Source organism: Pituophis catenifer, unplaced genomic scaffold (assembly GCF_029215685.1).
Source record: "Pituophis catenifer annectens isolate HBS135680 unplaced genomic scaffold, rPitCat1.0.hap2 SCAF_6, whole genome shotgun sequence".
NCBI classification, from domain to species: Eukaryota; Metazoa; Chordata; class Lepidosauria; order Squamata; family Colubridae; genus Pituophis; species Pituophis catenifer.
In genome coordinates, this window is record NW_027256886.1 from 63374839 (window position 1) to 63951554 (window position 576716).

The window sequence follows — 576716 nt, forward strand, 5'->3', positions numbered from 1 at the left end:
CAAGCCATGCCCACAAAATAAGCCACGCCCACAGAACCGGTAGTAAAAAAAATTTAGGACCCACCCCTGATTTAAATGCCAGGTTACACCCAAAAGAAACAACTGCTGTAGTGAATATTAGTGTTTGATGTTATCCAGCAATGTTCTCTGAAAACCTGCTTGAAGACAGAATAATGGTTGCAAGGCTGATAAATATAACACTCCTACTGCCGGTTCTGAATAAATGATGGGACTGTTATTAACAAGGAAATGTCCAGATTCACATTAGGTTCATAACCTGAACAGCACGGGACAAAGTATCTTGGATTTGAAGCTCTTTTTACCCAAGTCAATTATTGAAAGTTTTCATCAAAGGCAGCACTGCATAGAATACACTGTACTAATTAAGACTGGTAGTTATGAAAGCTGGAATCAATTTCATAAGAGGAGGAAAGAGCTTTTTCATTCATTAAACTTGAGAAATACTTCACCTATTCTTCCTTTTCTAGGGCTCAGCTTCAAGCAGCATCTCAATTCATCTGAACTGAACAAGTCACGATATCTTGAAATATTTCTGAAAATGCACCTAACATCGCTCCTTTTGTTTCTATGGCACAGTGCCCTATTTCTCCTCAAAGTTTTGTCTTCCAAAGTAACCATAAAGAACAGTGTACACATATAAAAAAACAAATATATTCAAAACAATCTACTCCACAAGAGCCACACAACTGAAGCCAGAGAAGGTGCTCCCCAGCAGAATCTATAATTAGCAAGTTTGAAGGCAGCCTAATCATTTGCAGCATCTGTCATTTGCACTTTTCAGTCCCTTCACCTCCAGAATTCTGTCTTTTCTTCCAGCAGTCAGTGCTGATTAAACTCAAAAGTAACATTCAGTTGTTGAGACAAAAGTTAATATTCAAGGACAGACAGTCTAGAAATGCAGGGAAAAATGACAGAGGACGAGCATGGACGAGCTGAGCTGATTACAAATGCTAGAAGAGAGATGGAAAACATGACTCTCCAAAGCTATGAGTATTTATTTATTTATTTATTTATTTATTTATTTATTTATTTATTTATTTATTTATTTATTTATTTATTTATTTGATTTATATGCCGCCCTTCTCCGGAGACTCAGGGCGGCTTACAATGCTTTTTTTGTATATACCTGCTTAGTAGGGCTTTCGCCCCCCACCCCAGTGGTGTTCTTTTTTATACAAAGTCTTGCTTACAATATTGCTTAGCACATTGTAAACCGCCCTGAGTCTCCGGAGAAAGGCGGCATATAAATCAAATTAAAAAGAAAAAAGTCAGTTTATTGCCCCCAAAATCTGGGTCCTCATTTTACCTACCACGGAAGGATGGAAGGCTGAGTCAACCTTGAGCCTGCTGAGATTTGAACTCGCAGTAATTGCAGGCAGCTGGCAGCTAAGTGCTACTTAACAGCACTTTAGTCCGCTGCACCACCAAGGCTCCTTGAATATAAGGAGACGTTCTAACCAAATCCAGAGGAGGAACTGAACTGCGGCTTGAGCACTGCAGTTGATTTTTTAACCTCCTTCCTCCATGTTCCGTACCATGTCAGTTATGTTCTGTATCCAATAGGCAAGAACAAACAGTGGAGCTCTCCAGAGTTTTGCTGAACTCTTCATCCCGGGCCTTGAAGAAACAAATAATTCACTAGGGACACTAATGGGGGAATAATCTCAATAAGGATGATCCCTATTCATGCTAAGGAATATCTTCCTTTCCAACTTTTTTTTTGAGGGGGAGGGGAGGTGGATTGTGTGTTTTTTATTTTGCACATTTAGTTATTTGTAGCCCCATGGATGTTTTATGACCAAAGTAGGAATGAAGAAGCAATTTCCATATTTCCCTGTTGTAGAAAAACCTTCAGAATGTCAACATAATTTCTCATTCCGATGTGTGGCGGTGCAGTGGTTAGAATGCAGTACTGCAGGCTAACTCACTACTCACTGCCAGGAGTTTGATCCTGACTGGCTCAAGGTTGACTCTCTCAGACTTCCATCCTTCCGAGGTTGGTAAAATGAGGACCCAGATTGTTGGGGGCAGTGTAAACCACTTAGAGAGGGCTGTAAGGCAATATGAAGCAGTATGTAAGTCTAAGTGCTGTTGCTATTGCTATCATTCACAGTTGGCATCTAATGGGGTTTCTCCATAGGGAAAGAGAGCTGTGTCCAGGTAGGATGAAATTCAGCAACAGTACAGTAGGAAGGAAAGACTTCCCTCCTCAACTTTTCCAAAGGGACAGTTTTGTTTTGTTTTGCAGTTATGTAAACATGCAGTGAAGATCATTTTCATAGAGTTAAATTCTCCAAAATAGCCGTTAGCACAGAATGCTTTTTATGTCTCTCTTGGTGAGGCATCTGCATATATCAGAAAGTGCACGGGCTGTTTGTTCATTGTTATGGCAAGGAGTGATTGGAGAACCTGCACTTATTTTGCTTCTCCCATGTCCTAGTATTCATGTGCACGCCAAACGCACACTGCATGCACATGCACAGTGCACACCAAAAGGAGGCTTGGGAAAGTAAGTAGAATAGCGAGGGGGGAGAATCAGCCGTGCTGCACGATTTAACTTTGCTAGATTTCCTGCTTTCTAGCAAAGCTAAACCCCGCGGCACAGCTGATTATCGGAAATAGTGGTTCGGAGGAATCGGTAGCTTTTTTAAACTACCGGTTTGAATGAACCAGTAGTTTTTATCACTACTGGTTTGCCCGAACTGGAGCTAACCAGTAGCATTTCACCCCTGATTTAGGGGTATCCACCAGTGAAGGGGATCGAGGTGGCAGCTGCTGTAGTGCAATCAAATCTGCCATCTCAATTTTCTGAATTCCCCACTGCTTCTCTTATAGATGTGGGCTGTGAATAAAGTTCCCTTTTACGACTCTGTAGTCCATTTATTTTGGGGAGAATGGATGGAGCTGTGCATTTACTGGTTGGATGCCCTTCCTGACACCACATGGAGCTGACAGCAAATATTTTTTTCTTTGCGCCCTGAGAGAGAAACATCTCCCACTACCTAGGACTGAACTCTCAACCTTCTGAGTGGGAAGTGAGCATCTTCACCACTAGGCCACCTTACCACCCAACATGGGCTATAGTGATTAACACTCACAAATGTTGAAAAAAATAACACTGAGTACTTATTACACAAGTACACTAGACTACTGTGATAACTTTCTTTTTCTAAGTGGAGATGAGAAAAGGATAAAACGCAGAACGATCTCAAGGGAGATGAACAGATTCATAGAAAACTTGGCTCAAGACTAATTACAGCTACCTTTTCAGAATGAACATGTACTATTTCAAGAGGGCATTCAGGCTACAGCAAAATTGGATTCTGGACAAAGGTGGATGGTAGACATCTATTGTGCAAAAAATGAAACTCTTGTTTGTGGCAATGATGCATCATACTGAACTATTGAAAACATGATGTTTTGAAAAATAATTAGACACAGTAGCTATTCTGTTTTGGCCAAAATGTTGTTGATTACCATAATTCGGCTCTACACTCTGAAAAGACCATGTGCAGAATGGATATGCAGAATTGACAGATGATAAAAGTTTTAAATGAGAATTAGAATCAGGTCAGGTACAGTGAATCTTGAGTTTTAGACTGATATCTGTGCAGCAAAGGTGTAAATCCATGGCAACCAAACCAGACCACAGAACATTGCATGCATGTTTTCTTTGACAAAACCCAACAGGTAGAATAGCTACAAGTTGCATTTGAGAAAGAAAAAGACAGTTTGGATGTGAAACTCTCTTTCAAATAAAGAATTGATCCAATAGGATGTATATTCCCAGTGTATGTAAATTAAAAAATAATGGCACCAAGTAGACTGTAGGAAATACAAACTTAATCCATCTGGTTCTTTGCTTTGGGACTCGAATAGGATTATACTAGCTTTCTTAAGTAGATTTGATATCCTTTCAGCTAGGAAAAAGAGTAAGGTAGAAAGAATTAGGACAGGGGTCTGCAACCTTAAACACTCAAAGACCCATTTCCCACAGAAAAGAAAACACCGGGAGCCACAAAACCCTTCCCGTGCGTGACTATTTCTTGAGCAGCCACAAAACTAGCATATGTAGTTCTGTTTTCTTCTGAAACTTTTCTTTTCTTGGATTTATCCATGGTTGCCTACCGGGGGTTGAAAAGCTCAATAAATGGCGTACTGGCGGGTGTCACACATTGGCGGTTGTGATGTATATTTTGAGTGACAAGGATCCGCAGCAGAGGGGTGAAAGAGCCACATGCGGCTCCAGAGCCGCAGGTTGCTGACTCCTGAATTAGGACATGTGTGTTTGATACCTATTTTTCAACTTATATATGTTGATAGAAAATCTAAAAGTGAAGATTTATATTTTCAAAGGATCATTATTAGGGTTTTTACAGACTTAGTTTTCATCTGAAGGACAGAGACTATGCTGCATTCTTATTTCCTGCCATGGCAAAATTTAGAGGGGGGAGGGGAAATCTGAGCATCCTTGTCTGCCCCTTTTGTATTAACATTTTTCAAAAGCTTGAGAAGCTGTTTGTCTTAAGAAAGCTGAAGAAAGCAGCTTTCTGAATTGCAAGGCCTTCTATCCTGGGAAATAAAAACAACACCCCCCCCACACCCCCGATCATTCCAATATTCTTAATTCATAGCAGTCCTGGGCCGAACTAATCTCAGCAGCCACCGAGAAGAGCAAGCCTAGATAAAACAGAATGCCGAAGCTCAGCACGGCACCGATGGGCATCGGTGAAAAGGCCAACTAAGATCAGAATCATTTGTCAGATCATTTATGAAGCCCAGAACACAAAATCTTTGTCATCCAAACTGGGCACAATGGAGAAAAGCATGAATGCCCCCCCTCCACCTCCCAAGCTCTAAAACGAAAAGGATTACCCAATCAAATAGGCTTGATTTTTCATAGTTGAAATGTATGACAGATAAAGATGAAAACAGTCTTTGCAGACATAATTAAAACTGCACCATTGGATTAAACTTCCAAATTGTTCTTCTGCAACATTAATTCTCCCACCTCTGCAGGTTTGGTTTATTTTCCATTCCTTGTCTTGCTGAAATGACTTTTACTTATTTGTTTATTTGTTTACCTAATGATGTAAAAATGAAAGCCAGAAGGGCTGTCCTTGATCTGGATACGTCCTCTGTACACAGAGGCTGCTTTGAAGCCAGCAGATTATCTATGAGTGCTAGTATTCTAGCCATATGGATCTATTCACATGCTATATGTATGTATCTTCTCTCCCTATAGGTCCTCTTCCTCCCTTCCAATAATGAATTTAAAGGGACGATATCAGCTGAGGGTCTCCTGTGAGAATGGGTTTCGGAATGATTCAGGTAATGAGTCATGTAATAATCCCTCCATGGCAACTAGAAGAAAGTTTAGACCAAAGTTCACATACCATACAGATAGGAGGTAGTTTAAATCCTTTGAAGGTATGACTAAACTGAGAATTCTGTCCAGGAATTTCAGCAGAAGGAGGTGGCTAAGTGGACATTCAATCTATCTCAACAGGCAGGGACAGGTGGTCATGTTCACATGCTATCCTCCAATCCTTGACAAGGCAGAAAAATATGTCAGCATAAGTTGCCTTGCCGCAATGGTTGAGTGGTATTCTGGTTTCATGAATGAGGGTGATCAGTTGAGCTATCTTGATAATTTTAAGACAGAACAAATTAAGGAAAGCAATTATAGGTTGTGAACTAATGACATTTAGTGCCCATTTAAAGTTACAACGGCACTGAAAGAAGGGATTTATGACCATTTTTTGCACATTTACAACCGTTGCATCATCGTCATGGCCACTTAATCAAAAGTCAGACATTTGGTAACTGACTCATATTTATGACAGTGGTAGTGTCCCGCTTTTTGCAACCTTCTGACAAGCAAAGTCAATGGGGAAGCCAGATTCAACAGAGTTGTTTAGTCTAGTGAAGGACAGTACATCTGTATTGAAAAAACAGATCCAGCACCTTTCTAAAACAGCTTTACATACACACACACACATACACACATACATACACACACACACACACAAGCTGGCCAGTATTTTGGCCAGCTTGACACAAAACACTTCTTTAAAACTGAAACAAGCTAAAGGCAAGTTTAAAATGGCTCAACTGTGTTGAGAGAATAAGACAAAGGCAACATCATGATGATAGTTCATGTAAAAGTGGACGTTGATCTATATATTTTTGTGACTGCCTGAATCAGGAAAGATTGGACCCAGGTCACCAATTTTGTTTGATTATTATTTATGTTTACTATTGTAATCAAATAAGCTCCAGGTGTTTTCACATATTATTTGATCCTTCTCATATTATTATTCTATCCTTCCATCCTTCACTTCTCCTTCTTTAAATAACATATATACAGTACTGGGAAATTTATTTATTTATTTATTTATTGGTTCGATTCATATGCTGCCCTTTCTCCGGAGACTCGGGGTGGCTTACAATGCGTTAAGCAATAGCCTTCATACTTTTGTATATACCTGCTTAGTAGGGCTTTTGGCCCCCCCTAAGTGGTGTTCTTTTTTATATAAAAGTCATCTTATTTATATAAAATCAGCTTATTGCCCCCCACAATCCGGGTCCTCATTTTACCTACCTCGAAAGGATGGAAGGCTGAGTCAACCTTGAGCCTAGTGAGATTTGAACTTGCAGTAATTGCAGGCAGCTGGTGCTACTTAATAGCACTTTAGAATCTGGATGATTCTAACAGCCTGTTAGAATCAGCCTGTTTTTTGCAGGCTGTCATTTTATTCTTATTAAAATTCCTGTTTTATTCTTAATTTTAAAAATACCTTAAAATATTTTATTCTTATTAAAAAGAGCCAAGGTGATGCAGTGGTTAGAATGCAGTACTGCAGACTACCTGCAATTTAGCAGTTTGAAACTCAGCAGGCTCAAGGTTGATTCAACCTTCCATCCTTCCGAGGTTGGTAAAATGAGGAGCCAGATTGTTGGGGGCAATAGGCTGACTCTGTAAACCGCTTAGAGAAGGCTGTAAAGCACTGTGAAGCAATATATAAGTCTAAGTGCTATTGCTATTGCTATCTACAGCTATCTTGGGTCAGTGTTTAAGCAGCTACCATTATGTTTTTGGTCTATGGAGGCATTCTTTGTCTATTGCAGTGTTTCTCAACCTGAACAACTTTAAGATGTGTGACTGGGAAATTCTGGGAGTTAATGTCCACACATCATAAAGCTGTCCAGGTTGAGAAATTCTGATGCCATCATTTTGAAAGAAGAAAATTGTGCAACAGAGCAGTACTTTAGAAGCTAGCAGTGTTAGCTTAAAAATGAGGAAAAAATAAAAAATGAAAATGCCCCAATCCTTTATATTTCCCCTTGACTTTATTTATTGATTAAAGAAACTACCCAACTCACCCGTAGGTGACTCAAAGCAGCTTACAATATTAAAAAAATTTAAAAGATCCACTATGTAATAAAACTATTTAAAAAAAAAAAAAAACACCCATCCCACTCTCCCACAGCAGGAACTTTCTTCAAATATTTGCTTTCAAACTTTTATCTGAAAGTAACAAGTGAAGTCCAGCCCACCAAGAGAGAACAGAAGCAAATCCATGCAGGTTTATTTAATCTGTTGCTTCTGTCTGCATTGAATATGTTGCCAGGGAATGTTTAAATCTGTAAAGGAGCCAGTAGGGAGGGATGGGCCAGTCTAATGCATAGCTGAATTTGCCTGACCCTTGATCAACAGAAATAAGATATGGGGTTTGATTGCTAACCCGAGATCTACCCATTTTGATCCTACCAGAGATCTACCTATTTTGTTTTAGGAAGGCCTCTCATTTCAACCCTTGCTTTGCTTGAGAAATTAGATACACCAATAAATCATGCCCAAACTTTTGCATAGTTTCTGCTGCTATAACATTGTTTTGGTTATGATTTATAGCCCCTGCTCATTTAATATTTAAATTTGAGATATTGTTTTTATCTAATATTTCAAAAGGAGTATTTAGTATTAGATTATTTGATTTCCACTGAAAATTCATAGAAGAATCATGAGGTTGTCTGAGAAGGTTTTTAAATTTAGCCAAGCTCCATCCTAGAAACAGCCTCTAAGTTAGGCACTGATTTGCTGTGGCTTCAGCATCCTATATAAATAAATATTTTTTTCACTACTATGAATTGGTGCTATACCGATTATTGATTTTCATATAGGAAATGGGACATTCCTGAATGTTTGAAGTTGCATTTAGTCACTGAAAATTCATGCTAGGTTAAATTGGATTTGAACATGAAAACATTTGGCATCACAAAGATTCAGTGGCTATATTACTGTGTCTGCAGCATGTATAGCTAGTTTTGTTTGCTCCTAAGGAATATCAGTGGATCAGGATGATTATTTTGAGTAAGATCCCTTTCAGAGTTTTAATAATCCTGCTACTGAAATACATTCAGTATATATGCTGTTCAGAACTTTTCAACTCAAGGAAATTTTCTTGGTCTTGGTTTAGCAAATGTCATGGGAGCCGCCTAGTGGTCATTTTGTAAAACTACATAGAACAAATTAAATAAGTATTCAAATGCTCCTTGGAACATTTGACCAACAGTCCCATCTGTTTGGGTGGGTGGTTTTATGTTTTATCTGTTTTTTATATGTTTGGCTTGTTGTTTTTTGTTTTAAACACTACACAGAGTCCATTGCAGTTTGGTGACTATAATAAATTAGCTTGGGGTGAAAATAAAAGCAACAGACGGGTCTATCGTTCTTTCCTTTTATCAAGAATCTCTTTTGATTTTGTTTTTTTTCCCCCTGAATAAAAAGCAAGGAAATTGAAAATGTGAATACAAAAATCTGAAATCATGAAAATCAAGACAGAAAACTGATTGCATTCTCTAACCGTTGCTGTTTTGTTTGCCCTTAGCCTTAGTTTTTATAGAGCCCTAAATTTCAACAAAACAGGGTGTGAAAAACCCTAGTCAGAATCCACTATATCTCCTTGCCCTTTTCTTAATTTTGCCTCCATTTCGGCATCCAAACCAGCATTTCACAACTGGATGCCCCCCCCCCCGGCCCCAATTGACATGAGCAATTCCTCCTTTCATAAATTTCATAATGTTCTTGCAATTACCTCATTTATTTGACATTTTATTCCACCACCAAACAAAATCGTTTGGTGTGCATTTCAGTAGAAGTCCACAGTAGTTCTCGACCTGGTATCCTCTAATTCAGGGGTGTCAAACTCGCCGCATTACGTTGCCGTCACATGATGTATCGTGACATTTTTCCCCTTCACAGAGCTGGAGTGGGCATGGCCCAGGGGTCGGTTCTATTTACCTTTACTACTGGTTCGCAATGGGGTCGCACGCGCGCATGCGCAGAAGCATTTTAATGACATCGGGGTCGGTGGGCGGAGCCTCCCGCTGGTTTTACTACCAGTTCTATAGAACCAGTGCGAACTGGGGGCAATCCACCACTGGTGTGGCCTGTGCGTGTCGCATCCGGCCTGTGGACTGCCAGTTTCACACCCCTGCTTTAGATATTTTGGGAATTATAGTCCAACCCAGTTAAAGGACCCTTCAAGAAGACTTATACGTTTGTTTTTGAATTCACATCCAGCTCATCTTATGAAATTCAGCTGTTTTGAAAGTCAACTCAATATTTTCCATTGTAAATGAATGATTTACTTATATTTAGGGACATGATTTGTCTTGAAAAGTTATATTAAGTAATGCTACATTTGAATTGTTACGGGTTATTGACCAAACCTTCACTTTTGTCCTGAAGTATATTAACACTAAAGTTATATCTTAAGGAATGCTTTGCTGAAAAATTTATATAAGCTTATAAAGAATGTTTTGTTGAAGAATAAATATAAACTTGTGGGTTATAAGGAAAATATAAGTGGTGCAAGGGTTGAGGGAAGGTTTTCACAATATTTTTTATAGATATCAAATAGTGAAGATGTTATTTGATTATAAGTAGTGGATTTGTAGAGAATAAAATGAATATGTTTATGCAAAGCTATTAAGTAAGGAATGTTTCTAGGAAGAGTCAATATGAGTTTATGGGGTAAAAAGTAAAAATAAGGTTTTTACAATATAATTTATTTGAGATTGGTTAAAATATTTTGTTAATGTGTTAATGTGTTAATATATGTAAGGGTTGGAGATGTGATGGTTAATTGTAATTGGGTTCTGATTGTGCAATGCTGGAAGAAAGAAGACTTGCTTATTATTGAAGAATTGGTTTAAATAGTTATATTCAGATAGGAACAAGGGGAGTTAAAGTGTAAAAGGGAGATAAATCTATAGATAGTTAGTTTATGTTTTTTTTAATATGTTTGTTAAATGCTATATCCTGTATTTGCTCTGGGAAGTCCGGGTGGGGAGAGGGTTGGGGCAGGAGGGGGGAGGAGGGAAGGGAAAATATGTTTAAAATTTTTAAAAACTTTTTAATAAAAAAAATATTTTCCATTTGAGAATATGGAATAATATTTTCCATTATTTGCTCAAGCTTAATTATCTGAAACAAAACTTGTCCGAATCTGAAATGTTGCAAGATATTTCCATTTTCCTTTTTTTAACCTGACAGGTGACTTCTGTGCTATCAAGTCATTTGCAACTCCTATCAACCGCATCGATAGATTTCTCGATGACAACCTCTTGTGAAGTTTCCGAAAGATGCCCTAATTAATTCATGAACTTGAAAGCTTTGCAAGTTGACACCTCTCCCTAACCTGGCCTTGCTGGATTTCCATTGGTACATTCATTGCCACTGTAAATGAGTCCATCCACCTTGCTTATGTTCATCCTCTTCTTCTCTATCCTTCCACCTTCATCAGTGCCTTTTCCAGAGGGCTCAATCTTCACGTAATGTGTCCAATATGGGATAATTAGGGCCTGGCTATTTGTGGCTCTAGTGAGAACTCTGGATTAATTTGTTTGTTGATCCACTGGCTTGTTTTCTTGGCTGTCCACAGTATTCTCAAGAGCGCCTCAAACACCAACATTCAAAATCATCAACATTCTTCCTGTGCCACTTCTTCAAAGTCCTTGATATGCATCTCACATTAATCTGTAACTCATATCAAAGGCTTGTATCTTGATCTGCGTCTCATGTCTCCCTGCATCTTTCTACTGATTAGTCACATATTTTGGAATTCCTGAGAAGATTGTTTTAATCCATCTAATCTTTCTGGCATTCCAAAATGTCTTCCTTATTGATGCCAAGAAACTGTGGGTGTTCCTGTTACCTTATATAAGACACAGGAACTTTGGATGTGTCAAACAGCTGCTATAGTAGTAGCATAAGTAAAATAAGCAAAGGTAAACAAAACAAAAAAGCCCAGAATATATTGTATGCTGTGTTTTTGCACACTAATTAAGTGGACAGTGTTTGTCTGGGATGAGGGGAGGGGAGAGGAGAGGAGAGGAGAAATTACATGCATTAAAATATGAGCTTGATAGACACTATTTTAATGAATATGTTTTCCCTCTTAATAAATAGGTATATAGAATGTAGGGAAAGGTATAAAAACGGGGACCTGGTTCAATAACAGTAACTATGAGAAGGATCTAGGAGTCCTAGTGGACAATCGTTTAAGTATGAACCAGCAGTGTGTTGTAGCTGCCAAAAAAGCCATTGCAGTTCTAGGTTGTATCCTTGACATCAACAGAGGAAATACTATCAAGATAATGTGAGGTGTTAGTACCACTTTATACTGCACAGGTAAGACCACACTCGGAGTATGGCATCCATGTTTGGTCACCACTATACAAAATAGATGTTGAGAGTCTAGAAAGAGTACAGAGAAGAGCAAAAAAGAGGCTGGAGGCTAAAGTATATGATGAACGGTTGCAGGAACTGGAAATGTTTAATCTAACAAAGAGAAGGACTGGGGATGACATGATAGCAGTCTTCCAACATTTGAGAGGCTGTCACAGAGAGGAGGGGGGTCAACCTATTCTCCATAGATGCTGAGGGCAAGATAAGAAGCTTCAGACGGAGGCTTAACCAAGAGAGATCCAACTAGAATTAAGGAGCAATTTCCTGTCCATGAGAACAATTAATCAATGGAATGGTTGTGGGTCCTGAGTTTTTGAAGAAGAGATTGGGCAGCCTTTTGTCCAGAATAGTATAGAACAGGGATCCACAAAAGTTTTTACCACTTTAAGAGGTATTTACATAAGGCAGCCAGGAGAGGGCAAACTCTCTCTCCTTGTGTCCAGTATCCATTGCTAAATTCTCCGTGTAGAGTTAAGAAGAAAATTGAGTGCTTGTCAGATATTTGCTTACCACGTATATTTCTGTAACCACTGTTACACGTCTAAGTCTCTGAGTGCTGTGTTTTGCTCCTGCGTTGTCGTCTACTAGAAGTTACGCTGCAAACGCTCTGACAGTTGACAAATCTTTTCGGCACCGAGTGCTGAAACGGGAGTGCGCACGGGCGGAGGGGAGCGCCAGAAACCAGAAGAGCAGCTCCCTGGTGCACACGCACAGGAGTGCAAGAAACTGGAAGAGCAGTATTCAGGGGTGCATGTGCGCACCCCTGAAACACACATGCATGCGTGAAGATCAGCTGGCTGGCACGCATGCACATGCCGGAAACCGGAAGAGCAATGGGTGTCTGCTGGCCTGCCTGGAGAGATGGCTTTGTGTGCCAGTTCCAGTACATGTGCCATAGGTTTGCGGGTATAGAATCGGGTATAGAATCTCCTGCTTGAGCAGAGGATTGGATTTGAAGAACTCCAAGGTCCCTTCTAACTCTGTTATTCTATAATTCTGTAAATATGAGCTGTATTAGAGACTAAATATGTAGGAAGTCCTAACATTTCCACTTCTGAATAGTGATGTTGCTGAAGTTCATAATTTCTTATTCAGAATGCTCACTGCAGTATTGTCTCCAGTGCTTTCAACGTGAATTTTAATGTGAACCAGACAAGACAGCCATCCACTCCTAAGCAGTGCTACTGACAGTAAATCCAGGAGGAAAATCTTTAGTCTCCCAAGTGCCTGATATGTAGCCACAACAGATGAAGGGCCAGGAGCCTCAGGAAAATGATATTTCTCAAGGTTCTATAATTATCTTTCCAATCACATCCAACAGGAGATGACAGGAAAGGCACTTAACCTTCTTTCCATTTGTAGACAGCACTTTCAATCTGCCTGTAAGAACTTCCAGCAACCGACAGCGTACATGATTAGGCATATTTGCAAAGTTGCAAAGCTACTGTACCTTCAACTGGTACCTGCAGAAATTTGCTAAGGCACCTCCAAAGCTCTTGGCACCAGCAAGCAGCCTGACTCAGACAGCAACAGAAATGGGGTTCATGTCCCCTTTTAAAGGGCAACAGAATTTATTTCCTTTTCTGTGTCTCCCCCCTACCGCCGGGCAGGCATCAGCTAATTTGCTCAGCTCATTGCTGGGCTTAAGAAGTAAAGAGAAATTTGAAACACTGCAGATTTAGCTAGTTTCTCAACCAACTGCCTGGCAGAGTTATATTCTATCTCAGTGTTGGTGGACCGAGTGCCAAAATGGGAATAGGAGTGCATGCATGCACATGCCGGAAGCCAGAAGAGCAGCCACCCGATGTGCATGTGTAGACCAGGAAGATGGTCTTCCAGTTTCCGGTGTATGCATGCGCACTGGCCAGCTGGTCTTCGCACACACATATGTACCAGAAATCGGAAGACTAGGTGGCCGGTGCGCATGCACAAAGTGGAAACCGGAAGAGCAGTTGCCCGGCACGCACATGCGCACCGGGTGGCTGCTTTTCCGGTTTCTGGTGCTCTCATGCACATGAAGACCAGCTGGCCGGCGCACCAGAAGCAACAGGAGCACCAGAGCAATGAGCGATGGCTCACGTGCCTGTAGAGATAGCTCTGTGTGCCACTTCTGGCACATGTGCCATAGGTTTGCCATCACAGCTCTAGCTTATCTGAAATAGGCAGGTAGCAGTAAGAATGAAATGGTGGGAGTGAAGGAAAGCTGCATCAGGGAAGGCAAGGTAATAGAGGAGGAAATGGAGGAGGAAACAGAGAGGAGAGCAGCTTTGATGAGATATTGATTTGATGAGATATTGATTCCTACTGCAGCAAAATCCTGAGCTGCCTTGACTCTTTTACTGGAAAAGCACTACAAAACTGTCTTGCCAGAGGAAAGAAAACAAACATCCTTGTGTTGGAAGAAATGTCCATCTGGGTTCAGTTCCAAGTGGGAAGAAAGACACTGGAAACATGGAGATTGCTTGGAAAGATAGATTAATGGTGGACAGGACCACATGGTTTAAGGTCCTGGGCAAAAAAAAACACATGGGTGAGAAAGGGAGAGAGATTTATACCCTCTCTTGGGCCCCACCTTGGAGCTTCCTGTTCCTGTGTAAGAAATGTATTCTGATTGGTTGTCACACTCCAATGGGGCCATGCAGGGGTAACTTTGTAGGTTGTCTTGAGACCCAGGCTTAGTTGAATCTTGCTGGGTGATGATGTAATGAAGGAGCTTTGGACAATTCTCATTATGGCTTAATGGCTTTGTCCTGGTTTGGATCTTGAGTGAGGGCTAATCCTATCATGTCCTGAGGGCCATGTCTTTTGTTTTGTAGATAAGCTGGCCCAGCCTTTGTCTTGTAGATAGATTGGCACCAAAATATCTGCTGGGGGGGGGGGCAGGGAGCTGAGGCTCTGAGTTTGTCTTTAGAAACATGTTTCTCCTTTAGGAAAAATATAATATTCTGCCTTTTTAATATTTCCTAGAATATTTTCCTAGGAAAGGGGTGGGTGCTAACTCCCTACATTGCATGAAAGAAAAAGGTTTCAAGTCTTCTCTCCGTTGTTTCTTTTCATGGTGATGGAATTGAAGTAATTGGTGGTGGCAGGAAAAGGAGGTAGGCAGGAGGAAAGAGGCTTTTATGGATGCAGTTGCTTCTTTGCATCTGAAGGTGTGTGTCCACCTGAATCTGTTTAAGGGAGGTTGTGTGAGGAAAGATGTTATGTATGAGGTGCAAAGTTTGTGACTCTGAATGTGTACAGTACTTCTCTATGGGCTGGTCTTATCTGCTGCTTGATAAATTCTGACTTCCTAGATATGAGTCCTTAAGCCTCCAAAGTTATCTACCCTGCCTTTGTTTATATCTAAAACTCAGGAGCAATCTTTCTGACTCACAAATTGCATTCAAAGAGTTTGTAAAACATCAAGTCCACTAATAATATTGGATGAATTTCAGTTAACTGTAGCCTGTCTGAGCTACATTGAAAGAGAACAGAAGCAGTATTGTAAGCCGATGCCATCTTGTGGTTTTGTTAACATATTACATTGCCACCATTGTCAGTATGGGATTTTCCCATGTATTTTACCAGGAAATGTAGATAAGCCAGACTCAAAAAGTCGATGCCCTCCTAAACATACCCATTCACTCCGAATTTTGATGCTTAGTTCTTATTCATAATTCCCATATTTCACTCTTTATATCTATTTGTATTAAAATGTTATCCTAGTACGTATCACAGTATGTATACTGTATGTATCACAGTACATACAAAATAATCATCCAGTCAATATAATTCGAATGTTAATATACATGTTTTTGTTAAAATATGTTCCTGAACAATCTTTTTTCTTTTTTTTATCCATCATCTCTTACCCACATCAGTACTTTAAGTCTTATTCTTTCTTTTTTTTACTTGCCTCCCATATTCTTCTCTGAAGTCTTTGTCTCTATCTGCTTCTACGTTTGCATCCTGACTGTTCAATCTTAAATTTTTCTCCCCTCCCTACCCTTTCCCACTATCTAATTTTAAAACTATCTGTTCTAACCCCTATCTCCTTTCCCAAAATATCATCCTGTTTCTCCCATTCTCTTTTTAAATCTTTTAAAATGTTTTCCTCCTGTTTGAATTCCCTTAAAGGAAAAGGTTCCCCTCGCATATGTGCTAGTCATTCCCAACTCTAGAGGGTGGTGCTTATCTCCGTTTCAAAGCCGAAGAGCCAGCGCTGTCTGAAGATGTTTCCGTGGTCATGTGGCCAGCATGACTAAACACCAAAGGCGCACGGAATGCTGTTACCTTCCCACCAAAAGTGGTCCCTATTTTTCTACTTGCATTTTTTACCTGCTTTCAAACTGCTAGGTTGGCAGAACCTGGGACAAGTAACGGGAGCTCACCCCGTTACACGGCATAGGGTGAGCTCCTGTTACTTGTCCCAGCTTCTGCCAACCTAGCTTTTCTCTCCATTCCTTCTGTTGGTTCCTTCTTTTCCTGGTATAATATTTTCCAGTTTTTGGTCTGTGCCATTAAATAATTCCATAGTTACCTTATGTTGTTTCTGTATAAAATCCTTAATGCTTTGGAACATCAGCTCCATCTCATTTAAAATTCCACTCATTTCCGCCTTGTGTTGCGTCTTATTTTATTTTAGTAGATCCCATTTTTAGCCAATAGTCCAGGAACCATTTATTCAAAGCTGAGTTTACACAAATCACAATTCTTTATGTCCCATAGATAATCAGTCAAATCCATTTAAATAGACCAGAGGGTTATCCAAGCCTCCTCAAATCACTTTTATGAATTCGATCATATAACATAACATTCAAGGGTCTTTTTAATTAAAAATCTTCCTTGTACTCATATTTAAATATTCAAGTCTCCTGTGGTCTTAGGATAGATGGATGTAATCCATTACATATTTTCACAGTCCTTCAAATGGTTATTCCCAGGCTTCACAATGTTGTTACTGGCAAGTCTGATTTTAATTGTTTTAAATTATAATTCAAGTAAAAAAGCAGTATTAATTTTTTTAATCCATAGTTCCAGCATTTTAAAATGCTTTCTCAATACCACGTCTTCTCAGTTTGAGACTCCAATTTTCTGTATTTTTAAGAATATTTTTTTCCCTTTAATTCTTCTCCTTCCGGTTTAGTAATTTTTCAAAGTGCTTGTTCACCGCTTTGATAAATAGTTCTGAATAAGTAGTTCTCCTAGATTTTCTTGGGGTCAAATTTTAATAGATAATATCCTCTCACCCAGTTCACACACTTTTCACCAAAGTCCGCTCCTGCACAGTGCTTAGATGGTCATCGGCTGCCCCAGCTTTGTGGCAGCCATCTTTGGGCTACTTCTCCTCACCGTGGCTGAGAGGGAAAAAAAGCCCCGGGTCAGGCAGGAGACATGTGGCTCTCCTTGACCTCTCAGAGCTCTCCACTTTGTTTTGCCACCCCTACAGAATGGCTTTGGCTTTCAGAGCCCACCAATGGGGAGAATTTGGCACAGGCGAAATAGAGATACGCTTCCCGAGATCCCAGAGATCTCACTGCGATGTCAGCAGGAAGTCCAAATTTGCTTAAATTGAGAGTGTGTCAGTGGTGGGTTCCTCCTGGTTCGGTCCGGTTCAGCCGAGCCGGTAGCGGTGACAATATGATGGCTCCGAACCGGTTCTCTTTGGGCCCTCTCACCCGCTCCCGTGTTATTCCTACCTTTTATTTCTTCTTTTTCAGCCCAGCTGATAGGTGCGACAGAGTGGATTGCCACACCTCAGCTGGGCAGATTCATAACGCGCTTGCACGTGCACGATTGCACGTGAAGCGCGTGCACGAAGAGGCCATCACGCGCGAAGTGTGTGCACAAAGAGAACCAGTAGTAAAGCCGGTTAGAACTCACCACTGGTGTGTGTGTGTGTGTGTGTGTGTGTGTGTGTGTGTGTGTGTGAGAGAGTGAGTGAGTGAGTGAATGAGTGAGTGAATGAGAGAGAGAGAGAGAGAGAGAGAGAGAGAGAGAGAGAGAGAGAGAGAGAGAGAGAGAGATGTGTCTTCTTGGGGTGCATCTTGGAAAAGTGTCAAGAGAAATGCTAAAAGGGCAATCAGTTTGGGATTAAATTCCAGATGAAATTGGATTTTAAGGGCATGGAGACATGAAGAACTTTCAACTGCAGGTTTCTAAAAATCTTATTAAAATGAATGTCTAGAGGCAGCTCTTTAACTCATTAGTCCAGAGAGAGCAAAAGAGATAGCCTCCTAATGAGGGTCTTAGCATATTTAGCTCAGGAATAACAGAATAACAGAGTTGAAAGGGACTTTTGAGGTCTTCTATTCCAACCCCCTGCTCAGGCAGGAAAACTGAAGATGCCAAAATCTGAGTGAAGAGCCTGGTAAAGGTGTCAGAATAACAGAATAACACTTAGAAGGGACCTTGGGGGGTGGGTGGGTGGGACGGACTGTATACCATTTCAGAGAAATGGCTGTCCAGTCTTTTCTTTAAAATTTTCAGTGATCGAGCACCCAGAACCTCTGGAGACAAGCAGTTCCACTGGTTAATTGTTCTCACTGTCAGGAAGTTTCTTCTTAGTTTTAGGTTGCTTCTCTCTTTGTTCAGTTTCCAACCATTGCTTCTTGTTTTGCCTTCTGCTGCTTTGGAAAATACATTGCCCCCCTTCTTTGTGGCAGCTTCTCAAAAGCCTGTTTTGTGACCTGCCTATCACACTCTTGGACAAAACATGTGAGCCATTTCCTCCGTTCAGTGGTCCATGAAAGTACATCTATAGTATGTAGATGCAGATAATAAAGTCGAAAAAGGTGAACAACATTTTTACAGAACTATAGATACATTGAGGCCGGGCGGGCATGACATGGAGTAGCTGGGAGGGGAGGGGCCGGGCGAGGCACCCCTTGACATGAATGTCAAGTTGGCCATGCCCACCCAGTCACATGCCCACTCAGCCACGCCTACCCAGCCAGTCATTAGGGCAGAGAACCGATTGTTAAATTATTTGAATCCTACCTCTGTTATACATGTAAGCCCAGAAGAGAGATAATGTTATAGAATGATACAAATAAAATAAAGTTATAGCATTTGAATATTAAATTAGAACATTTTTAGTATATTTTTGTTCTCCCTTCTGACTACAATTGCTCTTGAAATCCAAGATTACTCAAGCTATGAATTTTTGAGTTTCTTTAAACTGGCTGTTAACTCCAGGAACTCAAAAGTTTCACTGCTCTGATTTTGGTTATTCCCAGCAACATCATGAGATTTCTATTTCTACTTTAGCTTTGAAATATTTAGGGACACACCCCAGCAGGGGGAGGGGGGGAATTTCAGCCTTTGACCAAAAAGGAAAAGAAGCAATTCCTTGACTTACAAACCTGCCATTTATATTCTATGAAAAACACAGATGTTGGAACAGGCATGTTCTTTTTTAATATGATAATTATGGGCTGCAATTTACTGAGCTGATGCAAGCCTACGTGCTCATTAAAACCTTTTCCCACATTAGAAGAATGACTGCCTGGGTTAGTTCGCTGTGGCTATTGCTAACTATTGCATATTATGGTACCAGAAAAAGAGCTTGTGAGTAATTTATTACTACATATCAGAGCACTGACTTATTAAGGCTTCTGTTCAATTTATTCTTTTACTATTTTCAAACACAAGGAAGTTTTTGCCTTAAAATTTCTCATTGTCAAAATAGAGGGGTGGGGGTGGCAGCAAATCAGATTAAGGAACAACTTTGAGTGGTAGGCAGAATCAAGGTCCAGTATGTTGATATGGTTTTAAAAAATCATACACAAACACACTTGAATATACAGTACATCATGCACACTTTATTAGACACAAGTTGTTAAAATAGGCGATACATTTGCCAATAAAATTGGCAATGCTTATGTGGGATAATGCCACTGAGTACTTTGTAGAAGAAGTAGAAGTTATTTTGAATAGCTGATCCTAATGGATCTCACAGTTAATCAGATATCTCCTCTGTAATCCACAAATTTTAAATCATAATTAAAAATTGACACACACTTAAATTTTGCAAAATAATACTGATCTATCAGGATCAGTGGAAGGAAAGACAAAAAGAACAAGTGGCCAGCATCAAGTATAGCAGTCAAGTATAACAGTTAAATTAGGTATGGAAAAGAATAGTTAAAATGTAAAAAATAAGAAACTCTTTAAGTATTCTGTACTACACAAATAAACTTAGAAATAAAACTGCTTAGGGACTTTAGCAGAAGTATGTACAACTCAATTCTGTGCTTTTTATTCTGATATAAATCATAACATACAGTAGATGGCACTGTTACAGAGTAAAGAAATAGCTGTGAACAGATGTTCCTGTTTTCCTTTACAATTTTGGCCATAGACCAGTTCTCCTAAATGTGTCCAAGATTTCCTTGACCAAAGGGCAGGAAGAGAAATATGCACTATTTTTAATTCTGTTTAATAGGCAGTTTCTATACCATAACAGGAATTATTTCCTCTAGAAATGACCATCAGTGTTTCTGGATTCTATTTATAACGAAGATTGTTTATCGTTCATCAACTAACTGGAATATACATTTCCATGCAGTAATTTATTTTCTAATAATGTTTATCATTCATGAAATGGTTTCTTCTTAGGGGGTATTAAAATTCTCTGGATGTAAATATTTAAAACAGGGCTGTTATTCAAAATACATAGTATGATATGTATCTGGAAACATAATTTAACTAAAGCGTGTGTGGACAGAACAGGTCTAATTTAGGTATTCACATCATGACAGGTTCTATATAAGACATTGACTGAAGATGTAGGACCTGCGTTGTATTTGGCTCAAAGTATGCACTAATTCTTAATACTAAACATTATACAGCAAGCCATATTCTTGAATTTGAAGCTTACTACAAACTGAATACAGAAAGAAGTACTGTAGGTTCCCAATCCATTTCTCTTCTTGCTTGCTTCCTTGTGTTGTATGGATATCTACCAAGGCTTAATTAAAATCTGAAATCTATAGGGAATGATTTGGGGGTATCTCACTAATGGGGAAAGAGAGTGCGTCATTTCCCCCCAGCTGCAGCCCTTCAGTGTATTGCCATCAAGCTTCAAAATAGTCTTCATTGTTGTTAGTGGAGATCAGAGGTGGGTTTCAGCAGGTTCTGACCAGTTCTGGAGAACCGGTAGCGGAAATTTTGAGTAGTTTAGAGAGCTGGTAGTAAAAATTCTAACTGGCCCCGCCCCCATCTATTCTCTGCCTCCCGAGTCCCAGCTGATCAGGAGGAAATGGGGATTTAGCAGTAACCTTCCCCTGGAGTGCGGTGGGAATGGAGATTTTACAGTATCCTTCTCATGCCATGCCCACCAAGTCATGCCACACCCACCAAGCCACACCCACAGAACCGGTAGTAAAAAATTTTGAAACCCACCACTGGTGGTGGAGATGTCTAGCCAGGATTGTCGGAAAAGTCAAATGGCAGTCACAACTGTGCTATCAAAGCCCTGTCCCTTTTTAATATATTGCAAATGCAACACAGATAAAAAAAGAGGTGGCACTTTGATCATTCAGTCGTGGCCACCATTTGATTCACTGCAAATAGTTGTGGTTGAAGAATGTGAAAATTAAAAAGAACGATATGCATGTATCTGGAAAGAGACAGAACTGTGTATGAATGTGTGTATTTCAGTGTGCCCTATAATAATAACAGCAATAACAATCATTGGGGGCAGCTTTTAATAAATTTTGGTCCAAAGACCCTGAGAGCCTTGGTAGTACAGTGGTCTAAGGCACCCTGTTATTAAGCTGGTTATTAAGACCAGCTGCCTGCAATTACTGCAGGTTCAAATCTCGCCAAGGCTCAAGGTTGACTCAGCCTTCCATCCTTTCTAAGGTAGGTAAATTGAGGACCCAGTTGTGGGGGCAATAAGCTGACTTTGTATAAATATACAAAAGGATGAAGGCTATTGCTTAGCGCATTGTAAGCCGCCCTGAGTCTCCGGAGAAGGGCGGCATATAAATCAAATTAAAATAAATAAATAAATAAAAAGATGGTGCTGCTGATGAATTATCTAAGATATTTTTCTCTTTGTATCCAATATGATCACCTGCATAGCAATATCTCAATTTCTCTCTTAACTTTTTAAAAGAAGGCTTCCAAAATCTCAATACAACGATTGAGTGAAACATTTTAAAGCAAAATATTTTTATTTCTTCTATCTTTTGAGGTGCGACTGCTCGGACTGCTATCTGGACAGAATGAGAAATTCACTCCACTCCTATCCTAATTGATAAAATGAAACCCACAATAGCAGGCTTAGAAGCAGCTATTGTTTATACCCAATCTTGCTGCTTATTCTAAATCAGGGGTATCCAATCTTGGCAGCATGGCTGGCTGGGGAATTCTGGGAGCTGAAGTCCTTAAGTCTTAAAGTTGCCAAAGTTGGACATCCCTGATGTACAGCCTAGCAAAGCCTTCCCGATTCCCACCCAACAATCCAGATGATAAAGGGCACCAGGATTTAGAAGGATAGTACAACATACATACAAACCATACTGCAGTGGTGGGTTTCAAATTTTTTTACTACCGGTTCTGTGGGTGTGGCTTGGTGGGCGTGGCAGGGGAAGGATACTGTAAAATCTCCATTCCCACCCGACTCTGGGGAAAGATACTGTAAAATCTCCATTCCCTCCCCAATCCAAGGGAAGGTTACTGCAAAATCCCCATTTTCTCCCAATCAGCTGGGACTTGGGAGGCAGAGAATAGATGGGGGCGAGCGGTGCCAGTCAGAATTTTTACTACCGGTTCTCCGAACTACTCAAAATTTCCGCTACCAGTTCTCCAGAACTGGTCAGAACCTGCTGAAACCCACCTCTGCCATACTGGTATCTTTAACAGTTATACTGTCACTCATCATTGGATTATGTTTTAGATTTTGGATGGACTGCTTCCAAACCAAAAAGACTTGTCCATAATGCTAAGGTTCAAATTTTATTTTCTATGCTATAGTAAGAATAATGTTCCCATGTAACTATTGGGTACGACCTGTGATAAAGTAATTGTGAACTCAGTTCCAAATCCAGATTCCATGGACCACTTCATTCTATTTGTGTTGTAGGGACAGGGGCAAACTTTATAAAATCCACTGTATTTTTCTATCTTATTTCCTTGTACTTTGAATTCAGTTCTGTGACATTTGTTTAAATCCAAACTGGGGATTCGAAATTCTAGACATTTAATCTTATTCCACAATGTGCTATTAATTTGTTTTTCTGTATAATTCCACCCAGTTATTAAGATCTGGGAGGAAATTAGAGTTACCATTTCAAAAAACTGATGTATCAGAGGTGAAAAAATGCAGTCCCCACAGATTCAGAACTAAATTGTGATATATGGAAATAATCTTGTTCTATAATTTCTTTTTAGCTAGATATTGGGGGCATTTGAAGGTGGACTCAAAATGGTAGCTGACCTAATTAGTGGATGAAAATCCACACAGGTTTTTAGTCCTAAATGACTAGATTACATAGATGAAAAATCTCCAATTTAATCTAGAGGGAAAACCTACTTTAATCTATTTTATAATATACATGTTTTTTTTTAATCAGCTTTTGAAAACATTGGCACATAAGTACATCATTCTATCTCTGTGTTTTATTTTCCAAAATATTGTGTAGGTTCAGTGGTACTTACCTGGATGTGGATATGTGTGTTTTAAGAATGGGGCATATCTGATTATGTGGTTGTGGCCATCAACTTAATTTCTGCAATCTGTTGCCATCTAGATATATGAAATAATATCTCCCATCAGTGGTGGGTTGCTATCGGTTCGCCCCGGATCGGGCAAACCAGTAGTGGCAGCGCTGGGAGGCTCCACCCACCTGCCCAGACGTCTCTGCGCATGCGCAGAAGTGTCACGCGCGTGCGCGCCCATGAGCAAACCAGTAGTGGCCAAAACTGAAACCCACTACTGTCTCCCATCTACCCTAAACAATCTGACCCAATTCAAGTGAATAAAGAATAGTCAGAAACATAGAGCACAGAAAAATAGGATTGGAAGAGACCTTGAAGATTTTCTAGTCCAACTCGCTGCTCAAGCAGGAGACCCCATATCATTCCAAAAAAATGACTGTCCAATATCTTCTTGAAAATCTCCAGTGATGGAACACTCACAACTTCTGGAGGTAAGCCATTCCACTGATTGATTGTTCTCACCATCAGGAAATTTCTCCTTAGTTCTTAAAGAGAGATTATAGGTTGGATCTCTCTTTAATGATCTTCCATCCATTATTTCTTGTCCCATCCTAAAGTGCTTTGGAGAATAGGTTGACCCCCTGCTCTTTGGGACAGCCCCTAAAGTACTGGAAAAGTGCTATCATATCAACCCTAGTTTTTATCTTTGTTAGACTAGACCCGTGATGGCAAACCTATGGCACGGGTGCCACAGGTGGCACACGGAGCCATATCTGTGGGCACGTGAGCGTTGCCATAGCTCAGCTCCAGTGCGCCAGCTGATCTTGGGGGCTTCTGGTCCCACTGGAAGTTGGGAAATGGGCTGTTTCCATTCTCCAGAGGGCCTCCGGGAGGGTGGGGAAGGCTATTTTCGCCCTCCCCAGGCTCCTAGAAAGCATCTGGAGCCTGGAGAGGGTGAAAAACAGGCCTACCAGGCCCATTGTGCCATCACGTGCTAAAAGCATGGGGAGGTGTGGGGGTGCACACGCACATGCGCAGAGGCAGGGTGCATTGAATTATGGGTGTGGGCACGCACGTGGGCGACCTCCCCGCACTCCCCCCGCTTTTGGCACGTGACAACAAAAAGGTTAGCCATCACCGGACTAGACATACCTAGTTCCCTTAATCATCAAGTGATTTAGCCTCCAGACTTGATCTCTATCTATCAGAATCTCAAGGTGTTAGATATATAACTGATCTTTCACAATGAAAAGGCAGCAATGGGGCATTTGAGTTCCAATAGATTTCTTTGCTGAAAACTACAAAGAAAACTCAAGGAGGGAGTATTAGGTTGCCGACCTTTTGTTCCTTGAAGAAAAGTGGGTTACAAATCTGGTAGATAAAATTCTGAAATTAAAAATCTCACTTTCCGCATTTTTGTTCTTAAGACAATTACTGGTGTCTGCTACATGCTTTCAATCCTCCAGCCTACATGGTGATAATTCCATTAAGAAAGCAGCGACTTGACATCTTAGATTAATAGCACCACTGAAGAATTCTATTTCTCTTGACAGAGCATTACCTCTGGGAATCAGCTTTGCCTCCTGCCAAAACCAGCCAGAAAGGTTTAAACGTCTGATATTATGATCTGTTGTGATTCAAACAGCAAAAAGCACATGCATGAACAAATGTGAAGAAGATGTGTCAGCAAGGACAAAATGGCAGCCTTTGTAGACTTGTCCTTGTATGCTCCTTCAATTCAAATAATTAAACCCACCTTGTGCAATCAGGACTACTAAATCCATAATACAAAGGAAGAACTCTGTATCTGTTCTCTCTCTCTCTCTCTCTCTCACACACACACACACACACACACACACACACACTTTGTGCAAGTGTTCATCTGAATGTCTCCATCCCCATAGCTACCATGAGCCTGCTGTTGTTGTGGGAAGGGGAATTTTTAAGACAGAAGTTATTTTCAGATATTGGCTGTATTATGTGTTGAATGGACATGGAAAAAAGGGCATATTCATTCCAGTAATGGGTTTCAAATCCCGTCGCTACAGGTTTGCTTGTGGGTGTATTTGCATGCAAACACGCAACACTTTTGCACATGCGCAAAAGCTTCTGTGCATGTGCAGAGACGTCCGGGCGGGTGGGCGGAGCCTCCCACCGCTACCTGTTCGCCCGATCTGGGGCAAACTGGTAGCAAACCACCACTGTTTCATTCCTTTTATATACAGTATATACGTCACTGACAGCATGAAAATGATCACCCTGTGTACAACTCTACCCACAACGGAGAAGTAAACCTCTGGAATTCATGGCTATTCTACATCAATATTCAATTCTTTAGACCACGGATATCCAAGCTTGGCAACTTTAAGATCTGTGGACTTCAACTCCCAGAATGGCCATGCCCACCATGCCATGGAAGCCCACTATACTTCCACTGTTTTTTTGAAAGTGTAGAAAAATAGGAACCTAATAAGGATACATATCCAACTAATTTGCAAAATATACTTGATAACAGTAGTATGGGAAGGTGTATCTGCGTGGAAGGAAGAAATAATCCCTGGCCTGAAGCAAGAATCTATAAAAATGATGTCACCTATGCTAAGATTAGGAAGAACCAACATGAGAAATGGAGAACTATTGCCTTTTATAATGTGCTCCAAACATCTTTATTAAAAAATAACTTTGAATCCCATTCCCTTGAGTGATTATATGCAAATTCCCATTTCCTTGAGTGATTATATGCAAATTAGTCAAATCAGAGCAAGCAGTTTGGTTTATTTGTGTTCAAGCTACAAAAATGCCTTAATAACTAAACTTTAACTACATCCAAAAGCCTGCTTGAATCTGTTCAGCGTTAACAAAATGCTGTCCAACAGGCAGCCGTATAAAAAACCAAGATAATGAAAATGACAGTGATATCTTCTGGCATGCACTTGTCATTCTCCTGTGTTTCTGCTTTACTACACTGATGTGAAAGATGGGATAAAGCCACAGTGAAACAACAACTATATGCCAATGCTATTCAGAATTAGTCTCTGACTTTTGCTCTGGAAACCTGAAAAACCTGTGGGCCAAAGGAATGACGCTTGGAATTAGACTCAATACTATAGGCAATCTTGTTAAGCAAAAGTGACAGTGATATGGCTCAGGAAAAGCTTTATAATGGAGAGAAACACATTCAAGTAACCAAAGTCTGTGCCAAATTATAACATAAGTGCAGAATTTCAGACTCACATCGGTAATTTTTTTTAAATGTATAAATGGTTTGGTATGGCATTTCTCTAGGATGATATGTGATGACGGAAGAAAACATCTTAAGCAATCTTCAAGAATTACTGCATCTTAGGTCCCATTTCCCAGGTTAGCATTTCCCCTTTAATTAGAGGTTCTGATTTATATTGACTGAGAGCAAATCAGGGGTGAAATGCTCCCGGTACGGACCAGATCGCCCGATCTGGTAGCAGCGGGTGGTTTGGAGAACCAGTAGCAAAAATCCCTACCCCCCCCATGCCCAGCTGAGCCACGCGATCATCAGAGGCTTTTAAAAAAAAAAATTAAAAGCATTTTTTCTACAACCTCTTCACCCAAAAAAAATGCCTTTAAAAGTAAAAAAAAGGCCTCTGATGATCGCACAGCTCAGCTGGGATTGTCAGAGGCTTTTAAAAGCATTTTTTCTACAACCTCAAAATGCTTTTAAAAGGCTCTGACGATCCCATCTGAGTTGCCTGATTGTTAGAGGCTTTTAAAAGCATTTTTTTTACAACCTTTTCGGCCGAAGAGGTTGTAGAAAAAATGGTTTTAAAAGTTAAAAAAAAAAGTTGGCCACACTCACTCAGTCACATTATCCCACCACCACCAAGCCACGCCCACAGAACTGGTAGTAACAAATTTTACATTTCACCACTGGAGCAAATTAATCCATGGGTTTCTTTTCTCAAACTCTGTGGTAGAGAGGCAGTTAGGAGAATAAAAGGATGAAAGAGAAAATGATGATGGAAGTATTTTTCCCTTGAGCCATCATTCTTCAGTAATAAGTTGTAATAAGATAGCCTACCAGAAATATAAAATTACCAGCAACACTTTGCTGTACTGCAGGCTATCAAGCAGTATACATCTAGTGAACTTAAATTAATATCACTGAGTCATATATCCATACCTAATTATTCCTTTAACTCTGGTATCACTTTGACATTAGGTTTTATTACATCCTTCTAATGTTCAATTAGAATCCTGTGAGGCAGCAATATTGCTTAACGATCTCAGCCTCTGGTGCTTCAGTTAAGGCTGTTCCCATTTCTCTCCCGTGGTGAATCTTCATATTTACTACTTTCTGTGCTACAAGATGTGCTTTTATCTCATCAGATCATAGAGTCAGGCCACTTAGACTACAGAGTCCAATGCCTTTCTAGGCACATTAAGCATCCCCAACAGACTGTCCAGTTCAACTAGTAAAAGAGAGCGAACAACCTCTCTGAATAATTGGCTCCCACAGCTCAACTTCTCTTATTATTAGGAAATTTTACTAACCCTCAACTGGAATCTGCTTTCACATAAATTAAACCAATTGTTCTGTCGAATGTTGTATGGGATGACAGACAAAAGGCCAAGGCTAATGTTGCAATTACTTTAAGAGCGCTGTAATATTCCCACCCAAGAGTCATTCTTTACTTGCCAGTAACAACAATATCTCTGCACCCAATAAATAAGGATAGCCCCTTATTTGGCAGTATTGTGTTTTGGGGCAGGATAGGGTAAATAATGGGAGCAGCAAATATCATGGCAATGTAGGTTTTTGCTGGCTCAAGGATGAGGGCATAGCACTTTAAATGTTCCACAAATGATTAATAAAGGACTCAGCCTATTTATTTTATTCAGCAAATGATTTGTCTTTCCTAATTCAAATTGGAACTCTCATCTTGGCTTGCAATATATTTATTTTATATACATTTGTATATATATTAAGAGGGGTGCGGTAGCTCAGTGGCTAAGACGCTGAGCTTGTCAATGGAAAGGTCGGCAGTTCAGCAGTTCGAATCCCTACTGCCGCGTAACGGGGTGAGCTCCCGTTACTTGTCCCAGCTTCTGCCAACCTAGCAGTTCGAAAGCACATAAAAAATGCAAGTAGAAAAATAGGGATCACCTTTGGTGGGAAGGTAACAGTGTTCCATGTGCCTTTGGTGTTTAGTCATGCTGGCCACATGACCACGGAGACGTCTTCAGACAGCACTGGCTCTTTGGCTTTGAAACGGAGAGGAGCACTGCCCCCTAGAGTCGGGAACGACTAGCACATATATGCGAGGAGAACCTTTACCTTTACTATATATTATATTTTTATTCCCGAATATATTGGTTTTCCATCAACAATTTGAAATACACAACTAAGTCACAGAATAACCTACTGGATAATAGATGGCATTGATATCATGGCCTACAAATATATGGTGGAACATTATGAAAAGTGCCTCCCAAAATACATGCTTGGACTCAAAATAAATCACAGGTCTGAAGAATATATTTAGGCAATAATGAAGGCAGGCAGTGATATATTCCCAGCACAGACTAGAATGAAAAAACAAACAAAAACAATTGATTCCCATCTGCAGGTCCATCACTTCATTTCCCAATGCTTGATTTGCTATGTAAGAATTGATTATTCTCAGTTGAACTCTCCTGTTGGACAATACTGTGCTAAACACTATAACCTGGGATTGCTCATTCACATATCAACTTTGAGGTTCTAATTTATCTATAAACTAAGAATTAATTTTTATTTGTTTGAAGAAGGTTTTCCAGAGATCCACGGCAATATTAAAATGAAGAACTGTGTCTACGGTTCTAAAGCTAATTCAACTCTAAGCCCTTAAAATGGCTCCCTTTCACAGTATCTTTGATGATGGAAAGCAGTAGATTAAGAAATAGAAATAGATTCGCTATTTCCAAATAACAGCTCTAAGTTTCTGTCTTTCTAGGCGATGAAATATTATTACTTTTCCAAGCTATGAAATAGTGGCTTCTGTGTCTTAGCATAAAATGTATATCGAGGGTAGATAAAAAAAAATGAACTCTGTTCCAGAATTAATAGCCATCATTGTTGTTGGTATTCTTATGTAGAGATAGGGAATTTCTTTTGAATGCCAGATTTTAGAAAAATAGAGTACAGGAACTCTATTCCACATGTCTAGTTAATGAGCCTCCTGAGATATTTCATTGTTCTTCTAGACATAAGGGATTAGATTCTTCTTTGCCTTACTCAAAAAGGAATATTATATTCTGAATATCTGGGAAGAATACCACTTTATAATGGCTTGGTAAGGCCACACTTGGAATACTGCATTCAGTTTTGGTTGCCACGATATAAAAAAGATGTGGAGACTGTAGAAAGAGTGCAGAGAATAGCAACAAAGATGACTAGGGGGCTAAAACATATGAAGAATGCTTGCAGGAACTGGGTATGTCTAGTTTAATGAAAAGAAGGACTAGGGGAGACATGATAGCAGTGTTCCAATATCTCAGGGTCTGCCACAAAGAAGATGGAGTCAAGCTATTCTCCAAAGCATCTGAGAGTAGGACAAGAAGCAATGGGTGGAAATTAATAAAGGAGAGAAGCAATTTAGAACTAAGGAGAAATTTCCTGACAGTTAGAACAATTAATCAGTGGAACAACTTGCCTCCAGAAGTTGTGAATGCTCCAACACTGGAAGTTTTTAAGAAGATATTGGATAACCATTTGTCTGAAGTGGTGTAGGGTTTCCTGCCTAGGCAGGGGGTTGGCTAGAAGACCTCCAAGGTCCCTTCCAACTCTGTTATTCTAGTCTATTCTAGTCTATTCTAGTCTATTCTAGTCTAGTCTAGTCTAGTCTAATACAGACATGTCTGTAGAGGAAGAGGGATTGACCATGAAGGATAGAAAGAAGAGTGCTTATTAAGGCAATGGTCACATAAAAAGGCCCTGAGCCCAAGCCAAGAATTTAACTTGAGAAAGCCTCTCAGACAAGCCCTTCCTTAGTTTACATGACAATGAAGGATAGGAAAGGAAAGCACATTCCAACTTGCAAGGTTTAGATACTATAGTTTTTCTGATCTACCTTCTAGGGCTGACAGTGCAGGGGTGAAATGCTCCCGGTTCGGACCGGCTCAGGCGAGTAGGTAGTGATGGTGGTGGGCAGTTTGGAGAACCGGTAGCAAAAATCCCTGCCCCCATCCCCCATGCCCAGCTGAGCCGCGCGATCATCAGAGGCTATTTTTTCTTTTAAATTGCTCTGACGATCCAAGCTCTGACGATCCCAGCTGAGTTGCCTGCTAATCGGTAACAAAAATCCCTCCCCCTCCCCCCCTCAGCTTGCTTACCTTAGCTGCTGGTCGCAACACCTTGCTGTAATCCCTGCAATCCATTGCATCAGCAAGCAACTGAATCTCCCTGCCTGCAATGAAGCAGGCAGGGAGTTGTGGACTTCAACTCCCAGAATTCCTCAGCCAGCAAAGCAAAGCTGGCTGAGGAATTCTGGGAGTTGAAGTCTACAAGTCTTAAAGTTGCCAAGGTTGGAGACCCCTGTTCTATTGGGTAAGTTTTTTTCCCCTTGGGGAGCTTTAAAAAAATAGTTAATTGTGGGGTTTTTTAGTTGTTCTTTTTTTAGACCTAGCCATTTAAAGTTTAGGAAGTTTTAAATTTAGCTGCTTTTATATAAAAATAAAAATAAATTAAAATAAAATAAAATAATATTTGTTCAGCTTTCTGAGATTTAGTGTGTTTTTGTAGTGTTTCACTCTAACTACACAAACACACAAAATCTCACAAAGCTGTATGTTGAATTTTGTGTGTGTAAAGTGTGAAAGTTGGTTTTTTGGGCTTTTTGTGGCTGTGTGAAGTCCTGCTTGTTGCAGGGGCCATTTTGGGTCTAGCACAGCTGCTTTTATATTGTGGGTGAGTCAGTTGTGTTGTGTTGTGTTTTGTAGGTTAAAAAAGGGCAAAGAAGTGACATTGACTTGGCCACGCCCACCTGACCAACAAGCCACGCCCTCCCAGTCACCTTACCACCAAGCCCCTCCCAGTAATTAAGCCACGCCCACAGAAGCAAAAAATTTTAGATTTCACCCCTGTGACAGTGGCCCTTTCAGTTAGAGAATAGTCTATTGATATTTGGGCAAGAGGACCATTGATAAGAAACTTTTTTATCATCAGTGAAAAGTCACTCCAACATTGATAATTTTATGTACTGCATGGCTGAATCACTGAATTCCAAAGGAGGATAGCAACAGCACTTGGCAATAGCACTTAGACTTATATACCACATTTTTTCTACAAATGCTTTTAAAAGTTTAAAAAAAAGCCTTTGTTGATCGCGCGGCTCAGCTGGGATCGTCAGAGCCTTTTAAAAGCATTTTTTTTACAACCTCTTAAGGTTGTAGAAAAAATGCTTTTAAAAGTAAAAAAAAATAAAGTTGGCCCTGCCCACCCAGTCACATTACCCACCCTCCCCACCAAGCAATGCCCACAGAACTGGTAGTAACAAATTTTACATTTCACCACTGCTTCATACATAGGGTCACCTCCAAATCTCCAAAAATGCAGGGAAAATAAAATCTGGCAACTTATTGTATCTTTTAATTAGGATTGCGAAACTGACAAGAAAAGATCCTGTTCCTTGATATGATTGCCTGTATTTCATTGCCTTGCATATTTTCGTTGCAGTGAAGCTGAACAAGGGCTCAGTTAATCCTGGAGCTGGGAGGTGTGTTGAAACTAGAATAGCCCTAGACAAACAGAAGGAGAGAAAAGTAACCTTCTCAACTACTTATAAAATACGATGGAACAAAATTTATGGTTACGGAAAAACTTGTTTTACTCTTTGTTATTTGGTTGGGAATGAGGAAGTGCAGTATATTTAGGAATACATTTTAAAAAATACTTTGATACAACCCAAAGTCACAAGGTTGACACGATGCACTTTTATAAAGCATGTGGGCCTGTTCTGAGATCTCTGCAGGGTCCAAACCTTTGGTCAAAGTGATTAAAATAGTGTATTTCCAGTGCAATGAAAGCTCTACCCTTTTCATATATGTGCATAATGATTTCCTTACATTTTTTTTGCCACTGCAAATGTCTCTTGCACAGCAATAGAAACAATAACTAATCATTCCATTCATTATAATGTACTTGCTTTAAGATACCACTATACCTTTATTTTTGTTTAAAACACTCTGTTAATGCTGTACTTTGACCAAGGAAGAATCAAATTCATCCAAGATCATTTCATATTAATCAGTTTGCTGAATCCAGAAGCTGTTTGAGATGGGGGCACTCAGTGGTGGGATCCTTCCGGTTTAACAACCGGTTTGGTGATTGTGCGCTGCACGCACGTGCGCAATTCAACAAAAAATCACCTTCCGCGTTAGTGCTAGGGAATTAAAACAGCTGAGGCACGGCAATCTGCTTTGCTGCGCTAATCAGCTGTGAAGATAAAGGTAAGTAAAGCGCAGGGGTGGGCAGGCAGGCCCAGCTGATTGTCGGAGTGAACTGGTTCACTCCCAGCTGATAATCGGAGCTAACCAGTTCGGCCAAAACTGTCCAAACCGGAAGAATCTCACTCCTGATCATAGGGCAAAACATTTTAACCAAGGTATCTCACTCCCAGCTGATCGTCGGAGCTACCGGTTCACCTGAACTGGTCCAAACCGGTAGAATCCCACCCCTGGTGGCACTAGTATCTACTTCCAGTTTAGAAATGAGGAGGAGTATTCCGTATTGGATGTATAATACTTTCCTCCAGATTCTGGAAAATTCATTGAATTCAAATGGAACAGGTTCTGACCTAATAGCACTTAGAAATAGCAATAGCACTTAGACTTATATACCATTTTACAGCCTTTTCTAAGTAGTTTGCAGAGTCAGCATATCGCCCCCAACAATCTTGGTTCTCATTTTACCGACCTCAGAAGGATGGAAGGATGAGTCAACTTTGAGCTGGTCAGGATTGAACTCCTGGTAGTGAGCAGAGTGAGCCTGCAATACTGCATTCTTCTAACCACTGCGGCATCACGGCTAATGCAGTTCTATGCATGAAGAAGAAAAATTGACAGAAACAAAAGCTAGAATTCCCACTTGATTCTGTAAGGAAAAAGGATCATCCCCAAAAATCTTTGTGTCTTTGTATCTGCAAAGCATACTTAGCACAAGGACCTGTTCTGGTCAGGAATAGTGCACTGATTGGATCAGATGAAATTATTTCAGTAACTGGAATCCATTCTTGGAACAAAGAAGATGAGTTGTGATGGAGGAATGTAAAATCACGCTTAGCATTAGCCCACAGCATATCTGTAAACTCAACTGGCCAAATTAAGCTTGGGATTCAGCAGCATCCTTATGTGAGGGGGGAAGGGCTCTGATCATCTCAAGGGGCATATTGACCAAATCCCTCAAAAGGCCCCATGACACTCACAAACGATGGATTGCCTACATTCGGTCTTAACACAAAAGCATGGCAAAGCATTTGAAGGAGAAGCATGAGGCAGCCACAAGCAGAAGGCTTGGCTAGTTTGCTTCAAGAATGTTTTGGGGGTTTTTTCTGCACATTAGCATTCAGTTCCAGCAGAAATATATAGTCTGCCTCAGGGAAAGCCCTCAAAATGGCCCCTTAAAGAAGACAGGACTACCTCAATTCTTTGCAGTGGAACGCTATTTAGTGAAGTATCCACTCAAATATTTGATACAGCCCCTCCAAAATTCAAACATAAAGCAATTTGTGACCCTCTGCAGAAATCCGTCCTGGTTTTTCTCTCTTCTTATCAAGTTTTGGCAAACAAAAGAGCCATTTCTGTGGAAATATTTTGTCTCAGGCTAAGTGCTTCACTGTTGATTGTTAGTGGAAAAAAAAAACTTTTAAAAACCTTACATTTTATATGAGCTTGTATAGTTTTTAATGAGTGTCCAGCAATCACAATAAGAAGCAAATTATTGTTATCCTCTATGGGATAAAATAGGATACAACATAGAGTTAGAATCAATAGCAAGAAAAGAGGGGGGGAGGGAGGGACAGACAGACAGACAGACAGACAGACACAGAGAGAGACAGAGACAGAGAGACAAAAAAAGAGAGAGACAGAGACAGAGAGACAGAAAAAGAGAGAGACAGAGAGATCCTGTAATCAATAGAAAAAATGTACAAGTATGTCGCAAATACACCAGTGTGTATTTGTGCTTCATGGGGTTGAAAAGGCAGAAAATCTTGCTTTATCTCCCTTTGTTTGCAAAACAAATGGGAGACTATGATTTTTGTTTGAATATTCAAACTGTCATCCTGGATAGCAAAACATCTATTCTAAGCACATGGTTTTATGTTGCACGCTAGAGTTAGCAGTGGATGGTCCTAAATAGGTGTTGTTAAACTTCCCTCAGAACCTTAATTCCTTCTCAAGCCACAAAACTGTCACTGTGAACAGCTGTGCCCATCAGTTCAACCAGGGATTGTTGAGCACAAAACTTGTGCCACACCATTAACTCAAAAGAAAAATTGCAGGCACATAAACAGCCCAATTTGTCACCACTCCACTCTGGATTGGCCCTTGCAGAGGTATCTGTGACAGCTTAATTATTATCAATCAATTGGAAGCTTATGGAGGAGACAAAGTAAAACACAGTAAACAGGAGGAAAAAAAGGAATAAAGTGTCCGAGTATTTTTCATGGTAAAAGATGTTCAAATCATGAATAGGTGCTTGCATTTGGAAAAGTAAATTTAAATGGATGGAGTAAATGTGTTTGGACAGCAAATGAAAAAATCTATATGTAATAAATAAGACTACAGCTGTATTTGCACATGTACATATATACCCATACATGTGTTTACAAAAGAGAAAAGCAATTAGAAAGGAGAGGAGGAGGAGCAGGAAGCAAAAAACAATTGGCCAATAGGAAATATAACCATTTGTATACATCATAGGAGAATCAGTTTGATATGAGGGTTAAATATGATGGGGAGGAACAGACTCAGGCTCAACCCATCCAAGACCGAGTGGCTGTGGTTTCCGACGTCCCGATATAGTCAATTGGTGCCATCACTGACTATTGGGGATGAGTCATTGCCCCCCACGGAGAGGGTTCGCAACTTAGGCGTCCTCTTGGACTCACGGCTGTCTTTAGAAGAACACTTGACGGCTGTGGCCAGGAGGTCTTTTTATCAGGTTCGCCTGATTCGCCAGTTGCGTCCCTTTCTGGATCGGGACTCGTTAAAAACGGTCACTCATGCCCTCGTCACTTCACGCCTGGACTACTGTAATGCTCTCTACATGGGGCTCCCCTTGAGGAGCACCCGGAGGCTCCAGCTGGTCCAGAATGCGGCCGCGCGGGTAGTTATGGGAGCAGCATGGCGCTCCCATGTGGCTCCCCTCCTGCGCGAGCTGCACTGGCTCCCTGTGGTCTTCCGGGTGCGCTTCAAGGTCTTAGTTACCACCTTTAGAGCGCTCCATGGCTTAGGACCGGGGTACTTACGAGACCGCCTTCTGCCACCAATAGCCTCTCACCGCCCAGTACGCTCCCATAGAGAGGGGCTTCTCAGGGTGCCGTCAGCCAAACAATGTCGACTGGCGGCCCCCAGGGGGAGAGCCTTTTCTGTGAGGGCACCCACCATCTGGAACGAGCTCCCCCCAGAGATACAGAAGATTCCGGATCTGCGCACTTTCCGCCGTGCCCTCAAAACATTCCTGTTTCAGCAGGCCGGCCTGGCCTAACTTTCCCTTTATATTGCTTTTTGATTTTATTTTAAACTGGGATGTCTTGAATTATCTAGGACCAGAATGTTTAGTATATTTTAATTGGTTTTTTTTATTATTATTATTAACGTTTGTATTACATGTATTTTTATCGTTCACTGTTCACCGCCCTGAGTCCCTTAGGAATAGGGCGGTATATAAATTTAATAAATAAATAAATAAATAAAATAAATAAAGCACCAGGGTACAAAGCAGGAGACTGTGAATTCAAGTCCCACCTAAAACATGAAAGCTTGGACAAGTCACAATATTAAAAAAAATAAAATATTTGTGTGGCATGTTGCGGCCTGGACCATGCTGAAACAGGTTTTGAGTTGTAGCTACAAGCCAACTTTGAGTTGAAATAATTTTTCTCAAAAAGATCTAATTGGGGCAATTAATTTGTTATTTATAGAGTATGGTGCTCCCCAGCTTGCTTTCTCTATCATTAAATTTCATGCAATATTTTTTTTCCTCCAAAAGGAGATCAAATTCAGGTAGCTATTACCCTTGAAATATCTCACTGAGGTTTGGGAATGTCATGAAATACTTGATCAAAATGTTGTGCTGAAATCAAGCTATAATGTACTCACAACATTCCTGGTATCTATTAAGCAAATTGTTTGATGAAAAGAGAGAAGGTTTGTTGAAAAATCTATGTTGACCGTTGGTAATTACTGAATTTTTACTAGTTGTTTATAGAGCAATCTCTATTTATTCTAGAAGCGTTGATGGGCCAACAGTTGTTCTTCAGGTCCTGTTTTCCCATGTTTGAAAATAGAGACATTTCCCTTAGTGATCTCTTCCTGTTCTCCCCTGAATTCACTAACATCTTCTCTTCTAACAACAAAGATGTGGATTCTGCTACACTCAGCTTTTAATTTTGTGTAAAATCCTGAACTCTAGCATAACACAGCATTACACAGTCCCTTTCCCCCATAATTCCCCTATCTTAACTTTCCTTCACCCTCGAAATGAAATCCAGAATTTTCAGTAGCTATCGGTAAAAGTGTCATGCTTGATAGAATTTGTTTCCCTACAAATACCAGGTCAATTATAATTATTACTTCTTTATGATGATTATGTTTAATCATCTGCAATTTGCTTTTGGAAATCATCATCCATATATTCTTTTTTATTGGACTGACAATAGAAGACACTCCAAACAACATGGCCTTTATTTCTCTACTTATATTAATCCAGTTACTCTAGAGTCTAGACAGCTTCACCAAATTCATTTACTTGGATTTCTGAACAGGATGGATGACTTTACATACAGTGCAACTCATCTTTTTAACTATGCTACATTTGCTAAATTCCACACATAGGACTCATTTTCTAAGATCATCATTATTAAATCATATTTGCCTTTTCTGTAATTTCACCTCATCTTGCTCATACCCTTGAGTATTAATATTTAGACAGTTAAAGCCACGACCTTTATGAACCAACAAGTGTTACTGAGTTGTCTAATACGCCTCTTACAGCAACACTTCCATTTCTTTCTAAATAACACATCTGAGAGTTTATCGGGAGTTCTACTTCAGGGTTTTCAACTCCAAATCTCACAGGATTTAGTTTGAAGTTCTTGCCCCACTTTGTCCAAATACATTTTAATAGGTTTTCGTGAGGTGCAACTCTTCTCATGCCAGCTAGCCATTATCCAGACAATTGAGATGACAGTCTCAGAAAGCAACCTCCTGCATAATCAAGCATACTCTTCTGTGGACTAGAATAGGGGTCTCTCCCGGTCCATGGACCGGCACCGGGCCATGGCATGCCAGAAACTGGACCACTCAAACAACCAAAGCCTCATCTGCAGGATGCAGGCAGCATGCGAAACCACATCTGAGCCATGGGAAAACCTCTCTCCTCGTGTTGGGGCCACTGGACTAGAAGAGTTCTAAACCAGTGGTGGGATTCAAATTTTTTTACTACCGGTTCTGTGGGTGTGGCTTAGTGGGTGTGGCCTGATTTGGTGATCATGGCTTGGTGGGCGTCGCAGGGGAAGGATACTGTAAAATCTCCATTCCCACCCCACTCCAGGGGAAGATTACTGCAAAATCCCCATTTTCTCCTGATCAGCTGGGATTTGGGAGGCAGAGAATAGATGGGGGCGGGGCCAGTCAGAGGTAGTTCTCTGAACTACTCAAAATTTCCGCTACCGGTTCTCCAGAACTGGTCAGAACCTGCTGAATACCACCTCTGAACTAAACTCCCGAGAGTCTACAATAGAATTATAGCAGTTCTTTGCATAATCCCCTGTCCCCATTAACAGGAAAGGATAATTGTCCATGGATTTGGTAAGGTTTGGAAGTTGTTCTGTCACATCTCTGAATTTTGCTCCTAGCACATAGCACATTTCACAAACAGATCGGTCTGATTGGCACATGCCTCTTTCAGTTCTTCGTAGTAGTGACTCATAAGTATCAGGAATTGCGTCGTTCAATTAATACTGAGTTCTGCCACACCACTATCTCCTTGAAGGTGCCTTCAGGCTACTATATGCTTCCCATATCTTGTCCTTGCTATCCTGGTATCCACATTATCCAGTGATTCCAGACATGTTTGGCAATCAATAGAGTTCATAGCAAGAAACTTCACTTTACCCACCCATTCTGACCCCAGTAACAGCACTGCCATCACAAGCCAGTCAATAAAGACAGTCACAGAGTTCACTCTTCACAAGTAATCCCAGCCCTCTGTGAATCAACAAATGCCCTTTCCTCTTTCTTAAGAAAAACATAAGCAAAGCAAAAATAGAAATTAAAAAAAAAAAGAAAGAAAAACTTTTGTTTCATCACTATGCCTTTCCAGAAAGTTTTGTAATATGTGCTCTCTCAGCAAACAAGCCTGCTTTTTTCCTTTAACTCCAACGGATGATTAGGAGACTAGAGGTTAAAATATACAAAGAACATTTGCAGGAATTGGGTGTGTATGTCTAATTTAATGAAAAGAAGGCCTAGAAGTGACATGATAGCAGTGTTCCAATATCTAAGAGTCTGCCACAAAGAAGAGTTATTCTCCAAAGCATCTGAAGGCAGGACAAGAAGCAATGGGTGGAAACCAATCAAGGAGCGAACCAGAGAATTCTCCTGATAGTTAGAACAATTAATCACTGGAATTGTTTGCCTTCAGAAGTTGTAAATGCTCCATCACTGGAGGTTTTTAAGAAGAGATTGGACAATCATTTGTCTGAAATGGTATAGGGCAGGGGTGTCAAACTCCTGATGCCGTGTCGTCACCTGACGTATCACAACTTTTTCCCCCTTCGCTAACTGGGGATGGGTGTGGCCAGCGCATTATGCATCCGACCTGCAGGCTGCAAGTTTGACACCCCTGGTATAGGGTCTCCTGCTTGAGCAGGAAGTTGGACTAAAAGACCTCCAAGGTATCTTCCAATTCTGGAAGATGAGTATACAGGAGGGTGTTAGGTTAGAATCAGGCCTGCTCCTTTAAGTATCACCACTAATTCAGAGACATATATTTTGTTCCTTTTCTTCAATTGAGAGGGAGATGGTAGATGACAGTAGATAAGTTTCTTTCTGCCAAATGTCCTTAGGAATCTCCACTTATTTCCTAGCCATTCTAAGTCATTTCCTATAATTTTTCTAACACCAGACGTAATGGGTATGTTTGCCAATGGCTATTAAGGAACTCTATACACTCATCTTAATCTCCTAGCCTTCACTTGTCTCAGAGTACATTGCCAGCGAATATCAATGTGAAGAGTCAAACTTGGCTGTTGATCATTAGGATAGCATAGGAAAAACAACAACGATAAGTATCCTTTATTTTTTTAAAAAAGCCCTGAGAGTAAAACTCTTGACAGTAAATGTATGAAAATACTCACTTCATATTTCTGTGCAATAAGTTGCTAATATAACAAAGACCCATAAATGAAACTTGAGTGTATTTATGATAAATGCAATAGTTTTATTCAGACCTGCAGTAAATATTTATCTGAGTTATATATAGTCTTATCACTTCTATAATAACAACTGAGTAGTTGATTTACTAACAGCCTTGAAGATGAGGCTGTATTTATGACATTCATAAATTTGAAGTTCCAGCTTTGACAGTGGCACCATTATTTAGTTAGAAGGGTTGCTCTGTGGTATCATTTATATTTATCTTCTGGGCTGCTTTCATATGTATAGCTCGATGGGTTCATGTATATGTGATAATCTCAGATTCCAAATGTAGGTATTGCAAGGTCTCCTGGCTATTTGTGCCTGCCCAGCCATCAGTCCTCAGAATACATGTATTTAACTTGATTTCTTCCAAAAGTATTATTGAAGACTGTGGACTGGCAGACAGACCAAAGTATCTGTGATCCTATCGGTTGCATTAAAGCAGGGGAAGGAATTGATTGGTCTAGATTTCCCTTCTTGCATGGAGGAGATTTATGTTCATACGTTACAGGGCCCGGCCTGTTGAGTGAGTTCCTCCATTGTATATGGAATCTAGCTACATTATCTTGTTTTATGAACTGGTAAAGACAATCATTGTCTTGTTCATGCATTTATTTATAAAGTTTGGCAAGTGAAATCTATCCTTGTGTGTCTAGAGTAGACCTGGGCATTTTAGGGTCCATGGGTCACATCCAACCCTTCAGCTGTCCCTATCCAGCCTGTGGCATCAGTTGCAAAACTTTGGTGTTGAGTAAGGGGCATTCATGGAGGGGTAGCATTTCTGAGGGGCGGTATTGGGTGAAAGGATGGCTGCCCACCACAAAAGTCCCAAGCTTCTCATGTGGCTCCTTGGGAAAATTAATTGCCCACCCCTGGTCTAGAGTGTCTATTGGTAAACATTCAAGTATTGCATTCATTCAAGTTTCAAACAAGAAATGACAACTATAATATGGACAAGATTGAACTTCATGTTAATTGTACCAAATACCTGCTGCCTTAAATTAATCTTATCTACCCCAAATGAGTGAATTGCCCTTCAAGGAAATATGGCATCTAAACCATCCACAGCTCTCTGGTTGTATTATATTACATTTTTATAGTATCAGAACAAATGAGTAAGGATTATGGGAAGTGTAAATGAGGTATTTGAATGAGGATTATGGGACAAAGTCACGCTGGGAAAATTATACTAGATGATTTGCTATAATATTTCCTTCTGTTTTAATATAAACACAACAAAATATCTCATTATTTTTCTCCAATATTACACTTTAAATTAGAAGAATACCAGCATATCCTAAAAGTGGGCATTAAAAATAACTTCTTTACTCCTTTTAGCTGGCATGTCCAATGAAGTAGGTGAAGCACTGACTGTAGGAAGAATTGTAATGTAAATATTTTGATTTACAAGTAATATTCAATTCTGAGAAAATTAAAAACAAAGAAATAGCAAATGAGGTATAAATATTTGACCAGTCAGTTTTCTGTAGCAAAATTTGTTTTTCCAGGCTTTCCCCTGAAACAAAGAGAGTTTATCACAGGGTCATTATGTTTCTTGGTATGTTACCACCAAGGTATGTTCCTTGGCAGGCTAATTGTGATTAGAAAGAACAGCAACTTAAGTAGAAAATGGAAAGAAACCACAGTTTAAGGAATTTTTAATCTGTAACAGATCACACAATTTATTTTTATTTAGCAGGAAAGAGTCTCTATTTTTGGATCAAAAATTTTGCATAGAAAACTGATGTGGACATCTGGTACATGCATATCTGGATCTTATGCATCTGGTGTAATTGGCAACTGCACAATTAGTTGGCATGGTGGCTAAGGTGCAGGGCTAGAAATTAGGTTCCTATAAATTCTTCAGGGGTGAAATCCAGCAGGTTCTGACAGGTTCTGGAGAACCGGTAACGGAAATTTTGAGCAGTTCGGAGAACCGGCAAATACCACTTCTGGCTAACCCCGAAGTGGGGTGGGAATGGAGGTTTTGCAGTATCCTTCCCCTGGAGTGGGGTGGGAATGGAGATTTTGCAAGATCCTTCCCCTGAAGTGGGGTGGGAATGGAGATTTTGCAGGATCCTTCCCCTGCCACGCCCACCAAGCCACACCCACAGAACCGGTAGTAAAAAAATTTGGATTTCACCACTGGTTCTAGTCCTCTTTTAGGCACAAAGCCTGATTGGGTAACTTTGGGCTAGTCATTCTCTCTGAGCCCAACCTCCTCTCTGGAATATTGTTTTGGAAAAAATAGGAGGCAGGAGCATTAGATATATATTCCAGTCTGAAATGGTCGAAACAGAAAGAAAGAAAGAAAATAATATAGTTGGCACTTTGCATTAACATCTTCCTGGCTAACCAAAATCCTAATTTTGATGTGGTTATGAAGACAAGAAGATGACCTTGACCAAGATACGCCAGAACCATTACCAGAAATGAAGAGAAAACACTGTTTAAGTCCCAAACAGTCAGAAAGGGCTGAGAAAGATACCTCCTTAATTCACATGAGTGTAAAATGGGCAGGAAACGCAGTCCATCAACTTGATGGGGCTGACAGATTATTTATATCCAAGTTATTTCTGGGCTCAATCTTCAGAATAAAGGATGCGGATGAATTATAAATGAGGTTTTAGACTCTGCACTGCAATTCAATGGATGTTTACTGAGAAGTATATCTCCCTATGCTGATTGTATCAGTGATTCTCAACATTCATAGTTTAAATCTCACAGGTCCCCATTAACATTTAAAAAAAAAGATTTTAAAAAGAGGCATAATTTATTCAGGAAATAAATATATACCCTTAGAAACATTCTGTTACTACATTTTCCACTATACTGTATATCTTTTAAGTACATAAAAATGTAACAAATAACATTGGCAATATTACTGTAACTGAAAAAGGGGAAAGAGAATTGTGACTGAAGCCATGTTTGTCATTACGGCAGTTTTCTCTTAAGCTTAAGAATGATATCAATATACTACTAAAGTTCTTTAGCTGGGTAAAAGAATGCATCATAGGCAGTGGTGGGATCCTTCCAGTTTAACAATCGGTTCTGTGATCGCTGCATGCGTGTGCGCAGTTCAACAAAAAATCACTTTCCGCGTTAGTGCTAGGGAATTAAAACAGCTGAGGCGCGGCAATCTGCTCTGCTGCGCTAATCAACTGCGAAGATAAGTAAAGCGCAGGGGCGGTCGGGCAGGCCCAGCTGATTGTCGGAGTTAACTGGTTTGCTCCCAGCTGATAATTGGAGTTAACCGGTTCGGCCAAACCTGTCCAAACCGGAAGAATCCCACTCCTGATCATAGGGCAAAACGTTTTTAACCAAGGTATCTCAATGGCCTAATTTACAAAATGCATCCAAAATCTGGGACCCATAACCCTTGTGGAATTGAAATTTGGCAAATTTTGTAAAACATTTTATGAAACAAAAATTATAAGACATTTTATGACATAATAAAAAAAGGTCATAAAACATTTCTTGTGGTGAACTCCTGATGTTTAACTGTGCCGTACAGTTCAACGTGGGCTATTTTCAAGGCTGGATATCTCCCTGAAGTTTTAGGAACATTTCCAGTACATTGGAAGCTCTGCCACTGTTGAAAGCATTTCTTACCAGGAATCTGGTAAGGAAGGATCTCTGAAACAATGATCCAGTGTGTCACAGATTATTTAGTACAGGATACTTCTGAACAAGAGAAGTTAATGCTACATTTTTAGTTCTGTATCAACCTTGAATTTAGTTCTGTGGTGTATAAATATAATGAATACATTCATTTTTTAAAAAATTAACAAGTTGTGTGATTTTGCACCAGGAATTTAGTTTGGGTAGTGCACGCATAAAATCTTAGTTCGTATTTTGGGATTGTGAGAGCTACAGTGTTTGTTATTATATTTTGTCTCTTAAACTCAAAACTTTCACAAGTGGTTTTGTCGGCTCCAAGATGTGAAACAGACCAAGAAATCAACTTCACATTAAAAGCAAGGCTACATTTATTGAGATTGGCTATAATAATGGCATGTTGCAAGTCTGATTATGTGTTACTTCTCCCACCCTTACTCCATACTAATGTGGTGAGGTGTCGGTCTCTCATAAGATGTTTCTGTAATCCACCTTCATTGTTTGGGTTTCAAGCAATGTTTCCCTCCACATTGCTTTGGTAACAGTTCTCCCCTATTCCCATCCTCTTTACTTTCTACACCAGCGGTGTCAAACTCGATTTCATTGAGGGCAGCATCAGGGTTGTGTTTGACCAGGATGGAGGGGCCAGGGTGTGGCCAGCTCAACATCACTCCTGTCGGGGATGCCTATGGTGGCTTGAGTGTTCTGCCGGCAAAAACAGAGCTTGTGAGGGCAGCATGCATTTTCACTGGCAGAGAGTTGCAGGAGGCTGTGGCAGCCGAAAATGGAGCTTGGGAGTCCATTTTCGCTGGCAGAAGCACTGCGGGCCAGTCCTTTGCTGTTTCCAGGGCCACCTCGCAGGCCAGATCTAAGTACCCCATGGGCCAGATTCGGCCTCCGGGCCTTGAGTTTGACACCCTTGCTCTACAGGTTTTCACTCTGATCCAGGAAAAGCTTCACTAAGATATTTAGTTCCTTTGATTCAGTTGAAGACTAGTGCTCGGTTATTCTTCTTTCCCTCTCTCCCTGGCACTATCCCAAATTTAGGAAAGGAATTTCATTCCACCTAGAGAACTTATTGGAGGTTGCACCACCTGTTTGCAACTACTGTATAAGGTTTTTGAACATTGAGGCAAATAGTGAGTAAGTGACAAAATAAAAGTTCTCTACTTGTGATTTTATGTCTGCTCCTTAGGTGGCCTAGCATTACTAAAATGAATTTCTAGGAAATTCCTTTTTCTCCCAGATATAATTTAAATAGAAGTGAAGTATTCCTATCCTATGCATTTCTTAACAAATCTACTTTTTACTTCAAATATAATGAAACTCTTGTTGGCTGAGCTGACCCTATGTTCTTCATCTAAGACAATTAAATCATGAGCATATTTCCCAGGTGTCTCCAAACTTGGCAACATTAAGACTTGTGGACTTCAACTCCCAGAATTGGTTCAACTCCCAGCAAAGCTGGCTGAGGAATTCTGGGAGTTGAAGTCCACAAGTCTTAAAGTTGCCAAGTTTGGAGACCCCTGATTTTTCCTTTTGAATTAGACCTGCTGCTACTTAATTACTGGATAATTGTTCATTTACTCAACACAACTTCTAATGAGGGCTCCCAGTGAATTAAAATCTCCAACATTTCCTCTGTGTGCCCCCATTTGAGAAACACTGAATACAGGAACATAGCATCCATGCCAAAATAGGAAATCTTATAAAAACCTTGTTCAAGTATTTAGACAAGGCAGGACTGGAATGTGGGGAGAGAATGTATCTTGAGCTTGTACAGAAGTGAAAGTTATTATCAGTCAGCCAAGTGTCCCATTTCCCCTCCATCAAAGCTGACATATTTCCCCCTGATACTCAATATTTTATGCTTTTGAGTATACTCAGTCTTTATTCTACTCTTTTGGGGTCGTCATAGGAGCACACAATGCACTCTTGAAGCAGCAATCTTCTTCTAAGAAAAAGAAATAGATGGATTTTCATCTCTAGATGGTTCACATAAATTATGTTTAAAACAATGGCTTTGATGAAAAAAGAATTAATGAAAATAAAAGCTCTGTCTAAGCAGCACAATGAACATGTGCTAGCACAGGGGTCAGCAACTGCGGCTCTGGAGCCACATGTGGCTCTTTCACCCCTCTGCTGCAGCTTCCTATCACTCGAATTATGTGTCACAACTGCCAATTGCAACATCCGCCAGCACGCGATTTATTGAGCTTTTCAACCCCCGGTAGGCCAACCATGGATAAATCCAAGAAAAGTAAAGTTTCAGAAGAAAACAGAACATTTAATTCAAGTACATATGCTAGTTTTGTGGCTGCTCAAGAAATAGTCTGGCACAGGACGGGTTTTGTGACTCCCGGTGTTTTCTTTTCTGTGGGAAACTGGTCCAAATGGGTCTTTGAGTATTTAAGGTTGCAGACCCCTATGCTAGCAGAAAACCTCTCGCTGTTTGGCATCCCAAGATAATAGAATAGTTAATAGAATAGGATGGTTAATAGAAATACAGTAAATAAAAATAGTGAAGACTTTAGCATCTAAATTGTCCTGAGTATAAACATGACATTCCCAATCACAGAAATATCAATGGATTTAATGACTTCTTATTTATCAACAATTTTGCTCAGGAAAGAAGTCCCAGGGCTATACATGACCCCTGTATATATTCCTAGAGCCTCTTCTGCCCACAATTTCCGGAAATCAGTGGTACAGTTTCCCACCCAAGAGCTTTAATGTAATGTATAACAAAATTTGGAAAGATAAAAATAGATAGGCTAGGTCTCACCATGTTTATATTGTACTTTTTCGGATAGGGAAAAATTTGAAAAATATGCTGCCCCAAAATAGCAGCTATGCACATTATTGGGGATGCTCTGAGGCTGTGAATGAGGGCTGGGGGGGCCTCTAAATTAGCAGGATTTACCATAAACCGGGTGGCAGGAAAGTTACTGGCTTCTTCCCATTGTTCATCTAAAATTGCAAAATTTCCCATATTCTCACTAAAGAAGGCTGATAAACAAGAGGCTTTAATCTCTTCCTCCCTCTTGGCCATACTTGGTACACATCTTTTCCCGACTGCAGCTATAGAAGAGAACAGAAAGTTGTGTCAGAGAACTACCAGTCCCACTAGCAATAATAAAATTATATGTGTTCTGATTCTGAAATAGGATTAATCAAGGAATCCTTGCTTAATGATTTCTGCAAACAGCCTTTTATGTTGCCAGTAACATTGGCAGTTTCCCCTTCGATCTCTTCCTAGGGAATTGGCCTACTTTATATCTCAATTCCCTGAACAGCACTTTTCAAATTAGTTTTCTTCTTTACAAATATATGAATCACCAGAAGCTTAATAACTTTTCAAAGTCAAGATGATAGCTTATCATGACACCTTGTTCCAAGGCAGCCATTTCCAACCTGGTGCCCTCAAGAGATGTTGGAGTACAATATTCATTTCCTCATCCACCATAGGTATATCAGCTGAATGATGATGGAAGCTGTAGTCCACCATTTCTGCTATGCACGTGTGTAATTTATGCCTTTCTTCACAGGCATATCTTCATCATTTTCTCCATCTTATTTCATTTCTCAAAGAGCTACTGAGATTCAAATTTAAATGGACAAGTGGGGGAAGACCTCTTAATGAGAGTTTTAAAAATGCAAGTTATATTTTAACATATAGATGTCAAATAGTTGAAGAAGCTTCTTGGATGAGAAGCAAAATGTCTTCAAAGAAAAAAAACAGAAAGTCCAGTTGCCTCTTGAATGTATGAAAAAGAATGCTTGTAACAGTGTTGGAAGGGACCTTGGAGGTCATCTAGTCCAACCCCCTGCTCACCCAGGAGACCTGTACGAGGGATTCGAGCCACCAAACTGCTGACCTTTCTGATCAACAAGCTCAGTGTCTTAGCCACTGAGCCACTTAGTCAGTTCTTGGGAGAATGATGAATTGAAAGAGGCTGTGGAAATAAGTGTTGAGAAACACAGATGATCCTCCTCCTCCCACTGCTGCAGTGGCATACCTGGCCTGGCTGCTGGCCTGGACTGGCCTGGACTGGGACTGGCCTTTGTGCTATGAAGAAAAGAAAAAAAAAGCCAAGAGCCCTAGAGTTACAGCAAGTGAAAAAGCTCCTTTATAATGATCTCCTGGGCAGGCTAAGGCTTTGCCTTCCAAAAAAAAAACCCAGAAGGAGCCAAAAGCAGCCTCTTTGCAAAGAATACCTGGAGGCTGGGCTCGGTGTTCCCAAAAAACCCTAGGAGAAGAAGAGGCCAAAAGCAGCCCTTTTGCAAAAAGCTTATGGGCAGGGTGGGGCTTCACCTTAAATAAAGGGGGGCAGCTTTTAGCACTGGTTCTGGAATTCCTTCCTTCCTTCCTTCCTTCCTTCCTTCCTTCCTTCCTTCCTTTCTTTCTCTCTCTCTCTCTCTCTCTCTCTCTCTCTTTCTTTCTTTTGTTCTTTCTTTCTTCTCGTCTCTTGCAGTACAAAGCCCAGCACCATCCAGCTCAGCATCCGGGCGCATCTTATCAGCAGCAGGAGCAAGAAGACATCAGAGATAAACTGGGTGGCAGAGCGGAAGGCAATAGGGGTCTTGGAGGGCAGGGTGGCAAAGGTGACTGTGGCTGGGCCTGGGCTGGTGAACCTGCAGCTTCCTGGGATGAGATCAGCAGTCCCAGAGCTGGATAGTTATAGGGCTCCTTGCTTCTCAGCAAGGCCGGGTACAAAATGACCAATAGGGCAGAGATGGGGGGGTGGAGGTAGGTGAGTGAGGGAGTTGGAGGCAGTCCCTTGCCTTACTGTGGCTCTGTGCTCAGAGGGACCAAGCATGGAATGGCCTGAATTGAGTTGGGTATTCACCTAATTATGTACAGTTCTCAGTTAACAATGGCAATGGGGAATGCCAGGATTGCAGTCGTTGAATGATGCAGTCATGTGATATCTCACTTTATGACCGCATCACTTAGCAAAGTCACAAATCAAGGACTATCTGTAGAATTCTTAAAGCAACGAATCTTTACATCCCTACTGGAATGGTTAGGTACTTTAATGAATAGCACAGAGGTTGTGTAGGGTCCAAACCATTTTAAAATCATTTTGAAGCATGCAAAGTCTACACATTTAATTCCAGGGTCAGTGATTCAACAATCAGCCCCCAAAGACCCTCCTAAAGAGACAAGGCTTTTCAAATTTCACAGAAGGCATTCATAACTCCCCGGACAAACTGTTCTTTTGGAGGCACATAAAGTTTATTGTGGAAGGAGGCAAGCCCTCACAGAGGAATCATAAAGCTTAAAGCATAAATAAAATGGAAAATAGATCTTTTTACATAATACAGAAGATATTAGGTATGCTCTTTTTGCACAATGAAAGGGAAGCTTATATACTGTATGAATTATATAAAGCTCCTATACAACAACGTGATAGGCACACCAAATTAGATTGTACCATATGTCTCTAGTATAAATAGATACCACTTATTAAAATTCATTTTCATGCCTGCTCCTTAGCTAATCCCCTATTATTCCACTAAATTAGCTTGCAGATGAAATCTAGAGAGATGGTGTTTTTCATGCCCTTTTAAAAGTAGGTACTTGATGGAGCTGGGCAAGGAGATATAGAAAAGGAATTGCATAGCATAAACACCCACCCACCCACCCCCGCCCCGAAAGGCCCTTTCTCCAGAGCAAGGTTTCCCAAATTATAAGGGTACCTCCCTTGGGGAGGTGCAGAGAGAGTCCTAGGTCATGGGAAAAACTGGTTAGTTAATAAATCCACTTTTCACGCAGTTTCATTGTATTATTTTCATTGTTCATTTTGATTTTTGTATTTTTAGGTGAGATGTGTACATTAAGATGACTCTAAAGGGAGCTGTGAAAGACAAAAACTTAGGAACTCCTGTTCTAGAGTCCGCAAACTTTATTAAATTTAGTATTGGCAAGCAAACAGGTCCTCTGAGGGTTATGTTGAAGTCTGTACAAATCCATATAAGGAAAGGCTATCTTTTATATGTACTATAAACAGTATTAGTTTTATTTGCTTCCTGAAACTTTCCTAGCACCAATTTAAGGTGTTATGTGTTTGTGGGTAGATGTTTATACATGTGTGAGAGAGAGTGTGAGAAAGAGAGGTGTAGTGGTTAATGTGTTGGCCTTAAAACCAAGAGTCTGTGAGTTTGAGTCCCGCCTTAAGCATGAAACCAGCTACAATCAGGAGTAGGTTTTTCTGCTGCTTGCTGCTTTACTAAAACTCCCAGGAGAACTAATTCCAGTGAGTTTGTAAGAATTACAACATATACAACAAGCCAGTGTAATCAAATAATGGTACAAGATCACTGGCACGCTGAATCAAACAACAACAATAATAATCCCAGATAAAACAACAGCAACACATAAAAACAACTTTCCAAATGAATTCACAACCAGCTCTTTAGGTTCACTGTTGGAAATAATAAATTGGTATACATTGGTATACATTGGTAACTTATATCTATAAGAGCCAGTTTGGTGCAGTGGTTAAGTACTAGGCTAGAAACCAGGGTACTGTGATTTTCAGTCCTATCTTAGGCACAGAGCCAGCTGGGTGACTTTGAGCCAGTCACTCTCTCTCAGCCCTAGGAAGGAAGTAATGGCAAGCCACTTCTGAAATTTGCCAAGAAAATTGCAGGAACTAGTCCAGGCAGATATCAGGAATCAAAAAACCGATTTGAAGACACACATATACACAATCCTCCATTTCTTTCAATTTACCTTTATAAAACAGGTAGTCCTTGACTTAACAACAGTTCATTTAGTGACCTTTAGTTACAAAGGCACTGAAAAAAAAAAGACTTATGACAGTTTTTCACACTTCAAACCATGGTGTCGAACCCCACTCCAGGGTTCGCCATACCTGGGGGTGTGTGGATGGATGGACGGCAGAGTGGCAAGCGCAGAGTCGAGAGCGGAGTGAGCAGGAAGCGAGGCTACGGCGGTAGCAGCTACATCTGACCTGTTTGTTGGGTGTCCAGGCTGCTTCTGGCTGCGCCAACCACCTGTTTGTCGGGGAGCCAGGAGGCCACATCCCACCTGCTCACCAGATGAGCTTACCAACAATCGGTGTGGAGTACAACCACAGCCAATGGAGGATCTGGATGCTGCTCCTCGGGCACCATGTGCCGCCCAGTGTTTCCCATGACCTAGGACGTTTGCCAGATGGTGGCTTCAAGGAGGGGTGTCCGGCGAGCCAGAGGGCATGGACCCTTGCTGATAAAGCAACAGACTTTGTTCACATGTATCGCATTCATTGCGTACATTGCGCATTCATTGAGGCTCTGCCTGATTGAAGGTTTTGTTGGTTTGACTGTTCATGAGCGTGTTCTGCCCCAGCTACGGATCCCAAAGAACGCAGTACACACGAAGTCCATTCAAACCTTAGTTTACTGAATAAACCAATCTTTTACAACAATGTCTGTTAATTAATTGCATTAACAGCCATCGAGAATTCAAAGAATAATAACTGAAAATTTACTATGGTTGGCAGAATGCCCAGAAGCAATTTGCAGAAAGCTGATAAGATAAGCAAGACAAGACATGAAGGTATGTGAACTAAGTTGTTCCCTGCAAATTGCTTCAGTTGGTGTTCCTCCTTAAATAGGCTAGGGGAGTGGCCAATTAGCCTCAAGCCTTACTCTTGAGGAGTCCTCCTCCTGAGGAGTCACTCCTGCCTTTTGGCAGCTCTGCGCGCCCGTGCATCGAGAAGAGGCTCCTCTTCTTTGTCCTCTTCACTTAAGGGAGCTTCTGGAGGTTCTGAAGGCCCTGGCTGATCCCCGCCTCTGGCACCACATCTTCTCTAGCCTCCTCATTGTCCAACTCGAGTGCCAGCTGCACAGGCTGCTGGTGCAGCACCACACCAGCCTTCTCGCTGTCTGAATCAGCTACTAGCTGCACAGGCCGCGTATGGGCCACAACAGAGCATGCTTGCTTCAGTTCTACCCAATCCAGCTTTGGACCTTTGAGACATGGCAACATTCCCATTATCTTGTGATCAAAATTCAGACACTTGGCAACTATCTCATATTTATCATGGTTGCAGTGTTCCGAGGTAATGAGATCACCTTTTGCAACTCTCTGACAAGCAAAGTCAATGGGGAAGCCAGATTCACTTAACAACCATATCACTAACTTAACAACCGCAATGATTCACTTAACAACTGTGGCAAGAAAGATCGTAAAACGGGGCAAAACTCACTTAACAAATCTCTTGCTTAGCAATAGAAATTTTGGGCTCAATTGTGGTTGTGAGTCGAGGACAACCAATAGCTCCTATTTTAGAGGTAGCTGCCTTAAAGGAAAGTTCAGCCCAATAACTGAGAATACTGAGATCAGTTCAGCTAAGACCATTATACAACCTTTGATATTCTTGCATTTTAAAGTCATAGCTTTCCATCCAGAAGTACCTCTATTACAAGATTATTCAAATGAATCTTCAATTTTTCCCACTTTTAGGGCATGCTCTTAAGCAACATGCATTTTCTGTATAATGTAGTGTTTCAATGTGTGCGAAATGCCTTGTGTCTGGAAAAACAGTTTATTTCTACATTGGAAAGTACCATCTTAAGTGTTCCTGTCACACCTCAGCAAATAAAATGAGTTGAAAATAAATAAAACAAAGCTTGCTTGCCATCATCATAAGTTATCACTGCAGCTGCTCCTGCCTGAAGGGTTCCCATAGTTACCGATGCTGGTTTGATCCTGTAATGTAACTACAACTGACATTTACCTCATGCTGAAAACCTCTCATTAATTATCTGAATAGCAAAAGAAAACAACAATTGGTAAGCCATATGTGTTAGAAGAAATATCTGTTAGAAGAAATTTTGTGGGACAATACCATATGAGTATATACTCAATTGTAGGTGTAGTTATTGAACTGCAACAAATATTAACTTAGTCTTGATGAATATACGGCCAAATCATAATATAAATTTAATAACTGGAAGTTGTGTTTTCAAAACATAGTTTTTAAATTACAAAGCTGAAGTTAAGTGACACTCAGCACAACTGAGGCTGCCAATGAATTTTAGTTAATTATTACTTAATAGAAAACCTCTCAAAAAGAAGCTGAAAGGGCCAATATGATGTATATCTGAATTTAAGTCAATCCGATCCCTTACACAAAGGAGAGAGAAAATACATACAAAACAATTTGCCCAATGCCTACCTTTTCAACCATTAGTTGTCAATTCTAGTTTAAACCCATCCTGGGGATTCTTTCCCTTTAATTAATACATACACAGGACATATATACCTGCTGGAATATATACAGAATTAAAAAGTATACATACTGAATTAGTACCGGTAGTCCTCAACTTACAACAGTTCATTTAGTGACCTTTCAAAGCAGGGGGTGAAATCCATTTACCTTTGCTACCGGTTCACAAATGTGAGCGTGTGCATGCTCCACAATGCACAGAGCTTTCTGCGGATGCGCAGAGGGTCAAAAATGGGATGTGATGATGTCTGGGCGGGTGAGTGGAGCCTCCCGGTTCGCCCAAGCCAGATAGAACCGGCTGCATTTCACCACTGGTTCAAAGTTACAATGGCACTGAAAAAAAGTGACTTATGACCATTTTTCACACTTATGACCTTTGTAGCATTCCCATGATCCTGTGATCAAAACTCAGATGCTTGGCAACTGACTCATACTTATGACTGTTGCTATGTCCCAAGGTCATGTGATCCCCTTTTGTGACCTTCTGACAAGCAAAGTCAATGGGGAAGCCAGATTCATTTAACAACCGTGTTACTAACTTATCAACTGCAGTAATTCACTTAACAACTGTGGCAAGAAAGGTCATAAAATGGGGCAAAATTCACTTAACAACTGTCTCATTTAACAAGAGAAATTCTGAGCTCAATTGTGATTGTAAATTGAGGATTACCTATAGTAACTAAGTATATAAGGGAAGGTAAAGGATTTAAAAATTAATTCCCCTCTACCTATACCAACCATTCTCTCTTACACACACACATAAATCACTCCCCCATACAGAAATATAATATACAAACACATACATATGTGAATAGAATAGAATAGAATAGAATAGAATAGAATAGAATAGAATAGAATAGAATAGAATAGAATAGAATTTTTTATTGGCCAAATGTGATTGGACACACAAGGAATTCGTCTTGGTGCATATGGTCTCAGTGTACATAAAAGAAAAGATACGTTCATCAAGAATCATAAGGTACAACACTTAATGATAGTCATAGGGTACAAATAAGCAATCAGGAAACAATATTAATATAAATCGTAAGGATACCAGCAACAAGGTTACAGTCATTGCTCTTCCTACTTCTGTGAGAGGAAGTGAGGAAACATTGTGTAGCATGTTAAAACATGCTCTTCTATCCCAGCTGAAAACTTGGCATTATGATAAATCATAGCATGTACCTAAGGGTGGATCTAAGTGGATTCCTTATGTTGTCCAATAGCACATTGCCAAGGAGATTAAAAGATATGCTGTATTTAATACCTGCCCGTTGGAACATTATCTCCCCTCATTGTTTGGACCAGACCCTGCTGCCATTTTTAAGTCCTTGAGTTGTGTCTGTGCATTGAATTAGATTGCCGTAAGGTAGCATTATGCTGTTATTGTGTCATTGCTGTTTATTGTTGCTATTAATTAAATTTTGCTTTGTTGCCTGTTGGTTTTAATCTGATGTTCTGTGTCACAATTCTGAATGGGCATTTATGGTATATCCACTGGTTAAATAAACGAAATCCATCCAGCTATGGACAGCCAATATAACATTCACCTTTATTTTCATACTCATAAGAAACCTGTGCTTTTATTTTCTGCATAATTGATTATAAGTTACCTTTGGGTAGAGTTAGAACTGTTGGAAAACTGAGATTTTTTCCTTCTTCTTGAAATAAACGTACAGGCCTAGTAACCATTTGAAAACTTATTAGTTAAGCGTCTGAACTGCCGAGGAGGTCAAGCTGCAGTGGACAGAGAAATATTGCTCATTAGACTTTCTAATACGCAGAGAGCATTTATTAGTGAGGTCCTGCTACACAACGGACAAAATTATGGACGGTTGGCTCAGAGGTTCTCACAGACTGAAAGAACAGAAAGAAATGATCTACCTTTGATCATGGATTTCATTTCATTTGATGGCTTTTTTTATGGGGAAAAAAGCTGTTACCCCTTACTATTGAACTTGCTTGCCACTGAATCCAACTCTCTCTTTCAATTAATGTAGCCACAACCTTAGCAATTTTAAAATGAGTGGACTTCAATTCATACCCTATGAACAACATGATTTTGCCACAGGTTGCCAAATTGGTTCCAAACCAATCCATTCTCAGCCAGCCTGGTTGGCAATTCTGAGAATTAAAGCCACAATATCTGGAGGGCACCATTATCTTCTTTATCTGCATGTCGTTCTATCTTGAAAAGACTGAATGTATTTATTTATTTTGTTATATTATAAATATTGATGTTTGCAATGATACTACTGACAAAATAGCTTCATTTCTTCCATCTGGGACCTACCTCGAATGGTTGTCTTCTTAGGCCTTCCAACGTCGGCAGAAATTACACATGAATTAAGACAGCAGCTAGCTAAATGATTAATATCATTAACTTGAGAAAAATCAAAACTACAGGTCACTGTGATATTAATTATCATAAATATAAAAGCACAGAAAAAGAAAAAAACAAATTTTTGCTGTTGTTAATTAGATGTATTTATTAATTTAGATTTATATGGCCAACTGTCTCACAATAAGGACTTTAGTGGCTTATAATATTATAAGTACAAAATATAATATAAAGTACAACAACATACACAGCAGCCATACTAATTTTTGACAAATGTGTAATAAGTTGTTTTGCTTTTACCTCTACATATTTTTTAATGAAGATTGTGGAGAACATTTGTTCATGCTTACCCAGTGGCTATTATTAAATATTGAGATATTAGTAATAGTTTTACTTTATTTCTATACTTGTTAAACATAATCTGGAAGAGTACTACCAGACCAGATGTTTATTAGACAATTGCCCAGAGGAAAAGATCTCTCCATTTCCTTTCTTCTCATTGTACCATATATTTTGCTATATTTTTCTTACCAGAAAAAATATTCACAGTATTTTTAGTTGCGCAGGAGGAAGTATTCTAATATTATGACCTGTTCTAAATATTGCATTTTACAAAAATGGAGGTAAACAAATGTATTCAAATGAGTGTGACAAGGCTGGCTAGAGTTATGAAAATAAATCATTGGAGGAAAATTTAAAGGAAATATAATTTAGTTTTAAAAATATGGCTCGATCCTATTTTAAGCACTTGATGCTGTTTTAAGCACCTGGTGTTGGAAAGATTTTATTTTTGCCCCTAGAGGATAGAATTAGCTCTAATAGGACTTAAACTGGGATCAACTTTGATTGAACATTAAGATAACAGTAAAGAAAGTTTAGAATAAATTCAGTGGTGGGATTCAAATAATTTAACAACCGGTTCTCTGCCCTAATGATTTCTTCCAACAACCGGTTCGCCAAATTGCTCAGAAAGTTAACAACCGGTTCTCCCGAAATGGTGCGAACCAGCTGAATCCCACCACTGAATAAATTATCCAACAATGCTAGTGGTCTCTAACCTTAGCCATCTTTCTTCTAGATTTTGTTTTCTGATGCAAAGATCCTTGGGAGCTACAAGGCTTTTTCCAATTTTATTACTCCTTTATTCTTGATTTCTGGTGAGCAGTGCGGTGGCCTAGAGGTGAAGATACTCTTGATAGGGGTCTTGTTTATTTGATTGTTGGTCTGCTGTTAATATTGGAGTTAATCTATGCTCAACTGGAAGCTGTTTGCTGGTAAAGAGATGCTTGGGTCTTTTTGCTCTCTTTTTTGCATAGTCTATAGATATTGTTTATGTCTAGGTGTCCATTGATGGCTAATTTGTCAGAGTGTCAAGCTTCTAGAAATTCCCTAGCATGTTTGAATTTGACTTGGTGTAGGATAGTCACAATTTCCCAATTGAAACTACGGTTAAGTCTGTCCACATTTGTGAAGAGTTTTCATCATGTCTTCTGACTGCTAGTTGGTGTACCTGGATGGTTCTGCCAGTCTTCTGCCTGTTTGTCCTTTGTAGTGGTTGTTGCAGTCACTACACTGTATCTTATAGATGACTCCTGTTTTTTCTTCTGGGACTGCTGGGTCTTTTGGTTTGCTTAGGGTGTTTTAAAAGGCTTTAGTTGGCTTTGGCTGATTCCATGTGATTGTAGGAAGGAGCCAGGGTGGATAAAAATCAATGATTTTTTTAAAAAAAATCAAAAAAATCAGATTTTTTTTTATTTAAATTGTTTTTTTTATTTTTATTGAATTTATTTTAATAAAAAACTTTTGGGGTAAAAATCTATCGTAAGATAGTTTTCTATTTAAGATACATAAATAATTTAGTTTATTCAGCATGAAATGGAGCTTAGTTATGTAGCATGAGGCTGTATATTCTGCAACACTGGGACTATCGGTGAGTCAACAGTGAGTCAAAGGAGTAGCAGAGATGACAGTTGCTCTTTAAAAATTATGATTTAAATCGAGTTGATTTAAATCAAGCCTTTTTACTAGTGATTTAAATCATGATTTAAATTGTGATTTAAATCAACTCAATTTAGTTTAGTTTAGTTTAGTTTAGTTTAGTTTAGTTTAGTTTAGTTTAGTTTAGTTTAGTTTAGTTTAGTTTAGTTTAGTTTAGTTTAGTTGATTTGTATACCGCCCTACTCCCGAAGGACTCAGGGCGGTGAACAGCCAACAATAAAATACATAGATACAAAAAATTTAAAAACCAGATAAAATCAAATTAAATCATTTTGGCCCAGACAAATTAAAACACCCCAATAATTTAAAAACAGATTAAAATTTACATATTTAAAAAAGGAAAGAGATTAGGCCAAGCCCGCCTGATGGAATAAAAAGGTCTTCACAGCGCGGCGGAAGGTGCGCAGATCTGGGATCCTCTGTATCTCCGGGGGGAGCTCATTCCAGATGGTAGGTGCCCCCACAGAGAAGGCTCAAATCCACCCTGGAAGCAGTCCTACCAAAGTTCTACTAAGACCATTCTCATCAACACTGGCAGGGCAAGCACTACAATATAAACTGAGAGCAAATCCCACTACATTCTAGCACTGATGATGTTACTCAGTTTGGTAATGAAACATCTGCAAGAAAACAACCAAGCTCAGAGAGAGCACCAAGGACCCCTAACTCTAATTGTTCCAAGGCAATAGCTCTTCTGCCTCATAATGCAATTTATTTATTGATCAAATTTCAGTATCACCCATCTCACTCTCAGAATGATTCTGAGATGGTAGGCATTAGGTTATGCACTGTACAAATGGATTTGATTTACTAACCAGCAAAGAATTTGCCATAATAACTTATCAGGTGTGAAAGACCAGGGCTACACATTAAGTTCCAGTTAAAATGATTTATTGCTCGTGACTACACACAGGTATCTAGTCAAGTTGCGGTTGGCACTATTTTGACGTTAGTGGAAGTCAAGAGTGGTTGGATTTAGTCCGCTTGTGACAATATAAGAGACTCTGGGCTGATTCCTCTTTTGACTCTGCCCCCAGGCTCTGCCACTTCTTCTCCTACATCACGAATGGAAAACTAGCTTAGAATACACACATCGTTGCCTCCTCATACAGTATTTTAAGGGGACATAATTTTAAAATTCCTTGAATATTCAGATTTAGAACACTGAGTATCTAAATGAACTTTTGATCTGGAAATGTGGTATTCTGAAATCTCTCTCTCAGCTTCAAGTATTAGACACTGACATTGCTTCATGCCTACCATTAGCTGTTGCTACTGTAAATAATTACTGCAGAATGTTTCCTTACTGTTAAATACAAGCAGCTATTCTGTAGCAGCTTTATTCCTTACTGTCATATGAGGGGCATATCTTCTGTCAAATATTACCAAGGGATAAAAAAATGCATTTGATAAAGTGAGCTGCAGCTCACAAAATCTTTAAAAACATTTGTTTTTAAAGGTTCTAATTTCAGGGTTCCAAGTAACACCCCCAACAAAAGAAGACTCTGAGGCTAGCAGTAGACTCTTTTTTACTTATTCCATGGACACATTATTTAGTAACCAGATTTATAAAGCAACTAACTCAGCAATGTGACTCTCAGCAGTGTGCAGCATAAACAAAAAGAAAATCCTATAACATTAAAACATGTGTAATATATAAAATATAAAATCCAAAATGTAAAATGTCGACGAAGCAACATAACGTAACAAGGATAAATGAGAGTCTCGAGCTTCCATCTCAATAAAAATTATATTGAATCTACAGAGAGCTGCATTTCTTCTCATTCCCAAAATCTCTTTATGAGTTGAACAGAGGTTAGGGGGGAGGGAGTGTTCTAGTAAGTGTGATAAAAATTGATTTGTTTCAATGGCCTCAATCTAACTTGGTTATGACCCATCACTAATTAGGACATTTATGATTGCTTTAAAAGAGGACGATAATTTTGATCTGGAGTTTCTGCATAGTTTCTATCAATATCTTCTTCTGTAATATAAAGCCAAAGCCACCTTCAGCTTAAACGTGCCGGCCCACCAGAAGTAGGGAAACAGGCTTTTTCCTGCCTCCAGAGGGCCTAGGGGGTAGGGTAGGTCCGTTTTTCTTTCTCATCTGATCTTCCAGAGACTCCTAGATAGGCTCTGGAGGCTGGGGATAGCAAAAAAGTCACTTCTAACTGGGAGTTGGGAAATGGGCCGTTTCAGGCTCCAGAGGGCCTCTGAGGGGTTGGGGAAGGCTGCTTTTGCCGTCCCCAGATACATAGAGAGGATCAGGAGCCAGGTGAGAAAGAAAAACGGGCCTACTGGGCCATTGCGTGCCAGGAGTGGGGGGGAGGGGGGTTGCATGTGCATGTGCAGGGCAGGACGCATAGAATTATGGGTGTGGGCACGCATGCGCACGAACTTCCCCCACTGTCCCCCTCCTGGCACGCGATGGTCTAGATCCGTGATGGCTAACCTTTTTGCCATCGCGTGCCAGGAAGGGGGGGATGGGGGAGGTTCGCGCACATGCCCACACCCATAATTCTATGTACCCTGCCCCGCGCATGTGAGCGTGACCCCCTTCCCCCCCAACTCCTGGCACGCGATGGCCCGGTAGGCCCGTTTTTCTTTCTCACCTGGCTCCAGATCCTCTCTATGCATCTGGGGAGGGTGAAAACAGCCTTCCCCACCCCCTCGGAGGCCCGAAACAGCCCATTTCCCAACTTCCGGTTGGACAGGATGTGACTTTTTTGCTGTCCCCAGCCTCCAGAGACTCCTAGTGCTGGAGCTGAGCCGGCGTGCCAGGAGACATGGCTCTGAGTGCCACCTGTGGCACATGTGCCATAGGTTTGCCATCACGGGTCTAGATTATAGGCTGAGTCAAATTAGAAATATGCTTTTGAAAGAAACAATAGAGAACACTGTCTTTTAGAGCCCAGAATTTCATCTTGCATATTACCTTCACATTCCCATATCATCTAACACAGGGGTCCCCAATCCCTGGTCCGTGGACCGGCACCACGCCATGGCATGCCAGAAACCGGGCTGCACAAACAAAAGAATGCAGGTGGAATGCAGGCAGCACATGAAACCTTTTTCCATGGAACCATTCCCTGCAGTGGTGGGTTTCAAAATTTTTTACTACCAATTCTATGGTGTGGCTTGGTGGGTGTGGCATGGCTTGGGGGACATGGCTTGGAGGGCATGGCTTGGTGGGCATGGCAAGGGAAGGTTACTGCAGAATCCCCATTTCCTCCTGATCAGCTGGGACTCAGGAGGCAGAGAATAGTTGGAGGCGGGGCCAGTCAGAGGTGGTATTTACCAGTTCTCTAAAGTACTTAAAATTTCCGCTACCAGTTCTCCAGAACTGGTCAGAACCTGCTGAAACCCACCTCTGGTTCCCTGGTGCCCAAAAGGTTGGGGGCTGCTGATCTAACATGCTTTTATATCTCTGGATAAGGAAGGTGATCGGGGAGAGGTGCTTTTCAAAGTTATGTCTGTCTTTTGTTGTGTTGTTTATTTGGCAGGAAAAGAGGCTTTAACTACCAAACCTTTGGGGACTCTGTTGATATCTGGCCAATATTTTGGGCTTTGTTTCTGAATATTATAAGGAGGAGAGCATGGGAAAGGGAGAAGAAACAAAATGTTCTCTTGGAGAATGGCTAATCCCTAGATCAAAGAAGAGACCATATCAGCCTCAATACACTATCTCCTTAATCATCAAATTATTATTAATTTATAAACATTTTGTTGCTGAGCAAAAGTTCACACATGCAACACATGTGGTCAAAGAATGTTGAATATGCGCTCTGTACATAGGAGGGAAGATCTTTTGTAAAAAAGAAAGTTCCATACGTTTTTAAAAGTGGAATTTACAATACATGGTGTATGCACGTCAAGCATGAGCAAAAGAAAAAATGAGGGGTAAAAGTCTAAACAACATATATTATTCCCAGCTTCACACACAGACACCTCAACAAAATACAAGAGGATTTTGGAAAGATGCCGCATCAGGTATTTCATATTATGATTTTAAAAAGAAGAAAGAAGCCCAAAGCTGAAGAAAACAATGGGATTTTTCATGCTCTACCATTTACATCAAAAGAGGATGACACTCAGGTTGGGACAGGCAATTACAAGTTTTCTTGCACAAAAGGCCTCTATCGGGCCTGCTGTTTGCACCTTCAGCCTCAAAAACACTCATCTACTGGATTCAGTTATCAAAGGCTGTTAGCAATCCTTCAGCCATCAAAGGCTACTTTCAAAATAAACTAATTAATCAAAATACAAAAGCCACCTCCGTGGGAGACTGAGAGTTGAAAATTATCTTATTATAGGTGGGAAGACGTGAAAGAAAGCGAAATGTGCTGAAAAGCAGAAAGGCTTTTGTAGTGCTCTATTATTAGCAGACAGCTGCTAGAATTAATTTCATTTCTCTCAAAATGGAGAGAAATGTAAGTCCCTCTTCTTTTGGGTGCCAATGGCTTTACGGGCATTGTATGGTGTCAGGTTAGTACTGGCGAAACCAGAGCTCAAATCCCCAATTAGGCCTGCATCTTGCTAGATAATGTTGACTAAATTATCTGCTTCCAACTTCCTTCATAAGTTTGTTCTGAGAATAAAATGTCAGGGGAAGGGTTGGAGAGATTAAGTACAAAGTACATACTTTTGAAGATTTGGCAAAGAAGCACAATATACATTTACAATCATTTGTTTAGTGACTGTTTGAAGTTACAATGGCCCTGAAAAAAGTGACTTATGGCGGGTTTTCACACGACCAGGATCATGTGATCAAAATTACGGGCACTTGGCAAGTGGCATGTATTTATGTCAGTTTCACTGTCCTGGGGTCATGTGATCATCATTCGTAATCTTCCTAGTTGGCTTCTGAGAAGCAAAGTCAATGAGGGAATTCAGATTTGCTTAATGACCGCTTAACAAATTTGGCAAAGAAGATTGGAAAATGAGGTAAAATCCACTTGACTATGCCTTGCTTAGCAACAGAAATTTTGCACTCAGTTGTGGTCATTGGTTGAGGATTACCTGTAAACGTAATAAATAAATACATGCCTATGAGAAGTTTTTGTACCATGTTTCTTTTTCATGCTCACTTTTCCACTCAGCAACGCTCTTCAGAGAGCCAGTTTCTAACAGCATAGTTGTTTCTTCTGGATTATTTTCAATTTTCAGTCATGAATGAATGCTGTTATATGCAATTCACTCGTAATCCAGCCTTTAAATGTGCTCTACTTTTAATTCTTTTAGGCATGTACTTGTTGCTTTCTACCTGAACTCTGACATTAGCTTCTATTAGCAGAAACTGCAATGGAAACGGATTGATTGCTAGTCTTTATAAATCACTATACAGTACATGACTACCCAAAGCCAACTTTCTTTCTTTCTTTCTTTCTTTCTTTCTTTCTTTCTTTCTTTCTTTCTTTCTTTCTTTCTTTCTCTTTCTCTTTCTCTCTCTCTCTCTCTCTCTCTCTCCCTCTTTCTTTCTTTCTGCCTTTCGTGGTGAGGAATTGAACAAACTAATGATGTGTGATATGAAAAACTTTGTTCTTTCATCTGTTCTATATTTCCTTTCCCTCAGTTTCATTGGATTATTTATTCTCTAGTCAACAACAATTTATTATTACAGTCTTAGACCAGAGACCAGGACAAATAAAAGCACTGAGTATATATACACTTAAGAATTCTAGTATAAAATAATAAATAACAACTAAAATCAATAATAAAATCCAGCATCAATTATACATGGTCTGACTATATGGTAGTTGCAATCCCTAAACTGTGTGGCCCGTTGTAGGTTCAACGCTAAAAGGGAAATGACTAAGCAGTACAAAGGGTTTGCCACAATTGTTACATAACATCTCTATGGTGGAGAAGACACGTGTTTGCGATGAATCCCCAGGGCTGCTGCGCAGAATCTGGCCACCTGCGCTGTAGTTATGGACTGTTCTTCCTTAAGCAGCCACTGAAGATAGGTAGTGTCGGAATATCCAGGATACTTAGCAGTTATTGGCAGAATATGTTTTTTCCTAATCTCCGTATAAAAGGAACATCTAAGGTGCTTGTGATCCACAGTCTCCACCTCTTCTGAGCCGCAGGGACAGAGTCTGTCCGTGAATGGTATCCTTTTATACTTGCCATACAGGATGGCTTAGTCATGTTCCTGCTCAATCAGCTTTTTATTCTTTCCAACTGAACAAAGTGTTCGAAAACATTATATAAAGGGGTTTGGGAATCTATTTGTCCTTCAGCAAAATAATCCTCCAGATTATTATTTGGTGTTGGTGGAGAAAAACTAGGAGGGAGGGAGGGAGAGAGAGAGAGGGAGAGAGGGGGGGGCATGTCTGATAATGGGTCATGCTTCATATGATGTCTCCATCCTTTCTTTAAGTTAAGAATTCCCAAACACTCAAGACTTTCAATGTAAGGATCCAACTCTGATTATATTGCTTGCCCTCTTCTATATCCTGAATCTGAATGATCAGTGTTGGAGAACGATACCAGGAAGGGCTTCTCTTTCTAACAAAAATGATGAAAAGTGCATCAACATGTCACAATCGAAGCTCTACCTTTTTTTGCTTGGGTTGCAACATTGCTCCCAAGTACAGAAGGAGTGACTTCAGATCAAACATTATCACTCCCCACTTGCTCTTCTGTGGATGTCTATAAGTAGTCCATGTCATTGATTCTTGTCTAGAGAGTTGACATAAGAATTCAGTTAGCTCTTGTAAGAACAGGGTATTGTTTTATCATCACTTATTCAGTACATGCTGTATTTATTGTCATTTTTTATATAATTGTGCTGTCTTGTATGCAATGTTTCTAAAAAGTATGATTAATTTAAATGTATTTTCACATTATCTAAACAACGGACTTACTGAATAGTTTTGAAGTACAATAAATAACATAAATAGATGGACCTTCCTCAGGTCTGTTAGTGCTTATTATCTTTTGGCATGCTTGAAGTGCCTAGAAATATGCAACCTGACTGATGAGTGATCATAGTTTCAATTGGGAAAATGTGACCTTCCCAGACCAGGCCAAGTCCAAAAATGCCAGGGAATTTCTAGAAGCCTGGCACTCTGACAAATCAACCATCAATAGACACATAGACATTAACAACATCTATAGACTATGCAAAAGAGACAATCAACCAGTCAAAAAGGGAACAAAAAGAACCAAGCATCTTTCCACCAGCAATCAATACCCAGATCAGCATAGATTAACTCTAAGATTAACATCAGACCAACAATCAAGAAACAGTCAAAGAAGGCAACAGTAAACAGCCCAACCAAAGAATCTCTAAGACCACTCCCACCAACCCTGACAGGGCAAGCCATTAGAACCGTGATGGCAAACCTATGGCACGTATGCTGGATGTGGCACACAGAGACATCTCTCAGGGCACGTGAACCATCACCCGTTGCTCTTCTGGGTTCTGGCGTGCCAGCCAGCTGGTCTCCACACTCGCGGGAGCATCAGGAAGATAATCTTCCTGTTTCTGGCACACACATGCATGCCGGCCACCTGACTTCCCACGTGCATGCGTGCCAGAAACCGGAAGACCAGGTGGCTGGTGTGTGCATGCGCACAAGGCAGCTGCTCTTCCAGCACCAGCCAGCTGATCTTTGCACACGCATGTGTGCCAGAAACCGGAAGACCAGCTGTCCGGTGCACATGCACGCGCCAGAAACCAGAAAATCATCTTCCTGGTGCGTGCATGTGCAGCGGGCGGCTGATCTTCCTTTTTCTGGCACACACACACACACGCTCCCATTTCGGCACTCAGTGCCGAAAAGATTCGCCAACACTACACTAAATATAAACAGACAGCAAGTCACATTGCTTACTTGCACTGATGATGTTACCTAGTTTGGGTAATGAAACGGCTGCAAGAAAACAAGCAAGTTCAGAAAGCACTAAGGACCCCTGATGAGGGATCAGTCAACTGGCCAATGGAAGATGATGGCAACAACATATTGGTGCCAGATCAGCTGGTTGGCCACCTTCAGCTGCAATGAAGAGCCATTGCCTGTCACCAGAGTAGCTTTGAAATATTGCTCCTAATTGTTTTTCAACACGGAGTAGGAAGGGGGTAGAATCCTGCTTTCTCTAGACTTCCACAATCTAAGTCTGTCCTTAGCCTGCCTCTATTGAAAAGCACAGGGTTTGGACAGGATGTGAAGCCACATCAAATGCTCCCAAAGGTCTTTAATTTGTGATCATTGGTCAAGTTGCCCCGTTTTTAACAGACAGGTTTTGTGGAGGCACATTCACTTTGAATCCAACTGGGACATTTGCAAGAATAAAATTTCTTAACTGTGAACATCAATAAATTAAAACTTCAGATGGAGAAATCCCAGCCAAATAAGTGAGCCGTTTAAACTTAGCAAAGCATTTGGAACAGCTTTTCTTTGCATTTACGAGATAGGAATGTCGTTCGATATAGAGCATAACACCATGTACCACAGCAGAGAGGCAAGAACTTCCTAAAATGGACATCCACAGCTCCTCAGGCAGTTTAGGCGTTTTCCTTCACTCACTACAGCAACCAAACAGCAATCCATTTGAAAGAGAAAAGAAAGGTGCAATATTTCAAAAAAAGCATTACAGCAGCCTTCGAAATTAAAGCAAACAAAAAGCATCTTCACCCAACAAAAAAGATAGGAATGAGGGCACTGCATTTATGTTTAAAGTGGCTCAGCCACCTTCCCCCCTTCTCCCCCCACCCCACCTTTAAATCAGCTCAGTTTGAGTTGTGTTATCTGGAGTTGGAAGACAAATAAAGTGAATCTAGATTGTTGTTTATATGAATGTTTCACTATTTTCGTTCTTCTTTCCCATCTCTAAGCCTATTTATAAGGATTCAGATATCCCAAGCCCAATGGAACTATGACACAAACAAGCGTTTTGAAAGATTTTGATTTGTTGTGGAGCAGGACGATATAAAATCTAAAAATTTTGATGCTAAGGAAGAACCATTTAAAAGGCTTTATTCAATATATAGACTTTACTTATACTTGGTTCCTGATACTCTTCTCAGTCTCCACTGCTAAAATAATTTCATGTAAAGACGGCTCAAGCATTTGATGCAGTGAGGAAGTTTCCTCAGGCAGTGTATTTTGGATATCGTGAAAGAGGTTCAAATTGTCAAGTATTTAATTTACTATTGTTTATTTTTGCTGTCAAAATTTTCTGACTGTAGAAAACATGAGTGGAAGATTATAAAAATGAATAACTTCCACCTATCCCAATCCACACTGGAAACTCATCAGATTGTCAGTATTTATCAGCAATCATCTTCCTCCATCAAAATACAAACTTAGCTACCAACTGCCTTTTTGCTAGAGTTTAAAGTCATTGCCTTACACAACTACAATGTCCTACCTGTCAATGACTACTTCAGCTTCAACCACAACAATACATGAGCACACAATAGAACTTAAAGTAAACCGCTCTAAACTCAATTGCAGAAAATACAACTTCAGCAACAGAGTGGTCAATGCCTGGAATGCACTACCTGACTATGATTTCATCCCCCAAATCCCAAAATTTTAACCTTAGACTGTCTACTGTGGACCTCACCCCATTCCTAAGAGGTCTGTAAGGGGTGTGCATAAGCGCACCAGTGTGCCTACCGTCCCTGTCCTAATGTTCCCTTTTATTTGTATCCATTTCATGTATTCAAATCATGTTTATACTTATATATGTTATCTAATAGTGCTTGACAAAATACATAAATTAAATAATAAATAAATAAACCACACTGATAATTAATTAAGATTTTAGGTCAAGATATAGGGCACTAGAGAGACATTATGACATCCTTATCCCTATATTTTTTTACTTAAACGAATGGATACACTTTAAAATTATCTGTTTACTTGACTCTAAAGGGGAGCTGGAATATGTACTGGAATAAGAGATTAGGTACTCTAATCTCATTGCACCCATGGGCTCAAAGTTCCTAAAAAAGAGGAATAATCTAAAACCCATTTTGCCCATGGTGCCGTCCCGATATGCTTGCCATTTCTCAGTCTCAAGTAACTTTTTACATTAAAAAATGAGGAGTTTTGTGTTTGTTTAATTCCAGCAATACTTCCCAAATATTTCTTGGAAAATGAACCTGGTGGGCCCATCTAGCAAGAAAGAGACAAAGGGTAGCATCGATAGTTTATTCCATGGGACCATTATTTCAGAACCCATATGGCTAAACATGTGGCTTGATAAGGATTCATTGGAACTCTGCCTATTCTAATCTGATTTTTAAATGTTTTAATGTTTTATTTTGTTCCTTTTTTCTACTTTCTTGGGTTTATTGATCTGTTCTGATCTATTTTTATTATAACATAGATGATTATTAATCATAACAACAGTCACTTAAGTAAAATGCCAAGGAACAAATGTTTACATAACTATGCATATTCTCAGCTACAGCCTGCGTTTCTTCCACTCAACAGTTATAAACTATGACATTGCTAATAGCCTTTTTTTTCTTGGAAGAGGGTGCTGAAGGGTCATTATAGCACCCCTCTGCTTTAACCGCTGAGTTGTCACCCATCTATTTTAAGACAAGGTATTATTGTTAATTTGAAGCGGATGAGGGTTGCTATCAGAAATCATTTGTTTAAGGACTGCAGGTTTATTTACTATGAACAAGAATAAAGAAAGGCCGTCTTGGACAGGATCTAGTAAACAAAGCAAATGTTAATCTTGTCCCTGGCAGGTCCCATTGTTTAACTCCGGAATTTTGGAATTCGTTCAGATTTTTCTCAAATGCGATCAGACTAATCTAAAGTAACACCCAATCTTCGTGTCTCCAGCTTGGCACTGTATATCTTACTATTGAACAGAATGGGAAGCATTATGTAAATCCATTCAGACATACATATAGACCAGTAGTGGATTCCACTTACCTTTGCTACTGATTCAGAATTGGGAGTGCGTGTATGCGCACTCTCGCTTTGCTTGTGCGCGGTGCTTCTGCATGCGTGTGGTGCTTCTGCGCATGTACAGAACCTTCTATGCATGTGCAGAGCATCCGTGATGACATCCGATCGGGTGGGCGGAGCCTCCTGCCATTGCCACTACCGGTTCACCAGAACTGAGGCGAACCAGTAGAAACCCACCACTGATATAGAAACCCCCATGATATAATATTCAAGGTTGATTGGTACTCCGTAGGCCTCACCCACGTTTTCTTGGCCAAGAGTTATGACTGACTTCAATGTCTGAACTACTTTCATTAAATAACCTTGTGGGGTGTTGATTGGCCCTGATGGGACACATCCCTTAATGTTTCAGTTGCAAAATAGTGAAAACACAGCACGTCGACTGTCTTTGTTTGAAAGTATTATTTTAGGAGTGGTACGAATATTGTGTATATTGCAGTTAATCTCATTTAACAAAACATCATTCAATGTCATTGTCATCAATGAGCATCATTGATGCACATATGGGTTCACTCTAAGAACTTCAACTTTTAGGTCTTGAAAGAAAAAGGAGGAGGGGGGGATAACTGAACCTAGCAACCCATATTTTGAAGATTAATTTAACTTATAATTTAACTTAGCAAAGGATAAGCATGATTAAAAGATATTTCATGCTACTCTTTCATACAAATGGAATATTTCTCTTATGACTAAATCCACTGGAACATGAACATTTATCCACTACAGTAAAAGCAAGGCATTTTGCCTTTCTGACACTCATAAATCCTAGTATGTCTGACTACATATACAGAATTTGCCTTGTTAAAAAAAAACAAAGGTAGTTACCTTCTAATCAGATTATTGATCTATTTTGTTTGACTTGGCCTAGACTGTGGAGTCCTTGGTGCTCTCTGTTGCACTGGAGTCCTTGGTGTGCTAGTGATGTTACCTAGTCAGCTAATGAAATGTCTGCAAGCCAACAACCAGGCTCAAAGTGGAATGGGGCTAGTGGTGGGTTCCTCCCGGTTTGGCCCAGTCACCGAACCAGTTCTGCCCCCTCCGCCCCACCTCGACCCCCCTCCACCCCCCTGCATTATTCTTACCTTTTATTTGGCCCCATCCCCAATCTATTGCTGCCTCCTGAGTCCCAGCTGATGGCTAGAGGGAAAAAAACTGTTTAAACTCTTGCTGCAGGGCTTCAAAGGGCCACCCTACAGCTGATCAGTGGTAAAAGAAAACAAATGCGTAGACTGGTGCCTGCAAAAATAAATGGGTAGACCAGTGCCTCCAAAAACAAAATGAGTAGACCAGTATAGCTCTGCAAGCAGTTAAAAGCCTGGTAGACCAGTACCTCTGCTAAGTCCTAAAGAATTGTCACATGATCATCAAGCCACGCCCACAAAATAAGCCACGCCCACACAACCGGTAGTAAAAACATTTAGAACCTACCCCTGAATGGCACAATTCACCACAGCCAACTTATCATGGCTAACTTGCTAAGACCTACTGGCTGTGAGACAATTCACCCACAGCCAACTTGCTGTGGGACAACCTGCCACGAGACAATTTAACAATTCAATTTAATTATTAAAATTTTAAAAAGTAATTTTTGTCATACATGTTTCATTTGTCTCTCTTTTTGCATCCTTTCTTTAATGATGCTTATTCCACCATTTCTTTGACATTAGTGTAACTCTTGACCCACAGCAAGTTCTCCCACACCGAGTTAGCTGTGGCACATTGGCTGTAGTGAGTTGGCCATGGTAATTTGGCTGCAGCAAATTGGCTTTGGCAAATTATCATTATGTCCACAGTTCAATCCTGAGCTACAGATATTTTCTTCTATTCCTAGCAAGGGCTCTCCAAATTTCTCCAAGTCTATACATTAATACTGAGCATATAGAAAGTAAAACAAAAACGAAATGAGCTTTTGTTCTTAGTACAAAAATGCAAATATGATATAATAGGTATAACGGGACACTTTTTGGATGAATCCAGTGATTGGACAACAGCAATTAAAGGGCACAAGGTGTTCAAAAATAAAGCAGTAGAAAGGAGGGAGAAGTTGAATTTTACCTTAAAATATTTATTCCTGCTCAGAAATGCAAATGAATGAACTTGGCAAAACTATGGAGATCATTTAGGTTAATATAAATGTGGGAACAAATATTAGTGACATTGTACTGACCACCCATCTAAGAACACTGGAAGCTGTCTCCCAAAAGCAAAATGCCTCTCTTTCAAATAAGTATGAAGTCATCATGATGGAAGATTTTAATTATCCCAATTTTAACATGGGTTTGGGGAAGTTTTTGTTTTATTAAATTTATTGATTTTCAAAAATAAAAGGTTAAAAGGTTAAACAACAAGAAAAAAGTTTGAAAAACAAAAAAAACTATAGAAAAAGAGAAGATAGAGGTGGGCAGGAACAGTCATCCAGTAGCCTCCAAAATTTGACTTGAACATGGATTTTCCTTAGCTAACCCCTACATATTAACCATCAGACCACAGTGATTCCAGTCCCTTAGTTGTGTGAAACTTTTAATGAGAACTTAGTCTCTCAATTCAATAAAGTGTGTCTAATTCTACCATTTATGTAACATTGTACCTCAAATCAAACATAAAATATCATTCATCTGGAAGGATTAAATTGCAATTTCCAGTTGGCAGAGCTCAGTTGTCTAAGGACGATAGGAATCATAATCTGATACATTCGGAAGACTGCAAATTGAAAGAGGGGCCCTTGTCTTTGAGGAACTATCAAATACATTCCCTTTCTATTTTTCAATACCTTCTTGGAGAGCAGTTATTTCCAAACTAAACTACATGTTTCTGTTGTGTGTTTCCAGCTTACTTGTTACTTAATGTGATGCCTCCCCTGCAGCTGTTACTGTTTCTGAATTTAATGTGGATGATAAACCCAGGCAACAGGAGAGAGTTTGACTGCAACTTGAATAGAAGCAGATCCAGAATTTCATAACATGCCATAAAGAGGATTTATGGGATAATGGGCACACAACACTAAATCTCTCAGCTTGGAAATGTGTCAAAGCAATGAAAGCCTGATCAGCCGAAGAAGGCTTCTTGCTCTGTGTTTCCCACCATATTTGTTCATTTGTTTTCCAGTCACATTACTTTGCAAAGCCCCCAGTTTACGTATCTCTGACTCTGGGAAATGCTAAATCCAAAATCAAACTGTTCATAAAGTTGTCTTATTGATTTTAATCAAAAGATGTTTAGACAGCAAAACGGCAACTGGTGCTGATGTTATTCATCAAGGAATGTTCCTGCAATTGTCCAGTAAACCCACTGAAATATAGATTTGTTGTCATTTCAATAGTATTCCAGGAAGGGAATGATTTGTAGGAACAATTGCTAGATATTTCAGATCTGATCGTTTGTTAACTATTTCAAAACAAAAAATAGATTGGGAAAAATATCTCTCTGCGGGAAATTAGATGTTTATATCCTGCCCACCCCACTTTTCCCTTGAAAATATTTTTCCGACAACAGTCGCAATAGTTTTCTTATGACCAAGATAGCTTTCATCAAGAAAGAGGGGGTTTCTTGATATTTATGCTCACAAACCAAAGAAAATTATTTGAACTAGAAGGGAGAAGCAAGGATTCTTTACTCCAAGATGGAATCGTACTGACATCAACAATGGTAGGCAAGATTTCATTTTTTTAAAAAAGAAGGGTCTAAAATTTGTCATTTGGGTTATAAATCGAAGAAAACCTAAAACTAATTTAAATTAAATTATGGGGAAACAGAAAAATTATGGGGCTTAACTAAAATCAGATTAAAGCCAAGTAGGACAATATAGTTAATTCAAATGAATGGTATTTACAAAAGTCTATAATAAACATCTTTAATTAATACAGAAGGAAATGCCATCTGATGTAAGAAGCTGGAGAGTTTTCTTACTGGAACTATAAAGATGGATTTTTTCCTAAAAAAATATCTAAACTAGCCAATCCTAATCTCATGTCCTCCAGAAGTTTTGATTTCGGATACTGTTATTTTGAGCCAATGTAACCAAGGGCTGTGAGAATGATGGCAGTGATCAACATGAGAAGGTAATGTAATTGCCAAAATGACTTCAATTAAAAGTGGTTTTCTTGGCAACAATGTAAAGTTTTCCATTGGGGGTTTTTTGGATTTTTTTTTTAACTTCCTACTCTAGCCAACAACTTTTCCATCAAAATACTAGGTCTTATACTGCTCAACCATTTTTTAAATGTTGGTGCATGTAATCTGTTGTAATCAGAATGACTTATCTACAGTATAAATAAATCTAATCTGGAATAAGTAAATCCAGGATGGGGATATAGGAGAGCTAAGGCTTTCACATAAAATTATTTGCACATTTTAATGAATATTTTATTTTTAATGAATATTTTAGAAACAAAACTAAAACTAGAGTGCTTCCTACTGACTTTACTCATAATTTTATATGTAGCTTTATCATGAGTTTTATATGGTTGTAACACATCCTTTTTGGATATTTCTTGAACTATTTTGGTAAAGGGAGGAATTAGATTAGCATAAACTATTGCTAAAGATAAGTTTGTTACATGCAAAGACATTGACAGGAGCAGGAAATAGATGAAAAATCAAAAGCTACTCTGAAGAAACATGGGTAGAGAATAAAAGACAAATCTCAGCCAAACTTTATCTTTTTGAAAAACAAGAATTTAAAAACAGCAGATGTTGCTACTGCTTCTCTCAGCCAGCTTCAACCAGGATTAAGGTACAGTTTGTCAAATGTCACATAAGTGTGTTTCATTTACCATTCCCATTCCTTCTTAGACTAAACTCCCCCAGATGCTTTTAAGTAAAGTTACGTGGAAGAAGAAAGTAGTATTCCTGCCCTGCTTTGACTATTAATCTCGGCTACAAAAATGTAGACTGTCACTTGATGATAGCAAAGATACATAGAAATGGCATGCAAGTTTTGCTGTCCACATCAGATACTCTACCTCCGATAGGAATTCATCAGTTTCTCACTATGAAAACCAGTGACTTTGAACAGGTGCTCTTGAATGATAGGAAGCCTTAGTGGTGTAGGAGATGATCAGGCTGAGTCCGAGGGCAGGGTCAAATGCATCATCAGTCTGGAGTACCTACGCCCCAGGAAGAAACCTAACTCCAGCCCCACTCCCCCCTTGAAGTCTGTTGACTCTTATCTGGTGCCAATTTGCCTTACTCATTAGTAGATCAGATTTTTGTACATAGGTTGCAGAGAATATATTTGCAATGATTTTTTTTTTTTAACCTTAACTGGGCTTGTGGTTTCCCGTGCCTGACAGCTGAATGGAATTATTTATAAGAATGAGTATATACTATAAGGATATATACTTCTCTTATACATAAGAGATATGTATATACTTCTTATACTTTTATACATAAGGATATATTTACTTCTCTTATACAAATGGTACCCACTTAGCAGTAGTGGCTGCCATGGTCTGGCTGCCCAGCAACATAAACCTTGGGTCTGCATTGTCAGATACTGTGCTACTGCAATCATACAAGAGGCCCTTTCATAAAACAGGAGGGTTTCAAATCTGAACTCAGTTTATCACAAACTGTGTGAAACACCGAATTGCTCACTGGTGTTTGGTTTGAAAAGTTATTTATATCTGATTGTTCCAGTCAAACAGTCCCTGATGCTTAGCACCCAGTTTAATAAAACTAGATAAATTAGAAGTTAATTCTGTAACTTGGGGAAGGAGGGCAGAAGATAAACGATGGAAAATTAGGGGAGTAATTAGCGGCCGTATTTGTTACACTGTACTTTCGCTGCATTTATTTTTGAAATCCACTAGAGGGTAGAAGGAAATTAATCATTCTCATTAAGGTAGTTTTCCAGCTGCTTTTCAAGTACGATTGAAGGAAAGATGAACTAGCTTTTTTAAAAAGTTAATCCTGAACAAATATCATTTAGAAATAGGAATTTGTGAGAATTGTCCTGCTGAAAGCAAAATTGCACTAAGTACAATAATAATAATAATAATAATAATAATAATAATAATAATAATAATAATAATAATAATAATAATAATAATTTTATTTCTATACCGCCCTTCTCCCGAAGGACTCAGGGCAGTGTACAGCCTATTTAAAAACACAGACAAAACAACAATATAAAATTTAAAATAATTAAATAAATTGGCTCAGATTTAAAACCCCAAAAAAATTTAAATACCCCAATTTAAAACTATTGTGTTGATAGTCCGGCCTGGCGGAACAACAGGGTCTTCAATGCGCAGCGAAACATCCGGAGGTCGGAGATCTTACGAATAAAGACTAATGTTCAGAGATGGAAATCCAGAAAAAACAGACAGTTGGTTTGGTAGGTCAACAAATGAAAGATTACTGAACAGATGCTGCATATGTGCTCTAAAACCTGATTTTTAGCACTCTGCCTAAAAACTAATGCAGGCCATCTTGAATTGCTTTGGAGAATTTCTTCATATAAAGAAACCATTACACAAAATCAGACCAGAGTATTCAGCAGGTTCTGACCAGTTCTGGCAAACTGGTAGCGGAAATTTTGAGTAGTTCAGAGAACCGGTAAATACCACCTCTGATTGGCCCTGCCTCCATCTATTCTCTGCCTCCCGAGTCCCAGCTGATCGGGAGGAAATGGGGATTTTGCAGTAACCTTCCCCTGGAGTAGGGTGGGAATGGAGATTTTACAGTATCCTTCCCCTGCCATGCCCACCAAGCCACGCCCACCAAGCCATGCCACGCCCACTAAGCTACGTCCACAGAACTGGTAGTAAAAAAATTTGAATCCCACCACTGAACCAGACCCTTTTTCAAAAGGAGTTTGGACACTCGTTCTTTTGCCTATTGAGTTTGTACCCTATGCCACAACACTTCCTAGTTTTGGATGATAGCGCAACTACACAAGGAGCTCTTTAGGCCCCAAGGGGATGAAAAAGTGAACCCCACGTTTGGTTTCAAGATCTTCAGAAGAAACTTGTTGCTTGTAGCTACTTAATGAATTATGAGAAAATGTGATTACATATACCTGTCCTAGCCAAGAGAGAAAACTAAATGGGGCAGATCTGAAAGGGAGACTACAAGGGGATCCAGGATTGTAAGATAGACTGGAAAGTTTAAAAGCAAAGAACCCATTATTCCCTCTGATGGTGTATGGATATGAATGATAGTTTCTGCACAAGAGCAAGAGGAAGAAGGTTGACTCTTTGTGGTGCTGAAGAAGGCTGCTTTGCATTCCTTCATCAGCCACAAGAAAACAGTTCAATATTAGAGAAACTAAGTCAGAGGTATCATGTATCACACTTGGGATACATCACAATGGCTGATGCATCTATGAAAACTTTTTTAATAGTATGTGATGTGAATGGAAAGCGAAAAACAGGCTGACAGTACATAAGGTGGATAGGCAGCAAACTGAAAGCCACAAAAAAGTATTTGCATTTTTAATGCAGTGAGAGACAGGACAGCTTGGAGAGCAGTTAGCCATAAAGCAATCGAGAATCACCTACAACTTGACAAAGCATAACAACAACAACGCACACTGAAACACCTCTCTAGGAGCTTCCACCTCTTTATTATGTATGATCAAATAATATGGTGAGTCTTGTTACAGCAATATATTAAAACATGGAATAATTAAATAATGATAGACTACAACTTAATATAAATGTGTATTATTATTAGAAATATATAAGTTGGTTGAACGTAATAACTATGATTAATTTTACTAGTTTATTTGTATTAGAATGTATGACACCCAGGTGTCACACTGTTCATACATTGATATGTATATATAAAATAAAATAAAAAACTTGGAGGGGGAGAATGTATGTACAAATATACCAAAGGAGTAGAACATTTATTATAACACTCTGCCAATTTTCACCTCCAGGATCTCACCGAACCTGCTGCTAAACACACTACATTTGGGTGAAAACATTTCCATTCAATTATCTGGATACACGCATGTACCTACATGTAAGTTAATATCATTTTTCTGAAAGTATGAGCACGCAAGAACAATTACTCACTAGATGTGCAAGCACAGTGTATATTTCTGATCAGTTGTGTGGGAAGATTCAGAATCATTCTGATATCATTCTATACATGATATTTCAGCTGACTCAAGATAAGTAGGAGAAACAAGATAGCCTTTGAAAAGAGGAGAAATGAATAATCTTGCAAATGTACAGCTGCAGTTGGTCCCCTGCCAATGGCTTTAAGAAGAAATGCCATGCTCATGTAGCATATGCTCACAAGAGCATGAATTATTATTTTGGCGTTGATTTCAGCGACCATATTGAACAACTGAGGTAAATTTAAAAAGTAGATTAATGAAGACTTGATATTACTGAAAAGCAATTACATTCCTCATATTATTGCTGTAATAAGAGCCTTAATTGTAGGGCAAGGCAATGGAATACCTTGACTATTTTATCTCTTGTGAATTCATATATAGATTGAGGACACCTGAGAAGGCCACAGAAAATGATGTTCTCTACTATAATATTCAGAAATAATTTACCTGTGGGTTTTTTTTTTTAAGATCCAGATAAACTGGGACAGGAACAAAGAAGGCAATGAAATGATCAGGGGATTGGAAACTTTGTCCTATGAGAAAAGAACTGAAAATGGTTACACAGATGAAGGACAAGAGTAGTGGAACAAAAGAACTAGAACAAAAGATGAATTATAGTCTTATCTAACATGTAGGTGGACTCTGGTTGAATGCTCACAAAAGCTTTGTAAAAGTTAACAGCAATTCAGCACCATACTCTATTATGTAATCAGATGCTAGGCTCTAGAGATGTACAAAACTCACCAGCTTGGATACCGTTAACTACTAAAGGATTGGAGGATTTGCTTCTGGAAACTATCAAACATTTGAAGGGACAAAGTGTGCTTTTTTCCAGGGGAAAAAAGCACACTTGTGAGCCAGGCCATTCATTGGTGAGTTTTGTACCTTCCTAGTGGGCTCCTTTCGTTCAAATGTATTTAAATAGGTACCATGTATTTAAGTCGGTACATGTTTTGCTTGTTACCTTCTGGGAGGAGGCTTCGTGATATCCCAAGCAGAACATCCAGATTCAACCACAGTTTTGTTCCATACAGTATCAACCTTGTGAACTCTCAAACTTCCTCTTTCTGCTATGTTGTCAAGATAGATAGTGATTAATATTTATATATATGTATATGTTATGGTGTAGATGTGTGTGTGTGTGTGTGTGTGTGTGTATGTTTTTGTAAATTTTCATGGATAGAGGTATGCAAGGTTTGGTGTATTCGGGTCTTTTCCCGTGTAAGATTGAAAGTATCTTGGTGACGTTTCGACGAGGTCCCACTCCTCATCTTCAGGCTGGTATCTTCGGCTTCGTGCTTGTGCGAGAAAAGCGTGATCGGAGCTGCTGTCTCTCTATAAATAATGGTGGGGAGGTGTGGGGTGCTGGCTTTGTTGCTGTGAGTGGGTTAGTTGCCTGCGTTGTTACATCTTGATTGGTTGATGGAGTTGATGTTTGCAGATTAGTCAGCTGTTTTGTAACATCCTGTGTGGGTGAGGTCCTTGATGTGTGCCCATTAGTCTTTTGTGTTTTAACGACCTGAGTAATGGGCTGTGTGTTAACATCCTGAGTTCTAGTGTTGTGATATCCTGAGTTTTTTGATGTAATGTCCTGAGCAGATGGCTGTGATGCCACATCCCGGGCTTTGGTTTGGCTCCGAGTTTGAGGTCTTGCCATGTGTTCATGGCATGTGTCAGTTTGCTTTGTCAGTGCCCTCCGATCCCCACACAAAGCAAACTGACTAATAAACTAAAATGGCTATCCTCTTAAAATGCATTAAAACACAAAATGTCCCTATATTTTCTTAAGTCTGTTAATGAAAAGCAGAGAATATCAAACACTAAGTGCTGGATATCTGCAGTGGAAGAAGAATTTGCTTGGATATTTTTGAAAGAACTCTGGAAAGCAGCAAAACTAGAGAATATTGTGATATTTTATTAATAGGGACAAAAATGGATGACTACCTGATTCCAGCAAATCTTTTCTAGAACATAAGCTCTGGAAATATGTTTATCAAATATTTACTTTAGTTTTAAAAAGCCCCACAGATAGTACTCATGTTAGAGTACTGGAAGTTAGGAAATATAAATAAAAGAGAGTTCCAAAACATTTCAAACAGTTGAAAATATAAATAAAGCCTACTTTTCAAACAAGTGTTTTATAATGGAAAGCCTACCTACATTTTTAACAGATATTAGAAAGCCTTATTGGTAATCCTCATTTACCAAATGCCTTGTTTAGCAATCAAAGTTCAACAGTATAAAAGAAAATCCAGCTTTGCAACCAATTCTCACATTTATAATCAACACAGCATCCAGCGCTCACATGTACACAATTTGGGCACTTTGTGACCAGTGTGTATTTACAACCATCACAGTATCCCTAGAGCCACATGATCACTATTTGCATGCTTCCCAACCAGCTTGTGAGAAGCAGAATCAATGGAGAATGCATAAATAAAATTGCAACTTGGGGTCACAATGGTTCACTTAACTGAAACTGAGCAGTTTAACTGAATAGGAAGTGATACCTTAAATCAGGGGTCGGCAACCTTAAACACTCAAAGAGCCACAAAGGTCCTAACTGGAAGCCCCCATTCAATTCTGGAGCCAACCGGAAGTCCGGTTCCCCCATCATAGTCTCCTCCTATCCCGGCATCCTCTTTCCTCTGCTGACTGAAAGTCCGGTTCCCCCACCATAGAGTCTCGTCCTAGCACGGCATCCTTTTTCTTCTACCCGTCCTAACCGAAAGCCCTATCAATTGTGGAGCTGACTAGCAACAAGGAGCCACAGCAGAGGGATGAAAGAGCCACATGTGGCTCCAGAGCCGCGGGTTGCTGACCCCTGCCTTAAATCCATCAGTCACATGTTTTTCCACTTAGCGACTGCAGTGTGTAGCAATGAAATTGCAGTTGTAGTCACTAAGCAAGGACTACCTGTATTTGCAAACAAACACATTAGGTAATGGCTGTTTGCTGGAAAGATGTACAATATAACTGATCAAGAGGAAGGGCTGGATAAGAATGTGGGAGGCAAATGAAAAACATCTGTTATTTACACAGGCTCTGAGCTGATTATCCTCTCAGAGTCTGGAAACAGCAGCATCTATAGAAGAAGAAACTGACTTTCAGAGAAACAAGATCATCATTTCTAAATGTGAATATGAAAAGAAGTGCAAAGTGCAAAAGGATCCATGCACATTTTTGCACATCAGGTAATGTGGAGCTACCCTATCTAGTCAGCTAAAATATAGATGTCATTAAATGGCTGCAAATTAAAAAAAAATCTAATGTAAGGATCAACAAACACCAGCCACAGATCCAATCCAGGCTACTGCTTTTGCAAGTAGCAGCAGATTGCTCCTGGGGTGAGAGGCAAAGTCAGGGGTGAAATGCTCCCAGTTCGGACTGGATCACCCAATCCGGTAGCGATGGCGGCGGGTGGTTCGGAGAACCGGTAGCAAAAATCCCTGCGCCCGCCCCCACATTCCCAGCTGAGCCGCGCAATCATCAGAGGCTGTTTTTTTTACTTTTAAAAGCATTTTTTCTACAACCTCTTCGGCCGAAAAATGCTTTTAAAAGTTTTTTTTAAAAAAGCCTCTGATGATCGTGCGGCTCAGCTGGGATCGTCAGGGGCTTTTCAAAGCATTTTTTTCTCCAACCCCTTTGGCCGAAGAGGTTGTAGGGGGAAAAATGCCTTTAAAAGCCTCTGGCAATCCCAGCTGACTTGCCTGATCGTCAGAAGCTTCTAAAAGCATTTTTTTCTGCAACCACTTCAGTCGAAGAGGTTGTAGGGAAAAAAATGCCCTTAAAAGCCTCTGGCAATCCCAGCTGACTTGCCTGATCGTCAGAGGCTTATAAAAGCATTTTTTTCTGCAATCTCTTAAGGTTGTAGAAAAAATGTTTTTAAAAGTAAAAAAAAAAAAAAGTTGGCCACGCCCACCCAGTCACATTATCCCCACCACCAAGCCATGCCCACAGAACCGGTAGTAACAAATTTTAGATTTCACCCCTGGGCAGAGTGGATGGTTGGCTGATGGTGTTTTGGGCCATGGCAACCTATCTGTGGCCCTGTACTGTCCAACAGTTGCCTCAGTTGTTGGCCTGCAGACCTGTCAACTACACCCACAGAAGCTGAAGAAGTACAGGATCTGGCCATTTACAAACAGGTATTGCCAACTGTGGTCTAATTCTTTGCTACTTATAAAGCCTGTCTGGAGTATCAGGGTATCTCTGTTGTAACTCTGCACAGTAGTTATTTCATTGTATTTATAACATGATGGTGGAAATCAGTAAAAAAAAAACCATCACTATGGCTATCCTGAACTTTGATTGCACTTGCCATCATCACCCTACCTACTGCATAACTACATCTTTCAACTCACCACAAATGATGATGATGATGATGGTGATGATGATGCAACCTCCAATAGGCTGCACCCATCCAGGTTTTTTTCATTGACCATGAGACTCGTTCAGTTCAGAAGTCATAATCCAAGAAGAGCTATGCACTCTAAAGCATACATTCCAGTGGTGGGATTCAAAAATTTTTGCTACTGGTTCTGTGGGTGTGGCTTGGTGGGCGTGACATGGCTTGGTGGGCGTGGCTTGGTGGGCGTGGCAGGGGAAGGATATTGTAAAATCTTCATTCCCTCCCCACTCCAGGGGAAGGAGGGATTACTGCAAAATCCCCATTTCCTCCTGATCAGCTGTGACTCGGGAGGCAGAGAATAGATGGGGGAGGCGCCAGTCAGAGGTGGTATTTACCAGTTCTCCTAACTACCGTATTTTTCGGAGTATAAGACGTAATGGAGAATAAGACGCACCTTAGTTTTTGGGGAGGAAAATAAGAAAAAAGCTGATTGGCAGGTGAATCGGCCTCCTGGAATACCCCCAATCAGCTGTTCCCAGAGGTGATTTTAGCAACAGTTTCCTTGGTTGTGAGCTCTGTGCCTTGCTTTTTTTTTTTTTTTTGCTTTTTTTTCTGCCTCTGAAACTTCTGAAACTCCATTTCAGAAAAAACTTTTTTCCTGCCTCTGAAAGCCTCCAAAACAGAGCTTCAGAAAAAAAGCCTCTGAAGATCTGTTTGGGGGCTTCTTTTCTGAAGCTTCGTTTCTGATTCTTTTTTCAGCCTCTGAAACCTCCGTTTGAGAAGCTATACTACATTTGGAGTATAAAACGCACCCAGATTTTCACCCACTTTTTTGGGGTGGGGGAAGGTGCGTCTTATACTCCGAAAAAGACAGTACTCAAAATTTCCGCTACCAGTTCTCCAGAACTAGTCAGAACCTGCTGAAACCCACCTCTGATACATTCTTATGTGGAAGAGGAATTGTGACCCCATAATTATTTCCCAATCCATTTGTTGGAGCAGTACTTCTGTCACATCTGGCTGACCTTACTGCCGTGGCAGCTGCTCCTACTCCTACAAGTTTGGAGCAGAGGGCTTTGGGGTGATGTCACTTCTCTCCTTCATACCACATAACAAATGAACACTAGCACCGAACAACAGAGAAACTGGTCCTGAAATAGACATAATTCTTGGCAGTTGATTGCTAATTTGCTATAACTAGCATGTCCCTTTAACCAAAGTTTATTTTCCCAACCTAAGGATCCAGAAATAGAATTGCTTTCTCCCATGGGATTATGGGGTTCAAGCTGCATGAGCTGGAAAGGAGAAGCAAAAGCCAGGCCACCTGCAAAGTCCTTTTAAAGAGACAGATATTCTGATGTTTAAAGAGGCTTAAATAGACAGATGAAAGAAAGGTCTCGGTAGGTCTGCTGAAATAAAGAATACAGACCGCCTAATATCTCCTGTGGGTTTCTTTCTTCAAGGACATCATCATCAAGTGCTTGATACATCCCTCTCTTAGTTTAAATGACATCTGTGCAATCTTTGTTATCTCCTGATAATGTCTGTTCCCATAATAAGCTTTGAGCCATTTTGCTTTCTGTACTTTCATCTGGGCTAATAATACTTTCTTATTATCTTTCATCAGAAGGCAAATGCCACATAGTGCCGGAACATGCAGTTTGACTTTTAAAGAAATCTGCCGTTCTTTCCAGCAAAGACATCCTTTTGGAAGGAAATGAAGACAAACAGGAAGATTTGAGAGGGTAACAGCTGAACAAGTGCAAGATGACATTAACCTTCTATGGATACAAATATGGATTAGATTAATTTCTCTCCCTCATTCATCTGGACATACTTTTCTTAAGAATGTGAGAAACTCTTGGTCTGGGCCTTTGGAAAAAAAATATAATTTCCTAGTTTTGTTCTCTCTCACACACATTCAAGCATTTTAGTATTGCAGAACAACAATACTAAACGGTGTGTTTGTTTTAGTTTAACAAGCAAAAGTTGCAATCCTGCTACTACCCTATGCCTATTCTTAATTTTTGAATCACAAGAGCTGGAAGAAATTTAAAAGAAACTTCTACAGAACAACTAGACACAAGAACAGTTTTCTGCCAAATGCCATCACTCTGCTAAACAAATAATTCCCTCAACACTATCAAACTATTTACTAAGTCTGCACTACTATTAATCTTCTCATCATTCCCACCACCCATCTCCTTCCACTTATGACTGTATGACTGTAATTTTGTTGCTTGTATCATTTGTTCCCTACGACTATCATTAAGTGTTGTACCTTATGATTCTTGATGAAAGTATCTTTTCTTTTATGTACACTGAGAGCATATGCACCAAGACAAATTCCTTGTGTGTCCAATCACACTTGGCCAATAAAAAATTCTATTCTATTCTATTCTATTCTATTCTATTCTATTCTATTCTATTCTATTCTATTCTATTCTATTCTATTCTATTCTACAGTGACAACCCTTCAGGTATTTGATGATAGCTATCATGTCCCCTCTCAACCTTCTCTTCTGCAGCTTAAACATCCCTAGGTCTTTTAACTGTTCCTTATTCCCTGTGACTGGGGTGTGTGTGCACCGTGAGGATGTGTGTCGCTATTGTTGTTTATGGAAAAAGGTTTCTCCCACATGAAATAAAATGTAAAGGCTTTGTGCCTTTATTGAACTCAATGCCAGAGGCATTAGGAGTTTGACTGCCTGACTGGAAGGAATTAAGAACAAACTGGAAACATTTAGGTCTCTGTTTAGGGTTGTCTGCAGGGTGTGATCAGAAAATAGGCCAAGCTTCAATTGCACATCATGGCTGCCATCTTGATTTAAAAAAAAAAATGTAGCCTGCAGATAGCCATGGCCCACACAATACTTTAAGTTATAATTTGCTTAGCCACATTTTGTTTTATATATACTAAATCATGGTCTCTTTAAAATAGTTGAAGCATGAATGAATGTGATGTGTGAACTCAGGTTAATGGCTTTGTTCAATTATGCTAAAGCAAAATTTTAAAAAAAGACATGGTTAGTACAATGTATGAGCTCAGTGGGGCTTACTTTTGTGAATAGCATTGTGCTGTAACTGTTTAATAAATGGTATTTACATTTGTGCTGAGACATTGCTGCTAAATTCAACTATTTGTCAATGAATCCTCTCAGTATAGTTTACCACTATCTATAAAACCTGGTGTGGATATAGAATTGCAGCCTTGAAATGAACTGTAGTAAACTGTAGTTTACTCTACCCTCTTAAATTATTTTCCTTATCAACGTGGTGATTTATAAGAAAGTGAATCACAGTTAGGAGGAGAAAGGAAAAGCAGCATGTTAATTCACTGAATCAATTTTCATCACAAATATGACGTTCTAATTATAATCCTATAATTCACGTTTCAATTTGCAGAAGATATAAAAGATGTTCCACGGAGAAGCCACAGGCATAGCAAACAGCTGACTTTAAATGAACTCTCCTTATCCTTTTTATACTTAAATAAAAGTAAAATAATTCGCAATTGTCTAATTGATTTTTCATTATCTTCCATGTTATCAGGGAAAAAGTAAACACAACACTATTTTAGCTGAAAGATTGTACACTAAAGCCTAGAAGACTTTTGACCTTATTAGATGTGTATGGGTGTAATTTGATTCTACAGCAATTTGAACAGGTTACTGTGTACTAGAATGCCACTTTAGTGTAGGGATTAAAGCATCAGACTAGAAACCATGAGACTCTGAATTCTAATCCTATCTTAGCTATGAAGCCACCTAATGGAATAGTCACTCTCTCTCAGCCCTGGAATGAAGGCAATAGCAAACCACTTCCAAAATCTTGCCAAGAAAACTGCAGGACTTGTCCAGGCAGTTGTCAAGAATCAGCCCTGACTTAAAGGTAGACACACACAATAGAAACTTTTATATGAAAATTACTAGGGGTAATTTCCAGTTTAGCTGCACTGAGCACGCTGCCAGTCAATCAACTCTCTATCCAAATCAGAACAAAAACACATGTAATTCAGCTCAGCTAGCAAAAGATACTTTATGTTCATTAACACCAGCAAGCATCAAAACAACCAATTCAGCAAAAACAGGATAAAATACAGGCAGAAACAGGTAGAGACACAAACAATAGGCAGGAATTAACATGATCTACTTATCTCTAGAATTATATCACAAGGCAGAGTACAATCCAACCTCCCTGGAAACAATAGTCTGTGGGTCCATTTATTTATTTTATATAGCTGCCTCACTTTTATGTGATTCTAGGTGCCTCACAATAAACTTTAAAAATTAGTATGGAGGACCCCAGATGTAAGCCTTTTATGAAAGAGTATAGGACAGAGATGGCTAACCTTTTTGCTGTTGTGTGCCAAAAGCGGGGGGAGTGCAGGGGTGTCACACACGCATGTGCCCACACTCATAATGCAATGACCCCCTCACACCCCAAACCCCATGCATGCGCGCATGACCCACCCCATGTTCCCCCACCCCCTGCAATCCACACGTGACCCCCGCACTCCCCCCTCTGTGCATGGGCATGTGGCTCCCCGCAGCCCTTTTTGGGCCTGGCAAGCCTCCCTGAAGCCTCCTGGGACCAAAAATGGGCTGTGGGGGGGGGGCGTGCCGCACCTCCCCAGGCCTGTTTTGGTGCCGGGGGGTGCACTGCTCTCCTCATGCTCCCCCCAACCCCTGCACATACACGTGAGTCCACCTGCACACGCATCTTCCGCATGTGCATGCATCTCCCACATGCGCGTGCGTCTCCCACATGCGCCCCACCCCCATGTCAGAGACCTGAAAATCAGCTGGCCAGTGGGAGGCACACACGCATGCACGGTAGAGCTGAGCTGGGCAGGGTTCGCGTGCCCACAGAGAGGGCTCCGTGTGCCATCTGTGGCACGCATGCCATAGGTTCGCCATCAAGGGTATAGGAGGAGAGAATAGATGCAACTAGAATATCAAGTGATCCTCTCTTATTTTCTGCAACATGAAAGAAACAGTTTGTAGGCCAAGATAATATATCCAATAGCTATCCTCAATGGGCGAATTCCAAATATATTGGAACTACAACTTCCAGAATTCCTAGCAAATCTCAATACATGTGGAGGGAATGGAGAAGGATTCTGGTGGGGGCCCTTTGCATCCTGCCTTAGAATTGAATTGATTATAGCACCCAACATGGATTGTTTAGTTGTATTTTCTTAACTGGGTTCACAAAATGGGCTGTGTCACAAACTAAACACAGTGGGCATGCTAAGGCTAAAATGAACCAAATGTAATGGCTTAATCTGATAGAGAATTCAGCCATTCAATAGGTTTACAGCGTACACTAAATAATAAACCATGGTTTTAAAGCTAGCACAGCTTCACATAATCAAAGCTAAGCCAATCTCATTATAAATGTAGAATAGCTACACTATGTGCTTAAAACAGACTGAAAACCTCGACTGTGGTGAATTTGAGCCTTGGTTTGATGTTTTAGAGATGTATCTGTTGAACATTTCTTGCTTCCAGCACACAGAGGAAAGAAAAAGCCACACACATTAAATAGGCAGGATTCCCATAATAGAGATGTGTTTTGCTGTCATTTTGTCCAAGAAATTCAGGGATTCTCTTCCTCTCAACAGCAGATTATTTGTTATTATTGCAGCCCCAAGTCTAATATATCCAAGGAGAATATTTGTTTTTGTTAGCCTTAGTCTCTTGATCCTTGTATCTTTAGCCTAACATGCTGCCTGGGGACTTCTGGGAGTTGAAATCCATGCATCTTAAAATTACCGAGGTTGAAAAATATTTCAAATCAAGAAAAAATAACGCTGAGAAATCCTGAGAAAAGATAGAACTAAAGGCCAATCAGGGAAAACAAAAACTGCAAAAGTTCTTTATATTATGTTGATACAATGGAAATAGTTTTTTCTATTCTGTTAACCTATACAAGACTTATTTGAGTTAATGGCTGAAAAAAAATAGCCTTAAAAAAATTGGGGTACAGTCTTTTGGGGAAGTCTGGGCAGAGACATTTTGGTTGGACTCTGTGTCCAACATAGACATAAGCTCTTTGAGGGATGACATTTTTATCTCACACCTCAACTTTCCAACTCTGCTGGACTCTGAAAGAAAGCCGTGTATAGAAAACTATGGCAGACCTCCAAAACCAACTCAGATGAAATTTGTTGCTAGATAAGGAAGTAGTGCAATTATCTTTCTGACCAAGCAGCTTTTCATTAATAGGTGAAAAAGATTCACCATGAGCCTTTGTCCAAACAGTGGGAGTTCACATGTAATGGAAAGATCGTGCCGCTGACTGAATAAATAAATGAGAAATGGTTATGCTTGAAAAAGGGCGAGGGTTTTTTTTTTTTTTTTTTGGCTATCTGCAAACAGAAGCAGTCAGTCTGCTTTCTTCTGCAGCATCTCAATTATCACTCACAAAATCTTAGCGAGTTTATTTTAAATAAAGGTATCAAGCTTGAAACTCATCTGATTGTTTCATTGCCCAAGATCATTATATAGCACTTTTCTGCTACAAAACATTAAGATAAATGGTATTTTTTATAGAACTAAAGCAAAACTTCATTTATTTTATTATACACTACATTACACTATATATACACACATAGAGAGAGAGAGAGACAGACTCACAAGTGTCCAGATTTAATTCAGTTTATTATTTCAGCCCGGCCGCTGGAATGTGAGCTCTGAAAGTAGATGTTTCTGGTTACAATCTGACAGTCCAACAATAATTGCAGGTAGTCCTTGTCTTACGACTGTAATGGAGCCTGCCCATTAGAGTAATAAATTGTGATGGTCATAATGTGGGTCACCCATATGACCAAACTGATTTTATGACTTTTTTTTTTTTTTTAAACAGTAGTGTTAAGCGAATGCTGCAGTTGTTCACTATGGGCCTATTTTGCTGAAAATCAAAAGTAAATGCCACTTATTAGCAAAATAATTATAAAACGTGATCACAACTGCAGGATGCTCTAAATGGCCGCAAAATGAGCCCAAAGTTACTGAGTGCCCAAACTGTGGTCACATGACCATAAGGGGAGGACAGCATCAGAACTTTGGAACCAGACTGTAAGTGGCCCTGGGGCGATCTGTCATAACTTTGAACAACTTGTCGTAAATCGAGAACTGTAGGCTTTAACTCTCGGCTCAATATACACCCACCATGTTAGGAGGGATAACGGTTGTGATCCTGGAAACCTAAATGTTCTCTTTCACACCAACACACTTTTGGTTCTCTTAATCAAGTGAGCTTTCGAAAGAGTATTATTGCGCCATTGAATACTCTTTAAGCAATAAGTTTGATGGATAAAGAAAGAACATCTGAGAATTATACACAGCCAGAATGAACCTCTTGCCCAACTTAATTCTAAACTGGGGGAAAGAACTAAAAACGGATCCTACATACTTTATCAAATCGTGACAAGCCTGAACATCCTGACTGGGAGCCAAATGTTAGCTTCCTCTGACAGAAGGCGCTTCCATTGTGGGAGGAAGGCTTCCTCTGTTGGAAGACGACTTTTTCCGTCAGCGGAAAAAGAGACTTTGGATTCTCTTGCCTGCTTTCACTTCCTGCCATGTGCTCTCCTTCGCTGTGGTGTTATATTTTGAAAGGCAAGAGAACAGTGTTCGGCCACCGTTGCCACATCCTTGAGAAGAATCTACAGCACAGCTGCCAGACAGAGTCTGCCAGTGTACGCAGAAGTGAGTTTGTGTAGCAGTTTCAATTTTCAAATGATTGCCCTGCCATTCATGGGTGTGAAATGCACACCAAGGGCAGACATGAAACAGAGAGAGGTGTAGTTTATACATTGTGCTAAGCCATGACTTGCTATGTTATGGAACTGGTTCAATACATTGATTCCTTTTTATTTTCTTAGCTTAATTCAAATAACTACCCACTCAGCACATGACTCAAAGTGGTGCACGTTAACCCACAGTTATATATTTAATACAATAAGCTATAAACCATGGTTTACAAGCTATAAAGGCTGGCATTGTACAACATGCTAAAGCAGTGGCTGACCATTACATCAGGTCCATGACTGAGTTTACCTGTTAAATCATGATTTATTTAATCCTAAAACCTAAATGCACACAATGTAATGTATAGTCATAAACAACCATAGTTTGCACATTACTAATTTTCTCAGGAAGCTATACCCAAATCAAACTAACCTCATTGTGGCTTGAGAAGATGCACCAGACTAGTCATAGCATATCGTGAGCCCTTCTTAGAATTCAGTAATTGTATGAGTCAATGGAAGCTTCAGATCATAATCCATCCACACCCCAGACCTCCATTCATTGATGGGGTAAATCTGAAGAGCAGCTGTAACCACATTTCACTTTGGAGGAATCACTGCATTAATGATTAAATAATTTATTTTTTAAAAAACCACTGCGAATAGGGAACAACCAGTGCCTTTAAAAGGAATCATAAGATCTCAGATTATGGGGTGCTTTAGATACTTTTAGAAGCTTCCAATTATGCTGGTCCACCACCCCAATAATCAAACAGCTTTGATTTTCTTTAAATATATATTTCTAAAGTAACAGGAGCTGACTCCAGAACGTGCATTATTAAAAAGGCATGACATTTCTGGTACAAATTAACTGCAGTTGAAAAATTTTTGATTCAACACAGAGATAAGAATCTGTTGTTGCTTCTAGTACAAGAATTAATGCCAGAAGTTATCCAGTTATTCAGCACTTGTTTATTTTATACAGTATATGACTTTTCCTGATAAAAAATAAGATGTTTTTCCTGATTAAAAAATATTTTGTGAAATAGAGAAATATTAAGAAGGGGGAGACACTGACTTCATGACAAAAAATGAAGTATTTCTGTATTTAAAAAATCTGTGTTTGTCTAAAAATATTCAATACGCAAAAAAATTAACTATAGTTAAGGATCAGCATTCATTCCTTCATTTTGGGAATTTGATGAGACTACCACATCCTTTGCATGAAAGGATGCCTTCAATCCTCAGCATCTCCAAGTTGAACTGTGAAAGACGTCTGTTTCAGATCCTTGAGAACCAATGCCAATCAACCTAAATGATATCGAGTTAATTTGATCAATCGATTAAATCTCTCCCCTTTGCTTCCCAGATGGTCTTACTGCTGCCAGAGATCAGCAAAACAGCTAGTTATCAATTTACAACCATAATTGAGTCCAAAATTTCTGTTGCTAAGCGAGACAGTTGTTAAGTGAGTTTTGTCCCATTTTACGACCTTTCTTGCCACTGTAAAGTGAATCATTGTGTTTAAGTTAGTAAAACAGTTAAGTGAATCTGGCTTCCCCATTACAGATTGTTTGTCAGATGGTTGCAAAAGGTGATCACATGACCCTGGACATTACAACCATCATAAATATCAGCCAGTTTCCAAGGAACTGAATTTTGATCACATGACCATAAGGATGCTGCAACGGTTGTAAGGGTGAAAAATGGTCAAAAGTTACTTTTTCAGTGTTGTTGTAACTTTGAACTGTTACTAAAAGAATGGTTATAAATCAAGGACTATCAGTATCTCTATTTGCAGGTAACAGAGGTACTGCTGCCTGAAGTCTTCATACAAAGATGAACTTAGGATGTTTTGCTTTTTTACGTACATATATAAATATATGTCATACAAATCCTTTTCTTGTCCTCAAATGCCTTGGAGAATAAATAGACTCCGTCTTCTCTGTGACAGCCACTCAGGTACTGGAAGACTGCTATAATATCACCCCTAGTCCTTCTCTTCATTAGACTAGACATGCTTAATTCCCTCAATCGTTCATCATATTTTTTTGTCATAGTTTCCTTAAGTATAATTCCATATTTCTGTGCTTGCTTTCTTGCTTCATCATAAGATTCCATTTCTGCTGCTTAGCCTTTTCCACTAAATGCTTAATGTTGTGCATGTGTATGCAGACCCACACGCACAACAGGTCACCACCCATGGAGAGACAGATGGCTATTCTGGCTGAGCCAAATGTGGTTCCCAGTCTAAGCAGGGGTTCTGGCCCAGAGTTGTGGCATTTCTGTTTTGGGTCAAGGAAGTGTGTCCTATCCACATTTGCATTTAATATGGCACAGTCACTGATCTCCCACTGTTAGTCCTCTGAATTAACTTTTGGTTTCTTCTTGGATTTAGAAAGGTATATCATATTCCTGAAGTTTCTTGCTGCTAATTTTGTACTATTTTTCTGGAGATTAATCTCACATGATCCACTTCTGAACAGATACACAGAGGGCTACATTGCTTAAGAATACATCAAGCCAATTAATAATGTCCTAATTGCTTAAAATACAAGCTAATGGTATTTTACAGGCAGAACAGATGATAACAAAAATATTTTGCAGTCTTCTCCATTTACTTATGACAGTACATGTTGCAATAAAAAAGATGGCATCTGAGCAAAACAACAACAACCCTGCTCTTTGGTCTTCCATAAGAAATTGCAGAAATTAACTTCAATCAGGGGCTATAAATGCATGGATTAAAACAGATTTAGTGTGCGTACCAGATCTTCCCAGGAAGCCAGGAACAAATTTTGAAGGCAATTCATGCACAGTTGTAAAAGAATATTTTATAGCACTAGCAGCCTTTTAAGTCAATACTTCTAAATTGTTGCCAAGAGATTATTAATTTTTGAAAATTGTGACCAAAGCTGATTGGAATGAACTTGTTCTGTTGGTTTCAATGGATTATCGTATTCTGAAACTCCCTCAACCTATGCACTTATAAACAAATGATTATGGAAAGAAAAGAGCCTCTTTTTTTAAAGAAAGGAAGAAAAAAGAGAATTTGCTGTAGATTTTAAGCTGTGTGAATCTTCATTTGAGATCTCAATTTCTGCCTACTTCTTACAAATCCCAAACATGAGATGATTGATTTCTTATTCTAATTTTTAATTAAGCTGTCAGAAAATATAAGAAAGAACTTGAGCTGACACCTACCTTGTGTTCTGATGCATATGTAAAGTGGCACCAATATAAACTGCTTTAAAATTACTTTGATATCATATAGTCAAATAGAAACACATTTGCTTTTAGATCTTATCTACTCTTCTCTCCATTGTTACTTTTGATGGATGGATTATTAGCACATTAGGTTGTTTCTTTGTGTTTCTTTCTCTTTCCTTTCCTTTTTTAACTTTTTATAGATAAAACAGAATTTATAATGAGTCCATAAAACAGCAGCAAGGTAGATAGACTCAATTGCAGTAGCGATGTATTATTTGGAAGTGTTGAAGGACCAAGAAGGGGCCAGATCATCCTGTAGATAGAATATCCATCTATGTGATCACTAAAAGTTGCAGTGTGATGGCACAATATGATTTATCTATCTACAAAGCAGAATTTTACAGACACTTCCTCACTATGGAAAAGACTTGAGTTTCACTCATTCCTAGTGGTGGGTTTCAAAATTTTTTACTACCGGTTCTGTGGGTGTGGCTTAGTGGGCATGGCATGGCTTGGTGGGCGTGGCTTGGTGGGCATGGTAGGGGAAGGATACTATAAAATCTCCATTCCCACTCCACTCCAGGGGAAGAATACTGTAAAATCTCCATTCCCTCCCCGATCCAGGAGAAGGTTACTGCAAAATCCCAATTTCCTCCTGATCAGCTGGGATTTGGGAGGCAGAGAATAGATGTGGGCAGGGCCAGTCAAAATTTTTGCTACCGGTTCTCCGAACTACTCAAAATTTCCACTACCGGTTCTCCAGAACTGGTCAGAACCTGCTGAAACCCACCTCTGCTCATTCCTTGACTTGAGATCTAGGAACATAAAGCAGGATGTACAATATTCCTTCTATTTTTTTTTTTTTTTTAGGAAAATTATATGAATTATATGAACCAAAGCAATGGAGAAAGAAGCAGATTTTCTTTATTGAAGTATCCTAAAACTGAGATCACCGGGTTTCCAGCCAATCAGACTAAGTGCTCTAAATCTAGGTTGGCTTATCCATCACAGCTGGTAATGGATTTTGTGGTATTCTGTGTATTACTGGTTGTTCCAGATTATGTCCATTTGTATAACTCCCTTCGTGATCATTAATAATGTTTACTGTTTTGTCAGAGCTCTTTCTTTTAGTAGTAAAGGTGTTATTGGGGGGGCAGGTCTACTTCTGCATTGATTAGGCTTTTCTCCAGCACCGTTCTTTCACTATCTCTAGCTGGGTTGCTATGTTCAGCATCCTGCAGTTCTGAATACAAGTTTGGAAAAGATAATGTAGAAAAAAGGTACATAATCAATGATATATAATTAATGACAAGAAGTGTGCATCCATGGGGGTGGCTGGTAGCTTCAGGTGCCTTTTTTACCTTTTTACCTTTGTTTAGTCCTGTTTTTAATTTTGCTTTTAACTGTATCTCGTTTTATATGGCTGTATTGGCTTTTATTTGTAAACCGCTCGGGTGAGATTGGCAGTATATCCATTTGATAAATAAATAGCTAATGAAAGATAATAGCTATATACTTAATGAATAATTAATTACATTGGCCTAGGCAGGAAACCCAGCTAACTATATATCAGCAATGATCATCCAAATCCAAAAATTGAGGCTGCTGTTGCAGTGCAGCTTTCACCCTTGATCTACATTCTTTCACTATTGTAAGTACCAATATTATAAAATGATCCTTTTATACTGTTCTTTTCCTGACGTTTTTACACTTTATTAGCTGATTTCTTCTTTCCTCAGGGTTACACCAAGCTAAATTACAATGCCAAAGGATCTCTGGGCTCCTCAAAGCTTTCTTGATTTTTACATAGTTCCACTTCTAACAGCTAGCACAGGAGTGCGATTTTAAACAGAAAAAAACATTCTCAACTAGGAAAGCTAAAAATCTGCCTTTATACATATCTTTTCAACTTTGAAACACTCAACTACCAAAACTCTGCAAGGTAAGTTGCTCTAGGATGGGAGTGACAAACCCAAAGTCATTATGTGATTTTTCATAGCTGTTACTTTGAACCTGGGGAGAAAAAGAAAGAGAAGCTTTGCATTATATCTGAATAAATCCTTAACAACAACAGCTGCAATTCAACATGAGTTGGGAACAAACAAATGAAAGCCAATTTTTTGTGTCTTTTTTTCAGCACTTGTATCCCCCCAGTTCAATGTTTTTTATAAATATTTGCAATCTTTCTTCCAATCCCTTGATATAAATAACTTTATTAACTACCACCAAGGCATTTAATCTTCAGCAAAGGGAGGTTTTGCTATTTTGGTCTAGTTCTGAGCAATACTTTCTCCTTTTTCTTTCTTTCTTTCCAAAGGGTCATAGGGCACATATTTGTTCACTAGATCGCTTGCATCATTTTTTCCATTGCTTGGTTCAAAAGGAGGAGTTGTATCTTTGCTGTTTTGCTCTGGGTAAATTTAAGTGAGAAGAAATCAGCTCTGCGGCCTCTTGCTTGTTAACACAAATGCTTAAACAGAGCCTTGATGTACTTTGAAGGAAGAAAGAAAATATGTATTTCAGAGAATGTTACCATGATTTCTTTCCAAACAAAGAAGATTAATGACTTTTATATAAACTCCATTTACTTAGCATTTGCATCATTTCCTAGAGATGATATAAATCTGCAAACATCCTTTTTTCAGTTCCTCATGCTTTAAGGATTTATATAACACTTTTAGATAATGGTATTTTAGCATTTATATAACATTTTAGAAATTGTTATAACATTTTTGGAAAGTGATAGGGGAAAAAAAGACAGATATGGGATAGATCCACTAATTTGTTCCCTAATTTGTTCAAAGGTAACTTAATAATCCAATTCTTCTGATTTTCTGCATCTGGCAAAAAGTTGACATAAATCTACTTTGGGATATTAAGCTCAGGGGAAGACCTTCATCCATATTTTAAAAGGGACTGTAGTTGGGATAATGCAAAATTCCCCTTTGAAGAGTGCCTCTTTTACTTCTTGGTTTCACTTCAGATTTAACTGCCAGAAGTTCTTCAAGGCAAGTCAAAGAAGTCAAGATGGCAGCTGAAAGTTTTCAGGTGGAGTGCAGTATTCATTATCTCTAATCAGTAAAGGTTGTAATGGCAAAGCGGAAATTCAACGTATCTGGAAACTACCAAGTAATGGAAGACCATATGGGAGAATAATACATAAACTAGTATTTTTAAGACGTGGGAACTCCAGCTCCTAGAATTCTCCAGCCAGTATGCCTGGCTGTTGCCATACACAGGGGTATCATACTGGCAGTCCATAGGCCAGATGCATCACATGCAGGCCATGCCTATCCCAGCTCCGCAAAGGCAAAAAATGTTGCGATACGTCACATGACATCACGTGACACATTCAAGTTTGACACCCGTGCCGTACCATGTCCTTCCTGCCAGGTTTTTTTCTTCCTTTTGTACATCTGATTGAGGATCTGAGCTTTTTTTTTTTTTACATTTTTTTTTTTTACTACCACGGTCAATTGTATGAATGTACATTCAGCTTGGCCCTTAGGAAATCCCAGTATATTAGATTAGACTGGTATGTCAAATAAACAAGCAAGCAGAGAATTCAGAAAAAGACAAAGACAAATCACTTTCCTATTGTGGCCCAGAAAATAACCACTCCAGGAAATTACCAGAAATCAAGCTTAACTCTTTTTGTATACTTATTATTAGATTTTTATCCCACCTTTGTTTTCTTTTCCTTTTTTCTCCTTTCTTGCATTTTTAACTTTTTCTTTGATTTTATTCTTTTGTTCTTTTTCTCATTTATTAGTTTGATTCACACCCTGGCCAGTGTCTCTTTTCGCTTCTACCATCGGGCAGAAGACATCGAAGCATAGCCAGCCGGACAAATGGGTTTAAAAGCAGCTTCTACCCATGGGCTGTCAGACTCTTAAACACAATCACAATCACTCCAGGCACATATGGAAACTATGACTAGTCTTTTTTCCCCAATTACTTGTATAGGGATTATTCTCTATACTATTTATGTTGTTTTGTATTTTCTGTTATGGATTGCACCAGAGAGGCTAAACCAATTTCGTTGTAGATATGATGTACAATGACAATAAAGGCTATACTACTATAATTTGTATTCATTTTTATCTTTTTTAAAAAAAAAAAAAAACCTTTAATAACATTGTGTATGTGAGAGACAGAGAACAATTAGAAAAAAGGGAAACATGGAGTGACCGATTTCTTTAAATCTGAATTCAAAAAGCTACTTCAGACTCTTCTACCCCAATTCCTCAGGCTCCTCCCTTCCTCTCCATTATCATCTTTTCATTATTTTTCCAGCTCTCCTGCTGCTTGTTCCTCTCTGCCTCAATTCTCTCTGAGGGATCGCCTTTTCTTCAAACTTCATTCTCCCCCTCTCCCCTGTCTCTCTCTTGCCCCACCCTGTGCTTCTAAAAGAGGCATTGACTGTGAAATAATCCTGCTTCCTTTTTCAAATTTTACAGGAATACAACTGCAAAAACCATCATTCATTTGATAACGGTTCTGAATTTTATCATACGCCCTTCCAGATTTTTCTTAACATAAGGAATTGAAAACTAAAAAAAGTAATTTTTTAAACAGGAAAAATAAAAACTCTGTAACACTCTCCAATTGATAGTCCAGGAGCAGCCTGTAGAAAGCTCGCTTCCCATTATTCAGGATACTGCCTATAAGCACTATGTGCTTAGAGATCAAAGCATTGCTAGAGACCTCACACATCCACTTTACGGTCTGTTTCTTTTGCTCCCCTCTGGGAGGAGGTTTCAAAGAATATCTAGCAGGACTACCCAATTCTGTAACAGCTTTGTCCCCTATGCCATCTGTCTGGTAAACTCGCAAAGTTTGTTTTTCATGCCATGTACATCCGAACTAGACTGTGTTGTTTCTCTGTGTCATATATGTGAATATATGCATAATTTTATTTATTTATTTATTCTATCATGGTTATGTAGTGTATATTGGAGGTGGTGACCCTTTGAGAGCTGTATGCAACTAAATTTCATTTTAATGTATGCCAATTAGTGTACATTCAAAGTGACAATAAAGTTATTCTATTCAGTAAATTTCTACAATCCATTCCTGCTCTTTGCTCTTCTTTAGCTTGCAGGCTTGCCTCCTACAATGTCTTCACCCTCTCTTTGTTTGCTTGTAATTATTCTTTTGATTGACTACCTACTGGTATCTTTTTCCATCCAATTTCCCATTACATTCTAATTCCAGCCAAGCTATTTCCTCAGTTCTTTCAAGTTAGATCAGGAATAGCTTTGCTTCCTAATGAAATAAACGAACATCCAAACTATCTTACCGGATCAGGCTATCACTATCAGAAATGCTGCTGACAAAATATTAGAGAACATTAAAAGAAAATAAATCAATAGAAAGAAAGACTTTATGTAGGAAGGCAGATTAGACATATGGGGTGCCAATAATTTATCTCTTATTTTGCATTTTCAAAGTCTGCAAAACAATGATGGGACGATATGAAGAGTCACAATTATTCTGAAATGTTTAATTAGATGAAAGCAGACAAGTGAACAAGCAGATACAGATGCTTATAACTGCAAAATATGGTGGGCCAAATTAAAGCTGAAATGCATTTAGGCATTTCCCCTTGGGAAATTTTAGATTTACCTGGGCAATTAGACCTGGCAAATTAATGGTAATGACTATGTGCAGGTATGCACTTAAGTTTAGAGTACATTTCTGGGCCTCACTATCATAGATAGATAAATATATGGACATGTACACACACACACATGTATGTATATGTATATGTATATGTATATGTATATGTATATGTATATGTATATGTATATGTATATGTATATGTATATGTAAATATTGCTTGGCATAGCTATTAGCTGAGATCTTTTTTTTCCATAGAAAAGGAACTTTTACCCTTATAGTTTGCAACATTTTTGTAATCAAGCTCATCTCCCAGCTTTTCTACAGAAGAGTTTTTAAACTTTAAAATGGGTAGATTTCAACATCCACAGTTCCCTAGTCAGAATGCTGTCTGGGGAATTCTGGGAGTTGAAGTCCATCCAGATTAAAGTTGCCAAGTTTCAAAAACACTGGTCTATAGTCTCCAGGTCTGGGTTTGTTTGTTTTAGAAAGTTTGATATCCTTGAAGCTAGTCAAGCGAAAATTATCCTTGCCATTCCAAGATTCTATTATTTATTTATTTATTAGATTTTTATTACTTATATAAAACACTTAAAAACAGGCTTGGTCTCCCTGGTTGTAGAACTATTATCCTTTGTAAATTTTGGCTAAAGTAAATTAGCCCCACCAGTTCTTACAGACTATCTTAGGTCAACTTGATTTTAAAAAGTTATTGGTAATCTTGACTTTCTAGGGTTCTTATCGGAAAACCTCTGTCCATTAGACCTTGAAAACATCCAAGTATCCACAAAAAGCATTGGGGTCTCTGAAATGGGTACATGCCAGCCTCTTATCCCTGCTCTATCGCAAACCTGAAAGGCTGCTGGGTCTTCACTTTGGCCAGTAGATGCATCGACTTTTGTGGTTTTGTTGGGGCATTGCAAAAGACTCCCCTGCATCAAGAGATCTCAAGTCATCATGTCTTTTATTGCTGTCCCTTCAGGTTTAGTGTTTCCTTTTGTTTTATCTGTATCTGCTGCTGTGGATCTTATAACCATAATAAAAGTTTGAATTTTAGGGGCCTGGAACGGGATGTTTTCCAGGGTTCCTCTATCACATTGGTGGCCCAGTAAGCTTACAATTATGGTAGCAGGAGAGAACTGGGTTAACTTTAGTATTTTTTTTTTAAATAAAATTCTTGAGGACAGTAACCTGCAATTAGAAGTACCATGCAATTTTTCAGCTATCTGCCAACATTATTTCTACAGAAAATATATGGGCCATGCCCTATAACTGTGACGGCAAACCTATGGCACGCATGCCAGAGGTGGCACGCAGAGACCTCCCTGTGGGCACGTGCACTGTCACCCCAGCTCATGTGCGCTGGCCAGCTGGTCAGGTTTCCGGCACTCTGACTTGCACGCGCGCACACGGATCTTCCGGTTTGGGCACTCTATGCCAAAAAGGTTCGCCATCACTGCTCTATAATGTATTCAACAGCTCTAATCTCAGGCCAATCCTGTTTTGCTTGGGTAAGAAGTTGTACACACTGGCTTAGTATATGCTAGCGGTACAGTACTAGGGCTGCAAAAATCTAAACAGCCGTTAGAGGGCAGCATGGAGGAAACATGTTGTCATCTAGTGATTATCCAGATATCTGCAGTCTCAATATCACAGCTCCAATTTTCCAACCTCAGTTTGTCAAGTAAAATCTTATTAGCAAGATGAACAATTCATTAATCCATATTTTACAAACTATCAAGGACTTTGAACTTAACAAATCTCTTTATTTTTCTGTATCTGAGATACCTTTTCATCACTAGTCATTACACCCCACAAAAAATATCAAAGCAGTAAACAGAGTGATGCATATCCTGTAAATGAAAAGCTTCCAGCATTTCAAATATTTTAGCTAAGAACAAAGATAGCTAAGGGGGAATATGATAGAGATACTGAAAACCATGCATGTTATGAACAATAATTTTCTATCTCTGAATTAAAACATGAGATCATTCATGAAAGCTAAATGTAAGCAGATTCGTGCCTAATAAAAGGATGATTAAATTATAGAATTGTGAAGAAACGGGGTCATGACCTCCTAACTCAGACACTTTTAAAAGGAGATGAAATAAATTCATGTGTCATAGTGGCTCCCAGTGGCTGCTAGTTTTGAAAGTCATGTAGTAACTTATAAATCATAAGCAGTATCCTTTAAATGCCAGCTCCTGGAGAGTGACCTCAGCTTTAATCAGGTGTGTACTTGCCTACTTCCGCTTAAACCATTGTAGGATACAAAATGTTGTCATATAAAGATTCTGTCTAATCCAGCAGCATTCTTCTTGAAACACTCAGCTGAGAGGACTTGAAAAATTAAAGTGAAGAGTCTGAATTGAATTCATTCACCCAATTAGTCATACGTAGAATTGGCTTATTGACATTATATGGACTAAAGTTTGCTATAACTTCTATAAATAATTGAGTGCCATAAATTTAGGTTAAATCTGCATCCAGATATCTAGAAGCATATCTAGAATGTCCACAACAGGGTCTGAAAGTAGTACTTTTAAATGCCAAAAAGGCTGATGCAAAAAATCTGAATGGTTTCAGCACAGCTTGTTTTATGTTTCACTCACATCTTCCATAGGATCTGAGAGGAAATTACTGCGTAAGGAACTTTCAGTCTTGGCAACTTTAAGATGTATGGAGTTTCATTCCCAGAAGTCCCCAGCCAGCAAACCATGGCTTGGCTTTGCCTATTTTTCTTACCCTCAAACTTCTGTTTATTGAAGAATCAGAGTTTCTGTAGTTGTACAGCCCTATTAGCCTAGATGTTCTCCAGATGTTCGGACTTCAACTTCTAGAATGGTCAGGAATGACCATATTGGTTGGGGAATTCTGGGAATTGAAGTCCATACATCTTAAAGTTGCCAAGGATGGAAAACACTACTCTATGTGGTTTCATACAAAGTTGAAACAAATGGCTCTGAGGTAAATGCTACTTCTACTGAAAATGTTTCCTTTTTTACCTGTTTTTTGGCATAAGACTCTACATTTCTGTTTAGTTTTAAACATTTTATGATATCTGAAGCCTTTCTTGGATGTTATTTTATAAATGCCATTTCCACTGGATTGGTGAATGGTAGAACCAGTTTTATTTATAGAAGTTAGTGGTATAATTTGATCAACCATTAATTCTTAATGGTGCACCCATTTGCTTTGTAAGATCTCCTTAGCTCTCTAAAATCATGTGATAATTTTATAATCTTTATTAAGGGAGATAAAAAGGTATTATTTCTAGGTTAAGCAGGGAGAGGGGTTCAAAAACTACAAGATGGCAGGCATAGTGTCATAATTCCATGTGTATGTTGAGGGTCTTTGATTGCAACACTTTGCTTGCAGATTTTGTGCCCCCACTTTAGATAATACTATATTAGTTCCATAGCAACAGCCTAAGGAAACATTAGTGCAGCAATATGGTATATGGAATATGATACCATGGGGCACAAAATCTACAAGATGGCAGGCATAGTGTACCTGTAGTCCTCAACTTATAACCATTTGTTTAGTGACCATTCAAAGTTACAACCGCACTGGAAAAAATGATTTATGACCAGTTTTCACACAGCCGTTGTAGCATTCAAAGAGTTACATTATCAAAATTCAGATGCTTGACAACTGGCATGTATTTATGATGGTTATAGTGTCCTATTACCATTTTTCACACTTAGGACCATTGCAGCATCCCCATAGTCACGTGATCAAAATTCAATCACTTGGGAACTGAGACACATTTATGATGGTTGCAGTGTCCCAGGATCACATTTTGCAACCTTCTGACAAGCAAAGTCAACAGGGAAGCCAGGTTCACTTAACAACCATGTTACTAACGTAATAACTCAGTGATTTATTTAACAACTGTGGCAAGAAAGGTCACCAAATGGAACAAAACACAGCAGAAATTTTAAACTCAATTGTGGTCATAAATTCAGGACTAACTGTAATAACTTTTAGTAACTAAGCTACACACCCACAGCAACAATAACAAAAACCTCCCTTTCCTAAGAAATATCAAAATTGATTTAGTCTTCTGAAAATAGCAGCAAGTAGTGAAAATCAATAACAGGAAGTCTTAATGTATTCCCCTAGAAAGGACTAACCACTATTCAAATAGTATTGGATCAGAAATAATGCTTAGGTAGAAACCTTCCAGTCTAGATAGTTTTTGTACCAATATCCAGCCTCGTTCATTTTGTTGTTATTGTAGAAGGAATTCTGTCTTTTTCATGTCCATGGAAAATCTATTAAAGAGGAAAGGACAAAGTACTGTCAAGACAACTTTTGATTGTTATCTCTGTGGACCATCCTCTAAACTTCACACTCCTGCTGTGTGAAGTTTACTGCTATATGAAACACTTAAGAAGAAGATCTTCTTTAAATTCCACCTCAAGTATACATATATTTAGATTACATTAATATTTGTGTATATCAATTCTATCAGGCTTAATATATATCTTATAAACAGGCAAATCGAGTGACTGAAAACAGTTCTCACTATCAGCTGGATGGTGGTGTTAAGCATGGGTTTTCTACTCAAGCACAAAATCTTAAAGCAGAATAAATTATGAAAACAGTAATCTGGAAAAGCAAATAATCTTTCTTAACTTGCATAGTTTATTATGAATATGGATTTGCGTAGTAGATTTTTCAATCTGGAAAGTGAACAACACATTCAATCATTTGTTTTAAATCAGTGCCACCCATATAAAAATGAAAATAAGAAATGCAAAGGATTGAAAATGATATTGTGTTTTTATTGATTTGTGTAAGGCTTGACTCACCCTGCTAATTACAGAGTGGACAAAGTATTTTCTGTTCCTATCAGCAGTTGATAATTAGCTTTTTCCTCCTTAAGGAAACTGGAGCCTTAATAGGCTCCACTGGCATTAATGATGGGGCTTGAAAGATGCCCTTTAAGCAAGGCAGTAACAAGACATTACAAATTAATTCCAGGCAGAATTACTAAGAAAAAGTATATTCAAGGGGAGGAGGAGAAAATAAAATAAAACCTTACAGCTGGGTTGAAGAATCTGTGCTTCTCTAGATGTTGGATAAAATCTCACTCTGACCACTAAATATATAGTTTTACATTTTCAGGAGTTACAGTCCAATCATATCTACCAAGGTAGACTCTTCTCCTGTGCCTTAGAAATAGACTACAGTTTTCATCCCAGAATGAAATAACATATAATATATGCAGTATATATACATATATTACTATATGAATTTAATACAGATTATATTGAAAACAACTGATATAGAAAAGAAAACAGAATGGTATCAGCAAAAACAGGAGGTAACTATAACAAATGGCTTATCAGGTTGAAGAATTCTGCAGGGCAAAAGGTAAAAAACTAAGATTGCATTTTCAAATCCATTCTAGATTGGCTCTATTTTTTCCAAACTGAAAACAGCATGTATGGTTTGAGCTGCTTTCTTCCAGCCTGGTTTGAAAAGTTTCTATTGCCTTTTCCTCTATACTGTACTAGGCATACCCAATCCATGGCCCACAGACCTCATGTCATCTTGGACAGCTAGAAATGCGGCCCCACAAGGTAATTAATATATATTAATTTTAAAATAAAAGAAGTTTGTTATTTATATACAATAATTATATTATGTATTTTATATGCAACCCAAAACAATTCCTCTTTATTCAATGCTGCCCAGGCAAGCCAAAAGCTTGGTTGACCATCTTTTACACCCATATCTCAATGGTATTTTAAGGTAAGGATATTGGAAATATATTGCACATTACATTGTTATACTGAAAATTCTTCCGAAGACCATAGAAGTGTACTATCCCCCATGCTGATGTTTTCTGTGAAAATACTCAATGGCTAGAACCATGGGCAATTTTGTCCCTTTGCATATTCATTGACTTCAAATGCAATAATTGATAATGTACCAAGAAGTCTGTATAAACTTTCGATGCATTGGATTATCTGTATGCAACCTGGCCATTTGGGTCTTCCAATTTGAGTCCCCATTGTTGTAGTCACTGATTTTTTAGAAATGAAACCATTGCATTTATGTTGTTGGAGATGCAATGAAAGTCATGTTCTATTTAAATATATTCTTCCATTTTGGCAAGAAAGAATTACATATATTAAGTCAACTGTGAGATTTAATATTTTCATCTCACAGTGGAGGAATAGATTGTGAAAATGTCAGAACTGGTAGAAAAGGGAAAACTGACCTGTTTAGTCAGGGGGGAAAAACTTTTCTGGAAGATTAAAACTTTATATGGACTTTTTACTGAAAGAAGAAAGACATGAAATGATTATTTCATTTGATGATTTGATGATTAAGAGAAGCATGGATTAAATAAGGAACTGAACTTGTATAACAACTAAGAAAGAGGAAGGACAATAAAATTGTAATTATTTGTTGAAAATAAGGTCAGAAGTCATTTCTATATTTCTCAATTTTTGATTCTTTTTCTATTTTTTGTTTCTTACACTTTCTTTTCATCTTTTATTTCATTTGATTGGTCTTTTATTCTATAGAAAAGTCTTAAATATAATAAAAAGAGACAATATTTTTAGATTATATATTCTTTTGAAGTTTATCTCTATCACATGTGCGTTGACTTCTGGACAAAGAAAATGGGCTTACTGTCAAAAGGCTTACTGTTCAGCAGAAAACATGTGACTATTCAGTGGTTTGCAGAATTTATTAATATAGAACAGTTACGGGCGACTGTACTGAATTATAACTTCAATTTATTGATGTTATATCTATTTGTGAATTTATCTTTTGTATGTTTTTTAAAGATTTTTAAAAATAATTTTATGTATTGCTTCTCTTGTTTGTAAATTTAGTTAATTAAAAACAACTCTAAAGGGCCACCCAAAACTGGGTTGTATACAAAATTATTAAGCATATAGAAGAAAAATGGTACATGCTACTAAAACAAAATCAATTAAATAGGATTCAAAATTAAAATGTCTTTTTCTTTTTTTTTTTCTTACCTTTCCTCATGTCTCCCTTCCATTTTCCTCCCCACTGCCTTCCAATTTACTTCGTACTTTGTATTTTACATTACTTTATAACTCAATAAAAATGTTAATGCAAAAACCCCCCCCTTAAAATTTGTTGTGTCCTACCAAACTGCAGTTCAGCTCAACCTCACTAGATGCTGGAAAAAGATGTAGGTTAGACCAACTTTATAATGGGTGAAAGATTGTTCCAAGGGGCATTAAGCAGGTCTCCTGGCCCTTTGGAATTGTAATACAAAACACCTCAACTATTTCCCTGAGAAAGGAAGGTTGGAGACAGGATGAAAATTATCCAGATATGTGGGACCCATGAAGGTTTCTTAAGAAGAGAAAGATAGGAAAGAAAATGCCTATCTCAAGGAAAGATTCAGAATTGCATGAGTCCACCTACACATGGAGGTCTTGATCATCAAGGAGGGCCATGGATTTAACACAGATGGACACATTCACAGCACCAAGGATTCTATTCATTCCTTAGAAGTCACAGGTTCCTTTTCATATAATATCACATGATCATGCCTCAGTAGGATTTGTCCAGATGCACTCCAGCTCAGGGTGAATCTCAGTGATAGCAATAGACTTATATATCACCCCGTAGTGCTTTACAGCAATGGTCTCCAACCTTTCCGGCTTGGTGGACTGGTGGAGGCTGCGACAGTGAGGGGAGAGAGGGGATGGTTTCATGTGCTCCACTTTCACAAATACAGCAGCGTGCATGCATGCGCATATTCACCCACCACTTCTGTGGCCCGGTTCCGAATGGGCTGTGGCCTGGCACTGGGCCACAGACCAGGGATTGGGGACCCCTGCTTTACAGCTCTCTCTGATCAGTTTACAATGTCAGCATATTGTCCCCAACAATCTGGCTCCTTAACAAATTGTCTTACTTGTGTAATGGAATGTCTGAATAATGGGGAACAAGGAGAAGACATGCTGCCTAAGAAACAATCAGACAAGAGAGACAGAATCCCCCAGTGCTTAAGAATCAGAGAAAGAAACTCTGACAGACCCACTTTGTTGCTTGTATCCTTGCGATTTATATTGATATTGATTGTTTCCTAGTATGATTTGATTGCTTATTGTACTGTATGACTGTCACTGGGTGTTGTGCTTTGTGATTCTTGACGAGTACATCTTGTCTTTTTATGTACACTGAGAGCATATGCACCAAAGACAAATTCCTTGTGTGTCCAATCACACTTGGCCAATAAAGAATTCTATTCTATTCTTTAATGGATCAAATAGTTAAAAGTGGTTTGAGAAGTGCTTTCAGATTTGCAAGATAAGGTAGCCTCACATTACAGGTGGTCCTTATGACCGTTCACTGATATAATAACCATTTGAAATTATGACAGTGCTAAATGAAGGGATTTAAGTACCAAACATTGTAGCACCCCCCCATGGTCATGTGATCAAAATTCAGGTGCCGGCAGTGTACCTGTCCTTATGACTGTGGGAGTGCTGCATCTCCCACCCCCACCTCAGCCTGCTGGGCCCACCAGTGCATAAGCTTCCTCCTTCGTTCCCACTCCTAGTCACTCTTGAGAGCCCTGGGCCACCTCCTTCCCACCCCACCACGTTTGGGTTCACTTACCTTTCCTTTCCCCTGAAGCTGCTGACAGATGTGCACAGTTGATGCCTGGCACAGTTAGAAAGCTAGCAAAGGCAGTCCTCCTAAGATCTGGGCAGGAATAGGAACTTTGCTGGCTGACTTCCTGTTCCTGGCCAGCCTTAAGAAAGAATATATATATATATATATTCTAGTGAATTGTGATTTCACTGAACTAGGGCTGCATAATATCTTGGTTTACGTAGGTAGAACCTGGCTAAAGAGACATACATACATACATACATACATACATACATACATACATACATATTCTTATTATGAAAGCAACATAATTCTGTCCTTATGTCCTGAGTGTTAAATAGTATGATCTAACTTCAAGTTCCCACTTCCAGTACATTTCAATTAGATGATGCTAATATGTAGTCAATTCATTTCATGTTTTACTGGGCTCATGTTAAAAGCCTTGGATACTGTAAATTCAAACCCCTAAATAAATTCAGTTCTTGTTTCTCCAAAGAACATTTCTCACCTATGCTATTGTTTATACAATAATATCATTGGTAAAAACTAGATTGCATCTTTATAATTCCATCAAGGGCTGACAGGGAAGTGGATTCGGCAACTAGATAATTTCTTATCACTGACTAGACTCAGGATATATGAAATAAAGCATTTTCCTTGATTGGGCAAATCAAGTCAGCCTCCTCAAAGGCATCTTGCTTTCAATTATCCTAGAAATTATATAAAACAGAGTATAGATTTCAAAAAGAAGGGAGGGAGGAGTTGAAGAACGAATAGAAAATAGTGGGGGAAATAAATGCTGCCTATCAACATGCAAACCAGAAAACTGATATACCCCCCCCCCCTGTATACAGACTTTGGATTTAACAAATAAGTTGTGACGAATATGCTACAGTGAAGCTTGGTGTGGGTGGCTGAAAACATGGAGGAAACGTAGAAGAGATAGGCCTATACTATAGGGCAGTGGTCCCCAACCTTTTTATCACCGCGGACCAATCAGCCTTTGATAATTTTACCGTGGCCCGCTGAGCGCGCGCAGGGGTGGGGGCTTTGGGCCACACGTGCGTACCTGCGCGGGGCTCTCTTCCCTGGAGCCTTTGCGCATGGCCCAGGAGCTTTTGCACACGGCCCAGGAGCTTTTGCGCACAGCCCAGGAGCTTTTGCGCACGGCCCAGGAGCCTTTGCGCTGCAGCGTTCATGTCCCCCGGCCGCTGCGCGGCCCGGTGCCAAGTACTCCACGGCCCGGCACCGGTCCACGGACCGGGGGTTGGGGACCACTGCTATAGGGTACATTGCACTGGGATTTTAGCATTCATTAAGGGAAGGGACAGAGAGTGACAGGCAGACTGTGGGGATATGTTGTGCTGGGAGCTGCTAGGGAGAGATATGGAAAGGGGTGATGCCCACCAACCTCACTCTATTTGTTTTAATTGTTAGGAGTAAGGTAAACCCTTATTTTAATTCAAGCCTAATGGACCCTCCCTTGCTCTTTTCAATCTACCACATTGTGTTTCTGAAGTGTGAACATGTGCTGAAAACCAAGAGCTTATTTAAAGAAAATAATTCAGTTCAGCTTGGATGACTGTCTTTATTTTACATGGAATTCTCCCTGCGTGAGTATTGCCTTTTCCTTATATTTCCCTTTTCTCAAATATATATATATATATATTTTCCCCCAAATCTGGCCATATGTTTAATAAGCAAATTTCTCATTACATCCACTTCTTCTACACAACAGGTTTGGCACAAGGTCTATTGAGTTTTGTCTTTTGTTTTTCTGCTGCTTTGGGCAGACAGATCCATTTCCCCACCCCACCCCTTTCATTTCTATTGGGCTTTCTGAAAGCGGAAGACCACAGTAAAAGTAATATAAACTAACAAGCTGGATAGACTTGAAAACATCATAATGTTCTGCTGGACTGCTTGTCGATAGTGAGTATCTTTTATGAGGAACCTTGGATTTAAGCCTGGTCAGTGAGGTTTAAATCATCCACTCTCAGTTCATAAATGCAATATGTAAATGTATTATGGCCATGATCACTATATGTGGCTTAACTCTAACTATAATTATTAATATTAGCGTAACTATAATGCTAAACAGAATTAACTTCTAAACTAAAAATTAGCCTATCCAAATGGATGATAACAACAAGGACTAAAACTATGAATGCTTGCAGTTGACTTGTTGGGATCTGATAAATCAGGGAATATTATATTTGCACGTATTCAATACTGAAAACTAGAAAGGCAAATGTAATATTTTTAGAGAGGTATTTTTTCCCCAAAGTACTGAATCAGAGACTTGGACAATCAGTCATTTGCACTGGAAAAGTATACCAAAACTATAAACATTATATCTAACTTAAATTGCAAGAAAAATATGCTGTATCATCAAATAGAACAGATGACTGCCATCAAAGTAATATATGCTGAATATTGTAAGCTTCTTCCTGAAATACTGAAACAGTAATATTTGTTGATGAAATTTCCAGCAAATCTACAACAAACAAGGAGTTTCAGAATGACATTGAGTTTCTCTGAATAAGGAAAGAAAGATCAAAGATGAAACTGAAGAAAATGAGGCAAGATATTATCTTTTCACTGACACATCACAGCACTGTTTCACTGGATGAGCAACTCAAAGATACTTATTAGGAAAAGTTACAGCAAGGAAAATATTTCTTCTGGATAATTTTTCCCTATTATAACTGCACATTTGTTTTTTTGGGCTGACCCTTTATTCAAATAAATGTTTATATCATATTGCTAAATGGATGATATGTAAGAAGAGAAAGAAGAAATTGTCCTAGAAATTCTTTCCTTCCTGACAAGCAGCCATTATGGCCAGCCCTATCATTAGGCAGAATGAATCAAGCCTTTAAGTGGCAGATGCTAGCAAGAGAGACATGGAATGACATTAAAACACTGAAAGTCAGGGGGATGTGTGTCAATGTCCTGCCTTTCCAGTCATTTCTCCATCAGCCTGAAGCATCCCTGACTTTCCACATTTCAATTAAATTCCAAGGAAGAGATTGTGAGTGAACATTTTCCAGGACTTTTTCAGAAGAAGTACTACTGTCATCATTTGAGGGAGTCCTGTCCCTGAGAAATATCGGTTCTGTGGGCGTGGCTTGGTGGGTGTGGTGTTGCTGCAAAATCTTCATTCCCACCCCACTCCAGGAGAAGGATATTGCAAAATCCCTATTCCCTCCCCACTCTTGGGGGAAGGATATTGCAAAATCTCCATTCCCACCCTACTCTGGGGCCAGCCAGAGGTGGTATTTGCTGGTTCTCCAAATTACTCAAAATTTCCGCTACTGGTTCTCCGAACTACTCAAAATTTCTTCTACCGGTTCTCCAGAACCTGTCAGAACCTGCTGGATTCACCCCTGCCATTTGTGCTTAGATATAATCAGAACTGGATGTATACCATGGGTTCTTGCTGAGATGAAACTATTGCCTTGAACTGTGGTAGAAGTAAGTTTCAACTGGAACCCAATCACTTTCTGAATGCAGAATTGAAAAAGCTGTAAGGAATTTTATTCTTCATCATAAAATATTTGTGAAATTTCATGACCCAGGGTAGATTTTTCATTCACCTCAATAGAAAACAAAACTTCAAAATTTCTGTTGAAATGTGAAGAAGCTACCAATCATTTGCTTTAACTTATTTTAGGGGGTGGAAGCAAATCTATTTCTCAAGAAATATATTTCATTTGTAGGCAAGAATTACCAAAAAGCACATCATATCTTTTCATGCATTTATAGTGAGTTACCAGTACATACCCAATCTGATAGTTTCTATAATGGCTTACAATGTCAATCATCACCATTTATTTCAGCTTTATTCCTTGTCAATTTTGCCAAAAACGACTTATGGCCATGTAACTATTATAAAGGGGAAATATTATGCTATTTTTAAAATTAGGAGATGCATTTCCCATCTTTGTTTTTGAGTACTAGTAAAACAGGATGCTTTATGTAATAAGCAGTTTGTTTGGTGTGGGACTTTTTTTTTTTTTTTTGCTGTGAATTTTGGGCAATTTCACCTTTGTTCAGCCTCACATTTGTGGAACAGAGAAAGCACTCAGAAGAGTTATTCCCTAGCGTATAATTGACTCTCTGCCATCCACATGGAGAAAATAGGTTGGGGCAGGAGAACAAATATCTTCAAAGGCTGTGCCAGGGTAGAAGAAAGCTGGCCTGTCAGATCCAGAAATGGATGAGGTAATCCTGAGGCTGCTTTAAATTATAGAGACAGCCAACATATCTCAAAAGATGAAAGCTCTGCAAGAACTCTGTAGAAAGTCAAAATTGGTTACTTCCTTTGTAGCTCTTTGCAGTGTAGCCAGATACAGAACGATGTTTAATCTATATGTGTAGTCCTCATTTAGTGACACAATTAGGACCGGCAACTCAGTCATTAAGCAAATCGGTGGCTAAGTGAAAGTGCAACTGGGCTTCTGATCTTACTACAGCTTTTCTTTGCTTTACAGACCTGCAAAGGCTGTAAATGCAAGGATTGGCTGTAAAGTTACGTTTTCCTCCCTGTTGCAAATGCGAACCATTGCTAAACAGGGACCAAGACTATCTGTTATAATGGTGGAGTTGTTTGCAGGGGAGAAGGGGAGAGAGGTTGTGTGTTTTTAAATTAAGACAAAGACCATGTGAAATTAGGCTAATAGACACATGTTCCCTTGTGCTTTCAGGCAGGCTGTGGATAGGTTATGTGCCTCCTGATGAACACTGTCTCTCCCTCCTGTCTCTTTCTCTCTTTGGATTGCATCATTTAGCTCAGGGGTCAGCAACCTGCGGTTCCGGAACCACATGCGGCTCTTTGGGCCCTCTGCTGTGGCTCCCTGTCAGGTGATCACACCACTGGCTGGTCCTGCCCTTCACCCTCCCCTCCCAGTCACTCCTCACCTGGCCTGAGAAGGTAAGGGTGACAGCAGGGGATGGAGAAGCGGCCAGGGCAGAAACAGCGAGATACAGAGAGAGAGGAGAGAGAGAGACATAGAGAGATACAGAGAGAGAGAGAGAGTCGGGGTAGAGGGAGGGAGGGAAGAGAGAAATATGTCAAAAGAATTTTGTGGTTCCCGGTGTTTTTTAATAACTGGTTCTCTGCCCTAATGACCGGCTGGGTAGGCATGGCTGGGGGGGGTGTTCATGTGACTGGTGGAAGTGAGTGACATCGAGTTGGTCACGCCCATCAGGTTTTGTGGCTTTGTGTTTTCTTTTCTGTGGGAAACGGGTCCAAATAGCTCTTAGAGTATTTAAGGTTGCAGACCCCCTGATTTAGTTTATGGCGCAGCCAGAGGGAAACCTGATTTTGTTAGCCTAACCTGTAATCTGTGGCTTTGCTCAAAATATATCACAGATCATTTGTTATTTAGGAATATAATCTATTCTCAGAGATGTATTTGGAGCAAGGCTAGAGGTTAGCATTGTAGAACAGTGTTTCTTAAAATTGGCAGCCTTAAGATCTGTGGGCTTCAATTCCCTGGCTAGGAAATTCTGGGAACTGAAGTCTACATATCTTAAAAGTTGCCAGGTTTGAGAAATACTGTGGTAGAGGATTTATAAACATAGGCATTTAGAAACTAATATATAAGGAAAGGAACTAGAGTGCTTAATCAAATTGTATGCATTAACTAATTAGCAGATAAAGACACTGGTTTTGAAATCTGTGCTTATAAAAAGTACTTATTTCCCTTTGTTAAGAATGAGAGCAATACATTTCATTGGATCAAAATACCATCTCTTGACTGTCCTATCAGTTGCAAAATTCACTTTTGTTTTATGGAAAGTATATTTTGCTAAAATAATTATTATGAATATGCCAGTCATTCCCTTTACAAGAAAAAATATTTTTAAAATTAAGCAAAAAACCCCCAAAAGGTTAAATCTACTATACAATAATGCACGAGAAACAATGCAACATAATATTATCAGTGACATGAGGCAATCTAGCATCAGAGTTACAGCTTCACCAAGGACAATCCATGTGATCAAATAAACGTGTGTAAGATTCTAGTCTTACTATGATACATATGCAGAATGGTAATATATACATTTTGTACGTGCTGCTTTCTGTACAATATGAGAACAAGTAGACCTATATGAGCGTAATGTTACCTTCTTCTTTCTTAAGAAAATAATCTTGGCTGGTAGCATCAACACAAAAGGAAGCAGAACAAAAACAATTAAAAAGTCATCATAGTAGCTGTGAAATCCATATGACACTTCACTTCACACACCATGCACTGAGGCTAAAGTGTTGATTATATTCAACATCAGATCCATGAGTAAGAGGTCTAATTTTAAACTGCCCTGCAAATTTGCCCCTACTAAGAGGTTTAATATGTTTCAGGGACTGTGAATGATGTTACTATACCAACTGAACACGAGATGCAGAACTGAAAATGTAAAATTACATCATATTTCCCAGAATGGATAAAATCTAACTGTTATATAAATGTTGGTTTATACTATAAAATAGGTTAAATAAATACAGCAAAATAATTTATAAAATATAAGATAAAAATGAATGCACCTTGCTGAGTCTTTTATCAGTTGTCCAAAGCAGAAAATGATTTCAAAGAGGTGATATAAATGAACTCCTCAGGGATAAGTAGTGGCAAATCCAGCTAATACCACCCTAAGTGTGATGGTATGTGGGAATAACTTTGGGAGACTTGGCCAAGAGATGAAGTCAAAAGGAACTGGTCAGATAAGAGGCAGGATAGCCACAGATGGGCAGTGGGTGGGACAAGAAACTCAGAAGGAACCTGCTCTAGTTTCTTGGACTGTAAAAGCACTAGTGTATGTGTGTGGGGGAGAGAGATGTTTTTTTAGACTTGCAAGTTTCCATCAATACAGCTTTGCAATAAAATAGAATTAGCCCATTTATTTGTAATTCCTATCTAGTTTACTAGATTTCAGCAGGGCTGACACTAAGTAATTAAAGCCCAGTTTTTGTATCTTGAACTTCGTTTACTTTGTTAAGATGTAAATGGTTTGGACAGAGTATAAAAAGACAGCATGCCCCAAGATTTGATGAGGCAGCCTGCAAGGATGTTATAGTTGTCTTACAGACCAACACAAGCTTTTTTTTCAATATTATTATTTTTAGATAGATAGCTTGGAAAGGGAAAATATGGAGAGAGAAAATGAGAGAATGTTCATCACATGCACAATTTCTTTTTATTATTCAGCCAGAATGACTAATTCTTCACTGTAATTCTGCATATTAGAGAACCAGAAAATTATGCTGAAGGGCAATAGCAGCTGTGTGTATCATATACCTGTGGTAGGTGAAGCTTCCTGGCATTCCACTCAAAAAAAGAGTGTATTTTTAGAACAAGCAAAATATTTGTTTTAAAGGATTTCCTTTGAACCCTATAAATACTACGTACAAAAAGATTTTGATTGGATTTCCAAGTCCTGATACTGCATGGGTTGACTTGTTTAAATATGCCTTGCCCTCTGTTCTTTCTCTTTGGAATTTTAGAGTAATCTATTATTCATGTTGTTTTATTGGTCAATCATGTTCAGGTCAGTTGACTGCCTCCATAAGAACAGTATTGACTGTGCTGCCTTGTTTGAACAAATGTATGCACGCCTTAACATGTAAATACGTACTTCATTTCTTTAAAATGCTGTGCTTGATGGAAAAACCTAATCCTTACTGATTTATTCTATAAAGAAGGGAGTATCTAGGATTTATTCATTTAAGAACTGTATTGGCAGAGGACATGACTTGAAAAGTGCTAGGTCAAAGTTTCAGCACTAAAGATCAATGCAAGATATGCAGCCTGAGTTTAGAGCTCAAAATTATTCTGTTCAATCTGATTACACCAAATGGGAAAAAGCATTTAACATGTACACTGTATAGATACTTTATATAGTCTAGTTTGAGCAGAAAATATGCAGTTGTTCACCACCATTGTTAGTATCTGTATTTACAACCTAAGACCAGTTGTTGAGTACATGTTACAATAAAAAAATTACAGGGGTAGAATGTACAATGTACAAATGCAAAATTACTCAAACTGTGCACCATATTACGTAATTTGTTCTGTAAAATACATTACAAAAGAATCCATAAAGGAATATAGGGTAGTAGCAGAATTTCTAGTTAGCTAACAAATAATAAAATAAAATAAAATAAAATAAATAAAATAAAATAAAATAAAATAAAATAAAATAGGGCTTTTGATCTGGCTAAAAGCAAAGTTGTCTGAAGTAAAAGACACATAAATGTTAGTAAAGTAAAAGGTCTTCTAAGCAAGCCACCATTGTAATAATAGGGAATTGTGGCTCAATCATGTATAGAGGTCAGAGTTGGAGAAGCATTGTTTCTGCTGCAAATGGACTTTCTCAAATCCAAGTGGAGTAGAGTCCATAGTGTATAACATTTAATTCTGTAACTTTCTTCCTGGATGATGAAAATTAGTCTTTAAGGAGGAGTTAGTGATGCCTTTAACTGAACACCAGTTTTAGCCAAAATCTTAAATGGCGTATGAGCCTGTAAGGAGGTTAATTTAGATTACCGGCACACAAACAAATTGAGGGCATATGAGGAAATATACTACTTCAGCTGGACACTTCCTTCTTTGCCACAAATCCTTTATCCATCAAGACGGAGACCAGCAGCTGACAACTACGGTACTAAAGAGGTCTGTTAGAAATGGGTGTCAAACTCGATCGCATCACGTAACATATTGTGATATATCGCAATGCTTTTTGCCTTTGCAGAGCCAGGGTGGGCATGGCCTGTGTGCAGGGGTGGGTTCTACTTACCTTTACTACCAGTTCGCAACGGGAGTGTGCAAGCTTCTGTGCATGCGCAGATCACCCATGATGATATCGTGGCGGTTTACTCCCGGTTCTATAGAACCGGACCGAACTGGGAGCAACCCACCACTGCCTGTGTGTAATGCAGCTGGCCCGAGGGCCGCCAATTTGAAAGGCCTGGTTTAGGACATCTTCAGAATAGCATTCTCCAACTGGAACTAATCTGATGTACATGAACTTTCTGAAAGAAGTTCTCCAATAGGAATGGTGGAATCTCCAGTCAAATTGTGGGGAGGAGTGAAGAGTCCGGCAAGTTTAGAGGCCTTTGCATGGCAGGAAATGACGCAGATGTGACCCTGGTTTCCTGAAGCTATTCTCAAGAGAATGCAGTCAGTCTGTGAGATTCTTGTGTAAAAGTTAGCAATGATAAAGAATTAACTCTAATCAGCTCATGGTGTCATTCTGGTTTCTTGCGCCCAACGCTATGGGAGGTAAGAGGGATTAAAACCAGGAAGAGCTGCTTCTTAGCTGCATCACCATTGTTGTGGAAATACAGGTAGTCCTCAAATTACAACAGTCCATTTAATGACTGTTCAAAGTTTCAACAACACTGGAAAAAGCTACCTGTGACCATTTTTCACATTACGACCATTGCAGCATCCCCATGGTCTTGTGATCAAAATTCAGAGACTTGGCAGAACGACTCATATTTATGACCGTTGTGGTATCCCAGGGTCATGTGATCCTCTTTTGACAACTTCTGACAACCAAGTCAATGGGGAAGCCAGATTCACTTAACAACCGTGTTGTTAACAACTGCAGTGATTCACTTAACAACTGTGGCAAGAAAGGTAGTAAAATGGGGCAAAATTCACTTAACAAATGTTTCATGTAGCAACAGCAATTTTGGGCTCAATTTGGAAATTCAATTGAGGTTGTAAGTTGAGGCCTACCTGTACTTCTTGGCTGAAATTTGATTGGTTCTCTCCCTAAAATTTTAATAGTAGCATATGATGAAAAAAAAATGCAGGAAATCCATCCTGTCCATAGCCAGAGGAACCATGCTTGTGCTTCTCACTTAGACTCTTATCTTGATCATCTACAGCATGGGTGTCAAACTCGTGATGTCATATTGTCATCATGTCACATATCGCGACTTTCCCCCCCTTTCCTAAACCAGGGGTGGTATGGCCAGGGTGCAATGCATCCGGCCCGCAGGCTGCCAGTTTGACCTCTCCGATCTATGAAAATGGTTTTAAAACATTAAGCATGATATTTCATCCTATTTTTCCAATGAGAATTATGGGAGAATGACAGGCATTCCTTAATTAAATTTATAAATCCCCATCTCTGCCTGTCTCTTTATTTTAATACCATACTTCTGAAAGGCATCACATTGAGGAAAAGTGATTTTTTTAAAAAATAAGATTATTTATAGCAAACAGGAGTACATGTGTGAGGTTCAGTTCTTTTTAATCACAATCAAACAGAAGGGAATGATTGAAGAACCAATCAATAGGCACTGATGCTAATGTTTTTCCATCTGATGGAGTATGGAATCAGAAAAGTAAATTTAAAAGAAGCACAAAATAAAATTAATGTGGAATATTTTGATTGAAGCAATCACTCTATGAATTCCTTGGAGTACAATTATTGACTCTAAAAGAAATTATGTTTGAAGTTTGTTGGAATCTGATGTTGGCTCCATTTTTTTAACTGAAAAGCTTTTATTACAATAATATCTACTATTACTGTGTATATCTTCTAAGAGGCATAAGCTCTATTAAATTCAGTGGACCAGAAAGTTGAAATAGGATCTTAGCATAAATCATTTCACCAGATTCAAGATCTCTGTTGATATTAATCAACAATTTAGTCAGTATGAAACAGCTTCTAATTAAATAATTAAAGTAATAAGGATAATAAAGGTGACATCAAATGTGAATACATTCAATAGGTAATAAGAATATGGGAGATTTTGCATTACTTGATACCTTAAAATGATGTGACAATCTTTTCCCCAAATTATCAGCTTCAAAAGTTTCACTAGCTTGTAGCATTCATGTCATCTCAATATGTTTTAGGGGAAATCTATCAAAAGCACAATATTCAAATTTATAGAAATATAACCAGCTAGATTGCTTTTTTCTATAATTTTAATATTTTCATGTTCTATCTGTCTAAGCTCTCTGTCTGTCTATCTATCTAGCTAAGTATCTGTCTATCTGAAATATGAAAAGGGATACTTTTAAAGCCTACATTTCCATGATGATTGTTACATATACAGTACATTGGCTCTGAACCTTTATATGTTCTATATTATCTTCCTTAATCATTTTCTTTTGTAGAAGAAAAAATTAGAAGAGGAGGAGGAGGAACACAAACATATGAACTCCTCCTGAGTTTCTAAGCAAGAACATGGTATCATAATCACCTCACCACCATCATCTAGTGTACTCTACACTAATAGCACAGTCAGGCATAGAATTTAAAACAGATTTCTAATGCAATTCAGGAAAAATATAATAAACATAAAACCAAACTCTTAAAACAGTTTTGCTTTTATTGAATGTCAGTTAGATAAGGTTAGATACTAATTATTTTTTAAAATGCTTATTAATTTTCTGATTATTGCTCTGCTGTGTGCATGGGGGTGAGGTGGGGAATGAGCAGGCATGGCCAGAATGAACATTAGTTGTAAAAATATCCCTAGGCTATGTTTTAAAAATCCTGCATTGTTGGTTCCCAGTTACAGTAAAACTTTATATATCTGCTGAACAGATCCACATAAACAATAAAATTGACAAAAAGTGGAATTCATTGGTCAAAATTATATCTGAAAAACTTGCCTTCAACAAACGATACATCTCAAAGTCATTTGGACTGTTCGTTCTCTATACAAAACACTGTACAGGTAGTCCTTGACTTACAACAGTTCATTTAATGAACATTTGAAGTTACAACGGCACTGAAAAAAGTGACTCATGACCATTTTTCACACTTACAACTGTTGCACCATCCCCATGGTTATCAATTTTATCAAAATTCAGAGGCTTGGCAATTGACTCATACTTATGACGGTTGCAGTGTCCCAGGGTTATGTGATCCCCCTTTGCAATCTTCTGACAAGCAAAATCCATGGGGAAGCCAGATTCACAAACTTAATAATTGCAGTGATTCACTAAACTGTGGTAAGAAAGATTGTAAAAAGATTGCAAAACTCACTTAACAAATGTCTCATTTAGCAACAGAAATGTTGGGTGGTCATAGGTCAAGGACTAGGTCAAGGACCCATATAACAAAAAAGCTGTAATTCTCAAAAGGCACTTTCTGGTTTCTGGAGATTAATACAATTCATTCACCTGATATGTCCATCACAGGTGAATCTTGGGACAGATTTCTGTAAAGCTAGGATGACTAGTTTTATCTGTTTATCTGTATTGATGCCATCTTGTGGATAGTTTAAGACATGGCTGGCAAGTTTCAAATGACCAGACTGCTTCAGAGTGTGAATCAAAAGGCCCAAGACTGTTAGTTAGAGAGCTGCCCTGTAAATCCAAGTCCGCTTCAAAATACAGCACCCACACAATCCAACTGTTGGCAGACATCTATGAGATTTGCATAAATCCACCCAGATTTCTAATTAGAGATTTATCCATTGTAAATACTTGTGAAAGCAAATTGCTGCTATGACTGGCCACATGTCAGTTGTTTATCCGTTAGGCTTTCTCTCCTTCAAATTTAAAATATGAACTGATTGAGGATTTTGTGCCGCACCACTCATCATTTGTGGAGTGATAGAATCTTTTTATCTATAAATCAGATGTAGAATTTTATCAGCAAAAGCAAATAAGAAGCTAGTCGGATTCTGTACACTGTACTCAATTTGCATCCGAGTTTTGCATAGGTGATAGACCTCAGTAGTTTTTTTTTAACAGAATTAAATTATAGATGCGAATGAAATCTTCTTATATGTATTTTAAACACAGATTTTTCTTAGGAGACTAGTTTACAGGCAGTCTGAAATTTATGAATATGTCAAGGGGATTATTTGCTGGTTATTGTTTTTCTTTCTCAAAGATTATAGATATTTTCTTAGGATAGTTGAAACTTACCTTAAGTTTGAGTACTAATTATCAATTGATACGGTCCTTTGGTTAATAAACAATACACCGAAACCATTAATTATCAGTAGCTGTGAGCTTTATTGAAAAGTATTGCAAAGTTCAAAGTCCTTGGCCAAAGTTCACAGAACAGATCACAGGTTTAGATGTAATTTTTTGTTTGGCATGTAGAGCTTCCATAGAAAGATGGAAGGTAGGATTTCCATCATTTCCATGTTCACTTGGACCCAACTGTGCACAAGCCAGTATGCAACAGAAAGCGTGCATCCACCTTTCCTTGGGGGTCAAGATTTGGAAGCTTAGTATTATTATTTTGTACAGGCACATATTAAATGAGCCATGATGGCACAGTGGTTAGAATGCAGTACCGCAGGCTACTTCTGCTGACTGCTGGCTGCCAGCAGTTCGGCAGTTCGATTCTGACCGGCTCAAGGTTGACTCAGCCTTCCATTCATCCAAGGTCGGTAAAATGAGGACCCAGATTGTCGGGGGCAAGACACTGACTCTGTAAACCGCTTAGAGTGCTATGGCTACACCGTTAATCCACCCCTCTGTTCCCAAGATCTTTGCAATGATGTCTTATTTACCCACCAGCAACAGAAAAGGGCATTTTTCTGTTAACCCTGAAGAGTTAGCAGAGGCTACAGTTACAAGGAACCAGCCTAAACCTTGAGGCAATTTCTTGACCTTAATAGCAGAGCAGCATCTTGCAGCCTGAAGGAGATGCTCATTCAATAAACTGACCCCCAGAGATTAACACCTATTGTCTAAGGAGACCGGAAGTTAATTTATAGCACGTTCTATCTATGAAAACACACGGTGGGTACATAGCAATTGTCAAGCGTGTTGCGCGATTCAAGACTCCGTTGCAAATGCCAGTTTCATATCCTCGCCCGTTGCGCAATTCGACGATTCCCGGGGCGCGCGCTACCCAAGCCAGCCTTTGCAAAATAAATAAAATAAAATAAAAATCTGTATTTTTCCGCCGGGCAAACTGACCCCCCTCCCTTATCACATCCCACCCCCCACTCCACCCCTTCCAGGCACGTTGCGGCCATCTCCCTCGGCTCTTTTCTTCAAGAAACCAGGCTGGAAGGCTGGCCGGGCTGAGTCCCGTTTCCGCCCCCCCCCTCCACCCCGCGGGACTCTCGGAGCGGGGCGGCGTTGCCCTTTTAAGACGAAGCGTGTCAGGCTCGTGACGTCAGGGGAGTGCAGCGATCTAGTGGCGGTGCCGCTCGCCCCTCTTTCTGTTATTTCAGGCAGATGCGGGGAAGTCGGAGAGGAGGCGGGTGGCTCTCCTGCCGAAGGGATTGGCTTGGGGTTGTTCGGCCCGCTCCGCTCCGCAACCAAGGACGCTGGAAGCCGCCTCTGGAGCGCCCTCCCTTTCCCGCGGCTGAGAGTTTTCGCTGAATTCGTTCACCACCACCCCAAACCCCCCTTTCGCTTTTCCTCCTTGCCATGCACCAGGATCTAGCCACCGCTAGCGGCGGCGGCGGCGGCGGCAGCAGCAGCAGGAGGAACTTCCCAAACAGGAACCTAATGGCTGCGAAGGTGAAAATCTAAGCGCGAAGTCTCATCCTGCCCCGGGGAAGAAAGCCGCGTAGAGGGGGGAAGAAGAGGCGGCAAGCAACCATGAGCCCGGGGGCTCAGCACTGATGCTTGCATCGTTGCCCCCGGTGGGAGACTTCGGAGGTCCCTTCCCTCCTTTGGGGGCACCGCAGATCGCGAAACCCGTGAGCGGGAGACGCCCGGAGAAGAAGGGGGAAAAAAGAGGGGAAAGGAAAACTCCATTTGGCCGCCTAAGACTCCCGAGCCCGCCGCTGAACTTCCCTTGAACTCCCGATCGCGCTTCTCCTTTTGCCCCCGGAGCCTTCTTCGCCGGGAGATTTTGCAGTTTTTCGAGGCGCCGCAATCGCCTCTTTCAATTATATTATACACACAAACACACATACACACCCCCAGAACTATTTTTGGCCAATTATCATGGCGATGAAAGGGGCTGTCGCAAACACCGGGATCTTGTTAGTTACAGCCAACGTCGGATCCTTGTTCGATGATGTAAGTAATTGGGGTTGGAGAGGGGGCTACGTTTAACCCCCCCTTTTCTTTCTTTTTTTTGCTTTTCTCTCTGCAATAATCAAGTTAAAATGGGGGGGGGGGGTTGGAGGGGATTGCAGCTTGGCCAGCAGCAGCACGCTCGGAAGGGGGAGCGGGCGGGCCTGCCCTGTTCCCCGGGGAAGAGAGAATCGGGTGATCTGGGGTTACGGAAGGTCCGGCCGAGGCTTGCCAAGGGAGCGATCCCCCGTCCGCATCCCTGCCGGACTGGTCGGCGATCATGACCGCAGCAGCCGACTTCCTTGGTGGCTCGGAAGAGGCGGCGGTGGTGGAGGAGGAGGAGGAGGTCGGTCAGTCGGTGCACGCCTGAGTGGGTTTCCCCCGGTCCTAGCGCCCCCCGCGCTTCCTCTCGCTTGGGGAGGACGACGTGCGAGGAGCCCTGCCCTCCCCAGTCTCCCTCCCCTCCCCCTCCCCCCGCCGCATTCCGGCTGGGCTAGTAAACTTGGCGCGTAATCTCAGTTCTGGGGATTGTCGCCAGCGGCGACGCCTCGCGCGTCAGAACGGGGATTCCCTCTGGGCCGCCCAGCTCAGGGAGGCGGAAGGCGCGCGGAGCGCTCTCCACCTGCTCGCCCCTTTGCCTCTCTTGGCGGGAAGCCGCCGTCGTGGAAACGGGCTGACGAGAGGGCAGCTCCAGCCAGCCCGTCCGTCCAGCCCGGCTTCCTTGGGAATCGTGCTCTCTGGGATGGTCCCGGGGCTTCTCCTCTCAATACCCATCTTTCCTGACTGAATCTTTTTGTCACCCAATCAGCCAGGTGTTTAGACTGGATTTGGCGTATTTATGATTACTATTTTTATAAGAATGTCCGGAAGAGAGGCCGCCCTCTCATACTTGTAGGGGTAGTCCTCGACTTACGGCAGTTCATGTAGTGACTGAAGTTACGAGGGCACCGAAAAAAGTGACCTCTGACCATTTTTCACACTTAAAACCATGGCAGCATCCCCGGCATGTGATCAGATTTCAGACGCTTGGCAACTTGACTCATAGAGTGTCCTGGGGTTGTGTAAAATCACCTTTTGCGACCCTTTGACAAGCCAAGTCCATTAATGGGGAAGCTCAGTTCATTTAACAGCTGCGTTCCTAACTTAACTGCAGTGATTCACTTAACAACAGTGGTGAGAAAGGTTGTAAAATGGAGGAAAAACTTGCATAACAATTGTCTCGCTCAGCAACAGAAGTTTTGGCCTTGACTGTGGTCATAAGATGAGGACTACCTGTATAAAGTATGGAAAGAAGCTTTTTGTGCTTTGCATCTCACCTTATGGGTGGATCTGGTTCCCACAATCGCATCTTGTATTACGAGGGAAAGCCCCCTTCCCTGCGGTCCTAATGATAAGTTCTTAGAGAAAACCTAGGTGAATTTCCTCACTAGAAAAAAAAGTTACATTTTAAGAATTAGACCTGAGATGACCCACCTGCAATCATGTGTACACTATGAATCAGTTCTATGTAAATAAATAGGCATTGGGGTAACCATGGAACAGCCTCCTGTTGTTTTGTTAAGAAAGCTTGCGCAGATTTTTGCATGTCTGATTATGCAAGGAGTGAGAGGGGTTGTGAACATAACCTGTACCTTTAAAAATACTGATTTTGCCCTTTAAAGGGATGGCTCTTTCTAGGCTTGTTATGTTATATTGTCTTTAAAATGTTTTCTGATAATAAAATTTCACATATCTTAAATAGGTCAGCTTTTGTTTGAAAGAAGACTACACTGATTTTTTTAAAAAAATGCAAATGTGAAAAAAGTTTTCTAGTTTCAGGATAGAAATAAGATTTCATTCTGAGCACTTCTATTTGAAAAAGTAAGTCAGAAAATCACTTTGACTAGTTACTTAGAGTGTTGATAACTACACATGAAGGGTATTGGTGAAAGTTTATTATGTGCATGTGTATACATGAGCAGAAGGCAGAACTGGATTATGCTAAGGAATGTATGATATATTTGCTCTCTCTTTATGTTCCACCCCCATTTCAATGTGTTTGGGAACAGACACAAAGATCTCCATAAATACAAAGAATACATCTATTTTACTATAGATCAAGACTTTCCAATTCTGTGGTGCCTTGGATCCTTAAAATAGTAAATGAATTTATTTGTACCACCTATGAATGATTATACAGGTAGTTCTCGACTTAACAACAGTTCACTTAGTGACTGTTCAAAGTTACAACAGCCCTGAAAAAAGTGACATGACCATTTTTCACACTTATGACTGTTGCAGCATCCCCATGGTCACATGATCAAAATTCGGACACTTGGAAACTGACTCATATTTATGACATTTGCAGTGTCCTGGACTCATGTGATCACCTTTTGCAACCTTCTGACAAGCAAAGTCAATGGCGAAGCCATATTCACTTAACAACTCTGTTACTAATTTAATAATTGCAGTGGTTCACTTAACAACTGTGGCAAGAAAAAAACGGGGCAAAACTCACTTAACAAATGTCTTGCTTAGCAACAGAAATCTTGGGCTCAATTGTGGTCGTAAGTCGAGGACTACCTGTACTATATTGAGGTGAAACCAAAAACTTTTATTATCTGCTCAATGAATTTAAAAACTGTTTCTGACAGCGTGGGCTTTTTGTATTCTGCATGAAAACCATCAAATCTGCACAGGCAAGGCTGAAATTCTGTCAGAACTTGTTCCAGGCATTGCCTGAATCACTGCTTGATTGTTATATGTGGTCAAAGAAGCAGCTTCTGTCCACAGTGGGACCCAAATTTCTAAGTTCTCTCAAACCCATTGCCCATTTCGCTTGCTACTTGCCGTGGCAAGTTTCTCTTCCTCTACATTGACAGAGCAGCAAATAACAGCCTCAGTGGTCCATGGCATTTCTGTTCTTGCAGGCATCAACAGAGTTTGGGGGGGAGGGGGGGGGAGAAATCAGAATTATTTAATTGCTTCCCATCTCTGTTGCCGCTAGAGTATGAAGCAGAGATATGACTGGACTTTGGTTGTGGTTATCCAAGGCCAAAGAAATTTGCCTGTGATTGCAAATTAGATTGCAATGAAGATCTGTGCTACAGCCAGCGAGATTAGAATTCCATGACATTTTGCAATAGTGTCCCCTCTTTTAAAATGCTCCCTTTTATCTCAGTAGTACACAATTTAACAAGTTTTAAGCCTTTATTGTAGCATTGAAATCTGAGAAGTGTTAAGAAAAAGAATACATGTGTGACTTTTATTAGTTCAGGAAAAGCTATAAATCGTTTTTTAAAATATTCCAGTAAACAATCGTGGAAATAACATGAACATGGGACAACCATTGCTCGTTGGATTAAGAACCCATATCTTATTTCCAACAGGGTGTAGTAAACAACCCAGAATGGGACAACGTCATGCATAGTAAGTAATATAAATGTCAGGTAGTTAGACACCTTTCAGGGAATAGCGTTTTTGTGGAATAGAATTCATTTTAAAAATTCTATCCTGAGACTTTCTGCCACTTGTAAAACAGACTGCACAATTATAGGGAAACCAGAGAAGTGTGAGACTCATCATTGAGCATGATATGGGATAAAATGCTTTATATATATTTGCAGTGAATAAATACAACTGGAGTGTGGCTGAATTTAGAAATGAAACATTTTTCCCCCTTCCCAGTTTAGGGAATATTGGATTGAGAACGACTGTAGCCACAGCTCTAGTGATGGGGCCTAAGTTTGATGTAAGGCTTATCAGTAGTCAGTTTCTGCAGTACTAAGCCTGTTTTAACCTCACAAACTGCCAAGCAAGGGATTCTAAACAAACAGTGCATGTTTGAGAATGAAGTAGTCTTGACAACAAAAGTGAAATATGACTGGCTGCATGCAGGGTGCTGCATTTTTAAAGCGGGGCCTGCAAATAGACTAAAGTTTTGCGGCCTAAGAACGTACTGTTCCCAAAACTATGATTTCTGGATTGTTGTAACCTAATATGAATGCTGCTAAATATACATTCCCTTCTGGTTATACTTAAGAGCTATTCCTCAGTGGTTCTCTAGTAGTTGCAGAGATTTTTTGCACCAAAAGCTACTTTCACTGAATGTGTGATTTATTAATTGCTTGGGAATGGGAATAATCATGAGTAAGTTCCTGAGTAGATGTGCACAGAATATGTCATTATGCACATTTATTCAGTGAGCTTTATTTCTTCTTCAGTGAGATTTATTTCTTCTTGAAACATATGTCATCTAAAATATTGTATTTAATGGAGGGCAGGGGAGAAGACCTATTTTTTCAGTTTGTTGCTGGCAGAATAGGGCTGGAGACTGAGAAGTAAAAAAATTAGAATTGGGACAATAATTAAAAGTGTTAACCTGTGAAAAGAAATATGAATAGTTTCTACATGGTGAACAATGAGGCTTGACATTTATAAACTAAACTAGTTTAGCAGATAAATTTCCTTGCTTATTATTTCTTATTATTTGAGAAGGGAAATCATTATACATTAGTCATTGAAACAAAGTTAAGCCCTTGGGTTTAAAAACGAAATGCTTCGATGGGTGTGAGTAAACTAATGTTTACATTTGCAAACTGTACATTTGCAAACTTCCCCTCCCTTCCCCCTATAAATTCTGGTTTAGTTTACATTAACTTGAATCTGATTTTTGGAATCAAATCAGTTGTTGAATTGCAAATAATCATTTTTAGCTTCTTTTGATTTATCCTCATGGTGGATGCAAGGAGGCAAAATAATGATGACAATAGAATGGTTACCCAATTGATGGTGGTAGGATATTTGATGTATTTTGTGCAATATTCTTTACAGTTTGTTTTGGCTCTCGTCTTATCTCTTTAATTCTGTCCTTTCTTTTTGTTTTCTTTCACTTTCCTTCACTCCCATTGCCATTTTATTTTATTCTCCTTTTGTTGTTTCTCCTGGAAAGAGAGAAGAGCCTGTATTTGTGTCTTTCTGTAGGCCAGAGCTCTTTGTGTAAAGGTAATATATGCAGATAGTTGTAAATTCAATTTTACACATGGGACACCATATGGGGGCAATTAAATTTAATTAGCATGTATTAGTTCAACTCCATTTATTCATTGCTTGCTAATTTTCTATTAGAATTATGGCTTCTGGCAGGTATGTTTTTAAAATTATCAATTAATTAAATCTATACACCCCCCTATTTAGCCAGTGTAGCCAGTGAAACTTTGGAAGACAAACAGAGTAAAAAACATTACTCCAACACAAATAAAAGTTGTCCCACAAGAAAATCACGGATCATGCAAAATTATTTCATATACACTTATGAGTGAGCTGTCTTAGACAGCAATCTGGCCTCAGTCCTGGAAGAAAAACCATCTTCAAAAATGCCGGCAATTGCTGTCCATATCATGCGGGGGGTGGGGGGGGAGGAGATGGTTATTCCATTTGCCAGGCAGCATTACTGATGTGCAAAATTCACTGATTTGGTTTGAGATATATTGAACTGATTTGGCATTCAGAAACATACTATTGATTGCCCTTTCCTCCTGAATAGCAAGCTTGAATGATATTTGGCATAGTCCAATGGAGAACCAAGTGTTTTATATATTTCTTTTTGGGACAAACTGCCTTAAATTGAGTATAGGCTTTCAGTGAATATGTTAAATATTTGGTTAGGGGTTTGCTTTTCCATTGTTCTTGAAATCCTAGTATTAAATTGTTTAGAAGACACAGAGTTCACACTCTGCTAAACAAATAATTCCCTCAACACTGTCAAACTATTCACTAAGTCTGCATTACTATTACTATTAGTCTTCTCATCGTTCCTATCACCCATCTCCTCCCAGTTATGACTGCATGACTAACTTTTTTGCTTGGATCCTTAGGATTTATATTGATTGTTTCCTAGTATGATTTGATTGCTTATTTGTATCTTATGACTATCATTAAATGTTGTACCTTATGATTCTTGACAAATGTATCTTGTCTTTTTATATACACTGAGAACATATGCACCAAAGACAAATTCCTTGTGTGTCCAATCACACTTGGCCAATAAAAATTCTCTTCTCTTCTCTTCTCTTCTCTTCTCTTCTCTTCTCTTCTCTTCTATTCTATTCTATTCTATTCTATTCTATTCTATTCTGACTGTTTATTAGTCCCCTCACGTGCATTAAAGATTTTACTGAACGATGATTGTATAACTATTACAAACCTAAATGAGTTTTAGTCTTTATAAATGGTTTTTCTTCTTACTTGCATTTAATTTGCAATATTCTGTGACCGTTCTTTCCTTGAAAATAATTTTGGAAGAGGAATGATGGAGTGGGTGATAATATACTTTTAAGGCTAAGAAATTTATAAGAGCAAAACTCCTGGGTTTTCTGATACAATGGCCTCTAATCCACCTATACTTGTAGTAAAATAAAGTTCTCAGCTTTAAAGATGCCATGAGTCATTGCAAAGAACTGAAATATCCATTTCTTTAGAAATGCCTGAACTTTAGAAGGAAATTTGGGGTTTGTTTGGGGATTTTGTTGGTGAATCAGTCCTGATTCTGAGAAGAGATTAATTTGTCCCTCTTTAAAAAAATATTTAAGTCCTGCTGGATCTGAAGGTTGGGTTTATAGGTTTTCAAACAACTTTCCCACGTAGGCATTACTGGAGTCTTCCTTGTTAACATGTTAAGAGGCTTGGTCCTTGGCAGTCCCGGAACGGCAATTTTATTCAGTCAAGTTTAAAACAGCAGTACAGAAGTACATCAGTACAGAAAGGCTTTAGAATAAGTGGAGCCAAAACTTTTGGAGGCTTTTTTAAATTATAGGCAGAATGGGAGGATTTTAAGAGGCAAAAGGAGTCCCTTAATCTTTTTAGATGCTTAAGACATCTGTTTTATTCAAAATAGGCCCTGTCCTACCTTGTTTTGTAGTACGGCTCTCACATGCTATACAAAACCTGATGTGACACTCAAACCAACAGTGCACACCTCTGGTTTAACATTTCTTCTTTTTGCCCAGGCTTCTGTTTTTGTGGTTTTCTCATGTTAAGTGGAAAAAGAAACTAGACAAATATTTAGAAATACCAGTTATTAAAATATTTTGTTTATATGTAGTCCCTCTTATTGAAACATGTATTCTAAGAAAAAGCTGCTTTTAGCAGTTGAAAAATAGATTTGTATAGTGAAAACAGTATTTGGAATATTTCAGTATCACAGAAAAATAAGATCGTTGAGATTAGATTAAAAAATTAGATTATAATAAAGGCTGAACCACATTTATCATGGACACAACACAATACATACCAAAAGCCAAATAATTACCTCTGGTAAAAGAAATCTAGATCCCAGGAATCAGCAACCCAATATAGAAATTGGACAAGTTGATCAAGAGAATTTTCAACACTTAACTAGGAAATGTCAAATCACAAAAGAACAGTGTTTGATGAAAAGTAGTGGAGTGAGAAACTGAACATCCTGGACCAAGCTAAATCCAAAAATTTTAGGGAATTACTGGAAGCTTGGCATTCAGACAAATCAGCCACTGATATACAGACAGAGATAAACAACATTTACACACCATTTAAAAGAGACAATACAACTAAAAAGGAAACAAAAGACCCCAAAAAACATCCTCTCCAGCAGTCAGTGCCCAAATAAGCAGGGATTAACACCAGATAAATTATCAAGCAGAAAACAATACCTCAATCAAGGAACTACCTAAGATAACACACACACACCCTTACTGGCAGGGCAAGATACTACATAAAAACAGAGAGCAAATCCCACATTCACTAGCACTGAAGATACCTAGTTGAGTAATGAAATGTGCAAGCAAACAACCAAGCTCAAAGAGCACCAAGGACTCTTTATAAGTATTTTGAATTGCCACTACACTGTTCTTTCCTCTCCACCATCCATCTTTTTCAGTTCCTTCTAAATGGATTTGGAAATATAAGACTTCTTTATTTTATCACACCAGCGAATCTAGGGGAAAATCAAATGGCAAGGATCAAAGGGTTAGAGATTTATAGCTAAAATTTATGTTATGTTGCAGCTATTTTTAGTCTTTGTTCCATCTATAATTAGAGCAATGTTTAGTTCTTTGGAACAGACTAAGGGAGGGAGAGTTACTGTTTGTTTAGTGTTGAAACTTCAACTGTGGGACTCCTTTCTCTGCTATTTATTGCTTACACATTTAACCTGTTCTGCCTTGAAAGATCTTGTAATGTATGGAATGAAGGGCATTTTTCCTTTATTGTCATGTCATAGACCTGAGAGAGAGTAAAACGATCCATTGTGGATGACTCCAGATTATCAATGAAACTTTTAAAAATTTAAACCTCAGTTTTCCCATTTCAGTTTGATATCACAATATTTCAACTCATCATTTGATACAGGATTTCAATTTCCACACAAAACTTACAGTAATATTACATAGAGTGAAAACTTTGGGGAGGCGTGAATTCTTTCAAAGTTGTTTGATTGATTTGGAGTTTACCAATAGATTGTTGTAACAGGTTCATTGTTTTTCTTTTGAATGCTAAGTATGTTCCCTTCTTTCTATTGGGTGTCCAAGTTACCAAAATGTTAAATTTTAGTCATAGTGGAAACAAAAGACCTACACTAGTAATTTCAAATGGACTTCAGATAAAATGAAAAGATAGTTAAGGGGAATTTCTCTAACTTAATTCTGTTTGATCTGTGAATGGTTTTTGTTGTTACTTGCTTTTTACTAATAGTAAAAAAACAAACAAACCATCAAGACAATAAACCAAGAACTAAAGGGAATGAAAATAGAGAAATTGCTTGGGAGAGAGAGTGTGTGTGTATATGTGTCTGTATGTATGTTTGTGTGTTTTATATTATGTTCAAAATGACAAAGGAAAATACATCAGGAATAAATACTAATGTTAATACGAAAAGAAGAAACATTCTGATGTGTTTGCATCAGGTGCGGGTTCTACTTACCTTTACTATCGGTTTGCATTGCGCCCGTGCACGAACTCTTGCGCAGATCAACTTTGATGACGTCTGGGTCAGTGGGCGGAGCCTCTCACCGGTTTTACTATCGGTTCTTGCGAACTGGTCCAAACTGGGGCAACCCACCACTGGTTTGCATGTACATAATTATGGTACATTTTTAATCATAATGAAAAATACATCTTCAATATATTCCGTATTTTTGCCCAGAATAATATTTATGCATTGTCATGGTTGGTGTGCTACATATAGTAGTATAAGTTTTAGGAGTAGCTGATACCCCCATATGCCTTTTAAAAGGAAAACAATTAAGGTGGAATTGAATCATTTTTCCAGGCAGCACATCCTCATGTCACAATAGGGAGATCAACCTAAACTAAATACTTTCCAGTATTCTGTTCCCACTTGTTATTTCTCATGCTGTGTCCTTCATTTAATGGACAGATCTAGCTAGGTGCAGCAAAGGTTATGAAAGGAATCTCAGTTTATAGACTTGCATTTCAGGAGGTTCTAGCTATTTTCTTTCAAGTTTGGTTTGATCATATATTGTAATTTTCCTTAAGGAAAATGCAGCTGAGTTCAGTCAACTCTTATTTTGTGTCTGCCTGATGGAAAATCCTGTTATCTCTAGTCAGTCTGGTGTTCATGATGTATTGGATGACATTAATTGGTGTGAGGAAGATTTGGGAGCATTTTAAGGTTTATTTTAAAAGTGGGCAGGCAGAAAGCACTGTTGCTTTTGCATTTACAAATTTAATTTAATAAAACAAACATTTAGCTGAGAGAGCGCTGTCATGGCGTTTTAAAAGTAATTATGTAACCTATAAATGCAGGATTTTTCTGGATTACTCTCCGTAGAAGTATATGCAGTATTATATGTGGGCTTCATATTTAAACAGTAATATTTATCTAACATTTTTACTTCTAAGAAAATTGAAGAGATACACACTAAGGAAACAATACATGACTGAACTGTTTGACTGAATTTTTTGGGTCTGTAGCTGGCTGGCAGGGTCATCATTTTTTCACAGTTCTGTGACTGTGGCAGAAATGTGTTATACAGGCATTATCAGGTATAAATGGGATGGTTTCTAGCATGAAAGTTGGCCTTTTCTTTTTGGCCTCTTCCTTCTGGAAACAGTCTCACTGAATGAATTTGTGTTCGCAGATTGAAAATGTGTAATCCAATCATAAACAAATACAGATAAATTGACCATGTGATTTTGTCCAACATATTTAAGATCAGTGGTGAATTTGAGTGGATGGGCAGCCATATTAAATTGACCAGTTCTTTTGAAGATGAGAGCATGCTGCAAGTTTCATCTTTTGGGTATTATTGCAACTATCAGATTCCTTGAAACCACATTCACTCTATTATTTAGAAAACATATATGACTACCTATCTTATACATGATATTCTAAGTGACTTACAATTCATTTAGTGGTTAAGGCATCAGGCTAGAAACTGGGAGACTGCGAGTTCTAGTCCTGGAAACTGGTTGGGCCAATTACTTTCTCTCAGCCCAACTTACCTCACAGGATTGTTGTGGGGAAAATAGAAAGGTGGAGGAAAGTGTTAATGTAACTTCACCATCTTGAGTTATTTATAAAAATGATAAAGGTGGGAAAAAATAAATTCAAAATATCATATAGCCTATCAAAGTACCATAACATCCCACCAATCTAACATTTCCATTTGTATTTGGTGGACTCGCTTCTATCCTAGCTCAATTTGTGCTTGAAGAGCCAGATCTTCACAGCTCCCCCCAAATATTGTGGGAATTTGAATCTTAGGGGGAGGCTGTTTCAAAAGGTTTGGGCAGCCACAGAAAAGACACATCTCTGAGGTCCCACTGGATGGCAACATTTAAGGGAAGGGACCTGGAGAGTGCCCCCATCTATCCGACATTTTCCCAGATACAATGAGTAGGTTCAGAAGCCATGAGAAAATCAATGGCTTGTTCTGATTGGAATGCTTTGCAGCAAACTTTCAACTTACACTTTTTGCTTCCCTCTCATTGACTCAGATAGAGCAGCAAATTGCTGAGTGAAGCTTTGAATTTTATTTTAAACTATTTATCCTGTTTCAAATATAGCTAACTATGTTTAATCCTAATTTTGATTTGCTTGAAGTGAACTAAATTAAAATTAAACCAAATACTCTGAGCAGGTGGCTTTGTTTCAACAAATTAACTATGGTTAGCCAATAACAATATACTAGGGATATGCTGTATAATAATGTATAGTTAACTAGGGGGCACGATGACTCAGCGGTTAAAGAGACTGAGCTTGTCAGTTGGAAAGCTGACAGCCTGGGTTTGAAACCCGAGCACCACACAATAGAGAGAATGCCCATTACTTACCCCAGCTCCTGCCCATATAGCAGTTCGAAAGCATGCAAATGCGAGTAGATAAATGGGTACCACTTTGGTGGGGAAATAACAGCATTCCATGTGTCTCAGAATATAGCCATAATGGCCGAATTACCACAGAAATGTTTTTGGACAACGCTGGCTCCCTTGGCTAAGAAACAGAAATGAGCATCCCCTCTAAAATCAGAAATAATTGGACAGGGGAAACCTTTACCTCAGTGTATTGCTAAACAAATGTTATATGTAATAATAAATAACCTAACACTACAACTAATATCCACAAGCAACATACATACATGCATACACACTAATGTTATCTATTGTGGTAATAAGTTAATCATAAGGGATGTAAAATTCAACTGGGGCTAATCATAACATCTAAGCTCTTCCTGTATGCGTGGGAAGCAGGCTGACTGCAGTTCATTCTTATCATTGAAATATTGGAATTAGTTTTCCATTCCTTCCTGCTTTCACATTTTCGTATACCTTCCATAGGTCTCGCCCTTCTCAGCAGCTTCCATTCCACATCCCTAGCTGTGATATTCATTGCCCTTCTTGTGACCTGAAAACTCAGCCTGCCACATTACCAAAGTAGGACATCCCCTTTGACCATTGCAGAGGCCTCTGGAGTGATGCAGTCCACTCCAGCCAGTTTCACTAAGTACCTCCCTTTTCACTGATTTAGGGAAGTCTCCACAGCACCTTGTTAATCAATAGGATGGAATAGGAGTCCTTTCCTTTGCCCAGGGGTGGGTGGAGTTATTATGTTACTTGTGACTCCATTGGGCTTCCTACAGCAAATATCACTTTCCCACATGAACTCAACAAGGATGTAGAGTTATATAGAAACATCTTGCCTTTTTAATTAAGTAAAAAATACATTTAAAAAAAAACATTTAAACTAACCACAGTAACTGTAAGCCAGTTCATATAGTTCGCTCCCAGAGGGGCTCTTTCACCCCTCTGCTGCGGCTCCCTGTCATTCAAAATATGTATCACAACTGCCAATGTGCGACACTCACCGACACACGATTTATTGAGCTTTTCAACCCCTGGCAGGCCAACGATGGATAAATCCAAGAAAAGAAAAGTTTCAGAAGAAAACAGAACATTTAATTCAACTACATATGCTACTTTTGTGGCCGCTCAAGAAATAGTCGGGCATGGGAAGGACTTTGTGGCTCCCGGTGTTTTCTTTTCTGTGGGAAACGGGTCCAAATGGCTCTTTGAGTGTTTAAGGTTGCAGACCCCTGGCCTACACCATTCTGAAAGGGAGCTATGAAATATCTCAGAAGACAAATGGAAGCATCTATGTTTGAATAGTACCGCCAGGTTGAACTATGCCATCATGGAGAAATCTCTAGAACAGTTTTCTCCATGTTGAGACATTCCATATGTTTTGGATAATAACTTCTGAATTTTGTACCCTTGCTGTGAGGGATAGGAATTATCCAGTTCATGGAGAAACTGCCAGTTTCCAGAGCTTCTCTAGTTAGTGAAAAGAAAAGCATTGGGTGCATCTTCTCATATTCTCCCAATATTCATATTTCAGCTCCATGTGTCCCTGGTGAAGATTTGAAATAACTCACATTTGTTGCATCTGGTCAAGAACCCTTGGGAGTCTTATATACTCTTTTTAAAGTGTGGTCTTAGCCGTACAATTTCAGCAGGGTTGTGATTCAAGATAGCAACAAATATTTCCCCTCCCATGACTTTGCAAACCTGCTTTCTTTATGTTATTGCAGCAAGTAACCTAAATTTGGAAACCTAAAATTCCCACGGGAACTGCACAATTTATTTTCCCATAGGAACCTTTGGCAAAGTAAACTTCATTTGGTGTTAGAAATGTTATCTGTCCCAATTTTTCATTTCTTCTTTCTAGTCGCATATCTAGTATTATAATTTGATTTGATAAATTTGAGGGTTTATCTCCTTAAAAATTGTACAAATTTTATAGGCTGGGATAATTTGTTTATCCTTTGGGATTTTATTCCTCTTGGTAATTTATTCTTGGTGGAACTGACTGAAAACGCCCTCTACTCTTGATCCTGTATTGGAAAATGTTACAGCGGATAGATACAAGCAGTACACTTGATGTAAATGTTAATGATGATCTTACATTTTTAATACATGTATGGATACAAGTAAATATGATAGGATGATTAAATTGCTTAAATTGTTGAAAAGGATGATACCTCTAGTTCTTGTACTACAGGTGGTCCTTGACTTATGACCACAAATGAGCCCCAAATTTCTGTTGCTAAGAAAAAAATTATTAAGTGAATCTTCCCCCATTTTATGACCTTTCTTGCCATAGTTGTTAAGTGAATCTGGCTTTCCCATTGATTTTGCTTCTCAGAAGGATGCAAAAGGCGAGATCACATGACCCTGGGATGCTGCAACCGTCATAAATATGAGTCACTTGCCAAACATCCAAATTTTATTCACATGACTATGGGGATGCTGCAATGGTCATAAAGTTTGAAAAATGATCATAAGTCACTTTTTTCCAGTGCTGTTGTAACTTTGAATGGTCACTAAATGAACTGTTGTAAGTCAAGGACTACCTATACTTTGTAATATGGCTGTTGCTGCATATAGCATTATATACCGGTACTTTAAAACAATAGATAATAGAATGGTTGTAAGTGAAAAATTGGGACTATGAGCAGAGGAACCCAAAGAACTTGTAGTCTGGTCTCCATGGCTCTGTTAGGTTGATGTATTTGTCTTGACATACGTTCTTCAGTTTTATTCAGGGTCCAAAAAACTGTGAAACTACAGTAGTTTAGCTATGCATGTTTCTCATACATATGCTGTTAATTACAGCATGCAAATCTTTTTACACTGCAGCATTCCGTAATTTGGATGTATTTAATAAAAGTTGAACTTTCAGAGCCATTGCTTTAAAACTACAGTGATGAGCTGGCATCCATTCAACAATTTATGGCAGATTTCTGTTTTACTGTTACTAAAATTCTAGCTTTCCCAACAAAAAGAAATCTTAACCTTTTCTCAAGAATAATTTAGGTTTCATTTCTAAAAAGTGGTGGGGAGATGAAACAAAGACTCCTCTTCATTTTGAAATCTTATATGTTTCAGAAAACACAATGCGTTTGCCTGGTTTGAAACACGAGTTGAGAAATCATTTAAAGCTTCTTGATTGTTTATTAGGGAATTCTTCAAAGTTGCATTGGTGGTGCTTTAATGCTTTTAATCTCACCAGGGTACCTTGTTGATTCTTTGAGAAATAATTGCTTTGAATATCATCTGTCCCAAATTTTGGAGAAGGAGAAGTAGAAGAGTCTAGACTGCATATACTGGTAACAGACAATCCTTACCAAGGATTCTTCTGCGGGAGGAATTTAGTTATCTGCCATTGCGGAGAAACTTTAGCCTGTTTTCTTCCCTATCATTTTTTCACAGTTGGGGGCCATAATCGGCATTTGAAGGACACCTTAAGAGCTGCCATTCAAAATGTGGTTGGGGTTGGAAGAATCATGGATGTATTCCCTTGTGGCTTATTAAAAACAACAAAAATAGCAGCAATATTTGGAGGAACTCTAAAAGCTGCAGCCATATGGAAGTTGTGTCCTTTTCGATAAATTCATTACCGTAAGCTTTCAGTGGAGACAGTGCACCTCTGTGGTTTGTGTATTCTCTTATTGGTGGAGAATTCTGGTATCATAAATTCAATTGGGGAAGTGCTGACAAAGCTAATTAAAAGGGAACCACGGGGGGGGGTGGAAAGCCACGTTCAGGAACACCCTTAACCAGTGACAGTGAACCTTTTCAGCACCGAGTGCTGAAAAGGGAGCGCACATGCTTGTCAGGGCCGCAACCTGGAAGAGGAGCTGCCCAGGGCACATGTGTGTGCCCGAAAATGAACTTCCGGTTTCTGGCACGTGCATGCACGCGGCCAGCTAGTCTTCAGGTTATTGGCATGCATGCACGACAATCAGCTGGCCAGCGCACATGCTCATGCAGGAAAACTGAAGCTCTTCCAGTTTCCAGCACTGCCGCATGCACGAAAGCCAGCTGATTGTGCCAGAAACCTGGAAGAGGAATGGGCGACATCGTGCGTGCCAGGCGACATGGCTTCGCATGTCACTTCAGGCACACGTGCCGTAGGTTCGCCATCACGGCCCTAAACCTTACAGAAGTATGTTCTGCAAAACAGAAACGACACCAAAGGAAAAGAAATGGGTATGAAGAAAATGCAGCCTGATAAGAACTAAGCAGGCTTGGTAGCCATGGAATGCGGATGGAAGTATAAACTGGGAAAGGAGGGGAAAGAATATGATTAGTTGACTGTGAATATAAACAGTTCTATTAGAAGAAGCTGGCCCTGCTTTTTAGGAATCTATGAATATTTATTTAACCACCAAGAATGGTGTTCCTCAACCTTGGAAACTTTAAGATGTGTGGACTTCAATTCCCAGAAGACCCTCGCCAGTCATTTCATCCCAGCATGCTGTCTGGGAAATTCTGGAACTTGAAGTTTACACATCTTAGTGCCTGAGAATGAGAAACATTGGCCTAAGCTAAGGGAAGACTACAACTCAGGTTTTCTTCCTCCTAGCTCAACCCCTTCCTCCTAGCTCACTAGACCAACTAACTGTCCTAACAAATTACAGGTAGCCCTTGGCTTACATCCAGAATTGAGCCCAACATTTCTGTTGCTAAGCGAGACAGTTGTTAATGAGTTTTGCCCCATTATACAATCTTTTTTGCCATAGTTGTTAAGCGAATCACTGTAGCTGTTAAGTTAGTAACACAATTGTTAAGTGAATATGGCTTCCCCAATGACTTTGCTGGTCAGAAGGTTGCAAAAGGTGATTACATGACCCTGGGACACTCAGACACATCAGCATCCAAATTTTGATCATGTGACCACGGAGATGCTGCAACAGTCCTAAGTCTGAAAAATGGTCATAAGTCACTTTTTTCAGTGCCGCTGTAACTTCAATGGTCACTAAACGAAGTTGAGGACTTCCTGTGTACTGTGGCCTTAAAATGTTTACTTTTCTTTTGATATCTAAACAAGAATTTTATTACCACAGTCCTGTTAAGGACTATTTAGAAATCTGGATTGCAGACGCTTATATATTGATTTCTCACTACTTCCCTATTCTTAAGTGAACTGATTCAAATAATAATTGTATGATGTAACATGATATGAAGGTTTGTAAGGCTTTTTTCCTAGGTATGTAAGGAGATTTATGACTCAGTGGAATGTCTAACACAGTGTTTCCCAACCTTAGCCATTTTAATATGTGTGGACTTCAACTCCCAGAATACCCCAGCCAACAGAAATCCACACATTTTAAAATGGCTAAGGTTGGGAAATACTGGTCTAACAGGACTTGTGAAAAGAGAGAATGGAGCAAAACAATCACAGGAGAGATTTGAACCATTACAGAAATGATTCCTTGGTTCAGGGAAATGTGAGAAAGAGATTCAAGAATGACTCCATTCAAACTATTGCAGGAATACATAAAGTAAAAAAACAACAACACTCTAATTCCCCCACTCCAATGTAGCATGCGAATGTCCCCATCACAGCATTTGTATTAACATTTCAACAGGAAATGTTACTAAAGCTTATTTGACCAGTTGCCCTGCAGATAAAGTGACTTTTCATATTTCTTGTACTGTATTCCTTTAATGACAAATAGCTTTCTAATATGTTTCTGAGATGAGTAAGAGGAAGTGTCCAGATTAATTTAAGACTCTAGGGTGAACAGCTGATACTCAGCTGGCATATTTCTATGGTTTGTGTGCAGCTTCTAGTTTTTGAAAGCATCAGGAAAAAAAACAGTGATTCAATTATTAGCAATTTTTGACAACCTAATCTTAGGAAGCATTGTAGTACAATAATAATCCTACTTGATCTATTATGTGGAACAATGTTAGGTTCTCCAGACATTTGAATTTATTTGCCTTGGGTAGTTACTCTCTTCTCCAAACAAGACTGTTACCTTGCAGAAATTATTCTCCCACTTCAACACACAACTTCTTCAATGTTGGACAGATTAGGGAAGTTATTAAACTAAATATACAATTAGAGAAAGTAAGCACACAACCAAAAGCCCCAGTTGTATTTTCTAGATTATAATAAATGCATTTTCTTTGTGGGCAAGCAACGTGCAAGGGAAGTGTCTCCTCAGCAGGTTTATAACTTCAGGTTACAAAATCTGTGGAACAGAAATATAGAGATAGGGAAAATGTAGTCTTTCTTGGTCAGTGTTTCTCAACCATAATAACTTTTAAGATGTGGGGACTTCAACTCTCAAAATTCCCTAGCCATCATGCTGGCATGATATGGCTGACTGGGATATTCTGGGAATTGGAGTCAACATATCCTAAAATTCCTGAGGTTGAGAAACGTTGCTTTAGGTACTTCTAAAACTTATATACAGGCCATCATTTTCTTTCTAAAGCAATCAGTAGTTATTTCTCTTAATTGTGAATAATAGCAAAACTAGAGAAGCACAAGGATTGAAAAGAAAAGTTTTATAGGAGAATAGTTTTTATCCATTATTATGGTTCGTCACAGGAAGCGGTGGCTCAGTGGCTAAGTCGCTGAGCTTGTCGATTGAAAGGTTGACAGTTCAGTGGTTCGAATCCTAGTGCCTTGTCACAGGGTAAGCTCCCGTTACTTGTCCCAGCTTCTGCCAACCTAGCAGTTCGAAAGCATGTAAAAAATGCAAGTAGAAAAATAGGGACCACCTTTGGTGGGAAGGTAACAGCATTCCGTGCGCCTTTGGCATTTAGTCATGCCGGCCACATGACCACGGAGATGTCTTCGGACAGCACTGGCTCTTCAGCTTTGAAATGAAGATGAGCACCGCCCCCTAGAGTTGGGAACGACTAGCACGTATATGCAAGGAAAACATAAAGGTTACCTATGATTCGTCACACAATCAGCCAAATGTTCAGACTGGATTTGGCATTTTTGTCTGTCTGTTAAGTCATTATTGTATTGTATTGTATTGTATTGTATTGTATTGTATTGTATTGTATTGTATTGTATTGTATTGCATTGCATTGCATTGCATTGCATTGCATTTTAATTGTGTGCTGTCACTGAGGGATGGGCGGGGGGTTGTCATTTTTTATTTCTATATCGTGTTTTTATTGGTTGTAAGCCACCTAGAGTCACAATGAGAACACAGCTAAATAAATAAATAGCCACCTCTCTCTCCATAGGGCTACTCTAGGCAGCTTATTCCTATCTGGGCTCCAAGATATTAAAATAACACAAACCAAACCATTAAAACAGGTCCTCCGTGTAATTTTTTTCATTAGCTAATTGAAAAAGGTCCAGGAAAAATGTATCATGTATAGGAAATCCAAATTCTGCTGATGCCGCAGCCTCACTTAAAATCCAGGCGGGCACATTTACAAGAGTAGAGGTTGCCTTCCTCCAGCCCTACTCCAGGACATGAAACAAATTTCTAAATTTGCTAAACCTTACCTCTCTGTCCATGATGGGCAAGGCAGCTGATGGCATCAACAACAGTGAGCCTCGGGCACCCGGATCAAGCATAGCAGCCTGAAAGGCCAAAGTGGCAATACCCTACCTTCTAGGCTAGTGATGGCTAACCTTTTCTGGACCAAGTGCCCAAAGCGCGCACGAACCTCCAAAATGCAATGTGTGCGTGGCCCCGTGCATGCCTCCCACCCACCCCCACACATGCGCACGTGCCGCCTGTTTGTGCCCAACCCCCTGCACACACACACACACCACATGCCCCCGCCCCCCACAAATGCACGTCAGAGACCTGAAGACCAGTTGGCCGGCGGGAGGCGTGAGCGCATGCTCAGTGAAGCTGAACTGGGGTGACGTCTCACATGCCATCAGAGAGGGCGCTGCATGCCACCTCTGGCACCCGTGCCATAGGTTCGCCATCACGGTTCTAAGCCAAAACAGCAACTCAAAACAGAGTTGCTAGCCTTGGGTGTGGAAGAGAGCCAGCATTTGGATGACTTCATGCAAGTGGCCCCTTATCATTAAAAAAAAAAGTTGAATACTGGGCCATTCCCAGCAATGCTGAATAAGTAAACAGCAATGCTGAACCTGGAGCTGGAGGGGAAAGTAGCTATTTTGATAGCCACAAGAGTAATATTAAGAGACATATGTAGGACAGCTACCTGGGCTGTCCTTTTAAAAACATATTCAATGTCATGCTGAACTGTGAACGGTGGGAGGCATGCACGTGGCAGTCTATATCCTAATAAGGCTAAATTTGCTGAAGACATATAGGTAGTCTGGATTTACGATTATTCTTTTGGCAACCATTCACAGTTACAAAGGCACCGAGGGGGAAAAAAATAATTTACAAATGGTGCTGACCCAATCGTTACAGCTTCCCCCACAGTCATGTGATCAAAATTCAGGTTGCTTGGCAAACACCATGTATTTATGGCAATTACAGCGTCCCAGGATAATGTGATTGCCATTTGCGACTTTCCCAGCCAGTTTCCAAGAAGCAAAGTCAATGGGGGGCGAGGGTGGGGCGGAAAGAGCCAGATTCACTTAACAACTGCAGAAATCACTTCAGAGTTGTAGTGATTCACTTCAAAGTCATGGCAAAAAAGGATCATGAAATTGTGTACCACTCACTTAAAAGCTGCCTTACTTAGCAACAGAAATTCTGCTCCCAACTGTGGTCGTACAGTATGTGTAGTTTGACAATGTCAAAATACTTGCTAGGTGGGGTTTTTTTTGTTTTTATTTTTTTGAAATATAAATTAATCCTTGTTTGGAGCATTGGAAAGAACAGATTAACCATGGGACCTTGAAGGGTTAATTATTTTCATAAAGAACTGCTAATGTTTGGAAAGATGGAGTCATAAATACAGACTTTGTTCCAATGGTTAGCTTCCAAATATTTATAAAGTTTAATGTTAGGTGACAGTGTTTATGGGGATAATGCATGGAGATGACTTACAGACAGGACAAAGAAATCACTAACAGAAAACATGTGTCAAGTTTAAATGAACTTCAGTGGAGTGATAATTTCTCTTGGTAGAACTGGCATACTTCAACTGGGAAACAGTGAAGTGCATGTGGTGTTTTACAGAGCACATTTAGGTATTGTGATACATTGGAAAACTATACTTTCAACATTGACCATTTGTTAAAGTGTATTTCTTTGTAGCGTGTATTAAAGATAACGTTAATTGGAGAGTGACAGAAGCAAAATGGACTGGCCTTTGGTTCTTTCTCTGGTCTCCCAGCCAACTTTTTCTTCTGATTTTTTCTGAAGTTGAGAATTCCTCATCTCAGAAGGTCCTGAATGGGGCTGTTGGGAGTATATGACAGTCATCTTTCTATCTTGTCCCAACAAATATTAAACAGTCTTTTCTAAATTGCAGTTTTCCAGATATAATCTATTTCTGGAACTCTGGGAATATATGGAATAGCCCTTTCTACGTCAAAGGATGTGTGTAAGAGAAAGTGTGAGAAATGGATATGTACTCACATCTCTTGTTAGATGGGGGCCAGAAAATGAGTCCCAACTCACTATTTGGGTTTAGAGCAGCTGCCTCTTTTTTTGAGGGTTACAAGGAATGCATACTTGAATATTTGGAGGCCATCAGTAGGCAACCTGGTGCCTTCCAAATATTAGATCTTCACATCCCATCAGCACCATCCAGCAATGGATTGTGTTGTACATAATCCAAAACACATAGAGGGTATCCGATTAGGGATCTCTTGTTATATTTATTTAGTAATGGGTACAGACCCTAAGAAACTGAGGACAGCAATATGATGCTAATGTAATATTATGGAAAAATCCTATATATAATGGGATGCTGTTGATTGGATCCCTGAATATTGCTTTTATTGGACCATTAATGAAATTAACATGACATGGACTTTAGCAGTTGGAGATCCTTCCTCTCCCCCTCCCCCCACCCCTCCAAGTCTGATTACTGAATTGCCTGGTGAGAAAATTTCTGGAGTTCCATGAATAAGGCTGAAGTCAAACATGATGGCCACAATCTCATACCTTTCATTCATTGAGTTTGACATAATGTCTTAGAAACTGATTTCACCGTTCAAGAATGTGTACATTTTCTTTTTTTCTCAGATGGGAAAAAAAAAACTGATATTGGGTTTTTAACTGTCCTTTAAAAAATGCATCATTCCAATGTATAAGTACTTTTTTTAAAAAAAATACCCTTCTTCCTGCAGAATTAATAATTTTTTATCTTTCATGAAGGTAACATGGTGAAATCAGGAGGAATGCATATTTTAATTTATCACGTCAACTCACTTTCTACTGTGGATAAAAATGTAGCTTCAATTTAGTAATCTCTGTAGCCAAAAGATGAGAAAATAAACAAAAATCTGTGTCTTCCATCCAGATATTCTTACCACCTCCCCCCATTTATGAAGTTTCCCATCATTAGTGAGTTTCTATTTTAAAAAATCCTTTCTTTCCTAATGTTTTCTGATATTTATATACAATTGTGTTACGAGGAGGATGATTTCTGGAGTCCTTGTCTCTATCAGGAAATTCTCTGTCTGTTCCAAAATTCCTGTGAGCAGCTCAAAGAAGCCAAATGTTTCCGAAGTACAATTTTCTAAGTATTTCTAAGGAGCAAAGGAGAGATGATGGGGACAGAAGAACATTGGCTGGATGTTAAGATGGAGACAGAGGGTGACACTAAAGACAGGAGTTGTGACCATGAACAAGAGTTTGATGGGACTAGAAAAGAATTCTATGTAAACCTCTGGAACATTGTTGTCTATCGACTGACCTCTTGGATAACTATTCTTAGTATTAGATGATAGCTTCTAATACTACAAGCATCTAAATCAGTGTTTTTCAACCTTGGCAACTTTAAGATGTGGGGAATTCAACTTCCAAAATTCCCCAGCCAGCAACTGACTCATATTTATGACGGTTGCAGTGTCCTGGGATCATGTGATCACTTTTTGCGACCTGACAAGCAATGTCAGTGCAAAATTCACTTAACAAATACCTCACTAAACAACAAAAATGTTGAACTTAATTCTGGTCATAAGTCAAGGACTATCTGTACCCCCTTCTAAAGAATAAAGACCTGTATCTTGAGTTTTAAGATCATGAGTTGCCACAATTATGTAATGGTGGTTTACATAAAAATTAGCAAAGTAATGGTTGACTGAACTTAATGACCCACATAGTGACTGAAATAAAACCGTTAAAGAAGCTCTCTTGCTGTGAAAATTAATAATTTGATATGTATTGGAACTGTATGTGTTTCCAAAAAGGTGTTTTGGCATGTGCAAAAGGCACAGATGTAGCACCAACTCGCAAGTTTCTACATCTGTTTACTTCTTCTAATTAAATCTGAAACAGTGGCAAACCCTTGTAGGTATCCACTTTTTTGGACCAAATATATATTGTGCAATACTGAGTGTTATGCTGAGGTAAAAGTCTTTATGTGTGCAGGCAAACATTACTGATAATGGCATTCATAATGACTCAGGAATGTTTGCACTGATAGGATGGTATGCACATGTCCGCAGAAAGAATCCATGCCCTCTGCTTAATCTATGGTAATCTATGGCAGATGATGTTTAAAACTAATTTCATATTAAATTCCAACTATCCAATTATGTTTGGTGAATAATCAGAGTTAAAGCTTTCTGACTATATCTCCTACATATGATTTTTTTCCTGATTACTCCTTTTATTCTTGTCCCCCAACTTTGTTTAAATATACATATGTATAAATAAATTTGTGCATTCTTGTACAAACCTGCAAACATTAATTTATACATACAAGGCACAAATCTCACACCTTTATTGAAGTGGTCTGTCGCCCACAAAAACTTAAACTGCATATATTTGTTATGCATTAAGATGGTATTTGGTATTCTTGAGGCAAAAGCCTAAACTAAAACTGTCTGGGGATTAGCAGTGAGCAAACATTGTGGTAATGTTTTATAAGCTGTTGAAACATTGTGCAGCTTGATTCATTTGTGTCTGTGTTTTCATGTGGAAGTGAATTCTTCCTAATGGAAGGCATGATGTATTTTAATGATTCCAAATGAACTTTGCTTGAAGGTGCTGAAAGGCTTCACACCATTTGCCTTCAAGGCAATAGTTTTTAGCAGCTGCAATGTGCCACATAATGCTCTACCCACAACAACCCATTAAATTGGCCTGGAAAACCAATGAAGATCAGGACTGTAATCCATGCCCTGAGCAGTTTTATATTCTGCATCAGTTACAGTTCCTGTGAAAGTCCTGTGCCATACATTTCCTTCTTATCTATTTTATGCCCAAAAATAATTGATGCTGCAGATTCTAAATATTTAGGTTAATTTATTACTAACATTTCTATGCTGCTGTCCTGCCAGTGGTTCAGATATTTGAAAAAGGAAGACATGAAGCAATTATGATACATTTTAAAGCCATACCTTCATAACACAATTCTCTTTTGAACATTTTGCTCAGTGAATTAATACTATATTTTGAAAGTTGAGATTTTTTTCTACCCTGATTCCTGAACTTGGAAACCATGCTTAACTATTATTAAGGATTCTTGATTATCAAAGTAATGACTTCATAATGATCTTAGCTGTTTTCAGGTTATAGTCTGGTCTAGATTTGCCAACTTTAGAAAGACAAAAGAATTGTGCTGCCTCTGAAAATCCTATTGCTGAGAGGAATGAAATTGGTATTCAGATTCATAATAAATGTTTTGTTTCTCTAAAATGAAGACAGGAACTTGTGGGTCTTCAGCTGTTGGTGAACTACAATTCCTAACAGTCTTCATCATTTGTCATACCAACTAGATAGAACATCTAGAAATTGTAACTCAACAGCATCTGGAGAACCACGGTTCCCATCCTTCAGCTAAAGCATAAAGGCTACATGTATTTCCCAGTGCCTTGCAACCAAGAAAATATCAGTGGATAATTCTAGCTACTACAGTATGGATTAGTCCAATTTTATCCACGTTTTAATGATATTTACAAGTGCATATAAACCAGAAATCAAATTACATAATTCAAGCAATAACTTAATTATACTATACTTACTAAGTAAAATGTTGTATAATTATTCAAATCTTTATAATATAGAATCAGATCTTTAGAAAATCTTTTTAAAAATCCTTTTTCATTTATAAAATAGGTGCATATTTTTTTCAGGTTGGATCTTAGACTGACATGGAATGGCTTGCACTCTTAGAAGTGAGAGAGGACTAAAGCAAACCTAAATTTGTTTTAATTTCTTTTTCATTTAACTGATTCTCCTTGTATGTAGTAAATCTAAAGCCTTAGATGTGGCCATGAGCCCTCAAGTCATATACTTCAGACTTGCTGGATAAACTGGAGTAGAGAAACTAAGTTCTGATATAATTTAGACAACATGTGGAGTGAGTCACTTGATAAATGTGATTTGTCCTTGACTAGGTAAAAACATGTTTCTGTTGAATGCATCACACTGTCACAGAATAATAAATTATGGAAAATGCACATCAAATATATTCCCAGGAAGCACTAAATGGAGGAAGGCTGACCTTTTTGTATTATGCCCAGGACATTTTTATGTGGCTGTAGTAGGAATGTAAGAATTATGAGGAATGCCTTAACTATAGTAGCTAGTAGAACAGGCTGTCACTTGAAGTGGTCAGTTCCCCTTGAGTAGAGGATGTCTACATTGTCAGATAAAAGCTTGATGGTCATCCGTCAGAGATAAAATAATAGATCCTGCACTGAGCAAGGATTGGACTCAGAGATATTTAAGGTTCCTCCCAACTCTGTGATTCTATTAATCAGAATTTAGATTCCTGTTTACCATAAGTTTATTGTAAGAGCCATAGTGGCACAGTGGTTAAAATGCAGTACTGCATGCTAACTCACTGCTCACTCCAGGAGTTCGATTCTGAACTGCTCAAGGTTGACTCAGCCTTCCATCCTTTTGAGGTTGGTAAAATGAGGACCCAGATTGTTGGGGGCAGTATGCTGATTCTGTAAACTGCTTAGAGAGGGCTGTAAAGCTCTATGAAGCTGTATATAAATCTAAATGCTATTTCTAATGCTAAGTTCAGTGAATTATCTTGAGCTGCTTCTCAGAGTCTATTAAAAGAAAATAAAATGAATTGATGGGAAGAAACTGTGAATTCCACCTGAAGAGTTTGGAGAAAAGCTGGGATACTAATGGATTCAAGGCTCTGGGCCAGTTGGATGGATGGATCTGTGGCTCTGGTTTTTCTCTAAGCTCTGCCAATGTTTGTTCTTTGTTCTTAACCCTTTTCCTGTGGAAATGTCACCAAGCAAACAGGAAAGTGGGCAGGGAGCAATAGATTTTGGCTTAGTATTTGGAGAAGCAAAGTAGCCAAGTCCTCATCAGTTTTCAATTGCTGCAGATTACAGCTATGCTGTCATCACAACTTCACGTGTTGAGCTGATATATCAAAGCTAACAATTGCCATTGTTTTCTTGGACACAAATTTAGGCTTGGATGGAGGGATTTGTTGGTGGAGAGAGAGGGAAAGGGGAGATACAAAGGTTTACCTTTTTAATTGTATTTTCGATAGGGGCTTTATACAGTATAGTGGAATGAATGTGTAGGTGAGATTTTCCACCTCTGACTATTTTCTAGGAAAGTAAAATAATTGATGGGTGATAATGGTGGAAATCATTTACCTTGAAAATGGATGATGAGTGTTTCTTTAATTTATAGAACAAAGAGCTTCTCATTTTGTAGTTTCATGCAGTACAGTGTTCTGTGATCTTCTCCATTACATGATCAGCTTAACCTCTTGCAAAAGAGAATGCATGACACTTCTGGGAGTGTGGCTGCTTTAAAAAAGCTTTAAAAATCAAATCCAAAGCATGACTGTCTCAGGCAGCTCCCTCCTTATGGGGAATTTTAAAAAGAATTCTCATTTTCCATTTCCATTTACTCCCCATTTAATTTATCCCTCACTTCTGAATCTCAACAATTAAATAAAGAATAGTAGCCTCGTTTGGCACAATGCTACTTGAAATGAAAGAATTCCACAATGTAGTCAGTCATTTAAGGGTTAGGGTTAAGCAGTTAAGCAGAGTAGGTCTCTAACAAATGGAATACATGAATGAATGAGTGTATTAATTGATTGATTGATGAAATCTTATGTATCTTGAGTTAAAATATCCTACCCCTGTGAGTGACTTTTCAGTAATAGTCCCTTAATCTAGCATGGTCTGTTTAGTTACATTCAATACCTTTTATTTTATTTCTACCGTCACCGTCTCAAAATCATGGCTTATAAAGCAGCTTCTTAATTATATATATAAATTTGTGCTGCAGTAGGCTTCATCTGTTTTTATTTTAAAATATTTATTTCTATTCAATGAATGGATTTTAGAAATTCTATCTAGTTCCTGAAACAGCTTCAGATAGGCAAAAGCTTGAAATGAGATTTAGTGGCAGACATTGTGAGTTTTGGGAAGGAAACAGAGGTGGATGTTGTTGTTTTTTCCAATTTTTTAAAGTGTTTGCCTTTATTATCATAAAGCCACATGAAAGGAATATGACCAATTATTCATTCCAAGTGCACATCTATTGGGGCTTCTGCAAATTTCTGGCAACTCTTTCACCCTCTGTCTTCACCTCACTGTGCTTTAACAATTGCGCCTCTGTGGATACCAAATAACAGTTCTGGCATTTGCTATTTCAGCAATATTATTTGTCACTGGTATTAGCAATAATAATCTAGAGAGAGAGGGCTGGGTTCCACTAGTTCTAATCCCATTGTTTAGTAGCTCCAAAAAAGAAGAAAATTATAAGAGAGGGCTTGATTGATTAATTGAGCAACTGGGATCATCTGACTCTCAACAACTACATAAATAGATTTTCTCCATGATGAACTATCCTTAACCTGGTCTTTCAGCTCTCCCAATAGTAAGCGAAGGCTATATAAGTACTCCTCATCTTATAATTACAATAGAGACCAGAAAATTCATTGTTAAGCAATGAAGCAGCTTTTTTCATTAAACAAGTCACTGTTTAAAAATGCGTTTCTCAGACTTTTCATTTGGCCAGATTTTCACTTGGACATTATTTCTTAGTATGTTAATTTTTGCACCTGCATTTTTCAGATCCTTTGTTTGAATTGGCTCCTGCACTGCTGCGTTGGATACAGTCTGTTCACTTTGGTCCCCTAGGTAGCCATAATGTTCTGGAAACCATTTTCAGGATTGGGAGTTTTTTTAATAAATATCTTTCAGGTCTCTATTGGCACTAGGATTTGGCCTAGGTACACTGTTATTTTGGTCTCAAAATCCATTCCAGTACCATATAAACAACACAATGAAGGACAGCTTTTAAATGGGAAATTGTGGCCTGTGTATTGTCTCTTATGGGTTTAGTGCACAGATTCTTCCATTCTCATTGAACGTGGGTCCGGTGGTCCTCTTCCATGGGGAGTGCTCTTCCGATGACGTCGGATCGGGTCTGCTAGCTGAGAAGCTCCTCCCTTCCTGTAGCCTCCCAGCTTTCAGACTCGATCCGATTTGGATCAAGTCACGGTTTGAGCTGCTCCATAACTTTGGAAGTATTATAACTTTAATTGGATATTCTAAATTGATCCCTGCCTTCCAGCTATTGGACTTTCTAAATTGTTGCCTGCCTGATTCCCCTGGGGGGGGGAATATTTCCCAGCGAGCAAGGTTTCGTCCCGAGGCCGCTGAGGACTGATCGAGGTGAGTTAGCTCCCTCGAGGTGGAGATTTCTCTGGCAGCGAGAGAGGTTAAACTCCCTATGCCGCTGCAGCAGCCCTCAGGCAGGGATTAGGTGGTTGCTTCCCCGCCGCCGCACCGGCTTCAGAAGGGGCGGGGAAGGCGGAGCCTCCACTGCTCCGTTGGGCTGCATCGCGCCGGAAGGCACAGGAGCTGGGAGCCTTTCCCTCGGGCCTAATCGCCCCATTCTCCTCCGGCTTTCTCTTCAGCTCCGGCAGGACCGCAGGCAGGGCGATTTTTCCTGCCTGTCCAGCAGCGTTTTGGCGCCTCCTGGGCTTTCGCCCACGCGCCTGGAGGGAATTGCAAAGGAGACAGCACAGTCTAATTGGAAATCATTGCTGCCAAAGTAAGTTTCTCCCTGCGGGGGGGGGGGATTAACTAAGGATTATCCTCCCCTCCTGGATTAATTGTTCTATTTGCCCTTTCTTCGGCAGACGGCTTGCAGCCTTCCTAGGCCTATCCAGGGATCCCTGCTCACCTCGTGGCAGCCGCCATTTTGGCCTTTCTGCTCCCTCCGCCATTTTGCATTTCTGCGAGGTCTGGGCCTCTTTCTACAATGGCTTCCACCAGACAGTCTAAGACTAAGAGACAGGGCCCTTCTTTGGACCAACCTGGAACTTCAGCTGAGGTCCCTACAAAAAAGACTAAAAAATCCTCCTCCAAATCTTCTGAATCTAGATCAAGGGAGGAGATGAGGCTGCACCAGGCAATTGAACGTTCAATACAAAAGGCCCTCAAGGAGGCCTCTATTAAGGAAGCTGATGCCTCAGCCTCTATCCCTGCTCGGGCCTCCTCTCCTGTGAGACCTGAATCCATTGCCCAGGCCTTGCCTCCAGCCTTATCCCCGGATGGGGATGGGGTTTCTGTTCAGCCACAGCAACAAGTTAATGAATCTCTCTTTGGGAATCAAGAAGAAGAGCCCTCCAGGGCTCAATCCCCGGGGGGGGGGGGCAGGGTTTCTCCTTCCCCAGTCCTGCAGAGTTCTGATAACCAAGGGCAGAGGCCTGTAATTTCCCCAGATTTGGTGGCTTATATCCATCAGGCCATTCAGCAAGGCATTCAGGCCGACAGACAGCGCAGAACAGCCTCATGGGTTTCTGATTCACCCTCTCACATAGATGTGGAAGGTTCATGTCTTATGTCAGATAGGGTTCAACCCCCTGCCAGAGCTCATTCATCAGCTTCTTCTGTCCAAGGTTCTCTCACCGGTGAGGAGGTTAAGGACACTGAGTTGTCTGATGATGAAGACTTATCCCCAGACCAACCTTCTTTCATAGGCCTATTCAAACCTCAATTGTTCAGGTCCTTATTGCACAAAGCTAAGTTAACGACTGGTTTAGGAACACCCCGCCCTAATCCGGCTGGGGAGGGAACTTCTTCAGTGCCTCTGTTTGAGGAACCTCTCATTGAAACCGAAGAGATCCCAGGCCCCAAATTGTTCCGGGATGTCCTCACTAAGCAATGGCTTGCCCCTGCTTCGGGGCCTAGACCCAATGCGTTGGACAAGTGCATTTATAATATGGCCCCGGAGTTTTCCTCCCTTCTGCAGGTGCCCTCGGTGGATGTTCCGGTTGCCGCCCTTTCGACCTCTTCGTATACTGCGGGCCCTCCAGAGGAGAACCTCCGGCCGGAGGAACGCCATCTGGAGCACGTGTTGGTCAAGTCTCACCAGGCTTCTGCATGGGCCGTCAGTTCCTCAATGGCTGCTTCCTTCTTTAACCGAGCGTCCATTCTTTGGCTCAAACAATTGCAGGAACGTCTTCCAGTGTCTGACTTACGCTCTCAGCAGGACATTACTAAGGTACTGGCAGCTTTAGAGTTTTCGGCCGACGCCACCTTGAATTCATCCAGGTTCACGGCCAAGGCCATTGGGGCAACTATCACGGCCCGTAGACTTTCCTGGCTCAGACAATGGCAGGCAGACGCCAAATCTAAATGGCGTCTGGCGACATCTCCGTTTGAAGGCCCCTTCCTATTCGGGGCTCCATTGGAACCTCTCCTAGCAGAATCTAGGGACAAGCGTAAATACTTACCTTCCATGTCTCGTAGGTCGGGACAAAGATTCCTCCCCTCCTCCTCCTCCTCCTCCTTTCGTCCCTTTCGAGGGCCAGAAGGATTCTCCTTTCCTCGACAAGGTCAGAGGTCCTTTCCATCCAGACAATTCCGCCCCTCCGAGCGTCAGGGGTTCCATTCTCAGCGGGGCCAATCTAGACGCCCCTTCCGTGGGGATCGTGGGCGCTCCGCCCGCAGATCCCGCTGACGGTTCGTCCAGCCTTCCCATCGGAGGCCGCCTGGCCTTGTTTGCCAGCCAATGGGAGGCCACATCCTCGGACGCCTGGGTCAGGGAGACTGTCAGGGTGGGCCTCTCCCTCGAATTTCTCTCCACACCCCCGACCCGATTTCTCAAATGCCCTTTCTCTCGGGATCGGGCTCGTCGGCTCCTGATGGTATCGGCCATTCAACATCTTCTCGAGATTCAGGCCATCGAACCGGTACCTCAGGAGCTGCGCGGACAAGGCTTTTACTCCCGCCTGTTCGTCATCCAGAAGTCGTCGGGGGGTTGGAGGGCAATTCTAGACCTCAAATCCCTGAACCGACGGATCCGATACCGTCGGTTCAAAATGCAGTCCCTCAGCTCCATCTTGGAGGGTATCAGGCCCGGGGACCTTCTGTCCTCAATAGATCTGACGGAGGCTTACCTCCACGTTCCAGTCCACACGGCCTTCAGGCAGTTCCTCCGCTTCTGTTATGCGGGTCGTCATTATCAATATCGAGCCCTTCCATTCGGCCTATCCTCGGCTCCCCGAGTTTTTACAAAAATCATGGCCGCGCTAGTGGGCTACCTCCGGACTCTTCCAGTAAGGATCCAGGCCTATCTGGACGATCTCCTCGTCCAGTCGACTTCGGAGGATCTAGCGCGCCAGGACTTGGACACCACCCTCCAGGTCCTGGAGAGCCACGGGTTTTCCGTCAACATGGCCAAGAGCCATTTGATACCCACGACCCGCATACAGCACCTGGGAGCCATCATAGATTCGGTGGAAGGCAAGGTTTATCTTTCCCAGGACCGCCTGTCCAGCCTGCGGTCACTGGTCAGGTCAGTGTCGTCAGGGAGACCAGTCTCCCTGGCAGCCCTGTCCAAGCTCCTGGGAAAGATGGTCTCCTGCATCGGGATCATCCCTTGGGCGCGTCTCCACTGCAGGGATCTGCAGTGGTTTCTGATCCCGTTCCAAAAACGTCATCTAGGGACTTCCGACCTCAAGGTCCTCCTTCCCCACAAAGTTCTCCTCTCCCTCCAGTGGTGGTCTTCAGCAGCAGTCCTCAAGGGGAGGGTGTCCCAATTCCTTATTCTGACTACAGATGCCAGTCTCCTGGGCTGGGGGGCCCACCTGTCCTCGTCCATGGCTCAGGGGCGCTGGTCCCAGTCAGATCTGACACACAATATAAACTGGTTGGAACTTCGGGCCATCCACCTGGCCCTTCGGATCTTCCAGGATCAGGTGTCAGACAAACACGTATTGGTACGGACGGACAACGTAGCCGCCAAGGCTCATGTAAACCGCCTGGGGGGGACCCGGTCTCGCCACCTCATGCAGGAGGCCGAGAGTCTGGGAGCCTGGGCGGAGTCTCACCTGAGGTCCCTCCGGGCATCTCACATATCGGGCGTGACGAACACCCAGGCGGACTGGCTCAGCCGGGAGTCAGTGGACCAAGGGGAGTGGGCCCTCGACCCGGGCCTGTTTCGGATGATCACCGACCGCCTGGGCCTCCCGGTGGTGGATCTGTTCGCCACTCGGGCCAATCGCCAGACAGAGAGATTTTTCTCTCGCTACCCGGAACCGGGGGCGGAGGCAGTGGACGCAATACACAGCAGCTGGCCGGCCGGCCTCCTCTATGCCTTTCCGCCTCTGCCTCTCATTCCCAAAGTCATCAGAAAGATGCTGTTCCTCCGGGCGGAGCTCCTGTTGATTGCCCCGTTCTGGCCCCGTCGGCCATGGTTCGCGGACCTCCAAGCCCTGTCCGTCCGTCATCCCTGGCGTCTTCCTCGAGACAAAGTGACTCTTCGTCAAGGGCCGTTACTGCACCCGGATCCGGCGTGGCTTCAGCTAACCGCCTGGCGGTTGAGCGGAGCTTGCTAAAGAAGTCCAAGATTCCTTCTCGGGTCGCCAACACTATCCAAGCGGCTCGACGCCCGTCAACAACACAGATTTACGACTCCACCTGGCGCTCCTTTGTGTCATGGTGCAACCGTCGCTCCATCGTCCCTACGTCGGCCTCCACGGTGCAGGTACTGGTGTTTTTGCAGGACGGCTTTGAGGCAGGCCTGGCCCCTAACACGCTCCGTCGGCAGGTCTCCGCCCTATCCACTATTTTGTGTTGCGGTTCTAGACATTCCCTCTCGAGTCGTTCCCTCATCCGCCTCTTCCTCAGGGGGGCTTCCAACCTTCGCCCGGGGTCTATCCACAGATATCCCTCCTGGGATTTGCCCTTAGTGCTAGACGCCCTCACGAAGGCTCCTTTCGAGCCCCTAAGGTCAGTGGGCCTACGTTTCCTGTCTTATAAGGTCGCCTTCCTACTGGCCATAACCTCGGCCAGGCGGATTTCAGAGTTGGCAGCCCTCTCCATCAGGGCTGATCTCTGCGTTTTTCATCCTGACCGGGTGGTACTTAGGTTGGACCCCACGTTCCTCAATAAGGTGAATTCCCCTTACCACAGGGCACAGGAACTAGTCCTTCCAAATTTTTGTCCACGTCCTAGCCTGCCCTTAGAACGAGCCTGGCACTCCCTGGACGTGAGGAGAGCCCTTCGGATCTACATCCATCGGACATCTGACTTTCGGAGATCAGAATCCCTTCTAGTCTCCTTCCAGCCATCTAGTATGGGCCAAAAAGTCTCATCCATTACAGTGGGGCGTTGGATTAGGGCCACCATAGCCACGGCTTACGGGTCCCAGGCCTTGCCAGTTCCACCCAGGATCACGGCCCATTCCACCCGCAGTGCGGCCACTTCGGCCGCCTGGGCCACCCAAGCCTCCTTGGAGGAAATCTGCCGGGCTGCGGCCTGGTCGTCCCCTACCCCGTTCATTAGGCATTATCGACTAGACCAGTTTGCATCTGCGGATGCAGCATTTGGGCGTAGGGTACTCCAACAGGTCCTCCAGCGGACTTCCTCATCGGCCAGGGCAACTCCCTCCCTATAGTTTCACGCTTTGGTATGTCCCATGGAAGAGGACCACCGGACCCACGTTCAATGAGAATGGGCTTTGCCTTACCTGAAAGCCCTTTCTGATTGCGGTGGGTCCGGTGGTCCGCCCCGCCCTGTTATGCCCAGGGCCGATTCGGCGGGGTTCTGGTGTCCTGTTTCCTTTCTTGCAGCTCACCGTGTAGGTCTGCTACAAATCGAATCTCATCAGAAAGCTGGGAGGCTACAGGAAGGGAGGAGCTTCTCAGCTAGCAGACCCGATCCGACGTCATCGGAAGAGCACTCCCCATGGAAGAGGACCACCGGACCCACCGCAATCAGAAAGGGCTTTCAGGTAAGGCAAAGCCCACTCTAGGGTGAATTTGGAAACTGCACTATATAGAGAGAATAGAAGTATGATGTGATCCAATATGTTGATTCTGTACTGAGAAGAATTTTGGATCAGTAGAAATTTCAGAGACAGGATTGGACTTGATAGAACAAGGTGATTGTCTTAGGCCCGTGATGGCGAACCTGTGGCACACGTGCTACCTGTGGCACGTGTAGCCATATCGGTGGGCATGCAAGCTCAGTTCCAGCGCGCATGCGTGCGCCGCCCAACTAGTTTTCGGGCCTTCTGGGCCCACCAGAAGTAGGGAAACAGGCTGTTACCTGCCTCCAGACGGCCTCCGGGGATTGAGGAAGGCTGTTTTTCACCCTCCCCAAGCTCCTAGAAAGACTCTGGAGCCTGGGGAGAGAGAAAAACGGCATACCATGCCCATTGTGCCATCACGTGTCAGGAGCAAGAGGGTAGCGCACGCATGCACGGGGGCTGGGCGCATAGAATTATGGGTGTGGGCACACATGTGCGTGCCCCCCCTCCACCCCCCCCGGCATGCAATGGCAAAAAGGTTAGCCATCACTGTTTTAGGCAATATATTTGATATAGCAATAGCATTTAAACTTACGGTATATACTGCTTCACAGTGCTTTACAGCCCTCTCTTTGTAAAGATTTACAAATCTCTTTGTAAAGCGATTTACAAAGTCAGCATATTCCTCTGAACAATCTGGGTCCTCATTTTACCGACCTCAGAAGGATGAAAGACTGAGTCAACCTTGAGCCAGTGGGAATTGAACTCTTGTCAGTCAGCATAATTAGCCTGCAATACTACGCCATCATGGCAAATTGTGAGCTATGAAGTTTGAACTATGTTTGAATCTACAAACATAGTAACTTAAGCCAAATTTAATATAGACCAGATTAGCTTCACTAAAGTAGTTTAAAATGATAAAAGAATTGGTGACTTTAGTGAGAAATGAAAGGCTCGATTTCAGCTCTTCAAGCTAGGTAAGGGCAAGAAACAGAAGTAGCAGGGATTCCAGGAAAGTTTTTTTTTTATTGTAGGATAGAATAATTTATTGTAGGGTAGAATAACAGAACCTTGAAACCTTTCATAATTTCCTTCTGCCCCATCTTTCTTCTACTAAGCTAAATCAAGTTGGGGTTAATTTTTTTTTCATGCTTCCCATCTTCCGAGCACTGAGTAGTCTTTTCTTTTTCAATAGTTTATTGCTTCTTTCCAAAGCCAGATCTATATTCTTTTGTATTTCAAGAAAGCTTTTCATGGTCCTCTTGCAGGAGGATTGATGAGTTAAATGAAAATAGATAAGGAAATGTCGACTATCACCAAGGATAAAGATCTCAGAATAGAAACAACATAATAATACAGGATTTATTTATTTTTGTTTGATGGTGAACTCTACAAGTATACAAGTTGAAAACTCTTTTAAATATTGGAAATCTGAAAGAAACATTCACCATTTTAAAAAGCACTTTATCCTTGGTGAATTGTTTGCAGTGAAGAGCACCTAAACTTAATTAGGTTCTTTTGGGTCTAGATTTGAAATGTGGGGTGCTATGGGAGCGGGCCTTTTGTTCACAGAATGGCTGCTGAAGTGAGACCAGATACAAAAGACCAATTTCTCAGAAGGGAGCTGATGAAGGTGTTCTCCTGCCCATTCTTTCTACCTCTGTCACTCACTCTTTTTTAATCCACTATTTCTGGACAGGTCACTGCTTCCAGAGAAGTTAGAGACACAAAACACTTGTCTCTCTCTAAACCCAATCCATTATTCTTTGCCAAGGTTGTCTTGCATTTGGAAAATAAATGTTGACGATTTGCTCTATAAAAGATACTAAATTTTGTTATTTAAATTAAAAGCATAAAAACAAAACAAAAAGATTGGGCAGGCATGAGAGAGTGGTACATGGTGTCTCGATACCCACAGATTGTACTAGTTGTCTACCCCTAAGATACAACAGGAGGATTGCTATGTGTGTCCAAAATGCTATGGCGACCAGAGTTTATCCTGTCAGATTAGATCCTAGCCTGGATCAGTTCTTTTTCTACTTTTTTTTAAAGTGTACAGCTGTTCTCGTGTTGTGCTGTGGAACAATTGGCAACCTAACAGTTGTTGCACTGAGACTTCATGAGTTATTTTTGCTGTGGGTGTATTTATGAAATGTCAAGTGTTGGGCCTCTCAGAATTATTTGGCTTGGTCTAAAGTCAAGTCAAATAATGAGCTAGCTGTAAAAAGTGTGCAATATATAAACATGTGCTTTTGCCGGGTCATCTTTGTTTAAGGTGAAGGTAGAACAAAGGAAAGTGCTTAATTAATGACTTGGTAGATACTGTTCAGGTCTAGTTAAACATGGAAACATAGATACGACATAGAACTGCACATTGCTGGTTTGGTTAGTTTTGTCCTGTTGTAGTATTAAACTTTTATCCTTGAACTTTAGAAGTTGCGAATTGGGGCACTGGTTTGCAGCACAATCTTACGTGTTTAAGGGCTGATTTTTCATATGCGTGATATCTTTTACAGGTAGTCCTCGACTTACAACAGTTCGTTTAGTAACTATTCAAAGTTATAATAGTATTGAAAAATGTGACTTATGAGCATGTTTCATAGTTATAACCTTTGCAGCATCCTCATGATCATGTAAACAAAATTCAGACACTTGGCAACTGGTTCGTATTTATGACCTTTGCTGTGTCCCAGGGTCATGTGATTTCCTTTTGCAACCTCCTGACAAGCAAAGTCAATGGGGAAGCCAGATTCACTTAACAACCAGGTTGCTAATTTATCAACTGCAGTGATTCATTTAACAACTGTGGCAAGAAAAGTCGTAAAATGGGGCAAAAACTCACTTAACAAATGGGGCAAAAACTCACTTAAGAACAGAAAGTTTGGGCTCAGTTGTGGTCATAAGTTGAGGACTCCTTGTATTCACCTGGATGACATCCTCCAGCTTCTTTTCCTGCTACAAGTCAAAAGTAGTTTTCTAATATGCTGGCTCAGGTATGTGCAGTATCTTCTGGTCTATGTGCTTTATTTTGTGGTAAGCAACCCCATCCATTCACCTGGCTAATATATGCTTCATAATAGGAATGGCCCCACAGTTCCAGTCTCTGTTGCTGCCCTCGTCGGCTATTTCATTATGGGCTGGACCAGATTGTCATTTTTTACTGTGAGCACACTGGTACACATTAAAAATGAAATTCTGTTGCGTGCTCTCAAAAGTGTACAGATACATAACACACATATACACATGCTGTATACACACACACACACACACACACACACACACACACACACATAAATATGTACATACATATACATATACATATACATAAACATATACATCACTGTCCATCTTGAATACATATCGGAAAGAGGAAGCCTGAGAGTTCACAAGGTTGATACTATATGAAATAAAATTATGGCTGAATCTGGATGTTCTTCAGATACCATGAAGCCTCCTCCCAGAAGGTAACAAGGAAAACAGGTTGTGAAGAGGATGTGTAGTGTCCCAGACAATACTGTGGACCCTGATCAAGTATCGCTTATATGCTATGTCCTGGATAGACAGAAGTGAACTGCCAATAATCATCTCTGCCATCCTCACCACTCTGCACCACCTTCCTGTCCAAAGCAGTAATGCTTCCAAACCAGACTGTAAATGCAATGTGACAGGATGCTCTCAATCGTCCCTCTGTAGAAAGTGGTAAGGACAGGGGAAGAAAGATGTACTTTTCTCATGTGACGCAGAAAACGCAGGCGCCGCTGTGCCCGCTTCACCAGTGTTTTGCTTTTGAGTGACCAAGCCAGCCTACTTGTTAGCTGCAAACTCAGAAACTTGATGCTGATAATTTCCCTTCTAAATCAAGTGACAGGGATAATCATACAACTATAGGGTTTTCTTTGTTTATTTCTTGGAACAGCAAGGAAAGCCACTTGTTCAGCAAGACCAGTTCAAGGAAAGGCAAGATTTATATAATCTATACAAAGATGTCAAGTAGCCTAGGATTTCAGTGCATAAATATCATACGTAAGTTAGGGTGACTTCAATGGGGCTCTTGTAAGCTTACATGTGATAAAATACATGGAAGCAGATATATGCAGAATATTTGAGTGTAGCTTGGAAGTTTGGCTTCCTTTACAAGAAAAAAGTAATTCCAGTGCCATTTTAAATGTTAATATTATGAAATGCATTTTCAACTAGAAGAGATAAATGTAGACTATCCCATCAAAACCTGAATAGTACTTAGGAACTAGTATTTATTCTTCCTTGATTAAATAAGGAAAGATAATGTGTAAATAAATGTAGCACACAGTAATAGACAGTGTGATTCAATGAAATTGAGTGATTAAGTTGCATTGATTTCAGAGAATGGAATGAGAAAACTAAATGCATGAATTGGACCACTACATTGTCTGAAATATGAATACCATAGTAGTTGAAACAGGAATATTTAGCTTTTGGTATGTGTGGTACACATGTCTATCTGCATCATAGTTAATGACAAATACAGACTCTGTGCTATGTGCACAATCCTGAACCTTGGGATTTTTCTCATATCACTTTTTGTTTCTCTTGTCACCGTTATTAGCATCATTACAGTACATTTTAAATTATTATTTCTTTTACTGGATTTTTTACCTTCTGTATTTTGTGGCTTGAAGTCCACCATGATATCCTCTGGATAGATCTGGGTTATAAATAGTTTAAATCAATTAAAAATGAAATTAAGATTCCATTCTGACAAAGTGCAAGACAGCACAAAGATAAAAAAACAAATTCTGTGTGTAATAAATCTCAGCCCCCTGGCATTTTCAATTAAAGACTCTCAGTATTGCTGCCTGAGGTTCTGCAGATCTGCTGCCACTCAAACTAGATTAGGGAAAAAGTAATCTTCTGCTGTCTAGATATTTTGGAGTACAGTTTCCATAACACCTGTCTGTTAGCATGTAGCTTATGGGAGTTACCTTCCAACAAATTGTGGCTTATCAGAGAGCTTTGTAATTGGGCCCACACTCTAATTTAGCATTAGGTAGCATCTGGTGTTCCGTATTTAACCATTCTGTCCCTTGGCTATTACGTAGTATGCACAAGAGAGCTTCTTCAAGACAGGCCTAATGTGTCAGTATTTTTGTTGTGGAACAAATACTGAAGGAAGATCCAGGGAATGTGAGATCTGGAGAGAGACGGAAGAATTTCCTTTATTTCATTGATTAAAGGAGCTGGAAGTGGAAAGACAGGCAAAGATGCTGGTTGCCCCTTTGGCTTGATCAATGAAACACTTGTTCTGACCTAGGCTTCCTGAGTCAGTAAAACACACGAGTAGTCCCAAAAATCTCTTATTTCAACAGCTGTGAATTCTGTTCATTCACAGATGAGTCCCAAATAGTTGTAAAGAGTCCTTTGGGATAAAGTTGATAATCACCCACCTTTATCTCCCTTGACATGCTGCCAAAGACCTAATTGGCAAAGCCACATGAAGTCCAGAATCAAACAGAGCTTCAGACTTTAAACTGAACAAAATTAACAATGTTGCTTCCTTCAAAGGCCCACGTGCCTTTGCTCCTCTTTTAAGTCTTATGGGAGGGGGCCAATCATCTCCAAGCCCTACTCCCCATTCGCCCCTTTTGTTTTAACTGTTCTTGCCTTCTGGCAGCTCTGTGCATGCGCGCACTGGGAACAGGCTCCCCCTGTTCCTCTATCTTGCTGAGGTCCAACTCTGGAGGCTCCAGAGGCAGTACTTACCTCCCAGATGGTCCTTTCTCTGCCTCCGACGCAGAGCCCTCGTCCGAGCCTTCCTCAGACTTCAGGACTGGCCCATGTTCCACCCCAGCCTTCTCACTGTCCAACTCTGCTGCCAGCTCCGCAGGCCGTCGGCGGACCACAACAACACTTAGGGAAGGCAGGTGACTTTCCTGGTCCTGAATATCAACAGCAGATTTGTTCCTGATGGACCATGTGTCTGAGCTTACACAAAGAGGGATATCCAAGCCAAGGAGCACAGCTGCCATTAGTGAAATTGTTGTGCTGACCTTAAGCTGTCAGGAAGTAAGTGAATCCAGGAAAATATTTTTGTTGCAGATTCTCTGTATTTGTGAGAGCCAAAGAGGGAGGTGAGGAGGAAGAGGAGGAGGAGGAGGAGGAGAGATACTGAATGCAGATCTCTTCTACCCTCAAAAGCTTGACAGGATTCCCTTTTGAAAACAAGCAGTCCCTTCCTGAGCACACTGGTTTGAGATATATAAGCATACTGCTTTAATACAAAGTCCGTAAGAGTTACTGTTACAGACTTTGTATTAAAGCAATATGCTTATATATCTTAAAACTCTTCTAAAGAGTTAGGCCACAGTTGTGCATGACTTCCCCAAGGAGAAAACTTTTAACAGTCAAATAAACCAACAAGATTCTGTTGGGATTAGTTCAATTATTTTTCTGTAAATGTTTAAACTGCCTCACATGCAAAAGCCATAAAATTCAGAATTATAACCAAGCACACAAGCAGGCCAAGAAAGTAACAACAATGAAAGTGGCAATAACAAAGACCCTAACAGTCCTCCATCCAAAAAAAGCCCCCCTCCCTGAAACTACAGTGTGGTAATCAAACATCATGTTGATATCAGGCAGTCCTTGTTTGTTTCTCCCTTTATGATGTTGTAACCATCTCAAGGACTGTGTGAGAGAGAAAGATTTTGGAGCTGTCTAAATAAATAGTGCTGGGATTGGTCCAAGAAGATCTGAGTCAGCTATTAAAATTTGCAGAAATCACTAGATTTGCCTTAACTGTAATTCCTTAAAGGGATTCAGTTATAACTGAGGTTTTGTAGTTTTCTGAAGCTGCATGAAGGCTTGATGTTAAGGCAATGAAATAACAACCATGTATCTCACTATGGAGGGATACACTCCTAGGGAGACAGAATGAATGCAAAGATATTTGACAATACAGTCCTATTCTAAGAGTTTTCCATATATTTTTTTATTATTTTGATTACAATAGTAAAACTAAAATTAAAAAAGAAAAAAATACAAAGTGCAAGAAAAAAAATAGTGTTCATTGCAAAAGTAGAGACAAATTTAGTAACAATAAGGTTAAACAGTTGTGCCTTCATCCCAGTGGTGAAATCCAATTTTTTTTAACTGCCGGTTCTGTGGGCGTGGCTTGGTGGGCATGGCAGGGGAAGGTTATTGCAAAATCTCCATTCCCACCCCACGCCTGGGAGAAAGGTATTGCAAAATCTCAATTCCCACCCCACTCTAGGGCCAGCCAGAGGTGGTATTTGCCGGTTCTCCAAACTACTCAAAATTTCTGCTACTAGTTCTCCAGAACCTATCAGAACCTGCTGGATTTCACCCCTACTTCATCCCATACACCATTCCTTACCTATAAGCAAATTAATAAAACATCAATTTTTCAAATTTGATGTGAACAAAAAGTCCATAAAGGTGTGCCAGAACTTTGTAAATAAATGCCTTGCTTTAACATTGTTGAAATAAACCAACTTTACATTTCTTTCTTTTACTTCTAACAGTAGTATTATTTACTTCTTAATATTTAGTTCAGTCAAATATTATCACAGGATTTGATTTCTCTTTAATTCTTGATCCTGTTGCAGAGACATCTTCAAGGTTTTAAAAAGCCTCTTTTGTAGATCCAATAATAAAATATTTTCATGGTTTGTCATTTGTAGTTCCTCTTTAATTTTTAAACTTTATATATCCAGCAAAGCATCCCTTTCCATATTATTATATGGATGTAGTTCCACTTTCAGTATAGATAAAATCTGCTCCACATCTGTCATTCCCTGACATATTTTTGGAATAATCTGTCCATAGAATCAGACATCATTACTGAAACTGTTGATATTATAGCTATTAATTTCTGCCTGTGTTCTTCAAAGGTCTCCTTTAATAGTTCCAATGTTTTCTGTCAGTTTTTAAGTCCCAGTTAACCGACACCAAAAGCTGGTTTGTATTTTTTTCCTTTCTACTTAGAATCTTTAGTCTTCTCTAATAACCTGTCATTTATCTTTATTATGAACCAAGGTAATCAAAATAAGTCTATTTCCCACAAGAACCTGTTTTTGTAGCTAATTCCAAAAGCTTATAGTAAAAGTCAATATTCCAAATGTAAATGGACCCTTAATCCATTTGTAAATTTCTTAGATCAAAATCTTGTTTAAGTTTTTGTTTATTTCAAATTCTTCAAGTTCTTCAAAACTTAACAGGTGACTTTTGACTCATTATTCCAAAGGTCCCCAATAGCTTTAAGATGGTTAATAGACGATACATGATTAGAAAGTAAGGAAGGCTTGCAAACTTAGTGTTCTTTAAAGGTCTCTGCTATGATTGTGAACAAAATGGCTAATTTCTTTGACTCCCAGTGCTCAAACTCATGGCAGATAGTTATCTTCGCCATGCCTCCCTTGGAAATCCCACAATGTAGTCTTATACGTGTTAGCTTAGATCCTGATAGTATTTTGGCAAGAACAATCTTCTGTGTGACTTTGGTAACTTTGGTAACAAATTCTAAACCAAAAATGAAGCTTCTCCATTCCATGAGGTTTATGCAACACATCTGAATCTTTCTGCAGGATTTGTGATGTGTTGGGCCCAGTTAAGGTTTGTTACGATTCGGAAGTTTAGTAATGCTTATTGGTTTTCTAGAAGCTAAAATCTAATTTATAGTTGACTAATTTAAGGCTGCTGGTACTTCTGACTTTGCATGACTTTCAGACCTCAAGGGAGCCAGGTGTTTGGGATTTCACTACCGGTAGTTCTAATGTGAAAAAAGTGATTTTTGTTAATGTGAGGAGGTATAATAATAGAAATACCTTAACACAGGGCTAAATAAAAGTGACCTGGGTTGATTCAAAAATAGCTAAGGAAACTAAGACCCATATTTGGATAGGCGACTGTTAGGCACTAGGCGACCCTACAGCTAAATTGGAAAAAAAAAAAACATCCATAAGAAAGCAAGTATTTATTGTTTAGAAAAGCATATTATTATCAGAACTTGAGCTTGGCTCAAGGAAGCCTATACTAGAGTTCTTCAGTGCTTTGGATTCGAAGGCAAAAAAGTTTTACAAAATGGGAATATTCATGTCGTATTGTCTACAACTCATTAAAGCAGCTACTTTTCCTAATATCCAGAGCTACCCTTTTTATTTGCACAGTCACACCAGGAAAAGTCACTTCATTTAAAGAACTGGAGACAGGTGTTACACATAGACCTATGTATACTCTGAAGGTTCCTTTTATTGCAGAATTCAGAATTCTGTACAGTCCTAACCTTTACCTTATATGGATGAGAACATTGCCCTCCTCCTCCGCTGCCACCGATCCCTGCTGCCTGGAACTGCCCAAAAACACGACACACAGAGGCCAAAAACAAGGTGTGTGGACACTGAAATTGCGATGCGCAGAGGCTGAAAATGCAGTGCGCAGAGGCAGCGATCGGTGGCAATATGCTCTGGCGATCCCTGCAGCCTTGAATGGGTCTGAAACAGAGTGTTCAGAGGCTGAAAACACGAGGCACAGAGGCCAAAAACGTGAGGCACAGTGGTGGTGATAGTCTGTTGCAATCCCTGCAGCCTGGAACAGGTCTAAAATGTGACGTGCAGAGGCCGAAAATGGTCGAAAGGTGGGGGCTGGTGGGTGGGTGGAGCTACATTCAGTGTATAAGACGCACCCAAATTTTCACACTCTTTCAGGGAAGGAAAAAGTGTGTCTTATACTCTGAAAAGTACGGTATTTACAGGACAGTCATCTCCTAAGACCACTTTAAAACAGGGAAAGTGAATCGAATCAACATATTTTATGCAACTATTGTAAAATACCAGTAGTTGGTAGGCCAGACAAATTGGAAAGGAGGGTGGACAAAGGAAAAGTAAACATACCTCTTCTGAAATAATGCAGTATCAAAATGCTAAGTCTCCGTTGAAATGAATACATCTTTTTATTTTGGCATTATTCCAGCAAGATCACGTGGGATTTGACATATAGTTTTCAGCAAAGCACATACCATCTCATATGGAACACAATAATTTTTAAACTTTTCTGGACTGCCTCTAATATTTCCTTCCTTGTTGATCTATTATTAGCTCTCAAATCTACTTGCTGTTGCATGGAAGTAAACAGTGTGATCTTTTCCACTGGACGGAAACATCTTTCTGTAAGGATAAGAGTGAATGTGGAATAGGATTTCCTGGGGAAACTGATACTCCCTATAACCAGACATTTGCTTTGAACTCTTCGCAATAATTATTCTTTTCCTTAACAAACACGCAAATAAGAGATGTCCAACTGAACGTTCTTTATCCATTAGTGCAATCCTCTCTACTGCAGTAATATATTTTGAGAAGAGTGGAACCAGATGACTCTCTTAAAAAACAATGGAAGGTGGTAGTATTTGATACAATTTTCCTGCATTTAAAATTGTGAACTCAAGTCATGAATTTTGGATCTGAATGCTCAGCTTCCTAGAGCTGGATTACCATGACATGGATGATACATGCAAGGTGATTAAAAGCTCCTTTTTGACTTCTGGAATCTTTAATAGTGTGTCAAATTGATCTCTCTGTGTAAAATACATGTGTCATATAAACAGGTATAACAGCCCATGTAAGAGAAGTGGTATTCTTAGCACAGCACATATGCTCCTTCATAACTTGAAACAGGCTTGGTCTCTTGAGGCTTATAACAAGATTTTTGAGCTGTTTGGGACGACCCAATATTTCTCCATAAGTGGTGCTTACTGGATGAAAACAACTTGTTTGTCCAGTAGTCTGTCCGTTAATGTATTTGTTAGTGGAACAGTATGTATTTTATCATTCTGTTGGTCCTTGCTGTTCTACTGAACCATAGAAATAGACTTTACAAACAATGACTGTAGTTATCTTCCTTGATCTCTTTTGCGCTTGTTCCATCATAGAGGTACTTTGATTTCAATTCTCCTTTGATAGGAGAAGAGAATTGTTCAGTGAGGATTTTTATCTTGCTCTACTACTGCACAACAATATTATTTTTTTTGGAATAAGGGTAGTTCTCTTTAAGTCTGTACTGGATCCAGGCTTAGTAATGTCTAAGCATGGCTGGCTCAGGAATTCTGGGAGTTGAAGTCCACAAGTCATAAAAGGGCCATAGTTTCCCACCCCTGCTCTATAGGATGACTATTTAAAGTGGTTGACTCCATTGGTTGACTCCATTAGCTATAACTCTGGAACCAAGTTATTGTCAAAATCCTTGGATAAATACATTCCTAAACAACCTGAAATCCCCCAGTTTTATATAGATTTCTACACTTAAATTTGAATATTAAAATGAATGAAACATATATGTAGTATATTCAAATCAGATTGTTTAGTGGCTGTTCAAAATTACAACAGCACTGAAAAAAAGTGACTTATTGCCATTTTTTATAATTAGGACCATTGCAGCATCCCCATGTTCACGTGATCAAAATTCAGACACTTGGCAACTGAATCGTATTTATGATGGTTGCAGTGTCCCAGGGTCATATGATCACCTTTTGTGGCCTTCTGGCAAGCAAAGTCAATGGGGGAAGCCAGATTCACTTAACTGTGTTACTAACTTAGCAACTGCAGTGAGTCACATAGCAAATGTGGCAAGAAAGGTCATGGTGGCTCAGCAGACTGATAGCATTGTGATTAACACCAGCTGTCTGCAATTACTGTAAATTCGAATCTCACCAGGCTCAAGGTTGACTCAGCCTTCCATCCTTTCTAAGGTAGGTTAAATGAGGACCCAGTTTGTGGGGGCAATAAGCTGACTTTGTATAAATATACTAAAGTATGAAGGCTATTGCTTAACACATTGTAAGCCGCCCTGAGTCTCTGGAGAAGGGCGGCATATAAATCAAATTAAAAAAAAAAATGGGGCAAAATTCAATTAACAAGTGTCTCACTTAGCAGCAGAAGTTTTGAGCTCAAATGTGATTGTAAATTGAGGACTATCTGTAATTTTTCAAGATTATATTCTTGTTTTCTCATACTAGTTGGTCTTCCCATTTTTCCCATCTTAATCAGGGGTCCCCAACCCCTGGTCTGTGGACCAACACCGGTCTTTGGCATGCCAGAAACCGGGCTGTGCAAACAAGCGAAGCCCTGCCCCCTCCAGTCCACGGTTCTCTCCACAGAACCGGTCCCTGGTGCCCAAAAGGTTGGGGGCCACTGATCTAAATGATAATATGGGAGTATTATATATTGGAAAGAGAAACCCCAAAACTGTCAGACACTGAGAAAGGGGTGGGAGTCAGATGGCACTCTGATCAATGGAAGGTTTGCAAATAGGACTCGGAGGGTACCAGCCACCACGGCCATAGACTGATCACCTTTACTGTAGATCAGTGCCAAACTCATGTCGTCACGGTGGCTTCACGTAACGTATCATAACTCCCTCCCCTTCGCTAAACCGGGCATGGGCGTGGCCAGTACATGACACATCTGGCCTGTGAGTTTGACAGCCCTGCTGTAGATGATGCCCTATTGAATTGGATAAGCAGGATTCCTTATTTGAGGGTAGTATCTGGGCTGTTAACAAAAGTTAATGCACACTAAGCTGCTTCCTAATCAAGAGTTCCCAGCCTCTTCAAACTCTGTGATAGATACTCTAACTGGCTTATTATGTAGGAGCAAAATATTGTTGGGAAAGAGGTTCTCCCAAGTACTACCAGTAAAATAAGTTGTCCAATTTGCTTGTTGCTGTACCCAAAGCAAGCATGAACTCTTTTTTTCGGCAGTAGCAACCATAGCACAGCAGCAAAAGCAATTCCATGTAAGGTGTTTTTGGGAAACACAGATGGAGGGAGATAAGAGCCAGAGCTGCCTTTAGAGGCATGCTGATGTTTCTTAAAAGCCTCAAGAACAGCCCCCATAAGGCAGTGTAAACTTGCACCAACAGAAGCAATAGAAAGGGAGTTCTGATTTTCTAACAGTCAGGAGATGTGATCTTTCATAAGTACTTGTTTAATTTTGAGGACTTTTTAAACAGGGTGGATTTGATTTAAATCGAGTTGATTTAAATCACAATTTAAATCATGATTTAAATCACTAGTAAAAAGGCTTGATTTAAATCAACTTGATTTAAATCATAATTTTTAAAGAGCAACTGTCAACTCTTCTACTCCTTTGACCCATTGTTGACTCACCGATAGTCCCAGTGTTGCAGAATATACAGCCTCATGCTACATAACTAAGCTCCATTTCATTCTGAATAAACTAAATTATTTATGTATCTTAAATAGAAAACTATTTTACGATAGATTTTTACCCCAGAAGTTTTTTATTAAAATAAATTCGATAAAAATCAAAAAAATCCGATTTAAATAAAAAAAATCTGATTTTTTTGATTTTTTTTAAAAAAAAACATTGATTTTTATCCACCCTGTTTTTAAATAATAGCTTTTAGCCTGATGTTCCAGGTATAGTTGGAGATTCTGGGAGGCATAATCCCCGTTGGAGGTTATCAGTGTTGCAGGCAACTAAGTCGAACAATATGTCTATGAAAATTCTCAATCATCCAGGTCATGGTGCTTTTTTTCCAAAAGGCAACTGGACTTTCTTGGGTTTTTTTCTTTGAAAACTCCCCCACCAGTCAGTTAGAACTAAAAAAAACTTCTTGGACGAGAAGCTAAATGTTTTCAAAGGAAGAAAACCCAAGAAAGTCTAGTTGCCTTTTGGAAAAATCACCTTTGGGACAAACTGAACAACAAACAAACTGAATTTCAGACTACAAGTCTGTTATCCCTTTGTTTACTTATTTGGAAATGAATTTTGTCTCTTTAAGTAAATGTGTGTTTAGTTTGAGACTTAAAATGGCTTGAATTCAAGCATTCTGTTTTTTTTTTTTTTAAATGGTTTGCATATTGAGAAGCACACTTGCTAGCTAACTTGTTAAACTAGAAAATGACCTTTTAAAAATGCATAATAAACTGCACTTGGTTTAGGCTCAACCCCAAATGGCAGATTTATATTCACTCAGCTACTTTTGGAAAAGTATTTATTTACTTCAATTTGTTATGACCACCACTCCAATACACCCTGGGGCAACTTGTAGATAACTGTGAACTCTGTATAGACTCTGGGCAGCTTCATAAATGTTTTTATAAAAGAAAGGAGTTCAGCCTCCCATATCTTGCATCAGTTTTGCTAATAAATTCTTAGTTATATCCTTGAGATGATCAGAGGTGTGGTCTTTTCCTCTACTTAATCTTACACTTAGCTTTTCTGTGCCTTGGGTGTGGCTGCTTTTCCCCCCCAGTTTTGAACTTGGTTCTTTGCTGTCTTTTTTCATTTTCTTCTGTGCAGCTGATAGTGCAGTCATTTTCTTCTGTGCAACCTTTAAGTTTTGCGTCTTCATTTAATGTTCTGTGAAAATAAGTAAACTGAACTATTTTTCTCCTCATAGTCCGATTTCTCTTAATTCTGCCTTCATTCTCATCCTTTTAGAGTTGAACAGTTTATGCAAGATCAAAGATTTTGTGCTTAATCCCAGAGCAGCCCTTCTGGGCGCAGGGATTTTGATATTCCTCAGTGGTCTCCAGCAAAAGAACATCTCTCTTAAGGATGGAGTAATTTTTCAGTACAGTATAGATGCCTGCTTACTTCTCTTGTCTGCTGAGTTAGCTATGACTTGGAAAAGAGAATGAGAGAGAACATACACATACAATCCCATGACTAGCCCTATTGATTCCTTCAAGAATCAATTCCCTTTGTCCCATTTTCCTCTTTACTCATGTGCATGTCACTTGTATAAAGCCTTTGGTAGTTCATCTGGCTAGTCTCTTTTCTGAGATACTATATTCCATTATTTTATTTCCTGGCTTTTCCAGCCTCTGATGTTCCCATGCAGCAGTCAGTCTTCTTCACCTTCATTATTTTGGTCTCTTCCTCTTCCCAGAGGTTGGCTGGCTGGCTGGCTCTCCCTCTCCCCCTCTTTCTCTCCCTTTCTCTCTCTCTCTCTCTCTCTCTCTCTCTCCCTCCCCCTCCCTCCTTTTCTCCCTCTTTCTCTCCCTTTCTCTCTCTCTCTCCCTCCCTCTCCCCTCCTCTCCCTTTTGCCCTCCCTCCCTCCCCCTCTCCCTCCTTTTCTCCCTTTCTCTCTCCCTCTTTCTCTCCCTTTCTCTCTCTCTCTCCCTCCCTCTCCCCCTCCCCCTCCCTCTCTCCCTTTCTCTCTCTCTCCCCCTTTCCCTCCCTCTCTTTCTCTTTCTTGCCCTCTCCTTCTCTCTCTCTTTCTCTCTCAGTCACCCCCTCTTGTATCAACTCAAAAAGTATTTTGATATTTATTTTTATAATGTCCTTTGTATGAATTTTACTCTAGTGTGCTAGTGTTGAAAAGCATTGTGTTTTATACAACTGCATAAAAATTAGGCCTTTAAATACATTTAATTTTGGCTCTCCTATCTGTCTTTTTTCCTAAGGTAACAAATTGTTTTATGGATCTTGATTTAATCCAACAAGTCAACTAATGAATATCCCTTGTTGTGTTGGCAGTTTTTACCACGTATTCTAAAGGTGTTTTTTGTACTAAAATAAAATTTTATAGTATCAGCCCAAAATTTCAGCACATCCAGGTGGTATCTGTTGTTCAAAGAACAAATATATATTTTGAGATGTCTTTTCCTGGTATGAATTTTATCAGCATCCTTTCTCCCCCACCCTCTGCTTTTTCTTTTTAAAACAAACTACCATTTTATATTTTAAGGTTTTGATGAAAGACAGCAGATACAGATCTAGAGTTTACTATAGGTGCACACTCACTCACACTCACACACACAGACCACATATATTCTTATATAAGTCCAAGTGTCAGGGTTCTGACCAATGCCCTAATTAAATCATGAACCTCGAGCCAAGCTTCAAAAGAAATCCAGTTATTTATTAGGAGCGTCATGTCGGCATGGACCAAGTGAAGCCAACTCTGACCTCACTTAATTCGCGCCTTGGCTCTGACCCTGTTTCCCCCTCCCCCCAAGGTGTGTCACATTCCCCAATGAAGCAATTTCACGGGTTGTAAAAGTCACTCCCTGCAGCCACTGTGGATCTCTGTGGAGATAGCCTTGACGTTTGCCGGCTGGAATGCTTTTGTTTTGACTGAAGTGCAGGTTCTTTGATGCAGCTGCGAGGCTCGATTCCCCATCCCCCTGCCTATGGCAACTTGAGAGCAGGTCAGGAATGCTTCGCGAGTTGACACCAAGATCAAATAATTGAATAAGCCAACCCTTGAATATTTATCCAAAATACTATAAAAAAGTACCAACTGTAGATTAACTGACTTGCATTTTTCATGGCATTTTTGTTAAAAATTTGAAGGTCTGTTTATCTGTAGATGGGTTTGGGTTTTTTAAAAAAATTCCTGTTCTCCAGAATTATGAGAAACAGGTTTGCATTAGCATGTTAAAATGGACCATCTCCACCTGACCATCCAAATGACCATCTCATATTCTTCCTTACAAATGATTCTGTGGGGTCCTTCCTGGTTTCTCTGAGTATTCAACAATTGACATTCTAGTACTGTATATATGAGAATTTCCAGCCAACATGGTCAATGGAACTTGTCCCAATACTGTATATCTAGATCAGGGGTCTCCTTGGCAACTTTAAGACTCCCAGAGGGAGTTGAAGTCCACAAGTCTTAAAGTTGCCAAGGTTGGAGACCCCTGATCTAGAGAGTATTAGAATGGAGAACTGTTTTAGGCTCTACTGCCTATCAGTTGTGTAACTGCTACACATTGGGAATCAAAATGACCAAATTGCCCAAGAAAAACAAATATAACATCTGGTGGACATCTGAGAAAAGTAATCTGATAAAATTGTTGAATTGTTGCATCAGACAAACTGGTTTTTGAAAAATGAATAGATGATCAATATGCTTCCTTACAAAGGAATAGTTCTTTCCCTTTAAATGCTTAGTTTGATATAAATACATATTTTTCATATGACCCACTGAATGCAGAGGGAATATAAATAATGTGGGTTGTAAATTTCCATAATATTAATCAATTCTAAAATTTAGAGGCCAGAAGGTTTAACCATATGCAGGTACTTTCCTAACCCATACAACAGTGTTTCACAAACTTGGCAACTTTAAGATATGTGAATTTCAACTCCAATACTCTCGCCAGCATGCTGGCTGGTGAATCCTGGAAGTTAAAGTCTACACATCTTAAAGTTGCCAAGATTGGGAAACAACATACAGAACATGGTTAACAAATGTATAGTGCTATGATGGGTTTTCAAGCGTATATCTTTAGCATTAGATAAATACTTGTGTATGGCTAAATTTATGTACCTCCAGATTATAGAAGGAAAACTTTAAATGGTTTCTGTGAAATTTTATTTCAATAGTAAGTAGTTAAGCTTTTTAACCTTGTTTTGAACAAGGTGTTTTAATATTATTCTTAGAGCCTGACAAATCCATAATGTATACAAGTTGATACTATATTTTTCATGATAAATCATGAAATCATAGACAAAAGGTATGTAGGAACATTCATCCTGAATTTTTAAAATTGTTTTTAAGTAAGCTTCTCTAGATATCATCCTTCTCTGTCACTAGTTAATGGGGTTGTTTAAGAATATTTCATGGTATGTTATTGTTGCATAATTCCAGTGTGTCTCTGTGTGTATGTGTATATTTCCATATACTGTATGTGTGTGTATGTATGTATATTTCCATTATGCTACCTTTTAATATGATCGTCATGTTTTTCTTTTGTTTTGTTTTAAACTATTTCTGAATCGTGTTGCTTTTGTAAGCTAGCAAAGCATTGCAATTTCCACTGCTAATTAATGGTTTGAGTAGTTGGTATTTTTCCGTTTGGCTGATGTTCTTGGCTTTATAACTTCTTTGCTAATAAAATTCAGGCAGGAATGCAGGTGGCAATTTAAATGCAGGTATACAATTTAAAAATTGCACTCAGGATTATATTGCTTTAATTATATATTTAGAACTTGGCTTCACCTGAATATAGTACAGGTAGTCCTCGACTTATGACCGCAATTGAGCCCAATATTTCTGTTGCTAAGTAAGATATTTGTTAAGTGACTTTTGCCCCATTTTACGACCTTTCTTGCCACAGTTGTTAAGTGAACCACTGCAGTTGTTAAATTAGTAACACAGTTGTTAAGTGAATCTGGCTTCCCCATTGACTTTGCTTGTCAGAAGTTAGCAAAAGGTGAATCACATGACTCTGGGACACAGCAACGATCATAAATATGAACCAGTTGGCAAGCATCTGGATTTCGATCACATGATCATGGGGCTGCTGCAAAGGTCATAAGTGTGAAACATGGTTATAAGTCACATTTTTCAGTGCCGTTGTAACTTTGAACCGTCACTAAATGAACTGTTGTAAGTCGAGGACTACCTGTACTGAGCATTTTGCTTACCCTGTTCAAAATTTGAACCTGGTGGCGCAGTGATTAGAGTGCAGTACTGCAACTACTTCAGCTGACTGCTAGTTCAGCAGATCAGCAGATCAAATCCCACCGGCTCAAGGTTGACTCAGCCTTCCATCCTTCCGAGGTGGGTAAAATGAGGACCCAGATTGTTGGGGGCAATATGCTAATAGACAATATGCTATATGATAACTTTGTAAACCACTTAGAGAGGGCTGTAAAGCACTATGAAGCGGTATAGAAGTCTAAACAATAATAATACTCTTTTAAAATTCTCATGGATGGGTCATCCTGCTGTTTACATAGGTCCCATTCTTAGCACTCCTATTTCATAGGCAGGAACCTAAAAGTACAAGTGGAACTTGTTGTCCTACAGGAAACCTCTGTTCAATTAATTGCATTAAATTAAATGTACAAGTCTCTTTATAAGGATCCTGAGCAGTATACAGTGAAAAGCAGTAATAAAAAGCAGATTAAAAAACAGGATCTCTAAACATCTGGAAAAGCAGCCATTCTAGCCAAAAGAAATATGGAGGTCCTACCACTTGCTGAATCCAAGGCTAGGGGAAATAGCCAAGTTTTAAACACAGTCAAAGTGATGGCCAGGTAAATCTCAGGAGATATCTCAGGGGCCTGATGGCTCAGCAGACTGATAGCATTGTGATTAACACCAGCTGTCTGCAATTTACTGTAAATTCGAATCTCACCAGGCTCAAGGTTGACTCAGCCTTCCATCCTTTCTAAGGTAGGTGAAATGACGACCCACTTTGTGGGGGCAATAAGGTGACTTTGTATAAATATACAAAAGTATTAAGACTATTGCTTAACGCATTGTAAACCGCCCTGAGTCTCTGGAGAAGGGCGGCATATAAATCAAATTTTTTTTTAAAAAAAGGTGTTTAGGTGCTACAACAGAAAAAGTTAGAAAGGGGAGGCAGGGAGTTACTTCAGTTAAAACTGTCCATTTAGATGCCTCCACTGCCAGCTGAATGTTATAGCAGAGTTCATGGAAAAATAATTTCAACTATCAGCTGTTTCATCTAATTTAGGGCTCTTGGTTCTTTTCTCCAAATCAATTCCATTCATTCTGTTCCTCCTGCAAATATGTTTCTATTTACAAGTAACATTCGTTACAAAGCAATTAAAAATAAACCCGAAATCTTGGTGTGTACTTTTTCTCATTTGCAATCTTTATTTGGTAGCTGATATTATTACAGTTAAATCTTTAAAAATAGCTTGAATGTTAGGGAAACAAGTTAACCATGCTGTAAAATGTTCTTTGTTTCAATAACTGAGCTAGTCATTTGTTTTTCATGTGCTTGTAAATGTACTGCTGTAGGTCTGTGTAAGCAATGTGGTTGAGGGAGATTTCCATTTTTTTAGCATTTAAAATGAATAAAGGCCACACATAACTGTGTATAAGTAACTCAACTTCGGGACCCAACATTCCAGGGAAAGGTCAAAATAGTGCCTAATTAAAGGGAACTGTGATGAACTGTGCACAGAGCTTGCAATTTTAAGAGATTCCATATGCTTTTAGGATGCTAAAGAAAAAAGACTAGCAGAAGCAATAAAAACTAACAAAGAAGAACTCCATTCGAATTATGTGTAGTGTTACAGTTTAAGTGTTCAGCTCAAGTTGTCCTAGAAATCTTTTTTTCACTTCTGCTTTTCCTGCAAAAGCAGCTTGCAGCGTCATTTAACATCCATGTTTTAGGCCAGTGATGGCTAACCTTTTTGTCGCTGCATGCCAAAAGCGGGGGGAGCGGGGGGTCATGCACGCGCATGGCCACACCCCTAATTTAATGCGCTCCCTGCGCATGCACACACGACCTCCCTGCACTCCCCCACTTTTGGCATGCGGCGGCAAATGAGCCTTGTAGGCCCGTTTTTTCGCCCTCCCCAAGTTTCAGAGGCTTTCTTGGAGCCTGGGGAGAGTGAAAACAATCTTTCCCACTCCCCAGAGGCCCTCCGGAGGCCGGAAATGGCCCGTTTGTTGACTTCTGGTGGGACCAGAAGGTCCATTTTTCCCTCTCCCAAGGCTCCAGAGGCTTTCTAGGAGCCTGGGGAGGGTGAAAATGGTCTTCCCTATCCCCACCGGAGGCCCACCGGAAGTCAGGAAACAGGCCGTTTCCACTCTCCAGAGGGCTTTCCCAGGGGGAAGGCTGTTCTCGCCCTCCCCAGGCTCCTAGAAAGCCTCTGGAGCCTTGGGAGAGCAAAAAATGGGCCTTCTGGTCCCACCGGAAATCAACAAACAGGCCATTTCTGGCCTCCGATGGGCCTCCAGGGGGTGGGGAATGCCATTTTTTGCCCTCCCCAGGCTCCTAGAAAGCCTCTGGAGCCTGGGGAGAGCAAAAAATGAGCCTTTCCCACCTGACACCAGGCCCTCCAGAGGCCGGAAACAGCCTGTTTCCTGACTTCTGGTGGGCCCTGAAAGCCCAAAAATCAGTTGGCTGGCGCACGCATGTGCGCTGGAACTGAGCTAGGGCAATGCTCACGTGCCCACCGATATGACTCCACATGCCACCTGTGGCACACGTGCCATTTGTTCGCCATCACGGTTCTAGGCCAATCTTTCTGTTCTCATATTATTGTGATAAAGCCTGAAACAGGATTTTGAATAGGATTCCCCCACTAGAACACATAACATCAGGGGAACAAGTCCATGAGCTTTTTGGAAAGTCAGGACATTTTGAACATTGATCATGTGGGAAGCCAAACACCCCCCCCCCAAAGAATGAAATATTTTGAGGAATATTAAAAAAAGGCAGGATAAAATATTTCCTCTAAAAGAGAAATAAAATATCTTAAGGGCGATCCCCTTCCCGATTCCAAACATGGGGTGTGCAGAGACAAAAAAAAGTGCACCATGTTTCAGGCAGCGGATCTGGCCAGGAGGAAAGAGAAGAGTCTGCTGAGAAGGAGGACGGGGGCGCGCGGCTCTGCAATGTGCAGAAAAACACTTTTAGGCGTCAGCGCTACAATCTCCTCCCCGAATTCAAAGCACTTCCCAGTTCTTTGCTGCACATTGCAGGGGAACTGGCTGCCACCTGAAGCGCGACTCTTGAGGTTTGCATTTTGGAATCCGGGCAGCGATGGCTGGAAAGGAGGAACATTTCCCTTTAGGGGTTCCCATTCAGCTCGGCTTGGCTCCTGGGTGCAGAGAAGGTTAGGCAGCGGCGGTGGCGGCTCCTCACATTGCTGGGGAGTGAAGTCAGCGCGGCCAGAGGGGTGACCAGCCGCAAATCGTGGCACCCGCCTTGTTTCCCAAAGCTGCTGGGCAGATTCCACCCCCCCCCCCCTGTCCCGAAGAGGGAGGGTTGTTCCTCAGGCTGTGCCCCGACCCAGATCCCTGCCACCTGGAACTGGCAGAAAATGGCTGAAGGGTGGGCGGGGCTACATTTGGCGTATGATGCACCCAGATTTTCACCCCCTTTTTGGGGGGTAAAAAGGTGCATCTTATACACCGAAAAATACGCTAGTTCGGAGAACTGGCAAATACCACATCTGGCTGGCCCCGGAACGGGGTGGGAATAGAGATTTTGCAATATCCTTCCCCCAGGAGTGGGGAGGGAATGGAGATTTTACAGTATCCTTCCCCTGCCACACCCACCAAGCCATGTCCACCAAGCCACACTACGCCTACCAAGCCATACCCACAGAACCGATAGTAAAAAAAATGGATTTTACCACTGCCACAGAGGTTTAGCAACCTATCATCCTCATCTCTAGTTTTAGAACAAATTAAAGCTGTATACAAGTGAGACATGAAGTGGAAAGTAGTTTTTCCTGCTGAAATCCTATATTATATCTATCCTAAAAAATTAAAGAAATAGTCTATGGCTAAAGAAATAAAAGGAATTATATCTGCTGTGGCAAATGATAGTTTGATTTTTATGTCTTGCTTGATGATATACATTTGAATTGATCAAAGTTTATCAATGGACATTCAACCAGATCCAGACAGCTAACTAATGTCAGTGGATGAATAACAATGAAATTCCAGCTTGTTTTTCCAGGAACAGAACTTTGGCTTTTTAGGACTTTGCTGGCATTTTTCCATTATTACCTCTGCCAGCTTTATTTCTTTCCAGAGATGAAGTGAGAAGCAGCTTGGATTATCAGAAATCTTTTTACTTAGAAGAAATATATATCCCACTTTATTTGGTTATTTTCTTAAATTAAAATTCCTGATTGCCACCAGAATTGTTCTTGAAATGTCTGGCCTCAAAGTTCAATAAATAAACCTTACAAATAAATCCAGTGAAGGTATATTCAAATCTTTTTGTTCAATTCTCAGTTTTCTAGAATCTGGCACTTGGTACAGGTTTATGAGTAGCATTTCCCCAGCATCAGATAGGGAATTCTACTTTCTTATGTTGAATAACAATGCTCTAAAGCCAATAGATTGTGCATGGGGAAGCTTGATGAAAAAACCTAAATATCCAAATATTTTACAACATCCACACGATTCTTTTTATTCAAATATTAATACAGCAATATGTTAAAATCATAATGTCTCAGTATTAGCCAAGGGACAAATATTTAGATCAAATGATTTGATATGAGTTTATTCCCTTCAAGTATCTCTGTCACACTCTGTCCTAGATTTTTTAGCTAGGACAATTCACAATTTGAAGATTTTGTTTTACCTAGTTTTTTATTTTAAATTGTGTAATTACTTTCTATAGTTGTACTAATATTTCTGTCCTGTGCTGGCCAATGACTACAATTAAATTTTGATTGAGAGAAATTATGATATTTTGAATTTCTCTCTTAAGTATAGTGTTTGGCCAAAACATTGATTAAGCCAATCCTGTCCAAAAATAGTGTGCCTTGGAAATTATTTCTCATCACAATTTGGAATTGGGTTCATATCTACTTTTTTGCAGGTAGCTCCTGTTTTACTCATCACATCTTATGCATTTTGTCAGTGTTTGCTGCTCTCTTGCACACAATTATTTAATAGAAGATGACAAGGTGTAGTTTTAAGAGCCAGTTTGGTGTAGTAAGTAAAGCATCAGGCTAGAAACAGGGAGACTGTGAATTCTAGTTCTGGCTTAGACACAAAGCCAGCTGAGTGACTTTAGGCCAGTCACTCTCCTTCAACCCTAAGGAAAAGGCAATGGCAAACAATTTTCAAAAGAATTTGCAAATAGTCACCAAGAGTCAAAAACTGACACGAAGGCACCCACAAAATCCTACCAACCACATGATGATATCTGACCCTTCCATTTTGAAGGGCAAGCCCATAAGGAAAAATGGCTGAACATCCCAAATGTAGTCACACATGATCCAACATCAGAACCTTAAACAGGACCTTTTGGGGATGTCCACTGTAACTTTGAAGGGTCACTAATGACCAGTTGTAAGTCGAGGACTACCTGTAACAGTGTTGCTCTCCTTGTTCTCTGGGAATTTGCCCCAGCCTCCAACAGAAACTTTGGAGATAACATATGAAGGTGAAGACTTGGTAAAAAGGAAAGATTTTGGAATCTTCATTCTTCATTGCTTGCTGTTCCTCCTGAAAGGAACTCAAAAACTATCACCCAATTCCTCAGCTTTATTGACTTCAGAGAAATCTGATATACTGTCATGATATATAATATGTTTATATAATTTAAAATAGTACCTGGCACATATATTTCTAGGTGCTGAGGAACTTGTAGTTCAGATCCACTTTCTTTGAAATTTTCCAGAACAAAGAAATGAGCAATAATAATCATAATTGTAAACAATAATGAAGACTTACCAAACAGTTTGGTACATGGACTGAATTCCTCCATACCCGCTTCCCTTTCAATCCTTATGTAATACTGGAATTATTTGACATCTATTAAACAGCTCTCATAAAGTATTTTATAGAGCATTTTTCTTTTTCATAACATTGTTGACTGACTGCTTTTTCCACATATTCCTTTTCTGGGTACAATGTTGTTCTTCAGTCTTTGAGTATTGCTATGTGTGAGTCAGCTCTTCATTGCCCATCAGAGATTTATTGAACTGAATTCCAACCATAAACTAACGTCCAGTTTATATAACAAATTGAGTCTGGCATATTCATTTTTAAAAGACTTTTAGCACTTAGAACATGATGAATAGAATACTTGCTATTATCAAAAATGATTCAGAGTGGTGCAATTATTTTCTCTATTTTTCCCAAATAATGTTTACAATAATACCATGTTTCCCTGAAAATAAGACCGGATTCACCTCAGGGCCCCTGCAGCCAGGCCATCCTGTCCCAACATATGCCTTTGGGATATGTTGGGACAGGATGTTGGTGTAGCGGCTGCAGCACCAACACCGGCACACCACTCGGCCTCCTGCTCTGTTGCGGCTATGAGCAAGTAGAAGAAATGGGCCTGCGACCACATGGGCTCCCACAAACAGTACATGGCTGTTTGTGCTGCCACTGTGCATAGATGGCCTGGCTACAGGGGATCTGAGGTAAGCCAGTCCGTAGTGCCTGGGGCAGCTCCACCCCGCTTTGGGCTGCAGCACTACAAGCAACGAGACGGAATGGGCAGCCAGCCAGCTGCGCAGACTCTTTAAGTAGGGCTTATTTTGGGAGTAGGGCTTATATTAGGTGCACACGTAAAACATGATGTGGCTTATTTTCAGGATAGGTCTTATTTTCGAGGAAACAGGTAATACTTCAAAATACGTGGGATTTGTTTGGTTTTGGCTGCTTCTTTCTTTCCTATTCATATCTGTGCAATCATCAAGGCTCCATCATCAACCTTGAAGGAGTATTTTAAATTTAAATCTACAGGCCTCAAGCCCTGCCTCTCCTTCACACTTCTCCTTTATTAATCTTCATTGCATAATTGTTGAGGAGTAAATCAAAATTACTAAACAGTTTTATGCATTTTCCACATAAATCTTGCACTGCCCACAACATCCCTTCCAAGGGCTTGGAAGGATAAGAGAAAAAGGCAGGCACTGAAGAATGTTGACACACTAATTTTAGAATATGTGAAGAACTCTGCACTTAATTATATGTGTTCCCTAGGGATAATAATCTGAAAAAAAAAAGTTAATTACAACTTTGGTTTTAATGTTAATTAATTTTGTGAAACAATCTATATTTAAATATGAAAAACTTCACAAATAAATAAAACAGAGGCTCAGTGTCCTCCCTCCCTCCTTCCTTCCCTCTCCTCCCTCCCTCCCTCCCTCCCTCCTTCCTTCCTTCCTTCCTTCCTTCCATCCTTTTTATGCTAAATTGAGATTTTGAAACTTGGTCCTCTTAATGAAATTCCAAACCTCTAAAACACAGTAGCATGCATTAGAGACAGTTCTCAACTTACAACCATTTGTTTAGTGACCATTTGAAGCGACACTAAAAGAAGCAACTTATGACCGTTTTTTATACTTAACAATCATTGCAGCATTCCCATGGTCATGTGATCAAAATTTGGATGCATTTCAGCTGCTTCTGTTGCATGCAATTGCTGCTGCTAAAAGTTGATAGTAAACTGATTCTTTTTAAAATAATTTTTAATTACAGTGGTAAAAGCAAATATAAACTAAACTCAGGGAAAGAATGAGAAATAGAAGAAATAAAAAGTGCAAGGAAAGAAAATGAAGAAAGTAAGATAAAGGAAAATAAATACATAAAGAAGTGACTTCCAATCTTCATCACAAGTATAAACAAATTTGATAATTCTTCACCCCCTATGACATTATAAACAAATATATCTCTTCCTGTACTCTAACCCTTATCAATATGCAAGTCCATAAATGTTCATCAGTCTTGGTATCAGCAAAAATCCGTAAAGGATTATCAGAACTTTATAGAGACATCTTATTTTAACCTTGGTCAAACAAAACAGCTTTATATTCCTTCTGATTATCTTTAACCCATTCAAATATTGTCATAGAGTTTGTTTTCTCTTCAGTTTCTCTTTTTCCATCCTAAAGGTTTGTTTGAGGCTTTAGCAAACATCTTTTGTATAACCAATAAAAACTATTATCTTAAAATTGTGGTTATTCTTTTTTCTGTTCAAGAAAGAAAGTAAATTCACCAGGTGATTTTTCAAACTTTTCATTCCAAAAATCTCCAGTAGCTTTAGGATAATTAAATAAACGCTTTCTGAAAATGATTAGAAAGTGAAGTTATCAAAAGGCTCTGTTGTGATTGTGAGCATGTTGTATGATAACTCCATCTCCCTGGAGGAGACTACTGACCATCGAGATCAGTGAAAAGCAGCCATCCGGGTCACATATGTGTAATTTTCTGTCCTCTTTTTGCCAGAGGAAGTATCGTCCACCTGATGGTTTTTTGGTCTTGGCCACAATTATCTCTGCTCTTTTGGAGATGAACTTCCCCTAAAAGATTTCCTCTTACAAGATACATTTTTCTTGAGTTTTTTATAGTTCCCTTTAGAGAGAGAGAGGAGAGAGAGATAAGAGCATTTTCCAGTATGGCTACCACCCTTTGGAGCATTATGCCCCTTGAACTGAAGTCTTCCCCCACCTTCTTGGCCTTCTGAAATGGTCTGAAAACCTGACTCTGTCAACTCACGTGGGGGTCCAATGGACTTTGGACCCCCACGTGGTGGGGTTTGGTGGTGGTTAGTAGATTAGGAGAAGATACCATCTCCACCCCATTTACATATATATTCTCTTTTATCTAGGTTTTTTTTGTTCATTTTTAATGTTTTAGTTTTAATGCTGAATGCTTTTAATGTTGCTAATGTTCTGATTGTGTTATATTCTCCTTTTATAATGTTATAAGCCATCCAGAGTTGCTTCACAGTGAGATGGTGAGGCATATAAATATAATGAATACATAATAAAAAATAGCGTATAACTTTCCCTTGTTGGACTCTGACTGATGCACAGTATTTATAAACATTTTAAATTTTTGTGTATTTCTGATTTCAGTGGTTGACTCAATTGTTTTCCCTCTTAACAACCATACTCTAAATATTTACGTTTGCCTTACTGTGTAATACTGTGTTTTCCCGAAAATAAGACCCTGTCTTACATTTTTTTTGAACCTCGAAATAAGTGCTTGGCCTTATTTTCGGGGAGGTCTTATTATTTTGGGACACATGGAGCAAGACGGGGCTCCTCTTGCCATCTTACCTGATTTCCAGCTCTGTCTCCCTAACCCTAACCAGAGGAAATGGCGGGGGGCGGCTGCGCATGCGGTTAAATATTTTTGGAGAGGGCTTATTTTCGGGGAGGGCTTATTTTCAGTGGGACTTATTATAGCGCATGCGCACAAAAGCCCAATTGGGCTTATTATCAGGGGGATGTCTTATTTTCAGGGAAACGGTATATATAGTATTTAGGGAAGCTTAAATTTGGTTAACTTTTGTTGTGAATACATGCTGTTAATTTTGCCATTGTTTCATATTCTCCAAGTTTAAGCTCCCAGTCTGATATCATAGTAACTTACTAAGGTTGTTCTCATAGACATGAACATTTATCTTAATAAATTGTGATTTTTTAAAAAAATGTTTTGAAATGATGCCTAGTAAGAAGAATTGCCCAGAGTCACCTTATAGGGGAGATGGGTATCATAGAAAATGAATGAATGAATGAATGAATGAATGAATGAATGAATGAATGAATGAATGAATGAATGTTTAATTTCAAATTTGATTTCAAAAATTCTTGGAAGAGTGCTGACTATTTCTTTTTAGTATTTTTTTTAAAATACGTCCATCTCATATGGTAAAATGTTCTTTCTGTCTCATGGCATTTCTACCATTTATTTTTTACTATATCTTCTCTGACAATTATTGACAGAGTAGGAATCAGTGGTGGGTTGCCCCCAGTTCTGTCTGGTTCTATAGAACTGGTAGTAAAATTGGTGGGAGGCTCCGCCCACCCACCCAGAGATCATAAATGACGATCTGCGCATGCGCAGAAGTGCGCATGCAGCCCCGTTGTGAACTGGTAGTAAAGGTAAGTAGAACCCACCCCTGGTAGGAATGCATTACATTCATCCTGCTAGCATTTGAGGTCACCATAAAGACCTGGCTGTTCTAGGCCATTGTTTCTCAAATTGGCAGCTAGTTGGGGAATACTGGGAGTTGAAGTCCACTCATCTTGACTCATCTTAAAGCTGTCAAGTTTGAGAAACACTATTCTAGGCCTTGGGATAAGGTGACTGGAGCCTTCCACTGGTTGCTTCATGTTGATGGAATATGTTTTTGTTTTCTGCTGGATTCATCATCTTGTTCTTTTTTTTTCTTTTTTTTTAGTTTGGTTTTGTTGTATGTTTGTTTATAGTTTTTTTATTCTGTTCAGTGCATTATGATCTTCAGAGTTGTCTTGGAATGTGTGTGTGTCGGTGGGTTTCAAAAATTTTTACTACCGGTTCTGTGGGTGTGACTTGGCTTGGTGGGCATGGCATGGCTTGGTGGGCATGACAGGGGAAGGATACTGTAAAATCTCCATTCCCTCCCGATCAGCTGGGATTTGGGAGGCAGAGAATAGCTGGGGGTGGGGCCAGTCAGATTTTTTACTACCAGTTCTCTGAACTACTCAAAATTTCCCCTACCGGTTCTCCAGAACTGGTCAGAACCTGCTGAAACCCACCTCTGGTGTGTGTGTGTGTGTGTGTGTGTGTGTGTGTGTGTGAAAATTGAGTAAAATAAAGCAGCAAAGCCTATTATAATTAAGGTGGATGGTTTTAAAATTACACAGCATGGGAGGAGGTAGAAGAAGACTAAATAAATCAACTGATTGACCAAAAGGATGTGGTTTAAGAAAAAATGTTGATGTAGATATTCAAAGTGGTATATCCAGTTTCTTGGATATACCATAATCTGCTATGCTTTTGCCTTGCCCACATTCCATAAGTTTGACTGATTAATCATTTGATAACTTCAGTTTCTAAGACTGCTCATTCACCAACAATTCTGGGCATGTTGCAGACAATTAAGTGTACCTTTACTTTTTGTGCTTAAGACTAAACCACATATGATTTTGTTAATACATAGATGCTTCCAAATTCTGTGATTTTGAAATTTAATGCATGGTTGCTTTTACAAACTTCATGTTTCTATCTGTGTGTAAGTGTGTAAGGGATGTGGTGGCTCAGTGGCTAAGACGCTCAGCTTGTCGATCGAACGCTTGGCAGTTCAGCGGTTCAAATCCTAATGCCTCATAACGGGGTGAGCTCCTGTTACTTGTCCCAGCTTCTGCCAACCTAGCAGTTCGAAAGCATGTTAAAAAAAAATGCAAGTAGAAGAATAGGGACCACCTTTGGTGGGAAGGTAACAGCATTCCGTGCGCCTTTGGTGTTTAGTCATGTCGGCCACATGACCACAGAGATATCTTTGGACAGCACTGGCTCTTCGGCTTTGAAACGGAGATGAGCACCACCCCCTAGAGTCAGGAACGACTAGCATATATGTGCAAGGGAACCTTTACCTTTTAAGTGTATATGTCCATGTATGTATTGACCTGAGTAATCATTTCATTTGTGTTTATAGTCAAGTATAGTCACTCTATTTATGACTCATTTTAATATTTATTGGTACTCATGGACTTCAATTATGTACTCACTTTAATTATTTATTTTCCAGCCAGAAAACCTGCAGAAGAATTGGCTTCGGGAATTCTATCAGGTACCTATTTATGTTTTCATTCATTTTGGGTTTGTTCATTAAGTACAGGTAGTCTTCTGCTTACGACTACAATTAAGCCCTAAATTCATGTTGCTAAGTGATAAATTTGTTAAGTGAGTTTTATCCCATTTTACGACTTGCAACATTTATTAAGCGAAACACTGGCTTCCCTGTTGCCTTTGCTTGTCAGAAGGCCACACACAGGATCACGTGACCCTGGGACGCTGCAACCGTCATAAATGTGAGACAGCTGTCAAGCATCCAAATGTAAATCCCATGACTATGGGGATGCTGCAACCATCGTAAGTGTTAAAAACGTTTATACGTCCCTTTTTTCAGTGCCGTTGCAACTTCAAATGGTCACTAAATGAACTGTTGTAAGTCGGGACTATCTGTAGTTTGTTACATCTTTCCTTTTTCAACCTCTCCCACTCCCCACCCAAAGAACTGAAACCATGAGAAGCTTCTCCACCTCTTTATTCCATGCAACAATCCTTCTGCAAGAGATACCAAAGTTGACGCTCTGTGTCGGTCTGTGGCCAACGGGATAGCTCCAAGAACTCAAAGTCTCTTTCTCTATGACTTTCTAGCAGCTTAATGTCTATGGAGATTCTCAGTCATCCAGGTCATGGTTGTCCCAAAGGTGCTTTTTCAAAAGGCAACTGGATTTCCTTTGTTTTTCCTTAAAGATGTTTTGCTTCTCATCCGAGAAGCTAGTTTGGAACTGAAGACTCTTCTTGGATAAGAAACAAAATGTCTTTGAAAAAGCACTTTTGGGATTTCTAGCAGCTTGTATTTATCGCTTGGATGCTGGAGGTAATGTCCAGCAATCACATATGGCTTCTCAATCAAGTTGCCTATTACTACCCTGTTTTCCCAAAAATAAGACATCCCCTGATAATAAGCCCAATAGGGCTTTTGAGGGCATGCGCTAAAATAAGCCTCTCCCCGAAAATAATCCCTCCCCGAAAATATTTAAATGCAGAGCTGGAAGTCAGGTAAGACGGCAAGAGGAGCCCCATCTTGCTCCACGCGCCCCCAAAATAATAAGACTTCCCTGAAAATAAGGCCAAGCACTTATTTCGGGGTTCAAAAAAATATAAGACAGGGTCTTATTTTCAGGGAAACGTGGTATTTAATAAAAAAACTTAAAATTGATGGCGGTCATGAAATTTGAGGGCAGTGAATTCTACATTTTAATTACCCTTTATGACGTACTTCATTGTTTTGATCCTGAATCATCATTAGTTCTTTCTGGAGGTTTTTACTTACTGTTTTTAATTTTTTTTAATTTTTTTATAATTTTACAACTACAAACTGCTTAGAGTCACTTGGTTGAGTTGGGCGGCTATAGATATTGAACAAAGAAACAAAGAAATAATATGTTTTTGAATACTAACATATCTCCATATTTTCCATGTCAAGCTTGCTTTTGTGCATCTTGGTCACATTGCCACTTGCTATCCCCTTCTTCAAGCTGCAAGCTTCAAATGCTGTTTCCCCAGTCCATCCTCAGAGTTGGGGTGTCTACAGCGAATGGGTAAAAAAAATGCAATTGCAGGTGCCATTGCAATGGGTAAAAAAAATGCAATTGCAGGTGCCATTTTTTTAGCATCCTGGACTGCCCCTGCATCTGAAAATGGTCTAGTCCTCTAAATATTTTGCTTACTTCTTTTCTGCATATTTTCCAACTCTACAATCTCTCTTTTCCAATCCATAAACTAGAGCTGTATGGATTCCAAATATCAGGGTTTTACAAGCAGTCCCCAACTTACAACAGTTCATTTAGTGACCATTCAAAGTTACAACGGCACTGGAAAAAGTGACATTACCATTTTTCACACTTATGACCACTGCAGCATCCCCATGGTCACGTGATTTGCATTCGGATGCTTGACAACTGGTTCATATTTATGATTTATGATTGCAGTGTCCTGGAGTCATGTGATCACCTTTTGCAACCTTCTGAGAAGCAAAATCAATGGGGAAGCCAAATTCACTTAACAATGGTCTTACTAATTTAACAACTGCAGTGGTTCACGTAACAACTGTGGCAAGAAAGTCATAAAATGGAACAAAACTCACTTAACAAATTTCTCACTTAGCAGCATAAATTCTGGGCTCAATTGTGGTTGTAAATTGAGGACTACCTGTATGTCAGGACATCACTATATTGGGAGGTGTGTTTTTTAAAAATCTGTTCCTTATTTTTTTCTGTTTCTCCATTTCTTTCATCACACAATGTATTAAGCTGGTCACTGTGACTCACACAAATCTTTTCCTGATCTCCTCATTCAAGTCCCTCTAATCATTGTGTGAGACAGTTCCTTTACACCAAGTTTCCAAAAATGGTCAGACCATCTTCACCTTAGAGCCTGTAAAAATAAAAGTTAGAACGTTCTATTATAAATGAAGAAATCACTGCAGTCAGAGATGTATCACCTATGCGGCAGAAGAATTGGAGCTAGAGTTTAGATGGTTTGTTTTGGGAAGTTAAAACTAAGATAAACCGCAAACCACATTTCCTCTTATTCTCTTTTGGGCTATGAATTTACATATGTCATTGTGTCAACCAACAACTGTACAACTTTCTTTGAGTAAAAGGCTTTATTTTAAAATGAGGAAGTTCTTGGTGACACTCTCATGAATTTCTAGAAAATACAACGTATGACTCAAATCCCTTTTTTGTAATTTTTGGAAAACCATTGTTGTAATGTTTCCTTGGTTATTTTAACTGTTTCAACTGAAGTTTTGATTAAAAGTGCTGTTCGTATTTTGCCGTTTGGAGCAGATTGGTAAATTTAAGGTTTATTGAGTAGAAATAACATCTTTTTTTTTTTATAAAAATAGTTCAGTTGCATTGATCCATTGTGTTCCTATACAATAAATAGAAGATGTAATATTGATTTTTTTCATATTTGTGCTTGTGATCCTGCATTTTAAAATCACAAAAACCATTACTGTCATTGTAATTATTGTGATGCCAACTTGCAATTTATCAGTTTTCTAGCTTGAAAGAAGTTGTGTCAGGTTTGTTAATTAGTTTACATTATGAGGCAGCAACAAGAAACAGGGAAAGGGACAATATATTTGCATGTCATGCTAAGCAAAAATTCTGAAGAAATTTGGCATATTGTGAAATGAATTTTCACTCTCTTGTTTGGCTCCTCCCACCAAAAGGAGTTTGCTAAATCTGTCGAAACTGTTTCCATGGTTTGTTTAGCCTAGAATAAGAATAATTGGGAACTCTGGCTTGTTTCTCTCTGACAACTTAATTTTGGAATCCTTTCAGTTTCAGAAAAGTTGGCTTTGATTTAGGAGTAAATTAAGTGAAGTTGCCAACTGGCACATTTGGGAAAGTTGTCCAGATCAGGTCAGTCTAAGAATGGCCATATATCTTTGTATAAAATGATCATAAATTTTTGTGTAAACTGTTAGCAATAGCTGGACAAAGCAGATTGACCTGAGTCATGAGAAGATGGGTCATGATAATGAGCTATCTGGAAGGATTTTTATTTATGCTGGCAGGAAAATTTTTTAACACACTTCTAGTAGAAACAAAGATTTGGTATGCATCACAAGAAATATATGAAGCAGCTTTACAAATTTAGGATTCTTTGTATGATAGTGTTAGATAAAAAAGAAGAGTCACATGACAATAATCTAAATTTTATATCCAATTAAATAGAAATCACATGCTAAGATTCAAAAGGGAATTAAATGGAAAAAAATATTGTGGGAGAACAACTTGAAAAGCAGTACAGGTAGTCCTCGACTTACAACAGTTCATTTAGCGATCACTCAAGGTTACAATGGCACTGAGAAAAGTGACTTATGATTGTTTTTCACATTTATGATCGTTGGCAGCATCCCCATGGTCATGTGATCAAAATTTGGATGCTTGGCAACTGAGTCATTTTTATGACGGTTGCAGCATCCCGGGGTCACATGATCAATTTTTACAAACGTCTGACAAGAAAGTTAATGGGGAAGCCAGAGTCACTTAACAACCATGTTACTAACTTAACAACTGCAGTGGTTCACTTAACAACTGGAGCAAGAAATAATTGTAAAATGGGGTAAAACTCATGTAACAAACGTCTCGCTTAACAACATAAATTTTGGGCTCAGTTGTGGTCGTAACTCGAGGACTACCTATTTTGCTAGTTTGCTAAGATCATCCTGGTTGTGGAAATGACAGGTAACTATCTTGTACCTGTTATCTCCAGTGATCCATGTGTTAAATTTACCAGATAACTGCAGCAAGGTATCAGAGCGGTAACCTTAACCAATACAGAATCAGAACAACTCCTTCCAAATTGTGTCAATGCATTCAGTTTTAAGTAGTCAACCACAGAAAGCTGGTTTAGTCTTTGTCCAAATGTTTGGGTGGACAATCATTCCAAGGATGATTAAGTATGGGCCACTTTACATAGGTTGTTTGAAAAAACTTACAACATTAAAAACAAACATATTGTCAGGTATCTATGTCAATATTGTGTAGTGGTTTAATTCATGCAGCCATACTCCAATGAGGTTAATGTTATGACAGCATAGACAAGAGGAACCAAGCACTTTCCAGTTTTCCTGGCCTTAGTGTGAGGCATTGGGAGGCATTGCCTTCTATGATCTGCAAATGCAAAAAGCACCGGTGTCAGTGGTGGGTTGCTACCGATTTGCCCCGGATCGGGCAAACCGGTAGCGGTGGGGGCGGGAGGCTCCGCCCACCTACCCAGACATCTCTACGCATGAGCAGAAGCTTCTGTGCATGCGCAGAAGCGTCATGTACGAGCGCGCATGCACCCACGAGCGAACAGATAGCAGCTGAAATTGAAACCCACTACTGACCAGTGTACCTTTCTTTTAGCCAACAGTGTTGTTGCTGTAGCCGCCTCTTTACAGAAATCACTGGCTAAAAGTAATGAGAAAGTAGTGATCAGAGATATCAAGAGCCACGGTGGTGCAGTGGTTAGAATACAGTACTTGCAGGCTACTTCTGCTGACTGCCGGCTGCCTGCAATTTGGCAATTCGAATCTCACCAGGCTCAAGTTTGACTCGGCCTTCCATCCTTCTGAGGTCAGTAAAATGAGGACCCAGATTGTTGGGGGCAATATTCTGACTCTGTAAACTGCTTAGGGAAGCCTGTAAAGCACTATGAAGCAGTATATAAATCTAAATGCTATTGCTATCATGAAATAGGATCTGAGAGATATTGATATGGGGCCCTAGTTGTCCTTGTTAATGACCCAAAGCTGTCACCAGCTTTGATCACGGGAGTTTTTTTAGGAAAGTCTTTTGAAGACAAATTGCTGCTAGTGATCAACTGGTCAGCTCTCAAGCTAACTCACTGAAGGCATTGTACTGGCCAATTATTTTTTTTTAAATAGGCATTGGTCTTACCTTGAAGGCCAAATTTCTTGATAGTTGTGTCATCGTCCAGATATGGGCTGCTTCAGTCGGATCTGTTGCTGGCTGAGCCATAGTTTTTTTGACCACGCCCCTTGCTCCTCCCTTTGGGGCCCAGTTTGGCGAAGAAGGCCACAGGAACAAGCTCCAACAGGAACCATCATTCTCAGAAATAGAAACTGGTCCAACGGGACAACTGGAAATAAACTTCTTTAACATTAACAAAAAACAAACTGTACAGGCCCTGAGACAGAGGGAGGGGCTGGACGATGACACAACTATCAAGAAATTTGGCCTTCAAGGTAAGACCAATGCCTAATTTCCTTGATCCAGTTGTGTCATCGTCCAGATATGGGACATACCAAAGTTTGGCAGTCCTAAGGGCGGGATGACGAAGGGCCTGGGGAGACCCCTGACCGGTGCACCTGTTGCAAAACCCTCCTGCCAAATGTCGCTTCCGCAGAAGCAAAGACATCTAACTTGTAATGTCTAATAAATGGCGAGGGGGTGGACCAGGTGGCCGCCCTGCAGACCTCCTCAAGGGAAGCCTGAGTTGCCCAGGCCGCCGATGTAGCCGCACTCCGGGTGGAGTGAGCAGTAATTTGACTGGGAATAGGAACCGCCTGGGCTTGATATGCCGAGGCAATACATGCTCTGATCCAGCGACCAACCGTTGCAGATGAAGCTTTATTCCCTAAGGAACTTGGCAAGAAAGAGACAAACAAGGCCTCGGATTTTCTGAAAGGGGCAGTTCGTGTAATGTATATTTTCAGAGCCCTCCGCACATCTAAGGTGTGCCACCTCCGTTCCAAGTTATGGGAAGGTCTAGGACAAAAATTGGGAAGAATAATGTCCTGAGTCCTATGAAATAGTGAATTAACTTTAGGAATAAAGGAGGGGTCCAGTCGTAAGACGACTGTGTCGGGTCTGAATATGCATAGATCTTCCCTAACAGAGAGGGCTGCCAGCTCTGAGATACGGCGAGCCGAAGTTATGGCCACTAAGAAAGCTACCTTAAGGGTGAGGAAACGAAGATGGACCGTGCGGAGGGGCTCAAAGGGAGATGCCGTCAAGGCGTCAAGGACTCTGGGTAAGTCCCAAGTGGGATACCTATGAATCGAGGAAGGCCGTAAGAGCCTGACACCTCTCAGAAATTTTCTAATAACGGGGTGGTGAGTGAGCGGCTGTTCAGAGGGCTTGGATAGGGCCGTAGACAGTGCCGCCACATGTCTTCTAAGGGTGCTGTGGGCCAGACCGCGGTCCAAGCCATCCTGCAGGAAGTCTAGGATCTGAGGAGGGGAGGCTAGCAGAGGATTGATCTGGTGGGACCTACACCATCGTACAAAAGCTACCCAGGTGATATTGTAAATCCTAACCGTGGACCTGCGTCTACAAGCCTGTACAGTAGGAATCACCCTATCTGAATACATGTCCCGCTTTAGGAGGGCCCTTTCAAGTGCCAAGCAGTCAGTTGGAGCCACTGAGGCTCCGGATGGGTCAGGACTCCCTGCCTCAGGATGATCTGGTCCGATGGAATCCTCCAATGGTGTGATATGGAGAGATTGACCAGATCCGCAAACCACGGGCGCCGTGGCCAGTGCGGAGCTATCAGGATTATTTCCGCCCTGTCGGCGACCACCTTCTGGAGCAGAGCTGGGATCAGAGGCAGAGGTGGGAAGGCATAGTGAAGACCGGGAGGCCATGTGAGGCGGAGAGCATTGATCCCTTCCGCTCCCGGAGTCGGGAACCTTGAAAAGAAGCGAGGAAGTTGAGTGTTCAGATTCGTTGCGAAGAGGTCTATGCGTGGAAACCCGAACCTGTTGCATATCGCTTGGAAAATGTCCGGATGGAGCTGCCACTCGGCATTGTCTATCTGAGTCCTGCTGAGGAAATCTGCTTGGATGTTTTCTGTCCCCGCTATGTGATCTGCTCGGATGGAGAGGAGATGTTGCTCGGCCCACTTGCCTAGACGAAAGGCTTCCTCCATGAGACGTCTCGATCGAGTCCCCCCTTGATGATTGACATGTGCTTTTGCAGCTATGTTGTCTGTCAGCACCAGAACGTGATGGTTTTGAACAAGCTGTTGAAACTGTATGAGAGCTAGGCGGATGGCCTTCAGTTCTAGCCAATTTATGGGGTTGGACAGGTCTGATGGAGACCAACGACCTTGAGCCACATGCGATTCGAGATGCGCCCCCCAGCCATGAAGACTGGCGTCCGTCGTGAGGGTGATCCTGTTTTGGTCCATGAAAAGACATCCCCCGTCTAGAGAAGGCGATGTCCACCAGTGTAGTGATCGCCTGACTGATAGTGGGACTCTGACAGTGGCCATGGTGTGAGCTTGTTGCTTTCGTTGGAAAGGCAGTAGAAACCACTGCAGGTGTCGGGCGTGAAGGCGTGCCCAGGGGACGATCTGAATGCAAGAGATCATTTTGCCTAGAAGTTTTGACAAGGTGGCCAATGGAACAGAAGGGTTTTTGTGAATGTGAGCTATCATGTCTTTGATGTCGGCTCGGCGTTCCAAGGACAGGTAGACTGCGCCTTGATGTGTATCTATGATGGCCCCGAGGTGGACGAGTCTGTGGGTTGGTACTAAGTGACTCTTCTTGTAGTTGACTAGGAAACCGTGTTCGGTCAAGGTTTGAATTGTGATGTGTAGATCGTGTAAGGCTTGGTCGTGAGATGGAGCTAGAATCAAAATATCGTCCAGGTAAGCCTGGAGTCTTACCGGTTGTTGCCTCAGGTGAGCTGCTACTACTGCCAGTACCTTTGTGAAGACCCTTGGTGCGGACGCCAGGCCGAAGGGAAGGGCCCGGTACTGTAGATGTTTTCCTGCGTAGCTGAATCGGAGATATTGCCGATGCCTTGGAAGTATTGGGATGTGAAGGTAGGCCTCTGTGAGATCTATGGAAACTAGAAAGTCGTTGGGACGAATCCCCTGAAGAATAGAGGTTAGTGAACACATTTTGAATCTGCGATACACTATGTAAGAATTGAGAGATTTTAAATCCAGTATTGCCCTCCACCCCCCCGACCGTTTTGGAACCACAAACAGGATAGAATAAAATCCCTGTTTCCATTCGCTTTGAGGGACCTCCTCTATGGCGCGAATATGCAGGAGATGTTGAACCGCTTGGTCCATCAGGAGGCGTCTGGACTTGCTGCTGTAAGGTGGGCATTGAATGAAACGTGTCGGAGGTGTGGATAGAAATTCTAGGGGGAGGCCAAATGTTACTATGGATAGGACCCAGAGGTCTGGGGTAGAGGCTTTCCACCTGTCTGCGAAGAGAGCCAGGCGGCCTCCAATGGGAGGGTTTGGTGATGAATTACTTACGGCCACGGGACTGGCGGTAGCCGGAGCCACGAAAGGGCCGCTTGGACTGTGTGAATTGTCTGCCCCTATCCCGAAAGGACTGACGGTCCGAAGACCGGCTTGATCCCTGAGGGAAGCCCTGTTGGGAGGTGTTTCCATGGTAATAGGGACGAAAGGATGCCCTCTTGTAATAAGGATAAGATCGTCTGTCAACACGTGTAGATGTTGAAGGAAGAACCTTACGCTTGTCCCGTGTTTCAATGAGGAGGGGCTCAAGTGACTCACCAAATAATTTCGCTGCAGAATATGGAGCTGCAGCCAAACGCCATTTGGCCCGAAGATCTGCTGGCCACTGACGGAGCCAGATCATCCTGCGGGCTGATACAGTAGAGGCTAGGGCCCTAGAGGCGAATTTAACCGAATTTAGAGTGGCATCTGCTGAGAATTGAGTAGCAGCTATGATTTTATTAATATCCTGATGGAGGCGAACCTCACTAGGGGGCACTCTTGCTTGCAATTGCTGAAGCCAAAGGATGGTTGATCGGTTGAAAAAGGAGGCTGAGGCAGCCGATTGAATTGCCCATGCAGCAGCCTGGTGGTTCTTCTTGCACAGGAAGTCTAATTTTTTATCCTCTGGTCGTAGACCCTCGGAAGTATCCCCTGTCACATAGGAGGAGGGAGACGAAAGAGCTGCTACAGGACTGTCCACAGGGGGGACTTGCAACAGTTGAGCAAATTTGGGTGCAACCGTATAATACTTCCTATCTGAAGCAAGGGCAGAGGCCAAGGTTGCAGGGCTAGACCATTGTTTCTTAACCACGTCTGTAAATAATTGAGGGATTGGAACAAAGGATTGTTCAGGAGTAGGTTCAGCAAAAAGTCCCTTTTTATGACCCTGGCTATCTTCTTGCAATTCTTTAATGTAATCATCATTGTCTAGAGCTGCAGTAATGCGTGCCTTATGTAACAGAGACTTAAATTTGTGTGGAGGAAATAACCCTGTAAAGGCAGGTTGATCTTGAATTACGCCCTCATCATCTGATAAATCAGAATGGTGATCCATCTCCAAAGCAAAGGATTCACAAGCCCTTGAAGCAGTAGGGGAATGAGAGCCAGTAAGACTAACTGCAGGAGATACTCTAGCATGAGTGGAATGCTCAGAAATTATTGATCCAGAATGATGTCTTTTATAGGCATCCTCCACTCGAGAAGCAATGGCCCTTTCAATTAAAACTTGTAAGTTTTCTGGCAGATTTTTAAAAGGGTCCTCTGGAATCTGATCTTGCAAGGGAAACTCCCTTGCAGCCTGAGCTGGTGTCACATTTCTGCTAGGAGCAGGAGAAGCCGGGGAAATTATTTGACTTGCAAATGGATTTTGCAGAGTGCTCTGTTCTTCTTGAATAAGAACCCCTCCCTCACCTTCTGAAGACCAAGCTTGGTGAACTTCAACAACAGGAAGGGGGGGAGTAGCGGGGGGAGGAGAGGTTTCCTTACTGGGAATAGCTTTTGAAATTTGCTTCTCTAAAGCCTTATGCCTCCTTTGCAAGTCTTTTTCCTCTGATTTAGAAGAGTGCTTGCGCTTGCAATCTGCTTTTTTTCCCTGAGGCATGGTATTTCCCTCCCCGTGGGAAGAACGCTCTGCCCTTGCAATAGTATACTCACTGCGACCAAGATGTCGACTGCAAAGATTTAGTTTCACTTTCGCCACGTGGTAAGGTAAACAAGAGCAGAGGATCTGGCGTTAGCTCACTGGCTGCCAAGTAACACGTGAGCAGAAGAAACTTGCTCTAGAGGTGACTGTCCAGGAAACCTAGAAACAGCCCCTATAAAGCGCCTTTACAGCCACAAAAAAACCCTGGCTGTAATATTGCCACGTGGAGAGTGTAAGGAAACCTTACAGCTCTCCTGTATAAGCTCCGTTGGTGATATAGGAGGATCACTGGCTAAAAAAGGGTTAAAAAGCCTCCTATTGACTCGTTGGTGGCAAAGCGGCAATTATCACCTCTCCAAAGTGCCGCGGCGCTTCAAAGGACCGCCCTACAGCTGTTCTGCTGTCCCGGGAGCTGAGGGCGGGGGCGGCGGCCTATTTTAGCGATTCTGGGGTTTGTCCCAGAATATCACTACAAACGGTGGTGGTACAATGGTTTAAGCCCCCTGCGGTGTTGTTGGTGGTATAGATTTAAAAAAACCCCACCAAAGGGAAGAAAGAAAAAAAAAAATTTAAAAAGACCCGGGAAGAGGCTTCCAAAATGGCCGCCGCCTGGATCTATTGAAGAGCCTGATAGAACAGGCTGCTCCAATAAGAGGTATACCGGTAGGCTATTATATGCAAAATAAAACTAAAAATATTTCTTAACTAGCCTAGTAGACCGGAACCTCTGAAAATTACAAGAAAAAATTAAATAGGAAAATAAATGAAAGAAATAAGAAAATAAAAGGTCAAAAAAACTTACAATTTAAATGCAATCGAACAGACCTGGGCTGAGAGCCAGATCTGTAGGAGGTGTTACTCTCAGGCCGACTGAGCCTAAACTGGGCCCCAAAGGGAGGAGCAAGGGGCGTGGTCAAAAAAACTATGGCTCAGCCAGCAACAGATCCGACTGAAGCAGCCCATATCTGGACGATGACACAACTGGATCAAGGAAATTGGCTTCTATATTGTTTACTGTTAGTGTTTTGGAAGTTCCCATCATGTGTTTCTGGCCATATCTGTATGTCATAGGTGGAACGACACTGTAGCAGCTGTTTTGATTAGAGGAAGGAGATGGACATTGGTTCAGCATGAGAGAAAATTGTGAAAGCAGTCATAAGACTGAAGTTAATTGCAGTGACCTCTCAGCAAGAGCAGAGAGTAAATACTGAGATAAAATATAGAAATGGAAGAAGATGACAAGGAAAAGCTAAAATCGAAGTGAATGGAAGACATAATAAAACAACAGTTACTCTGTATGTTATCATAGGGTCAAGAGTGGGTAGACTTAATCACTGTATAAAGAAGAGAATAACGGGGAGGTACTGCAGATATCCATGTTATGGAAAAAGCTGGTTGGCAGTTTTCCTTGTGAATGTTATTTCACTTGGAACATATACCATCAGATATAGGATAGGCTTTAGAATAACACAGTGTAGCTGTTGGTGTTATACGATATTTGTTTTGATTGCTAACATTAAGTCCCTAGACAGAGCAAGAATGAAGGTTTCCTTTTTTTTCACTGACTAAATATACCTACGTGGTATGCATTTTTAACTGTCCCTAGGCTTGAGGCTTGGGCATGCTAAAAAACCATATCACATTATTATAATCCTGCTTTTTAAATTTTAAATAGCTCAGTGATGGTGAATCTTTTCGGCACCGAGTGCGTGCGGCATAAAGTTCCAAAAAGGGAGCACTTTGCACGCGTGCACACTCATCTGGGATCAGGAACAGGAGTTGCCCAGGGGGCATGTGTGTGCCAGAAAATGTACTTCTGGTTTCCAGTGCATGCATGCGCGCCGGCTGGCAAGTCTTCAGGTTACTGCCGCGCATGCTCACCCCAGAAAATGGAAGACCAGGTCTTCTGGTTTCCGGCACTGATGCAAGCACAAAGGTCAGCTGATTGTCGCGTGCACATGCGTGCCAGAAACCCAGAAGAGGAACGGGCGATGCCAGGCGAAATGGCTCCCCGTGCCACTTTGGGCACACGTGCCATAGGTTCACCATCACGGATATAGCTAAAAACGGCAAACATACTTAATATTCCTCCCTCCTATTTTTCCCACAATGATCCTATGAGATGGATTGCATTGGGAGAGAGTGACTGTCCCAATATCACCCAACTGGCTTTCACCCCCTAAGGGAGACTAGAAGTGACAGTCTCCTGGTTTCTCAGCCAGAGGCAAACTAGGCTTTCATAAGATGCAGAGAGGTTTACTTGCTATTCGGTCTGTGTGTACTTGGTTACAGACAGATAGACACAGCAATACTCATTATATAGCCTGGTTGTGCAATTTTTGGGGACCTCAGGACTATAGCTGGGGCTCAATATTTAGTATTTTCTCCCTCTAAGAAATTTCTACCCTGCTTTCCAGGATGGAATGAAAACCCAATCCACAAGATCCTAATCTAATTGAAATTTTAGATTGGAGCTAATAGCCAACACTGAACCTGAGTCAATTGCCAAAAATAATGAAAGTTGATATACAATCTCTTTTTTTTTTCCCTTCTCTCTTACCAAAATTCTACATTCTTTATATGAGCCTTAGTTTGCTGCACTTGAAGGCTTTGAATTTATCTTACAGGTCGAAGGTCAATTCAGTGAGCAGGAAAGGACTGGGTTCTTTGCTAAATACAGCTGTTTCAAATTTTTTTGAATAATCGTCTTATTCTTCCACCATCTGGAAATCCTCATAACCCCAATTTATCTAATCTGAAAACAGCCTCCAATAAAGAGCACTATGAAACCATTTAATTTTTTTTAAAATCTTCCTTTACTCCAAAGTGCCAAACCGATGAAAGAATACGTTTATAATATGACACTGAATTTCTTTGAGGTTTTTTAAAACACATTTTATTAAAAATTTTAAAAACAAGAGTAAAAATTAATACAGGGTGTTCTCCCTTAGCAACTGCCTCATTTAGTGATCGTTTGCAGGTATAATGGTGATGAACAAGTACCTTTGCCTCTAATCCTTGCATTTATAACCTTTGCAGCAGTGGTGAAATGTAAAATTGGTTACTACCGGTTCTGTGGGCGTGGCTTGGTGGTGGTGCTGGTAATGTGACTGGGTGGGCGTGGCCAACTTTCTTTTTCTTTTCTTTTTTTTAAACCATTTTTTCCACAGTCTCTTCGGCCGAAGAGGTTGTAGAAAAAATGCTTTTAAAAGCTTCTGACGATCCCAGCTGAGCCGCGCTATCATCAGAGGCTTTTTTTTTATTTTTAAAAGCATTTTTTCGGCCGAAGAGGTTGTAGAAAAAATGCTTTTAAAAATAAAAAAAAGCCTCTGATGATTGCACAGCTCAGCTGGGCATGGGGGGGGGAGATTTTTGCTACCGGTTCTCCGAACAACCTGCCTCCATCGCTACCGGATCGGGCGATCCGGTCTGAACCGGGAGCATTCCACCCCTGCTTTGCAGGTCTATAAAACAAGTGAAAGCTGAAAATCATAAATACACTTAGCAACCACTTTGCTTAATGACCAAGTTGCCAAGGCCAATCGTGGTCATTTAATGAGGACCGCCTCTACAAACTGAAAAGAAAAAGGAAGAAATAGAACTAAAGTACAATAAGAAAAAAATAATACTGTTTTCTCCAAAAGAAGACATCCCCTGATAATAAGCCCAATTGGGCTTCTGAGCGCATGGCAATAAGGCCAAGCGCTTATTTCAGGGTTCAAAAAAATATAAAACAGGGTCTTATTTTCGGGGAAACACGGTAGTTAGAAGAAAAATAGGAAAAAATATAATAATGGCTTCCAGTTTTCTTGAAAGCAGTTAAAAGTACAATTGTAGTTACCTGTTTCTCTAAAGTTACTCTCTTCTTGTGATTTTTATGACTCTCTTCTTTCTATAATCTAACCTATCTTAATCATCAGCACCATAGATTCATTTTCTTCTTTTTTATGCAAAAGGTGCATAAGGGGTTTACAGCAGTAAACATAAATATTGCTCTTTTCTGTAATCAAACAGATCAGATTAATTTCTTTGAGTCCCTGTACTTTGATTAGTTTGCTTTTTTGTGCTACAAAATTTGCACATGGCAACTACTTCAATTCTAATGGAAAAACTAGAGCAGAAGGGAAGGGCAGAAGAGCTCAGAATTTATCACGCTTGGGACTGCAGCCAAGCCGTGCGTGTGACAATGTCTGTGACATCATGGAAACTTGTGGTATCCTGTGTTATAGCAGCAAGAAATGCATACTCTGCTCACACAGTCTTGTTTTCTGAATAGATGTTAAGCTTTTACAGAACTCAAATCAGAATGATATCTTAAACTGTGCTTAATTGCTGTTGTTAAAGCAATAAACAAACTTGGAACTTCAAAGATTCGAAAATACAGTTGCATTATACTTCTGTTCCATTTTTTTCTCTAAACTATTTCCAAGGAGTTTGGTTAGGTCAGCCAAATATGCTAAACTGCGGGCATTCAAATCCAGGGAGGGCCAATCCATGTACAGGAACTGCTTCCTTCTTCGTATGAACTTGCCTCTTCCAATGTGGATGCAGAAAAGAGCTGGGGTGGAGGAGGAGGAAAAAGGAGTCCCTGGCCAATTTCTTTCTAAGTAGGTGAGGAGGTAAACCAGTACGTGCAGCTAGCTAAGTTTGGAGCAGCTCTAGTGCCACACATGGTCATCGAGAGAACAGCTTCTTATACAAATAGCAGCCATTAAGCCCAGCAGAGCAGGTACAAAGGCACCTGGATCACCAAAACCATTTGCTATGCAAACACAAATATATATCTATAGCCACCATGGTGCTGATTTAAGTGAGTTAAAAAGGTGAAATTGCACATGCTCAGAATATTGTTTTTCTTTTCTTTTGTGTTTTGTTTTGCTCTAATTATATCAGGAATGTAGTAGACATGGTTGTAAAACACTGGAGAGCGAAAAGAAAAATTATGTATGCATCCTAACTGAAATAATACCAAAGGCTGTCTAAAACCACTGCCACCTCCTGGTAAGAGCATTAAGTCCAGAGCCTTAATTAAATAGCTTCACACTCCTCTCTCGCCCTCATCCAGTTTTCAAATAAATCTGCTTAATCTTTTTCTCCTTTTCCTTGCAATCTTGCAAGGTAAAATGTTTGAATGTTTAAACATGTTTAAACTATTTTATGTTTCTCTTGTAGAAAGTAGCATTAAGGCAATCAATTACTTGCTTAGGTATTAGTTCTGACAAAGTACTGTAAGCCTCTCTCTTTTTATGTACAGACTGTATTCCCTTTCTATCAATATTACAACAGTGCAACTCCTAATTTGGATTGCTTTCAAGGCTGGCCATTTGGAATACAGGTTGCCTTGTCCATTAATGAGTTTTGGTGAAGAAAAGAATAAAAGAAAACTACGGTTTCTAGACAGGTTGGTTATTATAATGCCCTTGAATTGATGAAGAAGATAGATGATCGTCTATTGTAGTTGCTTGTTATTACAACATATATAATACAATAAGTGTGTTTTATCATATGAAGCTGCTAATACAATGAGCTATTGGGTTCAATTTGTAAGGGAGACTGGCAACTGATTTAGTTTCAAAGTACAGTTGGATCGAGGCAGTTGGAATAAAGCTATATTCCTCTGGAGAGGACAGGGTGACCCCTCTCCCCCCAAATTGTGGGCTAGCCCTGCTTGGGAAAGCACAATCTTGTGCAGAATTAGAGGTGCAATATCTCTGGAATCAGAAGGCCTTTGTGCCCGAAACCCATCATGAATTGTTGTGTCTCTTTGCTTTGATTGAACCAGCCTCCAACGTCAAGGCAGAATCTCAACCACATATCTTCTGAATGAGAAGATATGAGTTGACTTGTATAGCTAAATAACATTGATGTGCCATGCTGATAGATGACTTCCCTTGGTAGCTTCATGTAGATTTAAATACAGATGAGAGAATCAGCTCCTGCATGCCTCACAACAGAGGTTCCCAGATCTCAACCTTTCCGCCCCCCCTCCCCATTGCTAACATTTGTATTGCCCACTCAGGAAAGAGGAAAACTACTATATCACAGTCTTCTTACTCCCCCACCTGCACAGGAAGTCCAAAAGAATACCATGATTGATAGTATTGAAGCCCATTGAGAGATCAAGGAGGAATAGAAGGGTTGCACTTTCCCTAGCCTGATCTGTATCAGAATAACAGAATTGGAAGGGACTTTGGAGACCTTCTAACTTGACCCCCTGCTTGGAGCAGGAAACCCTATACCATTTCAAACAAATGGCTGTCCCATATCTTCTTAAAAACTTCCAGTGATGGAGACCTCACAATTTCTGATCTTAACAAGGCAACAAAAACAATAAATGAGAGTCTCTCACCTAGGTGACAGATAGTCCATTTCCTCCATAGGTGCTACAACTGAAGGCTTTACAACTAAGGTACTACCCTCTCAACAACCTTCCCCTGAAAAGGAAAGTGGAAGATCAACTTTATTGAAAGTTGCCATCTTGAATAAATGAGGACCAGAACATTAAACCACCATTAAAGAAGCATTCACCAATCACTTTCACCAACTAAGGATAGGAACTCTGCTTACAGATCTGGTAGGGTGGGTAGAGATGCTCAGACACTTCCTGAAAATCCAAAAGTTGAAAGGGGCTGCTGTCTAAGGGGAATAGCACCATGTCCTGAGAAGGCAATAAAAATAAGGAGCATAGGAGAAGTTGGAGTGTATATTTGGTGACACATTACATAAATATACCATGAATTCTTATGGATAAGCTGACTCTCACATTTTTAACCAAAATACCATGCAAATTGTGCTACTCCATTATCCATGGGTGGTGCATTTTGCATAGTATTTGAGTTAAAAATTTGAGAGTTGGCTTGTCTGCAGATGGACTTGTACATAAGTATATACGGTATATTTCCAAACTATTTCTAGTTTGCTTCTGGGCAGCTGTAAACAGGAACATACTTGTTATATAAATCAGAATTTGTAATGGATATGATTAAGTTTACAGATAATTACTGTGGTAGTGAGTTCTTAGAAGATTTGGATAACCCTCTTTTTATTTGTCCGCTGGTGAGTTTTTGTCTATGGGATTATTTTTATTATTTCATTTATTTTAGTTAATTAAGCTAATCTATAATTACCTTGTATCTTAAAAATATTTTACAAATTAATTTTAATATGCCTAATATGGAAGTTAAACTTTAAAAACAATTGTCATATTTACAAAAAGTCAATTGACTTTTTTCTCTGATAATATAAATCATAATGTGCTGAAAAGGAAATGCCAGCAGTATTAAAAATGCTTGGAATGTAGTTTTTATTTTATTTATACAGTATTTGCAACATGGGACATACTTCTAAGGTTCCATTAGAAAGCATGGTCAGTGAATGGTCCAATCAAAAATACATTTCACTAGAATGGTGTCAGCACTGTAGGGTAGAGTAGATTAAAAGTGCCATATAGGTCTAGAGCTAATTTCATTAGATCAACTATACAGGTAGTCCTCGACTTACAACCATAATTGAGCCCAAAATTTATGTTGCTAACCAAGACAGTTGTTCAAAGAGAACTTTGCCCCATTTTACGATCTTTGTTGCCACAATTGTTAAACGAATCACTGCAGTTGTTAAGTTAGTAACCCAGCTGTTAAATGAATCTGGCTTCCCCATTGGCTTTGCTTGTTGGAAGTTCTCAAAATATGATCACATGACCCCCGGGACACTGCAACCGTCATAAATATGATCCAGTTGCCAAGCATTTGAATTCTGATCACGTGACCATAGGGATGATGCAATGGTTGTAAGCGTGAAAAGGGTCATAAGTCAGTGTTTTTAGTGCCGTTGTAACTTTGAATGGTCACTAAATGAACTGTTGTAAGTTGAGGACTACCTGTAATAACAGATTGGCAAGTCTGAATGGACTTCCCCTCCTTCCCTTTATCTTTATGTGAATTGTGGCTTGTCTGAGGTATTTTCTCAAGTTAGTTTCTTGGAACAGACTTAAGTCACACTTATCTCATCATTGTCTTGGTAGTGGCTCTTTGTTCTGTCCTTCAAGGTCCTAATTTGTGTACTCCAAGGAAGTTACTGCTCCAAAAAAAGATTGGCAATCCTCTGGTATAGGTCATTAAATCCAAACCTGCTCAGTGCTGGAATTAAGGACCCCAAAATCTGACAGTTTAAAAGTTAAAGCAGGGGTCCCCAACCCCTGGTCCGTGGATCGGCACTGGGCAGCAGCGGCATGCCAGAAACCAGGCCACGCAAACAAGCAAAGCTCCATCTATAGGATGGAAGCAGTACACAAAACCATGCCCCTTCCGGTTCACGGAAAAAACCTCTCTCCACGGAACCAGTCCCTGATGCCCAAAGGGTTGGTGGGCACTGAGTTAACGGAAAGAGAAAAAGAAAAGAAAAAGGATGGGATAGGAGAACAAAAAAGAGACAAGAAAAATTGTGATGCAGGTTTCTTGTGAAAACCGCATTAGGCGACTAGTTTACATCGGCGTTAATGCCATCCTCAGCATCCCTGTTTTGTGATATAGTCGGAAAGCACAGAAGCGAAATAATCTTTGTGAGGATTCTGCTATTTTAAAAGACTTTTGGGACCTCTCTGATTCCAGGGCATCAGCTGCGTTCAAGAATTGAGTTGATAAATTTCTATGGTATTGTACGGTTTATTTGAAATGTCAGTTAAAATAATAATAAAAATGCTGGAACTCTGTAAGATTCATAGGCAGTTTGATTCCCTGTTTGCAAAATCTACACCATGATTTTGAACTTCAGTGCCTGCTCTTAAGAAGCACTAAGATTTTTGATGTGTTTGTGTGTGTGTGCGCATATGCGTGCATATACTGTGTATGTGTATGTGAAAGAGAGAACACTTGATTTTCTTTCTCATTTACATAATAGGTTTGAACCAAGGGTATTTTTATTATTACAGGATCTGCAGAAGCTCAGTAAAACAGTGATTGAATTTATTTGTTGTTAGGATTTGGAATTTAATAAACAATTGGAATCACCAATAATGCCACCTCAATGGTCCTTAAAAATGTTACTCTGGAATTGATGGGCTTTAAACTAAAATTGATTCATCTAAAAATGCATTTTATAACTACAGAGAATGTTATTTAAGGATATCGTTTCCTTGGTTGGAGATAGAAAATAAAAATTGAGGAATCACTGAAATATGTGATCTGTCTTGTCAGTTGTTGGCATCTTTTTGGAAAAGCATTTCGGTATACATAAAGATTTATGTGGAACTCTCTAAAAGTTGAAGATGTTAATATGATACTGAATTATACCCCAAAATTTTGGAACCTTTGAGCAATTATAGGGCTGGGGAGGAGGGCCATTGCTGAAAGAATTTTATTCTGGGATATCGGAAACATCTTATTGTTCCAGCTATTAAGGAGCTGCTTTTGAAAAACGTATATTTATTTTAGAAAAGGGAATATTTTTAACTAATTGAAAATTAAGCAATAATGTTTTTTGGAACAGATTTTATGATATTTTAAAACAATAGTTTAGATTTTAGGTAATTTTTAAAATTCTTTGATGTCAGAATATTAATATCTGTCTGTCTGTCTGTCTGTCTGTCTATCATCTGTCTGTCTTCTGTCTGTCTGTCTGTCTATCTCTATCTATCTAATCTATCCATCCATCCATCCATCTAGCCAGCCACCCAGCCACCCACCCATCTATGTGTGTGTGTCTGTCTGAGTACTTTTTAAATTCTTGAATTTTATACTTTCTCTATGCTGCCCATCTCATACAAAGCAATTCTGGGTGATGACTCTTTACCATTTTGTTTCAAGTGTTTATTTTTTGCATTTTTTAAAAACAACACAGTAAATTTGGAAAGAAAAAAAAATAGAATTTTGAGGTCAGTAAGTTTGAGGACTATCGAGGATCGTATTCAAAGTGTTTTGAAAGATTTGGGAATATAAATGGTGGTATGGAATTCTGCAAATTGGGCAAAAAATCATAAATTTAAGGGCGGTTCACAGAAAAGATTCAGGAAAAATTGAATATATGGTTACAGATACCTTGAATATCTAAAAAAAATTATTCCACAATTGAATTCATTTCCAATCACATATAGTATAAATTTCATGTATTTATTATGTATTACACAAAATGTAATATATCATATAATATATTAAGAGCTGTGATGGTGCAGTGGTTAGAATGCAGTGGCCAATTCTGCTGACTGCTAGCAGTTCGATTCTTAACCAGCTCAAGGTTGACTCAGCCTTCTATCCTTCCAAAGTTGGTAAAATTAGATTATTGGGGGCAATATGCTGACTCTCTAAACCGCTTAAAGAGGGCTGTAAAGTACTGTGAAGCGGTATATAAGTCTAAGTGCTATTGCTGTTGCTATGTACTACTGAGACGCAAGGCAGTTTACTCTCCTCCAAAAAGGGAAGCATAATTAGCTAAATAATTGCACTTTTATATAGTTTGGCATTCAATAATTCTGTTTCCACTTTCTGTTGTAGATTCTTAAGCAGATTCAATGGGATAAACTTGTTTGAATAACTATCCTTCTGGATAAGCATTGATAGGTTTGTGCCCTGCTTTGCATGGCAGTTAATGTTGTGCTCATATTCATTCTTACTTAGGAGTAAGCAGTCTCATTAAACTACATAGCAGAACTAAGTGCCATTGGCTTGGAAGTCTATCTGAAAATTAGTCACAGCTCCAAAGTTCAGTTCTCCTTCCCAGTGTTCTCTTCAGCAAAAGTAAGTCAGTCAAAAAATAGAGTGACATTTAGAATAGATTCAAGTGCCTTACCTCCGAGTACAGGTAGTCCTCGATTTACGACCATAATTGAGCCCAGAATTTTTGTTGCTAAGGGAGGCAGTTGTTAAGTGAATTTTGCTGCATTTTACGACATTGCCTGCCCCAGTTGTTAAGTGAATCACTGCAATTATTAAGTTAGTAACATAGTTGTTAAGTGAATCCCCCATTGACTTTGCTTGACAGAAGGTCTCTAATAAATATGAATCAATTGCCAAGTGTCTGAATTTGATCACGGGACTATGGGCATGATGCAGAATGGTGCGATGGCCTAGAGGTGGAGCTCTCACCTCACAATCAGGAGGCTGCGAGTTCGATCCTTGGTAGAGGCAGATATTTCTCTCTCTGGGCACGATGAGAATATATCTGCTGAATATAACTCTGCATTGGCGACAGTAAACACTCTGCTCCATTCAGTTGCCCAGACTCCATCCAGGGAGGGATTATGGGGTCATTAAAAGAAGATGATGATGATGATGACTATGGGAATGATGCAACAGTTGTAAGTGTGAAAAACCTTCATAAGTCACTTTTTTCAGTGCTGTTTTAACTTCGAACAGTCACTAAACAAACTGTTGTAAGTCTAGGACTACCTGTAATTATAGGAATTCAACAATGGGCTACAATAAGCTATTTGAATGGAGGATCTGCTATCTTCCTTCTAGAATCCTATATTAGAAGGAAAATATGTGATAAAAAGGTACACTATTACACCAGATGGCAATTCTTCCCTGCATCCAACAATGGCTGTGTGCCGGGAGAATTTTTATTCATTGTATCTACTAATAAAGACTTCTGGTAGGCATTGTGGTGTATGTGCACGTTTCTCATTTTTATCCCATGCTTATTTTCATCTATGGAAATAATGGTGCTATTGTTTTTCATCATTTTGCAAATAGTATCTTTCAAGGTGGATTTGCATAATTGGATGCAAAATGTGCTAAAGTGTCAGATTGCCAATTAAAGTTTGCTGGATTGTCAATTACATTTACAACCACGGAAAACAAAAATATGATATAGTAGAAGGATGCATTCTGTTTTCTTACTCACCTCAGTAATTTTCTTCTTTCCTTTTTTTGAAAGTGCTTGCTGCAGTTATCTTTGTTTAAAGGAAGTGGCTACAGTAAAATAAAAGTCCAACTTTCTGCAGATACCCTAAAAGATATTTTATCTGTCATTTTTCCCAAGTGGAAAAAATGATGGTTTCTGTTTTCTTGATAGTATTATGCTAGTTTTACTCCTTGCAATATACAAGAAGCAAGAAGTGAAATAATTTTGTAGCTATTAATTATGGACAAAATGGAAAATAGCATGTGGAATCTACTGTTGGCTGTATCCAACAATAATTAATGAAGCTCAGTTAATTCAGTGTTTCTCAACTTTGGCAACTTTAAGAGGTGTGAACTTTCATTCCCAGAATTCCCCAGCCAGCCATAGTGGGTGGAGAATTCTGGGAGTTGGAAGTTCACCTCTTAACATTGCTAAGATTGAGAAACACTGAGTTAATTCAAACAGAAATCTAGAGACCCTTAAATTCATATTCTGTTATTTTCATACATGGAAAACCGATGATCCTTTCTGAAGTAGGCCTTTTCAAATTATTTTAATACTGTTTCCCTCCATTAAAATGTCATGTCTTTTATAAAGCACTTTTTATGGCTCTCTTTTTTTCTTAATTAGTCTGTAATCAAGCTTGCCTCATTCAAGATTTAATTGTAGACAAAGACCAATCTTGTATTCATGAATAGAACCTGATTTGATGGATATGTTTTGTAATGTAGCTATTTGGATTTCTTGGTTTTTTTCTTTGAAAAAGAAAATTCTTTCTCTGAAAACATTTCACTTCTCATCCAAGAAGCTTCTTCAGTTCTAGTATTCAGAACTAGTATTCAGAACTGAAGAAGCTCTTGGATGAGAAGTGAAACATTTCAAAAAAAAAAAAAAGGAAGTCCAGTTACATTTTGGAAAAACACCTCTGGGACAACGATAACTGGATGGCTGAGAATCTCTACAAAAATCTGGAAAATAAAATAACATCAGTGACACCTGGAAAGCCACTGGAGGAAGATAACTGTGAGCTCACCTGAGTACAGGTGCACTATTTTATTAACTACTTGCAGTGATAAGAGCAGCAAAACATGCTTATTTTCCCACTCTTATTGTGTCTGCAGCCAAGTTGTTTATTATTTATTACCTGTTTTGAATTTATTAGCTGCCCAGAATTGGAGTTTGGGCAGCATACAAAGACAACAATAATAAATACAGTTCAGATGACTTGGTCCATTCTAAGTGGAGTAGCCCTTAAAGCAGCGGTGTCAAACTTGCGTCATCATGGTGGCATCATGTGATTATTGGGACCCTTTTTCCCTTCACTAAACTGGGTGGGGATGGAGCCAGCACGTGGTGCATCCGGCCTGCGGGCCGCAAGTGTGATACCCCTGCCTTAGAGGGATTTTTCTAGACCTTTGTTGGATGAAGTTGCTCAGTTTTGGCTGTGCAGTCCCATGGACGTGACTGAGACATTATACTCTTCATAGTTAGGAAGAGATTTCTTTGGAACAAAAAACCAGGGTCCTTGGAGCTGTGAGGTTAATTTCCTGTGCTCCCATCTGTCTGGTCAGGACCTCCCAGGCCATATGGTTGATCTATGTGGTGGTGAATGCTTTTTCAAAGGGAGAATATGGTTCTTCCTGCTTTGAAAGAAGCATTGGTTTGCCCTCTCTTTAAGCACCATCACTGGATCCAACAGACTTGAGTAATTTTGACCAGGGGTATCCAATCTTGGCTAATTTATGATTTGTAGACTCCAAGTCCCAGAATTCTCCAGACAGCATGACCTAGACCAGGGGTATCAAAGTCTTGATTTTATTGAGGACCGCATTCCGGGTTGTGTTTGACCTCAGGGGACTGAGGTGGGCATGGCCAGGTTAGGCATGGTCAGTTTAACATCACTTGTGTCAGGGGCGCCTGTGGTGGCCCGAGCTCTCTGCCAGAGAAAACGGGATCCTGAGCTCCATTTTCACCTGCAACGGCCTCCTGCAACCCTCTGCCAGCGAAAACAGAGCTCGGGAGGGCCGCCTGCAGCCCTCCCTAGCTCCATTTTTGCTGGCAGAGGCACCGTGGGTCAGTCCTTTACTGTTTCCAGGGTGGCCCCACAGGCCAGATCTAAGCATCCCGCAGGCCGGATCTGGTCCCTGGGCCTTGAGTTTGACACCCTGATCTAGACAGACATTCTTAAACTTTTGGTGTCTTGGATTCCTTGGAGAATCTGGTAAAACCTGTGAACCCCCTCTCAAAATAATGAATTTTAATCTGTAAAGTAGAATACACATAGATTGTATTACAAAGGAAAACCATTATACTCAAATTCAATTATAGAAATATTTTTTAAAAAAACAGATGGGCCTCTTTATTAATCCATTAAATCATTAGCAATACAATACTCTTTATAATACTCAATTGTAGTGAGACCTGCAAAACATAATATTTTTAGAATCTAGAGGTCATAATTTACCTTTTTGTGGTCTACATTCACTATTAAATGAAAACTATATTTCAACTAAGAGATTAATGAGAATTGTATTCTTTCCCATCCACATTTAGAGACATCCTGAAATATACCTGTAGATCCAGGTTAAGAATCCCTAATCTAGACCCTTTAAGTTTTAGGCTGAGTTGTAGCACCAAGGCAGCAACGATTGCATTTATGGATGCCTTCTGGTGAACGTGAAACAGGGTAGTGTCCCCATGCTATCTAATTGCTCAGTGGCTTTCAGTGCTATTGACTTTGTTATTCTTCTCAGCCAGCTTTAGTGATTGGAACAGGGGCATTATTTTGCAGTGGTTCTCCATTCTCTTCTGGGGCTAGTTCCAATCAGTATGGGAGAGGTCATGCTCTAGGCCCCTGCATTGAGGGACCCTAGAACGTGATTCTCACTATTTCTCTGTAACATCTACATGAAACTGCCAAGTGAAGTCACCTATCAATATACTGATAGAGTATGTAGATTAGGAATGTCAAACTCAAGGCCCATGGGCCGGATCAGGCCCATAGGGTGCTTAGATCTGGCCTGTGGGGCCACTCTGGAAACAGCAAAAGACCAGCCTGTAGTGCCTCTGCCAACAAAAACACGGCCCTCCTGAACTCCATTTTCATTGGCAGAGAGTTGCAGGAGGCCATTGCAGCTGAAAACAGAGCTTAGGGGCCTGTTTTCTCTGGCAGAGCGCTCCGGCCACCACAAGCACCCCCCAACACAAGTGACATTGATTTGGCCATGTCCCCCCCAAGGTCAAACACAACCCTGATGCAGCCCTCAATGAAATCGAGTTTGACACCTCTGATATAGACTTTTGGTCACTTTACATTTATTTTTTATTTTAGCACATGTGCCATTGTACATTGTGAAGTTGTGATATATTTTAAAAGGATGCTGACTTTTGCTACAAAGCTGTATGAATAAAAAAGTAGTCTCAGCATTAGTTGATTGTGTTAATTGCTAATGAAACTACCGTTGTGTGTCTTGTACTATAAAAACTTCTATTCCGTGGATTCATCGGTATTTTATATTGACCTAACCCTCTATCCAGCATGAACTGGATAGCAAAATATTTGTTGGATCCTTGCTTTTAGTACATTAGCTAGTACAGGAAAAAACAATATGGAACATCAACAATTTTGTTTTTAAAGGAAGAGTAGTGATTATGTCATTAGTGAGAGCTTTCCTTTTTTGAGTGTTTATTTAATTAACAATTTTGTATACATATAATAACTTTGGGATCTGGTTTTAGGATTGCATCATATCCTTTAATTCTGGCTTAGAGTACTATTCTGCTTAACTGGACCTCTGGATATTTTTTGCTTCAGGGATTAATGGTAGAAAAAGTGTTATTTTAAGCACATAAAGGTTAGTTTGTTGGCAGAAAAATGTGTCATTCCTATAAATAAGTAAACAGCCTCAGAAAAAATAAACACAGCCTGGCTGACCATAGTAACATTTCAACTTTCATATTGGGCAAGCATATTAATTACATCAATTCAAATTTTGTACATTTTATGAGTTGGCCTAGTGAAAATATTGTCCTGGTGCTGATTATAATATTTCAGGGACTGAGTGATGAACCCATTTCCATGACTTTATATAAAGATTGTTGTGTGGGATTTTCTGCCCTTCTGGAGGATGACAACCCCAAAACTAGGTGCTCCTAGGGGGGGTCACACTTGGTGAGGGTCAGAAGAGGAGAGAAACTAAATGCATGTGCCAGGGAGTGAGAGGAGGGAGAGCTTTGCAGCTGTGAAAAAAGCCAACCCACCAATGAAAAGGAACTCAAAATCAAATGCAGAGAAATACAGTTGCAAACACTTCTGGGAAAATTGAAATGGAAAAATATTTAAGAGAAGAAAAGCAAAGGGGCAAATTAAATGGGTTTCAGAACAAGCTTTCACAATAGCTGAGGAAAGATGGAAGACGAAAGTTTTGGTCAGCAAGAAGGACATACAACAATTAAATGCAGATTTCGATGTCAAGCAAGAAAGGAAAATGAATTACCGTGTTTTTCGGAGTATAAAACGCACCTTTTCCCCCCAAAAAAGACGGTGAAAATCTGGGTGCGTCTTATACTCCAAATGTAGCTCTGCCCAGCTTCTCAAATGAGGTTTCAGAGGCTGAAAAAAGCATCAGAAACGAAGCTTCAGAAAAAAGCCCCCAAACAGAGTTTCAGAGGCTTTTTATCTGAAGCTCTGTTTCAGAGGCTTTCAGAGGCAGAAAAGAAAGTTTTTTCAGAAACAGAGTTTCAGAAGTTTCAGAGGCAGAAAAAAAAGCAAGGCACAGAGCTCACAACCAAGGAACCTGTTGCTAAAATTCACCTCTGGGAACAGCTGATTGGGAGTATTCCGGGAGGCCGATCCACCTGCCAATCAGCTTTTTTCTTATTTTCCTCCCCAAAAACTAAGGTGCGTCTTATACTCCGGTGCGTCTTATACTCCGAAAAATATGGTAGATCTCAAGCAGAAATATGATGAGAAAAGGAAATAGGGAAATCGTTTTAAAGACAATCAAAGTAATTAGGTCAAAAATAGTAATTAAGGTAGGAACAGTAGGCATATTATAGTAGGTTGCCAAAATACCAATGACCACTATGTGATTCTTTAGCAATTCTCTAAATTTTTAAAGCCCAGATAAGGTCAAGGAATAAAGAATACAAAACAGTAATCAAAGAGAGCTGAAAGAGGCAAATATGGTTAAAGAAAAGTGAAATGACTGTACTGACATCCTTTGCAAATTGGATTATAGAATAACAGAAAGAGTTGTAGGGATTACACATAGTTCTCGACAATTCGTTTAGTGACTATTCAAAATTCCAATAGCATTGAAAAAAGTTACTTATGACTGCTTTTCACACTTAAGACTATTGCAGCATCCCCATAGTTATGTGATCAAAATTCAGATGCTTGGGAACTGACTTATATTTATGACTGTTGCGATGTCCTGGGGTCATGAAAACACCTTTTGCAAACTTCTGATGAGAAGTCAATGAGGAAGCCAGATTCACTTAACAAGCTTGTTACTCACTTAACAACTACAATGACTCACTTAACTAGTATGACAAGAAAAGTCATAAAATGGGACAAAATTCACTTAACAACTGTTTCACTTGGCCACAGAAATTTTGGGCTCAATTGTCATAAATCGAGGACTACCTGTATATTACTCAACACTCTACATGGAAGTGAGGTGCAAAAGCAAATAGACCAGCTGTCAAATGGAAAAGCATTGGGTGCTGATCAGATACCTTTGGGCTGTTTAAGGGTACAGGAGAAGAGGCAGTTAAAGTGATAATGGTTATATGTCAACAAGCATGGAACAAGACTGCTAGAGATTGTAAAATCGGTGCATTTCCTTATATTTAAAAAAAGAGGCAAGAGAAAATGCAAAATGCCATTGGATTGATTTCTCACAAAAGCAAAGGGTTATTTAAGTTCTTATAGACAGAGAAATTCATACAGGTTTCAGAAAGGCAAATGGGTATAAGATCAGATGGGTATAAGATGCATAGTGAAGAGGGTAAGAGGGGAAAAAAATATTTAGTCTTTTCATTGTCATCTGATGGCCATTCCCATGGGAGTCCAGAGGAGGTGTCCCAAATTAAGAGTTGATTATTTTTTGGGGAATCTATTGAATGAACAAGAACATACTATAAGAACTTAATATAGAGAAATAATGTAGCTCATAGTGGGGAAGCAAGTGAAACAAACTTAGATATTGTTCTGATATAACAGGGCTGTCAAACTTGCAGCCCACAGGCCCGATGTGTCACACGCTGGTCACGCTTATGCCCGGTTTAGTGAAAGGGAAAAAAGTCTCAATATGTCATGTGATGATGCTGTGATGACATGAGTTTGACATCCCTGTGATATACAATGTAAAGACTATAAGAAAGGCAAGATAGAAGAAATGACAGCTAAAATCAGAATCAGCTTCAGCACTTACCATTTGAGATATGTATAGACCAGTGGTGTGATTCAAAAATTTGGTGGGCGTGGCATGGCTTGGTGGGCGTGGCAGGGAAAGGATACTGTAAAATCTCCATTCCCACCCCACTCCAGGGGAAAGTTACTGCAAAATCCCCATTTCTTCCTGATCAGCTGGGACTCGGGAGGCAGAGAACAGGGCCAGTCGGAACTGGTATTTACCGATTCTCCGAACTACTCAAAATTTCCGCTACCAGTTCTCCAGAACTGGTCAGAACCTGCTGAATACCACCTTTGGTGTAGACTACTTAGCTAAAGAAGACTTAGAAAAGTTCATTATGGGAGCAAAATAGAAAATAGAGAATCCAATTAATGTTAAATGCCAAAAATACAATGTTAGCTTGCATGTTTAATACATTTATAATTTAGGGCAAAAAAGTAAAAATAGTAGATAGATTTGGGGGTGGGGGCTAAAGAATAGCTAAAAATGGACAATGGCCTCAAGAGATTAAATCTAAGAAGGAATGAAGTAATAGATGTAGAAAAGATGTGACAGATGTCTTGTGACAACAACATTCAGAATAAGCACAGTGGTCTTTCCACTGGTAATGTATGCCTGTGAAAGTTCAATCCTGAGAAAGATCAAGGAATCTTATAGAGGTGGATACGTTTTCTAAGAGTACCAAGAATGCAAAAAAAAAAAAAAAGTCATTTTGTCATGAACTACATAAAGGCTGACATCACCTTTGTGGAAATACTCACATTCATCAGACATATGATGCCAGTGGATGATGTAGTCAAAGAAATTATTGTGCTTGGCAAAGTTAAAGGAAATAGAAGAAGGGGAAGGCGATGCGTAAAATGGAATCAAAGAGATTACTGTGATGTCCTTGGAGGATGTTATTTCTGGAAACAGGTTGAGATGGTAAGCTTTTCTCTCGGCAGTCACCATGAATTAAATTCTACTTGATGACATCTAACAGACCCTTTATATGTTAAATAGAAAGCAAAATATCTTAATAAAAAGATAATGAATTTAGGAGTTCCAGCCAAGGTGGAGAAAGACTGAGCATCACTTTGGTGATGTCTCCCTTCTTAAGCTGTTGAAAACTATAATTGGACTGCTTATTTCCTTTCTCCTGCTCCTGCCCCCTCCATCTCATGATAGAACGACACCATCTCAACTGGAAATGGAAAAATCCATAACAGCTGCAGTAAAGGACCATACTTTTCTGTTTCCAAGAGCCCAGCTCCAATAGAAAATACAGCGGATTCTGTTGTTAGCCTAATTGTATATAAAATTGGAGGTGTGTGTTGTGCAGTTCTTGATTGCAATATATAATCAAATCAAGAGAAGGGAAACTAATTTTGGTTCATTTACACTCCATAAGTAGAAGGCTCATAATATTTTTTTTTAAAGTTGGTTAAAGTTGAATTTTGTGTAAAGGAAAACTAAAAACGTTTAGGAAAATAATGCATATATCTCCTGAAAAAATGAAAAAAGAAAAAAGACTTAATTTTAAAGGGGATGCCAGTATGTCAAGAGAAACTGGCACAGATTCAAGATAAGAGCTGGTAGAAAAAAATTAGTTTTAAATTTTTCATAAATAAAGAATGAGCATCCTCTAGTGGCTCTGAACGGTAAATGTTTTAGGGAGTTTTCTCGCTTTGATCCTGTAAGTCCCTTGCTTCGGGATAGAAACGTTTTAGGGAGCTATTTAATGTGAAAGATTGTGTTGAAATGAAATGCAACACATAATGTTCCATTAAGGTTCCAATCTTGATGTAGACTGAATCCAGCAACAGTGGAATTTCTTGAAGTTCTATATGTGAAAATATTGTAAACTCTTCCGACAAACAACCTCTTTGGAATTTGTTGGGAAATTAATCTTCTTTCCTGAATTGCCTTCCAAGATAGTAAAAACCATGATAAATGAAATCATGTTTAGTTACAGGCAGAAATAAAGACTTATTTTTTTCTAGCCTGAAATTTTTGGAATGATCATGCTATAATTACAGGTAGTCTTCAATTTACGACCACAATTGAGCCCAAAATTTATGTTGTACATGAGAAATTTGTTGTGACTTTTGCCCCATTTTACGACCTTTTTTGCTAAGTGAATCACTGCAGTTGTTAAATTAGTAATATGGTTGTTGAATCTGACTTCTCCATTGACTTTACTTGTCAGAAGATCGCAAAAGGGGATCACATGACTCTGGAACAGTGAAACTGTCATAAATATGTCAGTTGCCAAGCATCTGAATTTTGATCATGTGACCATGGGGATGCTACAATGGTTGTAAGTGTGAAATGGTCATAAATCACTTTTTTCAGTGCAGTTGTAACTTCAAACGGTCACTAAACAAATTTCTAAACTGAGGAATATATATATATATATATATATATATATATATATATATATATATATATATATATATATATATATATACATACATATATATACACACACACACACACATAATGAACTGAAGTTGGACTACAAAAGCAATCCTCACAATTATGTAAATGTCAAGAGGATTTTTTAATATATATTTAGGTTTGCAGTAGATCATTTATTTTAGATTTAATTTTGCAGTTGGAACTGTTTTTAGCTTAGGGCAATTATGGCTAATCTTTTCTGGACTGAGTGCCCAAAACACAAGCGTGCCCGAACCCCCAAAATGCAATGTGTGTGCGATCCCCATGCATGTGCCCCGTCCCCCATGTGTGCATGCCCCCTGCGCATGTGTGCGTGGCCCCCCGTACACTCCCCACGCATGTGTGGGTGGCCCACACATGCGTGGGCAGCACCTGCCCCACCGCACATGCACAGGAGAGACCCGAAGACCAGCTGGCCGGCGGGAGGCACATGTGCAGCGGTGCTGAACTGGGGCAACAGCTTGTGTGCCCACAGAGAGGGCGCTGCGTGCTACCTCTGGCACGCGTGACATGAGTTCGCCATCACGGGCTTAGAGGGATAGAGTGGGTAAGTCTGCAATTTAGGTATGTCTCATCAGGAGTCCTTTCAGAAATAGGGATTTTCTCCCTTTTTTCTTTCTATTTTTTTCCCACCTTTTTTTCTTAAAGCATTGGTTTTTCTTTTTTTCAATTTTTTCTCTTAATTTCTCTTTTTTTGTGACTAAGGATTTTGGTATGTTCATTTTTAACTTACTTTTACTGCATATCTTTTCATTTTTATTTTACAATAAAAAGAGTAAGTTTTAATTCCTTTGACAATTTTTAATTTTGTATGGCCTTAATCAAGAATCATGTTGAGTTTTCTCTATACATAATTATAAGTTTAATTTTTCTGTTTGGTTGGTTTTGCATCATGCAGTGTTAGAAGATAGAGATGTGTATTCAAGAGAAGGCAGTTGTTGTTTTTTACAAACTGAGTACACAGAAACGTGAAGTAACTTTTCTGCAAAAAACTTATTTTGTTTCTGATGAAAAATCTTTCCATGCAAAAAAATTGGGATTGCCAAGATTTGTAACTGTGGCAATTCAAAATTGGTTACAGGAGTTTTACATTAATTAAGACTTCTCATTTTACAACTGAACAATACACTTCAAACCTTGGACGCCATTATATAATTTTAGTTGAACAGTGAGAGTCAGAACACTGTAATTGATTTTTATGGGCCAATCACAGACAAACTAATTATTCTACATAGAGGTTTTGCTAATCTTTCTGTTTACAGGAAGACCATATAATGCTGACGGGATTTTAATTTAGCATGGGACTTAATTGGAACAAGTTTCTAAGAAAACTAAGCCACAAAGCTGGAGCATTATTAATATTTATACAAAGAATTTTATTTAGTTGACGTGGAAATAATTAAATATAATTTAGGAATAATATGTTTTTTTTTAAATTCGTCATGGTGCAATGTTTGATTACCTTGTATTGTCTTGATCCATAGTAATCCGGTAAAGAACCAAATTAGAGAACCAAATTTGTTGAGGGCTCCACCCTCTGAAACAGTATATTCTCCTCCCAAATTAGAATAACAGAGTTAGAAGGGACCTTGGAGATCTTCTAGTCCAACCCCCTGCTCAGGCAGAAAATTCTACATACCATTTTGGACAGATGATAATCGCCCTCTCTCCTAAATGATAATCTCCCTCTCAAAAAGCCCCTAAATCCTAGCTTTGGTGCTAGGTCTGGAGTTAATTGTTTTTTTTGGGCGGGGAGGGGGCGCAGGTGGCTATTGTGGTTTGTTATCATTGTTGTTTTTAGTCTGGTATGCTTTTTTCATTTTGTTTGTTTTTAGTTTTCAGCTTAATATTATATTTTATAAACTGCATAGAGTTCACTATTGTTCAGTTGTAGAGATATCTGTTCTACAGATTTTTTTTTAATACAATAAAGTTTCCAAGGATTTCTCAAACTCATTCAAATGATTTAGCCACATCTTTATTGCAGGGAATATTTGATTTATGAAATTCAGAAAGGCTCAGAGTTGCTGTAGAATACTGTAAAAATATGAAAAAGATTGATAACTATGTTGTTGGAGTTATATAATTAGTCTTTTGAAAAAAAAGGGACCTTTCTCATTTTCTGAGACCCATATAATAATCGAATCAACATAGATTTGCAGGGCTTAATGACCACAATTTTGGTTAAGGTGGGCAGTCGTTAAGCAGGTTACAGCCTGACTCAATTTTACATCTGTTTTTTATGATGGTTGTAAAGCAAATCACCATGGTTGCTAACTGAATCACATGGTTGTTAAGCAAATCCACCATATCTAAAGGGCATTTTTGTCATTTTCTACTGGAACATGGCCAAAAAAAGGTTATAAATCACAAATGAAGACCGGACACTGCAACATTTAAGCTGGTTGCCAAGTGCCCAAAATGTAGTTACATGATCTCGGGGGTGCTCGAATGTTTACAGTGGCTGGATGTGCTTTATAGGACATAAAGCATCCTTTCCAAGGCTGTTGTAACTTTAAGTGGCTATTTATCCAATGGTTCCCTTCCTGTTGACAGTAGTAACAAGTTTTAACTAGATGCTCTTCTAGAAAGTTTGGAAGTAAATTAACAGTATCAAATGAACTCCACCCAAGATGGAGACCTGCCTTCATCATGGCAAGACTGTCCTAATCGAAGTTTCAAACTTATCAAGCTAATGGACATTTTATAGCAGTCTTATACCATACTGTTTCTTCCTCCATACACATATTTAAGCCTTATACTTTATGGATGCCGTGTTCTTGGAACAAAGTTTTTTCTTATTTTAATTTAGTGGATGTGGGTTATTCCTAGTCAGCTCGTGCTAATATTTAATTTATTTATTACACTACTTGCATTATTCATTACTTGCATTAAGTACCACCTTTTTTATATCATTCATCTTGCAAACAGCCTGAGGTGGAGAGTGAGTTTATTTTCCCGCACTTTTTATCTGCGAGGTATTCCTGTTAGGCTGAGAATCAGTTGATTTAGCTGAGATTATTTGCTCACATACCGGCTTCATTTTGTCAGCTACCCTGGCAGAGTTCCTTCTGGATATACAAAGACACAACCACAGCAGACATGCCAGAACATCTCTGAAAGGGCTGGAAATGGTTGCACCAAGCCTTAAAGCAGCTGCTCCACACCCTAGCTCAGTGATGGCTAACCTTTTTGCCGTCGCGTGCCAAAAGCAGGGGGAGCATGGGGGGGTCGCACAAACGTGTGCCCACACCCATAATTCAATGTTCCCTGCCCCCCCACGCATGCGCAAATGACCCCTTCACACACACTCCCCCTGTTTTTGGCACATGATGGCACAGTGGGCCCTCCAGAGGCCGGAAACGGCCCATTTGCTGACTTCTGGTGGGACCGGAAGGCCCGAAAACCAGCTGGTCGGTGCACGCATGTGCACTGGAGCTGAGCTAGAGCAATGCTTGCGTGCCCACTATTATGGCTCGGCGTGCCACCTGTGGCACGTGTGCCATAGGTTCGCCATCACAGCCCTAGCTCCATGGAGCTCAGAGCTTAGTCCAGAGAATGATCAGCATAAGCCTATTCTCATCTACAGGTAGTCCTCAACTTACACAATTGGAATCAGGATTTCCATTGTTTAATGAGTCAGGCCCGATTTTATGGCTTTTTTTTTTTTTTGCCATAATTGTTAAGCAAATCACTTCAGATAAGTGAACCATGCGGTCATTAAACGAATTCGGCTTCCCACATTGAATTTGCTTGTTGGAAGCCAGTTGGAAAAGTCGCAAATAGTGATAACATAATAACTAGAATTCTGCAACCATTGTAAATATATGTCAGTTGCCAAGCATCCAAATTTTGATCACATCACTGTGAGGATGTTGGTCTTAGATGTGAGAACCGGTCATAAATAGCTATTTTCAGTGCCATTGCAACTTCAAACAGTTCATAAATGAATGGTTGTAAGTTGAGGATTACCTGTATTATAAAAATAATTGAACATTAGATAGAAACCCGAAAGTTCATGCAGATATAAATTGAAACATTACTGGCTGCAACCAGCACTTTATGCTTTGCATTTATAAGTATGGAACCAAGCTGATTTTAGTAGATTGCACTTTTATTACATTTGCACCAGACTGAATGCAGTGCTTTCATTTCTTATACAGTAGCTACCATGTTTCTCCGAAAAGAAGACCCGGTCTTTAATTATTATTATTTTTGCTCTAAAAGACGCATTAGGGCTTCTTTTTGGAGAAACACGGTTGGAAGAAGAAGCAGATTTATGGTTGCAGAAGAATGGAAATTGCAAAATAGCACATAAGAACATTCTATATTTAAAAAAGCAGCTCTCATTATAAATCTTTTTTTAAAAAAAGAACTGGCTATTTAACTTGCTCAAAATATAAATTTAATTATAGTTTTTCTTTTGGTCATATGATTTGCCAGCAAAAGGCCTATAAGGAACTTCCCATATAATTGAGAGGTAGCCTGTGGATGCTAGTGCTCAGAATGTTGATTTCTTTGGATATGTTTGTTTTTAAAATGCTTTGCAATTTATAGCTGAAATCCAGAGGATTCACCATTTCTACAAGACAACAAAACAAAGGGATTTTAAAAGTTCATTCAAGGGTACATGTTATTGTGAAAAAGCTGAGAATAATACATAAACTCAGAAAAAAGTCAGATCTGAACCTAATGTTCCCTTGTTTAAGTTAGCTAATTTATTTTATAGACTTCCCAACTCCTGAATGACTCCGGGTACTTACAATTAAAGTCCAACATATTAAAAGAAATGCAGCCAACCAGAATAGAAAAATACAAAAAGTCCAAAATAAATCAGATTAAAATAAAGCAAAATAAAAAAGGGACCTCCACAATCATCCTGTTCCCAAGGCCTGGAAGAACAACCAGGTCTTCAGTAGTTTCTTGAAGAACATAAGGATGATAGCCACACAAAATTCCAGGGATGAGATCATTCCAAAAGGCTGGAATTGCAGTAGAGTAGGAGTGCTTCCTAGGTCTGCAAGATGATATTCTTTAATTGATGGGATGTGTAGTTCACTCACTCTACTGGACTGAATGCATAGGCAGAGACAACAGATGATAAGAGATCCCTCAGCTAGCCAGGCCTCCTATGATACAAAAGTCTCTAAGGTAAATACCAGGCCCTTCAAATTGTACCAGAAGCCAACTGGGAACCAGTTCAAGTCACAAAGCATCTGTCACACATGCATAACGTGCCCCCATCAGTGCCTGCATTGCTGCCTTCTGGACCAGTGGTAGTTGCCAGATGGTCTTCAAGGAGAGCCCCATGCTGAGCACATCACTGTAATCCAGTTGTGAGATGATTGGGGGATGAATGGCTTTCTGTGATGCTTCTGTTTCCTAGAAATAATCTTACAACTCCACCCCTTCCATTATTACATACTGGGCCAAAAATGAGAAGCTAACTCATGTGGTTAGCAGTTTTGCGGCTCTCCCATTTGAGCTTTCAAAACTGGAAGAATTCCATTTTGTCCCACTTCATTCTTCATTCAGACAGATAATTTTAGATGGCCAAAACCAGTAATCTTACTCTTCACCCCACCTCCTTTTTTGTGGTGGTAGAAGAGCCAAGGTGTTCTCAGTCATATAATTTTTCCTTGTATATTTCCTACTTTTTCTTTTAAAATTATATTTGAGTGAATACAGTTAGCCTTCTGTCTGCATGTGTTCTGTCTCAACCTTACTCTTAACTACTATTTTGGCTTAATTCTGTATCTATTGTGTATCTCATTAATTTGTAAGTGTTTTCTCTCTCCCCCCCCCCATACCCACATATAGATGTCTGTCTGCCCCTTCTCTCTCTCTCCCTTTCTCCCTCCCTCTCTCTCTCTGTCCCTCTCCCTCTCTCTCCCTCCCCTCTCCCCCTCCCTCCCTCCCTCTCTCTCTCTCTCTCTCTCTCTCTCTCTCTCTCTCTCTCAAACACACACACACACACACACACACACACAAATAATCTGACTATTTTTTTCAATTTCAATTATATAGAATGTAAAGGATGTATGTGTTTTTATTTTTATAGTTTTAATGTACGATGAAAATGGCATTTAATGTTGTTGTACCATGTGCAATGACAATAAAGTAAACTATATAAACTATATTCCTGAGACTATTTTATTTCGGTCTTTTATGGAATTATTTTAAATATACCAAGGATAATTCCCATTTTAAAATCTTGCTATGATTTATTAGTTTATATTTTTTTAAATTTAAGTTGCTCATCACAGAGTTCAGTTCGTTGATTCATGGTGCTTTACAGCAAAACAATAAAACATGCATCATAACAGGATTCAAACAAATCCAGCGTTAATACCTCCACAATAAATTTAAAAATAAAATATTTAAAACAAGATTATTAGAACAGCAGGTGGAAGCTACATCTGGGGGCGGGAGATCTTGTTACAGTGATTCATTCTGTTGTCGTGTCAGACCTCCCTGGTAAACCAGACAGGAAACATGATTAGATGAGGTAAATCTACTTTATTGTGAGGCTACATTAACACAACCTTGCAAGTCTGAAGGTAAACTTCCTGGCTGCCACTTTCAATTGTTTGATCCATTCCTTCGAAGTTTCTTTCTCTAATGGTGAAGCCATTGGGGGCTCCTTCATCTTTTGTCTGATTGTTTCTTAGGCAGCATCTCTTCCCTCGTTTCCCAAAGGTCATTTCCACATTCCATTATGTGTTGCCGTTTCTTTGGTCTGTTGCAACATGCTCCCCATCTTTAAGGACCATTCAGAGGCTGCAGTTAGTTCAGAATGCAGCACTCTATGTTATAATCAGGGTTAAAAGGTGGCAGTACATTATATTAACGTTGCAGACTCTATCGTGGTTACCAATGGCCTTTCAGGGATAATTTATAATACTGGTGCTATAAACCTTGGTATGTCTTGTCACCAACTTTTCTATAGGATGATATTCTCCCATTGAAACTGGGACAGCTGGTACAATCTCCCTTCAGTGGGGTAAGGGAGACCTGGAAACCCTGTGTTTTGATGGCAGTACCAGGCCTTTGGATAGCTTCTCAGTGGACAGCCAGTTGGCTCCCACCTTCTAAAAGCAACTCTCAACAAAGGTTGTTTAGGATGCAGTTCCATTTTAGTTGCATTATGGTTAACATTTGGCTTTGTTAATTCTGTTCTATGTTTCTTAACTGGGTGCGGCTCTTTTATTTGTGTATTTTTAATTTGTGTACTCAACTTTGTATATTTTATCTTGTAAAACACTGTGTCATGCTCCTGTCGGAGCCTGAATCCGCGGGGGAGGATGAGCTGGAGCTGTGGCCAATGGAGGCTGAGGGGGTGGCTTTTTTGGTTTCGGAGGAATGGGGGGAGGAGAAGGACAGGGCAGCCCCAGGCCTCTCAGGCTTGGGATGGCTTGCCAGAAGGGAGGAATGGGGGCAGGTCACTGGCTTTGACAAGTAGCCTGTCAGCAGCTTGAAATTTTGAATGGTATTATCTAAGCCCCTATCTATCCTGGCCCAGTCCTACTTTACCATGCATTAAGAACAGAGATTGGTGATTGTTTTTACCATCAGCAGGGATATTCACTGGGAAGGGAAATTAAGCCAGAGAATGCAAGAAACACCGCTGTGCTGTCTTCACGATGCATCACTTGGAAGCCTCATTACTCTGGCAGAATAGCTACTAGGACAGTGTATCTTCAACAGGTTCCTGACAGTTAAGCAACAGGAAAAACATAAATTAACATGGCCCCAAGGAGTAGTTCATTGTCAATTTCCTAATCTGCGTAGGAATGAAAGTTGCTCATTTATTTGCCTATTTCACAATTTAATATTTTAGTTTGGTTTATGTGTATATAAACTGAATCCCCACTTCTTGTATTTTATTTGTCAAAACTTTTAAAGTTCTTCATGCTAATTTAAATACTATTGATTTGGAGAAGAAGAAAACTTATACTAGTTTTCCAAGTATAAAAAGTACAGGTATTCCAGTTCCATAAAACCTTTCCTCTCATTTGCTTTGCAGATCTGTCACATATAACTTAGAAAGTATCATGCAAATGAGCAGTAGATGTTATTTATTCATCTGTACCCAAGGATTTATTGATCAATATTTTACATGTCCTTTTCTGTCTTGATAACCTTTTTGTAAAAAAAAACGATAGAAGAAAATATGCACTCTGAAACCTTATAGGCTCAGAAACCTTAACATAGTATTCAGAAAAGTATGTAGAGTAAATGGGATTTGATAAATTTTGATTTGAAGTGAGTCATTACTGTGATTGTTGAACATTGATTTTTAGCTGGCTTCGCCTAATGTCATTTTGGAATGCGATATTCATACATTTATTTTATTTTGCAGATTGTACATGCACATAAGCCACACTTCATGGCATTACATTGTCAAGAGTTTGGAGGGAAAAACTATGAAGCATCTATGTCTCACGTGGACAAGTTTGTTAAGTAAGTAACAAAAAAGTCAGGCCAAAACTAGATAAATACTTTTGCTTTTTGAAAAGAAAATAAATGCAAACCATTTGATAACCTCTTCAAATTACTACTCTGTTCACCTCTACAATAAGTACGCTATTTTATAATCCAATATTATTTATCTAAGGAGAATTGCTTCCACTACTTGTTTGACTTGTCTTGCTATTACTTCAACCATTTTGGAAAATAAGATTGCTAGGAAGCTGCTTTATACCAAATCAGTGTTTGTTTATCTAACCCTGTGAGGAAGCCATAGACCTTTGCACCCTAAACTCCTCTTTCTTATTGAAAGCATTTATAATTTACAGTTCCTTTTGTTTAAAAAAAATGTCTACTTACTTTTTGTAAAATAAAAGCACCCCTCCCACACACACACACACACACACACCAGCCACTTGAAGGAACATACAAAAACACAATCAATTTTCCAGGTTTCTAATGTCCAGGTTTTTATATTCTGAGTTAGGGTCAATCTGTTTATTGATGGTTCAAAAATAAAAAATAATAATAATAATAGAACCACCTGAGATAGTTACCTCCTTCTGATAATGCTGACTACTTTATGCTATTTTACTTTCCATTTTGAATGGATACTTTTTTCTGATTATTTTACCTCTGCAGAACAGTAATTGTATTCCACTTCAAAGAATTAGTCCCCACAGGTCTTCTGTCTGATGTGGTTTAGTAATAATTTATTCTTGGAGTATAATTTTTTTAGACATACTTTTACCACATAAGTGAATATAAAAAGAAATGTTTTTTTCTTTTGCTGAAAAAAGAGAAATAGTGCCCTCTCCTGAGCACTAGAAAGAAGTTCCCTCTCGTTTTTATTACACTAACATTCCTTTTAGTGTAACATAGTTGAAAGGTGCCTGCAAATATTCATGGCTTGACTTGTGAAGGAGAACTCAACAAATAAACAATAGAATAGCAATTAATTAAATACAGCAATTTATTTCCATTGTTCATTTGTAACCGATTTCTCCAATAACCTCCCAAAAAATAAGAGGCTGTTAATATGTTTTGATTGTTCGTAAAGAGTTCCTTAATATTTCAAAAGAAATTTACTCTGTATATTTTCTTTTTTAATTTTTTCCCCAGAGAATTGCTATCTAGTGATGCTATGAAAGACTACAACAGAGCCCGGGTTTATCTGGATGAAAATTTCAAGTCACAGGAACACTTTACGGTACATTTCCTGACACTTTTTTGTATGTTATAGATGACTTCACTTATGCATCTTTACAAAAGGTGGTCTTTGTTAACCTTTAGATACTATTCCCAGTAACTTTGGTCAAATGCTGGTCAAATAAATTCCAGCAGTTGCATTATTGGCATATATGGAGGAATCTGGTTGAGGAAGGGTTACATAAGGCTTTTTTTTAGAGTTATTGCAGGTCAGAAGTATAGTATATTTAATTTGCAACCGCAAATGTATTTAATAAGAGCGCTCTAGATGTTAGCTTCATTTTTAAAAAGACAAAACAGGCATTAATAAAATCTGTTATCAGCAGTGTGATAATGGTTGGAGATAATTCACCACATAAAATAGGTGACTTTTCAAACCCATATAGTAACAAAAATTTAAGCTATGATAACAAAAAGCAGGCCAACACCCCAATCAACCAATAAGAAGCCATACCCAATCAGGCATAACTTAAATATTACTCATAGAATAGTCCAAAGCACACCTTCCGGTGGAGAGAAATTCCCTGAGGATGGACTCAGCACAGGTCTAAAAGCTTAGAAAATTAAACCTTTGGTCCCAGTGACCGACCCAGATTGAATCCTGCAAAAAAAAAAAAAAATTACACATTTCAATTGCTTTCTAAGATTAAAAACCATCATAAGATAGTAAGATGTTAGGAATATATTATGCATATTTTCATAAAATAATAATAAAATACAAGTTTACATAATTTTAAATCAGAATTGGATGCTTTCTGAAATCTTACCACCACCACTCCCCAAGATTTTGAAGTCATGGTTTTAAGGTCAGAATTGTGGGTCGCTTAATTATAGATTGCTGTTGTGTTTGCACTGAAACTTCATATATCTTCAACAGAGCAACTGTCTCACTGACACATTCTCATAAACACAAGCTAAGAAAAATAACCCCACAAAACTCCTTATCATTCACCCAAATCGAAAAGAAACCAAATGAAAAATTGTAAACAAATTGACACAGTTTAAGAATCGGAAACCACCGTATCTTCCCACGAATGCACAGCAAACCCTGGCTGGCTATATAAACGAGTGCTTGTATTCAACCTGTCCCTGGGCTTATTAAGAACGTAGGTTAAAAATGGCTTATCTTCTTAATGCCATTTTCATTTTTCTCAGATCTCATTCTATTTGTTGCCAGGGTAGGAGAAAACACTGTAGTTATTCAGATGTTGATTTTGGACTATATTCAAATGCCAACTCAATCATGAAGTACTGGGTAACTTCAGTCCACTCTCAATTCAGTTACTTCCTAGTCTATCCACTACTGCTTTGGGGATGAAATGAGGAGGCCTCCAAGCATTCCATGGTGAATTTTCAGAGAGAAGACAACAAAAATGAATGAATACTTGGTTTATGGTAGAGAGTTCTTTGTTTATAAACATCTGTGATATTGTCGTAGCAGACAAAAACTATATTATATGTTGAACAAAATTGTGACTTGGTGGAATCAATTTATTTGAAAACCTGAACACTGAAAGTAGCAAGGGAAGAGTACATCAACCAAATAACAAACAGTGAACTAACAGAAATATATATGTAATGAATGCTGAAGATGTTTCACTTTCAATATAAATGCCCCTACAGTGATGGATTTCAGTACTTTAAGCTAATGTGACCTTTAAATAAGATAGGGATTGTGCTGCAGTATAGAATAACATTACCGTAAAATCATGTTCTCCTGATTGCAAAAAATTGTAAAGTTAATTTTTGTTAGATTAATGACATTTGAGCAATATTTTCAGTCAGGCTTGCCTCAATTAATTGGCCATTAACTGAAAAAAGAAATTGAATTTATCTTGTATATAAATCCTGTGTTATTAATGGCTTTCAGAAAATTCCGTGTGTTCCCAGAAATGGAAAACACATGCTTGATCTTGATGAGCGTATTATCTGTCAGAAGGAACTTTTCTAAATATAATAAAATGATTCAGGAAGACTGATATAATTTAATTTAGTACAAGGAGAATTCAAATATTTGATTAGTTCCTTTTAGATCATTTTACCTCTGGGGGTGGGTGGATGGAGGAGAAAGACTACATTTTCTTGACTCCTCCTATCCCCCCAGTCTCTTGCGCTGAGCACACTTTCACCACGAGGTGGAGCCAGGATATTACATTTACACACAACTAAAGCCTCTTGGTGTGCAAATTATAGCAATCGGCTAAAGGATTTGGTGTTGAATATTCCTTTTGCAAATTTGGAGAAATTCAGAAGGGTGTATTATAGATCTGGATCTGGTTTCCTCTGCCACATTTGATTTCCAGTGGTGGCTGTCATCAGTTGAGTAGATTTCTCTTCTACTCCAAATCTCATTTTCTGCATGCATACCCCGATTTACTATAGAGAGTGGAAAAATTGAAAAGATAGTCTTCTGCCTCCTTTCTGTTCATCACCTCAACTAAGCATCTAATGTAGATGATCATATATTATTATTTCTGTTTAAAATAATATTTCTCTTTCTAAAACGAAGAAACAAAAATATACAAACTATTTAACCAGTAGATGTAGTAATTTTATATATTTATTTATAAATATGGGATTGAGATTTATACTTTGTAATTTGAAAATCTAGCTGAAGTTCTATTTGGTTGCATTTTTCGACTGTGCCATTTTTTTCAATAGAGGTGATTCTCTTTTCAGTCCTTAGTCCCAAAGAATAATTTGACTGTTATCTCCAAGTCAAAAACATATTAGGCCAGTTTAGATGATAACTTTATTTGAATGGGCATAGAAATTATGCTTTTTATTCCTATCAACAGTGCTCCCCATCTTCCTTTGGATGCATAATCTGGAATATGCCTTTACCTACCAGTAGTTTCAATTGGTTTTATTTCACACAAGTCGGTTTTCAGGAAATGCCAGTTCTAAGCCTATGCATGTTGGATTGGAAGAAGCCACTAAAGGCAGCTAGTTTCTTTATTATGTCTCTTTATCCTTTACTTGAAGCCTCTTGTTTGAGTATCTAACTTTTTATGATTTTAAAAGAGGTATTTGCCATCAGTTAGGCATGAAAAATGATTCGTCTTTGAAAGTTTTCAAAAATTCATGTAGGATATCATTGTTGGAAGTGACTATTTCCCACTTCTTTCATTTTAGTGACTGCAAACATACATATATACACACACACAAACAAACACACACACGACGTGCATGTAAACATACTTCAAATATTTAATTGAGGTTTTTCAGCAAAAAAATAGTGATATATTAACCATTAATATATTGAATACAAATTTCAAGTATAAATACAATTTTTCCTTATATGTTCTTTTTCCAGATATCATATATTTTGCCAGTAAAATTCTTTAAAAATAACTCTGATGTTAAAAAAAAATCCTTGACATTACAGCAGAAGCCTTTTTAATAGCTTTTCCATTGCAAAACCTGTTGACAGTTTTTCTGATATTAATAAACAGTCTACTAATCCTTATTGGCTTTGTTCACTCACCACTTCCATTTGATTTTGGAATGATATGCTAAACCAGACATGGCTTGTAAACCATTTATAGTTAGCATTTTATATGAAATAAGTAACAAAAGTTTTCTTCAAGCCATGGTTAAAACAAATGGTGTTTTGGCAAAATCTGTATCAAGAAACCGTATGAAACAACAGCCTCTTTTTCAAAGTGCAAATGTTTCACCTCCATATGAATATCTATGGCATCGGCATGCCAGCTGAGAGTTTATTGTTAAAGGTACATTTAAAGCCGCTGTGTTTGCAGAACTAATTGCAAAGTTCTTTTGATCTTTCTGTGTATAACAGAGCACTAGCAATAGTAACTGCATAATCTATACAGAATGTACATACAGATTAACATACACACACACACACACACACACACACACACTGTTTGAAACTGCTAAAAGTCTTCTTTTTCATATGGGATGAGAGGAGGAAATATAATAAATGTTAATAATTTAATAAGGTATAAATGGAGATGCTACTCAAAGATGCATACAAAACTTCACATATGATTAACATGAAAAAGATCCCTTCCTGATCTTTCTTTGTTGATTGCTATTACACTGATTATTTAAAAATAGTTTCAGTTGTTTAGAAGAAAAGCAAAAACTCTATAATACTTTGATCTTTTTTATTGTAGATTCTCCCCCGCCACCCAAATAATAATGTAGATCTACACATGTTGTTTTAATCAATGATACAGCTTGAAAAGTAAAAGCTGAAAGAATATTATGGTTCAATTATAGAGAATATATGTAGAATATATGTAACTCATAAATTGAACTGTTGGTAACAAATCATATTCAGGTAAACAGACAAGAAAACACCATGAGACCAACCAAAAATTGTGGTCCTGAAACATGGGAAGAAACAACATTTAGTTCATTTGCTTTGAAGTAACATTACGCTGTTAATTGATTAATTATTCTCAAATGTAACCTTTGGAGTAATTTTCAGTATTTATTTTCAGTACTATTCAAGGAACCAGTTGATTCCTAAGATAAAATAAAACAATATGTCCTCCAACATAACTCATGGTTCTTATATAGGAAAAGGACAGTTCAACACTGTAATGTTATATGTGTTCATTTAGAAGTAAGTGCTCTTGTGTTTAAGAGTCTTTAGGCTAGCTTTCAAGATAAACAGGAAATTTTTATAGATCAGTAGATCTTTTTTAAAAAAGTGCATTATTGTATGTGGTAAAAATGTTTTGTCAATATGTAGTAATAATTACGTATATAAAACTCCTCTTCCTCTGATATTTTTAAAGTTATAATGTAGGAAAAAGTCATGTCACAAAAAATAAACAATTTATTCACATTGGGAAAAAAAAGATACAGCCTATAAACTCTCTACTTGTCAAATGCGTATCAGTGTACATTTAGCCACTTTGAAGTAGCCACTGCAAAATTAGTGTCTTTTTATTACTTTAATTTTAACTAAAATGGTTAAAACTGATCATCTTAATTACAACCCATTTTTGTCACAAATTTTGTCCTTGGATATTAAAATGTTTTCCTATATTCTTTAAAGTAAAAGTTAAAAGATTTTACTAAATAATGATTGGTAAGTATATACGTTACCATATTTTTCGGACTATAAGATGCTTCGAAGTATAAGACGCACCTAGCTTTTGGGGAGGAAAACAAGAAAAAAAAATCTGCCTCTGCCTCCCAGCAATTTGCCTCCTTGCAGCAAACAGCCTGGTGACCTTCAGCACAGCCTGATTTAGCATGAGCAGCTGATTGGCGGTTGGATCGGCCTACTGGAATACCGATGATCAGCTGTTCCAGGCTGCGGGGATTGGCACCACCCATCGCCACCATTGCCGCCCATCGCCACTATCACCTATTACCACCTCCGTGCATCCCATTTTTGACCTCCGTGCATCCTGTTTTCGGTCTCCATGCGCTCCATTTTTGGCCCATTCCAGGCAGTGGGGATTGCTGCTGCCGCCTATCCCCACCACCTGGAACAGGCCAAAAACAGGATGCACGGAGGCCAAAAATGGGGCATGTGGAGGCGGTGATAAGTGACTGCTGATTGATGGCATCGATCCAGCTGCCTGGAACAGCTGATAGACGGTAATCTGGGAGGCTGATCCAACCGCCAATCAGCTGCTCATGCTAACTTTTTTCAGCACCATGGCAACTTCAAACAGTCACTAAATAGGACAGTCATTAACCAAGGACTGTCTGTATGGGGTCAGTAACAGGATTTTGCATTAAAGTCTATCAGAAAGAGACTTAATTAGGTTGTTATTGTATACATATTTACTATGAAATAAGTCCTACTAAACTAAACAGATTCAGACTAATTTTACATGCTGCTATTATTTAAAAAATAAGTTTTATAAAAAAAAGAAAATATTGCTGTGGTCTTAGAGGAAAATATAGTAGGAGAAAGCAGCTTGTTCAACAGCTTGTCTTGGTCTGTGAGTGCACATAGTATCCTCTGATTTCTGTGAAATTTAAGTACACACTAATAGTCTTTTAAAAACTTCAATGTAATGCGGCAGTGATCGAAGTAGAAAAAGAACCTCTTGAAAGGCAAATATTAGGCTAGATAAAGTTATCTTCTTGGAATAGGACTGTGTCTCCAATGATAAAATGGGACATAATTGCTTACAAAATAATGAAGTGCTATGTGAAAAAAAATTGCTAATGCATTTGCCAGTAGACATTCAGCTAATTCATAAATAAGAACACACTGACTCGTTGGATAAATAGCATGAATGCTATTTAGTGTTATGAACTCTTGGGTATATTAGAGCTTTAGAACTATTGCATTTACCATAATGAAGTATTGATGGCAGAAAACAAAGCAGCACTTCATGTTATATGCTCTTTTTATATTAAAATCATAAGACAGTCCAAAAAGTCACATTTTCTCTTGTATAATTTTCCAAATAGAAACTTCAGTAATGTCTACCAAGTAAATTTAACGGATAGGCTGATATTTTAAATAATGTACCTATTTCCCAATATATTGTGTATTATCTATTTAGAATTTCACACTAGAAGCATTAATTCATAACATTTATTTATGGATTTATATTCCTGTCTCAAAAGGATAGTAATGTCGAACATTACACAGTATTTTTGAAACATACTGTATTCTAGATCGATAACTAGTTGATGTAACCATTTCCTAGAGCCATGATGGCGAACCTATGGCACGCGTGCCACAAGTGGCACATGGAGCCATGTCTGTGGGCATGCCAGCGTTGCCCTAGCTCAGCTCCAGTGTGCATGCGTGTGTCAGCCAGCTGATTTTCAGGCCTTTCGGGCCCACCGGAAGTCGGGAAATGGGCCGTTTCCGGCCTCCGGAGGGCCTCCAGGGGGGTGGGGAAGGCCATTTTCACCCTCCCCAGGCTCCAAGAAAACTTCCGGAGCCTGGGGAGGGCGAAAAACAGACCTACCGGGCCCACCAGTAACCTTTTTGCCATCACGTGCCAAAAGCAGGGGGAGTGCAGAGGGGGTGTGCGCGCATGTGTGGGGGATGGGTGGGGCACGGGGGCATTGAATTATGGGTGTGGGCACACTGGCACGCAACCCCCCCTGTGCTCCCCCCACTTTTGGCACGCGATGGCAAAAAAGTTAGCCATAACTGTCCTAGAGATAAGCTCCATTGGATACAGTGCAATTTATATCTGATATATCTGAATGGGATTATACTGTACTAATACACTGAAACTAATCTTAACTGTGACAAATGCTAAGCAAATTTTATGCTTAATTTAGATTTTTTAAAAATCCAGATTCAGAAAACAGATGAAAGACACAACAGAAACTGTTCAATAAAGGATCTACCATGGTTATTGTGTCTGCAAATAACTGGAAAAGTAAAAAAGATCTTTAAGAAGATTGAAGTATATGTTAGAATTTGTAATGCTTATACAAAATCAAGATAATCTATTAGAGCTATTTATAAATTGTTACTAAAATAATACTGTGCAGAAATAGAACAAATTAAAAACTGTTGCATGAAATGGATGCAAAATTTAAGAGAAGAAAATAATCTGATGGGAAAATTCCGGTTGGTTCTATTTGGCACCAACTGTATGATATTCAAGTTGTCTCTCAGCTATGTTTTGGGACTTCCAGGTGGAAAACATGGTAGACTTGACATGTCTTTACAAAACTGGCACTGTCACCAAAGCAAATATCAATAGTCAGGTATAATGCCCAAGCTAACAGGGCTTCCCCAGATAGGGGAAAGCTGTGAGATTGCTACTTGAGCTCCAAAGGGTAACTTCTTGGAGGAGAATTTGCATGATAAAAAGGGAACCAATTGGGGACCAATAAAGCACCTAGTATTTTGGGAAGATATGCAGAAAGCTTCCTAAAAGATACTTCCTCAGAAAGTATAAATTACTATCTTTTTTGCTGTTCAAGAGTGGAGTAATTAGAACATTTTGAGGTTCTGTATAAAGCTGGCAATACAGAAGAACATATCTGATAGTTCCTGTCTGTTATGGAAGCATACCGATACTATATTTCTCTGTTGGAGTGTTTCCTGAAGTGCTTCCATTGTGAAAGAATCAGACAGTAACATCATCATTGCCCAGAGAACACTCCTTTCTCCATCGTGGTGACCAACACCCCTTTGTGTCCCCATTAAGTTGCTCACCAAAGTGGTATCCATCTACCTACTCATGGTTGCCTAATTTCAAACTGCTGGGTTGGGAGGAGCTGGAGCAAGTGACGGGAGCTCATTCCACCTCATGGCATAAACCGGAGCTCAAACGCAGGCCTGCCAATCTTCAGCCCAGCATCCTAATTACATGAGCCACCATGCTCCCAATTCAGCTAGAAGTGTTAAAAGGAGAGCATAATATTGGTCTAAGGTAAAATATCTTCTCAGATCTAGAATGTTAAGCTGCATAACATACATAGCTGGTGACAGAGTGTATCTCATACTATTTGCAATGGGAAACTGAGTGGTATTACCAACATCTGTTTGACAGTCTATGTTGAACAGACATTGCTTACCTATGACCCTTACTTATTGTTCACAGTCCAAAGATATTAAGTGAGTAGTGAGAAATCCTAGGAGACAGAGCTTGTTGTAAACTCCAAAGTGGCCTGTATCCACACCCTTCTCTTCACACCCTGAGTGCACATCTACCTTTGGAAGTTCTCCAGAACTTGTATTGGGTAAGAGAAGCAGACCACTCCCCCTCCCCCTTGGCCTCCCTTCTTCCCATATCTTTTCTGTCATCTATAAACAAACTTTTAAAGCCTCCTAATTCAGTTCTGGTCAGCAAAAGTCCATTTAAGAGTTACAGAAACAACACGTATATTTTAACCTTGCTCAAATAAGACAACTTTATATTCTTTCCCCTTGCTTTCAACAATTTTGATATTTAATGCCTTTAAAAAGATGCCAGAATTTGATTTCCTTTTATTTTTCTTTATATCGTCTCAGAAATTTCTTTAAAACTATAAATCTTTTTAGTAAATCCAGAATTAGAAAGTTATTCTTATACTCTTCTGGTTTGTTATTTTTTTTAAATTGTTATCTTTTTAAATTATTAAGACACCTGCCAGTTTCATTTGTAAATCCAGTTTAACATCTTTTTCCAAGTCATTCTTATAATGTGTCATTTTTAAATCCACATTTGAATAAACCTCAGTCTCATTCAATCCATTTTTATGATAGCGGACAATCTTCTGAGGAACTTCTGAGTGCATTGTTCCCAAATATCCTTGAATTGATCCAAAGTTAAGAACATTTTGTTCCATTCTGTTTTAATGTGTCTCATCTCCTTAAATTACAATCTTTATTTCTTTCTGGTTCCCTCTACTAGATTGAATACTAATCTTCAAAGTCCCACCTTATGTTTTTTCCTAATCAACAGCATTTTCTCACTGGAAGATTTCTTATACCCTGTTTCTCCCCAAAATATGACACCCCCTGATAATAAACCCAATCTGGCTTTTGAGCGCATGGCAATAAGGCCAAGCGCTTATTTCAGGATTTAAAAAAAATAAGATTTTTGGGGAAACACGGTACTTAATCTCAAACTCTTCATATATCTTTTTCCAAACCAATAAGAATTATTGTAATTAATTTCGGAATCTTATTTCAAATCCATCTGGCCCTTCTGGCCCCTTAGTCTGTTTATAACTTTTCAAACTCAATGTACTAATCACACTGTTGCTGTTTATTCTAAAACAAAATAATAATAATAATTAAGTCATTAATCTTGCATAAAACTTTTTTGCCAAAAATTGAGGGAGATTCACCCAGTGTAATGAAATTTGCCATTCTGAAGGTTGTTACTATCCAAAAATCTGTTAATAAGCAATTTCCAGAAGTGATTAAGAAATACAATGTGAACCCATGTCCTTGGGCTTGGGCAAAGATGGCAATACCATGGCTCCAAAAACTCTAAACCCACCAGAGACTACTGTCTTATAGTTGTTTCATAGGGAGCTACTATCTGGAGCACCTATAGGTGATCCCAAGTCCTATCCTTTATCCAGAGATAAATTCCAAAATGCTAGTCCACTTACTGGTTCCTCATTCTGTTGTGATTATCGGCAGAGTTGTTTTCAGTTTGCCATTGTTTCCCCAGAAATTGATACGTTTTGTATTTTTAAGAAACTAACTATATGTACTAACAAAGTAGAAATATTACCAAAAGCTTTCTTGGAGCATAACCCTATATCAGTGGTGAAATCCAATTTTTTTTATTACCGGTTCTGTGAGCGTGGCCTGGTGGGCGTGGTGTGGCTTGGTGGGTGTGATAGGGGAAGGATATTGCAGAATCTCCATTCCCACCCCACTCCAGGGGAAGAATACTGCAAAAACTCCATTCTCACCCCACTTCAGGGGAAGGATACTGCAAAATCCCCATTCCCTCCCCACTCCCGGGGGAAGGATATTGCAAAATCTCCATTCCCATCCCACTCTGGGGCCAGCCAGAGGTGATATTTGCCAGTTGAACTACTCAAAATTTCCGCTACCGGTTCTCTGAACTGCTCAAAATTTCCGCTACCAGCTCTCCAGAACCTGTCAGAACATGCTATATATAAGAAGAAAGGCAAAACTTATAGATGGAGGCTAAATGAGACAGTGTTACAAAAGTTTCTTAGCCATGTTTTTTATTCTTCTTTTGTTTCTTAGCAACTTTTAGGCATTACAACAATAATATAGGAACTACTGAAGTATTATTGCAAAGTGCTGCTACAAATATTAATGAATCTTACTGTTTTCAATTAATATGCCAATATAAAACTATATAGTCTGGTTCTTTCTTTCTTTCTTTCTTTCTTTCTTTCTTTCTTTCTTTCTTTCTTTCTTTCTTTCTTTCTTCCTTCCTTCCTTCCTTCCTTCCTTCCTTCCTTCCTTCCTTCCTTCCTTCCTTCCTTCCTCACATTTATACAGCTGCACATCTCCCTAAAAGTGACTCTGGCTGGTGCACAACAATAAATAAAACAGTCAATATAAAAGATAAAAATTTATAAAAACACAGTAATAAATAACATAAAACAAAAATACTAATCATAGCTAGTAACCAACTGTATATTATATATAGAATGAATTAAATAAATTGAACAAGGTTCAATATCTGTAAATTTGCTCTAAAGCTCAGAATACAAGGGACTGATCAGGTAACAGTATGCATGGTGTTTGGTGAATTATAGTTGTGGGTGTTTTATTAATTACATGGAAGTGTTACAGCACCAACTGGAAAAAAGTATTTTCTCTGAAGTATTCTGTTTGTACACAAATATGCCTTGATCAGATCTTGTACTTGGATGTATGTGTGTGTAGTTATCATAAATTAAATGTAGCCTATGGATGAAGTATCCAAAAAAAGTTTGCATCAATGCTTTCTGCAATTTACAAGGCAGAAAAAAGTCCTGCTTAAGAATTAAGAATTTAATGTGCATGAAGTTTTGCCCCAAGTTTTAGTACTTTATTAAAAACAAAAACAAAAGGTAACTACTTCCTAACTTGTTTTATTTTAGCTATTTGTTCTTTGCCTTGAGTATTAAAATGTCAGAAATACTTATTTGTTCTTTTGTTAAATTTAACAATAGTTGCAATGTACAACTCAAACTAGACACTCTCTGACATTAAGAAAATGTTTTTACTTAGATGTAGAGGGCTTTCCAAGTGTCTATTGATCAGTGTTCTCCAACAGCATAGAAATAATGTGTCTAATTTAACTGGCCACATGGAGGAGTATAGGAAAAGCATTACTTATCCCCTGAAAGGCTTAGAATATCAATAGGAGGACATAACATTAATGACTTTCCTATACTGCAACCTCAAAAACGGCTAAATGAGGAAGAAATTATGCATTTGTTTTCCTATAATTTTACCAGTTGTCTTGTTTTACTGCAACACTAAGGCATTAAGAGTGAAATGTCACACCGAGACTTCTTTCCTAACAATTTGCTTGACATGCAACTATGCAGCTTTCCTTTCCCTGCCCCCTCCCTTCACAATACAAGGGAAAAAGATGGTTCACTTCAGAGCCAAGCCATGGACTCTCCTAGGTGAGTACTATGGAACTTAACTTACAATTATTTAAATCACAGCTTTGCAACTTCCTGACATGTTTTCCCCCGATCAGCCACTAGAGTGCCTATAACAGAACACTGGGCAAACATAATGTGTGCTGTGCTGTATCAGGTGGAGGCGACAGGAAAGCAGATCATGGCTTTTATACAGAATGTCATTCAATATAAGAATCTGAGAAAAACACAATAGACATCATATTGGGTATTTTTCACTTTCTGTTCTGCATTTCCTGCTTTTAGCAAGAGGCATACAGGAAACACACAACATGATTACATAATGTTCTCTCGTGCAAAATGTTAAGTAATAAAGGAGGCAAGTAGGGAGGAGGTTCAGTAGATGCTATTGGAGCAAATTGCTTAAAGAGGTGGGATAATTACACAACAATTATTTATATGTAGCATTTAAATCTTAAATTCTGCCCAGGTGTGCAAAGCAATATGGAATTTTATCTTCACAATAATCCTGTGACGTACATTAAACTTAAAGATAGTGATTGGGGGAAAACCATTCGAGCTTCATGGTTGGGTTGAGAGTTGCACATGGATCTCACCAATCAGTCTAAATCAGTCTAACTATTCCATAACATTAGCTTTTGAATGGGAAAAAAATCCATCTTTATTATAGGGTGTATCTGCTTAATATTATTAGGGTCTAAATTGGTAATAGAATTTAGCCTTCTTATAAAATTACAGTTGTCATTTATTTCCAAGCCCACTTCAAACAAAGTAGGGATAATCATTAGGTTTACAGAGCCATGCCATTTTAACCAATACTTATATGTGCTGGATAACATAGAAATACAATAAAATTGGACAGTTGCAAAACATTTTAAAAGAAATCAAGTATCAACATAATTATATTTTTAAATTACAACTCCTTTGTTAGAAATGTGTTGGACTGACCCTTAATATTGAAAATGACCAAGAAAACTAGCATCCTTGCATTAAAAACAAAATATTATATGAGATTTCACTATACTATTTTTATATTTATATTTCATAAGCATAGGTACATACATATTTGTCAATCAGCTTGGGAGTCCAGCTAGTTTTATGAGCACTCAATGGAGGAAAGAAGAGTTTCTTTACTGTGCTCTAGATTGTTCCCAGTGGTGGGTTGCTACCGGTTCACCCTGGATCGGGTGAACCGGTAGCGGCGGTGGCGGTAGGCTCCGCCCACTGACCCGGACACGCGAGCGTGCACAAGCCTACGAGCAAACTGGTAGCGACGGGTTTTGAAACCCACCCCAATTGTTCCTATCTAGAAGATTGTCTGATGCCCTTCAAAAGTTTTGGCATACATATCTGGAGCATGCATAGAACAAGATTATTGCAGTAGTGTTTTATAGAAATCACATAAAGAGAAAGAAATAAGAAATGCAGATGGTAGCATTCAAACCAGGAGGGGAAAGGTCATATAAAACTACGAACAAACACTGTTATATCTTTTTAAATGCCTTTTGAAATAAAAAAATGATCCAAATATGTAAATAGGAGGAATCTATTACACTTTTTCAAAGAGAGAACTTTACAGCTGAAATTCTACAACTACATTATCACTACTAAATTGTTCATGACAGGAATCATACCTGTTGGGCTGTTAAATAAGAAAAGGATAGCTATAATCCTACTTTTAGGTCAGAATGTTTGCATTACGTTGGATATTGCAAATTATAATTTTTTAAAAAGTGAATAAAAGATAACTGAAATTATCTGATGCTCTTCTTAAGCTTCAGGCAGATTTATATAAAACAGCTTATTCTTAATATATTAACAATATATAATATTGGATATTGATTTTCTTGGCCATTTTCAATATTAAGGTTCAGTCCAACAAATTTCTAACAGAAATTGCAATTTAAAATGCAATTATGCTGATACTTGAGTTATTTTTAAAATGTAAGCAAATAAAAGGAATTGATTCAGACATAGATTATTTTTTTAATGTCTAAAAGAAAAGAAAACTTTTCTAACTTCAAAAGGAGAATTTTACTTCATGCTAACCTTGAATTTCTTTGTTATATCCACCGAGGTTTTGTTACTTTTTATAATGGCAGTTTTACACACTTAAATCCTACAGTGGCATACACATGCACGGATGCTGAGGCTGTAAGGTGATGTGAATGTCTTCTTTTGACACTTCACTTTTCAAAGTGAGCACCAGTCTAATCCCTTAGCTAATATGGTACATGAAAACAGATGATACACTGATGGCTTTTAGATATGCGTATTTTTAAAGTCTGAAAGAAACAAAGCTTGGAGATAATGAGATTTATATAGTATTATGGTTTGAAGACAAAGTTTTATTCTGTGAACCTTACATAAGCATTTTGAAAATTCTACTTTATAAAAGTAGGAAATGTGAAAAAATATACTATATCTCTCTCAGGATTAATAGAAATTAGCGAACAGTCTTTCATTAACCAGTTTAAATAGTGCAAAATAAATTTAATATACTTTCCTAAAAATATGTACTTCCAATGTGTTTTAAAAGGTACATTGTTAAGGATCACATCACCTCTGGCAACTAAGTAAGTTTCAGAAGTGGTTTGCCATTTTATCCTTCCTAGGACTGAGAGAGATTGACTGCCCAGGGTCACTCAGCTGGCTTCATGCCTAATGCAGAAGTAGAATTTACAGTCTCCAAGTTTTTATCTATTGCCTCAACAAGTACATCAAGCCAGCTCTTTCCCAGAGCATTTCCGAGGGTAATTACTTTTTTTTTCTTTTCAATTACAGTTATATCTGGAGTGTGGCATCCTAGATAGTGATCAGTTTAAATGCAAAAATCCCATAAAATTGTAATTTCATAATTTTCATCAACTTTTCCAGTTTGGGGTTTATATCACATTCAGCGAAAATCAGATTTTTTTTTTGTACAGATATCATAGTGGCTATTTTGACGTGATATTATTTATAGTCAGCCTGAGAAATTTTGTTGCATCCAATAATTATGCAATTCATGGTTTCATCTTTTCTTTACAAAATCTGCATTTCTTGTTGTTTGTTGATACATAGTAAATAATTGATTTCACCATTTTGCTCATTCTTGAGCTGCAAAAATTAGTGCCTTCTGTTTCTTTCTTGTTGGTGACAACATGTAGCCATTGACAATTCCTGACATTTTCCACTTTATTTTCAGGGTTTTTCATGTATTGGCCATGTAGTATTTTATTTCTCCAATTCTCTAAACAGTTTTTAACCATTTACTTTTATAATCATGTTTTACTTTCTGCTCTGTTCAGGATGTTTCGTTTGTAAACTACAATAGGCATTTGCTCTGTGCTTGACTATTTTGTTTGAAATAAACCACAGCCTTTCACTTTTCATATTAAGAATGGTTAGTTAATACCACTTTGTGGATGCAATGCATGATGTGTTGTGAGGAGTTTAATTTGTCCAGTTCAAGCTGAGTCCAGTTTACATTAGCAGTAGTATATATGGTTATTGATTCTGCCCATATATTTATAGCTTTGATTGTATTTCCACCATTTAACTTAGTTTTTTTATGTTTTTAAATGGACTAAACTTTAATTTCATCATGTTACCCCCATTTAAGTATTCCTTGGTGTTTGTAGCTTTTCTCTATGGGCAAAGCTTTAATGATATTCCCATTTTTGTATCATATACTTCCATTTTGTTCCAATTTTTTTTTCTTTCCTTACACTGAGCATCACACATTTATCAAATCAAAATTCCATTTTGATTCCATTACTTTATATTATTACACGATTAAGATTTAAACATTTCAGTTATTTATTTTCCACTATCTTTGCTTTAAAATATCTTGTCTAATAGGTGGGATATCTTTCCACTTTGTTTTAACAGTTCATAACAAAGTTTTGTTTCATTCAGTATATGAGTGAGGGTATCAGTTATATAAAGCAATGGAAATCTATTGAAAAAAATCCTCTCATGATGTTTACATTTCCATTTTCTTCACTAGTTATCATCAAAGTTGGTTTTTGTTTTTTCACAGCTTCTATTGCAAAATTCTGAATGTTTGGCTTAATGCAAGCATTTCTGTTATCCACCTGTGGAAGTATAAGAGAATCAAATGTCTTTTTATAATCAATATAAACCATTTGTAACTTGGTTTGTCTTCACTTGAAGTTTTAGCAATAAATCATTTTTCTTTCATGTAAATTTCTGCAGTTATTTTTCTGTTTGCATGAATACAGTTAGTTTTTTATATGTAACTTGAAATTGTGGTTGCTAATATATCATTTAGCAGCTTGAACACTGCTGACAAGTAAATGATCTGTAGTTGTTTGCAACTGCATCCTTACATCTTTTACTCTAAAAAATCTTCTACTAATGGTCATCTATTCTTCAACTTTTTCAATTTGTCTTTCTTAGAGATTCATCAGATATTTCAACTAAAATCCATATACTCTTTTTTCCTGCTGCAGTCTTGTTCTTCACCTTTTTGCTTGCTTTTTAATCATTTCTGATGTTAAGTTTGTATCATCCATTTTGATTGGTCAATTTTTTTCCACTTTCAGTTATTCATGTTTCATCTTTATTATGTTCTTTTGGATTATGCCAGATGTCATTTCAAAATTTTAATGTTTCACGATTAGCAGGGCAAGCATGTTTATAGTATTTCCCAGCAGTACTTTATAGAACAAATGGTGGCTTGATTTATTTACCTCAATATCATTCAATTTTCTTTGAAATAGTTGATTTTTTTCCTCATACATCTTTAATCATCTTTATTTTATTTTATTTTTTTTATTTTTATATCTTAGCACCAGAATTACATTTTCTGTAATTTTTTCTTGATCTTATTTCTTTCCTTCAAATTTTTCATTATTACTGATATCAGCTCAGAATTATAATCTTTCCAAATGAAATTTCTATTTAGGTGATTGTTGCTTTTATTTTACAGTGTTGTGTTATCAACTCTAATGTATCACTGCTGTGTGATATTATTATGGTTTGCTGCAGAGTCATCCAGATGTTTAGACTGGATTTGGCATTTTTATCCACCACCATCATCATCATCAATATTAGTATTTTTATGCATATGGAGTCTTACATACTACATTCACCTTCCATTTAATAAAATAAAGAATATCTTTATAGTAGAGATCTCCAAGTTGATTTGCAAAACAACTGAGTATTTAATACAGTATTTCTTGTCCCCATTATAGATTATTCTTTTGCATCATTTTGTTCTTTGTTACTTCATTATATTTTACAAACATTTCCTTTATGATGGTGTTAACTTGAAAACAATGTGCTATAAGTGGATTATTTCTCTGTAAGCAAGGAAGCAAGGAAGGAAGGAAGGAAGGAAGGAAGGAAGGAAGAAAGAAAGAAAGAAAGAAAGAAAGAAAGAAAGAAAGAAAGAAAGAAAGAAAGAAAGAAGAAAAAAAAAGAAGTAACACTAGAATGAGGCTGGAATGAAAGCTTTTGTAGTCTTTATTCGACTAGCATTTATCCTGTTTCTCTAGTTCTTTTTGGCATCCAGTTTCATGGCGGGGGAATTATGTACTGTTACTTTCTGCTTGTCTTAAACATCAATTTGTATCAGAAGAATAAAATAAAATGCTAGCAATTCAGGCATTTTAGGACAGTTGAACTGGGCAGTTGAATTTCAGTGAGTCTCCATGCAAAATATTCCATGTGCTTCATTGTGGCATTAAAAGATGGGCCTAAAGGACAACGGGGCAATAGCAGGAGGTAATAAAATAACGTCTAGTAGTCCCTTGATATTGATGAAAGAATTGAAACTTAACAGAATTTGAAATTAAGATATCTAGCCTTGTTTTCCATGACAGAGATATCTGTCATAGATTTTTAGATTTTTCTTGTTGAGTAACCTCCAAATGTTAAAACAACTTGGTGCATGCAGAAAATTGTATCGCCAGGTGCGTTCCAAATTTTCCATTTGTCAGATAATTTAGTCTAGAATTCATTGAAGGATAATGAGAGTTTTAGACATATTAATTTTCAGGGCATCCAATTGGGAAGCTTGGTCTGTTATATTTGTACCACCATATTTTCTGGGGTTTAGTCTCTGGAGGTAGTCATTTGAAGATTTTGTTATTCATTAAAAATGGCTATTCATATACTAATCAAATGTGAGTATTAGTATAGTTTCCCTGCTGGCCTACATATTTTCTTCAGGAGCAAACTGATTGAAAAGCTAGTGTGTACCATTCAGGATTCATTGCTGCAGATTATTCAAAAACACACAGCTGCAATTCTTTCTATTGGCCATAACTCTGCATGCCTTCATGGTGGAAAGATGCATTGATATATGATATAAACATGATATATGACAACACAGAAATTAATTTATTTTGCTCTTCCTTTGTGTGACATTTAAACTGAAGTTGAAGGATTGGAATTAACATATCAGAGCATGTTTCTAAGTGCCACATTTCCCCAACATTCTAATTTTATATTGTGTGAGCAGTTGTATTTAGATACCGAGCACTTATCACATAAAATGTTAACATTAACAAAATGAATCGGTATCACAATATTTTTGTTTGTGTTTGTTATAGTCTTTATTTGTTAATGTCTACATCCTCCTTGGCTATACTTGGCTATACCCTGAATTACTTAGCTGCCAGAAAATCATCTAATTTTCTGATGAAAAGGAAGAAGCACATGTTGGTGTAAAGATGTCAGGTCAGGTGGTCTGCTGACTTTGTTCCTGACTCTTCCTCCTTAATTTTTGCGATTGATAGAGCCACTGGAACCGAAGGGTATTGGTTCTTTACTGCTGAAGATCCCATTTTCCACTCCCACACCCTTTCTCTATGTTGCTTTTTTTAATATTTTGGGAAATGTATGAAAAAATGATAGCATTACAGATATTGCCTAGTAAAATGTGGAGGGGGGGAAGTTTAAAAAAGAACAAAAGCATTCATGATTAGGACAACATCTGCTTTATAAAACAGATTATCTGTTTTTCTCCTTTTCTCTCCTTTCCCATCCTCTCCCCCCCCCCCTTATGTTGGGCAGAAGACAGGTCTGATAAAGTGAGAGGAAACAAGATTGGTTTTCTAAGGGCACTAGGCCCTTCATGATCAGCTAAATCACAGGCTGTCTCACTCCCTGGCTGGGTAATGACCTGCTCCCTGCACCATGGCACCTGCACCCCCCATGGGACATTATGATGTGCACCTAGGCAACTGCAGGGGCCCACACTGAAGGTGAAGCTGTCATATCGATCTTTTTAGCTCTAAAATATGAGCCACTTTACTCTGCTCCCTGATGCTGTGATGTGAAAAATAATAACTTGGATCCAAATTAAAAATATTGATCTCTGGATGGTGTTGAAAGTAAATAAACACCTTCCGAAGTTTTCAGGTCAGCCGAGAAATGGTATTCAGCAGTAAATGTGTCGGCGTGTCAGAATCCAGGGTTCTTGATCTGTTTTTCCTTTTGAATTGATTTTTCATTATTTACTTCCTAAAAGTGTTGGAATTTGGTCCTCCACTGCTAAATCCCAGTGTTCGGGCAAATTATTTCTTTGGAGCTTCTGAAGTGCTCCTAATCCACTCGCTCATTGATTGATTGATTTTTGACTCAATAAACTTGCATTACCCTTGCTTTATTTAAGACTTCCATCATAATTTTTTGTACATTTAGGCTTGACTTTTTTATTTCCCTCTAACAGATGAGCTGACATTGAACTATCAAACATGTGGGAAAACAATTGCCACAGGGTTAATTTTATTGCTAGCTCCATGCATTTTAAGTAGGTGTTAGGTATTTTCCACTCCCGACTGATAAATTGCTGCTGAACCACTAAAGCTTAAAAATGAATGGGAGCACAGTAACTACAACAAAAATCCACTTATATAAATGTATTGCAGAATGAACAGGAGGGGACAGAACATTTTATTTCAGTAATATATTTTTTATTATTTAAATGTTCAAGGAAAGAACAAGCTTTCTGTAATAAAACACTTATTGTAATGTTATTCATGCAGTAAAGTGAGTGAAATGGCTGCATGTTCCTAATAGAGCATGAGATTTGGTTTCATAAGTGTTTTATTTTTGGTAAACAATCACACTGTTGGTTCATTTTTCTCAGCAAATATTTCTTGAAATAAAAACATTCTCATACATTTTTCCTAATAAATTCACACAAAATAATTTTAGTGAAAGTATATTATCAGTGGCTTCTTAACCTGATCCTAAAAGATGAATTCTGTGGACCCATCAACGGGAAATGGCAGTAATGACACAGGGCAACATTTTTTTCAAAAGTTTTGCTTCCTAAACAGCTTTTGGTGATTATGATAGAGCCCCTTAAACTGAACACAAATATTTCGGAATAAGACATATAAAATTATCTTTTAATGACTATAATGTATGTAAATCACATAATGTTTCCAACACACTGCATGAGTTCAATAGGGGTAAAAGTGTTTTCCTGCTGATTTTTGTTTGTATTCAGTGTCTGATGCATCTTGCTGCAGTGTCCAACAATAGTCAGCCAGCATTGATGTACTCCAGTAATCCTGATAACCATTGTTCAATGTGGCAATGTCCTGGTGAAAACTTTCACTGTGTTCATCATTGACTGCATCTAGATTTTTGGGAAAGAAAATCAAACGCAGAATGCGGAAAATGAATCCGAATGACATATGCACATGTAAGATGTTTGTCAGCAGCTGAATGTAATTTGTTGCTCTCTAATTGGCAAGAAAATTCTCAATAATATCTTTGAATGCTTTCCAAGAAATTTTCTCTGGCCCCACTAACAGATCTTCAAACCACTTGTCATTGATGACGTATCTGATCTGTGAACCAACAAAAATGCCTTCCTTAATCTTGTCATTAGTTATTCTTGGAACATCTGTTTCGAATAATGCAAATCTTCTCCTTGTTCATTGCTTTCACAGAATTTTTCGTCAATCTGAGTTTTATGTGAAGAGAGAAAATTTTATCATTCATTCATTCATTCATTCATTCATTCTATCCTTGTCAGGTCAACAAGTGATTCATGTGTCACATTATCCTGTCCTTGAACCAAATTCTTTGAGTTACATTTTTTAATGTAATGTGACTGTGTGTAGCTACCCCATTTACATATGTATCCAAGCTATGTTCTAAGCACCAGAGCCATTACTCTTAGAGCTCTACACATATGCCGGTTATATTTGGTGTACTGGATGTGCTTCAACAACAGTTTCATGTTTTCATACGTTTCTTTCATGTGTGCAGCATAGTCAACAGAAGGGTGTACATTGACACTGTGTAACAAGACATACACACACACACACACACACACACACACAGAGTGTAATCCATGTTTTTATTACTGATAATTGATGATGTTGCTAGTATCTATTGCAGTGATCATTGAATTGTTTTGCTTCCTTTTCCTTCTCTGCAGATCTTGGGCTTTCCTCAAATTACCATATGCCATCTGTTTATGTTATATCCAAAAAAGATCTATGCTTACATCTATACCTGGCTATTAGTATGTTATAAGGAAGGAGTCTTAGGACCTGGAGCTGCGGTGAATTTCCTTATTTTTCAGTTGCGTATCTTACTGATTAGGTTACATTTTCAAAGGTTTCATGTTTCTGCAGATACATTACACATTACCTTAATATTTTGGGTCCATTCAAAATCTTAAAACTTTGGAAGAACTTGTAACGGAAATATAAGATTAGCAAAAATCTATCCAAATTTAAGTCTAATCTGTTGGAAGTGTAAGCAGGCACAGGGCACCTTCTTCCACATCTGGTGGCTCTGCCCAAGAATTAGGAAATATTGGGAAAAAATAAGGATTTGGTTAATAGAAATAACATCGGAAAAAATAGAACTCAAACCAGAAATTTTCCTACTAGGAATGATTAAAGAAAACTATGGGAAAGAAATAAAGTACTTAATATTACACATAGTCACTGCAGCCAGATTGGCGCTTGCCCAATATTGGAAAACTGATCAACTGCCAATTGATAATCCAAAAGATCTATAATTGTGCGGAAATGGACAAACTAACATTTGAAATGAAGGATAAGGTAGACTCAAAAGGTTATATAGCATGGAATAGGTGGTATAATTGGATAATTCGTAGAAATGAGAGTAAATGTAAAATTCTGTATGATAATCATAATTAACAAATATGCACCGTTAATAAGATAATGGACGTGAGACCAAAGTCACTTTTTCTTTTTATGGATTGTCGTATTAATATATGTATCATCTTGTATATATATGGTACAACATTTTACTTTTTATATGTTTAATAAAGTTTTGTTTTTAAAAAAAACCAAACAAAATCTTAAAACTTTGGAAGAACTTGTAACGGAAATACTTGCCATTATTTTTTTTATGGGTAACTGCTGCATTTTGAAATGTGGCATCGGTGGCATTGTAATTCTGTCAACCACACAGGGCCTTCTCCTTATATATTGAGTACCATTTATTTATTTGTTAGACTTAAAGCTACTTCAATCGCAAAGCAGCATATATCTCATCTGCCCCAAGAGATAAAACAATATACTAACAATACTTAATCAATGTTAATCCCATTGCACCTCAAAATCACTCTCCAATATAGACAGTCACAAACTGCAGGTGAACCAGTAGTACTGGAAAAGAAGCTGCTGAGCAAGGTAGTGCAATCTTGCCCCTGCTTTTGTAGGCAGCAGCAGTTTCCATAATGAATAACTTTATAAAGATTAGGTTGGTCTTATGGACTGATATTTGTTTAACAAGTACCTACATTAAAGAACTCTCAGGTGATTCCATCAAAATAGACTGAGAAAAAGATTCCACAGGCTATCAAAAACTGAATGTAATTCAGTTATACCCATTAGGAATTGAGAAAGAAGAAAAATCCTCTCTAAATGCAGTATTTTTTAAAAATCTCCCCTTCGTTTCAAAGCTCCTTGCTATGAAACTTATTTTAAAGGTGAGGGGGCTTTGCTGTTCAGAAAATACCAATTCCAAGGTCTCTTGGGTCTAGTTAAGCAGAATTTTGAATCCCCTTTTACACCAATGTCCATTGTAATTTTCACATTCTTTGAATTTATCTGCTTTCTATTGGAAGTGTATTTAGTACTTTAAAACGTGGCTTAATTATGTCCATTCCAGAAAGACAATAAATACAAATGCCATTACTTTTAATCTACACAAAAACCTAAAGAACCACTCCCCACTCCCCACTCTGGCAGTGAAATGGATAGTGACAAAGAAAATATGTTCCTATACAATACACATAGGAATAATGATTTGGCAATTCCCATCGGTTTCTTGTGTTTTAGGAACATAAATATGTAGTTTACAAGTAGTTCAAAAAATTAATGTATGAAAACCCCACACCCCTTATTATACTGAACAGATTTTCTGGCTTTTGAATTACTGCAGGATGGTTTATGACTCAAGAGTTGAAGCTGAATAATATGTTGTGTAATCTATTGAGGAAATAGATTACAACAACATATATAAATAAGTGACCATAAATAAGAGGTCACTGAGGAAACATTTAATGGGATTGGAGCATATTAAAGCTAGTTTGCTAAAGGAGACTAACCTGCACTGAAATGATGAGGCAGAATTATATTGCATAGCCCTGTGCAATGATCAGTTAAGAACTATTGTTAGATGAAGGCTAACTTCATAGTGATTACATCATAAATTGCTTGGTAACATAAGTTTCTGAAGTCCAAGATGCTATAGAGATTATTCAGTTGTCTAAAAACTGTACCAGAAGTATGTGTGCATTAAAAGTATAGGTAAAGGTTCCCCTCACACATATGTGCTAGTCATTCCTGACTCTAGGGGGCGGTGCTCATCTCCATTTCAAAGCCAAAGAGCCAACGTTGTCCGAAGATGTCTCCATGGTCATGTGGCCGGCATGACTAAATGCCAAAGGCTCACGGAATGCTGTTACCTTCCCACCAAAGGTGGTCCCTATTTTTCTACTTGCATTTTTTATGTGCTTTTGAACTGCTAGGCTGGCAGAAGTTGGGACAAGTAACGGGAGCTCACCTCGTTACGCGGCACTAGGGATTCAAACTGCTGAACTGCCGAACTTTTGATTGACAAGTTTAGCGTCTTAGCCACTGAGCCACCATGTCCCACTGTGTGCATTATGCTCTACTAAAATAAAATGTAACATTATTTCTGTTTTACTTCCTGAAAAAAAGCAGTTTGCAATTTATTGTCTTTTTAACTAGCAAAGCATACACATGAAGCCAGCTTTTTTGTTGTTTATGTCAGCTGCTTTTCCATCTTGGGAACCTTACTGAAAAGCTGAGTTCATCAACTAGTAGTTATTCAAGTAATCATATTTGGGCAAAATAAGTCTCTTTCGCACTACTGGTCACCTCAGCTTCCTTAAAGGATAAGGGAAGAGCCTCCCCGCCTAAAAAAGAATCCTTGTCTTGCATGGATACTCTTGCACTATTCATGCAAGACAAAAATATGAACGGGAGAGAGTAAAAGTACAGAAGGCTGAAAGTAGCATATGAGAGAGTTGTGTAATACAGGTAGTCCTCAACTTACAACCATAATGGAACCCAAAATTTTGGTTGCTATCTGAGATATTTGTTAAGGGAGTTTTGCCCCATTTTACGATATTTCTGGCCACAGTTGTTAAGTGAACTTGACTTCCCCATTGACTTTCTTGTCAGAAGGTCACAAGAAGTGATCACATGACTTCAGCACACTGCAATTGTCATAAATATTGTTGCCAAGCATCAGAATTTAATCACATGATCAAGGGGATGGTGCAACAGTTTTAAGTGTGAAAAATGTGAAAAATGGCCATAAGTCACTTTTTTCAATGCCATTGTAACTTTGAATGGTCACTAAATGAACTGTTGTAAATCGAGGACTACCTGTATTTACAATTAACATGCCCAGGAATATACCCAGAATTATGCCATTGGCTTAGAGTGAGGCTGATCTCACCTTCCTCAAGGAAGGAGGGGAAGTCACATGTGTCACCACAGAATAGATGAAAATTATATAATTTGGATAAATTGTATCATGCTATAACCCTGCAAACTATACAAGTTGCCTAATTTACACCTTTTGCTGAACATATACTGCTAGAGAATACCATATGTTTCTATATCCTTGGGACACAATACCTGTTTTCCTCAGGAAAACTGATGAAGATGCTCCTTTCTCTTCCCAATATCTCTCAAGCTATTCACTATGAAATTATCATTTTTTATAGAATATCTGGGGGAAGGGGGTGATGTCATATGTGTCATCACACATCATTTGCATATTTGCATTGCGGTAGATGTGGTGTCATTGTGGCTTGTACTGAATACCAAGACCCACTATTTACATTTTTGCAACATTATAATTTGCTTATACATTGCTAGCCTCTCTAAAGACTCATGTCAGTTTACAATATAAGAAAAGAATGCATGTATAACAAGATAATAATATACTATTATAAAAATTACTAGGTGTCCTATTCCAACAGTGAACTTAACCACATGAGCATCTATGTTGTATCCTTGGCGGCAAAGAAAGAAACACACGTAAGAATGTCTTCATGCAAATTGCCCAATTTACATACTTGTGTCAATGATGATGACAATGCACGTATCATTTTGTCTCACTTTGTTGTGAATTGGCTAACTTAATTATTAAAAACTTTTGAACAACTTTCGTCTATGTGGCCCTAATAGCAAATGTAATCTTCTTAAATGGACCAACGATCCCTACTCACAGTCACTCATGCCCTAGTCCCGTGATGGCGAACCTATGACACGCATGCTACAGGTGGCATGTAGAGCCATATTAGTGGGCACGCCAACTCAGCTCTGGGTGGGTGGGGGAAGACCTGTTTTTCTTTCTTACCTGGCTCCAGATCCTCTCTATTTCTCTGGGAAGGGCGAAAACAGCCTTTCCCACTCCCTTGGAGGCCCTACGGAGCCTGAAAGGGCCCATTTCCCGACTCACAGTGGGACAGGAAGTGACTTTTTTGCTGTCCCCAGCCTCCAGAGACTCCTAGAGAGGCTCTTAGAGACTCCTAGAGAGACTCTGGAGGCTGGGGACAGCAAAAAATGTCACTTCCTGTCCCACCGGGAGTTGGGAAATGGGCCGTTTCAGGCCTTTGGAGGGCCTCCGAAAGAGTGAGAAAGGCTGTTTTCGCTCTTCCCAGATAAATAGAGAGGATCTGGAACCAGGTAAGAAAGAAAAATGGGCCTACCAGGCCATCATGTGCCAGGAGCGGGGGGGGATTGCGCGTGCATATGCGTGTGGGCATGTGCGTGCATGACCCTCCCCCACCCCCCTCTCCTGGCATGGGATGGCAAAAAGGTTAGCCATCACTGCCCTAGTCACTTCCTGTCTTGACTATTGCAAAACGCTCTACATGGGGCTGCCCTTGAAGAGCATCTGGAAGCTCCAGTTGGTGCAAAATGCAGCAGCCCGCATGGTTTTGTGCAGACCCTGGTGTGCACATGTATCACCTTTTCTGAAGGAGCTGCATTGGTTGCCAATTTGCTTCCGGGTCAAATTCAAGGTGCTGATTGTCATCTTTAAAGTCCTTCATGGCTTGGGATCACGTTATCTGAGGGACTGTCTCTTGCCGGTCACATCTACCCAACTCATCAGAGCAGGAAGGCAGGGAATGTTGCAGGTCCCATCCCCGAGGGACATACACCTAGGAGGGACTGAGAAGAAGGGCCTTCTCCGTGGTGGCTCCCTCTCTATGGAACATCATTCCCCCAGAGATTAGAATGGCCCCCACTCTAATACTCTTCCAGAAGGCGCTGAAGACCTGGTTCTGCCAATGGGCCTGGGGAACCCAGAGTGGGATGGAGCCCATTAAATGGCTCTTGGGATCTGCTGTTGCCAGGCGGGAGGTGTGGGGTGATTTTGTTATATTGTACTATATTAATCTATTTGATTCTTTTTGTTAGTTTTTATTGTTTTAAATTGGCTTTATATTTTGTAAGCCTCCTTGAGTCGTCATGGGTGAATAGATGGCAATATAAATTCAATCAATCAGTTTAAGTGAAAAATATGAATTACAATACAGAGTATCACAATCCATGTTAGAATTACTTATAGATGCTTAGAGTGACAGTAGATTGGACATAGCATTTCTGTGTCAGAGAATGGTAATGTGCAAAGTGATTACTTTTCTCCTGTTTGTTATTGTGCTGATGTTCAGTTATAGGTGGGGGGAGGGGGGAAGGTAAAAAAAACTTTTGACTTTTTGCATTTTTTTCTTTCTCTCTGTTTTTTCTAATTACAGTCTTCTTTTCTTTTCACTATTTCTCTAAAAAAATAAAAGACAGCTAACCAGAGGACGCAAAAAGTAAATAACAGCAGAATCATATTTTTGTCAATGTATTGAATTAGAGTAACACTTTCTTTTTTTTAAGTGGGGAGTGACAGATTTGAAATGTTTTGGTTTTGTCAATCACTTGCCAGAAGCCATTTCACAAATAATAAAAAATATGTGACACTTTGGTGAAAGGCCTGAGTAAGCTGTGTGTGAGCCACTTCATATATCAGAAAACAGACAAGAATGACTGAATGCTTGTCATAACTCTGGTCAGTAGAAGCAAATATTCTGTGAGAAATGCATTGGTAAATAACCAGAACAAATGCATTTATTTAAGATTTGTTAGCACTTCTGTCAGAAAGCCATAGCAGCATTGTATGTAAAGTAATGCATTTTGAATTTGAACCAAGCTTCCTTGGGAAAGCATTTCTTTCCTTTATTCTTTAAACATTAATTCTCAACTTGTTGCCTAGTGCCCGCCCTCTTGATATTTCATTCATTGAAACTTGCATTTCCTGCTTGGTTGAATACTGTACATTTTAACAGGCAATCTAACTCAAAGCAACAGAGAGCTGGATTTCAACCTTGGCAGTCATATGAAAGTTACTTTTAACTACCTGATTAGTCACCATAATAAATATTTCTTGTTTTACAGTAAAATTGATTGTGCTTTGGTTTTCAGCTCTTGCTGTTGATGCCATTTGCTCATTTGTTCATTCTAGTTTTCTAAGAAAATGGATTTCTGATCAATATTGCTCTTCCATAACTGTAAGAACAGGAAAGGAGAGAAGGAAATTAGGCAGTGGCACATAGTGGAGTTGACCTCATTCCCAAGGGTTGGATAATTTTAGTCAATGATTATCATATTCTGGCCTATAATGTGTGCATATGAGGTGCCCAACTGACGGCTGATTTGCAAGACCTTTGGCAAGTTGCAACATGTGAAAAGTCTTAATAAACTCTTTTTTATTTGTTTTAATGTTGGCTAAATTAAAAGCAGGGAACTTGTGGCTTTTCATGTGTTGTCGAACTATAATTCCTACTATCTTCAGCCAGCAGCACAACCAGTAAGTAGCAAGAAAAGCTGGAAGCTCCATATAGCCATAACAAGAGAACTTTGACATTTTATTTATTTAGAAAACATGCACCACACAGTTTCATAAAAGTAAGTAGAATTAGTTGCAAGGAGAAACAAGGAAATCTAGGCAAGCTAGTGATCCAGCAGTAAAGAATGCACTTGTACACTAATACAGTGTTTTCCCGAAAATAAGACCCTGTCTTATATTTTTTGAACCCCAAAATAAGTGCTTGGACTTATTTTCAGGGATGACTTATTATTTTGGAGCGCGTAGAGCAAGATTAAAGTCTTACCTGATTTCCAGCTCTTGTCTCCCTAACCCTAACCAGAGGAAATGGCGGGGACCGGCTGTGCATGGTTTAAATATTTTCGGGGAGGACTTATTTTCGGGGGAGGCTTATTTTAGCGCATGCGTTCAAAAGCCCGACAGGGTTTATTATCAGGGGATGTCTTATTTTCGGGGAAACAGGATATATATGGAAAATGTGGGTACTTTAAAAAGTAATTATTATGTATACTCATGGCTAACCCCATCCACAGATAAGACAAATCAATAACTTTTAATGATTGTGGATACCTTACCCTAATCCCTTATTTCATTATTAAAAAGATGATTACTTGTAATTATATTAATATTGGTAGCAGATGCTTATTAAAGTATAGTGTGAAAAACATATTTCAGGAGTTAAACAGAATACATTTTTAATAAATTCATATGTAAATATATATAGAGAGAGAGATCACAACTGTTTTTCTCTGGAAGAATTGACAATACATTGATTGGTAGAAATACGTCTTCACAAATCAAAGATTCTGTTTACTGAACTGATATTTAAGATTTCAAAGCCTTGCATGGGAAACTAATTAATAATTAATAAATACTGTGTTATTTATAATGACCATCTCACTAACAATTGTTAATGGATTTGTTAATCATTAATAATCATTTAATTCATTTATTGCTTGTGTTTTCACTTACCTCTTTGTAGGTGTTTTTTTTTTTCAAATTCAAGTTTTTTTATTCCTGTTTGACATACTGGAAATAGACGTTTACAGTAAACATAATATTTAACATAGAATTCTCACATTTTCCTTCTACTCCGTTTTGCAGAAATAAACCAATAATTAATAGAGAGATCTACTAGGACCCTTTAAAAGGCTACAGAAAACAATTAGTGCACATTAGTGCAATATTTTCTTTCAAATAAGGCCAAATATATATGTGCACCCACCCACAACCGCACACACATAGAAGAGTAAATTGCACTGTCTCAAATTAAGGATCAACAAGAACAAAGGAAATTATGCATATTCAAATGACCATTCTCTCTCCAACTATCTCAGTCTTAAAACCTAAAAACATTTTACTTCTGCCCAGATATTATTATGTTACATTACTTTTTATGCTACAGTGTTCTTTTTTCCTTCATTAACTTGTACAGAGACAGGTGAAATACTATCTAATAGTCAGGAGACACAATTCATTTTTAATCTCACAACACATGGACAGTCTCAAGCATAGTTTCAATTGTGAAACTGTGAGCATCCAAGAGCAAACTGAATACAAAAATGCTAGGAAACTCCTGCAGATCTGGTATTTAGACAAATCAGCTGTCAATAGACACATAGAGATGAAACACATTTACATATGATTCAAAAGAGAAAATAAAAAAGCTAAGAAGGAAACAAAGACACATCCTCTCCAGCAGCCACAACCAGATAAGCAGGGATTAACTCCATACAAACAATCAAGCAAGCAGAAAACAATATCCCAATCAAGGAACTACAAAGGCAACCACCGTACCAACATTTGTAGGGCAAGATATTATACAGGGAGCAAACCCCACACTCACTAGCACTGATGATGCTATCTTTTTATCTACAGTGAAGTAGATGGAACAATGGAGAGAGGTTGGGTAGCAAAAATTAGTAAAGTGAATGCAACATGTCAGCCCTCCCCAACTTCTTGAATGTTGTGCTTTTCCATCTGCTGAATGCTCACTTTGTAGTTTAGAAATAGCATCAGTTTTGAATAGGTGAGCAGGAGATATTTATTGCTAAGATATGCAGTATTTTCATTCATGCTCCCTTCATTTTCAAAATAGATCTGACCTGATGCTAAATATACACATCATGGTTGTAGGAAAGTTTCTTGAAGCGAATCAAATTCTTGACCTAAAAGCATAAGTTTATAGTTACTTATATTTGTATTTCTTTCTTATTTTATTGACATAATTTGACTTCCAGCATTTAAAAATTTATTCAGCAAAAATATGTCTGTGGGAAATAGTATTTCTATGACATAGAAATGTTTGGAGTTTTTCTACTGTAGTTTCAGCTTTTAAACTACACTCAGATTTGAGATATACATTGACCACAAACATAATGTGTAGAGTTTTTTATGATTTAACTCAATCTTGAAATTAGAAATGTATATAGTTACCCGTAGTCTAAAAAGACCAGTGTACAGAAGAAATTGGGATTTCATCTGAACTTAGTTGAGCTTTAAAAATCTATTTATGAGATCTAATAATATAGTAATATAATGCTACTAGTTTAAGAAATGTTGCTACAGGACAGTAAACATATTCATTGTTGCCAATTTATTTCAAATGGCAGGCTGTTTGAGCCATGAATGGATGCTATTTAATAAATGTTGGTTATTTTGCCAACAATCAGAAGTATTTAAAGGATTTTCAAAAGGAAAAGAACAAATCAAATAAAAAATTACTGTTGTATCTTATTCTGAAATTAAGTGTATTTTTATATGGGTCTTGTTTGGAGTCTCCTCCCAGTTTTCATCCATTATCACAATAATTGAGTTTGTAGTTGGAATTAAATTTATCAAATTGCGTTATCCTCTTTTGAAATTGGATAGGTATCCTGGCAGTAGAAGCTAGAAGTTAATCTGCTTTGCTAAAGCCTCCAGTGGCAGAGTGGCAACAGGCTCGAGAACAGTCAAACATTTTCCTGTCACCCTGGACACGATGTAATTTCTCCTCAATCCCTTGTGCAAATAATGACATTTGAATCGAGCATTAACAGGCTTAATTACTTTAAAATTGTCATTTTAATTTACACTGATATAGTATTGATCATACAAGCAGAGATTAAGCTGTTCACTGGAGCAGATGATGGGAATTAAACATTAAAGGGTCCTCAAGGGGCTGAGAGGGCCATCTAGAGTGTGCCAGAAGAGGAATGATATTTTTCCGTAATGAACTGGCAGTATGCGGGGACATGAATCTTTGGCCTACTGGAAAACGGGAAATAATGGGGTTTGGGAAGCATTTGCAGGTTATTCATTCGCTGCCATGCACCAATTCTCCAGTGATTCATCCAATTCACCAACATTTATTTATCTAGCAAATTTAAGAGTTATGACCTTTTGCTAAGTGCATTTAATATCAGGCTGAATGAAATCGTTCTGGTGTAACTTGTTAAAATATTATCATTCTTGTTTCTGCATAATGTTAAATACGATTTAATTCTTCAAATATATGTACATCCAACCTGTTGTAGTTATAGTGTTCCTAAATAATTTATGGGGAAAATTATGTAGAAGTATGGTGTATCTTGCCTCATTCAAGTCCTTGTCCTGTTATAAAACTTTATTTAGTAAATTATACTGTGGAGGGGGGGGAAATTAAAATGCTGTATTCACTTCTTTCAGAAAAACATCTAAACAATTATGAACATTAAAGTCATTTTGCCCCCATAACGATCAAGCCTGTGTTGCATTTGTACATGTGCATCCATGTTGATCTGACAGAAAGTGTTGTAGCTAATCCTATTGTAATGTGTAATAAGATGATTCAGCTAATTACTTGCTTAATTCTTTTATTTACTGAAAGTTTATTGCTCGGGATAGGTCCTTGGTTAGCCTTGGATCCTTTGCTGTTCAGTGGGTTTTTGCTGCTCTGCCTCAGCAAAATATACAAATCCAGGGCAAAGGAATTATAGAGTTGGGAGTGATTACAAAAATTATTTAGGTGAAAGGATGGCCTGTATTTATAGCTTTACTAGCCTATAGCCAATAGATTTCTAATTCAATGGCAGCATAGAATACAATTTAAGTATCTTGCTTGAAGTATATATTTCTGAATGTCTCTGCTTTAAAAGCTTAATTTTACAATGTATAATTATATATAACTTTATTGAAAAAGTCTCTACAATGCTTGAAGATTTTTGAAATAAACCTAACATTTACACATGTTAAGTAAACAGACAAACAAACAAATAAATAAACAAATAGTAATACAGTCTTTTCAGCTTATTGAATCTCTCATTTCCCCAAGGTTTCCCTTTACTTTTATTTACATGTGTGTTATTGTTTTAATGTAAGGCCTCCCACTGGCTTGTATTTATGCCCACCAATATTAATTTGGAAGTGCTAGAGCAGGGGTGTCAAACTCACGTCATCACGGTGGCATCACATGACGTATAGGGACTTTTCCCCCCTTGGCTAAACCGGGCATGGGCGTGGCCAGTGTGTGATGCATCCAGCCCATGAGCCGGGAGTTTGACAGTCCTGTGCTAGAGTATTTAAAGCAATTCCTCTGTAAAAATGAAGTTGAATAACAAATTATGTTGTACGGATGATCAAAGACAACACAGTCCATATACAAAATTAGGAGCCATGGTGGCACAGTAGTGAGAATGTAGTATTTCAGGCTAACTATGCCCACTGCCAGGAGTTTGATCCTGACCAACTCAAGATTGACTTAGCCTTTCATCCTTCCAAGGTCGGTAAAATGAGGATCCAGATTGTTGGGGACAATATGTTGACTCTGTAAACCAGTTAGAGTGTGCTGTAAAATACTATGAAGGGGCATATAAGTCTAAGTGCTATTGCTATTGCTATTTTATAGAACATTGAGCAGCATTTCAAAACTGTAATTGCAGGATCAACCATTGGGGGTACTAAACTAAAAACGACATTGTGCAAGGAATAAAAATGGAATATATATATCAATTGTTAAATGAACCATATTTATGGTTCATTTTATATAATTTACAGATAAAGATCTGATTTCTCAAGATTTCAAATACTTTTCTGCACCACTCACTGATTTAATGCAGAGTTATACATGATCATAAGTGTACATTACAGAGGTGGGTTTCAGCAGGTTCTGATCAGTTCTGGAGAACTGGTAGCGGAAATTTTGAGTAGTTCGGAGAACTGGTAGTAAAAATTCTGACTGGCCCCGCCCACATCTATTCTCTGCCTCCCACATCCCAGCTGATCAGGAGGAAATGGGGATTTTGCAGTAACCTTCCCCTGGATTGGGGAGGGAATGAAAATTTTACAGTATTCTTTCTCTGGATTGGGGAAGGAATGGAGATTTTACGGTATCCTTCCCATGCCACGCCCACCAAACCATACTATGCCCACCAACCCACACCCACAGAACCGGTAGTAAAAAAATTTGAAACCCACCACTGGTACATTATTTATATTACTTCAGGCATTTGCTTTTTTTTTTTTTTTTAGTAGTACGTGTTTTTATTAAAACCTATAATTTACAACAATAGAAACGAATACAAAAAAAACTAAAATTAAAAGAAAAAGAAAGAATAGGTACAGAAGAAAAAAATAGAAAGTAGAATATAAATAAATAATAATATAGTAAAGAAAAACAAAAGGTATACAGTGTGTATGTTTATACACACATACACAGTATATAAAGTGATATACCCCTTCATCACAAATATCAACAATTTTATTAACTTATTACCTTCTCTTAAAATACAGTGAATAATATCTTCTTTCTATATCTCTTATCTATAAACAAATCCATAAAACCTCATAATTTCATTCTTGATATCAGCAAAAATTCATTTAGAATTACCAAAAATATCAACATATCTGTTTAACCTTGATCAAAAAAACTATCTTTATATTCCTTCCTTTTACTTCTAACAATCTTTATATTTAGTCCCTTCAAACAAGAACTTGATTTCTTTTAATTTTTTCTTTGTTCTCACAAAATTCTTAAAAGCTTTAACAAGCAAGCTCCTTTTGTTAATCCAATTACAGTTTACAATTATAGGAAAATTATCTGGATCACTCTTTTGGTTTGTTGTTTAATTATTAAGATATCAGCTGGTCTCTTTTGTATGTCCAGTGTGACATCTTTTTCCATGTCATTCTTATAGCCTGTCATTTGAAAGTGGATTTATCAGTCTCAGTCATGACAGGTAATATTTGATCCTCTTCCATAGCATCTTTTAAACATCTATAGAGGCAGACACTTTTAAAATTAACTTCTGTGTCCATTGTTCAAAAATATTCTTTGGAATTCCAATGTTAAGATAATTTGCTTCATTCTGCATTAGTAAGTTGAGTTAGAGTGTTCTTCTCCTTTAATTGTAATATTTAGTTCTTTCTAGTTCCCTTTAGTGTCCACACTTTTGCTCTATGTTCCAGAATCTTTTTAAAAAGTCCTTTTTTTAAAAGGAAGTTGTCTTTTCAAAGGTACTAGCCAAAGTCTGAATATATATATTTCCTTATCTCACAGAGCTCTAAACCATTGGAGACCGCTGTCTTGCTGTCTCCTCATAAGGAGCAACTGACTAAAGTACTTGTGGACAATCTGAAATCCTCTCCTTGTCAGAGAGGAATTATGAAGAGCCGATCTACTCACCAGTTTTCATTTTATAAGTCATCATTTCTGCTTTTGATGGCGCCATTTACAGTTTGCCATTTTTCCTCCAGAAGTCTTCACCCTTTGCCTTTTCTTTTCTTATACCTTGCTTGTGAACTGAGAACCTCAGAAATTTGCCAGCAGAATGCCATTGCAAATTTAACTTATCTTTTGCAGGAACCACCCCCTATGCTTTGACGTTCTTGTAAACAAGTATTAAGAGTCAGCATTTATTTATTTATATAGTAGTTACCTACCTACACTATGTTACAGTATTCATCAACAGTGAAATTTCTATTTAATAGGCATAAGGGCCAAGGTCAAAATCCTGTAGTCTACAGTCTTCAGATATTATTGAAGATTCATTAAGGAGGGGAGGGGGGAATCAAGAAAATTAAGATGTCAGGCATGATTCTGGATCAAAGCCTCACCCACTTTTTATATGCATATAATCTGCATAAAGAAAGGCAGTGCTTCAACTGCACGACTACATCTGTCATTTTTATTTTGTTTCTTCCTCACCCACCCCACCCCACCCCACCCCGGACATCCTGCTATAGCTCCCTTCATTTCTGGAAGCAGGACTAATGGTGAAGGATTCTGGAAGTTGGCGTTCCAAAACATCTGGATGGCCATGAGTTCTCCACCCTTGCCAAAAATTTAGTCATATAATCTAGAATGTTTCACTTTAAATGGTTGGTCATTTTAAGTATCACTAGTTTCAAGTGATTTCTGCATAGCAGTTGGAACTGCAAGTCCAAAATCATTTTGGAAAAATGATAATAGTGATACTTAGTGATGATAATTATTTTAATGTTTTCCATTGGATTCAATGAAAACGAATAATCCTTGCAAAAAAAAATCAGAATTCTTGTAGAAATAAAAGGACTTCTGTACTTCATTTGTAAATAGCAAGAAATGTTATCTACTGAATTTCTTAATATGTTACTTATGGCTAATAAATATAGCTTAGATTCAAGATTTGATTCCTAATCTATTTTTGTATGAAGTAAATGAGCAACTTTAATGTGAATGTCAAATACTTTCCTTAATAAAGAATCAGCATGTTTTTCTTAGCATATCTGTATGCACATGTAAATACATAAAATATGACAATAATTTCTATTTGTCACAAAAAGACAAAGCATCCAGTCAGGTTGTTTTAGTTAAATGTATTAGAACAATCCTCTAGGATTGTTTCTTTTCTCATTTGCAATATAACAGAAGATTTATTATAGTAATTGTTTTTGATTAATAGTTTTGTCCCCTTGATTAATCTCTTATCTCAGGCTCAAATAACTAAATTAAACTGAGCAGCATCCTTCCTTTTTGATTTGTTAAATGTTTCATTTCCATTCACTGACTTATTAAAAAGCTTTACTATTTTGCTGGATCATTTTGGACATGTGTTTTAACTTTTTTTCCTTAATTTTATAAAATGTTTATTTCACAAGGTACACAAGTTATAGAAACTAATTTTTATTCAAACTTTTTTTTGTCAAAATTTTTCTGGGATTAGTATACACATTCAATTTAATACTGTCTTTCAGAAATCTAGTATTATTATTCTTGAATTCCAAAATTAAATGCAAGCCTATAAGGCTAAATTAAGAATTGGTTTCTGTATGATTATATTATTTGATGTGATTTAATTCATTTTGCTTAATCAAATAATGGAGCATAAGTCATTTAATTAAACCAGTCAAAGATAAAATTAAATAGCATCTGTAATCATATGTTCTCGGTTAGTTACCATTCATGATCTTCTATGTCATTCAATATATGAAATGTCGTTGTGCCTTTTTTTTTTTTCCTTTCCTTTCCTTTCCTTTTCTTTCCTTCTGTTACGGCTGTATTGCTACAAAATTTTAACAAGTGTAAAATTCAGATTTCTTAAATCACAATGTGACCTACTGTAAGTAGTATGCTTGTGGTATGTGCTTATTATTTTATTTGTGAATGCAAGCTGAGAAAACATCAACGATGGATGCATTCAATGTTAAATCCGAACTTGGGTTCATGGTTTATTGTACCCAAATATGTAATATTTTAAAGCCAGGAACAAATCTTGGTTTCAAACTAATTTATTGCCCCTGTTTGCATGTGTACTATAAATTAAAATCTCATCAATTCAGTTTCTGATAAATTCAGTCTCTGTAGCTTCTGTTCATTTGTTTTTAAGATACTGTGACCCAAGTTATTGTCAATGCTTTGTTTGTTTATCTGTAATGATACATAATGTTGTCTTTATTGAAGGAATAGCTGGAAAGCAGTTTTATTTTAGAGGGCTGGAAGGAAAGGATTGATAAACAGGGCCAATGTTTTAAAACTTTAGTGATTGTTATTCAAGATCCTCCAGCTGCAACCAGTCAAACGAAAATGTGAACAGAGATTCTTCATTTCAGGTGTGCAGCCATTCACAGATGAGGAAGTGGGGACAACAAACTGGTATTACTCAAACATATATTTTTATATTTTCTTGTATTGGTATTTGATTTTACATGTTTCTTACAATGTGTAAATCACCCAGAATCACCGTTAATTGTTAATTTATTAAATGTAAAATTAATGAATTGTCACTTATTATTATTTGCCTCCTGGATCAAATTTCTGGATGTGCATTCAAAACAATGTGTTCTTGACTGTCAAATGGATAATGTATAAAAATGTTAGGAATGTAATAGTAGTATCCTGCTCCAAGATTAACAGTTCTGCTTTCATGAACATTCTGAGAAAGGAGAATATCACCTATTCTTTGGCATATAAACTCAATATCATCCTAGATAAAGAATATGGTTTTGCTGGTGACTTTATGACTTTATTTTCATCCAATAGGTACACAGGCGGCTGAGTTGTGATTGGCATGCAGATTACATGATATTTTGCCTATTTTGGGCAACATTTATAAATATATGAATAATTGAGTTTTTTATTACTTTTCTCCAATTGAGTGCTATTGAGAGGTGTGACAATACCAATCCACATGGTCATTATTAATGATATAGGGGGAAAACTGTTTTCTTCTACTTTCATAATAGTAAATCCTGGTTCATCCAGTTGAGCTGAGTAACAGAAAATTCTGGACAGGCAAAAGGTAGTATTAAATATAAAATATTAAAGCAATAACCAATTAGGAGGCCTCGGAAATAATATGCTTATAAATACAGGTATTCCTTGAGTTCCTTGAGTTAATAGTTCAATTAGTGACTGTTCAAAATTACAACACCCCCCCCCCAAAAAAAAAGTATTTACGACCCAGTCCCAAAATTACCCATGTTGCAGCACCACAGTAGTCATTCCCCCTTACGACCAACCACAGAGACGCTGCAACATGCCCCCTGCCTATTTCCCCCCCTCCCCCCCATCCTGCCCTGCCAGGTCTCTACAGACTGAATCTGCTTTGCTAGCATCCCGGATTGCCCTCGAAGGGTATCCAGAAACTTCAGCTGACACACAAGGTGATATCATGGGCAGTTATGTTTGCCCATAGATGGCACATGTTAGACCTTGGCTGCATTACCTACCAGTTTTCTTCCAGGGTTAATTCAAAGTGCTGGTTTTAACCTTTAAAGCCCTTCATGGCATGGGGCTGTGTTATATGAGGGATTGGCTCTTTCCGATTCTTAATGTGAATATACAAATAAAACCAGAAACTTTTCTTTTGGGTTTAATAGGGAAAGACTTGGAAAAAGAATTTGGAACTTTGATGTTATATATGTTGACGGCAGCAAGATTACTTTATACACAAAAATGGAAAGATATTTTGACTCCCATAATTGTCGAACGTTAGCAGCGATGGCTAAATTGACTGCTTTGATTAAAGAAAAAATAAACTACTTTTGTTTCTATCTGAAAACCGCTTCTGTGCTTGAGATAGAAAAAACCGAAACTTTGATTTTGGTTTTACCGATTAGATAGATTTGTTGTTATAAAAATGGCTAGTTTATACTATTATGTAAAAGTAAAACGTTGAAGTTTGATGTTATTATCTTATTCTACTTCAGCAAAGAGAGTTGGAAATCAATGTCTTTTCTTTCTTTTCCCCTTCTTTTCTACACTTTTCCCTTCCCTTTTCCCTCTGCTATTTGTCCTATTATTTCCTTTTGTATTTTTGTATTTTATATTATAAACTAATTTTAAAAAAAGAAAGAAATCCATCAAAACATGTTTGTGTCAATAGGCCTAGGAAGATGATGAAGTGGCTCCATAATTTCTAGCACTCTCTCCAGCCTTTTAAATATAATTTTAATGTTTGTATTTGTTGAATGTTTTTTTAAATTTGTTTTTATTGTTTGATTGTATGCCAGAGTCGCATATTTTGCAGCCATATAAATATCATGCATGCATATATACATAAATTTGAATCTATTAGTACCTTGTGGCTCATTATGCTTGTATCTTGTTCCTCCAAAAGTGTCCTTGTGCTTGGGAAACTGATTTAACCTTGCTTCTTCTGACAAAGATGGATTCTTTTTACCTAATACCCATCTTGGCATGAGCCATGACCACTACAAGAGAAATAAGTTTGAGAACTTTTTCCCAGGTCAATCTGAGGCAATGCTGGCCAATGGTTGACATTTGGAGGCTGGTGGCTGAAACGTATCTCTTTGATCATCAAGTGCTGTATTCAGTGCAACAAAGCATGTTAGGAGTTAGGGTAGCGAAATAAGATCCACTGGTCCTTCAGAGTTCCCACACACTATTAGATTGATCAGGGAAGATAGCAAGGTTGAAAAGAAGGGCATCCTGGCATGGGAATGAATCATCACCTTTTGCTTCCCCAGGTTATTTGCTGTTTTTTGCCTTGACTGTGATTTATTTATAGTACTGTTTTTGTGCTTCATCTTTGAAGAGTATCAAAGGCCAAGTCCCAGTCGCAAACAGATTACAGTTGAAAATGTGTAATATAAAGGGAGTTGGGGAGAGAAAAGGATTTTTGTATGGTACTTTATGAACAATACGTATAGTGGTGACTTAAGAACGAACTTATGTTCTCTCGCTTGTCCCTTTGCCACTCTCATTTTTTATTCATGGGTTGTATCAGACAAATTTATTTATAAGTTAAGGGGTCATAGCACCACAATATTGAGAACTTGTGTCTTAGCTAACAACAAATAACTGAGAAGTAAACTAGAGACAGGCTCTATCAAAAGTTCAAGAGTTGTCTACTGAGTCAAAAGAAGAACAAGATCACAGTACAAATTGGTCTGGCTCCAAGTTGCTAGTTATGGGTTTGAGCAAAATTTACAAGCAGCTAGTCATAGAAACCCACAGAATGAAGGGTTGTTGAAGGTGCTACTAATGAGAAAAAGCCACCAGCCAAAAACCTTTGGTTGAGACATGTTAATAAATGTCTCAAAAAAACCCTCACAGGTTTCAAACCTCCCAAATGCTTACAGTGAAATTAGCTGGGTCTCTATCTGCCCCATCAAATTCTTCCTTAGACAGATTGGTACCATTCTTTAAATGCTATTTCCCTCCAGGGATATCTGATTACTGTACTTCCCCAATGGGCTTCAAGATACAGCTTCTCTACACAGTACAGCAATACAGCAGAATACATGATTCAAGTTAACACTTGAGTGTTAACACCCTGCTCATTTCAGGGACTGATCTGCTTCTCTTATATTTACCATATTGTGTTGGCAGATAGTTATCACAGTTATATCTCGCAGCTTCCATCAACAGTTTACCGATGGAAGTTTACTACCTGAATGAGATCTAACCCTATAACTGATTCCTATCTTCAGCAGAGCTAGACCTCCAAGATCCTTTCCAACCTTATGATTCTATGAGGCATTTTATCTTGGCCCACAAATGCAAACTTAGTGGATGAGATATATAGCCTGATTCAGAGGAGGTTGTTTTACCCTTGATGTTGAGACTGGTTTTTTCATATACTGTATTTTGCTATTCCAAAAAAATATGATACCCTTTGTACTTTGTTCTAAGGCCATGCAACATTTACCTTCTTATAACAGGGTTTTGAATCGTGTCATTGGGCTGTATTCTTCCCTCATGTCTGCAGGATCTCTAGTTTGCATATGTAGATCTGAAAGGTCCACTTCCATTGTATAATTTTAGCATCTGAGCTTTATGGTGGATTGTATGGCATATTTTATCTTTCACAGGATCAAGATGATTTACAACAGGACATTTCATTCCATTAAATAACTTGATTGTTCCTACATCCATTTTTAATTCTGCATCCTTGCTGGGTCATACACTACACATGAGTTTTGGATCGGGATCGGGAGGGAGCCAAATGAAAATGTGAATGTCTTGATGTAAGTGACATGAATTATTCACTTCCATCATGTATATACCCCCATTATGTTTTGTAATTTGTACAATTTCATTTTTTCATTTTCATTTTATTAGATTTATATACTGCCCTACTCCCGAAGGACTCAGGGCGGTGAACAGCCAGGAAGATAAAACACACAAACTACAAAATTTAAAAGACAATATAAAAACCCATTAAATAATTTGGCCCAAAACAATTTAAAACACCCCTAATATTTTAAAACCAATTTTAAAAATTACAATTAAAAGGGAAGTTAGGCCAGGCTAGCGTGTTGAAATAAATAGGTCTTGAGGGCACGGCGGAAGGTGCGTAAATCCGGGATCCTCCGTATCTCCGGGGGGAGTTCATTCTAGATAGCAGGTGCCCCCACAGAGAAGGCTCTCCCCCTTGGGGCCGCCAGTCTACACTGTTTGGCCGATGGCACCCTGAGGAGCCCCTCTCTATGTGAGCATAATGGCCGGTGAGAGGCTACTGGTGGCAGAAGGCGGTCCCGTAAGTACACTGGTCCTAAGCCATGGAGCTCTCTAAAGGTGGTAACCAAAACCTTGAAGCGCACCTGGAAGACCACCGGGAGCCAGTGCAGCTCGCGCAGGAGAGGTGTCACATGGGAATGCCACATCACTCCATAGCCACCCGCGCGGCCGCACTCTGAACCAGCTGGAGCCTCCGGGTGCTCCTCAAGGGGAGCCCCATGTAGAGAGCATTACAGTAGTCCAGGCAGGAAGTGACGAGGGCATGAGTGACCGTGCGTAAGGAGTCCCGATCCAGAAAGGGACGCAATTGGCATATCAGGCGGACCTGATAGAAAGTCCTCCCGGCCACAGCCGTCAAGTGCTCTTCTAAAGACAGCCGTGAATCCAGGAGGATGCCCAAGTTGTGAGCCCTCTCCATGGGGGCCAATGACTCGCCCCGAATAGTCAGTGATGGCACCAACTGACTATATCGGGACACCGGAAACCACAGCCGCTCAGTCTTGGATGGGTTGAGCCTGAGTCTGTTTCTCCCCATCCAGATCCGCACGGCCTCCAGGCACCGGGACATCACTTCAAGGGCATCATTGGGGTGGTCCGGGGTGGAGATGTACAGCTGAGTATCATCAGTATACTGATGGTACTTCACCCCAAAACCATGGATGATCTCACCCAGTGGCTTCACATAAATGTTGAACAGAAGGGACGAGAGGACCGACCCCTGTGGCACCCCACATATAAGGCACCTCGGGGTCAAACTCTGCCCCCCTGCCAACACAGACTGCGACTGGTCGGAGAGAAAGGAGGAAAACCACCACAGCACGGTGCCCCCCACCCCCAACTCTTCCAACCGGGGCAGCATGATACCATGGTCGATGGTATCAAAAGCCGCTGAGAGATCTAATAGGACCAGGACAGAGGAACAACCCCTGTCCTGAGCCCTCCAGAGATCATCAACGCGACCAATGCTGTTTCCGTGTTGTACCCAGGCCTGAAGCCCAACTGGAACGGATCCAGATAAACAGTTTCATCCAGGTACTGGGGAAGCTGTCATGCCACCACACTCTCAACAACCTTCACCACAAAGCGAAAGTTGGAGACTGGACGATAGTTAGCTAACACTGCCGGGTCCAGGGAAGGCTTCTTGAGGAGAGGCCTCACCACCGCCTCTTTCAAGGCGGCGGGAAAGTCACCCTCACTCAATGAAGCATTTATAATCCCCTGAAGCCAGCCTCATGTCACCTCCTGAGAAGCCAGCACCAACCAGGAGGGACACGAGTCCAATAAACATGTGGCTGCGCTCAGTCTACCCAGAATCCTGTCCACGTCTTTGGGAGTCACAGGCGCAAACTCTTCCCAGATAACATTCTCAAGACCTGCCCCCATCATCCCTCCTGAGTCTACCCAGTCAGAGTCCAAGTCTTCCCGAATCTGAGTGATTTTGTCATACAGATACTGCACAAAGTCCTCAGCTCTATCCTCCAAGGGGGTCCTCCTAAACAGGGCGGCCGGGCGATTATCTGATGATGCAATAAGAGCGGCAAAATAGTTACATTTTGTAATGAAATTATGATACACATGTTGACACCATCATGACTTACTAAGGATTCTTATGGCACTGCACTTATTTGATGTTAATTGGTCCCTATCCTGAAATATTTCATTATTTCAGAGTGCCCGTCAAGATTTTTATACACTATCAAACATCTCTCAAAGTACCTGGTGTGACATAAGTACTTTCCCATGTGTATCATAAGGAGCATTAACTGTATTGTGAATTGACACATAGTCTATGTTTGGCTCCTGCTAGACAACATTCACCCAGGGTGATGGCATTATCAGCCCATCACTCCTTGAGATCATATCTTCCTATAGGACCGTGATGGCGAACCTATGGCACGATTGCCACAGGTGGCATGCGGAGCCATATATGTGGGCATATGAGCTCAGCTCCAGCACGCCAGCTGATTTTCAGGACCTCTGGGCCCAGCGGAAGTCGAGAAATGGGCTGTTTCCGGTCTCCGGGGGAATGGGGAAGGCCATTTTGGCCCTCACTAGGCTCCAAGAAAGCCTCTGGAGCCTGGGGAGGGCAAAAAACAGGCCTATCGGGCCCACCGTGCCATCGTGTGACAAAAGCAGGAGTCACACATGGGGGGGGGTCGCGCATGCATGCACGGGGGGTGGAAGGCATTGAATTATGAGTGTGGGCAGGAGTGCGTGTGACACCCTTGCGCTCCCCTCACTTTTGGCATGCGATGGCAAAAAGGTTAGCCATCACTGCTATAGGAATATAGTCAAGAAAAGATATGGCTTGGTGTAACAACATTCTCCTATTTTTCTGTCCTACTTCCAGGAACTTTAGTGCTAATCACTGGAGTCAGTCCTTATGTAGATTGGTTACTTATCTGTAATTATAATTCTTCTAGTAATCGTATGTGAATTTATGTTTGAGGTATCTTGAATCTATGGACTGCGTCAGCACTCAGAACTGGGTATATTATGTCAGTTCAACTTTCTAAAATTTGAAACATACCTGATAGTTTACCATACAGCAAAGAATCTGTATGTGAAATTACCTGTTGAAGAAGTAATCATAATTCAGATTTATGTTAAAATACTTCATATTAAGATTGTTTTTAATTTCATTCATGGAGCTAATAATTTAATAATGTGCATCAGATTTGGTTTGTTTTTTAGTTATTAGCAATGATTAGTCTTCAATCACAGTTAAACTGTATGATGGGTAATTCAAATAGTACTGTTAATGTCTTGATGCTATGTTAAATACTTTGATTCCCACTACATGAGAGAGGTCAGTTTGCTTATTGATTTAGAGAGTTTAAATTTGCTGGATTCTATAACAGCAATAAAGGTTTTTCTTCTTTTCAAATGCATCTTAGATTGACTGAATTGACTAGCATGCATGAAATATTGGATGTGTTTCTGAGTAAATGGAATAATAACACAAAGTGCTAGTTAAATGCTCAGAAAAGATTAAAAAAAATATTAATGCAGTTTTAATGATGATGCAAATTTACTTCTTGATCTAATCAACATGAGATATTATTGATTTGTATTTATGCAATGTATAATATAGTTTCATTTTTCATAATTAAAAGTCAGATTGGAAGCACTTTACTAAATTAAATTTTATTAGTGGGATGTTTATCCAAATGATCGTTTATAAAATACAACCTTGTTTCAAAATGTACTTTTAATTGCAAGCATATTGCTTGTCATTTTCACTAAAATATAAGCAGAGATAAATCAGCACTTTTACAGTAGTTTTTTCTAGGCTTCTGAAAATTAAAATTATGTCCAATAATTAAAATGTTTTGGCTTTACCTTCAGTATATTGATAGGTTTGATCTTTGATACATTAGGTAAACTGAATCTTTTACAGTTTAATACTAATGATGTATTTACTTAATTTGTTACTGCTTATAGTACTGGATTGTTGATCTGATATCTACCTCTATTTTTTATGCTTTGTTGTGTTCATGTTATCAATGTTTTATCATCTACCTTAATTTGCCATATAAGAGTCTCTATAGTCTTAATATCAATTATAAATCTATAATTATATCTTTATAAAGTTTTTAGGTAATCCTTATTACCTAATCCATAATCTGTTGATTTTATACCTTAAATTCTAATTATTGTAATTTCATATAGTCGGCTTATGATGCCAGTGAAGTTTTTATGACATAAAATCTATGAAAGTGGTTCTATGCAGTCTAGATTCTTCTATGCTATTTTAATATATTTTATTTACTTATTGTATGCTTCTCTGTTTCATATTTATATTGTTTTGCCATATCTTAATCTATATAGTTTTAATATAAATAGTAAGTAGAAGTCTAAAAGTTAGCCCTTACATAGTTTTCTGTTAGCAATCTCTATAATTTTTGTTATTAGTATATTATTCTATACCTTAATTTCTAAGTCCTGGAATTTCTTTCATTGGTCTGGACTGAAACAAAGATGATGGAGAGACAGCTGGTGGGAGGATATGTTTTTAAATGCTTACATATGTAAATATATTGCCTACATTTAGTAAATTAGTATGTTAGGCAGTAGGATGTTATTTTGGAGGAGGATTAAACACACAAATTTTTCGGCAGTAGGAAAATACTAACCAGAAATTTCTGATCATTCTCCTCACTCCTCAAAATAAGCAGCTGTGTTCTTTTTAAAATATTGTGTTGCTGTAGTGTAGAAGTTCTGGAGCAGCCTGTGTCTCTTCAGCATAATGTAAACTGTAGGGAGAGCTGCAGTGTAGATCACACATCAGTTTCAAACTTGCAAAGTAATTGTGACACAAATGGTGATGCATCAATATTCACAGCTGCCTCAACAACTGAGAACTGGGCTAGAGACAGAAAGAGCCTAATGTTCAATAATATGAATGGGAGAGGAAGGACAGAACTCAAATGCAGCCAGCATTTCCAGAACTGTGCAATAAATGACCATCAATTTAATCAGAAAGCTGAACTACAAGTAAATTTGTCTCCAAGGACCATCAGTCATTGAGGTATATGAACCTATATAGCTTATTTACTTCATCTTGATGACTATGCAATTACTATAAAAGTAATGATCTAAATACATCAACTGTCTGCATGCTGTTGGGTACTAGTCCTTACAAACATCAAAATGCATAGTCAGTGAATTCTAGTAGTCCAATATGACATTTTCCAATTTAGTTGTTTTGGATTATAAACACATGAAGAGTATCAAAGAAGCCTATAATATAGTGCAGTAGTTAGATTAGGAAATTAAGAATTTAAATCCTCTACTCAAGAATTTAAATACCGGTAACTACTCAAACCCAAAGGTTACTGGTTGACCTTAAATCGGTCACTGTTTTTCAGGGTAATGTATCGCATGGTATAGCTGAGAAATGAATGGAGCAACAATTCAGTAAGTTATTCATAGTTCTTAGGAAGAAATAAGGTTTCAAGATGTCATACCAAAAACATTTTCATAGTAGTTTATTACATTATTAGCAATGTTAAAATTATTAAAAACCAGTTTAATAGTACAATTCCATCTTGGTGCTGACACAATAGTCACAGCAATTTTAACTCATTAATTTCATGGATAAATTTTCAAATCATATCATGACATAAGGCTATGTCAGTGTTTTTGAAATACAGGTAGTCGTTTAACAACCACTCGTTTAGTGAACATTTGAAATTACAACACTGAAAAAGCGATTTATGACTGTTTTCACATTTAGAATGGTTACAGCATCCCCAGGATCACAAGATCAAAATTAGGATGCTTGACAATTAGTTCTTATTTATGATGGTTGCATGTGATCACCTTTTGCAACCTTCTGACAAACAAAGTCAATTAACTAACTTCATAATTGCAGTGATTCACTTAACAGCTGTGGCAACAAAGGTCGTAAAATGGGGCAAAACTGAACTGTCGTGCTTAACAGCAGAATTTTGGGACTCATTTGTGGTCATAAGTCGAGGACTACCTGTACATTTTCCATAAACCAAACATTAAAATGAAATACCAATGAACATTTCAATAGTATATTAAAATTATGTAGTTTTTTTTAAAAAAGGCAAGAGGAGTCTTTTCTTAAGATTTTCATTTAATATTTGAAGTACATTGTGATATATCTTAGAACATACTATAACTTTTATATATGGAATATGATATGATAGTGTTGAGTTTGTTTTTTTAAAAAAAATACTATTAGTGTTGTAATATAGAATCACTGAGAATCGAACACAGTTGAATGTGGATAGGATCATCATCTTTATCATGGCTGATCCATAGGTAGATCAGAATAAATGTAATATTGCAATGTAGAATTATAATTAAAGTAATCAAGAAAAACAAACTCAATTCAATATACATCTTTCAGTTGGGAAAATACAATTAATTAACATATGGATAAAATGAAAACTGCTTTTACACCAAAAGAATTAATTAAAAAGTGGAAAAAGTTAGATGATGTTCAGGAATTGAGGTTTATGGGTATTGCTTTCCTTATGCTTCCAGATTGCTCTCACAATCAGTGCATATTACATCTTGTTAGACTCTAGTTTGATAATATTAATGTTAGCTTGTGATAACATGAAATTCACATATATTACCTATTGTAAGATTTATTTCAAAATTGGCATTGCTGTGTGAGCAGTGCCTACTGAAATTCATACTTCGTAGTGATCGGAGTAAAAAAAAAAGGGTTTTTTTTCCTTTGACTGCTCAACTACTATTCAATTTTGAAATTTCCCTCTTGAGATGTTATGAATATGCTCTTCAAGACACAAATCTAAAGTCAGTTACAGTGGTGCTTAAAAGTTTATGAAACCGTTTGGATTTTCAGTGTTTCTGTATAAAGACGATCTAAAACATGATTTAATGAGTAAATATTATACACAAATAAAACTATTATATATTATTCTTGTTCATTTATTTCTTGAGAAAAATAATTCAGAGGTAGTTATTTGTGTGTGGCAAATGTATGTAAGTTTTACTTTCAGTAATTAGTGTGCCCCTCTGCTGGCAAAAGGTACTCCATACATGCGTCGCGCACGCACACACATAACCCCCCTCCCCCGAACTGCATTCATTACTAAAAAATGAGGTGCACCCTGCCTCTCCAATACATATAAACTGAACTATTCAAAGTACTCTTACAGCAAGCTGAATTGACCTTGAATGAATTCAGTCAGGGGAAGCATCAGTCAGGAGGAACCTGTCATGTTGATCTAGCAGGAAGGGGTAAATACAGGTCGTCCTCGCCTTATAAGCACAAGTGGGACCAGAACTTGTGTTGCTAAGCACAAATGCACTGGATTTTATTACACTGGATTTTATGACCTTTTTGACATGGCTGTTATGCAAATCCCTGCAAATGTTAAGTGAACCATGAACCTCTTAAGCAAATCTGGCTCCTCCCATTGACTTTGCTTTTCAGAAGCTGGCTGGGAAGGTTGCAAATGGTTATCATATGACCCCCGGCTGTCCAAACTTCATAAATGCATGCTGGATGCCAAGTTCCCAGATTTTGATCACATAATCATGGGAATCATAGATTGTAAGTGCGAAGACTGGTTGTAAGTCATTTTCAGTGGTGTCATAACTTGAACAGTTGCTAAAGTAATGGTTGTAAGTTGAGGACTACCTGTAATGAGAAGGTCCCCTAGATGTGTTTACCTAAAATATTCCACCTCATGCTGTAATGTACATGTATCTGCCTTTTCCTTTGTCTGTTTTTTGAAAAGTAGTAGACTAAACATATATAAAGTATGGTTCTGTTTTTGATCAACAAAGTGCCAATGCCTTGCTGTGAGCCCAGTGTACACAGCTATTAAAATTATGTTGTGTTTTCAAAGTGATTTGGCAGCTTTAGTTGAGCAAGGTTTTGGCTGCAATAATCCTCTTAGTAGACAAAAATTGCAGTTAAATGTTTCTGATAATTGTTGATGAATCCTGATCTTCAGCTTGCAGGAATTTCAGGTTAGAAAGATCCTCAGAAATTGTTTTTATTTGAGCCGTAATACACTTCCACATACTAGCGTTAGATTCAAAGATTGGGAAGAAAAATAAATCTTGCATGTCCATTTTAATTACTGTATCACTTAAAGACAGCATTTTGATAATTTGCAAAACCTTTAGGGTTTATGTCCTTGAAATAATTCACTTTGGGGCACAAATCTTTGTGCTCTTTTAAAAGACTGTCTTGTTACACTCTTGTTTATCTTTCCTATGGTGATTTAAAAACTTTAACAAGTTTATTAATTCTGAAGAATTTATTGTAGTCAAACACAAGATTTAATTAAGTTGCTTTTGTCAAAGCATTTTGCCTCACTGCCAGAATGAATTGTCCTCTACTTTGGCAGACACAGAAACATTCATTTTGTTTCCTAATTAGAAGAATTGCAACCCAAAACTATGACAGAGTTCAGCTCCTCCATGTACAGCATGCCAGGTTCCATAGTTCAAGCTTTATAAAATTCTCCTTAATTCAGGACAGAATATCATTAACTTTGTAAGTGGATGAATACAATGGACAAGCAATTTAATTAACTTCTAACATTGAACATTGGATCGGAGACAAAATGAAATAATGCACATATTTCTCATGCAGGCAGTCAACCTTGAAACAAGCTTGATTGTACTGGGTCAGGCAAGGGAATAGCTCTGTCCAATTATTTTGTGTTTAGTCTTAGAATATGAAATTTGAAATTTGTTACTTTGTAAATCAATCATCCCTTATTCCAAGGCAGTTTACCAAATATCTAGAAATACAGAACAACATCCAATGACTCTGACATGCTAAATACCTATCTTTGCCACATGCTACCCTTCGGATTGACAGCTGATCAGAAGGATACTAAACTAAATGGGCAATAATGCTTTCCAACAGATTGAATTTGCTCTCACTGAGTCTATTATGGAAGAAGAGATCTATGAAATATTAAATTGATCCAAGGCTGAGCTTCAGTTTAATTAGCGTTTAAAGACAAGGAAGCAAAGGAGGTGTGGTTTAGCTTCAGACACAGTTTTTAATGGAAGAATATGAAATAATATGGTATTTCATACCTTGTAAAAGTCTGCTCTGTAGCAAATGGCAGAATAGACTTTCACTTCCTCACCCCAGATACTTTCTGAAAAAGTATGAAATTAAATTATGTATTAAGTATAGATAAAAAATTGTGAAAGTGAAAGCAACATTTCAATTTCTTTAGTGAGGAAGAGTCATAGAACTGCTTAAGCTTTTAAAAAACTAGATTTTTTTTTTATCATCTTCAGCATCATTTACAGAATAGACCTTTAGCTATTAACATCTTGGTTACTTCAAATAATGTGAATCCAGCAAGATTTTAAAGCTATAGAAACTCATTTTTTTAAGAGTAAGCCTCATTGAACTTATTCAGACTTGCTTCTGTATATGCTTATGCTGTATACGGTATACTTGTTAAACCATAACTGCCTAACAGTATGCCAGTCTCTTATATTTCATACTTTTAAAGATAATCAGATTTTCAATTCTATTTTGCAAAGAGGTGTTGGGTGAGATAACTCTTCTCTATAAACTCTTATCATTTCAATCAGTGAGAAATGCTGTGTGTATATTGTGGGAACAGAATCAAAGTGCATGGCCAATTTATGATTTGATTTGTATTTCTACATTATCGGTTGAAATCATTAACACCATATTTTGATATTAGATGTGTTCAGAAGAATAAATAACAATGCACTACAGTGTTGATAATAACTTTTTGGATTACTTGCTCAGACATAAAATAACATACACAGTTGTATAAAAATGCAGTTGACAAGGACAGCACAAATCATCAGACATAAATGGCCTAATTTTTTCCCCTTCTTTTAAATTTTTAAACTCAAATTTTAATTTGTTTTAAATTATTGGGAGTTTTAAATTGTCTCGGGCAAAAATTATTTAATTAGGTTTTAATCATGTTTTAACTTTCGTATTTATGTGTTTTATTTCGTGCCTGTTCACCGCCCTGAGTCCTTCGGGAGTAGGGCGGTATACAAATTTAATAAAATGAAAAATGAAAATGAAAAATAAATAATTCTGTTCCCAATTTTAAGGTACACATTTCTTTAAAAATACATTTTGTGGAATAGTAGGATAGAATAGTGAGAAACCAGCTAACAAATTGCCTTATTGCAGTTACCAGGCTCAGGAGCTTAAGAAATGCTTTGTGTGAAGAGTGGAATTTATATTGATCTCTTAGAATTTGCAGTCTTTGGAAGTTATAGATACTTAGAAAACAGCATCTTCAGAAAATTTGTAATGAATTCTGTATTTCCAAAAGACAACAGTAAAGTTAAATGGACTTTGGTCCCCTATCCTGGCACTCATTGTTGCCTTAATATTTGTATCACAGATTTTAGCTTTTTCATTGCACAGAACTTGTATGTTGACAATAATTTAGTTCAATGCCAGGCCTTGGGATCACATTGATGATTTTACTATTATAATTCACCTAGTGTTATCCTGAGATGGGTGGCCAATAAATTTTACAAATAATAAATACATAAAATATGTTATTAAAGAGTTAATAATACAAATGATTATGTTCTGTTTTTTTAAACTTCCCAGATGTCTGCATATTAGATAGACAAGGCCTGGGGTGAAAACAAAACGCAATAGCATTTTAATACTATGTACTTTGGCTGATAAGGCTAGTGCAAAGAATGATAAATTGATGGACAACTAATTTGTCTGCAGATAAAAGTGATATATATATATTTAATGAGTTGATTTGTATACCCAGATTTTCCATTTAGAATAGACATTCACTACTATCCAGGGAACCAAAGACACTTTAATTAATAACATAAGATTATTAAAAACCATAATTGCTTCTTTGACTTTATTTTGAGTCTTTTCTCTGATCTTGATCTCTAGTACCTGGACTTCAATATCATATTGATCATTTGATAGGAGATGGTCTGATTTAGTCTATATTTCAAAAATAACTACCATTTATGTAAGACCATTTGACCAGAACCAGTTGAATTAAAATATGTCTTCATATAGCTCCAGATATAAGTGAAAACTAAATTTGTTCCGCTTACATCTGCATTAGGCCATTAAGAATACAAAAGACCCAGTCTGTGTTTTTTTAAATAGGTTATGTCCAATAACAACTATTCATTATATTTCAGTACAAAAGAGTCCAATGAACTATTTAAAAAAATTAAACAACAAAAGAGTGCTTACAACAAAAGAATGCTTTTATATAAAAATGTCATGCTGTCTAGAATGATAGTAACTCCTTATTTGCTGCTGCTCTTTGAACTGAAATATGGCAGCTAATTCACTATATTCTTCTAATAGAAAAATAAGTGCTCTCGACAGTCAGGTTTATAAATATTTAAAAAAAGAAATCTTTTTAATTGTTTTTGGCCAAACAGGCAAGTAATCAATAATATCAGACGTGACAAACATACTGGTGACATGCACTATAGTCAAAAGGACTAGCAAGAGATAAGGACTTCCTGTCAGCAGAGAGTTATTCTAATTAATATTCAGTTGCTGTCATTTGCAGTGATAAATGTATTGCTTGAGTTATATTGATGCAGTGGATTTATCATTGAAAAAGTTAGGTTGAACTTTGACTTTAAATATTCATTAGAGCTAATTATGGATTTTATGACTTCATGAATTGCATTTTCCAAGTTGTCATTGGCCATTTATTTAACATGTATTTAAAACATTTTCATAATTACAGCATTAGATCTAATAAATTCAGTGAGTAGTGGGGTGAACGTTTATTCTGTGTGATAATTATTTAAATGTTTTACTTTAAATACTTCCTTGTAGTAGTTACGTTTACAGAAGTAAAATGCCATACTTCACAGTATTTAATTAACAATTAGATAATAAATTATAGTTTATATATATTTTTTCAAGAATAATTTCTTATTTAGTCAATATCAAAATTATTAATTGGGATTTGTATATATTTTTTCATTTCTCATTATTTCATTGAATAAGACTATTGACTGAAAGTGGATTTTGAGTTGAATAGAAAAATAAATTGAATGATATTAGTATATCAGATAAGGGTGCTTTGCACTTACAAAGCATTTTATTGCTTCTCAGAGTTTGTCGATTGATATACAATATGCGTACATCACAACATTGGTTGTTTTATTTGACATATGTATTTGGCATAGAAATATCCCACTTGTTCATGAGATGTATATATTAATTTTATTGTGAGTATATAGACAAGAGAGGCAGTTTGACATAGTAATTAAAACACTAAGCTAAAAACCAGGAGACCATACTTATAGTTCAGCCTTAGGCATGAAGCCAGCTAGGTGATTTTGGGCCACTCATTTTGTCTCAGCCCTAGGAAGGTAATGGCAAATCCCTTCTGAAAATTGTCCAGGAACACTGGAAGGCATTGACTCAAAGGCAGCCCTCATAAATAAATAAAATAAATTAGAAAACTGTACACAAACCTATTTCTTTCACTGATGGACATTTGCAATAGCATTCACACTACTTTGCCACAAAGAAATTGTGACAGCATGTATTTCATAAATGAAGAGATTTAGAGATAGTAAGACCAATTCAGTGAACTTAACTTTAAAAAATTAAATTTGATAACTTTCAACCATTCTGGAATATTTAGATCTATCTCTAGTTAAACTGTCACTAAAACAACGGTGAAGCTAACATATCAGACTGACCCAAGAAAGAAGAGGAAACAAAATAACTCGGAATATGAGAAAAAATACCTTTTTAATTGCATAAAGAGACCACAACATTCAGCTTAGTGATGACTTGATGGACTGGATCAGAGGCTTAAGTTACATTTTTACAGAAACATTTGCTGCCAGGAAGCATTATTGTTCTTTTCATGCAATGTTAATAGATATATTGGCTAGCCATTCAAATTGATTACATTCCATAGCTTCTCCATAGTTGTATGTTTCTTGATATCATGTGAGTTTTATTATCTCTTTACATGTTAGCAAATATCTATAGTATTGAATATTGAGCTTAGTATAGCATGTTGATTAAGCTACAATCTCTACCTGTCAATTTTGTGCTTATGATGTTGCATCAGAAAAAAAAATAGCAAATACAATCTGTGTTGAGACCAATCCATATGAATGGTCCAAGACAGGGGTGAAATCCAGCAGGTTCTAAAAGGTTCTGGAGAACCGATAGTGGAAATTTTGAGTAGTTCGGAGAACCGGCAAATACTACCTCTGGCTGGCCCCAGAGTGGGGTGGGAATGGAGATTTTGCAATATCCTTCCCCCAGGAGGGGAGAGAATGGAAATTTTGCAGTATCCTTCCCCTGGAGTGGGGTGGGAATGGAGATTTTGCAATATCCTTCCCCTGCCACGCTCACCAAGCCACGCCCACAGACCCGGTAGGGAAAAAAATTGGATTTCACCCCTGGTCCATGACCAAAACAAAACATTCATATGGTCAAGATACAGACAAAAAAGATAGAATGAGAAGATGTGGTTTGAAGAGGGGATTAGAATAGGGAAAAGCCAAGAACATGAACAATGATCTCTGAGGAAAGGAAGGACAGTGCAAAAATCAAGAATGAGTGAGTCAGTCAGATATGCCACCTTGAGATCTGACTTAGTCTGAGTTGCAACAAGTAGGAGACACCATTTTCACATGTTTTATAAACTTGTTCATAGATTAACAGATAATGCTATAGCTGCAGGCTGTAAATTAGAGAAAGTATCGTTTGTCTGTGACTCGTAGCTGTGAGCAGATCTTTTTCTACAGCCCAGTACTTTGAATTGTTGCAATCTGCAGTATCCACTCCAAGCATGGTAAGGCAGGATCTGTTTGCATTGTAAGGAGTTAGGAATATTAAAACCAAAAATGGGAGGCCAGGAAAACAAAAATAGATGGGAGCCTCTGGGGATGTTCTTAAAGTTTGTGACCTTGTTTGAATAGAGGAATTGATATCCTTTTTTTTTCCCTTAAGGAAATTTGCTGATCTTCATTGCTCAGCCCTGTTTAGCTAAGGGTTATTTCAGTGATTGGCAGTCTCCCAAATTCAGGATCAAACAATTGTTCTCTGAATCGGCAGTTCTCTGTGCTGGATCTAAGTCATTCTTAGGTGGCTGACAGCTGCTGACTCTGAAACTCCAGGTTTGAGAGTCTGCCTAGTTCTGCTCTTTAGCCTCAAAATCAGAGAGTCCATATTTGAAGGAACTATTGAGTCAATCACAGTAACATAGGCTATTACGTCAGCTGTAGTTGCAGCTGAGTGGTTGGAGGGAAGGAAATGATTTGAAAAGATCAGACAGCCACTGAGCCAGTGGGATATGCCATTCTGGGATATCAATGGGGCTGCAGGGAAAGAAGGAAAACCCCTTGAAACATTGAGGGAAATGATGTGCTCTAGTGGAATCTCCTGAGAAGAAAGAGTAAGGAAGGATTTGTTGCACATCATCTGTGCCTGACTAGTTGTGTAAAATAAATCCAAATTTACTTGGATTTTGGGATGTTGCTTTACCTAAAACTTGGAACCAAAACAGTCTAGGTATTGTTTCTGATGAATGATAATCAACCCAAAATGGTTTAGGAAAACATCTAGTATTCTTCCTTAAATGCTTTGTATCCTTCTGTATATATCACATTTGTCCTTGAATCAATCCTCATGCAAAGCATGTGCAGTATGGTTGCCTGCTTCATTTTACTGGGAATAACTATCCATTCACAGGGAACTTTAAATTCTAAAATCCTCTGGTGCTCAATTAACCTAATCTCAGGAGAGTGTTTCATGTAAAGTCCCCAATTTGAAAATGAATTCCCTGGCAATCAGCAGCCTGTGTAAGTAGCCAAAAACCACAACTCTTTCTACCTTACCTTTTCCTTAGCATTTCCGATATATCATAATTTCTTGCAATGAGTGTCCATCTTGACTGAAAGGATCTTGATTTTTATTTCTACTATGATGTAATTAATTACCATGATTTTGTGTTTTGGACTGTGAGGAGTTCTGAATGGCACAAATTAAAAGGAAGAAAATAGATGCCTCTAAAGAACAATTTTGGAGATGGTTGCCGCAAGTGTTGCCACAAGTATCAGAGATCATTAGAAGAATCACTTTTGACCCGAAGCTTTCAATTTCCTGGCATAATGGATAATATCAGCAAGCAGAAACTTGTATACTTTAAGTATGTGATGTAAAGAGATGATTATGTTTGACTAGACCAATGATGGTTAATCTTTTTGGTGCCGAGTGGCCAAAGTATGCATGGGTGAATGCACATGCGCGTGCCCGAACCCCCGAAATGCAATGTGAGTGCCCCCCTGCGCATGCGCCTGTGCCCTCTTTTGGGCCTGGAAACGCTCCTGCACCAACCTGGAAGCCAAACCACGGTACAGGGGTGCCACATGAGGCCCCCCACGCACTATTTTGGGCCTGGAAAGCCTCCTGCACCCCTCGTGCATGCGCCCCACCCCCTGGGCATGTGCGGCAGAGACCCGAAGACCAGCTGGCCGGCGGGAGACACATGTGCATGCGCAGTGGAGCTGGGCTGGGGCGACAGCTGGCATGCTCGCAGAGAGGACTCTGTGTGCCACTTGTGGCACGTGTGCCAAAGGTTCGCCATCATGGGACTACACCAAGAAAAATGCAAGAAGCAGAAGACGGTGGTGCATAAATTGGATCAAAGAAGCTAGTAGAATATCCTTGGAAGGCCATTTAATTGTTACAAAATCAAAATTGTATGCATTTAACTTAAAGATCACCTAAACTTGATTCAATACCACTTAAGCGATTATATGGGGATAGCTGTTACAATGTAGCAACAGAAGCATGACAATAACACCACTCCTAGTAATTCTTCAATAAAATTCAGATAGTTTTCTTATTAAAAGATTATCTAATTTAAAAAGAAGAGCTGGTAATCTGGCATCTTTAATGCTCAGTACCTACACTTTACAATTTATTAGCCACTTTACAAACTTTTTGTGTTCACTTGGCTTATTTTTATATAATCGGGCATTTTAATCTACATTAATTGTTCAGTCTATCTAACAGTTCTTTTTCCTGATTAAAAAATAAGAACTGTTCAGAAACAAGAGCAAATTGTTTATCTACCTCAGTTCATTTTTCTTTTTAAAAACTCAGTATTTTGTTAAGTAGAAGCAGATTAGGCTTTCCCATGCATTGGGAAAAGCAACTTGCTTCAGGGGACATCAAATGGGAAGAAAAGATGGGTGTTATATATATCAGTGCTGTGATGAGGGAGCTGCTTTTTGGATTGCACTTTAGGCAATAAAGTGATTTTAATCTATACTTCATAGAAGATCTGCAAGTCTCCAGCTAGACACTTGGTTCTACCCTTATGCATTTGGCAATGAATTCCTGAATATAGAAGCAGTTTGAAAAACAGACCTTGTGTATTATTTATCCTTCTCTGTGTATTTTTTTTTTAATGGCTGCTTTCAGTTTCAAGAAAAATTCTTGCGTGATTTTGCACACACAAAAAGGCGACTTTTGTGCTTTTCAGTAGATTAAAAATGTTTTCAATTGACAAAGTAATGGAATGCTAGAAACTGAACACTGAACCTATTTATGATTTATAAATTACTCGGAGGTGAGGTAAAATCTGTATCTGTAAATATGTTAGGCACACATTTCAACTTTTTTCACGGTATAGGTGATAATAGAAAAAGAGATTATATTTTTAATGAAAGGAATGGTTTATTTTCTGACTCTTCAACTAAAAAAACAACAACTCAATAACGAGAAGACAGGGGCACCCTTCTGGCAAAGCCAAGTTTTGGCTGGCTGATTGTTGCATTATGTATGAGAAATTGCATATCTCAGGATGAAACATTTGCTGATTTGTCAAAAACACAAACATGAGCGCCTACTCATCTTCTTGACATATCAGTTCATCCAACAGAAAACACTGTCACACATTTTAATTGATGAGTACACATTCTTATGAATCAGGCAGCTTGCTTTGGTTACTATTATGGTTTTATTGTGTTATATTGTTATTAAGCATTTATTTACCCAGGAGAAAAGTACAAAAGTACAGTCATTCCTGAAAACAGAACTCCAAGAACAGCTATTTTCTGGAAGGAAAGATAAGGGATTTTTTTTTTAAAAAAAAAAAAGGTAAAAAGGCTGAAATCTAATAATTTTTATTTGCAATTAATAAAAAGTAAGAGATAACTTCTCTCTAATATTCCAAAGATACACTGGCATGTATAAAGAATCATAATAATTCTGTAAATAGCAATATTCTAGAAGGACATATTCTTGCAGACATAAATGTATTTAACGCTACCTCACGTTGACACATTTACATTTAAAAATTCATGTATTCATGCTGTTGTATTCTGCAACTATACAGTTTGCTAAGGCTCAGCATTTAAGGTGTCACAAACCTTAAAACATACATGTTTACATTAAGAAATAGATTTTGAAATATAATATGTACTAGACACTAATTGCTATAAAATTTTGATTTATTCTTATACATACCATGCACATATACAATTTTATTAGGAACTTTGATTACAATAATAAAACCTAACAAAACTAAAAGAAAGAAAAAAGAATGAAAAAGAAGAATAAAAACTGCAGGGAAAATGAAAATGAAAAGGAGAATATAATAAAAGAAATATATATAGAAAAGTCTCTTCAAATTTCCATTACTACATGTACAGGTAGACCTTGACTTATGAACAACCAGTTGAAGTTAAGGCAGACTTATTCCAAATTTATCTAGACCCTTGACCCATTTATAACTTTCTTAGATCAAGCTCATATTTAGCTTTTTGTTTATTTCAAATTCTTTAATTTGAATTTAACAATTTATACAGTAATTAATTTTTTTTCAGAGTTGGAGATAAACTTGTCTTATAAAGGCTTTTCAGATTTGTTAAAATGATTAATAAGCAATTTCTGAAAGTGATTAGAAAGTGATATTTTTTAACTCTGCAACCTCCCCTGCAGTTGCTAATCCCATCAACTCCTCGTGCTAAAGCTCAAAGAATATTAATGTCCTTGATCCTTGCAAGGAGCATAAGGGTAGTCTCCTGTCCTCTCCTTCCTGTATATGGAGAGGTTCCAAACAGTTGGTATACTCGCAAGATGCTTGGTCTTTGCCACAGTCATCAGCTCTGCTTTCTCCAACAACCCATCTTCACTTTACCGTACCTCCCCTGAAAGCCCTTTCAATTCACTCTACTTTAAGAATGTGTTGATTTTTTCTAGTCCTTTATTGGTGTATGGATTTTATTTATTTGTGTGCATTGCTGATTTTGTTTTTGTTTTCCACAGGCACTGGGCAGCTTTTACTTTCTACATGAATCCTTGAAAAATATTTACCAATTTGACTTTAAAGGTAAGGAACACCAGCAGTGCTTCAATCCTATACATATTCAATAGGGAAGTGATTTCCATTGACTTGAGTGATGTTCTTGACTAAAAATATTTGGAGAGTTAAATGATTCATTCTTCACATCAGAAGAAACATTCTCCTTAGAGTTTTAAGAGCTTGTATACATTGTAAACAGCAAATGTGAGTTTGTGTGATAAAATGTGCCCCTGCAAGAACTAAGGGAGAGAGTTTTGGCAACACTAAACTGGATTAAGAGTCTGTGCAGAACCAAGCTGGAAGGAGGAGGGAGGGAAAAGGTTCAGGGTAGCCATATCCTGGAATTTCTCAGGATTTATCTCATACACTAGAAAGTTATAGCTTTACCAAGATTCTGTCTACTAAAGATAAGCAATGATTTGAGTCCAAGGATTGGACTCAATTGGGTTTTACTATGTCATCTCTGGGCTTTGGCATAACAGTCTGCCACTTGTGTACACTTGACAGTTTTAGCGAATCTAAGTCTTCTGCTCAGGATATTTGGAGTGTTCATTTCATTTCATAGGCCAATATGATACAGCATTGAAAATGTTGGATTTATGATAGTCATCAGCCAAGAAAGTTTATTGGATGATTTATGTTCTTTTATGGGCTGTATTGCCCTTAGACAGATTTCTTTTTATTACTGCTGCTTAATGTTCACTGATTTACTCTAGTCATCAGAAAAAGGATTATAAGTGGTAGTGACAATATTATTAAAGGACAATTAATTGTACATTTGATCTAGAGCCCTGGTGGATCACTGCTTAGAATGCAGTATTGCAGGCTAACTCTGGCCACAATCTGAAGTTCAGTCCTGATGGACTGAAGGTTGACAGCCTTCCATCCTTCTGAGGTCGATAAAATGAAGATCCAGATTGTTGGGGGCAATATGCTAATTCTATAATCTGCTTAGAGAGGGCTGTAAAGCACTGTGAAGTGGTATATAAGTCTAAGTCAGGAGTCTGCAACCTTAAACACTCAAAAGCCATTTGGACCCATTTCACATAAAAAAGAAAACACCGGGAGCCACAAAACCTGGTTGGGCGTGACCAACTCAATGTCACTCCACCCAGTGACATGACAAACACCCCCCCAGCTACACCTACCTAGGTTTTTGTGGCTCCCGGTGTTTTCTGTGGGATATGGGTCTCTCTCTCTCTCTCTCTCTCTCCCTCTCTCTCTCTCTCTCTCTCTCTCTCTCTCTCTCTCTCTCTCTTTCTCTCTCTTCCCTCCCTCTCATTTCTCTTTCCCCTCTCCCTCCCTCTTTCTTCCTTTCCTCTTCCTTTCTTTTTCTTCCTTTCTCTCCCCCTTCTCTATCTCATTTGTTTCCCTCTCTTTTCCCTCTCTCTCATTCTCTTCTCTCCAGCTCTCTCATTTCTCTCTCCCTCCCCCTTCTCTCTCTCTCAATTGTTCCTCTCTCTTTTTCCCCTCTCTCATTCTCTCCCTCCATCATTTTCTCATTTTTTTTCTCTCTCTCTTTTTCTCCCCTTTTCTCTTCGTCATCTTTTTCATTCTCGTGCGCGCACAAGCAGGATACCCTCCTGGGCCGGGATTGTAGTGGTGACGACTCCTCCCACTGTGTGCTTAGGTGAGTAGCCAGCCACGCTGCTCAGGAGAGCCAGAGCTCTTCCCTCCCTGCATCCGGCGGCAGCTCCTCCCCGTTCCCCTCCTTCCTGAGCCAACACGAACGGGGCTGCGGCTGGCGCTGAGCTGCCCGTAAAGGACGCGGAATCGCAAAAAGCATCCGATTGTGGGTAGTGTGGAAAAAATGCTAGGGGCACTTCAGTCGCGCAGCTCTGCAGAGAGGCTCCTGCCTTCTTGGGGCAGAGACCAGGTTACACGACTGGATCGGGACAGAGAGCAGGCCGCACAACTGCATTGGCAGGGAGCTGCAGGAAAGGGGTAAAAGAGCCATATGTGGCTCTGGAGCTGCGGGTTGCCAACACTCAGTCTAAGTGCTATTGCTATTGCTATTGCTATTGTAAACTGCCCAGAGAATGCTGTAAAGGACTTTGTGATAGTGTATATAAGTCTAGGTGCTACTGCTATTGCTATTGCTATCTAACATAGAATGAAGAATTCTGGCAGAAACATTTGCACTTGGTCAAATTATTTTTTCATTCAAAATTATTATGTAGTCTTTCTGAAAACATCCAAGTAGTATTCATGGTTTCTCCTTCTTCAATGGCGATGCAGTGGCTCAGGAGTTAAGACGCTGGGCTTGTTGACTGGAAAGCCAGCAGCCCAGGTTCGAGATCTGACCACAACTCAACAGGATGAGCTCCCATCCTTGCCCCAGCTCCTGTCAACCTAACATTTCGAAAGTGTACAAATGCAAGTAGATAAATAGGTACATCTTCAGTGGGAAGGTAACAGGGTTCCATGATGTCATGTTGGCCACATGACTGTATAAATGTCTTCAGATAACACTAGCTAAATGTCCTTGAAACAGAGATGAACACCGCCCCCTATAGTCTGCAATGATTAGTGGAGTAAAATCTGCAGGGACTCCTTTACTTTTTTGCTTTCTTCAATAATTGTATTCCTATGAAGTTGATAGAAAATTAACCAAAGAAGATCATGCTTTGAGGGAAGAACTATTACTTACTTGACATGCAGAAATCAAGGCAGTAGGTAATAGAGGCTTTTTCCTGATATCGTTTAGACCAACGGTTCCCAACCTTTTTTTGGCCATGCCCCCACCTAAACATCTCTAAAATCCTGATCCCCCCGCCCCGCCGGTGACATATAATTCTTACTATTCAAAAAGTGAACTCCTACTCACACGGAGGAAGCCTAAAGGCCATTAATTTGATTTAAACAAGGTTCCAAAGAACATGGCATCCATGAAAGAGAAAAATAAAAGAATGAAAGACAGTAGAAGTAGTGAGGAACTTAAAAAAATAATAGTATGAAGGGGTATGAAAAAACAGCAAATAAAGTTTCAAAATATATAATAGAGAACTGAAATGCATAAATATAAAATAATGTTAATGAAAGCTTTTTCTGCCTGCTACAGAGAGATTTTATATTAGGCTCCAATTTAGTCAGCTTCATTCTCAAGTCTCCTCGTTCAGTGATAGCCAGTCGATTTCTTTTCTTCACTAGCAAATCATTTACAGCACTAAAGCCACATTCAGCTAAATATGAAGATGGGAATGGTAACAGCAGTTTTATTGCAAAGTAGGTTTAATTTGGGTATTTAGTTTCTGCCTCATCACAAAGCCATGCCATCGCTCCTTTTATATTGAATAAAGTTTTAAAGTTTTTTCTCACATAAATGTAAGATTACAAATAACTGTAAATCTAACAATTCCTTACTTAAACTTGGGTCCTGGTTCTGTATCCTCACTGCTGGACTTCCCCCAGCAGCCATCCACTCTGTCTCCCCACAGAGCAGCTCTCCTTGCAACCACCCACCAGCAAAGCCCACAGGAAAAGGAGAGAGAGATGGTGCCAGTCCCGTGATCCTTAGTGGGAACACATCTGATTGGCTGGCAGTTGCTCCCTCCTCCCCCCAGCTGGGATATCCTTTTCAGACCAGGCCCTAGGAAATTAACTTTAACAAAGACAACAATAGGTAAATGAAACACAGCTGTTTCATCACAAATATATAAGAACAATTAGCAGGCTTTCAAACATTCAGTTAATAGCTCGTTTTTGAATTTCCCCCATTAAAAATCAAATTTCCCGCCTGTAGGGCATGGACCCCACATTGGGAACCACTGGTTTAGACATTAAAGCTTACAAGCTGTAAGTGCTATAGTGTTACCAATGTATTTCAAGGCTGAATGACATCTCTCTGGTACTTGCCCCAGTCCAATTTGACCATGACAACATGCCAGCTCTTGAAATCAAAGAGGTAAACGTTAACAAAACTTGCATTTCACTTTTCCTTTACATGTACACTGTATAATCATATCTTTGGTATATTGGTATAACAGCTTAAACAATGCTTTTTCCAATATTTTGAACAACTTTGATTGTTTTAAAAACTATTTGGGGTTTGATAAATGACTGCTCTAATTTCAGTATAAAAATATCCTAATTTTCTTTTAGCTTGTTGTGACAAGTCACATTCATTCTATACCTTTATTCCACATTACATCATTGAAATTGTAGGTGAAATAATTGTCTAAATTGTTCAGTTTCATTATTCTTGTTCTTATGCAAAATGATACCCCCTTCTTGTTTTGTGGGGGTGGGGTTATTAAAGAATAGTGGTTCTATAAGTGTTGCATTTCAAAGCATAACTGCTATATATCCTTCTATTTACCTTTTTTTAATGATAATCAAGTAACATCAAAATATATTTTGTCTGTGAAATAAAATAAATTGCAAGTGTGATATGGGTGCCTCTTAATGAGAGATTAATTTGTCTATTCATTTTTTTTTCAAATGCAACAATTTAATGGTTGCTAAACAATAATACAGATTATTTTTAATATTATGGACTCATCTGATAAATGCACTTAAGTTTTAGCTTCATTTTGGATTTTTCTGCCTAACTTTGAGAGCTAGTTAAAGCATATAAGTACAAACTAATAAGATCTAGTTAGGTCCCACTAATTTTATGAAATTTGGAGTTCTTGAGATTAGTACATATATCTTTTGTACAAATTTGGCTTCCAGAGTTCCAGCACTGAATTTTATTTGCATTTTTTTTTGTAATTATAGTGTTTGTGATTTTTATGACTTTATGAATATTATTTTTATGATTTTAATGATAGGATCTGGGCTTTTGCTATTTTACTATTGAGCATCAACCAGAGATCCACAAAATGGATAGCCTATAAATCATGCAAATTAAATCAGACAATTCTGCCATTCTTGCCTGCAATTTAAACTAGTTGACATATTTACATAATAACTTCACTGTTAATGCATGACATGCCTTCATACCATACTTTGGCCTTTTGCAAAGAATGAGCTCTGAATATAAATGGTTGAATATATTTCATTTTTCAAAACTATGAAACATCCTTTTGCTGGAATCGTGCATTTTAAGATATCTTTTAGTTTAGGTTCCTCATCCCCAATTCTTCCTTATTCATTCTCCCCTTATGCCAACAGATCAGCCATTTGATTCTGATGAACAAAATTTTATATAGCAGTAGCTAAACTTGGAGAGTACAAAGGACAGCACCTAGAGAAGCAGTGTCACTAAATTAATTCTTTCAAAAACATAATACACAAGTTTTCAAGGACAGTGAGCATCTAGTGAAGTCTGACATTTTGAAATACGGAATTACTGTAGAATATGAGAGTTTATACATAGACACTTCCATATTAAAGAAGAAATTTAAATCCTCATTTATATCCACTAATTCTATGGACATTCCTCATGAAGGGGTTAAATGAAAACACCTGATAAATTAAGGAGAATATTAGTCTAGCAGAAAGGAACAGAATATTATCAATTGAGAATTTGTGCATCTTGTTTGTAGTATTGTAGAAATATTAATACAACAACATTTATCACTATCAACATGAAATGCAAAAAAAGAATTGAAATAATTCTTTTTTTTTATTACTTTTTAAGTGCATGTTTCAACTGAATTTTTATGAAGGCATCTTAATTTCTTTCTTTGGTTGTTTATTACCTACCAGTTTCTTAAATTAGTATATTTGTTTTCTTATACTGGGCATAGTAAAACTAATATTCTAAATTCTCTTATTCTTTTTCAGCTAAGAAATACAAAAAAGTTACAGGGAAAGAGATCTATTCAGATACATTAGAAAGTACACCTATGCTGGAAAAAGAAAAGTTCCCACAGGATTATTTCCCTGAGGTAAATATAGACAAACAGTAATATTTGAAAATGAAGCATGTAATTATAATTTTGATTGCTTTGTTCATTTAATTGGAATCATTTTTGAATCCTGATCTAAAGAAAAGGATAATCCTATCAATGGTTTTCCTTTTCTTTTGTTTACTAAAAGCTTGAGGAGAATTTCTTATTTATCTCTTATGTATTTTATCTATTACATACCTTATATACTTCTATTAGAAATCACCCATCTTCCTCATAGAGCAACTTTGGGTGTTATCACTGAGTCAAAATGCAAAGGTACTGGAGTTGTTTTGAAAACTTGGCCAGGCTCATATTGAGTATGAATTCCGAATGACCTATTTTCAAAATGTCTAGATCTATGAAGGTCAAACCATCGTTTTAAACTGAGTTTTAAACTTTAAAACTATTTCATATGCTCAGACCTTTTAGCTAATACATTCTGAACCCAGGTATTTCTGACTCTGTCAGTTCAAAACATATTGCAGTAACCTAATCTAACTATAATAATATGTGTCACTGAATTACGATTCAGCCAAGCCAGCCAAATATAGTTAATCAATTGGGAAGGATATTTGGCATGATGGTAACTGATCCGGCTTTTTGATCCAGGTGCAATGTTTGTTTGTTTTTCCATTATCAAACACTTTATTTAGATTAATGCAAATACAAATATATACATAAGAAATCAATGAACACATTTGTGGCTAATCAATACAGCTTTCAATAGGACTAAATTTCATTGTGTATAAGACTGCTACACTAAAGAATAATGTCAGAATTTATGCAAACAGCACATTTTATATTCTTACCTGAAAGCAAAATGATTTTCAACTTCTCATTACTATACTGTTGACACTATCTTTTAATGTACCATTTATGTTCTTTTAGGGGGTGCATTGCCCTTCGTTTAAAACAGATTTCTTTTATTACTGCTGCTTAAGGGTGATCTAAAATTAATTACAATGATTGAGCCATAGTGCAATTCAAAATAATTACAGCTCACTGCATATAAAAGTAACAAAACTTTCTCTGGTGATTTATTGCTTTTCTTGGCTGTGCATGAGCCTCAAATGATGCCTCTGGGAGTAACACTCCAGATAATGTTAGGTCATTTTTAAGAAAGCAGATTTGTGTAGTCTATCAGGATTGAGTAATTTCCCCCCCTTCCATAGTGAGAAATTGGTTGTTATCATAGATCATGGATACTGCTCAAAGCTCTTGTGAAAGATGAATTAATTTCACTAATGCTTTAATGCAAACCTTTCATAATAAAGGCTGTATGGTGATAACCTTACTGCAGTCTCTCTTTTCTCAGTGATGATTTATGTTGTCTTTTAGTAGATGAAACTGCCTGTATTCACAATCTGTTTCCTGACCAAAGGAATCTTATTAACAGGAAAACTGGGGAGTGACTTAATATTGTATAAGGTGAAAGATGCTGAACTCATTTCTTGTGGCAGAAAAGAAGCTATATTCTAAAATCTAGATAACACATTGTTGATGGTAACAGATAATCTTGCAGTATTTTGATACTGAGCCCGCTTAGAGAGGGCTGTAAAGCACTGTAAAGCGATATATAAGTCTAAGTGCCATTGCTATTGCTATTTAATGCTTACTTGCAAGATGGCTCTGATTTCCTGAGGAAAATCATTATTTGAAAGTGTCTAGTCATAGTAATACCTGAGGATTGTTTTGATGTGTCTACTAGGGGTATTCTTTATATGAGGAAGGAATTATCTAATTTCAAGTATTAATTTAAATTGGGACTCTCTTATTAGCTTTCATTCTGCGCCTGAATCAAAAGTTTCTTTTCCTATTAGACTCTGCTTGCCTTTCTGTCTCCCAAAGAGTTTATTGTCTTTGAAAATAAAATAGTAAATGAGTGCCATTTCCAGAAAAGGAAAACATAGTGCAGAGATCAACAGTGAGCACCTGGAGTGGTCATATACCATATTTTTTGCTCCATAAGACACACTCCCCCACCAAAGTGGGTGGAAATGTCTGTACATCTTATGGAGCAAATATTCTGTTACAGATTGTGAAGCCTATTACCTCAGGGTTCCTCAACGGTGGACCGGTGCTGGTCCTTTGGTGAATAGCAGCTGGGCTGTGGCACTGGGGTCCTTTTACAGTGCTGAACTCTTCTGTCTTTGTCATTGCCCACCTCTTCTGTCTTTTTTCCACAGTGCAGGAGTCAATAGGCAGAGCTGGCACATGAGAGAACTCCTATCTGTGGTCCTTTCAGGCTCCACTTCCTGCCCCCACTACTCCATATTCGGCGCTCCATATTTACAGTGAAACAGCGCTCCATATTCATATTTTTTTTTCTTGTTTTTCTCCTCTAAACCTAGGTGCATCTTATGGTCAGGTGTGTCTTATAGTGTGAAAAATACGGCAATTTCTCATATCAAAGACTTAGATAAATGTTTATTTGATTTATATCCCCACCCTTCAAAAGCTCCCAGCTCCCCACTTTCTTTCAGAAGCTCCCAAGCAACATATATAACTATTTCTCCTCACAACGATCCTGTGAGAAAGGTTGTGCCTGTAATAATCCTGTAAATTTCCATGGCTGAGGGGGGATTAGAATTTAGATATTTCTGCTTCTAGGCACACTCATTCTCAAAGAAGTACTTTTAAAATGCCGAAAATCTCTCAAGATCACATGAGATTTTCATTGTAAGTAGGATTGAAGAAATGTCATGAGATTTTTGGTGTCAGAATGCTGTCTCCAGATTTAGCAATCTTGTGAAATTTCAGCCTTTTGTGAAAAATGAGTGTTTGTTATATATGCATCCATAACATGGTAGAATACGATATCTTGCTAAAAAAAATGCCAACCCCAGCAAAATGGTTTAAGACAGAATTAGCTGCAATGTTCTGGGCCATCTCCTATAATGTGCTAACATTTGTCCATGAACTGGCTGAATTTCATGAAAGTTATAAACCAAATATTTAGTTTAGTTTACGTATTCTTAAGTCTTCACCGTGAGATTTTACATGTCAAAACTGTAATTTTAAAAATGAATTCATAATTTATTTGAATTCATTTTGCTTTGCTATTTTTGCACATTATTCATTATCATTTTAATAGAACCACCTTAAAAACTATATCAAATTTTGTCAGGCAGCCATCAGAATTCAAAGTAATATGGCATAAAATTGCATTTATAAGAATTGCATTGATGAGAAATGCCTCTCTAGAGCAAATTAAAATTTGTTCAGTTAGTATTATTTCTGTTTTTCTGACTAATTGTGTGTTCTGTAACTATGTTCTGTAGGAACTGCCAAATTAAGGTTACAGTGGACATGTAGGGTGAGATTCATTCTGTGGACACAAATTTACATGCTGTTTATTAGTTGCTTGCAACTTATTTTCAGTGCTGCTGAAAATACTCTACATCAATATCATTTTGAACTAATGGTTTGTTGGGATTTGACCTTTTTTTAAAAAAAAAATAACCTGTATTTGAGAAAGGGGCAAAGATAATTATTGCTTCTTGATATTTCATCATATTTAGCATTTTTATCCTAATTTAATCAGTTGGATAGCATGCAGAATTAATGGTAGGTATAATCCAATTCAAAATTGAACCAGTGAATCAATTACATCCTCGTTTCCAGTTGTTGGCACTGGAGACAAGAACAGCAACATTGTATTTCATTTTTAATATTTGTAAAAATATCAAGTAAGGCTAAGGCTTCCTAGTTGAAAGGATTCAACATTAATGCTATGTTAACCAAATGTTATGTAGATATGACTCAGTTTATGACTAAATAATTTTGTGGTCTGTTTTACTTTTTAAAAAAAGAATAGAAGCCTCTGTTTATTCACTCACATTAATAGCAGCATTGTGAGAGATCATTAGTCAAAGATGTTTGAAAAGAGTAAAGAAATATATGAAAGTTTGACTGTAATCATCATTTAAGTGTTATATTTTATTAATTTGTCTTTCCTTTTTCTTAAATGAATAATTGCTTATTTGGGGTTCCCTTCTTCGAAATAATATAAAGTGCCAAAGACTTTAGAAGAGATACTTTGCCTGTGTATACATATTTCATGTAATTGTCTATATTACTTTTCCGGTTTTTGATAAACCATTTGTTTAGGGTTTGAAACAAAAACAAACCCCAATTGGCATAGGAAAACATGTACAGGCATTAATAGTTTTTTTCCACCATATGACACATGGGGCATCTCTGGACTGGGAATGGTCAGAGTCCCTTCTGGGATGGAAAATTCTAAAACTGTCCCTACTTTCAATGAATAGAACTGGAAAGCACTATGATACACAACATAACCAACCCAGGATCATCAAAGAACATCTGTATTTGGTTCTTGGACTTCAGCTATACTTGATAATTCATTAGAGAGCAGACCCATTCTTGGAGATGCATGTTAAAATACTGATTGACAATAAACAAGAAAGAACTTTGTCTCGAAAGTAAACATATCATATATTTAGCTGATTCATTATTAATATACTTTTAGTATAGTCAATTGCAAGTCAGAGTAGCTAAAGATTATAAAATGACCATAACTAGCAAGAGCAAAAGAAAGAAGATACTTCATCCTCAAAACGTTTGTCACAAATGCAGGCTGTCTTATATTGCTGCAAATGTACATTTAGAACTAAATAGGCTTTTAATCGTCAAGAAAATATTCATTTCTAAAGAGGTATTCTCTCTGGAGAACACAGGGCTATAGACTGTGCTACCAGGCATCTTGATAATCTAGGTCCAGGAAATAGCTTTATAAGGATACGAGAATCTAACAGGAAGGAAGAAGCAGTCAGACTTCACTGTGAAAACAGAATTCAGATAACATTGTTCTAGATTTAGGCCTTAGTTACTACTAATTTTATATATGTTTTTACATATTGTCATTTTAGTTAGGTTGAAGCCAATAAAAAAGAAAACTTGCTGCAATTAGCATTTTTGTTATAAGGTTATTCCAATAAATTCATAACTGTTTTTCATAAACTTGGAAATCTTTTCTCTATGTCACCTCAAATATAGCTTGTAACGAGTTGATTTATTCATGGAATGCAAAATTGCTCATCTTGATGCATGGAATGGCACACTATAGATATCTTTGCTAGTTCAGCTCTGGAAAGAGATTGGCTTAGCCAATTTCTATTTTCCAAATACCTATATTACATTATAATTTACAAGGAAAGGCATGTTTATACTCCTACATTCTTACTCAGATAGGCTGTGAGACAATAAATATATTTGACTGCGGAAAATGACTTTACTAGAAATACTTGCAGTTATCAGTAGCTAAAATTGGGCCAAAGTATATAATTCTTTTAATAATTTTAAATTTTGCATTGTTATGTGTTTTAGTTTTGGCTGTGCACCGCCCTGAGTCCACTAGGAGAAGGGCGGTATACAAATTTAAATAAATAAATAAATAAATAAATAAATAAATAAATAAATAAATAAATAAATAAATAAATAAATAAATAAATAAATAAATAAATATTTAATCCTTTATCTCTGTAAATGAACACTTTGGCTAGTTTTATATTATTATGTTCCTAATGGAACAGAACATTGAATATATTATTTCCCATTTGGAGAAAAAGCTAAGTTTTGTATACTTTTCTTTTCCATGCTGTGATTCTGATACATGGGGATACTGGAAAGTGGGGGAGGTGAGACAGGGAAAAATTTGAAGACCACATAATTAGATTGACTATGTATCATCACATTCTTGTCAACTTTTAGTGACCACATACATAGACTTTCTCTATGATGATCTGTTCTTCAGTTCTTCCAACATTGCAATCATCATTCCTGTAAGTGAATCGATTCATCTTCTTGCTGGTTGTCTTCTCCTCTTTCCCTTTTCCTGTCCCAGCATTAGAGTCTTCTCCAGAGACCGCTTATAATCCTGGTATTAGTGTATTATTAAGCCTCATGTTTTCTATAGTGTTCTCCATGAAAATATTTAACACAATTTTTGTAAAACTTACTAGAAGATTCATTTCTTACTGTTTCTATATTTTAATGTATTGCTGCTGTGCTTTTTACTACTTTTCAGTGCAAGTGGTCCAGAAAAGGATTCATACGAACAAGATGGTGTATTACTGACTGGTACGTAATATGAAGGAGAATTAAACATCATGCTTTGCATGAATGCCTAGTTATTATAGAAGACATAAGTTTTGGAACAGCTGGTGCATATTCCATCTAAATACTGAACCAATCTTTAGGCATTTTTCATTATTGAACAAATTGTAAATGGCATAATATACATATTTGGTTTAGAGTTTATAATTTCCAGTTAATTCTTGTGTGCATACACACCTTGATTTCATCAAGACATAGTGGAATAATCATGTACATTTAAGTTTCTTTTTCTCATTTATAATTCCTACCTTTTTTTCAAAATTTTATGAGCAACATTTGAATTTTATCGGATCATTTTTCCACTTTTGTTTTATGTAGTAGAAAAGATAGCACTTTTCTACTTTAAGAAATTAGAAAGCCTTTAAGAATACTGCCTTAACTCACTGTTTTCTCCATTACGAAGCTGGGAATCAATACATAAAACCTTCGTTGGCTATCCCCTTTGTGGAACTTAACTCTTGGAATAGAGAAAATATTAGAACTACGCCTAAAATCAAAATTTTCATCTTGGTTTTATCACCATAAAAAACACATAAGTCTTTCTTGGTATCTGGCTCCATTGGGAAAGGTTTTACACCTTTGCTTACAGATTTACTGGCATATCTTGAGGAGAGAGTTTATTGAAAGCATCTCTGTCTCTGTGATGCCAACCAAGTAGAGGACATTATTCTCTGTGTCCTCCACGGTTCTGTTTGCAATGAGATTAGGGGCAAATTACTGATGGTAGGTGAATTCCCAAAACACTCAGTTGGCTTTGTGCTTAAGGTGGGACTATGGTTTTCTGATATCTAGCCTGATGCCTTAACCAGTACTATATTCCAACTCTCTTTCCATCATTCAAATTCTGAAATAATTTTTTAATTGATTAGATCCCATTTTGAATTTTTTGTAACTAACACTTTATTACTTTATGTTATCATATTTTATGTTAGGTTATACTGTTATGACCTATGGTTAATTTATTCATGCTAGTAATCACATGAAAATCAGGAGGGCTTAAATATTGCCACATTGTTTTCTAGACATAAACTAGTATTTTATTTTCTTAATTTTTCTACAGTAGATATTGGAAACTTTTACTTTCTGGGAAAAGTTGAGGCAAAAGGATATAATTGGTATTTGAATTAGACCCCTAAGATATTATATTATCTTAGAGAGAAAATATGTAGATAATAATTAAATTTCTGCCATATTCCTAAATTATCGTATTAATTTATATCAGTTCTCTCCAATTGATATTTAGCTACATTTTTAAAAAAATAACCAAGGAAAGTTATTTTTGGTTTTCACATTTTTACTGAAATTTTATTAAGAATTACAATTACTGTATGCCTCATAAAATATAATCTTAAAATAAAAAGAATAGACAAAATAGACTCCTAGAGAGGCTCTGGAGGCTGGGGACAGCAAAAAACATCACTTCCTTTCCAACCGGAAATTGGGAAACGGGCCGTTTCGGGCATCCAGAGGGCCTCTGAGGGGGTGGGGAAGGCTGTTTTTGCCCTCCTCAGATGCATAGAGAGGATCTGGAGCCAGATGAGAAAGAAAAACGGGCCTACCGGACCATCACATGCCAGGAACGGGGGGGAGGGGAGGTTGCGCGCACATGCACAAAGTGGGGTGCATAGAATTATGGGTGTGGGCACGTGTGTGTGCGAACCTCCCCCGCCCCCCCCCCTTACTGGCACACGATGGCAAAAGGGTTAGCCATCACTGTTCTAGATCTTGATTTCTTTTTATTTTTTCTTTGTTCCTTCTCACAAAAATTTTCAAAACTTTGATAAGATTCTTTTATAAAGTTTTTCAGGTCATTCTCTTAGCTCAGTGATGGCTAACCTTTTTGCCATCGCGTGCCAGGAGAGGGGGGGCAGGGGAGGGTCGCGCATGCACGTGTGTGCGCAACTCCCTCCCCCCCCCCCGCTCCTGGCACATGATGGCCTGGTAGGCCTGTTTTTCTTTCTTACCTGGTTCCAAATCCTCTCTGTGTATCTGGGAACGGCGAAAACAGCCTTTCCCACTCCCTTGGAGGCCCTACAGAGGCTGAAAAGGCCCATTTCCCAACTCCCGGTGGGACAGGAAGTGACATTTTTTGCTGTCCCCAGCCTCCAGAACCTCTAGGAGTCTGTAGGAGCCTCTCTAGGAGTCTCTGGAGGCTGGGGACAAGAAAAAACGTCACTTCCTGTCCCACCAGGAGTGGGGAAATGGGCCCTTTGAGCCTCCGTAGGGCCTCCAAGGGAGTGGGAAAGGCTGTTTTCGCCGTTCCCAGATACACAGAGAGGATCTGGAGCTAGGTAAGAAAGAAAAATGGGCCTTCCCCCCCCCAGGCCCTCCAGAGGCAGGAAACAGCCTGTTTCCCTACTTCTGGTGGGCCCAGAAGGCCTGAAAATCAGCTGGCCGGCGTGCGCATGTGCCCCAGAGCTGAGCTGGCGTGCCCACTAATATGGCTCCGCGTGCCACCTGTGGCATGCGTGCCATAGGTTCACCATCACGGTCTTAGCTTGTTATTTGTATATCCCTTTTAATTATTATGATATTAGTCAGTTTCTTTTATGTCCACTGTAGCATCTTTTTCCATATTTTATTTGTTTGTATAACACCTTTATTATTTTTAATAAAATAACTCAAGACAGCAAATATATCCAACATATCTTTCTCCTATTTTCCCCACAACTACCCTGTGAGGTAGGTTGGGCTGAAAAAGAGTGACTGACCCAAAGTCACTCAACTGGCTTTCATGCTAAGGCAGGACTTGAACTCATGGTCTCCACTTACTAGCCTTGTGTCTTAACTACTAGACCAAACTAGCTCTCTTATATCATTCCTATACCCTGTCATTTTTAAATCACTCAGTCTTGTCCAGTAAAACTTGTTCCTCCACCATACAAACTTTTAAACAATCTATCTATAATGGCAAACATGTTTTAAAATTGTATTTTTAAACTTGGATAAAAATATTATACAATATACAAAAATATACAATATTATACAAAAAGATTACAATTAAAAGACAAGAACGTTTTTTACTTACTAATACAGAATGTAGCAAAATACTTCAACACTGGATGTATTGAAGGATATTTGTGAATAATGGACCAGATTTTTTTATTTATTTATTTATTTATTTATTTATTTATTTTTGCAAATTAAGTATTTTACATCTTTATTCTCAATAAGTATTTCCTGAAGGCAAATTATATGCTGTTTCAGTTACTTTAGGTAATGGAATACTTTTTTTTCTTGGGGGAGGGGTTGGCTCCATTTATGTTCCGAGTTAAATAATCTCTCTCCTTTTTCAGAAGAGATTTTGTCGTACAGATTTCACTATCTGGCTATCGATCTCAGTTGCAAAACTGTTCCCTCCTTCCAGGGCATCTAGTTTGCCATAGATCCTCACTAGAATTCCTCAGAAGAATGTGTTGACTTTCTCAATAGATGCATAAATCTTTCTTTGATTTATACCTAGAGGGAATTTAATATTCACATTTAAGAAGTTATAATATTAAATATATAATATATTAAGTGAAAAGCTATATGATAACAAAACTGAATTCATATTCTAAGCGAGGGAGAGGCCAGTGGTCACACGTGGGTTGATGACGCAATTCAGCCCAGATCGAGTCTGATAGTTGAAAGACTCCTCCTCCTGTTGCTGTCTCCCAGCTTTCAGACTCGATCTGAACCAGATCAGACGCTCCACTGAGCCTCTCAAACAATTTCCTTCCAAATTTCTGGTCCTTTTGACAAATTGGCAGTTTCTCAGTACCAGAGCTATTACAGTGGGAGCAAAATCGAGGGCTTCGCGCCCAGCGGCCAGCGCCCTGCGCTCCCAGAAACAGCTCAGCGATTGGGGATTGAGACTTCCCTTTGAGTCTCTCCCCTCAGCAGTGCGAACGGCTCACGCCCGAGACTGCTGCGGAACCTCCCAGCGTTGCTGGTAGCAGGTTCCAGGCTGAGCTTGCCGCCCGTCACTTCTCCGCCTCAGAAGCCTCTCCGCCGAACAGGGGTGGGGAATGATGGCCCTTATATGACTTGTGGACTTCAATTCTGGCTCAAGAATGCTGTCTCAAGAATTCTGGAAGTTGAAGTCCACAAGTGATAAAGGGGCCATTGCTCCCCACCTCGATTTTGGAGGATACTGATTTATTCCAGATAGGGTTTTTATTTATTTATTTATTGTTGAGTTTCATGCAGATAGGGGTTTTATTTGAGTTTTATTCCGGATAGGGCTTTTATTTATTTATTATTGAGTTTCATGCAGAAATTTTATTGATCACATTTGTGGATGCTTATATCAGAGAATGGGTGACATAGATATTTTGATATCAGTAGCATGGTATCTTTAGGAACAAAATTTCCTAAAGTCAGGACATTAGGAAATGTGTCAGGACTTGGAGGCAATGTATCTTCGTGGTTCTAGAACTTTCTGTCGGAAAGGTTTCAGAAGATGGTCCTGATGTTTTTCCTGTTCCACTGCATTGCTACTGGCCTCAAGATTCTAACTTATTCTTCATGGTTTTTAACATCTACTTGACACATATTGGAATATCACCAATATGCGGATAACACACAGCTCTACTTCTCTCTTCTATTCTCCATTACAAGGTTATAGTAAAAATATCAAATAGGTATTTGGGGGCAAGAAGACAAGTAGAAACTTAATCTTTATAGTTTGGGGAGAGAGGGAATTAAAGTTTATCTAGATGCAAGTCCATAATACTCTGTAGAACAGCAGTCCCCAACCTTTTGGGCACCAGGAACTGATTCCATGGAGAAAGGTTTTTCCACGGGCTGGAGGAAGTGTGGTTTTGCATGCTTCCTGCATCCTGCAGATGGGGCATCACTTGTTTGCGCAGCCCAATTTCTGGCATGCCACAGACCAGTGCTGATCCACGGACCGGGAGTTGGAGACTCTTGCTGTAGAAGATATTGCTTTCCTCCAGAGCAGATAAATACGAAGTTTGAGAGTTTTTCTAGAATCACTTTACCATGGTATCTATAATAAAAAGTATGCCAGATTACTATAATATATTTAAAGGAGGTACTGAAGCAGTCAAAACCATTGTAGAAGCTAAACATTTATGTCATGAACCTTTGTTGTATAGTGTGTGTTTCCAAACCAATTTAATATACTAATATGTCCTTTTGAAATCCTAAATGGATTGGTACTAGGTTTTCTGAAGGACTGTTGTACTTGCACAAACCTGATGAACTGTAAAACCAACTGCTAAACTTTGCTTTCAAGTTCACAAGTAAGAACTGCATGATGAGTACAACAGGGCATTTTCTGTGTACTTTTTTGGAATTACCTTCCAACACCAAGGTCCTAGGTTCTGCTTTGTGAATTCTTAAACTCTGATTTGTTCTAGTTTGTATTTGGCTATTTTTACTGTGCTGTGCTGTTTTATGTTAGTTGCTGCTTTTACAATATATGTAGTATATTGATATTTTAAAATATTGTCATTGTGTATTTCACAATTTTTACATTCCTATTTATATTCTGAGACAATCTTTTTTTCTCCTTTTGTCACAGTGCCTTTGACTTGGTAAACATTCATCTTTTCCATGATGCTTCCAATTTAGTTGCTTGGGAAACAAGCCCATCTGTTTACTCAGGAATAAGGCATAAGGCCCTTGGTTATGTACTTGACAGGTAAGTAATAGACATTATTGGCTCCTTATATTGCTCTATGTTCGCCATGCCCTCAAAACGCTATTGTTTCACCAAGCAGGGCTGGCCTAAATGCTATTTTAATGGGTGGTTTCTATTTTAGCTCTTTCGGCCAAATTATTTAATATTTTTAAATTGTCTTTTAACTTTCATATAGTTGGGGGTTTTATTTTTGGCTGTACACCGCCCTGAGTCCTTCGGGAGAAGGGCGGTATAAAAATTTAATAAAATAAATAAATAAAAATAAATATGTTATATTTTCAATTTAAAAAGTTATTGTTGTGGTGGTGGTGATTATTGAGACTTTTTTTTTTTAAATGTCCATATTCCTGAAGAGCTGAAAGCATAAATTAACAAAAAGCATTTTAAAAAGAATAAAAGTTTAATGTTGAAAACTATGGTCAGTATAGTGATCAAGTCCTTTATAAAAATAAATTACTGGAATGTTCTGCTTTTTTTTCTAACATTATTAAAGCTGTGTTAGTCTACCAGGCATACTGGTTGGGGAATTCTGGGAATTGAAGTCCATGCATCTTAAAATAGCCAAGTTTGGGAAACACTGGTCTATGGGGTAAAAATCAGGAGTCTACTAACATTTTTTATGATTAACTTGTTTTATTTAAAAGTGTAAACTTTAAAAAGGCATAAAAAACTTGTGCCATTTGTAAAACGTATTATTTGTAAATATGGTACTAGACTTATGAAATCTTTCCAGTATGTTTTGAAAGTAAATGAGCGGTATGTTAGGTATAAAAGGCATGTTCTAATTACTTATAAGTACAGCAGCTTTCTCCAAATTGTGTCCTCCAAATGAGCTGGAATTGTAATATTCATAAACCCCAGTTTATATTGATATCCTTTTATTTTTGTAGGACCTATCAGGGTTTGATGATTGTAGAATTCAGATATGTTTATAATCAGAAAGGTCCTCAACAAATCCTAGCCAAACTCGAAGAAGTTAAATAGAAATAAATATGGTTAGTATAATACTTGGATAGGTTATCACCAGGAAATACCAAGGTTGGAAGATAAATTGAAAAGTCAAAGAAACCTCCTGGAAGAAAGAAAGGTGAATCAATTCAATGTTGATACAATGAATTATATTGAAAAGGAATTCAACTTGTGCAAGTTTTTTTTTAAATAATATAACATAATAACATTAAAACATAGTAGGGTTCTGTGCTTCACTTCTAATAGACTCAACATTTTTGTTCCATAGTTTAATATATCACTACTATTCTGTCCTTGAACATTCCCATTTTATACATTAAACTGAATTTGGATTTTTTTTTACTTTCTAAAGATATTAATGATAGGCTACATTTATTCATTGTACATAGTTTGGCAAAATTCAAGAATTTACAGAATAATATGGGATAAAAATATAGTATTCTAATCCTTACTTTCTGGGTAACATAATGCTAAATACAAATAAGGTATTTTATTTCCAGCCAACTTTTCATGCTTTCTCATGCCTATTGTTCTATATTCAGAATGAAGAACATTTGGGGAAAAGAAATGTGGATGTTAGAATATGAGATTGTCATTTGATTTGATTACTCCTCACCTGGCAAAGGATTCTTGTATAATGTATTGATTGGTATGCTTCAACTATCCAGTTATTCAAAATTCATGAATTTTCCTTAAACTCCCCATCTTAAAAATGGGGAGTTTTTAAGGTTTTTATTTTGTTTCTTGCTTTGTTTTAAACCTTCTTTAAGGTTTTTATTTTGTTTCTTGCTTTGTTTTAATTATTCTAAAAGTATGTTGATTTCATCCTTATTATCTGTGTGGGCCACCAGTCCCTATAATATACCAATGTGTGCCAAATGTACTAAAAAAAATATTTGGTGTCCCTTTAGAATTCAGGCATAACTAATCTGAGTAACATGATTGTGAGTCTACTTTTCTTGTGGATATTCTTTGGTGGATAAGATTAAGCTCTACCTGAGCAAGCATTCTTTGTAGTGATCCTAGCAACTAGAAGATAGTAGGTGGTCTAATGAAAATAATTGACCCATTATCCCACTCTATCAAATAGCATGCACTTATGTGCGTAAACTTCAAGGGGAATGAATTAGTTTTTGATGTGGGATTTATTTCCATCTCTTGATTATGATAGTGTTCCAAGGGAACATTTGTATATTACTGTGATTTTCTGTTTGCTTTCTTTTAATGTTGTCAGGCTTTGGAATGCTTCCACAAGCATCTTGGTGAAAGTAAGGAAACTGCTCAGTTGCAATAGCACTAATTGTAGGTCAAATATGTCATGGCAGTATATCATTACGATGTGACGCTGCCAAAACCAGACTTGGCTCTCCTGCCTTTCAGAAAAGAAAATCTTCAGTTTTAGGTGGCACTATCACAGTGGGTTTGCATTCACATAGATTGCTCATTTTGAGAAAGCAGCCAGCCACAGATCCGGACCTCCGTAGTGAAACGGTGGGCTTCTCAGCACAAAAGGGACTTCTGTAAGAGCAGTGAATAATGGGAAACCCCTTTCATCAGGGCTGCTAACCTTTTGGCAGCCACCAGCAAACTCTATTCTGATCTGCTGATGGGGGAGGACAATACACTGAAGCTCACTTTGAATGAATGCTGCCACCAACAGTGCCTCCATTCAGAGGGTTTTGGGAACCATCTTGGACTATTGTCTGCCATCACTCCTTCAGACAGTAGAAAAGGGGAAAGTAAAAGCATCTATAGGAAAGAAAGTAGTCTTTTCTTGCCTTTTAATCTCCCTTTAAGGATTCATAGATCTACATTTCCAGCTGAGCTACAGGAGTTATGCAGTGTCAGATAAAGACAGAAGAAAGAAATTTCAAGCTGGGGCTTGAAATCCCCTTATCTGCATCCTCTAATGATGCAGATTTAGTGCTGTTAAAACCAGAGGCTGATAAGTCTTTTCCTCTATAGCCTTTAAACTGCTAAAGAGCATTTAAGAGCAAAGAGCAGTTCAAGTTTCAGGAACAATGCTAAAAAGGAAAAGAGTTTAATGAGCTAAACCCTCACTGAATGAAACTGAAACATCTTTTCACATTTGATTTAAGTTGCTGTGGGGTTAGTAAAACAGTTCCATCAGCTGGATGCATCTTGGCCAGTGTGAATCCCAATTAATTATGTATGCTTATGCAAGATTGAACTGACCATCATAGACTGTGTTCTGTCTTAATTATTTGGAAGAAAAGTAAATTGAAGGGGTTTTTTTAGAGAATGAGTTTAAATATTTAAAAAATACATATCCAAAAATAGTATATAGTACTGGAGCATTATAGTTAAATAAAACAGTATTGAAAAGAATAAAAATTATCAGAAGAAAAATGAAGAGAGCCTTCTCTGTGGAGGCACCCGCCATGTGGAACGAGCTGCCTCCTGGAATACGACTGATCCCGGACCTCCGGACCTTCCGTAAAGCCCTGAAGACTTATTTATTCCACCAAGCCGGCCTAGCCTAAATGGTTCTTAATTGGGATTTTAAATTTTATGGACTTGGGGGTTTTAAATTGGGAAGCTAATGATTTAATTCTTTTTAATTATCTTAACTTTTGTATTTGTATGTTTTTTAATTTTGGCTGTTCACCGCCCTGAGTCCCTTCTGGGAGAAGGGCGGTATACAAATCAAATTAATAAATAAATAATAAATAAATAAATAAATAAACCAAATCTATAGCATGCTTTGATTTTCATTAATCAAATGTTCATTTCATTAATGTTGTTTGAAATTGTTTTCTTAGCTGTTCATTAATGGCATGCAGATTTTTTAAGAGTAACCTTATGAACTTTTGTCATATTTAGAGTCATTGTAGTAACTTATAACAAGAATTGCTTCGAGGCCAGTAGTTTCCTATGAAAATCATTTGTGTTACAAACCTCATATTTAATGTTCCTAATAAATATTTAATTGATAAATTTTGTGCCTTTTGAAATAGAACAACTATTCTCTAACTAAAGTTGCATATATACTGCTTACTAAACATATCATATTCATAGAGAGGAGCAAAACACAAGAAATGTTTAACGAAGAATTGAATAAGCAGGTTTTCAATGAAAATTACAGTAATAGTATGGAAGAGGAGTAATTACAGATAGCTGCGCTTAACGTGCCAGTTCTAAAATCAAAATTTATCCCGATATTCTCCTTAACTCCCATCCCCTCAAACCTGACATAGGTCTTCTGTTGCCTCTTCAAAACATAGTTTGGCCTAGTTGAACAGAAACATTTTTTTTACATTACAACTGTGAAATCTTGGCATAAAGCCCCTTTTTGTGATCCCCATTATTTTCTCACAAATATAGTCCATTGTCACATAGCTGAAGTTAATTTGATCAACATTGGGACATTTAACTTTTATGTTCAGTAAAAGGAGCTGTTTCATGCTCATTTTGAGTATTCAAAAGAAATGATTGCCAGAAAAATAATGTTACTATTAACAATTCAAAGCAATTAGTTTTCCCAGGGTGAGGCAATGTGATGCACAGCCTGCACAGAGCAATGCTTTGTCATTTTATAGATGCTCATCAGTCAACTGTCACATCTTCTCAAAGACCCCTCTACTCTAAAGGTTTCTTTTTGGGCTTTTCCCAGAACTAGCAAGTAAATGAGCTGAAAAAAAGCCACTTTGTTTTTAGGCAGAGGCAAACTTTGTGTGAATGATCCAGGTCACTGGAAAAATCTGAGCACTTGGCATATTTGTAAATACTAGTTTACTCTTGTTATTTAAACATACATTTTTCCAATAAATAGAACACTGTTGTTTTTGACAGGGATTATAAAAAAATGACTACATTTTAATTTTAAATCAACTGAATCTTCAACTATTGTGAACATTAAAATGGGTGGGTGGGTGGGTGGATGGATAGATAGATAGATAGATAGATAGATAGATAGATAGATAGATAGATAGATAGATATTGCTGGGCCAACTTTTTTCTTTATGGAAAAAAGAAGTGATCTTATACTGAAATTGTATGTGAGTATGGTTACATTTACATCTGTGCTGTGAGGGAAGATGGATTATGACTCCCAGACTCCCTCTAATTTCTGACATTCCTTGTGTGTAAAATACTGTCTTCTGCAGCTTTTTCCAAACTAGGTACAAATTTGTAAACATATAAATTGCAAATTTAGGTAATACTGACATGTCAACTGTTTACATATTTCTTAAAATATAGAAACTAGAAAATATAAAAATTCTTCCTTCAAGTTATTTTTTGACTCCTAGCAATGTTTTCTTGCAGTTTTCAGAACTAGTTTGCCATTGTCTGCTCCCTAAGGCTGAGATGGAATGACCGGTCCAAGGTCATTTACTTCACTTCCCACCTAATTGTATTAAATTGTCTTTAAATTAGAAAACCATTTTTGCATAGTTTATAAAATTGAAGATTATTTGGTGGTGGTTGTTTAGTTTACTTTGAACTGGAGATTCAGCATTGATTTTACTACATTGCAGATTATTAGAATTATGCTTAATAAAGAACCATACAATCCAAATATTCCATATTTGGCCTGTCCAGTTACTGAATATAACTACTTGTCTGTTCTTTTTTTAAATCTAGTGCTTCTTACAAGCCTATGAACTGTAGATTTTGATCTGAAGCCAGGGTGTGTACTACAAGACTTCTATTACTGGGAAACAATTCACATTTATAACAGCTTTGCCCATTACAATAGTAGTAGTGCTTTATTGTAGCAGAATTGACAAGTACTTATATCATTATACGTATCTAACATTGCATTAGTTTAAATGTCAATGTCAGATAAGATCATGGTTTTGTCAATAGAGGGAAAAACCATTCTGCCTAAACAGAGCCATTTTTCCAGCTCTAAAAATTGATTTTTATAGCTCTTGTAATCCTTTCCCTAAATTAAACATATATTATTGATGTGGTCTTTCTTGCCATCTTAATATTTGCTGACATGATAATTGATTTTAAAAATATTGCTATTTGGTGTTGTCCGTGGGACTTGATAATGAAATTAAAAGTGAACTCACATATTAGTTAAATGATCCTGGCAAATGCCCTAAGTAATAAGATGATTACCTAAGACTCTTGACAACACCTTTTATCTTGTTGTTTGTTGCCTGACATTTTGAAATGTTTTTATATTATTAATAGGTTTGGCTATTATATCAAAAAGCAAAAAGGTTCAAAAATATGATAAAGTTAAGCTTTTTAATGTCAGCATTACAACATGCTATTGAAAACACATTAAATCTTCTTTTGTCACGCTACGTTGACACTATTTAATTTTTTCCCAAATGTCATAAGGCCCCATTTTCCTGGATATATTGACATCTACAGATTATAATTTTCTTGTATATATTTAATTTTCCTTGTATTATACTTGCAATTTGGTTTTAATTGATTTTATGATTTCCCACAAGCCAGAATCGCTTGTTTCAGATGGTGCCTGTATAAATTGAAAAAAAAAAAATAAAGCAAAAAAAAATGTTTAAAAACTGTCTCAAGATAAGTTATGGAGTGCATAGTGTGCTTAGCAACAAATGGAATTATTCAAAAGGGACAAATCCATTTGTTGGTAAGTGAATAGTCTAACATTTAGGAGCACCTGAAGACTCTTTATTTAATCCAGGGTTGTTTCTCTTGGTGTCTGGCTAATAATAATTAGCTACTACTGGTATACATGCAAGCGTAACAGAAACACAATTCCTTATTTTGCTGTTATTGATGTTCTTTTGTTTCGCTGGGTTTATTTCTGTTGTGTTTCCTATATCATTTTTAGATGTAGCTAAAGAAATGGTTGCATCTGAAAAATGATACTGTTACATAAATTTGATCACATTAATGCTTTTATATAGGTAGTTTTCACTTAGCAACTTAGTCTTTGTTTAGTGATTGAAATTATGATGGTGCCGAAAAATATAACTTTATGACTAATCCCCACATATATGACCTTTGCAGCAACCCTCAGTCACATGATTACCATTACAGACAGTACACATTGTCCTGATTTATGCTTAAAAAGGGAAGTATAGTCATGGTCACAGGATTTCCCGCTTAGTGATTGCTTCATTTTATAACAGAGTGCCAGTCCCAATTATGGTCACTTAATGAACATTACTTGTAATATCAGCAGCTTTCATTTCAGTCATTGATTTAGGAGCTAATGCTAATTCATTCTCCTCTTCAAGTAGTAAAGTTATATGATTTATCTTAATTGCTGTTGATCCAGTATAATCTGCCAGGTATTATATATTCTATTAATATATACAATCTCTGAACTTAAGAATTTTCAAGAAGGAAGCTGCATTGTTAACCCCTGTATTGATAAGTGAAGGAAGATTTTATATTAGTGTTTATGTGTCAATGATTATGGAGGGTTTTTCCCCCCCACTTTTTAGCAACCAATATCCAAAGTGGTGTTTGAGTTCACCCAAGAGACCAGCTCTAGTCCGCTGGAGTCAAATAAAATGAAATTCGTTTCTTGTAATACAACTAAAAAATCAGCATTAGTGCACTGAGATTTCAATGCTTTTTTCTTTGATTTGATTTGAGTGGTAAGACTACATACCATACTGATTTTACAGATTCCTTTAGCTTCATAAAATAAAATATGAAAACTTCCTTTGCTTTTGGGCAAGCAAAGAAAAGCTTGGGCTAGAAGGAAGAATTGTCATAGTTGCTCCATCAAAGCAGTACAGCTTTGTAGTACCCAAAACTTTAAAAAATGGTTGAACTTCTCAAGCAATTCCTATAACCATTGAAAAATCTAATCTAATCTAATCTGATATTCTATTACTTCTTTATTTATTTGCCAGCTGTCCTTTATAGCCAATATGCTTCAATAAGCAATTGTGTGTAAATGAAATAAAAGATGTGAAATCTTCTATAGAGTCACCTTTCTATGACCTTGTTTCAAAACTTCTCTGGGGCCCTTGATGCTGTGGCCAGAGGAGATTCAACACTCTACACGAATGAAAATACCTCTATTGTTTGTTTAGTAAAATTACTTCTAAATAGCCTCATATAGATATATGATATGATATGGCAGTTCTTGCATGCAACAACATTATTTTTAGGATATTCATGTTTATATAATCTATTTCATGTTTAGATTAGCTTTTATTTTTATTTACTTATTTATATTTTGCATTTCTAAACCATCTTCCTCAAAGAGGGATTCTTTTAAGCAGACCAAATCCTTCCATACAAAAATGAACACCTTATCAGTGCACCTTATACTGATGCTTGGTTGCAACAGTATTTAGCCTTTTAAGATTATTTCTATTGTTTTCTTTTTTAAAAATGAAATATATTCTATATCGTCAAGCCGTTCTGCAATGATAACAATACAGACATCAAGTTTGTTTTATATCAATTGCCTTAATAAACTTGGTAAGCTGCTTTACTAAACTCTGCATACCAATTTAAAAAGCAAAAAGTGATCTTCAAAATGGTTAAAATATGTATTAAAGTCTGTTTTAAAGAGATTTTTCAAAATCTGTCCAAGCCACTGCTGAACATAGCACTCTGCCTTAACACTATTCGAACTTCACATTTAATTTTGCTCCTAATAATTTGTCCTGTGCTCTTAGTAATTTCTTTCATTTTTGTGTCAAATAGTCTCCTTTCATTAGCATTCAAGTCACATACATGCTTGTGCTGATAAATACAGAAAAATAAATAAGATTATGGCTAACTTTAATTTTTGAAAGCACCAAAAAACTTTTTATAGATAAAATTATTTTGTCATCTAGATTGCTTCTTCCCTATAAATATTAAAATGTTCTTCCTTGTTTTCTTTATTCATCTTGTTGGACCATGGTTGAGATTTTGTTTTGTTGTTCACAAAAGAGAGAGAGGGAGGGAGAGAATGTGGATGAAGCACCATCCTTTCAGTGGTGTCAAACCAGGATGAATCGGCCAAGGGAAGCATGTTTATAGACTGTGTAAAGAACTTTGTCTTTGTGTGGGAATGTTGGTGACACTGTTACTGTTTGCCTGAATGAACTGTGATGACGTGGCTAATAAGATATCCCGCTGAGCACCACAGCGGGCCTTTCTCAGACCTCCCACTTAATTCTATTCAGCTCCAGCTCAGTGTAGCTAATTTTTCCCATTCCTTCAATTCTTTTGGCCCCCTTACAAACAGAAAAGTCAACTTTTCACACCGAAGGCAAGATAAGTGCTTTAGGAAATAATCTTGTAAACAGAATGTTACCTTCTGACCTGCAGCTGATACCTTGACTTGGGACAAAAACCACTGGCCTATTGCATTAGACATGGCTATTAAAGGAATAATGCAGCTGATCCTTCTTACAAAGTGCCCTGAGAAATGGTTTAGCTAGATCATGTTCCTCTTGTCACATTGAATCATGTTCACCAACTCCCAACATGCACGCAAACCCAGGCTCACAAAATCACTCATATGTAACTGTTTTTTCTTCTTCACTACTCATCTTCACTCATCTCCGGGCCATCTTATTAGAAATAAATGTGAGAACAAATAGTAAAATTCAGTTACATAGCTCTTCTCATATTCATCATTTTGAATGTTTTAAATTTTCACTTTAAATAGGAAGAAATGCCTCAAAAGTGCCTTATAACTTTTGAAACTGAGTAACAGAAAGTTACACTGAATTCATAGTTTAGGGTTGAGATGTTAAATACATTGCCTAGGAAAGAACATTCTTTGGATACAGTATATTATTTCAAAATAGACATATAATTGACTGTAACATTTTTGCCCAATTATATTACTGAGCATTTGTAAACATATATACATGATATTTTTCCTGTTAAATAAGCAAACCTTTTCACATATTTTCATGGATTTTAAAGAGGACTGTCATCAAACTCAATATTTAATTTAAAGGAAATTTTCCTTTTAAAATCAACTTTGAACAATTGATAAATGTTGGAACCAATAGCCTATACAGGTAGTCCTTGGGTTACAACCATAATTGAGCATGAAATTATGGTTGTCAGTTGTTGCTATCATAAATCGAGGCATCACATGACCAGATTGATTTTTTTTTTTTTTGGCACTTTTTGCAGCAATCAGTAAGTGAACACCAGGGTGGTTAAGCAAATCCATTTTACTCAATAGGTTGGGGGGAGGAGGTTTGCCAGAAACTAGAAGTAAATGTTGGAAACAAGGGAAAAAAATCATGTTCAATTTCTGCCATTAAGTGAGACATTTGTTAAGTGAGTTCTGCCCCAGTTTACGACCTTTCTTGCCACAGTTGTTAAGTAAATCATCACAGTTGATAAGACAGTAACCCAGTTGTTAAGTGAATCTGATTTCCCCATTGACTTTGCTTGTCAAAAGGTTGCAAAAGTTGACCACATGACCTTGGGACACAGCAATGGTCATCAGTATGAATCAGTTGCCAAGCATCTGAATTTTGATCACATGATCATGCGGATGCTGCAAAGGTCACAAGTGTTAAAAATGGTCATAACTCAGATTTTTCAGTGCCGCTGTAACTTTGATCAGTCACTAAATAAACCATTGTAAGTTGAGGATTACCTGTGGTCCAATCAGTCAGTCTAACTTCAGGCTAGAACTGCCCCCTTCTTCCCAATTGCTTCAGGTTCTGGACACCACTCCAGAGCTAACATGTTCTAATGCTTAAATTACAGCTGGAAGTGAAAATATATGTCTGTGCATTCAATCTATGAAAATGCTCAGGAAAATCTGGTTATATTTCACAAAAGGTTTTAAGAAATTTTGGAAAAAGATCTAGAGGACCATCTTCTGAGGAGTATTCAAATCATCTGGGGGATAAAATTGCTTAGATCCACTTGGAGTTGAACTCAGGAAATACAGATTCTTTCAGGTTAATTGAGGCACAATCTGTGTTTTTGGGGAGGAGTGCTACCTCGTAGTCCTGAAGAAGTGGACAGACCTCTTGGAATTGTACATTATATCTGTATCTTTCATGGTAGGTTTAGGCTGCCTGAGAGGTGATGTGTGGTTGAACCTAGGCAGTGGTTAATTAATCCACAATAGACAGGGTAGTCTGTTTTTACTTAAAGATGCAATCCCCATTCCAGAAACCATTCCTGGACCCAACAATACTGGATAATTTTCATCCAGGTTTCAACTTCCTCTTTTGATGAAAGTTTATAAAGATGTTAAGCTGCAATTTTATAGGGCCCTGAAGTAAACATATTTTGCCCCATTCCAGGATTTTGGTCTGGATTTAATATTGAGAGGTCATTGATCAAAACTGTTCACTGAAACCATCTGTTCGAATAGAATGAGACATCAGGATGTGTTGATGATACTCAGTTGTTCGTCTCTATCTCTAACCAACCAAGTGATGCCTTTAAGGTTCTTTATCACTGTCTGGATGCTGTGAGCATCTGGCTTATACTTAACTCTAGAAAGACTAAATGACATAAATTTTATGGCTGGCTTTTACTGGAGACTTTCAATGTTTAGTTATGTTGGGATGGCACTCCCCTAGGCAGAACTAGACATTTTTTTTTTAAATTTGATTTATATGCCGCCCTTCTCTGGAGACTCAGGGCGGCTTACAATGCGCTAAGCCAGATATTGGAAATTAGATGTGAATTTTAGAATAGAAGAATGGTATTGTGAAATGTGGAAATTAGCTTTAAATGATAAAATGACATGTGATATTAAAATTAGAAATGGTGATTATAAAGAAGACATTTTCTGGAAAATTTGGAAACCATTTGTGGACTATGCGCTGGGAAAATTGGATGCTTCGGTACCTGTACCCCGAGAACGTGGATTTTGGCGATCATGAGGATATATCCGAAGAACCAAATCTTTCTTTCTTATGTATAGCACAGGGTGAAATATTGTATATGTTGTTTGTAATGTTAGTAATTTAAAATATAAAATGTTAAAAAATAAAAAAAAATAAAAAAAAAACAAAACAATGCGCTAAGCATTGTAATCCTCAATTTTGAGGATTGTCCTAGATTCTTGGTTCCTGCTTGAGGGACAGGTAGCACCTGTGGGCAGGAGGGCTTGCACCCATTCCTGGAGCAAGCATCCTGCTTATATTCATATCTTAATCACTTCCTGTTTGTCTTACTGGATTATTAGTAGGTTATTTGTTTCCTATTACCTCTTGTCCACCCCAACAGATCTGACAGAACTGGCATGCTTCTGAGTTTTGGGGAGAAGTTTTGTTCATGATTTTTAAACCGGTTGTATTCCCCCATCTCTCCCCAAGTTGTTTTTAATTGGATGGCTATATAGAAATAACCAAACAAGCTCTAGTTGCAGGAAGTGTGGAAAATATTTTGTGGTTGAAACACCTCAAATGGCGTGCTTTTAAAGCACAACACTTCTTTGAGGTCTGAACAGCATGTTTTGGGGTCAGGGCAATTAAGGGTAACCTCTACTACTGACACTGTTAACCCAACATTATAGATTACCAGGGTTTGCTATATGAGTTTATGTGAATCCAAAATGCCAATGAAAATTGATGGTTGCAGACCCTTGCTTTTTTTCTCAAAACATGTGTTTCTCTTGAGTTCTTGGAAAGAAAGTTCCGTTTCCTTGAGATCTCATACTGAATTTTTTCAGTCAGATTTAATTTGGTATGTTTGGGCTGGGTATTTAGTTTTCTGAAAATGATTATTGGAGTAGTTGGATGCTTTAAGGGATGGAAATTAGTAATCCTCATTCATAAATTAAGAAGCAAATATAGAGAAAATGAACTTGCTAAAACCATTACTTGCAATGGACAGTAAGAATGAAGAACAGGAGAAAGAGCTGTGGCCAAGACAAAAGAAATCTTGAGTCTAGGGCAGAAATATAGTTTGAGAAAGCACCTCAAACAAGACCTTCCCTAATTCTCATCATGATAAAAGGAGGGAGGGGGAAACATACAGTATTAAAATTTACAAGCTTCTGTTACTGCACTATAACCTTAAAATAAACACTATATGAACATTCATAACCTTGATTCCCTAGTCTGGTCTACCTTGAAGGGATGACATGACCTCCCCTACACAGTAGGTAGAGGATCTCAAAAGTTCAATATTTGCCTTTTAAACTTTTTTTCCTCATAGCAGTTTATAAATACGAATAATTAGAAATGCATTATTCTGTTCAGGAGGACAATATAAGTCTCATTGCTCAATACTGCCAAAAAGTGGTGTATCTTCAAAAAATAAATGGAAGATAAATATTTGCAGTACTAATGTTGTGCAGGGCAAACATCTAGAACTGAGATTAATCATTCAGCTTCTATGTTTGATTCAGCCAAACAAGAAAATTTGTAGAAATAGACTCTTTGACATTATCAGGAAGGAAGTGATAGTCCAAAAGATAAATATAAGATTGGTAAAACTGTGGCCTGTCAATGTAAAATCAGTTTCTAGAACACACATACAAAAGCAATTGTTTGAGATAATATCTTTTTGCCTTATATGTATCAATATTCAGACAAACAGAAATGTTACTTGCTATTTAAATCTTATCAGAACATATGATTATATACTGGTAGAAGATATAGTGAATATGGCAGTACTATACAATATTGTTTTTCTGTCCCAAACAACATTATAAATGAAACAGCTGATTTTTTGATGCTACATAATTTAATCATTGATCAACTTTCTCGTTCATAGTTCCTCTAGGGCGATAATATGCCTTCCACAATGACTTAATTGCTTTTTCTTCTTTACCTTTACTCTTTTTAATATAGGAATACTGGCCCTGTACTATTGTCTGTTGTGCATAAATTTTAGGCAGGAATATCTAGTTCTTAGTACCAGTAAGTCTTTTATAATACCAAGAGATACCAAGTAATTGAATCTAATTTATATTTGTGGGATGGATTGATGGATTACATAATTAGCTTAGATTAAATTTTGTGTGTGGTTGTGTGTTGATAGATAGTGCCTCTATGATAAGCACAAATCATCTCTTATGAGTTGGGTATATGTGTTTGTGTGTGCTGAAGGCTACAAGCACTATACTCATTCTACTGCTAAAATAATTTAATCTGATCATATATTTGGCAGCACTGTAAATTGAGTTGTAAGTCTTGCAGATACATTACAATACGTTTGATAATATGATACAAGCATCAGACAATAACTGTGTGAAATAGCAGTAGATCCTTCCACTGAGAAACATAAAATTAATTCTGGTGACATGACTTGGCTACATTCTTTCTTATTCAATTGAAATTTATCACTCCACTGAGTGAGTAATCACAATTTTTATAGGAAATATGATTCATGGCATGTTCAAAAGAAAATGTAATGCACAATTACATTCAACTTACACAACTTTTATTTGGGAAGGGAGAGATCTTGCAAATATCTAAAAAGCTATAGAGATGTATAGTTAAATTTAAAGGAGTACAAGTCGTCTCCGTTTATTCTAATCCATTCGTATTTTTTGAGATCATTCAAGGCTTCTAATTCCCCACCCTCCTCCAGAAAACTGCTTGTTCCAAATTCTTTGATAATGTACATTTGATTTAAATGTTTAAATTAAATTAAACATTTAATGTTTGTCTTGTTTGTCTTTTCAGAATCATAGATCAGCGGTTTGAACGAGTTTCATATTTTGTCTTTGGTGATTTCAATTTTCGACTGGATTCAAAGTCAGTGGTAGAGGTAGGAAATTCTTCTTTGTTTACATCTACATTCCATTCAAAATTCTTCAATTTAAAAAAAAAATTAGTAAACAATCTAAAATAATAGTAAATTTCCCAAAAAAGCAAATTTTTATAAAACTTGAAAATAGCTATCAAACCATAATATATAGAATCTACAGTAAACCCATTATTCCAATGCAAGGAGTCAAAGGTAGGGGATTTATGCTTGAATGGTTGAGAAATGTTCCTCCTCTGATTCCGTAGACAGAAATGAGCAATCTATGGAGTCCTTGGTGCTTTCTGAGTTTGGTTGTTTACTAGCAAACATTTTATTCCTTTGTCATCATATTTATCTAGTAGCTATTGATTAGGTTCATGTGGTTCATTTCAGTCCTCAGGAATACAGACTAAATTCTCCAACATTTCTGATTTCATTCACATTTCCTTTGAAGGAAACATTGAAAACCATTGTAGGTCAGAGGCCTACAAAGATGCTACAAAGATCTGTACCATTTTGGGAGGATTCAAATGTTTCCCCAAAAATATTTGCTAGGAACAGCATTCATTCATTCATTCATTCATTCATTCATTCATTCATTCATTCATTCATTTCAACATTTCTAAAATTGTCAACTGAAGTGGCATACAAAATTTGAAAAATGCTGAGTGATAATTAAAGCAATCCATCTCTTGTTTTCTCACAGAACTTCCATGGTGAGGAATTACTATATTGTAAAATGATACAAGAATCATTTTCTTGTAGGCATGGGAATAATACCCTCTGAAATATATACAGTGGTGCTTAAAAACTATGAACTTTTTTGAATGTTCACTATTTCTACAAAAATATAACCTAAAATGTGATAACTTCTCTGCACAAGTTCTAAAACTAGATAGGGAGAACCTAATTATACAAATGAGTCAAATATATTTCAAAAATTCAGAAGGCTTCACGAACTTTTAAAAGCATTTTACATCTGTCAACCCAGTAGCTGAAGTAACTATTACATTGTTGTAACAATAAGCCATCAAAGTTTACTTGGAATTGAAAGCTTCTTGGTTAATTGCCAATTTATCCTAACCCTATTAACAGACAAAAAAAATAATCCCATAATTTTGTTTTGTTTTCTTGCATACTTAATCAGTGGCTAGAGTCACTAATCCATCGTCAATTGGTATCTACTCTGTCACTGTTCATATAAAGTAGATTGAGTTTTAGCTCTTTATTAGCTAATTAAAAACTGCAAGTCTGTTCCAGCTGTGTTTGTTCTAGTGGGACATAGCAAGTTTTTTTTTCCTAGTACTTACTCCATTTGCACTGCTGTTGTGAAGTCTGAAAGTTCAAACATGCCTTAAATAATACAGTATTTGGTAGAGTGCTGTTCAATTCTTAATTAATTTTTTAAAGACATACATCATAGATCTCTTAGAGGCTGTTGAACCTGAAAGTTACAGTTCCTTTTCTTTTCAATATCCTTTTAAAAGTCCTTTAGTTTCTAATTAATAAATATAGGAATATTCCTATGCAAAAATGTCTGGAACTTTTGCAAGAAGAGTCTGGTTCATTAAAACATTTTGTAATATATAGCATAATGGGAACAGTCTAGGTAATTTTGCACAATAAATAACATGTTCCCTGTAGATTTAAGGAATGTAAAGGTAAGCACTGTAATTTGGGGAAAGGAATGGATTACATGTAGCCTAGATCCTCCCACATAGTACCTACCAGCTAGTGATTTTGAGAGTTGGAAGTCATCAACCTCTTTTTAAATATAGAAATAGGTAACTATATATTAGTAAAAGTCTTGTTTTTGTAACCTTTAACTGGGCAAAATCATCCATTGTAGGGCAATGGTTTTTGAACCTAGATATCTACAATGGGCTAATTTATAGAAGGCGTCCAAAATCTGGGACCCATGACTCTCATGGAATTGAAAATTTGGCAAATTTTATAAAACATTTGATGACATAAAATGATCATGAAACAGTTTATGTGGTGGAATATAGCACAGAAGGGCAGGGGTCTTTCCCAAGGATCAAAGAGACATCTTAGCATGGAATCTTTCATATTCAGGAAGAAAGCCAGAGTGGACTGACACCCCCTTATCTTTCACAGAATATCTAATAGTTATGCAGATTTTGTCTGGCAGGATTCCTTCTATAGTGAACAACAATAAAGGAACTACTTTGAAGTAACTCCTCATGTTGTTCTGGGACCCTTGTGCCCAACAGTTTATGACATAATACAAAATGTCATAAAACATGTTGATGTTTGACTATGCTATATGTTTAACATATTTTCAAAGCAGATATATCTTTGAATGTATTCCAAGTTTTCAGTGAAGACAGTACATTAGAAGTTCTATCATTGTTGAAGGCAATGAGGAATCCGTTAAATATCTCTGAAAGGATGACCAAACAATTCACAGCATTGTCTAGTATTTTAAAAATGCAGGGGGAAATGAAGTAGGAAACTTTGGCTTCTGATTGCATTTAAGAGATACACCATGTAGTAGCCATTGAATGTTTTAGATTAGAAGTCCAGCAACCCCTTACCATTGGGGTTGGCTCTCTTGGCTAGGAAACAGAGATGAACATCACCACCTAGAGTTGGACCATAACACGAGAAACCTTTTTTGAGAGAGATAGTGTGTGTGTGTGTGTGTGTGTGTGTGTGTGTGTGCGCGTGTGTAAATAACTGTTGTCCACAGCATATATTTGCTTAGCTATGATAGGTCTGGAAATAAAAGTTTGGCTTGATTTTGTTTTAAAGCAAGCCAAACTTGGTTTTAAATCAGTGACTGCAATTTGTTTGATATATTCAGGTCTCTCCAAAATAGATCCTCCCTTATTATTGTTGGAATACAAACTTTTTAAGATTGTATGTGCAGCAGGAAACAATCCTGACAAGCTATGATAAGAGATATAGCAGAGAAACTAAGTAAATTCTTTACATCTGTGTTTATTACAAAAGATATAAGACAGCTACTTGAGTTTTTATTAATCTACTTAGGTAATCAAAAAAGCAGTAAATTTATTTTACACGAGAAAATAATGCTTCAGTATCTTGAAACACCACAATGTAATCTCGTACAAAAATCTGTAATTTATCACTCAAATCAGGTTCAGTGCCAGAGAAGTGGAAAGTAGTCAATATGAATTCATTTTTTAAAGGGAGATCTGGGAAATTAAAGGCTAGTTAGCTTAATGTCTATTCCAAGCAATTTAGTAGAAATTAAAAGCAAAGAAAATTAACTAGGGGAACAAATCTGGCATTCAGCATAGATTTTCCAAGGGAAAATCCTGCCTCAGTTTTATTAGAGTGGGTTTTTGTAGATGTCAACAGACATGAGGATAGAAGTAATATCATATACATTTTTTGTTTAGATTTTCATAAGCCTGTTCTTCATCAAAGGTTTTTGAGCTCTTGTAGTAATCGTGGGTGAGAGGGCATGTTTTTTATGGGTTGCTAACTGATTAAAAAACAGAAAGAAAGAAAATAGGAATAAATGGGCAATTTTCTAAATAAAAGGAAATAAAAAATGAGTTCCAAAAAGATTTTTATTACTGCCAGTAGTTCTTTATGTGTTGACAATGATTTTGACTTTAGCAATATGCTGTACTAAAATATTCAGAAAGGAAATAAAATTCAAAAGTGAGTATAAAGAATTGCAGGATTCAGGTGCGCTTCCCACAGAAAAGAAAACACCGGGAGCCACAAACCTGGGTGGGTGTGGCCAACTCGACATCAGTCACTCCCATCCAGTCACATGACTGTCTCTCTCTCTTTCCCCTCTCTCTTTCCCTCCCTCTCTCTCTCTCTCTCTGTCTTTCTCTCTGTGTCTTTCTCTCTCTCTCTTTCCCTCCCTCTCTCTCTTTCCCCCCTTTCCCCCCCGCATCCCTGTGGGTGGAAAGAAACCCTTGAACTGGTGCTGGGTGGTGGGAATCTGACGTTCGGAAGCTGACAAGTCCAGGAGCAGACGGCTGAGAGCCAAAGACCACCTGGCCGGTAGGGCATCACAACACCAGTGGCTCTGCAGGAAAAGCAATTGACATCCAAGAGGCAAGAGTGAGCCGACAACGACACTCAGCGTCGTGATGGGCTCCAGAAGGAGGGGACCCAGTCATTCCCATTGTGAAGCCCGCTAAATTTCACTGCACAAGGCATTGCGAGAGCAACGAGCAGGCCACGGAGTCAGCAACAGCAAATGCACCGCGACGAAGGCGGAATGCTGTTAAGGCAAGTGCAGGGGTACTTCGCTCCTGCCCTAAGACTCCAGCCATCAGCACCGCTGCGACAGGGCAACAGCTCTTTCATCTCTCTGCCATGACAGGGCGACAGGGAGCCGCAGCAGAGGGATGAAAGAGCCGCATGGGGCTCTGGAGCTATGGGTTGCCAACACCCGGGTTAGGGAGCTCAATCAGATTGTCAATTCAATGTGTAGCAACTGTGATAAAAGCAGATTCCATGCTAGGAATCATTAGAAAAGGGATTGAAAATAAAAAATCCCAACATTGTAATGTCCTTATTGAAATCCAGAGTATATTACCTTCTGAAGTTGTGTACAGTTCTGGTCAATGTATTTGAAAATATCTACAGTATATAATAGAAGTGGAGAAAGTGAATAAAATAAGCAACTGGAAAGAACATAATTAAGCTGTATAAAATTATGAATGGTGTGGCAACCTTTTTTCAGCAAATTAAAGAGTTGCTGAAGAGAAAAAGAATATAGCTTGTTTCCAGTTGTCTTTCATGCTTGCTCTTATCATTGAACAGACTTGCTTTTGACTATATCTTGCTACATTCTATTTTAATCATATTTTGCTATATCTTGTAAATCAAACCCTGCAGTTAGTCTACAGTTTATTTTCAAGATAATTCTCTACAGTAAAATTGGTGGCAAAATTAATCCTATAATTCCATTTCCCTCCTCCTAATTCACATAAGGTCACAACTTGTGTTTACATTTGTAAGGCTGCTTTCCATTGGTGTTCAAGGCTGGCTGTTATTTTGTCTTTTTAGCATGCAGAGGTTCCCCTTCCCCTGTGTTTGTTAGAGTAGATGTCTTTGATTGATTAGCTGGGGCGAGAGGGAATTGACCTATAAAGGATTGTCTGCTTTCTATAGTTCTTCATGCAATGAAGTAGGAAACAGAGAGTTTTCTATAAATTAGAGACATCTTCTCACTCAAGGAATTGATAATCAGAGTTTCTATGTATAGTATAGTTTCCAGTGGAAACTATAAACTCAAGTTTAATGCTTTGTTTTACAATTAGAGACAGAGGCATGCTTTTAACTTGGTTGAGTTTGAGTTTCTGTTCAGCTGTGTTGTGAAAAGCACTAAGTAATGCCAATTTCTATCAGTCTTGAAATACATAAGGCTTCATTCAACTATTTGTTTTCTTTTTGTTTGCTTCACCATAGGTGGATAAGAAGATACTGTGATAAATAAACTAGTCAACCCACGACCTCTTGGGTCATAATTTCTGAGATATTTCCTTACCAGATTCTTCAAAGTCTTCAAAATGGCAAAGCTTCTAATGTACATGAAAAGTTCTTAAAAATGTAGGGAAATATTCAGATATCTGCCTTGAAAGTAAGTAGGTCACGTTGAATTGTGCTGCAGCACATCAGGAGTTGATCACAGGGAATGTTTTATGACATTTTGTATTATGTCAAAACATTTTATAAAATTTGCCAAATTTAATTCCATGGGAGTCATGAGTCCCGGATTCTGGACACATTGTATAAGTTACTCATTTAAGGTAATTCTGGAAATTGCAGTTCTAACTCTTTCATCAACCTGAACTTGATAGCAAACATTCTTTTTCATCATCTCTTTGTGTCCCTTGAGTTTCATATTCAAAAGTACTGTTGCTTTGAAGACCACATTGCCCCAGAGAGAGATGAGTTTGGTTTCACAGCTCGAAATACAAAAGGAGATCTCATTTTATTTAGTTTAGTTTGAATATTATTGTTCTTTTCTCTGCAAATTTCATGTATATCTTGTAGGGCTTTGTTTTTATAAAGACATATATTCTTTTTTAAAAAAATAAAGTTTTTTTATTTTTTAAGACAAACAAAAATTTAGTACATCATTCATTTCTTCCATGTGACATTTCGGTGTTATCTTCAAGAATTTCTTCTCTGTCTCTTCTGTATTCAATCTCACCAAATCCATATACACATATATTCTTGTTTACATTGTAAAAAATTAGTAATAAACAATATTAAAATAAATAAATGCAAAAAAGAAAATTTAATTCTTTACTCCATATCTTGCAGTTGTGGATTTTAAGAATTGTAGTTCATGTTAGAGAATATTTGATGACATTCTCATTTGTGTACTTCATTGTTGTTGTTAACCTTCTGTACTGCATAACTAACTATTTCAGATTATATTACTCTGAACATAATAAGGTACCATTTATGTTATGGATGAGCCAGCACAAATTATTTCTAAAGAAAAGATAAATAGGTAGATAAGGTCTATTTCCTGCAGTTTTAGATTAAATCTGATCAGATCATGCTTCATACAGTCAACAATTCAATACTATTTATCCTTTAGCAGTTTGACAGATTAATGTCACTATGATGTCTTTTCCATGCGCAGTAGCATAATAAACTATTATGTAAATATGCTAATTTATTTCAGAGGTAATTCAATAAAATAATTTGTTAGGCCTCACAGTGAAATGTTTTACATTAATCTACAAATGGAAGCATTATTCAGTCTTGCTTTGTAGCAAAGATTAAGTGATCTAATCCCTTTCTGAATATCATTACTATATATCTTTGATTATAGTGTGGCATACTAGAGCAAGGATAAGTTAGAAAAACCATCATAATATATTGTTCTAGTTACTAGGCCTTGCAAAAAAGTAATAGTGGGAGTAATATAGTAGCAACAGTGATAAATTAGTGGGAAGAATTAAAATAAAGAGGGGAAGGGAGGAAATCATGCTTGTGGTAGATCACCTCAAACGTTTTGAAGGTTTTCATGTGACTGACAATCCATTGTTAGCATCAGTGCTTTAATTGCTTACAGGTACTTTTTGCTTAATGACCAGTTGCTTAGCAACAGTTTGAAGTTATTATGGACCCTTCAAAAAGTATGAGATGCTTGACAGCTGGTTCACATTTATAGCCATTTGTAGCATCCCACAGTCACTACGATTTTCTGCATTTTTTGGCGGTTTCCAGGGTGCACTTCTGATTTCTGGCAAAAAACACCCATTGGATAAATGAATTTGCTTAACAATCATAGCGTTCACTTAAGGACCACTGCAAAAAGATCATATTCCATGCAATATTGTTCTTTATAGCATCAAACTTTCTTTTCACTAACAAACACATCCATACCTGAGTGTCCTTTTGGCTTTGGTCCAGCTGCCTTACTCTTTATGGAGCCGCTTATAATTGCCCTCCGCTCTTTTCCAGTAGCATATTGGACACCTTCCAGTCTGAGGGGGCTCATCTTCTGGCATCATATCTTTTAGCCTTTTAATACTGTCCATGGGGCTTTCTTGGCAAGGATACTGGAGTTTGTTGCCATTTTCTTCTCCAGTGGACCACATTTTGTCAAACTCTCCACTGTGACCTGTCCATCTTGGATGGCCTGCATGGCATATCTCATAGCTTCATTGAGCTACATGAGCCCCTTCATCAAAACAAAACAGCGATCCATGAAAAGATTTTTAGCCCTCATGGTACAGTAATTGTGCTAAAAACAGAGAACTTATTTCAGGTGCCCCATATAGAAAGAAGCTTTCACATGCAACAAAAGGCTTAGCCACATGAAGACTAATGGCAGTAAGTTCTCCTACAATGGTCTCTTTTCTAGCAGAGATGGTAAATTAATTGAGACCTGATCAGTACTAATGTTCAGTCAAATTAAATAACTTCTTTCTTCTATATTTTTATTATATATTATACTATAAATACATACCCAGACACATAGACACATAGTGTGTGTTGTTGTGTGGTATGTGTTTATGAGAGAGAGCTAATTTACAAAATGTTCAAAATCCAGATCCCGTGACCCCAAGGGAATGAGATTTGGGGAAGTTGTCCTTCTTCAATGCAACTGGCTGCTGTAGTGCTGGGCTGCTGATCTTCATTTTCAACATTCTGTGACACTTTCCCAGCCAGTCTCAGAATCCCCCGCTTCCTCCCCAACCCAGCAGCAACCACTACCTGCCTGCAGGGATGGCGAGAGGGAGATTTCCAATGCTCCCTACCAGATTCCCACAAAGAAACTTATTGGGAAAGCCAGCAGAAAGTTGGAAATCACTCCCACTCCTTTTGCATTTCTGCCCACCCTTGGAAATGTCTCTGAAATGATGATCCAAAGGAACTCAGATTGTGTGTGTGTGTGTGTGTGTGTGTGTGTGTGTTCATATACATAATATATTAAATAAAATATCCTATCTTCATGAAACTGAAATTGAGGCTAACTATTAAAATAGTATCTTCTGTGAAGAAGAACCCTTTTCATTCATTCTCAGAGGGTATTTCATGACACTTGTCATTTGCTTTATTTGTTTGTCAAATTTAGATACTGCCCACTTTACTTACAGGAGTTACTAGATTGTCTCTGGGAATTGATATGGTTCTATTAATTTGTCTATTAATCTCCCTGGGTAGGTGGTTCAATCTCTTGATTGGCTCTCCATCCTCACAATAACCTTTTCTAAAATGGAAGATTAAAGAGTGTAATAATCCTCTTTAACTAGGTCATGGTTGGTCTTTTAGAGTGATGGTATACCAATAGCTTCTTCAAGAATGCCAGTATTTCCCTCTCCCATATGAGGAATTTACAATGGCCAAGAGGGATAGAAGCCCAGAATATGGATATTGGAAGATCAGTTCCCAGAACCCTGGACAATAATTAGAAAATCAACAACAAAAAATCACCAGAAATATAAAAAAATGCTGTAAAGTGCTGCTAAGAATTTGCAGATGTTGGAATTGCTGAGTAATGGTATGGCTAGAGGCTGGTTGAGTACTTCTGACTGTTCAGAATGCCATACCAAAAATATTGCAGATACAAACAGTCTAACCCTATATTTACCAATTATGAGAAAACACAAATAACTAGGTCCACTTCTAATAGAACTGAGCACAACTGAGCTACTTTTTTAAGTAATGATTCCAAATATACAGTCAGTAAAAGACAAAGCACATCCTATTATTTGAAGACAAAAGACATCTTATTTTTTCAGAATGTTTTCAGCATGTTTAGTAGCATGTAAACTTTCATCACAAGCCTTTTCAGGTTATGTTAAAGTATTTTTTTCATTCCTTGGATTTAACAACTTTTTGTGAAGTAAATTAACTTTTCAAGATGACCATGTGCCTAATGAACCCATAATAAACAATTATCAGATGTAACTTCTGGTAAAAAGGGTTGTCTTAATGAAAGCAAAGTAAATCTGTCCACCTGAGGCACCTGTATATATGCAGCATAAATTTTGTAATGGCTGTTGTAATAAATTTCATGTTATTGCCAAGCTTCTAGTCCAGATTTCTTTCCCAGAAGACTGTATATCTATTTAGCAATGTATTTATTTTTTGTGGGTGGAAAAGTGCTTGCCTGCTTGAAAAACAATACACACATTACTTAAGACCCTGACTGTATTGGAAGTGAGATTATACATTCTTTTGTAGATTGTTATTGTTGCTCCCTCATTATTAAAATGAGCAGAGTTTTCAGTTAGGTAAAGCTGGATTCCAGTACACCGATTACCCATCTCTTCAGCTGTTTTTTGACACATCCAGTGTTCCACACTGATACTCTCACACTTCCTGGCAAGATTCAAGAGAGGTTAATTAAATCCATCTTCAAAATAATGACAGGTCAATGAGCCATACACTCTTTGCAATAGTAAATTACAGTAATTGATGCATTTGTTTCTATCATGGAAAGGAGGATGGTCCTGGGTGGTCTGTTCTTCAGCTAGAATGGCCTGGTAGCAATGTGGCTATAAACTTACTTTTAATTTCTGGCTACAGGAAAAGATGACACACTTCTCAGGCATGTGGGTTTCGCTTGGCATCACCCTGTGAAAGATGACAGCATTTAGGAAATAAAAAGGAATGCTTTTCCCAGCAGGAAGTAACTTGCAGCCCTCCCTGCGTTTCAGATGCAAATGAATACAAAACCTATTTACACAGCCAAACAGAATTAGAGGATACTCTTAATAAACTCTTGGCACCATTTGTAGCAATAATTAAAAGCGTACACAAATTTAACACAATTACTGCATGCTTTCTAATAGAGATGAGCATCATTAAGCTAATTAATAATGCAGTCTTATGTGTTGTGTGCCACTGCAATTGTTCCAAGTGTATGTTTTATGCCTTGTGTGGCAGCAACTGGCAGCTGGGGGACTCAGCTGGCACTGGGTGACAAAGAGTGAAAGCTGTACCAGCAGCGCTTGTCACGGCTGAGTCCAGAGTAGAACTGGCTGGCTGCTGCTACACCTGCCATTCATCACCTAGATGGCAGTGAAGCTCTTTCTTTTGGATTTTATGATTAGTACTCATTACCATTTACTGTTAAAAATGTAATCCTCTGGAAGAAAATAGAGTTTGCAAATTTAGATCTTAAAATGCACTTCTGGCCTTGTTCAAGAATGACTGGGAGGTTCAATTTATTAAAGCCAGACATATTTCCTCTTTAACATAATATGTAAAGCATATTCCAAACTATTGAATATCATAATTTCGGATCAAGAACCAATGCATTTTAAACCTGCTAATATTTATGATATTCTCCCATAAATAAGATGTTTCCGACCAGAATCTCTAAGTGTTTATATCTCATTTAGGTAAGGTTTATTTATTTCATTCATGTATTTATCCAGGCCACATGGAGCTGTGAAAAAAAAACATGCCTGTATATGAAAATGCAAAATCCACCTTACAAAGAATTATTTTGATTGATTGTTTTGGGGCAATCAGTTGGCCAACTTAAAAGATAAGCAGCAATGCTATTGCTGCCAGAGAAGGAGTATGCAGGAGAATGTGGTAGAAGGAGTAGCATGTCTATTACTTCCAGGTTCCATTTGCAGCTGCTCCTGCCCCAGATACATTTCTCAGGCAGAAAATATCAGTTTTCCAAATTCTTCAAATTATTATGTGATGCACTAACCAAAGAAAAGGTAGTACTGTATATTGAACAAGAGGGAGAAAAAGAAAGAAGATTTTGCTAAACTTGTTTCATGATTGTTAGATCACCTGGAAAAGTCGGTCATACTAAAGTCATGTTTCAACCTGTAATATAATGTAAAGAAGTGTTCCTGATAGTATCTTTCAGATATGTTGAACATCAGTCCCAGAGTTCAGAGTCAACAATTTATTAATCTCTGCAATGCTCACTTAGTTTAAAATACTACTTTTGAAAAAGGCAAAAGAGGAAGCTTTCATGGAATTATACTTCTAGTTGATTTTCCCTTTATTGTTATAAGTTCCTTGTAGATTTTTGCCTTATAAAGATGTATAACTTTGGGTTATACTACTTACATATAACTTTACAGGCATTTGTGGATAAAGGAGCTGGTGATTTACTTTAATCCTTTTTTTTTTATTTGATACTTAATTTGTCTCTCTTAGATATTTAGATGACTTATAAATATATAACTCATAATGTTTCATAAGGTTATGGTCTTAATTTGAAAAATCTGATATTGATTTGGAAAGTTGATCTAGCTCTATTAAGAATAAGTGTGTCAATTTCTTTTCTTAAATTGGTTCTATTATACTTTCTAAAAATAAACTTCAGGAATAGAATAAGAATATTACAAGTAAACAATACAATTGGGGGAAGAGAGGTAATTTCACAACTGAGTGAAATTACTTTTAGAAATATACTAGGAAGGAATGAGCACAATAAACTGAAGCTGGGAACAAGTGGATCCTATGAGCTGAGATTATAGGATTTTTATCACATGTTGTTTATCAGGGCAACATTACTATTTAGGACAATACTATTACAGGAAAAAGGAGATTTGTTCCAGATACTGACATAAACATCTTCTCATAATAGTGGCTTTTCATTTACTGCATTACAATGTAACATAAGCTGTAAAGTACAACAGATTCTTTGTGTATCTCAATACTGCTTGTACAAAGTGATGTCAGTCAATTTTTGACCTATAAAGTCTGGTGTTATTCTTAATTAGTAATAGATGTTGGGTGTGTGCTTTTGCAACATTCCGGGGAGAAAATTAAAACAATTCTTGAGAATTAGCATTTTATTTTATGATCTCTTCTTTTAGGGTAGGTTTCTCCAACTTGATACAGAGATTTGTTGTACTACAACATCATCTAGACCAGGACTGTCAAACTCCCGGCCCACGCCCAAGCCCGGTTTAGCAAAGAGGAAAAAAGTTCTGATATGTCACGTGATGCCGCCGTGACGACATGAGGCTGACACCCCTGGTCTAAACCTTATGTTGAGTAAGTGTAGGGATTTATATTCCAACACTTCTGGAGGAAACCAGGGAGGCAGTAGAAAACTCTCAAGCTTCATAGAAACACTAATAGAGTTTTTCCTCTTTCTTCTTCACTGTTTGTTTTGTGCTGGTCCTTATTCATTTCCATTGGCTTCCTTTGGCAAATGAATCTGCAGCTTGACAAAAATAGAACCACGGGAGATTTAGTCCTCCCCATTTCTCTAAAGTTCTAAACCAATTGCTTTCAAGTCATGGAACTGTTTTCTTGTTCATGTTGACTCTGAGAAAAAGAGCCTTGGATTCTTCTTTTGTGTTCCTTTGCACCCTAGAACAACGAGACACAAGGACAGTTTTTCCCCGAATGCCATCACTCTGCTAAACAACTAATTCCCTCAACACTCTCAAATTATTTACTAAGACTATATTACTATTATTCTTCTCATCCTTCCTAGTACCTATCTCTTCCCACTTATGACTATAGCCATGTTGCTTGTATCTTTACAATTTATATTGTTTTATTTGTTTCCTAGTACGATTTGATTGCTTATTAGTAACCTATAACTATCACTAAGTGTTGTATCATATGATTCTTGATGAATATATTTTATTTTTCTTTATGTACACTGAGAGCATATGCATCAAAGACAAATTCCTTGTGTGTCCAATCACCACTTGGCCAATAAAGAATTCTATTCTGTTCTGTTCCGTTCCGTTCCGTTCCTTTCCTTTCCATTCCATTCCATTCCATTCCATTCCATTCCATTCTATTCTGTTCTATTCTGTTCTATTCATGTAGAATGTTATAAATTAGTGGCCCACATACATCCATGCTTATTGCCCATCTATTCGTAGTTATCAAAATTTGTATGCTTAGTAACTGGTTCATATTTATGACAGTTGCAGTGTCCCGGGGTCATGTGATCACTTTTTGCAACTTTCCGACAACTAAGTCAATGGGGGAGCCAAATTCACTTAACAAACGTGTTACTAACATAACAACATAGTGATTCACTTAACAACTATGAAACGTGTTTGAATATTAGTAGCTCTGGTTGGATAGTTAGGCGGCCAAGCTCCAAGCTTGGCAATTTGGTTGCAAACATTTTGTCAACATTCGAGGAGACATCATTGACTATGTCTCCTCAAATGGTGATGAAACATTTGCAACCAAATTGCCAAGCTTGGAGTGCAAACCAACAGTCTAACTTAACAACTATGGCAAGAAAGGTTGTAAAATGGGGCAAAACTCATTTTTCACCAGATGTTCAGGAATTCCAACACCAACACAGTCCTTGTTTTCCCTGGTGACAACTGAGCCAATATGGGTTTCTTTAATTGACATCTCACCATATTTTTTTATGGGAGAGGCACTGATTCCATGTCAGTCTGATGAAACCTCTGTCATATACAGTACTGCCATATTTTGTACTACAGTAGTTAACATTCACAAATATCTGATACAGGATTAACAATATCTTATTTTACTGTATATGGCTTTCTTATTTTTTAAGTTAATTTTTACAACTATTTCCACTTTTCTGATTTTTTTAACTTGAAACTCCCATATCTTCCACTGGCTAGGTGGTTTGGGACTCACAAGAATTCTGCTCTGGCAGCTATTCAGGTCTTTTTTGATTTTGGTTATCTAGTTACTGGTTCAGGCATAAAGCCTGTAGTTTTCACAATCCGAATTAGAAATTCCTAAGCAAGTGAACTGAACTTTTTGATTTCTGATTTTGCTGCAATTTGAAGGTGTTTTTTTTTTTTAAATGATGAATATCTAATATAATATTTGGGCAGATGTTTGTGTAAAATAAGTTATAGATATTATTTCTGTACATAACATATATAAACATAAAGAATCAAATTTTAAAAATCTATAACGTCTCCTTCATAGGAAGAAGACAAAACAAAAGATGTTCATAAATCTGTTTGGTGAAATAAATCCGTCTAGCAGTTATTTATTTATTATTTATTTATTCATTCATTCATTTATAAAATTTATTGGCCGCCTATCTTACCATAGGGTAATTCTGGGCAGCTTACAGTCATAAAAATGTGTCTATAGGTTACCAGATTCCTTGCTGTTATGTGTAATTATTATTCAACATTTTCAATCTAGGAAAATACAGGAAAACACAATATGTCTGAAAATATACATTTAAGAACTCAGTTGTGAAACCAATTCATATAATGGCTTTAAGGATTATGGAAGTACGCCAAGATTTGTCACTGACCAGACTAATTAAAATTAGTATGTAAGTGGCAGATAGGAAGGCCTTTTCAAGATTTGATTAAAAGAAAGTTGAGAGGGGAGATTTCCATTTTCCATATAGTAGCAGATACTTCTTTTTTCCCCCCAAATAAGTTTTTTTTCCAGAAATGCTCTATAAACAAAATTAATTTTGGTTTTCAGAGAGAAAAGTTTTGTTGTTATTGTTGTTATTAAGCATGCAAGCTCCATAAATGCTTTTTTAAACTATGTAAATGTGAAAGAGTTCAAATAAGGGCTACTATTACCAGAGTTTAAATTATGCATCTGCCTTTGTACTAATTTTTCAAGGATTTTCCCCTTCTTTAATGAATACATGAATTTTGTGCACTGAAGCATGATGCTCAGCCTTTTGGGTAGCGGGCTATGCAGAAAAAAAGGAAGAGAAGTTTAATCACAAAGGAAGAAACTTCACATGGCAAAGCAGTTCTCCACTTTGCTTCATTTGTAAATGGTGCATATCGCCTTTTGTGAAACAAAACCCTCCTGCTCAATTCATAATGGTGCATATCGTAGAGTCTTCACATAGCCCCCTTTTTTTGTTCAGCTCAAAATAATGGCCATGAGAAGCCAAAGAAACCATAATTCCAACCAAACCTTAAATCTTTTTTCAATCAAAATTCTCTGAGCGTGACATTTTCTGCTGGTGCTCTAAGCCTCTTTTCAGAATAACTTTGGTTCCTGTTTCAGGACTAAACAGAGAAGTTTCAGTAAATGACAATGCTTGTGAAACTGGATGCAACTGTTAGCCAGTGATTTCATAATACTGTATATACCAGATAGAGGACATCAAGCCTGGGAAATGCATGGAGATAGTGATGGAATCCCTGTCTTGGAATTCATTGTGTGTATATGTTTTTTTCTGTTGTTGCCTTGCTTGTTTTTTTTCTCCTCTAATTTTGAAATGAGAAAATGTGATTGAAGTTCACAATAGCAACTTACTTTATTTGAAAGATTCAGTCATTGAAAACCTACCTAGCTTCACTTAGTTTTTTTATACTATACACTTCAACCTTTGAATTCAACTCTCCCCCATTTCCCCCTTTTCAGCCAATTCAGGATTGGGTCCTACAAACATCTGTGTCTAAAAATCAGGTTCGGGCTGTTTCTTTGCTCTCCAATTCTGCTTTTGTTTCCATAGACCATTGTTTCCAATTTCATGCTATCAGAGGAGCTGCATGTTTGCTTGCGTGAAGTTGTCAGAAAGATAAAAGCCTAGGAGCAGGGTCAGATTTAGAGGGATGGGCATGAAAAATTGGTAAAAAGTATCTTGGAGCCCACCCATCACCAGAACATTTCTTGGAGAAATATAGAAATAGAGAATGATAGCATTATGGTATGTTTATGCACTGCATGTGTTATAGTGAATTTAGAAAGTTTCTAACAAGGATAGATTCCTTAACTTCTTGGCTGAGTCTCTAGCACTTAGGAACTTTCTGATATATCTTTATGAGCTAAGAATCAAGCAAGGCTTAATAATGTTGCATCTATAACAGAAAGGTCTCTGATAGGAAAATCGTAGTCTGTGGTGTAAGAAAAGAGCAGTGCAGCCAAGAAAGCTGGCATTGTGCTTTTACATTTCAAGCTATTGTTTACCCCCCCAAAAAAGTAATAATAATGTGGCATTTTGTTTGAATAGCAGATTAAATTAAAATAAATCAAGCTAAAGTCTGTTATTGAGAACCAGTATAATGAAATGATTGAGGTACTCGGATGAAACTGATAGGACCTAGGATGGGTTTTTTTACTTGACCATGAACTGGATGACTTTCGCCTAAAAACTATATCTCAGTCCAATTTATTTCCCAGGGCTTTTTTTTTTAAATGAGGATAAAGTAAGGGGAGAACTACTTGGTTAGAACACTGTAAAACCCTGTATTTGAAGCAACCCTTAAAGAATATTAGAAACCGTGATTAGTTCAAAATGCAGTGGCTCACACATTTTTTGGCCCCCAGAATTGGGAGCAAATAACACTGGTTTTGCAGGCCTTGCACTAATTGGTTTCTGAGTCCAGTTTACATCTACCATAGAGATACAAGTACAAATTTTAAAACTCTCCCTTTTTACTTCCTACAAATCCCTCACTTAAATGAGATTTAGTATGCTGAAGGAAGGAGGCAACAATATGGAAAAGACGCCTTGTGGAGATTAGGCTGGCCTTTTTGCTGATTTGAAAACTAGTTTTTTTCAGAGATCTTCCCTGGTTTGGTGTTACTATCTTTATTTTTTATTTTTTATTGTATTACTGTGTCTTTTGCTTAATATTTCTTATTGTTACTATTTTTATTTATGATTATGATTCACGTTATGATTATGATTGTTGGGGTTTTAGACTGTACCATAAATATTTAGCTGTATTATTTGTTATTTATTCTATGTAAGCCATCAAGAGCCTTTTTTTTATTGCAACTGGGTAGAAGTACAATAAATAAATCCCACTCAAGCACCAATTGAAGCTGAGATTACAGTTAGTTTGAGAAACTTAATAAAAGCTGGTATGCTGTATTTCATTCTGATTTTATGGAAAGCTATGTACAGCTATGTCCAAAAACTGTAAGCAAACAAGCAGATGTTCTCTGAATGTATCTCTGAAGCCACAACTGTGCTGAACCTTAAGAAAATCTAAACTGGATAGAGCTATTCCTTTAGGGAATTTTCCACTGGAAGAAAAAAAAAAGAAATAGTGCATAATAGTTGTTGTTCTGCAACACTTGTAAAGGTCTTTAGCAGACACAATCTTAAATTAGCCATTTCAATATTATAAGGTTACATAGCCTAATGGCCAGGAGTTCTAGAAATTATTATATAAGGTTGAAAGAAAGAATGTAGTGGTTAAAAGTACTGGAGCAGAAACTGAGGAGACCACTAGTTTTACTTCTATTTTATGTACCGAAGCCAGTTGGTGATTTGGGGCCAATCAATTTCTCTTAGTCCAAGAAAGAAGACGGTGGCAGACCATTTCTAAAAATGCGGCCATAATGTATATGTAAGTGTTTCTGTGTGTTTGTCTTCATGTGTGTATAGTTTGTGTGTCTGTGTGTGTGAACACACATAGACAAGACAGTAATACTAGCCATGTCTGTTCTGATTTATTGCTGGACTGAATTAAACTTATCATGTAGAGAATTGTAGGCATTTGCCTAGACTAGAGAGTCACTATGAATAGGGACAGAGCATTAGGTGAAAACACTGTAGGGTAGGCTATGTGTTTGCATGGCAATCAGCCATGCAGCCAAGTACTTACTAAGGTAGCCGCTAGATGGCAACAAAGAGTGTTTTATTATTTATCAAATATGAAAACAATACATCTCCCTCACAGAGTATTTTAACTCTTTGATGCCTTCTAGTTGTCAACCGGATTTGGTAGTCTTGTTGCTGATGCAAACTACTGGAACCATCCCACACCCAAAAGATCATCTTAAGCCGCCACTGGTGCTATGCTTCCCCAAGAGCTTGTTAACTGAAAAGTACTGTTGTGATGGAGGGTAGCATCTGCATGTTTTGCCTTACAGGTAACAGAGCTTGACCTACAATCCTGTTTGTGTCATATATTCATTGATAAATTCATTCATTTAAGACTAGAAATACAATAGGACTACTATAATTTGGCTGCCAATTTGGGGACAGCTGCTATAAGTTTGAATCTGCATTATAATTAGCTCTGGGCAGGTCCATTGTAACTTCGAATGGTTGCTAAGCAAGTGGTAATAAGACAAGGACTATTGTATAGTCCTGAAGTAAATTATGTGGCTCTAAATTGCCTCCTCATCCTTCAATGTTCCCGAAAAAAAACCCTCCTCTTTTTCTTTAAAAGATGTATTTGGTGTCCAGTGTTTAGAATGAAATACTAATTGCAGTACAAACTCTACTTGAGCCTGGAGCTCGAGATTGACTCAGCCTTCTATCCTTCTGAGGTCGGTAAAATGAGGACCCAGATTGTTGGGGGCAAGAGACTGACTCTGTAAACCGCTTAGAGTGGGCTGTAAAGCACTGTGAAGCACTATAGAAGTCTAAGTGCTATTGCTGTTGCTATCTTTTCTCCCGGGGTGGGGAAAAACTTAAAATTAATTTTCTTTACTGTGGACTCTGTATTCAACATAGGGATGAGGCAATAGAATTCAAAAAGTTTAATAAATATTCTATTTTGAACAAAAAAATAAAGAGACAAATAAGATTCGGTAATCTTGGAATATGCTGTTAGTTACTGATACAGAAGCATCATTTGAAGTACAGGCAGAAAGCAGGAATGGTTGGAAGTAGGCAAATCTCATTAGGCTCAAGTTTGACTCAGCCTTCCATCCTTTCGAGGTAGGTAAAATGAGGACCCGGATTGTGGGGGCAATAAGATGACTTTGTATAAAAAAGAACACCACTTAGGGGGGGCCGAAAGCCCTACTAAGCAGGTATGTACAAAAATATGAAAGCTATTGCTTAATGCATTGTAAGCCGCCCTGAGTCTCCAGTGAAGGGCGGCATATAAATCGAACCAATAAATAGATAGATAAATAAATAAATAAATAAATAAATAAATAAATAAATAAATAAATAGAAATAACTATATTTTTCCTTCATATCTCTTGCTAAGACAAATTATTGTTATCTGTATTCCTTTTGGCTCTATATCCTATTTGAGAGAATATTGTATCACACAAGAAAATAAGGTGGCTTCTTAATCAGACAAATATGGTAGGGGATGCTTTCCGATCTTATAGCTGTCTCACTACAGTAAAGTTTCCTTTGTCCTGTTCCTCAGGATGATGGTGGAGCGCTGTCAATTTCCAAAGCTCGTTGTTCCTATTGGTGTCATAATGTTAGTAGAATCTGTTCTCTCTCAGTATCTTCTTTTTGTTCCTAGCATTCACTTCCTTTTCCAACAACTGACCCAAAATATTCTGGGAATTTCTCTCTCTTCTCTAACAATTGTTTTCTTACATTTTATTTTCTGTCTAAATCAATTTTCAGTTGATTAGTGCCAAACCTGTAGAATGTACTGTTTATTCTCTTTCATTTTAATGGAAAAGCAAGGTCAGCATAAGCCAAGGTGTTTTATCTTCTTAGCCTCTTTTTCACTGGTCCTTAACATGCAATAAAAGCCATTCCTTTGTGGGATATTCTATTCCAAACATTGCATTGAGATGTGTTGTGCTAAACACTTTTGCTGATATAGGCTGCTGATAGTCCTCACTTAGCAACCATAATTGTGGCTGGCAACTTGGTTACTAAGCAAAAAATCCCATGACCATCACAGCATCCCAATAAGCAAAATTAATAGAGAGGACATAAGTAAAATTTTACTTTGACTTTCGCTATTAATTTTGCATATCGCATGCTACTTGTAGAGCACCTGAATGGCAATCATGACTGTGAGATGCAGTGATGGTTATAAATACCACATGTCATAAATGTGAGGATTTATCACAAAACTATTATTTTAGACCATAACAGACAATAAACAAGACAGTCGGTAAGTGAAACTTACCTGTATGCCCTTCACAGAAGATCCACACTCAGAGTAAACACTGTATCATGCTTGTTAATTTTAGCTATGCTGTCATAGAAATTACTGGGGGGAAAATCTCTACCAATTCAAAGCTCTTAATTAGGGACTGGGAATCTCCACATATTTTATATTTGTACTTTCATGTACTAAGAAGGTGCTTTACTTTAGGATGGGGAGAGAGAGACATGTAACAGCTGGTTTTTATATTTTCAGAAAAAGGTTCAGTTATGATTTGGTTCTTTATCCCAGCACCTGGTAGAATAAAGGAAACTATCAGAGTATCTTGATGAGTTTAATTTGAATGTCTGCAAACATATCCCCCAAATCATCAAACAGCTGTAACTGAATGTAGAATTCATGTCTTCATATCAACCATATTATTTATTTTTCTTCTCTGCCTTTCATAATCATTTAATATTGATTGATAAACAATTTAAAAAAATTAGAATGTTGTGTGCTATTTGGTGACTTTTTTTGGTGTGCACATATCTGGAAAACATAGCTGGACATTGAGAGTCCAGATAAGCGAATATAGGTATTTAAAGGAATATCTAGATGTATATACATCATCCCTTCACCTGCTGCAGTGAAACACTAGCATAATACTAATGGACAGTATAAAATTTTACCATGAAAAATATAGACCTGATCTTATAAGGAAAAGACATGATTCATCTAATTTCTCTTAATTCTCTTTTGTTTCACGGCTATCTTTATTGTAGCAGTGGGTGTTATAAGCTTAATTTGGGCTTTATGCTTTAATGCCTTGTTTTGATGATTGAATGCTTTAGGAGGAGAAATTAAAGCTGATCTTAAAACCCACTACAGTACCTTTTATCCTTTGCAGAAAGTAAATGCAGAAAAGAAGTTTTAGAACCCTGACTCCTCACAAATTGTTGGGGTGGGGGCAAAGCTTTCTGTATGTTAAACAGTCTTGTGGACATCTGGCATGATTGGTTTTAATCTGCTAGCTAAAAAGTCAGGATTAAATCTTGCTTTACACCCCTTTGTATTGCAGTCAGTAAAGTGACAGAGCTGGCCTGAAACAATGACACTACTTATTCCACCCAATATGTCATGTGGTAGATCACCCCTTTTTTTTCAGCACCACTTTTCCACAAAGACAATGAAGCATCTGGTGGGCTTTTCCTGTGTCCAAAGTAGGGTGGTTTGTGTTTTGTTTTGGTTTTTGGTTTTTTTGGTCAGTAATTTCACTCAGCTGGTCTGCTTAGTCCTCCCCTGATGCTACTTTTTGAGACTGGGTGTGCCAAGCCCAGTGGTATAAGGTCAACAGGCCAAAGTGATGAATTTTTATGTGCCTGTTCCTTGTGTTTCTGCTCAGTCATGATTCTTTGCGCGTTGTGCTTCTTCTGAAAAGAAGCCACTGTGGGTAAATTGTCCTCCTGGCCCAGAGAGAATGGGGAAGCAGATGAGTTAAAACTGCATGTATAACTTTAAACAGAGGAACACACCAATGTGCTTTTACAGTGGAACAAAATGCTTCTGTCAATGCAGACTATTGGAGATGCCCTCAGATCTGTGACTCCTTGGCATCTGAGCAAGTGACAAATGCATTTAATAGTTCTTGCAAATATACTATTCTAAAAGGAAAGAATCACAGTTCATGAGGGCCTATTGTTAAAAGATAGAACCGTGACACTGATATCTTGAAGTGATTGTTTTAGTTGTTCTGTTCTATGCGGTTTATGCTAAGAGTATCTGAATTTCTTTTCTTTTCCTGCTCTCATTGTTGAAATGATTTTACCTTATTGTCAATATAAAATTGACATATTTTAATTAAATTATGCTTCTGTTCTGTGTTTCAGATGTTTAGAAAATCATTCTGGAATTGAAGCCTCATAGTAGTATTACATTTATCTCAGGTTTTCTTTATAAGTTATCTGATGGTTCAAAATGAGTGTAATACACTTAAACCTTGTTGGCATATAAATGTAGATAGTCATACAGATCATAATATAGAAGTTATCTAGGAATTACAGGGAATATGTAGATAATAGACGGAAATAGAAAATATAATCTTTAGCTATAATTAAAATTACATCTTTAATTTGAAGATATTGTTTTATTTGTCTCCAAGACAAACAGCCAGCTATAAATATCAATGCAGGATCTATTTTTCATGTTACTTTAAATAAAAGGTCCTGTAAGTGCATATAAATGTAAGAGCCTTGGTGGTGCAGCAGACTAAAGCACTGTTAAGTAACACCAGCTGTCTGCAATTACTGCAAGTTCAAATCTCACCAGGCTCAAGGTTGACTCAACCTTCCATCCTTTCAAGGTAGGTAAAATGAGGACCCGGTTTGTGGGGGCAATAAGCTGACTTTGTATAAAAAAGAACATCGCTTAGGGGGGGGCTGAAAGCCCTACTAAGCAGGTATATACAAAAGTATGAAGGCTATTGCTTAATGCATTGTAAGTCACCCTGAGTCTCCTGAAAAGGGCGGCATATAAATTGAACCAATAAATAAATAAATAAATAATCTTTCATACTTCCAATTACTGAGACCACAAAGAAAGAAACAAAAGCAAGTTGGCTTCTTCTAACTAACTATTTCCATTGTTGAAGTCATCAGAGGAAGAAGAACAGGACCAGCAGACTTCTGAGATGGCACGCAGCTACTGACCTACATGGTAAACCAGGCACCATACTAGGCTGTCCAACCCTTTTTTGCCTGGATCGCATAATCAAACTGCTTCATATCTTCCTCAGCACCATTACCACCCAAAAATATGACTATTTTCACTGTTACAGCATTTGCTATTAAAAATAATGCTGCCTTTCTCCAGGGACCCAAGCCTTATTTTGTATGAATGTCCTTCATGCTAAAAAGAAACAATTACAGTAGTAGTGCTCTTTCTGCCTTCTCTCTTCATATCTTGTCTAGTATTTTAAAGAAGGAGTTGCTAGAGTTCTTCTCCTTTTATTTTTAAATGCCAAAGAGAATCTTGGAAGTTGGAGAAGTTGCTTCTATATTCAAATATAGCATGTTTTTAATACAATACCTCCCTGCTGAGGTAATATTCCCTTGCTTCACCTGAACTGATTAAGAATGGGCCTCTATTCTGTTTGTCCAAAATACTGCCCTGGTTTTGGGAGAGAATTTTGTTGCTGTGTTAGTTGCGAAGTTGTGTCCGACTATCGCGACCCCATGGACAACGTTCCTCCAGGCCTTCCTGTCTTCTACCATCCTCTGGAGTCCATTTAAGCTCACGCCTTAAGTGACTCCATCCAGCCACCTCATTCTCTGTTGTCCCGTTCTTCTTTTGCCCTCAATCTTCCCAGCATTAGGCTCTTCTCCAGTGAGTCCTTCCTTCTCATTAGGTGGCCAAAGTATTTCAGTTTCATCTTCAGGACCTGGCCTTCTAAAGAGCAGTCAGGGTTGATCTCCTCTAGGACTGACCGGTTTGATCGCCTTGCAGTCCAAGGGACTTGCAGGAGTCTTCTCCAGCACCATTGTTCAAAGGCCTCAATTCTTTGGTGCTCAGCCTTTCTTATAGTCCAACTTTCACAGCCATACATTGCAACTGGGAAAACCATAGCCTTGACTATACGCACTTTTGGGAGGGAACATTTGTAATCACACAGCTAAATGTGATTAGTTAACTCAAAGTTATTGTTGAACATTATCTGCCTTTTTATTGCTTCATTTTAGTATTCCAAATATACTGAGGATAAGCATAGTATTGACATCTTCAGCTGCCCTTTGCAAAGTTGAAAACCTGGGTGTAAACTATCAGAAAATCAAACTATTGATCTAAGCTCAAAAAATCACATCTAGCAAGAGAATAGAAACAAGTATGTGTTTCTAATTATCTTGGTATTTGTTTATAAGCCTCTTTGTCATGAACTTCAAGTATTTTGGCAATTATGCTCTTAAGAGTAAGAATGTGATCCTTAAAATATTCTGGGTAGAGAGAGGCTATTTTGTACTAACAACTTGTAAATTGTTTAAAGCTAAAGTGATTTCTCACTTTTTCTACAATATCTACCTTTTGTAAACTTATTGTGCTGAAAGTTATACTGTCCAAGTGTCTCTTGGCTACCCCCAGCCATCTTAGAGATGCAAGTTTTTTCTGAAGGTGGGTGGAACTAAAGTTATTAGAGGTTAGGGTCTGATGGCATGCTCTATTATAAGCTGATTTTTCTCTGACCTTGTCCCAATGATTTGTCTAAATTCTTTTACATCTAGCTGGGTTTAAAATGTCATAGAGATTCTATGCTTTCTGGCCGTCTCCCAAACTTTTTCTTTCTAGTTTCTAAAGATCTAAAGATCATTCTAAAAGACAATGCATTTGAACATTGATTAGCAAGCTGACCATAGTTCAGCCCATGTACCACAGGGACTATTAAAAATAGCAGCATTTCTTCAATCATGCATTTTTAGTCATCATTGGTCATTCTTTCTAATAACATTCAGTGCTTTGTCCTGTACAGTATTTGGTAAAAGCTGTAATATTCTTCTGGAAAATTTGCAACATAAGTTTCATGATTGACATATAACATTCCATTATTTATTTTACAGAGACCCTAATCCATTGAAGAATTCAGGCAGGGAGCTCATTCTATCTATCATGAATAAACTGAGTTAGAATAATTATTGGCTTCACATAGATTTGAGTCTGATATAATTCTCATAAAGGTGATAAAATGGTGTCTGGGCTGTAATACTTCAGATACAATTGAAACCTCATGTAACAAAACATTCCCACATGGCATCAGTGGTGGGTTGCCCCCGGTTCGGACCAGTTCTATAGAACCGGTAGTAAAACCAGTGGGAGGCTCAGTTCACCGACCCCGACATCAGAACGCTTCTGTGCATGCAGCCCTGTTGCGAACCGGTAGTAAAGGGAGGTAGAACCCACCACTGCATGGCATGTAGAGGAGGGAACTAGATTAGCTTTCTCTTCCCTAACACTTTTTCTGTGCAAATAATTTGGCTGAGTCAGGGGATATGAATGTTATTTACTCAGCAGTTTAAAATAAAACAAACCAGATTCAAGTTTACCTTTCCACAAATATCAGTGTACTGTGTACATTCAGACACAATGGTAAATCATAACTGGTGCAAAAATCTGGTTAACCTCTGAACTGAGTGCTTATCATTTTTTATCTGTCATTATCAAAGGGAGATTGGAAATATATATTTCAAATTTTAGCTAGTCCAAAAATAGTTTTTGTGTTACTTAGGCTTTATAGAAAGAAGTCAAGATGGTAAACCAAATTTTGAAGTTGTTTTCCTCAACTACTGTTCACAGTAATAGTTTATGTGAATTTGGAAGTAAAGAATAACTGCAAGAAGTTGAAAACAGAAGTAAAAATTTGGGATTTACAAATAAGAGCTGAACTACAGAATAAAGGTACTTCTCGACTTATGACCAGAATTGAGGCCAAAATTTCTGTTGCTAAGTGAGACAGTTGTTAAGTGAGTTTTGCCCCATTTTAAGACCATTCTTGCCACAGTTGTTAAGTGAATCACTGCATTTATTAAATTAGTAACATGGTTGTTAAGTGAATGTGGCTTCCCCCTTGACTTTGTTTGTCAGAAGATTGCAAAAGGGGATCACATGACCCCAGGACACTGCAACCATGTGAACCAGTTGCCAAGCATCTGAATTTTGATCACCTGACCACGGGGATGCTGCAATGGTTGTAAGTGTGACAAAGAGTCATAACTCACTTTTTTCAGTGATGTAAATTTGAATGGTCACTAAATGAATGATTGTAAGTTGAGGACTACCTGTATTAAAAGGAGAAGGATATATGTTTTGATGCATGTAGTGTCATCCTACAGATTAATAGCAGGTGCACATTTTACTACTGCCTACAACTCCATCAGCATACCCTTCAACATGTCCTTTGATTTAGTCTTAACGTAGAGTTTTGAATAGAGTATTTGTACAAAACTAAGTGAAGTCTTCGAGCATATTTGTACATCATGACAAGCCAGGCACATTGTTTATCAGAAAACAGGACTCTTTCTGCACGGTTGATCCTATCTTTGGGCCACAAACCTGAAAATAGGAGTCTATGTTGCAAGGTATTCACAGGGTATAGTCCAAAGGGTGAGCATAATGGTGCAGTTGAAACTCCATTTGTTTTTTTTAGGTTTGTTGTAGGAAAATCTCAAACCATGCCATCATGGCCACTCTCTTGACATTTTTTTTAACCCTATCCTGTGGACATATTTTGCTTGGTTGCTTATTGTTTTATATGACATCCTTTCACTCTCATAAATAAAACAAATGACATAATTGACTTTTAGAGCTGGGCAAGAAATAAATACTCATACGCCTAGTTTTTCCTAATGTAAAATAAAATAGTGGGAATACAATTGTATAAAAGAAAACCTTTTCATTGGAAATAAAAATATAAAATCATCACCTTTAACATGTGAAGGATCAATTTATTTAGTTTTGTATTATTACAACCCTTCATCCTATGCAGATAGGATCTTATAAATTGAATCAAAATGCTCGTAACCTTTTCACTTCATACTCATACTCCTCCAAAATGTGGGGAAATACATTGCTAGAAAATTTGTTTTCAAAGAAGTGCAGAAGAAACATCAACACATTGCTTCTTGTAGGTCATAGCAAGTGTGTGAGCTGTCAATTCAGCATAAAGGGACTCTAAGAAAAAGACTGGCTATTTTTTTTTTCTGTTTCCAACTCAGAAAATAATGTAATTTCAGAGTAGCAACTCTGACTTAAAATCCAGATATTCATTATTACTACTGTCCATAAATTGTTTTAAAGTAGAAGTCTCATCTCAATTTGTATTTTCCATTTTATTATTCTAATGTCCAGCTTCCTTGATAAATGCTTTTAATTTGTCACTATGTTGCAGAATATTATTATTGTCACCTTGCAGTAAGAATGTTCGACTTATCAAAATTGTCACTTCAATATGTTAGCTATATATTGAAACCATTGCTGATAAAACAAGTGTATACTATAGTGCCATTCCTCAGTTAAATTCTGATAAAAGTTCATTTTAAACATGACAAAACGTTTCCTTGAAGCAGCCATTTTGACTCTGGTAAAACAAAGAAGTATATGACACTCATCACCTCATAAAACTTTTATAGAAGGCATTTCTTTTCTTTATAGGCCTGGTTTTTGTAAAGCTTACAGTATTTATACGTACTCATAGAATTGTCTCCAATGAAGGGTTGAAATCTTCCCAATCAAGTGTTTTCTTATTAATCTGTTATTGTGTCCAAACCCCAATAAGAGATTTTTGACATATCAAAAGCTTGCAGTCATTTGTGATAACCTGAGATACAGCTTGTTCCAGCAGTACATATTCCCACACAATTAGACAATTTTAAAAGATTTGCATTCATATAATTTTCAGTAATATCAAAAAGATCCATGAGTTTACACATCCTTAATTTCATTCCAGAAAAACACATTCTCATTTATTTCACTCTCAACCAACAAATCTAACATGTTATTAAATAAGTATCCTTAGCACTATCCATCATCTCTATCTAAATGACAAATTATTTTTTTAGCTTTTCAATTAGTCATTTAGATCTCCGTTTTATCTGTGATGTTGCATAAAATATTGTAATTAGACATAAGGATACTTAAATCTGTTTTACTCTAGATTCCCATATCACAGATGCAACAAAATCAGTAATAGCTGGAAGAATGAAACTTTTTCAGCTGCCTGGAGAATCTTTATCAATTCTGAATGCAAGAAACAAGACATGATTTTGAAAGGATAGTCATATATTTATCTAAATTTATACTTTTTTTTTCAGTTCATCTCTTTTTTGAATTAAAAATAAGATTTGTTAGGTAAGTCTGAATAATTTATTTCCACAGCCAACATTAATGTAAGATTATATTACTCATTAACTTGTGGGTAACATTATAAGACATACATATACTGAAAAGTAAGAGACGAATAATGTACGGCATCATTTTAGGGAAAAGTGCGTGTCTCTTGTATTGAAATAACACTGTTCTGATTTTTAGTCTAGAAACAGCAAGATTTGTTTTGTTCTAGTACATTCAGTTGCTAATATTAACACTAACATTCAGTAAACTTTTTAATGTTTTTTCACCTTTATTTAGGTATATAAAATTAAGAATCAGATATACATATAAAAAAAGGCATATAGATATAAACAAGAGGTAAAAACCTCTCAAACCAAAAGGGAAAGGCAACTATTTTCATTTATTTAGTATCCACAGGAAGATTTGGAAAAATCCTCAGCTCCCCATTCTGTTCTCTAACAACATCTAAGTACAAATTCCTCAAATAAAGCAGTCCTGTACATATTTTTTTGTTTTTAGCTTCCTTTGCTTTTTTTGAATTTCCCTTATGAAGAATTAGCATTTGTAAACTGCTCTGGATAAGGATCAGTCTTGTACTCTGTGAAGTGCAATGCCCATTGATGAGCATTACACAGAACTAATTCTTCCTTCAAAATCTCAGAGCAGTTTACCATATTCCCAAGAGTCTCTTTCAGGCACTTTTCATGTTCACAACTGTTCAGCTTCAAGAACAATACAATATGGATAGCTCTTGGATCATCTCCTGGTTAATAGTCTTTTAACCTCAGTTTCTGTACTATTTTTTTGCCATGGTGGATTGTGGAGTTGTTGGTTTTTTCCACTTAAATGGTTCAAATGCATTTTTCTTGATAAAGAGCTTTTTATGCTGGTGGTTTAGTACTGAATATTTTGGAAAACCATTTATTTCCCATTCCAAATAGGATTAATGGGCTTGTTTCTTAGTGAAATGTAACACTTAAATTTCTATAGACTTAGTGAACACTTTAAACTAATGTGAATAATATGTATACTGTAATCCATGGTGTAATTTGAATAAAACATAATTGCCTTGTTATATTTTTTTTTAAATAGTGAGACACTGCCTTATTCCCATTGCCTCAAAGAAGTAGTTTTGTTCAGTGTTTCAGCCACTTCTTCATTTCTACCTCTCAAGTATTTCACATACTGTTTTCCTGTATCATTTAAGCATATTTGACTAAATGATGAGATGTTTTAAGTCTTGTTACCCTATACTTATTTTCTGTGTTCTCTTTTTTTAACCTGTATTTCGTATATTTAAGACCAGACCAGTGCACTTTTCAGCAACACACTTTTTACTGTGTGTTTTTAACTGTATGTTCCTAACAAATGGAGTATGTGGGTTATTGCATCCAGCAGATGATGATGATGATGATGATGATGATGATGATTATCTCTTTTATTCATTAAACATGGAACTCAATCAACTGAACATTTAAAAATGTATCACAAATTATTATTATTATTATTATTATTATTATTATCATCATCATCATCATCATCATCATTATCATCATCATCATCATCATCATCATCATCATTAATAATAATAACAAGTCTTCTACCGGATTGTAATTCTCTATTTGTTCATCCGTATATTTTTCCCATATTATTTAAAGCATGTCCTCAGATTTTATACAAAAAATTTTTTTCCTTATAAAGAAATGTTAGAAAATAATCTTTAGGTAAGGCGATTTTCTTCAATCATGCAAGAAAACCGCAGAATTTTATTCTGATTTTGTCTCATTATTTCAAGCATCCTTCATAAATGTAACTTTCATAAGAATGAAAAGGGCTGTGTATTTTCAATTTTCTCCCATTCTTAAATACTATCACCATCACCAACAACCAAAATCCCTTCATAAGCAAGCAGGTTTTCCTTTAACACACACACACACACACACACACACACACACACACACACACACACGTTTCTGAAATTTTCTGCTTGGGTGACTACGACTTTGTAGAAACTGAAAAGAGGTAGGCTGGGGAGGAGGAATGTTCCAGATTGTATAAGAAATGAACCTTTGCATAATCACTTTTTGCTTGTGAATAAGATACTGTAAGTGCTTGTCTCCAGGCAATCATAGCGCCTTCTCTTTAGTGGTCAAGAGAGTACCAGGTTTTTACACTTCCATATTATTATGATTATAGTTCCTTGGGAACAGACCTGAACTTGTAAAAGCTATGAAGCAGATTGGTGGGGCTTTGGGCAAAGTGCGGAGGGGGGAATGTTCCCAAGCAGATGCCTTTAAAAGACAGAAATCATGAATTTCTTGAATTGCAGCCACTCTAGGGGTGGCTACAATGTCTTTTTGACAGTGACAGTAATTCTGCCTTGTCCTTTCGAGCCGCTCTTCGGCCCATTCATTCCAGAAAGCTGCTTAAGCGCACTTAAGCGCATTAGCATTTGGATGCTTGGGGACCATATTGACCCTCATTTGGAAGGTTTAAATGAGTGAAAGATGGAGCGATTTGTTAGAGCTTTAGAAAACCAGCTTTAGAGAGCGATGGGTTTTCCGCTTTGGTTTGTTTGGTTGCTTGTTCTAATCTGGTGCACTGTTTAAAGGCGACCAGACTGATTTGTGACACATGAGTCCAAAAGGCTATTTTGGGGGGCTTGACCTGATTAGCTAATTTGTGCTTTGAATTTCAATGGTTGGTATCTGAAGGAGAGGCACTTTGGGAATGGCTTGTTGGTGGATGACCTCACAGTAAACGGCATACAGACACAGATGGCAAAATGTTAATTACTTGTCAAAAGAGACAGAACGGGACCCAAATCAAATTGTGAAGATGAGTGGAAAAAGTGATTAGTTGTGGGCTAAATGAAAGAAAGTAAAAACAAAAAACAAAAACAGTGGTTGCTCCCAAAGTCTTAGTGTGCTATCTTTTCTCTTGCTTCTCTGCTGGACAAGGAATACTTGCACTTAAAACAAGTTCCGGTTCTCTCAGTAGCTATTGTTACAATGTTATGGTTTCTAACAATAATTCTGCATGGTCAGAATTTAAAATAATTCTGAAAGGAGTTTTGAAAGAAAGAAGACTTTTAGCCAGATTGTCATGTTGATGGTTCGTAAAGCAAAATAAAAATAATAACAGAAATGAAATATCTTTCTTTGTTTCTGATTCTCCGTGTATTATCAAAGTGAGAAACTCCATTGCTCTGGCACACTTCTAGTCATATAATTAGAAATAAGTTTTTAAGGATATCATCTAGGCCAAAAAGAAAGATTCAAAATTAGATGGATTATACATAGAAAATCCCAGAGACAAATTTTAGTTAACTCCAGGAATACATGAATGGGAAATTAGAGAACCATACCCAGGCAGAAGAAGAAGCATTGAGCTAAATAGTTTGAGTAACCAAGCAGTTTCTCTTAGCATTATTAGGATAAAAGAGTAAAATAAGCAATTTCCTCCTCATCAGAACAAAGTTTATTAAGCATTATCTCAAAGTGTTTCTTAAAGTCAAATTAACAAATACTTAGCATCTCTACTGTCCAAATCCAAGAAGAATACAATAAACCTCAAAACAATATATAATTTTAAAAGGTCTACATTTCTAGGCATTAGGAGTTTTTGCATGGAGCTACAAATTGAAAAGCTATGCCAATAGGGCCTTGCTATTGAATTAACATGGCATAATATACTGCTTCTCACTTGAGGATTTTGCTCATAGTACAAAAAGAGATAGCAGACTTCTTCCTTGTGGATCTGTTTCCCTTTTTGGAAACAAAAACCATTGGAAAATACAAAATACAGAAATAGTCCTCATACAAACTTTACAACATTTTAATATAATTTTTAAGAAAAAATAATAGAAGTAAATGAATTCAATTATGGAGCTTAACAATTTTATACCGTAGTATCCGTAACAAATTCTTAAATTTTCAAACTGCTTTCCAATTTTGAGGAAGAACGAAGTAGACTAAAGAATGGTATTCTTCATATTAATAATTGAGGAGAAATTAAAAGTCTAAGCTTGTATATTTATGTTTTAACTTTTTTGAACAGTTTTTAACCTCTTTAAGAATCTTTGTAATATATCTTTAACAAACTTATTTATTTCTCCCCTATGCCATTTGCTTTTTTTTAAACAGACACTTTGTGCAAAGGCTACAATGCAGACTATCCGGGCTGCTGACACTAATGAAGTAGTCAAACTAATATTCCGTGAATCTGATAATGACCGAAAGGTATGTAACCAAATGTAATTCTTGTCACTGAAGAGAATGCAAACACAACTAAGCAATCCACCCCTCTTTTTCAAAATGCCAAGAACAAAATCTTTCTTTGCTTCAGCGGAGGTGACTTATTCCAAAATATTAACTTACTGAAATGTGCATTCAGTTGTGATCCCAATGAGTTACGTGAGATCTGCACTTGTACTGAGATTATAATTGCACTTACCCCTTACTGAGTCTATCATGGTAAATCTTCAAGAAGTCTGCACTGTTTCTTGCAGCTGTTCCTCTGGGTAGGTAGAAGGATATGTGCCAATGAGAAAAGCAAAGTTTTCATAGGTGTTGGAGAGGAAAGCAAAGGTGTGCCTTAAGCTACCTAAAAACAAGGGCAAACAAAGAAGAAAACTTTGTGTGCCAATTCTCAGTGACAGAGCACAACTCAATAATTTCTTTCTATATATTGCAGGAAATATGCTGCAAGCAAAATTATATACTTTTAAAAAGGAAAGAGAGTTTTCTCACTTGGAAAACAACATAATTTCTCAAACTAGATATCATTCAGAGAAAATCTGTCACTCATTCAAGCTACATGCAATGTTCCCATTTCATTGCTGTGCAATTAAAATGACATGCATATTAATCGCCTATAACACTGCTCCCACAGCAGCTTTCTTTCTAATCTAGTAAATGTGATTTCTTAAAAAATAATGTCACTTTAAAAAAAAAAGTTTCACTTATAAGTCCTAGGTCTTTCTGAACTGATCAAATCTTCTTTGATTGTACTGTTGTAATTCCTGATGAAGATTTTTCACATATTTGACTGCATAAATAAATTTTATTTTACATAAAATTTTGTCCATGTAGAGATTCTGATTTGGGGAGATAGGTTTCATCACAGCTTAGATCAGGGGTGTAAAACTCAAGGCCCATGGGCCAGATCCAGCCCACAGGGTGCTTAGATCATGCGAGGTCACCCTGAAAACAGCGAAGGACCAGCCCGTGGTGCCTCTGCCAGTGAAAACGGAGCCCATTTTCACTGGCAGAGGGCTAGCAAAACAAACTGAAAACAAACCAAAAGGAGAAATGTTTCCCCTTTTGCATTTGAGCATCCAAGGAGGGACAGGAAAGGAGAAAGGGAAAGACAAAAAACAAAGAAAAAGATGGAAAGATGGGAAAAGAGCAAGGAAGGAAAAAGAAGAAAAGAGGGGAAGAAAAAAGAAAGGAGAAGGAAGAGGGAAGAAAAAAAAGGGAAGAAAGGAAGGAGGGAGGGAGGCAGATTATAATGAGAGGGAGAGAGGGTCTGCAGGAAGTCCTGCCTTAGCACTTGGCCAACACAGGTGCCCCCACGACACGAGTGACATTGAGCTGGCCATGCCCACCCCGGCCATGCCCCCCCAGCCCCCTGAGGTCAAACAAAATGCGGTCCTCAATGAAATTGAGGACCCTGATGCCGCCCTCAATGAATTTGAGTTTGACACCCCTGGCTTAGATCAATGCCTAAGACTTGCATGTTTCATAAAATATGTGCAGTAGGAATGAAATTGACCTGTACCTGTCCAAGGACCACTTTTCAAATCAGTTTTCTTAATTCATGTTTAAAAATATTTGCAATCCTCTTATAGGGAAGCCCTATAAATGTCAGTAAGAAAGTGATAGAACATAGTGAAACAGAACCGTTTCTGTTGACAAAGGAATAAAACAAGGCTGTGTACTTGTCCCTTATTTATTCAACTCATATGCTGAATATATATTAAAGGAAGCTGGATTGGAAGAAGATGAATGTGGTTTTAAAACTGGAAGAAGAAATATCAATAGCCAAAAATCAACCTTAGAACTGACACAATGAAAACAGACATAGATAGCTTCTGCCATCATCAATAGTAAAGGAACAAGTAGTCAAGAAATAAGCCATAGGTTAGCACTTGATACAGCAACTACGAAGGCACTGGAAAAGATATTTAGATATTATAATGTGTCTATACCTTCACATAAGTATAATGCAAGCTATGATATTCCCTGTGAAACTATGGAAGCAAATGTTGGACTTTGAAAAAGCAGAATAAGAATATTTATGCTTTTGAATGTTGATATTGAAGAAGTCTCTTAAAATTTGGTTGATGGATAATAACAAAAACAACAAAAAGGAAGATATTGTATCTAAAGAAGCGACTTCTGCTCTTCTTTGCAGCAGTTACAAACTTAGAAATTACTATCTCCACCCTCCCATATTGCCTGTCCTGGTTCCATTCTTCTCATAGATAAATCTTTTTAATCAATAAATTCTAAAATAAACAGTTCATTTTTATCTATTTTCAGCAAAAAGTCCATAAAGACTTTCCAGTCTTCTAGAAAAGTAGCTGGAGAAAACTCTTGAGAATTCAGTGAACAGCCAAGAAAACAGCTAATGGATCACTGAACAAATGAACCCAGATTTATCACTTGAAACACAACGATCAAGCTCAAATTATAGTCTTCCAGACACATTAGGTGAAGACCTAGCTCTCTGGAGAAGAGCTGGGAAATGTGGAAGGAAATTGAAGAAAAGGATGACCTGCAGCAAGATAGATAGACTTAGTTATAGTGGAAATGAGTATGCTGCTGGAAGATCTAAAAGACCAGTTAGAAACAGATCATCATGGAGAAAATCTATCTCTGTGGTCACTAAGAGTTGACACTAACTTGATGGGACCTAATCAGTCTATCAACCAGTTAATTCTTAGAATAATCTTGGTATTCTATACATCAATGTTTCTCCTATTTACAGGAAATAGGATGGGAATAATAACCTCAAATATTTTAAAGCAATATATGCAGCCTTTTTAAGATTCTGCGCATTTCTTTTTCTTTAAGTCAGAAAAGGGTTAATTTAATGGAGAAGGTAATAAAAGTTTAAAAATGAAATTAAAATGAAATTGCAAAGGTTTACATAATGATTATATAGAATTTCATTGGAGATTGTTGTTATGTTTTAGTTTTTAAGCTTTGCTTCATTTTTTTTCTCTAGGTTATGCTACAGTTAGAAAAGAAACTCTTTGACTATTTTAATCAAGATGTTTTTAGAGATAACAATGGCACTGCGGTGAGTTTCCAGTTGTAAAATTACATTTTGTAGATATAACCCTTGCTCTTAAGATACCTGGTGCTCCAAGAAATGCAATAGAAAAATGTTTATCCTTCACATGATAATCTTTTATTTAATGAGGACATCTTTTATTAGTGTACTTAAATTTTTACATGTCTATGCTTCTCTTTACGAAAAATGACATCAAGGCAGTGCACCCTGCAATATATTAAAATGCAAACCGCAGTATGTTAAAAGGCGAACTAAAGTATTTTAAATAATTGGATTATAAAACTGTGTTTACAATTTTTTTCCACAGTCTCACTGTTCAACTGTCTTAAGTTCTAAAGTTCTTGATTTCAGGGACAAAAGTGCATATAATGCATAGGTAGTATAATAACAGTATGAATTGTAGATGATTCAGGATTTTTGAGCCTAGGCAAAAAGTGCAAAATACATAAGCCTTTTGTCATACTTGAAACATTTTTATCTTTAAAACTGTATATGTTCCTTAAAATATGATCTTTTCTTTCCCAGGTCACTTTTGAGTAGTTTAAAAGCACAGCTGCTTAATTCTTTTTTTTTTTTCCTGAGACTTAGCTATTTAAGTAATATTTAAGACTTAAATATTTCTGGTTTTAATGTCAGAACTGTCTTGAATTTCCCTGATGGAGGATCCCTGTTGTTTTTACCAGAATTATTTGTACTAAAATTGAATCCACAGACTTCTTCCAACATCTCAGTTGATACCACTAGGCTCTTTGGTTCACTTGGCTTTGAAATAAAAATAACTTGGTTCTCTTAAATTAAAAAAAAAAATGAATTAGTAGCTTGCAAACTGGTAAGTAGGAAGCAAAATTCCAGCCTCCAGCATAATTTGCACTTCCCACTTAGTTTCCAAACTGTTCTTTTAAAAAATAGTGGCTACATCCAACCACTGAAAATGGGTCCTTTTGCCAGAAAAAGTAAAGCTGGAGCTAGTAAGCTGGAGACAGTAAAGAGCATCCTGGAGAATTATAGAATGTGATAAGAAACAACCTTTCTACTTTGATTTCTGATAGACTGGCATTTTGGACTCATCCATTATTTTGCAATTGTGCCCACATTGTGCTCTAAAAATTTAAAATGTACACACTTACAACAGTTCATTTAGTGACCGTTCAAAAGTTATAACGGCACTGAAAAAATGAGTTATGACTATTTATCACACTTATGACCGTTACAGCATCCCCATAGTCACATACTCAAAATTCAAATGCTTGGCAACTGGTTTATATTTATGACGGTTGCACAGTCCTGGGGTCACGTGATCAGCTTTTGTGACCTTCTGACAAGCAAAGTCAATGGGGGAAGCCAGATTCACTTAACAGCTGTGTTACTAACTTAACAATTGTAATGATTCACTTAACAGTGGCAAGCAAAGTCATAAAATGGGGCAAAATTCACTTAACAAATGTTTCACTTAGCAACAGAAATTTTGGGCTCAATTGAGGTCGTAAATCAAGGATTGTCTGTACTGAAGGCCAGTGATCTTGGGTCAAAGCTCTGAAGGGCATTCAGAAAAGGCTGAAGTTGTTTATCATGCATTTTTTATACTGTATATTCTACTAGATTGTGTAGCTAAACTGAGACTGAAGGATATGTTAGTCCATCATGTGGTATTGTTTATGGAAACAGAGGATTATTTTTGTGATTCTATTTGTATATACTGATTCAGCCACTACAAAGCTTTATTAAGAAAACTGATGTGAATGTTATTCTTAATACTCTATTTCTGCAGAGCTACTTATAGGAAGTGTTTGACTGTTTTAGCAATGCACAGTCAGAAATACTCTTTCTATTTAGAGGGAGCAAATTACACTGGTTACCAATATATTTATAGATGAACTCACAGTGCTGATTATTAATTTTAAAGCCATAAATTGTAACTAAAATGAATACATAGTTCACAGTTGCATTCTTTTCTGCTTGATCTTTTGCCTCACAAATCATTTAACATTCTAATACAATTTGAAATTGTATTAGACCAGAACATAATAATAGAGTTGGAAAGGACTTGGAGGTCTTCTAGTTCAACCTCTGTTCAAGGAGGAAATTCTATACTATTTCAGACAAATGGTTGTCCAGTCTGTTCTTAAAAACCAGAGTGGGAGCACCCACAACTTTTGGGGGCAAGTCATTCCACTGATTAATTGTTCTAACTATCAGGAAATCTCTCCTTAGTTCTAGGTTGCTTCTCTCCATGATTAGTTTCCATCCATTGCTTCTTGTCCTGCTTTCAGGTACCTTGGAGAATAGGTTGATCCCCTGTTCTTTGTGGTTGTTCTGTCCCCGTCTCACACACGCACACAAACAGACAGCCGGGGGTTAAATAAACTGGCAGACAATAAATTCTTTCAATAAGAGGATTGGCAGCAACCCAGTAGCTGCTTGCCAAGAACTTTACTCATAAACAAGATACACACAGTTCAAGAATTGTCAAGTCCAGTCCGTAATTAAATCCAAGGCAGATAATGTTGATTCCAAAGATGCAATGTGACTCGATAGTAGTTAGTTTTGTCCGTCACAGAGTCTGAATGGCCACCTCACCCCCTTATATCCCCTGTGGGGTGTGGTCCAGTGACTCAGCTTAATCTCTGGCACACCTCCTTTTCTGTTGTGTGCGCTTGTCTTTCCGATGCTGGCGTGGATCCAGCCAAGACTTATCTCCTTCACTGTCCGACTGTGAGGAGATACCTGGCTCCTGGCCAATCTCTTCTCCTACGGGAGACACCTGAGGCATTGCCAGATAGGAGGATCCTGGAGAGGGAGGCCTGGCCAACTCCTCTCCTTCATCTTTGGAGCCTTCTCCCTCCGATAAGTCGGCCTCGGGGGTCGGAGCCACAACAGTGGTAGTTGCTTAAATATTGGAACACTGCTGTCATATCACCCCTAGTATATAGTATTATATTGTGTGAAAGAAGATTGTGGGTATTATGTATAATTTTATGGAAAGTTTAACAGTTGAACAAACTTCTAGGTGCAGTTTTGCACTTGTAGGATCAACTATTAACTTAGTAACTATTTTGATAGAATATAATTTTAACAACAATGTGGTATTTTCCACCAAAGTCACAGCTTGTTAACTTATTCACAGAATGTTTAAATTAAGTAAGTGTAAGTAGAATCATATGCATCTCCTTATGAAAAAATATTATTAGAAACTACAGGAAGAGAACAGTTATAGTTTGATACAGATTTCCCCATTTACAATTTATTTTGAAGGGTGAGGGTCATTTAACTTCAGGTGTTAAACATCAGCAGTTCAACCTCCATAGTATTAATGTTTAGAGCAGCACTTACAACTATTAAAGATTACAGTTTGACCTTGATTTTTTAAAAGTTACAGGTACTTTAAAAATCATCTTAATTTTAATGAGTCAGTTCCTTGAAACATCTGCAACTTAAAAAAAACCTTACTCTTTAATAAAAAGTGAGTGAATGAAGTTTGAAGCCCTTTTTCCAAATAATTCTATGAAAAATGTCCATACACAGAATGTTTCTTAGAATTTAATATATTGCTAGGTCTGTCTGTAAATTACATTTATATCAACCTATGCTGAAAGGCCACATGTTACTATAGCAGCATAGAGTTCTCTTTGTCATCTCTAATGTCTTTATAAAGGATATAATAATCATCTCATAGTGTGTCTATGTAGCTTTTACTACGTGTCATAGTAAAGGATGTACCAAATCTTTCTTTTTTCTAACATTGATTGTCTGGGGACTACTTTATCCATTTAGTGTGTAAAATCATTGTTGGTTACATTTAGGAGCTCCATACAGAGCTTAATTGGTCCCCAAGTTCAACTTGCATTTTAGCAAAAAGAACTTCCTTCCACCATTCAGTAATTATGGAATTTCTTCAGACCTCAATAATCAGAGGAAATCAGAGGGTGCTTTCTAGATTGACATAAGTCTTGTCATCTATTTTTCCCAAAAAAAATGAATGCAAGCTACATACATACGCTGCTCTTCATCTCTGCCAGGAAACTGTTTCTTGAGGTTTTACTGGAATTTTTGAAGTAACATGGTGCTTTGCTACTATTTTACTTAGCAGAAGGGCAGCTTTTTTCCCCTCATGATGAAAAGGAACTACAGCAAAGAAGAAAGAAAGATAGGGGCAAGTGACTGGCTCTTTGTTTTGTCATCAGATGGAAAGAGTGCTGGACAGTTTGTACAGAAAGTCTGTGCATGATGAAAACAAGAACAGTTTACAAGATGGCAAGAAGGATGTTTCTGAGGGATGAAGTGATTAAACATGTAGCTGGTGTACTGTACCCTTAATGAATAATTTGGTACCTTGACTAACAACTATGCCCACTTCATGACTTGTGGCAACATTACAGGGCATTATATGACAACTTACATAATGTTTTTTTTTTATAAGTGTTATAGCAGTTTGGCTTTAGAGATGTCCGATTCATTTGACATAATCAATCAACCATTTAGACAACACAGGCAATAGAGAGCCAGAGCATTATTGTCACAAATCTGCTGACATTCCTATTGATGGGGAGGACATATGTAAAAATATAGTTCTTATTCATTGTGAACTAGAATTGTGAAGAATTTAGAGTTCATACCTCTAGAGTTTGTAGTGTCTCCTAAATAGAATAAAAAGTAGTTGATGTTGGCCTATTGCGCATGTAGATAATTCCAGCTGCATGAAGTAAATGGAGAATTCATGAGCATTATGTAGAACTAATATCCTAACCCAGTAGAATTATGACCATCCATAAATAAATATGAAAGTCAACATTTTCTTTTTGATATAGCATACACATTTTATTTTTAAAACAGTTTGAGTTATAGTTGTGCAATATTTCAATTTCTTCTTTTTTTAATGTTAAAAGATTATCATTTCTGCCTGTAGCAATTCTTGGCATGCCAGTAGCATTTTAAGCATTAAGTTAATTTTCCATGTATACTTCTTCACATGTTTTCTTGCAAAGATTTTTATATGGATGGGCCACTTTAGAACATTATATTTTAAAATCTGTAGCCATTTCATTCACACACCAGGAAGCAGGAAATCTTCCAGATCAAGTACGGAAGAAAAAGATAAACGATATAATGAGCCATTGGAGATAATCTAATCTTCATGGTCTAGTTAAACACACAGCACCATGATCACTAAAAACAAACTACCTATCTAAAAGGATAAATGTCCCTGGCCAAATTCAACCCCAAAAAAATCCATCGCATCCTTCATCAACCACCAGGCTTGTACCATGCTGACAGAAATTTAATTCAAGCTGGCTCCTGAAAATAATTATTGTATTTTAAGAGTAGTAATCATTGGTCAGGACATGATTGAATGTGTCCATGCCTATTGACTTTTTCTATGATTTATAGCTTTGTTTAGTCGATATTCCCATCGAAATTGTATAATTAATTATAAGTGGGGCTGTCAGGTCTGCAGGATGGAGTGCTCTGATGAGTATTTGGGAAGATTAAATTTTCCTTAGCTATACCATGCAAGGCTTGGGAATTTTCACAGCAGTATGGTTGTTGGATAGAGATGTTTTCTTATGTGTATAGCAGTGCTTTAGTTCAAAACCCATTGATTTTCTTCAGAGCCACCCTTTTTTATCAGTGTGATGTCTCTTTGGCAACAGCAGAATTTGTGCAGATGTGACAACATCTGACAAATATTTATTATCAACAGGCTCCTTTATCATTGTCCATATACTGTTACCTCCTCTTCTTTTTTATATCTTAATTCAAAAGAAAAGATACAGAAATTGCAAGCCAGCTATTGAGAAACCTAAAACATGCAAATGATTGATTCAGTAGAAATACTGTACAATTTCTTTAGAGCTGTATTTTCCTAAGGGCTTTTTTCCATTTTGGTCTTACTATAATATGTGCCAGGTAGTCACTCCAATCCCCATGACACTTCATCTTTTTCAAAAGCCTCTTTGTCATGAAGCCAAGAGCTTCAGTTTTAACTCCACATATATGAAACTCGATTTTAAGTAAATGCATTTAGGGACTTTCAAGCTAGCAATAGTTGAGACAGAGACATTTAAGGAATAACTTCAGGAACTAATAGAAGTTTACCATGAAGATTAGTAATAAATTGATTAATTTAATCTAATAATAATATTGCTGATATACAAAAGTTTATAAGTATTTACAAATTTAAAGGTTTGAAAGCCACAGAACACTTTATAGTATAGTTGGGAACTATATTAAGTAGAGAGCAGGAAATAGAGTGTATTTCCACTTCACATTTCAAAGTCAATTAAAACATATTTTATTTCCCCCCAAAAGTGGAAAGAGGCCTGTGTTTTATACTTCTTCAAAATATGTCACATAGACATATTGGTTTGATCCCTTGATTCACCAACAATCTGATTCATACCATTTTTTTATTACTTGTTAAAGAACAGAATTAGTATTTTATTGATTGGAGGCATTTTGGTTGAGTTTATATTAGAATATTTTCTGTGCTTTTGGTGTATGAGTTCCATTTCACACATAGAATTTGCCTGCTGTTGAATTTTTCAGTGATAAAATATCAGCATATGGCTGAGACCTGTATTAATTCCATTAACCAAGCATAAACTGGTTCGAATAACGTTTAGACCATTCATTCATTCATTCATTCATTCATTCATTCATTCATTCATTCATTCACATTAAACAGTTTTAAAAGGTCATATAGCCATGTAAGGACAATGATGGAAATAATGGATTTAAAATTCTGCAGACAATTTGATTCCAACCTAACTTTACGTACACAACAGCAAGTAACTTTTATAAAATGATTTCGCTATTTTTCCAACAGCTAGAAGTAAATCATTCTGGTTGCTTGGGAGATAGAATTCTTCCTGAATTTTGTATATATTACATTCCTGTTTTTTAAAAAAACATGACTTATTTCTATTTAATATCAATAATATAACTTATCATTTTTGTATTGGCATATATAATTTCCATATTTTATTTTATGCTTTGTGAACAATATGTGGATACTGTACTTGGTGAGCTTTCTGATCATTTGAGAATGATTCTGTTAGCGTTATTTGTTTTATTTAAGTTGTGTTTAAGTTCTGTTTTGTCTTTCAGTCTTCAATTCGGTTCATTGGATACCTTTTCTGTGCTAGATTGTGGTTTCTGGATTTTTGTTGTTGTCATTGCTAAAAAATCTGATGAATAAACCACAGTAGTAGATGAGAGGGATTTTAAAAATGGGGCATAATACCTATATGGTTAGATGAATATGAAATCACAGAATTCTCTGTGTGAAAAATTGACCTGGAATTAGAGGAACAGGTAGCATACAAAAGGATTTTAATCATACAAGAACAGAGTTATCTATCTTGTTTAAAGATATTCATAAATTCTGATGGCTAGTATCAGTAGAAGAAATCTGACCTTTTGTAGAATTTGAATGAAATGGAAAAACAGAAAACTTAAATTCACAATATTTTATGTGTGCCATTCATTCCTGGTTCCTCATGGGATTGAAATAGGTACAAATAAAGGAGAATAATAATGTTGCCATTTTGGGGCAGGGAAAAAATGAGGGCAAAATGTCTTCCCTAAAATAGATTCAAAACAAGCTTTTGAAACTGTAAGTATTTCAAAGTGATTTAGTTTATAGAATATTTATTTTACATATGACATGCCAGAGTTTAACATAATTTAATATTTATAAATATTAACCTTCATTTTTTTTAAAATCAAAACATTTGTTTTAAAGAAAAACAAAGCAATCAGATTTTAAATTTTAAAATATCATTATACATCAAAATAAAACCGGAGAACAAATGAGATACAGGGTTAGGATGAAGATTTCTAATCAACCAAAAATATTTTTGAAGCTTTGATAAATAGGTATATGAATGGGTACATATGAAGGTTAAAGAACTGGCATCACTGAAAACATATTAATCAATAGATAAGATATAGCATGCTGCATTCTTCCCAATGGCCTTAGCTCTGACCCTTTTAAAGATAATGGGAATACTGTCCACTAAGAACTAGATTAAGACAATTAAATGCATTTCATCAGGGTTTGACTTGAACCCTGATCCCAGAGGTGAAAAGCAGAGATAAGTATCCAGTCTGTAGCCAAGTAAAATATTTAAATTGATGTATAAGTAGTAAATTAGGATAAATATTAAAAGAAAACTTATAGCTTAGCATCATAGTTGACTAATTATGGATGATTGGAACAGAATGGAAAACAAACAAACAGACAAAACCTAGAGAGTGTCCTATATATTAGTCTCCTGAACTCCTGAATTGTTCGATCAGAAAATTGTATCATATCTTAACTACATTTTAAAATTTCTTTTACAGAAATTATGTTTTTCTTTTCTTTAGCAAAGTCAGGGAAGATGTTTTGATGAAATTCTAGATATGAGCAATTAAGTATTTCTGGACCTCAGTGTTAATTAATGCAAGCCATGGCAACAGGATTGTAAGAATTATAGGCTTAGACTTCTGACAGACACTAGATTCTCTACACCTGTCTTACATTACATAAACTCCTATAATACAGTAACATTAGTAAGGACAACAGAGTTTTAATAGTGGCAACAGAAAAATAAAATAAATAACTGATTTTTTTAAAATTAAGTGACTACTTTAAGTAGTCAAAGACCAAGATTTTAGATTCAGATCCCATGGGGAGTGGGTAGATGGAGGAATATAGTCCAAGAAAAATAGACATAACTCAATATACCGTAAGTTCATTCTGTATGAAAATTCATTCAAAAAATTCCAGGTTTAGTTCCCAACATTTTTGTAATTATCTAGAAAGTATGAAATGTCAGCCAGTTAGGAAAGTAATTAAACTTGATGGTGAAAAACTGGTATGTGGCTGCATTATCTTTTCCAATTGTGCATATTAAAACCCTAGAAAAGGTGATTAAGAAACAGTCAAACTTTAAACTTCAAAATATTTCTTATTCCTCCTGTAAGTGTTGAATTTTCCAAGTTAAGCGCTTAATTATTATACATCAGTCTTACCATGCAGAAGATGGAAATAACATCTTGTTGTTCATCACTTATAATATAAATATAAGCATAATTATTTTTCTATTTTATATTCAATCAGTGTATTATAAGCATCATCAAGCTGATACAAAGGCTGCAAAGCTGGTCACCAGATATTTTCCCTGTTACTTTGCGAACAAAAATGTACCGGCCAATATCTGTGAATTATTCAGGTCCCATTGTTTTAACTGTCTGTGAATACTTTTTGTAAGATTTCTTGAATATTTTGAAAGGTTTAAACCTTAATTTCCCAACCACAGCTGTGAATTCTCTTGTGGTTGCTGTAGATAGATTTGATAAATGCTGCTAATATCACCTCGTGATCTAACAGTGCTCCGACTTTAGTCTGTAGGTCTTGATGAATAATTGCTGTTGTTCTACTCCAATGACTGAATTAAGTTGTTCTTTAGTACAGGGTTCATACTTTCATGATTTTAGCCAATCAGTTTATAATAGTAACCTAAAGACAGTTTTCCCCTCTCTTTTTGCTTTGAGCAAATAATATTTCTCAGTTTCTAAATTTTTTACGCTATATTGTTCAAGTGTATGAAGTGATGGAGAAAAGAATAACTAATCCACCTGCATGCTGCCAAGAGACCCAATTATGTAACTTAGTTATTCTTATTGTGCCTATTAATCTGAGGCGTTTTTTCATGATGGGCTTACATATATTCACTAAATAAGAAGTTTCTTGTTTTTAACTCTACACTGGATTTTTTTCCAATGAGATTAATTTCTAATACCTCATTCTTTAATTGATTTGACAGATAAATGCACTGTAAGTTTTCCTGCAATATCTGATCATGTTCCAGTAACACTATCAATTATTATAAGAAAAGAATTCACTTTTTAAAAAACAAATTAAACATGATTGTGAAAAAATTTTCAGAATTTGGTGAAAGTATTTTTTGAAATGCTGTTAAGAATGCTTATAATTATTGCATGTTTCATGGAAAAGAATAAAGAATAAAATAAAGAATAAAAAGAATATAAGAATAAAAATTCTAAAGAAGAAAATTTGGAAAATAAAGTTAAAGACGTATATGTTCGCTAAATTAAAACTTAATTCCATTTATATGTCGGGTAAAATATTCACTGAATCACATAAAAGAAAGGTCAGGGAAACATACTTGGAAGAGACTTTCAGGGAATGATTGATTGATTGTTTATAAAATGTATATGGCTGCCCACTCAATTTCAATGACTCTAGGCATCAAAAAAATAAAAAACCCAATATAAAAAGAATAAAAACCATAACCACCCCAGGCCTCTGCTGACAACAAGTAATCAAATAAGCCACTTGATGGGCTCCATTTCCACTCTGGATTTGCGATCTTTAGGGCCTTGCAAAAGAGTGACAAAGTGGGGGCCAGTTTAATCTCTGCAGGGACGAGTTTCCAAAGGGAAGGAACTACCCCAGAAAAGGCCCTTCTCCTGGGTCCTGCCAGATGAAGCTCCTTAGGAGGAGGGACCTGCAACATTCCCTGTCTCCCTTCTCTGGTGGGTGGATTTAACTGGGAAGAGATGGTCCTTCAAATATCTTGGTCCCAAGCCATGTGGGGCTTTAAAGGTGATAACTGGCACCCAGAATTACACTCAGAAGCAAATTGGCAGCCAATGCAGCTCCCGCAGGAGATGTAACACATGTGCACACCTGGGTCTGCACAAATTCATGTGGGCCGCTGCATTTTGAATCAACTGGGGCTTTTGGGTGTTTTTAAATGGCAGCCCCATGTAGAGTGCATTGAAATAGTCAAGACAAGAGATGAGGGCATGAGATGCATGAGCAGGGATTGATTCAAGAAAGGACATAACTAGCGCACAACTCACAGTTCTGGAAAGGCCTTCCTGGCTACAACTACCATCTTCTCCTCATGCAGGAGTCATTAGTCTAGGACAGGGGTGTCAAACTCAAGGCCCGCGGGCCAGATCCAATGCGGAAAGGAAAGATCGGGCCAGCATAGCTTCGGCCCGGTCTACCCAATGCAAAGAGGAAAGATCAGGCCAGTGTGGCTTCGGCTCGATCTACCCAATGCAAAGAGGAGACATGCTAGCAGTTTGTGGAGTGGCGTCATGCTGGCCATGCCCACCCAGTTGGCCACACCCACCCAGTTGGCCATGCCCGCCCAGCCCCCCAAGGTCAACCATAGCCCTGATGCAGCCCTCAGTGAAATTGAGTTGACATCCCTGGTCTAGGAGAACCCCCATATTATGGGACTGTCTGGGACAGTGCCACCCCATCCAAGACCAGAGGTGGCAATTCTCTGTGGATCAAAGAACCCCAAACCCAGAACCACTTGGTCTTCCAGGGTTCAATTTCAGGCTGTTGCTCCCCATCCAGCCCTTAACAGTCTCCAAGCACTGCAAAAGGGAGGTCACAGCATCGCTTAACTCACCATGGGTAAAGAGATATAGGTGTTTGAAATATTACCACCTGGCAAATGGGACAGGACAATAAAAACAAGGACAAAGAGGCTGAAAAACAGCTTCTATCCCAGAGCAGCAACTATATTGAATTCTAGTATATAGTGCAATATTAATGCAATATCAGGGCTTTTCAATTCAATTGTATAGAATGTGAAGGGTGTGTGTTTTGTTTTTGTTTTTATGTATAATGTGCACTGAAGATGGCATTTAATTTCATTTTATGAGATATAATGACAATAAGGTAAACTAAACTAAACATGCCTGGAGGAAATTGTTAAATGTGTTTTTCCATGTCCGCAGTTCCCACTCCGGTCCGACTCCTAGGGGGCGCTATGCTGTTCGCTGATTGGCTGTTCCGTTTGACAGCCAGGTATAAATAGCTGTCTGGCGCAAACTCAGCTGTTGCTGACAGCTGAGCGGGAATTTGTGTTAGCAGCCGCTCTGGCAACCTTGTTAGTAATAAATATTACTGTTAGCCTGCTAGCTTTCCATCTCGCCTCAGTTCTTGCCCCCTTGTTCTCAGTATCGAACATGCCTTCTATCTCCCCAAATTTATTTTAATATTGAAAGTATTGGTATCAAGCAATCTAAAGCTGTTATGAGCATAAAAGCAGCTAGAGTTGAACTTCTGTTATTTATTTTTATTATTATTAAACTTATATGTCACCCATCTCACCTAAAGGCAACTCTTATTATTATTGCAAATTATCAGGTGATTCAATTAACTAGAATAAATCTCATATACTTTGTATAGGTTATACAGGTAGTCTTCGATTTATGGCTATAATTGGACTTATAGGAATTGGAATTTTGGTCATAAGTCAGGGCAACCATTAAGTGAGTCACCATGTGAACTGACTCAATTTTACAACAGTTTTTATGACGATGATAAAGCAAGTTACCGCAGCCGTTAAGCAAACCACATGGTCATTAAGGAAATCCAGCATATCCAATTGGTATTTTGGGCTGTTTTCTGGTGGAAAACAGCAAAACAACCATTGCAAATTGTGTGACCATAGGAAGCTGTAACCAGTTGTAAATGCAAACTGGTTGCCAAGTGACCAAAATGTAGTCACATAACTGGCGGGGAGCATGATATTTTATGATGATCAGAAATACCCTGTTTCCCCGAAAATAAAACATCCCCTGATAATAAGCCCAGTTGGGCTTTTGAGCGCATGCGCTAAAATAAGCGTCCCCCCGAAATAAGCCCTCCCTGAAAATATTTAAACGCAGAGCTGAAAATCAGGTAAGACAGCAAGAGGAGCCCCATCTTGCTCCATGCGCCCCAAAATAATAAGACCTCCCCGAAAATAAGGCCAAGCGCTTATTTCGGGGTTAAAAAAAATGAGACAGGGTCTTATTTTGGGGAAAACATGGTAATTTACAGGCCATAAAGCACCCTTTCTGAGCTGACATAAGTTCAAACATTTGTTAAGTGACTGAGGACTATTTGTAACTATCAAAACCTGTAACAGTTGAAATATTACCGGATTATTGAATTCTTTTAAATACCTTGAAATAATTATCCCACAAAAATTATGGTTAGTCTAAAATATTTCATATTTGTTTTCTATTAATAGTGATATAAATAAATGGTTAAAACTTCCAGTGAACTAATAGAAACAGATAAATATTACTATTATTGTTATCTTATACTTTTATGTTACAGAAACTCCTTTAAGTTATTTTGTGCAGTTTATGAGTTAAGAATTACTGTATTTTACGGAAAGGACAAACTGCTCCACTTGATTTTTAAAATCCATGTTTTATTTATTTCTTCGTTTATTTGTTTAAACAATTTATATGGCCACCAATCTCACAACTGTTCCTCTGGGCATTGAACAAGAAATTAAGATCATAAAACAGTGGAACAAACAATAAAAGAGAAATATCAGTCACACACACTCAATATATCACATGCCAGAGGTCTGGAAAAATTTGTTCCATTTTACAGATAATAAGAAAACAACAGCCAAATTAACCAAGAAGGGTTGCTTCACATACCAGCACAAATGCCCAAGAGAACAACCAGGTCTTTAGCACTTGACAGAAGGCAAAAACTGTTGGAGAAGGAATATTGTTCCGTAGGGCAGGTGCTGTGACAGAGAAAGCAATGAGATGGCATTGCTTAATGTAAGAGACCTAGAGCACTTATGCTTTGGTGGAGACAGCAGAAATAGACAATCAGGCAAATATTTATTCAGCTACTATTCGAAATTATAATGGCACTGAATGAAGGAACTTATGACTGATCCTCAAAGTATGCACCTCAGACCTTGTGTATAGCATAAATTCAAAGCATGAATAAACCAGGAAACTGCAAATTTACAGATAATATTAAGTTTAATAGTTTCAGGCTATAAACAAATCATGGTTTAAAATAGTAGCTACCAATTATTTACTAACTTCCATTTATTTACAAGTCAAATTCTATCCAAATAAACAATGTTTATTTTTCATTGTACTTATATCCCACCTTTTGTTTAGGAATCCCAAGGTCATATAAATAGTATTATCTTCTTCTATTGTTCCCCATAACATCAAGCTATGAGATAAGCTGGGGCTGAAAATAGAGTAGAACCCCACTTCTAGTCCAACCTTCTAACCATTACACCACATGGGCTCTCATGTTATGTTATGACTTTCTACAACACGTGAATGTTGTATACAACACGTGAATACAACAACTGTGGTATGAAGAAGTAACCTTTTTCTGTCCTTTCATTCATTTGTTCTTATATGAGGAGTGACAATTTTCACTTTCCCTATACTATGATTAATCTCCATGTACAATAGAGGAAAAGAAAAGTTTTCAAGTAGTGTATTTCCTACTAAAACATATTTTCTTTCCTTATAGAAAATGTGCTCTAGTTATTCATTACTTTCTTTTTCCTTGCATCTTTTCCACTCATATGATACATTTGTTTTTCAGAAGGAAAAAGTTGTAAATATGGCAGCATCAGCATAGAAATTTATGATCATTTATGTTAAAAACCTTTCTTAACAATTATATTAAATTTTCCTGACGTTGAATTCTTAACACTTTAAGCTTTCCATCGTGACTTGTACATTCATTGTAAATCTCAGTTGCTATTTTATTGTCTATCAACTTCCTTTGGGAGATATTATTTTCAAAGTTCTTCACTATCTCATTTGCTATTCATTCCACTTGGAGTTGGGTACATCAAAAGAAATATAAAAAATAGAATGCAGTAGTGATGGGCCACTAAGAAGTAAGAATGGTAAAACAAAAAGAAATGGGATTAAGAATGTAACTTCAGCTGAATCACCCAGTTCATCTAGTGGCTAAGAGAGATCTGTGAAATCCGTGGTGATGCAGGACTTCTTTTAATTCTTTCTCAATCCTTCTTTGTGAGTGTTTGATTTCCCTATGTTTGTTTATTTATAACTAACTCTATGTTGCCTAATCACTAGATCCTAGAAGAGTTTTGTTAATTAAATTGTAATTTTTCTATTCCCTTTTTAAAAAGCTGGAATTCCTTTAAATAATCTATTGCGCGTGCTGTTTTTGGACTTGCTGTTTTATTACAAAGTGCATTGTTTTTTTTAACAAATCAAAACTTTCACATTGAACTACCATTACAACTCTTGCCTGGTCCAAGTAATTGCTTAATTTTTAATTTAGCTTGTTCAGAACTTCATTGACATAGCTATTCAAATAACCTTTCTGAAAGAAAGTGTCCATGCATCATAGCTCCCTGGTAGACCACCTTCCTTCAAACAGGGTTAAAGCGACAAAATTAAAAGACCACACAGGGATTACATGGAAACAACTTTTCAAGAGAAAAGCTTTTAACATTTTTAGACTCTAGCTAAGTCATAGCATCTATTGAACCGAACTTCAAAGTGTTTTCTTCCCTTTTTCTTTAGAAATCAGATGCTTTTGCCTGAGCTAGTAATTAAAACTACAACATAACAATAAAAGCAGAAATTGTTAATAACACTTCTTCTGCAGCTGACACTAAATATCTTTAAGCAATTTTGCTTCTAGCATCTGCAAAAAAAAACCTGTTACTACTTGAAAACTTGGAAGACTCCAAAAGCTGCCAGTACATTTGTATTTCCGTTATCTGTCATCTGTATTGCATCAATATCAATAGCTTATATACAACATACAACACATAGTATATTAAAAATGTTGAAACTAGCTGAAAGCTCTATTAGTTAACATTTTCAATACTATCAGCCTTAGTTCTGTCAATTTTTGAATATTGTCATCAAGAGAACAAAAAAAATGCATACCAAGAAGCTGGATACATACCCTGTAGATATTTTGAATTCATCCAGGAAGACAATGCTTCTATTTAACTTTCCATGTCCATTGGAATTCTTAATGAGTATGTTTTACCATTGTGTTCTATGAAACATTGTTTATTCTGTTTGCATTTTTTACATTTTACAAGCAATCTGCCTTCATCTAAATGTCATTTTTTTCTGTCCGTATTTTAAAAATATGCTTCAAAAGCCACTATTTGAAATGTGTATTAAGCTACAATTTTCTCCAATATAATTATTCTGATGCTATTCAGTGCTATGCTAATTACAATTGATATTCAGTAAGCAAAGATTAGAAAATTTTGTTGAAGATTGTCATAGGCATATAAACACAAATATATAAATTTATATTAACAACAGTAATAGTATTTTATTATGCTTAGACTAACTAGAATTCAGCAAATTAATAACAGATGAAACAGAGTAAAATAGTATTGTTTTTAGCTAACCCATTAATACAATCAATATCTGCATGGTTTTACAATATAGCAAATTTTGTCCACATTCATGAAAACTAAACTATATTTGTTCTGATAGTAACAGCTGCACATAGGAAAAATCAGAATTGCCTGGGTACTTGGTTAAATAAGGGTGATGAGGTAAACCTCCATCTTTATAAAAATGCAGTATATCAAGATATGGACTATGAATTCAATACACCTTCTCCTCAAGGGTCTTACCACACATGGAATTTATTCCCCTTCCTCCTTAAGAATTTCCTTAAGGAGAACATTAAAATATGCTAAGGTTAGCACTCTCTGGAGTTATATAATGCAGGTATCTCCCTGGCCTACAAAAAGAAGAAATGTATAGCAGTTTTCCATATATCCTGTAGAAGATTTTAATATTCTGGATATTAATAATATTATTTTCTCCAAAATTTGGGAGAAACTAAATCATATTGTACTTGTGAGACCAGTGGGGGGGAATGCCTTAGGAGCTGGAGTTCAGCAAAAGCAGAAAGGTCAGAGAAGTTCCTTCCCATCCATTGTCAGAAAGAAAAGCAAGATACGTATGTCTCATTATATGATGCATGTATGTATCTGTTGGGGATTTCCTTTCTATTTTTCCATCATGTTTATTATAAACATTGATCACATATTATGCTATGATAATACTAGTGATTAAGTACACAGCATATACCAGTATACAGTGACTTATATGAAAATGAAATAGGCATGAAATTAAAGGGCATGATGCTCATGCATATAACATAATTTTGACCTTATTTAGTTCTCTTGCTCCAAATAGGATTCTTTTTGCTCTTTCTGATTTTAACAAAGCTTCATGTTTCATTATCTGCTTTAATTTGAACCATTGCTAATGTGGGTAAGGTACGTCTTAATACAGAGAGCAACCCAAATCTATTTTTTCACATCATAGTTAAGAGAGAATATTAGTTTTATTTATTAATATAATTTACATATCACTTCACTGTGATACATCTTTAATTAAAGCAGGTCAAATTGATTTGTATCAGATATGTACTTACTTATTTATTTATATATTAAATGTCTATGCTGCCCATCTCACTGATACAGGAACTCTGAGCTGTATGATATAAGGGGAAGGAAACAATAATACAAATATTTGTATTCAGCTATTAAGCAATCCATATCATCTTGTTTTTAAACTGTTGTGCATTTCTGTTAGCTTTAGTTAAATTCAGCTTGAGTTTCCCCTCCCCCCTTTTCTCTCCTTCTCTCTCATGGAGTCTGATGTGTTTTTTTGCGTAAGCTGTCATTGTAGAAAGGTGGCATGTCAATTAAATTATAATGTCACAGGGGATCTTGAAGTCTTAAAATTAGATAATGCTTAGGTGTCCTCAATTTTGATTCTCAAGTATTGATTTAAAGGCATTTATGGGGCATACAACTTGCACTATTTTATTGTGTCCTTTGAGACATTTGATTGGGAATTTCATTATGGGTATTGGTATCTCACTTTAAACTTCTGATTTTTTGAACTTTTGATATTTCCATTTATAGAACAGGAGTTTTGCTCACTGTGACAAGAAGTAATTCAAGAAAAAGAGGAATAGGTTTTAATGTTGGCATCTGTGCACAGCCACTGTTGGCAAACATCCACCTAGATTGGTAGCCAGGAACAATGCAGTTGGAGACTGAAAGTAACATAGGTGGGTCACAAGGGAGGGAGCTAATCAGTTGTGCAGGTGGTTCAGGTATCTGCTTTTCACACAGATAATTAATGTGTACAAGTAGCTGCTAATTGCACATTTCAGGAATGATTTATGAGGGAGCAGAGGGGAAAGAAGAACATAATCTAATTTCATTCGGAACCTCTGCCATTGATACAATGGTATCAGCACAGCTGTGAGTTGGGACATGATTAATGAACAGGGAGTAAACACACCAGTATTATAAGGAGTGTTGTTTTCAATGGCATGCATGCCAAAACTGAAAGTGGCTTAGACAGCAAAGGGCCAATTATGTTACATGTTCATTTGCATGTCAGATTCACCACCAGTTGTTAGGTATGGAATAATGGGGAGGGAGGGGATTTATTGTCCATCAGGATATTTCTTGGATTGAAATATCCACTTGAATGCAAACTTATGCATCAATTTTCTTAGTGGACAAAATATTCTATGTATAAATATTAAAAATGGCTTATAACATATAATTCTGCTGGTTCTATTTTGGTGCCTTCCTGAGATTGCTACAGTCTCATATGAGTGTAACGTTTTGTTCTATTAACCTGGAGAAAACTGGTTAACTGTCTCAATAGAAATATTTCCTGGGGATGGGGTTGTGAACAAAAATTTCAATTTTCACATCTTCTTCCTCCTAACCTTTACTTTTATTACTAAATAATAAAATGACTGGGAGATTGTTTATCAGAAAGTGCAATTTTTCTGACATACTTTACTTTTGATATACCTTGCTTTTAAAAATCTGATCTAATCTTTTTTATCACTGAAGTCATGCATTCTTAAAAACATTTAACAGGGTAATTTTTGATGCTGAGGTTGTTGTTTTTTTCTCAGCATGTTACTTTACTTTAAAATTTACTTTAAAGTAAATTCTTTAAACTTTATAGAATTTCCAGCAAACTTCATTATTTTTTTCTATGTTTTGCTTTTAGCAAAATCTCAAAGCCTAATTACAACATAGCAATTCAAAATGTTCCCAACTATTTTTATTTTTAAGCAGAACAGAACTTATGTTTATTTTAATGTTGTCTTCTGTTTTTCTTCCATTAGCTTTTGGAATTTGACAAAGAGCTGTCAGTCTTTAAAGACAAATTATATGAACTGGACATTTCATTTCCTCCCAGGTAAGAAAGAGAGACAGAGAGATTGATTTTTTCTTAACATCCTGATCCTAAATAGCCTTGAAATATAGTAAACTATTTTTTTGGTCGTTATAGGATTTTTGTTACTGGGTCTATGAAAGGATGTGATTCCATCTCAAGATTTCAACTTTTTTTAATCAAAACCAAAATGTACTTTTATATATCTATATTTGGATATGTCATTTCTTATGCAAATATAACTAGGAGTAAGTTCTATGGGACATTTTGCTGAATATAAATTACAGATGACCACATAACATTCTTATGGTTTTCTTTTCTAGTTTGTTTATTGTATACTTTGGTTGTTCGCTTTTGTCTGCTATTATATTCTTAGAATAGTATGAGAATAGGATTGTTTGCTTACTTGTTTGCTTCTGTGCCTTCGAGTCAGTGTTGATTCCTGACAGCTGCCGGGATTAGTCCTTCCAATGTTGTAGAGCACATAAAAATACTGAACATCCATTTCTTGTTATCGAGAAAAAAAAGAAATAATTTCCAAATCACAGGGAACAAGGTTCTTTTCTGTTCTGAGTCAATCGTACTCTGCCCTGAGTATAATCTGTCTAATTCAAGGCACCATACTTTAAGATGAATTCATGCAAACTATTCAATAGAAAGGCCTGGAAAAAAGTCCAAATTACAGTAATGAAATTTGGAATTAGGAAGAAGACAGTGGAAAGAAATGAAAGCATTCTTGAAGTTTCTGGAAAGGATCTCACATAGAAATTGGTCTCTCTTGTTTCAAAATCAAGACATGAAATAATGCTCTTGAATTAATGGAGAACAAATTCCAGTCTAACATTGAGTGAAACTTCTTAACAGCGAAACCAATTATCAAATTAAACTTCTAGGCTCAATTGTAAGTGTTCATGAAGGAGTGGAACAGCCGCTTGATTGAAATGCTTCGATTTGCATTGAGTAAGGAACTAAACTGATACATATGGCTGTTTTCATCTCTAGGAACATATAGGAAAGAATAAAAAGAACCTGTTTTGTATCCAAGGTTGAACAGTACATTCTGAAAACTCATTGTGAATATACAAACAGTTTTTATAGTAATAATATTTCACTTGTAGAGTGATCTGTCCCATCAAGGTCATCAAGTTCTAACATTAAGCTTTTATTTAGCTTTATATTTCAAGTAGTTTATTTTATCTCCCTTTTTCCCTGTCTTTTTCAGTTGTTATTTTTATTGTTTGAAATGTTAATATTGATCGTCTTGAAAATGTAAATTGCTGGGTACTATATGTATAACATTGATCAATAAATAAATTATAGTATAAATATATCCAAAAGTTAAAAGATAATTTCATAGACAAGTTGTAACACTAAGTGTGAATAGCTTAAAATTCATCAGATTAATATCTTAAACATTTTCTATAATACATAATTTGTATTATCAACTTATTAGTTTCCTCTCCTTCCAAATTATACTAATAGTTTTTTCAGGGGAGAGAGAGATTTATAAACTATTTTTAAAAATGATATATGAAAAGGAACAAGGGATAAAAGCATGAAATACAAGTCAATAGACAAGGGATATAAAAATAATATGCAGATTATAATTTTCCAACGTAACATGATTAATTATGAGTAATTGAATATATTGTATTGTTTTAAAAGACTAAAGTTTCTATTAAACTCAAGTTAAGCATGAATAACAAAACTCATGATCAGCACAGTGTAAGTCACCAAGTATAAAATATGAAAAATTCAATCCATATTACCGAAAGTGTATTCTGATTTAGATATCAAATAAAATTGATGTATAGAATTTATACGTCAACCTCAGTTTTTGAATGTGGTGAAAATCCAATTTTCAGTTTAAATTGAAGTCTGTTGGATTTACTTTTACAATACAAAGTTATTGCAGACATCAAAAAATATTCCCACAATTCAGTTAGTTGCTTTTCCATTGAGAAAATCAAATGGCCTCAAATTAATAAAATAGTTCTCAAGACTGCTTGAATTCCTTATAACAACTATTCTTTCAGAAATCAATTTATGAAAGCAATGCAAGAATGAATTGGATTTTTCAGACATTTCCATTTATGTCTTAAAATATTCTTTATGCAAAAGTTGTGCATGTGTGAGAGAGATTCTAAAGTGAAACCAGAGGATAATAAAGTAAGTGCTCACAATAATATAGTTATTAACATTCATAAGGAGTGATATTGGATAGTTTATGGTTGCATCTGCTCTGTGCCCGACACATAGTTGCTAATAATCCCCAGTGTCCATTCTTATATTCACCTGAAAAGATCACCATTGCCTTGTAAAAACTAGTGGTAACAAGAATTTTCCCATCTGATATCTGTGCTTTCTCTGGGAATTTTAATTAAAGGCAAAGTCACATCAGCATCAATTTAGTACTAATCTATATTTGCTATTAATAGGGATCTTCGTTGTAGTATCTGAATTTCATGGAGTGCACAAAGCTTCATTTTTCACATATCCCCACTGCCACCAATCTCAGAGTTTGGACCATTTGGTAGCAGCAGCAGTGGTGGAACAGATAGCGGAGGCCATGACACTCATTTTCACACTAGGACTGAAAATAGAACACTCTCAGCCTCCATTACATCCTTGCTCACTGCTGTTGCTAAACCACCTGAACTCTGAACAGCCCGGAGCTCAGGGCAGTGGTGGGAGGGGGTGTGAAAATGGGAAGCCCCCGGCTGCCACCACCACTCTGCACTCTGCTCGCTCACTTGCCCGGCTTTCCCTCCAACTGCCTGTGGCGAGTTGTCCTTGCAGTGAATTGGTTGTGCTGAGTTTGCCCCATGACGAATTGGTTGTATTGGTGGTGGTGAGTTGGCAGAGATGAGCTGGCGGTGGCAAGTTGGCAGCGGTGAGCTGGCTGCACAAAGTTGTCCCAGAACAGAGAATCAATATACTCAATATAATATAATATAATATAATATATAGTATACTGATTATACTATATAATCAGCCTCCATTGTTTAAACATAATCTGCATATCTTTTTCAAGGTCATCTTTTCTCTCTACATTCCCTGAGTAATGGGAAGATTAGGCAGTCTTTGAAATCTAATTTAAATAGATATCTAAACAAATAAATGAATTTTTAATAGTAGAAACAAAGAATTACAGGGTGATATGACAGGAAAAGAGCATTGCCTTTCTCTGTCTTGACTGTTACTTGATACATTTAGTACTAGTCTTTTGGCAATAAATAAAAACTATTCTTATATTATCTTGAACTAGTCATTTTATCTTTATAAATATTAGCTGAATACATACACCATAGTATGTTATAATATATACTGTACAATATATGTGGCATGTAACATAGACTCACACTATTATCTGGATTATGAATTACAGAGCCTGGTTCATAAGAAATTAATGGGTGGATGACCTTTCTACTGGTATGATGTTATGCAGAATGATTTGGGTTCTTGTAAATCCAAATGGTATCCAAACACCAGACACAGAATACTTTTTTAAAATAAGGATATAGGAAATTTGCCTTTAAAATGATTTAGCTATGCTTAGTTAAGAAGACTCAGTTATATTTTAATGCATTGAGACAATAATCAATTATATGTTAATATGTTATAATCACTTTTTATTTTGCAAAGTAAGAGGGTAAAAAAATGGTTAAATATGGATTTCCATAGAAAATGGGTTTGTCTTGCATGTTACACAAAGACATTTTCTGTATGCAAAAATTAGTTTATGATAAATCAAAAGTCCCAAATTGTAAACAAACACTAACACATTGTCTATATTAAAAAATAATACTAACCCAAGGTTTTAAAATTATGATATGTTGAATGTTAAAATGACCTGTTTTTTACAAATTGTATTGGTTATGTTGTACATCATGCTAAACCAAAAATAATCTACATAACACACACACATACACAGTTTAGAATGCAAAATAGTTTCCCAAGATCTTGCTTTCAGTAACTGCAAGATTGCTGTTCTAGCAGGATTTATGATTTCCTAACTCACTTATGTATGCGAGAAAGTGAGAGAAGTTTGGGTGACTGGGAGAGACTATCTCCACTAAAATCTCATCCTTTCTGTGAAATTAGAATTTTTTGGTTACTTTCTCAAAACTTCAAATGTTCTTAAGCTCAGGTGCATTATAAGCTGGCCAACATAGCAATGCATCACAATTTAAAGTTAATACATGAGTGATATGAAGTATATATGATATATATCCTATCACTGGTATATATTGTAGAAGGTTGACAAAAATGGGACTGTGAATGAAATAATTCCAGATTTCTATTGTGATTCATTCAAACAAACAAACCTGTATTGTTTGTTTGTTTGTTTCCTTCTGGCTTGTTTGAGAATGGCAGTTTAGCTTTTAGGCAGTCTCTTTCTCAAGATGGAGGAAGAAAGAAAGGAAAGTATACTTGAAATAGTTGGAAGTTTTTAATATCATATTCAAAATAATTGAAAATTGTTTCATCTAACATATCTCTCATAAGCATGATGCAGCCAAGTACTTTTTAAGGTCCATGGAATTTAAAATGAAAGATAAATCCTTCAAAATATTCAAATATGCCTGGATTGCTATGTATGTCTTTGCCTGCATTTAAATCAGCATTTCTCAACTCAACAACTTTAAGATCTGTGGATTTACAGCATGTGTTGAAGTCAAAGATCTTAACATTGTTGAGGGTTAAGAAATATTGATTTAAAATGTTAAAATTTCTGAATCATATATTGCTAACTATGTATTAAATACCTTTAATTACATAGATTATTTCCCAAAAGTAGCTCAGTGAACAAAATGAACAGAGCAAAGTGGAACAGAAGCCCCAGAAATGGATCACTCTTGGGGTTTAGAATGCCTGCCTTCATAAAGTGGTTATATTACCCGAAAATTAATCCTTTGACAAATATAAGGATGCATTTTAAAATTCTGTTGTTTAAATGCTTTGGGTTTGTGGTCATTCTCTACCCAGAAGTTTGTATTATTGTTTTTGAAAAGAATTGTTGCATTGTTCAGTTATTGTCCAAAATTACCTTTGTTAATCATAGCAAATATGATAGTGGTACAAGCCAAAAAACAACTTTCTTATCATATTCAGAAATTACTTTTTTTTTCCTATGATGATTATGAAGTATAAAAAAGGATTTTAATGTGTCACTTACAAAGTAATTTCTGTTATCAAGGAACCCTCTTTTCATATTAATGATGATAATCTTCTATTTCACTTAATAAAGTAATTTGGAAACTACATGTAATTTGTAGCTGTCTTGTCCACAGTTCTTAAGGCAATATAAGGCAATCAAGTAATTAACATACGTAGTGAGCCTTAAACTAATGGTCATTAGCATCCAATTTTGTGTCCAGAAAAAAAATCAATTTTCCAACATACTATTCCAAATGGCATATACTTGTTTATTTCTCTTTTTGATTGTAAAACATAACAGTAATGGATATGCAGTGATTTATTTTTAGATGTAACAACTATTGGATTATCTAGGACATTGGTTCATATATGAATAACAATTCGCAACCAATTACTTGTACATCTGTCTAGTCTGAACTTCAGATTCATCCAAAAATTGAAGCAGAAATTAGCAGCATTTTCATAAATATCACTAAATGCATTTGATTCTAATGCATATTTTTAGAAATGGTTTTAAATATTAGCCAATGTATTTACAGTTTAAAATAATGTATTTTAAAGTCCCACAGTTCAATTGTTCCAATCAGATTTAGAAATAACCTCATAAATGAACAAAAACACTTGGACCATTTTTTTCATTTAGGTAGTTTTAGATAATTTTGTCATTTTCTGTCTCAGCTTTGTCCTGTTTTGTCATTAACAACCCTTCCCAAAATGCAAAGACTGAGAGAGAAAGAGAGAAACCCTCTTAGCTCCACTCTACTCAAATGATGTCATGATTCACTAATCATGGCCCCAAGACTCCCAGAGATGGCACTAGTGCAACAGAGGGCCTTAAAATGAAAAAAGGTGTCTGCGATGACTTAGACAAGTGGTCTTCTTATTTGTAGGAACCTCTCTGGCTTCATCGCACAAGTGAGATACAATGGTCTAATGCAGTAGTACTCAACCTGTGGGTCGCAACCCCTTTGAGGGTCGGACGACTCTTTCACAGGAATCGCCTAAGACCATCGGAAACCACATATTTTCAATGGTTATAGGAATAATTTTATGGTTGGGGGGCACCACAACACGAGGAACTGTATTAAAGGGTCGCAGCATTAGGAAGGTTGAGAACCACTGGTCTAATGGTTGCCCTTATATTGATCCAGAATAAAGCAGTAATGTACATCATTATAGGTAGTCCTTGACTTAAAATCACAATTGAACCTAAAATTTCTGTTGCTAAGCAAGGCAGTTGTTAAATGAGTTTTTCCCCATTATATGACCTTTCTTGCCACAGTTGTTAAGTGAATCTGGCTTCCCCATTGACTTTGCCTGTCAGAAGCTGGCAAAAGGTGATCACATGACCCTGGGCACTGCAACCATCATGAATATGAGTCAGGTTCCAAAAGTCTGGAGTTTGATCACATGACCATGGGGATGCTGCCATCATTGTAAGTGTGAAAAATGGTCATAAATCACTTTTTTCAGTGCCGTTGTAACTTCAAACGATTACTAAATGAACTGTTGTTAAATCAAGGAGTACCTGCAGTTGAAAAGTAACTTAGCTCATTTCATATGGCCAAATAGTGAACATTTCCAAAAGTTCAGTGCTAAAACAGCTTATCTATGTGGTTGTTCACAGAAGAACAAGTGATTTAAAGTACATCATTGACATCATCATGCATATGACATGAATTATACAAATGACATGATACTCCTAATTTGTGCAATGATGTTGTAATTTCTATAAGTGGTGGGTTCCTCCCGGTTCGGCCGAGCCGGTAGTGGGGACGATATGATGTCACCAAACCGGTTCTCTTTGTTCAGGAGCTGGGCCCTCCCGCCCCCCCCCCCCGCGTTATTCTTACCTTTTATTTGGCCCCGCCCCAATCTATTTGCTGCCTCCCAAGTCCTAGCTGATCGGCTAGAAGGAAAAAAACTGTTTAATCTCTTGCCGCAGGGCTTCAAAGGGCCGCCCTACAGCTGATCAGTGTTAAAAGGCAGTGTGGTGGTAGACCAGTGTGCTCGAAAAACAAATGGGTAGCCCAGTGCCTCCAAAAACAAATGAGTATACCGGTGCCTCCAAAAACAAATGGGTAGACTGGTGCTTCCAAAAACAAATGGGTAGACCGGAACACTCCAAGAACAAATGGGTACACCGGTACAGCTCTGCAAGCAGTTAAAAGCCTGGTAGACCAGTACCTCTGCTAAATCCTAAAGAATTGTCACATGACCATCAAACCACGCCCACAAAATAAGCCACGCCCACAGAACCAGTAGTAAAAAATTTTAGAACCCACCCCTGATTTCTATACACCTATTGTGAACATGCAGCAATTTATGACAGCTGGCTAAACAATGAAGCTTCAGCTAAATGTAATATAGTTTTGCCTGACCAGTGAAATTGGTTAACAGCTTCAGAGTAGAGATAGGATATCAAATTTATCTCAAATTTTGTCCTCATTTTTCCAAAGGAATTAAATCATTATTTATTATTTACTAAGAGCTTTCTGTTTTTATACCAGTATGCATAAAAGAAGAAGCAAATGATGCGATTGTTCAACTTTTTCCCATATGTGAGCTGAGAACTTCTCTCTCCTGCTGAAAGTTGGCACTCAACAACGTGCTTGCTGGGCATATCTTGATTTCATTGCATTTGCATTTTTGCCAGCCAGACAATTGGCACAGTCTACCTGTGGCTTGTTGGAGTCGGAACCAACTTGCCTGACACCTGAGAAGTTCTGTTTTTCGGGAATCTCATCTGCAGCAAAATTAAAGTCTTTATTTTGTTTCTAATGTACTCTTATTTTGTACTATGCTACTTACAACACACTGTCATTCTTTTGAACAGTGTAGGTTCTATCAGCTGCCTGACACCTTGACATTCAGCAAACAGGAAGCTCAGGGTGAGCTAGAAATAGGTATTTGGTAGACTATAATCACTAGGAAAGGCAGTAGGTGTGAAAAACAAAATAAGGACATTGTGGTTAGCCACGATACAGGTGGGCAATTGTTAACTTTATCACCTCTCTCCATTAATTATAATTATTCTTGTAGCTGTTGTATGGAGGAGATAGGAGCTGACTTACCAGGGGTTCACACCCACCTACAAGGTTTGCTTTAAGATAAGTATGCATGCACAGTAATCTCATGTATTAATCATTCTCTTAAAGTGACCTGTTCTTGTTTGTCATTGCATTAGGCTGTCATGTAATTTACTGCTTGGACATATGTTCATGTCTTAGATATCTTCTCTCCTCTGTAATTTTGTTTCCTCTCAGCAGACCCTCTCTGAGCTAACAGTTTCTTTGCCCTGACACTTAGAAGAAAGAATAATAGGTCAAATCTCATCTATGCTAGGGATTTTCTTTCCACATTTGATTTCTTTGATTTATTCTAACCTGTGCATATTTTTGAATTGTTAGAATTTTTCTCACAATCTTACTTCTATAACATATTTTCATTTTATTCAACAAAACACAGGAAATCTGAAGAGGAATCCAAAAAAGTCAAGATGGCTGCTGTGACTAAGCAGTTATAGCCCTGCCGTGATCACATGGTTGCAGCTGCCATCTTGACTTTTTCTGATTTCTCTTCCAGATGTCTGTAATTTCAGAATATCACAGTTCTTTTTGCTGTGCATCATGTTGAGGAGCATCAAGCAAAGTTACTCTGAAATACAGCAATTTGTTCTTTCTTTCTTAGAAGGCACTCATTAAGTTACTTTAGTTTTCCACTGTTTCCATTACAGCCCTTGATAGTTAAGAAGTACCAATTAGTTAAGTTTAATTCTAAACACTATAAATCTCATTCCCAGGTGAGGATCTGAGATCATCCTTGGTCAGGATCTGAGTTATCGAGATTTATCCTGTATCTTGAACTACAGATAGTCCTCAACTTACAATCAGAATTGAGCCCAAACTTTTCATTGCTAAAGACAGTTGCTAAGTAAGTTTTACAATCTTTCTTGCCAATCATAGCAGTTATTAAGTTAGTAAAACGGTTGTTAAATGAATCTGATTTCCCCATTGACTTTGCTTGTCAGAAAGTCGCAAAAGGTGATAACAAGATTCAAAGATACTGCAATCATCATAAATACATTCAAATTTCCATGCATCTGAATTTTAATCATGTGACTGTGATGGTCATAAGTCACTTTTTTCAGTGTCATCATAACTTTGAATAATGGCTAAACAAATGATTGTAAATCAAGGACTACCTGTAATAAGCTCTTCCCATGAGAAAGTAGAGATGGAAAAAATGAGTATACAAATTGTCCAAAGTTTGTTTAACATGTAGATTGGCTGTGTTGATTTTTATAACAATATTAGATTAGAAAAATGTTTACTTCTTCTATAAGAGGTAGTATTGTGGGGATTTCCGGCTGACATCGTGGTGAGATCAGACTCGCACGGATCTCTGTGCTCACACGCTGAGTTCTCCCTATTGGAGGGCTCCAAAAGAAGCTAAAGCCACCCTGTAGGGTGGTGAAGAAAAGACGGGTGCCCTGCAGGTTGCGAGAGCTACAACTCTCCTGCTTGACCTAGGGCTTCTTCCCTCTCATCCATGACAAGGAGAAGAGGCAGCCATCATGGCTGCCATGAAGCTGGGACATCTGTGGCAACAAAGAAAGTGCAGGAATGGGGTAGATGGAAAGTGACTGGAGCTGGGTGAGAAGATTCCTTTTTTATTTAGATCCCAACTTTAAAAGGAAAAAAAAGAGAAAATCCAGGAAAAAAGACTGTTAGAACTGTTTGTTAAAGTGGCAAACAATTATACAGAGAAAAAATTTAAACCTGAAAGAAAGGAACTAAGGGGAGAAGAGCTAAAGACTTTTTAAAATCATAGAAAATTGGACTTTCAAACTGGGTCGGCATTGCTTTGGAAATGCATCTTAAAATGCTGGAACTATCTACTTGAATAATTGACTTTGCTTCCACAAATTGAATTAAAATTGGATTAAAATTTGAAACAACACTGAAACCTAAACTGAGGGTGCCTACTACTGTTGAATGGAAAATATACCATACCCCTACAAGCCTGGGAAAGTTTCTGATAAGAGAAATAAACAATACTCATCTGGAGGACTGTGGTGATACCTACTGTTCTATAATTATCTACTTTATGATTACTGGACACTCAACTGTAGAAATAAATCAGACTCTTAAGCAAAGTTAAGTGACTTCTGGTTTTTTGAAAGTTTCCTGAACTATCTAAATGGAACTGATTGAATAATCTTAGAATATAACGAATTACGAGCTTTGTACTTTCTGAGGAGCAACATTAGGCTTGAATATATTGTTTTGGACAATTGAGTAAGACCGGGACTTACTGACAAGATGCTCCATCAGGGGGCAATAAGTGAGATTTCAAAAGAAATGGTGTTGATGTTCCAAAGCATTAAGGACACTATGACAAAGAATTACAGGGAGATAAAGAACCTATTATGGGAAATGGGAACCTATTATGGCATAAATGGGAAAATAGAAAACACTCTGCAACTGATAATGAATGAAGACCAATATTCCAGGAAAGAGAGGAAACAATAGAAAACATGGGGGAAAAGACAGAACAGACAAATCAGCAAATAAAGCAAGAAGATGAGAAGGAGAAGATAATAAAGATAATAATGACTGATGAAATAAACCCAGGGGAAATTTTAAGAGATTTAAAAATAGAATCAGATAAGCAGGAAGATACTTTTGAAAGGGAGAGAGTGGCCTGGGTAGATTCTTTGGAGGCCTGGTAGCATAAGAGGATAGAGATGGGAGAAATGTTTAAACTGAACAGTGAAGATACAGATGTAGATAAAGACAAGGATCCAGAGAGGAGTATTGGAGGCAAGCTAAAAAACAAATAATTGAAATATTAATATGGGCAAGAGATGATGGATAGAAAGGATTTTTCCCTCTCTTTTTTTTAATATAATGATGACCTGATTAAAAACTAAAATAGAGGTAGAAATGAGAATATATACTCTCATATAAAGTAATAGCTAGATGGAAAGATTAGAGGTTGAAAGATGGTATTATTAAGTATGTTTAAATAATATGGTTTGGCACTAGAATGGTGCATTGAAACATTGAATAATTAAATAATAAAGGATTATATCTTAATATAAACAGTGTATTAACACTAGGATTAGTAATGGTGACCTGACTAGAAGCCAGAATAGAGGCAGAAATAAGAAATAGGGGGAATATTAACACATATATTTTTCATACAATAGAATAAAAGCAATAACTAGAGAGAAAGATTAGAGGTTGAAAGCGGGCAGTACTATGTAAACTCAAATAATATTGTGAATGGCATTAAAATGGAACATTGAAATATTGAATGACTACTTTAAAACAAATATGTATATTAACACTAGGATTTCATAACTTTGATTAATGTAACAAATACATTACATTTTGTCCCAAAATGAACGATACCCAGATGCCGCACTGTTCATGTATTGATGTTGATGTATATTCTAAAAATAAAAATCCAAAAACTATTTTTTTAAAAAAGAGGCAGTAATGTACTGGTGTATCTAATGATGTCTAAAATTACTTGTTTTATGATATATATCCAAAAATAAGCCAGGAATTTTAGTACTAAAATACACCCAAAAACTTGGAGTTGGCTTGTCCATGGATAGGCTTGCCCATGAGTATATATGGTAATTGAATTGTAAGTCTTGGAATACATTACTGGAACTATACTATTTATACAGATCATATTGGCTAGCATTTGGATGCTGTTGAATACAGAATTTATTTTCTAAATATAATATAGACAGCATTTCCTGCCCTTTCTATAATAGCCATTGCAACTAAATTGACCCAGGAAAATATATGATATGTCGATGTATTGCATTAACACTCCCAAAATTCCATGCGTTAGTGGTAGATATATTTTTCAATCTGTTCAAGGATATTTTACTTGGGAACAAATAACTTGTTACTTGATAATGAAAATAAAACCAGTTTGACCTGTTAGCCAAATAGAAACATCATTTCATCCATGATGATAAAGCAACTAACTCTGTAAGGGACAGCTGGATTGGGGTTATTGCAACATAGTAGAAGTCATCTAACTTGTAATGGTAGAAAAATATTTACTGTATCACCTATGCCACTTCAGTCAAATTGAAGTTACAGATCAATTCAGCTCTACTCAAAAGAATCACTTTCAATGTCTGTGAGAGAGTTTATTAAAATACAGTATACGGTCGAAAACCAAACAGGAAGGATTCACAGTGCATATCTTTTCTCTGTTTTTGCATTAAGTACTATATTAAGCTTTGACTCTGTTTATCCTCATTTCCCTTTGCTACTGAATTGTGTGGTTTATATATTACACACACACCTCTTTTTTATGACCTTTGACTTTGTTAGTTTAGTCACCATGGTGTTCTAGTATTATGCAAGCAGCAGCTGTTTAAGACGTACCTTAACTTCCATGTTTGCAAGCCATGTTTACCCTCCTGATTTTGACTAAATGAGATACACATCTCGGCCAGTTGGCTAACAGAGCATTAGAAAGGGCTATTATAGTTTTCTAAATGCAAACTAACCAATTTAATTCTAGTAGCTTGGTATCCTGTAGGAGGTGAACCTCAACTATCAGGTGCATTGAATAGACAAATATGTGGATTGTGTGACTATGCTCTTTTTCCTATGGAGGATATTTTTATATTCCAGCTGTTTGGAACTGCTTGTCCCAGACATCTGGATGGAGTCTTCTGGGTGTTCAGAAAGGTCTATCTGTAAAACTATTTATCTATAATCATCATTTTGACTCAGGATACCAGGGTGGGTTGATGATGGGTTTATAAATATTTATCAAATGTATACATTTGGCTTATGGATATTTTTATTTTGATGATGTAAAGCACCAGGAATTTTATGAAGTATACCTCTGTGTGTATCTTAGAACATATCTATTTATTCCATGGATAATATTTAATAGATCTCTATAACAATTACTTTTCTATGCTTTTTCTTACATGGGTTTTTAATATTTCCTTCTTGAGATGTTCAGCATATGTATTCTCAAGTATGCAGGCTACCCTAACACCTATCAAAAATTAGGGATAGATGACTTTGTGCTCTGACCTAAATGTGGCTATCAAGGATCCTAGATGCATTATAAATCTTTTTTTTTTAAAGGCTGCTTTTCAGTATTTGTAAACAATGGTGGAATAGTTCAAATAGTGATTAATCTACTCCCTGTCTGGAGAATTTTCCCTAATGAGAAGTGATTGTTGCCTCATAAAAATCAACTTGGAAATTTGGGTATTATAGCTGTGAATTGGCAGAGGTATACCTAAAATAAAAACATAGGAGAAGAGAGGCATTTGAAATATTTTAAATTCATAACTTAATTTTTAAAAAATATATATTTTTCTACTTTTGTTTAAGTGTCCTGCAGGTTCATGCAGATAAATCCTATTATTGATGTACTGTAGGAAAAAGCAAAAGAGCACCTGAGAGATTGTAAATTATTTAGGTCTTGCAGTATAGCCTTATCTGTATCCATAGGAAGAAAGAATGATATTGGACAACCTTGCAGAGTAGTCCAGTGTCATTTTTTTCAGAGAAATCTAGTAATGAGAGGTCAAAGCTGATTTGATAACAGGAAAAAGCTAAAGATACCCTTGAGAAAAGTTCAACCCCTGATTGAATGCAAGACACAACCGGGCAACTTTTTTTGACAATGTTGAGGGGTAATGGCCATCTTTAACAATGTGATTTATTAAAGGTTGAAGAGATTTCTGGTGAATGTTAAGTTCTAAATTAAGAAAGACGGAACATCTTCATTTTCCCTTCCTTCCAGATAGACCTTTTTTTTTATCTCTGAGCAGGTTTTCTCATGTGCTTTGAAGAATCCTATTGGGTTTGTATTTGAGAGAGTTGGGAAACACAATGTAGTGAGATGCTGCAAGCCAAACCAAAAGAAATTATATAACTGAAGGAAGCCTGGGAAAGAAAATTTGTTTGCTTGCTCAATTGATACCCTGCCTTTCCCTCTAAAGTGGCATTGAGAAATCTTTATGCTTCCCTCATCATTATTCCTTGAATTTGTTCCAGTGAGACCTGCCCTGTATGGAACATAGAACTAGCAATAGCACTTAGACTTATTTACCGCTCCATAGTGTTTTAGAGCACTCTCTGGGTGGTTTACAGTGTCATTACCCCCAACAATCTGGCTCCTTACTTTATTGACCTCGGAAGGATAGAAGGCTGAATCGACCTTGAGCCCCATCAGGTTCGAACTCTAGATTGTGGACAGAGTTTGCTTGTAATACTGTGCCACCAGGGCACCTAGAACAATTATTTTAAGGGATTTGGTAAGTACAACAAATGATATCTTCTTCCCATTATGAATTTATAAACAAATCCATAAAACCTCATAGCAAAAGTCCATTAAAATTACCATAAATAACAGTATATTTATTTTAACCTTGATCAAATAAACCAACATTATATTATTTCCTTCTCACAATCTTGATCTTTAATCCTTTCAGATAGTGTCCTATTTCTTTCTTCTTCTTTTTTTCTTTGTCCCTTCTAACAAAATTCTTCAAAACTTTTAATAGGTCTCTTTTGTAAATCCAATATAGGAAAGTTATTCAGGTCACTCTTTGTTATTTGTCTATGCCTTTTAATTATTAAGACAGCAGCCTGTTCCATTTATATATTCAGTGTAGCATCTTCTTCCATATCATTCTTGTAGCATGTCATTTTTAAATCCACTTTAGATCTGTATCAGTCTTGTCCAGTAAACTTGTTCCTCTTCCATAGATCTATTATAGACAGATTAAACAATGTTATAACTAATTTGGCATCCATGCCCACAAATATACCTCAATATATGTTAAATGTTGAAGCATTTTGCTTCATTCTGTATTACTAAGTCACATTTAAGTGTTCTTCTCCTTTAATTGTAATCTTAATTCCTTCTGTGTTCCTTCACTTCACAGATGTCCAACCTTCAAAGTTCCAGCTTATTATGTTTTTCAAAGAGTTCAAAACAATAACATTTTCCCACAGGAAGGATTCTAATAATTAATTTCAAAATCTAATTTCAAATCCATCTGGCCCTTTAAGACCATTTGCAATTTTCCAAAAGCAATGTCCAAAGTATATACCGGTATTATTGTTAAGTTCTTAAACTTGTATTTAAAATATCTTTTGCTAAGGAGTGAAGGAAACTCATTCTTTGCTACAGTTGTCCCAAAGATTCCTAATACTCCTATTAAACAACTCCTATTCCAGGTTGTAAACAAGGCCTTGGTTGGGCTTTCCATCAGATCCTTAGGAAATACCCTAAGTTCTCTTTAGAAACCCGACAGGATCCATCAGTCACTTGGGACTGACCAACTGAACAGGATCCAACTTCCCATAGCACCAGCAAGCAAGAGAACAACCAGACAGTAATCTGTCTTCAGCAATGGTAATATCCTCCAACATCAGATCACATCACAGCTGCCCTCAGATAAACCACAGATCTAAAATTCAGTCCCCAGCAGGCACAGGCACTCTGTTATTTGGGACAGATCCATAGTTGCCACAAAAATCATAAATCCTGTTCAACTGATGACATTCATTCTGTTTGTTATATCTATTATCACTAATTCTGCATATGGCCATTGTTACTAGAAGACCTTAGGATGCATTAAGAATACCATTTTACAAACCATATGAACATTAAAAGAAACTTCAGAATACCAGTTTTCAGACTTTATATTAAATTCTTTACAGTTCTTGGCAGGCCTATGAACTATACTTGGAGCATAATACTAGCAAGCTCAGAAAGTTAGTGCTATGAAAAGGATGAGCAATATCAAATATGATGGATTTGAATAATTTCTCATAAAAGAATAGTCTTGTTATGTCAGGTTCATGCACAACTTAAAAGCAGAACTATATTAATAGGCTCTCTGCAAAAGTCAAGCCTTAAATTGCAGACAAAGAGCTTCTGCTTGCAAGAATATTACATCATCAAAGCCTCCCACGAACATTCAGAAAATAAGCTGTACTTCTGTATGGCAGTGAAGCAGCAAATTGAATTCTCATAATATGTTTTGAAAATGAGTCTTGTTAGGTTTGATGAGGTGGAAAAGGTATTGAGTTCACTGGTTTGTTCCAATACGTTCAGTACACTTTAGTTGGCTGTTTGCCACAACTAATCTTTTTAATGGCAGTGTAGCTTGTAAACCCATTTGGTAGAGAGCTATGCATCTCAGTTTTAGAATATCACACCAAGTAGGGTGGTAAATAAGTTTCTCTTCAAGCATGAAGGCATTTGCTGTTTCAATCTCACAAATCTTATTTTAAAACGTTCACCTTGAAAGCCTTGATTTCTCTTTGAGTCTAGCAACAACTAGAATACTTTTCCATATGTATTTAATCCTTATACTTTTATTGTTCTATTTTTCAAAATGTGCCTCTCCCGATTATCCTTAGTTTTCATATAAATTTGCTGTGTAAACACTTGCTAATATAAATAAGTAGCATTCCTTAATGTAAACCCGGATTTAATTTTTATTTATTTGAAATATTTAATTATTTTATTGAAAAATTTAAATCCTTCTAAAGAGTTACAAATGATAATTAAAATTGTGACACTTTAAATAAAGCAATTCCATTATAAAACCTAATAACAGTAGATTTTAAAATATAATAGACGGCATATAATTCAACTTGAAACCATTCACAAATACATCTTTTCTTCCTGTGGTTAATTGAAGATAGTCTAAACTTGAATTACCCTAAGAGTTGTTGGTCCTCTGGATAAAACCCACTGCATTCTTACCTGATAAGCAATGCCATGCATTTTTTCCTATTGCTTCTCATTCAGCTTGTTGAAAGAGATCTTACTGCAAAGTAGAAGAAAGTAGAAGAAACATTCAGTTAGATTCTCAGGGGCAGAATGTGATGTTGTTGCACAATTTTATTGACAAGATGATCAACAGATGTTTGTAAGTGTCTTGTCTTCCTCTGTACATCCATCTTTCCAGTAGTCTACAGTATCCCTGCCTTCCTACACTTCAGTTAAATGCCAGGGGAAGTCATTATGAAGGACTACCTCGCAATACCCTTTTCAAATTAGGTGGCATCAACACCATGGAGGTTTCGACATTATGGAAAGAGGAACAAGAGAAAACAACACGAATGATAACACCCACTGCCATTTCCAACAAGGAAGTTCAGAACAATCACCAAAAGTAATTTAAAGGTGATTTGTCAAGAATCCTAAAAAATGGAGAAATTGACAGAGAAGAAGCCTTATCTGGTTCCATTCATGTAAATTCCACTTTTTAGTTCCTTATCCCAATAACAATCCCACTTTATCATAGAGTTTCATTTAGAGAAATACCAGGAGCATAGCAGCAAAATACACCCTCTCTTTGCTAATGCCCTACTGAAAAGTTTCTCAAACAGCAAAGGAGGCATCTGGTTGCTTAATAAGCTTTTTATATAATATCTACTTTGACCTTGGGCAAAATATATAGTTATTGCCTAAGGCCAAAACTCTTGCCATCCAGTGTCATCAAGAAAAAAGTGTTTTATGATTACATTAACTATGGTATTATTATAAGAATTATGTAGATAATTGTCCATATTAAACTAGAACTCTGTATTTCTAATGGTTAGAGAGCTTATATGAATTGGCAATATGGTACCTACCAGAATCTTAATATTTAATAAAAATAGATTTTGGCATGCTATAGCTCTGAGACTGCTTTGACTCTTTTTTAAATAGCCAAAGGTCTGCTTTACCCCGGCCCAGTGGCCAGGCTGAGCATGCCCTTTCAGCAGCAGGAGCAATAAGACAATAGATGTCAACTGGGGCACCAGAGCAGTTGGCAGGAGTCCAAAAGGGCAAAGATGGGGGGAGATAGGTGGGTAGGGAGAGTTGAAGGAACCCTGTAGTCAGAAGTGCATGCAGGCTGCAAATACCCTAATTTTGATCATGTGACTGCAGAGGCATTGCAACAGCCATAATCCTGGGGATATTTGTAAGTCCCTTTGTTTAGTGCCATTGTAATTTCCAATGTCCTGAGCTAATGGTCGTAAATTGAGGACTACCTTTAGGTTTCTCTTTTAATCTTTACTCCTGCAATTCTCTCATCTTGTTTTATACCTCTGTTTAATATTTCAAGAACTAAATGAGCATCCTTGTCTTATCACTTTTTGCACCTCACAGGGTTTTGTTAGTTTTTCATTAATAATTATTTGTGCTCTCTGTCACACGTAAATCTTATCTATTTAATAAAATTATTTCAAAGTTCATATGTTTCAAAACCCAGTTCAAATTGTCAAAAGCATTCTCTGCATCTAAGAAAATCAATGTAGATTGTTTTTTCATTATGCTCCAAATATTTCAAAACTTCCCACAAATTTGTAATATTATCCCTTAACTGTCTTTTAGATAAAAACCCACATTGTTCTTCATAAATAAATCCTTGCAAAATTATTTTCAACCTCTCAGCCAAAACCATCGTAAACAATTTATAATCATTATTCAAGAATTATATTGGCCGATAGTTTCTTAAAGTCAAATCTTGGCCCTCTTTAGATATTAATTGGTGCAAAAGACCCGATCTACATGTGAAGGCTCAATTAAGCTGATTTATTGCTAATGTCAGGTTTCTATGTCGTATCAATTAAAATAAATTGCATTTCCAAACAAATAGTCTTTGAAGAAATCTTTCATTTTATACAAAATTATACAAAAGGATTCCAGTATAAAGCTAAATGTTAAAGTGTTGTAAACTTTCAAGCCTTAATATGTTCTTTGAAGGAATTCATTTTTAAATGCAAAATAAAATTCAAGTAAAACAAAATCACGGTTTGATTAAACTCTACATGACCTGTTATTCTCCAAGAATCGGGAAGATGTCATTTTATATTTCAAATGCTTTTTATTTGATCTTTCTGCAATGCAATTTCCAGCCTTTTTTCCTTTTAAATAAATTTTAGCATTAATATAGCAACTTAAAAGTGTGTCATGTTTTCTATGTCTACTTCAATTTAAGTTGTTCTCGTAAATTAAAAGCAGATAAAGCAAAATGCGAAATTTTATTAAATATGTTGAAAACTATTTCTGTGACATTGTTAAAGCTTTACCTTAAGTTTTCCCCAAAGGATTTTGAAAAATGTGCATTTGATTGTATATCCTGAAAATAAAGATGAGCAAAAATTTAAAAGAAATGTAATAGATCACAGTTGTTTGCTGTGTACGTGAACTCTGAATGATGCTACCTGAGATCATAGTCCTACTTGCAGCCACAAAACATCCTGCTTTGTGTGCATCCCCCCCACACACACATATAATCTTTGTGACCCAACTGCTAAAACTCAGCAGTATTGTTTATTGAAGATGGAAGTACATGAAATGGTAACATTAGAGTTAATGCTTAAAAACTGGCTTAAAACAGGTTTTTTTAAAAAAATAACTACCCAACCATCCCACTCAGTTTCAGGGCAAAAACCAAAATCTCTATTATGCCCATGTGAGTAACTTTACATAATTGCAATGTTTCCTGCACTCCAAAGCCTTTTCAAACAATTTTAAATGCAACCTTCAGTTACCACAAGATTGTCCTCTCCTTACATAAGAAATAAAGGAAAAAATTAGCACTGCTGCAGATAATGAGTGAAGGAACTTGTAGAAGGTCCTCTTTGGCAGGCTTTGATTAGGCAAATGTTCACACTCTTAAAATTACTTTCTGATTGTAAGTAACAGTTTCAAGTCCCTAGTCTCAAATTCACAATAAGAACCTCTCTCCCGTAACATGCATGTGTGCACTTTCCTATAGAGAGGTAAGCAGTGCTGCCAGAAAGAAAGGAAAATGCATGGTATCCAATGGCCCAGACTCAGCAACTACATCCTGTCTGGCATGTCAAGATACCCCTTTCTGTCTTATGTGGGTTATATTGGTATGTTGTATTTCCTTAGCAGCAGATCTTTTGTTCATTTAAATAACCCCAAATAGTGCTGAACATTAAGAGAGTTTAAGGTTGGAGACTGAATAGTAAATATACTGGGAAAGATTTCCATATTCGCTTGGTTTTTATAGTGTTTAATAGAATGGAAGGCTGATAATCTTGCAATTAAAAGGATGTAAATTGCTAACAGATATTCCATTTGTTTTCTCCCTCTTTCCCAGCTATCCATATAGTGAAGATTATAGCCAGGGAATGCAATATATGAACACTAGATGTCCAGCTTGGTGTGACAGAATCCTTATGTCACATTCTGCCAAAGAACTCGTTTTGAAGGTAAAAATTTCCTTGAAACAGTTGTGTGTATATATGTATGTTCTTATACAATTAGTTGTATTCTATCCATGGACCCAAAGCAGTTTATAAACAATGGAAATGGAGAATTTTTAAAAAAACATGTACCAAGGCAGCCAAGCTCCATCATCCACATCAAAAGCATGTCAACATAATACTTTTTAAAGCCTTCCAAAAACATGAACCTCAGACAGGAATATGTTTCATAGAATAGAATAGAATAGAATAGAATAGAATAGAATAGAATAGAATAGAATAGAATAGAATAGAACAGAACAGAACAGAACAGAACAGAACAGAACAGAACAGAACAGAACAGAACAGAACAGAACAGAACAGAACAGAGTTGGAAGGGACCTTGGAGGTCTTCTAGTCCAACCCCCTGCCCAGGCAGGAAACCCTTCACCACTTCAGACAAATGGTTATCCAACATCATGGACATCATAGCACATAATGATTGCTATGACCAAGAAAAAACAGTTCTGGGCCCCTCTTGAAATTCACCCCCTTCACATCTTTTTTACCAATTGAGTGCTCAAGATAACTAACAAATAGAAAAGTTTGACTCATTCCTTATCACAAAATGTATGACAGTGCAACGGGTTGGCTTCTGAAGACAATTTAGGAGTTCCTACTGATGAGAAAATAATGGCCTGCATGCTGATTAGTGAAAGCTGCTACAGCTATATTTGTGTTGCAGACTGTGCAGTAGCTTTCAGTAAGCTTCTGGGTGCAATTCAAAGTGTTGGTTTTAACCTTTAAGGCACCATATGGCTGGACACCTAGATATCTTCTTGATCGCTTTCCTCAGGAGGATATGCTCATCCCTGGTGTGGAAATTTAGGATACTCAATAGTTGTAAGGCAGTGCTTTTCTGTGGTGGCTCCCACCCTATGGAGCAGCTTTCCTTCAAAGGTTTGGATCCCAACATCCTTGGCATCAGTTACATAAGCCTTAAAAACAGAGCTCTTTCATGAGGCATTAGGAACCTCATAATGCAGTGCAATAGCTTTTACGTTGTGTTTTCTGTTGTTTTGCTGCCAATTTTAATATAATTGTCAACTACATCTTGGATGGAGAGGAGGAGAGATTGCAAGTGAAAAATCTGATTTAAAAAGTTATGGAACATCAAATTGTACTCTAAAGGCCTGACTGTAGAAGGCATTAACTCCCATCCTAGAAGTGAACATAGCACCATTTGATTTCAGAGCACATCTCAAATCCTAAGCATTTGGAAATAATAGCAGAGGATATTAACAACTAGAGAACAAATGAATGATGAGATTGTTTGTTAAGGCCTGAACATCATAAGCACCATATAGTGTAGGACAAGGAGTCTCTAGTACACTGAAGATCAAGAAGTGGCAAGTATGACTTCTTGTCAAAATGAGTAATCAAAACACATATTGCTATTTATTAAGTATGATTCATCCAAGACTTTTATAAGAAATTTACAGTCATCTGAGGTGGGTAGCTATATTTCTTTCCTTTTCCAGCTTCACTAGCTAAAGTCCCTATGATAACAAACACTTCATTTGATTAGGGGATTATTCTTTGTTCAGTAATTTAAACAAAGCCTGGAATTCAAGCTTCTATGTGTACCTAAAAAAAAGAGTTCTTGATTTTAAACACCTACTTCTTTCACAACTCCATTGTTTAGAAATGATCTTGAGTTATTCTGTATATCATTACTTGTATATGAATTATGTTGAACTCTTACGGCAGCATTCTTATGTAAATAATGTATCTATATTTTTCCAGATAGTCCTAACAACTATTCAAGTATTGTATTTTTCGGAGTATAAGACGCACTGGAGTATAAGACGCACTTTAGTTTTGGGGGAGGAAAATAGGGGGGGGGAATTCTGCCTACCAGGTATTCATCTGGCTAGCGTCCTTAGCCTGGTCAGCTTCAGCACATTAGTTCGCTTACTGGTTTTGAGGTTGGGGCTGGTTGGAGCTAAAAAACAGCTTCTAAAGCACAGTTGATAGTCGGAGGGAGCAGCAATTAGAAAAGCAGGCAAAGATCACTTTCCTCATTTGTTGAGGCTGAAAAACAGCCTCAAAAGCACAGCTGATCGTCAGAGGGAGCTCCAGTGACTAAAGCAGGCAAAGCGCAGAAGGGGTAAGAGAGGGCAGCAGCTGTTCTGGGTAGCCATTTTGGGCACCACACATCACATTTTCAGCCTCCAAATGCGTCATGCTTTCAGGCGGTGATCAGCGGCGATGTGCTTTGGCAATCCCCGCAGTATTTGGAGGTTGAAAACACGACACGTGGAGCCCAAAAACACAAGCCATTGTTGGTGCCAATCTCTGCAGCCAGGAAGATGACCCACAAAGGCCGAAGGGTGAGGGCCAGCGGGTGGGCAGGGTTACATTCAAAGTATGACACACTCAAATTTTCAGCTTCTTTTAGGAAGTGAAAAAAGTGTGTCGTATACTCCGAAAAATACGGTAATTAAAATACATGAAATTGAACTGAACTTTCCCTTTCTGTTCTCCTTCACCTAATATATCTGTTACACTCACACATATACACACAAATAATTTTCCTCTGCTGTAACCACATGGTGCATTATGGAAATACAATTCTAGAATTCTGATTACCAGATCTTGCCTTTACCATGTGAAATTTTTTCCAGAGATATATATTCATAGAGATTACTGGATATTCCATTTCCACCAGAATTGTTACTCAAACATTTTGCCATTTATATACTATAAATTGTAAATCCCTTTTACTCTCAATAGAAGCATTAATTAAATGACAAATATATTTGCTTATTTTATTTAAAATATTCCTAGACAGCCTTTAAATAAAAATATCAAGGAGATCTACAGATACAATATTAATATTAATAAAATAAATAATAAACAGGTTAAAAAAGTAAACACCATCCCAAAATATTAAAGTAACTCTAGGCTCAGTTGGCCCATACAACTTACTGAAAGGAATGTTGTTTAAATAAATAAATGTTTTCTGTATTTTTTTATTTAAAAAGCTAGCAGTGACAAATATTGCTGAACAACTTTAGATGGCAAGGTGTTTTAAAACCGGGTAGCATTTTGGGGGAAAGGTCACAATTTTTGATCTTACAGTGTTGAAACATTTGATACAGGTGAAGGCAGTTTGACTCATACAAATAACCACTGCATACAGGTAACCACTGGAGCAGGTTTCCCAAAGCTACTTTTTCAAAAGGCAACTGGACTTTCTTCATTTTTCCTTGAAGACATTTCGCTTCTCATCCAAGAAGAAAATCCAAAAACAAAGAAAATCCACTTGCCTTTTGAAAAAGCACTTTTGAGACAACCATGACCTGGATGACTGAGAATTTCCATAGATACTGCAACTGGTAGCATTATAAGGATCAGATATTGCAGCCACCTTACTTCACCAGTATGTAGTTGTACTCTGCACCAGCTGAATTTCTAATTCATTGATACTTGTATTGTATTTCTACCTTTCATTTTGAAGCTCAAATTTTAACTGCTCCCTTCTTTTTAATGAAATAACTTTCTGTTTTTAATTTCTTCTTGCAATAGTATTTAATATGGCAGCAGTATATGATTCAGATGCTGGAAGGGTTCAGGATGTAGCTGGAGCTGGTAATTTAATCCAGGGCAGATCTGTTTGTATTGGGCATATCTGAAGTTTTTCTTTTTCTGAGAACTAATGCATAGAATGAATTTCTTTTTCTGGAACCATTGGGGCCAGATAAAAAATTATCATAGAGAATTTTCCCAGACCTGTACAAATAATCCTCACTTTATATTGTGACTGCAGTTGATTTCTGTTACTAAGCAAGACAGTTGTTAAGTCAATTTTGTCCCATTTTACTACCTTTCTTTCCACAGTTGCTGAGTGAATCTCTATAGTTCTTAGTAGTACAGTTGTTAAGTGAACCTGGCTTCCCCATTGACTTTGTCCGAAGCTCACAAAAGATGATTATGTGATCCCTGCAACCTTCATAAATAAGAGTCAGTTGCTAAGCATCTGAATTTTGGTCACATGACCATGGAGATGCTACAAAAAACAGTCATAAATCATGTTTTTCAGTGGTGTTGTAACTTTTAACAGTCACTAAATAAATTGTTATAAGTTGAGGACTACCTGTACTGGTCAAAAGTTTCACTTGCTAAATTTCTTACCAAATGAATGCTGACTCTAAAATGTAATAGGGAAAGTCACCGTTCTCAATCTGAATTTCCCATTTTTAAATTGCAATAAATTGGGATCTGGTGATTTATGAATAAACAAGTTTTAAAGGACTTTGGTAGCTTTGAGATGCTACATGGGAAGTAGTGAAAATAAGATTTCACAACTGCAAGTTTTGTTTGATATTTGTTTGTTGGGGGCGACAGTTTTTATCTATGCCCAAATTAGCAGACAGTCATAACCATCAGCTCCACACAGTGGGCTTTACAGATTGTACAGACATGGGCTGTAAACAGCTTTAGCACAGCCTCATTTATCATGCCATGGTCCGTTACCTCCCTAGCATGTTATTTTATGCTTGCTGAGCCCTAACACACCAAAGGTTGCCCGCTGTTTGGGAGTCACAGAACTGCCTGAGAGCATAGCGTAATGAATGCTCAGCTGAGTGGAGCGTGTTTCTGTTCATGCGCTAGTGTAATTTGTTTATCTGTCTAAAGATTATGCACTTGAAAATCTACAATTTGATGCTGCCTTTGTAAATTATCAAGTCGTTTTTGATGAATGTATCTCCACTTCCGATAGCAGTGGCATTATGAGCTTGAAATATTAGAAAGTGTTCATGCATGCAATGCAGAAGGTTAAGGTTGTGTATTTGTGTGCGCACGCGCATGTAGATAGATAAAGATACAGATTTCTAGGCAAGCATGCTAGGAAGCAAATGTGACCTTAAGCTTCCCTACTGCATTAAAAATAATTCAATTTTAACTTTATAGTCCAAAATGTGGCTGTTTATATATAAAGTTCTTACCCAGTCAAACTTGACTTGATTATAGATGACGGAAAGCTTGACCGTTTTTCATTTGAAATAAATTAGAGTGGTAAACCAATTGCAAGCACAGCTGCGCATGTACGCATGTATGAAAGATCTGGGGAGAGACTATGGGTTCCAGATTTAATTATCTTCCAGTTTAACCAGCCTGAGAAATTGTGAGGCAGTCTCTCTCTTAAGTCATTGCTTTAGCAAGGTCATTATGCTGGATAAACAAAGCAGACGTTGGAAATGGTCGATGCAGTAGCAAAAGCTGTCTCAATGCAATTATTTGTTTGAAGGGAAGAAGGGAATAAAATGCCAATGCCAAACGGAAATAAAACTGGGTAGTTTTAATAATGTTCGGCTGCTACTCATTTTGAGATCGATACATGTATATAAACATTTAAAAATCTACTAATGGCACAATTGTCCTTGATGTTACTGTTTTCACTCTTTGAAGCCTATAGTTATGTTAACATCTAATTGAAAGCCAGAACCACAGAAATCAAAACTTAATTGCAAATAACTTTATTTAGAAATGGGTCTCGATATATACAGTATATATGAAGAGACAGACATCGCGATCTCTGGAACTTAAAATATATCGTCCACTTAGCTTTCGTTAGCCTCTGCTAACATCGTCAGAGTGTAAAAACCATCATTGAAGAGATATTAGCCTTTTTATATATGTGTGTATGTATGTATGTATGTATGTATGTATGTATGTATGCATGTATGTGTGTGTGTGTGTATATATATATATGTATATCACGTTGCTCTTTTTCCCCTGCTTCTATCTTATTTCCATTTTTTTCGTCAATAGAGATTTAACTAAGGTTACATTTAAATTTAACCAAGATTCATATCTATTCTAGTAAAAAGTTTAAACTGAAAACATAAATCAGTTTTATGAGTGTCCTAATCAGTTAAGACACTATTTGTTTGTTTCTTTCTTTGTTTGTTTGTTTAAATTTCTGTACCACCCATATCACCTAAATTGCATGTCAGAAGCCCTGAGACGCTTCCTGGTTAAAAGGATTAGCTGGTGACATAACTGTTGCCCTGGGGACCCCCAATTGGGGGCTCCTTTCATGTCCCTGCCATGAGCTCGGAGACATGAAAGGACTTCGCCGCTTGGCAGCTCTCAGGTCTTGAACGCTGCTCCTCTCTCCCCTAAGTGACTATTTTAATAATGAATAATTGGGAGTTTAAAAATCTAAGATTGACAAGTGTTTCAGATAAAGGCAACAGGATTGAAAACACTTTAGATGAGTGGTCCCCAACCTTTCTGGTTCTGCAGACTGGCAGTGGCGGCAGTGAGGGGAGAGAGGGGATGGTTTCGTGCATGCGCCACTTGCACCAATGCAGCTTCTCTCGCGTGCTTGCCGCTTGCATGGTCCAGTTCCTATGGGCCACGGCCCAGCACTGGGCCACAAACTAGGGGTTAGGGAGCCAGCTCTAGATGACCTTATCAATGTAAACATTATGTTAAAATTAATCCTTTCAAACCAGTTGAACTCTTCCATTGTAATCATGTTGGTGTAGTAGAAAAACTTACTGTTTTTCTACTACACCAACATGGTTACAATGGAAGTGGATGCCTTTATGCTAAAGTGAATTCAATTTATTGTGTATGAAGTTTCATCCTTAATTCACACGCTAAACAGAGTCACTTGGATTAAGATTCAGGCTTATTTATTTTAGTTAATTAATTGACCAGTAAAAATCTCATAAGATAATTGATTAATAGCTTTGATCTTTTGACAGTGTTTTATATAATATGTATTAATGACTGCATCCTCAGAGACCTGAGCATTTCCTATTTCCGACTTTCAGTTTAGCTAATTTTAACAATTTTAAATCCTGTAATTTTTAAAACTCATTCAATGAAATAACATTGAAATGGGCTTCTGACCGGATGCTCCAATAATCTTTGCTAACTTTGGAGAAAGTATGGAATGCAGGAAGAGTTGCTGAAATCCCCAGTTCTACACCTTCTCATTGTTTGTATTTGCTGACTTAAGTCAAATACAAATAAGTAGAAATTGTTTGCAGTGCAGTAGCATAATTGAAAGTATTTAAGTCTATGCTCTGTAGACTTCGGAAAAATAATGAGTGCATTAAGAAACTTCTTTGAATACAGCAAGTTGCTTGGTTTCATTTTGAAATGTGGGAGTGTATCATTTTTAACATTAGCGATCCAAAGTTATGTTTACCTCTTTAGAAGGAAATATCATTCAGTTCTATAGTCAAATTTCCAGGATTCTAGTTAAAATATGTCCCACCTGTTAAGTTGCTATATGGTTGTAAATTAATATGCAGACCCAGATCTTGAAAGCAAACTGCTTTCTCCATCTATAGCTAAAGTAATATTTAAGTCAAATAATAGTACCAGAGTACTGCATTCTAATGATGCTATTAATTTTAATGACCCTTGTTTGCAAACATATATGTATGGCAAATAATTAAAAACAATATTTTTCAGTTAATTTGGTTTACTAATTTACGTAAATATGTTTCCGAACCCTGGGCAAATGCTTTGCACAAAATATCAGTACTGACTAGAAGCTTCTTTTATGTTTTTACTCAGTCTGAAAATGATGAGCGGCAAGTGGTGTATGACCATATAGGACCAAATGTCTGCATGGGGGACCACAAGGTAATCTTATCTACTTCTATTATGGACATCCCAGTGCATCTATGGCAGATCGGGCAGGGTGGGTTGTGCAGCTGCAGGTAAATTGGATCTGGAAAGACACTGCCCTCTGGCAGTAACCGGAATACTGGTTACTCTGGCAGAATATGGACCTAGTGCATTGATGGTTAACCTTTTTGCCGTCACATGCAAAAAACGGGTCGTGCGGGAGGGGTCGCACATGTGTGCCCACACCCATAATTCAATACGCCCCTCCCCCACACATGTGCACACGAACACCCCCCCCCTGTGCTTCCCTCGCTTTTGGCACACAATTGCACAGTGGGCCTGGTAGGCCCGTTTTTCACCCTCCCCAGGCTCCAGAGGCTTTCTAGGAGCCTGGGGAGGGTGAAAATGACCTTCCCCCCACTCCCCAGAGGCCCTCCGGAGGCCCAAAACAGCCCATTTCCTAATTTCTAGTGGGCGCCCGGAAGGCTGAAAATCAGCTAGCTGTTAAGTGCATGCGTGCTGGAGCTGAGCTAGGGCAATGCTCATGTGCCCACAGATAAGGCTCCATGTGCCACCTGTGGCACACGTGCCATAGGTTCATTATCACGGACCTAGTGCAACAAGGAAGGCTGAGCAGGATTCTCGGCAGGAATCTGTGCAGTTGCCCAGCCTTGCACATAAATTACCTGCAGTCACATTTATTTTCATGAGAATTAATCTGCATTAACTTGTCACATAGCTTTTATGAAAAAATCCAGGTAATATTGTCCTAACTATGCAAACAACTTTTATTTTTTTCAAAACAAAAAATGAACCCTGGGGTGGGGTGGGGTGGGGGATGATACAGTATAGCTATGCTATGGCTTTTTTTATTGTTGTTGCTAATACAGTATTAGAAACTAACTCAAGAAATTTTACAGACAGTGAAAATTTTATAGAAGATCCAAGGATCGGTTCCTCCCTCTTTCTTCCATTAAACATTCATTCATGTTTAATACAAGTTCTAAGCTGCCATTTGATCAGAACTGTCACTGTAGAAGCAGTCTAAGGGTGTCGTAAAAAGCATGCCCTCATATAAAACACAGGGAACAAATTAGGACTTATTTGAGGGTATATTTCAATACGATCTGGATGGAAAGGGGAACCTGTAGGGTGAAAGAAGAGTGGTGAGACAAAAAGACTTCAGAGTGTTCTATGGAACAGTTAATAGAATAGAGAGATAAAGTTGGAAAGGGAGAAAGAAGAGGGTGAAGAAACATGGTTAAAAACAGCCTACTGGAAACTATTCTCCCAGATCTGAAAAGCATTGGTTTTCCTGAAGCAACTCAGAAAGCAGTAAAAATAGAGCTGCCTGCATCCTTGAATGGGTTGCCCCTTGACAAAAAAAAAACCCTTGGCACTTTTTACCTAAAACTGCATTGGGACAGAAAGCACCTTTGTGTGCATCAAAAGACATCTTTTGATAAGATTTACAGGTATTTGAAAGAGAATCCTAGGGAGGTAAGGCTAGTCTAGGAGGGCAGGGAACAGAATCCCAAAAGAAGGCAGAGGTAAACCCCTGCCATATTGTTGCCAAGGAAACTACCTGAACATTCCATGAAGACACCAATAGTGGTCCTTAATTCAAAGGAAGACTTCATTATTGAGGACCCAGTTTGTGGGGTCAATAAGCTGACTTTGTATAAATATACAAAAGTATGAAGGCTATTGCTTAGCGCATTGTAAGCTGCCCTGAGTCTCCAGAGAAGGGCGGCATATAAATTAAATTTAAAAAAAAAAATTATTGGAAAATTCTGGTTTAAACACCAGAATGATGTCTCTCTGGTGACGTTAATCAGTCTGGGAATTTCTTTCCTTCACCTCAAAGGGTGGAGGCCGAACCAGAACTGGATCCAGGCTGAGTAATGTCTAGAGTGGACCCACTCAGTCCTTGATTTCAGAGGGCCTGAGCTTAACCCTCTTCCCCTGAATCCTGACCCAATAGCATGGCTGCAGGCCCCAATTGCCCTCCTGGGGTCCAGCTTCGGAGAAGCCATCTAACATCTCGCCTCAGGAAGGGCCACCCCTTAGAAGCATTCAAGCGTGCAGCCTGTGGCAGCTTTACTATCTTTTAACTTCCTTCTTTTTCCTCCGCAGCCCGTGTTCCTGTCCTTTCGAATAGCCGCTGGGGCAGGTAAACCTATTGCCAATATGCACAAGTGTTGTGTCGTGCAGTGACGTGGTGGTAAATATCACGTTAGATTTTTCTTATCTGCTCTTTCCTCTCCCTTCCCTCCCTTTGACGGTCTGGTTTTCCTTTAATGCCTCCTTTCCCCTTTCTCACCCACCCCTCTTTTTGTGGGGCTTGTTTGCTTTTCTCCTTTGCTTTCATTTTCTTTAAAAATATTTTTGTTTTGAAAAGAAAGCAATAGCTGTTCGTCAATTCTACAACAGGAAAAAGATGCCTCCGACATGAGAAGATATTTCGGGAAAGTTCATTATAGCGAGGAGGAAGAGGAGGAGGAAGCTTCAAACTCCCGCCCATCGCTTAAATCGTGACAGCTCTAGCCATCCATCCAAGTCCTGCGTGCCCTGTTCTTCTTTTATTATTACTGTTCTTGTTATTTTAGGCTGTTTATGCTCCACTAGCTTATTTCTGGCGTGGACACAAGTCCCCACCACCCCCAAAAATCTCTTATACCTCACTGTCTTGTATATTCTCGTGTCATCAAAAGTGGACTTTTTATTTTTATATGGCAATGCCTATATTATGCTACAGTCTGGTTGCCAAAACATACCTACAAAAAAAAACACCTTAGTTTTTTTTTTTTTACAGTGTTTTGCCTCTTGGATTTCACTGTGAGGTTTGTGTTTTTAGTTGGTCAGTGTGGAATGAGTGTGTGTATATGTATATGTATATGTATATGTATATGTATATGTATATATGTAGACACACCTTCCACATTAAGACTGTTTTCATCACCCTTCCCTAGCTTAAAGCCAGGTTGGGATGTTATATATTGCCTTGTGTAGAAGTCCTGCTGTGTTATTGTTGTTTGATCCTGTGATATTTGGGGGTGGGAAAGAGGATCCAAGTTCGTTTTGTTTTTTGTTGTCCTTTTTTATAACCTGTTTTCTCATGTTATTTACTATACTGCCATGTTCCATGGTTTCTGAATCACACAACAGCAGCTGCTTTCTATACGTGTATATATTTATATATATATTGTATGTGAGTGTGTATAGAGATATATATATATACACAGATATAGAAATAATTTATAATTACAAACGGTCTGTCTTTCCTGATACAAATAAGACTTTTCCAACAAGCCCAAATAATATCACTGTTGTCCGGCAGGAAATTCTGCCACCGGTTATTCAACTCGGGATTAACTTGCAAACCGAGGAAAAGGGGAGGCAGAGCTCGCGATGGGAGGAGGCCGTTGGACGCTTCACACCCCTTCTGAAACACGTTTCTTCCGCGTGGAAAGCTTGCAAAGGAGACACGGAGAGCCCACTGGGCGCGTGGCGGCTCGTCCTGAGTTCCTGCCCTCCGCTTACTTCGGAGCAAGCCTGCCCGGGCTCAGCGCTACCAGTGCGGACACGCGTTTCATGAGGCGAGCGTGAGCCCCCGCAGACTGTGGTGCTCGGCTGAGGGGAGGTGGGGGGGGCTTCTCCCGTGGGAGGTGCGGCGAGGGCGCTCCACAGCCCCAGTGCTACAACCACACAGCTCAGCAGCAGCAGCACCTCAGGTGCCAAACAAAGCACGTTCGCGAAGAGCGGACACAAGAATTGGGGGGGGGGGACACGGACCAACCCCTCGTCGGGGAGCACTTGTTGATTCGGACTAGCAGTGTTTCTCAACCTTGGAAGCTTGAAGATGGGTGGACTTCAACTCCCAGAAGCCCCCAGCCAGCGTTGCTGGCTGGGGGTTTCTGGGAGTTGAAGTCCACCCATCTTCAAGCTACCAAGGTTGAGAAACACTGGACTAGAGGAAGGCCGGGGAAGGTGGAGCTTCGTTGAGAGCTCTCCCATTCCCCCCCCACTTTCCGGAGTACAGCATTAAAAGGTGATTAGCGAGTCTGTTGAAGAAACACAGGCGGGGAGCGTTATTGGTTTTATTGAGAACACTACCGAGCTCAGGGAACGGGCGGGGGCGGGAGTCGGGAGATGCCTTTGGAGAACAAATCAAGCTTGGCGGTGGGCGGGGTGGGAAGAGGGAGGAGCAGAAGGAGAGGAAAACGGGAGGGAGGGAGGAATGTCTCCTACGTCCCTGATGATCCTAGAGGAGTGGGAGCCATTGGTGGAAGGACACGGAGCCGCCTAAGGCTTGGAGGGGTTTGTGTGCGCGGCGGGTTCACTGCGAAATGAGCATTCTGGTTCTCAAGCAATAAAAAAAAAATGATCATGATTTAAAGAGGCGTCTGGCTTTTTCTGCGCGTCCCTTGTCTTCTCTTGGGGTGAAAAAATAGCGATTTGTAAAAAGGATGTAGAAATCTTCGTTTTAAAACACACACACACACACACACACGGTGCTTCACTGTGCAAGCTCATCGTCCTCATGCAGAGAAAAGAGAAATGTTGCAAGAGTTCAAGAATCGAATCCAGGTGGGCTGCCGATGGCACTAGACTGGCCTAAGGAAAGCAGCTTCCTGTAAAGATCGCGTGGGTGAAAAAGACGATGCCTGCCTTCTTTTTTTATTTTTACACAATCCACAAACTAACCAGCGTTCCCCGGTAGTCTGGCTGGGATGAAAAAATGCACCTGTTTTGCTAATCCCATGGCTAAAGTTGCCGATCGCTCCCAGGTTTTTCCTGCCAGGCAGCCCCAGCAAAGCCTCGCTTTCAGCGGAGTTAACGTGAGTGCCTTTGCGTTAGAGACTTCGTCCCGATCTTAAGCCAGTTGTGAAATTCAAATTGTTTTACTACCGGTTCTGTAGGCGTGGCTTGGTGGGCGTGCAAAATCCCCATTCCCTCCCCACTGCTGGGGCCAGCCAGAGGTGGTATTTGCCGGTTCTCCGAACTACTCAAAATTTCCGCTACCGGTTCTCCAGAACTTGCTGGATTTCACCCCTATCTCTGATCGAAAGCAGTGCCCAATTTAGAAGGATTTATCTCACGATTGTCCACCGGGGGAGAAGGGCTGCAAACGCTTTCAGCCTGCGGATTTCCCATTAAAGCTATAGAAAAATTAAGAAAGGCTGCCAATCGTACTAACTCCCCTTTATAACAGTAGCTATTCACACAATATGCTGATTACCTCAAGTTTAGCAAACTTTAGCATGTGTGAATTCTGTGCTGGGGCTTTACCAGATTTTGTCAAGTCTCAACTCGGGCAGTGCAAAACTTTCAGTGCAGAACTAACGAGTAAATCGAGGTAACGAGGACTTGCAGGCCACTTGCCACCTGCCGTCTGTGCTAGGAAGAAAACACCTTGAAGTCAAACAGCATCGGGAATATAAAAAACGGGTCAGATCCCTTTATAAGGCCCGAACAAGAGGCTGAGCCCCAAAAGTTATATCGAACCCGAAACGCCTTTTTCCACACGACTTGGTGATTTTAGATGCGCTGCTTCTTATGTCCCTGGTTTCCCCTGTAAGGACCTGCCTGGGTCCTGTTTAAATCCGTTTATATTCATTGAATTGGCCATCGGCCAGTTCAATTGATCAACAATTAATGCGACCCAGCATAGTTTTGGGAAGGAAACTGTAGTGAAGTCGATGGGACAAGTACATAATTGCAGTCTTCATTACTCGAGGCCAAGGAGAAGTTGCTGCTTCAATTGGTACAAAATATTTTTACCTTTTGACTTGCACTCAATTTCATTTCCTTCTTTTCTTTCTCTCTCTCTCTCTCTCTTTCTCCTCCTCCCTCCCTCCTTCTCTACAAATTGTCTCAGAATCAAAACCAGAGAAAAGGGGGAAGGGGCGATGTCTCCTACATCACCTACAGTGACCTCCCTGCTAATCTGACACTCCGATCATTACACCAGATTCAGCAAGTGTGCAGGATGATCCTAGAAGTTTCGTTTCTGGAGTCTATCAAGCATTTGTTTGATGGAACTCATGATCTTACAGGAGAATACAGAAGCGTAGCGAACAATCTCTGGCAAACCTGGGAGCTCAGTTTATACATATGCCTTATGCGAACTCGGAAAATTAACCCAGCGTCCAGCCCACTTTCCCTTGGTTTGCACGTGGGAGCTATTGGCTGAAATTAGAATACATCCCGGGAAGAAAGAGAAGAGAAGAGCTTTGGTAGTACAGTGGTTTAAAGCACCCTGTTATTAGCACAGCTGCCTGCAATTACTGCAGGTTCGAATCCTACCAGGCTCAAGGTTGACTCAGCCTTCCATCCTTTCTAAGGTAGGTGAAATGAGGACCCAGATTGTGGGGGCAATAAACTGACTTTGTATAAATATACAAAAGGATGAAGGCTATTGCTTAACGCATTGTAAGCCGCCCTGAGTCTCCGGAGAAGGGCGGCATATAAATCAAAAATTAAAAAAAAAAATAGAAAGCAATAGCAAAACGTGTCTCATAATAGGCGGGTATTATATATTATTGCGTGATATATATATAACCCCGTGCCATGCAGTTTCCAGAGAAAGTTTGCATTGGATTGTAAGGACAGGTCTAGCGGATATTTCACCCAAAGGAAGCCGAGGGCTGCTTGACAGCTCAACTTTAAATCGCATCAATATAAAATTGCCGCCTTCGCGTGGGTTGGGCTGAGCCTGGGGAATTGCAGTTTCGCCCTTTCAAGAAGAAGCGAACCTGCGCCCCGAGTGCCCTGGCATTGACAGCCCATTCTGCTCCCAAGCATGAGCGAAAAGGCGAAGCCAAAACGCTTTCCGCCCAGCCGCCTCTAGATCCCGAAATTAACCCTCACATGTGGACTGGTGTCTTGGTGAGCCCAAGTAGTTGAGAGTGAAAGGGATTTCCTTCCAAGTCGGTTTGTGGAATGGCGAAGAAACGGGGAAGCCAAACCCTGAAGCACAACCATCGTTGTGGAGGAGAGAGCCATAAAAGCTTCTCTTTTTGATTCTCTTCTGGAATGAACGAATCTGGTTCCCAACCCTTTGGGAGACGCGGAAAATAAAGGCTAATGGTAAACTGCGGACGGACAGCAACGACTTAATGAGGACCACTAACTTGCCGTTTAATCAACGCAAACGAGGCCAAGGGCTGAAGGCCGGATCTGTCCCGGTTTCAAAACGCGCTGAGTCTGGGATTTGAGCAGCCAGTCTCTGGCTTACTGGTCACCAGAATTAACCCAGCAATGGGACGTGGCTGCCTTAAAGTCATGTGTTTAAATTTTATCTTAGAGTTAAGGTCAAAAAAGTTAAGATTGTCGCCGCGGCGGTGCGATTGAATCCCGCTGTTTTTAAGAGCTTTGCTCGCCCCCGTCACGACCGTCAGCTGCTTTTAACCATCTTGTACTTTGCGAAAGGCATCGGTTGATGTATGGATAATCGTTATGTGCGAGTCAGGCCATTACGACCTAGGATACAAGATCTTGGCTAAAAGCAACGCACCCTTGGCTTAACAGGGTCTTTTTAAACCAGGCACGGATTGCCGTCTTACAGAGAAGCAAACTCCTGCCTATCCGCCTTTTTTAAATATTTTGCTCGCGAGGTTCGCAGCGCTCCATTTTTAAGGAAGGACGAATAGCCTCCGTCAGCACTGCTGGTACTCCCTTGGGATGAATGGCCTGAGCATGAGGAAAGCGACCCCAGGCTGGCAAGCGGGGGGGGGGGGATGAGGGGGTGGGAGGACGTGAGCATCGCTCTTCTCCAGAGTCAAGGGCTGAGCAAGCCAATGTTGCAAAATCCAAAGTCCCATCAATCTCGGCCACCATGAGAGACGATACAGAGGCAGCTTGCCCACCCTGTGCAGCTCCCACCATCGACATCAAGATGGCCGGGAAAGATGGGAGTTGTAGTCCAACAGTAACCCTGAGGAACAGCAGGGACTCAACGGGCCTGTAGTACAGTGGACTAAAGCACTGTTATTAACAGATTAACATCTGCTGCTTGCAATTACTGCAAGTGCAAATCTCACCAGGCTCAAGGTTGACTCAGCCTTCCATCCTTTCAAAGGTAGGTGAAATGAGGACCCAGATTGTGGGGGCAATAAGCTGACTTTGTATAATTATACAAAAGTATGAAGGCTATTGCTTAACGCATTGTAAGCCGCCCTGAGTCTCCGGAGAAGGGCGGCATATAAACTAAAGCCACCCGCGCTGGTTCCGCTGATGTGAACGCGAGCCAGGCCACCCATCCACCCTAACTGCCACTGGAGTCTTGCTGCCAAGGAGGAGAGTGGCTGATCCTTGGTGCAAGTAGTCCCAAAGGTGCTTTTTCAAGAGGCAACTGGACTGTCTGGTTTTTCCTTGAAGACGTTTGGCTTCTCATCCAGAAAGCTCCTTTGGGACAACCTGGATGACTGAGAATCTCCATTGAGACTTTGCGCAACTAGGTTTGCGTTCCAGGCCTGCTCGACTTCGTCTGCAAAGAGGTCTGCCTGCCCCGCTGCTTCGAAAGGGGCTCGGTCCAGATTAACGCGCCCTCATCGCCGCTTGCCATGTCTTCGCTCTCCCCCGCCCACCCAGCCCTATAAGCCCCCCCGAAGGATAATCGCCGTCCTGCGATTGGGTGGCTTTGTGATGCTCGGAGTGATTTCAGCGAGAGGAGGCAGCCGGTCCCAAAGCGTCTCTGATCCCCCCCAACCCCGCGTAAGCCCAGGCAGGAGCGGGGTGGGGTGGGGTGGGGTGGGGGAGGCTCTTTCCAGAATAGAAAGTGTTAATAGCACCGCTGGCCCTTAACGCTGCCAGCCTTTCTCAGCAAGGAGAGATGCTCATTAGAACAGCTGAACGGCGGCAGGAAGAATGTCTGCTCCTTTCCTTTTGCACCTTTCCACAGGAGGCAGCTTGGGATGACATCTTGGTTTGCACTCACCACTATTGCTCTACTGTGCTGCTTCCCAGGTGTGTTGGATTTCATCTCCTGGGATGGTTGAAAGCTAGCTGAGAGTTCTAGGAGCTGTAGCCTAACTCACCTGAAAGACTCAAAGATTGAGGTACATGTACATTGCCTAAACAGGTGCCCTTTACCCATGCCGAGTTATCCTTCCATCTTCCTCTGCAATGGCTATAATTCAAATAAGGGGGTCCGGCCGAGAAGTCCCTGACCAAAGAGGTAATATTATTGCTGAATGACAAAACCACCACAATCTTCCCCAACAGGTTTCCTTTGCCTCGGAGGTTGAGGTTCGCTCCAGTTCACCATCAATAGCACCAGACCAGCAGGCACCACGTCCCCAGGCCTCGAGAAAAGTGCTTGACCTAGAGATGCCCATTTTCTCCCACCCCTTAAGTTGCAGCCTCTGTCTGCTCAAGCAGCACCTTCCCCTCACCCAGGAGAGGCCAACTCCTAGCAAAGTACAGGTAGCCCTTGATTTACAACAATTTACTTAGTGATCAAAGTTACAAATTTGAAAAAAGTGACATGATCATTTTTCAGTTATGAATTTGGCAGCATCCCCATGATCATGTGATCAAAATTCAGATGCTTGGCCACTGGTTCCTATTTGTGACATTGCTGTGTCCCATCCTAAGGTCATGTGATCACCTTTTGCAACCTTCTGATGAGCAAAGTCAATGTGGAAGCCAGATTTATTTTACAACCGGGTTACTAACTTATCAACTGCAGTGATTCATTTAACAACTGTGGCAAGATAGATTGTAAAATGGGGCAAAATTCACTTAGCTGTCTCACTTAACAGACATTTTGGGCTCAATTGTGGTCATAACTCAAGGACTACCTGTATACCAGCATGTCCCAAAAAGTGGAGCAATTTATCATTTTTCCAGAAGACCTGTAGTGCATTAGTGTCAGGTTTCCCAGAAGTGGGGGTGGCTCTCAGCCTTTGGAAAGGCTCAGAGAGGCTGAAAGGAGTTTACTCTGTTTAACGAACCAGTGTGTGAGCCTAAAGTTCACCGAATGTAGGTTTAACTAAGGTTGAGAGTAATGCTTGTGACTTGGCTCAGACCTAGTTGACTTTGGGAAAAGGAGTGGTAATCATTGTAAAATTGTATTTTAAATGAGGAAGATAAGCATGGGCTTGGCCAAGGAGTTCTGCCTATCCAGGCCTGCTCAGGTCTAAAGTTTGATCTAAAAACAAGTTTCCATTGCTTAAACCAACAGTGGTGTTTCCTGTAATTGCAGCAATTCTCTGCACTTGGATATTGAGCTACAAAACCAAGCAATGTGTACAGCATAATCAGAGCTGAATAATTGAAACCTAGTAACTTCTAGAGTGTCACTGGAACAAATCCTAGTTTTAGGATGACATAAAATTGGGCTTTGATGCAGGACAGGGACTGTATTGTTTTTAGATCTTCCAAGACATCCTTAATGGCTGAGGAGCTAAATGCCAATTTATTTCCATGTTTTAACTTCAAAATGTAAGAAAGGATAAGTTCAAATTTGAACATTAAAGAGAAGGTAGCCTAAGTTAGCTTCTATTACCTGTTAGTGTAATATGCTGTTGGTTCAAATCTATGAGTAATATTGCTGTAAGTCCTAGTGCTCCACATTCTAGGAGCAACTTTGGGTATTTATGAGCTCTAGTGTTAAATAGATATTTAGATACAATCTGTTTTCATGGATACCTTGAAAAACATCCCAACCTATACAGAACAATGAAGGTGTATCAGGCTGTTGATTCACCTAGTGCAGAACATATTGTATTAATTGAAAGATGTTCTGCTTGTTTTTAAGATAGGGCTGGGAAAGATCCTTATTTGCAGAAAATGGGGATTTCTACCTGTCAGCGTTGTGCCACGCTACCAAACTGCCATCCTGCCAATCAGTCCCAATGGGATCTAAAGCCAAAGGAATTATACGTGGCCTGAACTCTGTGAATTGGAGAAACGAAAGAAACCTTTTACACCTTTGTTAGAAACCTGACACATAGAGGCACTAATATCACCTGTAATGTTCAGTCTACGAATTTATTTCTTGCAAAATAAATTTTCTCCTTCAGAGGGAGGGAGGGGCTTTTTAAAATGTGTGTGTGGTGTAGTGCTGAGTATTGGGGTACAGTTGGGGGTCCAAGTTCTCGTCCATACTCAGCCATGAAGCCTATGGGCTATGTCAGCATAGTTATTGCTTTGCAACCTAATCAGATTCATAGGTTTGTTGATAAAACTGGAGCTGATAGAGAAAACACCATGATGAGTTCCTGGAAGAAAAGTAACACACACAGTTACCAATGAGTGCTACATGAAATGTGGTTTTTTCCTCCAGACCTAAAAGTAACTAGATGTGAAAATATTTTCATTTTGTGCAGAAATAATGAACACATGGGCTGCCTCCTTCTGTTTAATTCAGTGCTTTTACACAGCCCACGCAGTATTACATCTTTGCCCTTTCATCTAAAATAATTACCCCTCCCATGGGCCATATTTGCATTCATTACTTGAAATACAGCACAAAAGAAACAAAAGAGAAAACTAAGTGCTTAGATATCATAAGGCAATGATGAAGCTTAAAGAGAGCCTCATTAGGGACAAGAAATTTTTAACACATTTGACATCCAGCAGATGCTTAAAATATAGCTTTCTCATCAAGAAACAGCACTTTCAGCATAAAATAATTTAGCACTATTCCTGAACCACATGCTAGCCATTGTGGGATAATGCAGCATCCTTTCTTTCTCTTTCTTTCTTTCTTTCTTTCTTTCTTTCTTTCTTTCTTTCTTTCTTTCTTTCTTTCTTTCTTTTTCTTTCTTTCTTTCTTTCTTTCTTTCTTTCCTTTCTTTCCTTCCTTCCTTCCTTCCTTCCTTCCTTCCTTCCTTCCTTCCTTCCTTCCTTCCTTCCTTCCCTCTTTGCCTACTTACTGGTTGCTTTGCCTATTTTTACGGTAGCAGATGTTAAATGTTGGTGGTGCAGTATGGTAGGTAGGTAGGAAAGTAGGTAGGTAGGTAGCAGGGGTGAAAGCAGCTGGTACTAACAGGTTCTGGAGAATCGGTAGCGGAAATTTTGAGTAGTTCAGAGAACCGGCAAATACCACCTCTGGCTGGCCCTAGAGTAGGGTGGGAATGGAGATTTTGCAATATCCTTCCCCTGCCATGCCCACCAAGACATACCACAGAACCGGTAGGGAAAAAATTTGGATTTCACCCCAGATAGGTAGGTAGGTAGGTAGGTGAGGAAGGAAGGAAGGAAGGAAGGAAGGAAGGAAGGAAGGAAGGAAGGAAGGAAGGAAGGAAGGAAGGGCTTAGTTAGAAATAAGTGATTCTGGAAGTTTCAAAAACCCATCCTGACCTAAACTAAGATAAGGATTATGATGACTAGAATGAAAACAATTACCAAGAGTGCTATGATAAAATGAATAGTGACTCACTCACTCACTCACTCACTTTATCTATCTATCTATCAATCTATCAATCTATCAATCTATCATCTATCTATCTATCTATCTATCTATCTATCTATCTATCTATCTATCTATCTTCTATCTATCATATTGGCTGCTCATCTTACCACAGGGTAATACTATTGCTTTGATGGATTTAATGTCATATCCATGTCTGCTTTGAAAGGTGGAGCCCCCATCTAAAGTGGCTGTCCCAGTAGTGACATCCTTGTTCCCTTTCCAATTTGCTTTTAAAATTTAGCTTGATGAAGACATCAGTATATCTAGAAAGCCTGCATATTTTACAACACATTAATGTAAGCACTGTCCTATTGTAGATGGGTGGATATTTTTTCTTTAAACAAAATTCTCACAATTAGGAGAAAGTTCATTGTATTCCTATTTATTCAGATAAAAATGATATTCTGCTTTTATAATATGTATGTATTATTCAGAGTCAGAAAGAGATTTTTATATAAATAAAAAATGTCATTTTTGTATGAGATGAGTTTTCATTTTCACTGACTTTTAAAAATAACATTTTAATCTTGTACCTCACTTCACACAGACTTCGTGATATTTCTGTATTCCTTTAATTTATTAAATTATATTTCAATGATTTCTTCCAAATTGTTCAGGGAATACGTTTCATTACTGCTGTAAAAATACTTCAAGCAAACAAATTTTTGCCCTTTTTCATATGATTCTTAAATTAACTAAAACCAGGCCTGAATTGAGCAAAAATGCTCATGTTTTGCCCCACTTTTCCAGCAAGAAGGGTGAAATGGGCTACCTTAAGCAGCAGTTCTTGGGAAAAATAGTTCTATTATCGTTTCACCACTCTTATTGGAATTACCACTTGGATTTTCTGCCTCCAACATCAAGCTGTTTTTGACAGCCTTTGGCTATGATTTGTTATATTGGTTCTGTATTGTATTTACATTTTGACTTTTAAAAAATCATTGATGTAACCTGCCTAAGGTCACAAATTATGGAAGGCACAGTTTATCAAACGCTCAAATAAACCAACTTTGCTCCCACTGAAATCTGATGTGGCTTTTCTGCTAATATGCACTCTGTCGAGTGCTAAGTCTGAAAATAGCTTCACTCATTATGATAGGCCTTAGCCCTTTTTTTTTGTTTGCAATTTCTGACTTTTTAAAAAAGTCTATGCACTTTCCACCAAAGAACTGATTATGCAGCCTACACATAACTTAGTCTCTCACATTTTAAAAGGACATATTCCCAAATAAGCATGCACAGCACTGAAACCCAAAGCCTCAATATTATTTCTCTCACATTATTTGTATGGCAGACATAAAATCCTGTAGCAACATGTTTGAAACTATATCTCTAAAGTAGCTTAAAGTCAGAAAATGTATTCACATTTCATCCCATTTCTATTCGTGCTTTGTTGTCTAATCAAAAAGCATTAATAGTCCTGCATTATGACTAAAGGGCTATATCATTTTGGAACTATGTGCATGAAAGGGCATATTTCTCATGGAAGCTGATGCCGGCTCTTCAAGTATAATAAGATTCATATTACAGCAATATTGCAGTCTAAGATGACTGAATCATACAGCAGTGTCCACCTCTTTGAAACATGCTTTGTTTGACTTGTTCTTCTAACTGATCCCATTAAAATATTCCAACTCCTAGTGGACACCAAGCTAGAATGAGGATATAGTTAGCCTGAATTACACCAAGTTATTTACACTGACTTCATGCGTTCTGTATGTGTCTCCTGAAAACTCCTGATGTAGATTCCAGCACCCATTCAAAAGTTACGACCACAATTTAATAATACGATAGAAGGGGAACTTATTAAACGTATGAGAAGCAATCATATTTAATGTACTAATTTAAAGTAAAATTAATTTGAGTTAATCCAATTTCAGTTTTAGGGGACCATCCATTAGGATGGTCCCATTTAGGGATTCTGAACCCTGAAAGAAAAAATGTTTCCTCTGGCAATATTTTTGGACAACAATTTATAGACTTGCTAAGGATGAAGGCGATGGTGATACTACATTACCATTGGGAAGAAATGTTTGTATTAACACCTAAAGGTTTCCTTCTCAGATCTGGCTTTGATCTGAGAAATATAAATGTCAAATTTTCAAATACCCAAATAACTAATTCTCCATAAGTAAAGCATTTTTGTAACGTGAAGTATTTTAAAACTAGCATCTAATCAGGGGGAAATTCCCCAGAAAAGTTTCCTTTTACAGCAAACATGTTTCCAGGACTGAATATTTAACAAATAAAATACCCGATGCTCTAATAAATCAAATTTGTAGCTTTTATCTTGAATTATCCACTGAAATGGAAGTTAAGGCTTTAAAACTATCGGTTACTGTATTCTTTATTTCTAAAATAGAAAGTGTTCTGCCCATTAACAAGACCAGTTCTATGCTTCTTGTTCTATAGAAAATAATCCAAGTCAAAAATATTTCCACCAAAACAGCAAACCTTACAAAGAAGTGGTGTTTCTACATAAGAAAGGGCTGGACCAAAAAACTCCAGTGAAATAAGCCCAAGACAGCCATCACACTCCAAAGGCAGATATTTTCCAAAGGAAAAGCTTGTTAAATAATTTATTGATTTATACAAAGTCTTTCCGACTGTACGAGTCAGAAAGCAACTGAAAATCAAGTGAAGCAGTTCTCTCTCCCTTTACATTCTCTTAGAACAAAACAAAACAAAACAAAACAAAAAAAACAAAAAAAAATCAAAGGAAGCCAAGCCATCCAAACCCAATTTTTTTAAAAAAGGGAAAGAAACCTTTTCGTTTTTTACACTAGAAATATACATGACAAAAATCTGTAATTTTCTATATACACAGCTGAGCTGGTATCCTCCACTCATATACAAAACAGTAACAACAGCTTGATTGTTAGGAGCAGGAAAGGGGGGAGGGGATGGAGGGGTGGAAATCACAATTTCAAAGGCAGCAACTACTCCATCCTCAGCCCACTGACATCCCAGCAGCATTTACGGACTCCCCCCCACTCCCCCCCCCAAATGACTAGAATCCAATGGGATGAAAGTTTTAGGCTAACAGTTGACATTTAAAGCAGTTATTTTGCACAGGACATCCCAGGAATTAAAACAGGTTTTAGCTGAGTGCAGATAGGCCTAGAGACCAAGGTTATGATACAGTCTGGGGCTCTCCTGAGAAAGAGGAGGATCAACCTCCTACCTATTTACTCAGCCCCGATGAAGCCCCCAATGCATAACTGCTGCAATCAAGTTTTGGCCCAAATCAATTATCTGTTCAACATCTGCAATCCTATATTCCTCTTGGACAGGAGACAAGTCGCCTTTAAGGCAGTGTTTCTCAACCTTGGAAGCTTGAAGATGGGTGGACTTCAACTCCCAGAATCCCCCAGCCAGCGCTGCTGGCTGGGGGATTCTGGGAGTTGAAGTCCACCCATCTTCAAGCTTCCAAGGTTGAGAAACACTGCCTTAAAGGGAGGTGGGTTTGCTCCATAGTTAGGGGGTCTAGGATGACACTCTAGAGCAGGGGTGGGCAATTGTGGCTCTTTTACAACCTGTGGACTTCAACTCCCAGAATTCCTGAGACAGCCAAGCTGTCTCAGGAATTCTGGGAGTTGAAGTCCACAGGTTATAAAAAGAGCCACAATTGCCCATCCCAGAGGTCCCCAACCCCCCCTTGGCATCGGGCCGCGCAAACGAGCGAAGCCCCATCCGCGGAATGCAGGCAGCACCCAAAACCACGGCCCCTCCGGTGCTTTCTCCACGGAACCACCGGTCCCTGGTGCCCAAAAGGTTGGGGGGGGGGGGAGGCCGCTGCTCTAGAAGAGCCGGGTCTCAAAGAGCAAGTCACGGATACAATACCCTCCGCCTAGCCAGCTACGCCTGAGCCGAGCCTCTGGCTTTACACAACGTTGCCAGGCCCTCGCGAAGCCCGCTTAAAAGGCCCCGCGGCCCGGCTGCAGAAGCAGCCGCAGCGCTGCTCTTTCCAATCGAACCGGTAGCTTCGATTCTCGAAGTCAGAAGCGGGAGGGGGGGCCGCGGGGGGGAAAGGAAGCGGGAAGGCCAAGAAACCCAGGCGTTGCCCCCCCGAAGGCCGCAATAACTTTTTCTTTCCTGCGCAACGGACAGCGGTGACGAGGAAAAGGGCGGCGGTTCCTTTGCCATAACTTATTCGGTAAAAATATATATATGTATATGTATATTTATACAGAAAGGACTTTCCCGACACGCGGGGCTGTACACGACGTGGCGGCGGCCAGTCGCGAGGCTGGCGTCGACTACCCTGCTTGGCCGGCGGAGAGGACGGAGGGACGGGACGGGCGGGCGGGTCAGGGCCGGGCCGGGCCTGGCCGCAGTCACGAGGGCTCCGAGGCGTTGCTGCAGGGGCTGAGGAGGGCCAGGGGGGCAGCGGCTGCGGCGGCCGCTTTGTGCTTCTTGAGGAGCCGCGTGATCTTCTCGTCGTCCGAATTGGGGTCCAGCGGCTTGTTGTACTCGTCGTCGTCCTCGTTCTCCGAGCTCTCCTTCAGCTTCTCCGTCTCCGAGTCGTGCTTCTTCTTGGCCGAGGCCATTTCGGCGGCGTGCCGCTTCCGCCATTTGGTCCGACGGTTCTGGAACCAGACCTGGGCCGGTCGGGGAGAGAGAGAGAGAGAGAGAGAGAGAGAGAGAGACGGTCAAAGTCAGACGCCTGTTGCCTCCCGAGGGCGGGGACCATCCGGAGAGCTGCTTCACCCCCTTCCTAGGCTTCATCCAAAGAAACCCAATCGAGGCCCTCGCTTCCTCCGCCTTGTATTTTCTGACAGTGCTGAGGAGCCGTCGGAGCCTCCCCCGCCTGCCCTTCCCTTTTTATCGTGCACCAAGCCGGGCGGCACTTAAACGACCCAGATTGCCACCACGGGGTGCCAGTGGGCGACCCCCCCTCCCTCCCTCCGACCTTTGAAATGGCAAAGGAAGCCGGGGCAGCTGAGAGGAGGAGCCGCGCTAGAGGGAAGGTTGCAGCCCCGAGCCCCCTCCGTCCTTCGGGAAGCCTCGAAGTCGGTTTGCAGCTACACTGGCCTTTGCTTGACGTGGTGGCGAGTGAAGGGTGGGGAGAGAGTGGGGAAGGGAGTCCCTAAAGAAAGGAGCGATGCTTAAAGAGGTGTCGGATCTTCGCTAGGCATCACAGGTCGGTCGTCGCCTGCTGGTGATTGCAACGGGATCCTGCGAATTGGGAATAATCCGCAGAATACGGTAGTTGGAGGAAACGCCTCCAAGTGTGATGTTCGGGTTTCCCCAGATTTCACTGCCCTCAACAGCAAAATACAGATATTTTGGTGGAAAGACTGACCAGTGGAATAGCTAAATAGCTACAAATGAATTAACTCCTAAAAATGTAAATGAAATTATTTTAAATTTTAGTGAGGGAGGGACGGGGGATAGAGAAGAACTCAAGGCATGACTTTTACTAAACGATTATTAAAAAGTTTTTTTTTTGAAGTGTGTAAACCTTTTTTAAAGTTAAAAAAAAAAAGCTCTTCATCCAGCCAAGAATCAGGGAGAAAGAGAGGGAAGACAAGGGAGTTCATCCTCAAAGTAGAATTGCACGAACTCCATTCCCTCTCTCTATATTTTTTTTTTGCCATTTTATGAATTGTGGTTTTGTTTGTTTTAAAGAATGCATGCTGTTTTAAAAACTCTAATTTGAGCTAGTACTGCCTTAGTTTGGAATTTGGAATTTCAGTCTGTAAGATGCCAGTTCCCCAAAACTGTAAATAGGGTGCAACTAGAGTACCAGAGTCTGAGTGGGATTTACATATAAGAGCAACAGGGCTTGTTTTGAATAAATAAATTTGAACCATACATTTTATTCCTAAATAGGTTTCAAATACTATGACGAACATAAGGCAGAGAATGCCACTTCATAATATCCTGACTGCTAATGCTAAAGATAATATGCTATTTAAATCCCCAACCATTATGACCAGCTGCACCCCAGAGCCACAAAAATAGACATTTCGATGCAAATATACAAACACCAGGAGGTATTGTCCTGGAGATTTATTTACAATAGGTTCCCTATATCCCACTTTGAGTGGGATATAGGGAACATTAAACATTCTGCTAAAATAGTGCAGCAGTCTGGATTTGAAGATCAAAACAATTCAGGGAATATGCGGGTACCCACAAAAACCTTGTCAATAATCACTTTTGTGCAGCTACATCTTTTTTTCTGAGTTCCTGCACAATTCCAAGAAAATGTAGTTTAGGGTCCTGTGATTAGGTGGAAGCTCATCATGTATATTTTTTTAAAAATCACGTTTTGCCCTTGGAGTCTGGAACTTGGTATAATTATTCTTCAACTGACTACCTTGCAATGCTTCTGCAGAAGACACCTGCAGAACAATTTGCCTATGTGCAGGTGCACAGGCCTCTAAACCATGTCACGCCATTCACTCATCCCACCACCGATTCCAAAGTTAGTAATTTGTAGGAAGGAAATTTCTAAGAACCCTGCTTTCAAATAGGAAGGCTTTCAATTATCCTGTAAGCAGATTTACTCCGAGGGAGAGTCCCCTTTGATTTAAGGAGCACTCCCAGCAAGCCTCTTTGAAATACAGATGAACCACTTTCACCAGAAACAAAAACCAGCTGAACTCAATAGAGCTTACTTTCCAAGAAGCCCCTTTGGAATTAATTGCTAACTTTGCAGTGGGGGGTGGGGTCTGAAATTCTTCAGATATCTTGGTATTAATTACTGGATTGGCACTATTACTATCTAAATATATTCCAATTGAAAACTTTAAACTTATTTTTTCTTTCTTTTTTATAAATTAATCAAGTAAGAAAACATGCTCAGAACATGGATTAAATCTCAGTACAGTGAGGTCCATCACTGTATGTGCATCAGGCTGTTAGCCACACATTAAGCAAGTCCCTTGGCCTCTTTAATGGCATAAGACATGTTAGCTCGTATTAATATCTCTTTTTGGCCTTCTGTAACACTAGAAAATAAGGCAACCTTTAAGACTATTATTTCTTTTGTTTTCAGGACAATTAATTCTAAGAATGACCATAGTACAGAGTTGTGAGAGAAATTGCAGCTTTCTAGAAAGACTAAAACACATAAGCACTAACTTTGCCTAAAAAGAGGCTTTCTATATTCAGGAAGAGATAATCTTTGAATTTGTAAAGAAAGCATCTGGTTCCAATCCATATTTTAGGTTTGGCATAGAAGTATTTTATTTTCAGTTCAACAGGTTGTTATTGCAAAATCCCTCATTAAGTAAAATGCTTCTGAATTCCTTGCTGGTTCCTGAGAAAATGGTGAAATTGCCTTTCTGAACCCACTAAAGAAAAGCTATTTGAGAGGATTTGTAATGCAGAGGTCGTCTCAAACTTGGCTACAGGGAAACTTTCAATTAATTAGTTTAGCTTTTATTTCCAAAAAGGATTTCTCATTTTTAAATAATTTGCATCTTGCCAGGAATGTAAGGTCTGTTTTTTTCCAGACCTTAAACATTTCAGTTTATCTCATAGCTAGAACTTAAAATGAGTGAAAAGGTGAAACAAGCACAGATGGGGGAGCAGCAGAGTAAGTTTGGAGTTGGGGAGAAAGGCTGAAGAGTCAATCTTTGCATTTAACCTCTTAAATGCAACCTCTTATATGTTTAACCTATAAGAACCATAATACTTATTTAATTGTAGCAATGGACAATTGTTTTATTTTAGTAAATTTTGCTATGAAGAATGTGATCTATGATAAATATCAAAGTTTCCCAAAGTTCAAGATTTGCTTTTAGTTTTGTTTTGTTTTTGACATTCAGGAATGAACTGTGTGCATTAATATGAGCTGTCTGATAGGAAACCTAAGGTTTTGACAGTAAACCTAATTTTGTTCTAAGAAACCTTGTGTTTCTTAGAAACCTAGCTTGTCTTCATTTGCATTCATTTAAGCGCAGCAGCAAGAAAAAGCGTCTACTAAGAAAACTGGCACAACCTGGATTATATCCAGGCAATCTGTGAATCACTTTGGGAATACTTTCTCTGGAACTGAACAAGTTGGGAGAGCGACCCTTCTAGTTCACCGGGGTTGATACCGGCGGCCCCGGAGATGTTAGGATTTTGCAACGTGTTAAGTGCTATTTAGCCCTCCCGCCTCGATCTGAATCTACGTTGGAGTTGCTACGCCGGAAAGCCGAGCTCGGCGCCACCCTGGCCGAGCGCGCCCTACCTTGACTTGGCTTTCCGTCATCCCCAGCGAGTAGGCGAGGCGGGCTCTCTCCGGACCGGCCAAGTATTTCGTCTGCTCGAACGTCTTCTCCAGCGCAAAAATCTGCTGGCCCGAGAAGGTCGGCCGCGAGTGCTTCTTCTTGCCATCCTTGTCCAAAACCATCCCAGCCTGAGCTGAAAACGAGGGAGAGGAAGAGCCCCCATCAGCGCCTCGAGAAGCTCCGAAAGGGGAGCGTCTAAGCGGGGAAACCGCGACGCTTCCTAGGCGCTAGACCGGAATCCTGAACCGGCAATTCCACTCCCGCGGCCGGGAAAGCCAAGGAAACGGACCCGGCGTCTCCAAGGGCGGACGAAGGCCGAGCGGCTTGGGCGCGCGAATCGAAAGCAGCCTTTGCCCGCCCGCCACGCGCAGCCTCGGGAAAGGCCGCCTCGCCCGGGCGCCCTCCTCCTCCCCGCCGCCACCCGCTTCGCTTTCCCCGCCTGGCTCAACGGACGGCGGAGGCGGCAGCAAGAGAAGCCCAAAGCCCGCGGGCCTCCGAACGGGACGGGACGGGACTCTTCGGCGGAGTCCGCTTCCCGGCAAGCTCGCCGACTTCGCGTCCAAGAGCCGCGTTTTGTTCCAATGTCCCAGAAACGGCTGCAGCAAGAGCCGAGGGGATCCGGGCATGGGCAGAGCGCCGAGGGGGAGCCCACCCGGGGCCAACGATGAGCGGAGAGCTGGCATTTGTAAAGCGAGTCTCTACCCTGGATCAAGGGGCGGTAAAAAAATCGAAAGGGACCCAAACGATCCCCTCGGATCTCTTACCTGCCGTCTCCGCTCCTCTGCGGCCTCCCCTCCCCCCGCGTTTCCTCCCCGCCCCCGCCCCCCCGCCCCCAAACCCGCCTTACCGGGACAGGCGAGCCGGGGATCCCTCCAGGGCGATCCCTGCATAACTCCGGGCCAGAAAATCGGGGGCCGGCCGGGCAGCTCGGCCAAGGGCTTGGGGTATCTGGAGACGGCGGCCGGGTTGAAATACATCCCCGCGGCGGCCAGTCCGTTCAGGCGGGGCAGGCCGGAGAGCAGGTTGCCGGCGGCGGCGGCGGCGGCAGCAGCGGCGGCAGCGCCGGCCACGGGTCTGCCCAGGATGTCGCTGATGCCGTGCGGCGTGCCCAGCGGGATCTGCGCATTGAGGCCGCCCAGGGCGGGCGCTTTGAAGCCGGCCGGGCTCTGCAAGGCGTAGGGGAAGAGGGAGGTCTTCATCTCGGCCATGTTGTGCAGCGCGGCCAGCGGCGTACTGCTGAGCACGAAGGCGCCCTGGCGGTTAGCCTCCATCTGCCCCACGGCTAACATCGGGGAGCATCAAGGGGGGGCGGCGGCGGGGGAGGGGAGGAGGAGAAGAGCGGGGGGGGAGGGGAAGGAGGGAGAGGAGGGGAGAAAAGGGAGCCGCCGCCGCCGCCGCTTCCCGTCCTCCAACTCGGAGAAAGCGAAGTCGGGACCCTCCTCGGCCTCCCCGGCGGCGCGCAGAAAGTAGCAGCCGAGCGAACCGAGGCGGCTCGCCAAGTTTGGCCCCGCGTGGACGGCGCCGAGCAGAGGCCGCGATCGTCCCGAGTCTCGCTTGTTGGCCGAGGAGGGCCAGCCCAGCCTCGATCGCCCGGGGTGAGACGTCCGCAGGCCAAGGGTGGAGGGAGACCAGGGCGTGGCGGTCGCCCGGGAAAGAAGGCGCGGGAGGAACCCCACCGGCCCGCTCCAGTTTTCTGGCGGCTTTTCTGCTTTTGGGAAGGAAAAAAAAAAAAAAAAGCCCCGATTGGAAATCCTGCAGAGCCTTTTTCCTCCACGCGATCCTCTTTGCCTTCCCGGCCTCCGCGGAGCTTCCCCGCCTGCGAAAACGCCTCGGCGAAGGACTCTCCGCTCGGGACAAGATGCGCTGATAACCTCGCAGCCACCTGCCAGCCGCGCTCCTCCGATTGGCCGAGATCTCTTCCGAGGCCGCTGCTCTCAGCCAATGGCTCGGCAGCCTACTCTCCCGCTTTTGCATCCGCCGCCCAGCCGGCCTGTCTTTCGGGGGGGGGGGGAACGGAGGCGGGGCAAAGGGAGGCGAGGGGGCGGGGTCGGAGTGAGGCTGCCTGAAGCTTCCGTGATAAAAGTCGGTCGAGGTACTTTTTTAAATGGCTGTAAATTTACCAGCTGATTTATCTTTCCAACGATTAAATAAATCCCGCGGAATGGGAGTTTAGTTAGGCGTAAGCTGCTTTTTTTTTCTTCTTTCCTCCCCCCCCCTTTACCCCTCCTGGGTTTAAGCAATAAATTTTGAGAAAAATTAATAAGAACGGCGTTCGATGTCACTGAAGTCCTCCAGACCTTTCGCACCATTATTCAAAGCCACTTTTACAAATGAAAGTTCTTTTTTTTTTCTTTTCTTTTTTCAACCCGGCTCATTCCGCTTTTCTGAAGACCGCTAAACACATCAACGCGGCTTTTCCCACGGCAGCAAAAACCGAGCGACATCAAACGGAATCTGTGAATTTGCCGTTTCCTTATATATTTTTCCTTGATTTCCACCCACCTCCCCTCCTTTCCAGACGTGGAGAAAGACAAATTTGTCCTTTGCTTGATCTGGAAGGATTTTTGAGTCTCTCTCTCTCTCTCTCTCTCTTTCTCTCGCTTCCGAGGGTGCTTAATCTTATCCAACAAAATACCTTTTATAGCAGATTTCGTGTCCCTATTGATTACATTAGAACTGCCGCCTCCCGCGCTCCATTTTTCAGCCTGACTTTCCAAATACAAGCCAGGGAAGGCGGGAGGGAGAGATCTTTTCTGAAGCTCCTCTTGGTCGATTCTTTCAGTCGAGAGTTTATTTTGCAGCTTTGCTTTTTTGTTTGAAAAATAAGGTCCCACAGTGCATAAGTTGAAGCGAATTTTCCGATTCGGCTTTAAGAACATCTCGAATTCCTGCACTCCACGACGACTGATCTGTAGGGAAACCTGCGATATTTTTGAGTTTTTAAAGAAATTGTCTTTTGTTCTTCGTAAGCAAGGGATAGCTTCTTAGGCCACTTTTGAAACTTAACTACGGGTAATATTTCCTCTTTTACTCAGAAATAATTCTTGCTGGGTTCTTGGAGGTTTTCTGCCAGAATTTTGTAATCATCTGCATTCAGCGCTCCTACTTAAAGAGGCTGGATCCTGAATCGGCCTAATAATACTTAAACCACCGTCCAGGATGGCATGACCAGCAGTGACGCTTATTTAAAATGAACTGATTGGAATCCGAATCATATCAAGGCCCAAGAGGCCTTCTTCCCAAAAGCTCTGGGAAACAGATTTTGACTTCTAGGAGTTGAAGACAAAAAGAACTGAATTACGGTGGGAGCCCTGCACGGGGACATCCAAAGCCTTGCTTTTTAAGTGGAAATTTTCCGTGTCAACCCAGCAACTTCTCTTGACCCTACCTGGATATTTAATAGTTGTGAACGCTGGGAAAGGACTTGAGAAGGGAAGGCCAAGACGAAGGAAAAGTTAAAAAAGAAAAGAAAAGCTGCACCAATAAAGAAGAAAGATTGTGGAAAGGCAACTGCGACGTAAGATCAGACCTATTCGGAGATCTAAACTTGGGTCGGTCACCGGGACCAGAGGTTCAGTCTTCCGAGCTTTCGGATTCGTGCAGGAGCCCATCCTTAGATAACTTCTCTAAAAGACCTATTTGGACTTGCTGGTAGTCTTCAATGAAGAGGAAAAGGCACCCCCGACCATAGCTGTGTATCTAATTACTGTGGGCGAGTGGGCATATTAAACCTGTTGCCTTCCACGGGTCGGTCTCGGAAGCAATATTATACCGTGAGCGGCACATCCAATTTCTACCAAATTTGGGACAGTGAATATGCGTAAGGATTTTTTTTTCCCCTGCATGGAAAAAAGCATTTTCTAGACACGTGTCTCACATAATAGAGAACTATTTTTTGCTGTATCTTCCGCAGAGTTATTGGCTCTAAGTGCCATTAAACTTGCTGGCTTCTACCTCTTCTTCTCCTAATAATACTTTCTTTAGGTCAGACCAATAGGTGACTATAGCACTTGGACCGATATTTCAGTTGCTTCTTTTTCTCTACGTTTCTCCCACGGCATCCTAACTATTCCAACTCAGAAAGTTGCATTTGTATCCTTCCTATTGTCTCCAAAATCTTCACACACACATCCTCCCAAACGCAGCTGCCTGCATTGAGTGCTCGCAAGAAGCAACATTACTAGGAAACCAGTGTCCTTATGGCATTAGGTTATACATTTTCTTGGAGTTTAAATCCGGGGGGGGGGATGAGGGGAGAGGAGGGGAGAGAAAGAGAAAGAACAAGCCCTCTGGAAAAAGAAAGAAAGAAGAGAGAGAGAGAAAGAGAGAGAGAGAGAAAGAAAGAAGGAAGGAAGGAAGGAAGGAAGGAAGAAAGAAAGAAAGAAAGAAAGAAAGAAAGAAAGAAAGAAAGAAAGAAAGAAAGAAAGAAAGAAAGAAAGAAAGAAAGAAAGAAAGGACTTCTGTTCTAGATATTGCCCGTTTCTCCCTTAGTTTAATTCTCTTCCAACGCACATTCACGCTTCCAATGAAATGCTATTGACAGGTGCCTTGCGATAAACTTCAGCGGAGTTGATTTTCTGCCAGCTACTGAATTCTTCGTTTAGCTGGAATCTTGTAGCGGAATTTAGGGTGGCGGATTTTATGAGCTCTGGCCCGAGCCAAAGTCAGAGTCAGAGGAAGTACCGCGATTGCAGCTACTTGGCGCTCCGATCTGGGGCCGACCGAGGTGATCAGTTTGGGGAAATGTTCAAAGAGGACACCGATCGATTCCGTGGGATTTCGAACCAACAAAATCAACGGGACTCTGTCAAGAAAAGTAATGCCTTTCCAATGGCTGATTCAGAGTTACAATGTAATGCTATTGACGCGCGTGGAACAGAGGTTAGATTGTTCAGACAAACAACTTCGGGTTTTTAAGCCAAAGCTTGCTTGGAAATGAGTTCTTCTCTTTTTAAAAAGGGTCCTAGTTTCCTTCTCCCCCCTCTTTTTTCCCCCCTTTTCCTAATCTTTCCCGAGTTCTTCCTTTAACAGAACCAGGTAACAGCAGCGAAAAACGCCTCTGTTATTCATAATAAGATAAAAAAAGAAAGAGTAAGAAAAAGAAAAATACACACACATATGAAATTCTAAAATGCATGCAACAGGTCAACCCCAACAGGCACAAAGCAGACATAAGCAGAAGAGATTTCTAGATTTCTTTATCAGGCAAATCGTGGCAAACCAGGCAAAAGAGGACAGAGGCTCACTTATCAGGAACCTTGTACTTCGGGATAGCTTAAATCGTTAGAAAAGAAAGTAATTTTTTCTGGGGTGGGGGGGAGAATTCTTCAAACGCGACTTTCACTTGGAGTAGGGGGTTTCATGCGACCCCCTCCCCCAACCTTCAGCCCTTCGTACACGTTAGACTGCAATTCCCATCATCCCCAAACAGGACCAAGGAATGGCTCGGAAGGTCGTCGGTGGCGGCCCAGTTTATCTCTGGAAGGGCTAAAATTCGTCGATCCCACCCGTAGGCGCCTTGTTTGTTAGGGCGTGCTCTACAGAAAATGCTCCGTATCTTCTGGCAATCTTCTGCCCCGTTTGTCTCCGGAGCTCCAACTCCGAGAGCAAAGAGTTGGGAGGGACTCCTAGTTCTCAGTCGTTTTTTTTTAAGGTGAACCCAGACGCGAAGAGCCGCTCCTCGTTTTCAGACGGCCACCCATTTTCTGCTTTTAGCTGCGGCAGATCCAGAGGGATGTCATGCCTCCAGCCACGCCCCCCCCCCTACCGCGACCCCCCCCCCCGATTGCTCCGAAGGGAGAGGGAGGCTGGCACGTCCCCCGAAGAGAGACGGAGGAGGAAGAATTGCTGGAGAATCCAACGCTTTAAGACTGGTCAGGACCGGGAGAATCAACCAAGCAAGGATACAAATTTGGGGGATCCATACATGCCTTTCAGCCTTTTTGTATTTTTGTATTTTACCTGTTTTATTCTGTGCCTGTTCACCGCCCTGAGTCCTTCGGGAGTAGGGCGGTATACAAATTAAATAAAATGAAAAAAAAATGAAATGAAATAAATAAAATGACTGGAGGTTGGAGTGGAGGTAAAATTGTATCCCTACTATGTAGCATGAAGCCTTTTACCCACTTTGGGGAGTCTTTACCTTCCCAGAAGGACAGCCAAGACATGAGTTTGAAGAAGGAAGGAAGACACCACTTATCCCCTTCTTGGGATACCTAACCATATCACTCAGCAAGCAGAGCTGAGAATGGTGGAGGATGAAGTTCAACCCATGGAAAAGGTGAAGATGTCCTCATTTGTGACCCAGGAAAAGATGAAGTCTCCTCCTGCCTTTCTCCAAGGAGTGATGGAGAGCAAGGTCAGGAGGGGAACAGGGCTACTTTATTGTGAGAGTTGGAAGATGAGAGAACAGCAGGCCATAGGACGGTTTCCCAAGTGTGGGTTGACTCGAAAGCTGTCTAATCCACAGCCATTGTCAGGTAGGAAGTCATTCTGGAATTTAAAGCTCAAAAGTGTCCCAAAAAAGTCTGCAGAACTTTTCGGGCATTTCAAATACTGAGTTTTATTATATGTTTATACAGCCTCCAGGGGAAAAAAAATTCTTCCTTCTCTCTAATGTTTCTTAAAAAAGGTTGGTCCTGCTTTGTTAGAGTAACATTGGGATTTAAGTGTTTGCAGTGGTACAGCTAAGTAAATTGAATGGAAATCTTTGTTCCAATGGCCTTGTATATTAGTTGCGAAGCATCTAACACAATCAGCATTTCCTTCTCCCTCATAAATTCCACAATTCTATGTTCTTAAGGATATTACTTACCGGGTAATTCAATTTCTCTAAAAGTCAAGAAATAAGAAAAAAACAGCACAATGAAAAAGACTTCCACATCAATAGTTTTTTAAAAAAGTGTATTTGATTTTTTTTTTAAATCACTTAAATTATACTAACACTATTAATACAGGACTAACACATAGTTTATGTGAAAATAAGTGTCATTTTCTTTTAGGAAATGATACATAAAGTAATACATAAACAATGAGACTCTTACGGAAGAAAAGATAGTTCTCTACTGAACTGAATTACAGCAAGTCCTTGTTTAGTGACTGCAATTGTGACCAGCCTCTCAGTTGTTAAACAAAACAGTTACTAAGTGAAAATCTCATGACTGTGCTCAGGATTTTACCTCAGTTTTTCTTTGCTTCTTATTACTTCCTTGTGTTCCTTCTTTTTCTCTTTGAAGACATCTTGGTATGGAATAAATAAGCCAGAGAAAATAAGACCAGAAGGACACAGGGAAGATCATACTGTAATTGTGAAGTCACTGAACGAGGCAGTAAGTGAGGCCTACCTGTACCTCCAGGCACTCTGGTCTGTCTTCTTGAACCATAGTTTGCTATCTAGCCTGGTTTCTCTCATCACTCTGCAATGGAGATCTTGGCCAAGGTCTTTGGCCCTGAGAATCTTGATGTACTCTATCCATCTCTCTCTTTGTCTTCCTCTCTTGCTTTCTCTTTCTCTCCAGTTTTCACTGTGATGGCCCATTCCCAGGTAATGCAATTCTTTTTTATCTGGTCATTTTGAATGCCATTTTCTCAGTCATCCTTGCAAAAGGTGCCAAATAACCAAAGCTCTTCTAAGTCATGCGTCCTAGGCTTTTTTTCCCCTGCAGGAATGGTTTTCTCAAGCAGGAACTTTCTTCACTAATTTAACACCAAATCATAAGGATTTGTTGGCAAATTATATAGAGTTGCTAACCCCAAATCTCCAGACACCCAACATTTCTTAAATATGCTGTATTGATGAATAGGCCAGAATGCATTAAGGCATTAAGAGCAAGTGGTTCAGGCTCAGGAGAAAGAGTTTTGTCTGGGAAAAGCTGGATTTTATTAAAAATTGAAAATGATTAAAAATAATATTTTAATATTAAAATATTTAATTGCTCACCACTTGAGCAGTTTATGTGTTCAAAAACCTAATACATCAATAAAAGAACTGCAGTGAATAAAAATGGATGTCGATAGAGAGGAAGATACTTCTGGATGGGCCACAGATGACAACTCATTACAGAGAAGTTAAAATATAAATTTAGTTTGATGTGGGTTTCAATTTCACTGAGTTACAGAGTGGTTTTAAGGATACAGTATCAAATGCCATATGTCCTGTACTGTAATTATATTTGTGATGTTCTGCTCTAATTCTCTCTTAATAACATCAAATTAAAAATGCACAGACATGCATATAATAATTTTAGTAGATCTACCATCCACCTTAAGATTTTTAACGGGTTGACCTTCAGTTGATTAATTAATCACTGACATTTAAATAAATAGAGCTGCCGTACAAACCTAGTGAAGGTACCTTTTGGAAGGTCTTGAGAGAAGGTGGAGTTATTTTCTGTTGTGAAAAAAACCTGCAATATAGGTCACCAAATTAGTTCTCCTTTCTAGAAATACAGGCCATATTGAAAATTGTGGTGCTTCCTCTATATGTCTTATCCTACGTATTCAATTTTCCAATCCTACCTAGAAAGTTTCTGCAGCTGTTGCATTGGAATACAGAATAATTCTGACAAAGCAGCACCTTGAAGACTTCAAAATGAAACAGACTTTTCTGGGGAACAGGTAACTTTTGAAAAAATGTTGCTGTTGATCTGGCCACAGTGCTACTGTTAGCGCAAGAAGTAATTAGAAAATTTCTCTATCATTCTGCTTTCTGAAAATTATCAGTCATTTATATGATGACATCATCATGGCTTGTACCAGAATTGACATATCGCCCCTTTCTCCCACTTCACTAAAATAAAATAAACTTACCACAAGAGATCCTGATTATATTTTTAAAGAGGCTATAAAATACATGTTGTGGAGATTGGAAGACAATATTAACTAAGATTGAAAGTAGCATTTTGTTACCTACTTTTGTTACCTACTTTTCTGGGCCGCCAAACTCATGAGGGGGAAAAGAAGCAACAGTTTTTTTTTCTTCTTCTTAATCAGTTTTAAACATTTTAGTTATTGATATATACACACTAAAACTCCATTGTTAATTATTAACCTATTAAACATAGTCAGGGATTTAAATAAGTAGTTAAACTGCAACACTCTTTTTAAAACCTCCCCTTCAAAGTGTCCATTCACTTGCCTGCCACAAAACCTACATCACTGTTAAGGACAACATGCCTCTTCACTGATTCTGAATTTTTGGCAACGGCAATAAAATCTTTCCAGAATGAATTAAAACTGGTATTACATTTAATATTTTGTAATTTTGACTATAACATTTTCTGCTAATAGTATTTCTAGTAATTTGGACTATTGAAGGCCTCAGGTTAGTATACTAGTCTCTTTCCATTTGTGGGCTGTAGATACCAAACTAATCTTATATTTATTTTTCACTTTCTCTTTTATGGTAAAAGACAAAGTTCTGATATTGCTCAACCTGGTGGTCTACAGATGTTATTTAAATCCCTAAAAACTGATTCCCAACCCAATCCAACAGGCAATGGATTGGGTTCCAATGTTGCCATATTCCTTGCAGAAATTCACAAATACAGCCTTCACATTTTTTTTTTTGCTATAAAAATTTAGGCACAACACTACATTAATTTCTGTGAATTCTCTCTAGCTCTTCCAGAGATGGGTCTTCATAGTTTCAGCTTCCATAAAACATCCCATATTTTATCGCCAAGCTCCTGTCCCACTAATATAAAACCTGAGTTTACATACCAGAGACTTCTTCCTTGTTCATCTTACATTTTCTGATTGCGGAACAGATGAAATAAACTACGGCAATTTGTACAGAAGGCAGGAATTCACTATTCTTTTCCTAAAGAAGGAATATTGAGGCTTAAGGCTGTTTATGAATCCAATTCTCTGACCTAGAGGCCTTTCACCCAAATTGCTTCATTGTGCAGTAGTGGAGGCCAACCTTGTCTGTCCTTGGAACTGTGCCAGTTCAACAGCGTAGCATTGAGAACATGGTTGGAGGAAGTGCTTTAGCCTAATTTTCCATCACGGGATTCTGTTTGTCCAACTGGGTCCAGCAACCAGCCATGAACAGCCTGCAGGATTGAAACGGCTCCTAACCGTATGTCAACATTTCCTTGAAGAGGATTCCTACTGTCATCTCTCATCCAGTCGATCTGCAATTTTGTAATGAAATTTTTCTTCTCCGTTTTGTTTTTGTATTACATGGGAAAATTAGTCTCCTTTTTTTAAATGAATCTGATTTGGAGTCAGTCCCCAAGGCCTTCTGGGAAAACCAGGTTTTTATCAGTTTCCACAGTCTAGAGTCACAGAGAAGAAGGGATGGACCTATTCTTCAAAGCACTTGAGGGCAGGAAAAGAGGTAACAGGTGGAAGACCATGAAAGAGAAATCCAAGCTAGAACTAAGGGAAAAATTCTTGACTGAGAACAATTAATCAGTGGAATGCTTACTTCTGGATGTTGTAGAAACTTACGTTGTAGAGGTTTTTTAAGAAGAGTCTGGACAACCACTTGTCTGGAATGGTATAGGGCAGACCTGTCAAACTGGCGGCCTGCGGGCCGGATGCGTCATGTGTAGGCCATGCCCACCCCGGCTCCGCAAAGGCAAAAAACATCGCGATACATCACATGACACGATTGAGTTTGACACTCGTGGTATAGGGTCTCCTGCTTAAGGAGGGGATTGGACTAGAAGATCTCCAAGGTCCTTTCAACCCTATTATTCTATGTTCTAAAATATGGGTCATTTTTGCTTTACACAGCCAGCTACAGGTAGTCCTCCACTTACACTTACAGTCATTTAGTGACTGTTCAAAGATAAAACAGCGCTGAAAAATGTGACTTATGACCATTTTTCACACTTGCAATCTTTGCAGCATCCCCATCATCTTATGATCAAAATTCATATGCTTGGCAATTGGTTAATATTTATTGACCTAAATATGGGCCAGTTGCCAAGTGCCCTTAAATGTGATCATGATGTGATCTGACCACAGGGGTCCCTTGGCTGTCAGAACTTTGAATCCCAGCTAGCTTCCAGCAAGCAAAGTCGATGGGGGAAACCAGATTTGTTTAATGTCCACATGTTTCACCTAACAGCTACAGTTTGCTTTTCAAGTGTGGCAACAAAATATATGTAAAATCAGGCATGACTCACTTAACAACCACCTTGCTAAGCAATGGAAATCCTGGCCCCAGTTGTGGTTGTAAGTCAAGCACTACCTGAACCTCAGTGCTTGGAGAGTTGCATTGATGGACAATTAGTTTCTGGTACAATTCAAGATGCTGTTTGCCGCCTTCGTGATCAGTGGCTGACTATTTGCAGGATCGTCTTCTCCCATTCCCACTGCTTGCCTGCTCCAGTCAGGTGGGCTCTCTCCATATTTTCTCAGAGATTGTGTAAAAGGACCAGGAACACCTATTTTTCAGTTGTTGTCCTCCAATATCCCTCCTGATATTCAGAAAGTCTAAAGATTTGGTTATTCCATCAAGCCTTGGCTCTATGACTCATTTGCATGATGAGTTGGCTTTTTGGTTTCGATTCTGTTTACCTCTTGATGTGTTTCAATTTATGGGTTGTATTGTATTTGTGACTTTGCTTAACATGTTGCACTTACCTTGTTTATTTTTTAACCCAAATTATAGATTTATGGAATTGTGTGACACTCAGCATTGGTCTGATGGGAGAGTTTTATATGCCCTGAAAGTAAGTAAATATGCAAGTAGAGCACAACGTGTTTAGCACAACTAAATTCAGATCAGTTACTAATCCAATCAAATCTTCATTGGCTGTACACAGTATTACTAATCAAGTCAGAAATCACTATTCTGATTCATTGAGGGCCTTCCTACTTTTTCCCAGGAACTGGGTAATGTACCACGATGCTTTGTAGCAAAAGAATATTAGTAGGATTTTGTTACCTCCTTCCAATTGGACAAATAAAGTAGCTTGCTTGTCTCACTTGTCTTGTTTTCATTGTGGTAATCTAAGATTTAGTTAACTACACCAATGATGGATAGTTTCATATCTGAAAGAAGGAGATTTGCTTAATAATTATCCATTCTTCATGGATATTGCATCCAATTTTTGTCACCATGATGTAAAGAAGATGTTGAGGCTCTAGAAAGAGTGCAGAGAAGAGCAACAAAGATGATTAGGAGACTGAAAGCTAAAACATATAAAGAATTGGGTATGTCTGGTTTAATGAAAAGAAGGACTAGGGGAGATATGATAGCAGTCTTCCAATATCTCAGGGGCTACCACAAAGACAAGGGAGTCAACCTATTCTCCAAAGCACCTGAGGGCAGGACAAGAAGCAATGGATGGAAACTAATCAAAGAGAGAAGCTAAGGAGAAATTTCCTGACTAATTAGAATAATTAGTTAGAATAATTAATCAGTAGAACAACTTGCCTCCAGAAGGCGTGAATGCTCCAATACTGGAAGTTTTAAAGAAGAAATTGGACAACCATTTATCTGAAATGGTGTAGGGTTTCCTGCCTGAACAGGGGGTTGGACTAGAAGACCTCCAAGGTCCCTTCCAACTCTGTTATTCTATTCTATTCTATTCTATTCTATTCTATTCTATTCTATTCTATTCTATTCTATTCTATTCTATTCTATTCTATTCTATTCTATTCTATCCATACAACAAGAGCAACATTATCTACACAAGATATGGAATAGTAACATCTGCTGTACTGTTTCTAATCTATTGGGGCAGGTGTGGCTCAGCTGGTGGGAGGGTCAAAGTTTTTACTCAGTGAAAGTGCTGAAGGAGAGATGCTGTGTCTGTATCCCCTCCCAATGCTTTTTTTTTTTTTTGCATTAGAAAAGGTAAGCTGGCTAAATATTTAGTCGATTCCCAAGTATGTTTTGCAGCACATGTTGCATTGACAATGCTTATATATACAATATAATCTTCAATTTGATGGTTGCAGAAAGTCTTTAAAATAACTTATACTGTATGTGTGAAATATAATTAATCTACGTAAAACAAATGCAAATCTGAATCAAGTCAAATGTTTTATATTACTTCTGGATTAATTATTCAGTGTTGGATCACTTTTCACTTTTTATCCCAAAGGTGCTTTTTCAAAAGGCAACTGGACTTTCTGGGGTTTTTTTGAAGACGTTTTGCTTCTCATCCAAGAAGCTTCTTCATCTCAGAGCGAAGTGAAACATCTCCAAAGAAAAACCAAAGAAAAGTCTAGTTGCCTCTTGAAAAAGCATCTTCAGGACAACCAGGACGTGGATGACTTAGAATCTCCATAGACATTTTCACTTTTTAGTACAAGGCAATAAGAAGATGCACCATGGTTGTAGTTATCCTTTTTACAAACTTTTTGTTAATAACGTTTTCTTGGGATTTTGGCAGAGAAGGGAAAATGTTTCCCTACATCCTGTTAATCCAATGAAGACTAACTCTGCACTAAATATTAAACAAAATATAAACAAAACCTTTGCTGCTTATGATGCACTTAAAGTAATTTATAGTTGGATCCTTAATCTACCCTTTTGGTTAACTATTTTATTCTAGATTGCTGTCATTTGCAATTCTGTTGATTATCCACAAGCTTCTGGAACTGGAAAACTTCCAGTTAAGAGATTCTGATCACTGAATTTTGGGGGGAAAGTGTAATCAGTATAAGAGGCAAGTACTGCCACCTGCTGATTATCATCCTGAATTGCAGAAACCTCACAAAAAACTGATAATTTAACAACCTTCCTACAAAGGTTTTGTGGGATTGCTTGCTGTGTGTCATATCATACACCAGGTATCTCAAACCTCCCATATAACGGCATTTGCTTGGTCTCATTATTGTTCTGCAGCTTTTAGTAAGTGGTTTCTTTCCACTAAATTAAAGGAGAACAAAAGAGTTGCTTATATTCTATTCCTTTTATACAGTAGATTATTTTTATGGATAAAAGGAAAACAGATCTGCCCCCTTTTCCTACAAAAAAATAGTATAATGATAATCTCTGGAAGGGAGAAATTAAGCAAGTGTAGGTTTCTTGACATTAATTAAATTTGTTTTTAATAATATGTCCTTTTTGTTAAAGAAAAATTTGCTGTTGTTAACCTAAAACAAATTACTACTTCTCCCAACCTTTATATATGATTCAGTGTGTTCATTAGCAGTTTATTTATTTTTAAATACCTACACAGTTTGATCTTGGAGGTCTGCATGCTAAAGTGTGAAATAGAACAATAACTATTACAAGTAAGTTATTCTATGGCAAAATATTGCTGTGGAAAATACTTGTTTCCTATTCCAATCAATCAATTAATTTTCCCCAATTCTGGACTGTAAAATATAGGTAATCAGATCAGGTTTTTAGCAATTGCCTAAACCAAAAATACTCTTTTTCTAGGAATGATTCTCAGAATTTTTTAGCAAGATTTGTTAAAATGAGTAGAATGGGGTTACAAGAATTCTAGCAGCTAAACTATCTCTGGTTTAGAACCATTATAGTTCCATATAAACTAGGGTAGAAAGATCCTGTTTCTTTTTCTAACAGCCTTATGACAATCTGGTGGAGAGTTAGTTTCCTTCACTTATAATGAGGATATTTACAGCTGTTTTTAAAAGAAACCTGTTTGTTTAATTCTATTGGCATAGGAATTGACTTCATGAAGAAAATATTTGAACCTAGTCTGAGGTGCAAATGTGAGTTACATATTTTAATATACAAAAAGGAAGAGCAGAAAAAGGATGGGTTTGGGGAAGAGTATGGGGATATTATATATATATAGGATACAAGTCACATTGAAGGGATTGTGTAGTGCATGTGTAAGTCACTGCCACCCAAATCCACCCTCTAGAATCTCATGTCTGAAACAATATATTTCACATATGAGAGGAATACCCAGCTGCTACATGGAGTTCACCTACTCTAGGATGGTCCCTGTTTAAGAAGTCCTCAACAATTCATGGTGACCAGAAATGAAGATTGCTTAGCCATCATTAAAAGCTGCAGCAGCACACCATTAAAAAAAAAAAGTGCAAAATCAAAGATCAGGTAGCTGAACCAGTCAGAACCTTTGAGAATTCAAGACCAGTGAAAATTTCACCATGTTGCTTATCCATCTTAACTGGATGAACATTCGCAAACATACGAATTAGCTTATTTGTCCTCTGCTTAGGTTTTAACAGCAACCTCCTCATTAGTGATTTGTATCATTTTAAAGTATCCCGCATAGCTTTGTAAATATTATAGTAATGCTGTTTCCCCAATGGCTGGAGGATGTTAGAAGAGTGTAGAAGTTACTAGGGAAGAAATGGCCAATATCTTATTTTAGAATTAGCTGGCTGTTTAAAGTAGCTGGAAGTTCAAGTCTGTGACAGTGAACTCTTCAGCACCTCGTGACCTACAGTACTAGCCACAAAGAGGCCATTGGATGTTGATGGAGAGTTAGGGAGTTACTCAGTCTCTTCCTTGTCTATCTACCTGCAAGCTCTTTATCTGATAGATTGCTAATCTGTGCTCACTTCCTTCTGTTTTTCTTCTTAGGTGTACATGCATGAATTCCATGCAGTTGGACTGTCCGCTAAGTAGGAGATAACTAGCTTGGTATCAGGCTTATTGCATCTCTATAAACCAGTGGCCCCCAATCTTTTGGGGACCAGTTCCGTGGAGACAGGTTTTTCCGCGGATTGGAGGGGGCGTGGTTTAGCATGCTGCCTGCATCGTGCAGATGGGGCTTTGCTTGTTTACGCAGCCCGGTTTCTGGCATGCCACAGACGGGTGCTGGTCCATGGATCGGGGGGATGGGGACCCTTGCTATAAACTATTTCCTGTAAATACATCTCCATTGAGGCTGTAATTATAAAATCTGATTCATTAATCATTGCTCAGGTCAAACTCCTGGTCTCAGGAATGTCTTGTCTTATATATATATATAATGCTTCAGTCCAGGGGTGAAATCCAGCAGGTTCTGACAGGTTCTGGAGAACTGGTAGCAGAAATTTTAAGTAGTTTGGAGAACCGGCAAATGCCACCTCTGGCTGGCCCCAGAGTGGGGTGGGAATGGAGATTTTGCAATATCCTTCCCCCAGGAGTGGGGAGGGAATGGGAATTTTGCAGTATCCTTCCCCTGCCACGCCTACCAAGCCATGCCCACTAAGCCAGACCACACCCACCAAGCCACGCCCACAGAACCAGTAGTAAAAAAATTTGGATTTCACCACTGCTTCAGTCTCCAATAAAGGTGTATGAGTTGCTGAAGAAATTTTGATAGAGATGGAAGCAGAGGCAGCAGGAGGATTGTGGAGGAGAAAGAAGCCCGGATAGCAGGGAACTGGCAGCCAATGGATGGCCTTCTAAACTTGTCTGAATACATGACGTATATTCAACATCTGGTCTTTTGCCAACTGACTTTGCAAATTGATTTTACGTAGTACCCTGAAATCAACAGAGTGAAGGACAATTCTGACATGTATTAAGACAGAGCTGCAATAGTCACAGATGTCCATGGGTGTATTGACCAATATGTGATCCTAGAGAGCACCCTAAAATTATAAGCATTCAGGAAACACAAAAAGGATAGGATGCTTTTGTTTTACAGTGTTCCATCAAGTCAATATTTCCATGCTTTTTTTAAATAACACACAAACACACACGCAAAACATTCTGTAGCAATTTGGAAACTGTCCAGACAAGAAATCCTGTTCATTTTGTTTGCTTTAGAGATTTGTGAATTTTGAAAAGCAGATCAGTAAAGAATTAGATGCGAGCTTCCTACAGAATTGCTTTTGACATTCTATAATTTAATTCTTTAATTCTGTAATCGTCCACAAGAGGGCTCTCTGTCACAATCAAGAGACATAAATATAGGCAGTGTTGAAATGAAGCTTGTTGACATGATTTTAAAAAAAAGTCAGATGCCATAAACTTTTTTGGCCAGCCACCCACTTGATCAAATGGGACTCAGCAACCTATATGAGTTGATAAAGTGGATCGTTGCCTAAAAAGTTTATCACTTAATTCCAACTAGTTTCTACTTGTTCTTATTTATCTATATCATTTATAACACTCTCAAATATTTTCTTATATCTAATTTCTCTTCATTCTTAAGCCTTTTCAGTCACTCAGGATTTTTCACATTTTTTTCCTGAAAACTCATTTTTGTTCTTTTGTTAAGATGAAGAGGTGAAGGTGAATGGCTGCGAGTTCACCAGGAAAATTCAGCTGAGTGGCAGGAGAAAGCAAGATAGGAGTAGGACACCTGGTGTGTGTAAATCAATGCTGGAACTCACCTTACTGCACAAAGCTAAGATTTTAGTAGCCTCTCTTCACTGTGTAGCCTAACAGCCAATAGAAAAAAACGATCTTTCTGGCCCCAATACTGGCTCCATTCAGAGAAGATGGACTGCATGGAATGCATTTACTAGCAAGTGCTTGGTTAATGTGGGAATGAGGAGCATCTTCTGTTTCAGCCAGGTGACAAATTTTCTAGTACTATCGAGCATCATAGGAAGGTGTGCAAGAATCTAAAATACATACTGTCGAGTTTCCGAAAGATGCCCTAATTAATTCATGAGCCATGATCCAAACTTCAAAGGAAATAGAGCCATTTATTAGGAGCAACATTCCGGCAATACTCGGATGCAGTTAGGACTGATCCCACGTAGATTTATGTTCCCCTATGACCCTGTCTCTCCCCTCCTCTCTGGCCATGTCATAAATCACATTCTCCAATTAACCTCTTTGGCTGGCTGTGAAACCTAACACCCTCCTTCTGATTGCGGTCAGAAAAAATGTCTGGAATTCACTTCAGTTCTCCCTCCCTCCTGCTCATGGCAACTTGAAAGCTTTGCAAGTTGACATTTGGCTCCCCTCACTTCCCGAGGGCAACATGCACAAAGCAAAACAATTTGAGTACAGATGCAGAGTTTAGGGATGTGACCCCACCCCCAAACCAGGCTTGTTTGGATTTGAAATGTGTTTCAAAGAAAGTAGCATTGCAACTAAGAATAGTTTAACCTTTAACCTTTTTAAAGACAAGTTATAGAAGCACCATCTTCTTCTTTGCCCTCATTAACTTTGCGGCTCTGCAGCAGTAATTGTATTTAAAAAATGGCAAAGTTAGCTCTAGTGTGGTCATTAATATGACTGCTTTTTTCAAGGATGTGTATCCTTCCAGAATAATTTTATTAGTTAGAACTACTTGCTTACAGGACTGGAGAAAAAGAGGACAGGAAAAAATGGGAAATGCAGCCATTTCTACTATGATGTTCCATTAAAAACTACAGCTGCAGTTCAGCTGTGAGCATTTGGCGTTCATGTATTAACAGTACCAGAGTTTGAAACTCTACAAGCAAACAAGTCTTTGAGATTTGGAGGAGAAGCAGGATGAGAGACTTCAGGAAGGATCATTGCCCCCTTCTGTCTGTGGTTTGTCTGTCTCCATTGGATTAGATGCTGGTGGGGCCATCCCTGCATTGCTATGCCTGGCATGAAAGAGTCAGATGCAGGAACCCCACTGATCTTTCAGTCTTCACTGGTCCAGAGGCAGCACAGTTGAAAGAGAGAAAACGAAGGAGATCAGGCTGTTTTCTTCTGCTTCTTTGTTTTGAGTTGAAGCCCCTGGAAGTGCTAAACATCTTTTCACGTGGAACTTTGTTTTGCTAATGTACTGGATGTGATTTTAAAAATAAAAAAAAAAAGAAGAAGAAGAAGCAAGCTTCTAGAGAAAGTATTCCTTTTAGGAATAAAATCTGAATGGACTACTAGTTTCCTAATATTATTTGCTCTTCTGTGGTAAAAGATGGAAATGGATGGAGCAAGGAGAGAATCTGAAAATGGGTCTTTGCTGATAGATGCCTCCTCACGTTTGTCACCGGTGGATCCCTTCTCACAACCATTGCACTTCATCGAATCCTGGAATTTCCATCTACTCTCTGCTCTGATGTTCTTGGTGACCTCCTTGTCCCTGTTTGAAAATTTTATTGTCATCTTCATCACCGTTAAATTCAAACAGTTGAGACAACCTCTCAACTATGTCATTGTGAACCTCTCCGTGGCTGACTTCCTTGTATCTCTGGTTGGGGGAACAATCAGCTTCCTAACTAATCTGAAGGGTTATTTTTATATGGGCCATTGGGCCTGCGTCCTGGAAGGCTTTGCAGTCACGTTCTTTGGTAAGTGGAAAGTTTGTTTTTTTTCACAACCTTTAGAACAAATGACATTTGCACTTTTAACTTCTACAGTTTGCGTGGTTATGGACCAGATGAAAGGAGTGTGTGTACAATCTACAAACTTCACAGCTGACATTGGCTAATACTGCCAAGCTGGCATTTGCTAATGCTGATGTTAATTATTGAATCATACAAAAGATGATTTCTTAATAACTGCTTTCATTTCTGAAGCCAGAGAAAAATACATACTGCTAGGCAGCCCTTTTCAATATATGCATGTATTTATAAAGATGTCTCACAAGACTGAAGAAAAAAAGGTTTTTTTTTAAAGAGGTGGGAATAAAACCCACTTTCATAATATAATTTGAAGCGATCATGATAAAGTGTGTCTCCTTGTGAAATAATGATATTGTATCCCAAGGTAACTATAATGTTCTAAGTTGATCAAGTACTGGTCAGTTAGTTTGTGTCTAAAGTAACACATAAAAAAGAGACCTGTCAAATGGATCCTACATATTTTTCAATCAGCTTAGTATCTTTTCTAGCAACTACAGTTATTTCTTAGGTTAAATTTAGTAAGCTGTTCTACTTCACTGTCCATAGAAGTGTTTTAATAAAATTATACTTGATTAAGAGTAAGCATTGGGCTATCTGGATTGTAAACTAAGTCTTCTTGGAGTGAAGCTTGATTCTTTTTTTTTTTTTTTTATTGAAAAAGTTTTAAAAACAAACATATTTTCCCCACAACCCCCCACAACCCCCCACAACCCCCCCTCCCCCTCCCCGACTTCCCAGAGCAGAACACAAGGTATTTCTATTGATCTTTAACAATAATCTAAATTGCATAACCAATCATTAAACTAACATCCCTATAAAAAAAAATTCTTAACCCCCCATATATAAAATCCTATTTCTTAAACATAATACTTCTAATGTCACTTATATAACGCTTATACAAATAAAAGAAATCATTCATAAGCTATTTGATATTTTTTGGTCTGATACTTATTTTGTATATAATCAATCCATCTTCTCCAGTCCTGTATGTACCTTTCTTGTGTGTGATCCTTCAGATATGCTGAAATTTTAGCCATTTCAGCTAAATTAGTTACTTTCAATATCCAGTCATCAATAGTAGGCAAAAAATCCTTCTTCCAGTATTGTGCTACCAACAATCTTGCTGCTGTTATCAAGTTCAAAATCAATTTAGTCTCTGCAACTGTACAGTCCGTAGTTATACCCAGTAAGAACAACTGTGGAGTAAATTTCAGTCTCTTTTTAAGAATATTCTGCATCACCCACCAAATCTTTATCCAAAATGCTTTGATTTTTCTACAAGTCCACCATATATGATAATAAGTTGCATCATCACAGTCACATCTCCAACATTTAGCTTGCACATTAGAATACATACATGATAATTTTTTAGGATCTAAATGCCATCTATAAAACATTTTATAAAAATTTTCTCTTAAATTTTATGCTTGTGTAAATTTCACATTTCTAATCCAAATCTTCTCCCAAGTTTCCATCATTACTGGCTCTTGAAAATTTTGTGCCCATTTAATCATACAGTCTTTAACCAATTCCGTCTCAGAATCTATTTCCAATAAAGCATTATACAACCTTTTAATATGCATTTGTTTTTGATCTCTAATTTGTTTTACCAAATTCTCCTCATTTTGCACAAAGCCAATTTTTTGATCTTCCTTCCATCTAGCTTGAAGTTGACCATACTGAAACCATGTATAAATTATACCTTCTTCTCTCAGTATATCTAAAGATTTCAAATACATTACCCCCCTTTCCATAATAAGAAGCTCTTTATAGGTAATCACCTCCTGTTTTTGTTCTATACTTATATTTTCTATTGCATGTCTAGGATTTGCCCATAAAGGTATCTTATAATTTAACTTATATTGATATTTTTTCCAAACCCTTAACAAAGCATTTCTTAATATATGAACCTTAAATACTTTATCCACTTTTTTGTCATATAACAAATAGGCATGCCATCCATATAACAAATCATAACCTTCTAAATTCAAAATTCTCCCCTCAGTTAAATTAAACCAATCACTGATTTGTGATAAAACCGCTGCTTCATAATATAATCTTAAATTAGGCATTTTAAGACCCCCTCTTTCATGTGTATCTTGTATAATTTTCATTTTTATTCTGGGTTTTTTCCCAGCCCAAATAAAAGTATTAACACCTTTCTGCCATTCTCTCAGATTTTCATCTTTCTTAAGCACAGGTATCATTTGGAACAGAAATAAAAATCTAGGTAAAACATTCATTTTAATTGCTGCAATTCTTCCCAATAAAGACAACTGTATTTTTTTCCAATTTTCCATATCCTTCTGTACCTTCTGCCAAAGTACCTCATAATTGTTTTTGTATAATTTTGTATTTGAAGCTGCTATGTATACCCCTAGATATTTAACCTTTTTAACTATTTCAAAATCTGTTAATCTTGCTAATTTGTCTCTTTCAAATGTAGTCATATTTTTAACTATCATCTTTGTCTTATGTGAATTAACTTTAAATCCTGATACTTTCCCATATTGATTAATTATATCCAATATGTATGGAGCCGACTCTATAGGTTGAGATAAGGTAATAACCAAATCATCTGCAAAGGCTCTTAATCTGTAATCTTGTTGTCTAATTACAATACCCTTCAATTTTTGTGAATCACGTATCTTATTCAGTAATACCTCCAAAGTCAAAATAAATAATAGTGGGGACAGAGGACACCCCTGTCTTGTTCCTTTCTCAATTTTAAAAGCCTCTGTTAAACCTCCATTAACTATGATTTGTGCTGATTGCTGCTGGTATATCGCTCTAATTGATTGTATAAAATATTCCCCAAAGTGCATTTTCTCTATTATTTTAAACAAAAATTGCCAGTTCAAACGAACAAGTGCCTTCTCTGCATCCAAAAAAAAAACGCTGCAGGGACTTGATTATTTTTTTCCAAATATTCCAATAAGTTTACAATTTGTCTAACATTATATCTCATTTGTCTACCTTTTATAAACCCTGATTGATCATTGTGAATTATTTGTTGCATAACTGGCATTAGTCTATTAGCTAATATTTTAGCAAAAATCTTATAATCAGTATTCAGAAGTAAAATTGGCCTGAAATTCTCCGGTTTAATGGAATTTCGGTCCTCCTTTGGAATTAGTGAAACAAAAGCTGTTTTCCAAGAAGGTGGTACTCCTCCTCCTAATTGTATTTTATTAAATAAAATTTTTAGTGGTTCTAACATTTCGGATTGTAAATGTTTATAATAAACAGCTGTTAGTCCATCTGTTCCCGGAGCCTTACCTATTTTTAATTGTTTAATTGCTCCAACAATTTCCTCAGAAGTTATTGGCTGATTCAATCTATCTCTCTGTTCCAACGTTAATTCAGGAATCTCCATCTTTAGATATCTATCAATATCAACATCTTGAATTGCATCTTTAGCATATAATTTTGTATAAAACTCCAAAAAAGCCTTTTTTATTAAATTCTGTTGATAAATCTCTTTACCTCTAAATTCTATTTTATCTATAATACGTGATTTCTGTTTTTTCCTCATCGTGTAAGCCAACCATCTCCCAGGTTTATTAGCATTACAAAATGTGTTATGTCTGGCATATTGTATGCTAGTTGCTACTTGCCCCGCCATTAACATATTAAATTGCTCTCTTAAAATATTAATCATATCTTTTGCCTTTTTATCTCCCGGATTAATTATAAGCAATTGTTCTTTCTTTTTAATTTCCTCCTCTATCTCTTTCCGTCTATTTTGTTGTTTTAATCTATGTTTATTATTCAAAAAGATTAATGTTCCTCTCATATAAGCCTTACACGCATCCCATACCATCTCCATCGAAGTTCCTTTGTTCATATTATTAATAAAAAATTCTTTCATTTGTTTTTTAAGCTCACACAAATTGTCTTCATATCTGAATAAATTCTCATTTAGCCTCCAAGACCTCCTTTCCCCTCTCTCCTGCTCTAGTTCCACCCAAACCGGGCTATGATCAGTTAAAGTTCTTGGACATATCTTCGTACTCTTCACCCTAGAAAAAAGATCGTTTGTAGTTAATATAAAATCAATCCTCGAAAAAGATTGGTGCCTATCTGAGAAAAAAGTAAAATCGCTCTCCAATACATTCCTTTCTCTCCAAATGTCTCTAAGCTCCATATCCTCCAAAATATCAAAAAAAGATTTAGGCAACTTAGCACGCATGGAGATCTTGGAAAGACTTTTTTTATCTTTCTGGGTATCTAATACCCCATTCCAATCACCCATTAAAAATAAGGATCTATAGTCCCATTGTAGTATTTTGGTATGTAAAAGTTTGTAAAATTTATCTTGTTGTTGATTAGGTGCATATACTCCAATTACAAGCAGCTTCCCACTCTGTGTTGTTAATTCAATTGCAATATATCTACCTTGAGTATCAGCCTCAATTAAATTGGCCACTAAGCCTCTTTTAACATATATTACTAGGCCGTTTTTCTTTTCTGGTGCTGATGCCACAAAATGTGTACCTAATTTCGAATTTATCAAGTACTTTTGATCTGAAGATTTAATATGCGTTTCTTGCAAACAAATAACATCGTTCTGAAATTGCTTCAAATAATGAAATATTTTCTTTCTTTTTTGTGGAGAATTTAAACCGTTAACATTCCAAGATAGAAATTTATTTGCCATCTCTGGGCGTTCCAAGCTTCGAGAGCATCAGCTGAACCTCCTCCGCCATTTTAGACTTCGGCCTAGCTCCTCCCACTGCTTGCGTTTTTTGGGCTTGTTGAGTTGGATCTTGAGGCTGTTGTGCCATATGTTGTTTATAGGTAGCCCTTGTCAGTCGTTGATCTTTTGGCAGCTGAATCATCGTTAATGACTCCAAGGTTGGTGGTGGACCCCCAGTCAGTAATGGATCTTCTTCCAGAATACTTGAGCATAGGTTTGTGGTTGCCCTCCATCTTTCTCTTGTTGAGTAATTTCCAATTGCTTTCTAGCACCCCCTGGTGAGGGTGGCCTTCCAGCCTTTAAAACATTGGCATAAAAATCTTTTGCTTTTCCAACTGTGTTTAAACGATGTCTTTGCCCAGCGTATGGCACTATTATCCCAAATGGGACATCCCATCTGTACTGAATTTGCTGGTTTCTTAGTTCATTCACCAAAAAGCCAAACTGCTTTCTATCTCTTAACATTTTAGGAGGAAGCTCTTTCAGGACCACCAGCTCTTGTCCTTCCACTTTAATCTTATTTCTATAAGACGCTTGCAAAATGTCATTTCTAACTCTCCTTGTTGTAAAATAGATCACCACATCTCTTGGTAGCTGCTTTTGTTTTGCCAGCCAGGAATTGACCCTGTAAATTTTGTCCATTTGAATTGCCACATCTTCTGGCCTTTCTGGAATCAGCTGTGCTAAAGCATTGGAGCAAACATCTTTTAAATTTTCACCACTCTTTTCTTTCAAACCTCTCAGCCTCAGGGCAAATTCCATTGACCTGTACTGTAACATAACCATCTCGTCATCCACTTTCTCTGTCTGTATCATAATCTCTCCCAGTTTAGTTGCAATCTCCAAATTAGCATCATCAATTTCCCGCACTCTCTCCTCAATCTTTAACATGTGAGTAGCCAATCCTGAAACTGCAAAAACAATGTCATCTCTTATTTCATCATGTTTTTCCTCCACCACACTTGTAAGTTTCTTTAACTCCTCTGAAAATCCTTTCATCATTTCTGTCTGATTATTCAGGGCACCCATTATAAATTCTTTAAGGTCTTGTGACTGTGTATCAGCCGGAAGTTGTTGTTTTTGAGTCACTACAGGGGAACCTCCTCCCCCTTTAGAAGTTGGTGGCTTTAGTTGTTTAGCAGCCATTTTATTTAAAGAAAAGTTTTCCTTTTACAGCCAGAAAATCTTGTAAACAGTCTTAGAAAGTATATTCCAAAGTTTTTCCAAAATAAACAATCCTCTCTTCAAACTATACTCAAAACCCAGTAGTTTTCTCTTCAGGCAGAGGGCTATTAACAAGCAGTTTCCTTTTAACTTTCACTTTCCCTTCCGCCCATAACAAAGGCTTCCTCCCAGCCTCCAGCTCCAGAGAGCTCCGTTTGCAACAATGTATTCACAGAGTTAAGTTCTGTTTCTCTTAAAAAGCTTGCACTCTTGCTTCCGCTCTGTCTGCCTTGTTGAAAATCATTAAAACTCACTGTTTGCCGGCAGAATTGGACGCAGACGTCTTGCTCTGAAGACAGAGGCACCAGCGATCCGGAGCGATGGGAGGGGTGAACTGAGGAGCTCTCACCCTCCGAGTCCCTGGAATTAATCCAGTGACTTTCGGGGAGCTCTACCCACCCCCTCCGGCTCTCCTCTCTTTCTTTGCCCGAAGGAGAGTTTTTTCAAACCGCCGGACAGCTGTTTAGCGCTGTCAGGGCGGTTTTAACAGATCGGGTGGCTGGCGGTCTATGGAGACCGTCCTCGACGTCTGCGGAGCCACCGGAAGTCCCTAGTGAAGCTTGATTCTTGGTGACTTAATGGATGCATTCTTGTAGATTTCTTGGTAAAGATATAGAAAGTGATTTGCCACACTTTTCTTCTTGGTCTCTTTTTCAACTTCCGAATCCTCCCTTTGAATACTGTCCGGGGATAATTATCCTGTAGAACTTTCCTGCTCAATAATAATGTGTAGTACAGGAGTTCTGTTTTTTTTTAAATTGAAATGTTGAGATATTTTTAAAAGAAATCTACAACTATGTACAGTGAGTAACTTGACCAAATTATAGGGAAACCTACTGAATTCAGCACATTCTATTTCTATGAAAGATGCTTCACCATCTAATCCTGAGACCTGATGTTGCCAACAATTGAGGGAGGAGGCGACTCAAGAGGTGTCATGTCAACATTGGGAAAAAGGGAATCCAGTTTGTTCTGTTGATATCTGTTGGCATAGGACTAGGCAGTGATGAAACATTGCATTGCTTTGATGTCAATTGTGGCCCCTTGTGAATTTACATCACAATAGTTTAGTTTAGTTTACTTTATTGTCAGTGTACATGGTACAACGAAATTAAATACCGTCTTCAGTGTACATTGTACATACAGTGTACACGGCATGCTGCAAAAAGGGGGAAAAAAAAGGGGGATTAAGGGGTTTTTTAGGGAAACTTTTTGATAGATTTTTAAGGGATTTTAAGGGGCGGGAGGGTTGTGTGGGTTTGGGGGTTAACCCACGGGGGGAGGGGTCCGGCCCAGCTGTTAGTGGGGCCACGGAGGGTGCAGATTCCGGGGGTAAGGGGGACATCAGAGTCCATTCTGTCGAGGGCTTTTCTATCAATGTGTTGAGTGGGAGGGGCAGATATGGTGGGAGCAGGGGGCCGCATCATGTAGTGGGGGCGCGCACTCACTATCTTCGAGCGGTGGCACGCCCCGGTCCCCATAGCCCTTCTCGTATCCCAGGCTGTTCAGACTCTCAGGGCCCGAGCCTTCTGCTGCTGTCGTGCAATGCCAGGTCCGTGGTAAATAAAGCCCCCCTCATTTGCGATCTTATTCAGGAGGGGGGAGCGGACCTGGCAGGTATTACGGAGACCTGGTTGGGCCATGAGGGGGGGGGGTTCCCCTCGTGGATATGTGCCCACCAGGTTTCCGAGCATTCCATCAGCCGAGAGCTCAGGGCAGGGGCGGGGGGGGGTGGCGGTTATTATAAAGGAAAGTCTTGATCCGAGGGAGACCACTGTTCCACAGATAGCCGGATGTGAGTCCCTTTTTGTGAGGTGGGGTCGTGGAGTACAGATGGGCTTGTTGATCACGTACCTGGCTCCCTGCCGCGTGGCAACGGCCCTGCTCGAGCTGCTCAACGTCATAGCTGAGGTGGCGGTTGGTACCCCCAGACTTCTAGTCATGGGGGATTTCAACCTGCCATCTGTCGGCGAAACATCTGAGGTGGCTCGAGAGTTCATGGCTTCCATGACGGCCATGGACCTTACTCAGTTAATTCATGACCCCACTCACACGGGTGGACACACTCTGGACTTAGTTTTTGTCTCTGGTCAGTGGTTGAGTGGCCTTGATACAGGGGATATAGTCATCGAACCCTTGTCATGGTCTGACCACTCGCTCCTTCGACTGGACTTTCTAACCGCTGCACCCCGCCGCAGGGAGGCGGGACCGACCAGGTGGTTCCGCCCCAGGCGCCTGATGGACCCTGATAGGTTCCAGATGGAGCTTGGGCCATTTCCTGAGACTCTGGCTCATGACTCGACTGAGGACCTGGTGGCCGCCTGGGATAGTGCGGCTGCCGGGGCCTTGGACCGTGTCGTGCCTTTGCGGCCTCTGACCCGGCACCGAACTCACCTAGCTCCTTGGTTCTCCGAGGAGCTCAGGGAGATGAAGCGCCGGAAAAGACGCCTGGAGAGTAGTTGGAGGACCAGTCGCTCCGAATCCGACCGAACACTGGTGAGGTCTCATATTAAGACCTACCTAGTGGCGATAAAAGCGGCGAAATCTAGTTATTTTGCCGCTCTTATCGCGTCATCAGATAATCGCCCGGCCGCCCTGTTTAGGGTGACCCGCTCCCTCCTCCATCTGGAAGCGCGGGATGACCCCTTGCAGGGCCGAGCCGAGGACTTTGTGCAGTATCTGTATGACAAAATCGCTCAGATTCGGGAAGGACTGGCCTCTGACTGGGTATGTCCGGACGGGATGACTGAGGCAGGTCTTGAGAGTGTTATCTGGGGGGAGTTCGATCCTGTGGCTCCCGAGGACATGGACAGGGTCCTGGGATGGCTGAACGCGACCACATGTTTATTGGACCCGTGTCCCTCCTGGTTGGTACTGGCTTCCCGGGAGGTGACACGAGGCTGGCTCCAGAAGATTGTTAACGCTTCTTTGAGTGAGGGGGTCCTGCCGGCCGCTTTGAAAGAAGCGGTTGTGAGGCACCTCCTCAAGAAGCCCTCTCTGGATCCGGCTGTTTTGGCTAACTATCGTCCAGTCTCCAACCTTCGCTTTGTTGCGAAGGTTGTTGAGAGTGTGGTGGCGCAACAGCTCCCCCGGTACCTGGATGAAGCTGTCTATCTAGACCCGCTCCAGTCCGGCTTCCGGCCTGGGCACAGCACGGAAACGGCATTGGTCGCGTTGGTGGATGATCTCTGGAGGGCTCGGGATAGGGGTTGCTCCTCTATCCTGGTCCTGTTAGACCTCTCAGCAGCTTTTGATACCATCGACCATGGTATCATGTTGCACCGGTTGGCGGGGTTGGGGGTGGGGGGCACCGTTCTGCGGTGGTTCTCCTCCTACTTCTCTGACCGGTCGCAATCTGTGTTGACGGGGGGGCAGCGGTCGACCCCGAGGCACCTTGCTTGTGGGGTGCCACAAGGGTCGGTCCTCTCGCCCCTTCTGTTCAACATTTATGTAAAGCCGCTGGGTGAGATCATCCGTGGCTTTGGGGTGGAGTTCCATCAGTACGCTGATGACACCCAGCTGTACATCTCCACCCCAGGCCACCCCAACGATGCCCTTGAAGTGATGTCCCAGTGCCTGGAGGCCGTGCGGGCCTGGATGGGGAGAAACAGGCTCCGACTCAACCCCTCCAAGACCGAGTGGCTGTGGCTTCCAGCGTCCCGATATAGCCAGCTGACGCCATCGCTGGCTATTGGGGGCGAATCACTCGCCCCCACGGAGAGGGCTCGCAACTTGGGCGTCCTCCTGGACGCACGGCTGTCTTTAGAAGATCATTTGACGGCCGTGGCCAGGGGGGCTTTTTATCAGGTTCGCCTGATACGCCAGCTGCGCCCCTTTCTAGATCGGGACTCTCTACGCACAGTCACTCAGGCACTAGTCATTTCCCGCCTGGACTACTGCAACGCTCTCTACATGGGGCTCCCCCTGGGGTGCACCCGGAGGCTCCAGCTGGTCCAGAACGCGGCCGCGCAGGGGATTATGGGGGCGACGAGGCGCTCCCATGTGACACCTCTCCTGCGCGAGCTGCACTGGCTCCCAGTGGTCTTCCGGGTGCGCTTCAAGGTGTTGGTGACCACCTTTAAAGCGCTCCATGGCTTAGGGCCGGGGTATTTACGAGACCACCTTCTGCCACAAATAGCCTCCCACCGGCCAGTACGCTCGCACAGAGTGGGCCTCCTCAGGGTGCTGTCCGCCAGACAATGTCGGCTGGCGACCCCCAGGGGGAGAGCCTTCTCTGTGACGGCGCCCACCCTCTGGAACAACCTTCCCCCAGAGTTACGTATAATAACAGACCTCCGGATTTTTCGTCGGGCCCTGAAAACCTATTTATTTCAACAAGCTGGGCTGGCCTGAGTTAAATTTTAAATTGATTTTAAATTGGGTTATCTTAATTTCGGCCAAAATATTTAATTATTTTAATACTGTTCTTAAATTTTGTATGCTTTGTTTTTATCTTGGCTGTGCACCGCCCTGAGTCCTATTTGGAGAAGGGCGGTATAGAAATTTAATTAATAAATAATAAATAAATAATACATTATAACTATAAAAATAAAAACACAAAAAAATCCTTTAAATTCTATGTATATAATTGACATTGAAAACCCGATATTGCACTACACTGTAGAATTCAATATGGTTATTGCCCTGGGACAGAAGCTGTTTTTCAGCCTATTTGTCCTTGTATAATATAAGGATAAGAGTGGTGTGGTGGCCTAGAGGTGGAGCTCTCACCTCACAATCAGGAGGCTGTGAGTTCGATCCTAGGTAGAGGCAAATATTTCTTTTTCTGGGCATGTTGAGAATATATCTGCTGAATATAACTCTGCATTGGTGACAGGAAGGGCATCCGGCCAGTAAAAACTCAGCTCCATTCAGTTGTCCAGACTCCACCCCGCAAGGGATTATGGGGTTGTTAAAAGAAGATGATGATAATCACAATATAAGCATAAAAGAATGGAGTTTTTGTAGTGATGTCACAATGCGTGTTCTATCATTTTGGAGTCATCAGAGCTTAGGGATGCCTATGATCTTCTCTATGTTCTCTTGTCAATAACATGCTCAGTTCCATCAACATCATTTGATGTCATCAGACAGGAAAGTTGATAAGAGCAATGATGTCAGTAGACAGAGAAATGTGTCTAAATATTATGGAGAGAGGCTCCTGAGCTCCATTTTTGGCAAACGGCCTTCCTGAGCTCCATTTTCTCTGGCAGAGGGTTGCAGGTGGCCGTTGCAGCCAAAAACAGAGCTCAGGAGCCTGTTTTCACTGGCAGAGGCACTGTGGGCCAGTCCTTCACTGTTTCCAGGGTGGTCCCATGGGCCAGATCTAAGCACCCCGTGGGCCGAATCTGGTCCACAGGCCTTGAGTTTGACACCCCTGGAATAGATAAGTCTATAAATGGAATTCTGGACTTTGGTTTCCTTGCTGGAAAGCTGGCCTTAATTGAGTAAACTATGGTCTATTCTCTTGCTCAGTAATGTCTCTTATTCTCATTACAGGAATCGTTGCCCTCTGGTCGCTTGCTCTGCTTGCGTTTGAGCGTTATGTTGTAATTTGCCGTCCCCTGGGAAATGGGCACTTCAAGGGGAAGCATGCTGCTCTAGGAATAGCCTTTGTGTGGGTTTTCTCCTTGATATGGACCATCCCTCCAACAATGGGATGGAGCAGCTATACTCCCAGCAAGATTGGGACCACTTGTGAACCCAACTGGTAAGGCAATTCAGGGAAGCAGCCTTTCTCTTTTCATCTAACAGAACCTAACAGCTTTGCCTGCATCTCTCTTTTATAGGTATTCTGGAGAATATAACGATCATACTTTCATTATTACCTTCTTCACCACTTGTTTCATAATGCCCTTATTGGTTATTTTGGGGTCCTATGGAAAACTGATGCGGAAACTTAGAAAGGTAGGTGAAATGTTTATTACCGTAGAAATATACACTGTAATATAATTTATTTTATTTATAATAAATTTACATGCCTCTCATCTCACTATTGAAGTGACTCTGGGCAAGTACTGGGCAAAACAATGATGAATTTCAAGGTATGGCATTTTGTGTTAAGGGGAAGTATTTTAGCAATGGTAAATATGTAATCTTTAATATGTCATCCTTAGAAACTAGGCCATCTACGGTGCTCTGGATAGTATTAACCTGCCTCCAAAGTTAAATACAAAGTTTATTTTATTTTATGAATTAAATCTCAGGCAAGTACCAAATCGATGGACAATTACAGAGACTTCACTGAAACATTTTAATATTATTTTCTGTTTCATTTCCTTTGGTCTCTACAAAATAATTAAAATATATCATTTAATATTCTTTATTGCATAATAAATACACTCACCTATTTAAAAAAAGAAAGCCATTACTATAGAGTTTGACACTTTCAATGTTACATCCTTTGGTTGATAATCTGATAGAAAGTGATAGAAAGTGGACTTCTATTTCAGCAGAAGAGTAAATGAAAAATTTCCTACAGTTGTACAATTCTACAATTCCATGTAGCTAAATGGATTGACAGATGGCTTTCTCCATACTTCTTCCCTTCAAATTGCTTTGGCTCTCTGGGTAAGCTTGGGACTAAACAGCAAGAGATATTTAGCCTTCAGATGTCATAGTCCCTGCCCAAATGGCTTGGTAAAACATAGACACAAAAAATACATATACATCAGTGGTGGGTTGCTACCGGTTTGCCCCGAATTGGGTAAACTGGTAGCGGCGGTGGTGGGAGGCTCCACCCACCTGCCTGGACGTCTCTGCGCATGCGCAGAAGTGTCGTGCAAGCACAAGCGCATGTGCGGCCACAAGCAAATCGGTTGCGACATATACATATATACATATACATATACATATACATATACATATACATATACATATACATATACATATACATATACATATACATATACATATACATATACATACTGTATATCAGGGGTGTCAAACTCAATTTCATTGAGGGCCACATCAGGGTTGTGTTTGACTTTGGGATGGGGGGATGTGGCCAGCTTGACATCACTCGTGTCAGGGGCACTTGTGACCCAAGTGCTCTGCCAGCGAAAACGGGCTCCTGAACCGGTAGTAAAACCGGCGGGAGGATCCGCCCACCGACCCCAACGTCATCAGGAAGCTTCTGCGTGCGTGGCCCTGTTGCGAACCGGTAGTAAAGTTAAGTAGAACCCACCCCTGCTGCATATGTATATGTTTATGTACAAATGTACACAGACACAGACAACAAAGCAGCTAATAATAGTGTGCATCTATTGTGTTGAAGGATGATGGATATTTTCTCTATGGCAATAATGGAAGTGCTAGATATTTTTCCTTTTATACTCCACTTTTTTCAGGCTAGTAATTTTGTGAGGTCATAGAATCCTATCCGATACTAACAAAACATACATTTTGGTGCTGCTCTGGACAATGCATATATGCACAGAAGTTATAATTAAATCATAGAAGTTCAGAGAGTCTCTCTGGGGGAAGATGGACAAGTGAATTCTTGCCCTTCTCCCCAGCAGCATGAAGAAATGCCCTTTATTCATTTAAAGCACACCTATGCACTCCTTTAATTATGAGCCATCCTTTCAAGTCAATTCACAAAAAGTATCAGACAAAAGCAAAATATAAATGGGATAGGAAACCATACCGATGGAAATAGTGAAACAATTCTTCAACCAGCTAAAACCATAATATATTAAATTAAATGGCCAGGTTATCTGCCTTTACTGATGCGCCAACAGAAGCCTCCTTTTTCATAACCCTCAGAGGGATAGAAGAAGAGATGGAGTTTATGACCCCAGAAACTTTTATAAAACAATTTATGTTGCAGGATATTACTGCATAGGGTAGAAGCACCGGAAAGCAATATCAATATCTCAAAATGTTTCTGGGAATCTGTCAAGAGGGACTAAAATTTAGGGAGAAAAATTCTTGTTTTCATGTGATCTAATTTGCTTTTCTTCTGTTTTGTTGTCTTGAGCACAGTCCTACGCAGTAGCAAATTTTGGCTTCCTGCTGTTTCAATCATGTCTCCCAGTTTCTCTGGAGTTTTCAGCTACTCTTTGAAAAATCAGACTTCAAGTCTGAAAAATTGATTGATGTCCTTTCTCTTTCCAATCAAACAAAATATTTGTTTGTAATTTCCATTTCAAATGCAGAGTAAAGCAATGATTTTAAATTAAAAGTAATAGAACACTGTATGTGTGTGTGTGTGTGTGTGTGTGTGAGAGAGAGAGAGAGAGAGAGAGAGAGAGAGAGAGAGAGAGAGAGAGAGAGAGAGAGAGAGAGAGAGAGAGAGAGAAAGAGAAAGAGAGAGAGAGAGACAGCCATAATCAATGTAATGCAGATAGTCCTCAATTTATGGCCACAATTGAGCCCAAAATTTGTGTTGCTAAGTGAGATAGTTTGGTGAATTTTGCTCCATTTTACAACCTTTCTTGCCACAGTTATTAAGTGAATCACTACAGTTAAGTTCATAACATGTTTTGTTATGAGAACCTGGTTTCCCCGTTGACTGTGCTTGTCAGTAGGTCACAAAAGGGAAATAAGATTTTGAAACATAAACATGTTTGATCTGTATTCTTAATAGTGAGGATTTAGGCTAAGAATTGTGAAATGTATTATGAGGTATTAATTGAATTGAGATTTAAAATGGATTAATAGAAGGGTAATTGTTTTGATCAAATAAATAAGAGTAAACTTTTTATAAGATGGTAATAGGGAAGATAGGTGATTTAAGATTAAGTATTGTTAATAGTGAGGATTTAGGGTAAGAATTGTGAAATGTACTACGAAGTATTAATTGAATTAAGGTTTAAGGGGGATTAATAGAAGAGTAATTGTTTTGATTAAGTAAATTTGATTTAATTTTTTTTAAAGATGGTATTAGTTGAGATAGGTGAGTTAAGATTAAGAAATAAGTGTTATGGCAAAATAGAATATACAAAATTTTGTTAAAGATGGAAAAAAAAAACTGTATAAATTGATGACCGGATCAGGGCTCTGTTCCAAAAAGATGTAATTTGTGTGTTGGAAAAAATAAAAATAAAAATAAACTTTTTGCAAAAAAAAAAAGGTCACAAAAGGTGATCACGTGACCTGGGACACTGGAACTGTCATAAATAGGAGTCAGTTGCCAAGTGTCTGAGCTTGATCATGTGACCATGGAGATGCTGCAGCAAACACAAATGTGAAAAATGGTCATAAGTCCCTTTTTTCAGTGCTGTTGTAACTTTGAACGGTCGCTAATGAACTACCTGTGCATATATTTTATATGGACTTAAGTGGCTTTTATTGCCTATATTAGTATCCTGCTAATATGCTTAACAGATGAGAAATCATTTACCATCCAAATCTTGCTGAATTGCAGCCCTAGCATGCATTACCATTGACTGAGCTACTTAAGGTACCTGGCTATTGCAGTCCAACAAAGCTAGGGCTAACTGCATCCTTAATTGCTGATAAAATGGAAGGCCAGAAGATTGTTTTGGATGCATTTGAAACACCAAGGATTGCATCTTGCATTTCCTTCCTTCCTTCCTTCCTTCCTTCCTCCCTCCCTCCCTCCGAACCTCCTTTCCGATCCCCCCCTCTTTTATCATTTTACAAAAGCCTGACTCTATCTGATGGATTTATGCCAAAACTATGCAAAGGTTTAGTGAGGATTTAAACCTGGGCCTTCACAACGTTTGCTTGACGTTTTAAGCACTAAGTATAACAACAAACTCTGATTCATTTCTTCAAAGCTCTGGTGAAGTCTAAAATGCTAAGGATTCTTCAGTGTATTGTCTTACATTTGAAAAGGACCCTGGAAATATCCAATCTTGCTCAAAGAAGTCTCAGCCCTACTTAATCTTCTCATAGGCTTATTAAGAATTAACCCTAATTTGCCTTTATGCATTCTGGCAGATTTATGAAAAGTAACATGAGGACTTGCAAATGTCAATCATTTATTATTTTTAATTGCATTAGGATTGAAGCTACAGATGCACTGAATTATTGATTGTTTTGCATTTAGTGCTTTGTTGTTTTGCCTTGGTTGATGATAGCCATCTTAATATCTTTAGCTTAATCTATTCTGGCCCTCCTTAAATTTTGACATGTTGGCCACAGTCTGATTTAGGTTTCGCAAGTAAACGGGGTCTAATTTTCACTTGTGCTGTTTAATGCACATTTGCACCAGGATGCTGGGCCAAAGCCCTCACTTTGCTGACCCACTAGATCAGGGGTGTCAAACTCGATTTCATTGAGGGCCGCATCAGGGTTGTGTTTGACCTCGGGGGGAGGGCTGGGGTTCGGGTTCGGGTTAGGGTTAGTTCAACGTCACTCATGTCGGGGGTTCCTGTGGTGGCCCAAGTGCTCTGCCAGTGAAAACAGGCTCCCAAGTTACATTTTTGGCTGTGATGGCCTCCTGCAAATTTCTGCCAGAGAAAATGGAGCTCGGGAGGGCCGTGCGCAGCCTTCCCGAGCTCCGTTTTCTCTGGCAGAGGGTTGCAGGAGGCTGTTGCAGCTGAAAATGGACCTTGGGGGCCTGTTTTCGCTGGCAGAGGCACTGCGGGTCAGTCCTTCACTGTTTCCAGGAGGGCCTTGCGGGCCAGATCTAAACACTCCGCAGGCCAGATCTGGCCCACGGGCCTTCAGTTTGAGACCCTTGCACTAGATGTGTCTCTTTTCTTTCTAGGTTTCAGATGCTCAAGGCAGATTAGGGTGTGTACAGAAGCCAGAAAGACAAGTTGCCAGAATGGTGGTGATTATGATCCTTGCTTTTTTAATCTGCTGGTCTCCATATGCAGCCTTTTCCATCTTGGTCACCAGCCATCCCTCGATTGAACTGGATCCTCGCCTCGCTGCAATCCCAGCCTTTTTTTCCAAAACAGCCACAGTTTATAATCCAGTCATCTATGTCTTTATGAACAACCAGGTACCGGTGATTAAAAACACAGACCCTTGTTGTATGCTTTCATTGTGCCAATGCTTTTCTAGGCAAACTTCACAAACTAACCTTACTATATAGTTTTGCATTCACTTTTGCAATCACTGTCTCCTTATATACACTTTCAATAAATTGCACAGCCATTTCATAAGCATATACACCCATATTTTAGCATCATCCAATTACAATGTCAGAGGTGGAGAACTATGGCCCTTTTATGACTTGTGGACTTCAACTCCCAGAATTCCTGAGCTAACCATTTTGGCTCAGGAATTCTGGGAGTTGAAGTCCACAAGTCATAAAGGGGCCATAGTCCCCCTCCCCTAAATTACATGATTTGCATCTCCAGCTTTACTATTCTTCACCCTCTCATAATTTCCCTCTTGAACATTCTCGTGCAATTTCAACAATATTTTTTCCTACAGTCTCCCCCCACATATACCATGTTTTAGCTTTTAATTCCATTCTTTTTGCTGGAATCTCCTTGTTTAGCTTTCCTCACCCATTTCCATTAAAAAAAAATCCACCAAAATACTCTTTTTATTATTAATATCCTTTCTTATTCTTGATTACAAGTAAAAGAATATTCTTATTCTTTTACAACTATGTTGTTTTCTATATACACATTATACATACTCTTATATTTTTTTCAGCATTCTGTTATAGGGAATTTTTTCATCCATAACCTTTTCATTATGTCATTTCAATCTTCTTTTGAAATGTAAGTATGTAACTCCATATTTAAATGTAATGCCAAATGTAACTCTATGGCAGTTTGTAACATAATTCTTTCAACTCTCTTCCAAGTAGATTTCACTCAGGTCCACTTCCCTTTTCTTCTTTAAGAGCTTAATCTCATCCTTCTCACAGCTTCTTTTCAGTGGTGAAATCTAAAATTTGTTACTACTGGTTCTGTGGGCTGCCTTGGTGGTGGTGGGGGTAATGTCACTGGGTGGGTGTGGCCAATTTTTTTTTACTTTTAAAAGCATTTTTCTACAACCTCTTCAGCGAAGAGGTTGTAAAAAAATGCTTTGAAAAGGCTCTGACAATCCCAGCTGAGTTGCCTGATCATCAGAGGCATTTAAAAGAAAAAAAGTCTCTGCCGATCAGGCAACTCAGCTGGGGTCGTCAGAGGCATTTAAAAGAAAAAAAGGGTTTTTTTCTTTTAAAAGCCTTTGACGATCCCAGCTGAGCCGCGCGATCATCAGAGGCTTTTTTTTTTTTACTTTTAAAAGCATTTTTTCGGCCGAAGAGGTTGTAGAAAAAATGCTTTTAAAAGTAAAAAAAAAAAGCCTCTGATGATTGTGTGGCTCAGCTGGGCATGGGGGGGGGGGGCGCAGGGATTTTTCTCCCGGTTCTCCGAACCACCTGCCTCCATCGCTACTGGATCGGACGATCCGGTCCGAACCAGGAGCATTTCACCCCTGCTTCTTTTCCTTGGACATTCTAGTTTCACTCTAGTTTCTTCCACTTACCTTTTTTTTCATGTCCACAAGATGGAGTACAGTTGCAACAGTATATTCTGAAATCATGGAAATAATTTCCTAGCCAAGAATTGCCTCATCTGAGGCAGTAGCCTTACCTGGTTGAAGATGTTCCATGTTGTGGAGATCCCTGAACTTCCAAAGATGGCTGTGGTTCCATAAGTATCTAGACATTATGGATCATTTTGGCAGTTATGAGCTATACTTCAGAAAACTAATTTCTCTTCAGAATAGTCCAGTGTTTCTCAACCTTGCCAGCTTTAAAATTTTATGGATTTCAAAACTTTTCCAAGCATGAAGTCTGTGCTTGTAAAGTTGGAAAGGTTAAGAAATAACGAAATACAGTAGATTATTAAGGCTTCATGGCAGTGGTGAAATCTGAATCAGTTTACTACCGGTTCACTGGCTGCGTATGCACACCATGTACCAAATGCAAGGTGTGCGCGCACACACACAGTACAAGCCAAAGGAGGCATGGAGTAAGTAGAATAGCCTGCACGGGGGGGGGGGAGGGGGGTTGATCAGCTGTGGCGCACAATCTTTTTTTTTTATTTTTAAAAGCAATTTTTTACAACCTCTTCGGGCGAATAGGTTGTAAAAAAATGCTTTTAAAAGGTAAAAAAAGAAGGCTCTGACGATCACAGCAGAGCTGCGCGATCGTCAGAGCCATCTTTTTACTTTTAAAAGCAAAAAAGCAAAACCTTCTGCGCATGCGCAAAGGGTACAAAACACATTACTTCCTGGTTAAAACCAAACAACCGGACAGGTAGGCGGAGCCTCATGCCGCGATCGCTACCGGTTCTCTGAACCACCTGCCATCATCGCTACCGGATCGCGCGATCCGGTCCAAACTGGGAGCATTTCACCCCTGCTTCATGGCCTTGAAGCTTAAATCATGTAGTGCAATGGATCACATATTTCCTCCTTCTGATATCCCTTTCTTTTTTCACACCTTCCTCCTTCTTTATCCCTGCTAAACATTGTGCTAAGAAAGGCACAAGTCACACTTTTTCGGTGTATATATCAATTCTAATAAAGGGCTTCTGAAACAAGGCTGACGATTTTTTAAAAGTATCATAAACATTGATTTATTGGTAAAATATTGATTGTAACCATGTGTTGTTTCATTTTAAGTTCCGGAAATGTCTAATCCAGCTGTTCCGGTGCAGTGGACAAGAAACCATAGATCCCAATATGAATCAGATTTCAAAGAGAAAAGGGCCAACGCCTACCAAAATGTATGGCGAGGTCTTCACAGTCGCAGCCGGTGTGATTGTCTTCAACCAGAAAAATGAAGAGGAGAGGAGTAGCTGACAGTCTTTCGCTCGGCTCTCCATTTCGGAAAGCAAAATCTGTCCAATGTGGCTATGTCACTTTCTGAGTGGATGGAGTCAGAACTCTACCTTCCTTTATCATTTCCATTCAAAAATTGCAGGCGAGATGAAAACAGATAAGAAATAATCTTCCAACAGGATTTATTACAGCATTTAATTGACATCAGTGGTGAAATCCAAATTTTTTTTTACTACCGGTTCTGTAGGCATGGCTTGGTGGGCGTGGTGTGACTTGGTGGGTGTGGCAGGGGAAGGATACTGCAAAATCTCCCTTCCCTCCCCACTCCTGGAGGAAGGATATCGCAAAATCCCCATTCCCACCTCACTCCTGGGGGAAGGATATTGCAAAATCCCCATTCCCACCCCATTCCTGGGGGAAGGATATTGCAAAATCCCCATTCCCACCCCACTCTGGAACCAGCCAGAGGTGGTATTTGTTGGTTCTCCGAACTATTCAAAATTTCTGCTGCTGGTTCTCCAGAACCTGTCAGAATTTGCTGGATTTTACCCTGATTGACATCCATTTGCGCTGTTATCTATTCCCAGCTTGTTACAACCAGACTAACTCCAGCTATTCAAAGCCAGTTTCCTGTAGTGGTTAAGGTGCTGGTCTGGAAGCCAGGAGAGTATGAATTCTAGTCCCATTTAAGGCATGACTTTGTGCTCATAACTGTCTCTCAGCCGAACCCACCTTCAAAGGGTTGTTGTTGTGGGAAAAATAGGAGGAAAGAGTATTATGTATGTTCATTGCCTTGAATTACTTTTAAGTAACAAAGGTGGGATAAAATCTAATAAGTAAATGAATACTGAGCTTCAGCAGCCAGAAGAAAGTCCTCTGTGTCTGAAGAGTGGTGATTGGAAAAGAATGCAAATACGCAGGATTGGATAATTGCCATTTCTCAAGGTAGCATAATGTGCTTGTTCTTGTAACAGTTTAACCTGTCCTTGGCATTTAGAAAATGTTTCTTGAGTTACAGGACTTGAGAACATTTCTCATATGCTTCTGTCCTTGTCTGGCTGAAGCTGAATTAGTAGAATGAAATAGTCCTGTTGCAATATTTTCAGGATCAGACTCAATAATGATAATAAGAGTTAGAGGTTTAAATATATTTCTCTTTAATTATAACAGGCATTCTATATTCACTGAATATTCACAGATAGAAGCAAAGAAAATGGTGAAGGTGGCTCCTTATATATACAAGGGGTGGAGCCAAGAATGGGAGTGGTGAATTATGAATACATTAGGAACCAAAGAATAAGTTAACCCCCGATGTCCCATATATACATTATTTACACATTAGGGAATAAGGCATTTACATCTCACAAATCCCCCTCTAAATGCCGGTTCGCTATACAACACCAATTACATTCAGATTCAGGACAATATAAGACATATAATTTTGATGTTAAATATTTGTGCTGTTTAGAAGGTAAAGGCTTCGTCAATATGTCAGCTAATTGTTCAGAGGTATCACAATGCACTGCTTTGATAAATCCATCTTGAGACAATTGTCTCACATGCTTAAATTTTATATCTATATGCCTGGACCTTTGTCCAATGGCATCGGATCTGGATATTTCAATGGCTGCTTTATTATCTTCATGCATAACAAAAGGCAAAGCAGGTTTTTTCCAAACATCTGAAATCAAATCATTAAACCATACAAGGTTATTTGCAGCTTTGGACAAACAAACATATTCCGCTTCTGTGGTCGAAGTGGCTACCAGTTCTTGTTTACCAGTGTACCAGTAAACTGGACAGTCATTTAATAGAAAAATATAACCAGAAGTGCTCTTTCTGCATGATATATCTCCAGCCCAATCCGCATCTGCGTAACATGTAAGTTTTGGTTCTTTACCATTACTAGGTTCTAATACTAAGCAAAAGTCTAATGTACTTTTCAGATATCTTAGAATTCTTTTGACTGCTTCCCAATGATACATTGTTGGTTTGCTAACATATCTTGACAATAAGTTGAGTGGTAATGCAATATCTGGCCTGGTCCAATTAGATATATAAAGAAGTGAACCTATGACTGATCTATAAAATGTATTATCCTTGAATTCAGGGGAAGATTCATTAGTGTTTCTAAGGAAATCAGTTTGCATAGGAGTGTCACAGGGTTTGGCATTGTTTAAATTGCATTTGTTCAGAAGTTCAATGATTTTATCTTTCTGAGTAAGTTTGAATCCCCTTCTAGTTTTGTTAATTTGTACACCAAGGTATTTGTTTACTTTACCTAGAGATTTCAACGAGAAATGTTCGTTTAGCTTATTTACAAAGGTTTCTCTTCTCTCCTTGTGTTTTCCTATATATAAAATATCATCTACATAAATTAATACAAATTCAATATGATCATCACTCTTTTTTACAAAGAAACAGTTATCAGCAGTGGTAGCGTTGAAATCCATGGTCTTAAGTACTTTTACCAAGCAATCGTACCATCTTTTGCCAGATTGCTTTAATCCGTATAGACTCTTGTTCAATAGCCAAATTTCATTCTTATTAGTGTATTGACTGTGTGGTGCTCTTACATATATTTCCTTATCTAGTTTTGCGTGTAAATACGCAGTCTGTATGTCATATTGAAATACATCAAGATTGAGTGCAGATGCCACTACTAGAGCTGTTTTAACACTCTCTGTTCTCACTGTGGGGGAGTATGTGTCAGTGTAGTCCTCCGGATATTTTTGTGCATAACCTTGTGCAACCAATCTAGCTTTGTATAGAGTATTGCCTCCTTCTAGATTCTTAATTTTATAAATCCACCTGGTACCTATAATCGTTTTATCTTTAGGTGCAATCGCAGGTGTAAACACATTTAATCCTTGCAAACTTTCCATCTCTTTTTTCATAGCTAGTTCCCATTTTTCCTTTTCTTCACGAGGGAGTTTTAATACTTCCTCATATGTATTAGGTGTCATTTGTTCACCATCCATATGCATTATGTAATCTCTGTATTTATTTGGTACTTGATTTCTATTGTTTCTAATAGCTCTTTCGGGTTTGCTATGGTTATCATGCAAATATCTTGCTTCCTTTTTTGTTAATGTGTCTGTCTTTATTTTGTGCTGACTATTTGTCCAAGTTTTGGTTTTGTTTTTATTTTTGTTGATATTTTGATTTTCTATTGTCCCTTCCTCACAAGATTTTGTATCTTTGCATTTATTTGGAAATATTTCATTAAGATGTAATTTAGACCAATTGGCCTGTTCATGGAACACAGCTGTTCTGGAGACTATAAATTTGTTATTATTATCAATGAATCTGTACCCTTTGGTGCCAGTTTCATATCCCATAAATCTTAATCTTCTGGATACGTTTTCTCCCTTTCTTCTCAACTGCTTAGGTATGTGTACGTCTGCAGTGACTCCAAATATGTGCATGTGTGCTAATTTGGGTTTCCTATTATACATCACCTCATATGGTGTTTTATTCACAATACTGGACCAGGTTCTATTTTGAGTGTAATTTGAATAATGTAAGGCCTCTGACCAAAATTGTTTGCCTAAACCAGCATCCTCTAATGTGCACCTAATCATGGTTTGTAGTGTGGAATTCTTTCTCTCTGCAATCCCGTTTTGGAACGCAGAAAATGGACTAGACGTGAAATGTAGCATTCCTCTATCCTTTAACCATTGGGAGAATTCTTTAGACATGAATTCACATCCCCTATCTGTCATAATTTGTTTTATTCTGATATTATGTTGTGTTTCTATGCGTTTGTAGAATTCCTTAAATTTCTGAAAGGTTTCATCCTTGTGTTTTAATGTGTAAACAAAACCATAGCGACTGTAATCGTCTACTATTGTTAGGAAGTAACGTTTTCTATAAGTGATTGATGGAGTTAATGGACCAACTAGGTCCATATGTACTAAGTCAAAAATTTTGTTAGTTGATCTGTTGGATTTTTTTGGTCTGGGACTAGTTTTTAGTTTAGTGGATTTACATACTGAGCATTCCAAATAATTTTCACAATTTTTTATTTTGACACCTTATGCGTGTTCAGTCATTTTTTGTACTACAGGAAAACTTGCATGTCCTAACTTCCTATGCAAGATGTGAGCACACTCATCATGAATTGGTTTACCTATTCTTGGTTTCTTCTCATTGTGTGTATTTGCGTGATCATGAGATATTTTACATTCATCATTGTCACTGTTACTAACATTTTCATCATCTGCCTCAATACAATCTTCCATATTTGAATCAATGTTATGTAACCATCTTTCTTTTGTTATTAGATAGGGTAGGCCTCCCTTAATCATCACAGTGCCTACATTTGTTTTGTCCTTCTCTAAAGTTGCTTTCCCCTTTGAGAAAACTATATTGATGTCAGAATCTCTGCTTAGTTTTATGGCACTTAGTATGTTATGAGGTATTTCTGGAATTAACAATACCCCCTCTATTTTTCCTAGGCCAGGCAAGGTCACATTTCCTCTGCCTAATACTTGAACCTTTTCTTGATTAGCTACCTTTATTACAAATTTATCTTCTGTAAATGAAGACAATATATTTTTGTTATTAGTGGTGTGGTTGGTTGCCCCAGAATCAATAAGCCAATTATTGTTCTCATTTTGTTGTGTTTTAGTGCTGTCTTGTTTATTTAGTCCATTCAGTGAACCAGATTTTCTCTCTTTTGAATTTTCTCTACCCCCTCTACTATCTCTGTAATTTGGTGGGCTTCTATATTTATGTCTATCTGTGGAAGACTGTCTATAATTGTATTTGCTCCTATACTCTGACCTATGTCTCTCCTTTGGGATTTTGGGACAGTCTCTTCTATTGTGTTCCCTGGACCCACAATTATGGCATTTAAAAGCTTCATTGTATTTTTCCTGGAAAGCTACTTTCCTAAAAGATTTGTGTTCTGTGTGATTGCTGGAACGATTTTTTCTTGAATTGTCTTCTGCTATCAATTTGTTAGATAGACTTTCTATGGATAAATATCCTAGATTGATGGTGTCTAAGTGTGACATAAAACTATCCCATGATGAATCAAGTGAATTGATAATAACACTTTTCATTGTTTGATCTGAAATCACTTCCCCCCTCAAATGCAGCTCAGCTCTTATTTTGTTTAGAGATATCAAATGCTCACTTATGGAAACCCCTGGTTTTACTCTGGAAGAAAAGAAATCCTTAGACATTCTTGTAGTGGTAGCTACACTATCGCTGTGAAACAGATTAAACATGCATTGAATTATTTCTGAAACAGTTAGGTTTGGTTTGATGCTATGATACATTGCAGGAGACACGCTAGATATTATTAAGAAAAATGCTCTATGATGTAAACAATCTATTTTTAAAGTCCAAGGTCTTCTTGGAGGACTAGTGATAAAGAATAGTAAATTTTCTTTCATAAAGACAACCTGGAGCTGTTGATACCATTCTTGCAAATTAATGCCATCAACTCTAAGTTTTGGGAAGTCACTGGGTAAGTTTCCCACATTATTTTGTCCATTACTTACAACCTGAGGTAGTCCGTGGTCTCGCAAGTGCAGGAAATTGCAAAACGGCATGGGGATGCTCGCAACGAGTCTGCGCGGTTCTCTGGCCAGTTCAAGTCTTTCCGGACCGTCTACGTAGTTTCGCACATGCGCGTTGCTCATTTCTTCTTTGGTGTCGTCGTGGAAGGTTCTCTCCATTGCAGCTCGCTCGCTCCGCTCCTCTTCAGACGAGTCGGTTTCTGGCTCGGTTTTAGGAGTTTTGATGGCGGCGACTGCTCTTTTCTTTCTTTTGTGTGCGTTGATACTTGATCCGGTCTGCGGTGTAGGGCGGAATCGACATGGCTCTCTGGGCTCGGGCGTCGTCGCTCTCGAAGTCAGGATGGGAGCGTGCAGGTCTTGAGTTATCGGCTTGTTCTCTAGCTTCTTCGTTGTCGCTTTGGAAATTTTTAATTTTGGTCCAAATGCAGCAAAAAGCGTCTTCATTGCTGACTTTACTTGGGATTTCGTTAAGTCGTCTTCGCTTTCTGATTCTGGTTCTTCTGAAGAGTTTGAATCTTCCTTTTCGCTTTCGTTGTCTGATAACGTTTTTCGCGCCAGAAATTTTGAACTGGGCATTTTGATTGGCTCTGCTTCGCTCACTTTGGAGGCTTGTTGGAACCAAGATGGCTGCCATTCAAAATTTCGCGCGGGATCACATCTTTTCTTTTTCATAACGACTTTCTCTGTAGTCATATCACTCACAGTTTTTTGGTCTTTGGGTTTCTCTTTAGCAATGTTTTTCTCTCTCGCTGCTCCGCTGTTTTTCAGCATTTCTTGGAGATTCGCGATGAGGCTTTCATCATTCTTCTGGCTTTTTAATAGTTTTAATATCTCTGACCTGAGTTCGTTATTTTCTATTTCGATTTCCTCCTGGTCATTATTTTCATTTATTAGTTCTTCTTCTTCAGTGGTGTATTCTTCGGATTCTCTCGAAATCGCGTTTGTGGATTCGTTGATTATTTCTTGTTCAGTTTCTATTTCTTTGCTGTAGGCCCTGGTGTTGGGCCTATCTTTCTTAGACATCTTTAAGTATTTATTGAGTCAATTAACCATCCTCTGCTACCAGCTTGTTGCAATATTTTCAGGATCAGACTCAATAATGATAATAAGAGTTAGAGGTTTAAATATATTTCTCTTTAATTATAACAGGCATTCTATATTCACTGAATATTCACAGATAGAAGCAAAGAAAATGGTGAAGGTGGCTCCTTATATATACAAGGGGTGGAGCCAAGAATGGGAGTGGTGAATTATGAATACATTAGGAACCAAAGAATAAGTTAACCCCCGATGTCCCATATATACATTATTTACACATTAGGGAATAAGGCATTTACATCTCACAAGTCCTTATGTGTTGACTTTATTAAGCAAAACTAGTCAGTCTAACCAGAGCATCTTCAACCATTTCAAAGCAGAACACTCCAGAAGAATCTACTGGAGGAAAGTAAAAAAAAAATTATATGAAAGATATTTCTCAATTATTATTCAAGGAAAATAGATCAGATGTTCTCAAACAACTTTTTCCCCCAGCCATTTGGGTGTCTGTTTCCATCTCCCTCCATTCTCAATTCTAATTCAAAATAATTATTTCATCCAATCAGATAGTGTCTTCAGCCATGTCATTTCCCAATCGATTATTGTCATCAAATTTTGAAAATGTGATATCTACTGGTGTAAAGTACTGTGCTGTCAGGAGTGTATTTGTGCATCTATCTGTACATTTATGTTTGTGATTAATAACAAGGCAGTTGCATCTGGAAACTGAGCTCGGGAGCCCATTTTCACTGGCAAAGGCACTGTGGGCAGGTCCCCCCCGTTTCCAGGGTGGCCCCATGGGCCAGATCTAAGCATCCTGAGAGCCAGATTCGGCCCACGGGCCTTGAGTTTGACACACCTGCTCTAGAACAATCTTTTTCAATCTTAGCAACTTATGTAGACTTCCATTCCCAGAATTCCAAGTCGGATGAGGCATTCTGGGAGTTGAAGTACACACATTTTAAAGTTGCTGAGGTTGAAAAACACTAATCTAGGGAGAGATTATGCTTAGTTTCCCAATTTTGGGAAGTTTGAGGAGCTGAGGCCTGAAGGAATTGCTTTTTGGTAGCCTCCTTGTAGCAGATACAACTCTCTGCCCCAGCTCAAGTTCAAGAAGATGCTGAAAATTGGCTTTTCCAGAAAGGTGTCTAATTAAACATCTTTTATTTTCTTGTTTTGTTTTTTATTATTTTCATTTAGATTGATGAATGTGTTTGGCTTTTATTTTTACTTTTCTGCTTAAGTGAATGTTTTAAAATTATTTTTCATATCATGTAAACCATCAGATCTGGATTGATGATGATGGGACATAAATGTAAATAATACATCAGTGAATAAAATGCATCTTGTGTCTTCCAGCTGTATTACTTTCTTTACAAGGCTAGAGAATTACAAAACAAGGGCACAATTATTTGTATGTAATACACGTGCATAAGCAAGAGGAACGTCCTCGAGCCCCATACTTGGAGAGAGTTTTGAATCTTCTCCCCAGGGCCACGAAGTAGGTGAATTCTGACCAGAATGGCTAAAGGATTTGCAGGTATCTCACCCTTGATCAAGAAGGAAAGTTACTCACTGTGGTCCTGCATGGTAACAAAAATGCCTTCTGTTAGTAGCACTCTCTAATACAAACTGGCTTATAAAGCCTGTGGAGCAGTGATGGGTTGCTCCTGGTTCTGTCCGGTTCTTGAGAACTGGTAGTAAAATGATGGGAGCCTCTGCCCACCCGCCCTGACGTCACATTTGGTGATCTGCACATGTGCAGAAGCTTCTGTGAATGCACAAAAGTGTGTGTGCACGAAGCAAGAGCGCATGCGCGCTCCCGTTGTGAACTGGTAGTAAAGGTAAGTAGAACCCACCCCTGCTGTGGAGATTCTCAGTCATCCTGGTCATAGCTGTCTCAAAGGTGCTTTTTTTTCAAAAGGCAACTGGATTGTTTTTGCCTCAAGGAAGAAGAAGAAAACATTTCGCTTCTCATCCAAGAAGTTTCATCCGTTATGATGGTAGTGGTGGCGGTGGTGGGGGGGTGGTGGAAGCTGATAGGATGATGTAGGGGTGGTGGAAATGGAAGGATTGTATTTTTTTGCAGTCATCTGGTTGTTAGCCCTCTCTCTGAGAGCTAGTGAGGCCATTTGGGATTTATCTGTGCCTTCCGGGTCACTTGAAACAGTGTGCAATTGGTTATGAAATCATCTTGGAACTGGTGCAAGAGCTGTGTTCTAAACTGGAGTTTCTCTGTGTTCTCAAAGTTACCTGAATCAGGGTTTGATTGGCTGTGGAATCTTCTTGGAACTGTCATATTTTGGCTCAGCTGTCCAATGCTATTTGAATTGAAGAATTTGCAACACCTCCTAAATTTAATTTATGGCTTCTACACAGACTAACTCAACTCCCATTTACAAAGAACCAAGAAGTCACCACAAAGCTTTTCTCACCATTATACTTTATGGTATTCTTCTTCAATATCACACAAGGAATGACTATTAAAAAAAGTACTAGAATTAAAACAGAAGTCCTCTTGTGACCACTTTATTATGTATTTGTGTACATAATACATTAGGTAATATTTATTATTTGACTCACTGCTTTACCAGCTTAATAAATCAGCCATTATAGAAGTCTAGCTACTATATGTGATAAAAAACAAGCAAACTCTAGTTGCTTTATGTGAGCATGTTTTGACTATTTGGGATGCAACAGCTGGATTTTTAGCATTTTAGGCATAAAGCCAGCTGGGTTGCCTTGAGACAGTTACTTTCTCTCAACCTTAGGAAGGAGGAATTGGCAAATGACTTCTGAAAAACTTTACCAAGAAAATTCAGGGAATTGTCCAGGCAAGGCTGGAAATAGATACTATATATACAGTACTTGTGTATAAGCCCAAAATTCTTTTCTTGAAAATACATCCCCCAAATTGGGTTTGGCTAATCCACAAGACCAGAACTCAGCATTTTTAAAAATGTCTTTAAATGATACTATAAAAGTTTGCATATCTAAAAATTGTTAACAGGTATCAGATGATGCAGCCTTTAAGCTAAAAGTTACTAGCTGACTGGAGGAGATGAACAATTCCATTGCTGCCAGAAGAGGTACATGGACAAAGAAACCTCATAAACGTTATTTTCCAAAACAGATTTCATTTTTCCTGGTATTTTGGCTGCAATTTTGGAGGTTGGCTTATCCATTTCTATGACATGCAAATATATTCTAAATAAATTCCAAAAATCATTTTGTATTATGTATATTTTCTTTGAAGCCAATCATTATATTATATCCACATCAGTTAGTTTACAGTTGCTTTCTTCCAAGATTTTTTTTTTAATCATTCTTTCAGCCTTGCTTGGTGTTTCCTGTATCCTAATCAAGTACTAACCAGACCCAACCTAACTTAGTTTTCTGGTTCGGACAAAGTTGGCCAGTGGCTGCCATCTACAATTTGCTAAATTAGACTTGTGGAGCCACAGCCTTTCTTTCAATTTCTCAGTCAGTTATTTAATTTTAATGATGCAGCTTAGACAAACCAACTGACCTCTTATAAATCTTCCATGACATTGGAGGATAATTACTTTGTGTTTGTCTTTAAAGAACATGCCAGGGGTAATCCATCACGCTGATGGTTTATAAGAAAAATACAAATCTTATTCTATACAAACAAGCTGTAACTGGTTTTTTTTTTTTTTTTGCACTAACTCTATCTCAAAAGTATGTCCTAGTTTTCAGATGCTGGCTAGAATCTGGCTACAGGTAATCTTCAACTTATGACCAGAATTGAGCCCAAAATTTATGCTGCTGAGAAATTTGTTAAGTGAGTTTTGTCCCATTTTACGACTTTTCTCTGCACGTTTGTTAAGTGAATCACTGCAGTTCTTAAATTAGTAACATGGTTGTTAAGTGAATCTGGTTTCCCCATGGACTTTGCTTGTCAGAAGGTTGCAAAAGGGGATCCCATCACTCCAGGACATTGCAACCATCATAAATGTGAGTCAGTTGTCAGGCATCGAAATGTAACTCATTGCAACGGTCATAAGTGTGAAAAAGGGTTATAAGCAGGGGTGAAATGCTCCCGGTTCGGACCGGATTGCCCGATCTGGTAGCAATGGCGGCAGGTGGTTCGGAGAACCGGTAGCAAAAATTCCTGCGCGCCCACCCCCCACTATGCCCAGCTGAGCCGCACGATCATCAGAGGCTTTTTTTTTTAACTTTTAAAAGCATTTTTTCTACAACCTCTTCCTACGAAAAAATGCTTTTAAAAGTTAAAAAAAAAAAGCCTCTGATGATCTCACGGCTCAGCTGGGATCGTCAGAGGCTTTTCAAAGCATTTTTTTCTGCAACCTCTTGGCCAAAGAGGTGATAAAAAAATGCTTTGAAAAGTCTCTGACGATCCCAGCTGAGTTGCCTGATCGTCAGAGGCTTTTCAAAGCATTAGAAAAAATGCTTTGAAAAGTTTTAAAAAAAAAGTTGGCCATGCCCACCCAGTCACATTACCCCCCACCAAGCCACGCCCACAGAACAGGTAGTAAAAAATTTTACATTTCACCCCTGGTTATAAGTCACTTTTTTCAGAGGACTGCCTGTACTTTTAGCTGTCTCAGAAAAGTGACAAGAAGAAACCTTCCCATCCTCTCCTCTATTTGGATGAGCCCAGTGAAGGATTATGCCTGGTAGTGAGCCTCTCATTGCTTTCAATTGATACATAAATTTGCTGATAAAATCTGAACTAGGCAATTGCTAGAATCATATGATAATCCATTATTGTGAGGCGAGAGATCCACCTCTAGGAAACTGCACCACTGCTGATCACTCCTAAACACTGATCACAATCAGGAGGCTGTGAGTTCGATCCTAGGTAGAGGCAGATATTTCTCTCTCTGGGCATACTGAACAAAACTCCGCATTGGCGACAGGAAGGGCACTCTGCTAGCTCCTTTCAGTTGCCCAGACTCCACCCAGCAAGGGATTATGGGGTCATTAAATGAAGATGATGATATGATAATCCATTATTGTGGCATCCCCATTGTCACTGGTTTTCCTCTAGTACAGGTCAAGATGCTTCTTTAATGCCTAAGCAGAGTAACCTCTTCTATGCAATGGGACTGGCTCCGATACTAAAACAAATTTTCAGGCTTGGTGTTCCCAAGAATCATTAACATTTCAAATAATACAGTACAGATAGTCCTCAACTTACGACCACAATTGAGCCCAAAATTTCTGTTGGTAAATAAGACAATGAATTTTGCCCCATTTTATGACCTTTCTTGCCACAGTTGTTAAGTGAATCACTGCAGTTGTTAAGTTAGTACTACGGTTGTTCAGTGAATCTGGCCTCTCCATCGATTTTCCTTATCAGAAGGTTGCGAAAGGTGATCACATGATCCCAGGGCACATAATATGTCCTAAATAAGAGTCAATTGCCAAATGGCTGAATTTTGATCACAGGACCAAGGGGATGCTGCAACAGTTGAAAGTGTGAAAAATGGACATAAGTCACTTTTTTCAGTGCCACTGTAAGTTTGAACAGTCAGTAAATGAACTGTTGTTAGTCGAGGACTACCTGTATGTACTTACTTGTGGCAGAGGCTACTTCCTAAAGGTGTCCCAAAGGTGCTTTTTCAAGAGGCAACTAGACTTTCTTGTTTTTTCTTTGAAGACATTTCGCTTCTCATCCAAGAAGCTTCTTCGGCTCTGCCTGAATGGTGGGGAATGGAAGGATTTATACTCCTTGCAGACAACAGAACTCCTTTCAACAGTTCCAAGAAGGCTGCACACCCATTTGCACCATTCAGGTGACCCTCACAACACAGATAAACCTCCAGGTCACCTTAACAACTTGCTAAAAGGATGCAAATGACCAGCTGTCTGCAAGGAGTATAAATCCTTCCATTCCCCACCATCCAGTCAGAGCTGAAGAAGCTTCTTGGATGAGAAGTGAAATGTCTTCAAAGAAAAAACAAGAAAGTCTAGTTGCCTCTTGAAAAAGCACCTTTGGGGACAACCATGACTGAGAATCTCCATAGACATTCCTAAAACTGCATTCTTTTAATTTATATCTGAACTGGCCATGAAAAATCTCTTGGCTAAATGATCCTTTTGTCAGAATATGGACGTTTGCACCAACGCAGCATGGAAATACTCAAAATTACATTCTTCAAATCTTACTTGCTCTTCCAGCCTGACACAGTTCAAGCTTTGGCATTTTGCAACCTATTCTGGGAAGACCGCTTCTCACACAAATGACAAATAATGGTCTTCTCTCTTAATATTATTAATAAAATTCAATCACGAGTCCCTTTGTTCACTTTTTTAAAAAGGTTACATAGGTTTAAGCAGGGCAATTTTTTTTCTTTTATTGAAATATATTAGGGAAATGCCATTCCTGCCATAAAAGCTAATTGATAATGTGATTTGTTGTGTTGCTAATACATAATTCAGAAAGCTTTTTTAAAGGCTTTAATAGATGAACAGTATTGTTTAATATTTATTGTGTTAACAGAGAAAGCATCAGGTTTAAAAAAACAGAGCTGTGTAAATGAAATATTTCTGGATGCTTTTATTCTTGTTTTGGGATTTTGCCAATGATTTTCTAATGGAAAGGTCATTATTTCCTAAATAATTTTTACCAGAATGTATTTATTTAATATGTTCATGTGTGTTTTTATTAAGAACAAGGATTATATAAATTTTTAGAAAAAAGTAGTTTCTCTAGTAAATCAAAAGTAGTTTAAAGCCCAAGTAAAATTTGTTAATTATATATACTGGGAGATGTATTTTGTTCTATATAAAGTACTTGATTTTTAAAATGCATATTAAAGGTATTCTTCAAAAAGGTGTTATTAGCAAATAGCTATTATGTTCATTTAAAGTGAAGAGTCAGACATTTTAATGTTTTGGAGCACTTCTAGGAGTTGTCATTTCTGCAGCTTTAAAATACTTTGGGGAGCCAGAGATTAAAGATAATTTGAGGAGACCATTATACAATCCACTGAGTTTCATTAATCTTTATAGTGATAACTACATAACTTTCCTAGCATTCCCTGTTCCTATCCATTTGTAAACACTGTTGTATTTCTCTGTATTTTTCTGTTCAAATACACGATTTTCCCCACTGCCTTTTTATCTGCATCTGTGCATACTTGTTTGCATAAACTATACTTCTCAATTGTTTATGACTTCAAATGTTTACTGAATTATTCTTATTTCTTATCATTTCTAAATTCAGGAGGCAAAGTTATTTTCTTCCCAAATGAATGCTTTAGGAAAGCTATTTCTTTGAAGAACGAAGCCAAAGTACATAAACATACATATGTGCAAGCAAACTGATATGTTTGTATTTATTATTTATTGTTTATTTATTTATTGGTTCGATTTATATGCCGCCCTTCTCCAGAGACTCAGGACGGCTTACAATGCATTAAGCAATAGCCTTCATACTTTTGTATATACCTGCTTAGTAGGGCTTTCGCCCACCCCCCTAAGCGGTGTTCTTTTTTATACAAAGTCAGCTTATTGCCCCCACAAGCCGGGTCCTCATTTTACCTACCTCGGAAGGATGGAAGGCTGAGTCAACCTTGAGCCTGGTGAGATTTGAACTCACAGTAATTGCAGGCAGCTGGCAGCTAAGTGCTACTTAACAGCACTTTAGTCTGCTGCGCCACCAAGGCTCCTTCAATGCTCATATTCATGGGAGTTTACATAGACATAAGATCTTCATACCTTTCATGTGCATTCCATTTTGTATGTACATATCAGTAGTGGGTTTCAATTTAGTTTGCTACCGGTTCGCTCATGTGCATGCTTGCGCGACACTTCTGTGCATGCGCAGAAGCATCTGGGCGGGTGGGCAGAGTCTTCTGCCGCCACCGTTATCGGTTCACCCGATTCGGGCGAACCGGTAGCAACCCACCACTGGTACATATTCATGCAAGTTTACCCAGACATAAGAACGTCATTTTCACAAGATCTTCAGACCTTCCAAATAACCTCCTCAGGCATGTAGTAGCTCTGGATTGCTTGCCCCAGCATAAGCAACTGCCATCCCATCCTTGATACACCACTGATATGGCCACAGGAAGCCCAAGGTCACAAGGCTGTCTAGAATAGAATAACAATGATGACAAAGATGTGGTTGGCATTGCTCTTGCTTTTATTTTGTAGTTGCTATATCAGAGCAAATTTTGCAATTATGGCAGGAATTTTAGCCCTGAGATCCATACTATTCTGATAGTACTATACTAATAGCCCTGAGAACTATTCTATCCCAGATGGTAGTATTTCTTCTGATTCTATACATTAATAGTGATTCTCTGAGGGTTGGGTCTCAAAAGCAATTTATTGAGGCAAAACCTGGAAGAAATGTTCACTGAGTGCGCAGCAGACTAATGCTACTGTTAAAGGTAGTATTTAGCTTCCAGCTGCCTGCAATTACTGCGAGTTCAATTCTCACCAGGCTCAAGGTTGACTCAGCCTTCCATCCTTTCTAAGGTAGGTAAAATGAGGACCCAGTTTGTGGGGGCAATAAGCTGACTTTGTATAAAATATACAAAAGTATGAAGGCTATTGCTTAACGCCTTGTAAACCGCCCTGAGTCTCTGGAGAAGGGCGGCATATAAATAAAAAACAAACAAAAAACAACTTCCTAGAGCAGGGGTATCAAACTCAAGCCCCATGGACTGGATCCGACCCACAAAGTGCTTAGATCTGGCCCACGGGGCTGCCCTGGAAACAGCGAAGGACTGGCCCATGGTACCTCTGCCAGTATAAATGGCAGAGGGTTTCAGGAGGCCGTCGCAGCTGAAAACGGAGCTCAGGAGCCCATTTTCGCTGGCACAGCGCTCAGGCCACCACAAGTATCTCCAACATGAATGAGATGGCCACACTCATCCTGGCCACGCCCACCCAGGCTCCCCGAGGTCAAATACAACCCTTATGCAGCCCCCAATGCAAACGAGTTTGACACCCCTGTCTTAAGAGAAATGGAACTAAACTCGGTTTAGTTCTTCTCTTTATGCAAGTCTCCTTATATTCCAAGATTTTCCACCTCTAACAACAATACTAAAGGGCATACAGTAGAATAAGTGCAAATGGTATGCATCTCCAAATGTTCCTAACTGTGTTATTGATAAATGTTTCCTGGAATCCAGCTCCAAAAGTCAAGATTCCAAGTTGGTTGTTTCCTGGATCTCAGCATAACTCTTTATCAATGCTTTATGATAAAGTAGGGCTGTCAGGCGGTAAAGAAATTCTTGGTTTTCCTCATCCATCTTTCTGACAGAAGACAGTGGGGTAGTTGCCAAGGCTAAAACATCTATTAAACGTGGCAACATTTTGGGGGGAAACACTCTGGAAGATTAAACATTTTGCATCAGCTGCATCAAGAAAATGAACTTTTGTAAACTATCAAATTAGCTCCTAATATCTTGATGCCCGACACAGATGGATAATCATTCTTCATCTTGGTTGCCCAATGGCAGTTGGCTTTAGCATTGATACATTCTTTTTAAAGAAACGATGTTAATAGCTGCATATGATAAATTTTTGCCTGTCACCTGTTGCTAAAAATAAATGTTTGAACTTTCTTATGTCATTTGCTAAAACAATTATTGCTAAACTCCATGCTGTATTAAAGCAGCAGAAACTCCCCCCCTCGGTTGAGCTACATTTTAAAAGAACATTGCCGATTGCAGTAAAAAATAGGCAAACATAGTTCCCATTTTGAGTTAAAGAATAACCACACACCTTTGTTTTTAATGTTAATAATTATGCTGAAGACATCTACAGCCTGATTTAAAATTGTACAAAATGAAAAGCTGTTAAAAATGGAGCAGGTTGAAATGGGAGATCTATGTGGAAAATGCAACCGAAGCTAGTAGATTAAAGGACAAAGAAAAAAATATTTTAGATAATAAATATCTTACCTAAATTATCAGGCATTTCTGGAAACTGCTTCTGCACCAAGAAACTATTTTCTTAAGACCGAAAAAGAATTTCTATCCATACATGTTGCTTAATGTATTTTCTAATTACCATTATGACCATCGTCTAGATTATAAAGCATTATTTTTCACCCTTGGAACTTTAAGATGAGACAACACAGTCCTTTCAGCAGTTCCAAAAAAGTTCCAACTTCTTTGCACCGTTCAGATGATCCTGAGGGCACAGGTAACACATGGTCTCAATGACTCTCAGAAAGAATACTAACGACCAGATGAGTGCAAGGAATATAAATCCTTCCATTCCCCACCAATCAGTCAGAACTGAAGAAGCTTCTTGGATGAGAAGCAAAATATCTTCAAGGAAAACAAAGAAAGTCCAGTTGCCTCTTGAAAAAGCACCTTTGGGACAACTATGACCTGGATGACTGAGAATTTCCACAGACGTTAAGATGAGAATACAACTCCCACAATTTCCCAACCAGGGAATGAGACTTTAAGTCCAAATATGTTAAAGTTGCCAAAGCTCAGAAATATTGTTATAAAGGAATATCAGGAAAAATATATGGTTTATCTGTTACAACTATAGCGTTGTATTATGGCTCAGTACAACACTATGTAGATTAGGGAGAGAAACTGGGCAAATGCCACTTAGTGAGCAGGGATTTACATTTTTAGCAATTGTAGGGTTACATTAAACAGAATCTTGCAAATCTGAAATCATCTCTCCTGTCCCTCACATTTGCTGTCCCCAAAATTAGGGAGAGCCCTTTCCGAGATGCTTTCTTCCCCTAGCCCTCCTTTAGACTTAAGATTTCATTTCATTTCATTTATCAGATACTTGTTGAGATTATGGCTCTTCCTGCCATCTCCCATGGTCACTCCCACATATCCTCACACATGTTAACACAGATGTTGTAACCCAATCGATGAATCAAAAGCTAATTAAATGAATATTGTAATGTACACACATCCAGAAAGAGAAGCTGTAAACCCCCTTTAGTTTGTCTCTGCCTCTGTCCAAATCTGTAGACCAATTCGGGATTCAGTGAAGGTGTTTTGGTCTCCATTTTAAATGAACTTTAAACTGTCCACGGATTGAAACCACAGCATCCAAGAGCTTAAAGTTTGATGGATGCAAACATCATGGATCGCAGTGGCTTTTTGGATAAAAGTCACAATAATTACAACTTTTTTTTTTTTGTTTCTCAAGTAAGCCCCCCTTTCCCTCAAATTTCCAGAGGTCTGCAAAACTTCAATTGCCCTAAAATTCAATTAACTTTACAGCTTAAGAATATCTAAGAATGAAATGGAACAAATATGAAAGGAATTATGGGTGCTTTCAAGTAAGTAATTTGATGAGAGAAACATGGTTGACATAGTTATCTGATCAGTCAGGCTGGGCAAGCAGAAAGAGGAAATTCCATTTATTTCTATCCACAGATAAACCCTAAAAACATCAAAATATTACAGATGTCGTGATATTTAGACTCCTGTGAAACAGACCCCTTATATTTCTATCATGTTCTAATTAACTTTAGTATAGCAGGGGGCCTCCAGTAGCATTTTCCAGTGACACATTCATGTCTTAAAAGGAATGCAAACAATTTATCGTAGCAAACAGACAAGTCTAACTTGCTGAGAAAGAAATATTCTAAAAGTTTGAGAGAAAGTGGGCATGATTGGTTTTTGGAATTTTATTTGATATTATTTTTTCTATTAACCAGAAGAAAGAAGATGATAGCATGCAACATAATTATATAATGTATGGGCATAACATGCCTAAGTGTTTGATTTAGCTCACTGCAGATGGCTGGGATGTTATGTGGCCATAGAAATCATTGCCAGGCCAATAACTCCATTAGCAAACTTGGATCATATTCATACAAAATCATACATGTCTTTAAAAGGCTATAATCATGTATTGCTTTCTAAGACTAGATTATCAGTCATCCAGATCATGATTGTCCCAAAGATGCTTTTTCAAGAGGCAACTGGACTTTCTGTTTTTACTTTGAAGACGTTTCACTTTTCATCCAAGAAGCTCAGAGTTAAAGAAGCTTCTTGGATGAGAAGTGAAATCTCTTCAAAGAAAAACCAGAAAGTCCAGTTGCCTCTTGAGACGTTGTAACAAATATTAAAAACCCGATACATTTAGATAAAAAAAAAAATATTAAAACAGTGAGTCAACTCCAGCAGCATGAATTCATTCGTATGTACATGCATACATGCTTACAATTTATTGGCAGCATGACTATCAACAATGTTGGGTGGGTTACAGTTAAAAAGGACAAAACCCCCAAAAGGACATAGTGAATAGCCCAAAGACAAACATATTAAACAACCGCCTCCTTCCATGGAGCAGGGGCTCAATCTTCACCCCATCACAAGGTCCAAGAGAATAACCAGATCATTAATAGCCTGAATATCCTCAGGGTGGCAACCATCTGGATCAATGAGGAAACAGCATACTGGAAGCAAGCGCCATGATAAAGAAGGCACACTTCCTGGGTTCTGCTAGATGACACTGCTTGATTGATGGGACCTAAACATGGCCACTCTGCCCAGTCTCACCATATGGGAAGAAACAACTAAAGTCATGTAGTCAGTCAAATAATCAAGCTCTTTGCCATAAATCATTTTGTAACCAATACTTTGACTTGCATTGAAAGCCAACTGAAAACCCATGTAGTTTGAGGTGTTACGTTGCAAAATAAGCCATGCTCATCACTGACCATGACACTGCATTTTGGACCCACCGAAGCTTCCAGTGGTCTTTAAAGTCAATCCCATATAGAGTGCATTATAGTAGTCCAATGGTAGAGTGACAAAGTCATGAGCTATTATCTGAAGGGAACTGTCTGAATGGGAGCAAATGGCATACTAGATTTACCTGTGCAAAAGTCCTCTTGGCCACAGTTGCCCCCTGCTCTTTAAGTAGAAGCCATGAATCCAAGATAACTCCCACCTCAAAAAAATGTGCCCCAACCCGTGATTAAGGAAATGCAACCCCATCCAAGACCAAACATGAAAATTCTCCAGTCGGGGTCCCAGTTATCCACGGCTACTCAGTCTTGCCATGACTAAGCCTGAGTTTTTTCCTCATCATCCATACTGCCAGATATTGAGACTTCAATATCATTGTTTGGTTAGCCTAGGACCAAGATATATAATTGAGTACGGTCAATTTATAGATGATATCTGACCTCAGACTGATGGAAGGCTTCATATGACAGTTCCATGTAGATGTTAAACAGAAGGAGTGACAGTGTTGAAAAGTTTCAGCATCCTACAGGTGACATGTTGCGGACTTTTGTTCTATAACCGCGCCCCCCCTAACACCAATAGAAACTGGCCACAAAGAAAGAACAACCACAGAACAGTGCCCCTCCCTCCCAAACCTTGCAGCTGGTTCAGAAGAATACCATGATTGGCAGTAATGAAAACTTCTGAGAGATCAAGAAGCACAAGGATGGATGCATTATCCCCGTCCGGTTTCTGCTGCAGGTCATCAAATGTAAGCAATCTGCCTCTGTATTGTAAGCCAGCAGGAAACCCAACTGAAAGGAGTCCAGTTCATCTCCTGGATCTTACAACTTACATCCTGCAAATGATACCTATAATACCATCAAGCACAATCAGTCAATCTTTTTGGAGGGACTCGACAGGTGGATAAAAATGGTAAATCCAGTCTAAACATTGGCTAAGTATGCAACCATCAATAATAATAATAATAATAATAATAATAATAATAATAATAATAATAATAATAATAATAATAATAATAATAATAATAATATGGTATAGAAGCCATAAATACCTGGGCTATACCTGTGGTTAGATACTCTGCAAGAATAATTGACTGGACTCAGATGGAGTTAGACAATTTGGACAGAAAAACAAGGAAGCTTATGACAATGAATCATGCCTTGCACCCTAAAAGTGATGTTGACCGATTATATTTACCAAGAGCAGAGGGTGGTCGAGGACTCCTACAAGTAAAGCAGACTGTGGAAGAAGAAAAACGCAGCTTGAATGATTACATCCAGAAAAGTGAAGAACCAATGATTAAGGAAGTAAATAAAGGAGGCCTTTTAAAGACAACTAAAACAAAAGCAGAATATAAGAAAGAAGTAATTGAACAGCGAGCTGAAAATTGGAAAAGCAAAGCTCTGCATGGCCAATACTTGAAAAGTATTGAAGGCAAAGCTGACCAGAAACTAACTTGGAACTGGTTAAGATCAGGAGTACTGAAAAAAGAAACAGAAAGCTTTATTTTGGCAGCTCAAGAACAAGACCTAGCCACAAACTGCATGAAGGCAAAAATTCAACATGTTACCACCAACAGCAAATGCCGCCTCTGCAATGAGAAAGATGAGACAATCGACCACCTGATCAGTGGGTGCAGCAAAATTTCACAAACTGACTACCTACAACGCCATGACCGTGTTGCTAAAATCATTCACTGGAAATTGTGCCAGAAGTTTGGATTTGAGTACAGCAAAAACCACTGGGAACATCAGGTTGAGAAAGTTTTAGAGAATGAGAAACTCAAGATCTTGTGGGACTTTAGGATTCAGACTGACAGGCACTTGGTCCACAACACACCTGACATAACAATAGTTGGAAAGAAAAAAGTATGGTTCATTGACATTGCAATACCTGGTGATGCACGAATTGAAGATAAGCAGCAAGAAAAAATCACAAAGTACCGGGACTTACAAATTGAAGTTGAGCGACTGTGGAAAAAGAAATTGTGTGTTGTCCCGATTGTAATTGGAGTCCTCGGAGCAATACCCAAAGGGCTACCCCGCTATTTAGAAATCCTAAATTTGCCAGACTTGAACATTTTGACTCTACAAAAAACCACCTTACTCGGAACAGCTTACATCCTCCGATGATACCTTAACAGTTCCTAGGTCCTTGGTTAGGACTCGAGCTGCTGAGCTATTAACCAGCCTCAAAGGCTGTGAATCTCACTAAAGATTAACCAATAAATAATAATAATAATAATAATAATATTAATAATAATAATAATAATAATAATAATAATAATAATAATACTTTATTGATTAGTCATTGGGCCATATCAAAATATAAAATACAGAATAATAACACCATACAAACATAACAAAATACAGTAAAACCAGAAATAGAACATACAACTCATATTTTTGAATTATCGTAGCAATTTATCCTATTAGAAATAAAAGCAGAAATGTGGTGATAGTTGAACAGTATCACTGGTAGATTCAGTTCTTTCTTTCTTTCTTTTTCAAATTTTCAAGTCCTCAAAGGAAAGAAAAGGAAAAGTGGTAGTGATTATGGTTACAGCTGACTTATATGAAGTGATTGTGGATGGATTGTTAACCAACTGAAAGTTTGGTCTGATCAATTAGAAAGTAGAGGGAATTTTGAGAACTGTAATTTTAAGAGTGTAATAGGTATGATTTCATCAGGTATATCAAATGATCTTGTTTAATTAGTAGGCTTAGGTTTGAAACAGCTGTCTTGTATTTTTTAATACATATATATATATGTATTATATATATACTAAATCTGTGTTTCTATGAATTGTTAAGTATCACTATTTTATCATTTATATGCCATTCAAGCAATTAACTACTATAACAACCTTGCCTCAGACACCCAATGTAAAAAAAAAGCCAGGCTTCCACATACTGCAACCCAATTTTAAAAAGTTTAATCTGAAAAATGATGAAAATTAAAATAACAAAAACATCAAATTAGAAAACAGAAAAGTTTAAGACAACTGTCAGTGTTCAACTTCAAAAGAACTCTTGAATATTGGCTTCGTAAAAACAACATCAAAAGGCATGAAAATTTGTCCCCTTCATACACCACGCACACTTAAAGAAGCATATTGCTAATCACGTAAACATGGTGTTGGGCAAGCCATACAAAATAGCATCAATAACCGAAGGATGAATTGGAGTCTGGTTTGGCTGACTGGGACTTTTGCTCTGGTCTTCTTTCTCAACTCCAAGGGAATCAGGTGATCCTGCCAGAACAGAGCAAAATTCAAGTTACATCTTAAGACTGCGAGATTTCAAGAGCCCAGGCAAGTCTTTTGAAGAATTAGATTGAGATTTTTCTATTTGCATTTGGTGGAATTGAGTTCAGAACAGGGGTGAAATTCAGCCGGTTCTATCTGGCTCGGGCGAACCAGTAGTGGTGGCTGCAGGAAGCTCCGCCCACTCATGCAGACATCATGACGTTGGGTTTTTTTTGCAATGATTTAAGCCTCTGCACATGCACAGAAGGGTTTGTGCATGTGCGGACGATGGCCCATGCGAGCAAAGCGAGTGCGCACGCGGTAAGTGAATTTCACCCCTGGTTCAGAACGTTTATTTTTGCTTGCTTCAACAGCCAGTGTGGTGCAATGGTTAAGATGCTGGACTGGCAGCTGTGAGTCTCCCTTCAGCCACAGAAGGATGTTTGGGCCAGTGGTTCTCTTAATCTACTGTGTCTTATACTGTTGTGAGATAGTGCAATGTATTTCCGTGCGTACCTATAAGAGAAAGTTGTGCCATGTATGTTTCCCTGAGCTCCTGAAGGAAAGGCAGGAGAGATATTAAATAAATAAATAAATGTTCAGACCCATTTAAGCACTACATTATATATAAAGCCCCAATTCCACTTCCTATTCAGGAAATATCTGATTAATAAGCTTCTTCTACCTAGGAAAGAGGTGTCATTTAAAGAACTTTTATTTGTAACCAAAGAACTATCGTTTTGTTAGAAAACAAGGTACTGCCAGTTTCCTTGGAAAAGGCACACTTGTTTTTGCTGTATGAGTAGGGATTGTTGGCCAACCTCCTTGACAGGTTTATCAGCAGATGGTTGTGAGCACCTGTGTTACATTCTTTTTGTATGTTTCAGTGTCATGTGTATAAAGGCACTGAGCCTCTTCTGATAGGCCATTGTTTCTTGATTCAGGATTAGCTTTGCATTTCGGCATTTCGCTGGTGTTTTAAAGATTACTGAAATCACAAAGAATTGCATGTATTACACTCCAAAATCAGCTCATAGAATAACCTGTGACCTGAAACTGTGTTATTGCAAAGGTTAAAGTAGTCTCCATATTCAATAGTAAAAGCTAGAAAATATCAAAGGCCAGCTAATGATAAGGCTACCTGTCAGGAAATTCTGCCTTCTAGTTGATTGCCAGAAATTGTCCTGACAAACAAGACCTATTCAGAATGTACAGAAATCTCTTATCTCTAGTGAAATAGAAACCAGGTAACATTTATGTGACTGAGTAATGCATTTCAAGTATGAAGTTGGTATTGTAAGTTACAAATCCATCTGGTGGTGATACTGTTTAACCCACATTTTCCTATCTTATTAATAGCAATAGCACTTAGACTTATATACTTATATAACTCTTCATAGTGCGTTACAACCCTCTCTAAGCCATTTACAGAGTCAGCATATTGCCCCCAATAATCTGGGTCCTCATTTTACCAGCCTCGGGGGGATGGAAGGCTGAGTCAACCTTGAGCCAGTTAAGATTAAACTGTTAGCAGTCGGCAAAGTTAACCAGTAATACTGCATTCTAACCACTGCGCCACCATGGCTTTCTTATCAAGTAATAAGTTGTGGTGAACTTTATCAAATGCCTTACTGAAGTCCAAGTAAATTATATCTATAACATTTCGCTGGTCCGCTAATTTTGTCACTTTGTCAAAGAATGTGATAAGATTTGTCTGGCATGATCTGTTTTTGACAAATCCATGTCTGCCTCTAGGTGTTCGCAGATTTGTTGCTTATTTATCTTTTCCAGAATCTTTCTAGGTATTGGTGTTAGGCTGATAGGTCTGTAGTTTCCTGGATCTATTCCCCCCCCTTTTTTTTTTGAAGATGGGAACAACATCAGCTCTTTCCCAGTCCCATCAGCTCCGGTAGTTCCCCAGTGTTCCAGGATCTTTAGAAGATATAGTTCAGTGGTTCTGTGAACTTGTCTGCCAATTCCTTCAGAATCTTGGGGTGTAATCCATCTGATCCTGGTGATTTGAACTTGTCTAAAGTGGATGGGTGTTCTCTAACCATTTTCTTGCTGATTTTGGCTTACATTCCTAATCTTCATTTTACAGTATTTGATTTTTGGTAGGTTGGACTGTTTGTTTGTTTTTTTACTTTTGTGTAAAGACAGATGCAGTATTTTTTGTTCAAATTATTTTGCAATTGGTTTCTTCAGTCCCTATCTCCAAGTTGCTGCTTTCTACATGGATGAAACTGTATATTTTCCTTCGTAGGACAAACACTACAATTCAGGAATACACTTTTATATTATAAATATATATATATAAACAATTTACTTTCTGGTGGCTTATCCCAGACCGTCTTTTTCCTCTGAAGAATACGAACAGCCTGTCCAGTTGTTTTGCCTACTTTTATGAAATCTGTAAAACAAGAGCAGTTGCTAAATTAAGACTCACATATACACAATAAAACATATGCAGATTCAACATATAGTATTATATCTGTTACACAGTGGTGGGATTCAAAATTTTTTACTACCGGTTCTGTGGGCGTGGCTTGGTGGGTGTGGCAGGGGAAGGCTACTGTAAAATCTCCATTCCCTCCCCACTCCAAGGGAAGTTTACTGCAAAATCCCCATTTCCTCCCGATCAGCTGGAACTTGGGAGGCAGAGAATAGATGGGGTGGGGCAGTCAGAGGTGGTATTTTCCAGTTCTCCAAACTACTCAAAATTTCCACTACCGGTTCTCTAGAACTGGTCAGAAGCTGCTGAATACTACCTCTGGTGTTACACATTGGCTTTAGGCATTTACTATATATAAAACATCCCACCTCCCACCCTTGTAAACAAATAATTTCTAGCATCAATTTACAGGCAGTCCTCATCTAGTGACCACAATTGGGACAACAATTCAATCAATAAGTGAAGTAATTGCTAACTGAAACCACAACTGGGCTTATGATCTCACTTCACAGTTTTGCTTTGCTTAACGGACTTGTAAATATAAGGAATGGTTGCAAGGTTATTTTTTCATCATGTTGTAGTTACGAACAGTTGCCTGTACAAGGCAGTCACTAAGTGTGGACTACCTGTATTGCAACCTTACTAGGGCAAACAGGAGTTGCAGGCAATGGTTTGCAGTTTCCTTCAAAGCTAGCTTAGAGCTCTGACCTGGATTGTGACTATTCTCTGCCTTTCATTTTAAATGCAAAATAAATATTTGATTCAAGCATTTTTGAAAGTACAACCTTGATTGGAGAAATGGCTGTTCAGGGTTTGGACATAATGAAAGAATTGCTGGAGATACAGGAACTGCTTGTCACTTATTAGAAATGAACCAAACCCTGAATTTGTGCTGCTATTCATTATCTGTTCTCTAAGGTCATGGATCTTAGATTCAAAATGGCCACCCTTTGGCTGGCATGGGCCCACATTCACGGCGGTTGACTCTATTGCAAAAGAATAAACAGTGATTTGTTCAAACTTAATACTTTATCTGAGTTAACAGGCCGAATCTACATTCAGCCTGGACTAGTGTACATACATTGATCTCTGGATTTCATTGTATGTAGCAATGCTAATTTCCTAATAAACATACTTAGGTTTTCAGCCTACATTCAGGGAAAACAAAGTATGATTCTGGCTTGAGCTGTTAATAGGGGAGCCTCCCTATATATTGTAGCTATGTTGGGGATCTGCCCTTAAAGATTTGTTATCCAAATGTTCTACGATTGCTAGTAGCAATAGGAAGTACATGCTTGTCTCAGCATCTCTTTCCTTGGAAAACTAGCATTTGACAATGGCAAGGTCTGCTGACAATGGATTTGTTCCTGCCTTGCCAGCCCATTCAGACTTTAAGTACACTAGAACAAGGAACCAGTCATTTATTCTTCTAGGAAGATAAGTGGGAAACAAGATGTTAAATTCCCAACTTCTTCCAAAGGTCAAAGCTTCCCAAAAGTTGTACACTTCCTAGATCTTGTTCTTGGAATCTACCAAAGAAGAAAGCAGCATATAAATAATGCAATTGTATTCAGTAAAAGTATTTTAATATCTTTTCATAACCTATGTAAATTAAAAGATGATTTTTTATTAAACGAATATTTAACAAAATTATCTACTGTACGAACCCAGAGCTGTGGCGACCTAGCCATAGGACAGGAACACTATTTATAGTTAATTCAAGTCTATACATGCTGTTTGCCTGGATTCGCCACCTTTATTATACGAAGCATAATTTGACAGGCAACTAAAAGTTATGCAAATGTGTAAAGCATCATAAAGCCCTTTTATTATTCCTAAATTCCCACTGGATTTTATTTTTCATGGTTCAAACATTTCTGCAAATGTTACAGATTACATACAATTCAGTTACAGAAAAGAGTGTTATGTGATTTTAATTGAAAATTACAGTTCTATTTGCTTAGTGAGTGCCCTGCATGGATTTAGAGAATATCAGGTTTTCCAGAATTCTTGGTAATGTACAGGGATCCATGGCAAAAATGTAGAGTTTTTTTCTGAGAAAAAGATCACCTGTTCCAGAAAATTTAGGAGTCCAGATGATTCACTTTCTAAAATTAGAGATATTAATCAAAATAATGTAATAGAATCATGTTTTTCATTGAGATTGCTTTTACATACTTTCACATAAACTTTCTAATCGCATTGTATTTTCTTCCAGCGTAGTAAACCATTGGTTGAGTATGACAGAACGCACTCCAATAAGGCTTAGAATGATTGCAGTTTCAGTTGTCTTCTCCAGAGACAAGCGCAAAGAGCTTAAACAAAGATATTAAGAAACTTAAAACATAAAATTACAAGTTTTTTGAATAACTTGAATACAAAAGGCAAACACAAGGCATTCAAATTTTGTCATTATAGCCAGACTGCCAAGATGTTATTGTAATTTCCTTACTTGTTCCTCATCAGTACACTGGGATTAAATATGGGATGTGCAAGTTATGAAAAGCTGTAATATGCTATGTAGATGTTAAGGACATGTGTGAAACATGTAGTTTTGTTCAGAATAAAAGGGTCTCACTTGGAATGTTCCAATAAGACATTCTGAGTTGACAAGTGCTGTATCAGAACAAAATCTGGACAATTCAAGTGCTGTTTTTAAAATTTAAAACAACATTCTCAAAACACACTTTCTGTTTTGAGAATGTAACACTGAAAACTGGCATGATGAGTTTGAAGCTCTGTTCTTTTAATCAAAACAGTGGATTAATTTAAGTTTTCTTCCAATCCTCAAAACAAAGCAGTGCTCAAAATTGAAATTCCGAGGTCAAAGCATTTTATTTATTCCATATAGTTTATTCTTATTCCTAAAGTGTAATATAAGGACAATATGAATATCTAGATGTGTTTAAGTCACAGATGAAAATAATATTTTAGTAACTATAAACAAATAGCAATTTAGTATCCATGACACAATGTACTCAGCTACATGTTTCCATAGTGCTTCAATTCTACTCTGGGTGATAACAGATCTTCAGGGGTAAATTTGACGATGCACATGGGGATATGATGGACAGTTCTACTGTAAGTAGTAACTTATTTGTGTAATCTAGTATATCAACCCTGAGATTTTAAATTTGAAAAAAAAGGTGTGAGAAATTTAACTGTCAATAGAAACCTAACATGAGCTGCGGTGGTGCAGTGGTTAGAGTGCAGTACTGCAGCCTACTTCTGCTGACTGCCAGCTGCCTGCAGTTTGGCAGTTCAATCTCACCAGGCTCAAGGTTGACTCAGCCTTCCATCCTTCTGAGGTCAGTTAAATGAGGACCCAGATTGTTGGGGGCAATATGCTCACTCTGTAAACTGCTTAAGAGAGGGCTGTAAAGCACTGTAAACTGGTATATGTCTATTGCTGTTGCTAACAGAGATGCTTTAAAATGGTGTGTTGATGGATATTAAATCACATCTAATGTAAAATGGAAGGCTTATTGGAACTTTATCTTGCATTCTTTTCTCTTGCAAGATATATGTTGTAACATTGATTTTACCTTTTTCCTTCATCTTGATTTCTTAATCGTATAAGACTAGGTTTGGAATGCACACGTCCTGAAAGTATAATCAATTGGCATTCTGAGGAAGAAAGAAACAGTAAAGCTGAGGTCAGTTCAGGAGCATCTCAAGACATGAAGGCAGATGCTTCCTGACTGAGTGATTCTTAAAGATCAAGGAACCTCCATAATCTTGTGGTGTAATACCTGGGACATCAAAAGAAGGAAGGACATCTTTTGGCAGATAGTGACAGAGGTGATCTTGGGCAAATAGAAAGCTATGAAGAGACTTGGAAGAAAGAAACAGAAGAGCGCCTAGGGGGAAAAAAACCTGAAACAATTGTCAAAATCAAGGCGCCTATGGGAAGCAACATAATTTGGGAGCAACATTTCACAACAGTAAAACCAGTCAGAGCTTCAAGGAATCACGAAAGGAAGCAGAATGTCTATTCTACTGGTTTCAGTCCTTCACTCTCTCATCTCAAAGTATCTCTCCAACCCAAACTTCTGCCTTTATCTGCTTTTCTCTTACTTCTTCTGTATTTTTGCAAGTTTAGAGATTAGCAAATAGAGGGTCCTTTTTTTATTTTGGAGAAATAAAGAGGGAAGTCAGCTAAAGTGCAGAGGAAGAGAAAAGAGGCAAAAATGGGCAAAGCTAAGGCTAAATTGCCCCAGCAAAACCACAACACAGTCAATACAGATAGTCCTTGATTTATGACCATAATTAGGACTGAATCTCGGGGATCTGACCTATGTTTCTGCAGACCTTCAGAAGTGTCCCACTCTCCTCCATGCATGGAGGGAAATTCCTTTGAGGGATTGCAGAAACAGGGCCAGATCTTTGGGATCTGACTTCTGTTTCTGACACTCTTTGAAGGAGTCCCCCTCTCCTCTGTGTACAAGGGGGACGCCTTCAAGGTGCTGCAGAAACAGGGCTCAGATCTTGGGGATATGATCTTGGTCCTGTAGCCCTTTGGAGGAGTTCTCCTTCCCTTCGTACATGGGGGGGTACTCTTTTGAGAGGCTGCAGAAATAGGGCTCAGATCTTCACGATTGGATTTCCATTCTTGCATTCTTGCATTCTTGCATTCTTCCATTCTTCTTGCATTCTCCATTCTTCCATTTCCATTCTGTCTTGGGGGGGCGGGGAGGAATTTTAAGTCTGTGACAGGACGCATCAGCTTTCAATCTCCCCGACAGCTTCTCTGTTGACTTTCTAGAGAAGCTGGCAGAGAAGATTGCAAATGACGATCACATGATTGTGAGGTGCTTGGCAATTGGCCATAAGTGCGAAGATTGCCAAGCATCCAGATTGTGATCATGTGACCACAACATTTTAAGGTGGTTGGAAGGGCTTTACACCCTTTCCAAGCCCGCTCTACTTTTGGATTCTTGTTAAACAGCTAATCATAAGTTGAGGACTATCTGTATGGAATAGGAACATTGACAATAATACACCCAAATCAATAAAAAAGAAATACATTCTGCAAAGAGAAAGGAAAGAGCCTTTTCAGGCTTAACTGAATCACCTGGGATGTTCATAGCAACTAGCTTGTCAAGTGCTACATGGGAGAGGAATCTTGCCATTGCAGAGAAAAAAAGCATACTGCAGTTATTCAATATGTATTCCCACTCTGTGTAACTGCAAGGGGGGAAAATCAAATTTTAATATTATTTTCTATTTAGAAGGAAAACCACAACAAAGTGTACTAGTACTATAACAAATGCAACCTTTCAAATTGGTCTGCCATTGTGTTCTTCCTAGCATTAAGAAAGAGTGACTGGCCCAAGGCCACCTAGGAGGCTTTGTGCGTAGAACTCACACTCACCTGGCTATCCCAAATTGTTTATTCTAGCCAGTCTAGAATACTTCTACAGTTAATATGGGATGGAAAGCAATTTATAATTTAATATTTAGAGATGTCACGGAATATCAGCATTAGAGAGGGATATGCTTCAGACATTATTTGGAATTGATTTCTACAGCATATTATTTCTATCAGTTTCTTAAAGTCCATTTCGGTGCTTTTGTCACAAAAGACTGCAGCACTCTGGACAAAGTATCCTAAGGTATCCTTGAATCCTTTTCATTTCAACATGAGTTTTGAAAATTTTTTAAACTAAAATTGATTACAAGTATTGTGATTCTTTCCATTAAAAATGTACTATATTCTTTTAAGACTAAATGTTTTTTGAGAAATCTCTTAAGGGTTCACTTATGAATGCAAACTTCTTTAATTCTAAAATCAATGGACAAATGAAAATTTTGGTATCGTACTGAATTCACCCTTTTTCAAATACTGCAATGCGGTTCGCCAATTAAAAATGAATAAAAGGAAAAGGATTGTTTGAAAGGGGAAATATTGGAATTGTGTTCTAGCATAACAACTCCTGGTGGTGGTATTGCAGATAATGAGGCTAGGAAAAAAGCACTTTACACATGGGCAAAAGCCTGGACTGTATACTATTTGGGGAATTTACTAATGTATTGCTCTGTATTTATTAACTGTAAGGGTGAGAAATAGAACTACAGGTAGCAAGAGCAGTCTGTCTTCATGAAAATAATATGAAGATATATTATCATGGAAAATTTGTCCTAAATATTTCTGTTGGGGTAAACTGCACACAAAAATGCATGACTGTAAAAATTTGCCCCCCCAAATATATATTTTAATGTAAATCTTTTTTTTTAAAAAAAGGTTTTCAGCAAATGAAACTGAACAGATTCACAAAAATGAAAAAATGGGAATAAACAGAAATGAATTCAGCTATTTCTAATTCAACATACATACCTTGGAAAGTGTATATCACCCATTATGCCTTCCCAACAAATGGTAAATGGCTCAAATTTTTCTAGGATTCGTCTAAAACTGTTTGCAGGATTTTCCAATTCTATATAATTTAAAAAAAAAAAGATATTAGCATTAGTTAGATTTTCCAACTCTAAATCTAAATAGTTATTAATTAAAAATATAACAAAAGCAGGCTTATAAATAAGCATGCAAAAATTAGATCCCTGATATTTCTCCTTAAGTGGCCTGCACAAAGATTTGTAATGCTTGATTTCATACTGGATAGTAATACACAGAAATTGTAAATATCACTTTGCCCAAATTACAATAAGGGAAACCAGTCAGGAAATATGACCAGATGAGCGAAATCTATTTTATTGTGAGGCTTCATTAACATAACCTTGTAAGTCTGAAGGTACAAATTTCCCACCACCACTTTTAACTATCTGACCAATCAGGGCAGGTCTTTAAGTTTCTTTCTCTGACCGATTAAACCCTTGCGGTTCCCCCATCCTCCACTCGCCTCCTTTTTTTCCCTAAGCAGTATCTTTTTCCTCATTTCCCAAGATCATGCACACATTCCATTACAGAGGGAATCAGGACCCAGATTGTTGCGGGCAATATGCTGACTCTGTAAACCGCTTAGAGAGGGCTGTAAAGCACTATGAAGCAGTATATAAGTCTAAGTGCTATTGCTATTGCTAACTTGATATAGAGTCACCTACAGGAATCAGGCAACTTAATATAAGCTGGTAATACACTACTTATTCTTATTGTACTGAGGCTGTGCATAAGAACAACTATTAATTTTTAATGTCAGTCATAGCTTTGTTGCCTATAAAAGTGATTTCTGTGATGTTGGAAAAAGAAAGCATAACACAGGCTGAATGAGCCATGGTGGTGCAGTGGTTAGAATGCAATACTGCAGGCTACTTCTACTGACTCCCTGTTGCCAGCAGTTTGACAGTTCAATTCTCACCGGCTCAAGGTTGACTCAGCCTTCCATCCTTCTGAGGTGGGTAAAATGGGGACCCAGATTCTTGGGGGCAATATGCTGTCTCTGTAAACCGCTTAGAGAGGGCTATAAAGCAGTGTAAAATGGTATACAAGTCTAAGTGCTACTGCTATTTCTCATGGTTAACAAATAATTTGACCAGCCTTACCGTCTTCTCTCCCATCATTATATGGATCCACAATATCTGAGACAAACAATTAAGAATATGTAACTGAGGCGAGAAATGGGCCAGGCTGAACTGAGCTATTGTATCATACTCCCTCCCTGTAAGGTACCCTCAATCAAAAAGGAAATAGGCCCACTAGGTTTGAAGAACAGGCCAACAGTGAGTAAGTATCTCTTTCAAAGAAATATTAACAGCACCCCAATTTATCTGAATGTATGTGAATGTAATTTCATCAGCACCATTATACTTCTGATCTTCTTCTCCCCCTCTGTGCCCCCCCCAAATTGTCTTTGTTCTTTCCTGCTTTCTAATCTTGTGGATTAGCAGATTCCCATTCCACATGCTCCAATTTGTGGTGCTTGTTCTCCCATTGTGAAATGGTCTCCTTTCACATCTGCATAACAGCAATTCACTTTTATTTTTTATTATTCAAAAGTCACACTGAATAACTCCTCGCATTTATTCCTCCTTAGCTGGGAATACCAGCAAACATTCACTTGATCTTTGTATCTTTGCCTTAATTCTAATTTTACCCCTGTTGAGAATCAAGAAGGAAGCTTAAAATCATCTTCTTTTGCCAGATTTCTGAATCTTAATCTACTGTGAGCTGCTGCTATTATATTTTACAGTTGGTTGTGTTTACCACAGCCATATGTTTTATAGTTTTGTTTTTATTTATTGAAAGTTACCCTTATGATTTGTGTATACAGAAATAGTATAAAATAACAAATATACATATGGGGAACATCCTTGCATTTCTGCAGTAGCCATTAATAAGTCAGACATTTTGCTCTATTAAGGGTGTATTTTCTTAGATCTGAAATTTGATTTTCATTCATTCATTCATTCATTCATTCATTCATTCATTCATTCATTCTAGAAACTCAAGGTAACATATCCATTGTTCCCTCCAGTGGGAACCTTATTTATTAAAGGTCTTATAAAAAACTCATTCTTTGAATATTCATTCTTTGAATATTTGATGAACAGCTATTTTTAAAGGATACATTTCACATTGTGGACATCAATGGAAATACAATTGGGTGGCAGAGTACGGTTAAGAGATGGCTGTTTTATAATAAGAAACAGTTTAATTTGGCATGCAACAACCCCACCTCTGAAAAAAAAAACCTTCTCTAAACAAAAGCCTAATTTGAAATTCAAAGAAAGTAAATAGCACCGAGTTATTTTATTAATCTATGTAAACATAATTTTATGCTTCTCTATAGGTATTTCAATATGCACTAAAGAACCCAGTGTTTTTTTTCTTGTTGGATTTTCTCCAAAGACATTGCATTTTTACCTAGAGTTAAAACGCTAGCAGGAATGAAGAGAAAAGGCTGAAGATGGGCAAACCCCATGAGGAACTGAGCTGAGTGAGCGAAATTATATGTTTCCCTTAAGCGATTCTCAATTTTCCCTTTTTTCTGCTCTCTATTAAACATACATATACTGAAAATGTCTAATTAATCTTCTAAATAGGAAATTAAAACAAACAAACAAAAAAATGTTTAAAATGTAATTTTTTTCCTGTACATGAATATGAGATTTCAACAGAAAATCAGGTTTCCTTCTTTGCTTTGTTACAGGACTTAGGACTCTTGTGGGAGCATACAGTAGCAACTCTAAACTAATGATATGTTTGACCCTGCCCTCAGGCTCAGCCTGGTAATCTCCTACAACACAGTCCTAATTACAGTAAGCAGGGACTACTTGTATTTGCAACAGATGACACATATACTATACCACTTATTTCACTTGCATAGCTTTATACAAATATCTGATTGGAAAGAATGCAAATGTGTTTGTGCATACATGTGTTGATTGGGAAAAATGCAACTGCCCATTATCTCAGTGTCCACTGTTGAGAGGTCTTGGGTACAGGGAAGAATAAGTTTTTTCATTTTTTCTGGAATGTATAGATTACATTGAAACTTCTAGATTGCTACTGCTGTAATAGGTAAAGTTTTCAGATGAGTTGAAATCTGCTAACCAGTTTAACAAAATAGTTTACTACTAGCTTGTACTTTTCACCCAGTTCCAATATGCAATTTTGATCAATACTGAGATTTTCACGAACAGTCTTATGGAAGTTTATTGCTACATTTGCTAGATATATCTAATGGGACAAAACCAAGGAGTTAAGAAAACATGTAACTTTTAACAGTAATACGTTTGCTCAAAATAAACAAATAAAACTATTAATAAAACAAATGTAATATTGACAATGGCATGAATATATTAGTTAAAAATTTCAGGGAAACTCTACAGAATATATACTTACTACTTTTGTACCTCTTCTTTGTTCACTTTTTGGTCTTGCACTCTTTTTTCCTTCACCATCTATAAGTATTAAAAGCACCATGTAAATAAAATGTTTTTCTCTATAGACCATGCATACTCTTTATTCTTGTATTTCACAGCACTATTAGGTAATATTAATAAAGTAATAAACATGTAAGTTATTGACTTGTTTATCCATTTAACTTGACAATCATAGATGATCTGAAATGCTAGCCTTATTGAGGTAGTCTATCTTTACAAAGGATGTAAACATCTGAAAAGCGTGTGAGACATGAAAGAGATCTCTGCATATGCTCTGTCTCTCATAATTCTTCTTTACGTTGAGCAGAGATCTGAAAGGACCATCTCCCCATGCTGCGAGCTCTACTTACATAAAAGTGAATCTCTTTTCAGACCTTTCTACTCAATCTAGAATTGCTGGGAAGTGGGGAGGCTAACCTGAGACAGCTAAGTCAGGACAGGATGCTCCAACCTAATTACACAAATGAACACCACTGATTGTGGAGGAAGAGTTGTATAGGAGTTCTGCACTGCTGTAAAGTACGACAAAAAGTTTTGATTATATTTTCAAATGTTTGTTAACATAGCTGTACCTCCTTCGTCTTTACGTATCCGATTGTAGACCATTTGGAGAGAGAAATCTCTGGACAGAGAACTTATTGCATCGTCTTGGAAAATAGTTAGCGCTTCCAAAGGTAATTCCAGAAGATCTTTATCTGCCAATAGAATCACACACTCTCCTATGTCTTCAGCACCTGATGATAACCGGAAAAATTAGGTCAACCACTGACATGCACAAAAGCATTAAAAATAAAATCTCTTTTGACATTTTCCTTTCTGTTCAAATGAACCAATTTTGTTTTAATCCTTAAATTTTTAACCCTGTCTGATAAGCTCTGGGGATATAATATATGTTACAAGGGTGGGTTTCACTTACCTTTGCTACCAGTTTGCTTGCTTGCACGCCACTTCTGTGCAGGCACAGAGCGTATTTGATGACGTCCAGGTGGGTGGGCGGAGCCTCCTGCCGCTGCTGCTACCGGTTTGGCAGAACTAGGGCGAACCGGTAGCAACCCACTACTGATATGTTACGAGCTACAAAGCCCTTTGTTTGGAGAGGATCAATAATAACCATGTGGCAACATTTCCTTACCTACCTAAATATAACAATTACGTACAGAAACAATTTTTGAATTGAAGCAAACAATTTTTTGTTTTATTTTAATAAGCATTATCAGATTTGAACATGTAATTTGATCTTCAGTCTCTTCTCTTTTCATATTAATAGATGTTATTAGGAGCACACAACCTTAAATTAAGGCAACCTTATGGGTATTGTTTTGCTCAAATTTGTAATTTATCGGAAAACTGGGATTCAAACACCCTTGTGGGATAGTTAATTTCTATGAATCAGAATTTTGGTTAGGAGAAAAAGTAAGAATAATGCTTCTAATCTCCTTTCTTGTCAGACAGATGAGTATAACAGAAGGCTAAGGATAGTGAAATGTGGGTGCTCTTTTAAATCAAACTTTAGTCACTGAATGGTTCTAAAAGAATCAACCCAGGCGCAAACTGTAAATAACATGCAAATTTGAAAATGATCATTTTTATTTAAGTGCCCGAAATATGCTTTGAAATATAAGACATACCGTACCTTGACCTGATGTTTTAGTTTTAGTTTTCCCTGAATCATCTGTCTTAGTTTTCCCTGGACTCCCTTTTCTGGTTTTTCCTGAGTCAGCTGGAGATGCTGATGGACTCTGGCGTCTGAGGAGATAAAAACAGCAGGACGTACCTTTACAATGTTACAGAGGATATAAATTTTAAGGAGCACTAATGATACCCATCCATCCATTCATCCATCCATCCCAGAGATTAAACCCTAGGTTCTTTCCTCCCATCTCTTCAAATCAATAGAAATTTAACCATTCATTTCCCCTGACTTTGAAACTTGAAGTCTTACATGTTTACAAAACAATTCTAACCGGCTAGAGTCTTATTATTTCCCATATTGCAAGCTTCAGCCTTGTACCATCGTCCTGTTTATTTTTTTCCATTCCTGCTCTCTTTGGACCTGGTGGTACAAGGTGCATCTTCTTTCAATTGAGGAAGGGCATTATGCTTCTCCTTCCACTACTATCTATTGGGTCAGGCTGGCCAAATATCCTTCCCCCGAAACCTTCCTACCACTCCCTCCTGATTTGGGAATTTCTATTTCTTCTTCAGCAGGTTTTCCCTCCTACTCCACTTCCTCTTAATATCAAAACCAGAAAATGTGTGTGGGGGTGGGGTGGGGGTTGTTTCCATATCTTACTTCATCAGAGCTCCCTTTATTCCAGAAATTTTCCTCTCGGATTTCAGACAAGCATCCTCTGTCCCTCTGTCATTAATTGTATACATATCTTCCTCCCCCTTACCCTCATTGATGGCAGGAGTCAAAGCCAGCATACACCAAATAGTAATGATCATTTGAGAGACCGGGGTGATGCTTATTGGTGGGCTGCGAATGTCTGTACATAAAGTTGGATTGTTCATGTATCACCCACCTTTGTTACATGGCAAGATCCCTTTTTGAGCCCTGGTTCTCATTGCAGAGCTGGTATTGGAATTCCCTCAGCTATCAACTTGAGGAACCTCTGTTCAGTGCTCTCTAGCAATTCTGGGAAGGTTCAGGACTTTATAGCATGCTAAAACCAACAGATCTAATTGGTTTTGATAGCTATGACCCAGTAGCTTTTCCTTTTAAGGAAGGTCATTGAGAAGATGCTGGTACTTCAATTGCCAAATGGGTTAATTAGCTCTTTTCAGTCAGGGTTCACATTTGGGCAGTGTGGACAAAACCACTGTATGATCTTCATCAGGACCTGGATAAGGGAACTGTAGCCCTGGGTTTTCTTATACCTCCTGATGGCTTTCGGTAGCCTTCAGTATGGTACTCTTTGGCTCACCTGAGAAAGATGGGAGTGGCAGGGCTGTGTGAATACGCCACACATTTCTGAATGAGAGGCTTCGATCAATGGAATTGAAAGAGTACAAATTGGCTTCCATGGTAAGTGTCTCAGCTCTGTCTGTATGTCTTTCTTTCTCTCTCTCACACACACTTATTTTTAAATATCTATATAAAATTTCTGGGGGAGGTAATTCTTGCCACTGCACCTTAAGAGTAGATTGCAGCAAAGTGCTCAATATGAATTTTGCTGTGTTTGGGTATTGTAAAAAAATAAATAAATGTACAAACACATACACTAATTACCTCAATTCAGAGAGCTTAAGTTGTGACAGTACAGGCTTCAAATATTCTTCCATATCTGATAATATCGCTTGAAACATAAAATCTAAATCTGGTTCATCTTCATCTTCTATATTCTAGGACATAATATTAACATATTTTAAAAGAATGTATAATTTAAAAGGCCCAAGAGTAAAAAAAAAAGAAGAAAAGTCTGTACAAAATAAAAACAGAATAATTTTGTGTTGTTAGCTTTCCTCTTGCTACTTTCTTCTTTGTTCAGTAAAAATAAAATACGTATGCATGACATTTAATAACCATGACTGCAAGAAACATATAAATATAATTATAGTAGCAATTCTCATAAAATTCTCATAGAATTTTCTCTACAATTTCAAAGTGTTTTGCTTCAAATTGGCTGTTTTGATAGATGTTGTTTTTAAATGCTCTGGTTGTTCCATATGCTGTAACTGAACTTCTATCCTGTGTTTAATTAAGATTGAAAAAAATGAAAATTAAAAAAAAATCCATCTCTATAGAAACTGGAACTGTCACGTTCCAGTTGTTATTCACTTAGATTAGATGAAGGTGCTAGGTAAAAATAGGCATAACTTAGAATGAACAGCCATTCTAGATCTGACTCTGTTAACGGATAGGGAAAACATTGATGCTGCAACAAATTCAACACCTGGGACTACAGCTAGTGTTGCTGGAAATGATATATGTCTGATTAATAATTACATCCTATTACCCATACATAGTCCTCTGTATAAAAATTAGTGGAGGAACTGGAAGGCCATTCTGAGAAAAGGACTGCTGATCACGGAAAGGGAGAGTGGCAACCATATGGAAGCATGATGTTTCTTAAACACCTGTTTTTCCCGTACCAGAAGCGATGTTCTCTTATGGCAGTACAATGGAGGATGCAGGGCCCCATGCTAGAAGACTGCTATCCAGTGGTGGGTTGTCCCCGGTTTGGACCGCGGTAGTAAAACCGGCAGGAGGCTCCGCCCACTGACCCTGATGTTATCAGAAGCGATCTGAAGCAAGGCACATGCGCGATCCCGTTGCAAACCGGTAGTAAAGGTAAGTAGAACCCACCCCTGCTGCTATCAACCCTGAAGTGAACCTGGCTGAGGTCATCTTGGAGGCTTCAGGGTTACCACAAAGCAGAAGAAGGGGCAGGGAGGGGGGAAATAGCTAGATGGGGTTTTGTAGCCAAAACAAGGAAGTTTTCCTGTGGGAACCAAGGACATTCCAACAGGCAGCTGGCCAGGGGAGGAGTGAAGTAATCAAGCAACCGGCCAGCACCTTGATTGGAGAGCATGGCCAATGACTTGGCTAGGATGTTCACCGCCCTGAGTCCTTCGGGAGTAGGGCGGTGTACAAATTTAATAAAATGAAAAATGAATGAAATGAAAGGGGAAACTTTTACTTTTTAATTAGGTGAAAGCTGCAAGAACTTTCAGAGTCGGCTTTCACCAGTTGTGCCAATCTGATGTATCCAATACAAATTGAGGAATTTGCCTAGCTCAGAGTTCTGCTTTCTATAGGTGCATTACTTGGAATGCTGACATCTGCTCTATTTCCACAGCAAGATGTGGTGGTATTGAATCTTTACAGTCAGGCCAGTCTCCTTTTACCAGCTCAAGGGGCTAAGGATGAAAGCTTGGAAAAGGACAAATTGGATTTGCACGTGCTGGTGTTAGTAACCCAGAGGAATCACCAGATAACCTTGAACCCCCCAAGTGTCTGAAATAACATTTATGTATGGGAGCTTTCAAAGTCTGAGCTTGAAGAAGCATGTTATGCTACTTGCATCCCCTACAAGCCACCAATTAGCAGGGGATTGGACACAAAATCTTGCTGGCAATAAGTAAGTAATTCATGCTGCTGATGAAGTAACAGGTCCTGACACAAGAATCCACTTTACCCTGACATAGCCATTGCTCCGATTGAATAGTCTATACCAGGGGTGTCAAACTCAAGGCCCGTGGGCTGGATCCAGCCCACTGGGCTTAGATGTGGCCCACTGGGTGACCCTGGAAACAGTGATGGAGCGGCCAGCGGGGCCTCTGCCAGTGAAAACGGAGCTCGGGAGTCCATTTTTGCTGGCAGAGCAATCGGGCCACCACAGGCACCCCCTGACACAAGTGATGTCGAGCTGGCCATGTCCCCCCTGGCCCCACCAAGGTCAAACACAACCTTAATGTGGTCCTCAGTGAAATCGAGTTTACAACCCTGGTCTATACTGAGTATTCAACCAAAAGAATTCTACCATTCAACTTAGAAAGAAAAAAATGGCAACAAGGATTATTTTTAATATAGAATTGCACTTGTAGACTGAAATTTATGCCTGAAAATGTCCAATTAACATGTTGGTTGAATGCATTAAGATTCCTTCAAAGAAAAAGAAAAAGAAACCCTCTCGAGAAAATTGGTGTAGTGTAGATATATCTGATAATAGACCGTAAGGTTTTTTTTCTTCAATTAGTTATTCATTACAGATCTTTTAAATAAATATTTCAAAATATTTTTAAAAATCAGAAATATAGTGGCTTATTCTACAGATTTGTAGACAGGTACAATCATAATAGATTACTACACAACCTAATCATGTGGCTCTGGGTAAAAAACAAGGGAACAAGGTGCTTCTTCTGAATGTCTATTGTTTTTGTGGCCAGAACAAAAAGAATTTTGTTTCCAGCTTTGGGGTCTTATCCCACCAGAATGCAGCTAAGTCACAACAACCCATTCCCCACTTTATACAGATTCCTGTTGGGGAGAAAAACTTACGCTGTATAAGCAACTGTTGTTGAAAGTAAAATAAACGATTATTTTACAAACATGTTATATTATTTCTAAAAAAAAAGCCAACATAAATCCACCATTTAAATTCCCGAAATATCTATGTATTCCATTAAAAAAATTCTTACAGTGTCTAATTTGGCAGATGATACTTGCTTTCTTTGAAACTCATCTTCTTCTATTTCTCTCAAAAGACTATCCATCATCTCCTCTTTATAAACATCAACTTTTTCCAAAATATTTAAGAATGTTTCAGGATTCACAGAGGTCCGGACAATTTTAGCCTGAACTGCAATTAATAAAAATTCAAACCAATGAAATGCATTTAAATTTCTTCAAAAAATTTTTTTTGCAGTTTTCTTTTTCATGCCCCCATTTATGTAGCATATAAATGTAGGAATGAGTAGTTGAGAAGAATAATAAAAGTGTGTTTAGTTATGATTATACAACAGCTGTATTTCTAGATAGCCATTCATGAAGGACAGTGAAGTATCACCCTCTCAGTTCTTCTAAATGTAAAATAATAGAGATACAAGGATACAAATTATTTAAAATTCAGTAAAATCTCAGTTTAATAAAGCTCCTTGTCCTTCCAACAAAAGGTACATATTTTACCTCTCAACAACTCTGAAGTCACCCCTGCCTAAGTTCATTCTGCAGGTTTCCTCATCCTGAAGCTTCTTCCACTTTCTCAATTTTGAACATGCACAAAATGCACATTGGATTTATCCAACATACACATACAATGGATGCCTTCTCCTCCAAATTAATCCTTTTTTTTATTTGCTTTTAATTTATATGCCGCCCTTCTCCGGAGACTCAGGGCGGCTTACAATGCGTTAAGCAATAGCCTTCATACTTTTGTATATTTATACAAAGTCAGCTTATTGCCCCCACAATCTGGGTCTTCATTTCACCTACCTTTGAAAGGATGGAAGGCTGAGTCAACCTTGAGCCTGGTGAGATTTGAACTTGCAGTAATTGCAAGCAGCAGATGTTAATAACAGTGCTTTAGTCCACTGTACTACATTAATACATAATCCATTAAACTCGGGTTTTAAGATATCAGTTCTATGATTAAAATGAAGGTGGGAATAAATCAAAGGATACTTTGGGCTGCCATGAAAATTATTTCCCTGGTTCAGAAATTAACAGGGAAGGCAAGGGAGAAGAGAGGAGAAAATAATTCGCCCAGGCAAAATTACTGTTCAAAGTTTGAATTAACTTTATTGGGTGGTTATACAAACAAATGTGATGGGGCAGTGTACCAATGTGACAACATTATTGAAAAAAAAATAATGCTGAGATTATTGTCAATCAGTGGAACACGAAAGGAAGATGTAAACTCAAGGACATATTTTGTTTGCTAAGAACTGTACTTCCATCATCCAAATGGTCATGTGTGACTTACTGCAGCTGTGCAGCAAAAAATGCAATTTTGTGTTTGCATTAAATACTTACAAGTTGGTTGAGCAAATTTTCCTTTCTGTTGTCCACCCTTTTCCTTTCCACCTTTTTCCTTCTGGTGTTCCTTTTGCTCTTTAGGGTTGGTTGATTTTACTTTTTCAAGCACAGCACCATACAATAAAGACCTATCAAAAGAAACAAAAATCGTCACTTTATTTTCCTGAATGCGAATAGTTCTTGTTTGGTGGTTGCAACTGGTTGCAACTCGGTGAAAATACTATAAGACATATGGTCTTATATTCCCCATCAGATAATATTATTTTAAGGTGATTAACTGGATAATGTTCATTCTGTCTGATATTATTGGCCAGGGAGAAGTGGTGTGAGACCTATGCCTTGAAGGGCTCTATAGGTCACATCCAGCATTCTGAGCATCAGTCTCAAACTTACTGAAAGACAGTATTGCTTATTTAGTACAGATGTAATGTAAGCATAGCATTGGGCAAAGCTTTGGATAATCTCCAAGGCCCTACTTACCCTTAAATTATTTATTTTTTATTTATTCAACTTATATGCTGTCCATCTTCCGGCAATTTATATGCCCCCATCTCCAGTATAATTATATTATACTGATTCCATAAATAAAGCAAAAACTTGTTTTCTTCATATGGGGAGGAGTTTATTCCCATAGTATTGGTAATTTCAAAATGGGCCTTCAAGCCTATACAGAGTTTGGTGGTTAATCATGACACTATGTATTCCTGAATGAGTTTCACCAGTCCATCCAGTATATTACAGCTGTATCAGTTGAAATGGGAGTATGGCAAGAGTCATATCTAGGGCATGTATGGCACATTATGGGAAGGAATTCCTAACAAAATCCTGTAAATGCTAGAAACTTTCTAACAGAACTTTTCACATCAGTAGAATGTAGAATTAGAATTAGAATAACAGAGTTGGAAGGGACCTTGGGGAGTCTTCTAGTCCAACTCCTTGCTCAGGCGGGAAACCCTATACCATTTCAGACAAATAGTTGTCCAATCTCTTCTTAGAAATGTCCAGTGTTGAAGCACCCACAACTTCTGGAAGCAAGTTGTTCCACTTATCAATTGTTCTAACTGTAAATACATGAACTGCAGAAACTATGTTGAAAAAGTAGTGATGTTCAGCGGTAACCATATTAAAACATTATGCTTGCATCAGTCATTCATGACCATTGTTATATGTTTTGTTATAAATAATATTTTAGGCTGGCCTAAAATATTATTTTAATGGGTTATTTTATTTTAGATTATTGGTCAAACTATTTAATAATTTTAAATTGTTTTTAACTTTTATATTGTTGGTTTTTTATCTTGGCTGTACACCGCCCTAAGTCCTTCGGGAGAAGGGCAGTATAAAAATTTAATAAATAAATTAAATAAATAAATATTCATACCTGTCTCCTGAATGCTGGAGAATAACTATATGAAAATTTGCTGGCAGTTCATTCATGATATTAAAATGATGTGAAGAAATAGAGAGGCTTCCCCATGCCTACAAAAAAACCCATAATAATTATTTTTTTAAAAAAGTTAAAAATACCATTCATAAATGTTATAACAGCATCCTCAAACAGATTTTGATTAATCTATAAAGATATTTCATTACAAAATTACGACAAATGCTTTGGTGTGTTAAGAATATGTATAAACAGATGAACCCTTCAATACTGGGAAATGAAATCATTATATGAGTTCATTTATCACTTGTTCAATTATGCAGGAAAACATCTGCACAGAAATAGAATTAGGCAGTCAACTACTTATGTAAAATAATTGTAATATTATTGCACTTTTTAGAAGGGACTCTTTCAGAATAATTTGTAGGAAAAGAGAATGTGGTATCATCTATGCATCCTGACAGGTGTTTTGATGAAACGCTTCTCTAACTGAGCGGGAATCACAATTTCATTTAAGTGACTGAGTTACCTTTGATATAGCAGCCAACCTGTGTTCTATAGTTTTGAGGAGGCCACTTGTTTCTCCTTTTTGTTGCAAGTGATGCTGCAGGTGCAACATGGCTGCCATCTGTGAGCTGCTGCTGTTCAAGGTAGCCCCTAACAGGATTTCTTTCATAATCAAGGATGCCGTACAACTCTGGAAGAGTGTAATATTAGATTTAATGTCAGGTAAGCAAATGTTTCTAAAAACAGATTTCTACTCAAAACCCAAGCAAGGTACAGTATTTATGGATACATTAAAATATTGTGAAAGTATTTTCAACCAGACTGACAGTAAATATAAAGAACATTTCCAACCATTTACTTTCTTCTAAATAATTCCATGATTCTTAACCGTTTTCTTACTTTTAAAAAAAGGTTTATGTAACTTTTATGTAAACACTGATTATTAAAGATCTTCCTTCATTCTGTTTCAAGAGAATTTCAGATGAAAAGCATTGGTAATTTTCCCAGAACAGCATTTTAAATTGTTTGCTGTGCAATGAAAGCAACTTAACTCTTGAGGTGAATATAAAATTTCCTTCCAATCTATAAATCTATAGATCTCTAGATGCTAACCAAGAAAGATGATTTGCATTGATCAAGAGTTCTCAATTACATTGTATTCATAAAAATAAATATATAACATAATTATAGTTGAAGCAAGCAAGAATTATAATTTCATTCCATAATATTATGGTCTGCATTCACAGCTCCTTTATATTTTAAAATGAATTTAACCGATTATTGTTTGGGTTGTGAAAACCATTCTGATTCCAGAATGGACATTTTAACATCTTCTACCAAGTTTGGAATAAAAGTGTTTCAATCCAAATCTAAATTATCGAGAACTGAATTATGCATTAGCTAAAAACCCAGGAAGCATATTTTTCTTTCATACTGTCACTGATTGGAGCTAACAAAGAAGAGGCAAGTGGGTCAGTGAGAAAAAGTCAGACACACTGTGCAGATGTTCTTAAATTCTTTACCCGAGAAAGGGATAGCGATATATTATACATTTGTGCTTCTTTTTTAAACCTAACCCTTTAATCTTGCAAACCATTTTTAATACTGTCCCATGGAAAAAATCTCATCTACAGCCATCCAACTTATTTTTGTTACCAAAGGATATAAAATGAGAAAGCAAGGATCTTATTTCAACTTTCCATTGTTCCCTATGGTATAATTTTTGGGTCATTTCAAGTTTTTTTCCCCACTAGAAAACAGTATTTTCAGAGCATTCTGATGGAACATTCTGAGGTGAACTATTTCATTCTGAGGTTGGAACAAAGCCTTTCCTATGTTTAGCACACAACTACAATTACTATTGTAGCTTAATTGGTAGCAGACACTGGGGTTATTATTTTGATTTACAGTTCTTGTCTTACCTGATAAAGAGCTAAAAACTGACTTGCTGAAACTGGATCAAATTGTCCAAAGCACTCCACCATTTCCAAACTAGCAGCTGCCAAGGTATCGACCAGGTTGTTATTAATTGCAACATTAATGCACTGCAGCAAAACCTCAGTTGACTGAAATATGTATTCATGAGTCCACGTCTGTCTCTTCTATATAGTTAAAAAAAGAACAACATTCAATATTGCTAGAGTTACTTTCAGAGATGAGAACAAAACACATAGGTACTTATTCCTTTGTGGAAGATGTATTAGTTTGTTCTTACCTCAAATATATATTGCTCACTTCAAAAATCAACTGGGCATTCTTAATGCTTAGCCTTCCTTTATAGCAGGGGTGTCAAACTCAAGGCCCGCGGGCTGGATACGGCCCCTGGGGTGCTTAGATCTGGCCCGCGGGGCCACCCTGGAAACAGCAAAGGACTGGCCTGCGGTGCCTCTGCCAGTAAAAACAGAGCTCGGGAGTCTGTTTTTGCTGGCAGAGGGTTGCAGGAGGCCATCGCAGCCGAAAATAGAGCTCGGGAGCACGTTTTCGCTGGCAGAGCGCTTGGACCACCACAGGCACCCCCCCGATACTTGTGACGTTGAACTGGCCATGCCCACGTCAGCCCCCCAAGATCAAACACAACCCTGATGCAGCCCTCAATGAAATCAAGTTTGACAGCCCTGCTCTATAGTGATAGCTTTGATTCTTTTTCGCACAAAAATTCAAGTCGTTGCACGATGGAGTTTCTTAGTACAAATTCTTAACCACGTTTCCCCATCTAATTCTCATTTCAAGAACAATTGATATCTGTGGTAAGCAGTGCTTTCCACAGAGTTTCTCTTTCCCATCTATAACCAACCAAGGAGGTCCTGTGGATCTGCAGAAGCCCTAGGTGTAAGTTTGACTTCTAAAGACTGGTAAATTCTAAATAAAAAGGGCAGTCATGCTTCATTTTCACAACTTCCCCAGATTGTTAAAGGATTATCTATCCTTACAGATCTTCCTTTTAATGTTTCCAAATAAGATATTAATTGGTTTCTGTATGAAATATCGGTGCTATCAGGTTTTGAATTTGCATTAAAGCCAAACTGCTTTCCCAAAAATGAACATCATGATTCAATTTAGACAGATTTTTTTTATGACTAGTGGATCTGTTTGCTTTGCATTCTGTCTCTAGAAATTGTAGATGAATTCGAAATAGAAAGATTATATAGGGTTAGGGCTAGTCGCCCCCAAAACAAACATTGTGGTTCACTTTAGAGACTGTGCCTAATAGGCCTGTTTCCATTCCATTCAACTCTCTGTAGAAATCCTAGGTAAATTGCATGTGAAAACCCAATTTGAAATGAAAAAGTAATCTGTGGTTAGGGTTAGGCCCCCATGAGATCTGGCCCAAAACTAAACATCATGTTTCAATTTAGAGGTTCTTTATGCCTAGTAGACATAAAGGGTTGCTTTCCATTTCATCTCCCTAGAAATCCCAGCCAAATTTCATGAGGAAACCCCATTTCAAACAAAAATGTCACCTAGGGCAGTGGTCCCCAATTTTTGCAGCTCAGTGGCCTGACTGGGGGGAGAGGGGAACTGTGCTACATGAGCGGCCGGCTGGCACATGAGTGGTGAGCTGGTGGGCATGTGTACAGTTCAACTTGTGTGACTGGTGGGCTCGCCGCCACCACTTGCGCAAGTTGATTTTCACGTACTCTAGCCAGCCACTCACACAGCCCAATTCCAAATAAGCCACAGCCCGGTAGCTGGCCATGGCCCAGGGGTTGGGAACCCTGATCTACGGTTAGGGTTAGACTCCCATGAGGTTTGACCCAAAAATGAAGATCACAGTTCAATTTAGAGAACATATCTATATCTACTGGACTACTTTGCACTCCACTCTCCTGAAACCCATGGCAAATACCAGGTAGCATGGTTCTCACCAATATGTTCAGGCCAAATCATCTTTCCTTGAATTGCATCCTTTACAGATCTAAAACCATCTGAATAACTTTGAGAAGAAATGGATAGTTCCACCTGGCTAACCCCTCACCTCTCCCACCCGCAGGCTGTTGTTACTGAGTCTACAATTTTTTGCTGTATTTATGGAGGAGAAATAGAAGCCACTAAGTTTTCATCTCATCCGAGAATCATTTTTCAGAAATTATTTGGGGAAAGAATGGATTTAATATACAGGGAAAGGAGCTGGAAAGGTAAAAAACAGTATAAGAAAAGATTGCCATTTTTTAATAGCTCATCTTTCTGATTGTTCAACTTTCTTTCTTTTAAATTAATTCCTTATATCTTTAATTATAATTGTTACTATAATATATTCAACAAGTCTCTGTTCTTGAATCGGACACACTTTCAGTACCATGAGCTGCACCTCCCAGAATTGCAAACCAGCATTGCTGAAGGAATGTAGCATTCCTGGAAGATGTAGTTCCAGGACAATTGATATGAGTCAGGATATGTCCTAATTTAAATGAAACCCTTAATTCTTAAACCCTTACCCTTAATTCATTGGCTTTTTTCCTGTAGTCACCAAGTTGTTTTCTAGTAAGCTGCAACATAGAACTTGGGACTTCATTTTGTTCATCTATTGTTTCTGCTTCTGGTGGTGGTGATTTCTCAGAATTAATTTTAGGCACCTCCTGTATATCACAATTATATAAAAGAATCACAGTCAAATAGAAATGTATTTGTTTTAGAAAAGCATGCAGCCCAATCCAAGGTTTAAAAACACTTGAAAGGCCTTCCCTTTAGTTTGTAGCCGAACACTACAAATACAGTCTTCTATGAACATTTAATAACAACAACAACAACAACAACAACAATAATAATTTTATTTCTATACCGCCCTTCTCCCAAAGGACTCAGGGCGGTGTACAGCCTATTAAAAGCACAAAGACAAACAACAATTAAAATAATTTGAAATTATTAAATAATTTCGGCTCAATATTAAAACCCCCCAAAATTTAAAACATCCAATTAAAAATCATTACATTGATAGCCCGGCCTGGCGGAACAGCAGGGTCTTAAGGGCACAATGAAATACCCTGAGGTCGGAGATCTTACACATTTCCGGGGGCGGTTCATTCCACAGGGCTGGGGCTCCCACAGAGAAGGCCCTTCCCCTGGGTGTTGCCAGTCGACAAAACTTGGCTGATGGCACCCTGAGGAGACCCTCTCTGTGGGAGCGAACTGGCCGGTGGGAGGCTACTGGTGGCAGAAGTTGGTCTCGAAGGTACCCGGGTCCTATGCCATGAAGCGCTTTAAAGGTGGTAACCAATACCTTGAATCGCACCCGGAAGACCACTGGGAGCCAGTGCAGCTCGTGCAGGAGGGGTGTCACGTGGGCACAATGGGTTGCGCCCATAACCACCCACGCGGCCGCATTCTGGACCAGTTGGAGCCTCCTAGTGCTCTTCAAGGGGAGCCCCATGTAGAGAGCATTACAATAATCCAGCCGGGAGGTGACAAGGGCATGAGTGACCGTGTGCAAGGCATCCCGGTCCAGAAAGAGCTGCAACTAGTGAATCAGGCGAACCTGATAAAAAGCCCCCCTGGCCACGGCCATCTTCAAAAAACAGCCGTGCGTCCAGGACACCCAGATTGCGAGCCCTCTCTGTGGGGGGCAGCGATTCACCCCCAATAGTCAGCGATGGCACCAGCTGACTATATCGGGACGCCGGAAGCCACAGCTACTCGGTCTTGGAAGAGTTGAGTCTGAGCCTATTTCTCCCCATCCAGACCTGCATGGCCGCCAGGCAGCGAGACATCACATCAAGGGCATCGTTGGGGTGGTCTGGGGTGGAGATGTACAGCTGAGTGTCATCAGCGTACTGATGGACTCTCACCCCATTTAAATATGAGAGGTATTGATTTCAGTCCACACTTGCATTCAGTTCACACTAATTATTCTCAAAAATATACACATGCATACAAACTCAAAACTGCTTGTATCAACAGCAAAGATGTCTACAATGATCAATTATTTTTTACATTTGCTTTAGCTCATATTAAATCTTGAATAAATTCAACAATAGAAATTGAATAAAATGATTGTTTAAGCATTAAATGGAAATTCACAGTACCCTTGACAAATGAACTCAACAATAATTAATGAATTATCTCTCTGTTACGTTGACCTAAGTGACCAATGTTATAATTTTATAGCGTTTTCTTTCTACCCATTTTTCAGAAACATTATACTTAAAAGGAGATTTAAAGCATTTTCTTATCTTTCAGCACAAGAAATCAAAATACTGCTAAAAGAAATAATTTGCTTCATTTCAATATTATTACTCCTAATCCTTCTCGGAACAGTGCAAATTGCTTTGTAACTCTTGGCAAGTTAAGATTAAAATTGTAAAAGTCAACATTGAATTTTTTTTTTATCAGTCACAAAACTAAGCAGATGGAAGAGGAATATCTGAAGATACCTCACTTTATTCAGCTGGTTAGTTTTATTCATTCTGTTCTCTCAAGTTATACCCATAATCAACAAAAATAATATTCAGGAATGAAATTTTGCTTATTGCTCAGAGAAGGTAGCAATATCAATGGATTTACCAGAGCCACGGTGGCACAGTGGTCAGAGTGCAATACTGCAGGCTACTTCTGCTGACTGCCAGCTGATTGCAATTTGGCAGTTGGAATCTCACTAGGCTCAAGGTTGACTCAGCCTTCTATCTTTCTGAGGTCGGTAAAATGAGGACCCAGATTGTTGGGGCAATATGCTGACTTGTAAACTGCTTAGAGAGGGCTGTAAAGCTACATGAAGCAGTATAGAAGTCTAAGTGCTATTGCTATTCTAAAAAAACTTTGAGACTTGCTGAAAAACAAAAATTATGTAATGGAAAAAATAGAAGAAAAATCAGTCCCTAAAAGACTGCCTGGCATGGATTGAGTGTGCTTAGAAGCACCTGTGAGGCAGGTGGTGTCCCAAAATTCAAGATTGTGACTAATCATGTGATCAAACCCTTGCCCTTCTGCTTAGAAAGCAGAGGATACTGATTGCTGGAGAGAATAGAAAACTGAGATTACTAAATATCACTGCATATGGCAGCATTTTGTTGGGGGTCTTATATCACATATCAAAAACGTGCATTAAAAATTACTAACAAAATCTATTTGGAAAGAATGCAACCACAAAAAAGATTTAAAGAACTTTAATTAAATTGAGTAAGCTGTGCCTTACGATTGCATTGTCACACCACTGAATATCCAAATTAAAAGGCTCTATATGATTAGCTAAGAAATGTAGACTCCTTCCAGTGAGATAAAGATACTTGGCTCTGATGTCAGGACAACCACCACAAAGACTTGGTAGACTTGTAAGTTGAGCATGGGCATTATGACCCACTGTTTGTCCAAGGGTGATCCAAGCCTGTTAAGAATCCAGAAAATATAAAATAAAATGAACAAACTGTTAAGGAGGTCAAAACATTAAAATCTGAGTGTTGAAAAGGATTTAAAATATGCTTGCATTGAAAAATATTTACCATAAAGAGAAATAAATTAGTGCTTTAGCCCTAAAGTGTTGCTACAAAAACTACACAAAAGAGACATTCCTGAAAACCTCTGGGTATTATTTAATATTTAGCACTTGCCATATACTTGTTTTTAGCAAGGCGTTTGAACTAGGATATTTCAGAGTGGTTAAATGAGATTAAATACTTGTGAACTTCCGTATGGTTTCAGCCCTAATTTTATAAACTGCTTTGGTACTTTGAGGGTGACCAACACTGGGAGAAAGAATGTAAATATTCTTACAATTTATTGTTTACTTAGAATCCTAGTATGATTTATGTTGATTGCTTATTTAGTATCCATGACTAAGTCTAATGTTTTATGATGACTGTATTTTATCATGACTATGATAATGATCTATCACTATTATTGTATGTACACTGAGAGTTTATGTACCGGAGATAAACTCCTTTTGTCTAATCACACTTGGCCAATAAAAAATTCTAATTCTAATTCTAATAGTAAATTCTGTTCTCTGGTACATCCAGCAGAATTTGATATTGTCAACACATATGATTCTAGCCACTCAGGATGGAACTGGGAGTTTTCTACCCCAAATAGCTACTTATTGTGGATAGTGACTAGCGATTGCTGCCATACTCCATAAGCAATTATATTAATGAGTTTCACATAAGATTTTATAAATAACATCAGTTTAAAATCACTGTGTGAGATCATTCAGAAGTCTCCAAGGCACAATTCTGCTCTTTCAGAAATATCAGGTTTGTAGTCTGTGAGTAGTTTTTTTTGTTGCCTAAAAGTTGAAGATATCCTGTGAGATCTTTACTTGGGGTTTGTTTTTCCCAAGTAAATTGAATATATTATGAGGTTTCTTGCCAGAGCTGTTAAGTGAATGCAGTTATTAAATTAGTAGCATGGTTGTTAAGTGAATCTGGCTTCATCATTTACTTTGATTGTCAGAAGGTCACAAAACGTGATCACATGACAGCAAGACACTGCAACCGTCATAAATATGAACCAGTTGCCAAGCATCTCAATTTTGATCATGTGACCATGGGGATGCTGCAACAGTCGTAAGTGTGAAAAATGGCCTTCGGTTACATTTTTCAGTGCTGTTGTAACTTTGAATGATCACTAAACGAACAACTGTAAATTGAGGACTACCTGTATTTTTATCTTTTCTCATTCCTTAGTCATTCCCTATGTATATTTTTCAAGCATGGAGGGACTACTATGGTGAGGAAGAATAGAAAGATCTATTTCTATCTGTTTTGAGGCACTTACTTGTATCTGGATCCAACCTTTCAAAAAGCAAAATCTTTCAAAAAGCAAAACAAGTGTTTTGCTCATGTTTTCAATGAGACTTCCAAGATAATGACGATTTCTATATGTGGCAGATTGTATGCGGAAGAGATTAATTATGATTGCATTGCACAAGGGCATACCTGTTCACCTGAAGCAGAATCAGGTGTAAACCTTACAAAATTCTCAATAATTTGTTCAATTTGGTCTGCTCTAGCTTCTTGGTTCTTTTTTTCAATATTGATAAGAACAAAAATATCCAAAATGATCTCTACAAAGTTCACCTTCATGTTTGCAAGTCTTCTCATTAAAGGTGTATTTATATTTCTAGTCTGAAAATAAAAAAAAATAACTATACTGAAAATGGAAAAGAAACATCAAAAAACAATCTCAGTTTCCATAATTGCAGAAAAGATCAAGATAAACATAGGAGACAAGTATGGAGGAAAGAAATCATGATCATCATGCCTCCTTTCAGCCACTGACTTGCTATTCTGTTTTTTGAGAAGTTGGCAGTCCTCATACAATGAGAAGCACAGGCCTATTAAATACTGTATAAAAAGAGAAAACAGCTGCAAAATGGAATATGGAGGAGAAGAAGGTGCACATGCTTTTATATAGATATTGATATATATTATACATATAAAATCTTAAAATTAATTTTTCCAAGAAGACTGGCATGCAAATTCCAAATAAAGGAGTCATGTACTGAATATTGATAAAGATCGCTGGTGGTTTTATACATTCACTATTAGAGCTTGGGTGTATTTCAGATTTAGCTCAATCCCAAACTGATTTGGATAGATTCAGGAGTTAAACTCAAATAAAATATGAGCTGATTCACAAACTCTGTTAACGAACCTTAAATATGGTGATGTACAGAAAAAGAGGCCTTGTATTACTAATTACAACATGTTCTGCTTAAGTTAAACAACAGCTTGGATGTTTACACCACATGCTAACTCAAAACAATAGAAACCATATTTTGGCATTATAGATTGTGTCAACATGTTTAGTATGTCCGTAAAAACTGATACATTTTTCTTTGTACTCTTCTAGAAAAAGAAACTCCAGGAAGGATAGATTTGGATTTACAATCAAAATTAACATTTCAGTCACACATTGAATTGGGGACTGTTTCAACTGGATTTGGGACTGAAAATCTGTCATACTTTCAGTTTATATCTGCACTGTCCTGTGTTTCAAAGATACTTTAATAATACTTCCATAGACTGTCAATAGTCTCCATGTTGTAGATGCTAACACATAAACATCATACCTCATTAACTGGAAGTATATTATTAATGTGTTGAAAAAGCTCTTCCATTTGTGATACTCCACATTGTGCTAATCTATATGCCTCTATGTAATGACTTTGCTTGTCTGCAGCCTCTTCTGTATGTTTACCAAGTATCCTGTAAAAAATATTTTAAACAGAAAGAATATTTAGTATCTTTCTAAATAAAATAGAACAGAGAAAGAAAACATATAAGCAATACAAAATTAACAAAATTAAATTACTAAAAATAGCTTTAAAAAAGGAAGAGGAAAAAGGATAAAGAAAAAGCTATTAAGTTTCTTATGTTTTCCTTTTTGTACATCTACTAATTTAACACAGAGGTGTCTTATCGGTGAGATGGCCAGCACATACATACATACATACATACATTCATACATACATATATACATACCCCTTAGAAAACAGACTGTGTTTATATTTGCCATTCTGCATTGTACTGTAGGGATAGGAACCATTCTTCATAAAATTATTTTATTAAAACCCAAAGCAATTGAGTTTGACAGGCAAACTGAATGAGTAACTTAATGTCATACTGTACATAAATGATGAAAAATTAGACAAAGTAAATTAACTTGTATATCTTGGTGGAATATTTACTAAAGATGTAAAAAAAATATCAATTTTTAAGATCCATAAATGCTGCTAGAAATTCACCGATGTATGATCTGTTTGAAAGAATGAATATTTCTCAAAATAAGTGAAGATGACTGTGTATTATAATTTACTGTTGCCTTTTGTGTGAAAGTGAGACTTATGCATTCAGGAGGATTCAAAACAATGCAGTAAGAATGGGATGCTTAAAAATATCTGTGTTAAAACAAGAAGAGAATTACAGAATTACAGGGCAAATGCATGAAGAAAGAGTGAATTGGTTGAAACAAAGGAGAAGACCATGTGAATCATGATTGGGTAGAACTGAAGAGATCAGAATTTTAAAGAACAAAAGGAAATGTATGATGTATATAAACAGGCAAAAATACCCTACAACAGGGTACCCTACAACACCCTACAACAGGGTGTGAAACTTGATTACGTATTGTGATGTATTGTGATGTATTGCGACGTATCGTGTTTTTGCCTTTGCGGATCCAGGGTGGGCGTGGCCTGTGCATGATGCATCCAGCCAGTGGGCCACCAGTTTGACAGGCCTGGCCTACAAGGATAGAAAAGCTAGAAGAAATGAATGGTGCTTGCAGTGTTTCCCTTTCTTTTTTCTTACCTCATGCTTTTAATTTCTTTGACTCTTTTCTATTCTTTTCAGCATTCTGTGAAATGTTGCTTATTTAAAAAAATAAATAGTATCATGATATATATGCATGTATTTATGAAAAATTCTATCTGAGGACTTACCTATGAATATTTGCACATGCCATCAATGCATCAGCACTACGATCTTTATATCCATAAGAAAGGAAGATCTTCTCTATGTGAATTAACTTATCATAGGATTCCAGCAATATTGTTGCCAACTCATCAGAAAAAACGCTAGTATTAATGAGATATTTAACCAAATCTATCTGTATATATGCTTTCCTGCACAGAAGGAAAGAGTATATGAGCAACATATAGAGTATATGAACAACATATGGTCAGAGATTTCCTCCAAAATAGCACATATATTTAGGCAACTTTTCTTATTGCTATAAAAATAGCTCCTTGACTAACATTTAATTAATTAATTAATTAGTACTGCAAATCAGAAAATCAGAAAAATCTAATGTTACATTCAGAGGCAAAGAACAGATTTCAGCCTGTTTGTAAAAAAATTGAATAAATAAATATCAAATAAATCTATGACCAAAAAGTGAAAGTTGGGCAGACCTTTTATTTATAATTTCTCTATACGGGTAGTCCTTGATTTACAATGGTTCACTTAGTGACCATTCGAAGTTACAACTGCACTGAAAAAAGTGACATGACCATTTTTCATACTTATGACCATTGCAGCATCCCCATGGTCACGTGATTTACATTCGGATGCTTGACAACTGGTTCATATTTATGACAGTTGCATGTGATCCCCTTTTGTGACCTTCTGACAAGCAAAGTCAATGGGGGAACCAGATTCACTTAACAACCATGTTACTAATTTAACAGTTGCAGTGATTCACTTAACAAATGTGGCATGAAAAGTCATAGAACGGGGCAAAGTTCAGTTTACAAATTTCTCACTTAGCAACATAAATTCTGGCCTCAATTGTCGTCGCAAGTCAAGGACTACTGGTATAGAAAAAATATGTTTCTATAATGGCCTATGTAATAAAAAAAGTTGTTACTGCACTCAACAGCATCCCTTGCAAATGGGATCAAAAGTGATAAGACAGTGTCACGGCATGGCAGTGCAGTCAAAGTCTGGGATTCTCCTTTATGCATATTGTATCTGCAATGTAGAAAACCAGCTTGGTGTAGGGATTAAAGCATCAGGCTAGAAACTGGGAGACCATGAATTCTAGTTCAACCTTAGCCACAAAGCCAGTTGGATGACCTTGGGCCAATCATTTTCTCCCAGCCCTAGGAAAGAGGCAATGGCAAACCTTTTCTGAAAAACCTGGCCATAAAAACTGCAGGAACTAATCCAGGCAAGCACCAGTTTATTTTTAAGAAATTATTCCTATGGCAACACAAAAAAGTTCAATGTACAAAAGGGGCAGAACTTCACTCACACAGCTGCAACTGTCGTCTTAGCTTTTTAAAAACCTTTCCTTTCACTTAGATCAGGGGTGTCAAACTGGGGCCGGATGTGACACAGGCAGGTCACACCCCCAGTTCTGCAAAGGGAAAAAAAATCACGATAAGTCACGTGACGGAAACGTGACGCCATTTTACACCCGTGACTTAGATGCTGGTGATTGCAGTGGAAGCAAGCCTCCTTGCTAATTATAATTTAGGAGGGGTCTACAAAGATGTTATTCAATTCAGATGCTCCTGTTTTCACAGTCGCATGGCATTAACTCCTTAAAGCAGCAGAATATTTTTTTCTAGGCCTGTGTGGAATTTTGAAAAAAAAAATGATTTGCTTTAAAGCAAAGAGCACATCTGCTCACACAAGACCTAAAAAACAACTAGACCATTTTCAAAGCAGGCATGATCTTATTAAACTAGGTTGATAGATTGAGGAGGCTGCAATGTTATTTCCGAAAAGGCGTGTGGAGGATTGCATTATTACTTGATTATAAAAGTAAAGCAAAACTACAATGCTATCTTAACTTGTAATACCGGTAATTACCTGGCTTCAAAGCATGCAATTATAAAACCAAGTTCAGATTCTCGGTTGGGTCTTTCCTTCAGTAATGGCCTCAAGACATTTATATTTTTTTGCAGAAAATGGCAAGCCTGCATCTATGAGAAAACAGGTTGTCAAAAATACTAACAATGTATTTCGGGATAAACTGTATATCCTTCTGATTCTGTAAAGCAAAGGAAAGCTGGAGTAAAACTGTAAACACAGTTGTGGTCACATGATTTTCACTTAGTGACCACTTCACTACAAACCAATTGCGGTTGCTAAAAGAGGACTGCCTGTATTCATCGCTAGTATTAAAAGAGTAATCTGTTCAACTATAAAATACATAAAGAATGTACTACTGGATATTTCAATTAAATAAATGAATTGTTTACTTACCATTTTTTCATTTATTTCCTGATCATCTCCTAAAATTGCATCGGTGAGCGCAAAAGTGCTATTGTGCCAAAACTGTTCATTTCCACCTATCAAGCGGGCCTTTTCAAGTAGTGCTTTCGATTGCCCGTGGTTTTTTTCTAAATTAGCTAGTACAGCTAGAAGATACAGGGATCGTGATACACCACATGGATTATTCATTTCCTAAAAAGAAATTTCAAATAACAGTTGGAACATTATGATCAATAACATGCCAGAACATTCCATTCCATTCCATTATGCCCCATATTAGGCTCCATTATGACTTGTGGACTTCAGCTCCCAGAAGGGCCATTGTTCCCCACTCCTGATCTAAGGAAAAGCATTGGATGCCCTCTCATATAACTGCAAAAGAATTACACTGTGTAACCTGTTCCAAAAAGTGTTAAAAGATCAGAAATGGTGCAAGTCATCCTCTTGTATCAGGAAAAGGGATACAAAAGACTTTTAAATGGTTCATCTCCTGAGACTATATGTTGTACTCCTTTGTTGTGCCTGTCAAAATATTATGGGCAAGGTAAGCAAGCAAGCTTCTCTTATCTAGTATAAGGAGCTTTTCTCAGCTTAACAAGATTGATAGGAAGAAAGATCCTAAAAAGTCATTAACAGCAATACCTAAAACAAAAGCCACATCTCATACTGACCATCACACCTAAAAACACAACCAAGTCTTTCTCAAAAGCTGACTAGGTCAAGACAGGTCAAATCTTAAGAGGTATGGCATTTTAAAGGATTGGCATTGCTCTTTTAATGAATCCATATAAGAGTTCTTTTTGGAAATTCAACAATGAAATTTAAATATTCTACACACTTTACAGCTTAGGTCAGGGGTTTCAAACTCGCGGGCCGTGGGCCAGATGTGTCATGCACTGACCACGCCCACCCTGATTTAGCAAAGGGGGAAAAAGTCATGATACTTCACATGATGATAACATGATTCAGCAAGTTTGACACCCCGGACGTAGGTGATCTCTCAATTCAGCTCTTCTTTTGGAAAACAGTGAATATTCTGTAGATATAGCTTTATTATTTATTTTAAAAAAAAGTTTAAAAAGCTCTGAAATTTGACAAACTGAAACAAGACCAAATCACTTGAATTTCTGACAATTATATTATTGCTGATCAAGAGTTATGCACCCAGTATTGTAAGACTAGTCACAGTTTTTCCTCTTATGATAGTTACAAGATATATATTTCCTGGAAATGATAAATTAAAAGAAACAGCTGGTGACATGCATTTTTAACAAAAAAAATATATTAAGTTACCTGAGTTGCTTGGTGAGCTTCTGAGAGTAGTAATCTTGCTGGCTGATATAAACATAGCTGGATTAAAACTTCAGCTTTTTCTATCCACAAGTAGGGGAGAGAAAGCCCATTTAATTCTTTTTCAGTAACTGCATTGAGTTCCAAAATCTGGAAATAATTTATTATAGAAATTATTCTTTTAAAAATATCTACATTTTAAATAATTAATTAAAAGTTAACATTAATTATGTTAAAATGATAGGTACTTAAAACCTCAATCAGGGTACATAGTACAGTATATAGTTAATTTTACAGTTTGCCTTTTTTATTAGGAGAGCAATAAAAACATTTACAGGCAGAAAAATGGATTAAGTTGCCTTGCAACTTTTCATGCATATATACAAGAGAAATATTGGTTACCTTATCTTTTGCAGTAAATAGTTTCTTTCTTTGCTCTATATCTAGTTCTGTCCAATCAAAATTTTTATTTTCCATTTGGTTATCCTGTATGGCATTCTCATTTTTAAATGCAATCTCTTGTCTAAATCTGAAAGAGGGAAAGAAAATATTAATCTAATTGGTTAACATAGATACAAAAACCCATTATATTAGCCTGTTATCAAGTATGGTATCCCCTTCAACTTTGTTATGCCAGCATAGTAACCTATATATTTATGAAAGCTATTACTGCAATCCATTTTGGAACTGCATGAAAGAGATGGGATGGGAATTTAACAAATTTTGGAAAGGTACTTCTGAATGCTCCGAATACTCCATATAGGCTACTTTACATATACCTATTTGTTATGAATACAAACCTGTCACTTAATTATGCCATTTGTTACATACCTTCCTTGTTCCTTTTCATTAATAAAGATGTCACCCACTGCCTTTTCATGGAAAGATGCTGCTTGGTACATTTTTAAATCTAAACATATTTTGGCAAGCCTGTGAAAGCAATGAGACATCTTTTTGCAGTATAACTCTGGTATAATATATATAACTCAGTTGCAAGCATACATACTGACAAAGAAAAATCTGATTCAAATCTGCATAAAAGAGCAAATGAGGTTTGCAATAAACACAAATTTAGGGTAAAATTCCCTCAACCAACAGTGCTTTTAAACAGCAGGAGGAGAAGATGGAGAGAGAACTTCAATTGTGAAGCCTCATTGAAAAAATGGATTATTCCTAGATCCATTTAGAATTGTATTTAACTTAGACTTCACATTTTAAAGCAGCAATGTAATAGGCTGAACTATCAACCATTGCTTAAAAGAAGCAATATAATTTGACCTTCAATAAATTGGAAAATTATTCAGCACAAAACTTTCAACAATTTCAAAATTAGTTCATACTGTCAGAATCACATAAAGATCTGTGCTTGCCTGGGAAACTCAAGATAAAACTTATCCAAAGTAGCCAATGAAGGCTGTGATTACAACTGGAGTGGAAGAATGGTGGCTGGAAAAGCAGATGTTTAATGCTCTTTTATCTGTTACATCTCCCAGGAAAGGACTCTACACCCATTGACGGTTGAGTCAATCATAGATTGAAACATCCTAGAACTGTAACTATATGGCTGGGTAACAGATTATGTTGCCATAGTTGGTCTAAGGCAGGGGTGTCAAATTGGCAGTCACGTTGTTGTCACATGATGTATCGTGACTTTTCCCCTCTTCACTAAATTGGAGGTGAGCATGGCCAGCATGTGACGGCCTGGCCCACAAGCCGCGAGTTTGATACCCTGGTCTAAGGGTATCAGTTTTCACAGATAGTAATTAAGTTATCTTTCCAAAAGCTTGATAAAATTCTACAAATGAAGTGGTTGATAGGTATCAGAATGGGGACTAAAGATCCAGAGTAAATATTAATGCATTGGTTATACTGTGGTCTCAAATTATGTGATAAATGAGGTGGCTTTTCTTAGTGATCACATTATTTTGATAGCATGTTTTCCCATCATATAATAGTTATTATATCCTAACTTTTTTTTTCTGCATTGCAAGGTCAATGCAAGAGTTTTCTTGCTATATTATAAGAATTAGCTTTATACCCAATTGTAGTGGTTCATCTTCAGTACAGGTAGTCCTTGCTTAATGACAGTAATTGGGGTCCTGAATTTCTGTCGCTAGCATTGTGGTCATAAAGCGTGATGTTACATAACAACATCTGTTAGTGATGGCAATCCTAACCATTCCTGCTGCTTTGCTAAGTGAAGTTCATAGGTTGTTAAGCGGAGATCACCTTGAAAACATCATCTTCATGTTGGTTTTCAACAAGCAAAGTCAATGGGGAAGCCAGCAGGAAATCACAAGTTCCAGGAGGCTCACCAGCGGGCTGGTGAAGCATGAATGCATCAGAGACAGGGTTCGCTGCTATTGGGTGGGGAAGGTATGTAATCTAGTTGCTAAGCATCAGGGTCACAAACTCACAATCACATAACTGCGATGGTGGTGGTATGGCCAGAATTTGAAGACCTATCATAAATACCACTCGTTCAGTGCCATTGCAAATTTGAGTGGTCACAATGAATATTCATTAAATGAATGTAGATAAGAAAGTCATGAGAAGGTATGTATAGACATATATCAAGAACCAATTGCTAATATCCAGCATATGATAGTGTATCATTCTCAAAAGCAGTAACAGTAGGGTAATTATAAAATCTAACTTATGATTTAATTGTGTTAAATTCTGATTATGTCAGAATCAAAGCCAATCTAATTGTATTAAGGCCTGAGAAATATATCTGCCTATGTATATGTGTGTATATAAAACAAAGTAGGAAACACAATTATATAGTTGGCAGTGATTAATTTAAATCATTAAAAAAAACAAAGCTCTGTGGCTTTCTGGCAATTTATAGCTGAGTCCTCTGAGGGCTACCCTATGGCTAACCCCTAAAAGCTACCTATTATAGAGGAAATACTCCCAATATCTGTCTGGGAAAAGCATTTATTGAACTATTTTTGGTGATGACTCAGCAAATATATTGATCTTTGAATTAAGTCAAGAATGTATTCATGGCCAGCCACTAATATCTCCTTTGACATTTCTAAATTAATCTCGCAATTGAAAAATGGAAAGGCCACCTGGGGGATATATGATTTCACTGAACTACTGAAAATGAACATTGATTGGTAAGCTCCAACTTTGGTGACCTTATTCACTTTTCTAGACTGCTTCTTTCAGATCCCTGAGGAGTCGGCTGATCTATTATTGCAACTATTTTTTTTAAAAAAAATCAGGATGGATTTAATCCAATCAATTATCATTCAATCAATTTACAAAGTACGATCAGCAAATTACAGTTACATTGTTTGCATTAGAAACTGTTAGATGAATTAATGTAGGAAAATATTCTGTCAGAAGAGCAACTAGGGTTCAGATAGATCAGTTTTAGACCAACATATTGAAGTGAAGTAAATTAGTAGCTCCCCATCCTTCCAGGAAATTTAGTGCTTGATTGTAAATCTTAAATCAAGGTTTGATTTGATTCCTATTGACAAGCTCTGGAAGAATTTAATACTGTTCTCCATGGCCTGCTGATTATTACTTCTAATGAAAAAATCAAGATGATAGCCAGATGCTATCACTGGCTCAAGGTTGACTCAGCCTTCCATCCTTCCAAGGTCGATAAAATGAGGACCCAGATTGTTGGGGGCAATATGCTGACTCTGTAAACCGCTTAGAGTGGGATGTAAAGCATTAGGAAGCAGTTTATAAGTCTAAGTGCTAATGCTATTGCTATTTTGAAGCAGCTTCTGGTCCTACAGAGTGATAACTGTTATAAACAAAATAAATATATACACCGAGTATACATTCAGCATAAAAAGTTTCTAAACAAATACTTCTGGGGGCAGATATTCCAATTCCAGTCTCTTTAAACTTGCAGAACTATTCTACTGGCATGCAATACGATTGGAGCAATGAAAAACATGAGCTGAGATGTTCCACCATAAAAAAAACAAACCCCATAAATTTATCAGTGGCCAGAAAGGACATCGAAATGTTTCACATTGACTAAAAAGTAACGAATACAAACCTGAGGTGGTAGAGATTTGACAGACTTTTGCTTTCAACAACATCGTGAGCAATGATTTCAGCCAAGTGAAGTAGTGGAAGAGTCATGTGAGTACATAACATTGACTGTAGTTCCTTAAGTAAAAGGTCTAAGTAATATAAGGTGCGTGTCTAAAATTAAAATAATAAATGACAAATTCAGTGTATACTTGTGTACATTTTCAATTCTCCCCCCCCCAAAAAAGGCTCCTGAAATAAATCCCTCAAAGGCAGTTTTCTATACAGTACAGTAAAACTAAGTATGTAAATGTTTGCAAATAGCTAAGCATGAATACATACTTACACAAATGTATGTGAGGATAATAACATTTCATATTCTGAGCTACCAAATAAACTTATCTTTGCTGCTATATGTACATGTAACACTTTGGACTAACTTGCAGATATTACAACAAAAAATACCCCACATACAGGTAGTCCCTGCTTCCTGACCATTCATTTAGAGACCATTTGAAGTTACCATAGTGCTGAAAAAATAACTTTACACTCATTTATGACCACTGCAGCATCCCTCAATCATGTGATTGCTAATATGGACAGTAGTTGTTGTCCTGTGCCTATCTTTTTATTCTTTTCTTCTCCCCTTGCTGAACTGATTGATTGAAGAGAAAGGGATTGCAAGAAAGCAAACTGTTTGCTCTTCTACACATCAATAGCAATGTGATCACACTAGCTGCCTAGGGCTGACAGCAGGGTACTCTACGCAAACAGTTTACAGTACTCTTTTGAATCTCTTTCTCTTCGATCTTTCTGCTGTATGAGGAGAGGCATGAAGAAATCAGACAAAGGAGACATTGCCTATAGAAATTGCTTTCCCCTTCCGAGTGTAGAGATTGGAAAGGAAGTGATTTCAAGTGAGCACTCTAAGCTGTTTATAAAGAATGCCTGGCTTCCAGTCCCTTGGCTACCAGCATAATAGCATTGTTTTCAATGTGTACAAAACAGCATTCAGATCTTCAAAATTTCCAAAGAGCATAGGAATAGTTAGGAGGCAAGCAAAAGCCTCCTTATCTCCTGTTTAGTCTGAAAGGAGTCATAATAATGTGATTTCCCACTTAGTGAATGTTTCACTTAGTGGTGTAGTTATTAGTCCTAATTAGGGCTGTTAAGAACGGTACAAGAACTACCTGAAACTTCAATATGAACAAAAGAAGCCAGAAGCAAGTCACAGCTGGAAGTACATTTCAATTATGGCCTATACAAGATATTACTCACAGGTGCTAAAATGGTTTCTCTGTTCACAGTACAGCCACTTGAGTCCTGTTTAAAGGCTTCTCTCATCTCATCAGGGCACTCATAGCTAGCCCATTCCTCCACATTTCCAGGCAAGACATCAATTGGTCCCTTCTTTTTCACCTTCTCTTTACTGGCTGAGCCTCCCTGAAAATTGGACTCTTATGTTTAAGAAAGTTTCTTTTTTGTTAACATAAATGAAATCAAAATACTGCATTAAACGAAATATACCTTTTTTCCATCTTTGGGGGATTTCTCTTTATCTTTCTTAGGAGGGCTTGTAGGTGAAACTTGAGTAGCATCAGGCTTTAGAGAAAAGAAAAAAGAATCAGTGATCAATATTTCTGTAATAATACATTCAGTCCTATTAAAGTTTTTTCTTAAAATAAGTCTCAACTCTTCTCATGGGTTTAGTTTAGGATTTTCAAGCAGAAATAATAATAAAAGGCACTGTAATATTTTAGCTATATGAAAATGACTTCCTTTACTGTCTTTCTTCAACAGATAGAAACTCCAGATTTGGGAATATTAAAGAGATAATGTTTTATCCTTCAGTCTAATAATAATGAGGAAGGAAAGAGCCACTATTTATTTATTAAATTTGTATGCCACCCATCTCTCTGCCAAATGACTCTGGGTGTCTTACAATATTATGAATAATAACAAAGCAATTACAGGAATTATAAAACAATTGTCATATGCACCACAAATTAAAAGAGCTTAAAAACAGCAGGAAAGCGACCATCAATCATCAGTTTAATTTTAGACAGTTAAGTCTACATAAGTAAGATTCTGTGAATACATCCATCTCACCTTGCCTTATAAATGATCACTGCTACAGAATTTGTGATGATTACACTCATGAATATTTTGACAATGTAAAGTTCTGTGGCATAATTTATGCGATGTATACATTTGTTTCCAAGTAAAAAGCATTCATTTCACTGCTAATATGTTCTCAGAAAAAACTTTAACTTCTCTAGATATTATTACATTATCACCCTTATGATCCTGAGCACCACTTCTGCTAATTTATGCTGATACATGTTGGTAGATCAATAAATCTGGAAATCCAGATATTCTCTACCCATGGATTATAGTAGTATTAATAGTAGTCTTACTTAATAACATAACATGTATGGAACTTGGCAGTATTTGTAACAAGCCATATGCTTCATGATGTCATAGCTGTAACACAATTATGAAATTGTGCCATATCTGTTAGCTATGTCATTGGCATGATGACATTATGGCATATGTGTGACTATTCCCACCCCCTTCTCCCCACAAAGTCTCACAATGGGAGGAAAAGTTTGGATATGAAGACAAGGTCAGCTTTTGAGGGAGAGTGCATTACCTTTTTCCCATCTTTTTTGTCTTTTGATTTTGGAGTTGCTGATTGGGCTGGTGAAACTTTGGTCTTTAAAAACAGTCCTGCTGTTGTGAATGACATCTGAAAAATAATTACATTTACTTTGGGGAAGAAGAAACTTTTTCAAAAACTTAATTGAGCCAACGAGTACAGTATGATCTACTTTGTATCCCTAAATTTTAACTCTTTTTAAGGGGCAACATTTAAAAAATATATATTTTCTTAAAATGGTGTGGGAACATTGGTTTCTATGAAGAGCGGAGCAACAAAAAATACATTCTCTCTGGCTAAAAAGCCTACAAACTATGGGTGTTTTTCTTCCTTTGGCCAATAGGTAAGCCAATAGGTTTGTAAAGTAATAAGTGATTTACCACTTTCCTGCTAACATACATTGTTATGTTTATGCTCTGATTTACTCATTTTGATATATTTCAATTCAGGTTACACTTTTTTTCTAGAAGACTGAGATTCTGAAAGCCTCACTGCCATATATTGCCTTAAAGTTGACAAGTTTGCTGACTCAGTTTAAGTAGTTTTGTGTGGCAAATATAATTGCATTAATAAAAATATCAAAGAATTAGAGTAATTTTGTTTCCAATTAAATGTTGTTATAATATCAGCACGCAGCAGAAAATGAGATACATTTTTGTTCAGACTAGTAGCATTACACATTCTATAATTCTACACAAGTGGGAATTTCTTTTGAACAAGTTTTTGGAACAGACTTGTCATTCAAGTATATCAAGAAATCACTTGCATATAATTTATCTTCATTAAAAGCTACAATAATTATTTTTGGAAGATCAATGTGATTGAGGTAAGTGCTTTGAATTCAAGCCATTGTTCATTAAAAAAAAAAACTAATACATTTGCACAATGCATTTATTTAGCAGCCTTCTAGTCACCATTTTCTTATCTCACCTGCCACATGCGAATCACAAAAGCATACGCCATCAAACAGTATTGCTCGTAAAAAGTTGAACGGTGGCCAGAAATGACTGCCATTATTGTATAAGCTCTAAATAAAGCTTCTAACTGTTTTATGCTTCTTAATTCTCCAATACTAATTTGGTTTCTTACTTCTATAACGAAAATATGAAGAATCAGTCAGTATCATTGAAAATGTTTTATATAACAATATAAACATATTCTTGGTATGTAAAGGGCATGTATTATATAATTCGTAAGCTCCATATGTAACTGGTCCTGGGTAGTTCCAAATGTCTCAAGTATTAGTTTTATCTCCCTCACCCCTTAATTTAAAAAACCTAAAACAATATTTTGTTTAAATGAGAAAGAGGAAAAATATCACCATTAGAAGGCCGCAGGAAAAAAATCTAAATGTTTTTTAATGTCAAAGAGAAAAAATATTACATCACAGTACTCCCCCAATGGTAAAATAAACACAGCTATTTCTGGAAGATAGGGAGAAAAACATACCTTCTTCATCAGGGCTTTTTTGGAGAGGTCTAAGATACAATAACATATTTATTGCCCATTCCAGGTGTTTAATAGCTTCACTAAGAGGAAACTGCTTGCAATACAGCCATTCTGCAAATCCTAAAATATTATCCACTTTCTTTAATTCAGATTCCTTTTTCTACATAAAAACAGTGAGCACACATTTAGACTAGTTCTTGATGCACATTTCCTTTCAAAGGAAAACAAAGTAATCTAAATTCAGGTAGTCCTTGATTTACAACAGTTCATGTAGCGACTGTAAAAAGATAGAATGGCATTGAAAAAAATGATTTATAACCATTTTTCACATCTATGATCATCGCAGAATCCCCATGGTCACATGATCAGAATTCAGATGCTTGGCAATTGGTTGATATTTATGATGGTTGCAGTGATCATGTGATCAGTTTTTGCGAACTTCTGACAAGCAAAGTCAATGGGGAAACCGGATTCACTTAACAACCATGTTACTAACTTAATAACTATGATTCATTTAACAACTGTAGCAAGAATGGTCATAAAATGGGGCAAAACTCTCTTAACAAATGTTTCACTTAGCAACATAAATGTTGGGCTCAGTTGTGGTCATAACTTGAAGATTACCTGTGTACAAAAGCCCACATTACTTTCAGGTAAACTGCAACATCATATCAGAGAATCATGGAATTATAGATTGGGAAAGTATCACAAAATTAATCTAGCCTAATCCTTTGCAGATTATTGGTTGCTGTAAGCAAGTACTGGGGGAAAGGAAGGTATTTTTTACATCTGTCAGGACCAAAAGCCTTCATTAAGTTATGTAGCAACATTTTTTCAATTCAGAGATAGTACTAGGAATTTTAGAGGAAGGTAAAACTATTTATGAATGACATGATAAATATTGAAAGAAACATTTCAAAAATGAAATTTACATAATCCACTTGAACTTTCTATTTCAGAAGCTTCTAATATGTGGTACTCCAAAGGTGTCTGTCCAAGCCAGGAAATACTGAAAATCCTTAACCATATTAATTCTTAGGCCTCCCTGGATGTTTAGGTGGGGAATCACAGAAAACTACTAATCTTCTCAAAAGGAAGATAGGAAGCCTCTGGAGAAAGATCTATTAGTTTACCGTACCCAAAACAAGAATTAGGAATTACATAAAGCTTATATTCTTTCTACCACTGTCAGATATTGATTTTTCATCAAGAACTGCAAACTATATTTTAAAAAGAAGATACATACGAACCTGTAAAACTTCAATTGCATTTTGGTAGCAAGATAATTGTCCCACAATATCAAAGGAAACAGATGCCAAACGATGCCACATATCTGACATGTAGACTTCAGTTTCATCACGGAATTTCTGAATTTCCATTATATAATTACGTCCTAGTCTTGCCTTTACCATGACCATATGCTTAAAAATTGGGCTATGAAGGAAAATTTTATTTAGTTAGTATTTATGAATGATTTAATAAATTGACAAAGTGGTATTTCAAAACTTTTTTTATATAAAATATTTTAAAATCAGAACTCACTATTTGAATTGCAGGGATATTTAGCTCCATAAAGGAATGAATTCATTCATATCCAGACTTTAGCATGATAGTACATAAGAAATTTTAATATATCAAATTCCGGATTACACAGAGCAGAATTCCAACAATGGGATGAATGCAAACTAATTTAATGTTCAAAGAAGGTTATTAGAGGTTAACAAATGCACCCATTTGTAGAATTTAGTTTTAGCAATAAGTAATATCCACATTGAGGAAAGTACAGCTGTGACAACAAATCCAGTAGAAAAAATTGCAATGTGGAATGCTTTAGGCAACTGTCGAGCTACAAATGCTTGCTGAAATGCAATTAGGAATAATTTTTTACTTCAAGATATTGCAGTGAAAAGGAAATAAAGTGGGAATGTGTATGTATGAATATGTGTGTGCGAGACTATTAAATAGTGTGACTGTACTGCACACATTCAGCTTGTACAAAGCCATTTCCTCAAGGCAGGAAATGTTACTGAGAAATACAGATAGTCCTCAACGTACGACCATAACTGAGCCCAACATTTATGTTGTTAAGTGAATTTTGGCCCATTTTGTGATTTTTCTTGCCCTAATTGTTAAGTGAATCATTGCAATTGTTAAGTTAGTAACATGGTTGTTAAGTGAATCTGGTTCTCCATTGACTTTGCTTGTCAGAAGATGGAAAAAGGTGATCCCATGAGCCTGGGACAGTGCAACTGTCATAAATATGAATCAGTTGACAAGCATTCAAATGTAAATCACATGACGATGAGGCTGCTGCAACAACCATAAGTGTGAAAAATGTTCATAAGTCACTTTTTTTTGTGCCATTGTAACTTTGAATAGTCACTAAATGAACTGTTCTAAATTGAGGTCTATCCGTATGGTGCTTTGACGTGAAGGAGAAATTATGGAGAAATTACTACTTTTTACTTATTGAATAAATAAACTCAGTCACAGATTCTGTGCTATATGTGGATATCCACTGGCTAATTTGTCACGAAGAAAAACAACTTGGAGGAAAATTCTTAACAACATAGATGTTTAATAAAGAGAAACTTTCTCTGCAAGATATAAATGGTTTAAATGAATCCCAGGAAGACGATGTATGCAGTGAAGGGACCCACAAAGGTCCCTTTATGTATAAGTGCAAATCAGTATCGCATCTTGAATGAAAGTGAAAAGAAAATCAAAATCTGTTTGTGTAAACTGCTGGGCTTAATCTCTTGAGCTCCAACCAGTGATGTGCTGCTAAATGCTAAAAATGACCTGTTTTGACTCCACTGCTGCCACCCAATAACACTAACTGATTCATGCACTGGGCACTGAGGCTCTCCTCTAGCTGTCAACCAGCTTGCAAAATTTCAGAACCAGGACTCTTGCCACTTTGTACAAGATGGCTCCAGCCTGCCACTTGTTGCAATTCATGATTAGAAATTGGTGAAGCTCTTTTGTATTTCACTGTATACTTGCAATTATTAATAATATGAGAGGTCCTTGGTGCTAACAGATGATGTTACCTAGTTTGGGTAATGAAATGTCTGCTAGAAAACAACCAAGTTCAAGAGAGCACCAATGAGCACCCCTCATTTCAACAAATGAGCTCCAAATATTCCCCTTTATTGATATTAATAGTGTCCTGGAAGCATCCCTTAAGAAAGTGACATTGGAATTCCTTTGGTTAGTGGATTACTAGAACATCTATAGACTGTATATCTCATAATGTATAAAAAAACTGGAGGAAAAAAAAAAGCAAAATTGGGGAAGGGATAGTTGATTGGGCATGTTAGAGGTCCTTAAGACAAGAAACGTGTCTGCCAATTCTCCATCAAAGCCCCTGCCTTCTAGAAGATTCTCTCTTCAGATATTAGAATGAACCTGACTCTATTGGCCTTTTGTAAAGCTATGAAGACCTGGTTATGCCTATAGCCCTGAGTGTGTTTAAGGTCACATTTTGTTGGTTACATTAGCATCTATAGCAAGAGCTTTGCTTGACAACTATCTATATCTATATCTATATCTATATCTGTATCTGTATCTGTATCTGTATCTGTATCTGTATCTGTATCTGTATCTATATCTATATCTATATCTATATCTATATCTATATCTATATCTATATCTATATATCTATATTTGTTTTGTTTTAAGTGCTTTTGATGATATATGCTGCCAGAGGCACTTGTTGAGATGGATGGCTGTAGACCTCAAATAAATAAATAAGAAAATCAGATTTCTCCTACTGTCAAAAGTTGTGGGGCCTGGAGGTAAAGGACAACCATCTAAGTGGAAAGTTTCTCTCTGGGTTAATTCTGGCATTTCAGAACTTTAAATGGTACTGTGTTGCTTAAGATAACCATAGCTATCGAAATGCATACTAAGTGAAATATTTTGCAAACTATCCAAATAACTTACAGTCTGTGCTTTGTGCGAGGAAGAATCTGAACAGCTTCATCTAAAACTTTAAGGCCTGTCTCCCACTCATTTTTATCAGCATATGCTTGGAACAGTAACACATACAAGAATGTTCTTAAGGTCAAATCTTCCTCAGCACCTTTGAAATACATTAACACAGTATCTCAAATATTACAAAATCCATGTAGGTAGATCGTCAGCAAATATAAGGGGAGGGGGGGAAGAGAATGTTTAAAAGTTGAAATGGTAAAAACTTACCTGGAAAAAAATGCCCATCTGATGGGCTGATGCTCTGAAAATCTATTGTAGGCCACTGATGCAAGTGTAACATATTGCTTGCTTCCTAAAAAACAAAACAAAACGAGGTGCTGATTGTAGTGGAAGAGATGTCATTGACATTTGAATTGTAATTTTGTGAATATAACAAAATAAACTTCTAGAATAAAAATGGGGAAAAAAACTCCAGGACAGTAGGATCTATTTACCCAATGGCAGAAAACAGCAAACTATCAAGAAGAGAGAGACATGGGAGATTTGAAATCCTTTCCAAAATTGCCCGTTGTGCTGGGAAAGTCAGGTTGTCTAAAGATATTCACTCATTATTTTAGTATGTAAAGCAATTATTTCTTAATAATCAATTATTATAATTTATATTTATTCATGTATGTACCTTTTTACATTACAATGTAAGATATACATTATTATTTTCCTCATCGGGTTTCGATGTGCTGGAAATCAAATCAGCCATGAATCCAGTAGGAAAGTATTATTTCTTACCTGCTTATTTTTGGCCTCTGATGCTTTAATGATGCTCTTGAGAATGACTTCAGTAGGTGCTTTGAGATGCTGCCTGTCTGCTGAAGAACCAATGAAAGGTAAACATGCATTCCAGAAATTTCGAGCTGCTACCATGGCAAGGTTAAGATTTCCTGCTTCTCCGGCATACCTAAGAAAGTGGAAAAATATAATAATACCGCAGACCTGCTATAGCAGGTTGTAAGCAATACATAATGAAACTGCAATGATTCTGATTAACTACCCTCTTGGATATATTGCATTTTTTGAATTAAAGGGCTTAGCCATTAATAAAAATTATGGAAAGGTTTACCTTTTAATTTTTCTTTTCCTATCTATCTATCTATCTATCTATCTATCTATCTATCTATCTATCTATAAAAATCATATAACAGATAATTTTTAATAATTTAATCATTCCTGAGATTTTTGTCTTCTAAATAATTTTCTACTGACTCATTAAAAAACTCCCAAGAATATTTTTACAGTTATGAATACACCCATGTAGTATTTCCTATACATAATAAAATACCAAAACTCTCCAATGAATTACATGTAAGGTTAATGGTTTAAAGCTTCTGTTGTAACAAGTTAGTAATTATTATTTAATTATCCTGATTAGCAAAGTAAACAAGCATAATATACTTATTTAAGCCAATTTCTTAGTTCCCTTCAGAACTTGCTGTTTATTGGATGTTGACAACAATTATCAAGATTATTTATATGTTTTACATGTACATCTCAATGTCAATACAAATAGTAAAGCTTTCATTTTCTCTTGCTTTTTCAGTACCATAATAAATGTTTAATAATATTAGGTAATATTTCTCTTCCCAGAAAATTAAGTAATCCATAATTACAATCAACTCCCATTATTATTTTATATTCTCAGGAGATTCTACATCCTTACAGATTAGTTTATTATGCTTATTATGCCATCTGTTCTTCATTTCATAAGTTTCCCTTAGGTGAATATAATGTAAAAAAAAGTTACATTAATAAATATTTTCCCATATGTCAAAATGTATGGCGTGACCTATCTCTTGCACTCCATTTATCATTATTTTACACAGAAGTGCAGTTTTAGTTTAACAGCACTTCAAAGATTTCTGAAACTAATTGTTTCCTGTCAATAAACGTTATTAACTTTGTGTCTGTTTCTGAAATAAAAATGTTTGGTGCAACAGTTAAGGTGCTGCATTAGAAACTAGGGTATTGTGAGTTCTAGTCTTCCTTTAGGTATGAAAGCTAACTGGGTGGTTTTCGGCTGGCCACTTGGTCTAAATCCAACCCACCTCACAGGGTTGTTGTTGTGGAAAAAAGAGAAGAAATGGGAGAATTATGTACAATTTTGGAAACTTTGCATTGACTAAGTCAATTATTTTTTAATATTCTCTACTGAAAATGCAAAATTTTAAAACTATGTCCTCTTGCCAAGTAGCTATTAAACTTTATCCATGTCACATGTCCTAAATATATTTTTAGTTTCAATTTTTAATATTTTTATATTTAATCTTCTTTTGACTGATTTTATATTTTATCAAAAGTTGAAAGTTTTAATTTTATCTCAAGTTATCAAAAAGTCAGAGATAAAATTTCATCCTGGATTATCTCTGAGTCTTTGCTAGGTGCTACAGTATGCGAAAATTTCAGTTTCTTTAAAATTAACATATTGTGGAAATGTTTATTATTACCAGTCTAAAAAATAAAACCTAGAGCTATTTCACAAAGCTACTGATCTCTCCTTTAAAAAAAATTGTTTTCCATAGTCAATTAAAGATCCAGAAACAGACATTACCGGTAAATGATGCCAAACTACATCGGTGTTTGGCCTCGTTTTATGGCACTCTTGCTTTAATTTTTAAAAAATTCAATATGAGATCCCTCCTGCAACTTGCTAATGGTTGAGAGACAGAGAAACTAAGAAAAAAAAATAAGAATAAAGGTTTCTACTCCTGAAATAGTTTGATACAATTTATATTACTTCATTGTTGATGGTTAAATGAGGAGAGACACCCTATTCTTTATGAGTGACACCAGTACAATATCACTCAATGTTAATGAAGATTCTGATTTTTTTAGTTTATTTCTGTGCTTTCAATACAGTTGCTATTTGCCTGGGATTTATACATTTGCAGGTGTTCATATTCAGATTTCATTAAAATAAATAAAAATGTCCTACCCACCCACCCACCCAAAAAAATCACAACATACCTTGCACTTTCAACAAAGGAATTTGATGCTGTAACCCGCAAATGTTTTTTGCCAGCCAGGTTTTCCATTATACTCTTCCCTTGAGTACAAGAAGCAATACTCAGCATTTCTTGTCTGGCACTGTAATCATTTCTAGACGAAGAAGTCAAAAGCAAACTTTAGACTAATAACTCAGTTTTCAAGATCCTGCCGGAACAGAGCAGTCCTTCGGTCTGCAGGAAACAGACAATAGAAACTTTCCATTCTCCCATTTGGGCGGGATAAGGGGGCAGAATTTTTTTATTTATTCATCGGCAGTAAAAGCCACTTCTCATTTTATCAGCTAATGTCATCATGTGTATTGTGTATTCTTTGTACAAAGAATCTCAGATAACTACAGATAATCCTCGATGTGCAATGGTTTGTTTAGTTACAACCAATGGTGGGATTCAGCTGGTTCGTACCACTTCGGGAGAACCGGTTGTTAACTTTCTGAGCAGCTTGGCAAACTGGTTGTTGGAAGAAATCATTAGGGCAGAGAACCGGATGTTAAATTACTTGAATCCCACCACTGGTTACAACGGTGCTGAAAAAAGTGACTTACAACAGTTTTTCACTCTTATACACCTTAAAAGAAGCATGGAGAAACTGTGGCAGGTTCAGAGGACAACTAAAGGAGTCTGAACAAGCTGCAGCAAGTTTGGAGGAGAATTAAAGGATGATAAGGAATCTGAAACTAAAGCCTATGCAGAAGATAAGCATAGTTAGCTTGCAAAAGACTGAGACAATTTTTTTAAAAAAACAGACAAATGTGTATCTGTTTTCTGTCGAAACAAATAAAAAACTAGATAAGAACCAACAGGCTGAAAACATGAATTTGAAGATTAAATATATTACTGTGTTTTCCCGAAAATAAGACCCTGTCTTATATTTTTTTGAACCCTGAAATAAGCGCTTCGCCTTATTACGATGTGCTCAAAAGTCCGATTGGGCTTATTATCAGGGGATGTCTTATTTTGGGGAAAACAGGGTAATATATTTAATATATTAAATGATGGAAGAGTCTGCCTAGAACTGTGGTAGGTTCCTTCTTGATTAAGATTTTCAGGGTCTGGATGGCCAGTTGTCAGGAATGGTTTACTGGATTCCTGCACTGAGAAGAAAGGTGGACTTGATGACTTATACAGTAAAGTCTCTTCTAACTCAGACTTTTAATCTGAATCTTGCTTTCCTTTTAAGATATTGCCAAGATATTTAAGATAAAGTTACACAACTATATACCATGTGGAACTGGCAAAAATCTCCTTTTAGCATTATTGTACATCAATATAATGGTATAATAATTGCATCCATTAGAGGTCAGTATTGCTCTATTTAATTCTTTTCTTTAAAAAAGTCTGAAGAAAGTTTTCCTCCAATTACTGCTATTTTAATGGAAAGATTCATGATGTATTAAGATGATAGAATAAAAATCCCTCTTGGGTTAAAGGTGAATTTTAAAAGTTATAGAAATCTGGAGATGCTTTCCAGCTAAAAATTTAATTGAAAGCTTCAAAGCATTTCACACAAAATAATATTAAAGAGCAAAATATCAAAATAACACTGTGGAGATCAGAGAAAAGAACTGTTGCAGCTGGTATGAGGCAGATTCTAACTAATAATAAGGTGCTTGGTAATGGGACATAAGATATCAGAGTTTGTTTCTATATCTGACATCATCACCAGAATAAATTAATTCCTCCTTTCTTACCTCTGGTTAGGCAAACTAGGAGGGCCATTTGGCCATCTAGAATCCTATCTAGAAGCCTGAATTCACATCAACTAAATATGATGGCAAAATGATTGAGCTGAACATCACAATTCTTCTTTCTTTTGGAAAGGAGGCATTTTTAAGAGAGGGAATAAGAACACAAAGATTCTGTTGTGCAGGTTGCTGCATCCCCCTCAAATCATGTGAAAAATGGTCCCACTCTTTCCTGTAAGATCCATATTTCAGGAGCTTGGGTTAAAGGACAATCACCACAAACATGGTAGGGAAGGCAAACTAGATTCCATACTTACTCAAGTTCTTAAACTAGCTTCAAATTTTGATTGTGATTCCTTGAAACTTTATAGCCTTAATCCAAGGCAGTGCTGGTAGGGATACGTTATTTAATTATAGTTAAAAACAAAATAGGGATCACTGTGAAGGTTTTTTTTGAGGGTTGGATGGAAACCTGCAGCTATGAGATCAGCTTTTTTTTAATATCTGTTCCCCTCTCTAAGCAAGAATTATGCAAGGTTTTTAAAAAATAAATCAGTATTTAAAGGTGACTTCTCTACTTACATTCCTTTTTTCTTTGGATCTATGTTAAATGGCATTTTATCCAATTCCAAAATCTTCTGAGAACATGTTATCACCAGTTCATGATCATGGAGATTATGTGCAAAATGCATAAGTCTGGTCAGTGTCTGAAGCTGTACAAGCGAGTCTGACCAACTGCACTCCAGAGCCATTTTTACCAACTGCAAGTAAGTGGATAAAATATATGTTCATGAATTGATAACATTAATACTTAGCACATCCAGTCTACAATGTTTCAGAATAATGACTTGTACCTTTTTGTAAAGAATGGCTTAGGAAAAAAAATGGTATTGCTACAGTTAGTGCATCAAGTTTGGGAATCTGCGTTGCAGATGATTAGCAATCCCATATAGGTGCGGGGTATAATTACCATAAACCAAACAAATGTAAGAGATGAGCCAAGTAAGTAGTACTTGGAATATATCTCCTTTGAATTTTATTTCAGTTTTAAAGAGGATAAAATATTTTCAGATTTAAAAAAAAATCTGTATTTTTTTTCCAAAATATTGATAAAATGTAAAACCACTCTCTTGATTATTTGAGTCATGAAAACTCAAGGTTTTGTTGTTAATCCCTTTATGGAAAAGAAAAAAAGAAAAAAGAAAAAAGAAAAGAAAGGGAAAACATCCCTTTTCTACTCTCCCATCTGTACGAGCATGTGACTACAATCAGACCAAAGTTCTGATGATACTAACATTCATTAGAACCTTGGTCTAATTGTACTATTTATACTATTCATCTGTCTGGAATCTTTTGCTCTTTTCACCCAGATCTATTTTTCTTCCCTACCCTTCACCCCTATTCTTCGTATTCCAAAAAAGCTTTGGTTAACTTGAACCACAGTAAAGTAGCAATTTGAGAAACTGAAGTATAATTCTCCTTCATATATTTAACATGAATGTTGGTTAAGTACATTCTGTTCGTAGGCACAATGCATACATAGAAGAAAAAATATTGTTTTGGATATGCCACTGTGTTTTGATTTTGATGTGGCCTTCTAACCAATATATAAAGTATTAGTATTACTACTAATACTAATACTGTTCTATAAAGGAGAAGGAGGAAGGGGCGGAAGAAATATATATATATATATATATATACCTGAGACAAATTGGGTAGTAAGAAGTCCATAAGGCTTAAACCATTGCACGAATACATTTCCAGGCCCATAAAAACCTTTGTCATGGGACTTGTCCCATCATCATTACTCTGCATAGAAAGAATCACTGATTCAATAGATAACAAGGCATCATATTAAATTGATACAAGTATACATTTTTCTAGAAATCTGCAGGTTAATGGCACACTCAACCACAATTTAGCTTCTCTAATATGTTTCATAGAACAATCTACCATGCAACTCAATTGCAATTTAAAATGATAATACCTAAATGAAGATTAACAAATACATCTCCCCGTTGTGAGAACTTTGGCCTCAAATTCTGAAAAAAATAATCCTTATATTATAGGAATGGGCAATCTTTTTGTGCTTTTCTAAAATAATTTTTGGCACCTGAGTCATGGTAAGTATGGTACTACTATAATAGAAGAAATTATTTTGGTTTTTTGGGTGGCATGTTAAGATTAAACAGGGTTTAAGGCATGCTATTTTTACCAAAAAGTAAGTTAATTGGCGTTATAAGGCTCACATTGGGAAAAAGTTGAGATAATCTTGTTTGGAATCCTCAAGTTCACTGATGTTCATATTTAGCAGGGAATATATGTGTATGTACAGTATGTCCTGCCCAACTAGCAGTTCGAAAGCATGCAAATGCGAGTAGATTAATAGATACCACTTTAATGGGAAGGAAACAGTGTTCTGTGCACCTTTGGCATATAGCCATGCTGGTCACATGACAATAGAAAATGTCTCCTTCGGAGAAGAAACAGACCTGAGCACTGTACCCTAGAGTTGGAAACAACTGGATAGGGAAACATTTACCTTTTTTTATACTGTATGTGTGAAAGAATGAGAATGGGACAACTCTTGGCAGCCAATCCTTATGGCCAACTTGTCATGGCCAACTCACTGTGAGACAATTTAACAATTCTATTTAATTATTTACAATAAATAAAGATTATTTTAATTTCTGCCATTCACATTTCATTCTGCCCCTTCTTTTGCATCCTTTCTTTAATGATTTTATTTCACCATTTCTTTGATATTAGTGTAACTCTTATTTATTATTATTTATTTATTATGTATTAATTCAATTTGTATGCCGCCCCTCTCTGAAGACTCAGGGCAGCTCACAACGCATTTAAAATCATTATAAAAAACATTTAAGAATTAAAAACATTAAAAACATTAAAACTCATTCACACCATTCATGGCCGGATCTCGCCGGATCACAAGAGCGAGATCAACAGCCCAGGCCTGCCAGAAAAGCCAGGTCTTCACCGCTTTCCGGAAGGCCAATAGGGTGGGGATGGTCCGGACCTCAGGAGGTAACTGGTTCCAGAGAGCTAGGGCAGCCACAGAGAAGGCCCTCCCCCGCGGAGGGCCTCTTGTCCCGCAGGGAGTTGTCCTGTGGCAAGTTGGCCTGCAGTGAGTTGGCCATGGCAAATTGGCTGTGAGTTGGCCATGGTGAATTGTCATACACCCTGTGAGAATAGAGCCATGCCCAAAGTCTACTATCTATCTATATAAAATGAAATTTCCAGACTAGAATTCTGTTTTTCAAAGTGGTTCTCCCTGGTGTTAGAGGATAATTTGATGCCCGCAAGCAGCATTCCATCTCTGAAATCCCCTTTCTGGCACCCACCTTGTCAAAAAATACCTATCATAGTTTCCTTCGGTTCTGAAACGAGAAACACTAAAGCATGGTGTATGCACTTATATTAGGCTTAAGGTAATTTATAATACAAAGACCACCCCCCACCCAAGCAAAAAGGAAAGAAAACTAGGAAAGTAGGGTGAGAAAGAAAATAAATACTGCCTCTTTCTATTCTGCATCATCATCTACCATCTCTCTGCTGTGACTCTCTGCTGTGACTCTCAGCCATCAAAAGGCTGCCTTTTTACGCTGTGATAGAAAGAACTGGTACCTCCTCCTCAGATCCATGCAACCTCCCAATTTGTTGCTGGAGTAACTGTTTGGCCTTTACCCAAGTTGCAATAACTTGTTGACGTAGAGCAATAGGCACAGGCTCATCGGGTGCACTTCCATTAGGCAAACGCATAGCAAATTCACAGACCTAAAAGAAATTATTTTATAAATGCTATCTTTAAAAAAAAGCAAACCTAAAGCAGAAGCATATTAACAAATTTCGTGGAGCATGAGATGGAGAAGGGAACATCTGTTTTACTGATAAAAAGCTCTTCTGTTAAATAATATTGGTTTGCCAATAAGTAAAAACATTATTTGTTTGCTAATTTGTTTGTTCATCCATCCATCCATCTATCCAATTTATATGGCAACCAATGTCAACAAGTGACTCCAATTAGCAAACAGAATTAAAATAAAATAAAATAAAACCAATGACAACATTACAAAAGTTAAATACAAATCATCCAAGAAACATCCACCCAAATCACTTATACAACCAAGAAGTGAATCCTTAAACACACTTGGGGCCTCAGGTCTGGGCCCAGAATCAGGTCTCTAGGACCTTATGAATGTCCAGCAGGGCTGGAGCTATCCTGATCTCTGGAGGGTGAATTTTCCATAAGGTGGGTGCTATGGCAGAAAAGGCATGTCTCCTTAGTCCATTAACAGGCATTCTTTAGCCAGCAGGACCAGTGGTGGGTTGCTACAGGTTGGCCCCAGATTGGGCTAACTGGTAGCAGTGACGACGGCGGGAGGCTGTGCATGCGCAGAAGTGTCACATGCATGCACGAACACATGACTATGAGTGAACCAGTAGCGATGGGCTTTGAAACCCGCCCCTGAGCAGGACCTTAAGCAAACCACTGGGCTTGATCAGACTGAATGGTAGAAACAACTGAGAAAAGACATGGGCCCTCAAGTAACCTGATCCTAACCCATGAAAGGCTTTAAAGGTGTCAACCAACATCTTGAATTGCATACTAAAGCATACTGGCAACCAATGCAGCTCATGGATAGGGTTGTTACATGTGCCAAGTAACGAATGCCATTGAATGCATGTGTTGCTGGATTCTGCCCAAGTTGAAGCTTCTGAATGCTCTTCAACATAGAGGCCATTGCAGTAATCCAGATGAGAGGGCATGAGTGACAGTGAACAGGACCTCCCGGTCTAGGAATGTGCACAGCTAGGACATCATCTGAGGATATAAAAAAATCCCTCCTAGTGATGGTTGCCACCTGCTCTTTGAGTTCAGGACTCCCAGATTACCCACCAGGTCTATCTGAAGCAGTGCCACTCCTATGATGGAAGGTTCCCAGCACAAGAATGTCCAAACACCCAAAGCCACTCAAGTCTTGCTTGGCTTAAACCAAAGTTCAAATTCTTAGATTTGTAAGAAACATCTTCCTTATTTGGCCCTTTCTCCTGCTTCCAACAAAAATGCTTACACGTTCCAGGAAAGAAAGAACACGCATTAACACTGTAGCTACTTCATGCAAACAACCTCTAATGAACTGGTAATTAACCGAATCTGCCCACACAGGTTGAAGCAGATGTTTAATCATGAATATCTTATTGTTATAAAGAAAAGCACTATGATAAGAAAAATACCTCTACAGCTGCTTTAATATCATGGATTCCAGCTGGATCCACAAGTGTAATTAGAGCAGTGAGTGATTTATCATATCCTTTTAAGGCAGTCTTTTTACGTTTGGTGGGCCCTTCCTCATTAAGTTTTTTTTCATCTGTTTTGGAAACCATTCTAGGAATCCAAGGAAGAATCAGCCCTCTTGCCAGAGCATTGCATAATGTTACTAAAACAGTACTATTCCTGAAACAAAACAAAACAAAACAAAACAAAGGAAAAGGAAAAGAAATTGTTTAAAGTTAACATTATAAATCAGTGCTTTACTGTGTCAAATGAAGATATGCATTCATTAATACCAAACATCTAATTGATATGCTAACGGTATGTATTTATTTTGTTTAGGTAGATCCATCCTCAGAATACAAGTCTCTGAATACTATTTGTACAGCCTTCAATTCCATAGTATTTCTATTTCCAGTTACTGTATATCATAGGAACATTCCAGCCCCATCATGTACGCTCGACAGACCTAATATACTGCCCGTAGATACAAAAAGAAAAAAAGAAACTCCATCATGTAGAAAGAATATAGACAATTTTCCAATAAAAATAGTATATTACAGCTAGAAACAATTGTGGAGGAGATTATTTGGCTTATTATTCCAACAAACTGCTCTTTCTTTCAGAGCACTCAATCAATAGGAAAAACACACATAGAAAGTGCTTTAACCAAAAAGCAAGGAAAAAGAAAAAAACATAGTATAGTATGTCATTATAACAATACAATCAGTTATCACCTGTGGCATATAAATTGAACAAATATTGTAAATAAACAAACTATAATCCTAAAGAAATAAATGGAACAAACACTAAATCCAATTCATTTTGTAGCCAATAATCTCAATTCTCAGTACTGCTGAAGAGAGAGAGCTGGCTATGATAAAATATCTAGGAACCATCCTTTATTGATATCAAGTAAACTCTATTTGCTGGTGTAAGTCATTTAAACATTTCGATGCAGAGACATAGACAGCAATTACACTTTTCAACAGCAATTAAAGAGCAGTAGCATTTTGGTTGAAATATGAATTATTTTCCTCCTTTTGAGTGATTAATTAGAACCTGGGAAATAATTTGGGATTGAAAAAACAGGAAAGCTCACCTTTCTTTTCCAGACTTAAGAGTCCGGAAATAGAAAGACCTATCCAATATTTTAGAATACTGTTCATAAATAAAATAGTGAATTAAAAATGCTTGGACTTCATCTTAACCTTGCTCAGACTCTGTAGATCAGGGGTGTCAAACTCAAGGCCCGTGGGCCACATCCAGCCAACGGAGTGCTTAGATCAGGGGCCGCCTTGGAAATAACAGACCAGCCCGCAATGCCTCTGCTTGCAGCCCTCTTGGCTCTGTTTTCACTGACAGAGGGCTGCAGGAGGCCGTTGTGGCCAAAAGCGGAGCCTAAGCCCCGTTTTCGCTGACAGAGGATCCCCCCAGCCCCACCCAGGGCACCACATGTTCCCCCTGACATGAGTGACGTCAAGCTGGCCATGCCCACTCTAGCCATGCTATCTGGCCCCCAAGATCAAACACAACCCTGATAAGGCCCTCAATGAAATTGAGCTTGACACCCCTGCTGTAGATGAATCTGCTCATATAGATAACAAAATGGTAAATGATTTATGCCCAAACTCTCAGTTTGCTTTAACTGGGATATAGCATTATTTTAATGGTATGCTATGTAAAATAATGAAGATGGTTCTCCTCAGTCATTTTGAGCCAAGAGCTCTATTCCAGCTCTACTGTTATGGATCTAACTGAAATTCTGGACACGGAAAAGGGGGCAATGGTTTTCTGCCAGATTATATAGAGCTATACTGAGCCCTGGTGCTTATTATCTCAATTGGAAGAAATAATCTGTCTTGAATTAATGATAAAGAAAATCTGGATGTTGACATACATCTTTGATATCTTGCAAAATGTATAAACTCAAGCTTTTTAATTTGTTAAACATATGGAAGCAAGGAAAAGAATTACTAGCATTTCTCATGAACTCAGAATTTAATCTTAAAATTGTAAAAGAACAATTTCAGAATAAATAATTAAAAATGGCAAATTAAACTATCACATAAGTAGCTTAGCAGAAACCACTTATCAAACAATTTACCTCTGGAGGAGAAGCTGTTGTTAATTTACATAGCATTATGTATTCAGGATATTGGCTCACTGTCAACCAATATTACCACCGTTTACAGATTAACAGCAAAAGGCAATGTCTCATAGATAGTTAATAGTTTTTGAAATTCAGCATCAGACACCACTTTTTACAACTTTCAAGACAAACTACCATTTTGAAATATCCTGGAGACAAAAATAATGATTTACCCAGATCTGCCTTCCAATGAACTAAATTTAAGAAAAGATTTTGATTTGGAATATATTTCGGCAAGAAACAGGATTGTATCCAACAATCTATCTTTCTTTTGGGGATGAAAATTTAAAAGGTCATCTTTTGTGGTTCTCAAAGACTCTGTGCTTATCAGAGAAATAACAAACTTCCTATTTTTCTTTTTCTTTTAACAGTTACTGCTGTTGTATGATATAGAACTGATTTTTTTTTATTTCCATGTGTTAGAAGAAGTAACTTAAACAAAACTGGTTGGAAGTAGAGACCTTCCTTCCTTCCTTCCTTTTAATGTTAGTACACTAGCAGTACTAGGATATTGGTCAGTGGTGGGATTCAGCCAGTTCGCACCACTTCGGGAGAACTGGTTGTTAACTTTCTGAACAGTTTGGCAAATTGGTTGTTGGAAGAAATCATTAGGGCAGAGAACCGGTTGTTAAATTACTTGAATCCCACCACTGATATTGGTAGTTGGATACTTTCTTTCAGGGGTGAAATGCTCCCGGTTCGGACTAGATCGCCCAATCCAGTAGCGATGGAGGCGGATGGTTCGGAGAACCGGTAGCAAAAATCCCTGCCCCCCACCATGCCCAGCTGAGCCATGCAATCATCAGAGGCTTTTTTTTAATTTTTAAAATTACTTTTTCTACAACCTCTTCGACCTAAAAAATGCTTTTAAAAGTTTAAAAAAAACACCTCTGATGATCACACGGCTCAGCTGGGATCGTCAGAGGCTTTTAAAAGCATTTTTTTCTACAACCTCTTTGGCTGAAGAGGTTGTAGAAAAACTGACTTTAAAAGGCTCTGACGATCCCAGCTGAGTTGCCTGATCGGCAGAAGCTTTTAAAAGCATTTTTTTAACAACTTCTTCGGCTGAAAAGGTTGTAGAAAAAATGCTTTTAAAAAGCTCTGATGATCCCAGCTGAGTTGCCTGATCGGCAGAGCCTTTTAAAAGCATTTTTGCAGCCTCTTCTGTCGAAGAAGTTGTAGAAAAAATGGTTTTAAAAGTAAAAAAAAAAAAAGTTGGCCACACCCTCCCAGTCACATTACCCACCAAGCCATGCCCACAGAACCGGTAGTAACAAATTTTACATTTCACAACTGCTTTCTTTTATATCATTTTTTATTGTTTTGTTTAATTATTTTTAGTTTAGATCCATATTCATTATTTAAATATTTTCTATTTATGTATCTGCTATTTATTAAGCTAGTACAGCATAAAAAGTGAAAAGCTATTTTGTCTACATGGAGGCATGGCACTTACAGTAATCAGCTGGAATGTAACCAATTTCAGATTGGAAAGAAAGGACAATATGAAAAAATTATAACCACGTATTATGTTGCAAGAAAGACATATTCCTTTGGCTTCTAAGGAGGCCTAAATGTCTACAAATATTGCAAATTAGCAGGTGCCTAAAAAGGGGGAGTCAGAAATCCAATAGTCCTTTTTACTTTTGCTCAATTATCTATTTTTTTCCTTTCATAAACACACAGAGGATTTCAAAACTGTTGAAGATTTTAATATTAAGTAATCAGTTTAAGATCAAAACTTCTATTATGCAACAAAATTTTTTTTATGCTCAACTTCTAAACTCAACTCCTAAATTGTAACTAATTAGAATAGAACATTTTTCTTTCTTCCTCTCTTCTCAATACTCAACACTCTTAGCTATTTAAATAACTTAATGTTAATAATCTTTAATTATATATAAATATATATAAATATCATAAATGAAACAATGCAATGTACAGTAATGAAAGGGGGGGAAGAACTAAAGTTATTTATGCATATATATACTTCACAGAACCTAGGGCTGTAGAACAACTAAGTTTACGTAGGTAAAACCTGGCTAGAAAGAATATGCACATAAAAGCCTACGAAAAAGAAAAAAGATACATTGTACCTTTACAGGAAGGATATCTGAGAAGTGGGTGTGGCTCACTGATGACGCCTTAAAAGGCAGAAATAGCTATCTGAGTCTCCCAGAGAGCAACACAGAGTTGCAGTTTGTCAGCAGAATATATATATATATATATATATATATATATATATATATATATATATATATATATATGAAGTATTTGTAACACAATCAGACAAAATAACATATAGCATGAGAGATCTGCAGGATCTACATTGTGCAGAAACACGCAGTATCATCAGCCAGCAATAATAACAAATGGCATTATTTCAAAATACTTTTAGGCTTGCCTTAGTAAAGAAGATTGACCTGTTAATTTCATTGTTACGTATCTAAAACCAATGCTGTAATGTTCTTACATCAAAAGGCCATTAAAGGTTATACTTTGTTATGAACCTTATAAACATCAAACACCCAACAAAACTCTTGTAGAACTTACCCAAAGTTCCCAACATTCTTAACAGCACTGAAAAGAATTTGAAAGGGTTCAACAAGTTCTCTTTGCCGTTTCGAAATAATCAGATGTTTATTATGATTTAAGACATACACCACAGTGTTATGTACGATCCAGGCTTCATTTAACTCCTCTCCAATTCTGACAGCTCGTAGAAAGTTTTCCATAGCATATTGAGATAAGCGGTTTATCCAGTTGCTTAACAAGTAGAAATTTTAATTATTAAATTGCCAAAAAGAAAAGGACAAGAAACAGAAAACAACCCATTGTGTACACTGTACGGTCAGTAAAATATCTGAAACATAATTATGTTTTCCATCTATGAAACGTAACTATTTTCAAAAAATGTATTATCATACAATTCTTCTATAGAGCCGTGGTGGGCAGTGGTTAGAATGCAGTACTGCAGGCTACTTCTGCTGACTGCTGGCTACCTGCAATTTGGCAGTTCGAATCTTACTAGGGTCAAGGTTGACTCAGCCTTCCATCCTTCCGAGGTCGGTAAATTGAGGATCCAGATTGTTGGGGGCAATAGGCTGACTCTGTAAACCTCTTAGCGAGGGCTGTAAAGCACTGTGAAGTGGTATATAAGTCTAAGTGCTATTACTATTGCTATAAACTAGCCTTAGAATTTCTGTTGCTACGGAGGTCTTTTGGAGATCTTAAAAATTTAACATTATGTTCTCCTACATTTACACACAATATAAATTTGCATACATACATAATTACACCCACTTTCATATATTATTAATCTCATTAAAAAATCATTTCCCAATGACACCTGGCTTCTATCGTGCAAATAAAGAGGTCAGTCAATAACATTTTGATTACTGTAGATCTAATAGGGCAAAACTGTTACTGATATGACATTTTCAGGAGTTTGAAGAAAGGAAGCAAGAAATCATTGCTTTTTAGTTGCAAGGCCAAAGTTGTAGGGAAAGATTCACAGGCTATCCCCCCCTTTGTTGATGTTATAGAAGTTATTGAAGATGGAGCTGTTACAGAAAGGCACACACAATTTATCATTTTATTATAATATATTTAGCTTCTATTTTATTGTTTATGTATTTATGTTTGGGTGATCCTTATAAAATTGTCTTTATAGAAATCTGTACAATCAATGTTTTAAATGTTTTTATTGTCAGCGTTTTCAACGCTGGCATAGAGAGAGCAGAGGAGAGCGAAAGATAAACTCTGAAACTTTTGCCTGATAAATCCCTTTGAAGCCCGGTTGTCGTGGAAATGAGGGGGGGGCACATTCCTGGGAAATGACGAGGAAAAGAAGTCTGAAGAATGACTTGGAAGACAGCCAATGTGAAGCAGAGATTTGGGGATCGGAAAGGGAGGATTGGGAGGCAAAAGGTCAGTCTTGTCCGCGCGGAGTCATGATCCGGTGGCTGAGCTCAATTAAAGAAAGATTTCCTTAAAGATTGGCAGTTTGGAAATTCATTTAATTTTGAGATAGCACCGCAGTCTGACATTTATATTACCTGTAAACTGCAAGTCTTTGATAGTGGTGCTATATTTTAAAATAAATTTGCTACTTATTGTTCTAAGGTTCTTTTATAGTGTAATCTTACAAAATAAGTTTTGAAAGTAAAAGATCATAGGACTTCAGTCTCCAGGCATCGGGGCAGGGAAGACTAAGGGGAGACTGTGGGGTTTCCTGCTTGGGGGTGGGGTAGATGGACTGGAGGATCTCCAAGGTCTGTATGTATGTAACTCACTGAAATGGGCATAAGTATGAAAAATGGTTATTTTTTTCAGTGCCACTGTAACTTTGAACACTCACTAAATGAACTGTTGAAAGTTGAGGATTACCTGTACTAAATATCTAAATCCATGATGGCGAGCCTATGGCATGCGTTCCGGAAGTGGCATGCAGAGCCATGTCTCCAGGCACGCGAGCCGTTGCCCGTTGCTCTTCCGAGTTCCGGTGCACCAGCCAGCTGGTCTTCACGCACGCATGTGTGCCAGAAACTGGAAGACAAGGTGGCCGGTGCGCATGTGCGCACCGGAAACCAGAAAATCACCTTCCCAGCGTGCGCATGCACACCAGGCAGCTGCTCTTTCATTGTCCGCCAAGCGCATGTGCACTGGCCAGCTGGTCTTCACATGAGCATACACGCCAGAAATTAGAAGACCAGGTGGCTAGTGCGCATCAGAAACTGGAATATCATTTTTCTAGTGTGCTTATGCGCACCGGGCGGCTGCTCTTCCTGTTTTCAGCATACGTGTGCACTCCTGATTCGGCACTCAGTGCCAAAAAGGTTCGCCAACACTGATCTAGATTTTGAAAGAAATATGTACTTGTTCAAAATTCAAAATACCAATTACAAGTAATCCTTGATTTACGACTGTTGGTAAATGAGACATCTGTTAAGGGAGTTTTGCCCTGTTTTACGACTTTTCTTGTCACAGTGGTTAAGTGAATCATTGCAGTGGTTAAGTTAGTAATCTGGTTGTTAAGTGTTTGCTTTGACTTAGTTACAAAAGTGATTAGATGATCCTAGGACACAGCAACAGTCATAAATATGAACCAATTGCCAAGCATCTGAATTTTGATGGCATGACATTGGGGACTCTGCAACGATCATGTGAAAAACAGTCATAAGTTATTTTTTTCAATGCCATTGTAACTTTGAGCAGTCACTAAACAAATTGTTATAAATCGAAAACTACCTGTATATATAAAACTAAGGCTAACTAACAGATTAGTTCTTCGAAAGCATTTAAAAAAACCCCAAAGCAGATAACAGTACTTCAAAACAACCTGTATACATTCCAATCTGATTCTCTTCCACTTCGTGTTGAATGTTGGGAATATCCTGAAATGTGTGTATTTGGTTCTATGGGGAGGACAGGATAATCATTGAGCTGGACACCTTCTGCTCTTAATAACTGAATTGTAGCCTAAATACAGACACCAAGAGAAAAAAACAACTATCAAGGCACGAATATAAAAAGATCAAAACTGCATAAAGTTCTTAGTGATAGACACTATGATAGACTATTTTTATTCTTATGTTTTCTTATTATGCACAGGTGCCATAGCAAAGCTAAAGCCGGATGTTTACTTCTTAATTTCATTGCTCATACTGGTAGGAAAAAAAAGCTTCCATGATTAATTTTAACTTAGCTCCCAGCAGTATTCATTCTGATTCTGGAGGTTCGGGGTTTATTTTCTTTCATTGGTGAATATTTCAGGATCTAAATCCATCACTTTATCCTAAACGCTTGAGTTTCACAAATTAGTTCTTCATATTCACACATCACAGGGAACCAAGTTGATTGAAAAATGTAAATGGAAGTTTTAAAAAAAGGACTATTTATTATTAATCTCTATACAGTATATAAAAGCAAAATTACACTCACGCATCATCACAAAATCTCCAGAACCGTAAAGCCTACAAACTTGAAATTTGCCACATATGTTCCTCTTGGCTTCTAGGTGTTCACTAAGAAAGGATTTTTCGAAATGACCACCAGAGCATTAGTATTTCCTATATAATGATTAACGTGCTCTGATGCTAAGTTCTACTCCCCCTCCCCATCTGAAAAGAAATCTGTTCCAAATGCAAAACACAAGCAGGAGAGGAGTTTCACTTTCAGTTTTACTTTTACAGCAGCAACCAGCTTTACTACAGAACAGTTGAGCTAAGCCATGGCCAGGCTCCTTCCTGTTTCCTTCTTGCTCACACAGCAAATACTGTTTTACTTTCCAAACAGCCCTCTGATGCTAAGGAGTTCTACTCCCTCTCCCCACTTGAAAAGAAATCTGTTCCAAATGCAAAACACAAGCAGAGGAGAGGAGTTTCAGTTTAACTTTCACAGCAGCAAGCAGGGGATAGGATAGGGGAGGCTTCTGTGGGGCAAGCCTGAGGGAGAGAAGGGGGATAAGATAAGATAGGCTTTTGTGGGGCAAGCCTGAGGGAGAGAAGGGGATAGGATAGGGGAGGCTTTCAGGTTTTCAATGTCAATTATATAGAATGTAAAGGATGTATGTTTGTGTTTTTATTTTTATAGTTATAATGTACACTGAAGACGGCATTTAATTTCGTTGTACCATGTGCAATGACAATAAAGTAAACTAAAGTAAACTAAACTTCTGTGGGGCAAGGCTGAAGGAGAGAAGGGGATAGGATAGGAGATGTTTCTGTGGGACAAGCCTGAGGGAGAGAAGGGAACAGGAGTGGCCGTTCATAACTATTTATTAATTTTCAAGCTGTAAGTGTCAATTTATCAAACCCGATCACATAGTTTTGTAGCGGACCATGGATATTCAGCTAGTCTATTATATTTGAATGAAGCCTGACAAAATAAGAATTTTAGTCTTTGTTTCTTAATATAAAGTGCAATAGAAGCTTAATTTCAGCTGTATTCTCCGATGCATTATGTATGAATAAAATACTGAGATATAAAAGCTCTTATACAGACTGCATAGTAATGGAACTTGCATTCTACAGATATTGGTATGTAACTCCAGTTTGGACTAGTGGTTAAGACACAGGGCTAGTAAAGCAAGAGGCCATGAGTTCAAGTCTCACCATGGTCATGAAAGCTAGCTAGGTGACCTCAGCCCAGTCACACTCTCTTAGTCTAATTCACCTCACAGGGTTGTTGTGATGAAAATAGGAGGAGGAAGGTGTGTTTGGATATATTGGTCACTTTGACTTCTTTGTAAAAATAATAAGGGCAGAATAAAAATAAATGAATAAACTCCCCACATTGTCTGTTGTTGGTCACACTGAATGGGACTTCTAAGAGCTGGTGTAGCAAAATATGAATCTTGATATTTCTGTTTTTTACACTGGAAAAGATTTTTCCTTACATGCATAACATATAATTGTCATCTTATGATCATATTAACCTTTCAATTTTCCTATGGCCCAAAGCAGTCAGTTTGAAAAACATGATCCCCATGAAACAGTAGTTAAGGGAAATAAAAAAAATCCAACTGGTATAATTCCTTTATTTTAAAACTACATGCATAGAGGAGACAAACATTATAGCCATATTTATTTTTACTATTGGCTGGAGTTTCTCAGAGGCCCTTTCCCCATAAAAAGCAGTCATATGTAAACAAGCTAGAGCAGGGGTGTCAAACTTGATTTCATTGAAAGCTGCATCAGGGTTGTGTTTGACCTTGGTGGGCGTGGACAGGGTGGGCATGGCCAGCTTGACATTACTCATGTGGGGGGCACCTGTGATGGTTCGAGCCCTCTGCCAGCAAAAACGGGCTTCCGATCTCTGTTTTTGGCCACAACGGCCTCCTGCAGCCCTCTGCCAGCGAAAATAGAGTTCTGTTTTCGCTTGCAGAGGGCTACAGGAGGCCGTTGCAGCCAAAAACAGGGCCTGGGAGTGCTGCATGAGGCCCTCCCGAGCTCTGTTTTCACTGGCAAAGACATCGTGGGCCGATCCTTCGCTGTTTCCAGGGTGGCTCCATGGGCCAGATCTAAGCACCCTGCAGGCCAGCTCCGGCTTCCGGGCCTTGAGTTTGACACCCCTGAGCTAGAGTAATGAAGATTAGTATCGTGTAACAAATGCACAACAGGATTTTAAAACTATCTCATAGTTGCATAATTTACTAACCTCTGCATTAATACATCTTACTTCTGCTAAGGTTCTAAGTAGATCTCTTTCTAAAGAAAATATTTTAGTAGGCACCGGTGACTCTCTTAATACATTTACTTCAGGCTCATCAGGTGTTGTAGATACACTACCTTTCTTCTTCATCACTAAAAGAGACATAAAATGCATTAATTTAACAACTTTTTGTGTGATCATTTAGGGAAACAATTTAGAAATTCTTTGTGAAAGATTGGCTAACTTAGAATTAAGGTTGGGGTGGTAGGCTATATCTGTTCTGTTCTGTTGGTTAGGGTGGTAGGCTATACAGATAGTCCTTGACTTACAACAGTTCATTTAGTGACCGTTTGAAGTTACAACGGGACTGAAAAAAGTGAATTATGATCATTTCTCACACTTAACGACCGTTGCAGCATTGCCATGTCCATGTGATCAGAATTCAGACGCTTGGCAACCGACTCATATTTATGATGATTGCAGTGTCCTGAGGTCATGTGATCCCCTTTTGTGACCTTCTGAGGTCACAAGCAAAGTCAAGGGGGAACCCAGATTCACTTTATAACCATGTTACTAACTTAACAGGTGCAGAGATTCACTTAACAATTGTGCAAGAAAGGTCATAAAACTCACTTAACAAATGTCTCACTTATCAACAGAAATTTTTAGGTTCAAATGTGGTCATAAGTTGAGGACTACTTGCATTGCAACATTTTGTTCAGGTCTCATCTTCAATGAAAACATACTAAGAGGGAAAAAGCAAATCCAATAATTAGATGAGCACAGAGTTTTTCCTATATTGTATCTCTTCGCTGCAATCTAATATTCATGTGGAATTTTGTAGTCCAGATCATATTAGCAATGCTATTCTAAGGCAATCTAAGTTGCTGACATCCAAACTAAACTATTAATCTTCAATATCCCATTGACTAAAAGATTAGTCAATTAGCAGTGGTATTGAAAATTTCATCTTCCTTTGTAGCAACAACTAATGACTGTAATTAATAGCATTACATCAACATTTCCAAGTGATGATTTTAAAAAATAGTCAGGGCAAGGTCATGCATGTAATTCTAGTAAATGAATAACTTCAAAAAATGAAAAAAAATAACCCCAGCTCTTTTTGTGTTTTACTGCTGCTTAGCTCTTCATGACCTTAACATAAAGATCTGCCAGCACAATTAGGTAAGTACATCTGAACACTTGTGTCTATAAAAAAAGAATTTATTTGCCGTGATTATGAAATTATGTTACACACAAATACCAAGACTTACATTTTTTACGTTTTGATACCTTTATCACTTGATTATCATCATACAAGAGGCAGAACCTACATGCAGCCCTACAAACATCCCACACGCTTTGCTTCCGGGCTGTTTTTGCTATTTCTGACCATAGGCGGATTCTGTAGCAACGATTTAAAATGAAAACTCATTTTATTTTAAGAGGATAATGAATATAAACATACAACTCTTAAATAATGTGTTGAATTTCCCCCCTTAATCGCTTCACCATTAGGGACCAGAGGAGGTACCTGGGTAATAAGGAGGATAAATATACTTCTATAAGTTTCTGCTTTGCCTTCATGTTTTGCATTTGTGTCTCTGTGTGCACAGGAAAAGATGGGTGGGCTGTGTTTATTACTCTCTTATATACTTCCCTCATGTGAAGAAAGGAAGGAAACTTAGAATTGTATAGTCAGACACTGATCTGAGCCACTATGTGACTGCATCTACCATAGGGAAGCACCGGGGAATTTTTTTCTCTGCATTTCCACCCTGTGCTGCCCCATTTCGCTCTCCCCCCCAACATGGCAAGAGTTCTACAGGTGTTTATTCAACACCCCCCAAACAGGTCCTTGGAAAGTACCCGTTGTACAGGTGCAGATTCCAAGCTCAATATAGCAAGCGTCACTGGAGAACCGAATCTATTGGGCACAACTGAAGTCAAAGAAAGTAGGCCAGGAGTCAAACAGGCCAGGATACAAGGCCCGATCACACAAGGCACAGAACTGGGCATGGTGCTCCAGCAACATTCAAGTTCTAAGAGTGGAGTTAAGTAGACAATGCAGGCTTCCATGAGAGGCAAGGTTGCCTCCTCATGAGTAGCCTAGCTGACCTGTGTTGTGCTTGTCTTCTCTCTGCTCTATCTGTCCTTGGATTAGGAAGAGGTGCGGACTCCACCTCCTCCTTATTGCTAACGAGTGGCAGCTGTTCCCGGTCCTAGCCTAGAGCCTTCTGGCCAACTTGCTGCAAATGCGGCTCACCTGTCTCAGCCTGTCACTTGTCCAATTGACCCAGCTGAGGCTGCTCCATCAGGTTAGCATTCTCTGAGCCCCGATCCTGACCAATACTTGGCTCCATGTTTTCCTCAGCAGGCTCACCCTCCTCCTCTGAACTGGCATTTAGAGGGGTGGGGATGAGGGTGGTGGATCCATGACACAGCTGAATCCAGTCTATTGATCTTTCTTTTGTTGACTTCTCCCCATACAATAGATTTGGTCCCATTTCTGCTCCCTTTCCAATACCTCTACTCAGTATTCCAAGTCCCTGCACACAATTTCTTTTCAACATTACAACTTTCCAAAATATCAAAAAACAAGGAACAATACTTACTGACACTCTAGTGATTTTTAATGTTAGGAGAAATTGTGGACACTAGAGGGTAGTTTTATCAGGATAAAATAGTTTTTAAGAAACAAAACAAAATAGCTCATTTTTGAATATTTGTCTACAACCGTAATTACCTTTCTTTTTCATTTTCATGTCCTAGTCTCTTCAAATGTCCATCTGCTTTCTCTACATTTTTAGCATGATGCTCTGCTTTTGCACAGAGATAGCTAATTTGATCTTTATGTTTACTTGGGGGAACTAAATAGGAAGGAAGAAAAATTAATATAGTTTGGATTAGATTCATGGTATTGCTACTACAATTATTTCACAATAATTAGTTGAGGTATTGGGCAAGGATTAGTAAGTAAAAGTTCTATAGAAACTTCAGTACAGTACAGGTAGTCCTTAAAAAGGGACTTATGACAGTTTTTCACACTTACAACCACTGCAACACCTCTACGGTCATATAATCAAAATTCAGATGTGTGGCAACTGACTCATATTTATGACAATTGCAAGGTCCTGGGGTCACGTGATCATCTTTTGCGACCTTCTGACAAGCATCAAGGGGGAAGCCAGGTTCACTTTATAAGCGTGTTACTAACTTAATAACTGCAGTGATTCACTTAACAACTATGGCAAAGAAAGGTCGTAAAAAGCTCACTTAGCAACTGTCTCATTTAGCAACAAAAATTGTGGTTGTAGGTCAAGGACTACCTGTAGCTGCTGTTGGAAATATCAGTGTTACATGTTTATTCCTACATTCCATAAATGTTAATACACAGGGAGGGGGTTGTTAGACAACTACATGCCCAGGGACTCAAAGTAGAGATCATGTTTTTTGCAGACAGGTTGCCAAGAGTTCCAGCAAAGCTTCTCAGTGCAAGAGTTCAGAAGTGGAGATTCCCTTCCAATGGTCATAATCTGTTTGCAATCTGGCTTTGAATTCTGTCTGCTAAAACCACAATCTCTACTTTGATACTGATCTCCCTAGCCTTGGAAAACCCCAACTAAAAATATGTACGATGAACCTGGTCTGTGTTATCCCCCAAATCCTTATATTACAGAAATTCCATTCCTTAACCTCTTTTTAAAAGTTTTAGGAAACCTAAACCATTAGTAATGGAATACTACATTACAGTATGTTACTTTCTACTTTTTTGTTTCACTTCAACAGTTTAGAAAATGGGAGATATTCAAAGATAGGGAAACACAAGAACAAAATAATAACTAGGCCATCAGATATGTGCTTCATTTTTCCTTAAACAATTTGCACACGGGAACTAAGGTGATAGGAACTGATTTTAACCATTTCCCTATTGTCATTCTCTGACAATAAGTCTTAAACTTTCTTGACTTTTAGAAAGCACTTAAAACCTGGCAGCTTGCCCAGGGATGAGAGCTAAAAAGTTAGTGAGGCCCAGGTGGTTTGTTGTAACAAAAATGCCATTTATTTTTTGTTTAGATTAGGCGGTTACGTTTTTACAGTTATTTATATTGCTTTAATTTCTCAATTTTGTACACTGCCCAGAGTCACTTTGGTAAGAGTATCAGCCATAGAAATAAAATCAAATAAGTAAATAATAAACAATTCAAAGGACAAGATTTTTTTGTAACCACAAAACACTGAAAAGTTGACATATGCATACAAACACAAAACATGGATGTATTTCAGAAGTCAAGCAATCCTCTGCTAAATGGTATAAATATTTAAAACAGCAACTTTTCAAGTCTTCCAAATCTACATTTTTACCAGCTTTCTTTAATTAAAACTCATCTCTAATTTATACATAAAGTCTACAAAATGTTTGCAGAAAAGCTGTGGATTTCTTATGGCTTGAGGGAACAGTTTTCCTGCAGCATTGAACCACCATAAACAATGTATGTGAAATATTTTGAAAATACTTTTTGCCCATAAGGATCTTAAATTAAAATCACAAATTAAGTTCATGACTGCGAAGGAAAAAAGTACACCTCATGAAAATGTGATTTATTACTTTGATGTTTACTTTTAACTATAACTGATTTGTTCAGTGGTAAAATAGCTCCACCAGAAGTGAAGACCAGAGGCAGGAAAATGGTTCCTGTTCTCATAATTATCACGTTGTGCTGCTCAAATTCAGATGTGAGAAGCTGCCATGGATTATTAAGGGAAGGAGAGGTCACTTTAATGGAGCTTTCTCATAAATTAATCACTTGGCGTGGAAATTATTTAATTTTTCTAATTGCAATAAGGGATCATTGAATCCAAATCGGTTAGTCATTTTGGGGATAGAATATCTTAGTTTTGCCAACACTGAAAACTTAAATTACCTTTAGCCTCGTTTTCACTATCAAGAACAACCTGAAAAGCCTCCGGTGCTAGTGCAAGGCCAGCATTCACCAACAGAGAGCGTTTTTTCCTTACACTGTCATTTGCCGTTCCTTTTTTAGCCTAGAGAGAAAAGGGACTAATTATACTAGTAAAACTTCAAGAAAATATGATGATCAATGGAGAAGACTCATTCTGTTCTGGACTACACCTCAATTAGCTATGTCCCCTCCAAGATACAGTATTTTCCCCCTTCATCTTTTTTCTTTCCATGACAACACGCTTTGATCTTTTGCTGTAACATGTCACCGTTGGCTCCTGGAAAGCAACAAAATGAAGAGGAAGCAACCACTTCTCTACCCTCTTTTTCTTACATGCATTTCTGTGGCAAACAAGAGGAAGAAAGGTGGCATTTATTGGTTCCCCAACAATATAAGAGCCGAGGTGGCGCGGTGATTAGAGTGCTGTACTGCAGCTACTTCAGCTGACTGCTAGTTCAGCAGATCAGCAGATCAAATCTCACCAGCTCAAGGTTGACTCAGCCTTCCATTCTTCCGAGGTGGGTAAAATGAGGACCCAGATTGTTGGGGGCAATATGCTAATTAGTATATTGTCTTTGTTGTAAGCCGCCCAGAGTCCTCAGAGAGTGGGCGGCATAGAAATACGAATAATAAATAAATAAATTAATTAATTAATAATAAATATATGTGTATTGACTTCAACCCTTTCTCTCTTATCATACTAATTACAATGTGTAAGAACTGGAGGGGAGGCACTCCAACACCTTGAAACTTATCAAGACACATGCATTCCCGCTTTTTCCAATTGTATTGATGCTCTAATAACACATCCTGCTGTAATATATACCTGTTCAATCATCAAACTTGCTTGGTCTTCTAGACGCTCCAATGACTTATACAGCATGGTATTTAAGCTAAGCCGATGGAAAGCCATTTTGAGGTATTCATGGTACTGTCCATTGTTATCAAGGTTGATGGCCTTCTCTAGATGTTCCATTGCAGTCTCTACTCTGTCTGATTTTTCTTCAATACGAGCAATTTCCATATGAACTTGACAACGCAATAAAATCAACATGCTAGGAAGTAACCATATCTATTTTCAATTACACACATTAAGATATTCCATAAAATTTTTCTCCTTCTGCAATACATATATATATATTACAATTAGATTTACTATTATGACACACAACAATGTGAAATCACAGCTGCCAGTTCATTAGCTGGTGTTGGTTTATATAGTAATTACTTTGTAAGAATAGTGACTCACAGGTTTTCAAGGATCCACCTACATTGTTTAACCTATACCATAAATGTTATTTAAAGGTGAATTAGGCTAGTCTCAAACAGGCTAATTATAGGGAAGATGATCAGGCAGTGGGACCCTTGCAGTTCAAAACACACCTAAATGATACTAATTACTTGGATCATTTCAACTGGGATTTTATTGTTTTGGTTAATCCGATATATTATTTTTTTGCTACCTACTTCAGTTACTCTGAAGTAACTGAAGTGACCTGGTTATTTCGTAGCCTGGACTGATGGGGGGGGGGGCGTGTTTCTTAATAGTTTTTAAACTGATTTTAAATTGTTTTAATTTTAAATTATTTTTAATTTTATATTGTATTAATGTTATTGTGTATTTTACTGTTGTGAGCCGCTCTGAGTCCGTTGTAGATAGGACAGCATATAAATCGCAATAATAAATAAATAAATAAATACATACATACATACATACATACATACATACGTACATACATACTCTGAACCTATTCTGAGAAAAGGGTGGGGAAAGTGAGGCTCTGCTAGTTGTCCTGGACTTCTCAGTGGTTTTAAGTACCACCAACCAATGAATGATCTTTGGGCATTGATCCTACCTGTTTGATTAAATCCAGAAAATGGTGCTGAGGAACTCCTGATACCTATTCTGCGACCTGATAGTATCTTACAGTAGGGGTTCCCAACCCCTGGTCCATGGACTGGCACCAGGTCATGGCATGCCAGCAAACAAGAGAAACCCCATCCGCAGGATGCAGGAAGCATGCAAAACCAAATCTACTCTCAAATTTGTGGAAAAACCTCTCTCCATGGAACCGGTCCCTGGTACCCAAAAGGTTGAGGGTTGCTGTTTTACAGATTTTCATCCCATCTGTCATATATTTAGTATCTGCAGTATATGAAACTGTTGGAGGGATGAGGTCTGGACCACATAGCAATGACACCAGGTCTACTTCTTCTTACCATCTACCTCCAACAAAACAATTGATTCCCCTGAATATTGTTAATATGCTAAATGAGGGAGAACTAGCTTAAATTAGACCCCGACAAGATAAAGTGCTTTTGGTGAATAATAAGACTTAGAATATTAAAGTTTGCAATAGTGAACACTGCACATCTTGATCCTCATTTGATTCACAATTTGCCAGCTACAATTTTTCCTGAGTCAGCTGATTTGCCATTGGTTATTCCTCACCTTGGCTATATCCTGTCATCACTACTGCAATATTTTTTCTATCACTTGAAAAGTGTCCACAAATGTGGCAGTTAGGCTGTTAACCAGCATAAAGCACAGTTATCACATGGTGCATTTATAGAATATCTGCCAGTTGATACTCAAAGAGCCTTGATGGTACAGTGGTTTAATGCACCCTGTTATTAACACAGCTGCCTGCAATTTCTGCTGGTTCGAATCTCTTCAAGGCTCAAGGTTGACTCAGCCTTCCATCCTTTCTAAGGTAGGTGAAATGAGGACCCAGTTTGTGGGGGCAATAAACTGACTTTGTATAAAATATACAAAAGAATGAAGGCTATTGCTTAACGCATTGTAAGCCGCCCTGAGTCTCCGGAGAAGGGCGGCATATAAATCAAATTAAAAAAAAAAAAAATTAAAAAAATTGGTATTGCTGTATCAGGTGTTGGCTTTTAAACAAAGACCTAAGTGGTCTAGGACCTATCTAAGGTAAGCCTCTCCTATTACAAACTGTCTGGAAAGATGCAGAAAATATCTTTCTGAACAACCTATGGTCAGACCACCTTCTTTCTGGCATGCCCCCAGATAATGGAATGCATTTCTTCAGGAATTGATCCTATCTTTCACCATTTGAAAAAAAAAAAACATGCATCACTTTCACCATTTTTGATTGTTACATAATTTTAGTATCAATTATATGTTAATTTTAATTAGTGGTATGTTTTTATAGTCTGCTTTTTTAATAGTGTTTGTTAACTGCCTCGAGTGCTCAGATGCAGAAAACCATGGAGAAAGGTATGGAGATATACAGGAGCCATTGAGGGAAAATAAATGACAATTCAGTCTTGGGAAAGGGATGGAGTTGAGGGAAAAAGTCTCAAAACAGCTCCACCTTGATTCTTGTGGTATAAAAGGGAGCAAAATTCACAATTCTGTTATTATGGCTTGTAATGTACCATTCCTATAATTTTTTTCAAAATTTCCTGACATCAAGCTGATAAAGAGCCTTGGTGGCGCAGCGGACTAAAGTGCTGTTAAAGTAGCACATATCTGCTAGCTGCCTGCAATTACAGCGAGTTCAAATCTCACCAGGCTCAAGGTTGACTCAGCCTTCCATCCTTCCAAGGTAGGTAAAATGAGGACCCGGATTGTGGGGGCAATAAGCTGACTTTGTATAAAAAAGAACACCGCTTGGGAGGGCCAAAAGCCCTACTAAGCAGGTATATATAAAAGTATGAAGGCTACTGCTTAACGTATTGTAAGCCGCCCTGAGTCTCCGGAGAAGGGTGGCATATAAATCGAACTAATAAATAAATAAAATAAATATCATATACTTCATTAAATCTATTAAGCTAACAGAAATTATACTATCTAAAACAAAATGGAAGGTACACCAAGACCAATTTACCTGTCAATCTTCTCTAGCACTTCAGCAATTGCTAACAGGGGTTTTCGTATATGATGTTGCAAATTGTGTTGCAACAGCGGTAAGCAGATATTCCACTGGGTAGTACATACTGCCTGAATAATATTAGGATCTCTCAGCCGAATTGCACGATTCAAAATTAAATCAAGTTTCTGTATAACTTCTAACTGAGCCTGTAGGAACAAAATTCAGTTTGCAATTATTATGGAAGCAATGCTTTAATGAACCTAATCTGAAAGCCCCCTCAGAATTGGGATAGCACACTGACCGATCTGTTAATACTATTCAATTTTTCCCCACTTTTATAGTTTGTGCCTTTTTATTGGTAGCCACATCTTGGAAGCACAATTTATGATCTGCACAAACAATGTATCCCTGAATTAAGAGATCATTCTCATGTTTTCTAATTTGATTCCTTTAATTTCAAGAGAGGCAGACATTGAAATTACAAATCTAAAGTGGAAAGTGTGTTTGCCCTTAAAGAATAGTATTAATTCAGGAATAAACATACCTCAACAACACTTTTAGCATAAGTTTCAATTTTAGGCCCAAGTGTTTGTACTTCGCAATCACATTCCAAGCAATCTAATTCAATTTCTCTTCCTGGATCCTATTAATATAAGCATAATTAAAGAACACAAATAATCAGGAACAATCTTTCTTGCTTTCAATTATTTCATTAAAATATTCAGATTTTCCCTTTGTAGAACATATAACATTGAGCTGTAATGTGTTTTGGTTGTGGTTTTGGAGTTCGATTTCTTGTTTTGGTTGGGGTTTTTATTTTTTTATTTTTTGGTATACCATGATACGTGAAATATTTATTTATTTGACTTATATGACTGCCCATCTGGTAAAACACAACGCTGGATGGCTCACAACAATAATAAAATCAAAACCAAGAAATCTCTGAATTGATTCATCAATCTATACCGTGATGGGTTTTTTTTCAACAAAGTATAATTACAATGTAGCGACTTAGGGTTATCTATGATGAGATATTCATAGGTCATCATCATCATACGAATTCTAGAAAATTACCTTTCTAGAAATTCCATGTAAGCCTATTAGAAGTTAATATCATTAGGCTTCTTCCAGCCAGCCACTCTTTCTCTGCCCTAGGAAAAAGCAAGGGCAAGCCACTTCTGAAAATGTTGCCCCTCAAAATGAATGTACTTATCCAGGGAAAACCTTCCAAATATTTCATTATTTGAAAATGTATCACTTTATTTATAATGTGACTATTACGAATATAATATTGGAGTGGTTCCAAAGCACCGGCACAAACCTAACAACGTTTTATTAGAGAATTCATATCCTTCAAAAGAGGACTGCACAGATGGTCTTATGAGGTCCCTTTTAAGCACTTGGGGGAAAATGGCAGCTTTAATTATTTTAAGGTTTATCAACAATATTCACTTGCAATTCACATGCACATTCCAAACCACTCTTTAAAAAGATTTGCATATCCCAATAAAATTTAAAAAATCTTATTCATCCAACTGAAAGTAACACACACAGCCAGACAAGCTGTAATATAACTTCCTATTATTATGGACATATATAATGTGATTTCTTTGTGTTTTCAATAATACATTCCTCTACATTTTATTTCTAATTATTGTTTTAAGAGAACAACTGTGCTTCAAGGGAACAATGTTTCTCCGGGTCTTTGATCATTGTTATCTTTTAACAAAGTAATTTTGGAAAGATTTTTTAAATTTGCTTATTTTGTTTATATGGCATCTTTCTGTCAAAAATACATTTATATACAAAATACAAAACAACAACAACAACAACAACCAAAAACCCAGCAATCTTTTGTGATGATGCTTTATGGCAATATAATTCAAGGTAGGGTTTCTAAACACTCACATGAATTTTATAAATCTTCAACTCTTTTAAACATACCACTGCAATATTTATACAATTTAATCTCAAGGAAAGTCGTGCCAGTTCCAGCAGCAAAGAAATTCTGCAAAAGTAAAAAACAAAAACCAAATCAGAATCAAAATAAGACTAGCAAGTAACAGCGACTTTTATATAGTAAAGACTAATAATTACCTTGATCACTAAAAAATGATTTCAACTGAGTTATGAACAGAAAAAATAGGAGAGTGGCTGCAAATTTAGTATCCCAATTGGTTTATTGTAAGATAGAAGTACAGGGGACAGTAATATAAATTAAATCTGATAGATTTAAAAAAAAAAATCAGTTAGAAAGTTGGAACAATCATCTATCTACCCGTCTAGTTCTCTTGCAACTAAGACAAGTGTCACAAAACTGAGAGAAAGGGGAAGAAAGGAATCTTATCTTCTTCTTCTCCCAATATTTTAGTTTTACATAAATACCGGTAGTTCCGTGTTTCACGCTGGCAACTATCATCTTGTTATAAGTAACTCCCTGCACAGAGAGAAGGATTAGCTGCCCTGATATGGGACATCACGGCGGGTGGAGGGGGGGGGAAATAAAGCCTTGTTCTTCCATCAGGCTTTCCCTAATATTTATGGCATGAAACAGCAATTGTATTTGTGAGTATTTTTCTCTATGGTGCTCATTATTTGAAAGAGGCAATCTCATTCAATCTTGAACGTACCTTATTTCAGAATGTTTGGAAGACTGGGTTAGGAAAGGAAGTAAATCAAAACCACAACAAGGAGTCGATTTATGCGATAAATATACAGAGAATTATCATTTATTCTGTGGGGAAGTCATTTGGCATCAGGGAGATAAATAGTTCACACTGAGAACAGAAGGCATTAAATTTACTTGGGTTCCCATATTTGTTAGGCAGGGAAGAGACTATTCAACACAGGATGGTCCTTCTGTGCAGCTGAACCAACAGTGGTGGCCAGGTCAGTCTGAGTCCTACTCGGAGAGGCTTTCCTGTAATAATTGATTCTGTCCCATGTGCTGGGCTACTTTGTCCATCATCTAAGGTTGCTGGTACATCTGGGTAGCCACTTAGTTTTGATATTGGATTGAAGCACTGGACAGTAATTTTGATAACCAGTGACAGTGCCAGACGGCCAGTAGGTACTGAGTGAATCCTTACTGTTTTTCACCCTCAGCAACTTTAAGACATGACATGTGTGCTTTTTCAAGAGGCAACTAGATTTTCTGATTTTGCTTTGAAGACATTTCACTTCTCATCCAAGAAGCTTTTTCAGCTCTGACTGGATGGTGGGAATGGAAGGGTTTATACTCCTTGCAGACAGCTGGTCATTTGCATTCTTTTAGGGAGTTGTTAAGGCCACCTGGAGGTTTATCTGTGTCATCAGGGTCACCTGAGTGGTGCAAATGGCTGTGGAGCCTTTTTGGAACTGCTGAAAGGACTGTGTTATAGACTGGAGATAGATCATGTCATATCCCTCCCCCTCTGTTGAGAAAGGGCTGTTCAATTTTGACGCAGATGTCCTCTTTGGCCCTTCTTTCAAACCAGCGGTTCTCTCTGTCCAAAATGTAGACTTTGCTGTCTTCAAAAGAGTGGCCTTTGTCTTTTAAATGCAGATGGATTGCTGAATCTAGTTCTGATGAGTTTGTTCTCCTATGTTGTGCCATGAATTTATGAAGTGGTTGTTTTGTTCCCTAATGTACAGAAGAAGTTTCTTGGATGAGAACCTAAACGTCTTCAAAAAAACCCCAGAAAGTCCAGTTGCTTCTTGAAAAAGCACCTTTGGGTCAACCATGACCTGGATGACTGAGAATCTCCATAGACATTTAAGACATGTGGAATTCAACTCCCAGAATTCTCCAGCCAGATGGGATTGTGGGGGAGGGAGTGTTGAAGTTCACACATTTTAAAGTTGAGGGTGAAAAACACTGACCTAGGTAATGACTCTTTTCCTGCAGTAGCTGAAGCAGGAACAGGCAATTAAATTGTCAGGCTCTTTATATCAAGACCTTTTGACTTTACATGCTTAAACTCATTTCCTGGGCTACAATCTTGACAGAAATCTCACAGACGTCTAGATAAGAGTCTGTATGGCAGAGATAAATGAGTCCTAATCAAACAGCTAATAGTCCACTGCCAGTGCTATAGGTGAAAGTATCTTACACCCACAGTTATTCAAATTGTAGTTCCCCCCACTTTCTCATGAACGAATGGATCTTTTGCACAGTTCTTGGTGTCCTTGAATTTGAAGGGTTATTTATCTATTTTTTAAAAATGCATGGCTGCCCATCTTAAACAACTCTGGGTGGTTCACAGTAAAACCAGGAAGTATAAAACAATCATAAAACAGTAAAACAAACAAAAACAAAAATCCTGCACTGGGAAGCAGAAACATTCAACCATACAAAAAAGCATAAATCTTGAATTCAAAAAAAATATATAAAACAGTTCTATGAACACTCATTCACCTCAAATAAACCCTTTAGAACACCAAAAACACATACCCAAAATGTACACATCCAAAACAATGTAAGTAATATATACTACAAACCTGCAAATACACATTTTACATTTAAATAGGCAAACAACAGAAGTCACCACTATACTACAGGTTCTCAAGAAGAAAAATAAAACAATTACTGTATTTTTTGGAGTATAAGATGCACCTTCCCCCCCCCCCAAAAGGGGGTGAAAATACAGAATGTAGCCCCGCCTACCCACTGGCCCCCACTTTTTGGCCTCTGCTTCCCAGCAGTTGCCTCCTTGCAGCAAACAGCAACAAAAAAACAGCTCCTTTCAGCTTCAGCACAGCCTAATTAGCACAAGTTGATTGGATCGGCCTCCCGACTCTCAGCTGATTTGCTCTCAGCTGTTTTGCGCAGGGCTCTGCTGCTTGCTGCAAGGAGATAAATTACTGCAGTTTTATTTTCCCCTTGTGCTACTCAAGCTATGCTGAAAACGAAAATGAAAGTAAAGCAGACTGTTTGCTGTTTGCTGCAATGAGGCAAAATTGCTCAGAGGCAGAGGTAGATTTCTTTTTCTTCTTTTCCTCACCAAAAAAGATAGGTGCGTTTTATAGTCCGGTGCGTCTTATACTCCGAAAAATATGGTACATCAACAAAATATTTCTACAAAAATCTGTCTCTTTCTCTCTCTCTCTCTCTCTCTCTCTCTGTGTAAATATGTATATATACACACACATACACATGAACTATCCTAAAAAGGCAGGTGGATGGGCCTATCACGTGCACAATGGCCAAATTGATCAAAGATGCATAAAGGCAAATATCTCTTCAATGGTAGTTTTTACACTCTGATGATTTGGCCAAATAATTCATTATTCACCAAACATTAAAATAAATACTGCTTTAAGATTATATCTGAACAAAGTAAATGTATCAATTTTATATTTTAGATCTGGATACAATGTAAATAATAAATACTATTTATTTTTTTTTAAGTTTCCAGAATGTTGTTAAATAAATATAAAACTCACCTTTCATTACGGTTTACTTGCTTTTTAGATCCTTTCAAAAGTTCAAATATGTTATTCAAATCTGTAGGAGCATCTTCTAAAATCTGATTTTTATCTAATTGCCTGAAAATATTTTATTAGTAGATGATTAATATTTTCAAATTTTCTATCTATCTCTATGCTTCTATCTCTATGCATCAATCTCCATCCATCCATCCATCCATCCATCCATCCATCCATCCATCCATGCATCCATCCATCTTAGGGACTTCTATGCCTAAATGAAATTCATCTTGTCAAATAATCAGGAGCGGATCTCCATAAATTCTTGCTCCCACAGGAAATGTGAGGGGTTTGGGTCGGAAGATAGGCCTCCTAAGTAACAGTCCCAAGACTGAAATATGCATATCACTCTGAAGATATATAATGACTTTGATTCTTAGTAAGGAAAGAAGGTGACCATTTTATTCTTATTTTTTTATTATTGAATTATGAATGAGTTATGTATATATGGAGTTTGCGTATGTTGAGATATGTCTGTACATTGCTCAGTCATTAGAGGATGGATTTTTTAAATAAAACATTAACAATTCAGCTTAGGATATATGAGGGGTAAAAAATAGGAGGAAAAAATGCTGCCTTGAGAACTTAAAACAGGATGTAATTCTAACAGAATAAATTCAATTTATGCATTTTCTTTTACTTATGATTTCCAAGATACCAGTCTACCTTTAAATATATAAATACCAAAGAATTACATAGTAAAAGCTGGTACTTACCCTTTGATTGTTTGAATTTTATATATGATATTCAAACTAAGACAGCTTTCAAGTTTATCTTCTATATCTGAAGCATCCACTAGTTTGTTACGCACCTATAAACAGTTACAATAACTATGTCATCACAGTTTATAGAAAACAGGAAAACAATAAGAATTTCCGACATTGAAATTTAAATGTGATTCCCTGGTATTTTCATTATAAGCTCTATATCTCAATTTTTAAAACCAGATTTGAATGTTCATTATAGATTCTTAAAGTAGAAAACAATTATATTTCAATCTAAACACAAAAAATCTTCTACAGGTAAAATGGTTCCTTGAGTGAAACTATGTAGGTCACCAAACAATATAAACATGCACCATCAAACTATCTGTAACACATTCTTTTCTTTTTCTTTTTTATCCATTTTTATTTTATTCAAAAACAGTTAAAATACAAAACACCAAAAGCTCCTCCTCAAGATGGCTGCTGAACAATAGGAACTTTTCATTTTTCTTGCCAACGATATGCCAATTTTACTGCCCAAGCTGATTCTTTGGCAGTGCTGCTCCCTGGATATGAATAGGAGCCCTTAGGAATGACCCAAGGCGGCTTTTGGACAGCTGTGGACCCACCTACGAAGTGGAATCTTGAAGATTCCAGTTCTCTTTGGGAGCGACCGGAAAGCCACTGGGCATTTATCTTTCTCTTGACAGTTTGTTTTCTCAAGCGTGCATGGATTTTAACTTCACCTTTTGAATCTTTTGTTACACTTTGCTTTTTATATTTAAAAGTTGACCAGTTGGCTGAATGCTAATTTATTTTAACCCCCTGCTGGACTCTGTTTTTTCTTTTTCCTTTTGATTTATGTTGTTATTTTGAATAATTTTTAACTTCTCTGTAAAGAACAAGATATGTCCTTGGATAGTGAAAGTGCTTTTACTTGATTTACATTTTATTGAACTACAAGGATTTTGTATTTTATCAATTGGCAAAAATTTTGTAGTTTATCTTTCTTAATCTTTCTTTTAATCTTGGATCGAAATGTACAGAAAATATCTTCCCTGCTTTTTGTCTTTTTACATCGGGAAAGGAGGCTGATACTCAAAAAATGACTGTTTGATGACATGCCAAGTTGAAAGCTTTTTTTAAAAAAAAAAGTTTGATGAAATTATAAAGGCTGTGGAAAACATTCAGAGGCAAGTGATTGTAAATAAATTAAACTCACAAAACGAATGTGATTTCAAAGCAGTAGATTCCTGGGAAATATGGACCCAGACTTAGAAATAACAGCACTGACTCTGTATACCACTCTGAAGTTCAAGCCTGCACTCTTATACAACAGCAGAAAACTATCTCAGTGGATAAGTGATAAATTGGTCATTTCTAAGTGGATTGAAGAAGATTGGGGAATGGATTTATCACATTTAACTGGGGAACAATCATATAGACTTTTTGGGGGAAGATTGGCTTTGTAGATAGGACTTATTGTATTTAATCAGGCAACAATTGATAACAGATTGTATTAAGTAATAAATGTGGATATTTAATCCAGGACCAATCAGTGTTAATTCATGGGACGATGTGGGATAATTAAGAAGCAGTGGTAAATTTTCTACAAGTTGATTACAATAACAATGTATTAAAAGAGGGTTTTGGAATTTTAATTCTATTTTTTATTATTATTGTTCTTCCTGTTAACTACTTTGTTATAAATGTAATATATAGATGACAGGTTAACAACTTGCAAATAGAATTAGTAGTTTAGTAGTTTAAAATTCTTTGGGCCGGTTTCACAAGGGGTGGGAAATTAATATTGTGGTAACATATTAATCAGCATTCAACCGGAGGGATAATATGAATATATGTATTAGTCTTTTTTAATGCACCTTTTTCTTTTTAAGGTCCTATTTGTTTTGTTTTTTTCTTTGTTTATTTGTTCCTCCCACCCAAAACATTTGGTATAACCAGTAGTGGGTTCCTCTTACCTTCACTACCGGTTTGGATGCGCAGTGTCCGTGATGATGTCTGGGCAGGTGGGCGGAGCCTCCTGCCGCCGCCACTACTGGTTCGCCTGAATTGGGGCGAACCGGTAGTAACCCACCACTGGGTAGAACACATTCTTTTCCATAATGAATCATCAATTTACTACCCATATTTTTCCCCATAAAATGTAGCATTATGCAAGGATGTAATTAGAATCTTAACCACTTTCAATTTCACTTTACCACAAAATGATTATGCAGTTTAGTGCAGGACAGGACCAAATTAACAGAATAACAGAGTTTGAAGGGACCTTGGAGATCTTCTAGTCCAACCTCCTGCTCAAACAGGAAACCGTATACTATTCAGAATTCACAATGGAATTCTGAAATACTATAAGTTCTATAACTCTATACCACTTATAGGTAACTGGATAACCTTAGGCTCCTCTTGCTCTTCATAGTGCTCAGGTTTTATATTTAGCATTATCTTCCATTGCTGAGGATGGAGTGGAACATGGCTTTGATGCTCCCAGTCAAACATTTAAATATCAGCCTATAGAATAACTGTGGGAAAAAAATGGAGCTTCTCCTTGAGCTCCTGAAGGAAAGACAGGCTATAAATCTAACAGTTTATCTTTTTCTTCTTATATTTTTATTTCATTTTTTGTTTCCTACTTCAATATATCCTTCTCATTTTTTTATTACATATAATAAACTACCCATTAGAAGTATATAAAGCAAGAGGCATTCATTACTCATTCAAGTGAAGCACCACTTTTCATACCTGCAACTTTTCTAGCATTCTGTTAGTAACAAGGGGAAAATTTAAGTTGTTTGTTACATTTTCAAAAATTACCATTATTGAAAATAAATCTTTATATCTACTTGGCGCATTTTCTTCAATGAATGTGGCTGCAGTGGATGAAAAGGTTGTGGCTTCTTCCACTCTGGAAGCATCCAGGAAACACTCAAGCAATTCTCTGCGATGAGAAAATGATTATATTAAATATCCTTTTGAAAAATATTGGTAAACAAACAACTTTTATGTGATTTATTAATTTTTTTTTACAAAAGCCCTTTGACAACTTGAACATTTTTTACTTTATAACCTTGATATAGTGAAAATGAAGATACTATTTTGAAATTATTGTAACTAATACTTCAGTTTCTGTACAAATAAAAATATTACCAAATAATCATGTCTTATTTGAAAACTATTTAAAGCCCATTATTTTACAAAAAGCATATGTGAAACTCATGCATGATTTTCTGCCTTATCTACTGGATGCAGAATCTTTAGCTTTTATTCCAGACTTTTTAAAATGCAACATTCAAGTAAAATATTTTATTTATTTGTTTCCATTTCTATACCGCCCTTCTCCAATAGGACTCAGGGCGGTGAACAGCCAAAGTAAAAAACAGAACATACAAAATTTAAAAGCAGTTTAAAATAATTAAATATTTTGGCCGTAAATTAAAACAACCCAATTTAAAATCAATTTAAAATTTAACTCAAGCCAGCCCAGCTAGTTGAAATAAATAGGTTTTCAGGGCCCGACGAAAAATCCGGAGTTCTGTTATTGTACGTATCTCTGGGGGGAGGTTGTTCCAGACGGTGGGCGCCGCCACAGAGAAGGCTCTCCCCTGGGGGTTGCCAGCCGACATTGTCTGGCGGACGGCACCCTGAGGAGGCCCACTCTGTGCGAGCGTACTGGCCGGTGGGAGGCTATTGGTGGCAGAAGGCGGTCTCGTAGATACCCCGGCCCTAAGCCATGGAGCGCTTTAAAGGTGGTCACCAACACCTTGAAGCGCACCCGGAAGACCACCGGGAGCCAGTGCAGCTCGCGCAGGAGAGGTGTCACATGGGAGCGCCTCGTCGCCCCCATAATCCCCGGCGCGGCCGCATTCTGGATCAGCTGGAGCCTCCGGGTGTACCCCAGGGGGAGTCCCATGTAGAGAGCGTTGCAGTAGTCCAGGCGGGAAGTGAGGAGTGCCTGAGTGACTGTGCGTAGGGAGTCCCGATCTAGAAAGGGGCGTAACTGGCGTATCAGGCGAACCTGATAAAAAGCCCCCCTGGCCATGGCCGTCAAATGATCTTCTAAAGACAGCTGTGCGTCCAGGAGGACGCCCAAGTTACGAGCCCTCTCCGTGGGGGCGAGTGATTCGCCCCCAATAGCCAGCGATGGCGTCAGCTGGCTATATCGGGACACCGGAAGCCACAGCCACTCGGTCTTGGAGGGGTTGAGTCGGAGCCTGTTTCTCCCCATCCAGGCCCGCACGGCCTCCAGGCACTGGGACATCACTTCAAGGGCATCGTTGGGGTGGCCTGGGGTGGAGATGTACAGCTGGGTGTCATCAGCGTACTGATGGAACTCCACCCCGAAGCCACGGATGATCTCACCCAGTGGCTTTACATAAATGTTGAACAGAAGGGGTGAGAGGACTGACCCTTGTGGCACCCCACAAGCAAGGTGCCTCGGGGTCGACCGCTGCCCCCGTCAACACAGATTGCGGTCGTAAGTCCATCATGGTCATATGAATTCTCACATAACAACTGTATTTGCTTAGCTATGGAGTTGCCAGTTCCAATTGTGGTCATTAAGTAAGGACTACCAGTATTTAGGAAGTAATTTGATGAAGTGGAGTAGTATGTATTTGAGATGCCAAGATCCTCAAAACAGATGCACAGTATATAGCAGTGATGGCTAACCTTTTCCGGACTGAGTGCCCAAAGCGCAAGCACGCCCGAACCCCCAAAATGCAATGTGTGCGTGGCCCCCGTGCATGCCCCCCGCCCCCTGCGTGTGCTCCCTGCCCCCCTGTGCGTGCACACCCGAGCATGCGTGCGTGCCCCCTGCACGCTCCCCACGCATGTGCATGTGGCCCATGCATGCATCCCGCCAGCCCTCCCATGTGTCATATTGATTTTACTGACATGAAATGATTCTTTCCCCAAATAGGAACTCATCTTACATCATAAGTTCTGCTGTCCAATCTTTGTCTTCCTCGTCTGGATGACTCAATGCAGACACAATCTGAGAGAGACTTGGTATAAGAAAGTTGCGGGACCCAGGCTTTAAAAATGGTCTTATATTTTTCCAATAAATAACTGATGCATTATATATCAAAAAATAGTATCTGGAATAAAAAAGATATTATTCATTATTCCCTAAGACTAGTTGGCTCCAAATGATAAGAAATGGATCTAGGATATTCCCAGCCAGTCAGTCAAACATACTTTTTCTGATGCTTTGTTTAAACTAAATTGTATATCAGTGATTGCATGGCCTCTGTAGATGCCATACTTTAAATAAATAAATAAAGCCTAGTTATCTAATATAAGCAGTAACGTATCATGGGAATGTGATTAAAAATCAGGCATTCATCTTGCCTAGGTATTCTAAACTATTCTAGTCATTGCTCCATGCCTTAGGATATAAAATAGATAACCGCATTAAGGCAAAGCACAATTAAGTGACTAGTAGCTATTAAAACCCCCCTCTCTCTTACTGATGATGCTACTTAGGGAGGTAATGAAACATCTGCAACAAAACAACCATACTCAGAGACCGCCAAGAAGCCAACAAAAGGACAATACTTTTCATGCTATGAAGGAAGTCTTTTTTATTTAGCCAAGCACAATTGTTTTTAGCACATTATCGAATGAAGTGAGGGAGATGATCTTTAAAAAGAAGGGAATGAAAAAGATCTTACCTTATATCACTTAATGCAAAATCAATTGTTTTCAGCAAGTTTATGTTGAATTTTTCAAATTGTTCCTAAAAGGAAAAGTATTTCACTTTGAAATAAAATAAAACCTCTATGATATATCGCTCTTCTAGTACCAACAAACCCCAAACTATTATTAATTCAAAATTCACAACTTCTACTTATTCCAAATATATGTATAATTCCTTTTCTGTTTATAATATGATGTATATGTGTATAATATGAGTTGGTAGGTAATAAACTATTTAATTAATTAAATGGGGGTCACGTATAGATTACAGCAGAATGTCCATTACATCTGAATACAATCTTTGGATGTCTCTCTTACTTTATATGTGTGTAAATAGTAAGTACAATTTTATACATGTGCCTGACAATGCGCAAAGCATCCGAAGTCTGCTAAGAGTTTATAATGAATGCTATTTAACAGACTTAAACTACCACAATCCCATTCAGAGTAGGGATTTGTGAAGTATTTGTAAGAGATACTTCGCAAAGTATGACAATCCAAGCACTAAAGCGAGTTTGTTCTTCCAGACTTTTGTGGCTCCTCCAAAGGCTGTCCACTGACATCTGTGTGTGTTGTCCATTCACACACATTTTGCTTTATGGCTTTGAGGTCACCCCTAACACACTTTAAAAAGGGTTCTTTTCAAATGCTTTGCATAGCCCAAATTTTCAATAATCTAATAATGCAGAACCATGGGCATAATGATCTCGAAAGAAGAGACTTTATATCAGGGCTGTCAAATTCGCGGCCTATGAGCCAGATGCATCACATGCTGGCCACGCCCACACCTGGTTTAGGAAAGGGGGGGAAGTCCCAATATGTCACGTGATGCTGCCGTGACGATGTGAGTCTGACAGCCCTGCTCTAGATTAACAATATCAAGATCAGTCTTATACTCACCAAACTGTCAGTAGATACAGGAGTATATAACTGGCTCTGGCACAAATATGCTCTACCCAAGAATTGGTTAACAGGAGCTTTTCCTTTAAAATACATTTGTAGACAGTCATGGCTTATTTCAGGAAGACCCATCTAAAAGTAAACACATTTCATTTTTTTAAAAGAAGATCTACACAATATTAAAAAATGGCACACTATCCCCAGGAAAATGAATGCACTGTTACCTGATATGCTTGTTCTGCACATAAGACATATAAGTCAAAAGAGAAACTCTCCAAGGAATCAAGGGCAGATTTTCCGTCATGTGCTGATTTGATCAACTGGTAAGTACTTTTCAAAGCATCAACATCTTTAAAAAAAATTAAATTAGATGAAAAGTATTTTTTTAGCATTTAGTTATATTGATAATGAAAATAATTTTGAGTAAGGGTAATTAGAAGTTTGAGGAATAAGCCTGAGAGATAGTTGTGCTTCGCCTTGATGTCATGCTTTTAGCCACAGAAGCCACATTATGGTTTTTATAAAAAAAACAACAGTGATGAGGTTTTTCTTCATCAATCTTCATTTCAAAGATTTCTTCTAGCAGCCTTCTAGGTAAGCCAGAGGCTACCCAAACGCCACACAAAACACAGTAACAAGAACATTTGGTCTTTAGCTGTTGCCAAGCAACTTTGAAGGGATACTTACTCGAAGCATCATCAAAAAAAAGTACTCTTTGAAGCTTTTGCATAGCCTTAATCCGTTTACTCAATTCAACTGATTTTCAAGATTTGTACCACACGTTGAAGCATAAACTAAAACTATCAGCTGCTGGACCTACAAACTACACTGAACTAAAATGTGGTTGGCAAGCAACTGATTCAATTGTGTCATGCAAACAGAGACATATAGCATTATGCTATAATGAATTTGTATGACCAATGCATAGACTGAAAATAATTACTGGAAACAAATCTAACCTTTTCTGTCAAGTAGAAAAAGGATTAAATGAGTTTACCAAGAATGTTGACAGTTGGAAACAATGCTTTGCATGCAAGAAAACTAAAAAATAGTTTGTTTATTCATTATGTAAATGGATACTCAGTTGTCTATGACAAGCGATCAGCATCTTAACTTGTCAAATATTATTCTTATCCTCCACCTCCCCATATATCATAAAGCCTTGGTAGTACAGGGGTTTAAGGCACCCTGTTATTAAGCTGGTTATTAAGACCAGCTGCCTGCAATTACTGCAGGGTTCGAATCTCGCCAAGGCTCAAGGTTGACTCAGCCTTCCATCCTTTCTAAGGTAGGTAAATTGAGGACCCAGTTGTGGGGGCAATAAGCTGACTTTGTATAAATATACAAAAGGATGAAGGCTATTGCTGAGCACATTGTAAGCTGCCCTGAGTCTTCGGAGAAGGGCGGCATATAAGTCAAATTAAAAAAAAAAAATATATGGTGCAAAACACTATTAACTTGGACTAAGCTTATATAAAGAAAGTCCACCTCAGCTAAGAATAAGTAAGTACCTGAATCTTACTTCTCTGGATCTTACTTCTCTGTAAACATGCTTTTGATTATAGGAAAACACCCATTTTTAAAAATGTCTGGAATGAAAACTTTAACAGTCTACACAATAAATACTAAAAAGAATTTAAAACCATTTACTTTGTTCTTTCTCAGCATCTGACAGCTGCTGCCTAATCAATATCTCCATGCCTTTTCAGGTATTTTTTCAGACTGTGTTCAGAATCTGCTGGAAGAAAAAACAATCCAGGATGAAAAGCAAAATAATATTTTAGGTTCTTTTATCCGGAAACTTTCAGCCATTTTGCAAGATTAGGATTCAATAGCTGCGCTAATTGTGAACTGACTGTATTTTTGATATAGTTCCAATACAAAAGAATACTGATGTGTGTAGCTCAGAGTTGAACTGTGGAGTTCTTGGTGCTCTCTGAGCTTCGTTTTTTTCTTGCAGATGTTTCATTACCCCAATTAAATAACATCCTCAGGGCAAGTGAGCGTGTCATTTTCTCCCTGCCTATATAGTCAGTGTTACACATTCACTTGCACTGAAGATGTTACTTAGTTGGGTAATGAAGCGTCTGCAAGAAAATTAAGCTCACAGAGCACCAACAATTCCACGGTTTAACTCTGAGTTATCTCCTTGGTATTTATTTGTTCCTTAATTAGGATATCATCTTCTGCTTAACTGTTTGCCTGATGTTAATATCTAATTACTGGGTACTGACTACTGGTGAGAAGGTGTTCTGGTCTTTTTGTTTCCTCCTTAGCTTTTTTATTATCTGCTTTGAATGCTGTGTAAAATCTGCTTTAGGTCTGCCAATTGTTGGCTGGTAACCATGTTAGCAGGATGAGAAATACGCCATCCAGTGGCAAATCTATAACAAATTTTTGCAACGTATGACTCACACCATCAAGCATTCAGGTTTGTTACTTGGAGCTTATTTGAGGAATAGGTAGAGGAGTGTGTGCGTGTGTGTGTGCGTGCGTGCGTGTGCAACTATCCCCATAGACCAGAGGTCTTCAGACTTGGCAGCTTTAAGACTTGTGGACTTCAACTCCCAGAATTCTCCAGCCAGCTATGCTATGCTGGCTGGAGCTATCCAGGTTGGAGAATTCTGGGAGTTGAAGTCCACAAGTCTTAAAGCTGCCCAGCCTGAAGACCTCTGCCATAGACATATAAAGACGTTACCTGCTGGGATTGCTCCCAAACGGCGCCGCCGCCTCAACTCTGCTGCCGCTCCCTCGGCGTCTTCTTCAGTCCTGCCTGCCCCCGACGGCCAGTCCAGCACCGTCTGCACTCGCTCCTGCGCCGCTATTAAGCGGACCTCCCTTTCTCCCTCCCTCCCCTTCGTTTCCGAGGCGCTCCGGGACCGGCTCTCCGCTACGCCAGGAGCAACTTCAAGCACCGCGCGCCGCCGCGTCCCTCGGTCTCTTAGCAACACATCGCTTGCTAAGCGATTCATTCGGTCTGCTCACTTCCCTACGGGATCCTTGAGAAGTCAGAATTCCTTCCCAAGCGAACGGTTCCCCCGCCCCCCCCCCGCCCCCCGAGACGTCAGGAACTGCAGAGATTTAGAGATTCTGCTTGTCGCTTTAAGCCGTTGCTTAAAATACCCGGGAAAGCTGAGAGTAAATAGAATTGAGGGGAAAAAAAATTAGAAGCAATTTTTTTGTGGGAGGGGGGATTTGAACTTGTTCCCTAGAATTTTAGTAGCAGTCCGATCTATTCGTGGCACACTGGAGGCCCTGTGAAAACGACTTAAGAAAGCTCTAAGCTAGTATTTCTCAACCTCGACAACTTTAAGTTGTGCGAACTTCAAATCCCAGAATTCCCCAGCCAGCCTGCTTTTGAGGTTCGGAAGCATTGCTGTAGTCCAGGCACAGGTGGAGAACAATGGCCCTTTTATGACTTGTGGACTTCGTCCCAGAATTCTATGGCTGGTTCAGGAATTCTGGGAGTTGAGGTCCACGAGTCATAATGGGGCCATCGTTCCCCACCACTGCTCTAGTCTAAGGAATCTATTCAGTGTCAATATTCTTCCTGAGAGAATGAGAGACAAATAAAAGATTTGCTAACAATTGTTAAACCATTTTTATATCGTTATTTTGCTAAGGGAAAGAGAATGGTATACAAGAATCTTACTCAATGCAAATGGACAGTATGTAGTCCAATGTTAGTATTACTGGATAGTGTAGTTTCCTACTAAAATATCTCTTACAATCTTTTGCATAATCTTACTTGGTCTAAAATTGAAGCAGATTATTGGCTCAAAGACTCTATTGAGCTCTCCTTCATGGGCAGAGGCATTGGTGCACTGGAGTATTCCTATTGTGTAGTGCAGATTCTCTTTATGCCAGGGTCTTATCAGGTCCACAAAACAGGCAATCTTGAATTTTGAATTAAATGAGGCTTGTGTTTTATATGCATATTTATAATCCAACAAATATTACAAAAAATAAAATATGTCTAATGTTCTACTCTCCAAAGAATGAAAATATGGCCAGCTTGACCGTTGGCCATATGGCCCTAATCAAGATTGGATTTTGATTTTAGGTTGTTTGGTATCTGGAACTTTTTGTCTTGGAGAATTGGAGAATGAGAGTAATATGTTGTCTCAAAGATAAAATCATCGCTTTATAACAGAAGCAGATTCCTTTTATGCAAGGACTTTTTAAATAAGAATTAATTCCATTAAAAATGAGAATGATAAATTGATATGTTCATGGTTAATAACCATTTACCCACTAGTGACTTACAGTAATACTACTCAGTTATCACTGAAATGGTATGCCTGCCCTCATTATTATTATTTTGGCACAGCAGTAATTAGAGGACCAGGAAAAAAGCCAAATTCATTAGTTGGGAAATGAGCATTAGGATAGCGAAATCCTACATCAAAGATTATCCATTTGGATAACTTTAGTAAGAGAGAGAGAAAAAAAGAGAGACTTTAATCTTAAATGTTGTCTGTATCATTCAATCATAGAGCTATTGCTTGATATGTTATGCTGCAGTGGAATGCAGGTTTCTTTTACTACAAAAAATAAATCTTAAAGTGAAGCATAGTTGACTAACAAGTATCCTATATAGTAAATACAGTATTTTCAGATTTCAAGAGCTGTTCTTTAACACAATTGACGATGATAATCTGCATTGATATGCATCCTCACCTTCCATCCTTTCTTTATGATAAAATTATTGGAGATGAAAGGCACTGCTACCAGCAACTATGGCTTTGGGCTCTGGTTCCTTGTAATTGCCTCAAACATCAGTTTCTTCTCTATCAGTAGAATCAACTGGTTATGAATGGTTATCCTTTGATATGGAAAGCTTTAATATAGCTGATCTCTTCTCAATATACTTACCCAAGCATGTTTTAGTGAAGGAAAATATTTCACAGATGAGCAGTACCAAATGAAAACTCTGTCAGAGATAAATGGGATATTGTCAAACTCTACTGCCAGTGTTTAATTCCATCATTCAAAAAGAATGCAAAGAGAAATGTATGTGTGCAGTATTGCAGAAGCAACTGCCCTCTTCTAAAGTTTAAGAAGGTAATCCCTCATTAGAAACAAAATTCCCCCAAGAATGAGAAGAAATCCTCCGTAAGAATAAAAGAAAACTTCTGCTGCCTCTCCTTAATCGCTTATTGCCTCTTATTGCCAGTG

The 576716-nt window shown here is 38.2% G+C and overlaps 4 protein-coding genes across 8 annotated transcripts; 2 read left to right on the forward strand and 2 right to left on the reverse strand.

The window, feature by feature from the left end:
• Window positions 1–120055: 120055 nt before the first annotated feature.
• On the forward strand, window positions 120056–403602 carry INPP5A (inositol polyphosphate-5-phosphatase A). 5 transcript variants are annotated; one of them, XR_011600509.1, is made up of 17 exons: window positions 120056–120839; window positions 184404–184445; window positions 223872–223972; window positions 225101–225188; window positions 284785–284848; window positions 290552–290655; window positions 296708–296760; window positions 302327–302446; window positions 316963–317047; window positions 349215–349310; window positions 352303–352377; window positions 371363–371436; window positions 391724–391835; window positions 399414–399482; window positions 401604–401640; window positions 401901–403285; window positions 403422–403602. XR_011600509.1 is itself a non-coding variant. In XM_070945903.1 (16 exons), the coding sequence occupies exons 1-15, from the start codon at window positions 120765–120767 to the stop codon at window positions 401682–401684; spliced, it is 1239 nt and encodes a 412-aa protein (XP_070802004.1). In that variant the 5' UTR covers window positions 120056–120764; the 3' UTR covers window positions 401685–401691; window positions 401901–403602. The 5 variants fall into 5 exon arrangements, 4 of the variants coding, with proteins under 4 accessions (XP_070802004.1, XP_070802003.1, XP_070802005.1 ...); XM_070945903.1 differs by having other exon boundaries at window positions 401604–401691; window positions 401901–403602; XM_070945902.1 differs by having other exon boundaries at window positions 401901–403602.
• A 12626-nt stretch (window positions 403603–416228) lies between these two features.
• NKX6-2 (NK6 homeobox 2) lies at window positions 416229–421408 on the reverse strand. Its single transcript, XM_070945914.1, has 3 exons — window positions 420967–421408; window positions 420080–420252; window positions 416229–416492 (listed from the first exon to the last, which is right to left on the reverse strand). Exons 1-3 carry the CDS (start codon window positions 421406–421408, stop codon window positions 416229–416231), a joined length of 879 nt encoding a protein of 292 aa, XP_070802015.1.
• Window positions 421409–438877: 17469 nt separating this feature from the next.
• LOC139318665 (vertebrate ancient opsin-like) lies at window positions 438878–458952 on the forward strand. The gene is made up of 5 exons (XM_070946237.1): window positions 438878–439244; window positions 450721–450931; window positions 451011–451128; window positions 455903–456142; window positions 458773–458952. Exons 1-5 carry the CDS (start codon window positions 438878–438880, stop codon window positions 458950–458952), a joined length of 1116 nt encoding a protein of 371 aa, XP_070802338.1.
• Window positions 458953–481317: 22365 nt separating this feature from the next.
• Window positions 481318–573237, reverse strand: CFAP46 (cilia and flagella associated protein 46). The gene is made up of 60 exons (XM_070945866.1): window positions 573189–573237; window positions 571763–571887; window positions 571539–571670; window positions 570614–570678; window positions 569873–570037; window positions 567756–567879; window positions 564933–565027; window positions 564175–564276; window positions 560659–560758; window positions 559295–559393; window positions 558766–558956; window positions 555735–555963; window positions 554870–554990; window positions 552691–552814; window positions 551219–551349; window positions 549951–550096; window positions 547132–547271; window positions 544344–544556; window positions 539602–539821; window positions 537991–538140; window positions 536044–536151; window positions 534925–535103; window positions 532620–532751; window positions 530388–530556; window positions 529869–529953; window positions 529611–529749; window positions 526913–527096; window positions 525663–525822; window positions 525144–525304; window positions 524208–524303; window positions 523082–523156; window positions 522833–522997; window positions 521580–521728; window positions 518381–518479; window positions 517952–518078; window positions 517553–517699; window positions 516251–516451; window positions 515855–515967; window positions 513979–514161; window positions 512608–512743; window positions 511472–511660; window positions 509734–509922; window positions 507044–507184; window positions 504530–504709; window positions 503131–503298; window positions 502599–502696; window positions 501215–501345; window positions 499882–500042; window positions 496970–497082; window positions 495371–495483; window positions 494310–494471; window positions 493697–493755; window positions 492420–492480; window positions 491395–491430; window positions 490232–490331; window positions 488969–489081; window positions 487440–487521; window positions 486073–486209; window positions 483769–483852; window positions 481318–481448 (listed from the first exon to the last, which is right to left on the reverse strand). Exons 1-60 carry the CDS (start codon window positions 573235–573237, stop codon window positions 481318–481320), a joined length of 7977 nt encoding a protein of 2658 aa, XP_070801967.1.
• Between the last annotated feature and the right edge of the window lie 3479 nt (window positions 573238–576716).

Bases quoted from the DNA above. Each gene is read 5' to 3' on its own strand.
- NKX6-2 (XM_070945914.1), bottom strand. From the start codon at position 421,408: ATGTTAGCCGTGGGGCAGATGGAGGCTAACCGCCAGGGCGCCTTCGTG. The intron at 420,253-420,966 runs GTAAGGCGGGTT...CCTCGTTTTCAG, and splicing joins TCCCCGGCTCGCCTGTCCCG to CTCAGGCTGGGATGGTTTTG. The intron at 416,493-420,079 runs GTAGGGCGCGCT...CGACCGGCCCAG, and splicing joins TGACGGAAAGCCAAGTCAAG to GTCTGGTTCCAGAACCGTCG.
- CFAP46 (XM_070945866.1), bottom strand. From the start codon at position 573,237: ATGGAGATATTGATTAGGCAGCAGCTGTCAGATGCTGAGAAAGAACAA. The intron at 527,097-529,610 runs GTAAGTTATTTG...TTTCCTTCATAG, and splicing joins CCTCGCACAAAGCACAGACT to CCCAATTTTTAAGCATATGG. The intron at 491,431-492,419 runs GTATCCTTTAAA...TGTTTGTCTCAG, and splicing joins TGATGTCCACAATGTGAAAT to ATATTGTGGATCCATATAAT.
- LOC139318665 (XM_070946237.1), top strand. From the start codon at position 438,878: ATGGATGGAGCAAGGAGAGAATCTGAAAATGGGTCTTTGCTGATAGAT. The intron at 439,245-450,720 runs GTAAGTGGAAAG...TTCTCATTACAG, and splicing joins CTTTGCAGTCACGTTCTTTG to GAATCGTTGCCCTCTGGTCG. The intron at 450,932-451,010 runs GTAAGGCAATTC...TCTCTTTTATAG, and splicing joins ACCACTTGTGAACCCAACTG to GTATTCTGGAGAATATAACG.
- INPP5A (XM_070945902.1), top strand. From the start codon at position 120,765: ATGGCGATGAAAGGGGCTGTCGCAAACACCGGGATCTTGTTAGTTACA. The intron at 349,311-352,302 runs GTATGTAACCAA...TTTTTTCTCTAG, and splicing joins AATCTGATAATGACCGAAAG to GTTATGCTACAGTTAGAAAA. The intron at 399,483-401,603 runs GTAATCTTATCT...TTTCCTCCGCAG, and splicing joins TCTGCATGGGGGACCACAAG to CCCGTGTTCCTGTCCTTTCG.